At 45.6% G+C, this 479,946-nt stretch overlaps 4 protein-coding genes and 1 long non-coding RNA gene across 8 annotated transcripts; 3 read left to right on the top strand and 2 right to left on the bottom strand.

The window, feature by feature from the left end:
- The first annotated feature begins 21,738 nt into the window (after nt 1-21,738).
- Nucleotides 21,739-266,667, top strand: SYT12 (synaptotagmin 12). 3 transcript variants are annotated; one of them, XM_073573892.1, is made up of 9 exons: nt 21,739-22,228; nt 41,641-41,677; nt 99,589-99,642; nt 109,936-110,126; nt 121,234-121,593; nt 213,512-213,727; nt 233,390-233,510; nt 255,539-255,672; nt 265,750-266,667. In XM_073573892.1, the coding sequence occupies exons 3-9, from the start codon at nt 99,609-99,611 to the stop codon at nt 265,921-265,923; spliced, it is 1,230 nt and encodes a 409-aa protein (XP_073429993.1). In that variant the 5' UTR covers nt 21,739-22,228; nt 41,641-41,677; nt 99,589-99,608; the 3' UTR covers nt 265,924-266,667. The 3 variants fall into 3 exon arrangements, with proteins under 3 accessions (XP_073429993.1, XP_073429994.1, XP_073429995.1); XM_073573893.1 differs by lacking the exon at nt 41,641-41,677; XM_073573894.1 differs by lacking the exon at nt 21,739-22,228 and having other exon boundaries at nt 39,066-41,677.
- LOC141088037 (uncharacterized) lies at nt 258,422-265,753 on the bottom strand. Its single transcript, XR_012231825.1, has 2 exons — nt 262,041-265,753; nt 258,422-259,016 (listed from the first exon to the last, which is right to left on the bottom strand). It is a non-coding gene; the product is annotated as an uncharacterized lncRNA (long non-coding RNA).
- Nucleotides 266,668-286,071: 19,404 nt separating the features above from the next.
- On the bottom strand, nt 286,072-395,341 carry IGHMBP2 (immunoglobulin mu DNA binding protein 2). 2 transcript variants are annotated; one of them, XM_073573895.1, is made up of 15 exons: nt 395,211-395,341; nt 376,595-376,764; nt 371,107-371,299; nt 370,075-370,172; nt 350,637-350,800; nt 347,930-348,130; nt 341,518-341,665; nt 330,192-330,366; nt 327,910-328,092; nt 325,360-325,478; nt 322,695-322,789; nt 322,383-322,506; nt 307,142-307,975; nt 305,236-305,420; nt 286,072-286,299 (listed from the first exon to the last, which is right to left on the bottom strand). In XM_073573895.1, the coding sequence occupies exons 1-15, from the start codon at nt 395,312-395,314 to the stop codon at nt 286,111-286,113; spliced, it is 2,982 nt and encodes a 993-aa protein (XP_073429996.1). In that variant the 5' UTR covers nt 395,315-395,341; the 3' UTR covers nt 286,072-286,110. The 2 variants fall into 2 exon arrangements, with proteins under 2 accessions (XP_073429996.1, XP_073429997.1); XM_073573896.1 differs by lacking the exon at nt 307,142-307,975.
- A 73-nt stretch (nt 395,342-395,414) lies between these two features.
- Nucleotides 395,415-435,145, top strand: MRPL21 (mitochondrial ribosomal protein L21). Its single transcript, XM_073573898.1, has 7 exons — nt 395,415-395,553; nt 415,485-415,545; nt 418,515-418,600; nt 427,345-427,508; nt 431,432-431,484; nt 432,634-432,737; nt 435,012-435,145. Exons 1-7 carry the CDS (start codon nt 395,481-395,483, stop codon nt 435,074-435,076), a joined length of 606 nt encoding a protein of 201 aa, XP_073429999.1. The 5' UTR covers nt 395,415-395,480; the 3' UTR covers nt 435,077-435,145.
- On the top strand, nt 418,611-425,220 carry LOC141088039 (uncharacterized). The gene is made up of 2 exons (XM_073573897.1): nt 418,611-424,643; nt 424,765-425,220. The coding sequence occupies exon 1, from the start codon at nt 422,969-422,971 to the stop codon at nt 424,286-424,288; it is 1,320 nt and encodes a 439-aa protein (XP_073429998.1). The 5' UTR covers nt 418,611-422,968; the 3' UTR covers nt 424,289-424,643; nt 424,765-425,220.
- Nucleotides 435,146-479,946: the final 44,801 nt, after the last annotated feature.

The raw sequence follows: 479,946 nt of genomic DNA on the forward strand, positions 1-479,946 counted from the left end.
TATGTTCCTGACCAGTGGAGAAAGAGAGTGATGTCTTGAAATTCATTGCTCCGCATTGGTTCGTCATGCAGGTATTTTTGGTACCAGAGATTTGGTGAGTCGGTCCTTTTGGTGGCCTGCCTTATCTCATGATGTCAGGAATTTTGTACAGTCCTGTGGGACTTGTTCTCGGGCTAAACCCTGTTCTCGTTCTAGTGGGTTGCTGATGCCCCTGCCGGTGCCCAAGAGGCCATGGACCCATATCTCAATGGATTTTATTTCTGATCTTCCTGTCTCTCAGAGAAGGACTGTTATCTGGGTGATTTGTGATAGATTTTCGAAGATGGTCCATCTTGTACCACTCCCAAAGTTGCCATCTTCCGCTGAGTTGGTGCCCTTGTTTTTACAACAGGTGGTTCGGTTACATGGGATTCCTGAGAACATTGTGTCCGACAGAGGAGTTCAGTTTGTTTCCAGATTCTGGAAAGCCTTTTGTTCCAGTCTGGGAATTCAGTTATCTTTCTCCTCCGCGTTTAATCCCCAGACCAATGGACAGACTGAGAGAACAAACCAGACCTTGAAGTCTTATTTAAGATGTTTTATATGTGCTGATCAGGATGATTGGGTCTCATTTTTGCCCTTGGCCGAATTCGCGCTGAACAATAGAGCTAGTTCTGCCACTTTGATGTCACCCTTTTTCTGTAATTTTGGGTTTCATCCTCGATTCTCTTCAGGGCAAGTGGAATCTTCGTCCTGCCCATGTGTGGACACTGTGGTTGAGAGAATGCAGCAGATATGGGACCAAGTGGTGGATAAGTTGTCACTCTCTCAGGAAAAGGCCCAATGGTTTTCCAACCGGCATAGGACCATTGGTCCCCGGTTTAAAGTGGGTGATATGGTTTGGTTGTCGTCTAAGAATATTCCTATGAAGCTTGCATCTCCAAAATTTAAGCCAAGATTTATTGGACCTTATAAAATTTTGGAGATTCTTAATCCTGTTTCTATTCGATTGGCTCTTCCAGTTACGTTCAAGATCCATAACATATTTCACAAATCTCTGTTGAAGAGGTTTGTTGAGCCAGTGGTTCCTATGGCAGCACCTCCTGACCTTGTGTTGGTTGAAGGCAATGTAAAATACGAGGTAGAGAAAATATTGGATTCTCGTTTGGTTAGACGGAGACTCCAGTATTTGGTCAAATGGAAGGGTTATGTCCAGGAGGATAATTCTTGGGTCTCTGCCTCTGATATTCATGCCAATAGATTGGTTTGTGCTTTTCACCGGGCCCATCCTGATCGGCCTGGTAGCGTGGATGAGGGTTCGGTGACCCCTCCTCAAGGGGCGGTACTGTTGTGAGTTCATTTTCTCGTCTACCAGTCAGGCTCCCTCTGGTGGTAACAGGAGGTAGTGAGGCTGATTTAATCAGCAGAGATCTGCCACCTGATAATGAGGATGACGATTGGACCTCAGGAATCTCAGATTGGATTTAAGACAGCTGACGCCCTACTCTGGTGCTGGTGATTCCTTCTGCTTGTCAGGTCTTGATTCTCAGCTCTGTTCCAGTCAGCTCAAGCTAAGTTTCTCTGCTAATGTTCACACTTGATTTTGTTGTTCTATTCAGTTTTTTGTGTGGTCAGCCAGCCCCGGCTGGGACTGTGCTGAATTTCCACTCTTATTTATCTGTATTTGCCAATTTGCTTTTTGTCCCTTATTAGATTGGCCTCTTTTTGCTCTGTCTCAGAATATTTCAGAGTGCTGATATAGTGGGAGAAGTCTAGTGACTTCAGGGTTAATTTTGTTATCAGAAGTGTTGGACATTATTTTGTAGGGTTTTGAGCAGATTGCAGACAGTGTCTTTCCTTTCCTCTCCTTTCTAGTTAGTTTGGGCCCCATCATTTGCTCAGCCTATTTTCCTACCTGTGTTTGTGTTTTCATCTTGTTTCACCGTCAATACATGTGTGGGGGCTGTCTATTCCTTTGGGGTCTGCTCTGGGGCAGTTAGTTTTCCCTTTTCTTGCTTTAGGCTTATTTAGTCCTCCGGCCGTGACGAGGCGTCTAGGTTCATCGTAGGCACGCGCCACCGCTGCTGCTAGTTGTGTGGTTAGGATCAGGGATCTGTAATCTGCATAGTTACCAACCTCTCTGGTTTCTCTGGGCTTAGCATGTTTAGGTTTTTTCTTCCTCGGTGACGCATTCATAACAGGATCCCCAATGTTTTCCATAGGGCCCTTTTGAAACCTGTGAGGTCCTGTGGGGAGGGATCATCAGCCTCCCCGCCACCGGTTTTGGTAGACGGGCAGTCTGAGTACGAGGTGGAATGAATTGTCGACTCTAGGTTGGTCCGTCGTGCCCTTCAGTATCTGGTACATTGGAAAGGCTACGGTCCTGAAGAACGGTCGTGGGTTCCGGCTCGATCAGTTCATGCGGATCGGTTGGTCCCGGCCTTTCACGTCAAGTATCCTGAGAGACCTGGGGGTCCAGTGGCCCCACATTGAGAGGAGGGTACTGTCATGATCCAGGACGGGGTTTCGCTTTGGCCCGTCCTGGTCAGACAGGGGGTTAATTGTTTCTGCCTCTCTCTGGCAGAGGGCGGCTATTTAATGCTCACTAGACCTAGGTCTGGTGTCAGTTATACTTCTGCCCTCGGCTGAGTTAGTTTACCTCTGGTGTACGTGTGCCTTGTGCCTGATAACTTGTTGCTTGTTTGGTTTTGATCCGGTTCTGTCCCTGTTACGAGTTCTGCCTGTCCCTTTTGTACCGCACCGATCTTTCTCGTGTATGACTCTCTGCTTATGACTTGACTATTCTCTGCTCGTCCCGCTGTACTGCACCGCCCTCTTGTGTATGACCTTTGGCTTTGTCTGACCTCCCATCTGTATATCCCTCCTGTACCTCGTTTGCCCGTACTGTGCATGACCTCCGTTGTATGGTGTCCTACCATCTCTGAAAGCAGGACGCTAAGCCCCGCCCCCTTGCAGTCACATGATCTGGTCCTGTGCATCTTTACTTTCCGGCGCTGACAGGATCCTGACACTGATAGTTTGAAGCACACATTGTCACCGCTGCTGCCCTGCTCCACAGGTATCTTTGAGCACTGTTTTTGTACTCAGGACATGCGCACTGGCTCAGTGAGCGAGTGTAGTGCGATGTTCCTGACATTCTCACTATATCTCGTGCACTACTTCTTTTGTAATCTATTTTGCACAGTGCCCTTGCTCTAAAATATATATCGGTCTGACTTCTAGGGAGCTACGAGTTAGAGTAAGAGAGCATGTGAGAGATATTGTGGCGGCTAGACAAGTAAAAGACCTCTGTTTGTTAAAAACATTGCCCAGACACTTTAGGATCCATCATGACTCAGCAGGGCTGCCACTAGGAATTTCGGGGCCCCATACTGGCAAAATTCTCAGGGCCCCTTGAGTCTCCGCCTAGGCTCCACCTCTCAACCTATGGTGCCTGTACCGCCATATAGTGCACACACAGCTGTAAGGTGCCTGTACCACCATATAGTGCACGTGGGTCGCACCCCAGGGCAGTGGGGTACTCGGTACCGGGCCGGTATCTCAGTGGGAAGTGTCACAGTAGCGGTGACCTGGTCCATGGACCTGGGCGTCCATGTAAAAGGGGTTAAGAGTGGCTGGTTAAAGTTTACAAGTGGATGATACGTGACGCCACCTGTGGTGCTCTGCAATGAAGGGGTTAAGCCGACGCTGCAGGCAGATCCTCTGGGACAGATGGTATAAGGCAGCAAGATGTAATAGCTCCCCACAGGTAGAGCTGTAGTCTCAGGGCAGTAGTAGTAGGTGTTGAGGAAGAGGGTGTAGTGTCTGGCACAGAGATGTAGCAGTGCTGGAGAGTTTGCAGGAAGGAGGCAAGGACACAATAGGGTGCAGTTTCTGTTACCTTTACTGTGCTTTGTAAATGCAGTCCAGGGTCCAGATTACAGACGGAACAGAGGCTGGCCAGCTTGGAAGCAACTTAGGAATCTATTTAGATGGGTTGTGTAGTCTCCTTTCTAGTGCTTTTTGAGGTACTTGCAGTACACTGAAGTTCCACTTGCTTGTTCTCTTTTAGAACTCCCTCGTATGGCAGACAGCTGTAGCCTTCTTCTTGTGGCTCACACGTTGCTGTTGTGCCACTGAGTCTTATGTGGGAACAGAGCATTTACAGCATTCTATTCCTCCGGGTTCTGCTGCAGGAACATCAGTATCTGTGCAACCTTGGAGACCGGACTCCAGATCATGCGCTACAGCTAGAAGTGAGCCCGACTCTGCTCAATCTCCAGCTCTTCTCCTCACGTCCACACACATTTCCCTCCTCACACGGACTAACTAATTTCCCCTTCCTGACCCTCAGAGAGCAGCTCCTCCCCCAGTTTTGGTTCAGAGCTCCCACTGCTGGTCTGGAGTGGGAACTGTGCTGTGTGTTGTATTTAACTGACAGAGAGACCCTTTATTGCTTCCAAGCATGACATCACACTCCCTAGGAGGAAGGTAATGCCACTGTGGTGACCATACCCCTGGGGGCACCACACACAGTCACACTGCTGAGGGGCCTGTACCGTCAAATAGTGCACAGTCACACAGCTATGAGGTGCCTGTACTGCCAAATAGTGCACAGTCACAGAGCTATGAGGGGCCTGTACCACCATATAGTGCACAGTCACAGAGCTATGAGGGGCCTGTACCACCATATAGTGCACAGTCACACTGCTATGGGTGGCCTGTAACGCCATATAGTGCACAGTCACAGAGCTATGAGGGGCCTGTACCACCATATAGTGCACAGTCACACAGCTATGAGGGGCCTGTAACGCCATATAGTGCACAGTCAGACAGCTATGAGGGGCCTGTACTACCATATAGTGCACAGTCACACAGTTCTGAGGGGCCTGTACCACCATATAGTGCACAGCCATACAGCTATGAGGGGCCTGTACTGCCATATAGTGCACAGTCACAGCTATGAGGGGCCTGCACCACCATATATTCCACAGTCACACAGCTATGAGGGGCCTGTACCGCCATATAGTGCACAGTCACAGAGCTATGAGGGGCCTGTACTGCCATATAGTTCAGTCAGACAGGTATGAGGGGCCTGTACTACCATATAGTGCACAGTCACACAGCTCTGAGGGGCCTGTACCGCCATATAGTGCACAGTCACACAGCAGTGAGGGGCCTCTAGTCCTGTGCTGCCAGTCACCACTGTCTAGGAGCGGGCTGATAACTTCAGAGGATTTGGAGCTGTTTGGGAGGAAACTTTCCTGCAACTCATTCCTGGTGCCTCAGTGTTAGTGCTGCAGCCTGCTGCAGTGCAGGACACGTGACTTCTGGGGGTCCTACCTGAAAGCAGTGTGTGACCACTTTCCCTGACACCATGATGAGGCTGCCCGACCGTGTCCTGCTGCCTACTACTCCCTGTGGCTGGAACCAGAGGTAAGCCTGGCAATCCTGGGGTGGGCTCGGCTCTGAGACAGCTGAGCTGCTATGTATAGTTGTGCTGTGCACCTGCCTGCTGTCTTCTGTGACTCACTGCTCCCAGTCCCCACGTGGCGCGCGCACACTGCTCTGCTGAATGAGGAAGTGGAGCAGAGCGGCGTGTGACTCCACGTGAGGGCGGCGCTCAGGCGCTGGACCATGGTGCACAGGGCGGGGCCCAGCAGCGCTGCCTAAAAAGTGGAGAAGCCTGAACAAAATGTAGGGAGGGGGCCCAGGGCCTGAGCGTAGACCGGGCTGTCAGCGTGCTGGGGCGCCCTCAGTCATCGGGCCCCATACACCTGTAAGGGCTGTCAAGCCCTGATGGCGGCCCTGTGACTCAAATCCAAGTGGCTTCAACGTTAGAGGCATGACCGGATTCATGGGGGTATAAAGGGCGGAAATATGAAACAGCTCTTGGCCCAAACAGAAACAAGTTGGATCGTTGAACTGGGCACTATGGCCCCATGGGTTTGAATGAAACACTTAGTTTTGCTCCTTTTCTTTAGTTCTCTAATGATTTTTAATCTTTTTGTCATGTTTTGTTTTTAACTTCTTTTATTATATTTTTTTATTTTAGTGAGTTTGTGACTTTTTGTGTCTGAATTATGGCTCTATATAATTACCCAGGAATGCCCAATACTTACAGCCATTCCTGATGCCCAGTTATATGATGAAAAGGATCTTTTCTTAAACTACATTGAAGTCCACATTTAAAGGAATACCACAGCAGTGTCGAAATTGGATCATTTTGTAGATATATTTTTTGTGATTGTTTCACCTACTTCATGGTTATGCAAAATATTTGATGCTGCTTTCTATTATGCGGGGACTCTCGACATTATCTGGATGAACAAGGATATCTGGACATTGATATAAAGATATAGGTATATGTGTTATTCTGTTATATAATTAAAAATGATTGTTCTAGATAATATCCGGATTCCCCTTCATATAAATATAACTTGTATGGACAATTCTGATGATACTGTATGCTGTATTTATTGTTATATGATATGTGGGAATTTTTAATATCATTATTATATTTATGAATCTGTTTGTCCTAATTGATGATGTTTTAATATTCATATGGTATCTGAAATCCTCTGTTATATGGGTTACAGTTGTGGCCAAAAGTATTGACACCCCTGCAATTCTGTCAGATAATACTCAGTTTCTTCCTGAAAATGATTGCAAACACAAATTCTTTGGTATTATTATCTTCATTTAATTTGTCTTAAATGAAAAAACACAAAAGAGAATGAAGCAAAAAGCAAAACATTGATCAATTCACACAAAACTCAAAAAATGGGCCAGACAAAAGTATTGGCACCCTCAGCCTAATACTTGGTTGCACAACCTTTAGCCAAAATAACTGCGACCAACCGCTTCCGGTAACCATTAATGAGTTTCTTACAATGCTCTGCTGGAATTTTAGACCATTCTTCTTTGGCAAACTGCTCCAGGTCCCTGATATTTGAAGGGTGCCTTCTCCAAACTGCCATTTTTAGATCTCTCCACAGGTGTTCTATAGGATTCAGGTCTGGACTCATTGCTGGCCACCTTAGAAGTCTCCAGTGCTTTCACTCAAACCATTTTCTAGTGCTTTTTGAAGCGTGTTTTGGGTCATTGCCCTGCTGGAAGACCCATGACCTCTGAGGGAGACCCAGCTTTCTCACACTGGGCCCTACATTATGCTGCAAAATTTGTTGGTAGTCTTCAGCAGTGCAGTGCCAGAGGCAGCAAAGCAACCCCAAAACATGTTTGACTCTAGGGACCGTGTTTTTTTCTTTGAATGCCTCTTTTTTTCTCCTGTAAACTCTATGTTGATGCCTTTGCCCAAAAAGCTCTACTTTTGTCTCATCTGACCAGATAACATTCTTCCAAAACGTTTTAGGCTTTTTCAGGTAAGTTTTGGCAAACTCCAGCCCGGATTTTTTATGTCTCGGGGTAAGAAGTGGGGTCTTCCTGGGTCTCCTACCATACAGTCCCTTTTCATTCAGACGCCGATGGATAGTACGGGTTGACACTGTTGTACCCAGGGACTGGATGTTAGTCGAGGTTCTTTATCCAACATCCGCACAATCTTGCGTTGAAATCTCTTGTCAATTTTTCTTTTCCGTCCACATCTAGGGAGGTTAGCCACAGTGCCATGGGCTTTAAACTTCTTGATGACACTGCGCACGGTAGACACAGGAACATTCAGGTCTTTGGAGATGGACTTGTAGCCTTTAGATTGCTCATGCTTCCTCACAATTTGGTTTCTCAAGTCCTCAGAGAGTTCTTTGGTCTTCTTTCTTTTCTCCATGCTCAATGTGGTACACACAAGGACACAGGACAGAGGTTGAGTCAACTTTAATCCATGTCAACTGGCTGCAAGTGTAATCACACTTGCAGCCAACACCTAGTTATTGCCAACACCTGTTAGGTGCCACAGGTAAGTTACAGGTGCTGTTAATTACACAAATTAGAGAAGCATCACATGATTTTTCGAACAGTGCCAATACTTTTGTCCACCTTCTTTTTATGTTTGGTGTGGAATTATATCCAATTTGGCTTTAGGACAATTCTTTTTGTGTTTTTTCTTTTAAGACAAATTAAATGAAGATGAAGATAATAATACCAAAGAATTTGTGTTTGCAATCATTTTCAGGAAGAAACTGAGTATTATCTGACAGAATTGCAGGGGTGTCAATACTTTTGGCCACAACTGTATATGGGTTTCATTATTAATCCGCTATGAATTGTGCCTTTTATCGCTGTATTTTTCTCCTTGTGCGGTATTAACAACATTTCTTATATATGCGGGATTTCCTATATGGCCTTTTTTACACCATAGTGGTATCCCTTTAGATTTCTGCAGTAATATGTTTTGCAGTTGTGGTACTAAAGTGATTTTTTTGCCCCAGATATGGCTTTGATAGTATAGCGATCGGGCAACAAAAACATGGCGACGTGCATGTGTAACACATCTGAAGGGACTCCTGCCTCTGATATGGCTTTGATAGTATGGCGATTGGGCTTCAAAAAGATGGCGACGCGCATGCGCGCCGCGCTTGGGTCTTCTGCTCCTTGCCGACTGCCTCTATCACTTGTGGTGTGCGGATATGACGTCACAAGGGGGTTTTCCTCCATGCACGCCACAATTGAGCACCTGAGACTCGGGCGCAGTGGTGACGTGCGCGACAGGGGACTGGCCCACACCTGGGTGGATTTGCCATAAAAAACAGACTAGTCTCAAGTCATGACACACACAATCTCCTTGAAAAAGCTAAAAACACGAAAAGCGCGTCGGAACTTCAGGTATTCTGCGGACAGGTGACTTCAATGGGTATGTGCTTATATACTGTATCATGTAATTGCATGCACGGGGATTTTTTTCTCCTATGGCACTTTTTGCACTTTACTGACCATTATGGGTCTAGCTGGACATATGCTTACATGCTGATGTATTGATGTGTGCTCATTCCCACAACCTGTATCTATCCACTCAATCCTGTTTTGTGTGTATTTTTACTTGGGTACAAAATCCTTGCTCTAAACTATTTTTACCCAAGGTGTCATACCTAATTGATCAAACCATCTATTTCAAAATTAATCGGGCAACCCCATATGAAACAAACCTACAAAATACAGGAGTTCAAAAACGCCTGGATTCAAAAAATCCCAATGACTTACAAAAAACAATTTTTTTGTGCAAAATCCATTAAATTTATTTGTGTCCTCATAAAAACACATATATATATACAAAACAATGAGTACATAAGGTGGAAGACTAACAGCAAAATCACCTGAAAAATTGGTAATCATAACAACTAACACCATATAGGTGAAACGGACGGGAGGCAATAGCTGATGTCATTATTATAGTATAACATTACAGGGATAACAGTGTATCTTAAAAGAACTGTGTATAGGGACGCATCTGATTCCAAACTGCATAGTGCACAAGAAGGACATAGCTCACCAATAGTATACCTGAGACCTCCCTAATTACCCAGTCTATTAATACCATGCCAAAACATCCTAGTATAAAGCTAAAAACCTCTTACCCATGTGGGAATTACAGGTGACGCTGACTAGGCCCCAAAACTATGTAGTTTTTTTGTGAATTTATGATATATTCGACTTAATAAAATTATGACTTCTTTAAGACATATTTCTCTTTGTGAGTGGTGTGTTCAGGGTACTTTTTATCCATTCCTTGGTCTATGTGTTTTCACACATCCCTTCATTCTCTGCATGTTGGGAAGTCCTTTATGGTGAAGGTTCCTTCAATTGCATTAGTATGTTTTTGGACATTTTTGTAGTTACAGGGAGGCCTGTAAGCTATACTTCAGGTTACGGCCTTCTTCCTCAGGAACCGAGGAGCAACGGGTGGGGATAATAATCTCTCTTCTTCAGAGTGACGCCAAAGCATGGGCATTCCCTCTCCCTTCTGATGGATTGCCGTCTTTGCCAGAGGCATAAAGAGACACCCCAATGTGAGGGAAGTCTGGGACCAAAGAAAACCGGAGTCATTTGATGAACCCATGCAGTTGGGTGGGGTGACTAATTCTGTGAATCAAACTGTAATTTGGCGTAAAGAGGGAGTGTGTTTTTACTGTAGGCGAAAGGGCCATATCGTAGGTGCATGTCCTTCTAACTAACTGTAAACAGTCATCATAAAACTAAGGAAGCCGGTTTGAAGAGAGGTTAGCAACCCATGTGTACATATCTCCTCCGTGAGTAGGACACTATTTTTTCTACCTGCTGAAATCCATCTGGACAAAAATAAGGGGGTTATTTCTGCCTTTCTGGACAGTGGAGCAGAGTATAATTTGATCAATGATCAATCAATTTGTTCATCGAGGTCCAGGGCCTTAAACCACATACACTGTCCAGACCTATACCCATAATAGTTATCGACTCCGCATCCTTGAGACTGGGGTATTTTACTCAAGTTGTCCAAGGGTTACATCTACAGGTAGGGGCCATGCATTCAGAATGTATTGACTGTTATATGCTAGAGGGTCTACCCTCTCCTGTGGTTCTTGGACTTGAACCTGTCAAAGACTGAACTCCTTGTGTTTCCTCCCTCTACTAATGTACCTATACCCGACATTGCCATTTCTGTGTGTGGTTCCACTATTACTCCCCAGCAACATGCCCGCTGTCTTGGGGTCATACTTGACTCCGAGCTTTCCTTTGCCCCCCACATTTGATCACTGGCTCGCTCTTGACATCTGCACCTCAAAAACATTTCTAGATTTGAACCTTTTCTTTCTTTTGACTCTGCAAAAACTCTTACTGTTTCTCTTATTCATTCTCGTCTCGACTATTGTAACTCTCTTCTAATCGGTCTCCCTCTTACCAAACTCTCCCCTCTCCATTCTGTCTTGAATGCTGCAGCCAGGATCATATTCCTCACCAATCGTTACAACGATGCCTCTACCTTGTGCCAGTCATTACACTGCCTACCTGTCATGGTATCTGGAATTTTGGTCTGACAAGCGAAGGGTTAATGGTTAGAGCCTCTCTTTGACCTCAGGGAGGGTATTTATGGCCACAACCTTCCCTGTCATTTATACTTCATACTTGAGTGTGTCCGACCCTGTCTTTGCTAAGTGCCTCTCGCCTGTTCCCGTGTCTATGGTGTGTATGATCTGGTCTGGTTTCTGGTTTTGTCTCTTGGCTTTCTGATTTGTTACCGTCCTGCATGACCCGTGTTCTGACCTTTGGCTTCCCTCGACTACCCTCTCACTTTCTGATTTTGTACCGTGCAGCCCGACCCGTGCCTGACCTCCTGCTTGCCTGACCACTCTTGTTCTGCCTGATTCTGTACCGCATTGCTCCTCCTATGTATGACTTCTGGATTGTCTGACCATCGCTACTGTATAAATCCCTGGCTCTCTGAGCCCCCTGCCTGTCACCTCAGCGTCCCTGTGATAAGCTCCACCCCCTCTGACATCACAGGTCACGTGGTGCTAGGTCCTGCAGCCTCTGAGCGCTTCTACCAGCGCTCCGCCCCTTCCACAGGTCCTGCGACCTCCTAAACTGTGTTCCTACACAGGCCCCTCTGACAGCCCCGCGGTCTGCATTGCTACACTGACGCCGGGACCGCTGACCGGTCACGCTACCCTCCTGCAGATAAGGGTAAGCGTGATATTATATACGACCTTTACTTTCCCCCCCCCACTCATCCTTTTGTTACTACCTATTCTGATATTGGTGTGTGAGTGTGTGGGGGGCTGCTGCGGTCATGGACCCGATGCAGGCATTGTCGGAGCAAGTGAAGCAGCTCTCCCAAATGTGCCAGAAAATGAGTGTTGAACAGTGCAGTATAGCTCATACCCAGCAGCAGCTGGTTAATACTGTGCAAGGGGCTATGTCCTCCGAGAGTAGGGATGTATCCCTTATGTCCCCTGAATCCCCGGTTAAACTGCCTGACTCCTTCTCTGGAGACAAAAAGGAGTTCAGAGCGTTCCGGGAGGGGTGCAAATTGTTTTTCTCCCTGAGACCTCGCTCGTCCAGGGGAGAATTTCAAAGGGTGGGGGTAGTTATCTCCCTGTTGCGAGGTGCCCCACAAGCCTGGGCATTTTCGTTAGCACCCACAGCACCAGAACGTATGACTGTGGATGCATTTTTTGAGGCCTTGGGCCGTATCTATGATCAGCCTGATCGAGTACGCCTGGCGGAGGACATGGTGATGAGCACACATTAGGGTCGGCACTCTGCAGAGTGGTATTGTTCTGAGTTTCGGCGGTGGGCAGCGGAAGTCACTTGGGACGATGCGGCCCTCCGCGGTCTGTTCCGTAGGGGCTTAGCAGAACGCCTTCAGGACGCACTAGCCCTACATCCGCCTCCTGATACCCTGGAAGATGCCATGTTCGGATGGATCGACGGTTAAGGGCCAGAGGGGTGATGCACTCCGAATCACCTCTGTTCGCTGGGAGCAAGGAGGTGGGGGCCAGTGCTATACCCATGGAGATTGGTGCCACATCCATCAAAGAGAAAGAGGAGACGCCGGCGAGATAAACAGCTGTGCTTTTATTGTGGAGAAGCAGGACATTGGAGGAGAGACTGTCCGTCCTGTCCCTCGTCCTCCTAGCCGTCGGCAAACTACTAGGTCTGGGTAGTGATCGAGGAGGCTGCCCAGACCCACAGGTACATTTTTCCTCATGCCCCAAGCTGTTGCTTGATGTTGAACTGCTGGTAGACAAATGTTGTTTTTTTCCACAGCTTTGGTGGACTGCGGTTCCTCACTTAACCTGGTCAGTGCCAGCACCGTCTCCAGGGTCAAGATAGGGACAGTCAGGTTAGAGACCCCTTTGAAAATCGTGGCAATTGACTCCTCCCCTCTCACCCGTTCGGGGATTCGTTATGCCACCAATACCTTTGTGTTACAGGTTGGCTCCTCCCATGTGGAGGAGATAAGATGTTTCATTATGGATAATCTACCGGAAGGGCTGGTGTTGGGTATGCCGTGGCTTCAGTGGCACAACCTGGTAATTGACTGGGAAAGGAGGGTTATTGTTAAATGGGGTCGGAAATGTAATGACTGTTCCTATAAAGCTGTGTGTTGTGTTTCCCCTGCAAACCCTGTCTTGGAGTCTTCTGTGTGTCTGGAGGGCATTCCGGAGTGCCTGAAAGACTTCGAGGATGTGTTCTCTGAAAGCGAGGCAGAGGCATTACCCCCAGATAGGCCTTTTGACTGCAACATTGATTTAGTCCCAGGGGCCAAATTAGCCAAAGCCCGTCTGTTTAATTTATCAGGGCCTGAAAGTTTGGCAATGAAAGAATATATAAAGGAAAGTCTCCGTAAAGGGCATATCAGACCTTCGGTCTCCCCAATAGCAGCGGGGTTCTTCTTTGTTAAAAAGAAAGATGGTGGCCTGCGTCCCTGCCTCGACTTTCGGGAACTTAATAAAATCACTGTTAAAAATGCATATCCCTTACCGCTGATTCCCGATCTGTGCAATCAACTCGCGGGAGCAAAATGGTTCTCCAAACTGGACCTTAGGGTGGCTTATAATCTTATTAGGATTAAAGAGGGGGATGAATGGAAAACGGCGTTTCTTACTACTGAAGGGTTGTTTGAGAATCTTGTGATGCCATTCGGTCTCGCCAACGCACCAGCAGTTTTTCAGAATTTTAGTAATGTGATTTTTGCGGACCTGATTGGCCGCTTTGTTGTCATTTATTTAGATGATATCTTGGTTTTCTCCACAGACAAACAGTCTCACCTATCTCATGTTAAGATTGTTCTCCAGAGACTCAGGGAGAACCAATTGTTTGTTAAATTAGAAAAGTGTACCTTTTTTGTGCAGGAGCTAACTTTTCTAGGGCTAATTATTTCTCCACAGGGGTTTCGTATGGATCCCAAGAAGGTGCAAGCCATTGCAGATTGGGTCCAGCCACAGGACCTGAAGAGTCTACAGCGTTTTCTGGGGTTTGCAAATTATTATCGGAGGTTTATCAAGGGTTTTTCTCAGATAGTGAAACCTCTTACCGATCTCACATGTAAGGGGGCCGATATAAAGAATTGGTCCCTTCCGGCCAAACAAGCTTTTGTGAGTCTGAAGAATTGCTTTCAGTCTGCACCAGTTCTGGTGCAGCCTAATATCACAGCCATTTGTGGTAGAGGTGGATGCGTCCGAGGTGGGGGTGGGGGCTGTTTTGTCTCAAGGATCGTCTACATTAACTAATCTCAGACCCTGTGCTTTTTTTTCCAAGAAATTCTCTCCGGCAGAGAGAAATTATGATGTGGGGAATAGAGAGCTCTTGGCTATAAAACTGGCGTTTGAAGAATGGAGGCATTTTTTGGAAGGGGCAGAACATCCAATTACGGTTATCACTGACCATAAAAATTTGGAGTACATCAAAACAGCAAAAAGGTTGACTCCCAGGCAGGCTCAGTGGTCGCTTTTTTTTCCCGGTTCCAGTTCTCCATAACTTTCCGGCCTGGTTCTAAGAACGTGAAGGCGGACACATTGTCACGGAGTTTTGAACCTCTTTCTGCCCCTGATCCTCCCTCATCCTTTCTTCAACCTGGGGTGATGATAACCGAGCTTTCGTCAAAGTTGGAGCGAGAGATTGTGGGGGCTCAATCTTAAGCTCCAAGGGCCAAACCGCCTAATAAATTGTTTGTACCACAGGTCTTACGGTCCAAGCTCTTACGGGAGTTTCACGATTCTAAGTTGGGGGCCCACCCAGGTATTGCGGCCACTTATGAGGCGGTAAAGAGAATGTTTTGGTGGCCATCAATGTGTTCAGAAATTAAGGGGTATGTCATGGCCTGTGGGGTGTGCGCCCGTTCTAAGAGCTCTCATTGCCGGCTGGCCGGGGAATTGGTACCACTGCCAATTCCAGAAAGACCATGGACTCATTTGTCCATGGATTTCATTACCAACCTCCCCCCCTCCAAGGGTAATACCGTCATTTGGGTAGTGGTGGATAGGTTTTCGAAAATGGCACATTTCGTACCCATGTCTAAACTACCGTCTGCCGAGGTCCTTTCTAAACACTTCCTTTCCCAAATCATTCGTCTCCATGGGGTACCGACCAATATCGTTTCAGGTAGGGGGACACAATTTATTGCAAAGTTTTGGCAGGCTTTTTGTAGGAAGTTGGGGATATCTTTATCTTTTTCCTCAGCCTATCACTCGGAGAGTAATGGGCAAACGGAGCGCACCAACCAGTCTTTGGAATAAATCCTTCGATGTTTGACTGCTACACTGCAAGACGACTGGTGTGATGCATTACCACTAGCGGAGTTCGCCTTTAATAACCGAATTAACCAGTCTACTGGTAGGTCACTTTTTTTTTTTTTATTAACCTTGGATTAAATCCTCATTTTGGTGAGTTTTCGCGGTTGGATTCAAATTGTCCAGGGGTAGAAGATTCGGTTAGGCAGATCAGTGGTTTATGGTCAAGGGTTCGCACAAGTATTGAAAAGGCTCAGGGAAGGTACAAACATTTTGCTGATAGGAAGAGGGTTCCAGGTCAGGACTTGCATTGTGGGGACAAGGTTTGGCTCTCAACACGGAATATAACGTTAAATCTGCCATCAGCAAAGTTAGGTCCCAAATTTATTGGTCCCTATGTAATAACGGAGGTGATTAATCCGGTGACTTATCGGCTACGTCTCCCATCCTCCTTGAAGGTGCACAATGTTTTTCATAGATCCTTGCTTAAGCCGGTAGGTTCTGTAAGAGAGGAACGTACTCCTCTACCACCGCCTATATCAGTGGACGATCACATGGAGTTCGAGGTGCAAAAAATTGTGCAATCTCGATGGGTTCGTGGTTCGTTGCAGTACCTCATCCATTGGAAAGGGTATGGCCCGGAGGATCAATCCTGGGTGCCGGCCAGGTCAGTACACGCAGATCGCCTGGTCAGGGCATATCATGCTCAATACCCAGGAAGACCTGGAGGTCCGGAGGCCCCCCGATGAGGGAGGGGTACTGTCATGGTATCTGGAATTTTGGTCTGACAAGCGAAGGGTTAATGGTTAGAGCCTCTCTTTGACCTCAGGGAGGGTATTTATGGCCACAGGCGAGCAACCTTCCCTGTCGTTTATACTTCATGCTTGAGTGTGTCCGACCCTGTCTTTGCTAAGTGCCTCTCGCCTGTTCCCGTGTCTATGGTGTGTATGATCTGGTCTGGTTTCTGGTTTTGTCTCTTGGCTTTCTGATTTGGTACCGTCCTGCTCAACCCGTGTTCTGACCTTTGGCTTCCCTCGACTACCCTCTCACTTTCTGATTTTGTACCGTGCAGCCCGACCCGTGCCTGACCTCCTGCTTGCCTGACCATTCTTGTTCTGCCTGATTCTGTACCGCATTGCTCCTCCTGTGTATGACTTCTGGATTGTCTGACCATCGCTACTGTATAAATCCCTGGCTCTCTGAGCCCCCTGCCCGTCACCTCAGCGTCCCTGTGATAAGCTCCGCCCCCTCTGACGTCACAGGTCACGTGGTGCTAGGTCCTGCAGCCTCTGAGCACTTCTACCAGCGCTCCGCCCCTTCCACAGGTCCTGTGACCTCCCAAACTGTGTTCCTACACAGGCCCCTCTGACAGCCCCGCGGTCTGAGTTGCTACACTGACGCCGGGACCGCTGACCGGTCACGCTACCCTCCTGCAGATAAGGGTAAGCGTGATACTACCCATCCACTCCAGAATTCAGTATAAACTTATTACCCTCACCCACAAAGCCCTCCATAGCTCAGCACCACCCTACATCTCCTCCCTTGTTTCAGTATACCACCCTACCCGCGCCCTCCGTTCTGCTGATGACCTGAGGTTAGCATCCTCAATAATCAGAACCTCTCACTCCCATCTCCAAGACTTTACACGTGCTGCGCCAATTCTTTGGAATGCACTTCCCAGGTCAATACGATTAGTCCCCAATCCCCACAATTTTAAGCGTGCCCTGAAAACACATTTATTCAGACTGGCCTATCGCCTCAACACATTAACCTAATCTATCCCTGTGTGGCACAGCCAAAAGTCTTACCATAACCAGGTTCCCCGCATCATGTTCCCACATGCTTTATGCATCTATTAGCCCTCTGTGTCTGTACTGTTACACACTTAACATTATGGATGGTACATACAATCAGGGCAACTGTTACCACCCACCTTTCGTGTCTACCTCTTTCCTCATAGACTGTAAGCTTGCGAGCAGGGCCCTCATTCCTATCGGTATCTGTTATAATCTATGTGATTATTGTTATGCTGTAATGTCTATTGTCTGTACAAATCCCCTCTGAAATGTAAAGTGCTGAGGAATATGTCGGCGCTATAGAAATAAAATTTATTATTATTATTATTACCTTGGCTCAATCTGCACAACCCTGTGGTAGATTGGCAAACTTGGAAAGTGGTAAAGTAGAGTACGTATTGTCAAGAACACTGCTTGGGCACCCGGCTTGCAAGGGTAGATGCCCAGTCTGTGCCCAAATACCTGTCTGACTTTGAGGATGTGCTTTTGGAGCAGGGGTGCCAAGAAGTTCCTCCCCATTGTCCTTATGATTGCGCTTTAATCTTGTACCTGATGCCAAGCTGCCAAATAGCAGGCAGTATAATATCTCTGGCCCAGAGAGGCAGGCCATGAAGGACTATAGCGTGGAAAGTTTGGCAAAGGGTCATATTTGACCATCCTCATCCCCCATTGCTGCGGGGGTTTTGTTTGGAAAGAAGAAAGATGTGGGGTTACTCCCCTGCCTTGATTTCAACAAATTCAATCAGATCACGGTCCAGGATCTGTAATGCTCGTGTCCAGATAGGAATCATGCGAGCGCGGATTGTAGCCCCAATGTGTCACAAACCAGACTACCCTGGAGGGGCGTGATTAAGCATCTATTTTGGTGTTCACTGAAGGTGCTAGTGGTGAGGTCAGGCTTGTGTGGCAGGTAGCTGTCAGGTACCACTTCAGGGTGGTGTCTGGATGCAGCAGCTGATATGGGGGACAAAACACTAATGACAGGTGCGGGCAAGTACAGACGGGCCACGACTGGTACTCTTGCGGGCACAGCTGGCACTCTGGCAGGCAAGCGGGCACAGCTGGCACACGGGCGAGCATGGCTGGCACTCTGGTGGGCAGGCATGGGTAGGATAAGAGAACAGGTAGGAACCAGTTCAGACTGGAGGGACCGTAACCGTAGGATGCGGGACGGGAGCAGAGCAGAGTCGCAGTTTGCGGAGCGAAGAGCAGAGCAGAACCGCAAGGTGTGGAGAGAAGAGCAGAGCCACAGGATGCGAAGCAAAGAGCAGAGCCACAGGGTGCAGAGCGAAGAGCAGAGCCGCAGGGTGCAGAGCGAAGAGCAGAGCAGAGCTGCAGGGTGCTGGGCGAAGAGCAGAGCCGCAGGGTACGGAGCGAAGAGCAGAGCCACAGAGTGTGGAGCGAAGAGCAAGAGCAGAGCCGCTCGGTGCGGAGCGAAGAGCAGAGCCACAAAGTCCAGAGCGAAGAGCAAAGCAGAACCACAGGGTGCAGAGCGAAGAGCAGAGCAGAAGGAGTAGACACAAGGCTACACACAGCTGAGTAGGGAAGGAAACAGATAAGGACACTAACAGGTACAAGAAACGGAATTAGCACAGACAAGGACAGACACGGAAACAAGTACAGGATAAAGGATCCAGGCTTGGGCATGCAGCCCCCAGGGAGGTGTAACACAAGACACACAGAGCACAGAAATGGGTCTGGGTATGCAGCCCCTAGAGAGATGAAAAACAGGACAAGACCTGGCAACTCAACAGCAAAGTAAAGACTGACAGAGTTTGTTGCTCAGGCATCTCCCTATGAGTGGAGGTGCCTTAAGTACCCGTTACTTCTTGGCAATAGGCTGGGACCAAATTATGGGTGTGCACTCTGTCTCTATAATATTCAGGAAGTATCGGCGCCTCCACCCTAAGCATACAGCCAGGAAGCTTGCAGCAAGCAAGGACATGAAGCCCATAGCATGGAGCAGGCAGAGGGCAGAACTCACAGCATGGCCCGCAGTGGTGAGTAAGATGGGAGATGGGAAGCTATGCAGTGATGCCGGCAAGGATTTTACAGGATCCGTATCCTCTCCCTCTCATTCCGGACCTCTTTAATCAGACTGTAGGAGCAAAATGGTTTTCTACACTAGATCTCAGAGGGGCGTATAATCTCATTCGTATTAAAGAGAGGGATGACTGGAAAATAGCTTTCAATACGTCTGAAGGACACTATGAGAACCTTTTGATGCTATTTCGGTTGTGCTAACCTGATTTAGTTGTGTATATACATAATTTCCATGATGTATAAATCCAGCTGCTGCAGGTCCAATGGATCATCAGACTAGGAAATTACAGATAAAGGGAATTTACGGATAATCTGCGCTGCTGGTATCACATCTGATAGATCCAAGTCCAGGCAGAAAGTGTTTGTGTTTTTTCTTTACTCAGTCAGCGCATTTTGAAGTACTATAAACTTCTTCATTAGGACAAAAAAGCCATCTTTGGGTAGGACTGCCTACCTTCCCTGCTAATCAGTGGGTACTGCTGCCTGCTGGCTGCTAATCACTGGTTAGTAACGATGCTTTGTCTTCTAATCACCTGTTATGTCAGCCTCCCTGACAGTTAATCACAGGGTAGGACTGCCTCCTTGGCTGCTAATCACTGGTAGGACTGCCTCCTTGGCTGATAATCACTAGGTATTATTTCTTGCTTGGCTGTTAATCACTTGGTGCTACTGCATTATTGGCTGCTAACTGCTGGGTAGGACTGCCTCCTTGGCTGCTAATCACTGGTTAGGACTGCCTCCTTGACTGCTAACCATTGGGTAAGACTGCCTCCTTGGCTGCTAATCACTAGGTAGGACTGGCTCCTTGACTGCTAATCACTGGGTACTACTGCCGCCTTGGCTGCTAATCACTGGGTAGGACTGCCTCCTTGGCTGCTCTTCACTGGGTAGGACTGCCTCCTTGGCTGCTCCTCACTGGGTAGGAATGCCTCCTTGGCTGCTCATCACTGGGTAGGACTGCCTCCTTGGCTGCTAATCACTAGGTAGGACTGTCTCCTTGACTGCTATTCACTGGGTACTACTGCATCCTTGGCTGCTAATCACTGGGTAGGACTGCCTCCTTGGCTGCTCCTCACTGGGTAGGACTGCCTCCTTGGGTGCTCATCACTGGGTAGGACTGCCTCCTTGACTGCTAATGACTAGGTAGGACTGTCTCCTTGACTGCTAATCACTGGGTACTACAGCCTCCTTGGCTGCTAATCACTGGGTAGGACTGCCTCCTTGGCTGCTCAACAATGGGTAGGACTGCCTCCTTGGCTGCTAATCACTGGGTAGGACTGCCTCCTTGGCTCTTAATTTCTGGGTAGGACTGCCTCCTTTGCTGGTAATCACTGGGTAGGACTGCCTCCTTGGCTGGTAATCACTGGGTTGGACTGCCTCCTTGGCTGATAATCACTGGCTATGACTGCCTCCTTGGCTGCTCATCACTGGATAGGACTGCCTCCTTGGCTGCTCATCACTGGGTATGACTGGTTCCTTGGCTGCTAATCTCTGGGTAGGACTGCCTCCTTGGCTGGTAATCACTGGGTAGGACTGCCTCCTTGGCTGGTAATCACTGGGTAGGACTGCCTCCTTGGGTGCTCATCACTGGGTAGGACTGCCTCCTTGACTGCTAATGACTAGGTAGGACTGTCTCCTTGACTGCTAATCACTGGGTACTACAGGCTCCTTGGCTGCTAATCACTGGGTAGGACTGCCTCCTTGGCTGCTCAACAATGGGTAGGACTGCCTCCTTGGCTGCTAATCACTGGGTAGGACTGCCTCCTTGGCTCTTAATTTCTGGGTAGGACTGCCTCCTTTGCTGGTAATCACTGGGTAGGACTGCCTCCTTGGCTGGTAAACACTGGGTAGGACTGCCTCCTTGGCTGGTAATCACTGGGTAGGACTGCCTCCTTGGCTGATAATCACTGGCTATGACTGCCTCCTTGGCTGCTCATCACTGGATAGGACTGCCTCCTTGGCTGCTCATCACTGGGTATGACTGGTTCCTTGGCTGCTAATCTCTGGGTAGGACTGCCTCCTTGGTTGGTAATCACTGGGTAGGACTGCCTCCTTGGCTGGTAATCACTGGGTAGGACTGCCTCCTTGGCTGGTAATCACTGGGTAGGACTGCCTCCTTGGCTGCTAATCACTGGGTAGGACTGCCTCCTTGGCTGCTCATCACTGGATAGGATTGCCTTCTTGGCTGCTCATCACTGGGTATGACTGCTTCCTTGGCTGCTAATCTCTGGGTAGGACTGCCTCCTTGGCTGGTTAGCACTGGGTAGGACTGCCTCCTTGGCTGCTAATCTCTGGGTAGGACTGCCTCCTTGGCTGCTAATCTCTGGGTAGGACTGCCTCCTTGGCTGGTAATCACTGGGCAGGACTGCCTCCTTGACTGCTAACCACTGGGTAGGACTGCCATCACATTTTATGAGTCCTTTCCAACAAGCCTATTGTAACTATCATTCTGCTTTGTTCCTCCTGTTTAATAGCATTCTTTCCAGAGACTGCACAACATTTCCAAGCTGACAAATTGGATGGTGGGGGACAGGGGGTCCTATCCAAGTTATAGATGTAACTATTAATGACATACTTTAATAGCATATTACTTTGAGATAAGAAAATGTATTTTAAAGTGTTCATATGATGGTGGTCCCTTTAAATAGCAAGCTATTTTAAATTAAATGTGTGCTTTAACTAGATGCAAAACTGCAGTGAAAATACAGTAAATCTGCAGTGTAGGTAATGAGTAAAATGAGTGTGCAGGGCATCTGATAGATGTGTGGATGCTGATATATTGTTACCCTGACACAGATAGAGGCTCTACATTACATTTGGTAGCAGCACTCTGCAGTCTACTGCAGCAACTTAGTGATCCCAGTGTGGTTCCCACTGTGCAGCATTGTAATGGGAATGTCCCTGGACCAGAGTGTTTTCCTGAGGATGCTCCTCTCCTAAGCTTCCCTACATTAGTGCTTTCAGGGGTGGGACTTCTGCAGTCAGTAGGAGGGCTTGAATGAATGCAGTGAGAAGCATCATCATCATCATAGTCTCCAAAATACAAGCATCCTGGTGGATGGACTTTCCCACTCAGCCCAGTCTCCAGGATGCACATATGAGAGAGCAGGGATTGCAGGACTGATAGGACATCTCTAGCATCTGCTCCAACATGGGTGATTACAGGAGAGCAGCTTGTCACATGGGCAGGAATTACATGTAAGAAGCCAAGAGCAGCACTGTACTTTCATTATTCCTGAACTAAGCAAGGTAACCCTTTCAGTGTATTCTGTGCTCTTTACCCCTTCACTCTATTCTGTGCTCTTTACCCCTTCAGTCTATTCTGTGCTCTTTACTCCTTCACTCTATTCTGTGCTCTTTACCCCTTCACTCTATTCTGTGCTCTTTACCCCTTCACCCTATTCTGTGCCTCTTTACCCCTTCACTCTATTCTGTGCTCTTTACCCCTTCACTCTATTCTGTGCTCTTTACCCCTTCACTCTATTCTGTGCTCTTTACCCCTTCACTCTATTCTGTGCTCTTTACCCCTTCACTCTATTCTGTGCTCTTTACCCCTTCACTCTATTCTGTGCTCTTTACCCCTTCACCCTATTCTGTGCTCTTTACCCCTTCACCCTATTCTGTGCTCTTTACCCCTTCACCCTAGTCTGTGCGCTTTACTCCTTCACCCTATTCTGTGTTCTTTACCCCTTCACTCTATTCTGAGCTCTTTACCCCTTCACTCTATTCTGTGCTCTTTACCCCTTCACTCTATTCTGTGCTCTTTACCCCTTCACTCTATACTGTGCTCTTTACCCCTTCACTCTATACTGTGCTCTTTACCCCTTCACTCTATTCTGTGCTCTTTACCCCTTCACTCTATTCTGAGCTCTTTACCCCTTCACTCTATTCTGTGCTCTTTACCCCTTCACTCTATACTGTGCTCTTTACCCCTTCACTCTATTCTGTGCTCTTTACCCCCTTCACTCTATTCTGTGCTCTTTACCCCTTCACTCTATTCTGTGCTCTTTACCCCTTCACTCTATTCTGTGCTCTTTACCCCTTCACCCTATTCTGTGCTCTTTACCCCTTCACCCTATTCTGTGCTCGTTACCCCTTCACCCTATTCTGTGCTCTTTACCCCTTCACCCTATTCCGTGCTCTTTACCCCTTCACCCTATTATGTGCTCTTTACCCCTTCACCCTATTCTGTGCTCTTTACCCCTTCACCCTATTCTGTGCTCTTTACCCCTTCACCCTATTCTGTGCTCTTTACCCCTTCACCCTATTCTGTGCTCTTTACCCCTTCACCCTATTCTGTGCTCTTTACTCCTTCACTCTATTCTGTGCTCTTTACCCCTTCACTCTATTCTGTGCTCTTTACCCCTTCACCCTATTCTGTGCTCTTTACCCCTTCACTCTATTCTGTGCTCTTTACCCCTTCACTCTATTCTGTGCTCTTTACCCCTTCACTCTATTCTGTGCTCTTTACCCCTTCACCCTAGTCTGTGCTCTTTACCCCTTCACTCTATTCTGTGCTCTTTACCCCTTCACTCTATTCTGTGCTCTTTACCCCTTCACCCTATTCTGTGCTCTTTACCCCTTCACCCTATTCTGTGCTCGTTACCCCTTCACCCTATTCTGTGCTCTTTACCCCTTCACCCTATTCCGTGCTCTTTACCCCTTCACCCTATTATGTGCTCTTTACCCCTTCACCCTATTCTGTGCTCTTTACCCCTTCACCCTATTCTGTGCTCTTTACCCCTTCACCCTATTCTGTGCTCTTTACCCCTTCACCCTATTCTGTGCTCTTTACCCCTTCACCCTATTCTGTGCTCTTTACTCCTTCACTCTATTCTGTGCTCTTTACCCCTTCACTCTATTCTGTGCTCTTTACCCCTTCACCCTATTCTGTGCTCTTTACCCCTTCACTCTATTCTGTGCTCTTTACCCCTTCACTCTATTCTGTGCTCTTTACCCCTTCACTCTATTCTGTGCTCTTTACCCCTTCACCCTAGTCTGTGCTCTTTACCCCTTCACTCTATTCTGTGCTCTTTACCCCTTCACTCTATTCTGTGCTCTTTACCCCTTCACCCTATTCTGTGCTTTTTACCCCTTCACTCTATTCTGTGCTCTTTACCCCTTCACCCTATTCTGTGCTCTTTACCCCTTCACTCTATTCTGTGCTCTTTACCCCTTCACTCTATTCTGTGCTCTTTACCCCTTCACCCTATTCTGTGCTCTTTACCCCTTCACTCTATTCTGTGCTCTTTACCCCTTCACTCTATTCTGTGCTCTTTACCCCTTCACTCTATTCTGTGCTCTTTACCCCTTCACCCTAGTCTGTGCTCTTTACCCCTTCACCCTAGTCTGTGCTCTTTACCCCTTCACTCTAGTCTGTGCTCTTTACCCCTTCACCCTATTCTGTGCTCTATACTCCTTCACTCTATTCTGTGCTCTTTACCCCTTCATTCTATTCTGTGCTCTTTACCCCTTCACCCTATTCTGTGCTCTTTACCCCTTCACCCTATTCTGTGCTCTTTACCCCTTCACTCTATTCTGTGCTCTTTACCCCTTCACCCTATTCTGTGCTCTTTACCCCTTCACTCTATTCTGTGCTCTTTACCCCTTCACTCTATTCTGTGCTCTTTACCCCTTCACCCTATTCTGTGCTCTTTACCCCTTCACTCTATTCTGTGCTCTTTACCCCTTCACTCTATTCTGTGCTCTTTACCCCTTCACTCTATTCTGTGCTCTTTACCCCTTCACCCTATTCTGTGCTCTTTACCCCTTCACTCTAGTCTGTGCTCTTTACCCCTTCACCCTATTCTGTGCTCTTTACCCCTTCACTCTATTCTGTGCTCTTTACCCCTTCACTCTTTTCTGTGCTCTTTACCCCTTCACCCTATTCTGTGCTCTTTACCCCTTCATTCTATTCTGTGCTCTTTACCCCTTCACTCTAGTCTGTGCTCTTTACCCCTTCACCCTATTCTGTGCTCTTTACCCCTTCACTCTATTCTGTGCTCTTTACCCCTTCACTCTATTCTGTGCTCTTTACCCCTTCACTCTTTTCTGTGCTCTTTACCCCTTCACCCTATTCTGTGCTCTTTACCCCTTCATTCTATTCTGTGCTCTTTACCCCTTCACCCTATTCTGTGCTCTTTACCCCTTCACCCTATTCTGTGCTCTTTACCCCTTCACTCTATTCTGTGCTCTTTACCCCTTCACCCTATTCTGTGCTTTTTACCCCTTCACTCTATTCTGTGCTCTTTACCCCTTCACTCTATTCTGTGCTCTTTACCCCTTCACCCTAGTCTGTGCTCGTTACCCCTTCACTCTATTCTGTGCTCGGTCTTGGTCAGTGGGAACTTGTAGTGTTGTTAGACTCATGGATCAGTGATTGTGTTACATAATGTGCACCACCTGGGGTATGGAGACGACAGCCTCGCTGCATGGAGTTCTGTGGATTTGGTGCAGTGTCATTCAGTTTATATAATGTTTACAAAAAATATGTATGTGATGTTTGTAATCAAGACTGAATGTGTCCGGGATCTGCAGGGTGAGATATAGCACCGTGTAATGTGGGGCATGGTGCTGTCAGAGCATATATATATATATATATATATACATTACTGAAAGATATGCACAACTACCATCTGCACATCACTGTGTGTATACCTGTGTGTGTGTACTCGCATGTGTATCTGTGTGTATGTGAGTACCTGGGTTTGTGCCTGTATGTGTATATGTATACCTGTGTATACTTGTGTGTATATCTGTGTGTATATATATGTACCTGGGTGTGCGTACTCGTGTGTGTATCTACAGTATCTGTGTATACCTGTGTGTTTCTCTGTATGTACCTGTGTGTGTGTGTGTACTCGCGTGTGTATCTGTGTATGTATCTGTGTGTATGTATGTATCTGTGTGTATGTGTGTACCTGTGTGTGTGTTGTGTCATTTTTACACTGCATCTGATCATCTTCTATGATTGCATCTTTAATGAACTAAAATGTGATCATATCACCTACAGAGGCAATAGGGTGATAATCTCGTTGATTTGATTAATTGTAGGGTTATCGGCCCTTTTTTACATAATAGTTCTCCCAAGCCACAGGCTTCTTCTGCAGGGTTGTCCAGTTGCACCCTTGTAGTTGTTGGGTGATTCTCACAGTTATTGTTTTCCCTTTGCAAAACAAAGCATTGCTCTGTGACTGTAGAAATCAGTGAGAGTCTATTGATTTTGATGGATGCCTGGAAGCCTCCAAGAGATGAGAACTGTCCTTGATGTAGGGTCCAGAGTGTGGGACTTTCCTCTAGCAGCCCAAGATGCCCTCTCTGTGCACTACATTATATATAAGTTTATATCAGGCTCAATCATCTATATCTATCTATATACATTATCTATCCCATATCTAGTATCTATCCATCTATTTATCTATCTATTTTGTTACCTACCTTCTATATATCTGTCTCTGTCCATCCTTCCATTATGATCCATCTATGCACTGTATCTATAGTGGCGGTGTTATAGAATCACATACACAGTGCGCTGCTGCAGTTTGAGGTCAGTAAATCCGTGGATCCTGCAAGAAGTTGGAGAAGCTGAGCTTGTTATTGTGAAAGCAATTTGCGGTGTTCATCCGGCTGGATTGTCCCAGGTTCCCTTCTGATAGCTGCACGCTGTAGGATACTTGTGTTCTTGTCTGCCACACTGATTCTATGGGAGCCCAGCCTGCTTTGTAAAATCACAGGCGCTAATCTGTGATGGATTTCCACTGCTGCACATACCAGGCATTTTAGCTGCTCAGGAGTCAGAAAGACCTTAAGAAAGCAGGTAGAGCTCCATTGTGAGAAGCAACAGCTACTAACATTACATACGTCACATTATGTTACATTACAGCATTCGGTATATAGGTCATACTCCTAGACAATGTCAGAATGGGGTGTCACCATTTAGCGACTCCAGGGCCCCACTTTTCAGTTACAGGCAAATGTGCCATTATCCTCAATCACAAATTTATATAATAACTGAGTAGATTGGTAAATGAATAAGATGCTGCCTCTGTACATAGTGATTCATGTATATTGTGCCAAGCACTGCTCATATAAGAGGGTGGTGGCCCACTACTGCACAGGGGTCCATCGGAGGATTCTCCTGTGGGCCAGTCCTAGCCTGCCCCTAGATCACAAGGAACCAATGGGGTGATCTGTAGCCAAACGTGCGCCTCGTAAGGGCACATTGTATGAAGATTGCCTTCAGGTTAGGTCGGCACGGTGGCTCAGTGGTTAACACTGTTGCTTTGCAGCGCTGGAGTTTTGGGTCCTGAGATCCTATCTGCAAGTAGTTTGTATGCATTCCCTATGTTTGCATAGGTTTCCTCCACACACCAAAGACATACTGATGTCCCAATGGGGATAGCGATGATATCTATAAAGCGCTGTGGAAATAATGGCGATATATAAGCAAAGCATAAAAATAATAATGTAGAAAACTCTACCAGGACTATGGATCACTCAAATCCCAAAGATGAGATTGCTTCGTATGCAATGATATCTATCGGCAGCATGTAAGTTGTAGAAGGAGCAGGTGTCACCACTGGACATATTAGCAAGCAACATAGACTTGATTGGATCTGTTCTTGTTGGAATAATGCTTATTATTGTGTATATTGCAACAACTACCATTTACTACTATTTAATGTGTATGAGTTTCTGTCTCCAGCAGTAGTGTTATATTGCCAATTATACATTGTTAAAAAGAAACCAAAAAAGAAAAATCAGGAAATTCTTGTGCACTGTGTATGCTTAGCTGAAGCACACCTTACTTTTAATTTGCAAGCCGACAGGCAAGATGCTAAGATCCTAAGCTGTAAGAAATTCCAGTTGTAAGCTGTGTTATCTTTGTTCCTGAATAAAAAATATATTCACTGCTAAACAGCTGGACAGTACAGAGATTAATCCACATCCAGCAGGTTATGGGCCAGAGACCTAGGGAACCAGAAACTCAAAGACCCAAAAAACAGCCCAGAGAGGAGAGAACAGTAGTGTACTAAGAAGAAGCAAAGATGAATGTCAGCAGCAACTCTCTGAAGTTCACAGTGCTAAATCTGACAAACCAGAACTGCCAATTTTGGAAATTCAAGGTAAAGAAAAGGCTGATAAGGTATGTAGAAATCTACACACGAGTCTATACCTGACTCACTACTAGAAAATTGGGTAGAGAAGGATCAAAAAACACAAAGCATTATCTCCCTCAGTATAGATGATGATCAGATTGTGCATGTATATAAATGTGAACCTGCAAAAGAAATGGGGGAACAGCTGCAGAAAGTGCATGAAATGATACATCTCAGCCATAAGCTCGATTTAATGAGAAAGCTGTATCAGTCTAATTTAAGTAAGGGCCAAGATATGCAGGTGTTGGGCTGTGAACACAACCCCCATCCGTGGACGTCGGGCCCTCAGACCATCATCATGGAGTTTGTTTCTAACCATTCGTGCAGACACATACACATTTTTGGCCTGCTGGAGGTCATTTTGCAGGGCTCTGGCAGTGCTCCTCCTATTCCTCCTTGCACAAAGGCGGAGGTAGCAGTCCTGCTGCTGGGTTGCTGCCCTCCTACGGCCCCCTCTATGTCTCCTGGTGTACTGGTCTGTCTCCTGGAAGCGCCTCCAGCCTCTGGACACTATGCTGACAGACACAGCAAACCTTCTTGCCACAGCTCACATTGATGTGTCATCCTGGATGAGCTGCACTACCTGAGCCACTTGTGTGGGTTGTAGAGTCCGTCTCATGCTACCACGAGTGTGAAAGCACAACCAACATTCAAAATTGACCAAAACATCAGCCAGAAAGCATTGGTACTGAGATGTGGTCTGTGGTCCCCACCTGCAGAACCACTCCTTTATTTAGTGTGCCTTGATAATTGCCAATAATTTCCATCTGTTGTCTATTCCTTTTGCACAACAGCATGTGAAATTGATTGTCAATCAGTGTTGCTTCCCAAGTGGACAGTTTGATTTCACAGAAGTTTGATTTACTTGGAGTTATATTCTGTTGTTTAAGTGTTCCCTTTATTTTTTTGAGCAGTGTATATATTTAAAAGCAAAAAAAGCACACATATTTGGTATCGCCGCGTCTGGAACGAGCCAACCTATAAAACGGTCATGCTTGTTCATTCTTTCGGTGCACATTGTAAAAAAAAAAAAACTGAGCAAAAACCTTTGCTTTTTCATCATGTCGCGATGAAAACGTCATCTTGTTCCGCAAAAAAGAAGCAGCCATACAGCTCCAACAGCAAAAAATAAAAAAGTTATAGCTCTCAGAATAAAGCAATGCAAAAACAATTATTTTTTCTACAAAATAGTTTTTTGTGAAAAAGCAGCAAAGCGTAAAAAAAAATATATAAATGTGGTATCACTGTAATCATGCTGACCCGAACAATAAAGCTACCTTATTAATTTTACTACACATGGAACATTATTTAAAAAAAAATAAATCCTGAATTCCTGGTGTTTGATCATTCTGTCTCCCAAAAATCGGAATAGAAAGCGATCAAAAATGTTTATGTGCCCAAAAATGGTACTAACAAAAACGTCAGCTCAACCCGCAAAAAACAAGCATTCACATGACTGTCAGCTGAAATATGGAAAAATTATAGCTCTCAAAATATAGTTATGCAAAAACTTGTTTTTGCAATAAAAAGCATCTTTTAGTGTGTGACAGCTGCCAAACATAACAACCCGATATAAATCTGGTATTGTTGTAATCATACTGACCTGAAGAATAAAGTCACCTAATCACTTACACTGTACGGGGAACGGCGTAAAAAATAAATAAAACCAATTCTACACCTGGTGCTGATTTTTTTCATCCTGCCTCCCAAAGATCGCAGTAAGGCTCGGTGCACATTTATCCTGCACTGTACGCTGAGCGCTTACACGGGGTTTCCGTGGAAATCTCTGAAATAGGTGATTCAGACGGAACCCCCAGTGGAGGATTCCCTATAATGAGGCAGATGGTGACACTGTTGATGCCATAAGACCTGTGATCTGGCGGTGTCCCTCTTTTTAGTCATACATAAAAGCGCAGTCATCCAGCTTTGTGCACCTCTGAAAAGAAGGACACCGCTGGACAGAGGCCAGACAGAGTCCAGAGTAACACTGCTGCCTCATTACAGTGAATGGATCAGGGGTTTCATCTGTCACATCACTCAGAGATTTACATAGAAACCCCAAAGTAAATGGTCAGTGTAGAGCCCCGGATAAATGTGATCCCAAACGTTATGTAAAATGTTCTCAATAAAAGCTTCAACTCATTCCACATAAAAAGCAAGTCTTCACTCAGGTCCGTCATCAGTTAATGGAAATATAGGGGACATCCACGTTACTAGTAACACAAAGGTTCTGGAAAAGCGAAATGGCTTCTCACCCGTCAAAAGAAATTCTGAGCTCCCAAATTCAAATGCCATCCTCCCTTCTGAGCCCCACAGTGTGCCTAAACCACATATATCATCCACATGTTTGGCATTTCTGTACTGATGAGAGCCCGCCTAATTTATAGGTGCATGTCTCCAGAAGCATGAGCTGGGCATGACATAGTGGTGACTGCAATGTACTGATCACTACAACGGCAGTTTGTATTTTTCACTCGTCAACATCCACTGCTGCTTGTTTCTGGAAAACACTCATCGAGTCAAAATCATCACTACACTTGTAGATAAATTCCTAAAGGGGTATAATTTCCAAACTGGGGTCACTTGAGGGGGGATTCTGCTTTTCTGGCATTTAGGGGCTCTATATAGTCTGAAAACTAATTTGTTCTCCAAGAGTCAAATAGCGCTCAGTCCCTCCAGAGTCTTGTTGTTTGGCTAAGCAGTACTTACAGCCACATATGGAGTATTGACAAGTTCAGAAGAAATTGTCTAACATATTTTGGCACCATTTCTACCCATTTCCCAGTGTGAAAATGTAAAACCTGGGGATAAAACAATTTTTTTGTGGCAAAAATGTAATTTTTTTTTTTCGCTGCCCAATGGTATCAAATTCTGTGACACACTTGTGGTGTCAATATGATCACTGCACCCCTAGATGAACTTACTGAGAGGTGTAGTTTGTAAAATGGGGTCACTTTCTGGGGTTTCTGCGGTTCTGGCACATCAGGGGGCTCTGCAATGTGACATTGTCCCCTCAAACCAATGCAGCAAAACCTGCACTGTAATATGGCGCTCCTTCCATTTTATGCCCCTGCTGTGCTCCCAGACAATAGTTTTCCACCACATACTGGGTATTGGCATACTCAGGAGAAATTGCACAACAAACTTTGGGGTCTATTTTTCTTGCTACCCTTGTGAAAATAAAAAATGGGGCTAAAATAACATAACATTCTTGTGGTAAAAATGTTTTTTATATTTTGACGGTTCAATATTATAAAATTCTGTGAAGCCCCTGGAGGTTCAAGGTGCTCACCAGACATCTAGATAAATTCCTTGAGGGGTCTAGTTTCCAAAATGGGATCACTTGTTGGGGGTTTCCACTGTTTAGGCATGTCAGATGCTCTCCAAACGCAACATAGCGTCTGCTATCAGTTCCAGCCTATTTTGCATTCCAAAAGTCAAATGGGGCTCCTTCCCGTTCGAGCCCTGCCATGCGCCCAAACAGTAGTATTCCCCCATATATGGGGTATCGGCATACTCAGTACTCAGCAGAAATTACACAAGAAATTTTATGGAGCAATTTCACCTTTTACCCTTATGGAAAATGCAAAATTTGGAACTAAAAAGATTTATTTGGGAAAAATGTTATTTTTTTTTATTTCCACGGCTCTACATTATAAACTTCTGTGAAGCACCTGTGGGTTCAAAGTGCTCAATCCACATCTAGATAAGTTCCCTAAGGGGTCTAGCTTCCAAAATGGGGTCACTTGTTGGGGGTTTCCACTGTTTAGGCACATCAGGGCTCTCCAAGCGCAAATTATTCCAGCATATTTTACATTTAAAAAGTCAAATGGCGCTCCTTCCCTTCCGAGCCCTGCCGTGTGCTCAAACAGTAGATTTCCCCCACATATGGAGTATCGGCATGTTCAGGAGTAAGTGCAAAACAAAATGTATAGTCCATTTTCTCCTGTTACCCTTGCGAAAGTAAAAAAAATTAGGTCTAAAGGAAAATTTTTGTGAAAGAAAAGTAAATGCTTATTTTTTCCTTCCACATTCCATTCATTCTTGTGAAACACCTGAAGGATTAATAAACTTATTGAATGTGGTTTTGAGTACCTTGAGGGGTGCAGTATTTAGAATGGTGTCACTTTTGGGTATTTTCTGTTATATTGTCCCCCCCAAACTCACTTCAAATGTGAGGTGGTCCCTAAAAAATGGTTTTGTAAATTTTGTAGGAAAAATGAGAAATCGATGGTCAATTTTTAATCATTATAACTTCCTAACAAAAAAAAAATAATGTTTCAAAAATTGTGCTGATGTAAAGTAGACATGTGGGAAATGTTATGTATTAACTATGTTGTGTGATATGACTCTCTGATTTAAGGGCATAAAAATTAAACGTTTGAATATTGCAAAATTTTTGACAAAAATTTCCTTTTTTTCACAAATAAATGCGTCATATCAAATAAATTTTATCACTATCGTAAATTACAATATATCACAAGAAAACAATCTCAGAATCACTGGGATCTGTTGAAACGTTCTAAAGTTGTGACCTCATAAAGTGACACTGGTCAGAATTGAAAAAATTGTCCTTGTCACGAAGGCAAAAACAGGCTCTGGCGCGAAATTAAGGAGGTACTCCATTAATAGAGCAAGTGAGAAGGGGTTGTCTGAGTAGTGGACAGCCCCTTTAAACACTTGCTGTCTGATCCACACTAGTTTACTATTGATTGCTAGTGGTCTTAGTAAAGGGACCATCCGTGAGCCAGGGGCTGTCCAGGTTGTAGAAATGTTTTGTTTTTTTTTGCAAAGGCAGGGAATGCTTTTATGGAGGAAATACAAATAGCACTCACCCACTTAATGCCCTGCCGCTCCAGCATTGCTGCTTCAGTGGTCCCCACCTATCTCTGTTTGTCTCCTTACAACTAATCAAATGCCGTCTACCCATTTAACTAAAAATCAGTCACGTTTCTATATAATATCTGTTATCCAAGGTTCTGTATTATAAGCCAGTTGCTGAAGGACTAAGAGCTTGTCTTGCATGGGTAGGTTGCCAACAGTGTTTGGGCACTTACCCAAATTCTATATTTCAATTAATATGGCACAGCCAGGGATAACATGCAGTAAAATTAATTGTGCTCCATTTCCTCTGAGGCCTTATTGTAGACATAGGAGTAACTGACATGACCCACACAATTAGCGGTGCTGGGCTCGTTTCATTTCCAGTTGGGTAATAGTTTACATGTGTGTTATTCTGTCAGTGTGATGGTTCACTTCTGCATTATGAATCACTTGAAGGATGGCTAAATTATAAATTGTGCATTGGTTCCAATATTTTAATTTGCTTAATTGGTCATTAGTTAAGAATTCTCTTTCTAATCAACACAACGCTTATTAAATGGTATCGCAGAAGCTAATTGTCCTATAAAGGACGGCAATATTGTGTTGTATCCTGAGTTGCAGAGGGATTTCTCTAGTTCCTGTGCTTGGAAGCTTCACCTCACCTTTTATTACATTACCTCCAGAGCATGAATACAGGAAGACACAACTTTATGCTTCTCATTTATTCTCCTTCTCCGGCAAAATGTATATTTGATTTAATTAGGTCACTGCTAAGATACAGAAGGAATCATTTGAGATGCTGAGCTGCGTCTTACAGTAAATTCTGGTCACTTCATACCCTCAAGGCATTTATCAAAGAACTGTGAAATGTTATAGCTGTAGATGTTCAGCTGCAAGTCGGCGGTGGTGCCTATTAGCGACCCCTCTGGGGACACAACATGGGCATTCTTTGTGCAGCGTTCATATTTTAAAGATCTCTTTTAGGCTATGTGTACACGTTGAGAATTTGCAGCAGATTTTTCTGCAGCAAAAACCAGAGTGCTGGCAGAAAATTTGCTGAGTAAAATGTGTGTTTTTGACGCCTTTGTGTGTCTTTGCATGCCTTTTTCATTTGCATTTTTAATTTATTTGAATTGGTGGAAGACATTTTGGTGGTTCAAATCTGCAAGGAAATAATAAGCAGCATGTGCATGAGATTTCAGAAATCTTATTCACTTTGCAGGTACTGTAAAACACTGCGTTGTTTTACTCTGCAAAAATGCAGCATGTGAACAAGCCTCTAATTCCAAGGCCATTACTAGCTTTGAAAGATCAGGGTGTAAGGGCCCCGTTACATTTAGCGATGTACCAGCTATCCCGACAACGATACGACCCGGTCAGGATCGCTGGTGCATCGCTAAATCGTCACTAGTGAGCTGCCACACAGGCAGATCTCACAGCGATGCAGCAGCGGTCGGCTGTCGTTACTTACCTGTCAGATGCGGCGATGATGAAGTCCTCCGCCCACGTCCACGTGTCACTCGTCGGCGCCAGCAGGAAGCCGTCGACGAGAAACGGCCCAGGACGTTCTCGCGCGATCAGCGATAAACAGCGGGGGAGCCGGTCGGAGGTAAGTGTCACATGTAGCAATATCACTAGCAATATCGCTGCTGCGTCACAAAATCGGTGACGCTTTAGCGACATTGCTAACGATATCGCTATGTGTGAAGCCCCCTTTAGTCTTTACCAGTGTGTGTTCCTTATGATGCAGAAAAGTCACAGGCGAGAAAATCGACTCCCACACCAGTTTACTTAGTTATGTGAATGACTCAACCAGAAAGTAGGAAACATTCAAAACATTATACAAACTTGAGACCCTTGTGCTGTACAGCATTACGCCCAAACAATTTGTACCTACTATATTTTCTATAAATCTTCCTACTGGCGTGCCTGACTAAACCGGCTGCCTGTTACCTGTAACACCATAGTAACTGGAACAATTATATGAGTGTAAAGTACAGGTTCGCCTGCGGTACAGAGGAATAGTCTCAACTCTACCAAGAATACACTATCGATTAACCAATTGCGACGGATATTTAGCCGGAAACTAAGTCTAATGAAGTTGAGTAATTATCTTGTGCTTATAATGGTCCTCAGAAACTCTCTCCTGAAACAAAAAAAAGTCCAAGTTTAGTCTGAACTCCATGGCGCTCCGTGTTGGTGTGGGGAGGTTGAGCTGACAGACAGGTCTGTCTGTAGTGAGAGGCAGAGAGATAGCGCAGTGTGGGCTGAGATAAAGAGAAAAGGGTGTTATGTGGTAGTTTGACCATTGGAGGGCAGTGGGGAGTATAGGAGGGTGACTGTGTAACTGCCATGGGTCAAGGTAACTGCCATTGGTCAGAGGTTACTGTCACGTGATAGTGGGCGGAGCTACTGGGACTGGGAGTATAAGAGGTCAGGGAAGGTTCTGGAAGTTCCAGTCAGCCAGGGGAGCTCACAAGAGAGGAGGGTCTGCTGTGAGGAGAGGCAGCAGAGAACCCTCAGAGAGAGAGACTGACAGTGGAGACGGTCATGGGGGGTGACCCAAAAGGACAGTGGCTGCGGACAGAGACAGACTGTGAGTCTCAGGTGGACGTCGTACTCTAAAGGGCGCAACGCTGTGGTGAAAGTGCCTAGGGCAGCCACAGCAGGAAAGAGCCATAGAGGACACCACGAACGGTAATACAAGGAAGAGAAAGTACCCGGGTCTGTGTAAAAAGTGAAGTGTGGACTAATTCTATGACGAAGTACGGTGGTCATCCAGAAAACGGCCAATAAAATCTGAACTGTTGGACACAACCCTTGTATCTGTCTCGTGTCTGCCGACGCCAAGAGGTGGGTCACCCCCCAGTTCTGTGGGATCAGAATCACAGCACACCTTCCCCGCTTATCCGCACTATCATCAGAATCTCCTCAGCACCACCTTAATCGCCACCCTCAGCCGTCAGCCCCCCACCCCTACATTGGCACCTAGGCGAGAATTAGAATTCTTAATTACGTAACAAATAGGAAATGTAGCAGGAATCCGGATGCTGATCTTGGCAATACATGTGGCCTTAAACAGCCAATTTGCCTATCTAACTATCTACATGCCTTATCTCAGTCTCGAGTCTTTTGGTGTGAAAATGTGGTGAGGTGTGTGCACGGTTACCCACTGCGATGGCGCAGTGGGACTTACTATTCTTACTGACCAGGATCTGCTCTGGACAAACAATCAGTGAATGCAGAGGGGTGTGGGAACCCTCCAGCACGTGAATGGTACCGTTGATAACTATGACTTGACCTCTCAGCGATGTCCAACACCTCACACGAGATCGTGGCCTTTTCTGTCTTTCAACAGAGTTCCTAGCAGAAATCTCCCATACGGACACAATCAGCTCCACTCTACGGCTGCTCTGGTCCTGGAGGAATGCTTCCACGAGCGGATGTTGCTGGATCTCTCTCTGGCACATTATCTGTCTGTCCTTAGTAACTGCAGACTGCATACAAGATGCCTGCACTTCCCATTCCTGTGGTCCACATTTGCCCCAGGTTATAGCTCCACCCCTGTGAAGCTAGTAAAAAATGATCGAAAGGCTGAACGTATGAGCAACAAGTTGTTTTCAATAGAAATGAGTAGGAACAGTCTTTAATCCTTTTTTTAAGGCGATTTTTAAGGCATTATTTTTAGCAGACAAGCTCCACAAACACCTGGAAAAAATCCATGCGAACACACCCCAACCCAGCTTTTTTACTCAACATCATCTACATTTAGATGTGGATGCTAAAATGAGACCCTTCCCACAACATACATGTACATGGTGATGAGGAAGTGTAGATAGCTGTCCTCAGAAAGCCTTAGGACTGAGAACAAACAGTTCAAGAATTTATTTCTATAAAAGAATATCGCAATTCACATGAACTTTGCCACGAGTCCAGCTATTGACTAGTCAAACAAACATTTATCTTGGTAACTTGACATCAAGCTGGCTAGTCTTGTCCAAGAACCAAGAATCACCATAAAGACATTTGGGAGCTTTGCTTTTAGTCATAGATGATTTGATCTGAATTTCTCAGGTTACCATAACTTTCTTTCATCATGTTTCAGGGATTAGCCTAAGGCCCATTTGTTCCAATGAAACAAACTTATGGGGGTTGCCAACTACTAGGACAAAACTTTCGTACTCTGAAACACTTATAGTCCCCTCCGGTTCTGGCGCCGTTCCAGGGTTGTCGTCACTCACCTTCCCGGGGCTCATGTGAGGTTATGTCACATGAGCCTTGTGTCCAATCAGTGCTGGTGTCACCGACCTTCGTATATATAAATGATCAAGAAGATGTGAGCGGCCACAAATAATGGAAGTAAACCAACTTTGCAAACAATTTTAATTAAAAATATTGTTCTATTTTGGGTATAGCTTGACTATGCAGACCTTTGTGTCTCCATGGTAATAGACTTCCAATAAATTCTCTACATAATCTGTTCTGATCATTATTAGTCCATTTTCTTCATTTATTTGTAGTATAAGGATAGGGCGGATGGAGTAGAAAGACGTATGACCACACAGAGTTTGTAGTCTGTCACCATGGAGACATAGAGGTCTCCAATAGTGGGTTATTTCCAATTAGGAAAATTTGCTGAGACGTTTCCTTTCCTATTTCATATTCATTGGTGCCATACAAATGGTTACAAAAGTGCACATAGGGCGCAAGTCATCAAAGCTTTCACAATAGAATTTTGGCGTAAAAGCTTTGAACTCTTAGTTATTCTATAATTTTGCAACTTTTGGTGTTTTCACATCAATTTCTGCCAGTTCCAATAAAATGGGCGGTACTGAGGCACCGTGGAGGCGGGACTCCACAACTGGTTTATTTTAATTCATAACGAGCTATGGCATTCCCTGACTGGAGTGAGATTTCTGGTGTGGCGCACAGAGGCGCACTCGCCACACGCTCCATATTCATGAAGAGACGTGCACCTATTCATGAATCAGGAACATCTGACTCCAGTACACCCCCTCATCAAGACCGGTGTGAGCGAGTCTGGGTCATTGTCTTTTCTTTGTGATTGAAGAAAGGCCAGTCTTGGCATTCATGTAATAAATTACCCAGTGAATACATCTATGTTTGGCAAATTCTAAGGCAAGCCGCCACTGTGCCATAACTTCTTACCACCACATGAGCTTGTGCCACCTTTGCCTCCAGATGCCGCAGCATTGAGACGTCACGGCTCACTCTGGAGACACAGAGACAACCATTAAGAAACAAACTTCATATGAAGCATTTTCAGAAGATAAGGGCTTTACAGCGCGCAACTATTCTCCTGCATTCATTAATCAGTTATTATGTGCATTGACTTCACTGCACAATCTCCTTAATTTACATGGGTTAGTGGTTCAATAAGAACCCCAAATTAATGTCATCTTGACCTATCCAGAGTTGACTTCCGAAGAAGTGGTATTGATGCATGCAGCGGTAGTGTCTTGTCAGCTAATCTCTTCAGACGTGGTATGGATCAGTTCATTTCTCAAAATGTCATTTTGAAATACCCAAGAGGATTCTGGGGGGAGCTGGGAGGGAAAATCTGGGATGTCCCTTATTAGACATGCTGTGCGCGGAGCTTAATGCAATTTATGTGTTTGTTTTAGGTCTCCATGTTGGCTTAGATGTAATTGATAATGATGTAAAAGGCTTCTTCAACCGCTTAGCATAGTAATGCAAATGCACAGCAGTGTAGCAGTATCCTCTGGGAGGAATTTATAAAGTGCTATGAAAATGTGGTCTAAAAAAGCATATACAATAGCTACTTTTTAGGTTTATGTAACTCTTGTAAAGTTGGCAGATACACTCTAATTTAAACAAATTGGCATTATTAATAGGGAAAATTCATAGATTTGCGTAGATTTCAATTTTTGGTTTCTTAAGAGGCATGCACCTCTTAGGCTATGTTCACACGTTGCGTTTTTTTTCAGCAGTAAACAGCAAAGCCACAAAAAGAAGACTAACAATACTACAAAAATTCAAAAGCAGCAGAAAAAAGGTTTACCTGCCCAGGTCTCCATACAAATGCACTATCAGGGTGCAGTGGACCCATGTAGTTAAGATGGCGGCAACACAGGTGTAAAAATACCGATGAGACAACCGCTCACGGTCTACCAATCTATGGAGGGGGCAGGTAATCATTGTTGCTTTTTTTCAGCTGTTTTTTTCAGCAGACAAATCTGCTCTCTTGGCAGTAAAACATTGCGTTCCAAATGTCGTTTTTCAGCATTTTTGCATCTTTTTTAGTTGCATATTACTTGTGGGATTTGTCTACAGTACATGGGTAATACATTTAGTTTCATTCACCAAAAATACTACAAAAACGTTTATTTGCATTTTTGCTAATTTTTGTTATTACTTTATACTGGTGAAAATACATTCCAAAAAAAACACTGCAAAAACTCTGTAATAATTGATATTTCATAGTTAAAAAATGCTTCAGTTTTCCTATTCAGTCAGGGAAAAAACAAACTTGTGCATGAGATTTCTGAAATCTCAAAGCTTTTGCTGGTGCTGTAAAAAGCAGGTTTTAAGTTGCCTTATAAAAAATTGCAACACAAATGAAACAAAAATGTTAAGTGTGAACACAGCCTTAATAAACAAGTTTGGTGCTTCTTCCTGCAGCGATATGTTGTCTAACTCCTTACCTACAGAAGATTTACATACATGTACAACCTACGGGGTACATTTATGGAGCGAGCTCAAGAACTGAGCCTGCTTCATGTATGGCACGTGCCGGCTGTGTTTTCAGGTTGGCTCCTGCCTCTAAAATCAACAACCAAGGCTAGGTTTGATTGCTGTTGTTCAACAATAAAGATGCTGCTGTCAATTTCTGACAATGACATTACCCCCTGCAATGCAATCATGAGGTGCTGGGGGTCTACTGAAGCTATTTCCATTGACGTTCTTGATTTTTAGGATATACTGCGGTAATCAGCTATTACAGTGCATAGTATAACCAGTCCCCTGGGGGGACTTAAAAATGAATGCAACTTAAAACAAATGTATTTAAAAATATTAAAAGAAATAAAACATTAAAGTTTGAATATCCCTCCCCTTTTCCCAATCCAAAAATAAAGGTTTTTTGTAAAACATACTTAGTATTGCTCCATCCATAAAAGTCCAATCCATGAAAATATAAATTTCCAGTAATCGGCATGAATCAGCCAACATATGCAAGCTCGCAACTCGTGTCAAGGGTCCTCATGCTTGCGAGCTTGCATATGTTGGCCAAGATATCGACTAATAACTCACATATTTTATATGTATATTTTTGCACTTTAAATTTCAGGGTGCAGCTAGGCCCATTTTGTCTTGTAAACTGTGGTGCCTGTTCACATGGGATGCATTTGGATAGCGCTGGGCAGCCCACCTGATCTAATAATATGGGCGACATTAATAGGCTGTTAACCTGCATGCTGTGCATTACCATTGTGTGAACAGCGCTGCATACAAGTCTCTATTGTGCAATAACATACTAATCAGCCACCCCCTCCATTGATTTGTAGACCATGAGTGGTTGTTCCATTAGTATTTTTGCATCTGTGTTACTACCATCTTAACTTCATGGGCCTGCTGCATCCTGAGAGTGCATTTGTCTGGAGGCCTGGGGAGGTAAACATCACTGCCTTTTTTCTGCTGTTTTTCAAATTTTTGGAGGATTTATAGTCCTATTTTAGTTGCATTGTTGTTTCATGTATGATTCGGCCATTATTATGATAAGTGGAGGCTATGATATAAAGCTGCATGATCCGGTCATCAGCCAGGATCTGTCTCAGTACAGTTACCAAGTGCTATTGGGGATATGGAGGATGTGGAGACAGATAAAAAGAGGGACCAGATTCTAAGAAAAAATTGGAAGGGAATAGGGGAGAGTTAGATTATTGAAGTGAGGCCTGTCTAAAGAGAAGTGTCTTTAAAGCATGCTTAAAAATGTGGGGGCTAGGTATTAGTTAGATTGGGGTAGCGCATTCCAGAGAACTGGTGCAGCAGGAGAGAAGTCTAAAAAATGGAGGTGTAAAGTTCAGATTATGGAGGGCGTTAGTCTTAGATCAGTTACAGAATGGAGAGCACAGGTTGGGTGATAGAGATGAGGGAGGAGATGTAGGGTGGTGCAAAATTGTGGGGAGCTTTGGGACTGAGAGTGATGAGCTTATATTGTACTCTGTAGTGGATAGGTAACCAATGCAATGAATGGCCCAATGTGGAGGCACTGTTGAAGTGGATGGACAGTTCTTTTTAAAATATTCTGAGCTGTTTAATTAAATACTTGTATTCTCCATAAAAATATCTACTTTTTTTCAGATCTGTTTGCTGTGTTTTTCTCTTATTCCTCATGGAAATGTGTGAATACATTGACAATTGGTTGCTACCATTTGAGGGAGAGGGTGTCTTTACGTTGTCTCACATGGTCAAATCAATGTTGCCATTGTCAGACTACTTTTTTGTCAAGTGGAATGGCATTGTTCAATTATTGATTTAGTAATACATTTTGAAGCGGAATGGGAGAGCAACAAAATATTGCAAAGTTATAAACTAAGATGTTGTAGAATTATTATGTCATCAAGAATGCAAAGATTTAATAAAATTGACATGTTGGGATAGATGACGGGACCTCTCTAATGCCTCTTTTTTTTCCAGACGTTAGTTGTTGGTTTCTGAAGGACCCGACCAATGGGTAAGTAATGACATATCTTAGTGATGCACATAGACGTAAAGATCCTTTAAATGGGCTTCTTATGTATCCACATAGATGGTCTGTCCATAGAGTAGGCTGTTAATATGTTTTCCCATGTGTTAATTAGAAATACTTTAAAACTGTCTGTTCTGCCTTCATACACGTTGACACGGTGTGCAATCTAGCATACAGCATAAACCACTTTCTGTCTTCCAAAATAAGCAGACTGTTCTCTGTAGTCTAAATTGTTTATTGGTGAAGAGTATAGAACATGTGGTAAAACTATAAAGAATACAAACAACATGGGTAAGTATTGAGCAGATGATCATACAGCTAACACAATTACAGGAAGTATACAGTGTGATGCAAACGTTACATGGAATACACAGGTGTCTAATTACATCTACTGAGCACTGGCTGCTATACAGTTAATAACATCTCTGTAACACTGCATTGCAAGAAAAGATATTAATCTTACCAGATATGCTTTACCAGGATAGCGACTCAAGTAGGGGAGTTACAGGAGGACAAATAAACAACGTGTGTCCTAAGAAATACACAGAAAAAAATGGCATCTTCCTCATCCCAGAATACATTGCTTCAATCCCACAATGCAACACTCTGACTGCTATTAAAGGCACAGGCTATAAAAGCTATTTAAGACACAGCTATAAATTCAGCCACCACTAGATGGTGCTATAACTAAACCAGCACATAACATAAACATATTTGCCCTATATTCAGAGGGCAGAACACTGTCTGTATCCCTTATAAATAAGATGCATTTTTTCTGTAGTCCTTGTATCTGGGAACCCTTTACTTACTTTCGAGTGTTTGTCTTACCATGTCATTCTCCGCAAGGAGAAACGATACTTCTTTTATGATGACGGCACAGAACAAGAACCATGCTGAAGGCGTTCAAAGAAGACTCCTGGCTGGGATTTCGATTGCATAAATCTGGACTAGTGTATCGGGCATAAAGCTTCACATCTATTCCTTTAGAGACTACAAAGTTTTGTGAGTTTTTGCTGCTTCAGCTGCTGGATAATAAGATTTTCATGTATGGCTCTAAAAAAAAGTGTCACTTTTACAACTCTGCGATAAATGTCTTTTATTGGAATTGAAATAAGGGGCAAATGTACACTGACTGCATTTATTTCACACTTTTCAAATCAAACACCATTGCCACCAGAGTGAGAAATGCTATATGATAGGTAGCTAAAAGCATTAAGGGAATCCAATTAGCCACCGCAGTAATAGTAGCTCAAGTGTAAAAGTCTGTATACCAACGCCAAGCTTTCTGCCGGACTTAAAATCTGATGAGGTAGATTTGAAGGAACAAGGTAAAACCTGCAAAAAGCCTCCAAAAAATAAGACAAGACAACCCCTTGTAAATACAAAGTGGTCTGTCTTCAGCTCCTCCCGGCGCAGCTCCAGGCCCACTCCGCCATCTAATTGATGAAGACAGTGGCAGTGGCAATATTAGGGGCAGGGAAATTACATTAATGGTTCCACTCCAGCTTAATAATGGAAAAAACCCTGCTGGAGTACCACTTTAATTGGAATATCTCTGTACAGTTGTCGGTGGCATGTCACTGAGTCTCCTTCCTATCGCTAGAATGATGTGGCAGCTGTGCAGTATACTTGCCAAATTTTACAGTGCAATTTTTTGGGGGTTTTGCTAATATCCAGCCTTCTAAGGTTTGGTTTGAGAGGTTGTCTCAGGAAAATACGCACCATAATTGGCAACACTCAATCTCTACATGACTGCATCAATCCTATATTATTCCCTGGGATGTGTGGCTCTGGCCTGTCCAGAAGCTAAGGAGTTAATCCTGTTTATTTGGGCTTCTATCAGCTGTCAGCACTGTGTGAGGCTGTTACTATATAAAACCTTCAGAGTCAGTTCCCACTGCCAGTCAATGTTTGTGCTTCCCGGTTTTACAACTATTCTATGCATCTGTTGTTTCTTCTTGACTTATCCTTATCCCTGACCAGAGCTAGTTTATTGATGTTCCTCCTGCCTGATGATTTTGTACCCCCCATCCCTCCTGGATCTGACCCAGCTATCTGACTCACTTTTATCCCAATTTGCACCATCAAGCAACAATTGACTCTGTGCCCCTTACCCAGGGAACCCTAAGTCCAGATGCCTGTACAGGGGTTAAAATGTGAAGGCCAGGGCAATCTCAGGGTTCTCGTAAACAGAGTAGCTTAATATAGAATCATAAAATGTTAAAGTTGGAAGAGACTTCCAGGGTCATTGTGTCCAACCCCCTGCTCAATACAGGATTTACTAAACCATCTCAGACAGATGTCTGTCCAGCCTCTGTTTGAAGACTCCCATTGAAGTAGAACTCACCACCTCTTGTGAAAGCCTGTTCCACTCATTGATTACCCTCAATGTAAAAAATGTTTTTCTAATATCTAATCTTTATCTCCCTTTCAGTTTTATTCCATTGCTTCTCATGTTTCCATGTGAAAATGAGAATAATGATGATCCCTCTACACAGTAGCATACCTTCAGATATTTGTATATAGCTATTAAGTCTCCTCTTAGCCTTTTAAGCTTAAAATTCCCAGATCTTTTAACCATATCTCGTAGGACATAGATTGCAGTCTGCTCACCATCCTGATAGCTCTTGTCTGAACTTGCTCCAGTTTTCCAATCTCTTTTTTAAAATGTGGTGCCCAGAAAGGGACACAGTATTCCAGATAAGGCCAGACCAAGGAGTAGAGTGGGATGATTACTTCACATGATCTAGACTCTGTGCTACTCTTAGTATATCCTAGAACTGTTTTTGCCTTTTTTTGCTGCTGCATCACACTGCTGACTCATGTGAGGTCTGTGATCTATTAGTATACCCAAATGTTTTCACATGTGCTGTTGCTTACCTCAATTCCTTCCATTCAGTAGATGTCATTTTCGCTTTACTTGCCCAGATGTAGAATCTTGCATCTCTCCCTCTTAAATACTATTCTATTAGTCACTTCCAATTGAATGTGTAACCATTTATTACCACTCTTTGAGTACGATCACTGAGCCAGTTATGAATCCACCTAACCATAGCTTTGTAAATCCCATACTTGGTTAGTTTTCCAATAAAGATAGTATGAGATACTTTATCAAATACTTTGCTGAAGTCGAGATATACTATATGTACAGCTTTTCCCTGTCAGTGATTCCAACAGAGAAGGAAATTAGATTAGTTTGGCATGCCTTGTTTCTGCAAACCCTGACTCTGGTTAATGACTGTATTCTTACCGAAGTACTTACATATAGAGTTGAGCGAAATGGGTCAGTCAAATTCATAAGTCGACGACTTTCGCTGAAGCTGGGTTTCATGAAACGAAACCCGACCATAGCGTGAGGTCGGCCATGAGGTCGGCGACCAGAGCGCCAATGTCGTGTTTCAAATGATGCTTCCAGCGCCCTTTTTCAGCCAATGATGGAGGACGCACACTGTGGGCAACGCGATGACATGGGCATCGGTCACCACCATCTTTGAGAAGGGCATGCAAGTGATTGGCTTGCTTCGTGTGGCGTCACAGGGGCTATAAAAGGGCGTGCACGCCGACCGCCATCTTACTTCTGCCGATCTTAGCATTAGGGAGAGGTTGCAGCTGCTGATTCTGAATAAGGGAGAGCGTTAGGCAGGGAAGAAGAACAAAAAAACTGCTTTTGCTGTTAGCGATTTCCACTGTACAACACAACAGTTTGTGTGCAGTGACAGGGGAGGCTATATTTTTTGTGCATCAGCTCTGTTGGTTATTAGGCTGCCTTATAAGGCTCCCTGATAGCTGCATTGCTGTTTGCACACTGCTGTGCAAACTGCTTTTTTACAAGCAAAAATACTTTTCTTCCTCTTTTCTGCACAGTTACCAAGCGTTCATTTTTCCACTCTTTTGTGTGCAGCAGTCCTGCTTATTAGGCTACCTGCTGCCATACTTGACTGAGAGCATCATTGTCAGCCTCCTAAAATCTCTAGGGAGATTCAAATTCTCCCCAATACTATATACACCTTGTACTTTGTCATACACCAGCCAATTTCAGCCTGTTAAATTGAGGTGTAATCTATAGTGGGCCTGAGATAATAGTTCAGCCTTCTAAAATCTCTAGGGAGATTCAAATTCTCCACAATACTTTATACACCTTGTACTTTGTCATACATCAGCCAATTTCAGCCTGTTAAATTGAGGTGTAATCTATAGTGGGCCTGAGATAATAGTTCAGCCTTCTAAAATCTCTAGGGAGATTCAAATTCTCCACAATACTATATACACCTTGTACTTTGTCATACACCAGCCAATTTCAGCCTGTTAAATTGAGATGTAATCTATATTGGGCCGGAGATAATAGTTCAGCCTCCTAAAATCTCTAGGGAGATTCAAATTCTCCACAATACTATATACACCTTGTACTTTGTCATACACCAGCCAATTTCAGCCTGTTAAATTGAGGTGTAATCTATATTGGGCCGGAGATAATAGTTCAGCCTCCTAAAATCTCTAGGGAGCTTCCAATTCTCCCCAATACTATATACACCTTGTACCTTGTTTTACAGTACCATATAGCTTGTGGTATTTTGGGTACATTTTTCCAAAAATCAGCAAGTATTGTGGAAGAGGCCGTGGAAGTGGGTGGGGGTTGCCAGCTGGTACTGATGGTGGCGGGGGTGGTGGTGCATCTGCTGGTAGTGGCAAAAGCACAATAGCACCTAAGGCAGGAGGTGTTGAGCCTGCGTCATCGTCTGGCTCTACAAGGCCTCGAAGGCTCCCTTTTCTGGGAGTAGGTAAACTGCTTTTAAAGACGGAGATTAAGGAACAAGTTTTGGCTTACATTGCTGACACAGCCACCAGCTCTATCGCCTTCTCTTCTGAAGTTTCAAAAAATAAAAGCACCGAGTCGTCAGTGGAAGCTCCTGGTCAGGAACAACACCTATCCTTGTGTCCTTCACCCCTACCAAAAGTGAAGGATGTGGCAGGCCACACTACAGATTACTCCATGGAGCTCTTTTTACATACCATGCCTGGGTTATCACGCCAAATCGTGAATTCCCCAGTCCAAGATGAATCTGACATGGAGTGTGGGTGGCCAGCCAGGGCAGTGGGGTTAATTGGTACCGGGCCGGTGTCTCAGAGGGATGTGTCACGGTGGTAGTGACCCGGTCCGTGGGCCTGGGCGTCCATGCAAAGGGGTGAATAACGTTTAAAGGTGAATGATACGTGACGCCACCTGTGGTTTCTGATCAGATTGACCAGCGCTGCAGTGTCGCTTCTCTGGGACAGATGGTGAGGTGCAGCTAAGATGTAGAAGCCCTGCATAGGTAGGGCCGTAGTCGCAGGGCAGATGAAAGAGTTGGTAGATGGTGTGCAGTGCAGGATGTAGCAGAGCCATGCGCCAGGTGCAGGAGAAAGATGACAGACACAGTCGTGCAGTTCCTTTACCTGTACTTGGTAAGTGCCGTACAGGACCCAGAGTACAGATGGAGAAGGAGTTGGTCAGCCTGGAAGCAAATTAGGAATTCTCTGCAGACAGGTAGTGTGGCCTCCATTCTAGCGCTTATCTGAGGTACTCGCAGTACTGAGTTCTCTGAAGTTCCCCCTGTTGACTCTCTTTTGAAACTTTCTCGTATGGCAGGCAGCCGTAGCCTTTTCCTTCTGGCTCACACAAGTCGCTGCTGGGGCCTCCGAGCCTTAGTTGGGAAAAGAGCATTTACAGCTGCTACTTCCTCTGGTTTCTGCTGCAGGACCGTCAGTGTCCCTACAAACTCGGAGACCGGAATCCGGACCATGCGCTCCAGCTAGGAGTGAGCCTTAACTCTGCTCATCCTCCAGCTCCCCTTCTCACATCCACACACTTCCCCTTCCCTTCACAGAGTGCCCTAACTTCCCTCCTCCCGACCACAGAGAGCAGCTCCTGAGCAGTCAGGTTCAGAGCTCTCTCTGCTGGCCTGGAGTGGGAACTGTGTTGTGTTGCTTTAACTACTAGAGAGATCCTTCGTTGCTCCCAAGCATGACATCACACTCCCTAGGAAGAAGGTAATGCCGCTGTGGCGACCGTACTCCTGGGGGCGCCACAAGTGCACTGATGCCCACCCACTGCTAGATGATTCTGCTGGTACATTGACCCAGACCACTACATTCCCCTCTCATTCTACACAGCCAGATTCTCACCCTGATAAAACTCAGGTTCCCCTTCCCGCATACTATACCACCTTATACGGTGACAAAGAGGAAGGTGCAGATGAAAGTGCAGGTTCCTTGAGCAGGTGGGGGAGTCATACTCATGGGCGACGGTACTACGAGGGGCCCTGTGCCAGTGCCATCGCCAACGAGTGGGCCCCCCCCTGCTTGCTCAGGATCACAGCACTTGCAAAGTTGAAATACTTACCTCTCCCTGCTCCACCGCCATGACGTCTTCCGCGTTTCCTGACAGTGACATTGTGGTCAGAGAGCACGATGACATCATGTCTGTACGCCCTCTGCCTAAACAGTCCAAGTGCAGAGAGATGGAAGATGGGGACGACGAGGAGTCCAGACTAGTACAGGGATTCCCTAGCGAGGAGACTTATTTAATTGTTTTAAAGGTTGGGGGCAATTTTTGGGGAGCACTATACTCTGGAGAATGATATATGGGGCCCTCCAAACACTGGAGCATTCCAAAGGTGGACATCAGACACTGGAGAAGCATTTACAGGGCCCATTATACACTGGAGCATTAGAAATGGGGCCCATTATATATGGAGCATTATTTGGCCCCATAAGACAGAGGAGTTTCATCCATGGGGACCAACATATACTGTAGCATTATGTGGAGCTCATCATATACTGTATCGAACATTATATGGGACCAATGATTCTGTATGGAGAAATATATGGGCCTCATTACTCTGTATAGCGCACTATGCGGTGGCCATAATACTGTATGGAGTAATATACTGTCCATTTTTTGAGCTATTGGAGAATTTAAAATGGATATCAGTCATGTGATGAAAGAAGTGAAGTATTTTTCATTGTACTATATCACTATTTCTCTGCCGTATCAGAGGATCATGAATTGTGGCATGTGTTAAAGGAGCCCAATGACACTCTTTGGCCCTGGGCCTACGAAAATCTGGAGCCAGCCCTACCCCCCCACAACTTTAGCCAAATAACCTCCAGTTTTCAATGCCTAACTATTATTATAAAGTAAATTAAGGTTGACAAGCTTAAGTAATAAAAATTGATGTTTTTGGCATTAAAATGGGCACTGTAGGTGTGTTTCCTGTCCTCCACTCACTGCCGACTTTTCTTCCCCATTGACTTGCATTGGGTTTCGTGTTTCAGTTGGCCTTCGACTTTTCACGATAATCGGCCGATTTCGTTCGACCCGACTTTTGCGAAAGTCGGGTTTCATGAAACCCGAATCGACCCGATAAAAAATGCAAAGTCGCTCATCTCTACTTACATACAGTTGTGCTCAAAAGTTTGCATACCCCAGCAAAATTTTTGCTTTATAGGCATTTTTTCAGAGAAAATGAATGATAACACCAAAACTTTTTCTCCACCCATTGATCATGGTTGGGTGAAGCCATTTATTGTCAAACTACTGTGTTTTCTCTTTTTAAATCATAATGACAACCCAAAACATCCAAATGACTCTGATCAAAAGTTCACATACCCTGGTGATTTTGGCCTGATAACATGCACAGAAGTTGACACAAATGGGTTTGAATGGCTACTAAAGGTAACATCCTCACCTGTGACCTGTTTGCTAATAATCAGTGGGTGTGAATAAATGCTGAGTGAGTTTCTGGGATCCAGACAGACTCTTGCACCTTTCATCCAGTCACTAACATTTCTAGATTGTGAGTCAAGGGGAAAGCAAAAGAATTGTCCACGGATCTACGGGAAAAGGTATGTGAACTGTATAATATCGGAAAGGGATACAAAAAGATATCCAAGGAATTGATAATGCCAGTCAGCAGGGTTCAAACTGTAAGTAAGAAATGGAAAATCAGTGGCTCTGTAAAAACAAAACCATGGTCAGGTAGACCAACAAAAATTTTCCACAACTGCCAGGAAAATTGTTCGGGATGCAAAGAAAAACCCAGAAATAACATCAGCTGAAATACTGGACTCTCTGAAAACTAGTGGTGTTGCTGCTTCAAGATGTACAATAAGGGGGTGTGTCCTAGCTGGCGATGTGAGAGGACGTGCAGGGGAGACCTCCCGCCGGAGATATTAACATTAATCCTGCATAGCCACAACAAAAATACCGCTTTTGAGTTGCGGTGTACGACTGAAGGGTCTGGGCAGCTGTGGGCACTGAACTGTACCTTTGAAGAGCAGTGATGATGCGGAGGAGACAGCAGGATGCGGGCGCAGGCGAGGGAATCTGCATACAAGATGGTGCGGCCGCCAGGGAGGAGGTGGCCAAAGCAAACTCTGACTGCCAGCTGCACATGGCGGCCGCCGATAAGCTGAAGAAATTTTCCAGGACAAAGGGAGCAGAAGAAGCTGCTGAGAGTGCTGGGGCTGAGTCGGACCCTGAAGAGGAGGAGGAAGAGCTGTCTGAGGGGGAAAACGAGCCACAGGACGGGGCAGGAGCAGAAGCAGGTAACAAGGAGGCTGCTGCAGGGGGCCAGGGACAGTTGGAGCCTGGGGGAGAACTGACTCTTAAAGATGTTTTTATGCTGGTCTCCTCATGCAAGCAGTCTTTAAACATGCTGACCCAGCAAGTGCAAGATGTGAGAGGGGAGGTGGCAAATATTAATGCGGCCATGCAGAAGGTGGATAAATGTGTGGGCAAAGTGGAGGAGAGGATGAACACTGCAGAATATAATGTAGCGAAACTGCAGAAAGCTGCAAAGAAGGTTGCACAACAACTGTCAGAGCTGGCTGCAAAAAATGATGACCTCGAGAATAGATCCAGAAGGATCAATCTCAGGATTGTTGGGATTCCATAAAAAACAAAAGGTAGGAGCCCTACTGAGTTTATTGAAAAGTGGCTGTGGGGGAAGTTTGGGGACGCGCCCCTGACTAAAGTTTTTGCCATTGAAAGGGCTCACAGGGTTCCACCTAGGCCTCCTGCCCCTGGAGCTAACCCCCGTACTATGCTGGCAAAAATTCTAAATTATGGAGATCGGGACATTATCCTGAGGAAAGCCAGAGACTCAGAAGATCTTACAATCGATGGGCAGAGGATTGCTTTATATCCAGACTATTTGGCTGCGGTTCAGAAGCAGAGGATGGAGTTCACCGGTGCTAAGAAACGTCTTCGGGAGTTGGGCGTGATATATTCCATGCTCTTCCCAGCGAGGCTGCGGGTAGTGACCTTTGACATGGTTTAATTTTTCCTGACGCCAGCGGACGCTGTGCAGTCGATTGACCTTAATGCCAACAAATCGCAGGCTAGAGGAGACTGAGATTCTGTGGAGTCTGATGGTGCATTGTTTTTTCATACCTGTAATATGAGGACTGAATTTTTTAGTTTGTTCATATGGGCTCTTTTTCTTTGTTCTATTGGTTTGGGCCCATAGTGTGCTCAGTATGATTACTTCACATAATTCGCTCTGGGATGCGGCAACAGAGGAGTGTGACGGAAGGAAGAGAAATGACGATACTGAAATGCGGCTGTGAATTGTATTATCTATATATTGTTATTTTTTTTGGTAAAGTTTAAGATATTGATCTGTATTGTTGCTTACAAGATGGCGGGAGGGGGAAAGAGTTAACAAGTGCGGAGGTATGTTGTGAACTCATTTTCTGGTCTGCCTCTGGTTTCTGGTGAGGGAACTGGTTGTGCTGACAGAGGAGTTGTGAGTTCTCTTTCCGGGCTCCCTCTGGTGGTGGCAGGAGGTAGTGAAGCTGATCTAATTAACAGACCTGCCACCTGATAATGAGGAAGAGGAGTGGACATCTGGAGTCTCAGACTCGATTTAAGACAGCTGACTCCCTATTTCCATGCTGGTGATTTTTTCCTGCCGCCTGAGGTCTTAGTTTCCAGCTCAGTTCCTGCCTTCACAAGCTAAGTTGTCTTTGCTAATGTTCACATTTGATTTGGTTTGGTCTGTTCAGTTTTTTGTGTGGTCAGTCAGCCCCAGCTGGGGCTGTGCTGAATTTCCACTCTTATGTCACTGTACGTGCCAGTTTGCTTTTTGTCCCTTATTAGATTGGCCTCTTTTTGCTCTGTTCTCAGAATAAGCCAGAGTTCTGATATAGTGGGAGAAGTCTAGTGACTTCAGGGTATTATTTGCTATCAGAAGTGTTGGACATTTTTGCAGGGTTTTTTGGCGTGATTGCAGACAGTATCTTTCCTTTCCTGTCCTTTCTAGCTAGTGTGGGCCCCATTGTTTGGTCAGCCTATTTTCCTACCTGTGTTCATGTTTTCATCTTGTCTCACCGTCAATACATGTGTGGGGGCTGTCTATTCCTTTGGGGTCTGCTCTGAGGCAGTTTTAGATTTCCCCTTTTCTTGCTTTAGGCTTATTTAGTCCTCCGGCTGTGATAAGGCCTCTAGAATCATCGTAGGTACGCTCCACGGCTGCTGTTAGTTGTGTGGTTAGGATCAGGGGTCTGCAATCCGCGTAGTTACCAACCTCTCTGGTTTTCTGTGACTTGGCTTGGTCTTGTTTTCCTCCTCGGTGACCCAGTCATAACAGAGGTATATGGGAGAGTGTCCACATTGGGCTAGAGGAGCCCCACTCTTGATGAGAGGTAGAAGTTTTCGACTCGGGGAGGGATTGAGAGGGATTTGGGAGTTAGACGGGTGGGGGAATGGGTGGGGACGGGACAGACAAAATGTATGGAAGTGCAAGGACTTTTTGCAGTTTTTTGAGTGGTATAATGGGGGATTACAATAAAATTCTCAGTTGGAATGTGAGGGGCCTAGCAGACAGAACCAGACAGGCGGCTATCCTCCAGCATGCTCGAGACCAGAAGGCTTCGATGATATGTCTGCTTGAGACTCACTTGACAAGGGAAAGACTTGATGTGGTGTGTAGAAACTGGATACAGAGATCATATCATTCTACCTTCTCCACGTACTCAAGGAGAGTGTCGGTCTTGGTTACCTCAAATACACAATATGAAGAAGGAGGCGCATGTTGATTTGGATGGTCAATACATGGTGGTGGTATGCATAGTGCTTGGTGTGCTATTGTGTGTGGCAGCTATGTATATTCCGCCTCCTTACTCTAGCAGAAAGATTAGGGAAGTGTTGGAACTGACTGGACGTAGGGGGGGACTTCCTCTCCTGGTTATTGGGGACCTCAACAACATATGTGATGAATTCTGGGATAAAAACAAAAATACTCAGAATAGGACTCAGAGTCATATCACTGCATTTGGTACATATCTGCAGGAAATTGGACTGGTGGATGTGTGGAGAGTGAGGCATGTTGGGGAGAGGGGGTATTCTTGCTACTCGCCAGCGCATAATACCTTGTCCAGAATAGACATGGCTCTTGGGAATGGGATGTTGGACTCGATGGTAGGGGATGTGCAGTACTTGCCTTGGGCTATTTCAGACCATAGCCCGATAGGGGTGGAATTGCGGTCAGTGGGGAAATGGGCCGGGCACAGGGGAGAGTGGAAAATTCACCCTTTTTGGTTACAGAGCTTAGACCTGGAGAGTGTACAACGAGAAGTGGAGGAATATTTTGTTCTCAATGACGGAAGTGCTGATATGTCTGTCATTTGGGATGCGATGAAAGCATATTTGAGGCCTGTTATTTAGAGATATTAGCAGGTGTAAGTCGAGAGCAAAGCGATTAGAAAGGGATACTATGGAGAAGTTAAGGAAAGCAGAAGATTAGATGGCTGTACTGAATACTCAAGAGGCTAGGAAAAGATTGAGGGAAGCTCATGAGGAGGTGAATAAAATACTATTGGAACAGACAGAGAGGAAAAGGGGGTTCCAGCAGTTGGCGTACTATCAAGTGTAACAACCCTGCTGGCATCACTTCATGGCCTCCCATCCCCCGCACACCAACTTACTTTCTGCTTCAAGCCATGCTGTGAAATCTGTCTGTTGCCAGCCCTGAGCTCCATGTGCTATGACTCTTGTTCTCCTGCTTGCTCTCCATGTTTCCTGACTGTGTATAGGGGGGCGGCGCCTGAACTCTCTGGTTCTTATGCAGTCTGGGTGCACCTGGGTAATCTGTCCCTGACCAATCACCTGGAGCACTTGACTATTTAGTTTCGCCACTCCCACTGAAACATTGCCTGTGCAATGTCTAAACTCAGTTAGCTCCTTGCTGCTGAGCCAGCCAGGCCCTGTTCTGTATCTTGCCTTCTCTGAAGGCTCTTACTGCGTACTCTTGTGTCTTGGTACCTTGCCTAGTATTTCTCTGTCCGCCTGCCAGGAGGCAGAATATCCTGGCCCTTGAGTCTTGGTCCTTGTGTCTTTGTCTGTGTCTCTGTCTGAACTCAGTCTTACCTTTGTCTATCAGTCTCCCTTTCTCCTTGTCCGTGGCTCCCTTTCTTGCTGTGTTTTTCCTTGTGTCCTCCCTGTCTGTGCATCTGCACTCTCGCAGCTTTATCTGTGCATCTGCACTCTAGCCACTCTGTCTGCACGGCTCCTGCGGCTGCTGCAAGAACCCCTTGCTGCAGCTTCTCTCGACAGACCTTGTGGTTCTGCTTTGCTCCAGTCCTGCTGCTGCTGCTGCAGAACCCCTTGCTGCAGCTTCTCTCCACAGACCTTGTGGTTCTGCTTTGCTCCAGTCCTGCTGCCACTGCAGAACCTCTTGCTGCAGCTTCTCTCCACAGACCTTGTGGTTCTGCTTTGCTCCATTCCTGCTGCCGCTGCGGAACCTCTTGATGCAGCTTCTCTCCACAGACCTTGTGGTTCAGCTTTGCTCTACTCCTGCTGCCGCTGCAGAACCTCTTTCTGCAGCTTCTCTCTCCACTCCTGCCTTCACCTGCACCTCCTGTGTGAACAGGTCCAAACCTGTTCCTTCTTATTTCACTCTTGCCTGCCTGCATCCATACCTGCACCTCCTGTGTGAACAGGTTCAAACCTGTTCCTTCATATTCCACTCCTGCCTGCCTGCATCCATACCTGCACCTCCTGTGTGAACAGGTCCAAACCCGTTCCTTCATATTCCACTCCTGCCTGCCTGCATCCATACCTGCACCTGCTGTGTGAACAGGTCCCTACCTGTTCCTTCTCAAGCCGTGCCCGCCAGTCCTGTGTCTCAAGCCGTGCCCGCAAGTCCTGTGTCTCAAGCCGTGCCCGCCAGTCCTGTGTCTCAAGCCGTGCCCGCCAGTCCTGTGTCTCAAGCCGTGCCCGCCAGTCCTGTGTCTCAAGCCGTGCCCGCCAGTCCTGTGTCTCAAGCCGTGCCCGCCAGTAATGTGTCTCAAGCCGTGCCTGTTTGCCCAGTGTCTCCAAGCCACGCCTGCTTGCCCTGTATCTGTCGTACCTTCTTGCCCTTTGTCTCAGTCTGCCTGTCAGTCACATCTGTCCAAGTGACTTGTCTCCAAGTGGGATCAGCAGCCACAGCCAGACACCACCCTGGAGTGGCACCCGACAGCTATCTGCCGCACAAGCCTGACCTCACCATCAGAGGCTCCAGTGAAGACCAAGGTAGCTGTCGCAGTCACGCCCCTTCCAGGGTAGTCTGGTCTGTGGCACAGTGGGGCCACAACCTCCGGCTCGCACCATTCAGCCAAGGCGCGAGCGTGACATCAAGATGGGGAAAAGGTGGGCCATATGTTGTCGCTGGTGGCTTCGGCCCAGAGGGGAAACCCATATGTGCACTCTTTGAACTCAAGGGATGGCACCAAAATATCGGATAACTCGGACAGTCTGAATATTTTTATGGACTTTTATAAAGATTTGTATTCCTCTCGGGCGGGGACATTGGTTGAGGACACTGTGGCATTTTTAGAGGGGGTGGAGCTTCCCAGATTGGAGGAGGAGGACAGAGAAAGTTTGGAGGCACCTATTACAGATGAGGAGTTAAGTAGGGCTTTGGGGTCAATGGCAAAGAGCAGATGGGCTACCTGTGGAAATTTTTAAAAGTATGGAAGAGGTGTTAATACCCAAACTTAGGGAGGTTTTGGAAGAGGCGAAGGGTAGAGGGACTTTACCGACATCTATGAGGGAGGCCATAATAGTGGTACTGCCAAAGGAAGATAATGATCCGCAAATGGCGTCATATCGACCAATCTCTCTGCTCACAACGGATGTCAAACTTCTGGCCAAGTTGTTGGCAATGCGGCTGTCAGGTGTTATTTCTTAATTAATACAACCGGATCAATCTGGCTTTATGCCTGACAGGTCTACGGCTGTGAATCTGAGAAGGCTTTTTATGAACATGCAGCTACATGCGGATAACTGTGGCCAGAGGATGATCGCATCATTAGATGCCCATAAGGCATTTGACAGTGTAGAGTGGGATTATTTATGGCAAGTCTTACATCGTTTGGGATTTGGTCCTCAATTCATATTGTGGGTTCAATTATTGTATGCACAACCGCTGGCCGGAATTAGGGAGAATCGGGTGCTGTCTCATACCATGGAGCTACATAGGGGAATGAGGCAGGGGTGTCTGCTCTCCCCTCTTTTGTTTGCTCTGGCTGTGGAACCGCTGGCCGCAAAAATACGTCAATCTACAGAGGTATCGGGTTTCAGATACGGAAGGATAGAGGAGAAAATAGCGCTCTATACGGACGAAATTTTGTTGTTCCTAAGTGATTCACAAACATTTTTGGGGAATGCCATACAACTCATTGAAGATGCAGGATAGGAGAAAAAGTGGTCAGACAATCCGCACTGTGAATCACTATGAACAGTTATTTTTACAGTGGTCTTTATTCTACGCGTTTCGAAGTTTCACAGAACTCCTTCCTCAGGAAAAAACCAGGTGCAGGAATGAAGGTGCGGGTATATACAGTTGTGGCAAAAAGTATTGACACCCCTGCAATTCTGTCAGATAATACTCAGTTTCTTCCTGAAAATGATTGCAAACACAAATTCTTTGGTATTATTATCTTCATTTAATTTGTCTTAAATGAAAAAACACAAAAGAGAATGAAGCAAAAAGCAAAACATTGATCATTTCACACAAAACTCCAAAAATAGGCCAGACAAAAGTATTGGCACCCTCAACCTTAATACTTGGTTGCACAACCTTTAGCTAAAATAACTGCAACCAACCGCTTCCGGTAACCATCAATGAGTTTCTTACAATGCTCTGCTGGAATTTTAGACCATTCTTCTTTGGCAAACTGCTTCTGGTCCCTGATATTTGAAGGGTGCCTTCTCCAAACTTCCATTTTTAGATCTCTCCACAGGTGTTCTATGGGATTCAGGTCTGGACTCATTGCTGTCCACCTTAGAAGTCCTCCAGTGCTTTCTCTCAAACCATTTTCTAGTGCTTTTTGAAGTGTGTTTTGGGTCATTGTCCTGCTGGAAGACCCATGACCTCTGAGGGAGACCCAGCTTTCTCACACTGGGCCCTATATTATGCTGCAAAGTTTGTTGGTAGTCTTCAGACTTCATAATGCCATGCACACGGTCAAGCAGTCCAGTGCCAGAGGCAGCAAAGCAACCCCGAAACATCAGGGAACCTCCGCCATGTTTGACTGTAGGGACCGTGTTCTTTTCTTTGAATGCCTCTTTTTTTTCTCCTGTAAACTCTATGTTGATGCCTATGCCCAAAAAGCTCTACTTTTGTCTCATCTGACCAGAGAACATTCTTCCAAAACGTTTTAAGCTTTTTTAGGTAAGTTTTGGCAAACTCCAGCCTGGCTTTTTTATGTCTCGGGGTAAGAAGTGGGGTCTTCCTGGGTCTCCTACCATACAGTCCCTTTTCATTCAAACGCCGACGGATAGTACGGGTTGACACTGTTGTATCCTCGGACTGCAGGGCAGCTTGAACTTGTTTGGATGTTAGTCAAGGTTCTTTATCCAACATCCTCACAATCTTGCGTTGAAATCTCTTGTCAATTTTTCTTTTTCGTCCACATCTAGGGAGGTTAGCCACAGTGCCATGGGCTTTAATCTTCTTGATGACACTGTGCATGGTAAAAACAGGAACATTCAGGTCTTTGGAGATGGACTTGTAGCCTTGAGATTGCTCATGCTTCCTCACAATTTGGTTTCTCAAGTCCTCAGACAGTTCTTTGGTCTTCTTTCTTTTCTCCATGATCAATGTGGTACACACAAGAACACAGGACAGAGGCTGAGTCAACTTTAATCCATGTCAACTGGCTGCAAGTGTGATTTAGTAATTGCCAACACCTGTTAGGTGCCACAGGTAAGTTACAGGTGCTGTTAATTACACAAATTAGAGAAGCATCACATGATTTTTTGAACAGTGCCAATACTTTTGTCCACCCTCTTGTTATGTTTGGTGTGGAATTATATCCAATTTGGCTTTAGGACAATTCTTTTTGTGTTTTTTCATTTAAGACAAATTAAATGAAGATAATAATACCAAAGAATTTGTGTTTGCAATCATTTTCAGGAAGAAACTGAGTATTATCTGACAGAATTGCAGGGGTGTCAATACTTTTGGCCACAACTGTATCATATGAAGTGGACCTGCCCAAGGCTGGCCGCTTTTTGACTAGTGGTCCTGAGTCAGATAGAAGGAGCATATGGATGTATGATTCCTACGGAGCCTGTGGTTTGTCTGTTGGGATATGTGGAGGAGATAGTGATAAATAATGCATTAAAGGAGGCGATTGCAAGACTACTCTATATGGCCCGGAAGATGCTTGCTAGAAGCTGGATAAGGGAGGAGCCGCCGTCTAGGGGAGAGTATCTCAAATAAGTGAAACATATCATTACATTGGAGAAAGGAGTTTATAGGAAAAGGGGGAAGTCTGCCCTATATGAAAGATTATGGGCGCCATGGTTGGAGTACGGATAAATATATGGTGATGTTGGGGAAAGGCTATGTGTCATTGTCTGCGGGAATATTACATTGCACTGTTGTATAGGATGGAATACTGAAATGAATCCTTATTCTATAATGTTGAGAAATGCGGGACTGATGATATGTGCTGTCTAAAAGGGGGGATGGGGGAGGGGGTGGGTGATGTTATGGGCTAAGGGAGTTGTTTCTGAAAACTGATTGCATTTTGTCAGATTGTATTATGCTTTATTTATCTTTAATAAAAATCTATTTGAGTAAAAAAAAAAAAAAGATGCACAATAAGGAGGCACTTGAAGAAAAATGGGCTGCATGGTCGAGTCGCCAGAAGAAAGCCATTTTTGTGCAAATGCCACAAAGTATCTTGCCTACAATACGCAAAATAGCACAGAGACAAGCCTCAAACTTCTGGAACAAAGTAATTTGGAGTAATGGGACCAAAATTAATATTTTGGCCACAACAATAAACGTTACATTTGGAGAGAGGTCAACAAGGTCTATGATGAAAGGAACACCATTCCTACTGTAAAGCATGGAGGTGGATCGCTGATGTTTTGGGAATGTGTAAACTACAAAGGCACATGAAACTTGGTCAAAGTTGAAGGAAAGATGAATGCAGCATGTTTTCGGCAAATACTGGAGGGACGTACTTGGACGCATGGGATGTACTTGGACGTTCCAACATGACAACGATCCAAAACACAAGGCCAAGTCGACCTGTTATTGGCTACAGCAGAAAAAAGTGAAGGTTCTGGAGTGGCCATTGCAGTCTCCTGACCTCAATATCATTAAGCCACTCTGGGGAGACCTCAAGCACGCAGTTCATGCTAGACAGCCCAGGAATTTACAGGAACTGGAGGCTTTTTGCCAAGAAGACTGGGCCACTTTGCCATCTGAGAAAATAAAGAACCTCATCCACAACTACCACAAAAGACTTCAAGCTGTCATTTATTTAGAGGGGGCAATACACGGTATTAAGAAATGGATTATGTGAACTTTTGATCAGGGTCATTTGGATGTTTTGGGTTGTCATTATGATTTAAAACAGAAAACACAGTAGTTTGACAATAAATGCCTTCACCCAACCACTAACCATGAGTGGAGAAAAAGTTTTGGTGTTATCATTCATATTGTCTGACAAAAAGGGCAAGAAAGCAAAAATTCTGATGTGGTATGTAAATTTTGAGCACAACTGTACATGCTGTTTAATAATTTGTAAAAAGATCTTTCCTGGAATAGAAGTAAGGTTCACTGGCCTGTAATTTCCTAGTTCCATCGTCTTTTCTTTTAGTAAGATTGCTTGCACCAAGCCTATTCTTGGTAGCCATTTTGGAGCTGCTAGGTGACTGCGAACAATGCTCGCATGAAAGTCAACCATCGATCAGACACTCGTGGCATAGCTTAGTAGTGCTCCCAATGTCTATGCTGAGACATAGATGTAATATTATTTTTACCACCCTGTTATCGAGTATAACAAATAAATAGAATTTCTAAAAATTTCCTGTTCTGATGAACCTTCAGATTCTTTACTGACAGGTTTATGATTTATATAATTACATCCATCTACAGTTTTGTTGACCACCCTCTTTATATTTTTATCTCTTAGAAACAATGATATTCACTTTCCAGAGAACTTGTTCTTCTAGTTTTTGTAAAGTTTTCTTTTCAATTTCCTCCTTGTGTGTTGAGCATTAAACAATGGGTTTACACACCCACGCCTTATTGAAACTAATTTCTGAGCTAAAATCTATTTTTTTTAAATTGACCTGAACGTAATTGAATCAGCGCTGACATTTTGTGAGGGCGCTTTTCTAAGCAGAACAAAACCACTGCAGACTCAATTGGCAGTTTTATTAGCATATGTGTTTGTAAACTTGGACATAATAGGATTTTAAAATAAAACGCTAACGGAAAGATTCTTGAAAATGCTTAGAATAATTAAACATATTTATTTTACTGGATGAGAAATCATGAAATAAACCTATAAATATATCTCCTCCAGATATTTATTAGGTAATGTCTTATTTCTTTGGTTGTTAGCATATAATGTTTAGCTGTGCAAAATATATACAATGATGCTTGAAAGTTTGTGAACCATTAAGATTTTTCCATAAGTCTGCATAAATTTGACCTAAACCTTCATCAAATTTTCATGACTTCGGAAAGTAAAGAGAACCAAGTCAAACAAATGAGTCCAAAATTTTAAGGAAATTGATCCAATATCACATGTCTATGAGTGGCAAATGTATGTGAACCTGTGACGACAGTGGGTGTGGATCCAATGCCCCACTGGCAGGGCTTATCCTGGAGGGGCTTTACTAAGACTAGACTACCTGGATGGTGAGGATAGGCTTGGGCCATGGGGTATCCACCAGGTGCCACTCCAGTACAGTTCCCGGACCTGCAGAAGCTGACCATTGGGTAAAGGCAGGGATACCTGGTACTGAGGGCACATGTAGAGACGTAGTCACAAAGTCTGAGGTCAGGGCAAGCAGCACAGGATCAGAATACAAAGCCGGGGTCAGGAGCAGAGAGGTCAGACAGAATGGTTAAACAAGCCAGGTAACGACAGAATCAATACAAACTTGCTAGACAGGAAAATGGGAGAGGAACTACACTAGGAACCTAAGTGTAGAGGGAGGAGCTGCCTAATACATCCCCTGCTGGCAGCAGACAGGACAGGGAAGTTAAATTCTGCAGGACATACCGCGGTTAAATGCATGCAGAGACTGGCCTCACCTTCCTATAACCATGTGGAGTTTCTCAGGTTCTCAGATTCATCTCATTAAAACATAGAAAACTCAGTCAAAATGGCAACATCTTAAACTACCATATTAAGGGAGGAAGGGAAACTCAGTCCGCACTAGCTCTGGTGAAGAGGCAGATTGAGCCCAATAAGGGGGTATTTATTAAGGGGCAGTGCCAACCTCAAATCCAGAAGGAAAGAGGAACAAGAACAGGAAAATAAATTATTTACCAATGGCCATATAGAACCCCTGGTTCGAGGATCCATTGGGAAGCTGACCACCCCTTCTTAAATCCAGCAATGCTCTGGACCAGAATTTAACTCCTCTACAACCAACCATCCGGAGAAGATGGGAGAGCTAGCAATGAGGGAGGAACGTTAAACACTTTCCTTCTTAACACATCTAGGCTTAACAGTCAGGGACCCCTTCCCTATTTGGCTTGTGGTCCTCAAGACTGCGGAGATCATAACACTAAACCCTTTAAATAAGCAGGTTGCCGCCCTCCCTGTAGTGAAACATTCCAATAAAGCACAGGACACATGACTCTTTGATGGACAGAGTCCGCCACAGCTATTATTCATTTTCTTCTTACTCATAACGATTCTCTTAAAACCGTAAAACATGTATAACATCCGGAATCTGCAACGGTATGCACCACCTGCTCTCGGTGACAAGTTCGTCTTCATCTCCATACTCTCCAAACTGATAAATTTTACCGCCATGAAATTGCTCATTTAAGCCTGCACCGAGACCCCCCACTCGACAAAGAGGCCCGATAACAATATGTCCAGGCCTATGTCATTCAAATGAATTCCATCCTGCCGCATCAAGCGGTGGTTTTTACCTCTCAATTGCCTATGGCATACCACTGCACCGGACTTGGATCGTGCAAAACAGAAAATATGGCAAATAACCTTTGAACTGGCTTTATCAATGGCATCCCTGGCTCCCTGCCATGTAACACTCAACACTCAGGATTATCACAAACCATACTAATATTACCTCAGAGAAAAAGCCTATAATTTGGTTAAAATCCACACGCATAAGTGTCATCAGTTCATCACCTGTGACTTTGTAAGACCGCGGATCCATCTCCACAAAAACCTTGATATCTTGGAAACCCAAGTTCTTTCCACCAGGTCTGCATGCAGCTCTCTGCGTGGCCCAAAGTGTACAAATTCCCCACTAACCACACTGTCAGATGCTGAGAACTTGAAAACAAAAACAATTAGTTCAACAGCTCAGTGCGAATATAACCTGCAAAACACTCTGACCTCCAACGGCTGGCGCGCTTTACCTCCCCATTTAGACATGCCCACCTTCACTGCCTCCATAGCCACTCCAATCCTAAAGGAATGGGTACAGAATTCCGCAGGCAAAACACAAACCGTCATAAGACAGCTATTAAAAATGGACTGAAACTGATAACGGGTAAACGGTACCATCACAGTGGGCTAAAATTTTTTCCCCATTCTGACGTATAGCTAAATAGGCAGAAACAATGTGAAAAAGACAAGCTACTTTGTCTACCTGCCTCAAAGAAACCCATGTCATCCGTCCGAAGTGGTCCATTTTAGAGCTGTGAATGCAGACTGAGCCATTTGCAGTTAAAATTTTGTCCTTCAACAGACCCTCTTTCTTCAGTTTCAATGGAGCCACCAACTCGGTCACCTGTAATGCACCGAAAAATGCTGTACTGCTTTACAAAAAGCTGTACTGCTTAAAGCTGCATCGAAAACACCGTAATAAACTACCTCAGTCGCAGAAATCAAACATCCCAACAAGCTATAAGAATGGGACAGCAATAGTGATGAGCAAATATGCTCGTTACTCAAGATTTCCCGAGCGTGCTCGGGTGTTCTCAGAGTATTTTGGACGTGCTTGGAGATTTAGTTTGTGTCGACGCAGCTGCATGATTTGCGGTTGCTAGACAGGCTGAATACATGTGTGGAATGCCTGTTTGTTAGGAAATCCCCACATATATTCAGGCTGTCTAGCAGCCGCAAATCATGCAGTTGCGGTGGCACAAACTAAATCTCAGAGCTCGCCCAAAATACTTGAACACCCGAGCATGCTCGAAAATCTTGAGTAATGAGCATACTTGCTTATCACTAGACGGTGACATTCCCTTCTAACAAATTATTTTCTCCAGCCCTAAAATGCTTGCTGAATGATGAATATTTACGTCATGTCTGTAAGGCTATGTGCACACGTTGCGGATTCCGCTGCGTTTTTTTCCGCACGGAAACGCAGGTAAAACCGCAGGTAAAGTGACCTGCGGTTTTCCTGCGTTTTGGTCTGCGGTTTTGCCCTGCGGTTTCACACCTCTACTATGGTAGAGGTATGAAACCGCTGCGGAAACCGCACAAACAATTGACATGCTGCGGTTTGTAAACTGCAGCAAAACCGCACGGAAAAAACCGCACCGTCAGCACAGCATTTTTGAAACCCCATAGGGTTTCATTGTACTGTACTTGGTCAGTGGAACTGCTGTGTTTCCGCAGCGGCAAAACCGCTGCGGAAACGCAGCAGAAACCGCACCGTGTGCACACAGCCTAATACCTCACAGTCGAAAATGAAAGCTTAAGGCTACTTTCACACATCAGGTTTTCAGCGTCAGGCGCGATCCGGCGTCGTGCCGGAACGCCGGATCCGGCAAATGTTTAGTAAAACCGGATGTGACGGATCCGGTTTTCTGCCGGATCCGTCTTTTTCTTGACAGACAAAACCGGATCCGTCTCATCCGGTTCATCCGTTTTTCTATCCGTTTTTCGACGGATTACGCCGGATCCGGTTTTTAAAATTGACCCTTGTGGCCTTCCGAACGGGATTGGCTACTGGAAAACTATATATAGCATGTTCCTACAGCCCTTCTTTGACAGGTTGTAGAGGAGAAAGTGCAGGTTGGAGAGAAGAGCAAGTTGCTGGCGAAGATGGATGTTGTCATTGGAAATATTTTGATGAATTTGGCGGATTTTACAGCGGAGGCAAATCGTTTGAGGGTGATTGTTCTGGAGAAGGAGAGAGCGAGACAGCAGCGCATCAGGCATCGTAGACGACGTTTGTGGATCCACCCCATCACAGCCAAGAGAATGACGCGTGGGGTCTATTCTACACTATGCATGGACCTTCGACGAAACCCGGATAAATTTTTTGAATATGTTAGGATGAAAATGGAGAATTTTGATTACTTGGTGGAGCGCATTGCACACCTCATAAGAAAAGCGGACACCTATTGCCGCTTCTCTGTTTCACCCGCAGAGCGTCTGATGGTGACTTTAAGGTAAGCCACATTTATTGGATATGATCGCATCAGAGCACACTTTCACTGCAATCTTGTTGGTGGTAATTTGTATCTCCAAGTGTTAGGTCAGTTTTGGTATGTAATGCTGTGATTTAAAACTAATTTATTGTTTTTTAATTCCCCACAGATTTCTTGCAACTGGAGAATCCCTTTCGTCACTGCATTTCCAGTACAGACTCGGGATTTCCACCATATCTGGAATTGTGAAGTACACATGCCGTGCACTGTGGGACTCCTTAGCTGAAGAGTTTTTACCAGAGCCCACAACAGAGAGGTGGATTGAAATTGCTGACAAGTTTCAACAGATATGTCAGTTTCCAAACTGCTTGGTCGCTGTGGACGGGAAACATATCCGCATTGTAAAGCCAGCTGGATCGGGATCGGAATATTTCAATTACAAGAAATATTTTTCAATTGTCCTCATGGCCATCGCTGACGCGGAATACAAATTTATTGCCGTTGATATTGGGGCCTATGGCCGCTCCAATGACTCTCAAGTTTTCAAATTGTCTGCCATGGGGCGTAAACTGTATGGAAACACCTTCCAGTTCCCACCACCTAGACCGCTGCCGCAAACATCTGGTCCACCTATGCCATTTGTCTGTGTAGGGGATGAAGCCTTCCAGCTGTCAGAACACCTTTTGAAACCGTACTCTAGCAGAGGATTGACAAGACCAAAACGCATTTTTAATTACCGCCTCACAAGAGCAAGAAGAATGGTTGAATGTACCTTTGGTATTCTGACAGCCAAATGGCGGGTCCTATTGACTGCGATCAACCTCAAGACAGAAACTGTGGACGAGGTGATCAAAGCGTGCGTGGTACTCCACAATTTTGTTATCTGCAAGGAACCCATTTCCATTGAGGACACCTCTGAAGAAACCACCTTGCAAGATTACCATGACATTACCACTAGAAGTTCTGTGACGGTTTCAGTAATGAGGGACAATTTTGCACTATACTTTATGTCACCTCAAGGCAGAGTACACTGGCAGGATGACAGAGTGTGAAAGATTTGTGCCCTAACCAAACTTGTGTACCTTCTGTACCAACAGTATATACCTTTGCCAACCAAAGTTGGCTATCTTGTCATGGTCTCTATTTTTAGCTTTAGGCCACAGGTGTGTACCTGGTTGTGTTTTATGCAAAGTATTTCACCTTTTAACAAAAGTTGTGTACATTGTTAGAAAATCACCAACAATAAACACAACTTTTTAGGTGAAATACTTTGCTTCAAACACAACCAGGAACACAACTGTGGCAAAAAGCTAAAATTTACCCAGTTATATACCTAGTTTTGAATACCATTTCACCTTTTAAATACCCTGTATTTAACCTTTTTCGCCGCAGAAAGAAATGACAGACAACCAGTGTAAAATAATTTAACTTTTATTGAAAAATGTTTTTTTTAGTAAACTTTTTTAAAATTTTAATAAACTTGTTTAATAAAACTTTGAAACTATAAAACTGAAACCATAAAACTGGTCATTTTTATTTAAATACACACATTATAATTCTGTGTAGTGTGTGGTGGAAATACTGCTGTAGGGGCTGCGGGACACTTCGACACTGGGAGTGTGGAGAGAGGACTGGGATCGTGGTGGGGAAGGAACAGTTAGAGGTGAAGGTGTGGAAAAAACTACAGAATGGGTGGACATGTGGGAAGCAGAAGAGGTGGTGGGTGGTGGAGTGGAGGGTTGGGCAGGGACTGTAGGAGCAGATGATGTTGATGGCAAGTTGTATGGGGAAGGAGTTTGGTACGGGGCAGGTTGCTGGAAGTGGGGAGATGTCTGGTACGGGGCAGGTTGCTGGAAGTGGGGAGATGTCTGGTACGGGGCAGGTTGCTGGAAGTGGGGAGATGTCTGGTACGGGGCAGGTTGCTGGAAGTGGGGAGATGTCTGGTACTGGGGAGGTTGCTGGTACTGGGGAGTTTGCAGGTACTGTGGAGGTTGCTGGTACTGGTGAGGTTGCTGGTGCTGGGGAGGTTGCTGGTGCTGGGGAGGTGGATGGTGCTGGGGAGGTGGATGGTATGTAATAGGAGGGGGAGGATGGAAAGTGGCTGGAGGTGGATGGTATGTAATAGGAGGGGGAGGATGGAAAGTGGCTGGAGGGGGTGTAGATGTAATAGGAGGGGGAGGATGGAAAGTGGCTGGAGGGGGTGTAGATGTAATAGGAGGGGGAGGATGGAAAGTGGCTGGAGGGGGTGCAGGTGGAGGAACTACTGTGGTGAGAGGAGGAGGAGGTTGGGAGGTAACTTGCTGGAGAGCAGCGTGGCATGAATGCATTACATGCATCTGCTGGGCAGGAGAGAGCGTTTCCATGCGCTCCACAACAGACCTGAAAAAGGTGTGGTTTGGCGAAGATCTTGCTTCTGAATGCATGGTTTGCAGAAGTGTCTTCACCTCCAGAATGCTGGAGTTGATCTGCTGATAGCCTGCGGAGATTTGCTCTGACAAGACTTTTAGACAGTTCTGGAAAGATGCATTCAGATGCAAGAACTCTGGCGCATAAGTCTTTTCCTGACCCCTCTGCCGCTGCCGCCCAGTACCCGCAGGTGTACTAGAGGTGGCAGGGGCAGAAGGGTGGGGTAAAGGGAAAGCGATCTCCTCACCAGCAGCTTCATGTAATGTAGGCGGCCACGATGCTCCTGTGCTGGTGGATGGGACAGATGGGTCGAATGTGTTGGAAGGCTGGGAAGGTGAAGATGTACCGGGGCGGTCGAAGTGTCCCTCGGTGCCGGTCTCCTCAGGGATCGCCTCAGAAGGGTCCAATCCTGCCGGCTCCCGAGTGCTGCTCACCGTGCTGTGGAATAAAGAGAAAAAAAAACAATTAAAATACTGACATGGTATGGCCCTGGCTGAAAAAAAAATTTACATCTAACATTTTTTTTCACATGTGGTGTGTAATATTTACCTTCTGGTGACCATTGTTTCCCGGAGGAACGACAGGGCTTCTGCGTACTTGTACTTGCTCCTGCGTCCTCCAGATCCACTCGGGGCCCGCATCTCTTTATTGAACTCCTTCTTGAAACGGTCTCTCACAGACTGCCACCGATTCACAATTCTGTTCCCTGAAACGAGAAAGGAGTGGTTAGTATACAACATCAGTGTTTCCCAAACTCCAGTCCTCATGATCCCCAGGGGTCATGTTTTCAGGATTTCCATAGTAAATAGAAATCCTGAACACATGATCCGTGGGGACCACGAGGACTGGAGTTCGGGAAACACTGGTTTAAATCAAGCAACCGGTACTGTATATACTTACGCTCTGTAATCTGGGCCCGAACATCGAGGTCCTCCCAGCGGCCCACAAGGAGCGAACAGATTTCCTCCCAGAGTCGTCGGGTAACGATCAGGTCAGCGTGGCGGCGGTCAGCCATATTCCAGAGCGGCTCCCTTTCTCTGACGAGATCGATGAGGCGGTCCACATCAATCCCTCCATCCTCAACGTCAGAGTCGGGAGCACGCTGTGAAGGCTGTTAAAGAAAAAGACAAAAATAACATAATTAGCCTCCACAAAAGAAATGAAATAAAAAGTGCAAAAAAACAAAGCAAAAATATTTATACTTACACGCTGGTGACCGCCGCGTTGCTGTCGCTGACGACCCTGGGAGGCACTGCGAGGACCTCTTGGCCAAGCACCAGATTGGGAAGACTAGAGAAGAAAACAAAAAAAGTTATGTCTTTGGATGTAGGCATTTGTTTGCTGTGTGTGGTCTGCAGAACATTGTTTTCTATGTGTTGTGTGTAGCGTGATGTTGTGTTTCTGCATTTGATGCAAAAAACTTACCAATTGTGAGCCCACTCCAGGTGTCTGTCCACCCCTTCCTTCTTCTTCTGGGAGCTCCTCTTCATCTTGTGATTCCTGTTTTGAAATAAAAGGTCATGAATAGACATATATTACAGAGAAGATGGATTTTGGAAATAAAAACTTACCGTCAAACGCTGACGATGCGAGGGAGGGCTCCCAGAAGATGATGTGCTGTCTTCCTGGTGGCCACACTCCATGCCTGTGGGTGGTGTTCCAGCTGCTGCCATTGCTGCTGCTGCTGCTGCTGCATCTATTGGGCGGCTGTTGAATAAAGAGAAACAAAGGGCCAATGAATATCTTGATATTCAATAGCCCTAGTTTGGAGGAATGGGTGATTTGATAATTACCGTCTCTCATCTGCTGCTGGACTCCCCTCCCGTTGTTCAGCATGCTGCTCCAATTGGGGTGGTGCTGATGGTGCTGCTGCAGATGTCTCCTGCCTTCTCCTGCGCCTGGTTGCTGTCTTGGGTGGCATGTTGGGTGTGGCTGTGGGTCCCACTGTCTTGCTTTTATATATGTCTTGTGGGCAGAGCTACTGAGCATGCTCAGACCAAAAAACCGGATCCGGCCGCCGGATCCGGCTTTCGCCGGATCCGGCGCATTGCGGCGCTCATAGGCTTTCATTGTGTGAAAAAGCCGGACGCGCCGGATCCGGCGTGTCCGGCTTTTTCGCCGGAGACAAAAAACGTTACAGTAGACGTTTTTTCCAGACGCCGGATCGCGACACATTGCGACACATTGCCGGATCCGGCGAAAACCGGATGAAACGCATGGCCATCCGGCGCGATCCGGCGCAAATGCAAGTCAATGGGGGGGAAACCGGATCCGGCATTGCATTTTGCCGGATCCGGTTTCTGTCAAAAGCGCCGGATCGCGCCTGACGGCGAAAACCTGATGTGTGAAAGAGGCCTAACCCTGCCATCTATTCTTTTTTCCCAGCCCTTAAGGGCTTGCTGAATGATGAATACCATTTGACCAAAGTTGGAAGTAAATAACGATTGAGACTGTACCATAATTTTGTATCATCCAATTGCAAAAACCTCTCCCCGGCTAACTCACGTCAATCAATCCACACCTTACCATAAATTCCATAATTACTCTATGTGTACAGAGCTACTTACGAATGGACCAACTCCATCATGCATTCATAGGAATATCCCACAGCTGCCGTGAGCATATCCTGCCTTCTTTGGAAGCCTCCGGCATGAGAAGACGAGACTCATGCCAATGAAAACGTAAAAGAGCCTCAGCACAAATATTTTCAAATCCTGGTACATGGTGAGCGCAGAACCAGATATTAAACTGCAAACACCAAAGGACCAAATGTCTACCACTCGGAACCAGGTAGAACTCCAAATCTGGCCAAACATGCGGAGTCAGTAAACAGAGGTTATTCGCATTTGATACCTCTGCTGACTGGATACAATTACTACCATTATAGTCACTCAAAAAACAGCCACTCTTCAAGGTCTCTCTTCATGAGTTTAGTTAAAGGAGTATGGTGTTGTGGCCTAAACAACCTTTATAGACAAAGATAAGCACTCTTAAAAAGAAAAAACCTGGTCCAAAACCTTGAACCAGCCTCCCAAGTATTCCTATTTTCCCAGCCGGAATGCCTTTTGGATGAGATAGGTGATGTATCAAGGGGAATTTATTCTGCTCTTTTGGCAACTATACCTTAAGGGGACACTCTCAAATTAGAAAAAGAGGGAACAATAAAGGGCCTACTAACTGGCCCAGGGAGCCTTCTTTAGCAATTTTTCCTTCATAATAGTGAGATTATCGCTGTCTGATATTAAATTTACTTAAAAGAATGGCTCCTTGGTATAAGATAGGGATGAAAAAAACAAATGTAAAGCCTCCGCACAACTCCGCCACTGCACCCTAATTGGGTACCGGTCCAGCCATGGGATCATCACAACAACACTTACTGGGGTCTTTCCCTTCAAGCGGGCCTGCCGAACGATTGACCGCCTTTCCTAGTTTGCCGCAACTCACTGCCAGGTATTGGCCTCCGCAAGCAGAGTGCCCATGCATATACATGCACAAGCCATAAAAACTGCAATGACCCTTGTTAAAAATCCAGCATGCCCCCAGGTCTTTCAAAATACAATGAAGGAACTGTGGCCACAGATTGAAAAAGTAGGGGCGAGGGGGGGTTCTCTTTTAAATCATATGCCAAAGCCACATGTCCATGGCTCCCTGTTATGATTGAGTCACCGTAGGAGGCAAAAACAGAAATGCTAGCTAAGTCCAGAAAACCAGAGAAGTTGGCAGATATCGGATTGCAGACCCCTGAACCTATCAACACAACTAGCAGTAGCCGTGGGGGGTTCCTACGATGCCCTAGACCCCTCGATCACAGCCGGAGAATTAAATAGGCCTAAAGAAAGAAAGGGGAAATCTAAACTGCCCCAGAGCAGACCCCAAAGCAAAAGGCAGCCCCCAACATATAATGACGATGAAGCAAGATGAAAATACTAACACAGACAGAAAGATAGACTGAGCAAAGAGGGGCCCAAGCTAACTAAATAGAAAAGGACAGGAAGGCTGCTGTCTGCAATCCGTGAAAAACCCTATGAAAATAAGAGCCAACAGACTGACAGTGAAAAAGGCCCTGAAGACGCTAGGCTTCAAAAAAGCTATGTCAGTACTCAGGAATATACTGAAGACAGAGCTACAGGCAAAAGGAGATTCAGCTCACCCCAGCAGGGAATGGCAGAATACTGAAAAGCAAGGAAAACAAAAAACAAAACAAAAAGCTAACAGGCAAAACAGAAACTTAGCTTTAGAGGAGCAGGAATCAGACTGGTGTCCTAGAAGTCCACAGAGAAATCACCCGCAGGGCAGAAGGGCATCGGCAGCCTTATATCCAGTCCGTGACTCCACTCAGCCAGTCATCCTCATTAGACTCAGGTGCCTGATAATCAGGCTCATTACCTTCCTTTACCAGAATAGGGAGTTCACCAGACCCCATTGACGAAGGGGAAAATGAACTCACAACAGTACCTCCCCCTTGAGGAGGGGTCACCGAACCCTCAACCACGCCACCAGGGCGATCGGGGTGAGCCCGATGAAATGCACGCATCAATCTTTTGGCATGAATATCAGAGGCAGAGACCCAGGAATTATCCTCCTGACCATAACCCTTCCACTTAACCAAATACTGGAGTCTCCGTCTAGCCAGACGGGAATCCAGTATTTTCTCTACCTCATATTCCATGTTACCTTCAACCAATACAGGGTCTGGAGGTGCCACCCCAGGAACAACTGGTTCAACAAACCTCTTCAACAAGGACTTATGGAACACATTATGGATTTTAAATGTGACGGGAAGAGCCAACCGAAAAGAGACCGGATTAATAATCTCCAAAATCTTGTAAGGTCCAATAAATCTAGGCTTAAACTTAGGAGAAGCCACCTTCATAGCAATATTTTTTGATGATAACCACACCATATCACAATCTTAAACTGGGGACCAATGGTCCTATGTCGATTGGAAAACCGCTGGGCCTTTTCCTGGGAGAGAGATAACTTATCCACCACTTGGTCCCAGATCTGGTTCATTCTCTCCACCACAGTCAACACCTGGGCAGGCATAAGGCTCCACCTGCCCGGAAGAAAATCGAGGATGAAACCCAAAGTTACAAAAAAAAGGTGACATCAAAGTGGCAGAACTAGCTCTATTATTTAAAGCAAATTCGGCCAAGGGCAAAAACGAAATCCAATCATCCTGATCAGCGGAAATAAAACATCTCAAATACGACTCCAAGGTCTGGTTTGTTCTCTCTGTCTGCCCATTGGTCTGAGGGTGAAAAGCAGAGGAGAAGGACAACTGAATTCCCAGCTTGGAACAGAAAGTCCTCCAAAATCTAGACACAAACTGAACTCCTCTGTCAGACACAATGTTCTCAGGAATCCCGTGTAAGCGAACCACCTGTTGCAAAAACAGGGGCACCAACTCAGAGGAAGATGGCAACTTAGGGAGTGGTACAAGATGAACCATCTTAGAGAACCTATCACAAATCACCCAAATAACAGTCATTCTTTGAGAGACCGGCATATCAGAGATGAAATCCATTGAAATATGGGTCCATGGCCTCCTGGGGACCGGCAAAGGCATCAACAACCCACTAGAGCGAGAACAAGATTTAGACCGGGAGCAAGTCCCACAGGACTGCACAAAATTCCTGACATCATGAGACAAGGTGAGCCACCAAAAAGAGCCACTCACCAGATCTCTAGTACCAAAAATACCTGGATGACCAGCCAATGCAGAGCAATGAACTTCAGACATCACTCTCTTCTTCCACTGGTCAGGAACATACAACTTTCCACTGGGACAACGCTCAGGTTTGTCCTCCTGGAACTCTTGCAGAGCAAGTCTCAAATCGGGCGAGATGGCAGAAAGAACTACCCCTTCGCCTAAGATGGTAGCAGGCTTGGTCACCACAGGAGAATCAGCAAAGAAACTCCTAGAGAGGGCGTCTGCCTTGACATTGTTAGTTCCAGGAAGAAAAGAGACCACAAAATCAAAACGTGTAAAAAACAAGGCCCACCTAGCCTGTCTAGGGTTCAAGCGTTTAGCCGACTCTAGGTAAATCAAATTCTTGTGGTCAGTGAGGACCACAACTTGATGTTTAGCTCCCTCCAACCAATGTCTCCACTCCTCAAATGCCCATTTCATGGCCAACAGTTCCCGATTCCCCACATCATAGTTACGTTCAGATGGAGGGAACTTTCGGGAAAAGAAAGCACAGGGATTCATTTTAGATGTTACAGGATCCTTTTGGGACAAAACAGCTCCTGCACCAATCTCAGAAGCATCCACCTCTACCTGGAACGGGAGTGAGACATCAGGTTGCCGCAAAACCGGGGCGGAGGTAAATCTTCGCTTCAGCTCCTGAAAGGAAGCAACAGCCTCAGGAGACCAATTCAACACATCAGCACCCTTCTTAGTCAGATCAGTCAATGGCTTGGCAATACTAAAAAATTTTGCTATAAATTTACGATAAAAATTAGCAAAACCCAAAAACTTCTGGAGGGCCTTCAAAGAAGTGGGCTGAACCCAATCATAAATGGCCTGTACCTTGGCCGGGTCCATTTCAATAGTTGACGGAGACAAAATAAATCCCAAAAATGAAATCCTCTGTACTCCAAAAAGGCATTTCGATCCTTTGACATACAGGGAATTCTCCCTCAAGATCCGGAACACAGTCCGAATATGTTCCACATGAGAATCCCAATCCTTGGAGAAGATCAAAATATCATCCAGATAGATAATCAAAAATTTATCGACAAAGTCTCGGAAAATATCGTTCATGAAGCACTGGAAGACAGAAGGGGCATTAGTGAGCCCAAAAGGCATCACCAGGTACTCAAAATGTCCCTCCGGAGTATTAAACGCCGTCTTCCATTCATCCCCCTGCTTAATAAGGATAAGATTATACGCCCCCCTGAGGTCAAGCTTGGTAAACCAGCAAGCACCTCTAACTCTAGAGAATAGATCCAAAATCAGGGGTAACGGATACTGATATTTAATAGTAATTTTATTGAGGGCACGATAATCAATACAAGGCCTTAAAGAACCATCCTTTTTGGCCACAAAAAAAAAAAACGGCACCTAAGGGTGAAGAGGATGGTCTAATATGACCCTTCTCCAACGCCTCCTTAATATAGGACCGCATAGCCTCGTGCTCGGGTACAGATAAATTGAAGAGTCGACCCTTGGGAAATTTACGCCCCGAGCTTAGTTCAATTGCACAGTCATAACTCCTATGAGGAGGCAAGGAAGCAGACTCATTCTCACTAAATACATCATAAAAGTCCGCCAAATAGTCAGGAACATCATGCGACTGAGGAGAGGTGGAAAAAACCGGAGCCTCACTAAAGGCACACCGACAACCCCAACTCACCGCAGAAACAGATTTCCAATCCAAAACTGGATTATGAATTTGCAACCAGGGAAACCCCAGAACAACGGCATCATGCAGACCATGCAATACCAAAAATCTGCAATTTTCTTGATGGTCTGGGGCGACCCGCATGACCACCTGGGTCCAAAACTGAGGTTTATTTTTAGCCAAAGGAGTAGCATCAATCCCCCTCAAAGGGATAGGCGTCTGCAGAGGTGTCATCGGAAATCCACAACGTTTAGCAAAATCCAAGTCCATTAGGTTTAGCGCTGCTCCCGAATCCACAAAAGCCTTGGCGGAAAATGTGGACAGGGAGCAGATCAGAGTAATTGCCAGAAGAAACTTAGGTTGAACACCACCAACAGAAAATGTGTGTGCAAAGCGTTTCTCTCGTTTAGGACAAACAGAAATAATATGCGAGGCATCTCCACAGAAAAAACACAGCTTATTACGCCTTCTGAACTCCTGACGTTGCGCCTTAGACAAAACTCTATCACTTTGCATAGGTTCAGACGTCTGTTCAACCGGTGGCAACACCTCTCGTGCAATCCTGCGTTCACGTAAACGCCGATCAACCTGAATGGCTAATAACATAGAATCGTCCAGACCAGAGGGAACAGAAAATCCCACCATAGTATCTTTTACGGCTTCTGACAAACCCTTCCGAAAGAGAGCAGCCAAGGCATTATCATTCCAGGTAGTAAGGACCGCCCACTTTTGGAACTTTTGACAGTACAACTCTGCAGAATCTCGACCCTGGTTCAATGCCAACAGGGTCTTTTCAGCCTGATCAATAGCATTAGGTTCGTCATACAACAACCCCAAAGCTTGAAAGAATGCGTTCATATTAGTCAGAATAGGATCATCTGGTTTCAAAGAAAACGCCCCATCCTGGGGATCGCCACGCAGCAAAGAGATGACAATTTTAACCTGCTGCGCGGAGCTCCCTGACGAGTTAGGCTTCAAGGCAAAAAATAATTTACAATTATTTTTGAAACTCAAAAATTTAGATCGATCCCCAAAAAATACATCAGGTGTAGGGATCTTTGGTTCAACAGCATGCGAACGAGCAAGGTAGGCGGAAATTCCCCGCACTTCCGCAGCGAGCTGCTCCACACGATCAGACAATTGCTTTATCTCCATTGAGAGAGAAAAAAAAATTCCCCCTACGGCCTCAGAGATATAGAGGAAAGAATATACACACACCCTTTTTTTTTTTTTTAAACACAATTCTTTCCTGCTATTGAGTACCCTAGGATCTGCGGTATGGCGGGTGATTCTGTTATGATTGAGTCACCGTAGGAGGCAAAAACAGAAATGCTAGCTAAGTCCAGAAAACCAGAGAAGTTGGCAGCTATCGGATTGCAGACCCCTGAACCTATCAACACAACTAGCAGTAGCCGTGGGGGGTTCCTACGATGCCCTAGACCCCTCGATCACAGCCGGAGAATTAAATAGGCCTAAAGAAAGAAAGGGGAAATCTAAACTGCCCCAGAGCAGACCCCCAAAGCAAAAGGCAGCCCCCAACATATAATGACGGTGAAGCAAGATGAAAATACTAACACAGACAGAAAGATAGACTGAGCAAAGAGGGGCCCAAGCTAACTAAATAGAAAAGGACAGGAAGGCTGCTGTCTGCAATCCGTGAAAAACCCTATGAAAATAAGAGCCAACAGACTGACAGTGAAAAAGGCCCTGAAGACGCTAGGCTTCAAAAAAGCTATGTCAGTACTCAGGAATATACTGAAGACAGAGCTACAGGCAAAAGGAGATTCAGCTCACCCCAGCAGGGAATGGCAGAATACTGAAAAGCAAGGAAAACAAAAAACAAAACAAAAAGCTAACAGGCAAAACAGAAACTTAGCTTTAGAGGAGCAGGAATCAGACTGGTGTCCTAGAAGTCCACAGAGAAATCACCCGCAGGGCAGAAGGGCATCGGCAGCCTTATATCCAGTCCGTGACTCCACTCAGCCAGTCATCCTCATTAGACTCAGGTGCCTGATAATCAGGCTCATTACCTTCCTTTACCAGAATAGGGAGTTCACCAGACCCCAGTGACGAAGGGGAAAATGAACTCACAACAGCTCCCCCCCAACTAATGTCAGGCTGCAAAACCAAACACCTATTGAACTCCTCATCATACTTTGCCCAGGTGCTGTCCCGTGAGATCTATACGCATTATATACTGAGCCCATATAAATAAACTATTCTGAACAGCGCTCTGAGTGACCCATAATGCAACCCATCACCGTAAAGGCTTGAATCCAGTTACCCATGGCCTTGCCACTTTTGGTTTTCTATCAAAGGCTCTATCCGAACTCAGTCTCTGCTGAAAGGTCTGCTGCACTCTGCATACTGTAGGTATGCAAACCCCTTCATGTCGTTAGGCCTTGACCAGCTTCCCATTGTGGTCTCTTGCCCCCGGTTAAACATCTGGGTCTAGAATTTGTTTCTTCCTACAACTCTTTTTCATGACTTGTTGGGGTACATGCAGACGATCAGTAAATGCTGCGTATTGGACGCTACGTAATTGTGCACCGTCCAACCCACAGCGTCCAGATGTTAAAGCATAGTGGATGGTATTTCAAGAAATCCCATTCCCATTATGCATCCACAGATGCCCGCAACTCACCTGCGGAGATGGACATGCGGCACGTCTTTCCAGATTGCAGCATGTCTATTTCTCTTGTGGATGCAATAGTCTCTGCACCCATACAATTTATTGGACGCTGTGAATCCGCACGGTTCAATGAACACATGCGGATTCACCTGCGTTCAATAGACGGCAGCACTTTGGACACAGTGAACATTCGCTGCGTCCAAAACGCTGCCAATTCCTGATTGTCTGCACATACCCTAAGCCTTTTTCTCACTCTTTGCTAATAAAACATTTATTTATAGTCCAGAGTCCTGCATATGTAAGGGGGTACAGAGACTGATTTGTCCCCTACAATTATTGAACTCTCCATGTAAAGCTGCTATATTTGATAATACAATGTATATTTGACACGAGTTATAATACTGCTATATGGTGTAATGCATTGTGAATATATATGTATAGGTATAGGGAAAGTGTAGTACTTAGATTGGCCCACTAGAGGGGGCGCAATAGAGTACGTTAGGAATTAAACAGACTTGTAGAATTTAGTTAATTTAGGAGGGGCCAACTTTGTGTAAGATAGAGAGAGCTTCCTGAATTTAGTCAGTAGGGCCTTGGAGCCTGGTCAGGGCAGATGTGCCACGCAACGTTCAAGTAAAGGAGCCCAGCTCGTCCAGGGCATAGGAACAACGGTCGCTTGAGAGGAGGAAGAATAGAGAGCTGCTTCAACATGGTTGCAGTAAACTACATGGGAAGATGCCTAAATGTCCAGGGCAAAACAGACAGGGAACTCCTGAAGGTAATTAGGCTGGCCAGACAGAATGCTGCGGTACCGGAGGCGGTGGTATGACCCTGTGATATTCCTGGCGAAGTGAGGGACAGGACAGGGAAAGGAAAGGCTATGATGTGTGAAGGATCCTGTGTTGTACCTGTGACTAATCTGGATGAGCTGAGACAATAACTGAGTAAAGTTGTTTGTTTAAAACTGTATCTGGCCTGTCTTTGCATGGTATTTGGGAAAGGAAACCCTCAACAGACTGGAGAGGACTCTGATGTTCAAGTGAACCAACAAATGCACAACAAAAGGGACAATGTATTTATGTGACGGAGGGCCAGGGTGTGCCAGTATTGCCACCCTCAGCCACGACTACCCCCATGGTCCCCCTTACACATGGATGCTCACATCCTAATAGTATGGAAGATAGGACAACCAGAACTGCACTCCATAGCCTTGTCGTTGTTTGTGTCCTTGATTTTTGCATTTACTAAATTTGAAATACCATATGAGATGTAATGTAATGTAGATGTAATGTAATGTAACATTTGAAGGAGTTGTTCAAGGTGCAACAAAATGCTTGGCTTTTAATCTCTGGAACAACCCCAACACTAATCAAATTATTCCTCTCTTTTTAATGCTGCTTAAGTGATTTAAAGAGAACCTGATATGCGATTCATGTTTCTCCAACCACAGGCAGCATGATGTGGATATGAAGAGGGAGTCTATTCCCCTACATGTGGTGCCATTATATGTGGTAAAGCGTTGGGGAGAGTATACCTCATCTGCTGGAGGTGCACCAGAGTGACCCTGCATATGGCAAGACAGGGGACCTCAAGACCATCTTAGACTTTATAAGTGGGAAAGGTAGTCTTCCCATCAGCTGCCTAGAGGAAAAAGTGTACTGAAAAGTGGTGCTAACAATCACAGTAGGAGGGGAATGTCACAGATTGACAGCTGTGGAAGGATCATCTAGATCTATGTGACAGCTTTTAGAAGCAGTTAAAAAAATTAATGGGTAGAGGAAAGACCCCCAACAGGTGGACAAATGACAATCTGCTAAGGAAATTCACAAAAAGACCGTGTAGGAGGAAGAGGGAGACTCTTCACCTGCTGCAGGAAAAGACAATTGGCAGCAGATTGGGAAAGTAGCTGCAGGAAGCAGATAGCTGGAAAATAGAGAGCAAGGAAGGAGAGGGAAGCTACTCTGTGTCAGCGGGTCCGTCCAATCAGACCTTAGTGCAGGATGACTTTGGTTGTGTATGTAGGAATAATCCTTAGCCAGAGAACTTCCTAGGGTGCGGCATCAGCGCTTGTGCCATCCATGCTGATTAGTTTCTGCTGAAAGTGCTGCAGAGAGGAGGGCTGATCTGATTAGGACGCTGATTTTCTCCGGTATTAGAGCGCTGTTGTTGAGCCTGAGCTAATGAGAAGTGGTCATGTTGGCTGGTGGCTACAATTGCACTAGTTTAGCACGAAACTTCATGACCACCACATCCACCTGTGAACGGAGTTGTGAGTTTTTTGTGTGCAATGTATAAAGTAATGTACCCTTATATTGAGAGACTTAACATGCCAAGTGTATACAGTATATGTCAACCAAGTGGAGTCAGGCATGGAGAACCTATTGGAGGTCCGCCCAGCAGAAACTGCTCCACGTGCCCGGCTCTTTTTTATGCTGTTTTCTGTGAAATGCCTCATAGTTTAAGAGATAAACTTGTTGCTGCAATAATGGAGCCTTTGTGTATTTCATTTAGCCCATGCTGTAACAACCCTGCTGGCGTCACTGCATGGCCTCCCATCCCCCGCACATCAACTTACTCACTGTTCCAGGTCATGCTGTGAATTCTGTCTATTGCCAGCCCTGTGCTCTGTGCCTCTGCTCTTCTGTATGTTTCATGGCTATGTGTGTATAGGGGGGCGGCGCCAGAACTCTCTGGTTCTTATGCAATCAGGGTGCACCTGTCTAATCTGTCCCTGACCAATCAACTAGAGCCCTTGACTATTTAGTTCCGCCACACCCGCTGAAACATTGCCTGAGCAATGTCTAAACTCAGTATCTTGCTGCTGAGGAAGCCAGGCCCTGTCCTGTGTATTTCCTCCATCTCTGGAGGAATACTTCTTGTCTTGCTTTGTACCTTGTCTGCCTGCCAGGAGGCTGAATGTCCTGGCCCTTGAGTCTTGGTCCCAGTACCTTGTCTGTACTCTGTCCTACCTTAGTCTCCCTTTCTCCTTGTCTGTGGATTCCTTCCTTGCTGTATCTTTACTTATGTCCTCCCTGTCTGTGCATCTGCTCCCTTGCAGCTCTGCCTGCTCTGCTCCCTTGCAGCTCTGCCTGCTCGGCTCCCTAGCCGCTCTGCCTGCTCGGCTCCCTAGCTGCTCTGCCTGCTCGGCTCCCTAGCCGCTCTGCCTGCCCGGCTCCCTTGCAGCCCAGCCTACTCCGCACTCCTGCGGCTCCACCTACTCCTGCGGCTCTGTCTACGCCGCACTCCTGCGGCTCAGTTCCTAACCTGTTTCAACATATTTCACTCCTTCCTGCCTGTATCCATACCTGCACCTCCTGTGTGAACAGGTCCAAACCTGTTCCTTCATATTTCACTCCTTCCTGCCTGTATCCATACCTGCACCCCCTGTGTGAACAGGTCCCAACCTGTTCCTTCATACACCACACCTGCTTGCCCTGTGTCTCCAAGCCGTGCCTGCTTGCCCTGTGTCTCCAAGCCGTGCCTGCTTGCCCTGTGTCTCCAAGCCGTGCCTGCTTGCCCTGTGTCTCCAAGCCGTGCCTGCTTGCCTTGTGTCTCCAAGCCGTGCCTGCTTGCCCAGTGTCTCAGCCTGCCTGGTAGTCACACCTGTCCAAGTGACTTGTCCCCGAGTGGGATCAGCAGCCACAGCCAGACACCACCCTGGAGTGGCACCCGACAGCTACCTGCCGCACAAGCCTGACCTCACCATCAGAGGCTCCAGTGAAGACCGAGGTAGCTGTCGTAGTCACGCCCCTTCCAGGGTAGTCTGGTTTGTGGCACAGTGGGGCCACAACCCCCCGGCTCGTGCCATTCAGCCAAGGCGCGAGCATGACAGTTTGCACAGGCCATGGCCCCGCTGAGTCCCATGTCCTTCCACTCGCAGAGCATGATGAACTTTCTCCCTGCCAGTGTGAGCCACCGGAAGAGTTTGTTCCGCCTTGCGTGGTTCCAATTGTTGAGACTTCTGAACCACTCATAGTCTCCAAGGCCATCTATGAGCAGCTCCTGGCCTATGAAGAGCACGACCCAGCAGACCCGCCTAGGTTCTATGGGGACCCCAAAGAGTGCCAAGGGTTCCTGAAAAAGTGCCTGCACTACATCCTGCAGAATGCAGCTTGTTTCCCCTCTGACCAGGTCAAGGTGGGATACATCATGTCCTACCTAGTTGGTGATGCCTTGATGTGGATTTGTCCCCTTTGGGAAGCAGGGGACCCTGTCGTCTTGAGTCTGGGGGCCTTCTGGTGGCCTTTCGTAAAGTGTTCGACATGCCTCGTCCAGCTGCTCCTGAAAAGTCTTCCCCTCCAAATCTTCCAGAGACAGACCAGACAAGAGGAACCTGTGGGTGAAACATCTCAACCACCTATGACCGTCCAGCCATCACCTGTTCCACAGTCTGCCGATGCGGCCTCCCGTGCAAGATCCAAGAGGTCAAAAAAGAAGCGGGCCAAGTTGCAGCCGGAATCTGGCCTCTGCCCTGTGAGGCCTGTACTCCAGAACCCTGGGCCAGTAGGAGAGGCTGTCCCTGGCGAGAGTACTCCCTCTCCATTAAACTCTTTGACTGTTTCTCTGCCTTCAGGGAGCTTTGGTGTGTTTAAGTCGCCAGTCATACAGAGTCAGTGTGTGGTCTCTGTCATACAGCTCCCGAAGCCGGCGTGGGCGTTGTCTCGAGGTGGCCGAGCCCTACTTGAGAACAGTCTAGTCCTGCAAGGACAGCTACAGCTCTAGGTCGGAGCCTTATACATGAGGAAGTTCATCTTCCACTTGCTGACTGGTATGCCCATGGGTCATTCTGATCCAGAGATTCTAATACCCGTTTATGTCTGGAGACCCAGCAGGGCACCACACTTGAAACAACCAAGTGACAAGAGGTGTCTGGTTCCCTTGTGTCGCATTCAGTCAGCAAGGTCGTCTTCTTCGCCTGGTTTGCTAGTCGCCGAGTCAAGGTGTGAGGATGCCTCTGAAGAGGGGGAGGCGGTCTCAGTCTCCTCACACTTCCCCAGCGACTATACCAGTGTTCTGCTCCCAAGAGCATCCCCCGCCTCTTGATTGTCTTCCCCAGGATGAAGGGCTGAAGATGGATCCAGAGTGTATGCCTTCAACCTCCCTGTGGCCTAGGGGTGAAGGTCCCAAGACAGAGCTTCACTCATCCTCTAACCAGGAAGATGTGGTCCAGTTTTTTCAGGGTAACAGGCTGAAATGGCTCCCTGTATGTATGCCTCCAGCTTCCACGTGGCAGGTGGATGAAGAGGTTGGGACAGTGACCTACATATCTCCGTCTCTCACCCTCCTGGAGGAGGTCAAATTTTCTTTGGATAATGGGATACAAATGGACTCTGTGCAGGTATCTTCAGTTTCTAGCTGGCCGGCTGATGTAGGGGCGAAGTCTGAAGCTGCCCGGCCCCACTTTTTGCCAATCTGGAGGAAGAAGTCTTTGTACCCTCTGTGTTGGAAACTGACTCCCTTGGGCACCAAGAAACCGGGCAATCTGGGATTCCTGATGGCACACATTCTCCACCCTACCTGAAGGATGTCGTGTCAACCTGGACTGTGTGTGGTCCCATACTCCTTCTTCTGGTCATTCTGGCAGGCTTGAAGAAGAGGGTCTGTAAAGGGGGGGGTACTGTAACAACCCTGCAGGCGTCACTGCATGGCCTCCCATCCCCCGTACATCAACTTACTCACTGCTCCGGGTCATGTTGTGAATTCTGTCTATTGCCAGCCCTGTGCTCTGTGCCTCTGCTCTTCTGTATGTTTCCTGGCTATGTGTGTATAGGGGGGCGGCACCAGAACCTCTGGTTCTTATGCAATCAGGGTACACCTGTCTAATCTGTCCCTGACCAATCACCTAGAGCCCTTGACTATTTAGTTCCGCCACACCCACTGAAACATTGCCTGTGGAATGTCTAATCTCAGTTAGTATCTTGCTGCTGAGGAAGCCAGGCCCTGTCCTGTGTATTTCCTCCTTCTCTGGAGGAATACTTCTTGTCTTGCTTTGTACCTTGTCTGCCTGCCAGGAAGCTGAATATCCTGGCCCTTGAGTCTTGGTCCCAGTACCTTGTCTGTACTCTGTCCTACCTTAGTCTCCCTTTCTCCTTGTCTGTGGCTTCCATCCCTGCTGTATCTTTCCTTGTGTCCTCCCTGTCTGTGCCTCTGCACCCTTGCAGCTCTGCCTGCTCTGCTCTCTTGCAGCTCTGCCTGCTCTGCTCTCTTGCAGCTCTGCCTGCTCGGCTTCCTAGCCGCTCTGCCTGCTCGACTCCCTAGCCGCTCTGCCTGCTCGGCTCCCTTGCAGCCCTGCCTACTCCGCACTCCTGTGGCTCAGTTCCTAACCTGTTCCAACCTATTCCACTCCTTCCTGCCTGTATCCATACCTGCACCTCCTGTGTGAACAGGTCCAAACCTGTTCCTTCATATTTCACTCCTTCCTGCCTGTATCCATACCTGCACCCCCTGTGTGAACAGGTCCCAACAGGTCCCAACACCTGCTTGCCCTGTGTCTCCAAGCCGTGCCTGCTTGCCCTGTGTCTCCAAGCCGTGCCTGCTTGCCCTGTGTCTCCAAGCCGTGCCTGCTTGCCTTGTGCCTCCAAGCCGTGCCTGCTTGCCCTGTTTCCAAGCCGTGCCTGCTTGCCCAGTGTCTCAGCCTGCCTGTTAGTCACACCTGTCCAAGTGACTTGTCCCCGAGTGGGATCAGCAGCCACAGCCAGACACCACCCTAGAGTGGCACCTGCCGCACAAGCCTGACCTCACCATCAGAGGCTCCAGTGAAGACCGAGGTAGCTGTCATAGTCACGCCCCTTCCAGGGTAGTCTGGTTTGTAGCACAGTGGGGCCACAACCCCCCGGCTCACGCCATTCATGCAAGGCGCGAGCGTGACACATGCTTAGGTCAGCATTAATCTCTAGACATACAGTTGTGGCCAAAAGTATTGACACCCCTGCAATTCTGCCAGATAATACTCAGTTTCTTCCTGAAATTGATTGCAATCACAAATTCTTTGGTATTATTATCTTCATTTAATTTGTCTTAAATGAAAAAACACAAAAGAGAATGAAACAAAAAGCAAAACATTGATCATTTCACACAAAACTCCAAAAATGGGCCAGACAAAAGTATTGGCACCCTCAGCGTAATACTTGGTTGCACAACCTTTAGCCAAAATAACTGTGACCAATCGCTTCTGGTAACCATCAATGAGTTTCTTACAATGCTCTACTGGAATTTTAGACCATTCTTCTTTGGCAAACTGCTCCAGGTCCCTGATATTTGAAGGGTGCCTTCTCCAAACTGCCATGTTTAGATCTCTCCACAGGTGTTCTATGGGATTCAGGTCTGGACTCATTGCTGGCCACCTTAGAAGTCTCCAGTGCTTTCTCTCAAACCTTTTTCTAGTGCTTTTTGAAGTGTGTTTTGGGTCATTGTCCTGCTGGAAGACCCATGACCTCTGAGGGAGACCCAGCTTTCTCACACTGGGCCCTACATTATGCTGCAAAATTTGTTGGTAGTCTTCAGACTTCATAATGCCATGCACACGGTCAAGCATTCCAGAGCCAGAGGCAGCAAAGCAACCCCAAAACATTAGGGAACCTCCACCATGTTTGACTGTAGGGAACGTGTTTTTTTCTTTGAATGACTCTTTTTTTTCTCCTGTAAGCTCTATGTTGATGCCTTTGCCCAAAAAGCTCTACTTTTGTCTCATCTGACCAGAGAACATTCTTCCAAAACGTTTTAGGCTTTTTCAGGTAAGTTTTGGCAAACTCCAGCCTGGCTTTTTTATGTCTCGGGGTAAGAAGTGGGGTCTTCCTGGGTCTCCTACCATACAGTCCCTTTTCATTCAGACACCGACGGATAGTACGGGTTGACACTGTTGTACCCTCGGACTGCAGGGCAGCCTGAACTTGTTTGGATGTTAGTCGAGGTTCTTTATCCAACATCCGCACAATCTTGCATTGAAATCTCTTGTCAATATTTCTTTTCCGTCCACATCTAGGGAGGTTAGCCACAGTGCCATGGGCTTTAAACTTCTTGATGACACTGCGCACGGTAGACACAGGAACATTCAGGTCTTTGGAGATGGACTTGTAGCCTTGAGATTGCTCATGCTTCCTCACAATTTGGTTTCTCAAGTCCTCAGACAGTTCTTTGGAGATTTAAAAGTGTGATTTAGTTATTGCCAACACCTGTTAGGTGCCACAGGTAAGTTACAGGTGCTGTTAATTACACAAATTAGAGAAGCATCACATGATTTTTCGAACAGTGCCAATACTTTTGTCCACCCTCTTTTTTATGTTTGGTGTGGAATTATATCCAATTTGGCTTTAGAACAATTCTTTTTGTGTTTTTTTCATTTAAGACAAATTAAATGAAGATAATAATACCAAAGAATTTGTGTTTGCAATCATTTTCAGGAAGAAACTGATTATTATCTGACAGAATTGCAGGGGTGTCAATACTTTTGGCCACAACTGTATTCCCTTCAAGAAATATTCCTAGCCATACAGCCATGCTACCACATACGGAACATGAAGCTATTGACCTGTGTAGTCCTGACAAGTGGTGGTTTATACTGATTATACCCTTCAAGCTTACAAGACAACTGTTACGATTTTCTGAAACAATCCCAGAAAATTTGCAGCAACCTGGGATGAAATGGACAGCATTTACACAAAACATGCCCACAAATAGGTGTTTTGGGGCGTGATTGGAGTAGTCTCAGGCGGAACTGGAGGGTGAAGACAAACTGTCCCTAAATTGCCAACACCAATGCTGATAACTGTTATTTTAGCATTTTAATCCCAATTAATTGGTGGAAAGTAGGATGTTCCTGTTACACCAGCCTGCAGCTGTCAGTTTTTCCTGGCTGGTTATCAAAAATACAGGGGAACCCACGTCAGTTTTTTTTATTACGATCACATCTGCGGGCTCACGCTGTCATTTGACAGCGTGGGAACCACATCTCTCTGACCGGTGGTAATAACCTTACCGCTGCTCAGAGGCAGTGTTTGCCGCGCTCTCATGTGCATGTCATGACAAGTGAATGTGATCCAGGTTCTGGTACTGCTCTGGTACCTGAACCAAACTTTTTTTAACTGTTTGTCCAAGACCGTTGGAACCGAACACCCAGGCGTTCACACATCACTAATCAGGACATCTCCTTCTTGCCTGCGGTTTCCAGTATGTCTTCCTGGCTGTCTATAGCTTCCAGTTACCTACCTGCCTGCAGTTTCCATTATCAACCTGCCTGTGGTTTCCAGGATCTCTTCCTGGCTGTCTATGGCTTCCAGTTCCAGTTAACTACCTGCCTGCGGTTTTCAATATCAACTTGCCTGTGGTTTCCAGGATATCTTCCTGGCTTTCTGTGATTTCCAAGGTATTAGAATTTCTTGTCGCTCCAGACATCTGTCTGCTACCTGTCCCCAATCTTCTGGGACCTCTTCTATGTGTCCGCCTACGGTTATCAGGGCATCTTCCTAGCTGTGTGCGGCTTCCATGGTATTACACTTTCTTGCTATTCTGTAGTTTTGTCTGCTACCTCTGTGCATCTCCATGATGCTGTAAGGGACAGGACTGTAGTCATGGCCGAGCACTCCGGTGTATCTGAGTCCTGGCCTCCTCTCACATGAAAACAGCATTTTTTCACCAGCATTCCTGTGTCTTCTCTCACTGCGCAATCAGGGATACCACTGTGGTGCTGAAGCCTTTCTGCAATTGGTTTTGCAAGAATTGAGACATAGTCCGGTTCAAATGCAACAAGTGAAACTTTACTTTAACAACTTGGCAGGACATTCTTGTCAGTTACATCAACAGCAAGTTCCATGCAGTTCTCATTCTGTTCTTTATCCCTGATTCACCATATAATAGCAATTATATCTGTTTTCCACCATAGAGATGTGCCTCACTAAATATCCACAGGATTCCCACGAATCCCTGACACTCCTGTATAGTTTGGCATGTTTTTTCTTCTTTCCTCCTTTAACTGATATAATGAGATATAAAGTTGAGCATTGTATTTTGGACCTCTATATGTTGGTACTATCATATTTATCTGACCCGGACCAATATTACCCATCTCTGTATATGTGGCGCCACTGAGGGTTCAGTCGCCACAGAGGTACTGCACCTCCTCCTGAGGTGTGGTACCCCACCATCCAGGTAAGGTGGAGACACCTGACCACGCTCCAACACCTGCATCCCACACAACACAGTAGTGTAGCAAAGCACCCTTTGGTGGCTCCCTGCTTGGAACACGAAGCGTGCTGGGAGGCGGGTGGAGTTTAGTTGGCACCAAAAGAGCGGGAAGAGTTTAGGATTTAGTCAGTCTGACAGAGTCAGTGGAAGAGTGGAGATCCCCTGAGTGGCATGGATGAAGGAAGTGCTGCAGCCGACCTCAGTGACCTGGGTACCCTGGCACAGGAAAGGAACATTGACTCTCTCCATAAAAAGGATGGATTAGTACGGAACGTAAGGAGAGGAGGACTAAGGATTAGGGTTAGAGCAGAACCCTTCCCAAGTTCACAGCGCAAGGCTGGGGTCCGGTCCTCGAGGTTGTATGGATACTAATGGTCCTGCGACAGACACCGGAGGAATAGAAGTTGTCACCACTTTATTCCCACACAAGACTTGGGGGCACAACAGCAACGTGAGTGAGCCGGGACTTAGTAGCAAGGAGTCCCCGAATCAGGCCACAGCTGTCTGCCGTACAAGTAGAGTTCATAGGAACATCTGACAGGAGGAACTCCAGTGTAACTCAGTATGTGAGTACTTCACTATAGGCGCAAGGGAGACGTTCAGAAAAGGCACATATGTTGGCGGAGTGTTGGAACGTAGTATTTCATCTTGCCTGGAGGTTGGCTGAGCCCCTGACCTGGAGGACACGGCACGCATGCGGGCACCTGTATGCACAACAGACTGTGAGTAAAGCTTTGGAACTACATGCCCTGGTGTCCTCCGCTTATTCCTGCGCCAACCCACTCAGCACTGCTACATCTTTGTGCCTAACACTGTACCATCCACGTCTCCCCTCACCGTCACTTCACCTACTCTGCCCTGGGACTACAACCCTACCTATGGAGGGCCACACCATCATTGATGCACTACCCCATCTGTCCCAGAGGATCTGCTTGCAGTGTCGGCTTAACATCTCCCTTGCCGGACACCACAGGTGGCGTCACGAATCATTCACTCATAAACTTTATTCCATCACTTAACCCCTTTTGCATGGGTGCCCAGGGCCACGGACCGGGTCACCGCTGCTGTGACATTCCCCTTTGAGAGACCGGCCCGGTACCGAGTAACCCGCAGCCCTGGGAGGGAGACCCATATATACTTTATTTTTGTTGTTCTAATTATGAATTTAATAATGATTATTTATTATTTTTTTTCTGTTCTGTAGTAATTGATAAAGGCCAAATGTGGCCGAAATGTTTTGCCTTGACTACATTAAAAGTAAAAAAAAATCATCTTTAAGTTGAGTGCCTAGTTTACTTTTATTACTTCATGGTGTGGGATCCTACTATGGCACCTTCCTTAGTAGTGCACACAGTTCTCTACTAGTACTATCCCTCTCCTGGTTATCAGACCCCTTTGGCTAGTCCCCATTTACTCTTTGTCTTGTCCCTAGGTACTGCGCATTCATCTAGCTTCTGACTCTCAGCTCTCCTTGACCACATTTGCTGTCTTTGCCCTGTGCTCTGCATGCTCAGTGTCCTTCCCTGCACTCATGCCCCCTGGTCAAGTGATCGCTTAGTGCCAGTTCCTGTGCTCACTACACTAGTCTCAGGTCCTTGTGTACTGCGTGCCTTCTGCCTGCACTCCCTGTACTCATACACGCGCCCCCTGATAGCAACCCCTAGCCAGCGCCAGTGACACCTGTACTCAGTTCCACGTCCTCCAGTACATTACGGAGTAATAGCGACTTAGGCAGTACCGCAGCATTCTCCCTGTTCAGACTTCCTGTGCTTGGGGATTCTCTGGCCCGTTTCGCCCCAGTCCTGAGAGCATCGACCCATGCAACTATATGCCACATGTTGAACAATCTATGCCCTGTACTTTCATGGACCACTTCCTTTCTGCAGCTATGAACTGCTGCAATCCTGCTGCTTGACACCATACTTCTGTCCTAAAGACTCTGAATGGCCAAGCTTCTCTTCTTTAACGTTACGTGACTGCTGTGGTGTCCTTGTAAGGGGGTGGTGTTGTTATGGACAGTAAGAGACACGCTGTTATTTTAAGAGACAGCACCCCCTTGCTTGGTGTGATGGAACATTCTGCTCTCCCCTGCAAAAGACTGTGTGATGTTCTGCCAACACTGGAGAGGGGAGGGGTTGAGCCGGCGTGTGCGTTTTGAGTTGAAGATGCTGCAGAGAGCTGCTGTGCATGAAGCTGTGAGAAGAGGATGTACAGCCTGAGACTTACTGGACTTGTGAGATTGTATAGACTCTTCTGGGATAGCAAAGGTGGCTGACCTGTGCTATTGTGAGAAGCCACAAAGAGACCTAGAAAGGAATCTACAGTTTCCAGGAGCACCTCCATGACCTTCAAGCAAGGAGAAGACCACGTTTCACGGATCTTCCAGACATACATGCGCACCATCGTACAGGAATGCTGGGGGCCCCCGGGACTGGACTGGAGTCCCCAACATTACTGTGAGTTTAATCCCGTTTGTGCACATTTTAGGGCCTAGGGTAGGCTTCAATAGACAGAACACGGCAGCCGTGTGGCCTGTGTAGCTGAGGCCAGGTAGGCTACAGTTAGAGTAGAATCATTCTGTGCTCATTGTTTTGTTTTGCCTGTTTGAAATATATTGATCTGTAATAGTTGGAGCACCGTGCTATTTGACGGCCCAGCTAAAGAATACAGCTCTTGTAAATTATCTTTTGCCATTGCATACCCGTTTGCACCTTCCTCATCCACTTCATTCTTTGCCTTCCAATAAATTTACCCTTTGTTGCTTGCACCTCATCTTGTGTACCGTAGTCTCCCTACACTGTGGTGGCTCCCCTGGCCATCGCTTCATCCTGGGCCTAGAGCCCATGTGGACTATTCGGGCGCCCGGGCCCTTCTGCCTACCCTAGAGAATATTCCTAGCTTACCACTCAGCAGCCCCTCCTATAGTTAACCCTTTCCTATACTATTCACTAGCTAAAAGCTCTGTACACTATAATACCCCCATCTAGTGGCCAATCCAATAACTACACTTACCCTATACAATATACAAAGCAGCATTACAATGGTATAACATTACACGTATATACATTTAGCAAGACACGGTAATACACATAACAGTGTAGCAGTACCATTATATAGACGTGGTAATACACTTAATCGTGTAGCAGTGCCATTATGTATTAACAAATATACATACACTGATAATATACCGCATCGGAACGAAAGAGAAAGGCAAGGGCATTACCGTAATTTATCACTCCTCCTACAATGCCTGCTGTCTACCTATGTTTTTCAGTAACTCTGTTATCTGCCCGTGTTGTTCTGTAACTCTGCTACCTGCCCGAGGTGTTCAGCAACTCTGCTATCTACCCGAGGTGTTCAGTTAAGCACCCGTTACACATAATGATGTCCCAGCGATCCCACCAACGATCCGACATGGATGGGATCTCTGGGAGATGTTAGGCTGATCGCTGGTGAGCTGTCACATAGACAGCCCCTCCAGCGATCTGGACCAGAGAGCACGCTGGTATTCAACGTAAACATCGGGTTTCGAAGCCACGGGGCTCTTAGAAACCCGATCTTTACCCTAGATACCAGCATGCACTGCAGGGCAGGAGGTGGAGGCAGAGCGGCGCACAGACCGGATCAGCAGATAGCAGAGCTTCTCCGGTCTGTCCGTGCGCCACTCTGCCTCCACCTCCCGCCCTGCAGTGCACGCTGGTAACTAGGGTAAACATCAGGTTTCTAAGAGCCCCGCGGCTCTTAGAAACCCGATGTTTACGTTGGCTACCAGCGTGCAGCGTCACTCATCGCTGGCTCCCGTTGCCACATGCAGCGATGCGCGCTGGCCAGCGGGAGACCAGCGATGAAAAAACGGGCCAGGATGATCCAGCACAATCAGCGATACCCGGCAGGGGGGCCGGTCGCTGCTGGATGTCACACACAGCGATATCGCTGGAGAGATCGCTGATGTGTCACAAAATCAGCGATCTCGCCAGCGACATCGCTGTGTGTAACGGGGCCCTAACTCTGCTATCTGCCCAAGGTGTTCAGCAACTCTGCTATCTGCCCGAGATGTTCTGTACTTCTGCTATCTGCCCGAGGTGTTCAGCAACTCTGCAACCTGCCCGAAGTATTCTATACCTCTGCTATCTGCCCGAGGTGTTCAGCAACTCTGCAACCTGCCCGAAGTATTCAATACCTCTGCTATCTGCCCGAGGTGTTCAGCAACTCTGCAACCTGCCTGAGGTGTTCAGCAGCTCTGCTACCTGTCCGAGGTGTTCAATACCTCTGCTATCTACCCGAGATGTTCAGCAACTCTGCACACTGCCCGAGGGGTTTAAAAACTCTGCAACCTGCTCGAGATGTTCAGCAGCTATGCTGTCTGTCTGAGGTGTTCAACAGCTCTGCTATCTGCCCGAGGTGTTCAGTAACTATGCAACCTGCCCGAGGTGCTCAGCAGCTCTGCTATCTGTCCGAGGTGTTCAGCAGCTCTGCTATCTGTCCGAGGTGTTCAGTAACTCTGCTATCTGCCTGAGGCGCTCAGCAGCTCTGCTATCTGTCCGAGGTGTTCAGCAGCTCTGCTATCTGTCCGAGGTGCTCAGCGGCTCTGCTATCTGTCCGAGGTGTTCAACAACTCTGCTATCTACCCGAGGTGTTCAGTAACTCTGCTATCTGCCCGAGGTGATCAGGAGCTCTGCTATACGTCCAAGGTGTTCAGCAACTCTGCTATCTGCCCAAGGTGTTCAGCAGGTCTGCTCTCTGCCCGAGGTGTTCAGCAACTCTGCTATCTGCCCGAGGTGATCAGGAGCTCTGCTATACGTCCAAGGTGTTCAGCAGCTCTGCTATCTGTCCAAGGTGTTCAGCAGCTTTGCTATTTGTCCGAGGTGTACAGCAACTCTGCTATCTGCCCGAGGTGCTCAGCAACTCTGCTATCTGCCCGAGGTGATCAGCAGCTCTGCTATCTGCCCGAGGTGCTCAGCAGCTCTGCTATGTGCCCGAGGTGATCAGCAGCTCTGCTATCTGCCCGAGGTGCTCAGCAGCTCTGCTATCTGCCCAAAGTGATCAGCAGCTCTGCAACCTGCCCGAGGTGCTCAGCAGCTCTGCTATCTGCCCGAGGTGTTCAGCAATTCTGCTATCTGCCCGAGGTGTTCAGCAGCTCTGCTATCTGCCCGAGGTGTTCAGTAACTCTGCAACCTGCCCGAGGTGCTCAGCAGCTCTGCTATCTGTCTGAGGTGCTCAGCAACTCAGCTATCTGCCTGAGGTGCTCAGCAGCTCTGCTATCTGTCCGAGGTGCTCAGCAACTCTGCAACCTGCTCAAGGTGCTCAGCAGCTCTGCTATCTGCCCGAGGTGCTCAGCAATTCTGCTATCTGCCCGAGGTGCTCAGCAACTCTGCTATCTGCCCGAGGTGTTCAGTAACTCTGCAACCTGCCCGAGGTGCTCAGCAGCTCTGCTATCTGTCTGAGGTGCTCAGCAACTCAGCTATCTGCCTGAGGTGCTCAGCAGCTCTGCTATCTGTCCGAGGTGCTCAGCAACTCTGCAACCTGCTCAAGGTGCTCAGCAGCTCTGCTATCTGCCCGAGGTGTTCAGCAATTCTGCTATCTGCCCGAGGTGTTCAGCAGCTCTGCTATCTGCCCGAGGTGTTCAGTAACTCTGCAACCTGCCCGAGGTGCTCAGCAGCTCTGCTATCTGTCTGAGGTGCTCAGCAACTCAGCTATCTGCCTGAGGTGCTCAGCAGCTCTGCTATCTGTCCGAGGTGCTCAGCAACTCTGCAACCTGCTCAAGGTGCTCAGCAGCTCTGCTATCTGCCCGAGGTGCTCAGTAACTCTGCTATCTGCCCGAGGTGCTCAGCAACTCTGCTATCTGCCCGAGGTGCTCAGCTACTCTGCTATCTGTCCGAGGTGCTCAGCAGCTCTGCTATCTGCCCGAGGTGTTCAGCAATTCTGCTATCTGCCCGAGGTGTTCAGCAGCTCTGCTATCTGCCCGAGGTGTTCAGTAACTCTGCAACCTGCCCGAGGTGCTCAGCAGCTCTGCTATCTGTCTGAGGTGCTCAGCAACTCAGCTATCTGCCTGAGGTGCTCAGCAGCTCTGCTATCTGTCCGAGGTGTTCAGCAACTCTGCAACCTGCTCAAGGTGCTCAGCAGCTCTGCTATCTGCCCGAGGTGCTCAGTAACTCTGCTATCTGCCTGAGGTGCTCAGCAGCTCTGCTATCTGCCCGAGGTGCTCAGCAACTCTGCTATCTGCCCGAGGTGCTCAGCTACTCTGCTATCTGTCCGAGGTGCTCAGCAGCTCTGCTATCTGCCCGAGGTGCTCAGCAACTCTGCTATCTGCCTGAGGTGCTCAGCAGCTCTGCTATCTCCCCGAGGTGTTCAGTAACTCTGCAACCTGCTCAAGGTACTCAGCAGCTCTGCTATCTGCCCGAGGTTTTCAGCAACTCTGCTGTCTGCCCGAGGTGCTCAGTAACTCTGCTATCTGCCCGAGGTGCTCAGTAACTCTGCTATCTGCCCGAGGTGCTCAGTAACTCTGCTATCTGCTCAAGGTGCTCAGCAGCTCTGCTATCTGCCCGAGGTGCTCAGTAACTCTGCTATCTTCCCGAGGTGTTTAGTACCTCTGCTATCTGTCTGTGGATAACAGGACTTTATTAGACGTCTAGTTTACATTCTACATGTCCATGTTCCATGTGCACCATCTGGCTGCTATACCGACTCCCGTGGCCCGTGTGCCCACTCGTTCCTTGGGCTTAGAGGATCCGCCTCGCCATATAAGCCCGCGGTATGTACCCGTTACTAAAACATTACAACTGACCTGATGATAGAAAACTGTAAAGGATACTTGATGTTGTGCTGGACATCGGGTGCGTGCTGGGATCGGGCGACGCTCCTTCCAATACGCTCTCGCTTGTGACAGCATGTGCTTAGTCATCTAGTCAGCAGTAGGATTTGGCTAAGCGGAAAGCTTGTAAATTCTGCGCCGTTTTATAGAAAGCAAGGGCAATCTGTCATGTCAATATTTTATCTGTTTTTATGTGATGGAGCGTCTGTTGATGTCACAATGATTCGTTTTGCTGAGTGTGAAGGGGAAGTTGAGGATTGCCTGGATAACGCGCGCAGTGAATGATTCCGCTCCTAGATCTCTTACTGTACTGTGCTTCGAGGCATTGAAGGCAGTAAGGAAAGAATTGAAGCGAGAATATAATCATATCCATGACTCCAAACATGGATCTGTCCCCTCTCCTACACCTCTTTTATGAAGCAAAGATTTGCCCAATTTGTTGCGTATTGTCATTGGCTTCTTTCTCTGACATTTTTTGTAGCGTTAATGCCACCAACTGGAGTAAGTTGGTTTGTGAATGTGGGCGAATGTAAGCATAGTGTATGTGCCGCCATTCTCTGCTGCTGGCTGCCCAGGGAGTGTGCACGTGTCTGTCTGCTGAATGTGCACATCTCCTCGCTGTCTGCTGTACTTGGCTGGTGCCATTTCTGCACAATGAAAACTTTTCCTAAAGAAGCTCAAGGAAATAAAAAGTAATTAAGCAATCCACCATAGAACCCATCCAAGTGCTGCTCTCTTCTTCCTGACCTGGTCCTCGATACACCGGAAATGTCAGTGATTCGCCTTAGCCAGTGATTGGCTGGTTGGGCTTTTCTGTGCATTTCCAGCATGTCGAGAACAGAACCAAGACGAACAGCAGTGACAATCGGATCCATATTACTTGTATTATTTTGAACCAGTCCGAGCCCTTGTAAGAATAATTGAACCTTTTCTTGACACTGCTCATGTTCATTGCGGCTTTCCATCTGAGCTGTTGTTTTCCGGCCTGATGGTAACCTTATTCATATACTATACCACAATTTATGCTTATGTTTATGGCGTCTTAAAAACTTCACATCTACAGCTTTTATAGATTTGATTTCATTGTTTAAAGGGAATCTGTCACCAGGATTTTGCCACCTAATCCGAGAGCGGCATAAGGTAGGGGTAAAGATACCGATTCCAGCAATGTATCACTTACTAGGCTGCTTGCTTCAGTTTTCATAATCTCATGCTGATAAAACTGTGATTTTATCACTAGAGGACTAGTAAACCTGCTGTCATGCAGTCCTCCATATTCATGAGCTCTGTATATTCCCATCCCCACCACTGATAGGCAGTTTTCCACCTATGTACAGTATACAAAGAAATCAGCCAATCAGTGGTGTGGATGGGGTTATACAGAGCTCAGCATTCAGAGAACTGCTAGATCTGATGCAGAGAAAACAGGGATTGTATCAAAACTGCAGCAAGTAGCTCAGTAAGTGATACAGTGCTGAAATCAGGGTCTCTTCTGCTTCATTTTGCTGTTCTCACATGGGCTAGCAAAAACCTTGTGACAGATTCTCTTTAATAAGATATTCATAGCTTAGAGTCTTATGACCTATCCACATGGAAGTGTGGCTTTTTATTCAATTCGGTGGGGACAGTGATGGACGGGGTTCAGCAAGTCGAAGCTACAGATCCCAAATGGTGAGTGGGTCGCCCTCCCAGGGCTGTGGGGTACTCGGTACCGAGCCGGTGTCGGCGGGATGTGTCACAGCAACGGTGACCCGGTCCGTGGCCCTGGGCGCCCAAGTAATGGGGGAATGGAAATGGTGGAATGTAGTTGATTAAATGAATAGTTCGTGACGCCATCTGTGGTGTTTGGCAAGTGAGATGTTAAGCCGACGCTGCGTGCAGATCCTCTGGGACTGGTGGTGTGGTGCAGCCAAGATGGTGAAGCTCCCCACAGGTGGAGCTGTAGTCCCAGGGCAGTGTAGATGTAGGGGTAGAGGAGAGGCACAGGTGGTGTAGAAGCTGGTACCCAGATGTAGTGGTACAGGGTGTGTTAGTGCAGGAATAATTGGAGGACACCAGGGCATGCAGTTCCAAAGCTTTAATCACAGTCTGTAGTACACACAGGTGCCTGCCTCCGTGCTGTGTCCTCCGGGTCAGGGACTCAGTCAACCTCCAGATCAGATGGAATGCTCCCTTCCAACACTCCGCCAACATGTGCCTTTCTGAACGTCTCCTCTTATAGCGCCTTTAAGTGAAGCACTCCTAGTACTGAGTTACACAGGAGTTCCTCCTGACAGATGTTCCCAAGAACAAAACTTGTACGGCAGACAGCTGTAGCCTGCTTCGGGGACTTCTCACTCCTAAGTCCCGGCTCACTATCAATGTTGCTGTTGTGCTCCCAAGTCTTAGATGGGAGTAGTGCATTTACAGCCCACTACTCCACCGGTGTCTGCTGCAGGACCATTAGTATCCATACAACCTCGGGGACCGGGCCCAGGCCTTGCGCTTAGAACTTCTAGGCAGAGTTCTCTCCTAACCCACGTCCTCTGTTCCCTTTTACTCCTACATTCCGTACTAGTCTCTCCTTCTTATGGAAGATCAGGTTTCTGTTCAATGTCTTTCTCCTTCTTTCCTTTCCCGTGCCAGCAGACCCAAGTCACTGAGATCTGCTGCAGCACCTCCTTCCTCCATGCCTCTCCCAGGGATCTTCTCTCCTCACTCTCCGACTCTGAACTGAACTGCACTCCTAAACCTTCCCGCTCTTTTACTTATTCTAACTCCACCCGCCTCCCAGCACGTTTCGTGTTCCAAGCAGGGAGCCACCAAAGATGCTCTGCTACACTCCAAGCAGGGAGCCGCAATGTGGCTTTGCTGAACTACTGTGTTGTGTGGGATGCAAGTGTTGGAGTGTGGTCAGGAGCCTCCAACCTACCTGGATGGTGGGGTACCACACCTCAGGAGGAGGTGCAGTACCTCTATGGCAACTGAACCCTCAGGGGCGCCACATGAGCGGTCCAGAGGTGGGAAAATCTCATTAGAATAAAGGTAAATAGTCCTTCCATGAATATTACTTTAATTAAATCTGTGTATGTGCTTATAATGTAGAGTGAGTGTATTAATATTCTCGCCTCCCGCTGCTTTCTGGTGTCCGGTGCTGTTCTGCTCCTCTTCTCAGTGACGTCACTGTACTTCAGACTGTACGGATTACTCTATGCTCTATGTGTGAGCCGGAAGTTTCTTGTACAGTGAAAGTCTACGGGCCTTGTTTTGACACTCCATAGGCTTACACTGTAAAGGTCACTTCCGATAACGCAGAGCGTAGCATGACCCGGAGAGTCTGCAGATCGGTGATGTCACTGAGAAGAGAAGCAGAACAGTGCTGGACAACGGAGAGAGCAGGGGTAAGTGAGTCTATCAATACACTTACATTAGCCACACATAAGCATATTTAATGAAAAAATAATCATGGGAGGGCTATACATGTGTATCCTTATTCTCATATGGAAGTAGCAGACATACTATTGCCTCCATGTTTCCTATGCAGAGTATAGGGCAAGTACAGAAGAGACATCAATGAGACTTATCCGGTAACTTCCCTTCTTTTACCTGCTGCTATAAATCAAAAACATTTTTAATGAGTGCAAATAAAAAAAACCCGAAACTTATTAGATTTTTTTTTTTCTGTGTGGAAAATATAAACTTCTGGATTCTGCAGGAAATTGGAAAGTGCTTGTTGTAAGTCACTTTTAGCTTTGGTCGGATGTAATATTCCTGGGCACAAGAGAATGTAAATGAAACAACCAATCTTGTCATATCGCATGTTGGGGAATGATCTTGAATAATTAAGGTTGCCGATTAAAATCACCAAGAGAATATAAAAAGTGAAATGGATGGTAATAATTAGCAAAATGTATCAAAGTTCAGATTCTAAAGATGACTTTTTAATTACTAAGCTATATCAGTCACTGATTTTATTAGCAATTAATTTTACTGCTGTGAATTTAATAGACGTGTAATTCCATCTCTGTAGAAGGTTGTAACAAAAACATATAAAAGTATGTAAGAACGGGACACATACACATGGACACACACGGACACATGGATATACAGAACACACTGACACACATATGGACACACACGGACACAGATATGGGTACACACATGGGCACAGACACGGAAATGCAAATAGGCACAGACATTATTATTATTATTTATTATAGCGCCATTTATTCCATGGCGCTTTACATGTGAGGAGGGGTATACATAATAAAAACAAGTACAGTAATCTTAAACAATACAAGTCATGACTGGTACAGGAGGAGAGAGGACCCTGCCCGTGAGGGCTCACAATCTACAGGGGATGGGTGAGGATACACTAGAGGAGGGTAGAGCTGGTTGTGCAGCGGTTCAGTAGACTGAGGACATACACATGGGCACAGACATGGACTTACACATGGACACACATATGGGCACACAAACGGATACACAGGAACAAATACACGGACACATGGACATACAGTACACATGGACACACATACTTGCACACACATGGACACAGACACAGGGACATACAGTACACATGGACACACATATGGGCACACACATGGAAACACACATAGACACACACACGGACACAGGGACATACAGTACACATGGACACACATATGGGCACACACATGGACACATGGACATACAGTACACATGGACACACATACGGGCACACACATGGACACATGGACATACAGTACACATGAACACACATACGGGCACACATATGGACACACACAGACACACGGACACATGGACATACAGTACACATGGACACACACACGGACACATGGATATACAGTACACATGGACACACATACGGGCACACACATGGACACATTTGGACACAGACACACTCATGGACACATGGACATACAGTACACAAGGACAAACATATGAGCACACACATGGAAATACAGTACAGACGGACACACGGACATACACAGTCACATGGACATACAGTGCAGACAGACACACATGGTCACACACATGGACACATGGACATACAGTAGAGACAGAAACGCATGGACACACACACACGGACATACACATGGGCGCAGACAAGGACACACAGACACACATAGACACGTAAATGGACACACACATACACATGGTCACAAACCGAGACATACATGCACACACAGACACATACATGGACACACACACAGACACATGAATGTACAGTACACACGGACATACACACAGACACACTGACATACAGTACAGACTGACACACATAGACCCACACATGAACATACACATGGACACACAGACACACACAGACACATACACGGACACGCACAGAAATACATATGGACACATAGACAAATACATGGACACAAACCCACAGACATTCACATGGACACACACAGTCACATACATGGACACACACAGACATACACATGGACACAGTCACATACATGGACACACACACAGACATACACATGGGCACACACAGACACATACATGGACATATACATGGGCACACACACACAGAAACACACATGAGCACACACATCGACACATGCAAACAGGAGCACACTTATTGAACCCTGGTCACTCCTCACCTAATCCCTTGGGTTGCCTACTAGAGCCACATGTGTTACACATCTTTTCTCTCTTCCATTTAGGTAGAAACTAAATAAATGAGATGGAGAGTAAAATGATTGACTATCGCATTAGTGGTAAGTAATAATTCATGTTTTTATAGGGGATTTGTGACATAAAAGTCTGAACTAATGGGGATGGTTCCAATTGCAATTAACTTGAGAACATAAAGAAAATGAATGCTATAATACTATATAATATTATACACTCCTCAACATTGAAATTGCGACAAGAAGAAAAAGTGGTGGGATTATGGAAATCGCAGATCTATAGAACTTTAATGATATGAAAATATTGAAGAGTTGGAAAACATTTTTTCAAAACATCTTGGTTTACTCAGTTTTGCGTAAAAGCGTCACACTACATACCTTGGCTGCTATCAGTGAGGTTATTATTGGTTGTCTGAGGAATGGTCTGCCGCTGCTGGCAGCTACTTATGCAATTGCCAACCAACATGGTCCCAGATGTGCTCGATGGAAGACAAGTCTGGAGACAATGCGGACTGTGGTAGCACATTTATGCCACACACGCTGCTCACAGTAGCACGTCGTCTGGTGTTGCCTTTTTGAAAAATAGATCCTGAGTCCCTTTGGAAAAATAGTTGTACCACTGGTTCCAGGGCCAAATCAATCTAACACTGAGCTGTTAGGGTACCTGGAATGAAGACTAGATAGGTCTGGCTAGTGTATATTATGCCCCAACTTACACCATCCACACTATAATCCCACGAGTAGGACCATTGAGATATTCTTATGTAAAGACCTCTTTGTCACATGCCAAGCCTAAGGTGACAGACATATATAAACCATAAGAAGACATTTGCATGACATTGGGCTACTAGCCAGATGACCAGCTGCAGATGTTACATTAACCTCATGCCCCGATCTCAAAGACTGTCACGGTGCAGAGCAGTGCAATGGCGGCTGCAATGGAGGTCTATCTTCATTAGCAATGAGTCTTGCTTTTGTCCTGGATCCAAAGATAGCTGTAAATCAGTCTGGAGACAACACGGCAATGCCAGAAAAGAGGCATTGATAAGGAAACAGAAAAGTGTCCCAGCAACCGTTTTCAACTGAACAACACCAGGCCACATGTTTCATGTGCTACTGTGAGGAGCCCCTGTGGCTTAAACATGCTTCCATGGCTTGCAGGGTCTCTGGACATCTCGAGGGACATCATTGTTCAGCAGTTAAAAAGGAAGCTGCCAGCAGCAGATCTTGATGATTTGCGTGTCCAAGTGTGTCAGAACAGTCCTCAGAAAACAATTAATAACCTCATTGATAGCAGAAAAGTCGGTAAGGGTACCGTTACACTTAGCGATGCACCAGCGATCCCGACAACTATATGGATCGCTGGTGCATCGCTAAGTGGTCGCTAGTGAGCTGCCACACAGCCAGATCTCACCAGCGATATAGCAGCGGTTGGGGTCGCTACTTACCTGTGAGACGCGGCGATCCAGACGTCCTCCGCACGCGTCCACGTGTCGCTCGTCGGCGCCACAGGAAGCCCAGCAGGAAGCGCCCGACGAGAAATGATCCAGGACCTTCTCGCACGATCAGCGATAGCCAGCGGAGGAGTTGGTCAGAGGTAAGTAACACATGTAGCGATATCGCTAGCAATATCGTTGCTACGTCACAAAATCGGTGATGTTACAGCGATATTGCCAGCGATATCACTATGTGTAACGGGGGCTTAAGTGTAGAGATTTTTGTACACAATGTTCTAACTTTATACGAATTAACTCAAAATGCTTTGACAAATTCGTTTCCATTTTTCTTAATTTGCATATGATTAACATGTCTATCCATCCTGTGAATCCAATGACTTTAACTTTTTGATGTTACAATTTCAATGTTAAACAAAGAAATTGGGCACCACCAAAAGAATAATTAAGTGGATCCAACCTAGACCTAAATAGTACATATGTTTCACAAAAAGGAGAGAAAGAAATAGGCCATGAGCAGGGGATCACCCTGAATAGGACATAGCATATATAATACAAATTTTATTAAACACAGCAAACAGCAAAAATTCTTAAAGACATTAAAAATGGTCACAAATGTGACACATACACAAATAATACAATGCTCATAATTAGAGCAACCCACCTGCTACCAACTATCACCCTCACTGAGAATGATGCCTATATCCCAAGGTCCATGTAAACAGGATTCTCAATGGGAGAATTAGTAAGCCCAAACATAGGGGCTAGAGAGGGTCTAAGTGGACAGAGAAAATCTCCATAACCACCCCAAATGATAACCACACATATAAGTCAGCACAATACAAAACCCATGAGAAGTGAAGTGGGGCAGGTAGAGCCAGAGACCCAACGCGTGTCGCCACTCTAGGTGGCTTCGTCAGGGGTACAGATTGCCGGTCAGCTGTGTCAATACATATGGTTGCATAATTGTTGGAATAATGCATATTGATCTGTATGTATTGCAACAACTACTACTGTACTGTTTGATATATTGTGCATATTGTGACATTGTTAACAAAGTTCAGAGAAAAAAAAAAAAAGGAACTGACAGGATGCCCCCTCCTTCTCTTCCCTTTCTTGTTGTTGCAATGCTCCCACGTTGCAAGCCACAGCAGATACCAGACTGATCACATTTCATGCTGTAAGCTGTTCAACCTGGATATGAATAAATCTACATTCTGTGTTGTTGACTCTGGATGTTACGCTGATTAATCCGCTGCTAACAGGTTATGGGCCCAGAGTCCTAGAGCCCCAGATCCCCAGAGCACAGAGAAAAGAAAAGAAAGGAAGACAGCAAAGATGGCCACCAGCAGCAGCAACTCCATGAAGTTTACAGTACCAAGTCTCACTAACCAGGATTATCAATCCTGGAAATTCAAAGTGAAAATGCTGCTGATAAGAGAAGGTACGTGGAAATACACACAGGAGCCTAAGCCTGACCCAGTATCACAGGAGTGGATAGAGATGGATCAGAAAGCACAAAGTACCATATCACTCAGTATAGATGATGATCAGATTGTGCATGTGTGTAAAAGTGAAACTGCAAGAGAAATGTGGGAGCAGCTGGAAAAGGTGCATGAGAGGATAAATTTAAGCAATAAACTTTATCTCATGAGAAAATTGTACCAGTCTAAACTACAGAATGGCCAGGATATGCAGGACTACATAACAAGCATTCTAGAGATTGTAGAATGCCTGAGAGGCTTTGGGGAAGATTTGAAGGACTTTCTTGTAGCCGCATTACTGCTTAGTGGTCTTCCAGAAAACTATGACACGCTTGTAACCGCACTAGATGCGCGCCCAGATGATGAGCTTACATTGGAGTATGTCAGAGGGAAGCTCATAGATGAATATAAGCGAAAAGCGGAAGGTGTAAACAGCAGGACATGCGATGCAGAATCTGCTTTACAGACACAAAATCTAAATGATAACAGAAAGCACCTAAAAGAAACACGTGAATGTTTTGTTTGCAAGAAATCAGGACATTTGAAAGCCGACTGCAGAGTCTGGAAAGCTAGAATGAATAAGCTGAAAAAGCAAAGCAGTCTTCAAAGGGTTAAAAGTGCTGTGTCTGCAGAAAATGATTTTGTGAATACTGAAACTGCATTTACTGTCAGTGTAAATACATCAAAGCATGCATGGTGTATAGACTCTGGAGCAACTAGTCACATGACTAATAACAGGGACTTCTTTTCTAAGCTTAACCAAAGTAAGTCAGAGAAAGTGATTATGGCTAATGGTCAGTACATGACTTCACATCTTATAGGAGATGCTTATATTGATTGTCAAATCTCACCAACACAAAGCAAGAAGATCCCAGTAAAAGATGTGCTCTATGTGCCTAGTCTTGAGAGTAATTTACTTTCTGTGAAGAAACTCTCACAAAACAAGGAAATGAAGTTACATTTAAGCATGATAACTTCATCATCTCAAAAGAGGGCCACACACTAGCAAAAGGAAAAATCACAAATGAACTTTACCAGCTTAAATGAAAAGAGTGTGTGTACACTGCTCAGGAAGAAAGGCACAATAACTGCATTCATGTATGGCATAGCCGCCAAGCACATAGAGACCCAGAAGCAATAAGGAAGTTAGTTCAAAAGCAACTAGCTGAGGACATTACAATTGATCTATGTAACCAGATAATGAAATGTACTAGCTGCATCAAAGGGAAAATGTCTAGAAAAGCTTTTCCTAAGAGAAGTACTACAAGAACAGAACACACACTAGATTTAATACATACAGATGTCTGTGGTACAATGAGCACTCAGACTCCTGGGAAGAAGAGATATTTTCTCACATTTATTGATGATCATTCAAGATATACAGTTGTCCATCTGCTTCACAGCAAGAAAGAAGTTCCAGAGAAACTTGAAGTATATCTAGCTGAGGTATATAATAAATTTGGGAGAATGCCAAAGATTCTACGTGCAGATAATGGGACTGAATACACAAGTAATGAGACACAGAGCATTTTAAAGAAAAATGGAATCCTATTTCAGACCACTGTACCGTACAATCCTGAGCAAAATGGTGTCATGGAAAGAAGGAACCGAACACTCTGTGAAAGTGGAAGAAGTATGTTGTTTGATGCAAATCTGCCCCCAGCATATTGGGGCGAAGCAATCATGACAGCTTGCTATCTTCAGAACAGACTACCAGGTAAAGCTACAGAGAAAACTCCGTTTGAGCAATGGAACAGCAGAAAGCCTAAACTACATCAAATAAGAATATTAGGAAGTAAAGCACTTGTACATGTTCCCAAAGAAAAGCGAACTAAGTTGGAATCTCACGCTAAGGAAGGGATCCTGGTAGGCTACAGTGAAACCCAGAAAGGTTATAGGATTCTACACCCAGAAACAAACAAGGTCACAATAAGTAGAGATGTAGTGATTGATGAGAACTTTGTGTTCCCCAAGTTTTGTGACATCACGCCAGTAGTCCAGCTGAAGTCACAATTACAAGACAATAACAAGGAGGATGTAGAGGTCTGGCTGGATTCTTCAACCACTGAAGGAACAACAAAAAAATCAGGTGAATCTGAAATCAGGAGATCGTCAAGATCAAACAGAGGCATACCAGCTAAACGTCTATCCTACATAGTCAAGACACTACCTGAATCAGAGCCGCAGTCATGGGATGAAATGCAAGAACTACCTGTCCATGAAAGAACAAAGTGGATCAATGCTGCTAATGAGGACAACCAAGGATGCATTAAACTTGCATGCAGTGAAAAGATCAGTGCTAGAACCAAGCACATTGACGTCAGACATCATCATTTACGTGATTTGATAGATCGTGGCATAATTCAGTTCGTCTATTGTGAAACTGATAAGATGGCAGCTGACATTATGACAAAGCCATTGCCACGAGCCAGGTTCCAAGAATTGAGAACCACACTGGGACTAAGAGGATAAGTACAGTCATGGCCAAAAGTTTTGAGAATGACACAAATATTATATTTTCACATGATCTCTGCCCTCTGGTTTTTATGTGTGTTTGTCAGATGTTTTTATCACATACAGAAATATAATTGCAATCATATTAAGAGTAACAAAAGGTTATATTGACAGTTAGAATGAGTTAATGCAGCAAGTCAATATTTGCAGTGTTGACCCTTCTTCTTCAGGACCTCTGCAATTCTCCCTGGCATGCTCTCAATCAACTTCTGGATCAAATCCTGACTGATAGCAGTCCATTCTTGCAAAATCAATGCTTTTATTTTGTCTGAATTTGAAGGTTTTTGTTTGTCCACCCGTCTCTTGATGATTGACCACAAGTTCTCAATGGGATTAAGATCTGGGGAGTTTCCAGGCCATGGTTCCAAAATCTCTATGTTTTGTTCCCTGAGCCATTTAGTTATCACCTTTGCTTTATGGCAAGGTGCTCCATCATGTTGAAAAAGGCATTGTTGATCGCCAAACTGCTCTTGGACGGTTGGGAGAAGTTGCTCTCGGAGGACATTCTGGTACCATTCTTTATTCATGGCTGTGTTTTTAGGCTAGACAGAGAGAGCCCATTCCCTTGGCTGAGAAGCAACCCCACACATGAATGGTTTCAGGATGCTTGACAGTTGGCATGAGACAAGACTGGTGGTAGCGCTCACCTGGTCTTCTCCGAATAAGCCGTTTTCCAGATGTCCCAAACAATCGAAAAGGGGATTAATCAGAGAAAATGACTTTACCCCAGTCCTCAGCAGTCCACTCCCTGTACCTCTTGCAGAATATCAGTCTGTCCATGATGTTTTTTCTGGAGAGAAGTGGCTTCTTTGCTGCCCTCCTTGAGACCAGGCCTTGCTCCAAGAGTCTCCGCCTCACAGTGCGTGCAGATGCACTCACACCTGCCTGCTGCCATTCCTGAGCAAGCTCTGCACAGCTGGTAGCCCGATGCCGCAGCTGAAACACTTTTAAGAGACGGTCCTGGCGCTTGCTGGTCTTTCTTGGGCGCCCTGGAGCCTTTTTGGCAACAAGGGAACCTCTCTCCTTGAAGTTCTTGATGATGCGATAGATTGTTGACTGAGGTGCAATCTTTCTAGCTGCGATACTCTTCCCTGTTAGGCCATTTTTGTGCAGTGCAATGATGACTGCACGTGTTTCTTTAGAGATAACCATGGTTAACAGAAGAGAAACAATGATGCCAAGCACCAGCCTCCTTTTAAAGTGTCCAGTGGTGTCATTCTTACTTAGTCATGACAGATTGATCTCCAGCCCTGTCCTCATCAACACCCACACCTGTGTTAATGGAGCAATCACTGAAACGATGTTAGCTGGTCCTTTTAAGGCAGGGCTGCAATTATGTTGAAATGTGTTTTGGGGGATAAAGTTCATTTTCTAGGCAAATATTGACTTTGCAAGTAATTGCTGTTAAGCTGATCACTCTTTATAACATTCTGGAGTATATGCAAATTGCCATTAGAAAAAATGAAGCAGTAGACTTTGTAAAAATTAATATTTGTGTCATTCTCAAAACTTTTGGCCATGACTGTAGTGTTGAGTGGGGGTGTTGGAATAATGCATATTGATCTGTATGTATTGCAACAACTACTACTGTACTGTTTGATATATTGTGCATATTGTGAGATTGTTAACAAAGTTCAGTGACAAAAGAAAAAAAAAAAGGAACAGACAGGATGCCCCCTCCTCTTCCCTTTCTTGTTGTTGTAATGCTCCCATTTTGCAAGCCACAGCAGATACCAGACTGATCACATTTCATGCTGTAAGCTGTTCAACCTGGATATGAATAAATCTACATTCTGTGTTGCTGACTCTGGATGTTACGCTGATTAATCCGCTGATAACAATAATTAGTAGATAGGGAGCAGCTGCGCCGCTGCTTACCATGACAGGGTTAACATCCAATATATCTGAGAGTCATTGGTTAGTCACTGATCCATAGCTATGGCTGACAGCTCACAGCAGCGGCATGTGACGTCACAGAATGCCAACTGCGCAAGCATCGGTGTCCGGGAGACAAGGCACACATCCTGAATACAGGAAGTGAGAGAGAGCTCAATATTGCTACTGCGCAGGCGCCTGCAGTAGCCTACTGAAGAGACACCTATTTGTGAGGCGCGCTTTGTTTATTATACGCCGACGCTTGCGCAGATAATCATCACAGCAAGTGAGCTGTATATCTTTGAGGGTTAATCGGTCACATGACCGCAAGCGTCCCCTTGATTGGTCTTTCTCATTTATTCGTGACGCGCGCTTTGTCTACTATACGCCGACGCCTGCGCAGTAGGCTACTGCAGGCACCTGCGCAGTAGCAATATTGAGCTCTCTCTCACTTCCTGTATTCAGGATGTGTGCCTTGTCTCCCAGACACCGACGCTTGCGCAGTTGGCATTCTGTAACGTCACATGCCGCTGCTGTGCGCTGTCAGCCATAGCTATGGATCAGTGACTAACCGCTGACTCTCAGGTATATTGGATGTTAACCATGTCATGGTAAGCAGCGACGCAGCTGCTCCCTATCTACTAATTATGCAACCATATATATTGACACAGCTGACTGGCAATCTGTACCCCTGACGAAGCCACCTAGAGTGGCGACACGCGTCGGGTCTCTGGCTCTCCCTGCCCCACTTCACTTCTCATGGGTTTTGTATTGTGCTGATTTGTATGTGTGGTTATCATTTGGGGTGGTTATGGAGATTTTCTCTGTCCACTTAGACCCTCTCTAGCCCCTAATTATCTGGCTGATCTGGTCCTTGATGTTCCCTATGCCTGATCTTGGGCTGGGGTACCTCTATGCATATATGAGGTCTATATAGTGTGCATTTCTATCGTTTTTGTACACCTCATAGTGATCAGCATCTTCTTTGGGTTTACATTATCCCTTGTACTGTTTTTTGTAATTATTGGGTTGGAATTGCATCATTTTTTCATTGTATTTGTATATTACTGGTGTTTCTGACTCATATGCTCTATATTACCTATGTGTGGGCTTACTAATTCTCCTATTGAGAATCCTCTTTACATGGACCTAGGGATATAGGCATCATTCTCAGTGAGGGTGATAGTTGGTAGCAGGTGGGTTGCTCTATTATGAGCATTGTATTATTTGTGTATGTGTCACATTTGTGACCATTTTTAATGTTTTTAAGAATTTTTGCTGTTTGGTGTGTTTAATAAAATTTGTATTATATATGCTATGTCCTATTCAGGGTGATCCCCTGCTCGTGGCCTATTTCTTTCTCACAATTTCAATGTTAAAGAGGGAAGTATTATAATACAAAGATGCTAAAAAGTAAAGAAAAACTTGTATACTACGTAATATAATACAACGCCTCCTGCCGAAGCCTAGAGGGCAAAACGCGCATCGAGGTGAAGCTTAGAAGGGTGCTGCAGTATCTCTCTGCTCATTACATAACAACTATGGCTTCAGGGACTACTTTTTTTTTCTATAAATAGAGCTATCTAGTTAATACAACCCGGTCTAACACTGTGTTAACACTTCTCTATGTACTAGCTATTTGTTGAATTTTACACAGTGCTACAACTGCAGCTATGGCCTACAATGTATGATTACTATATGTGACACTTTTGTTTACTTAATGCACTCTGTTCAGAATTATTTGTATAGTCATGTAGAAGCTCTACATCTATAGGAAGATATTTGTCTTCCACATTTATATATTTAGTGAAATGAAAAAAGAAATATGCAGCACTCACCAATGAAGCTGAAAAGCTGTGCGTCTTTATTTCACATGAATTCCATCAACAGATATGTGGACATGCATGATGTTAGAGGAATGCTAGGGGAGGGAGGTGCCTCTAACCTCCTGTATGTCCACATATCTGTTGATGGAATTCATGTGAAATAAAGACGCACAGTTTTTCAGCTATATCGGTGAGTGCTGCATATTTCTTCTTTTTTTAATTTCACATTGAAATATTCATGTTTTTTCATGCAAGCACCTCCATTTCTCCGTTTTTTGACTGAAATATATACCGCAATACTTCAGATAAATAGCTCCCTCTGTTAATGTGGTGATTTGTGTGACCTAGTATGCCGTTCATCTGTTTGCTCCTTTCTGGGATCATTTATATATTTAGTCCTGTGCCATAATATGTGAATATATGCATTTGCGTTTAATTTTACTTCCTGTGTATTAACCCCCAAAAATTAGACCTAAGTGAACATTTTTTTTTTTACCGCTTAACCCTGGCTGTCTCTACTTGTTCGTCTATTTGGTCTCACACGTTTTCACTGTTTATATGATTATTATCTATACATAAAGTATTATACGATGTATTAAAATAATGACTATCTCTTGTATGTGATCTCAATGTTCTGCACTATATGAGAGCATACATATGCTCTTTTGCTTAATAATTGATTGGATGAGCATTATAGGTTTCACATTCTAACACTGCCATAGTGTTTTTGAGGAAGTTATATCTTCCTTTTCTAGAGGTTATATTGGTTTTCTACGTAATATAATAGACTGGACTTATAAAACCAAAGAGGAAGAGGAGGAATTGCCACTCCAGGTGATGCAGTGCAGTATTGGTGCATTTTAGTAGTTGTATAATTCATTGACTACAATTCACTTAATAGTTGGTTTCTGTAGATGCAAACCGTATATTAACATCAGGCTTCATTTCATAATTGTCCAATTTTTGGGTATCAAAGAGAGTTTCATTCTTGGTTTGCTAAATGCTACAACCATACAATAAAAACTTGTGCTGATAGAAACATGTCCGGATCTGAAGTCCGTAAAAACATTAAATGTAATGTAGAATATTGTACAATCTACATGCTGAGCGCAGCTTTAGATCCCATTCAGAGAGCTGTGCACATTGACTGCTGCCAACTGAATTTTATTGGTCCTTTATGCTTCTACATAAAACTCTTCATGGGTATTTTATGGACTTGTTTTGCAGTCATCACAAGCCCGCCCGGATGGGAAATAGGAATATACATTGCTGGTGCGCTGACTTTGCTAGGAGTAGTGGGTCTCTATTTATGGAAGCTGTACAAATCGGGCAACTATCCGTCTCCTTCTCCATTCCCCAACTATGACTATCGATATCTTAAGCAAAAATATGGGACATCATACACAGAGGTTAAGAAGGTAAGCTCATCGCTGGACATGTCTGGAGCTAAACACAGTTTTTCTGTTGCTTAAATGTCATAGCCAATATTTGTAGGATCATCCTTCAAAGTCCAATCAAGTGGGATTTCAACCAATGGGACCTCTGCTGGCTGCAAGGATGAAGCGGCTAGAAAACTGTAGTGACCCTTTGCCTTCATGTCAGTACATATTGGTAGAATAATCTATCAAGCTTTGACTGGTAGGGTCTGACTTCTCTACCCCTATTATCTGCCAGAACATTACTTGGTTCTTTCTAGGTAAGAAGAAGCCAAGTAGAGCCAACAGGAACTTACCGCCAACTCCGATTTGTTTTGGCAGTTAATAGGACCTTCAGCAGTCAGATCCTGCCAATTGGACCTTGATGGCATGTCTTTGTGTTATTGGTCAAAACAATAGGTGTCAACAGGAGACAAAGTGGCACTGTCTGTCTAATGCTCCTGTATCTTAACGGAAGCATTCAGTTGTCAGACCCTGACCAGCTGCATATTGGTGGCATATCCCAAAAATATGAACAACTTAAACTCAAGTACAGCACACATATTCAATATGGCAATCAATCCGGGTGTACCACCCGGATATAAATAGGAAAAATTCCCTATGGAGCTCCCTAACAACTGGAAGACGCGAAGAAATGGAGCAAAGCATCCATATATTTAACAAAAGTCAATCCAAGACTTATTTTATTAGTACAAAAATCATCATTAAAAAAGTCATCACAAAGTATTACAAACAAAGATAAAGTCATTGAACACAGGTCAGAATGCACCAACATTAAGAATAAAAAACGTGCTGCACAATGAGCACCTCAACCAGAATGGTAAGGCCGACATGTTACCCTAAGGCTCCCACAAATATGTCAGAATAATTACTTTATAATGCAGCGTGCAGTGACCATAGCATCAATAGCCCGAATCAATGGGAACAATATAGTGGGGTCCTATCCCTAGTCCACCTTCTAAACCCCCACCAATATAGCCAATACTAGACCAGATAGTATTCTAACAAAGTGTTGTCCATATCTGGCCCGGAGAGGGAAGGAAGAGGGGAATCAATGATTAATAAGGGGTTTCAGCCATTACCCGTGCTGGTGTCCATGTGCAAGCGCGTACCCCACCGAGAAAGCTATCTGACCCTCGGTGAATCACGCGTCGGGGTCCTTTCCTGATCCTATTTGGTGGTCCACATCGGGTCCTTACTGGTAAACTCTGCCCGGCACTCTTACTCCTACATGGGTCATATTTAATGCCTTGGGCGTCTCTCTGCCGGCACTGTCACTTTATTGCTGTAGCACACCTATGCTTTGGGGGATGTATTTGCTAGGGTTCACACTTGGTGCTCCGTGCCGGCTCTTAGACTAAAGTTAGTATTTGCCCCTAATGTGACTTTGTACCAGTCCTATTATTTGTTCAGGACTCGCAGCACCTTATATATGCATATAGGGGCAAATTCATATATGTCTTTGAGTATTGACATTTTCTGCTGACAGTGTGCTTATTGCCATCTACCCCCTTCCCCCTTGTTGCCTCTTTTCCTTATTTGTATCTATTACTATGCCATGTTGTACTGATATTTTATGACCTTTTGATACTATTGATATGATATTAATAAACTTTTGCCATTTTTATGCTCCTCTGTCCTCCTATTTTCTCATGTCATACATGGAGTTAGAGTGCTTGTTATAGTGTGTGTGTGCCATCTGGTACCATTTTTCTTTGCATTTAATATGCTACCTGGTTTTGTTATTCAAACATCCAAGAAAGTCTTGAAAGGGAAAACAGTTGACCCTATCCAGTTCAATGTAGCGTATTATAGGCACCCATACAAAATGACACCACTTAATAATATCCACAACGGGGCCATCCATACAGTTGAGAAAGACCCATTTATGGCTCATTATGTGGTGTCATGGGTATCAATAAAACTCTGTATGAAAGGAATTTTCTAATATTGAGATACTAATGACCTACAGTTGTGCTCAAAAGGTTACATAACTTGGCAGAATTTTTGCGTTCTTGGCCTTTTTTCAGAGAATATGAACGATGTAACGGGGTCTTCCAAGCTGGGGTACCTCTTTCAGTACCACCCCATATTTTCGGAGGTCCGCTCTGCGTTGCCTGGAGTCTGAATGAATGACGCTGGCTGGAATTCCTCTGAGTGCATGGGCGCATATAAAAGATCACTGCTTCTCCATGTATTTCCAGTCTGACAACACTTTACTCACAGGACACAGAATATATCACACAGATACAGAGGGCCGGCCAATAGAAAAGCGGCAGGCCAGACATGCATTGCAAAAGCTGCAGGTGGCCGGAGCCTGCGGATGTTTACTGTGGGAATTACAAAGGTGGGGGGAGGGCAGACACTGCTGATACATTAGGGACATGCATCTCACATGGAACCTATTATATATACATATAACTGCACAACATATTCTGGGTGCTGAGTGGTTCTGTAACACGGCTCCCCTTTTCAGCGACGCGATCAGCATACACAGTCTGATGCTCAACGGATTGGTTTGGGGATGACCGAAGTTTATGGGGTTGGTACAAGTTGCGTTTGTCGACTTAGTCCATCGGCGTTACCATTTTGTTTGCCGGGTCTGTAGTGGATATTGAAGTCCAGAGGTTGTAGAGCCAAACTCCACCGCAGCAATCTGGCGTTGTCTCCGGAGACCCGATTAAGCCAGACTAGGGGATTATGGTCCATTAGGAGGGAAAACTGTCGTCCATACAAATATGGTTGCAACTTCTTGAGTGCCCATACTACCGCCAGGCACTCCTTCTCGATGGCCGCATAGCTTACTTCACGGGGCAGTAGTTTCCGACTCAGGTAAGCTACCGGGTGTTCTTGGCTGTCCGGTCCGACTTGGCTCAGTACTGCCCCCAATCCAAACATAGAAGCGTCTGTATGAACAAGGAAATGGGTAGTTGGATCGGGTGCGGCCAATACAGGGGTATTGGTGAGGGTGTCCTTTAGTTTGCGGAAGGCTTCCTCACACTCTGAGGTCCAGGTTACCTGGCGGAGTTGGTTCTTACGGGTCAAATCAGTGAGGGGCTTGGCTACGCTGCTGTAATTGGGAACGAATTTCCTGTAATACCCCGCTGTCCCTAGAAACGCCATGACCTGGGTTTTAGTGCGTGGCATGGGCCATTTGGCTATGGCCTCAATCTTGGCTGGTTCTGGTCGCTGTTTCCCACTTCCCACCCAATGCCCTAAATACTGAACCTCCGCTTTGCCCACGTGACACTTGTTTGGGTTCAGGGTGATTCCGGCCTGGTGGATCCTGTCCAATACTGTTTCTAGGTGATTTAGATGCTCTTCCCATGTCGCACTGTAGATGGCGATGTCGTCCAGGTAGGCACAAGCATAGTCCTGGAGACCATCCAGAAGCCGGTCAGCCAGCCTTTGGAAGGTCACCAAGGCATTCTTCATCCCGAATGGCATAACTCGAAACTGGAATAAGCCGAACGGGGTGACAAATGCCGACTTGGGAATAGCGTCAGGACTAAGGGGAATCTGCCAGTAGCCTTTGCATAGATCGATGGTGGTCAAATACTTTGCCCCCGCCAGCCGGTCTAACAACTCATCAACACGCGGCATGGGGTATGCATCCGTCACTGTTTTCTCATTGAGCTTACGATAGTCTACACAAAACCGTGTAGTCCCATCCTTCTTGGGCACTAACACTATGCCCAGGGACTATCTGACTCTTCAATGACCCCTAAACGCAACATCTCTTGTATCTCTTGTCGCATCCCCTCTCGTACAGACTCAGGGATGCGGAAGGGGTTTTGTCGCAGGGGGGTCTGATCCTGGGTCTCAACCTTGTGTTGTGCCAGGCGAGTGTACCCCGGTCTCTCTGAAAACATCCTCTGTCGCAGCCTCAACAACGCCTCCGCCTGCTGTCTCTCCCGGGGGCCTAGGTCTTCACCCAAGTGTACCTGGTCCCATGTTTTAGACTGAGTCCTTTCCCCTAAGACATCCGGCAAGGGAAGTCCAGCTAAATCCTCTGCTTCAGGTGCACAGATGGCCACTACCTCTTCAGGGCGCTCCCGGTAGGGCTTCAGCATATTCTCGTGGAACATGCGGATAACCCTGGGGTCGTCACAATCGGCGACATTATAGGTTGTGTCGGCTATTTTCCCCACTACCTGGTAGGGCCCCTGCCATGCAGCTTGAAACTTATTCTGCTTAGTGGGCTCTAACACCAGGACCTTCTGTCCTATTTCCAAGGTGCGCTCTCTGGCCCTCCGATCGTACCATATGCGCTGGCGCCGCTGGGTCACCTGCATGTTCTCACGTACAGCCTGAGTCAGCTCCTGTAGGCGGTCCCGGAATTCCAGCACATAGGGTACAATAGGTATCCCTTCTATGAGGCCCTCCCCTTCCCAGTGTTCCAGCACTAAGTCTAGGGGTCCCCTTACCAGTCTCCCGTATACCAGCTCGAACGGGGAGAACCCCGTGGATTCTTGGGGCACCTCCCGATAGGCAAACAGGAGGTGTGGCAAGAATTTCTCCCAGTCCCTGTAGGTCCTGGTAAAAGTCCCAATGAGCTGTTTTAATGTCCCGTTAAAGCGTTCACACAACCCATTGGTTTGCGGGTGGTACGGGGCGCTTCTAATGGACTTTACGCCGCACAGCTTCCACAGTTGGTTGGTCACCTCTGCTGTAAACTGGGTACCCTGGTCCGAGATAATCTCCCGGGAAAATCCAACCCGTGAGAAAACCTGGAGCAGGGCGGCCGCCACCGTCTCTGCCAGTATGTTAGGTAACGCAACCGCCTCTGGATACCGTGTGGCATAATCTACCACTGTCAATATATAATTTTTCCCAGACGGACTGGGTTTGGCTAGCGGCCCTATCAAATCGACCGCTACTTGGCTAAATGGTTCCTCCACAATGGGAAGGGAGCGTAATTTGGCCTTGCATCGATCCCCCCTCTTGCCAATGCGCTGACAACTGTCACAGGTCTGGCAGTACTGACGAACATCATAGGTTACCCCCGGCCAAAAGAAGTTTTGTGTCAGACGATGCATGATGCGACTGACGCCGAAGTGCCCGGCCAAGGGTATATCATGAGAGATTCGCAGTAGCTCCTGCCTATACTTCTTGGGAACTACCAGCTGTTGTTTTATAATGGGGCTCGTCCCTGTGTGGTGCTGCTCTGTGATCTGGTAGAGGAGTCCCTGCTTCCATACAAACTGTTCCCCTTCTAGTACTCCTCTCCCCTCCTGTGCCTTCCCACGATATCCCTCCAATGAAGGATCCTCAATTAACTCCCTCTTAAATTCATCTGGGGTAGCCCAAGAAATGTGTCTGGCTATGGGAATACGTGCAGGGCTGGGATGTCTTACCTGGGCCTCCTCTGAGGGTGATTCCGCCTCCGCAGCTCGAGCTTGTCTCCGGGTGGTCACAGGATAGGTCTCAGCCAGAAGGGCCACCGAGAATGCAGACAACATGGGACCCAAGTCATTTCCCAGCAAGACGTCTGCAGGCAAATCCTCCATCAAGCCAACCTCAACAAGGCCATCCCCGACTCCCCAGTTCAGGTGAATCCTGGCAGTGGGTAGTCGATGTATGGCTCCCCCTGCTACACGGACTGCCACTTTCCGGTCCATCTTCTCTTGGTCCCAGACGAGATGAGGCTTCACAAGGGTCAAAGTTGCTCCGGAATCTCTTAGTCCCTGCATACGTTTTCCATTAACCCACACGACCTGTCGATGCTGTTGTCGATTATCTTCCCGGGCTGCCTGCACGGGGTCTACTTCATGCAGCACTTCCTCCATCTCTTCGACCCCTTGGTTAGTCGTAGCCCCCAATGCCGGGTCAGCTTCGCCTTGGTAGCAGTGTACAGCAGCCCGGCTGAAGGTAGCTGTTCCTGCCTTTGGCCACTGGGTATGCTGAGTCCGGTTGGGGCATTGTCTTTGCAGGTGGCCCAGCTGACGGCAGGTGTGGCATCGCGCCCCAGGGGGACTGTGGTAGGCCGGGTTTCTAGCTGATCCCCCTACAATCTTCGGTGATTTGGGGCCCTCCAGGTCCATGGGCGGGCCCCTAGTGACCACCTTTGATCCGGAGAACTGCGGCCTCCTGGCATCATGATGTTCATCGGCCAGACGAGCGGCTTCCTCAAGAGTCGTTGGCCGCCTGTCCCGAAGCCATTCCTGTGTCTCGGGGTTTAGTCCATTAAAGAATCGTTCTAACAGGAAGAGCTGGAGGACGTCCTCCTTAGTGGTTGCTTGGCTCCCTTGTACCCACTGCAGCAGTGACCACCGTAATTTACAGGCCCATTCAGCGTGGGTATCGGTTACGCGTTTTATAAGTCCGCGGAACTTTTGGCGATAGGCCTCTGGTGTCAGCGCATACCGGGCCAAGATCACTTCTTTGATCCGCTCATAGTCCATACATTCCTCATCAGGTACTGTGCGATAGGCGTCCGCTGCCCGGCCTGTCAGCTTGCTGGACAGAATCTGAACCCGTTCCTCCGGCTTTACTTGATGAAGGGCACACTGCCGCTCAAAGTCCTGCAGAAAGCCATCAATGTCTTCCTCTGCCTCCCCCAAAAGTCAGAAGGCATTGTACTGGATCTTTTTGTGGCTTACTGTTGAAGGTACCTGGTCGCAGGCCAGAGCTCCCCCTGCTCGCTGGCTCTCCTCTCTCCGCTCTGCCATCTCCATCTTGGCCAGCTCCACTTTGGTCCGCTCTGCCATCTCCATCTTGGCTAGCTCGATCCTGGTCCGATCGGCCATCTTTTCCTTCAGATCAGTACGCACATCAGCCATCACCTCTCGTATGATCCCTACTGCAGGGTTTGGGCCATAGAACGCTAGTCTGTTCTTTACCTCCCTCTGGAATTCGGTCTCCTCCACGTTCACATTGGGGGGCGCTGCACTGTTGTGTTCCATGATGGCTGCTATCAAATCCGCTTTTGTTTTGTTGCTGGCGATCAACCCTCGGGCTTCCACCAGATCTTTTAATGTAGTCCTCTTTAACTTCTGGTAGTTATTTTCCATTCATTCCTTTCCTCCTGTAGAAGGGGTATCAAATCCTGCTGTCTGCCACCAGTGTAACGGGGTCTTCCAAGCTGGGGTACCTCTTTCAGTACCACCCCATATTTTCGGAGGTCCGCTCTGCGTTGGCTGGAGTCTGAATGAATGACGCTGGCTGGAATTCCTCTGAGTGCATGGGCGCATATAAAAGATCACTGCTTCTCCATGTATTTCCAGTCTGACAACACTTTACTCACAGGACACAGAATATATCACACGGATACAGAGGGCCGGCCAATAGAAAAGCGGCAGGCCAGACATGCATTACAAAAGCCGCAGGTGGCCGGAGCCTGCGGATGTTTACTGTGGGAATTACAAAGGTGGGGGGAGGGCGGACACTGCTGATACATTAGGGACATGCATCTCACATGGATCCTATTATATATACATATAACTGCACAACATATTCTGGGTGCTGAGTGGTTCTGTAACAAACGATAACACCAAAACTTTTTCTCCACTCATGGTTAGTGGTTGGGTGAAGCCGTTTATTGTCAAACGACTGTGTTTTCTCTTCTTAAATCATAATGACAACCCAAAACATCCAAATGACCCTAATCAAAAGTTCACATACCCTGGTGAATAGGCCTGATAACATGCACACAAGTTGACACAAAAGGATTTGAATGGCTACTAAAGGTAACATCCTCACCTGTGACCTGTAACAAATGGCAGGAAAGTTGTTCGGAATGTAAAGAAAAATCCACAAATAACATCATCTGAAGTAGGTCACAGGTGAGGATGTTACCTTTAGTAGCCATTCAAACCTATTTGTGTCAACTTTTGTGCATGGCCAAACTTACCAGGGTATGTGAACTTTTGATCAGGGTCATGTAGATGTTTTGGGTTGTTATTATGATTTAAAAAGAAAAAACACAGTAGTTTGCCAATAAATGGCTTCACCCAACCACTAATCATGAGTGGAGAAAAGTTTTGGTGTTATCATTCATATTCTCTGAAAAAAGGCCTAGAAAGCAAAAATTCTGCTAGGGTATGTAAACTTTTGAGCACAACTGTATCTTTTAGGTTAGGTGATCAATATCTGAAGGAATCGGGCCTGACAACTGACATCCCCACCAATTAGCTGCTACCAGCTCTGGCAGCTGCCCAGTTGTAAAGGGCCTCTCACACTAAGCGATATCGCTAGCAATATCGCTATAATGTCACTGGTTTTTGTGACGTTATAGCGATATTGCTAGCGATATCGCTGTGTCTGATACTTACCTCCAACCGCTTCCCCGCTGGTTATCGCTGATCGCGCGAGAACGTCCTGGACTGTTTCTCGTCGTCAGCTTCCTGCTGGGGCTTCCTGCTGTGGAGACGAGCGACGCGTGGACGCGGGCGGCAGGACGTCTTCATCACCTCGTCTGACAGGTAAGTAGCGACCCCCGACCCCTGCGATGTCGCTGGTGAGATCTGCCTGTGTGGCAGCTCACTAGCGACCACTTAGCGATGTACCAGCGATCCTGACCGCGTCATATCGCTGGTCGGGATCGCTGGTGCATCGCTAAGTGTGACAGTACCTTAAGCCTAACCAGAGCAGAACACCACAGCTCTATCACACTGCTTAGTGGCCTTTTTTGGGGTGTCCTACAAAATAAGCCACCAATGTTTTGTTCAAAGAAACCCTAAACATTTTAGTTAACGCCTTCCACGCACCTTGCCAATAGATTTTTTTTTTTAAATTTAGTGCAGATATATAACTAGTAAGGGCCGTAAAGAAAGATCTGTTTTTATACCAAGGCATCTTGCTAGATGAATCAAACATAGCCGTGATGTTTCCGATAATGAAAAATAAAATGAACTGTACAGAAAATAATGCAGCTATTTCTTCTTTAGTAAATGAGCTAGTTCTGGTTATCTGTAAAATTATAGCATACATTAGTGATGTGTAGAGATTAATCCAACACTGTCTTATAAAAGGAAGCACTCCGAGATGATATTAGAGACTGGAAAGCAATTTGTCTAGTGCTGCACACCATAATAAGGAGTCATCTGCTGTCAAAATGAAGACACAAATATTGACTGGCAGCCAGGACATGGAATTACTATAATGACCCAATAAAGTATGCATGATGTTCTATTAATGGAAGCCGGAAGCCTCCAATATAAACCTACATGGCTGCAATGCATCCTGTACATGGGCAAAAAGGCTTCCATCCATGTACAGCAAAGCAGTACGTTATTAAGCAAAAATAAAACGTGGGCTACTCATTATGCATCTTAACGGGAACTAGCTTATCCATTCTGTCTAAACTACAGGCGGCATGGATCAGAGCTTGACTGCACTATTGCAGCTAGGTATATTTTTCTTTGAACCACTCCAACTTAAGATGATTAGTGATGAGCATGCTCGGGTGTTCTCCGAGTATTTGGATGTGCTCGGAGATTTAGTTTCTGCTTCCGCAGCTGCATGATTTGCAGCTACTAGACAGCCTGAATACATGTGGGTATTGCCTGTTTTAGGGAATTCCCACATGTATTCAGGCTGTCAAGTAGCCGCAAATCATGCAGCTGAGGCAACAGAAACTAAATCTCCGAGCACATCCAAATACTTGGAGATCACTCGAGCATGCTCGGGAAAACCCGAGCAATGAACATACTCGCTCACCACTAGAGATGACACTAATCCAGCACCGCCCCTGGGCGACTATTAACAGTGCCGCTGTGGGTGATTGTCAGGTCTCTCCCTATGTACACATATGACAGAGATCTGCCAATCACCTAAGGCAGGATGGGGAGAAGCCAGTCGGGACTTCAAACCATATTTTATCTGAAAAGCATGAGTGTTTCATAGAAAAGTATACAAGTATCAAAAGACTGACTGTCACTTCCAAGCAGAATACAGGTGTGTACAGGTGCTTACTAATAGTAGCCATCTCCATATTAACAACAAATTACCGTAAGTAGCAATCTGTAGTGTTATAGCATGCAAACATGAAATATATGAAATTAAAATTGCATTACTGCTCTAGAAAATTGGAAAAATTGACAATACTTAGCGCATAAATTTGCCAATTCATGTGTACTCAGCAGCCACGATAATGAGAACCTACCTAATTAGTTGCTGAAAACTTACCTCATTAGGCAGGTTCCCAGAAACGAGAATTGCCTTATCGTGGCTGCTGGGTATACATGAATTGGCCAATTTATGCTCTACGTTTTCTCAATTTTTACAATTTTCTAAAGCAGTAATGCAATTCAGTTTTCATATATTTCATGTTTGCATGCTATAGCGCTACAGAGTTCTACTTTATTTGTTCATAGAAAAGTATACCTGTTTGCAATCATGCAGCCAGTCTCTGATTCATATTGCAGTTGGTTTGAGTAGCATGAGTCATCTGACAGGTTCCCTTTGATGACCCATGCAAACTCAGTCTCTGAGTCTACTAATCAACACCTCAAAACATATTTCACACCATTTATCATGGTGATGACTCCCAAAGGCCTCGGCCACAGCCTGTCCTATCCTAGACTTGGAGCAATTGTGTGGGCAAAACACGTTTTACAGATTAACTATTGCCTTGTTGCACAATAGATGTAGACAAGACAGTCAAAAAGCCTCAAAATCCATCTTAGTGGTGCACATGCTGTTTTATAGACCTATCATATACTATTTAGTATATTTGGCACATGTTGACTTATATTTCCTCTTTTTAGGCCACCTCGAGTGTTATTTTGGGCCTCTATTTGCCCTGAAAAATGGTGCACAGCTTTAAAATTTGCAAAGTGTGGACACAAACGTCTGTTCTTTTTTGTCATATTCAGTTAATAAATTTGTCTAAATTTGTCTGAACTTGTACCAAAATTCTGTCAAAACTATGATGGTATATCTGCCCCATTGTATCAGTTCATCAGATACCTGCCTGCTAAGACCACCTCCCCCTTCCCATCCTGATTCTGCCCCATCTGGGAAATGATGCTCTCAAGAGAGAGAAATTCAGTGTTTGACACTATTAAACTTTATATATTTCAGTCTGGATCACAAGTTCCAGTTAAATTCTTCTCTTAAACTTTATGATGTTTCTTTTCTTCTCTAGAGAGCCGTCCAGGGAAATGCAATGGTGGCAAATCTCAATGATACCTATGAAAGTATTAATGAGTTTGGTCCAATGGAATTGATCAACAGGGACATGGAAATGACGCCCTATGGGATGTTAAGGAAATCTGTCTCAATCGATTCCCTCAGCTCCATCTCCTCTATTGGAAATAATTTTGGCTCAGACTTTACGGTGGGACAGATTGAAGTCACTATGGACTATGATGTGAATTCCAATACATTGCATGTCTCCTTAATACAAGGAAAAGATCTGCTGGAGAAAAAGGAAGATGGAAATTTTGAGTCCTGCTTTGTGCACATTAGCCTCCTTCCAGACGAACAAATCGTTGGCATTTCCAGAGTAAGTATACCAGGTGCATGCACGTATATGAGGTCTGTAACTTCATTTATTTCTGGGTCTTCTTATCTCATTGTGGAAATGTTCATAAACAAAATATAGTTTATTATATACAGCATATAGTAACTATTGAGACCTCAGAAAATGTACACCACGTGTACTAAATGGTTATCTAAGGGGTAATGTTTCTCCTTGTGGAGAGTGACATGACTGACATGATGGAGTAAGGAGACTTATAGGCCATGCAATGCTCGTCTGGGAAATTAAAAATGCAAATTGTCTCTTCAAAGAAGTTGAGGACTTGAATTCTAGTGCCACCTATTGGAAGTAGCGTTCCTAAAAGTCTATATTGACCCTTTAACGAGTCTTGCCACATAGCTTGGGATAAAATTCAAACCAGAATATTAATAGTAGACACAGTATTTCTGGGTGTTGTTCTTCCTCAGTGCAAAGCATGAGATCTGAGTTGACTGTGTGAGAGGCTGAGACTGGGGTCTCTATGGGTTAATGTTTCTTCTTATGGAAAGTGACATGCCTGAACTGACAGAGTAAGGAGACTTAGGCCTCTTTCACACATCACGTTTTCGGCGTCAGGCGCGATCCGGCGCTTTTGACTAAAACCGGATCCGTCGAAATGCAATGCCGGATCCGGTTTCCCCCCCATTGACTTGCATTAGAGCCGGATCGAGCCGGATGGCCATGCGTTTCATCCGATTTTTGCCGGATACGGCAATGTGACGCGATCCGGCGTCTGGAAAAAACGGAGACTGTAACGTTTTTTGTCTCCGTCGAAAAAGCCGGACACGCCGGATCCGGCGTGTCCGGCTTTTTCATACAATGAAAGCCTATGAGCGCCGCAATGCGCCGGATCCGGCGACAGCCGGATCCGGCGGCCGGATCCGGTTTCTTTGGTCTGAGCATGCTCAGTAGCTCTGCCCACAGGACATATATAAAAGCAAGACAATGGGACCCTCAGCCACACCCAACATGCCACCCAAGCCAAGAACCAGGAGCAGGAGAAGGCAGCAGACATCTGCAGCAGCAGCACCATCAGCACCACCCCAAATGGAGCAGCATGCTGAACAACGGGAGGGGAGTCTAGCAGCAGATGAGAGACGGTAATTATCAAATCCCCCATTCCTCCAAACTAGGGCTATGGAATATCAAGATATTCATTGGCCCTTTGTTTCTCTTTATTCAACAGCCGCCCAATAGATGCAGCAGCAGCAATGGCAGCAGCAGAAACACCACCCACAGCCATGGAGTCTGGCCATGAGGAAGACAGCACATCTTCTGGGAGCCCTCCCTCGCATCGTCAGCGTTTGACGGTAAGTTTTTATTTCCAAAATCCATCATCTCTGTAATATATGTGTATTCATTGCCTTTTATTTCAAAACAGGAATCACAAGATGAAGAGGAGCTCCCAGAAGAAGAAGGAAGGGGTGGACAGACACTTGGAGTGGGCTCACAATTGGTAAGTTTTTTGCATCAAACGCAGAAACACAACATCACACTACACACAACACATAGAAAACAATGTTCTGCAGACCACACACAGCAAACAAATACCTACATCCAAAGACATAACATTTTTTGTTTTCTTCTCTAGTCTTCCCAATCTGGTGCTCGGCCAAGAGGTCCTCGCAGTGCCTCCCAGGGTCGTCGGCGACAGCAACGCGGCGGTCACCAGCGTGTAAGTATAAATATTTTTGCTTTGTTTTTTTTTAACTTTTTATTTCATTTCTTTTGTGGAGGCTAATTATGTTATTTTTGTCTTTTTCTTTAACAGCCTTCACAGCGTGCTCCCGACTCTGACGGTGAGGATGGAGGGATTGATGTGGACCGCCTCATCAATCTCGTCAGAGAAAGGGAGCCGCTCTGGAATATGGCTGACCGCCGCCACGCTGACCTGATCGTTACCCGACGACTCTGGGAGGAAATCTGTTCGCTCCTTGTGGGCCGCTGGGAGGACCTCGAAGCTCGGGCCCAGATTAAAGAGCGTAAGTATATACAGTACCGGTTGCTTGATTTAAACCAGTGTTTCCCGAACTCCAGTCCTCGTGGTCCCCACGGATCATGTGTTCAGGATTTCTATTTACTTTGGAAATCCTGAAAACATGACCCCTGGGGACCATGAGGACTGGAGTTTGGGAAACACTGATGTTGTATACTAACCACTTTGTCCTTTCTCGTTTCAGGGGAGAGAATTGTGAAGCGGTGGCGGTCTGTGAGGGATTGTTTCAAGAAGGAGTTCAATAAAGAGATGCGGGCCCCGAGTGGATCTGGAGGACGCAGGAGCAAGTACAAGTACGCACGAGCCCTGTCGTTCCTCCGGGAGACAATGCTCACCAGAAGGTAAATATTACACACCACATGTGACAAAAAAATGTTTAGATGTAACTTTTTTTTTCAGCCAGGGCCATACCATGTCACTATTTTAATTGTTTTTTTTTCTCTTTATTCCACAGCACGATGAGCAGCACTCGGGAGCCTGCACGATTGGACCCTTCTGAGGCGATCCCTGAGGAGACCGGCACCGAGGGACACTTCGACCGCCCCGGTACATCTGCACCTTCCCAGCCTTCCCACACATTCGACCCATCTGTCCCATCCACCAGCACAGGAGCATCGTGGCCGCCTACATTACATGAAGCTGCTGGTGAGGAGATCGCTTTCCCTTTACCCCACCCTTCTGCCCCTGCCACCTCTAGTACACCTGCGGGTACTGGGCGGCAGCAGCAGAGGGGTCAGGAAAAGACTTATGCGCCAGAGTTCTTGCATCTGAATGCATCTTTCCAGAACTGTCTAAAAGTCTTGTCAGAGCAAATCTCCGCAGGCTATCAGCAGATCAACTCCAGCATTCTGGAGGTGAAGACACTTCTGCAAACCATGCATTCAGAAGCAAGATCTTCGCCAAACCACACCTTTTTCAGGTCTGTTGTGGAGCGCATGGAAACGCTCTCTCCTGCCCAGCAGATGCATGTAATGCATTCATGCCACGCTGCTCTCCAGCAAGTTACCTCCCAACCTCCTCCTCCCACCACAGTAGTTCCTCCACCTGCACCCCCTCCAGCCACTTTCCATCCTCCCCCTCCTATTACATCTACACCCCCTCCAGCCACTTTCCATCCTCCCCCTCCTATTACATCTACACCCCCTCCAGCCACTTTCCATCCTCCCCCTCCTATTACATACCATCCACCTGCCCAGCACCATCCACCTCCCCAGCACCATCCACCTCCCCAGCACCAGCAACCTCCCCAGCACCAGCAACCTCCCCAGTACCAGCAACCTCCCCAGTACCAGCAACCTCCCCAGTACCAGCAACCTCCCCAGTACCTGCAAACTCCCCAGTACCAGCAACCTCCCCAGTACCAGACATCTCCCCACTTCCAGCAACCTGCCCCGTACCAGACATCTCCCCACTTCCAGCAACCTGCCCCGTACCAGACATCTCCCCACTTCCAGCAACCTGCACCGTACCAGACATCTCCCCACTTCCAGCAACCTGCCCCGTACCAAACTCCTTCACCATACAACTTGCCATCAACATCATCTGCTCCTACAGTCCCTGCCCAACCCTCCACTCCACCACCCACCACCTCTTCTGCTTCCCACATGTCCACCCATTCTGTAGTTTTTTCCACACCTTCACCTCTAACTGTTCCTTCCCCACCACGATCCCAGTCCTCTCTCCACACTCCCAGTGTCGAAGTGTCCCGCAGCCCCTCCAGCAGTATTTCCACCACACACTACACAGATTTATAATGTGTGTATTTAAATAAAAATGAACAGTTTTATGGTTTCAAAGCTTTATTAAACAAGTTTATTAAAATTTTAAAAAAGTTTACTAAAAAAAACATTTTTCAATAAAAGTTAAATTATTTTACACTGGTTGTCTGTCATTTCTTTCTGCGGCGAAAAAGGTTAAATACAGGGTATTTAAAAGGTGAAATGGTATTCAAAACTAGGTATATAACTGTGGGTAAATTTTAGCTTTTTGCCACAGTTGTGTTCCTGGTTGTGTTTGAAGCAAAGTATTTCACCTAAAAAGTTGTGTTTATTGTTGGTGATTTCCTAACAATGTACACAACTTTTGTTAAAAGGTGAAATACTTTGCATAAAACACAACCAGGTACACACCTGTGGCCTAAAGCTAAAAATAGAGACCATGACAAGATAGCCAACTTTGGTTGGCAAAGGTATATACTGTTGGTACAGAAGGTACACAAGTTTGGTTAGGGCACAAATCTTTCACACTCTGTCATCCTGCCAGTGTACTCTGCCTTGAGGTGACATAAAGTATAGTGCAAAATTGTCCCTCATTACTGAAACCGTCACAGAACTTCTAGTGGTAATGTCATGGTAATCTTGCAAGGTGGTTTCTTCAGAGGTGTCCTCAATGGAAATGGGTTCCTTGCAGATAACAAAATTGTGGAGTACCACGCACGCTTTGATCACCTCGTCCACAGTTTCTGTCTTGAGGTTGATCGCAGTCAATAGGACCCGCCATTTGGCTGTCAGAATACCAAAGGTACATTCAACCATTCTTCTTGCTCTTGTGAGGCGGTAATTAAAAATGCGTTTTGGTCTTGTCAATCCTCTGCTAGAGTACGGTTTCAAAAGGTGTTCTGACAGCTGGAAGGCTTCATCCCCTACACAGACAAATGGCATAGGTGGACCAGATGTTTGCGGCAGCGGTCTAGGTGGTGGGAACTGGAAGGTGTTTCCATACAGTTTACGCCCCATGGCAGACAGTTTGAAAACTTGAGAGTCATTGGAGCGGCCATAGGCCCCAATATCAACCGCAATAAATTTGTATTCCGCGTCAGCGATGGCCATGAGGACAATTGAAAAATATTTCTTGTAATTGAAATATTCCGATCCCGATCCAGCTGGCTTTACAATGCGGATATGTTTCCCGTCCACAGCGCCCAAGCAGTTGGGAAACTGACATATCTGTTGAAACTTGTCAGCAATTTCAATCCACCTCTCTGTTGTGGGCTCTGGTAAAAACTCTTCAGCTAAGGAGTCCCACAGTGCACGGCATGTGTACTTCACAATTCCAGATATGGTGGAAATCCCGAGTCTGTACTGGAAATGCAGTGACGAAAGGGATTCTCCAGTTGCAAGAAATCTGTGGGGAATTAAAAAACAATAAATTAGTTTTAAATCACAGCATTACATACCAAAACTGAGCTATAACACTTGGAGATACAAACTACCACCAACAAGATTGCAGTGAAAGTGTGCTCTGATGCGATCACATCCAATAAATGTGGCTTACCTTAAAGTCACCATCAGACGCTCTGCGGGTGAAACAGAGAAGCGGCAATAGGTGTCCGCTTTTCTTATGAGGTGTGCAATGCGCTCCACCAAGTAATCAAAATTCTCCATTTTCATCCTAACATATCCAAAAAATTTATCCGGGTTTCGTCGAAGGTCCATGCAGAGTGTAGAATAGACCCCACGCGTCATTCTCTTGGCTGTGATGGGGTGGATCCACAAACGTTGTCTACGATGCCTGATGCGCTGCTGTCTCGCTCTCTCCTTCTCCAGAATTATCACCCTCAAACGATTCGCCTCCGCTATAAAATCCGCCAAATTCTTCAAAATATTTCCAATGACAACATCCATCTTCGCCAGTAACTTGCTCTTCTCTCCAACCTGCACTTTCTCCTCTACAACCTGTCAAAGAAAGGCTGTAGGAACATGCTATATATAGTTTTCCAGTAGCCAATCCCGTTCGGAAGGCCACAAGGGTCAATTTTAAAAACCGGATCCGGCGTAATCCGTCGAAAAACGGATAGAAAAACGGATGAACCGGATGAGACGGATCCGGTTTTGTCTGTCAAGAAAAAGACGGATCCGGCAGAAAACCGGATCCGTCACATCCGGTTTTACAAAACATTTGCCGGATCCGGCGTTCCGGCACGACGCCGGATCGCGCCTGACGCCGAAAACCTGATGTGTGAAAGTAGCCTTATAGGCCATACAATACTCTGCTGGGATAGAAAATGCGCACGTTGTCTCTTATTCTCTGAAGAGACATTTTGCCTGCTAAATGGCTATTGTTATTATTAGTCATACATGTTGCAAGGCTGCAACTTGGCTTTAGCAACCAAGTACCTGTTGTGTTTTATCACACATGTAGATCTAAGACTTCTCTGCAGGGAATTTACTAGCAAATAGGTAGATAGATACAGTGGAGAACATAAGTATTTGATACACTGCCGATTTTGCAAGTTTTCCCCCCTACAAAGAATGGAGAGGTCTGTAATTTTTAGCGTAGGTACACTTCATCTGTGAGAGACAGAATCTAAAAAGAAAAAACAGAAAATCACATTGTATGATTTTTGCATAATTAACCCTTTAGCGACTGCCGATACGCATTGAAATGGTGGCTGCTAAGGGTACTTATTCGGGAATAAGGCTGTAGTGCCCCCCAGAGTCAGAAAATCTCCGGGGTCTCAGCTACTGGGGGTAGTTGAGACCCTGGAGAATATGATCAGGGCCGGATTTTCCAGTGTCAATGAATAATGGCGATCACTAAAAAAAAAGTGTGCTCGCACTATCCACTAATGCACCTTATTATTTTTGGTGATAGTTTACAGAATATGCTTCCGTCTTCTATGAAGCTGGTTGCATAAGAAATTATTAGATTGTAGGTCCAAGGTCTGCAATAAAGATGAGGACGACGTGTAAGACAAGTCATTTACCCTCCTTCCATTAGGATTATCAGACTATTACGGCCCTCCTTCTGTGTTGTAGAACATTGCGGTAACGTAATATAGGAAGGTACTGGATCGTACAGTGAAGCAGAGCAGGCAGGCTCATCATCCTTGGGGGATACTGCTTGCCAGGCTTCCAGCATCTGAGTGCGCTGCGTGGGTGTATGTGCTACAACTTTAATATGGTAGATGCTCATTAAAATATGACAGCAGAAAATCTTGTCCAGCTCCGTCTCGTTACTGCAGGATTTTTTCTAAGACGGTGCTTTTCATTATAATAAATACAGCAGCGCTGGGGCTACAAAGCAAGTCTTGCAGGCGACAGACTAATCACTTGCGGTTTTTAACTCCTTACAATCGAGAAGGTTTAAGAAGCAGAATATCTAATGTTCCATAGGGACTTTACCTGCCAAAGACTTACCCTGTTATATTAACTACTGACTAATTCATGTCATATAGGACCAGATCGTATGCCAAAAAATGTATTTCAAACCCCTTTAATGCATATAATAATAAACTCTGAAATCTAAGGGGAAGAAGAACGTGTCTTGCTGGGTTCTTCTGTAACATCCCTCATTAGGCATGGATGCTTTGTTCGTTCTATATGCAGCATTGATAGTGTGGTCCCTGATGCATCGTAATTCTCAAAATGTCAGTGCCTGTGTCCTTTCTTGGGGTGCTTCCCAGATTCTCTTGCTGTATACTCTTATTCATCTCGGTATAGAGTTTGGAAAGCAAGTGAATATAGAATGCACCAAGTAGGAGAGGAAGCAGCCACTGGAATATTGAACCACACTGCGGCCAGGATGAAACCTATGGTGTAAAATAGCCTTTTGATACCTTAAAAAAAAGATTGCAGAGGTGGCTAATATATCTGTTATCTGCAAAAAAAGATTCAGTTTCCTGTCTTCACCCTTTATATACATTCCCTGGCAAAGGCAGTGTGGCTTGAAAGCACCCAAGGCAAGTCCTCTACCGACTTTATCCTATGTCTCCAACTTACTCAGCTGGGTGTGTTGTGAACACTTCTGGATTTTAGATTGTAACCAAAATGGTTCCCCTTTATAATTTTATCATCGGAACTGGTCTTTTGGGAACCATCAGCAGAATACAGGTTGCAGTTGCAGATAAATCACACTTCCCAACTCTTCAGAAACATCTGGAAAAATGGGAGACCAACTTAGACTTCAAGAAGAGTCAGTGAACCTTCTGGGTCCAACTTGAAACCTTTCTGAAATAAACTGGTCTAGAAGGTTTATTTGGTCCTACACAATTCAGAAAGTCAAGGACCAAGACCTTCTTGAGGTACAGAATGGGCAAAATGTGTGTAGAGAATGTATACTGAGGCCTGTGAAAAGGGATGTGACGAGTGTGGGAGGAACGGCCCCCGTCGAGTGTCCGGGCCAGAACTAAGGGAGCCGTCATCTAGGTTCCAGGGGAAACTATTCCCGGGGGACAGAGTTCGGGGACGGACTGTTGAGATAGACAGATGGGCAGGGGGAGGGGCCAGTATAAAAGGGGCGGGGAGCGCCAGTCACGATGAGTCAGTAGACTGGGACAGAGGCAGCAGGAGACCGTGGAAGGGACTGAGAGCCAGAGCGACTTACCAGTGCCAGGGAAGACGCTAACTGAGGACATCAGAGGGACGGCGCCGAGACAACCGTCTGAGACTTGCTGCCCCGCTCCAGCCCGCGGCCACTGCCGCCCCAGCTCAGCCCGCGGCCGCTGCCGCCTCACCAAAGCCTGCGGCTGCAGCCTACCCGCGGTTGCCCGCGGCTGCGGCCTGTTCCCCGCCACCCGCAGCCGCCCTGCTCTCACCAGTGGCCGCGGCAAGTCCAGTGCAGTCGGCGGCCACCACTGCCTCGCTCCGGTCCATGGCAAGGGCCGAGCCTCTGCTCATGGCGGAGTCCCCGTCGCAGCGGCTAGCTGCACAGGTGGCCTGTCACCCGCCACCCCGCATCGCTGCCGCTTGCCCCCGTCCAGGGGCTGCGGCCTACTCGTCCAAGGACTCCACCGGGGCCGGAGGTGCCCCAGCGCCACAGGAGCGGCGGAACGCTCGAAGACTACGCCAACTCTTCAGCAGCTGGGCCCAGCGGCAGCTCCGCCGAAGAACCACCGTCCTGAACGCAGAGGGACGTCAGGACGGCTAAGTTGACTATATAGTTAAGGACCCGTAGTCGGCCATACGGCGGCCCTATAGTGACCGGCTTTCACCGGACGTAGTCGTGTTCTCCTCTGTTTGTCTGAACTGTATTGAGCCCCTGCGAGGGCAACCCTTGTTACCCCCTTTGGCTGAACAGGCTGAGACTGAGGAAAGTCCCCTTTAGGCCTATAAACATTATTATAAAAGCACCAAACCCGACTCGCGACTCGTCACTGCATCCTGCGTACCTGCCAGTACCACATTTGGCGTAGTCAGCAGGATGCAGTCTCTGAGCGCAGACGGAGGTGCGCCCGATCAGATTGGGACCGCGGGTGCTGCTGATAATGGGCGCCCCCGCCCCAGCATCTCCCTGGGGGCTATACTAAGTAACTTGCCCTCGTTCTCTGACTCCGATGCGCTGTTGTGGAGCTGGACAGAGCGTATGCGGGGCCTTTTCCGCATGCACCCCATGACCCCCGATTTAGAGGCCCTTATGGCGCTAGATGGGGAAGCCCGGAAGTCCATGATATTGAGACCCCCGGGACGCCGCAACACCTTCGCCAGGGTCTTGCAGATCCTGGGAGAGACCCACGGGGATTCAACAGACGTGGGGGAGTTGAGAACCCGATTGTTCAGTCGGATGCAAGGGGAGGGGGAGACCATCACCCAGTATATGAATGCCCTCCAGGAGCTATACACAACCATAGAGAGGAAGGACGGAATAGGGGTAGGACCCATCGACATTACCCTGTGCGACCTGCTGGTGACTGGACTCCGGGACCCGCTAATCAAGCAGGCATTGCGGGAACAGATCAGAGTGAACCCACGTATAGCCTTCTCCGAAGTAGGGAGTCAGGCCCGGGTGCGAGAGCAAGAGCAGGGGATGGCGGCTCCCGTGGGGAAGGCCCGGAGCATGGAGGCTTCCATAAGCGTTGTCGAAGAGCCTCAATGGATTGAGGAAATGAGACAAGAACTGAAGAGTATCCGGGGCGAGCTGGCTGAAGTGAAGAAGAGAACAGAGCCCGCGCCCGGCCTGGCTACAATCCCGGGCCCTGGGGGCCTCGCAATACCCGGGGTGGCCAAGCCTCACCGCCCCGGTGTTATGAGTGTGGAGAACTGGGCCACTTCGCACGGGAGTGTCCGCGGCGTGGGAGATACCCACCCCGGCGGACATTAAACTAGAGGGCTCCGGGCATGGGGGACGCCGCTCGGAGCCGGAAGCCACAGCAAGGGGTGGTGGAAGTCCCGAAGAACTGGTCGCTAAGTGCCCAATAGTATGGGACGAAGTCGAGGGTCATGCTGTACGGTGCCTAGTGGATATGGGGTCTCAAGTAACAACCATGCCGGCAGCTTACTTCCGGCAGCATTTCCCAGAAGCGGCGAGGCCCCAGTGGGGGCCCATGATACGACTAGTGGCCGCAAACCAACTGCCGGTACCTGTCGCCGGAGTGGTGTGGCTCCAGATGACATTGTGTGGTAAATCCCTCGGCCGCCAGTTGGTGGTCCTAACCCAAGGAGAGACTAACGACCATCATCCAATCATCTTGGGCATGAACATACTGCGGGAGTTCAGCAACATACTCCTCAACGATCCCACGCAGGAGACCCTAAGTCAGTGGGGTTCTCGCACTTTTAGGCGTCGGATATCTGCGTTTACTCCGCAGGGATCCAGACCCTCACATTCTGCAGTCTCCTGCTGTTTATCTACTGCAGAGGAGATTGCAGAGGAGATTGCCTTGCAGCAAATATCTCCTGAGGCTAAGTCCTTCTTTCCTCCTACTGAGCATGCTCATGGGACGATCTCCCATTGGAGATTGTGAGTCACAGTGTATTCGGCAGCTTGAGGGACGGTTGGCCACTCTTGAGAGTGCTCTCTCAGCTGCACAATCCACCGAAGCTGCTGTAAAGGCAATCACAGACGCGGTTTCCCGTTTCTCTACGTCCTCCCTCGCGCCGACAGTTACCCGCCTCCCGTTGCCCGATAAATTTTCTGGCGATGGCGCCTCCTGTAGGGGTTTCATCAGCCAGTGCTCTATTCAGCTGGAGCTACTGGCTGCGCGATTCCCTACGGAGCGGGCCAAGGTGGGGTTTATTGTTTCCCTTCTGTCGGGCGTTGGAGTGGGCTACGCCATTATGGGAGCGTGGTGACCCAGAGGTTCGGACTGCTGCTCAGTTTCTAACAGCTATTAAGCAGGTCTTCCTCGGTCCACGGGTCACGCACAACACCTCTCTTCAGCTTCTTTCTTTGACTCAGGGTTCTCTCTCGGTTAGTCAGTATGCCGTCCGTTTTTGGACACTGGCTTCCGAGCTGGAGTGGTCCGATAAAGCCCTCATCCCTGTGTTTTGGAGAGGTTTGGCGGAGCATGTTAAAGATGCTCTCTCTACCAGAGAGGTTCCTGCAAGTTTGGAAGAGCTGATTGCCATTTCCACCCGCATTGACCTCCGTTTTTCGGAGCGTGGTATGGAGCGTGTTCAATCCAAACGGAAGGTTACCTCGGCTCCTAATTTTTTGAGCCTCTGGAACTACCCGAAACAGAGGTTCCACCCCCAGAGCCCATGGAGGTGTCTCGCGCCGTTCTCCAGGCGCGTCCGGCACAAGACTCTAGTTGCGGTTATATTTGTCAACACGCTGTTTCTCAGAACAACAGTGCCCCGCAATGGCCAAATTCTGTGCCGCCGGGCAAGACCCTTGTTCCTTCCCGCCTTTGGCCGAAGGTTCTCGCATGGGCACACGCGTCCAGGAGGGGTGGTCACTGTGGCTATATGCAGACCACAAATCTCCTGGCAGGGTCTTACTGGTGGCCGCACAGGGCTCGGGATGTTAAAAAATATATTCGGGCCTGCGCCTTTTGTGCTCGGAATAGCCTCCTTAAACGAAGGGTGGAGACGCTGCCGACACACGGTGGCATTCCACTTTAACTTCTGCTCCCGTTGTCTCCCACGTGTCCCTTCTCAAACCTGGTGACCTTGCCGCCCCTGTTGCCTTCCATTTGTCCCGGGTCTCCCTGTCACCTACCGGGACATTAGGGCCCTGTCACACATAACGACTCACCAGCGATCCCGACAACGATATCAACGTGTCAGGATCGCTGGTAAGTCGCTATGTGATCGCTGATGAGCTGTCAGACAGCTTTACCAGCGATCAGCACAACGACGCCGAGCGCGCAGCGTCGCTGTGTTTGTTAGTTACCAGCGCGCTGATGCAGGGAGCTGGTAAGTAACGTACACATCGGGTATCCAAGGGACGTGCGTCCCTTGGATACCCGATGTGTACGTTAGTTACTAGCTCCCTGCATCAGCGTGCTGGTAACTAACGTACACATCGGGTTTCTAAGGGACGCACATCCCTTGGATACCCGATGTGTACGTTAGTTACCAGTTGATCGCTGGTCTCCCACCTGTCACACGCAGCGATGCGTGCTGGCCAGCGAGAGACCAGCGACCAAAGAAAAGTCATGGGCTTTCCTACAGCGATCAGCGATACCGGCAGGGGGGCGGTCGCTGATCGCTGTCACACACAGCGATCTCGCTGGTGAGATCACTGTTGTGTCACAAAACTTGTGACTCAGCAACGATCTCGCTAGCGAGATCGCTATGTGTGACGGGGCCCTTAGACTTGCCTTCGGACGAGTCTGAGGCCTATATCTCTGATGGGCACAAGTTGGTGGATTAGAAGGCTCAGGGAGGAGGGGGACCTAGGAGGGGGGGTAATGTTAGGCGTCGGATTTCTGCATTTACTCCGCAGGGATCCAGACCCTCACATTCTGCAGTCTCCTGCTGTTTATCTACTGCAGAGGAGATTGCAGAGGAGATTGCCTTGCAGCAAATCTCTCCTGAGGCTAAGTCCTTCTGTCCTCCTACTGAGCATGCTCATGGGATGATCTCCCATTGGAGATCGAGAGTCATGTGCTCAGGTCCCGCTCCAGATCTCATTGGTCCATCTCAGAGATCTGGAAGCTTGCGGAAGGTCCCGGCCGCTATAAAAGTCGCGCATGGCTGTTCCGCCATACGCTAGTATAGATTTACTTGCTGCTGTGTGTATGAGGACGGATATATGATTCTGGTGAATGACTCATTATAAAACCCCTTCCCTCTGATATTACGTATGTGGTCAGGGACTGAGTTAGAATCAGCGCCAGCGCTCCTCTGCTGCAACATCCACAGCTGCTAGCGTCCGACATTGCGCTTGCGCCTTAGCCTTGTCGTTTAGCGGCAGTGTCCATGCCGCGCTGCAGTAGCAGCCCCTTTGCGTCCGCAGTTGCAACGCTCCGCACACGGTAGGTCTAGACGGATGTAGTGCCGCTGTCTTGGGCTACTCCTGTGACCTGATACTGTTTGTGCGTTTTTACTGAGTACTGTGACCTCAACAGGCTCAGTCTTTTGTGTTTGTACTTATTTGGCATCTCTGTGAATTAACTGAGATTGCTCTGCGCACCTGGGTGAAGTTTAACCCTGTGCGCATTTCTGCCATATTGCTCCTGCCACCATTTAGCAGTGGCTATATCACCTACTGCACGGTGGACCCCGAGCAGCGAACGCACGTTATTATTATTTTTGTTTAGTGCGTTCCGCCGTTCCTAACACGCACGGCCCATGGGCAGGTCTTCCAGCGGTTGGTGCGGGAGGCGCGAGTGCTCCAGGAGTGCCAGGAGGGTGAGGTACTGGGCAAGGTCATCACGCCGGTGGTCCCCCGCTCATGCTTCCTCCAGGGCAGACGGTGGTGGCTCTGCTGATCCGCGCCCCGATGCCACTGGAAGGCGTGGAGGTGCAGGTGGAACCATGTTACTTGGAGCGCCTGCACCCTGGCATCCTGGTGGCCCGCTCTCTGGCCACGGTGCGGGAAGGGACCGTCCTGGTGCGTTGTATCAACCTGGAAGACCAAGATATCGCCCTGAAGCCCCGGGCCGAAATGGCCAAACTAGTAAGGCCATTGGAGGAGATGCTGCCGGATCCCGCGGTCCAGTTGAAGGTGCAGCCCAAAGATCCCTGGGCAGTAACGGTACGAACCCAACAGACTGCCATATCCTCAGCCCAAGAGAAAGGTCAAGCCATCCTGGAGAGAATGCGGGCCAAACTTTCCGGCCTAGCGCCAGCCCAGCTTCTCCAGGTAGAGACACTTCTTGGACAATATTACAGTGTCTTCGCCAGCCACGAGGACGACTTCAGATGTACCATGGCCATCACGCATGGGATTCCCACAGCAGGAGCGGCCCCCATCCGGGAGCGGTATCGGCAAATACCACCGCATACCAGGAAGTGAAAACCCTATTAGCCCAAATGCTTCGGAAGGGGGTCATACGAGAAAACCAGAGCCCTTGGGCGGCCCCTATTGTCCTGGTTCATAAAAAAGATGGCACTCTGCGTTTTTGCGTGGCTTATCGGAAGTTGAACGCCTGCACCACAGTGGACCCGGACATCCCACCAGAATCAACTAGTCGACCACCCTCCACCACCCCAGAAGACTCCACTACACCCGAGCTTTGACGCTCCGAGCGGTCAACAGCTGGCAAACCCCCTGAACGTTACGAACAGGACCAGGTCGTATGGCGACAAGGACTGTCGTCTCAAAAGACTAACCCGAGTCTACGGAAACCCTCGCCCGAGGACTGGCGAGCATACAGGGCGGGGGAGTGTGGGAGGAACGGCCCCCGTCGAGTGTCCGGACCGGAACTAAGGTAGCCGTCATCTAAGTTCTGGGGGAATCTATTCCTGGGGACAGAGTTCAGGGACGGACCGTTGAGATAGACAGAAGGGCAGGGAGAGGGGCCAGTATAAAAGGGGCGGGGAGCGCCAATCACGATGAGTCAGCAGACTGGGACAGAGGCAGCAGGAGACCGTGGAAGCAACTGAGAGTCAGAGCGACTTACCAGTGCCAGAGAAGACGCTCACTGACGACTTCAGAGGGACGGCACCGAGACGACCGTCTGAGACTTGCTGCCCCGCTCCAGCCTGCGGCCACTGCCGGCCCAGCTCAGCCTGCGGCCGCTGCCGCCTCACCACAGCCCGCGGCTGCGGCCTACCCGCGGCCATTGCCGTCCCGCTCCTGCCCGCAGCTGCGGCCTGTTCCCCGCCACCCACAGCCGCCCTGCTCTCACCAGTGGCCGCGGCAAGTCCAGTGCCGTCGACGGCCACCACTGCCTCGCTCCGGTCCGCGGCAAGGTCCGAGCCTCTGCTCACCGCAGAGTCCCCATTGCAGCAGCTAGCTGCACAGGTGGCCTGTCCCCCGCCACCCCGCATCGCTGCCGCTTGCCCCCGTCCAGGGGCTGCGGCCTACTCGTCCAAGGACTCCTCCGGGGCCGGAGGTGCCCCAGGGCCACCGGAGCAGCGGAACGCTCGAAGACTACGCCAACTCTTCAGCAGCTGCTCCACCCAAGAACCACTGTCCAGAACACCGAGGGACGTCAGGACGACTAAGTTGACTATATAGTTAAGGACCCATAGTTGGCCATACCGCGGCCCTATAGTGACCGACTCTCGCCGGACGTAGTTGTGTTCTCCTCTGTTTTTGTGAACTGTATTGAGCCTCTGCGAGGGCATACCCCCTTTGGCTGAACAGTCTGAGACTGAGGAAAGTCCCCTTTAGGCCTATAAACGTTATTATAAAAGCACCCAACCGACTTGCGACTCGTCACTGCATCCTGCGTACCTGCCAGTACCACACCAGGACCAAAAATTTCCACGGGCCACCAGGCACACTGCAAGACTACAGTAAGTCTCACTCAGATGCCAAATTCCAAAAGTTGGCAAGTTGAACACTATAAATACCATAACCTTGGCCATACATAGTTCCAGATGCTTGGCCAGTAACTGGACTATTTGTGGTCAAAAATATGGAAGAGGAGTGGACCTACTTTGTGCTAATCATGGTGTAATATCAGCAGAAAGCGTTTGTATTATTGACCTACAGTCATCATTGTTAGGGCTCGCTCACACTTGCGAATAAATCGGATGAATGCAATCTGATAAAAAATTGGATTGCATTTGGATCAATGTTATTCTATGATTCAGTGCTTATCTGCATTTTTTTCGGCTTCAATTGGATCGAAATCTTACTGATTGTATGTGAAATTCTGATCGCACACACCCATACAAGTCTGTGGGTGCATGTGAAACATCACACTGCACTCTGATATCTCCCGAGTACAGTGCAATTCCCGCAGATGCCGGCAACAAAGGAGATGGAGAAAGTAATTTCTCTGTCTCCTCCATACCTGTGCTTAGAGGATCGGAGCACAGAGCACTGACACTCGGCTCCTGCTCACAGCAGAGCTGGAGCCGAGTGTCATTAGCATATCACACCCAATGATCTCATTGGATGTAACGCGCCCGAGGGGCCGTGGGATACTCGGTACCGATCCCGTTAACTTCAATGGGAAATGTCACAGTGGCGGTGACCCGGTCCGTGGCCCCAGGCGGTCTTGTAAAAGGGGTAGAATTGGATGGGGATAAAGTTTATGTATTGATTTGTGACGCCAGTTGGAGTGTTCGACTGTAGTATAGCCGGCACTGCAGATGATCCCTGGGGGAGTAGATGGTAATGGCAGTGAAGATGTTAAACCCTCTTCAGCCAGGGAAGACCCCCAGAGATAGTGATGCAAGTAGAAGGCATGGAGTAATAAGGCAAGAGACTAGGAAAGTCACTTTATCATCTACTGTAGTTCAAGTGCAGTTCAGAGGAAATATTACAACTCTCACCAAGCGGAATGGGAGTTATCTTTCCCTGCTGTGACTCAGTGTAACTTCCTGCTATTCTAATCCCTTCTGTGACCAAGGCTTCCCAGAGTTTAGAACTTCAGATATACAGTAGCCTCTACTCACTGTGTATTTCTCCTTTGGCAACTTGCAGCATGGATCCTGTGTGTGAGCAGCTCAAGTTCCCACTTGCACTATCCTTCACTGATCCTAGTTGTTGCAATCTTTCCCAGGGAAAACACGATGCTGTTGGTTGTATAAATCCACACAGTCTCTCAGCTTACCACCCTGCTCTGAAAGCATGGATGGTCTAGGGGCTGGTCTCTGGTGCTTCTTAGCGCTCACTCCTGGATCGAGCACATGTCTAAACATGGCCTCCAAGACATTCTTCCTCCTTCTTCACACTGAGAACAACTCGGCCCTTCCCCCTCCCAGTTAGGGTATGTCTGCAAAGCTCTAAGCTTCAGACAAGTAAGGGAGTGCGGTAAATTGTGTGTTTGTGTTGTGGTCTCTAGCAGTGAAAGCATAACTCCCATTGCTCACAAAACACATACAAAACAGTATATATTTAACCCTTTTGTGGCAATAAAGACGCCACAGATACCATTCTCTAATGTGACTCAGGCCTTAGACCCTTAGAACCTTAGACCTCCAGTTCTCACAGGCTATTGAATGTAAACCTTCTCTGATGTTTTTTGTTCTTCATGGTTTATGGACTCTTCCTGTTTTGTTGTAATGTTTATGTGCGATGGTGAAGCAATAAGGATGAGCAGTGAGTATAGTAATCATGATAATAAGCATAGTAGCAATAACGTCCATGTTAATTAGGTGTGGGAGGCATGTACTCAAGCCAAATTAGATGAGTCTGTAACACTAGGGAAAGTAAGGAAGCTTAGAATATTTTGAAAGATGATTCCCTTAAGGAATAACTTGCTTTCTTCCTGTGTGGTGCAAATTGGTTTACAGATTCTGAGTTGATGAACATATGTAATTATTGAAAGAAGTTTATATCAAGAACACCGGTGGCTGTGAAATTTTGCTTGAAATGGGAAGGTGTCTCCTGGCTATAGATATCTAAGTTATGTCAACACGATGTCAGAAAAGATGAGTGACGATAGGGGTGTACAGAGAAATCAATGGGGTCCCAGAGCAAAAACCCTAATTGGGTGCCCCTACCTCATTCCCCCCCAAAAATATTCAGCCGAGTTGGCAGGGTTACGGCACATGCACACAGTAATAGAAAGGCATACCTTCCAACTTTTAAAGACCGTAAGAGGGACATGTATTGCAACACTGAGTTATTTTGCCTCTTTTGAAGCCCTTCAGCATTATATACCCACAGTGAAAATACCCCCACTGTACCCCCTCACATGTAGAGTATGTCGCCAACGAAGTACAATGTTGTCACAATTCCCCAATAGAGAATGATGACTCCACAATGCCCTTCAGCAAAGTAAGATGTACCCACAGTGCCACCAACACAGTATGATTTCCTTACAAATCCTCTACACACATGTTGAGGCCCCACACAGTGACCCCCACTTCACAGTATTATGCTCTCACAGTTCTCCCACACATATTATGAGGCCCTTAATGAGCCTAAAACAGTAGAATGATCTCCTCAACCACCCATTCCGTTTCATATCTCCCACAACCCCCCAATATTATGGTTCCCATAGATCCCTGCACAGTATGGTTGTCCATACATACATTATAATGCCCCCATAACCACCCAAACAGTATGATGGCCCTCAGAGTCCTCCCACACAGTATACTGTCTTTACAGCCCACCACACAGCATAAGGCCCCCTGCAGACCTTCACACAGTATGATGTCCTTAGAGCCCCCTTAAACAATTTGATGCCCAGACAGCCCCCTTACACAGTATGAGCCCTCATGCAGTATAATGGTACTGGCCTCAACAGCCTGTGCAATGCTACACAGTATGATGGCCCCCACACACAGTACGGTGGCTCCCACAACCCCCACACAATGCAGTGGTTCCTATAGGCCCTTTCAAGTACTGACTAAAAGAAAATTTAAAAACTACTTGTCAGGAAAATATGAGTTATTTCCTAATATCCTAGGTACACATCCAGAGCTGCCAGTTACCTCCCATTTGGTTTATGTAACACTAAGCTCCATGTGAAGACACACAGCTGCCAGCCCCCTCAGTCTGCCTCTGTGAAATTCTATCCATTCCCACCTCCCTTCAGCAGATGATCACTTTCATTGCATCTGGCTGAGTTAAGTATGTTTTTTTTTCTTTTCCCTCCAGAATGTCCTTTGTCCTAATCCTAAGGGGGGTGCCAGAGAGCTGCAAGTTCCTAACTGGAATTGAAAGTGGAAACAAAAGTGGTGGTTTATATCCATGACAAATTGGTGGCAGCAGTGGGATCATAGAGCATTAGTGATCTGGTTTGAGCAATCATTCCTCTCACTAAAAACTTGTACGGTTCTTGCGAGGTACTTAGCCACGTCACACTGTGGGGATATGGCTGAAGGACCCCTAACAGGAGCAAGTGTCAGTGCTAAAGGTAATGGGGAGAGGCACGGGAACCATGAAGAAGGTGATGCCATGCGACTGACCAGTGCCACAAAGGAAGGTGACCTGGCCGATGGTAACTGCCCCATATATAGCACTGCTCCTGAGGTAATGGGGGAGTATAGGGAGGTAGTACCCATGGCAGAGCAGGCTGATGGGACTTTAGTATTCCCCGGGGAGACGGACTATATAGCCGCTGTCACATGCAGTCAGAGTGCCCAGAATACAGGTAATGTCCTGCCTTCTGGACCCTCCTCAGTCAGAGGGATGACTAAACCAGAGACGGACCCAGAGCAGATCCCAGAGAGTCCCCGTGAGGAAGGGACCTTAACGTCACCTCTGGCTGCCTCTAGCCAGGAATTCCAAGTTGCTCTGCACTCAGATGTTAGCCTGGAGGCTTTGAGAAACCTGGCTGAGAAGCCCACCTCCAAGACAGATAAGGAGAGGGTATTCTGGGATCAAGGGAGATTGTACCAGGAGATGGTTACCTGTAAACCCCAACAGGAGTGGTTGAGGGAGAGACAGTTGGTTGTTCCCTACCAATTTAGGGGTGAGTTGTTACGGATTGCCCATGAAATTCTACTTGCTGGACACTTGTGGGTCAGCAAAACTAAGGCCCGGCTTTCTCAGCACTTCAATTGACCCAAAATGGGAACAGATGTAACCAACTACTGCCACTCCTTTATCACATGTCAAAGAGTGGGAAAGTCAACGCGTGCTCCCAAATCTCCCCTGATCTCTTTGCCAGTGATAGAGAAGCCTTTGCAGATGATTGCTGTGGACATTGTGGGACCACTGGCCATACCCAGCAGCTCTAGAAAGCGTTACATCCTCACTTTGGTAGACTATGCTACCCGGTACCCGGAGGCAGTGGCTCTGTTTTCAACTAGGGCGGATAAGGTGGCGGATGCCCTGTTGGCAATCTTTTCCAGAGTAGGATTTCCCAGGGAGATGCTTACCGACCAGTGGACTCAATTCATGTCTAGCCTAATGGAGGTTCTCTGTGAGAAAATGCAGGTGTGGCGTCTGGTATTGAGCAAGTATCATGATCACCCTTAAACCAATGGTTTGTGTGAGCGCTTCAACGGTACCCTCAAACAGATGCTAAAAAAGCTGGCTGAGATCCAGGAATGCGATTGGGAGCAGTACCTCCCACACCTTCTATCTGCTTACTGAGAGGTTCTGCAGGCCTCAACGGGGTTCTCCCCCTCCGAGCTCCTGTACGGCAGGCAAGTATGGGCACCTCTTGGGTTGGTAAGGGAATCCTGGGAGGAAGAGCCGAGCCCTTCAGAACTATCCATTGTGGAGTTTGTCATGTGCTTCCGTGACAAGATGCAGACCTTGACGCAGTTGGTGCATGACAACATGGCACAGGCCCAGGCTGACCAGAACACCTGGGAGCGGACCTAGCAGGTGGGTCAGAAGGTGTGGGTGCTGGTCCCCTTACCAGAAGATAAGCTTCAGGCGGCCTGGGAAGGCCCATATGTCGTACATCAACAGCTCAACCCAGTCACCTACGTGGTCACCCTTGACCACGCTCGGGGTAGGTGGAAGGCTTTCCACGTCATTATGATGAAAGCTCATCAAAAACATGGAGCCTGCGTTCCACCGGTCTGCAACCTGCCCAAGGCCAGGGAGGAAGACTCCCTCCTGGACATGCTGGCCCAAGCGAAGATCGGTGGGTCCATAGAGAATGTGGAAGTAAGCATCTTGCTATCCACACACCAGCAGTCGCAGTTGAGGGCCATGCTGGGATCCTTCCTGTTCTGTGTGGACTACAGGGGGCTCAATGCCATAACAGCCTCCGATGCGCACCCAGTGCCTTGCATTGAGGAGCTGCTTGATCCATTATGGATCTGAGTCGGGGATATTGGCAGATTCCCCTGAGCCCCGAGGCACAGGAGAAGTCCGCTGTTATCACCCCCTTCGGACTGTACAAGTCCAAGGTCATGCCGTTTGGCATGAAGAATGCCCCTGCCACATTCCAGCGGATGGTCAACCACCTCCTCCAGGGACTGGAGAGGTGCACGGTGGCGTACCTGGATGACATTGGCCTCTTCATTTCTACCTGGGAGGAGCACCTCGAGCATCTGCAGCAGATGCTCGGACGCAACCACCAAGCAGGCTTGACCATCAAGCCCAGAAAGTGCCAGATGGGCATGAGTGAGGTCCACTACCTGGGGCATCGGGTAGGTGGGGGTATTATGAGGCCAGAGCCTGGGAAAGTGGATGCCATTGCATCCTGGCCCACCCCCAGGACCAAGAAGCAGGTGATGTCATTCTTAGGTACTGCAGGGTACTATACGCGCTTTGCACAAAACTATAGTAGCCTTGAGAAGCCCTTGACGGACATCACCAAGAAAAACCTACCACATACAGATGTTTGGACAAACGACTGTGAGGGGGCCTTTCAGGCTTTGAAGACATCCCTGAACAGCTCTCCTGTGCTAAGGGCAGTCGATAGCAGTCGGCCATTCTTAGTACAGACCGACGCCAGCGAGTTTGGCCTCGGTGCTGTGCTCAGCCAGGTCGACTCGGGGAACCAAGAGCACCCCGTGTTGTACCTGAGCCAGAAGCTCCTGCCGAGGGAAGTGGCCTGTTCCACCATGAGAAGGAGTGCCTGGTCATGGTTTGGGCCCTGCAACGTTTGCAGCCCTACCTGTACAGACACAAATTCACCATTGTGAGCGACCACAACCCCCTGAGTTGGCTGCACACAGTGTCTGGTACCAACGGAAGGTTGCTACGCTGGAGCCTTGCCCTCCAGCAGTACGACTTCACCATCAATCACAAAAAGGGCAGCGAGCATGGCAAAGCAGACGGGTTATCCCGGCGGGGAGAGCCCGCAGAGGTGCACATGAAGGAGTACCGAGAGGTCCTGCCTCCATAGTGCAGTCCAAAATTGGGAGGTGTCAGGAAAATATGAGTTGCTTCCTAATATCCTAGGTACACATATAGTGCTGCCTGTTCCCCTCCCCCATTTGGTTTGTGTAACACTAAGCTCCATGTGCAGTCACACAGCTGCCAGCCACTCAGTCTGCCTCTGGGAAATTCTATCAACTCCCCCCTCCCTTCAGCAGATTGTAACTTTTATTGCATCTAGCTGATTTAAGTGTGTTTTTTTTTTCTTTTCCCTCCAGAATGTCCTTTGTCCAAAGCCTAAAATGCTCAAATTCAAATTTAATAACTCCTGATAAACCTAGTAACAGGAAAAGTAGATTACCAGGATCAGGATAATTTAGACTATGCATGGCAACAATTTGCTGCCTGTACGACCATCAGAAAACTGGGAATTGAGTTTCTGCCTCCCAGTAACACGCAGACATGTCGTGTTCGGTCTCAAAAGAAAGGAAATTCGCAGGGGAAAATATAATCATGCTATGACCTTCCAAGCCAAAGATATGGCAAGGAGAAGCTTTTAATAACTTTTCAAAATAGGAGGTCCTCCCAGGAACAGCCCATATGTGAGGTCAACAAAGGTGGGAGTTCCTAAGTTTATGGGCAAACCATAAAACAGGAACAACCATTTTGAGAGTGTTCAGACCTGGGAAAGACAGCTAACTTTCATGCTGTGGACTGAATCTTTTCTTTGGGAACGCCCTTCCCCTTATCGACACGTCATAGCTGTGGCTGAGATATAGTTAGTTTCCTATTTTAATCCCTTTTATTTTCACTGTCTGGACATATTGTATTTTGTCTCCTTTTGTAATATCTTTGCATTTTTGTAAATTCTGCCTATATTTTCTGGAGTAAACTTATGAATTTTCTAGTTTTGTTCTTTTCGCTCTGTGATCGAACCGACACGTACTCCATGCCAAATCACACTACCTGTGGGTTGGTTCCTGACCCGATATAAGCTTTAGTATCAAATGAGAGGAACTGGTGGCACCATAGCGTCCTGGTGGGATTCGAGAACCCTGGCAGTGACGGATCGGAGGTTTATGTGTGCATTCCCTATCTGGGACTGGTGATCTACATACCGCCCTCACTGCAGAGTGCCCGATAACCAGTATGTGACAAGGCAGCCCTTCCGGCGACTACTTATTCTATGTGCAGTTCTCTGACTGACCTGAGGGTAAGGCTATGGGTTCCTAACTGTAACTGAAATTGGAAACAAAAGTGGTGAGTTATATCCATGACACTATTCACCTCATGCTGTTTCCCTGAAGTACTGGTGACTAGAGTTGAGCGAAACGGGTCGGTCATATTGAAAAGTCGCCGACTCTCGCTGAAGTCGGGTTTCATGAAACGAAACCCGACCATAGCGTAAGGTCGGCCACGAGGTCGGCGACCAGAGCGCCAAAGTCGCGTTTCAAAAGATGCTTCCAGCGCCCTTTTCCAGCCAATGATGGAGGACGCACACTGTGGGCAACGCGATGACATAGGCATCGGTCACCACCATCTTTGAGAAGGGCATGCAAGTGATTGGCTGTCTTTGTGTGGCGTCACAGGGGCTATAAAAGGGCGTGAACGCCAACTGCCATCTTACTTATACCGATCTTAGCATAGGGAGAGCTGCTGCTGATTCTGTAGGGAAAGCGTTAGGCAGGGAAGAAGAACCAAAAAAACTGCTTCTGCTGTTAGCGATTTCCACACACAACACTTTGTGTGCAGTAACAGGGGAGGATATATTTTTGTGCATCAGCTCTGTTGGTTATTAGGCTGCCTTATAAGGCTCCCTGATAGCTGCATTGCTGTTTGCACACTGCTGTGCAAACTGCTTTTTTAAAAGCAAAAATACTTTTCTTCCTCTTTTCTGCACAGTTACCAAGCGTTCATTTTTCCACCCTTTTGTGTGTGCAGCAGTCCTGCTTATTAGGCTGCCTGCGTCCATACTTGGACTGAGAGCATCATTGTCAGCGTCCTCAAATCTCTAGTGAGATCCAAATTCTCAACAATCCTATAGACACCCTCCACCTTGTCATACACCATCCAATTTCAGCCTGTTACATTGAGGTTTAATCTCTCCTGGGCCAGAGACAATAGTTCTGCATCCTCAAATCTATAGTGAGATTCAAATTTTCACCAATCCTATAGACACCCTACACCTTGTCATACGCTATCCAGTTTCAGTATGTTACATTGAGGTGTAATCTCTCCTGGGCCAGAGACAATAGTTCAGCGTCCTCAAATCTATAGTGAGATTCAAATTCTCACCAATCCTATAGACACCCTGCACCTTGTCATACACCATCCAATTTCAGCCTGTTACATTGAGGTGTAATCTCTACTGGGCCAGAGACAATAGTTCAGCGTCCTCAAAACTATAGTGAGATTCAAATTCTCACCACTCCTATAGACACCCTACACCTTGTCATACACCATCCAATTTCAGCCTGTTACATTGAGGTGTAATCTCACCTGGGCCAGAGACAATAGTTCTGCGTCCTCAAATCTCTAGTGAGATTCAAATTCTCACCAATAGTAGATACACCTTCTACCTTGTTTTACAGTACCATATAGCTGGTGGTATTTTGGGTACATTTTCACAAAAATGAGCAAGTATGGTGGAAGACGCCATGGAAGTGGGAGGGGGTTGCCAGCTGGTCCCGATGGTAGTGGTGGTGGTGTTGCATCTGTTGGTAGTGGCAAAAGCACAATAGCACCTAAGGCAGGAGATGTTGAGCCTGCATTATCGTCTGGCTCCACAAGGCCTCGAAGGCTCTCTTTTCTGGGAGTAGGTAAACAACTTTTAAAGCCGGAACTTCAAGAACAAGTTTTAGCTTGCATTGCTGACGCAGCCTCCAGCTCTCTCGCCTCCTCTTCTGAAGTTTCAAAAAATAAAAGCACTGGGTCGTCATTGGAGGTTCCTGGTCAGGAACAACACCTTTCCTTGTGTCCTTCACCCCTACCAAAAGTGAAGGATGTGGCAGGCCACACTACCGATTACTCCATGGAGCTCTTTTCACATACCATGCCTGGGTTAGCAAGTCAAATCATGAATTCCCCAGTCCAAGATGAATCTGACAAGAAGTGCACTGATGCACAGTCACTGCTAGATTTTTCTGCTGGTACATTCACTCAGAGCACTACATTGTCCTCGCAGTGTACTGAGACAGAATCAGACCCTGATGAAACTCAGTTGCCCCTTCCCGCATACTATACCACCTTACACAGTGACACAGAGAAAGGTGCACATGAAATTGAAGAGGAGGTGATGGATGACCCAGTTGTTGACCCAGATTGACATCCATTGAGGGAAGAGGGTGCCGCTGCCAATAGCTCAGAAGAGGAGGAGGAGGATCCGCAGCAGGCAATGACATCGCAACAGCTGTTATCTGGCAGGACCGTAGCAGTCCAAAAACGCGTTACAAAAAACAAAAGAGTTGCAGGACAGCTTGGCCAGACGGTCAAATTAGCACAGCGTGCAAGGTCTCAAAATATCTTCCATAGTAGGAAGAGTGCAGTGTGGCACTTTTTTGAACAAAATCCTAATGATCAGGCAAAAGTTATCTGTAAGAAGTGCGCAAAGACCATTAGCCGAGGGAAAAATCTGAGAAATTTGAATACCAGGTGCATGCTTAGACATTTAAATACCATGCACTTGCAAGCGTGGACGGACTACCAAACCTCACGTACCACATGTGCACCTGCTCCGAATGAAGGTAGTCAGCAACGCTACATCACTTCCCCCACTGTAAGCCCACCGGTTAGCACACCACCAGCAGCAAATGTTGAGGTGTCGTCGCAAGGGCAAAGCAGTCATGGAATCACAATGTTATTGCTGCGAAAGACAGAATCTAGGCCGTCAGCAACACCACCAACACCATCACCATCACCAACCCTCTCTCAGTCCGCCATGTCCACTGCTAGTTCCACCATATGCAGCTTTTAAGTCCAGCTCACCCTACCAGAGACTCTGAGTAGGACAAGAAAGTACTCATCCTCTCATCCGTACACTCCAGTCGTATGCAGAAGCTGCAGTGATTGCTCCACCCTCCCAAGCACCGCCTAATTATCGACGTTGCAACAAAGTGGAACTCCATTCTGCACATGGTTCAGAGGCTGTGCAAACAGAGGCAGGCTGTAATGCATTTGTGGGAGGATACACGGGCAGGCAGTTTGCAGGCAGACATGGAGTTGTCTGGTGTGCAGTGGTCGAAGCTGAAAGACATCTGTAAAGTCCTTCAATGTTTTGAGGAATGCACACGGCTGGTAAGCGCAGACGACGCCATCATAAGCATGGGCATCCCACTTATGCATCTGCTCATGTAAACTTTGACGCACATTAAGGAGCAGGAGTCTGCAGCCGAGGAGGAAGAGGAGGAGGGAAGCCTTGATGACAGTCAGCCATTGTCTGCTCAGGGAAGTCTCGTGGAGGAAGAGGAGGAGGAGGATGATGGGGATGATTATTTTGGGGAGGAGGATGCTTCACAGGGGGCAAGAAAAAATGTTGGCGTGGCAAGGTTTGTGCGTGACTGGAGGGATGTGGATTTGCCAGAAAGGGCTCCTCCACCCAGCATTCGCAGTGCATCATTGACACCTGGAACATTGGCCCACATGTCTGATTATGCCTTGCAGATCCTAAAAAGGGACCCCCGCATTGCCAGAATGATGAACGATGACGACTACTGGTTGGCCAGCATCCTGGATCCACGCTATAAAGGCAAATTCCAAAACATCATGCCACAGGAGAACCTAGAGCTAATATTGGCTAACAAACAAGCAACTCTGGTAAACCGTTTGTTTGAGGCATTCCCAGCACACAGCGGTGGTGATGTTTTTCCAACGAGCCGTAGGGGGCACCATGGAAGAGGTGTTCGTGGTGCACACAGCCGAAGTGGCGTTGGACACAGGGGTTTCATTACCATGTTGTGGACTGATTTTTCAAGTACCGCTCACACGACTGGTAATACTGCATCGATCGAAAGTGACAGCAGTTGTCAACTATGGTAACAAACTACTTCTCCTCCCATATCGATGTTATCCCTCACCAGTCATTCCCCTTTGACTATTGGGCCAGTAAACTTGACACCTGGCCTGAATTGGCACAATATGCCTTACAGGAGCTCGCTTGCCCTGCTGCTAGTGTGTTATCTGAACGAGTCTTCAGTGCTTCTGGATCAATCTTGACAGAAAAAAGGACCCGTCTGTCGACCCAAAATGTTGATGATCCAACCTTCATTAAAATGAACCATGCATGGGTTTTAAAGCATTTTGTCCCACCCTCCCCTGCTGACACGTAGGTTGCCAGAAAAATGGATTGCTTTTGTCCTCCTCTTCCGCGGACTTCTCCAATTACTCCATTTGCAACTGCTGAATGTCCAACATCAACATATGCCAATTTTTCCACCTCCCTTATTGGGCTGCCTCCCCCCACAGAGCCGGGGTCACCACCTGGCGCACGCACCCGTGCGAGTGCCGTTTCACTGGACAGGTGGGTGGGCACACTCTTTGGCAACGGCACTGGCACAAGGTCCCTCATAGTAGAATCAAGTGTCTCTGATGGCGGGGGTACACACCCGCCGTCAGACACACCGGCGTACTATGAGGGGCCCTGTGCCAGTGCCGTCACCAACGAGTGGGCCCCCCTGCTTGCTAAGGATCACAGCACTTGCAAAGTTGAAATACTTACCTCTCCCTGCTCCACCGCCGTGACGGCTTCCGCGTTTCCTGACAGTGACATTCTGGTCAGAGAGCGCGATGACATCACGTCTGTACGCCCTCTGCCTAAACAGTCCAAGTACAGTGAGATGGAAGATGGGGACGACGAGGAGTCCAGACTAGTACAGGGATTCCCTAGTGAGGAGACTTATTTAATTGTTTTCAATGTTGGGACAGCTATTTTTGGGGAGCATTATACTCTGGAGAATGATATATGAGGCCAACCATACAATGGAGAATTCCAAAGGTGGACATCAGACACTGGAGCAGCATTTACAGGGCCCATTATGCACTGGAGCATTAGAAATGGGGCCCATTATATATGGAGCATTATTTGGGCCCATAACACAGTGGAGCTTCATCCATGGGGACCAACATATACTGTAGCATTATGTGGAGCTCATCATATACTGTATCGAACATTATATGGGACCAATGATTCTGTATGGAGAAATATATGGGCCTCATTACTCTGTATAGCGCACTATGCGGTGGCCATAATACTGTATGGAGTAATATACTGTCCGTTTTTGGAGCTATTGGAGAATTTAAAATGGATATCAGTCATGAGATGTAAGAAGTGAAGTATTTTTCATTGTACTATACCGCTATTTCTCTGCCGTATCAGAGGATCATGAGTTGTGGTATGTGTTAAAGGAGCCCATTGACACTCTTTGGCCCTGGGCCCACAAAAATCTGGAGCCAGCCCTACCCCACCCCCCACAACTTTAGTCAAATAACCCCCAGTTTTCAATGCCTAACTATTATTATAAAGTAAATTAAGGTTGACAAGCTTAAGTAATAAGAATTGATGTTTTTAGCATTAAAAAGGGCACTGTTGGTGTGTTTCCTGTCCTCCACTCCCTGCCGACCTTGGTTCCCCATTGACTTGCATTGGGTTTCGTGTTTTAGTCGGCCTTCAACTTTTCACGATAATCGGCCGATTTCGCTCGACCCGACTTTTGAGAAAGTCGGGTTTCATGATACCCGACTCGACCCGGAAAAAGGCAAAGTCGCTCATCTCTACTGGTGACCAGTAGAGTTGAGCGACTTTTGGTTTTTTAGGGTCGCGTTTCGTTTCGTGAAACCCGACTTTTCCAAAAGTCGGGTCGAGCAAGATCGTCCGATTATAGGGAAAAGTCGGGGTCGTCCCGAAACACGAAACCCAATGTAAGTCAATGGGGAATAAAAGTCGGCAGTGAGAGGAGGACAGGAAACACACCAACAGTGCCCATTTGAATGCCAAAAGCATCAATTCTTCTTACTTAAGCTTGTCAACCTTAATTAACTTCATAATACAAGTTACTCACTGAAAAATGGGGGTTATTTGGCTACAGTTGTGGGGGGGGGAGGGCTGGCTCCAGGTTTTCATGTGCCCTGGGCGAAAGAGCGCCCCTTTAACACATACCACAACTCATCATGCTCCGATACGGCAGAGAAATAGCGGTATAGTACAATGAAAAATACTTCACTTTTTACATCTCATGACGAGGCCCATCTATTTCTCCATACAGAATCATTGGTCCCATATAATGTTTGAAACAGTATATGATGAGCTCCACATAATGCTACAGTATATGTTGGTCCCCATGGATGAAGCTCCACTGTCTTATGGGCCCAAATAATGCTCCAAACATAATGGGCCCCATTTCTAATGCTCTAGTGTATAATGGGCCCTGTAAATGCTGCTCCAGTGTCTGATGTCCACCTTTGGAATGTTCCAGTGTATGGTGGGCCCCATCTATCATTCTCCAGACTATAGTGCTCCCCAAAAATTGCTGTCCCAACATTGAAAACAATCAAATAAGTCTCCTCGCTAGGGAATCCCTGTACTTGTCTGGACTCCTCGTCGTCCCCATCTTCCATCTCACTGCACAGTATTTCAACTTTGCAAGTGCTGTGATCCTGAGCAAGCAGGGGGGGCCCACTCATTGGCGACGGCACTGGCACAGGGCCCCTGATAGTATGGTGGTGTGTCTGATGGCGGGTGGGCCGAACCTGCACTTTCATTTGCAGCTTCCTCTTTGTCACCGTGTAAGATGGAACTGTATATGGGAAGGGTAACCTGAATTTCATCAGGGTCAGATTCAGGCCGTGTAGCGTGCGAGGGGAATGTAGTGGTCTGGGTCAATGTACCAGCAGATTCATCGAGCAGTGGCTGGGCATCAGTGCACTTGTGTCGCCCCCAGGAGTACGGTCGCCACAGTGGCATTACCTTCTTCCTAGGGAGTGTGATGTCATGCTTGGGAGCAACGAAGGATCTCTCTAGCAGGTTAACTGATTGGGCGGCGTTATTCCCACGAGTCATGACCCTCCAAACAGCGTTCATGAAGGCAAAGTGTTTGTTTTACGTGGGCAGTATGGTTGCAAAGCTGAACCTTAAAGGAATGTCCAGAAGGGCACCACCAGGAGTGGAGCCTACGGTTAAATTCGACTCCACCTGGGAAACCTCAACCATGCCAGCTACAGAACAGATGCACACATTGCAAGCTTAATTCCGTTAACGAACGAGACTCCGTCATGCCCCGCGGTCCGAGTCCGGCTTACTAGAGGGACACGTGAGGCTCTGGCACATGAGATTGGCCAATAACTGGTGTGTTATGCCCTTACATGTCCGTGGCTGCATGTGCGCTACACTGAAAATGCCAGCGTTTGTCGCTTACAGGTGCAGATAACCCGCTGAACAACGTTAGTGATGGGGATCACTGATTACAATTATTACCCGCGAACAATGATTTTCCAGTAAGTGCAGGTCAACCGCAGTTCCGGAATTAGGCCTAACCGTCATTCCTGAAAAAATGAAAAACTTACGTGTGCAAACCACAGGTGCTGTAGCTTGCTTAACAGCTCGCCAGCCGTTCTCACGCCCAGTATGGATTACACGTGATTGCACAAAGGTGAGAAAGGGTACCGTATCCCCAGATAACATGTATGGATAGCGTACACATTCAAAATATATGTCTATACATCAGGAGGCAGGCTCAGACGGTGTTAGGCCCAGTATGGATTGCACGTGATTGCACAAAGGTTAGAAAGGGTACCGTATCCCCAGATAACATGTATGGATAGCGTACACATTCAAAATATATGTCTATACATCAGGAGGCAGGCTCAGACGGTGTTAGGCCCAGTATGGATTGCACGTGATTGCACAAAGGTTAGAAAGGGTACCGTATCCCCAGATAACATGTATGGATAGCGTACACATTCAAAATATATGTCTATACATCAGGAGGCAGGCTCAGACGGTGTCAGGCCCAGTATGGATTGCACATGATTGCACAAAGGTTAGAAAGGGTACCGTATCCCCAGATAACATGTATGGATAGCGTACACATTCAAAATATATGTCTATACATCAGGAGGCAGGCTCAAACGGTGTCAGGCACAGTATGGATTTGACGGCCCAGACTACACAGCGGAGGAGCAGGGAGAGGTAAAGATTGCAAATGCTGGGGCCCTGCCCAAGCAAGGGGGGCCCACTCGTGGGCGTCGGTACTGGCACTGGGCCCCTCATAGTACGGCGGTGTGTCTGACGGCGGGTGTGCACCACCACCGTCAGAGACACTTGATTGCACTATGAGGGACCCTGTGCCAGTGCCCGCGCCCAAGAGTCGGCCTACCCACCTGTCCAGGGCAACGGCACTCGCACGGTGTCGTGCGCTAGGTGGTGACCCCGGCCATGGGGGGGGGAGGCAGCACAGTTAGGGAGTTTCAGAAAGTGGCATATGTTGATGTTGGACATTCAGCTGATGCAAAAGGTGAAATAGGTCAAGTCCCAGGAAGAGGTGGACCAAAGCAAGCCATTTTTCTGTCACCCTATGTGTCATCATGTGTCATCAGGGGAAGGTGGGACAAAATCCTTGGAAACCCATGCATGGTTCATTTTAATGAAGGTTAGATCATCCACATTTTGGGTTGACAGACGGGTCCTTTTTTCTGTCAGGATTGATCCAGCTGCACTGAAGACTCTTTCCGATAGCACACTTGCAGCTGGGCAAGCGAGCTCCTGTAAGGCATATTGTGCCAATTCAGGCCAGGTGTCCAGTTTAGCGGCCCAATAGTCAAAGGGGAATGACCTGTGTGGGAGAACATCGATATGGGAGGAAAAGTAGTTTGTAACCATAGTTGACAACTGCTGTCTCCTGTCACTTTCCATCGATGCAGTATTACCAGTTGTGTGAGCGGTACTTGAAAAATCAGTCCACAACATTGTCATGAAACCCCTGTCTCCAACGCCACTTCTGCTGTGTGCACCACGAACACCTCTGCCAAGCTGACCCCGGCCCGTACGGCTCGTGTGAGAACCATCACCGCTGCTGTGTGCTGGGAATGCCTCAAGCAACCGATTTACCAGAGTTGCTTGTTTATTAGCCAATATTAGGTCAAGGTTCTCCTGTGGCATGATGTTTTGTAATTTGCCTTTATAGCGTGGATCCAGGATGCTGGCCAACCAGTAGTCGTCATCGTTCATCATTTTGGCAATGCGGGGGTCCCTTGTTAGGATCTGCAAGGCATAATCTGACATGTGGGCCAATGTTCCCGGTGTCAATGATGCACTGCGAGTGCTGGTTGGAGGAGCACTTTCTGGCAAATCCACATCCCTCCAGTCACGCACAAACCCTATACCAGACCTTGCCATGCCAACATTTTCACTTGCCCCACGAGATGCATCCTCCTCCCCTAAGTAATCATCCCCATCATCCTCCTCCTCCTCCTCCTCTTCTTCCTCCACCTCGTCCAGGAGAGGTCCCTGAGCAGACAATGGCTGAATGTCATCAAGGATTCCCTCCTCCTCTTCCTCCTCATCAACATTGGCTGCAGAAGCCTGCTCCTTAAGGTGCGTCAAAGTTTGCATGAGCAGACGCATAAGTGGGATGCTCATGCTTTGGATGGCGTCGTCTGCGCTTACCAGCCGTGTGCATTCCTCAAAACACTGAAGGACTTTACAGAGGTCTTTCAGCTTCGACCACTGAACACCTGTCAACTCCATGTCTGCTCTCAAAGTGCCTGGCTGTGTATCCTCCCACAAATGCATTATGGCCTGCCTCTGCTCGCACAGCCGCTCCACCATGTGCAGGGTGGAGTTCCACCTTGTTGCAATGTCGATAATGAGGCGGTGGTTGAAAAGGTGGAGCAATCGCTGCAGCTTCTGAATACGAACGGAGTGTACAGGCGACCGGCGGATGTGCGCGCACAGTCTTCGCACCTTCTGGAGCAGGGCTGTTTACTCCGGATAATTTTTGAGTAAGCACTGCACCACCAGGTTCAAGGTGTGAGCCAAGCAAGGTATGTGGCTGAGTTTTGAAAGGGCTATGGCTGCCACAAAATTACGGCCGTTATCACTAACTACCTTGCCTGCCTCAAGATGTACACTGCCCAGCCATGACTCAGTTTGTCGCTTCAAGTACTCGGCCAGCACCTCGGCGGTATGTCTGTCGCCCAAACACATCATCTGCAACACAGCCTGCTGACGCTTTCCACTAGCTGCTCGATAGGGGGACACCTCGTGTGCAACAGTGGCAGCTGCAGATGGAGTGCTCGTACGACTGCGCTCTGTGGACGAGCTTTCGCTTCTGGAGGAGGAGGAGGAGGAGGAGGAGGGTCGAATGCCTACAGCCAACTGTTTCCTATACCGTGGGCTAGGCAGCACTGTCCCACCACCGCTGTCCCCTGTGGACCCTGCATCCACCACATTAACCCAGTGCACAGTGATGGACACGTAACGGCCCTGGCCATGCCGACTGGACCATGCATCAGTTGTGAGGTGCACATTTCCACTCACTGACTGCTTGAGTGCATAGACAATGCGGTCTTTTACATGATGGTGGAGGGCTGGGATGGCTTTGCGAGAGAAGAAGTGGTGACTGGGTAGGTCATAGCGTGGTACTGCATAGGCCATGAGTTCGCGGAAAGCTGCGCTTTCCACCAACCGAAAGGGCATCATCTCAAACGAGATTAGTTTGGCAATGTGGGCGTTCAAACCCAGTGTACGCGGATGAGAGACTGAGTACTTTCTTGACCTACTCATAGTGTCTGGGAGGGTGAGCTGGACTTGAGAGCTGCATATGGTGGAAGTAGCGGTGGACAGGGCGGACTGAGAGAGGGTTGATGATGGTGTTCTTTCTGATGGCCTAGATTCAGTATTTCGTTGATATAACAGTGGGATTCCCTGACTGCTGTGGCCTTGCAATGACACCTCAACATTTGCTGCTGTGCTAACCGGTGGGCTTACAGTTGGGGAAACAATGTAGCGTTGCTGACTACCTTCTTTGTGATCAGTTGCACATGTGGCACTTGAGGTTTGGTATTGTGTCCACGCTTGCAAGTGCATGGTGGTTAAATGTCTAAGCATGCAACTGGTATTCAAATTTTTCAGATTTTTCCCTCGGCTAAAGGTCTTTGCGCACTTCTTACAGATAACCTTGGCCTGATCATGAGGATTTTGTTCAAAAAAGTGCCACACTGCACTCTTCCTACTTTGGCAGACATTTGGCGGCCTAGCACGCTGTGATGTTTTGACCCTCTGGACAAGCTGTCCAGCAACTCTTTTGATTTTTGGAACCTGTCTTTGGAGTGCTCCGGGCCTGCCAGATAACAGCTGTTGCGATGTCGATGTCTGCTGTGGATGCTCCTCATCTGAGCTATTGGAAGCAGCTCCCTCTTCCCCCAATGGATGCCAATCTGGGTCAACAACTGGGTCATCCATCACCTCCTCTTCAATGTCATGTGCACCTTCCTCTGTGTCACCGTGTATGGTGGTATAGAGTGCGGGAAGGGGCACCTGAGTCTCATCAGGGTCAGAATCTGGCTCTGTACACTGCGAGGACAATGTAGTGCTCTGAGTGAATGTACCAGCAGAATCATCCATCAGCGGCTGTGCATCAGTGCACTCCATGTCAGATTCATCTTGGCCTGGGTAATTCACCATTTGACTTGATAATCCAGGCATGGTATGTGAAAACAGCTCCATGGAGTAATCAGTAGTATCGCCTGCGTCATCCTTCAATCTTGGTTGGGGTGAAGGACTCAAGGAAAGGTGTGGTTCATGAACATGAGCCTCCAATGACGACTCAGTGCTTTTACTTTTTACAACTGAAGAAGAGGAGGCGATAGAGCTGGAGGCTGAGTCAGCAATGTAAGACAAAACTTTTTCCTGATGCTCTGGCTTTAAAAGCGGTTTGCCAACTCCTAGAAAACTAAGCCTTCGAAGCCTTATAGAGCCAGACGATGATGCAGGCTCAACACCTCCTGCATTCGGTCCTATTTTGCTCTTGCCACTACCATCAGATCCACCACCAACACCATCATTACCAGCTGCCAACCCCCGCCCAATTCCACGGCCTCTTCCACCAGCCTTCCTCATTTTTGGTAGAAATGTAGACAAAATCCAACAAACTATATAGTAATGTAAAACAAGGTACAAGGTGTCTATAGGACAAGGGAGATTTTGAATTTCTGCTCACACTAGTGGACACTGGACACTTTTGGATTGTGTGAGGCCCACTGAATATCTGAGCGCTATGGCACAGGCTCGATGGCACAGCTGTGACCAAAGTGACTAGAGGATAAGTGAGATTTTGAATGTCTGCAGACACTTGTGGACACTGGACACTTTTGGATTGTGTGAGGTCCACTGAATATCTGAGCACTATGTCACAGGCTCGATGGCACAGCTGTGACCAAAGTGACTAGAGGATAAGTGAGATTTTGAATTTCTGCACACACTAGTGGACACTGGACACTTTTGGATTGTGTGAGGCCCACTGAATATCTGAGCGCTATGTCACAGGCACGATGGCACAGCTGTGACCAAAGTGACTAGAGGATAAGTGAGATTTTGAATTTCTGCAGACACTTGTGGACACTGGACACTTTTGGATTGTGTGAGGCCCACTGAATATCTGAGCGCTATGTCACAGGCTCGATGGCACAGCTGTGACCAAAGTGACTAGAGGATAAGTGAGATTTTGAATTTCTGCTCACACTAGTGGACACTGGACACTTTTGGATTGTGTGAGGCCCACTGAATATCTGAGCACTATGCCACAGGCTCGATGGCACAGCTGTGACCAAAGTGACTAGAGGATAAGTGAGATTTTGAATTTCTGCAGACACTTGTGGACACTGGACACTTTTGGATTGTGTGAGGCTCACTGAATATCTGAGCGCTATGTCACAGGCTCGATGGCACAGCTGTGACCAAAGTGACTAGAGGATAAGTGAGATTTTGAATTTCTGCAGACACTTGTGGACACTGGACACTTTCGGATTGTGTGAGGCCCACTGAATATCTGAGCGCTATGTCACAGGCTCGATGGCACAGCTGTGACCAAAGTGACTAGAGGATAAGTGAGATTTTGAATTTCTGCAGACACTTGTGGACACTGGACACTTTTGGATTGTGTGAGGCCCACTGAATATCTGAGCGCTATGTCACAGGCTCGATGGCACAGCTGTGACCAAAGTGACTAGAGCAGGGGTCCCCAACTGCCGGTCCGCGGCCCAGCACCGGGCCGCTGCAGTGCCCTTGTCGGTCCGCGGACACAAGGGGAGCCAGGGGCGGTCAGTGGCGTAGCGGGGGCTGGGGCGGCGCGCAGCAGTTCTTAGCGGCGGCCAGGGAGCGATCCAAGCAGCTCCGCTGCCTGCAAGAGGGAATAGCAGGAGTGGAGGTGCAAGGACCCGTCCACTGCGTCCAGCTTCCTGCCCGCCGCCCGCGCTTCCTGTCTCTGACTGACACAGAGAGGAGCGCGGCCACTGCTGTGTCAGAGCGAGGAAGCGCGGGCGGCGGGCAGGTGAGAGGAGAGAGGTGGTGTCTGTGTGTATGTATAATGTGTGTATGTATGTCTGTGTGTGTCTGTGTGTGTATGTCTGTGTGTGTGTGTGTGTGTTGGTCTGTGTTTGTGTAGCCTGGCCCTGGAGGAGATGAGGTCATGAGGAGAAGGCCATGAGGGGAGTGATGGAGAGACGGCAGTGATGGGGAGAGGGGAGTGATGGGGTGAAGGCAATGATGGGGAGAAGGGAGTGATGGGGTGAAGGCAATGATGGGGAGATGGCAGTGATGGGGAGAGGGGAGTGATGGGTTTAAGGCCATGATGGAGAGACGTCAGTGATGGGGAGAAGGCAATGATGGGGAGAAGGGAGTGATGGGGAGACGGCAGTGATGGGGAGAAGGGAGTGATGGGGTGAAGGCAATGATGGGGAGAAGGGGGTGATGGAGCACTTATTCAAAACCTATGGTGAGTTGAGTCACATTATAAATGTTATTTAATTATAAGTATGCACTGCTACACTACAACCGTGTCCATAGCCCCGCCCCCTTATGACCAAAGCCCCGCCCCTGCCACACCTCCATCCCCGCCCTGCCGGGCCTTGGAAGAATGGTCTTCCTAGAAACCGGTCCCTGGTGCAAAAAAGGTTGGGGACCACTGGACTAGAGGATAAGTGAGATTTTGAATTTCTGCTCACACTAGTGGACACTGGACACTTTTGGATTGTGTGAGGCCCACTGAATATCTGAGCGCTATGTCACAGGCTCGATGGCACAGCTGTGACCAAAGTGACTAGAGGATAAGTGAGATTTTGAATTTCTGAAGACACTTGTGGACACTGGACACTTTTGGATTGTGTGAGGCCCACTGAATATCTGAGCGCTATGTCACAAGCTCGATGGCACAGCTGTGACCAAAGTGACTAGAGGATAAGTGAGATTTTGAATTTCTGCTCACACTAGTGGACACTGGACACTTTTGGATTGTGTGAGGCCCACTGAATATCTGAGCGCTATGTCACAGGCTCGATGGCACAGCTGTGACCAAAGTGACTAGAGGATAAGTGAGATTTTGAATTTCTGCAGACACTTGTGGACACTGGACACTTTTGGATTGTGTGAGGCCCACTGAATATCTGATCGCTATGTCACAGGCTCGATGGCACAGCTGTGACCAAAGTGACTAGAGGATAAGTGAGATTTTGAATTTCTGCAGACACTTGTGGACACTGGACACATTTGGATTGTGTGAGGCCCACTGAATATCTGAGCGCTATGTCACAGGCTCGATGGCACAGCTGTGGCCAAAGTGACTAGAGGATAAGTGAGATTTTGAATTTCTGCAGACACTTGTGGACACTGGACACTTTTGGATTGTGTGAGGCCCACTGAATATCTGAGCGCTATGTCACAGGCTCGATGGCACAGCTGTGACCAAAGTGACTAGAGGATAAGTGAGATTTTGAATTTCTGCAGACACTTGTGGACACTGGACACTTTTGGATTGTGTGAGGCCCACTGAATATCTGAGCGCTATGTCACAGGCTCGATGGCACAGCTGTGACCAAAGTGACTAGAGGATAAGTGAGATTTTGAATTTCTGCTCACACTAGTGGACACTGGACACTTTTGGATTGTGTGAGGCCCACTGAATATCTGAGCGCTATGTCACAGGCTCGATGGCACAGCTGTGACCAAAGTGACTAGAGGATAAGTGAGATTTTGAATTTCTGCTCACACTAGTGGACACTGGACACTTTTGGATTGTGTGAGGCCCACTGAATATCTGAGCGCTATGTCACAGGCTCGATGGCACAGCTGTGACCAAAGTGACTAGAGGATAAGTGAGATTTTGAATTTCTGCATACACTTGTGGACACTGGACACTTTTGGATTGTGTGAGGCCCACTGAATACCTGAGCGCTATGTCACAGGCTCGATGGCACAGCTGTGACCAAAGTGACTAGAAGATAAGTGAGATTTTGAATTTCTGCAGACACTTGTGGACACTGGACACTTTTGGATTGTGTGAGGCCCACTGAATATCTGAGCGCTATGTCACAGGCTCGATGGCACAGCTGTGACCAAAGTGACTAGAGGATAAGTGAGATTTTGAATTTCTGCTCACACTAGTGGACACTGGACACTTTTGGATTGTGTGAGGCCCACTGAATATCTGAGCGCTATGTCACAGGCTCGATGGCACAGCTGTGACCAAAGTGACTAGAGGATAAGTGAGATTTTGAATTTCTGCAGACACTTGTGGACACTGGACACTTTTGGATTGTGTGAGGCCCACTGAATATCTGAGCGCTATGTCACAGGCTCGATGGCACAGCTGTGACCAAAGTGACTAGAGGATAAGTGAGATTTTGAATTTCTGCAGACACTTGTGGACACTGGACACTTTTGGATTGTGTGAGGCCCACTGAATATCTGAGCGCTATGTCACAGGCTCGATGGCACAGCTGTGACCAAAGTGACTAGAGGATAAGTGAGATTTTGAATTTCTGCAGACACTTGTGGACACTGGACACTTTTGGATTGTGTGAGGCCCACTGAATATCTGAGCGCTATGTCACAGGCTCGATGGCACAGCTGTGACCAAAGTGACTAGAGGATAAGTGAGATTTTGAATTTCTGCTCACACTAGTGGACACTGGACACTTTTGGATTGTGTGAGGCCCACTGAATATCTGAGCGCTATGTCACAGGCTCGATGGCACAGCTGTGACCAAAGTGACTAGAGGATAAGTGAGATTTTGAATTTCTGCAGACACTTGTGGACACTGGACACTTTTGGATTGTGTGAGGCCCACTGAATATCTGAGCGCTATGTCACAGGCTCGATGGCACAGCTGTGACCAAAGTGACTAGAGGATAAGTGAGATTTTGAATTTCTGCTCACACTAGTGGACACTGGACACTTTTGGATTGTGTGAGGCCCACTGAATATCTGAGCGCTATGTCACAGGCTCGATGGCACAGCTGTGGCCAAAGTGACTAGAGGATAAGTGAGATTTTGAATTTCTGCAGACACTTGTGGACACTGGACACTTTTGGATTGTGTGAGGCCCACTGAATATCTGAGCGCTATGTCACAGGCTCGATGGCACAGCTGTGACCAAAGTGACAAGAGGATAAGTGAGATTTTGAATTTCTGCTCACACTAGTGGACACTGGACACTTTTGGATTGTGTGAGGCCCACTGAATATCTGAGCGCTATGTCACAGGCTCGATGGCACAGCTGTGACCAAAGTGACTAGAGGATAAGTGAGATTTTGAATTTCTGCAGACACTTGTGGACACTGGACACTTTTGGATTGTGTGAGGCCCACTGAATATCTGAGAGCTATGTCACAGGCTCGATGGCACAGCTGTGACCAAAGTGACTAGAGGATAAGTGAGATTTTGAATTTCTGCTCACACTAGTGGACACTGGACACTTTTGGATTGTGTGAGGCCCACTGAATATCTGACCGCTATGTCACAGGCTCGATGGCACAGCTGTGACCAAAGTGACTAGAGGATAAGTGAGATTTTGAATTTCTGCAGACACTTGTGGACACTGGACACTTTTGGATTGTGTGAGGCCCACTGAATATCTGAGCGCTATGTCACAGGCTCGATGGCACAGCTGTGACCAAAGTGACTAGAGGATAAGTGAGATTTTGAATTTCTGCAGACACTTGTGGACACTGGACACTTTTGGATTGTGTGAGGCCCACTGAATATCTGAGCGCTATGTCACAGGCTCGATGGCACAGCTGTGACCAAAGTGACTAGAGGATAAGTGAGATTTTGAATTTCTGCTCACACTAGTGGACACTGGACACTTTTGGATTGTGTGAGGCCCACTGAATATCTGAGCGCTATGTCACAGGCTCGATGGCACAGCTGTGGCCAAAGTGACTAGAGGATAAGTGAGATTTTGAATTTCTGCAGACACTTGTGGACACTGGACACTTTTGGATTGTGTGAGGCCCACTGAATATCTGAGCGCTATGTCACAGGATCGATGGCACAGCTGTGACCAAAGTGACTAGAGGATAAGTGAGATTTTGAATTTCTGCAGACACTTGTGGACACTGGACACTTTTGGATTGTGTGAGGCCCACTGAATATCTGAGCGCTATGTCACAGGCTCGATGGCACAGCTGTGACCAAAGTGACTAGAGGATAAGTGAGATTTTGAATTTCTGCAGACACTTGTGGACACTGGACACTTTTGGATTGTGTGAGGCCCACTGAATATCTGAGCGCTATGTCACAGGCTCGATGGCACAGCTGTGACCAAAGTGACTAGAGGATAAGTGAGATTTTGAATTTCTGCTCACACTAGTGGACACTGGATACTTTTGGATTGTGTGAGGCCCACTGAATATCTGAGCGCTATGTCACAGGCTCGATGGCACAGCTGTGACCAAAGTGACTAGAGGATAAGTGAGATTTTGAATTTCTGCAGACACTTGTGGACACTTGACACTTTTCGATTGTGTGAGGCCCACTGAATATCTGAGCGCTATGTCACAGGCTCGATGGCACAGCTGTGACCAAAGTGACTAGAGGATAAGTGAGATTTTGAATTTCTGCTCACACTAGTGGACACTGGACACTTTCGGATTGTGTGAGGCCCACTGAATATCTGAGCGCTATGTCACAGGCTCGATGGCACAGCTGTGACCAAAGTGACTAGAGGATAAGTGAGATTTTGAATTTCTGTAGACACTTGTGGACACTGGACACTTTTGGATTGTGTGAGGCCCACTGAATATCTGAGCGCTATGTCACAGGCTCGATGGCACAGCTGTGACCAAAGTGACTAGAGGATAAGTGAGATTTTGAATTTCTGCAGACACTTGTGGACACTGGACACTTTTGGATTGTGTGAGGCCCACTGAATATCACAGCGCTATGTCACAGGCAGAAATTGGCTAGTGTGTCACAAACTACAAGGTGTATGTAGAATTGGGCAGAGTAGGAATCTCCCTAGAGTGCAGGTCTGTAAGAACGGAACATGTCCTCGACTTATTCTCACAGAGTGACACAGATAGCTTCACTGTGGCTGTGATAGCAGCCGTTACACGGTAGTGTGTGAGGAGCGTACACCGCTGTATGGTGTGAAAAAATGCACGCTCAGTACCTCAGCAGGACAAAAAAAAAAAATTGGGATTGCTTTTAAAAAAGCAGTTTGCAGCTCAGTACCTCAGCAGGACAAAAAAAAAAAATTGGGATTGCTTTTAAAAAAGCAGTTTGCAGAGCAGTGGGTAAACAGCAATGCAGCTGTCAGGAAGCCTTAGAAGGCAGCCCAACAACCAACACCACCAATATAGCCTCCCCTTGCACTGCACACACAGTGACTGGTGTGTTGTACAGGCACAATCGCTAGCAGCAGAAGCAGTTTTTTTTTCTTCTTCCCTGCCTAACACTCTCCCTACAGTATCAGCAGCAACCTCTCCCTATGCTAAGATCGGCAGAATTAAGATGGCGGTCGGCGTGCACGCCCTTTTATACCCCCTGTGACGCCCACCAAAGCAAGCCAATCACTTGCATGCCCTTCTGAAAGATGGTGGTGACCCGTGCCTATGTCATCACGTTGCCCACAGTGTCCGTGGATCCTGATTGGCTGAAAAAGAGCGCAAAACAAACTTTTGAAACGCGACTTTGGCGCGTAAGTCGCCGACCTCGTGGCCGACCTCATCCTAGGGTCGGGTTTCGTTTCATGAAACCCGACTTTGCCAAAAGTCGGCGACTTTTGAAATTTTTCGACCCGTTTCGCTCAACTCTAGTGACCAGTCTTGGCAGTGTATGAACTAACGTTCTGCACAACAGGCGCAATCTAGTGATATCAATGAGCCTCCAGTGCTGATACTCAGATGCACAGGATGCATGGTAGCACTGGGAGCCCATGACTCCCTGTTCTACCACTGTATTCAATGGTATCTGCATCCTGTATATAGATTCCGTTGAAATTGAGATGTTGGGTGGGAGGGCCCAGGTAACGAATTGCACTGCTCCTGGGAGGGCCCAGGTAATGAATTGCACTGCTCCGCCCAAATCATGGGCCCCTTAGTTGCCACTTGGTCTGCCACTATTAGTGGTACATCTGTAGGGAAGTGGACTTACCTATGGACCTGTCTGAAGAGGAACAGTGAATGTAAGATGGGCAGTAAATATACTAATGTAGGGTTAGACATGAATTTGTATATACATATGAGGAAACAGCTGGTGTTAGGAAGTGATGGTGTAGGGCCGGGTTAGGTCACTAGAGGGAGACAAAGAATAGCAGGTGAAGGAGACAGTGCAGTACGGAGGTTTGGCCACTAGAGGGAGACAAAAGAAAGCAGGGAAAGGACTTAACAGCAGCTAATGCTTAAGAAACCGCATAGTCATGGTGGGCAGAATTACAGGTAATCAAGAGGCAGGGGAATAAAAAGGGAGAGAGAGAGCCCCAGGGAAGCCAGTCCAGGAGGAGAAGTTCAGCGCAGGAAGAGACTGGAGAAGGAGGAGCTCCGAAAGGGACAGGAAGGGCATACAGTCAGGGGGGTGGCCGTCAGGATAGCTGCAGGACAGTGGACACCCGGGGTACCAGACGGACAGACTCGACCAGGGGAAGCGCTGTGGTGGTGGGCCTAAGGCAGCCACAGTGAAAGAACCGTGAGTGACGTCACTTTAGATGAAAGCAGGAGGTGAAAGGTACCTGGGCCTGTGCGTAGAAGCTGTCATGGTGTTGTGGTCGTCGGGAGGACGGACAATAAAGAGGACCTGTTTGAACGCACGTTGGTTTCTGTCTCCAGTCTGTTCACGGCTGATAAAGGACCACCCCCAGTCGACGCACGATCCTGCACATCAGTTAGTGGTAGTCAAGCAACTGGAGCCTCCACTTGTTTTAGATTATTTTTCCTGTTTTCTTTGGAGAAGTGGTGACACATGAATGGTCTATCGAAATGAAATGTGATGAAACTAAATCTAATCTTGTAAAGTATTGATGTCATGTATTGAAACCCCTGAGACTTACTGGTCATTATTTAGTGAAATTCTCACCTGGCAGACCACCATAGATTGATGACACCAAGATTTCAAAAAAGTAAAAATTGCTTCTAAATGTGGTTAAATCTGTTATTGTATCATCATCGAAAGTGAGATGCTGAGAATGCTTGGATATTGTGTGGAGGTTTATTGGAATTAAAAGGAACAAACCATCCAGGTTAAACGTGAAGGAGTCTCACCGTTTTCTCATGTTACATAGGTTGAAAAAAGACCTAGGTCCATCAAGTTCAACCTTTCTCCACCAATTATACATTTGTCACTAAATTATCTATAACCCACAATGTTATGTGTACTGAGGGAAACATCGAGCCAGTTCTTAAATTCTCCGGTATTCTGTCATAGTGTCTGCCATTACTACCTGCTGTGGTCGGCATTCCACAGTCTGACTGCTCTAACTAAAGAACCCTTTCCTGTTTAGATGCCTGAATCGCCTTTCTTCCACCGTAATGAGTGCCCACTAATCTTTAGTATGGTCCTTGGAAGGAATAAGTCATGCGCCAGTCCTTTGTACTGACAACACATATATTTATATATGTAAATGAGATCTCCTCTGAGGTGTCTTTTTTCTAAGCTAAACAAGCCCAACTTTTCCAACCTCTCATCATATGAGAGGCCTTCCATCCCTTGTAATAATCTAGTTGCCGCCTTTGAACTGATTCTAAATTCTGAATATCCTTTTTCAAATATGGAGCCCAAAACTGGATCCCATATTCTAGATGTGGCCTCACCAGTGATTTATAAAGGGGTAATAATACATTGGCATCTCGGGATTTTTATCTCTCATTTTATACACTTTAAACTCTTGTTTGCTTTTGCGGCTGCTGATTGACATTGAGCACTGCTGCTCAGCTTACTTGTAACCAGAATACCCAAGTCATCTCCTGCTCTGTAGTTCTGAGTTACTCCCATTTAATGTATATGCAGCAATAGGATTACTCCGTCCTAGGTGCATTACTCTACCTTTATCTGCATTAAATCTCATTTGCCAAGTGTTTGTCATTCAGTCGTCTTATTCAGATCGTTTTGTAAAATTGTAATGTCAAGGTCAGATTTTAATATTCTGCATAGTTTGGTGTCGTCAGCAAAGACTGAGACTGTACTCTCAATCCAATTTGCAAGGTCATTAATAAAGAGATTAAAAAAAAAAAATGGTCCTAGCACAGATCCCTGCGGTACCCACTGATCCCAGTACAGATCCATGCAGTTCCCACTGATCCCAGTACAGATCCCATACCATACAGATGGTATGTGTCCTGCCTTGCAATACCTTCATCACCCATCTCTCCTGAACCCCAATCAATCACCCCTGTATCTGTTTCCTATCAATGGTATGTGTCCTGCCTGCAATACCTTCATCACCCATCTCTCCTGAACCCCAATCAATCACCCCTGTATCTGTTTCCTATCAATGCTTTATCCGTCCTTTTAGATCTGACCATTTGCATTTGTGTTTTTTTTTTCCTGAGTTATAATTAATCATCTCCTGTGTCTGTCCAGTCTCCCTACTGCTCCTCCCTCCTTCTGATCACACCTGGCTTGTTTGATGTGCAATTGACTTCTTATAAATTCAGACTCAGAGGTCTGTCTGTCATTCCAAGAATGTCTTCTAAGGATAATATCTGATATAATGCCTGAAATGAGCATGAAGTGACCAGAAGGTACAACTAAACGCTGCGTTTACATGTACTAAATTTCTTATGCCTTCTAAATTACTCTCACCATGCTGACATACGCTCTAACAGTTCTGGCTCCATTAATCCTCACTCTCCTTCGCTATCCACAAACCCCAGCACCCGCTAACCAAATAATAATTTCTCCTCCCCTCTTGCCTCCCCACCTGACCTCCTCTGCTGACCTGCTCCTCAACCTCAGAGCTCTCCTAATAAATTCCAAAACAAGCCGCCCACTCTCCTTCTCCCACATGCTCTCCCTCTCTCTGCTTCTCCTCACTGCTGGTGACATATCTCCCAACCCTGGACCCCCACAGCTCATACCTCCCAATACTACCCCCTTCTATCGTTCCCAAACCAAGACAAACACCAGAAATCTTTCCCACCTCAAATCCGTGCCCCTGACAACTACCACCCTGCTCCCACTCTCTGGATCACTCTGGAATGCCCGCTCCATCTGCAATAAACTCCATGTGATTCATGACCTCTTTACCTCTCGTAACTTTTCCATCCTTGGCCTCACCGAAACATGGCTGACACCCTCTGACACAACCTCCACTGCTGCGCTATGTTACGGCGGCCTCCACTTCACCCACACTCCTCGCCCTGGCAACAGACATGGCGGAGGAGTGGGCCTTCTCCTTTCTTCCAACTGCACCTTCAACCCAATCCCAACTCTTTCCTCCCTTGTCCTCCCCTCTTTTGAAGTCCACTCCGTCCGCATCTATTCTCCCTTCAACCTCCAAGTGGCCATCATATACCGACCTCCGGGCTCGACCACTGCGTTCATTGACCAATTCTCTACATGGCTCCTTCACTTTCTCTCTGCTGACATTCCCACCATCATCATGGGTGACTTCAACATCCCCGTTGACACCCACCAGTTGGCAGCCTCCAAACTCCTGTCCCTTACTTCATCCTTTGGACTTACTCAGTGGTCCTCCTCAGGCACCCACACAGATGGACATACATTAGACCTGGTCTTCACCCGCCTCTGCTCTCTTTCTAACTTCACCACCTCCGCTCTCCCTCTATCATCCCTGTCCTCCTCACCTGTCACCCATGTCCAGCAGCATGCGCACCCCCGCAGAAACCTCGCACATCTAGACACTCGCACACTCTCTGACTCTATTCTACCACTGTCTTCCATAGCTTCACGACACTGGCACTGCCACTAGTTTCTTCAATGCTACTCAGCCATCGACTCAGTCACCAGACTGTCACTTTGTATACCAGACCAATGCCCAAACCCCATAACCTCCTTATCTAATATCACTGAAGGGGAGCTTGCTCATCTTCTCTCCAAATCACACCTCACCACTTGTGCACTTGACCCTATCCCATCCCACCTCCTCCCCAACATCATCACCACTCTTACACTCTTATCCCATCCCTAACCCACCTCTTCAACCTATCACTAACTTCTGGTACCTTCCTTTCTGCTTTCAAACATGCCACAATCACACCTATCCTTAAAAAGCCAACCCTCGATCCAACAGCCACATCCAGCTATCGCCCAATATCGCTGCTCCCATTTGCTTCTAAACTCCTGGAGCAGCATGTCCACACTGAACTTTCCTCCCACCTCTCATCTAACTTGCTCTTTGACAATCTACAATCTGGCTTCTGCCCCCATCATTCCACTGAGACAGCCCTGACCAAAATAACCAACGACCTACATACAGCCAAAGCTAACGCACAATACTCTATACTCCTGCTTCTAGACCTGTCCTCTGCTTTCGACACAGTTGACCACTGCCTCCTACTACAGATCCTCTCCTTCTTTGGCATCAAAGACCTCGCCCTCTCCTGGATCTCCTCATACCTTTCCAACCACACATTCAGCGTCTCCCACTCCCACACTACCTACTCATCCCACCCTCTCTCTGTTGGAGTCCCCCAAGGCTTCTAGGACCCCTATTCTTCTCAATCTACACACTTGGTCTGGGGCAACTCATAAAGTCCCACGGATTCCAGTACCACCTTTATGCCGATGATACTCAGATCTACCTCTGTGGCCCAGACGTCACCTCACTGCTGTCCAGAACCTCCTTCTTCTCCTCTCGCTTCCTCAAACTCAATGTGGACAAATCTGAACTGATCATCTTTCCCCAATCTCACAGATCTTCCTTACCTGACCTTTCTATAACAATTGACAACATCACACTTTCCCCCGTACCGGAGGTCCGCTGCCTCGGAGTAACCCTTGACTCTGCCCTGTCCATCAAACCGCACATCCAAGCTCTCTCCACCTCCTGTCACCTCCAGCTCAAAAATATTTCCAGAATCTGTCCCTTCCTCAACCCTCAATCTACTAAAATGCTTGTGCATGCCCTCATCATCTCCCGCCTCGACTATTGCAACATCCTTTTTTGTGGCCTCCCTGCTAACACCCTTGCACCTCTCCAGTCCATCCTCAACTCTGCCGCCCGACTAATTCATCTCTCTCCTCGCTACTCCTCCACTTCTCCCCTCTGCAAATCTCTTCACTGGCTCCCATTCCCTCAGCGTATCCAGTTCAAATTACTATTACTGACCTACTAGGCCATTTACAACCTGTCTCCTCCATACATCTCTGAACTAATCTCCCGATACCGGACCTATTTTTTTAACAATGGTGGGTGTGAGCCCTTAATCTAGGAAACTGCATTTGATCATTACATTTTAACCTGTTGATGTATAAATACGGATGTCACAAGGACATAAAATACGAACCCACAGATGGTACATGGATGGCATACAGATGAATATATAGAGGAAAGTTGTCCAAGTTTTCTGGATGAAAATTTCGTCTTTTCTTTTTATATACACTCTAACTCCTGCCTTATAGCTGCTGTCTTGACATCTAGTCTACAGTAGGTCCTAGGAATTTATGGTTAGGTGTGTAATTGTGAGCAGAGAATAACTTTATATATAGGACATGAAGAAGTAGCTGCAGTGACGATGCTCGGCATATGAAGACCCTTGCAGATCTTCAGTACAGCGGGAACAATAACTAACCGCCTTTCTGAATTCAACTGGATAAGTTGCATTTCCAGATTTTTTTCAAGGGTCACTTTAAGGCTAGATTCATGCATCCATTTGTCATTGTCCAAATGTGGACCATTATACAAAGAGCCGCCATATACCAATGAGGTTGCTGAGTTCCAGTCATGAGATGCATGGCTGCTCCATGCAGTCACAGTCCACGACAAGTGGATGTGTGAATCCAGCCTAAAGATGGTTTTCTCATGAAGACAACCCCTTTTTATCAAGAAGCAGCCAGCTTCTCCACCACTCTGCAGTCCATTTTTATCCCAGAGAGAAACCACATTTCGCCCTTACATTTCAAATAGGTCCATGTAAGGAATGGACTAACTAGGTCCAATATGCATCCATTCTGGCACATAGAGGGTCTGAAGCTAGACCCTCGGTGACGTCCACACACAGTCGCTAATAAGGCAAACGGAAAGGAGTTGTCACGAAAAGCCTTAGGCAAGAAGAGCTGCTGAACAGATTGTGATCCTAAAAATAAAATTCTTTACAAATTAATTAATAACGACGAAAAATGGAAACTGCCATGATATGAGTTGTTCATATTTCCAGATCATTCACTTGTTTTTTAATAGTTTCTCATGTCAAAGTTAGTGATGTCTTAGCATGCCGAGGCACGTTCCTCTACGGGAGGTCACAGGTTCTCCTTAGCAGCTGGATTTTAAGTCACTTGAATTATGCATTTAAAGAATAAGCCTGCAAGTGCAGCAGAAATGGCTCAATTTATTTTTAGTGTGTTAGATATCTGAATTTAAAATCAGATATTACCCTACTATCTGTATGGTATAAATCTAAAGAGACTTTGGAAATGACAGCTGTTTCAAGATTTGGGAGGAATACTGAGCATTACGGTCTTTACTGCTGTTCTGTTCTCTCCATTGACATTATACTTTAAGAATGCAGTGCATAAGCCAATGGTGACAATTCACAGACCATCGTTTCCTTTCCATTTACTAATGGATGGAAAGGAACATACGTGACATTTTCACCCATTGCTCCAATCCATTACTGTTTCTTATTGGCATTTCAAAATCATTCTCAAATTTACTGCCTCTTTTCTGACTCTATAAAAATATTAGGAAATGTAATATACCCCATGTAATGAGCGACTAAGCAAATGTGCAGTCATAGAGACTGACATCCGTTCCAATGCACACAATTACTGATGACTTCTGATGCCAAAGCTATGGCATGTACAGGTGCTTCTCACAAAATTAGAATATCATCATATCACTAAAAAATGAATTTATTTCAGTTCTTCAATATAAAATGTGAAACTCATATATTATATAGCGTCAATACAAACAGAGTGTTCTATTTCAAGTGTTTATTTCTGTTAACGTTGATGATTATGGCTTACAGCCAATGAAAACCCAAAAGTCATTATCTCAGTGAATTAGAATACTTTATAACACCAGCTTGAAAAATGATTTTAAAACCCAGAATATTGGCCTACTGAAATGTATGTGTAGGAAGAAGGACCGGACCGTGGGTAGTTTCCCTGCGCCGGGTCCAGAACTGTCAGGGCTGTCTCCTCTGTTGTTCGGGGGAGAGCATAGAGGACCGGACCGACCTTTGCCTTGGGAAGTAGGGGGCGTAGCTAAGCTGCGGTCAGACTTGGCGGGAACAGACTGCGCACAGAGAAGCGGACATTCTGTACCTTGGGTGCCGTAGCAGTGCAGACTGGCGCCCGAGTGTCCCCAGTGGCAGTCGCAGAGACTGGGAGCATATACGTAACGTGTGCCAGTTGGCCCCTGCAGGACAAATTGCCAAACACTCTGGGCCCGTTAGTGCTGTGCGCATGCCGCCTAATAGAGACCGGATGACTGACCGTGAACTGTTCCTGACCCCCCGCTGTATGTTTACCAAGCCACGTTGGGCTCAGATTATGCTGTGGGCCTGTACCCCTTCTGTCACATCATCATATGGACTGAGGACTCTGAGGAAAATATCAGAGACTAACCGCTGCCGCCGGGACCTGGATCATTGTCATCTATAGGACATCACTGGACCAACCCCATGCTGGTCGTTGCTGGGGCCATCATCTGATGCGTGGTCCCTACTGCCTGAGGACCGCCTGATGGGATAAGTTACACTTTACAGAACTATACGTTGCCACGTTCGTTGTTCCCTTTAATTCAGTATATCCTGCTACTCAGAATCACCTATTTTCCCCCATTAACCTTTTAAACTCCCTGCGCAGAGTATACCTTTGTTAATTAAAAGCATTAACCCTTGCTCTGTCTCCTAGCCATCACTGCATCCCTCAACCTGCTCACATATGTTCAGTAAATGCACTCAGTACTTGGTCGGGACTCCTTTTGCATCAATTACTACATAAATGCGGCGTGGCATGGAGGCGATCAGCCTGTCGCACTGCTGAGGTGTTATGGAAGCCCAGGTTGCTTTGATAGCAGCCTTCAGCTCATCTGCATTGTTGGGTCTGGTGTCTCTCATCTTCCTCTTGACAATACCCCATAGATTCTGTATGGGGTTGAGGTCATGCGAGTTTGCTGGCCAGTCAAGCACAGTGATACTGTTGTTTTTAAACCAGGTATTGATACTTTTGGCAGTGTGGACAGGTGCCAAGTCCTGCTGGAGAATGAAATTTCCATATCCAAAAAGCTTGTCGGCAGAGGGAAGCATGAAGTTCTCTAAAATTTCCTGGTAGACGACTGCACTGACTTTGGTCTTGATAAAACACAGTGGACCTACACCAGCAGATGACATGGCTCCCCAAACCATCATTGATTGTGGAAACTTGGGTGCCTCTCCATTCTTTCTCCAGATTCTGGGACCTTGATTTCCAAATGAAATGCAAAATTTACTTAAATTGTGGAGTATGTCAATGACTGCCTTATGGATATCTGTCAAGTCAGCAGTCTTCCTGTTGTGAATTCCCTTGCTCAGAGTTCGGAGCCGAAGCTCCCTCTGCTCCCTCTGGTGGTTACTGAGAGTAGTGGAGCTGGCCAGGTTGATGGAAGTTCCCCACCTGACAACGATAATTGGGAACCTGGGATTACTGGCTGGGAGCATATAAGTGATCTGGCTGCTCTATGTGGTTGCTGGTGATTTCCTCCTTGTGCATTTGGAGTTCTTTTGTCCCATGTCTGATCTGCATGATTCAGCTAAGTGATTCTTTTGCTAATCCTTTGCATCTAATCTGGTTGTGCCTTTTTTTTGCTTTCTGCTTTGTTGCTAGGGTTCAGCGTGCTCCCTGCTGGGGGCAGCGCTGGGCCCTGCTTTATATGTTACAGCTTGTTCAGTCCCTTGTTATGCTAGTATCTTTTGCTTTGCTTCCAGTTTATACCAGAGTGCTGATCTAGCGGGGGTGAGGTTGTGTGGCCTCAGGTTTTTTGTATATCAGAAGTGTTGGATTTTTTTAGGGTTTTGTGCGTGATTGCAGACAGTATCTTTTCTGTCCTGTCTAGACAGCTTGGGCCCCACACAGTTTGCTCAGTCTGTTTTCTGCCTGTGTTTGTGTCTCATCTTGTCACACCGACAATATATGTTTGGGGGCTGTCTATTCCTTTGGGGATCTGCTCCGGGGCAGTTTAGATTTCACCTTTCTGGCTTTAGGCTTAGTTAGTTCTCCGACTGTGACGAAGCATCTAGGGCATTGTAGGAACGCTCCACGGCTACTGCTATTTGTGTTGATAGGATCAGGGGTCTGCAATTCGTTTAGTTACCAACCTCTCTGGTTTTCTGGTGGCTTAGCCTGTTCCTGCCATCCTCCTCGGTGACGCGTTCATACCATCTTCCCCATGATTGTGGAGCCTACTGAAACAGACTAACGGACCTTTCTAAACGCTTAGGAAGCCTTTGCCGGTGTTGTTTGTTAATTTTTTTTAATTTACTGACATAATGACTTTTGGGTTTTCAATGGCTGGAACCCATAATCATCAATATTAACAGAAATGTATTTTATGTATTGAAGAACTGAAATAAATTAACTTTTTGATGATATTCTAATTTTGTGAGAACCACCTGTAGATCAGTACAGACCCTAATAAACTCAGTGGGAGCGGTGTAAATCTGTACATACTGAATTTCCCCCAGTGGCATCTGCAGGTAGATTAAAGTTTGCAATGTCACTGAATGATGAGAAGGGATTAAATGCAAATAGTTCAGTGCTGTATCCCCTCTCACCAAATGCACCATAGTAGTAGCATGGTCCATACCTGTCATGCCCCAAAAGCGAATATTGGTGCTGTGAATAATAACATTAGGGGTCTACTGGAGAAATTGATTCTGATTACCCGCAGTTGTTGTAAAGAATCAAGAAAGTCCGTCAGCTCACCATTGTTAGTGCAAGGTCAGGTCTCTTCATTAGCAATCCATTGTGTATCCACACACGCCAGCACAATGTTCTGGATAACAGAAGGGGTTTATTATACAGTTGTGGCCAAAAGTATTGACACCCCTGCAATTCTGTCAGATAATACTCAGTTTCATCCTGAAAATGATTGCAAACACAAATTCTTTGGTATTATTATCTTCATTTAATTTGTCTTAAATGAAAACACACAAAAAGAATTGTCCTAAAGCCAAATTGGATATAATTCCACATCAAACATAAAAAAGAGGGTGGACAAAAGTATTGGCACTGTTCGAAAAATCATGTGATGCTTCTCTAATTTGTGTAATTAACAGCACCTGTAACTTACCTGTGGCACCTAACAGGTGTTGGCAATAACTAAATCACACTTGCAGCCAGTTGACATGGATTAAAGTTGACTCAACCTCTGTCCTGTGTCCTTGTGTGTACCACATTGAGCATGGAGAAAAGAAAGACGACCAAAGAGCTGTCTGAGGACTTGAGAAACCAAATTGTGAGGAAGCATGAGCAATTTCAAGGCTACAAGTCCATCTCCAAAGACCTGAATGTTCTTGTGTCTACCGTGCGCAGTGTCATCAAGAAGTTTAAAGCCCATGGCACTGTGGCTAACCTCCCTAGATGTGGATGGAAAAGAAAATTTGACAAGAGATTTCAACGCAAGATTGTGCGGATGTTGGATAAAGAACCTCGACTAACATCCAAACAAGTTCAAGCTGCCCTGCAGTCCGAGGGTACAACAGTGTCAACCCGTACTATCCGTCGGCGTCTGAATGAAAAGGGACTGTATGGTAGGAGACCCAGGAAGACCACACTTCATACCCCGAGACATAAAAAACTCAGGTTGGAGTTTGCCAAAACTTACCTGAAAAAGCCTAAAACGTTTTGGAAGAATGTTCTTTGGTCAGATGAGACAAAAGTAGAGCTTTTTGAGCAAAGACATCAACATAGAGTTTACAGGAGAAAAAAAAAAAGAGTAATTCAAAGAAAAGAACACGGTCCCTACAGTCAAACAAGGCGGAGGTTCCCTGATGTTTTGGGGTTGCTTTGCTGCCTCTGGCACTGGACTGCTTGACAATATGAAGTCTGAAGACTACCAACAAATTTTGCAGCATAATGTAGGGCCCAGTGTAAGAAAGCTGGGTCTCCCTCAGAGGTCATGGGTCTTCCAGCAGGACAATGACCCAAAACACACTTCAAAAAGCACTAGAAAATGGTTTGAGAGAAAGCACTGTGGCCAGCAATGAGTCCAGACCTGAATCCCATAGAACACCTGTGGAGAGATCTAAAAATGGCAGTTTGGAGAAGGCACCCTTCAAATATCCGGGACCTGGAGCAGTTTGCCAAAGAAGAATGATCTAAAATTCCAGCAGAGCATTGTAAGAAACTCATTGATGGTTACCGGAAGCGGTTGGTCGCAGTTATTTTGGCTAAAGGTAGTGCAACCAAGTATTAGGCTGAGGGTGCCAATACTTTTGTCTGGCCCATTTTTGGAGTTTTGTGTGAAATGATCAATGTTTTGCTTTTTGCTTCATTCTATTTTGTGTTTTTTCTTTTAAGACAAATTAAATGAAGATAATAATACCAAAGAATTTGTGATTGCAATCATTTTCAGGAAGAAACTGAGTATTATCTGACAGAATTGCAGGGGTGTCAATACTTTTGACCACAACTGTATCTTCACAAACACATTGAAAGCATGCACAATCAATGTGAAGAAAAAAACATTACTAGCATTCCTTACTCATAGGAGAAGTCCAATCACAGGTTGATCCATTTTTTTTACACTGCTCAAAAAAATAAAGGGAACACTTAAACAACACACTGTAAGTCCAAGTCAGTCACACTTCTGTGACATCAACCTTACAGCCCAACACCGTGCAGGGCAATTGGTATTTGCCAGAGAACACCATGGCATATTTGACATTGGTGCCCTGTGCTCTTCATGGATGAGATAAGGTTCACAGTGAGCACATGTGACAGACATGACAGAGTCTTGAGACTCTGTGGAGAACATTCTGCTGCCTGCAACATCCTCCAGCATGACCGGTTTGGCAGTGGGTCAGTGGTGTGGGAAGGCATTTCTTTGGAGGGCCACACAGCCCTCCTTGTGCTGGCCAGTGGTACCTTGACTGTCATTAGGTACCGGGATGATATCCTCAGACCCATTGTGGGACCTTATGCAGGTGCAGTGGACCTGGGTTCCTTCTGGTGCATGACAATACTAGACCTCATGTGGCTGAAGTGTGTCAGCATTTCCTGCATGATGAAGGCATTGATGCTACAGACTGGCCTGACCATTCCACAAACCTGTATCTAATCGAGCACATCGGAGACATCATGTCTCGTTCTATCCACCAACACCACTTTATGCAATAGACTGTCCAGGAGTTGACTGATGCTTTAAAGCAGGTCTAGGAGGAGAACATCTGCTTCCTCATCAGGACCATGCCCAGGCATTGAAGGGAGGTTATACAGGCACGTGGAGGCCACACACACTACTGAGCATCATTTCCTTGTTTTAAGGCATTTCCACTGACGTTCGATCAGCCTGTAATTTGATTTTCAACTTTGATTTTGAGTATCATCCCAAATCCAGACCTTCTTGGGATATTAATTTTTATTTACCTTGATCATTTTTATGTTTTATTGTATCTAGTCACAGGACATGGGCCCAAGACAGGGGACGGTGTCCGTCTAGACCTACCGTGTGTGCGGCATTGCTACTGAGGACGCTGGCAAGTGCTGCTGAATGCAGCGCGGCGGCAGATACAGCCGCTATGGGATAGTGCCGTTGGAGACGTGACACTACCGGATGCTAGTGTAGAGGTGCGGTGTACACAGTGGCGTAAGGTTTGCCACTGACTGGCGCTGACTCTTACTATAGTTCCCTATCCACATGCGTAATATCAGAGGGAGGGGAATCTTAATAAGTCAGTCACCAGAATCATACATCCATCACCATTCACACATCTAGCAAGAAGAGTCTATACTAGCGCATGGCCAAGCGGGACCTTCCAGATCTCTGAGATGGACCAATCAGATCAGGAGAAGGACCTGAGCATGTAACTCCTGATCTCCAATGGGAGATCGTCTCATGAGCATGCCCAGTAGCGGGATGAGAGGACTTAGCCTCTGGAGTGGCTTGCTGCAGGACAGCCTGCGCTGCTATTGCTGACCCAGAGGTGGCAGCAACAACCACCAGTCCTACAGAACTGGTATGAGCAGAGCATCTGGGACACCAAGATTGCTGTGCAGGCTCCTGATCGGTCGGTGGAGAATGGGAGACCACAGGATGCAAGTCTCTGGATTCCCGCTGTGCAGCTGCAGGAACCTGACGCCTAACATTACCCCCCCTCCTAGTGCCCCACCTCTAAGCCTCGCTATGCTCAAAGGCCGTGATCAGGAGCGGAGCGTGGATGTTCTCCACTGGCTCCCAGGTCCGAGCCTCTGGACCATGACCCTTCTAGTCCACCAAATAAAATTTTTTGCCACGCACAATCCTGTATCCCACAATAGCGTTAACCTCAAACTCATCCGAAGACAAGTCTGATGACCCGGCAGATGACTCGGAGAACCGGGCCATGTGAGCAGGTTTGAGAAGGGATACGTGGAAGACGTCAGAGATGGCTAAATGTGGTGGAGGAGCCAGGCGGTAGACCACCGAGCTGATTCGCTCGAGAACCTTTAAAGGTGGACTCGGCCCGCAGCTTGATATTTCGAGCAGAGTCACACCAAGTCGCCGGGGGAAAAGGTTGGAGCGGGGCGCCGATGTGTGTCGGCGGACGCCCTCATTCTTTCTTTAGAGGCTCGAATAGCATCCTGGGTGCGATTCCAAATGTCGCGGGCCTCCACTGCCCTGTCTGCCACCCTGGAATCAGTGGAGGACACTGGCATCGGTACAGGGACGCGTGGATGCTGGCCGTAATTAAGAAGGAACGGCGTCTGACCAGTGGAATCAGCCACTGCATTATTCAGGGCAAATTCAGCCCATGGTAGTAAGGATGCCCAATCATCCTGCCTGGCAGAGACAAAATTTCGCAAGTACGTGACCAGAGTTTGGTTGGCTCTCTCAACCAACCCGTTCGTCTCGGGATGATAAGCGGAGGACAGATTTAGCTCAATACTGAGTAGACTGCAGAGCTCCCTCCCAAACCGAGACGCGAATTGGGGACCTCGGTCACTAACAATTTTGTCCGGCATGCCATGCAAACAGAATACATGTTTTATGAACAGTGTGGCAAGACCACGAGCGGAAGGCAGCCGCGCGAGTGGCACCAGATGCACCATTTTAGAAAAATGGTCGGTGACCACCCAGATGACCGTACTGCCACCAGACTTGGGCAGGCCAACCACAAAATCCATGCCAACCATCTCCCAAGGTCTGTCTGCTACCGGCAGAGGATACAGTAACCCAGCCGGCCTCTGTCTAGAGGACCTGTTCCGAGCACACGAGACGCATGCCTGTATGTATTCCTTCATGTCCCGGGCCATGTGCGGCCACCAATAAGACCTTGCCAGAAGTTCTGTGGTCCGCTTATTGCCGAAGTGACCACCCACCCGTGCCCACGCAAGAACCTCCGGCCGTTGCTGAGGAGGGACAAAGGTCTTGCCCGGCAGCACTGACTCGAGAGCAACTGGGGCCATGGTCCTGAAACTCTCAGTAGGTAGAATTAGCCGAGGCTCAGCCTCCTCTTCCTCTGCTGAAACCACCGAGCGGGAGAGAGCATCCGCACGGATGTTCTTCTCTCCAGACACACAGTGCAAGGTGAAGCGAAAGCGGGAGAAGAGCGACCACCTAGCTTGACGAGAGTTCAAGAGCTGTGCCATTTGTAAATAGACCAGGTTTTTATGGTCCATATACACCAGGAAGGGAAACCGGGCTCCCTCCAGGAGATGTCTCCACTTGGAAAAGGCCAACTTCATTGCCAGCAGCTCCCTGTCCCCGATGGAGTAGTTCTTCTCCGCCGGTGAGAATGTCTTTGAGAAGAAGAAGCAGGGATGCTTCCGACCTTGAGCATCCTTCTGAAAAAGGACTGCTCCTGCACCAATGGAAGAAGCATCCACCTCTAGGATAAAAGATTTATCCACATCGGGACGGTGTAAGATGGGAGCGCCGGCAAAATAGTTCTTCAGAGGTGAGAAGGCCTTGGAGACCTGTTCTGACCAAGCCTTGGGATTAGCTCCTTTCTTAGTAAGGGCAACCAAAGGAGCTACCAGTGTGGAGAAGTGGGGAATGAACTGGCGGTAATAGTTGATGAACCCCAAGAAGCGCTGCATCGCTTTGAGTGAATGGGGCTCTTGCCAGTCCATTACCGCTTGCAATTTGGCAGGATCCATAGCCAACCCCTGGGCCGAGATGATGTAACCCAGGAACGGCAAGGACTCCTGCTCAAACTGGCACTTCTCCAGCTTGGCGAAGAGAGAGTTCGCCCGCAGACGGTCGAAAACCCTGCAGACATCTCTCCGGTGGGAGGTCAAATCTGGCGAAACGATGAGGATGTCGTCCAGATCATCTTGTGAGCATGCCCAGTCGCGGGACGAGAGGGCTTAGCCTCTGGAGTGGCTTGCTGCACGACAGCCTGCGCTGCTATTGCTGACCCAGAGGTGGCAGCAACAACCAGTCCTACAGAGCTGGTCTGAGCAGAGCGTCTGGGACGCCGAGATTGCTGTGCAGGCTCCTGAGTGGTTGGTGGAGAATGGGAGACCACCGGATGCAAGGCTCTGGATTCCCGCTGTGCAGCTGCAGGAGCTCGACGCCTAACAGAAGCTGCTTGCTTGTGCATCCTGAGGACACAGTTACAGGTATAATAGGTACATACCCTCAACCTTGCAGAACAGATTCTCAAATCTGGGAATAATCTGCATGATCAGTTGGGAGGTATGGCAACATTGTGGTGTGTAATTAGCCACCTCTCTTTGATGTGGCTACTATATAAGGGGTGTTAGGCCGGGTTCACATTAGCATTCGGGGTCTTTGCAGAGGGCTGCATACTTCCTCTGTTAAGCTCCGCTTACTTCTGCATGCGTCCTGTGTACCTATCTTTAACATTGAGTATGCAGGACATGCGGATGTGTCATTTTGACGCGCCCGCCGTCCGCACAAAACGCAACTTGTTGCGTTCCAGTGCGGTTGGCGGGCACGTCAAAACAACGCATCTGCATGTCCTGCGTACCCTATGTTAAAGATAGGTACGCAGGAGACATGTGGAAGTAGGCGGAGCTTAACAGAGGAAGTACACAGCCCTCCGCAAATCCCGAACACTAATGTGAACTTAGCCTTAGTCATCTGTCCCAGCTCTATAGCCGGGCTTTGTTTCCCTTATATCCAACTCCTTTTGGACTTGTGCACATCATCATGATACTATAACTGGGTCATTCCAAATGATAGCCGACACTCACATCTTAAAAAAAATTGCTTCATTGATCCAGTAGTATAAACGGCACAAACAATGGTTGAACGAAAACAGAACAAAAATTAAAAAGGCAGAAAAGAAATAACTGCTGCACTCCCAGGCAGCCTGGATAGGTGAGCTGATTGCTCCTTTTTCACATTTTATATAATGATTTGATGCGCACCTCTGATCTCATTATGTAAGACCTTTTGAGGCTGACTCAGGCTGCTAAGGCCCACCTAATTTTTCAGGTCGTAAAGGCATGCTGCTACTATGTGCTATTCAGGAGTCTAGCCACACGTCAACCTTGACTCTGCTACAACAGGATGCCTGAATCCTGATAGTTTACTGATCTCTGCTGTTCCTGAGTGCTGTTCTCATACCCAGCTCTGCTACATCAAGGTACCTGATTTTCTACTATTCTCTGCTGTTCCTAAGTGCTATCTGCCAACCTAGATATGCTACAACAAAAAGTGTCTGACTACTGAGCTCTGCTGTTCCTGAGTGCCATCTGCACAATCATCTCTGTTACAATATAGTGCTTGATTGTCTACATAGTTTGTTCCTGAGTGTTATTCAAACTTTCAGCTGTGAATGAGCAAGGTATCTAATTGTTTACTCAGATCTGCTGTTATAATAATAAATTTTATTTCTATAGCACCGACATATTCCGCAGCACTTTACATTTCAGAGGGGATTTGTACAGACAATAGACATTACAGCATAACAATAATCACATAGATTATAACAAATACCAAGAGGAATGAGGGCCTTGCTCGCAAGCTTACAGTCTATGAGGAAAGAGGTAGACACGAAAGGTGGGTGGTAACAGTTGCCCTGATTGTATGGACCAGCCATAATGTTAAGTGTGTAACAGTACAGACACAGAGGGCTAATGGATGCATAAAGCATGTGGGAACATGATGCGGGGAACCTGGTTATGGTAAAACTTTTGGCTGTGCCACACCGGATAGATTAGGTTAATGTGTTGAGGCGATAGGCCAGTCTGAATAAATGTGTTTTCAGGGCACGCTTAAAATTGTGGGGATTGGGGACTAATCGTATTGACCTGGGAAGTGCATTCCAAAGAAATGGCACAGCACGTGTAAAGTCTTGGAGACGGGAGTGGGAGGTTCTGATTATTGAGGATGCTAACCTCAGGTCATCAGCAGAACGGAAGGCGCGGGTAGGGTGGTATACTGAAACAAGGGAGGAGATGTAGGGTGGTGCTGAGCCATGGAGGGCTTTGTGGGTGAGGGTAATAAGTTTATACTGAATTCTGGAGTGGATGGGTAGCCAGTGTAATGACTGGCACAAGGTAGAGGCATCACTGTAACGATTGGTGAGGAATATGATCCTGGCTGCAGCATTCAAGACAGATTGGAGAGGGGAGAGTTTGGTAAGAGGGAGACTGATTAGAAGAGAGTTACAATAGTCGAGACGAGAATGAATAAGAGAAACAGTAAGAGTTTTTGCAGAGTCAAAAGTAAGAAAAGGTTGAATTCTAGAAATGTTTTTGAGATGCAGATGACAAGAGCGAGCCAGTGATCGAATGTGGGGGACAAAGGAAAGCTCAGAGTCAAGTATGACCCCAAGACAGCAGGCATGTTCCTGGGGAGAGTAATAGTGGAACCACACACAGAAATGGCAATGTCGGGTATAGGTACATTAGTAGCGGGAGGAAACACAAGGAGTTCCGTCTTTGACAGGTTCAGTTTCAGATATAGTGAGGACATGATGTTAGACACAGCGTTTAGACAATCGCTGGTGTTTTCTAGAAAGGCTGGCATGATGTCAGGAGAAGAAGCGTATAATTGGGTGTCATCAGCATAGAGATGGTACTGGAAACCAAATCTACTGATTGTTTGACCAATAGGGGCAGTGTACAAGGAGAACAGGAGGGGGCCTAGAACCGATCCTTGAGGAACCCCAACAGTAAGGGGAAGGTGAGAGGAGGAACCGACAAAAGATACAGTAAAGGAGCGGTCAGAGAGATAGGAGGAGAACCAGGAGAGAACGGTGTCCTTGAGGCCAATGGAACGGAGAATAGTGAGGAGGAGCTGATGAGCCACAGTGTTGAATGCTGCAGAGAGATCCAAGAGAATTAGCATGGAGTAATGACCATTTGATTTAGCTGTTAGTAAATCATTAGAGACTTTAGTGAGGGCAGTTTCAGTAGAGTGTGAAGAGCGGAAACCGGACTGGAGAGGGTCGAGAAGAGAGTTATCAAAGAGATAGCAGATAAGACGGGAGTGGACCAGGCGTTCCAGGAGTTTAGAGATGAAGGGAAGATTAGAGACAGGTCTATAGTTAGCGGCACAGTTTTGGTCGAGGGATGGTTTTTTAAGTAGTGGATGTATGATGGCATGCTTAAATGAGGAGGGAAAGATACCAGAAGAGACAGAGAGGTTAAATATTTTAGTTAGGTGAGGGGTGACAGCAGGGGAAAGGGACTGGAGGAGATGTGACAGAAATGGGTCACTGGTGCAAGTGGTTGGGCGAGAAGATGCAAGGAGCCTGCTTACTTCTTCTTCTGTGACTGGTTCAAAATCAGAGAGTGAGCTAGATGCAGTGGGGGAGGGAGGATGTGGCATGGTATGAGGTGATTGGGAGATTACTTCCTGTCGGATCTGGTCAATTTTTTCTTTGAAGTAATTGGCCAGATCGTCAGCTCGGAGCTCTGTGGTTGGGGCCTGTACTCTTGGGTTGAGTAGAGAATGAAAAGTGTCAAAGAGACGTTTTGGGTTATTGGACAGTGAAGTGATGAGGGTGTTGAAATAGGTTTGTTTGGAGAGGTGAAGGGCAGTGTTGTATGTTCAAAGCATAAACTTAGACGTTCAGCGCACCTGGAGCACCGCTGGAGGAAACGTGTTTGCAGGGTGTGCCAGGGTTGTCGCCGTCTGTGTTGTGGTGTTCTGTTTATAGGGGGTGCAAATTCATCCAGGGCACTTTGAAGTGTTTCATTATAATGCTTCAATGCAGAATCAGGACATGAAGTATCCGAAGTATCATCCACCTTTATTCCAACAAGATTCCTGATTGTCCACTCATCTCTTCTGTTGAGGGTGCCGTACAGACACTCTACTCTGCTGCATCAAGGTACCTGTCTGACTACCTTACTACTCTACTATTTCAAGGCGCTGTCTTAACTCAGCTATTCTTGGTGTCTGTCTTTCTCTTCTGCTCCATTCATCTTTGGGCCGTAAAGTGCTTCCAGGTCCACCAATCCATGTCCCATCCTGCATATCCAGCTCTGCTGTTCTTCCCTTCATTACTTTCTTTCCGAATTCTCTAGCTTCGCTGCAGCAATCAATCCCCTTCGTCTTTGCTGCCCGCCCTGACCTACAGCTTAGCAAATGCTTAATTGGGCCAAATGTTTTGCCAAGATGCCCTCACCAAGCTTAGCCTGTTCTGATGATAAGTCCTGGGATTCCATGTGATCCTGCTAAAGGTCCATATTACATCCAGACCATGATGGCTCACCAATGTCAACATATAACCTACAAAGCATTCCCCCACATTGTGAACGTCGTATTTACAATATGGAAAAATTTATTAGAACATAATCCATTGAATCCATTCTGTTATAATACATCTTGATTATCTCTCTGTTGGCAGCAACCATTCGGGGACTTTATCTTGGATACTTTGGATATCTGAGTCATCCCATTCATTATTGTTGATATTTGTACTTTTATGGCGCATTGGATAATAGAATCCTCATCATTGTAGAATATCTCTCCCCATTGTTTATCCAGAAACAGTGTCATGCAGATATGTAACTTGTGCCTTTATCTGAGTTTACCACAGTAGGAGTCAGTAATCATTGCTTCATTACAAGCTTAGCTCAATCAATACAGTAAATGGACAGGCAGGCTGATGTAGCATTGTTGCATAAAACGCTTCCATCTCAGGGGGGAATTAATTAAACTGACCTTGTGTTCTTCAGAACAAAGCAATTAGAGAGATGAATTTACTACTCAGGCTTAAAGGGAAACGCCGAGAATACTAAATGGCGGAGCCGTCACATACGTGTATGTACGTTAGAACATAACACTTAATAGCTCTGCACTATGTACATGGGAACATTAATTGTATGGGATGAATTAGTGTCTGGATAACTTATTTTACTTAGGCCCTATTAGCTCTAGAAAAATTGTGTCCATTGTGTTAAATTTGGTAAAGAAACAGGTAAAAAAAAACTGAATTAGTTACCGTTAATCATCAGACAACCATACAAATTAGACTAAACTCTGCTAACTCTCTCATGTGCAGGGGCTCTAACTCTTCCCTAATGCCAAAGCTGGCAAAAAAGGGATCAGATATGCTTCCATATGATGAATAATGCTTTGTTTCCATGGGAGATAATTTGCTGCTAAGGAGTCCGGTATTTGCAAAATTGAATCCCCCCCCCCAATAAAAGAAAAACACGCATGCTTGCCAGACAAATATCAGAACAAAAAAAAAAGCTAAATAATTTTGGAACAAAGTCTTTGAAACAGTTGACATTTTTCTTCCACAGGTTGCATGTATTACAATACATTACAAGCTGCTCGATGCCAGGAATCCATCACCCCAAAAAGCATTTTCAATGGACTACACAGTGCTGTAGGCCAGGGTTCCCCAAATTCAGTCCTCAAGGCACACCAACAGATCATATTTTCAGGATTTCCTTTGTATTGCACAGGTGAAGCAATTATCACCTGAGCAATACTAAGGAAATCCTCAAAACATGATCTGTTGGTGGGCCTTGAGGACTGGATTTGGGGAACCCTGCTGTAGGGGACTTATCCCCTATAACAACAATACTAGCACTGTACGTGTTACTGCTGCAGGCCTGAGAAAATAAGTTTTAATTCTTATGCAAATGTGGAAACTCTGCTGCACCCTTGGCTAAAGCCTCCCGTCACACACAGCGATCTCGCTAGCGAGATCGCTGCTGAGTCTCAAGTTTTGTGACGCAACATCGATCTCACCAGCGAGATTGCTGTGTGTGACACTTACCAGCGACCGGCCCCCCTGCCGGGTATCGCTGATCGTCCTGGAATCGCTGCTTGTGACAGGCGGGAGACCAGCGATCAGCGAGCTGGCGCTGGTAACTAAGGTACACATCGGGTCTCTAAGCAGCGCGCAGTGCTTAGAAACCCGATGTGTACCTTAGTTACCAGTTCGCTGGTGCAGGGAGCTGGTAACCAATGTACACATCAGGTTTATAAGTGCCGCGCGCCGCTTAGAAACCCAATGTGTACTTTGGTTACCAGCTCCTTGCAACAGCGCACTGGTAACTAAGGTACACAGTGGGTAACTAAGCGACATGCATCGCTTGTTACCCGCGTGTCGCTGTCCTGATCGCTGCTGAGATCTGCCTGTTTGGCAGCTCACCAGCGATCATGTAGCTACACACCAGCGATCCTGACAAGGTCATATTGTTGTCGGGATCGCTGGTGCGTCGCTATGTGTGACGGGGCCCTAAGAGTTTGGTGCACTGTCATGTCTCCTCATTTGCGTTTTGTGGCCCTTCCCCCACCTCTGATTGACAGATGAGAGAACTTCCTGTTTTTCTGACCAAGGAGTCTCATCATCTAACATGACTGTCCTGGTTACAGAAAATATTTTAGCTGAGAGAAAAGCATAGCTTACTTCCCAACAAAGATAGTATAAAGGGACATGCAAGTGCTCGTCGTGGGAATTTTTATTTTACAGTAACTAGAGATGAGCGACTTTGCCTTCTTTAGGGTCGAGTCGGGTTTCATGAAACCCGACTTTCTCAAAAGTCGAGTCGAACGAAATCCGACGACTATAGGGAAAAGTCGGGAAACACGAAGCCCAATGCAAGTCAATGGGGAGAAAAGTTGGCAGTGAGTGGAGGACTGTAAACACACCTGGCATGAATTTTAACCCTAGAGGCGGTGAAATCTCTCTCTCTTCTCTCTCCCTCTCTCTCTCTCTCCCACTCCCACTCCCGCTACGCTCCGCTTCTCTCATTGGATGAAAAAAGTCACATGCAAGCATTCGGTGAAACCCGACTTTGACACTTGGGTTGCCGACTGCATGGCCAACTTCACACTGTGGTCGGGTTTCGTTTCATGAAACCCGACTTTGGCGAAAGTCGGCAACTTTTGAATTTGACCGACCTGTTTCGCTCAACTCTAACAGTAACCATACCCCTAACCCTGCCCAATTTCTTTTGCACTTCAACACCAGTATTGTGTCAAGCAGCCTTATTGTTCCCTCCCACAATAATATCGCTTTCATGAGCTTCACTACAAAGTTTGATGCCCCTCAATGCCCTTCCTGGACACTATGGTGCACCCTCAAAGTAAGAGTGTGCATTCCCCCACAAATAATGATTCCCTGAAAGTCCCCTACCCCCCACGCACAAACACATTATAATGCCCCTTACAATACCCCCACACAGTGTGATGACATCACTGTGCCGTTCCACACACTATGATTCTATCAAAATGCGCCCACAGTACCCTCCACATAGTATGATGTCCCCACAGTGCCCCCATAATTATAATGACCCTCCCCGCACAATTGACTATGTACAGTATGATGCCCCCATAGTGCCTCCCATACAGTGTGATGGCCCAAAGTCTCATCTCACATATCACACCCACAGTGCCACCCACAATGTTTGATCCCCCCAAAAAAGTTGCCTCATGCAGATTGTAATGGCCTCCAAACATTATAATTCCCCACTATATTAAAATTACAATGTCCCCCATACACAATATGATGCCCCCACAGTGAAGCCACACAGTATGATTCGTCACCAGTGCCCTCAACCCACCCGATGATGCCCCCATAGTGAACCCTCACAATATGGTGCCCCTCTTCCCCACTCAGAAACTGCAGACTAGAAGAAAACTACCCACCTACCGAGTCCCCCCGAAGAGCTGCTCCGTTCTGTGTTGCGTGTGGCTCTACAACGCCGGTGCGGTCTTCCTGCAGATACGATGCATTCAGCTATATACTGTATGCTTCCTGAAGGTGCAGATACAGTTGAACGTAGGACATATCCTGCTGGATCCGGGATGGTTGGGAGGTTTGGGTTATGGAGACTCTACAAGTGAGGTCAGAAACAGTTATAAAAGAGGGCACTGCTCCTGGGCTAAGTCCTAAGGCCTGGGGAGCTTTTTGGGACTGAATTCAACTTTAAATTTAACTGTTTGAAGGGACCTTTAAAATGTATTGTGCACCTAGATTTGTTGCCAAGTGATGGCTGCATAAACTGAGCAGCTTTTGGATTGTCTGTGATGGCCATTTGTGGCATCCGTCTGCGGTCTGGCCTGCGGCCAGCCAACACCCCGAGAAACACTGATACCCTTTACCCCTATACAGGGATCTGGATTTATAGCAGAGCCCAGGAGGCGCTGTCTGAATAGGAGCAGTGGCCAGAGCAGGACGGTCGCCAGAAAGGTGTTCCAAAAACAAGACAAAAACGTAGTGGTATCCGGGTCTAAACCAGTCAGGCAGCAAGGTACAAAAACAGTAGACAGTAGCAGAGTCAGATTCAGGCCAAGGTCAGAGTTATAAACCAGGAGGGCAGCAGAGGTACAGAATCGTTAGGCAGAAGCAGAGTCAGAAGTCCAGGCCAAGGTCAGAGTCATAAACCAGGAGGGCAGCAGAGGTACAGAATCGTTAGGTGGAAGTAGAGTCAGAAGTCCAGGCCAAGGTCAGAGTAAGTCAGCTATAGCAATTCACACAGTAACACGCAGGGGAACCAAGAATATATCCGGCGGCTTGCAAGCCCAGTCCCAAGGTATTTGAGGGATCAGGTCATCCCTCACAGGCTCCCGGGCTGATGATGTCATCAGGACCGCCCCCAGGACCAGACCTGATGACGATGCACCAACCCCTTCATGACTGACAGAGGAGCGGAGTCTGCGTCCACCAGACGCCTGCGCAGAGGCCCTTTCACTGTTGCCGCCATCACTCGGGCGCGAGCCACGGCGCCTCCTAGTGGCTGAGGGCGGGACAGCAGGCCCTGAATTCGACGACGACATGTCAGTCCGGCGCCTCCTGGTAGCCGAGGCCTGGACAGCAGGCCCTGAGCCCGAGGGTGGCGTGACAGTCCGTCGCCTCCTAGTGGCTGAGGGCGGAACAGCAGGCCCCGAGTCTGACGGCGACGTGACACCATTGGTCTCTTTTGCTTTCCTCTGCTGTACTATTTCTTGCATTTCTGATTTTTCTACTATTTCAGAAAATAGAATTAGCTGTAAAAGTGATCTAATCCCCTAATGGGGGCAGGATGGGGACACCACAGTTGCTTCGCAAGATCCTGGACTAATGTGATAAGACTTTGCTGGAGGAGAAAATTCTGACCCTGATGGATATGGCTCAAAAGAATGTACTTGCTCTTCTCCGACAACCCATAAACATGAGAATAGGCCTGTGCAATGTAATGGCAGTCACTCCAATACCCAAAAGGTCTTCAGACCCTAAATAAATGTTACATACTTCCTGCCCCTAATACTCCCTCTGTCTTCAATTTCAGGGGATCAGCATGTATCTTGTCTAGATATAAGTGTTCTTATAACTCTGCTCCAGTGGCTAAAATTTAGAGAGGTGAAAAACAAGACCACTAAACTGTCAATTTAAGGCTAAGGTCACAACAACGTATATTCTGTCATCTGAGGGAATCAGGACAATTATGCAAATCAGAGTGCAATCAGAGTGCGATGAGAGTGTGATCAGACTCTCCCGGATGAGGAAGAGATGGAGAAAAAAAATCTCCATCTTCTCCATTCTGTGTAAATCGGACTGCACTCAGATGTCATCCAATTGCAGTCTAATGATTTCCATGAACACATTGACTTGCATGGAAAAGTGCGATCTGAATATCAGATCAAACTTGCGCATGCAGACTTTTTTGGGGGGTTTCTTTCCTCGTACCGGCATGGTCCCAATAGAATAACATGAGTCTAAGTGTGATCTGATGTTTTGACAGACCGCACTTGGACTAAAATGTGGTGATGTGCACGACCCCTATTGATGTATAATAATTACCCATGAGCAGTGCTGGATTGGGCAGACAGACCATATACATAACATATATGATGATCCAGGGATTTAGTGCTCTCTTTGTTGGAACTGACATACAGTATATTCCTGTGCTCATTCTGCGCCAAAATTTGCATCAGATCCAGTGACCATCTGCACGTTCATGAGGTTTCTGAACATTTGCACAAGCATTTTTTTTTGGCCGCAGGTCAGAAATACATCTGCCACAGAAGTGTCACGCTACTTATTCCCACAGATTCTGTATGAAAAGGCCAAGGGTTAGCCCCATTGAATGGTAATAAGGCTAATCCCTCTGATGATCTCCTGCCAAGCTTGCAACACATCTGCAGCAGAAATCACAGTGTTAAACTCCGTTGCTGGTCATCTAGCAGTTAAATGTTGGATTTACAATATGTAATATGTAAATCCTATACAGTATGTGTGGACAAAGCATTAGACAGTCCATTATAATAATTGGGTAGGTCTTGGATATAGATATACCCCCAGTACTGTTTATCTCTCTTAACATCCTAATTTTTTATAAACTAAGTAAATAAATAACTTAATTCTATGTTGTATTTAGATAATTCCCCGTCATTAGCGATTACACAGTATCAGGCGCTCTCAGAGGTTTTCCACCATTGCACTCATTACATATCGCCTCATTTGTCTTCTGGTTTCCCTTTACAGCAATTTCTTGTCTAAAAAAGTGTGTGGGAGCCTCTGAGACCTAAGCAGCGGGAGCCTCTGAGACCTAAGCAGCGGGAGCCTCTGAGACCTAAGCAGCGGGAGCCTCTGAGAGCTAAGCAGCGGGAGCCTCTGAGAGCTAAGCAGCGGGAGCCTCTGAGAGCTAAGCAGCGAGAGCCTCTGAGAGCTAAGCAGCGGGAGCCTCTGAGACCTAAGCAGCGGGAGCCTCTGAGACCTAAGCAGCGGGAGCCTCTGAGACCTAAGCAGCGGGAGCCTCTGAGACCTAAGCAGCGGGAGCCTCTGAGACCTAAGCAGCGGGAGCCTCTGAGAGCTAAGCAGCGGGAGCCTCTGAGAGCTAAGCAGCGGGAGCCTCTGAGAGCTAAGCAGCGGGAGCCTCTGAGAGCTAAGCAGCGGGAGCCTCTGAGAGCTAAGCAGCGAGAGCCTCTGAGAGCTAAGCAGCGGGAGCCTCTGAGACCTAAGCAGCGGGAGCCTCTGAGACCTAAGCAGCGGGAGCCTCTGAGACCTAAGCAGCGGGAGCCTCTGAGACCTAAGCAGCGGGAGCCTCTGAGACCTAAGCAGCGGGAGCCTCTGAGAGCTAAGCAGCGGGAGCCTCTGAGACCTAAGCAGCAGGAGCCTCTGAGAGCTAAGCAGCGGGAGCCTCTGAGAGCTAAGCAGCGGGAGCCTCTGAGAGCTAAGCAGCGGGAGCCTCTGAGAGCTAAGCAGTGAGAGCCTCTGAGAGCTAAGCAGCGGGAGCCTCTGAGACCTAAGCAGCGGGAGCCTCTGAGACCTAAGCAGCGGGAGCCTCTGAGACCTAAGCAGCGGGAGCCTCTGAGACCTAAGCAGCGGGAGCCTCTGAGAGCTAAGCAACGGGAGCCTCTGAGAGCTAAGCAGCGGGAGCCTCTGAGAGCTAAGCAGCGGGAGCCTCTGAGAGCTAAGCAGCGGGAGCCTCTGAGAGCTAAGCAGCGGGAGCCTCTGAGACCTAAGCAGCGGGAGCCTCTGAGACCTAAGCAGCGGGAGCCTCTGAGACCTAAGCAGCGGGAGCCTCTGAGAGCTAAGCAGCGGGAGCCTCTGAGAGCTAAGCAGCGGGAACCTCTGAGAGCTAAGCAGCGGGAGCCTCTGAGAGCTAAGCAGCGAGAGCCTCTGAGAGCTAAGCAGCGGGAGCCTCTGAGAGCTAAGCAGCGGGAGCCTCTGAGAACTAAGCAGCGGGAGCCTCTGAGAGCTAAGCAGCGGGAGCCTCTGAGACCTAAGCAGCGGGAGCCTCTGAGCGCTAAGCAGCGGGAGCCTCTGAGACCTAAGCAGCGGGAGCCTCTGAGAGCTAAGCAGCGGGAGCCTCTGAGAGCTAAGCAGCGGGAGCCTCTGAGAGCTAAGCAGCGGGAGCCTCTGAGACCTAAGCAGCGGGAGCCTCTGAGCGCTAAGCAGCGGGAGCCTCTGAGACCTAAGCAGCGGGCAGGAGCATAGCAAAAACCCGGCAACATATGACAGATAATCCCCCATCTCTGCAGGAAATCCCACTTGCATCAATTTGTTCCTTTTGGAAATGTTCATTGCTTGACTGAGTTTGCTGCATCAGATGCTGATCTCTTAAAAATGAGAATACAAAGGCTGAGAAATACCGAGCGCTCTGAGCTTTAGCTCTTAAAGGGAACAAGTGCTGCTGATTGAAAAGTCATTTTTAGGCCCCCAAATTTTGTGCTGATTAATTTCTTAATATATTTTTATTATAGTCAGAGCTGTATTCTTTAGGCAAACCTGAATGATGTGTGCAGGTCAGGATCTTACAGGGAAGCCGTCACTAGATTTATGCTATCCGAACCATAGACAGAGTGAATCACAGCCTGGCTTCACAATTTCTGCTAGGTATTTTGAAGTCTGAAATTTAGTGGTGTGTTTCAAAGAAAACATAGTTGGAAGAGCCGTTCGGGGACAGACAGATATGATTAGTATGATACAGTCCCTGGCCAGCTTCGATGATTGACAAATCTCTCTATGTACACACATGGGAGAGACCTGTCAATCATCTGGAGCTGGGCGAGGAGACCGTATTGGACTAATGACATCTCTCCCTATGGTCTCCAGACGGCTTTTCTAACTTGTTTTTTTCTGAAACGTCAAGAGTAAAACATACCTTATTTCAATTATACCGCCAGGATTTGATTTATGTTGCCTACAGTTTGAACAGCATGAATCTAGTGACGGGTCATTTTTACCATCCTGCTCATCGTTATTGGCAATCATGAAGTGTAAGTACATCATGTGGAATATCTCCTGAAAAAAATAAAAAGAATCAAATGAAACAGTTTTTTTTTATATAGAGAAAATTTTATATACAATAGAGCAAATTATAAACAATAATCTCAAACATAAAACAATGGGAGGGAAAAATAGAAAATCCTACAGCTTGCCATAACACTGGTATTGACACCCTTTACATTAAATTAGTACGGAAACACAAAGGAGAATCAACTGTGATTAATTGTCAGTACCCATGTAGCATGAATTAGCCAATGAATGATGACTTCAGTGTTTTTAAAAGCCGCATAGAAGGCCATGTCCCTTTTGTCACAATGGTGAAGACAAAGGAGCTGTCTGAGGAAATCAGAACGGCTATTATTAGCAAGCACAAGACTTCCAAAAGGGTATAAGGCCATCTACAAAGACCTATTGGTATCCCATTTTCAAGAGTGCGCAATGTTAAGAAGTTTGCAAAGCATTGAACCGTCAAGAACCTCCCTGTGTCACAATACATTTTTGGATCCGTGGCAGATCTGGATTCTCATATTAAAACTTTTTCCTTTCTGGCCATCGGGGGTAAATATCTGGTTTTCCGTCGGTGGCTGCTGGTGTAATTGCATTGCTGGTTAGTTTGCTGATGGTGACCACTCCCACCTTCCTTTAAAAGGTCACCTGATGCATCAGATGACTGTTGGTGATACAGGTCATTTTGGATACCAACCGTGCTGAAAACAGGAGGTTGCTGGTGCAATGGTGCTTCAGCTGAATGATGTTATGTGGTGCCTTACTCTGCTGTGTGGTGCATTGCAGCAGAGAAAGCTAAGTGTGGTTTTTGTTTCCATGTTGCTTTTGCTGTCTGTCTATCATTACCTTGTGTTGTATTAGTGCAGCGGTGGGACCAGGGTCTTCACTTGCCAATTCCCTACTTAGGGATAGTTGCAGGGCAAGTGAGGGCTAAAGTATCCTGCTCAGCGACAGGTTGAAAAAACCTGTATAGGGATGCTAGTAAGAGCAGGGCACATCCTCAGGAGAGTGCAGGAGGTGTCCATTTCCCCGTTCCCTATCGCATGGCCATCCGTTGGAATTGTTTCCTCAGTGTTCCCTTGTTTGTTTTACCGTTCAGTGACCGACCGATTGTTGGATCGTGTCAGACAGGGCCAGTCACTTCATGACACCCTGGATGTGGGGGAAAGAGGAAAATTGACAAGAGATGTCTTTGAAGGTTGTTGCGAATGGTGGAAAAAACACCACGTCAAACATCCAAAGACCTGAAGACCAATCTGGAACAGTCTGGGGTCATGATTTCAACAAGTATCATACACCGCACACTAAAGCAAGCATAACTTTATGGGCAAATACCAAGGAAGAAAGCATTGCTGAAGAAAAGTCATAAAAGGGAACGACTGATCTTTGCTAAAGAGTACTTAAACAAACCACAATCCTTCTGGGAAAACGTTTTGTGGACAGATGAAAGAAAAATTAAAGCTTTTTTGAAATTCAATGCGTTTGTTTACAGATGGCACAATGAAGATTATAAGAAATAGAAAACGCTACCAACAGTTAAGCATGGTGGAGTGTTGTGAGTTCATTCTCTGGTTCCCCTTCTGGACTCCCTCTGGTGGTGTCGGGAGGTGGTGCGGCTGGTTTGATCAGTGGAGATCTGCCACCTGAGAATGAGGATGACGATTGGATCTCAGGATTCTCAGATTGGATTTAAGACAGCCGGCGCCCTATTCAGTTGCTGGTGATTCCTTCTGGCTTGTCAGCTCTTGGTTTTTAGCTCTGTTCCAGTCATCTAAAGCTAAGTTTTTCTGCTAATGTTCACACTTGATTTTGTTGGTCTATTCAGTTTTTTGTGTGGTCTGCCAGCCCCGGCTGGGGGCTGAGCTGAATTTCCACTCTTATTTATCAGTATTTTGCCAATTGGCTTTTTGTCCCTTACTGGTTCGGTCTCTTTTTGCTCTGTCTCAGAATATTTCAGAGTGCTGATATAGTGGGAGAAGTCTAGTGACTTCAGGGTTAATTTTGCTATCAGAAGTGTTGGACATTATTTTTGTAGGGTTTTTTGCAGGTTGCAGACAGTGTCTTCCCTTTCCTTTCCTGTCTAGTTAGTTTGGGCCCCATCATTTTCTCAGCCTATTTTCCTGCCTGTGTTTGTGCCTTCATCTTGTTTCACCGTCAATACATGTGTGGGGGCTATCTATTCCTTTGGGGTCTGCTCTGGGGCAGTTAGCATCCCCTTTTCTTGCTTTAGGCTTATGTAGTCTTCCGGCCGTGACGAGGCGTCTAGGTTCATCGTAGGCACGCTCCATGGCTACTGCTAGTTGTGTGGTAAGATCAGGGATCTGCAATCTGCATAGTTACCAACCACTCTGGTTTTCTGTGGCTTAGCTTGTTTTGCCTTTTTCTCCTCGGTGACCCATTCATAACAGAATCACCAGCCAGACCGCAGATTCTAGGGTACTCAAAAGCAGGAAAGAATTGTAAAAAGAAAAAAAAAGTGTCAAAATTTTTTTTCTTTTATATGTATATTTTTTCCTCTTTTTCTCTGGGGCCGTAGGAGGATTTTTTTTTTTTAATGGAGATTAAGCAATTGTCTGATCGTGTGGAGCAGCTCACTGCTGAAGTGTGGGGAATTTCCGCCTATCTCGCTCATTCACATGCTGCTGAACCAAGGATCCCTACTCCTGATGTGTTTTTTGGGGATCGGTCTAAATTTTTGAATTGTAAGAATAATTGTAAATTATTTCTTGCCTTGAAGCCTAATTCATCGGGGAGCTCTGCGCAGCAGGTTAAAATTGTCATCTCTTTGCTGCGCGGCGATCCCCATGATTGGGCGTTTTCTTTGACACCTGAAGATCCTATTCTGACTAATGTGGATGCATTTTTTCAAGCCTTGGGGTTGTTGTATGATGAACCTAATGCTATTGATCAAGCTGAGAAAGCCCTATTGGCATTGAACCAGGGTCAGGATTCTGCAGAGTCAAAAATTCCGAAAGTGGGCGGTCCTTACTACCTGGAATGATGGTGCCTTGGCAGTTCTCTTTCGGAAGGGCTTGTCAGAAACCGTAAAAGATACTATGGTGGGATTTCCTGTTCCCTCTGGTCTTGACGATTCTATGTCATTAGCCATTCAAATTGATCGGCGTTTACGTGAACGCAAAACTACACGAGAGGAGTTGCCACCTTTTGGACAAATGTCTGAACCTATGCAATGTGATAGAGTTTTGTCTAGGGCGCAACGTCGGGAGTTTAGAAGGCGTAATAAGCTGTGTTTTTTCTGTGGAGACGTCTCTCATACTCTTTCTGTCTGCCCAAAACGAGAGAAACGTTTTGCACACACATTTGCTGTGGGCAGTATACAACCTAAGATTCATTTGGCAATTACTCTGATCTGCTCCTTATCCACATTTTCCACGAAGGCTTTTGTGAATTCAGGAGCAGCGTTGAATCTGATGGATTTGGACTTTGCTAAACGTTGTGGTTTTTCCATGACGCCACTGTGGACGCCTATTCCTTTGAGGGGTATTGATGCTACTCCTTTGGCGGAGACTAAACCTCAGTTTTGGACCCAGGTGACGATGCGGGTTGCCCCAGACCACCAAGAAAATTGTAAATTTTTGGTGCTGCATAATTTGCATGATACTATTGTTCTGGGTTTTCCTTGGTTGCAAACTCATAATCCAGTTTTGGATTGGAAATCTGGGTCTGTGGTGAGTTGGGGTTGTCATTGTGTTCTTAGGGACGCTCCTGTTTTCTCCACCTCTCCTCAGTCTCATGATATTCCTGATTATCTAGCCGATTTTTCTGATGTATATAGTGAGAGCAAGTCTGCGTCTTTGCCTCCTCATAGTAGTTATGACTGTGCAATTGAGTTAATGCCTAGGTGTAAATTTCCCAAGGGTCGGCTTTTCAACTTATCAGTACCCAAACATGATGCTATGCAATCCTATATTAAGGAGTCATTGGAGAAGGGTCATGTTAGACCATCCTCTTCACCTTTAGGTGCTGTTTTTTTTTGTGGCCAAGAAAGATGGTTCATTAAGACCGTGTATTGATTATCGTTCCCTTAATAAGATGACGGTTAAATATCAGTACCCTTTACCTCTGATGTCTGATTTATTCTCCAGAGTTAAGAGTGCCTGCTGGTTTACTAAGCTTGACCTCAGGGGGGCGTATAATCTTATTTGCATCAAGCACAGGGATGAATGGAAGACGGCGTTTAATACTCCGGAGGGACATTTTGAGTACCTGGTGATGTCTTTTGGGCTCACTAATGCCCCTTCTTTCTGTCTTCCAGTCCTTTATGAATGATATTTTCCGTGACTTTGTGGATAAGTTTTTGATCATCTATCTGGATGATATTTTGTTCTTTTCTAGTGATTGGGATTCTCATGTGGAACACGTCCGGACTGTGTTCCGGATTTTGAGGGAGAATTCCCTGTTTGTTAAGGGATCGAAATGCCTCTTTGGTGTACAGAGGATTTCATGTTTGGGATTTATCGTATCTCCATCGACTATTGAAATGGACCCGGCCAAGGTACAGGCCATTTATGATTGGGTTCAGCCTACTTCTTTGAAGGCCCTTCAGAAGTTTTTGGGTTTTGCTAATTTCTATCGTAAATTTATAGGTAATTTTTCTGGTATTGTCAAACCACTGACTATCTGACCAAGAAGGGCGCTGATGTGCTGAATTGATCTCCTGAGGCTATCTCAGCATTTCAGGAGCTTAAGGCTTGTTTCACATTAGCGCTTTTTAAGCGCACGCACGGCCGGGGGTAGCTCCGCCCCCGAGCCGGCTCTCTGCCCGGCGTGCCCGCCCCTTGCTTGTAGCGCCGCCTCCTAGCGCACAGCGGCGCCTGCGATCGGCGCACCCTATCTTTAGCATAGGGTGCGCAGATCGTGCGCAGGCCGTGCGCTAGTTGCGCTTTGACCTGCGCTGCGCACTTATGACGGTGCGCCGTGCGCGCCAAAATCAAAATCAAAAGATAGGGTGCGCCGATCGCAGGCGCCGCTGTGCGCTAGGAGGCGGCACTACAAGCAAGGGGCGGGCACGCCGGGCAGAGAGCCGGCTCGGGGGCGGAGCTACCCCCGGCCGTGCGTGCGCTTAAAAAGCGCTAATGTGAAACCAGCCTAAGCAGAGATTTAGTTCAGCTCCAGTTTTACGACAACCTGATGTCTCACTTCCATTTCAGGTGGAGGTAGATGCTTCTGAGATTGGTGCAGGAGCTGTTTTGTCCCAAAAAGACCCTGTGACTTCTAAGATGAATCCCTGTGCCTTCTTTTCAAGAAAGTTCTCCCCATCTGAATGCAACTATGATGTAGGGAATCGGGAATTGTTGGCCATGAAGTGGGCATTTGAGGAGTGGAGACATTGGTTGGAGGGAGCTAGACATCAAGTTGTGGTCCTCACCGATCACAAGAATTTGATTTATCTGGAGTCGGCCAAACGCTTGAATCCTAGACAGGCTAGATGGGCCTTGTTTTTCACACATTTTAATTTTGTGGTCTCTTTTCTTCCGGGCACTAAGAATGTTAAGGCAGACGCCCTTTCTAGGAGTTTCTTTGCCGATTCTCTTAGTGTGACTGAGCCTACTACCATCCTAGGTGAGGGGGTAGTTCTTTCTGCCATTTCGCCTGATTTGAGACGCGCCCTGGAGGAATTTCAGGAGGATAAACCTGAGCATTGTCCTATGGGAAAATTGTATGTTCCTGACCAGTGGAGAAAGAGATTGATGTCTGAAATTCATTGCTCCACATTGGCTAGTCATCCAGGTATTTTTGGTACCAGAGATTTGGTGAGTCGGTCCATTTGGTGGCCTGCCTTATCTCGTGACGTCAGGAATTTTGTACAGTCCTGTGGGACTTGTTCTTGGTCTAAACCCTGTTCTCGTTCTGGTAGGTTGCTGATGCCCTTGCCGGTGCCCAAGTGGCCATGGACCCATATCTCAATGGATTTTATTTCTGATCTTCCTGTCTCTCAGAGGATGACTGTTATATGGGTGATTTGTGATAGATTTTCGAAGATGGTCCATCTTGTACCACTCCCAAAGTTGCCATCTTCTGCTGAGCTGGTGCCCTTGTTTTTACAACAGGTGGTTCGGTTACATGGGATTCCTGAGAACATTGTGTCCAACAGAGGAGTCCAGTTTGTTTCCAGATTCTGGAAAGCCTTTTGTTCCAATCTGGGAATTCAGTTATCCTTCTCCTCCACGTTTCATCCCCAGACCAATGGACAGACTGAGAGAACAAACCAGACCTTGGAGTCTTATTTGAGATGTTTTATATCTGCTGATTAGGATGATTGGGTCTCATTTTTGCCCTTGGCCGAATTCTCACTGAACAATAGAGCTATTTCTGCCACTTTGATGTCACCCTTTTTCTGTAATTTTGGGTTTCATCCTTGATTCTCTTCAGGGCAAGTGGAATCTTCGTCCTGCCCAGGTGTGGACACGGTGGTTAAGAGAATGCAGCAGATATGGAACCAAGTGGTGGATAAGTTGTCACTCTCTCAGGAAAAGGCCCAGCGATTTTCCAACCGGCATAGGACCATTGGTCCCCTGTTTAAAGTGGGTGATATGGTTTGGTTGTCGTCTAAGAATATTCCTATGAAGGTTGCATCTCCTAAATTTAAGCCAAGATTTATTGGTCCTTATAAGATTTTTGGAAATTCTTAATCCTGCTTCGTTTAGATTGGCTCTTCTAGTTACGTTCAAGATCCATAACGTATTTCACAAATCTCTGTTGAAGAGGTTTGTTGAGCCAGTGGTTCCTATGGCAGCACCTCCTGACCCTGTGTTGGTCGAAGGCAATGTGGAATATGAGGTAGAGAAAATATTGGATTCTCGTTTGGTTAGACGGAGACTCCAGTATTTGGTCAAATGGAAGGGTTATGGTCAGGAGGGTAATTCTTGGGTCTCTGCCTCCGATATTCATGCCAATAGATTGGTTCGTGCTTTTCACTGGGCCCATCCTGATCGGCCTGGTGGCGTGGATGAGGGTTCGGTGACCCCTCCTCAAGAGGGGGTACTGTTGTGAGTTGATTCTCTGGTTCCCCTTCTGGACTCCCTCTGGTGGTGTCGGGAGGTAGTGCGGCTGATTTGATCGGTGGAGATCTGCCACCTGAGAATGAGGATGACGATTGGATCTCAGGATTCTCAGATTGGATTTAAGACAGCCGATTCCCTATTCAGTTGCTGGTGATTCCTTCTGGCTTGTCAGCTCTTGGTTTTCAGCTCTGTTCCAGTCATCTAAAGCTAAGTTTTTCTGCTAATGTTCACACTTGATTTTGTTGGTCTGTTCATTTTTTTGTGTGGTCTGCCAGCCCCGGCTGGGGGCTGTGCTGAATTTCCACTCTTATTTATCAGTATTTTGCCAATTGGCTTTTTGTCCCTTTCTGGTTCGGTCTCTCTTTGCTCTGTCTCAGAATATTTCAGAGTGCTGATATAGTGGGAGAAGTCTAGTAACTTCAGGGTTAATTTTGCTATCAGAAGTGTTGGACATTATTTTTGTAGGGTTTTTTGCAGGTTGCAGACAGTGTCTTCCCTTTCCTTTCCTGTCTAGTTAGTTTGGGCCCCATCATTTGCTCAGCCTATTTTCCTGCCTGTGTTTGTGCCTTCATCTTGTTTCACCATCAATACATGTGTGGGGGCTATCTATTCCTTTGGGGTCTGCTCTGGGGCAGTTAGCTTTCCCTTTTCTTGCTTTAGGCTTATGTAGTCCTCCGGCCGTGATGAGGCTTCTAGGTTCATCGTAGGCACGCACCATGGCTACTGCTAGTTGTGTGGTAAGATCAGGGATCTGCAATCTGCATAGTTACCAACCACTCTGGTTTTCTGTGGCTTAGCTTGTTTTGCCTTTTTCTCCTCGGTGACCCATTCATAACAGTGGAGGATCCGTAATGCTGTGGGGTTGCTTTGCTGCATCCGGTACTGGAGGCCTTGACTGTGTAACAGGAATCATGAAATCAGAAAATTATCAAGAGATTTTAGAGCAAAATGTCCTACTCAGTAAAAATGGACTGTTTTAAAATGGCCAGCAATGAGTCCTGAGTCTGAACTCATTCTCATTGAAAACTTTTGGAGTAAGCTGATCTAATACTGGAAAAAAAAACCCTGCAAACATTCAAGAGCTTGAACAAACTGCAAAAGATGAGTGGGAGAAAATACCAGCTGAGAAGTGGAAGAAGCTTATAGATGGCTACAAGATATGTTTGGAGGCTGTCATCAATGCCAAAGGGTGTTCAACTGAGTATTAATTAGATGCGCCTTTATTGCTGTACACGCTGCTTATTCTGTTTCTTCTTTGAAATTGCAACATGAAAGTTGAAAAACAATGTTTTTTCATTGTATTACTTTGGTCCACTAATTAAAAAATCCTGAGGGTATAACTTTGGTACATTTCCATTTATTTCTGAAAATATTGTACAGTCTATGGAAAAAATGAAGGGGTGCCAATAATGGTGAGCAGCACTGTAAGTCCCAGAAATTCAAGAGCAGTGTAAAATGGGAAGTAAAGGAAAGAAAGTTCCAGCATTTATAAGGCTGACAGAATGCTGATGAAGGAGGAACTGCCCACTTAAGGAGAGAAGATATTACGTTTCAAATCATGAGAGCATGGCCAGGTCATCAACTTATCGGACTGCTATGTGCACCAAAATCAATATAACTTATTGGGGATGAAGGCACCTATAAGACGCTATTTTTCTACATATATTGTGTAACAGAATAGGTATGCTTTAATTATTAGGACTTACATAATTAAAAAATGTCTCATAATTAAGCATATGAGAAGCGGATTTACATTGAGGAAATAGGGCTCTAGTACTTGATTGTCAGCATTTAATATTTCCTATTGATTATACAGCGCCAACATGTCATGTTCCACAGCATATTATAAAGTTGTTACCTTTCTTATCCTTATCCCCAGTGGGACTTACAATGTAGTGTCCTTCTCTCGTCACACACACACAATACGATTTCATAGTAAACCAATCAAAGGGAATCTGTCAGTGGGATCAACCCTCCTAAGCCACCTATATGGACATGTAGGTCATATTAAGCTGAATAATATGATAACTTCATATCTGATGTTTTATTCCAGGAGAATCCATATCTGTTTATTATGTAAACTGACTGTTAAGATCTATGGGATGGACATAGATCTCCCTGAGAATCTGCCTCCAGAGATTATTGTAAATGAAAGGTGGAGTTACCAGTGTGAGAAAAGTAATGACTGACAGTCTGCTCTCCTGATCTACATGTCTCACACTGGTAACTCTCCCTTTCATTTACAATAAACTCAGATTCTCAGAGAGATCCATGTCCAGCCCATAGATCTTAACAGCTCATTTACATATTATGAAAAATGTGGATTTTTCTTAAGTAAGACATCAGATTGCAGATTTTAAGGAATTACTTCATTCAACTTTCTATGGCTCGCATGCCTATATAAATGGCTTATTAGGGTTGATCCTATTGACAGATTTCCTTCAACCACTCTAAGTTTTTTGGTGTGCTTTAGTACCTGGATGAAACTCATGTAGATACAGGAATAACACCAGATATACATGAAGATCACGCCCAGGACTTTGCAAAGCATTGACCATGGAGCCACCATACAACATCTACCCTTGTCAGCATTGCTGAAGAGTCCCTGAAAAGTTGGTATTTGTCACGGACGAGGGTAGTGACCTTTGGCCGCACATGGCTATCACAGGCACGGGGGGGGGGCTTATCTTAGTTATCCCACCGCTGGCACCATGTAATAATAATAATAATCTTTATTTATATAGCGCCAACATATTCCGCAGTGCTTTACAGTTTAACAGTTTCAAAACACAAGTCATAAGTAACAACGTTAACAATACAATAATTAAAGCAAAGTAAGACGACCCTGCTCGTGAGAGCTTACAATCTACAATGAGGTGGGGGAGATACAAAGTACAGGTGTGTATTTACAATGATGGTCCAGCCATCTAGAGGGAGTGAGGGATGGATGGAGATAGTGAATGGGCTACACATGTGCACTTACACATAGAATGACTTTGATTAGTGAACGTGATAGGCCGCTCTGAACAAATGTGTTTTGAGGGAGCACCTGAAACTATGCAAATTGTGGATAGTCCTAATTTCTTGGGGTAGAGCATTCTAGAGGGTTTGCGCAGCGCGGGAGAAGTCTTGGAGTCGGGAGTGGGAGGTACGGATTAGTGCAGAGGTTAGTCGAAAGCTATTTGCAGAGCGAAGCGGTCAGTTAGGCCGATAGACAGAAATGAGGTAGGAGATGTAACCATGTGATAAAAAAACAGCAAGCTAGTCTTGCCCTAACGATTTACTGCAGGGGGGTTTATTTTGGTTATCCCACCACTGCCACAATATGTTACAAGCTGTCGGGATTTATGGATATCCCACTTTCCAGTTCCACTTTGGAACTTGCAGCTCTCCAGCACCCCCTAACCCTCAGGTCAGTCAGGGAACTACACCTAGGATAATTAATCGCCGGACGAGCTACTTGCTGTGCAATGGCTATTAGGCCCGCTTGCAGTGAGGGAGTTATAAATGCTTTGGCCGCAGCCACACAATCAGCTTATAAAACCGTCTCAGTCACTACCAGCACTACCCACCTAGCCAGAACACACTTCGCTGCCACCAGCTTCAGATTTCTCCAATTAATATGTAAAATTAATAGAGGGGTTCGAAGCAAACCCAAATCAGTAGCGTAATTCGCTTACAGGCACGTAAATTCATCACAGAGCAAAGTGACTGAACTAATACATTTCAGTTTATTCCCAAAAGGTGGGCAGTGTTTACAGAAGATAAAAAGGTTTTACGATGGGAGGCAATTCAAATATGCACAATGCAATTACAAATAAAATAAAGGATTAAAACAGAAAATACACTTACATAATGCTTAGATCATTTCAGGCAGAACCAGGCTGGGGGTGGAGCCAGACATCATAGTTCATGGATGAGGTCTTGTGGCACAGCTCCTAAGCAGCAACTAACTAGGGGGGCTCAGTTGCAGACTTATAAGTCTGGGCTTGTGACATCACCAAAGGGGCTAGCACAAAGGTTCAGCCGACAGCACACAGATTATTCAGTAGGATGCACGCTCCAAAGTCCCAGGACCCATGAGGAACAATAGTACCATCAAAAATGTAGAGGGAACAGCATCCAGTCCAGGTGAAAAATTAAATTCCTTTATTCTGCCATCAGTACAACGTTTCGACCATAACAAGGTCTTTTTCAAGTACATCCAAATAGCATATGGAGAACCTTATATAGTGTGGACAAACCAATCACTTTTTAGGTAACGCCCCTTGATAATACATACACAAAAATGAGTCATAAAGTACATCAGATAAAAAAAATTCTATTACAGAATAAAACAACATTTGTAGAGATATATATATATCAAAATTATCGTGGACAATAAACAAAAATCATAATAAACACAGCTCCCGATGTCATCACCCAATCCCCATTAGGCATAGCGATTACCATAGTGATAATGCACCAATCACCATTCCAGATAGAAGTCTGCTCATATCAAGCTGTCTCATTGCCAATGAGAGAAGATCATGGCGTTGGCGCCAAGCAAGCAGCCTATAAGCGGTACTCACACATAAGATGGTAGGCAGGAACGTCACCCTATCAATCGTCTGCTCCAGGTTGCTGTGTAGTGCGGGAGCGCAGCCGCAGATAGGACAGGACCAGGACAAAGTCTCGCGATGCAATCATGCCTGAAATACCACGCATGCGTGGCATCTCAAGCAGAGCGCAAACAGCAATCATAGGCCCCGCCCCCATCCACCCGCGACCGCGCACGCGCACCAACAGTATCACCTAAGTCACAAGCTAATTTAAAGGCTCACGCATGACACCAGGATGCGAGCGCCCGTCAGAGTACAGGGGCAGTCACATGACCGGTACATGACCAGTCATTTAAACAAACTCCATAGCTACCGACAAACGCCAACACATCCACATTGCAGCAGAGCCATACATTTAGATATACCAAATCCATGGTCAATTTTAAAGGCAACGTATCACTACCAAATTACAAAATTATTACATAGAGTCATTTGACTGCCATTAGATTAGGCTAAATTCCACATTTTATTCACTGACAATAATATAGCAATCATATACATGGAAAGGAAAGAGGGCACGGGGATTGAACATCACAATGAATCCACAAATTTGGCATAACTTCAGGACTATTCAGTCCCCATGTCCTCAAGTCGTTACCATGCGCCAAATCTATGACAAAGAGATAAAAACAATTAATATGTACAAATTAAAACAGAGGATGATTCTATACATCAAGGAAAAGGGTTCAAGTGGTACAAATATGTAAATTATAATCCACATTCAAACCCCTTGGTTGCAATGTGTCTAATGTAGAAATCCACCTAAGTTCCTTTCTTTATAATAATTAACCCTATCACCACCACGTCTCAATAGAGACTCCATCAATAACCCTAAACCTCAATTGGTTGACAGAATGTTTGCAATTAAAAAATGTTTTGGCATTGGTAATTCTAAGAGCTTAGTCCTAATAGTGCTCTTATGTTTGCTGATCCTCGCTCTAATCTCCATTGTCGTCTCGCCTACATCCATGAGCCCACAAGGGCAAGTAATCAAGTAAATAACAAAACTAGAAGAACATGTGTATCTTTCCTTTATATAAAATTTTTTACCCGTGCCTGGGTGAGAGAAACTATCACCCTTTATCATGTTCCCACAACTTGCACATCCCAAGCAGGGAAAATTACCAAATTTTGGCGGGCACAACGTCTTCTGTATTGAAATTTTGGCCGCGCCTACATCAGCTTTCACAAGCTTGTCCTTTAAATTGTATCCTCGTCTGTAGGAAAGAATTGGTCTGTTAAATTCAGGAATTTGAGGTAAACCCCTCTGCAAAATACTCCAATGTCTATTTAAAATCCCTCCAATTCTACTACTCACTGGACAAAACGTAGATACAAATGGGACACGTTTAGATGTCTCACTATCCCATTTATGACTCAATTCAATTGGTGTCAGATCAAGAACTTTCTTTTTATAGCATTTAACATCCTCAATAGGGTATCCCCTCTTGGTAAATTTTTCACACATCTCATCAAGGCTAGTATTGAGTCTAGTCTCATCCTTCACAATTCTCCTTACCCGCAACATCTGACTCCAAGGCAAAGATTCTACCATCTTTCTCGGGTGATTACTATCATAAGAGAGTAGACTATTTCTGTCCGTTTCTTTTACAAAAAGATCAGTACAAAGAGCTCCATCGTTTTTATACACCATAGTGTCAAGATTTTGGACTTGATCAATTGAATAAGTCAAAGTGAATTTTAATTCAGGAAACACATTGTTGAGTTCAACCTGAAAACTCAACAAATCATTAATGCTGCCCTCCCAAATACAAAATATGTCATCGATGTAGCACCACCAGGCTCGGACATGGCGCCAGTAGTTGGAACTGTACACATGCTGGTCCTCAAAAACCGCCATATAGATGTTAGCATAAGTGGGGGCCACAATGGACCCCATGGCGGTACCCCTCACCTGTAGGTAATAATCATCCTCAAAGAGGAAGTAATTCCTCCTGAGAATGAAACCTAACAGGGTGAGGACCAGTTGTGCACAACCGGAAGCCATGTCAGAGCCTGATAGCACCACATCAACGGCATGTAAACCTCTGTCATGTTCAATAGATGTGTACAAAGACACCACATCAAAAGAGACCAACACCGTGTTGGAGGACACCCTAATATCCTCGATTTTAGTCAGAAAATAATTCGTATCAAGAATATATGATCTTGCTGATGTGGCAAACCTTCATAATACTTTATCAAGAAATATGGCAACCTTGCTGAAAATTGAACCCCTCCCTGACACTATAGGGCGTCCGGGAGGGTTCAACAGATCCTTGTGGATCTTAGGTAAAGTATATAAAATTGGTTTCACAGGAGTATCCACCACAAGAAAATCAAAAAGTTTCTGATCAATGAGTCCACTGGATAAAGACTCACTGATAAGAAGTCGCAACTCCTTCAAGAACCTAGGAGTTGGGTCACATGATAATTTAGTATATACAGCTGTACCAGCCAATTGGTTCAGGATTTCAGCTTTACAGCTGACAGTGTCCATCACCACCACAGTTCCACCCTTATCCGCACTTTTAATGGTGATAGCAGGGTTATTAGATAACTTCATTAGTGCTTTTCTCTCAGTACTGTTGAGATTCCCCCAATAGGCCTGTTAGAATTTTTTCTTTAACTGTACAAAGTCTCTCTCCACTAATTGAATGTATGCCTCAACAAAATTATCCTTAACTGGAGGCTGAAAATTACTTTTATTATATAACCCGACACCTTGCAAGGTAAAACCAGTGGAAGTACAATTATCAGATTTACAAGAAACCCCTTGTTTGTCAGAGAAGTACGTCATCAAAGGAGGCCTCGCCGTGGTGGGAAGAAGCACAGGAGGAAGAGGAACAGGTTATACACAGGGGTGTTATGAAAGAGTCACCGAAGGAGGAAAAAACAAAAATACAAGCTAAATCCAGAAAACCGGAGAGGTTGGTAGCTATCAGATTGCAGACCCCTGATCCTATCCACAACAACTAACAGTAGCCGTGGGGGGTTCCTACGATGCCCTAGACCCCTCGATCACAGCCGGAGAACTAAATAGGCCTAAAGAAAGAAAGGGGAAATCTAAACTGCCCCAGAGCAGACCCCAAAGCAATAGGCAGCCCCCAACATATAATGACGATGAAGCAAGGTGAAAACACTAACACAGATAGAAAGATAGTTTGAGCAAACGATGGGGCCCAAGCTAACTAAAAAGGACAGGATAGAAAAGCTGCTGTCTGCAATCCGCAAAAAAAACCCTACCAAAAAATGTCCCAACCGTCTGATAGGAAAAACAGGCCCTGAAGTCGCTAGGACTTCATAAATGACTATATCAGCACTCAGGTAAATTCTGAAGACAGAGCAAAGAGACAAACTGATCAGAGACAAAAATGGAACTCAGCACACCTCCGACCGGGGATGGCTGAACTCCAAAAAACAAGTTAAACAAAACAAAACTAATAAGTTCAATAGCCGAGCAAAAACTTATCTTTGGGAAGCAGGAATCAGACTGGTCTCCAAGAATCCAGCAGAGAAATCACCAGCGACTCAGAAGGGCGTCTGCTGCCTTATATCCAGTCAGCAGTTCCTGTAACCCAGTCATCATCTACCAGATCAGGTGTTTGGTAATCAGCCTCATTACCTTCCTTCACCAGAAGAGGGAGTTCATCAGACATTGACGGTGAAGGGGAAAATGAACTCACAACACAGGGGACTATGCGCAACAGTCCGATACGAACGAGGAATATGGACATAAGGAAGAAGGGCATGTGAGACATCAGATCTTGGTGGTAAATATATCTTCCTGTGAGTTGTCTGATGTCGATTTGAATTTATTATCTAAGGGGCTGACATTTTGCCGAATGAATTTGCCTACTTGGTTCGAGATTGAATGCGATCTTTTTGCCTTTTTTAGGAGACTACGGTTGACGACGTACTTCTCTGACAAACAAGGGGTTTCTTGTAAATCTAATATTTGTACTTCCACTGGTTTTACCTTGCAAGGTGTCGGGTTATATAATAAAAGTAATTTTCAGCCTCCAGTTAAGGATAATTTTGTTGAGGCATACATTCAATTAGTGGAGAGAGATTTTGTACAGTTAAAGAAAAATTCTCACAGGCCTATTGGGGGGAATCTCAACAGTACTGAGAGACAAGCACTAATGAAGTTATCTAATAACCCTGCTATCACCATTAAAAGTGCAGATAAGGGTGGAGCTGTGGTGGTGAAGGACACTGTTAGATATAAAGCTGAAATCCTGAACCAATTGGCTGATACAGCTGTATATACTAAACTATCATGTGACCCAACTCCTAGGTTCTTGAAGGAGTTGCGATTTCTTATCAGTGAGTCTTTATCCAATGGACTCATTGATCAGAAACTTTTTGATTTTCTTGTGGTGGATACTCCTGTGAAACCAATTTTATATACTTTACCTAAGATCCACAAGGATCTGTTGAACTCTCCCAGACACCCTATAGTGTCAGGGAGGGGTTCAATTTTCAGCAAGGTTGCCATATTTCTTGATAAAGTATTACGACAGTTTGCCACATCAGCAAGATCATATATTCTTGATACGAATGATTTTCTGACTAAATTCGAGGATATTAGGGTGTCCTCCAACACGGTGTTTGTCTCTTTTGATGTGGTCTCTTTGTACACATCTATTGAACATGACAGAGTTTTACATGCCGTTGATGTGGTGCTATCAGGCTCTGACATGGCTTCCGGTTGTGCACAACTGGTCCTCACCCTGTTAGGTTTCATTCTCAGGAGGAATTACTTCCTCTTTGAGGATGATTATTACCTACAGGTGAGGGGTACCGCCATGGGGTCTAATGTGGCCCCCACTTATGCTAACATCTATATGGTGGTATTCGAGGACCAGTATGTGTACAGTTCCAACTACTGGCGCCATGTCCGAGCCTGGTGGCGCTACATCGACAACATATTTTGTATTTGGAAGGGCAGCATTAATGATTTGAGTTTTCAGGTTGAACTCAACAATGTGTTCCCTGAATTAAAATTCACTTTGACTTAATCAATTGATCAAGTCCAATTTCTTGACACTATGGTGTATAAAAACGATGGAGCTCTTTGTACTGATCTTTTTGTAAAAGAAACGGACAGAAATAGTCTACTCTCTTATGATAGTAATCACCCGAGGAAGATGGCAGAATCTTTGGCTTGGAGTCAGATGTTGTGGGTAAGGAGAATTGTGAAGGATGAGACTAGACTCAATACTAGCCTTGATGAGATGTGTGAAAAGTTTACCAAGAGGGGATACCCTATTGGGGATGTTATCCGCTATAAAAAGAAAGTTCTTGATCTGACACCGAATGGATTGAGTCATAAACGGGCTAGTGAGACATCTAAACCTGTCCCATTTGTATCTACATTTTGTCCAATGAGTAGTAGAATTGGAGGGATTTTAAATAGACATTGGAGTATTTTGCAGACGGGTTTACCTCAAATTCCTGAATTTAACAGATCAATTCTTTCCTACAGATGAGGATACAATTTAAAGGACAAGCTTGTGAAAACTGATGTAGGCTCGGCCAAAATTTCAATACAGAAGACGTTGTGCCCACCAAAATTTGGTAATTTTCCCTGCTTGGGATGTGCAAGTTGTGGGAACATGATAAAGGGTGATAGTTTTTCTCATCCACGCACGGGTAAAAAATTTTATGTAAAGGAAAGATACTCATGTTCTTCTAGTTTTGTTATTTACTTGATTACTTGCCCTTGTGGGCTCATGGATGTAGGCGAAACGACAATGGAGATTAGAGCGAGGATCAGCAAACATAAGAGCACTATTAGGACTAAGCTCTTAGAATTAGGGTACCGTTACACCTAGCGATGCACCAGCGATCCCGACTAGCGATATGACGCAGTCAGGATCGTTGGTGCATCGCTAGGTGGTCGCTAGTGAGCTGCCACTCAGGCAGATCTCACCAGCGACATCACTGGGGACGGGGATCGCTACTTACCTGTCAGACGTGGCGATCCTGCATCCTCCCGCCCGGCTCCACACGTCGCTCATCGTCACAGCAGGAAGCGCCACAGGAAGTGACCGACGAGGAATGGTCCAGCAGCTTCTCGCGCGATCAGCGATTACCAGCGGGGGAGCCGGTCAGAGGTAAGTATCACATGCAGCGATATCGCTAGCAATAATGCTGCAACGTCACAAAATCGGTGACTTTACAGCGATATTGCTAGCGATATCGCAGTGTGTAATGGGGGCTTTACCAGTGCCAAAACATTTTTTTGATTGCATTTGCAAACATTCTGTCAACCAATTGAGGTTTAGGGTTATTAATGGAGTCTCTATTGAGACGTGGTGGTGATAGGGTTAAATTATTAAAAAGAAAGGAACTTAGGTGGATTTCTACATTAGACACATTGCAACCAAGGGGTTTGAATGTGGACTATAATTTACATATTTGTACCACTTGAACCCTTTTCCTTGATGTATAGAATCATCCTCTGTTTTAATTTGTACATATTAATTGTTTTTATCTCTTTGTCATAGATTTGGCGCATGGTAACGACTTGAGGACATGGGGACTGAATAGTCCTGAAGTTATGCCAAATTTGTGGATTCATTGTGATGTTCGATCCCCGTGACCTCTTTCCTTTCCATGTATATGATTGCTATATTATTGTCAGTGAATAAATTGTGGAATTTAGCCTAATCTAATGGCGGTCAAATGACTCTATGTAATCATTTTGTAATTTGGTAGTGATACGTTGCCTTTAAAATTGACCATGGATTTGGTATATCTCTGCTGCAATGTGGATGTGTTGGCGTTTGTCGGTAGCTATGGGGTTTGTTTACATGACTGGTCATGTGACTGCCCCTGTACTCTGACGGGCGCTCGCATCCTGGTGTCATGCGTGAGCCTTTAAATTAGCTTGTGACTTAGGTGATACTGTTGGTGCGCATGTGCGGTCGCGGGTGGATGGGGGCGGGGCCTATGAACGCTGTTTGCGCTCTGCTTGAGATGACGCGCATGCGCTGTATTTCGGGCATGATTGCATCGCGAGACTTTGTCCTGGTCCTGTCCTATCTGCGGCTGCGCTCCCGCACTACACAGCAACCGGGAGCAGACGATTGATAGGGTGACGTTCCTGCCTACCATCTTATGTGTGAGTACCGCTGATAGGCTGCTTGCTTGCCAAAAAAGCCATGATCTTCTCTCATTGGCAATGAGACAGCTTGATATGAGCAGACTTCTATCTGGAAAGGTGATTGGTGCATTATCACTATGGTAATCGCTATGCCTAATAATATAACCCTACAACAAACTCCCCCTGTACATAGATATCATGATAATAATGGCAAATCAATGTAATGATGGTGTACTTAGGTCAAGGTACAGATCATAGTGCATATACATAGATATAGTCATTAGTAGCAACAAAACCAATCATAAAATACAGAATGCTAACCCATAAATCTGTACACCGATGGATCAATAGTCCATTTGAAATGATCATATAATAAGAAGATAGAAAACCCGAAGGTACATCAGGGCCCCGATTGCAATGATTCGGAGCCTAATGACATTCCTCCAAAATGAGCGCTAAAAAAATAAATACAAGCGCTGGGTGCAAAGCCATTACCATACCAGGGCGAACCTGTGGATTGCCCGATGCGTGTCGCTACCGCTGGGTAGCTTTGTCAGGGTCAGATATATATATATATATATATCTCTTCAAAGGTTGTTTTATTCTGTAATAGAATGTTTTTTTTATCTGATGTCCTTTATGACTCATTTTTGTGTATGTATTATTAAGGGGCGTTACCTAAAATGTGATTAGTTTGTCCACACTATATAAGGTCACTCCATATGCTATTTGGTTGTACTTGAAAAACACCTTGGTATGGTCGAAACATTGTACTGATGTTCTGTTGGTAGAATAAAGGAATTGAATTTTTCACCTGGACTGGATGCTATCACCAAAGGGGCTGTCTGGTGACAGTCCTCCCCCCTGATCTTACTGTTGCAATCTGACTGAAAAGCTTATCATAACCATAACTCATAGAGGGTACCTCGTGTAGAAATGCACATAGTATCATCTTTTCCAGCCTGTCGCGGGCAATAATTCATGATGAAACTGGAACTAGCTGTTCCACACCGTTCAGGAGAAATCCATTTCTATGATTCTGTTGGCGCTGGAACCGTGAAAAACATGGGCCAGGATGCTTAGTCGGCACACATCACGGATATGAAGTTTTTATTTTTCTATCACAATCTAGCGGCATTCTATGACCAGATGATTTGATCTTCATTATTGTATATGTGGAGCTTGAGCACATGTTGGAACAAAGAAGCCCCCTGCGGTGTGGAAGGAAGCCAGTGACTAGTAATTCCAGCTACACTGGTTGTGTGTGTGCTGAGGGGGAAGGGGGAAGGAGCTCACACTGGGGCTTCACATTATAAGGTACTGTCACACTAAGCGATATCGCTAGCAATATCGCTATAACTTGTGACGTTATAGCGATATTGCTAGCGACATTGCTGTGTCTGATACTTACCAATGACTGGCTCCCCCGCTGGTTATCGCTGATCGCGCGAGAACGTCCTGGACTGTTTCTCGTCGTCAGCTTCCTGCGGCGCTTCCTGTGGAGAGACGAGCGACGAGCGTGGAGCCGGGCGGGAGGACGCAGGAACGCCTAGTGTGACAGGTAAGTAGCGACCCCCGTCCCCAGCAATGTCGCTGGTGAGATCTGTCTGTGTGGCAGCTCACTAGCGACCACTTAGCGATGTACCAGCGATCCTGACCGCGTCATATCGCTGGTTGGGATCGCTGGTACATCGCTAAGTGTGACAGTACCTTTAGTCAGGCAGACAGAGCTGCAATGTGTGAGAAGCTAAGAAAAGGAAGAGGGGGTCAAGCCCTCACACTGACATAGCAAAGTTCAGCATGCGAATAGAAGATTCTGCAATGTGATCATCAGGAGATCTTACGTCATATTTTTATATTATCGCTACAGTATTGCTTTGTGCTAGACATAGCTTAGATTATCCTTCTATTTATCCTGAATACGTTAACTGCTGTAGTTTTAGAAACATTGCTTCTTGTAACCTGGTCTATTCTCATCCTCATATTTTGGGGGGCTCAGGAACCCTCATTGGTTTAGTGTCTCAATTACAAGAGTGCTCTGTTACCTTACACTGTGATAGATGCATTCTTTAATTTCATCTCCATATATTAGTCTGATGAAGAATAAATGAAGCAATATAATTTGTCATTAGCTTGTGTGTTTGATTCAAAACACTGCAGAATATTTTGAATACTCCATAGACATCTCGTATTTTCCTCCAGCAGAATTTCCATTAAGCGTCTCCTATTAACATATGCATACAATTTTTGTTTTGACAGATACAGAGAAATGCATATTCAGTTTTATTTGATGAGAAGTTTTCCATTCCTCTCGATCCTCTTGCACTAGAAGAAAACAGCCTGCGGTTTTCTATTTTAGCAATAGATGGGGATGAAAGAAATGTCAGCACAGGAGTAGCAGAATTAAAATTATCAGACTTAGATTTAACTGTGCGACCTTTCAATACATGGATATACCTCCAAGACGTCAACAAGGTCAGTGTTCTTTACTTTTGTACTTTTTAGTGTTAACAAAGTAAAGTAAGAAATTAGGATCAGTCATTATGTGTTTTAGACATTAGATAGTAAAGTTTAGATTCTATTTTCCATTAAGACCTTGCAGAGATACTTCTCTGAAGGTGTTAAATTTTTTCCTCTGCATGACATTGACCAATCAAAAACGGTAGGCTTCATCCAGGGAAAAAAAGAGCATGTCCCAAGAGAATTTCAAATATGACTTGTTCTGTGTAAGGACATGTAAAGATCCACAGCCCTGCTATCCTCACTTAGCCCACTTCTAGCATCTACTATGATTAAAAGCAGAGGAGTGAAGTAGAGCAGAGCAATGTGTCATTAGAAATACCTTTACATCTGCAGCTTTCAACCCATGGCTCTGTCAGCTATGTTCTACTCCTCCTCACCTCACATTGACCATGCCATGAGATGACAGCTGCAGATATGGAGGTGTTTGTAATGGCACACAACTCTGTTCTACTCCTCCTCACCTCACATTGACCATGCCATGAGATGACAGCTGCAGATATGAGGTGTTTGTAATGGCACACAGCTATGTTCTATTCCTCCTCACCTCACATTGACATGCCATGAGATGACAGCTGCAGATATGAGGTGTTTGTAATGGCACACAGCTATGTTCTATTCCTCCTCACCTCACATTGACCATGCCATGAGATGACAGCTGCCGATATGGAGGTGTTTGTAATGGCACACAGCTCTGTTCTACTCCTCCTCACCTCACACTGACCATGCCATGAGATGACAGCTGCAGCTATGGAGGTGTTTGTAATGGCACACAGCTCTGTTCTACTCCTCCTCACCTCACATTGACCATGCCATGAGATGACAGCTGCCGATATGGAGGTGTTTGTAATGGCACACAACTCTGTTCTACTCCTCCTCACCTCACATTGACCATGCCATGAGATGACAGCTGCCGATATGGAGGTGTTTGTAATGGCACACAGCTCTGTTCTACTCCTCCTCACCTCACATTGACCATGCCATGAGATGACAGCTGCAGCTATGGAGGTGTTTGTAATGGCACACAGCTCTGTTCTACTCCTCCTCACCTCACATTGACCATGCCATGAGATGACAGCTGCAGATATGGAGGTGTTTGTAATGGCACACAACTCTGTTCTACTCCTCCTCACCTCATATTGACCATGCCATGAGATGACAGCTGTAGCTATGGAGGTGTTTGTAATGGCACACAACTCTGTTCTACTCCTCCTCACCTCACATTGACCATGCCATGAGATGACAGCTGCAGATATGGAGGTGTTTGTAATGGCACACAGCTCTGTTCTACTCCTCCTCACCTCACATTGACCATGCCATGAGATGACAGCTGCAGATATAGAGGTGTTTGTAATGGCACACAGCTCTGCTCTACTCCCCTCCCTCACTTGTAACCACAATAGTTACTGGGTAGTGTTCTTTTTTTACTCCTGCAAAATACATCCTGCCTATCATTGGTCAATGTCAGGCAGGAGATAACACCCAAGCCCCCATGGATGAATCGTGCTAACGTCCCATTGGTCTCAGTTGAAACTAAACTACAGTATAAAGCAAATAATCTCTAAGCACCTACAAAATAGACCTGAGCCACAGAGCTCATATGAATAAATAAGTACTACTAGCATAGTAACAAAAACAAAATCAATAAACCTATAAAAATGACTAACACAAACAAAATGCAATGCAAATAATCAATCTTTATTGTAGTATTTACATGAGTAAAACCAATTTAAAATAAGGAAGATCTTCATATTCCTAGGAATCAAAAGGGAGCATACATAATTATCTTTCATACATGATAATAAAGTTAATATGTCATGGGCTCTATAAGTGATAAATATGCTGGAGACGATATACGGTAATTAATAACTTCCTCAATGGTACTCAATACAGTATAGATGCTTACTTGTAGATTATAATAAATATTATAATCCACGAGGAAATATAAATTAGGTGTCAATTCCTTAATACAAAAAAATGATGAAAGCAAAGGAGAGCATGGGGGAGTATGATCCATATGCAGGTCTGGTAATTAAGAAACACTTTATCCACCCTGCCTGTGAGTCTTTTGTGCCCTGGTTTTGATGTTAAACATGACCCATATGAAGTGATTTATTATTAAACTACCGTTGTTGCTCATATATCCTAGCACTCCTCGCATTTTTTTAATGGAGCTTAATTCAAAGAGGACAGTTTATCAAATTTATCATGGTGAACTGGACACACCATGTAATAATGCCTGCAGAGCAGAACAAAATGTGCAATTACAGCTGTCCTTACATCTCACACAACAAGAGTAGCCCAATCTGAGCTATTTTGGGGGCAAGGGTTTTTTCGCCTGTGTTGCTGGCTGGTTATGATTGGTCAGAATCACATAAGGAGAATAAATAAATTATGAAGATTCTTAACTTTCTAAAAGCTCATCTATTAACACATTAACAAAAATTAACATTTTCATTAAAAATTAACAAAAAAAGTTTAGTTGTTTCATGGGAATACAATTAATTGTTCTGTATGTGTAATCATTATATTAGGTCTATGATGATCACTTATGATATGTACTATACTACACTATTTTTTAGATCTTGTGTCAGTAAAGATTTGTAATATATTGATAATAAAACGTGGAATATTTAATTATTTTTTGGGTAGAGATAGTAAGTGACTACTTTTTTTTTGCAGGTGCACTAGTTTGGAGCTTCTAACCATTTCTATTTTTTATCTAGGAGGGGGATGACAACACATGATGTTCCAGCGTATTTACTTAGCTATTGTCTTTTGAGATGTTGGTTGGTTACTTCTTGGTAAATACATAAACCTATATACCAAGCCAACACCCACAAATTGTACCGCTAATCAAAGGATCAGCATACAGGGGTGCAAGCAAGTATAGGGAAGGTTAAGTGTAAGGATAATTAAAATCATATATAGAAAAGCATTAACAAAAACCAAAATACTAAAAGTGACAAACTTTATTGAGATAGCAATAAGACATGATGTAAAAACATGAAAAATAACAGGGAAATGACAGTGGTAAGCCAATTGATGGAATCATGGTTAAAAGACAGATTAAAAGAACCATAAGCCAAATAAGTAATTGTAAACATATAAGACTGCTCAAAAGTGCAAGTTCATTGTGCTAAAGGGTATGCCAGTGTAGGTAGTTTATATGAAAAATATATCCAAAGGTAGACCTACACTGGGAGCACAGGAAAGATCCCTAGAGGCTAACCTCCACAATAGGGGAAAAGGGTGCAGAGCAGAGACTGTGAAGGTAAAATACATATATGCCTGAGGGATTACCTGAAGGACCGTGGTTTCACCCACCCCAAAGCACGTTTCAGCATAGTGCCTTCTTCTAGGGGTATGGCATCATTAAAATCTGTGAGCCTTATATATGTATAGGAAGCCAATCTGGGCAGATGTAAAGGAGGGGCAAGACACTGGTCCATGGTGGCGCATGAGCAGTCGGCGGCCACCGGAAGTCAACATCACCGAGGGCGTCATCAGATAAGCGAGACTGCGTCACTCGAACACGCCCACACTGGTCACGTGAGTGAGCCGAGGACGCGGGCACTCTCAGAGTCGAGGCAAGACACTGTCGGTGATGCCGAGCAACGGGGCACCGACTCGCATGCGCTCAGAGCACGAAAGTACTTGCAGTAAAGTAACCAGATAAAGCATATGTATGGACAATGGATAAATAGTAAGAATACGTTTGCAGGGAGAAAAAGAAGAAAGCATAAGGACACAACACCTAAAAGAGAGAGCCAGGTGAACAAGTGTTAATAAATGGCACATTAAAAGAAGAATATAATAAGAAGTGTAAAACAACAATTGAAAATGAATATACCAATGTGCATACTGTATATAAAGGATGGAAAGAAAGCCTGAGTCAGATACTAAAGTGACATAGTGTTAGTAGATGACATAACTAAAGGGGATTATAAGGGGATTATGTATGAAAGTGAAAAAAGTAAAATAATATAAGTATAAGTGTAGGGGACAAAAAGGGGGGCTTAATGCCTGAAAGTGAAGATGAAGGTGATCTGTCAAAATTAGTCATCAAAAAGATGTAAAATAACGAAAAAGTGATAAGAAGGGATGGTAAATACCATGCCAATGGAAAGCGACAATATAAATACAATAAGTAAAACAACATAAACCATAAACACAGTAACAAAATAGATAATAGTCAGCATGTGAAGACATCAAATGGAGTCCCAAGACAAAGTACCATCCTTTCTTAAGGAGACAGAGCGTTGAACCCTCAAGACAGAGATACACCCGGAGATACATAATATAAAATGAACATGGAATCTGCAAAAATTCATAAAACATGATTAAGAACACAAAGCAATATACAACATAAAGGAAACAAAACAATAATAAAAATAAAGAAAAGATGCCAATTAAAAAACATGGAACAGGTGATCAAAGGAAAGGGGCAAAACTCAAAGTTTCATTAAGGCCATGGGGTTGTAGGGTACGGAGCCTCCAAATCCACCGGGACACCCTCTGTGCCAAAAGACGATCCAGGTTACCTCCACGGAGGTTATAAGCTATCCGATCTATACCCCTAATTTGGAAGTCGGAAGGGTCACAAGTAGTGTTGAGCGATACCACCCGATACTGAAAAATATCGTATCGGAATGGATCGGCCGATCTAAAAAAAGTATCGGGTATCGCCGATTCCGATCCCGGAAGTCCCATTCAAGTCAATGGAACAGAAATATCGGAATTAAAAAAAACCCTTTCTTTCTCTGTCGGTTAATTCTACATGGAGAAAAACAACTAATAATAATGTAGAATGTATTGTGGGAGGTGTAGGAGACATTAAAGCCATAGAGCTTTAGCCCAATCAAATGGAATAGCAGGATTTTTTTTTTTTTTAAAGACGTTCGTAGTTACAAAGATATTGACTATGTTAAAGTCTTTAATTTTTTGTCAGATATGTATGTTTCACTACTTCCATGCTCTTCACCTTCTTTTTTTACTTCTCCCACACTTTCTCCTTCATCATCTTCATCAGCAGCAGTATCTTCTTCTTCTTCTTCTTTTATTCTTCTTTTATTCTTCTTCTTTTATTCTTCTTCTTCATATTCTACTTCTTCATATTCTACTTCATCTTCTTCCTATTCTTCTTCATCATATTCTTATTTGTGTCAGGCATTCCTGTAGTTGTTATCTATAAAAGTTTGAAGATTACACCTTCCGTTCAGCCTGTCACAAAAGATTTACAACAGGATTTGTCCGCGTTCAGGCCTTTTCCAGGGGCACCACGAGGAGGAACGGACTCACCCCATACACTGCTTAGTCTTCTTCTGCTTATAAATTAGATAATATCATTTGCTCTGATTTTTAGTCTTATGTTTCATGTTCTTCTGCTTTTGGTTTTTATGCTTCTTGGTCTTCTGTCTCTTGTTGTTCTGCATCTTGGTGGTTGTCTTCCTGTTCTTTGTCCTCTTGGTCATCTTCTTCAGGGTCATCTTTTAGGTATTCTTCTGTGTGGTCTTCAGGGTCGTTGTCTTCAGGGTCATTGTCAGGGAGATCCAGAGTGAGAATCAAAAACCATTTCCACAAGCTTGAACTTGGAAAAGTAGCAGAAGGTACAAGAAGGCTGAGGAACTGCCAAGAACCAGCTGACGGTACTGGAACCCAGAGGGGCAGCAGAATGAACAAGAGCCAATGGCACAACTGTGGACCAGCTGACGTTGCTCGAACATGGTTACTAAGCAAGAGGTACCTGTGCTCCAAAGCACTACCAAGGACCAGCAGACGTTGCTGGAACTCGGATACCAAGAAGGAGGCACCTAGGGCAAAGGCACTGCCGAGAACCAGCTGATGGTGCTGGAACCCGGATGGGTAGCAGAAGCTGCAAGAGCAAATGACACTAGCGAGGACCAGCTGACGGTGCTGGAACCCGGAGGGGCAGCAGAAGGAACAAGAGCCAATGGGACAACCGTGGACCAGCTGACGGTGCTGTAACACGGTTTCTAAGCAGGAGGTACCTGTGCTACAAAGCACTACCAAGGACCAGCAGACGTTGCTGGAACTCGGATACCAAGAAGGAGGCACCTAGGCCAAAGGCTCTGCCAAGAACCAGCTGACGGTGCTGGAACCCGGATGGGTAGCAGAAGGTACCCAGGAAAAAAACAAAGTTGCAAGGCCGTGAGCCGGCCGCAGTTACCGAAACCCACAGTCCTAGAGGGGGTGCTTGTCCTATTGGCACTACGGAACCAGCCTTTATTACCAGAACCCGCAGCCCACATAGGAAGCACCGAAACTGCAGGCACCATAGACTCGGCTAACCCGACCGCAACTCGACAGGACAACGTATTGGTGGCAAAGTGACGTTGACACTACCCGGAAACAGCAGGCGTGCTGGAACCAGGCTGGGCAGGAGGGAGTGCCCGTGCCAAAGACACTTCCGAGAACCAGCTGACGGTGCTGGAACCCGGATGGGTAGCATTAGCTACACGAGTCAATGGAACTACCGAGAACAAGCTGACGGTGCTGGAACCCAGAGTGGCAGCAGAAGGAACAATAGCCAATGGCACAACCGTGGACCAGCTGACGGTGCTGGAACACGGTTACTAAGCAGGAGGTACCTGTGCTCCAAAGCACTACCAAGGACCAGCAGACGTTGCTGGAACTCGGATACCAAGAAGGAGGCACCTAGGCCAAAGGCTCTGCTGAGAGCCAGCTGACGGTGCTGGAACCCAGATGTGTAGCAGAAGCTGCAAGAGCAAATGACACTAGCGAGGACCAGCTGACGGTGCTGGAACCCGGAGGGGCAGCAGAAGGAACAAGAGCCAATGGGACAACCGTGGACCAGCTGACGGTGCTGTAACACGGTTTCTAAGCAGGAGGTACCTGTGCTACAAAGCACTACCAAGGACCAGCAGACGTTGCTGGAACTCGGATACCAAGAAGGAGGCACCTAGGCCAAAGGCTCTGCCGAGAACCAGCTGACGGTGCTGGAACACGGTTACTAAGCAGGAGGTACCTGTGCTCCAAAGCACTACCAAGGACAAGCAGACGTTGCTGGAACTCAGATACCAAGAAGGAGGCACCTAGGCCAAAAGCTCTGCCGAGAGCCAGCTGACGGTGCTGGAACCAAGATGGGTAGCAGAAGCTGCAAGAGCAAATGACACTAGCGAGGACCAGCTGACGGTGCTGGAACCCGGAGGGACAGCAGAAGGAACAAGAGCCAATGGGACAACCGTGGACCAGCTGACGGTGCTAGAACACGGTTTCTAAGCAGGAGGTATCTGTGCTAAAAAGCACTACCAAGGACCAGCAGACGTTGCTGGAACTCGGATACCGAGAAGGAGGCACCTAAGCCAAAGGCTCTGCCAAGAGCCAGCTGACAGTGCTGGAACCCGGAGGAGCAGCAGAAGGAACAAGAGCCAATGGCACAACCGTGGACCAGCTGACGGTGCTGGAACACGGTTACTAAGCAGGAGGTACCTGTGCTCCAAAGCACTACCAAGGACCAGCAGACGGTGGAACTCGGATACCGACAAGGAGGCACCTAGGCCAAAGGCTCTGCCGGGAACCAGCTGACATTGCTGGAACCCGGATGGGTAGCAGAAGGTACCCATGATTAACAAAGTGTCGCGTCCGCAAGCAGGCCGCAGTTACCGAAACCCACAGTCCTACAGGGGGTGCTTTTCCTATTGGCACTATGGAACCAGCCTTTGTTACCAGAACCCGCAGTCCACATAGGAAGCACTGAAACTGCAGGCACCATAGACTCGGCTAACCCGACCGCAACACGACAGGACAACGTATCAGTGGCAAAGTGACGTTGACACTACCCGGAAACAGCAGGCGTGCTGGAACCAGGCTGGGCAGGAGGGAGTGCCCGTGCCAAAGACACTTCCGAGAACCAGCTGACGGTGCTGGAACCCGGATGGGTAGCATTAGCTACAAGAGTCAATGGAACTACAGAGAACCAGCTGACGGTGCTGGAACCCAGAGTGGCAGCAGAAGGAACAACAGCCAATGGCACAACCGTGGACCAGCTGACGGTGCTGGAACACGGTATCTAAGCAGGAGGTACCTGTGCTAAAAAGCACTACCAAGGACCAGCAGACGTTGCTTGAACTCGAATACCGACAAGGAGGCACCTCAGCCAAAGGCACTGGCGAGAACCAGCTGACGGTGCTGGAACCCGGATGGGTAGCAGAAGGTACCCATGAAAAACAAAGTTGCAAGGCCGCGAGCCGGCCGCAGTTACCGAAACCCACAGTCCTACAGGGGGTGCTTGTCCTATTGGCACTATGGAACCAGCCTTTGTTACCAGAACCCGCAACCCACATAGGAAGCACTGAAACTGCAGGCACCATAGACTCGGCTAACCCGACCGCAACACGACAGGACAACGTATCAGTGGCAAAGTGACGTTGACACTACCCAGAAACAGCAGGCGTGCTGTAACCAGGCTGGGCAGGAGGGAGTACCCGTGCCAAAGACACTGCCGAGAACCAGCTGGCGGTGCTGGAACCCGGAGGGGCAGCAAAAGGAACAAGAGCCAATGGCACAACCGTGGACCAGCTGACGGTGCTGGAACACGGTTTCTAAGCAGGAGGTACCTGTGCTAAAAAGCACTACCAAGGACCAGCAGACGTTGCTTGAACTCGGATACCAACAAGGAGGCACCTCAGTCAAAGGCACTGCCGAGAACCAGCTGACGGTGCTGGAACCCGGAGGGGCAGCAGAAGGAACAAGAGCCAATGGCACAACCGTGGACCAGCTGATGGTGCTGGAACACGGTTTCTAAGCAGGAGGTACCTGTGCTAAAAAGCACTACCGAGGACCAGCAGACAGTGCTTGAACTAGAATACCGACAAGGAGGCACCTCAGCCAAAGGCACTGCCGAGAACCAGCTGAAGGTGCTGGAACCCGGATGGGTAGCAGAAGGTACCCATGAAAAACAAAGTTGCAAGGCCGCGAGCCGGCCGCAGTTACCGAAACCCACAGTCCTACAGGGGGTGCTTGTCCTATTGGCACTATGGAACCAGCCTTTGTTACGAGAACCCGCAGCCCACATAGGAAGCACTGAAAGTGCAGGCACCATAGACTCGGCTAACCCGACCGCAATACGACAGGACAACGTATCAGTGGCAAAGTGACGTTGACACTACCCGGAAACACTAGGCGTGCTGTAACCAGGCTGGGCAGGAGAGAGTACCCGTGCCAAAGACACTGCCGAGAACCAGCTGACGGTGCTGGAACCCGGAGGGGCAGCAAAAGGAACAAGAGCCAATGGCACAACCGTGGACCAGCTGATGGTGCTGGAACACGCTTTCTAAGCAGGAGTTACCTGTGCTAAAAAGCACTACCAAGGACCAGCAGACGTTGCTGGAACTCGGATACCAAGAAGGAGGCACCTAGGCCAAAGGCTCTGCCGAGAAACAGCTGACGGTGCTGGAACCCAGCTGGGCAGGAGGGAGTACCCGTGGCAAACACACTTCTGGGCAGCAACATGCGATGTTGAAGCCCAGGGGTCAATCATGCAGCAGGCTGAGGCCAACTTGGAGCGAGTTTTATATTGGTTGTACACAACTACTGATTGTAACCGTGCTTCACTTTGGCCTCTGGCTCTACTGTCTCTAGTATTTCCCCTGGCCTCCAACCATGCCAGTTGCTGCTCTGCAGAGTTGTCTGCACAATCCACACTTGTTCCTGAGTTATTGGGGCTCAGTCACGTCAGTTGATCCCCTGAAGTGTGTCCGGCAAGGTGTCCTGCTCTGTCCACATTCCCACAACTATTAATGGGAATGGGGACAGAGCAGGAGACATTGCCGGACACACATCAGGGGATCAACTGACGTGACTGAGCCCCAGTAACACAGGAACAAGTGTGGATTGTGCAGACGGCACATCAGAGCAGCGACTGGCGGGGTTGGAGGCCAGGGGAAATGCTAGAGACAGTACAGCCAGAGGCCTAAGTGGACCACGGTTAAAAGTCAGTAGTAGTGTGATGTTGGAGGCAGCTGTAAACTTTGCCATCCGCACAGCAGGGGAACAGCTGGCGTTACTGAACCCCACTAACACAGGAGCGAGTGATTCTATCTGTGCGGACGGCACTTCCAAGCTATAACTGGCTGTGTAGAAGCCCAGGATCAATGCTCCGAGCAGGCTGAGGCATACTTGGAGCAGGTGGAAAATAACATGTAGTGTGATGTTGGAGGCAGCAGGAGATTTTGCCATCCGCACAGCAGGGGAACAGCTGGCATTACAGAACCCCACTAACACAGGAGCTAGTGTATGTTTCTCTGTGAAGACGGCACTTCTGAACACCAACTGGCGTTGTTGGAGTCCAGAATGAGGCATGGAGCATGCTGAGGCCAACTTCCAGCACGTTTTATAGAGGTTCTAGACTACTACTGATTGTAACCGTGCTCCACTTAGGCCTCTGGCTCCACTGTCTCTAGTATTTCCCCTGGCCTCCAACCCCACCAGTGACAGCTCTGAAGTGGCGTCAGCACAATCCACACTTGTTCCTGTGTTACTTGGCCTCAGTCCCGTCAGTTGATCCCCTGATGTGTGTCCGGCAAGGTCTCCTGCTCTGTCCTCATTCACACTACTAGTAATGTGAATGTGGACAGAGCAGGAGACCTTGCCGGACACACATCAGGGGATCAACTGACGGCACAGTAACTCAGGAACAAGTGTGGATTGTGCAGACGCCACTTCAGAGCTGTAACTGGCGTGGTTGTTGGCCAGGGGAAATACTAGAGACAGTGGAGGCAGAGGCCTAAGTTGAGCAAAGTTACAAATCTGTAGTAGTTTGCATGTGGATGGAGCAGGAGACATTGCCGTCTACACAGCAGGGGAACAGCTGGCATTACTGAACCCCACAGACACAGTAGCGAGTGTGTTTTTCTCTGTGAAGACGGCACTTCTGAACACCAACTGGCGTTGTTGGAGCCCAGGATGAGGCATGGAGCAGGCTGAGGCCTGATGGTGTTGGCATATGGAGGCAGCAGGAGACTTTGCCGTCTACACAGCAGGGGAACAGCTGGCATTACTGAACCCCACAGACACAGTAGCGAGTGTGTTTTTCTTTGTGAAGACGGCACTTCTGAATACCAACTGGCGTTGTTGGAGCCCAGGATGAGGCATGGAGCAGGCTGAGGCCTGATGGTGTTGGCATGTGGAGGCAGCAGGAGACTTTGCCGTCTACACAGCAGGGGAACAGCTGGCATTACTGAACCCCACAGACACAGTAGCGAGTGTGTTTTTCTCTGTGAAGACGGCACTTCTGAACACCAACTGGCATTGTTGGAGCCCAGGATGAGGCATGGGGCAGGCTGAGGCCTGATGGTGTTGGCATGTGGAGGCAGCACTAGTCTTTGCCATCTACACAGCAGGGGAACAGCTGGCATTACTGAACCCCACAGACACAGTAGCGAGTGTGTTTTTCTCTGTGAAGACGGCACTTCTGAACACCAACTGGCGTTGTTGGAGCCCAGGATGAGGCATGGAGCAGGCTGAGGCCTGATGGTGTTGGCATATGGAGGCAGCAGGAGACTTTGCCGTCTACACAGCAGGGGAACAGCTGGCATTACTGAACCCCACAGACACAGTAGCGAGTGTGTTTTTCTCTGTGAAGACGGCACTTCTGAACACCAACTGGCGTTGTTGGAGCCCAGGATGAGGCATGGAGCAGGCTGAGGCCTGATGGTGTTGGCATGTGGAGGCAGCACTAGTCTTTGCCATCTACACAGCAGGGGAACAGCTGGCATTACTGAACCCCACAGACACAGTAGCGAGTGTGTTTTTCTCTGTGAAGACGGCACTTCTGAACACCAACTGGCGTTGTTGGAGCCCAGGATGAGGCATGGAGCAGGCTGAGGCCTGATGGTGTTGGCATGTGGAGGCAGCACTAGACTTTGCCGTCTACACAGCAGGGGAACAGCTGGCATTACTGAACCCCACAGACACAGTAGCGAGTGTGTTTTTCTATGTGAAGACGGCACTTCTGAACACCAACTGGTGTTGTTGGAGCCCAGGATGAGGCATGGAGCAGGCTGAGGCCTGATGGTGTTGGCATGTGGAGGCAGCACTAGACTTTGCCGTCTACACAGCAGGGGAACAGCTGGCATTACTGAACCCCACAGACACAGTAGCGAGTGTGTTTTTCTCTGTGAAGACGGCACTTCTGAACACCAACTGGCGTTGTTGGAGCCCAGGATGAGGCATGGAGCAGGCTGAGGCCTGATGGTGTTGAGATGTGGAGGCAGCACTAGACTTTGCCGTCTACACAGCAGGGGAACAGCTGGCATTACTGAACCCCACAGACACAGTAGCGAGTGTGTTTTTCTCTGTGAAGACGGCACTTCTGAACACCAACTGGCATTGTTGGAGCCCAGGATGAGGCATGGAGCAGGCTGAGGCCTGATGGTGTTGGCATGTGGAGGCAGCACTAGACTTTGCCGTCTACACAGCAGGGGAACAGCTGGCATTACTGAACCCCACAGACACAGTAGCGAGTGTGTTTTTCTCTGTGAAGACGGCACTTCTGAACACCAACTGGCATTGTTGGAGCCCAGGATGAGGCATGGAGCAGGCTGAGGCCTGATGGTGTTGGCATGTGGAGGCAGCACTAGACTTTGCCGTCTACACAGCAGGGGAACAGCTGGCAATACTGAACCCCACTAACACAGTATCTAGTGTGTGTTTATCTGCGAAGACGGCACTTCTGAACACCAACTGACGTTGTTGGAGCCCTGGATGAGGCATGGAGCTGGCTGAGGCCAACTTGCAGCACGTTTTATAGAGGTAGTAGACTACAACTGATTGTAACCGTGCTCCACTATGGCCTCCGGCTCCACTGTCTCTAGTATTTCCCCTGGCCTCCAACCCCGCCAGTGACAGCTCTGAAGTGGCGTCAGCACAATCCACACTTGTTCCTGTGTTACTTGGGCTCAGTCCCGTCAGTTGATCCCCTGATGTGTGTCCGGCAATGTCTCCTGCTCTGTCCTCATTCACACTACTAGAAATGGGAATGTGGACAGAGCAGGAGACCTTGCCGGACACACATCAGGGGATCAACTGACGTGACTGAGGCCAAGTAACACTGGAACAAGTGTGGATTATGCAGACGCCACTTAAGAGCTGTCACTGGCGGGGTTGGAGGCCAGGGGAAATACTAGAGACAGTGGAGCCAGAGGCCTAAGTGGAACAGGGTTAAAAATCAGTAGTAGTTTGAATGTGGATGGAGCAGGAGACTTTGCCGTCCACACAGCAGGGGAGCAGCTGGCGTTACTGAACCCCACTAAGACAGGAGCTAGTGTTTTTCTCTGTGCAGACGACACATCTGAGCAACAACTGGCTGTGTTGAAGCCCAGGGATTATAGTTCAGGTGGTAGAAACATGAACACAACAGGAGACCTGGATACAGTTGCCAACCAATTATTTAGTCGGGAAGAGGACTGGCAAATTCTGGGGAGATCCAGGCCTTGATCATTTTCAGAAAAGTTCGCCGGTCGACGTTATCGGAAGAAAGTCGCGTGCGATGGTCTGTTAGTACACCACCTGCGTCACTAAAGACGCGTTCCGATAATACACTGGCAGCAGGGCAAGTCAGCACCTCCAATGCATACTGGCTAAGCTCTGGCCATGTATCCAGCTTAGAGACCCAAAACTTGAAGGGGGAAGAGCCATCTGGGAGTACACTCACAGGGCAAGACATGTAGTCTGTCACCATCTGACGGAAACGTTGCCTCCTGCTGACTGGTGCCGTCAGTGATGGTGTAGACAATTGTGGCGGACACACAAAACTTTGCCACATTTGGGCCATAGTGGTCTTGCCTTGTGCTGAGGCGCTGCCTCTGCTCCCTCCTTGTGCCGAGTTTCCTCCACTGGCTCGACGCACAGAGGTGCTTTGTAAAGCACTAGCACCACTGCTGTCGGGTGGAATGGAAAACATGATGGACTGCACCAGTGTGTCTTGGTACTCCCGCAGTTTACGCTCCCGGTTCAACGTTGGTATGAGGGTTTGCAAGTTGTCCTGGTAGCGAGGATCTAGGAGAGTGTACACCCAATAATCAGCCGTGTAGAGAATGTGGGCGATGCAGCAGTCGTTTCTCAGGCACTGCAGCATGAAGTCAGCCATGTGCTGCAGACTCCCAACTGCCAAAGAACCGCTGTCCCCTGCTTGAGGCGTGATCTCTCCCTGCTCTGCATCACCCCACCCTCGCTGTACATACTGACTAGAGCTTTGTGTACCTCCCTCCTGTGGAGAGATGTCTTCCTCCTCCATCGACTCCTCCTCATCCTCCTCACAAAGTGTCCCCTGCCTAGGCCTTTGTGAGGAAGCACGTAGCGCAGACTGTCCAGAAGCAGATGGCATTTGCGACTCCTCATCCTCCACCTCTTCCAAAACCTCATCCCTTAGTGCTTGCAGTGTTTTTTGAAGCATGCAGATAAGGGGGACAGTCATGCTGACTAGTGCATCATCTGCACTCGCCATCCGCGTGGAATCATCGAAGACACGCAAAACGAAGCAGATGTCCTTCATAGAGGCCCACTCAGTGGTGCTGAAGTGTGACCGGCGCACATTGCGACTTGTTTGCGCTAGATGCAGCTGGTACTCCATGACTGCTGCCTGCTGCTCACACAACCGCTCCAACATATGTAACGTTGAATTCCACCTGGTGGGTAGGTCACATATGATGCGATGTTCCGGAAGGCGTAATCGGCGCTGCAGAGCAGCAAGGCGCGATCTTGCCGTGCTGGAACGACGCAAGTGAGCGCACTCTATGCGGACCTTGTGCAGCAGTGCATCAAGATCCGGATAGTCCCTCAGAAAGCTCTGCACGACCAAGTTGAGCATATGTGCCAGACATGGGATGTGAGTGAGGTTGCCTTGGCCAAGAGCTGGCACCAGATTTCGGCCATTGTCACACACTACCAAGCCCGGCTGGAGATTCGCTGGCACAAACCACACGTCGCTCTCCTGCTTGATGGCATTCCAGAGATCCTGCGCTGTGTGGCTTCGATTCCCCAATGAAATTAATTTCAGTACGGCCTGGTGACGTTTGGCCACGGCTGTGCTCATATCGATCGTAACAGGCTCCTGCTGCGCTGTTTCAGATGAACTTGAGTAGGAGGAGGAGTCAATATGTACAGACTGGATTCCTGCAATCCGTGGAGTTGGCAGAACACGTAGAGCGCCACTCTCCAGATCTGTACCCGGCTCCACAACATTGACCCAATGGGCAGTGAGGGAAAGGTATCGTCCCTGTCCATGGTTAATGGTCCACGCATCAGTGGTCAGGTGGACCTTGCTACTGACGGCGTTTAGTAGCGCATGTTTTATGTTTGCCTCCACATGTTTCTGCAGGGCAGGAATGGCTCGCCTGCTGAAATAAAAGCGGCTGGGCACGGTGTATTGTGGGACTGCCAATGCCATCAAGTCCTGGAAGGTGTCAGTCTCCACCAGCCTGAATGAGAGCATTTCAAGGGCCAGTAGTTTGGCAATGCCAGCATTCAGAGCCTGTGCTCGGGGATGGTTTGCCGAGTATGGCCGCCTTTTCTCCCATGCCTGTGCTACCGATGGCTGCCGAGTGGCCTGAGAGTGTGAGGATGACTTGGAACATGGTGCTGTGGGTGGAATGTCACAGGGTCTCCGGACAACAGTGCCAGAGGTTCTTCCTTGGCGATCCTGTGAGGAAGCGGAACCAGCTGTGTGTGAGCTGGAGGAAGAGGCCCCAACACGAGCTGAAGAGGTGGTAGGTGGTGCACGTTGGCCTATGTCTTCAGTGTGTCTGTGTAACTCCACCTCGTGCTTGGTCCGCACATGTTTCCACATATTAGTGGTATTGAGGTTGCTGACATTTTTCCCTCTTTTTACTCTCTGATGACACAGCTTGCATTTGACAAAGCAAATGTCATCTGCAACTGTGTCAAAAAAGGACCACACACTGCAAGTCTTGGGAGCGCCCGTTTTGCCTTTTGAAAGTGGAATGCTCCTAATAGGGTGCCGAAGTGGAGGCTACAGGCAACCAAGTCTGCCCCCTCCCTCTCCCTCCGGTTTTGGCCGTTCGAGGAATCTCTTCCTCAGAGCTGCTCCCACCACCTTCCTGTTCCTCACGCCATGATGGGTCAAGGACCTCATCATCTACACTCCCCTCTTCAAACACCTGCTTCTCCTGGGTTGTCTCGCCAGCACTGTACGCACCAGAAAGTGGTAACTGAGTCTCGTCATCATCTGATGCATACTGAGGTGTGCTGACCATAGGCACTGGCCCACCCGCCTCTTCAGATTCAGAGGGACAAAGAAGTTGCGCATCACTGCATACTCCCTCTTCTTCACATTCTGGAATGCTGCTTGGCTGGCCCCCTCTTTCCAAGCCAACAGATTCAGAGAACAGAAGTAGAGACTGTGATGGCTCCTGTCCAGGGCTCTCTGACTGCCTGGGCTCTTTGGCAGGTGGTGAAGAGACAGATGGTTGCTCTTCGGTGCTCTGGCCCTGAGAGGATGTGGAAGTAATTGAAGTCGATGCATTACCTGCCATCCATCCGACAACGGCTTCAATTTGTTCCTCCCGCAGCAGTGGGGTACGGTGAGGTCCGACAAAGCTGCGCATAAAGGACTGTTGCCTGCTAAAACTGGGGGATGCTGACTCACTGGTGCCAACAGCAGGCACAGAATCCCCACGTCCTCTCCATGCAGAATCCCCACGTCCTCTCCCTGCAGAATCCCCACGTCCTCTCCCTGCTGAAGCTCCACGCCCACGGCCACGTGCCTTACTCCCTGCCTTCTTCATCTTGCTAGACTGAGAAAGATAGGCAGAAAAGTACAAAGGGGGGCCTTAGTGTGCTTATTCCTGAACAGCTGGTTACAGGTATAAGAAACACTAATTTTATGAAGTGTGTGTGTCGACTACACTTTAATGGGAGCTAATGTGGCCTACACAACTTTCAAATGTAGTGTTTGGTGAACTTTGTTGTTTTTTTGGGGGGAAAAAAAACTAAAAGGATGTGACCAAAGATTTGAAAGTCAGAGTATCACTAACTTTCTGGAGCTATTACAATGCAGCAGGTAACATACAATGCAAAAGATGAGGCTCCAAAAAAATTGGGTAATACTAATCTGGCTGCAGCTGAAGGGCACAAGCCAGAAAAAAGGCTCCTCTATCTACTCCTATATAGTGTTTGCAACCAACCAATGTAGATGGATATGGATGGATGCACACTAATCGGAGAAGAAAAAATGAGCTGCAATTAAAGAAAAATATGTGTGAGGCAGTGACGCACGCTGAGCGGCCTACAACCAGACATAGCTGCAGGACACACTACTCAGCGTGAGCTGCACTCACACACAGTCAGAGACCTCTCAGACAGCTGTGAACAGTGCAGCTAAGTGGGCACTAGCACTGACAGGCTGCAGAAAGGCTCCGCTGTGTACTCCTAGTGTGTTTGCAACCACCGTATATGGATACGGATGGATGCACACTAATAAGAGAAAAAATGAGCTGCAATAAAAGAAAAATGTGTGAGGCAGTGACACGCTGAACGGCCTACAACCAGACGTAGCTGCAGGCCACACTACTCAGCGTGAGCTGCACTCACACACAGTCAGAGACCTCTCAGACAGCCATGAAAAGTGCAGCTAAGTGGGCACTAGCACTGAAAGGCTGCAGAAAGGCTCCGCTGTCTACTACTAGTGTTTGCAACCAACATATATGGATACGGATGGAAGCACACTAGATATAATTTTTGAAAAATAAGCAGCTCAAAAAGAAAAATATGTATGAGGCAGCAGTGAGGCACGCTGGGCGGCCTACAACCAGACGTGGCTGCAGGACCCACTCCACAGCGTGAGCTGCACTCACACAGCCCTTGCAGACAGCTGTGAACACTGCTGCTAGGGAAAAGAAAGCTACAGTGGTGGTTTATGTAGCCTGGGTAAAGCACAATATTGTTTTGAGAATCGCTATTTCTAACTGTCCCTCACAGTCTTCAACAGCAGCCTGTCCCTAACTGAATTCACAGCAGAGTTACCAGAAATGGCGGCGGCAGTGGCTTTTATTGTGCATCATGACATCATTTCAGCAGCCAATCACAGCCATGCCAATAGTTAACATGCCTACATGCCTAACAGGATGTGCCCACACTTCTGAGGATTCCCATTGGCTGAATCAAAGCGAGCGGGCTGATAGCATTATGGGAACTTCCGATTCCGGTATCCGATATGAAAAAAGTATCGGAAGTCAGTATCGGAATTCCGATACAGCTAATATCGGCCGATACCCGATACTTGCGGTATCGGAAAGCTCAACACTAGTCACAAGAGTGATAGAGCTTGAAATGGCGGGGAATTGTTTTTAGAGACTCAACATCAATCTCTTTGGCAGCGGACAGAATATCCTGGACGTGCTCCCATGCACGAACTTTAAGGGCACGTGTTGTAAGACCAACGTAAATTTTTTTGCACTGACACGACCCATGGTATACAACCATGGTGATTGAGCAGGTGATTGTTTGGGTAATGAGGAAATCTTTACCATCCAAGGAGGAGAAGTGGCTGGCATGAATAATGTTAGGGCATGCCACACATTTCCCACAGGGTATGGGAAAGAGAGGAGGCGGAATGGTAGGTGTGAGGTAACCCAAATTTTGTGACCTCCTGGCTGTAATCGAGGGTTGTGATGGCAAGTATTGCTTCAAAGTAGAATCTGCAAAAAAGATGGGCCAATATTTGGCTACTGAATCGTACATCTTCCTCCAACGAGATTGATATTGTGTCACCAGCCTTACCTGGTTGATGGCCTTGGGTTTAATAGAGGAATAAAAGACTTGATGTCTGTCGGCATTCTTGGCCTTATTGTAGGCTTTTTTATAGCTCTCTTGCTGTTGCCTCGTTCCAGAAAACGGTTTTTCATTTCCTCAGCCTGAGCCTCAAAGGCTTCATTGGAGGAGCAAGTCCTCTTGATACGGAGGAACTGGCCCATGGGAACAGAATCGATCACGTGTGGCGGGTGGGAAGATGACGCGTGCAGCACAGAGTTGACTGCCGTATCCTTACGGAAGACATCAGCAAGCAATATGCCGTCCACACCCCTCTCCACCAGGACATCTAAAAAATCAATCTGGTTAGAATCAAATTTGTAAGAGAGATGTATAAAATAATACATCTTGGTAAATACATGTAGATTAGTCAATCTTTTTTCAGACATATTAGAAACCAATGAATTCCTCTTGTAAACTCATGACAATTTATTTGGAATACAAAGAAAAAGATAAGTATAATCCTTGTTATAAGTGCGATGTAATTGAGCTCACTCTTTAGATAATTGCAAAAAAGCTAAACCATCTAACCACCATTTAAAAGAGTAAAAGGAAAAGAAAACATAATCCTAACATTTTTTCCTTTTCTCCATGTGCTTCAGATTTGTTGAGCATGATCTTTGAGATTACATATACTACTCCCCAGGCATAGTTGGGACAGGGGCCAATGCTTTGTTCCTCTATTCAGTCTAATACAGGAACCTAAAATTGGCCCTTGTCCCAAACCTGGTTTTGTATCTGATTTATATTGGCAAACACAACATTATGTAAAAATCTATTATGTAAACCACATTGTTGTGTTTTCAGGCCGCAGATGCTGTAGGAGAAATTCTACTGTCTCTTAGCTACCTTCCTACTGCTGAACGTCTTACCGTGGTCGTGGTTAAAGGAAAAAACCTACTCTGGACAGAAGGAAAGACCACCGCAGGTTAGAGCATTGGCCTAGCTTGTAGACAGGTAAAAAAAGGCTGGACTAAATTAGGGAGGATATCTGAACCTATAATAACTACGGTATGTATTTACAGCGTTTGGCGTTGTTCCCACATATTTAGAAAAATAATGAAAAAATATACAATGGCTTTAGTTCATGTACACTTTTGCAGTTCTTATTGAGTGTCTAAGCTACAAAATGAGTACATTTTACATATAGTGATGCGATACTTCTTTCCATCTATTCCTTGTCCTTTTAGTTGTAGGATCACAAGAGGAGGCCAATTTTGACCTTCATGACCTGGACAAATTTTACAATTCTGACCACTGTCACTTTATGAGGTTATAGCTCTGGAACGCTTTAACGGATCCCTGTGATTCTGACATTGTTTTCTCATGATATATTGTACTTCATGTTAGTGGTAAAATTTCTTCGATATGACTTGTGTTTATGAAAAAAAAATGGAAATTTGGCAAAAATATTGTAATTTACTTATTCCCTTAAATCAGAGATGTGTCACACAAAATAGTTCATAAATAACATTTCCCACATGTCTACTTTACATCAGCACAATTTTGGAATTAGGAAGTTATAAGGGTTAAAAGTTGACCAACGATTTCTCATTTTTCCAATAAAATTCACAAAACCATTTTTTTAAGGGACCACCTCACATCTAAAGTGAGTTTGGGGGTCTATATGATAGAAAATACCCAAAAGTTACACCATTCTAAAAACTGCACCCCTCAAGGTGCTCAAAACCACATTCAAGAAGTTTATTAACCCTTTATTAATGTGCTTCACAGGAACTGAAGCAATGTGGAAGGATAAAATTAACTTTTTTACAAAAAAAATTTACTTTAGACACAAACTTTTTTTTTATTTTCACAAGGGTAGCAGGAGAAAATAGACCACAAAATTTGCTGTGCAATTTCTCCTGAGTACACCGATACCCCATATGTGGGGGAATACTACTATTTGGGCTCACGGCAGAGCTTGGAAGGGAAGGAGCGCCATTTAACTTTTTGAACACAAAATTGGCAGAAACTGAGAGCAGACGCCATGCAGCATTTGGAGAGCCCCTGATATGCCTAAACAATGGAAACCGTATTTTGGAAACCACACCCCTCAAGGATTTTATTCAGGGGTACAGTGAGCATTTTGAGGTACTACACAGAATTTGATGGCATTAGGTCATCATATTGAATATGTCATTAGTGTTGAGCGCAAGTGCTCACTACTCCAGTTTGCATCGCGCGCTCGGGTTTGCACCGAATATCGTGGGTGCTCGAGTGACATGCTAGAGTCCCTGCACTGCATGTTTCGCGACTGTTAAAAACCCCCGAAAAACATATGGGGATCCGCAATATTCAATTCGTAGCCGAGCACTTGATACAAATTAGAGTGGCAAGCAGTTGCACTCAACATTCGTCGTCATATCATTTTCTTTTTTCTTTTACTTTTGAAAAACCCCAATTCTAACTCCAACCTTAACACAAGCCTAACCACAACCCCAACCCTAACTTCAAAGAATAGAAAAACTAAAAAAAAAAATTTTATTATCTTTATCTAACTAAGGGGGTGACAAAGGGGGGTTTGATTTACTATTTTATTTATTTGGATCACTGTGATAAAGTCTATCAAAGTGATCCAAAGAAACCAATAGGAAAAATTCCCTCTTTTTGCTGGCTACTGGCCGGCACATCTTGGTGGGTGCACTACGCATGCGCCCGCCATCTTTTTCCAGGAAGATGACACAGAGGGCTCGGGACAGATTAGGAGGACCAGGGATGGCGGAGGTATCGGAGGCTTGAGGGACACCACTTTTCTCTTTACTGATATGTTAGATCCTATCAGAGGAGAGAGATATGAATTGTAAATCAGACTTTTTTTGTGATCGACGTTATTCAATGAATAATGGCGATCATGCGACAAGGGATGGTAAAAAACGACCTGAATCATGTTCTCTGGGGTTTCAGCTATCCCCAGTAGCTGAGATCCCTAAGGTTTTTCAATGCTGTGGGGCGCTATACCCTTATTTCTCAGCACCGTTAAAAACCATCACTGAGGAATAATCACCCTTAACTGCCACCGTTAAAAGGTGTATCGGCGGTCGTTAACCCCCCACCTCAAAGTCGCGACATGTTATAAACAGCTGACATGTGCCCGCAATAGGCGCAAGTGGAATCGCGATCTGCCCGCGCCTATTAACTAGTTAAATCCCGCTGTCAAACGCTGACATTGGGCATTTAACTAGCGTTCCGGCCGCCGGGCCGGATATGAGCGCATGGCTGACCCCCATCACATGATCGGAGGTCAACAACATGTTGCCTTGACAACCAGAGGTCTCATAGAGACCTCTATGTTTGTTGCCGACACATTGCTATGAGCGCCACCCTGTGGTCGGCGCTCATAGCAATGCAGTGAATCTGCTACATATAGGTGATCTGAGCATTGCCTATATGTAGCAGAGCTAATCAAGTATGGCATGCTTCTAGCCTTCCATGGAGGCTGTTGAAGCATGCTAAAAGTAAAAAAAAGTGTTTAAAAATTTTTAAAAAATAAAAAAACCTAAAAGTTCAAATCACCCCCCTTTCACCCCAATCAAAATAAAACAATAAAAAAAAAAATCAAACCTACACATATTTGGTATCGCCGCATTCAGAATCGCCCGATCTATCAATAAAAAAGAGGATTAACCCGATTGCTAAACTGCGTAGCAAGAAAAAAAAATCAAAACGAATTACTTTTTTTGGTCGCAGCGGCATTGCATTAAAATGCAATAACGGACGATCAAAAGAATGTATTTGCACAAATGTGGTATCATTAAAAACATCAGCCCGGCATGCAAAAAATAAGCCCTCACCCGACCCCAGATCATGAAAAATGGAGACGCTACAGGTCTTGGAAAATTGTGCATTTTTGTTTTTTTTTAGCAAAATTTGGAATTTTTTTTCACCACTTAGATAAAAGAAAACCTAGATATGTTTAGTGTCTATGAACTCATAATGACATGGAGAATCATAGTGGCAGGTCAGTTTTAGCATTTAATGAACATAGCAAAAAAGCCAAACAAAAAACAAGTGTGGAATTGCACTTTTTTGCAATTTCACCGCACTTGGATTTTTTTTTCCCATTTTGAAGTACACGACATGGTAAAACCAATGATGCTGTTCAAAAGTACAACTCGTCCCGCAAAAAATAAGCCCTCACATGGCCCTATTGAAGGAAAAATAAAAAAGTTATGGCCCTGCAAAGAAGGGGAGCGAAAAACGAAAACTTGAAAAAAGCTCCAGTCATTAAGGGGTTAAGGAGTTAAATATTGGATACATATAAGTTTACATACATAAAATCTAATATACATAACATTTACAAAATCATCTGATGTGTTTGTTTTCATTCCTTTTAATATTAAAAAAAATAATACTGCATAAAAGTGTCCTGAGGGAATGCGTAATACATGCATATATTAGTATTGTGATCATGCATATTACAGTAAAAAGGATAAATACATCCAACTCTAAAGACACAAAACAAATTGATGGGTGATCCAACAAGGCTGCCCCATAACTAAAGATACAAAGTACAAGCAACGTGATATGTTATTATTATTTATCATTACAGTGGCATTGTAAATGTTTGGGCACCCCTGGGCAAAATTACTGTTATTGTGAACAGGTAAGCAAGTTGAAGATGAAATGATCTGTAAAAGGCCTAAAGTTAAAGATCACACATTGCCCTTGTATCTTAAGATATATATATATATATATATATATATATATATATATATATATATATACAGTCATATGTAAAAGTTTGGGCACCCCTATTAATGTTAACCTTTTTTCTTTATAACAATTTTGGTTTTTGCAACAGCTATTTCAGTTTCATATATCTAATAACTGATGGACTCAGTTATATTTCTGGATTCAAATGAGGTTTATTGTACTAACAGAAAATGTGCAATCTGCATTTAAACAAAATTTGACCGGTGCAAAAGTATGGGCACCCTTATCATTTTCTTGATTTGAACACTCCCAACTATTTTTTACTGACTTCCTGAAGCACTAAATTGGTTTTGTAACCTCATTGAGCTTTGAACTTCATAGCCAGGTGTATCAAATCATGAGAAAAGGTATTTCAAGTGGCCACTTGCAAGTAGTTCTCCTATTTGATTCTCCTATGAAGAGTGGCATCATGGGCACCTCAAAACAACTCTCAAATGATCTGAAAACAAAGATTATTCAACATAGCTTTTCAGGGGAAGAATACAAAAAGTTGTCTCAGAGACTTAACCTGTCAGTTTCCACTGTGAGGAACATAGTTAGGAAATGGAAGAGCACAGGTACAGTTCTTGTTAAGCCCAGAAGTGGCAGGCCAAGAAAAATATCAGAAAGGCAGAGAAGAAGAATGGTGAGAACAGTCAAGGACAATCCACAGACCACCTCCAAAGACCTGCAGCATCATCTTGGTGCAGATGGTGTCACTGTGCATCGGTCAACAATACAGCGCATGCATAACGCCTTTTTGTATGACCAAACAACTCAATCTTTGTTTCATCAGTCCACAGGACCTTCTTCCAAAATGTAACTGGCTTGTCCCAATGTGCTTTTGCATACCTCAGGCGACTCTGTTTGTGGCGTGCTTGCAGAAACGGCTTCTTTCACATCACTCTCCCATACAGCTTCTCCTTGTGCAAAGTGCGCTGTATTGTTGACCGATGCACAGTGACACCATCTGCAGCAAGATGATGCTGCAGGTCTTTGGAGGTGGTCTGTGGATTGTCCTTGACTGTTCTCACCATTCTTCTTCTCTGTCTTTCTGATATTTTTCTTGGCCTGCCACTTCTGGGCTTAACAAGAACTGTACCTGTGTTCTTCCATTTCCTTACTATGTTCCTCACAGTGGAAACTGACAGGTTAAATCTCTGAGACAACTTTTTGTATCCTTCCCCTGAAAAGCTATGTTGTTTTCAGATCATTTGAGAGTTGTTTTGAGGAGCCCATGATGCCACTCTTCATAGGAGAATCAAATAGGAGAACTACTTGCAAGTGGCCACCTTAAATACCTTTTCTCATGATTTGATACACCTGGCTATGAAGTTCAAAGCTCAATGAGGTTACAAAACCAATTTAGTGCTTCAGGAAGTCAGTAAAAAGTAGTTAGGAGTGTTCAAATCAAGAAAATGATAAGGGTGCCCATACTTTTGCACCGGTCAAATTTTGTTTAAATGCAGATTGCACATTTTCTGTTAGTACAATAAACCTCATTTGAATCCAGAAATATAACTGAGTCCATCAGTTATTAGATATATGAAACTGAAATAGCTGTTGCAAAAACCAAAATTGTTATAAAGAAAAAAGGTTAACATTAATAGGGGTGCCCAATCTTTTACATATGACTGTATATATATAGTGAAGGAAATAAGTATTTGATCCATTGCTGATTTTGTAAGTTTGCCCATTGACAAAGACATGAACAGTCTAAAATTTTAGGGGTAGGTTAATTTTAACATTGAGAGATGAAATATCAAAAATAAAATCCAGAAAATCACATTGTATAAATTATATACATTTATTTGCATTTTGCAGTGACAAATAAGTATTTGATCCCCTACCAACCATTAAGAGTTCTGGCTCCTACAGACCAGTTAGACGCTCCTAATCAACTCGTTACCTGCATTAAAGACAGCTCTCTTACATAGTCATCTTTATAAAAGACTCCTGTCTATAGAATCAATGAATCAGTCAGACTCTAACCTCTACAACATGGGCAAGACCAAAGAGCTTTATAAGGATGTGAGGGACATGATCATAGACCTGCACAAAGCTGGAATGGTCTACAAAACCATAAGTAAGATGCTGGGTGAGAAGGAGACAACTGTTGGTTCAATAGTAAGAAAATGGAAGAAATACAAAATGACTGTCAATCGACATTGATCTGAAGCACCATGCAAAATCTCACCTTGTGAGGTATCCTTGATCATGAGGAAGGTGAGAGATCTGCCTAAAACTACACGAGGGGAACTTGTTAATGATCTCAAGGCAGCTGGGACCACAGTCGCCAAGAAAACCATTGGTAACACATTACGCTGTAAAGGTTTAAAATCCTGCAGAGCCCGCAAGGTCCCCTTGCTCAAGAAGGCACATGTGCAGGCCCGTCTGAAGTTTGCTAGTGAACACCTGGATGAGTCTGAGTGATTGGGAGAAGGTGCTGTGGTCAGATGAGACAAAAATTGAGTTCTTTGGCATTAACTCAATTCACCGTGTTTGGAGGAAGAGAAATGCTGCCTATGACCCAAAGAACACTGTCCCCACTGTCAAGCATGGAGGTGGAAACATGTTTTGGGGGGTGTTTCTCTGCTAAGGGCACAGGACTACTTCACCGCATAAATGAGAGAATGGATGGAGCCATGTACTGTAAAACCCTGAGTGACAACCTCCTTCACTCCACCAGGACATTAAAAATGGGTCATGACTGGGTCTTCCAGCAAGACAATGACCCAAAACATACAGCCAAGGCAACAAAGGAGTGGCTCAAAAAGAAACACATTAAGGTCATGAGTAGCTTAGCCAGTCTCCAGACCTTAATCCTATAGAAAACTTATGGAGAGAGTGAAAGCTCCGAGTTGCTGAGGGACGACATCAAAATCTTAATGATTTAGAGATGATCTGCAAAGAAAAGTGGACCAAAATTCCTCCTGACATGTGCACAAACCTCATAATCAACTACAAAAAACGTCTGACTGCTGGGCTTGCCAACAAAGATTTTGCCACCAAGTATTAAGTCTTGTTTGCCAGAAGTAGCAAATACTTATTTCTCACAGCAAAATGCAAATAAATTTATATAATTTATACACTGTGATTTTCTGGATTTTATTTTTGATATTCTATCTATCAATATTAAAAGTAACCTACCTTTAAAATTATAGACTGTTCATGTCTTTGTCAGTGGGCAAACTTACAAAATCAGCAAGGGATCAAATAATTATTTCCTTCACTGTATACTGAATATATATATACCGTATATACTCGTGTATAATCCGACCCGGGTATAAGCCGACCCCCCTAATTTTGTCACAAAAAACTGGGAAAACTTATTGACTCGCGTATAAGCCTAGGGTGGAAAATGCTGAAGCTACTGGTAAATTTCAAAAATAAAATGGGCCCCATAAGATGCTACATAAAGTTCATTATGGCCCCATATAATGCTCCATAAAGTTCATGATAGGTTCCATAAGATGCTCCATAATAACATATGCCCCTTATAATGCTGCACGGTGAATAATGGTGGCCCTATAACATGCTCCATAATAACATATGCCCCTTATAATGCTGCACAGTGATTAGTGGCCCCTTATAATGCTGCACAGTGATTAGTGGCCCCTTATAATGCTGCACAGTGATTGGTGGCCCCTTATAATGCTGCACAGCACAGTGATTAGAGGCCCCTTATAATGCTGCACAGTGATTGGTGGCCCCTTATAATGCTGCACAGTGATTAGTGGCCCCTTATAATGCTGCTCAGTGATTAGTGGCCCCTTATAATGCTGCACAGTGATTAGTGGCCCCTTATAATGCTGCACAGAGAATAGAGGCCCTTTATAATGCTGCACAGTGATTAGTGGCCCCTTATAATGCTGCACAGTGATTAGTGGCTCCTTATAATGCTACACAGTGATTAGTGGCCCTTATAATGCTGCACAGTGATTAGTGCCCCTTATAATGCTGCACGGTGAGTGGCCACTTATAATGCTGCACAGTGATTAGTGGCCCCTTGTAATGCTGCACAGAGAATAGTGGCCCTTTATAATGCTGCACAGTGATTAGTTGCCCCTTATAATGCTGCACAGTGATTAGTGGCCCCTTATAATGCTACACAGTGATTAGTGGCCTCTTATAATGCTGCACAGTGATTAGGGGCCCCTTACAATGCTGCACGGGGAGTGGCCACTTATAATGCTGCACAGTGATTAGTGGCCCCTTGTAATGCTGCACAGTGATTAGTGGCCTCTTATAATGCTGCACAGTGATTAGTCGCCACTTATAATGCTGCACAGTGATTAGTGGCCACTTGTAATGCTGCACAGTGATTAGTGGCCCCTTACAATGCTGCTGCCTCAATTAAAAAAAAACAAACAAACTATATACTCACCTTGTCGCTGCTGCAGCTGCTGCTCATCAGCGTTGCCGGCTCTGCAGTGACTGTTCAGGCAGAGGGCGCCTGCTAACTACATCATGGCGCCCTCTGACCTGAACGTCGCTGCCAGAGGAAGCAAGACAGCAGAGCGACGCGCAGCGGTGGAATGGGGGACAAGTGAATATGGCTCCCCACGTTATACTCACCTCTCCTGACATGTCTCTGCAGCCCCCCGTGCTTGTTCCATCTTCTCGGCGCTGTTCTTCCTGCTTTCTGCGGTCACGTGGTGCCACTCATTACATATGCGCATATTCATGAGGGTAATGAGCAGTACCACGTGACCGCTGAAAGCAGGAAGAACAGCGCAGAGAAGATGGAATAAGCATGGGGGGCTGCAGAGACGTGCCAGGAGAGGTGAGTATGATCTCCGACATCCCCCACTCCCCCTCCCCGGCCGACCCACGGTATATGACTTGTGTATAAGCCAAGAGGGGGACTTTCAGCCCAAAAAAATGGGCTTAAAATCTCGGCTTAGGCTGTGTGCACACGATGCAGATTTGCTGCGGTTCCGCAGCGGATTTTACCGCGCAGAAACGCTGCATATCCGCATTGTGATGTACAGTAGCCTTAAAATCAATGGAAAAAAAAACCACTGTGCAGACGCTGCGGATTTTTCCGCGCGGTTTTCCCGCGGTACAAAATCCGCAGCATGTTACTTCTTTTGTGCGGTTTTCCATCTCCCCTGTCACCAAATCCGCAGGGGAAAACCGCGATGGAAAACCGCATGAAAACCGCATGAAAAATGGAAGAAATCCGCAGGAAAAATGCATGTCATTTGACCTGCGGATTTCTTCCATTCTGCGCGGAAAAATCCGCAGGGCCGAAAAGTACGTCTGCACTCAGCCTTATACGCAAGTATATACGGTAGTTGTTTTTTACATTTTAAAAATTCCAAAAATGGAAAAAGACTGATGCAAAAGTTTGGGCACCCTTGGAGATTTGTGTACTCAGATAACTTTGACCAAAATTTCAGACCTTAATTAGCCTGTTGGGGCTATGGCTTGTTCATTATAATTATTAGGAAAAGCCAGGTGATGCAAATTTTACAGCTTTATTAAAACCCAGCCTCCTCTAACCTTGGGCCAAATAACATCAGCCATGGGTTCTTCTAAGCAGCTGCATAGCACTCTGAAAATGAAAATGGTGGAGGCCCATAAAGCAGGAGAAAGCTATAAGAAGATAGCAAAGTGTTCTCAAGTTGCCCTTTCCTCAGTTTGAAATGTAAATCAGAAATGGCAGTTAACAGGAACAGTGGAGGTCTGAAGGTTAATATAAGGTTTTGGGAGACCAAGCAAAATTTCAGTGAGAGCTGCTCATAAGATTACTTGAGAGGGGCAAATCAGAGCCCCCGCTTGACTGCAAAAGGCCTTCAGAAAGATTTAGCAGACTCTGGAGTTGTGGTACATTATTCTACTGTTCAGAGACACCTGCACCAATATGGCCTTCATGGAAGAGTCATCAGAAGAAAACCTCTCCTGCGTCCTCACCATAAAACTCATAGTCAGAAATATGTAAAGGATCAGCTAAAACGTCTGATGCATTTTGGAACCAGGTTCTGTGGACTGATGAAGTTAAAATAGAACTGTTTGGCCACAATGATCAAAGGTGTATGTGGAAAAAAAAGGACACAGAATTACAGGAAAAGAACATCTCACTAACCATTAGGCATGGGGTCGATCATTCATGCTTTGGGGTTGTGTTGCAGCCAATGGCACAGGGAGCATTTCATGGGTAGAGGGAAGAATGGATTCAGTGAAATTTCAACAAATTTGTGATGCAAACATAACACCACCTGTAAAAAAGCTGATGTTGAAAAGAGGATGGCTTCTACAAATGGATAATAATTAGTGATGAGCGAGTATACTCATGCTCTTGTGTCCTCTGAGTATTTTGGCGTGCTCGGAGATTTAGTTTTCGTCGTCTCAGCTGCATGATTTGCGGCTGCTAGACAGCCTGAATACATGTGGGAATTGCCTAACAAACAGGCAATCCTCACATGTATTCAGCCTGTCCAGCAGTCGCAAATCATGCAGCTGCATCGACAAAAACTAAATCTCCAAGCACGCCAAAATACTCGGAGGACACCCGAGCATGCTCGGGGAAATCTAAGCAACGAGTATACTTGCTCATCACTAATAATAATCCTAAACATGCGTCAAAATCCACAATAGACTACTTCAAAAGGCGCAAGCTGAAGTTTTAACAATGGCCCTAACAGTCCCCTGATCTGAGCATCATAAAAAATCTGTGGCTAGACCTCAAAATATCAGTGCATGGAAGACGAGCCAAGAATCTCACAGAACAGGAAGAATTTTCCAAGGAAGAATGGATGAAAATCCCTCAAACAAGAATTGAAAGACTCTTGGCTGGCTACAAACAGTATTTACAAGCTGTGATACTTGCAATAGGGCATGCATCACTGCATCTCTGAAGTCAGGTGTACGTTTCCCGACCTGCGCATGGTTGGAAGCCATCTTCTGAACTTCTGTACATGCGCAGTGTTCGCCTCTGTGGCCGGGAAGCGTACACCTGACTTCAGAGATGCAGCGATGCTGCCGGAATGAGCGGCGTGCAGGCGTAGATGTGCATGAGCTACTGATGAAGCCGCTCATGCAAATTATGTTGTCACGTTAATAGGGGCCTGATAACATGCAACTACCACCCCACCAACTAGTCAAAGCCCTCATTAGCATAGGGAAAGCGGAGGTTATAAATGTTTTTTTAGAGCATTTAACGGAATGATGTTATATAGGGCTCATCAGGGAGGGAGTGTAATCACACATCATGGCTGAATGCTGCTGCATCGGGGAGCATGGGGGACCTGACAGGCTCACTTTAACTGTTGACAATAACAGTATTTTGACCATGGGTGCCCAAACTTTTACATGCCACCGTATGTACATAAAATCTTACATACATATATTTATGTAATTGTTAATGTATGCAAGCGTTTATATATGGGATCTTTAAAGTTTACACACATAAAATCTTACATACAGAACAGTTATATAAAAGCTTATATTCATACACGTTTCCTTATAAAAGATTACTTACATAAATACGGTACATAAGAACTTACAGACAATAGTTTACATACATAAAAGCTTATAGGCATAAACACTTACACATATATGAAAGCTTATACATATACAGTTGAAACCAGGTAGCATACACTATATAAAAAGACACATATGCAAGTTTTTCTCAATATCTGACATGAAATCGGAATAAACTTTTCCCGTTTTATGTCAGTTAGGATTGCCATAATTATTATTGGCCAAATGCTACAATGAGAGAGAGATAATGTTTAAGGCATTTTATTACTTACTGCAAAGTAAAAAGTTTATATACACTTCATTAGTATTTGGTATCATTTCCCTTAAACTTACTCCTGACAAAACTGGTGTAACTGATCCATGTTCGTAGGTCGCCTTGCTCGCACCGGCCTTTTCAGCTTCTTCCATAAATTTTCAATTGGATTGAGATCAGGGCTTTGGAATGGCCACTGCAAAACATTGACTTTGTTATCCTTAAGCCACTTGGTTACCATTTTGGCAGTATGCTTTGGGTCATTGTCCATTTGGAAGACCCATTTCCGCCCAAGCTTTAACTTCCTGGCTGATGTGTTGAGATTTTGCTTCTGTATTGGCACATAATCTTCCTTTCTCATGATGCCATCTATTTTGTGACGTGCACCAGTCCTCCTTCAGCAAAACAACCCCATAACATGATGTGCCATCCCCGTGTTTCACAGTTGGGATGGTGATCTTAGGCTTCCAAGCTTCTCCCTTTTTCCTCCAAACGTAACGATGGTCATTATGCCCAAAAAGTTCAATTTTAGTTTCATCAGATCACAGGACATGTCTCCAAAAATTAAGGTTTTTGTTCCTGTGTGCATTTGCAAACATTAATCTTTCTTTTTTATATTTCTTTTGGAGTAATGGCTCCTTCCTGGCAGAATGGCCTTTCAGCCACGGTGGTCGTTTGACTGTGGATATTGACACAATCTTACCAGCTTCTGCCATCATCTTCACAAGGTCTTTGGCTTTTGTCCTTGAGGTGCTCTGCACATGTCGGACCAAAGCGCGTTCATCTCTGGGACACAGAACCCGTCTCCTTCCTGAGCGGTATGATGGTTGGACATTCCCATCTTGTTTGTATTTGTGTATAATTGTTTGTACAGGTGAACGAGGCACTTTCAGGTATCTTGAAATTGTAACCAAGGATGAGCCAGACTCGTGCAAGTCCACAATTCTCTTCCTGATATCTTGTCTGATTTCTTGAAACTTTCCCATAGTGCTACACAAAGAAACAGTGTGTTTCAGGTGTGCATTAAAATACATCCACAGGTGTGTCTCTGATTAACTCAGATGTTGCCAAAAAACCTGTCTATCAGAAGCTTCCAAACACATGACATCATCACATGGGCAGTGCAGAATTGTCTATAGGCATACTAATCTTAGCGTTTCTTCTGATTTCATATCAGATATTGAGAAAATCATGCATATGTGTATTTTTATATAGTGTATGTAAACTTCTGGTTTCAACTGTACAAGTTTACATACATAAAGTTTACATATATATTAACGCTTATACACATACTGTATGGAATACATTCCAGAACATTCTTACTTCTTTTAGTAGAAGGAGCTACAAATCTTTTTACACTTATGGCGAGCTAACCCGCGGGCAGTAAAAGTCGCTGGGGTTACATTTGTATGTGGATGATGTGTTTTGTTCTGAAATATTACGTGATTTTAAAAACAATCAACTCCTAATGTTGAAGCCTTGGAGAATAATGCCGGCCTAAAATCCTCCATGAAAGGTAATCTTGGCTATTCATCACCATGCAGAAGACGTTTGGTCAGCGAATATTTCACAGTTTTGCTCCTGGCATATAAACGTGCCACCTCTGTAATAGCAATGAGCAAGAAGAAGCTTTGTATTCATAAGAATTAGAGCCGTGTCAGGACGGCCATATTTCTTTAGCTTACAATAAGAATGAGAAAAGCAAATATTTTCTAACCTGCTGAGACCCCAGAATGAAGGCCCAGATATAATGGACTGTAAAATCCAAAGTGTGCTGTGATTAGACTTGAAAGACACAATGGATCACACGCAGCGCTTCTGCTGCGTGTTTTTCTTTTTGCCTCGGTTTTTTTTTCCTGCAGAAAAGAAGCTGCCTCTTCTAGTACCAGCAAAAACTATGAGATTTTGGAAATCTCATGGACTGTACATGCTTTTTTTTTGCTAACTGAATCGGAGAACTGCAGTGTTTTTGTAATCTGCCGCATGTTAATTTTTGCAGCGTTTTTTTCATCCATAAAATGCAAAAAAAAGCTGAGTATTTGCTGCAGTTTAGTGAATAAAATTAACTTTATCAAACATGTACTGTAGACAAATCACACATGTAATCCGCACAAAAATGCAGCAAAAAAAGCTGCAGAAACGTTGAATTTTATTATTAATGCCAAAACCTGTTCTCTTGGCAGTAAAAATGCTGCATGTGAGCATAGCTCAATGTGATATAAAGTCATTTTAATTTGTACATGTATGCTAAATAATGGAATTTTTTTATGTTGTCTAATGTTCTTTTTGTTTTCTTGGTCCTTTGAACAATTTGTATTTTCATTACTTTTACGCCCTATACAAATCAAGTGTTTGATGAGTGAACCCTCAGATTACCGCAAGATTGGCTGCTTGTACATTGACAATAGGGGTGTCCTGACGTATATTAGGAGGAACAGAAAAAAATGAAAATTACTAAATGGAGACCGCTGACAGAGTGACTATAGTTCTAATCTGTAGGGTTAAATTACAGAGTCATCTGGTGTAAGGGGAAGTCCTGCATCAGACCTAAGGGCCAGGAATACAACACTGTCTCAATTCAAGGAGCATCCAAACCAGAGATGGCCGCTATAGGCCCAATACCAACACGTGCCTTGATGGGGTGAATAGCAACAGAAATATTTGATATAGAAAATTTTCAGCACTCAGAGAAAAAATAAACCTAAAGTGTCATCAAATCTGGATAAACTCAAGCATGACTTACTGGACTCCACTGTGGGGGTGATAGATACAACTTACACCCCTTTCGTGGATGGCTCATCACCCTAAGGGCTCATGCAGATCACTGTATTAATTAAACGAGTGTGATCGGGGGTTTTGTCGGATAACGCTCATCCCTATGTTAATTCTATGGAGCTATGCACATGTCCAATTCTTTTCCTTGGACCAAGTGCTCTGAGGAAAAAAATCACAGCCTCTGAGAACCGTATGGCACTCACCCATTTTATGTCTATGGGTTCACAAGAAAAAATTGAGCTGTAGTAAGATGACATCCGAGTGCGGTCCGATTTTTATGGACTGACAGTATGGAGAAGGTTGAGAAATGTTTTTTTTTTCTCTCCACCTTCGAGAAAATTGGATCCAACTCTGATCGAAGTCTAAACAGACTGTGATTGGCATAATCGGACTGATTTTCTCGGATGGAGAGAAAATGGTCGTCTGCATGTAACCAAAGGGTCAAATCATTTTGCCATCCGTTATGAAGATGATTATCCTAGTATGTATCCTCAATGCGCCCCCAGTGATCCTCCAAGTTAGAGATGATCGAATTGGGCAAGATTCAAATTTGTCAAACCCACATATTTTGCAGGAATATTTGATTTGCAGTAGAGTTAATTGAATGTTCCTTATTATTCTCTGGGGTCCGTCCGTAAAATATATTAAAAAAAAATAATACCTCTTCACTCACCTGTTCCGCCATCACCCCAGCTCACTGTCCGGCCTTCCGCATCTCTTCTTTCCCCCGTCACACACATCCTCTTGGCCTCTTTACTTCAGGCCATGGCTTTCAGCTCCACTCAGCCGAATTCACAGCACCCTTGGGCAGTGGCCTATTAATTTGTGACAAATTCATCAAAAGATTTTTGCTTTTTTAAAGTCATTGGATGCCATATTATTGCATTTTTCATTTTTATTAAAGTCTATTTTATAAGTGTTCGCCTGTTTTGTTTTTTTGTTTTTATTAATCATTGGCACACTTTGGGGTTTCCTGCTGTTTCATTTGAGTCATCAATTGCAAATTTTTAAAAGGTTGCAAAATTTCTGCTCAAATGTACTCCAGTCATCCCCTGGAGTGATTTTATATATGATTGCAATTTTTGTGCAAATTTTGCAACGTTTTAACAGACCACGCAATTTTTTAAACAGATGCGAAAAAGTTTAAAGACAAAAATAAAAAGCATAGAATCATAGAATCATAGAATCGTAGAGTTGGAAGGGACCTCCTGGGCCATCTGGTCCAACCCCCTGCTCAAAGCAGGATTCGCTAAATCATCCCAGTCAGATGTTTGTCCAGCCTCTGTTTGAAGACTTCCATTGAAGGAGAACTCACCACTTCTCGTGGCAGCCTGTTCCACTCATTGATCACTCTAACTGTCAAAAAGTTTTTTCTAATATCTAATCTGTGTCTCCTCCCATTCAGTTTCATCCCATTGCTTCTAGTCTTTCCTTGTGCAAATGAGAATAAAGTTGATCCTTCTACAATGTGACAGCCCTTTAGATATTTGTAGACAGCTATTAAGTCTCCTCTCAGTCTTCTCTTTTGCAAACTAAACATTCCCAAATCCTGCAACCTTTCCTCATAAGACAGGGTTTGCAGACCGGTCACCATTCTGGTCGCTCTTTTCTGAACTTGCTCCAGTTTGTTGATGTCTTTTTTAAAATGTGGTGCCCAAAACTGGACACAATATTCCAGATGAGGTCTGACCAAAGAGGAGTAGAGGGAAATAATGACTTCACGTGATCTAGACTGTATGCTTCTGTTAATACATCCTAGAATTGCATTTGCCTTTTTTTCTGCTGCATCACACTGTTGACTCATATTCAGTCTGTGATCTATTAGTATACCCAAGTCTTTTTCACATGTGCTGTCACTTAGCCCTATTCCTCCCATTCTATATATGCTTTTTTCATTTTTATTGCCCAGATGTAGTACTTTGCATTTCTCCCTGTTAAAAACCATTCTGTTAGTTGCTGCCCACTTCTCCAGTTTATTTAAATCTTTTTGAATCCTCTCTCTCTCTTCTCTAGTATTAGCTATCCCTCCTAGCTTTGTGTCATCAGCAAATTTAATCAGTTTACCCTCAATTCCTTCATCTAAATCGTTGATAAAGATGTTGAACAATACAGGGCCCAGGACAGAGCCCTGTGGTACCCCACTTGAGACATTCTTCCAACTGGATGTGCAGCCATTTACGACCACTCTTTGTGTCCGATCACTAAGCCAGTTATGAATCCACCTAACAGTTGCCTTGTCCATTCCATACTTAGTCATTTTTTCAATAAGGATTGTATGAGAGACTTTGTCAAATGCTTTGCTGAAGTCAAGATATACTATATCTACAGCATTTCCTTGATCCACCCAATCAGTGATACCGTCATAGAAGGAAATTAAGTTAGTCTGACATGACTTATTAGTTACAAACCCATGCTGACTCTGTTTAATCACTTCATTCTTATCCAGGTATTGACATACATGTTGTTTAATAATTTGTTCAAAGATCTTTCCTGGTATAGAAGTCAGACTCACCGGCCTATAGTTGCCTGGGTCCACCTTCTTCCCCTTTTTGAAGATAGGAACAACATTTGCTCTTCTCCAGTCTTCTGGCACTTCTCCTGTTCTCCAAGAATTTTCAAAGATTATGGAGAGGGGTTCAAAAATTTCTTCTGCTATCTCCTTCAGTACTCTGGGGTGTAATTCATCTGGACCTGGAGACTTGAATTCATTTAGGTTAGCTAAGTGTTTCCTCACTATCTTTCTGTTTATAGATATCCTGGATTCTTCTATTCCCTTAATAGGACAGAGAATAACAGTTGATGTTACATTTCCTTTCTGAGAGAAAACAGATGCAAAATAGGAATTTAAAAGTTCAGCCTTCTCAACATCCTGTCTTACCATTTCATCATTTTCATCCTGTAAAAATCCTATAGCATCTTTGACTTTTCTTTTACTTTTGACATATCCCCAAAATCCTTTATTATTGCTTTTGACATCTCTTGCAAGCCTCAATTCATTTTCAGCTTTAGCTAATCTGATTTGTGCCCTGCAGGTTCTGCAGACAGCATTATATTCTTCTTTAGATATGCCTCCCTCTTTCCATTTTATAAACATTTTTTTCTTCCTTTTTAGCATGTGCTTAAGTTCTGTGTTCATCCATCCTGGTTTCCTTAAATGCTTCCTATTCTTCCCTCTTTTCGGAATTGTTAACAACTGTGCTTTGAGAATTTCATTTTTCAAGATTTCCCATCCTTCCTGGACATTTTTGTCTTTAAGGATATCCATCCATTGGATCCCTCCAATTCTCTTTCTGAATCCCTTAAAATCTGCCTTTCTGAAATCTAACCTTGACGTCTGAGTCTTCACAGGTCTTCCGCCTCTAGTTATCCAAAATTCTAAAATAGCATGGTCGCTACCTCCTAGGGTCCCAGCCACTTTTACCTCCTCAACCATTTCCTCCCTGTTTATAAGGATTAGATCCAAGGTAGCAGTTCCCCTTGTTTTCTTCCCTACCTTTTGGAAGATAAAGTTGTCAGCAAGAGAGGATAAGAATTTCCTTGACCTGTTTGTTTTGCCTGAGAGAGATTCCCAACAAATGTCTGGATAGTTGAAATCTCCCATGACAACTATGTCATATTTTTTGGAGAACTTGGCCATTTGATGCATAAAGAGTTCATCCATATCTTCAGCTTGCACAGGCGGCCTGTAGTAAATGCCTACAATGGTGTCCTTTCCATTGTTCTGTCCTTGTATTCTTACCCAAACAGTTTCCACAGAACTCCCAGTCTCTGAAGCTTCAATCTCTGTGCAGATATACGCGTTTCTAACATACAATGCGACACCCCCTCCTCGTTTATCAAGTCTGTTTCTTGCAAATAAGTTGTATCCTTCTAGTCTTGTATTCCAATCATGTGTATTGTCCCACCAAGTTTCAGTGATTCCAATGACATCATATTTCTTTTCCTGTGTTAGTAGTTCCAGTTCTCCTTGTTTGTTGCCCATGCTTTGTGCATTAGTATAGAAACACTTTAGTTTGTGATTGGTTTCTCTTTCTCCAATATTTTTATTAATTAGATTCTTTTGTCTTTGTTCTTCCTTTCCACTTCTAATAGCAGAGTTCTCAATAGCATTTGTCAGGTGTATGGCTTTTTCTGGTCTTTTGCTTCCCTTCCCATGTTGTTCTAGTTTAAAGCTCTCCTTACAAGTGTAGCAAGGCAACTTCCAAATACATGTTTTCCAGTCTTCGTAAGGTGCACCCCATCTCTAGCAAGTAGTCCATCGTATAAGTAGTTCACTCCGTGATCCAGAAATCCAAATCGTTGCTGACGGCACCATCGACGTAGCCAGTTGTTCACCTGCAGAATCTTATTCCACCTCCTTGTTCCATGGCCATCCACTGGGAGGATGGAAGAGAAGACTACCTGCGCTCCCAGTTCTTTCACTTTCTTGCCTAAGTCTTCAAAGTCTCTGCAGATGGTTTCCAGGTCGTTTCTTGCGGTGTCATTTGTCCCCACATGTAGTAGCAGGAATGGGTAGTCATCTGTAGGTCTGAAGAGTCCTGATATCCTGTCAGACACATCTTTAATTTTTGCACCTGGAAGACAGCACATTTCTCTTGAAGTTATATCCGGTCTGCAGATAGCGGCCTCTGTTCCTCTCAACAGGGAATCCCCCATGACCACCACTCTCCGTTTCTTCTTCACAACATTTTTCTTTCTCCATCCAGGAGGACTCTGAAGACGTACAAGGTTGCTGTTTGTTGGCAAAGTCTTATCCTGATGTATTTCTTCATCGCTTTCCTGCGTGAGAGCCTGGTACTGGTTTCTGAGCAGTATGGGTGCTGACTGCCTCCTGATCCTCCTGCTTCTCTGGGTCACATGTCTCCATTCCTCTGTTTCTTCAGGTGCACTTTGAATTTCTTCTCTTTCTGTAACATGAAGAGATAATTCTGCTCTGTCCAAGAACTCTTCACCTTCCTTAATGATCTTCAACGTAGCTAACCTCTCTTCGAGATTTTGCAACTTTTCCTCCAACAGGGACACAAGCTTGCATTTGTGGCATGTGAAGTTTGGCTTTTCCACTGGTAAATCTGTGAACATGTAGCAAGAAATGCAGCTCACCAAATGGCTCCTGGCCTCTTCCATCTTGAGATTTCTTAAAAACGATGAAAGACGAGCCAAAATTCGGCGCGCGGTTTTTCCGATTTCAAAAACGGCCAAAACCCAGTGATCGTTGAGCTTGCGGAGACTCTTCACTTATCCCAGAAGGCACTGGGAATATGCAAATGATCTCCTCAAGACTCTTCCCCTGGTTTTCCGATTTCCTCTTTTCAGCTGCAACGGCCAAAACCCAGTGATCGTTGAGCTCGCGGAGACTCTTCACTTATCCCAGAAGGCACTGGGAATATGCAAATGATCTCCTCAAGACTCTTCCCCTGGTTTTCCGATTTCCTCTTTTCAGCTGCAACGGCCAAAACCCAGTGATCGTTGAGCTCGCGGAGACTCTTCACTTATCCCAGAAGGCACTGGGAATATGCAAATGATCTCCTCAAGACTCTTCCCCTGGTTTTCCGATTTCCTCTTTTCAGCTGCAACGGCCAAAACCCAGTGATCGTTGAGCTCGCGGAGACTCTTCACTTATCCCAGAAGGCACTGGGAATATGCAAATGATCTCCTCAAGACTCTTCCCCTGGTTTCATCTTTAATGATGTGCAAAATCTATGCTCCATTTTAAGAAACTGATAGAAAAAAAATGTAATACTTTGAGACAAAAAAATGACTTAAAAAACCCCGCAAACTATAAATTGTTCTTTTGTTTCCAGATGTTTTAAACTGATTTAACTTTTTAAAAGGTAGTACGCTTTTTGCCCAAATGTACTCCAGACCGCCGTGGAGTGATTTTTCTATGAACTACAGAAAGTCTCGTGGAAATTTAGCTTATCAACTGTTGTTCTTAAAAGACGCAAAAAAGGTTAAAAAGGACAAGAAAGCAAAAAAAAAACAGTTTGTATTGTGCAAAAAAAAATCACAAATGATGTTAGTCCACTCAATCTTCTACACTCCTCTTCTCAATTCCCAATTCTTATTTATTTATTCTTATTTATTCTAAAAGTATATAAAAAAAAGCAGCATTCACGATAACTGCTTCAAAATAACTTTGGGGCAAGTCTGACTATTATTACTGGGAGAAACCTCATCTGGCTATTTTTCCTGCAGAGATCATTGCAGAAAAAAAGTAAAATTATATGGTAGCTATGAAAATGAAGGGTCGCTGACATAAAACAAATCCCAGGACTTTTTGTTTCAATTTTGTGACACTGCAGCAACTTTTTACTCTAAAAAGGTGCAAAATTCAAGAGTTTTTTTTTAAATTTTGCACAAAATTTTAAAACCACATGCTCCATTTTGAAGAATTTGATGCAAAAATAACCACTAATAACACATTATAAAAAGAGATTATTTATAAAATGATGATGATGATGATGAATTGGGGTGTAAGGCATCTGTGGCGCCCCCAGGAGTATGGTCGCCACAGTGGCATTGCCTTCCTCCAGGGAGGGTGATGTCAGGCTTGGAAGCAATGAAGGGTCTCTCTAGCAGTTAACCATAACATGCAACACAGTTCCCACTCTGGGCCAGCAGAAGGAGCTCTGAACCAGAATTGGGGGAGGAGTGCTCTCTGAGGGCCAGGAAGGGGAAATTAGGAGTTAGTGTGAGGAGGGCAACGTGTGTAGACGTGGAGAGAGAAGCTGGAGGTTGAGCTGAGAATAGAGAGCTCACTCCTAGTGATAGCGCATGATCTGGAGCCTGGTCTCCAAGGTTGTATGGATACTGAAGGTCCTGCAACAGAAACCAGAGAAATAGGAAGCTGTAAATGCTCTATTCCCATCTAAGACTCGGAGGCACAACAGCAACAGGTGAGCCAAGAGAAGAGATAGAAGGCTACAGCTGTCTGCCATACGAGGTAGATCTGAGAGAGAAAAAGAAGGAGGAACTTCAGTGTAACACAGTACTGGATGTACCTCAAGTAAGCACTAGGAAGGAGACTACACAACCTATGTGCATAGAGAGATTCCTGAGTTGCTTCCAGGCTAATCAGCTCCTGTGCCATCTGTAATCTGGACCCTGGACTGCACTTACAAAGGAAAGGTAAAGAACCTACATTCCGCTGTGTCCTTGCCTTCTTTCTGCAACTTCTCCAGCACTGCAACATCTCTGTGCCAGACACTGCACCCTCTTCCCCAACACCGATCTACACTGCCCTGGGACTACAGCCCTGCCTATGGAGGGCTACACCATCATTGCTGCACCACACCATCTGTCCCAGAGGATCTCTCTGCAGCGTCGGCTTAACATCTTCATTGCCGAATACCACAGGTGGCGTCACGAATCACTCATAAACTTTATTTTACCACTATCCCCCTTTTACATGGGCGCCCAGGGCCACGGACCGGGTCACCACTGCTGTGACATTCCCCTCTGAGAGACCGGCCCGGTACCGACTGCCCCACAGCCCTGGGAGGGCGACCCACATCTCCCTCCATTCTTTTGGTATTAAGATGAACCAGAAATGGTGGAATGATGTTAGCTTTCTACAGAATAAATCTCTACATCCGTCTTCAGAAAATGTTTTACCCATTGGCAGATATAGATTCACGTCACGGTTGTATCCGCTTCTCGTCACTTCAGATATTTAACTAAACATTACTACTGCCACAATAGTAAAGCTGATTGATCACCCTGATCCTGTTTCATTGATTTCACAGACCCATTTGTAAAAGTCTACCTACTGCAAGATGGAAGAAAGATCAGCAAGAAAAAGACGGCCGTGAAAAGAGATGATAGGAATCCGGTGTTTAATGAAGCCATGATCTTTTCTGTACCAGCCATAGTCCTGCAGGTGAGTCATGGCAAACGGGCCTAACTGGATTCATGTCTGATCTGTGAATAGTCATCTGGGAGGGATGTGTACAGTAGTGGCAGATGTGGCCTGCAATATCAGACTAAGATTCAGTACCCATATTATAGTTTGGCTTCCAAATATTGACAGCTCTACTTTCTGAATTGGAATTTTGAAAAAATTCTTCCCAAGTTTAATAATGCAAATATTATCAGTAGAGATAGGAGAATTGATTTGTGGAGCATTCCCTGTGCATTGGTCAGGCCCGTAATCTGTGACCACTGGACGGCAGACCTGTAAATGTCTTTACTCGGGAATTCTCAGCTTTTCCTTTGATTAGCTGGGCTGGCGTGACGTTGTGTGTCTCACGCTCCAGTGATGATTTCACGTCAATCCAGCTAATAAAAAGAAGAGTTGAGAATGCCAAGAGGTAAGGAGATTCTCAGGTCTCGTGTCCAGTGGTCACAGATTACTCACCTGGTCGATGGACCAGAGCCTGCTACCAATTGATTCTCCCATCTCTATTAATCAGTATTAGGCCGGAGCACCATGTCAATATTTGGCTACCTGTGAGCCTAGTTAATACCATGCCAGACAATGAACCAAGATGTTGGGAAAACTTGCAACCATCACTTTTGTCTCATTTTTTACAATGACTTTCTAATAAAAGAAATAAATAAAAACTCTCTTCCCCAAAAAATTAAAAACTAATATAAAGCTATAATTGCCAAATCTGAAAAAAACGATTAAGGAATCAGTCCACTGATTTTTCTTTTTGTACCTTTATTTTTCTTACATTCACCCCAAACAACGCATTGTTGGTCTCTAATGTTTGGTAATGTCCTGCCCCCAGATTATTCCTTCAGTTAATTTGGTCATTGATGGTCACCTCTAGACAGTGTGAAGTCTATAACCGAACATGCTGACACCATCTGAAGCCTACGCTCCTACTGATTTCTCTCCTCCTGCCATTCCCCATACTCCACATCTCTATATTGACTCACCGATGCCCTTGTTCTGTGGGTGACATCGCTGGAAGCGCTGCTTCCTCCTTGAATTTGTAGTCTTCTGCGCTGTCAGATGAAGCATTTCAATGTACATAGAATCTAAGGGGTAACGTTTCTCCTTATGGAGAGTGACATGGCTGGCATGCCAATGTGATGAGGCTTATAAGCCATAAAATGCTCCTCTGGGAAATAAAATATGCAAATTCACACTTCAGAAGAGAACACTCTAGTGCCACCAATTGAAAGTAACAATCCTAAAAGCTAATATTCACCCTTTAACGACCCTTCCATATGACTTGGGATAAAAGCCAAACCAGAATCTCAATTTCCAGACACGTGTTTCGGAGTGTTGCCCCTCCTCAGTGCAAAGCACGCGATCTGATTTGACTTTATAAGAGGCCTCTGACTGGAGTCTAAGGGGTAAAGTTTCTCCTTGTGGAGAGTAACATGCCTGGAATGTAGAAAAAACACTTGATGGCATCAGAAATAAAGGAAAAATTACCTGCCCACCAAGAAAAAGTCAAGGTAAAGAGGCAGATTTATCAAAGCTTTTATGCCACTATTTTGGAGATCGCGCAATTGTCTGGTGGTGAGGTGCACAACACTCATGCAACACTCAAAAAAGCAATAGTGAGTATATATAACATGGGGTACTTAGTAAACATTATTTTTGTTAAAAAAAAAAAGCGTAAAAGGCAAAGCCATCCCACCAGCCTTGAGGTGTACCACAATCGGGATGGTCCTAACCTCTACTATTTAAACCTTACCATGTGTCAAAAATGACCCCAATGTGAATACGGGCAGAGTAGGACCTGGTCCCAACTGTGGACACCTTGCAATAGGAAGCTATATAATGTAGTGTCCTGCTAGAAAAAAAAGGGACGCCACATCATTGTGTGCACAGAATCCAAAAACTTAAAGCAAAACTGAAAGAAATTAACTGAAGTATAAGTTGGTATACATGCAATGTGTAGGAGCATGTTCACACTAAGTACCCTGAGTTATTTACATGCACTATTACTTTTTACTTACCTACAGCAGGGTGTATGTTCGTTTTGCTTCTATCTAGGTTTTTTCCTTTGCCATAATTGTAGAACATCCAGCCCCTCACTATGTATTCTGCCTTTACTGACATTTGTGAAAGAATGGGGTATTCTAAAGCGCTTGAGGATATCAGCATGGTCCTATAATAGGAGCTACCGGTGTAAAATGTCAGTGCAGGAAATATCCTTTTCTCCTAAACATTCCACTATCACCTGTGAATGGTATTATTGATAAGGGGAAGATTTGGGGAACCGCAACAACTCATCCATCAAATCGTTGGCTACGTAAAGGTACAGAGAGGGGGTGTTGTGTGCTGAGAAGCATTGTTCATAAAAATCACAAACACTCTGCTGATTAAAGAACTACGGAGTTCCACAAAAATGGTGCTTTAGAAGTTTCATGGCATAGAATTCCATGGCCAAATATCTGCATGCAGCTTTACATTACCAAGCACAGTGCCAAGCATCAAATAGACTGGTATAAAACTACCTGTGACGAGCGTCAGCTTACGCTGAGTCGTTTCTTCTTTGAATGAGTGGACCCTCTGGGCTGTGGCACCCATCCACCTAGGGCGAGCTAACCTAGTGAGAACCACCCCCTATACAGGGAGTGTCAGTGGCAAGACCAAGGGGGTGAGCCACCACGGCAGCTGGACCAGACGGCCGGCTCAGGGAAACAAGACAAGGCGAGACGAGACGTTAGTTCAAAGAAACTTCATTTAAGGAAGGCTTCAGGGATAACATCAGGTACAAACATAACCAGAAGAGGAATATAACAAGGTGCGTGCAAGGGCACGCCAAGGTCCAAGCATGGTACGTGCAGATGGTAGGCGGAGGCACGATGACATCAGACTCCGGACAGCAAGCGAAGATCAACCGGAACATCAGATTCTGAAGCTCTGTAGGCAATCATCAGGATCCGGACATCCGAGAGTCAGCCAGGGTTCCAAGCAAGGAAACAAGACAGGGTTAACGACATGATGCGTGTCAACGGACACGCCAGGTTTGGGTTCACAGGACGAGGCCTGCGCATGCCAAGGGGCATGCCAGGGAGAGACACAAGGACGGTGGCCTGCGCGTGCGAGGGCATGCCAGGGAGAGACACGAGGACGGTGGCCTGCGCGTGTGAGGGCATGCCAGGGACAGGTACAATGGCATCGGAAACCGTGGTACTGGCATCGACCAACAGGGTCCAGGTATCTGGCTATGGACATCAGCTCCGGACATCAGGCCGCAGTCATCTAGGTCCAGACCTCTGGCAGCGGTCGGCAGGTTACGGAATCCGGCAGGCAAACTAGGGTTAAGAGCAGAGCAAAAGAGGCAAAAGGGTTTGTGCAAGAGTAGCACGAAAAGGCACAGTGCGAGAACCAGCGTGCGTGCAAGAGAGCATGGAGACCACGGCGGGGGCACTGGGAGGTGGTACCGACGATGGCAGTTGCAGGCGGGCACGACTAGAGGCGACACCGCTGCGGGGCCACACAGCCGGGAACCACTTTAGCACTGGACGGGGGCATGGCTGAGGCACACAGGCGAGCACAGCTAGAGGCGGCATGGCTGAGGCACACCAGGCAGGCACAGGCGACCAGGCATGTGCACGGAGGCACGGAGCCACAAGGCAGGGCTAGGCAAAGGTACAGGACAGAGACGCGTGCGATACCGCACGGCAAAGTCTAGTATGAAAAGTGCAAGAGCGCACAAAACATCAGGGACAAGACAAAGAACGAGGCAGAGACCTGCGCATGCAGAGAGCATGCCAGGGACAGTCTAGCAGCGGAGCGTAGGCCGAAGCCCAGAGTCGGGCCAAGGCAGGGCCTTGGGACTAGACAGTGTACAGAGCAAGGCCTGCACATGTAGAGACACGCCAGGGAGAGGTTCAGAGCGGAGCCCTGCACGTGTAGAGACACGCCAGGGAGAGGTCCAAAGCGGAGGCTTGCACGTGCAGAGACACGCCAGGGACAGGGACAGAGTCTAGCCACGGAGCGTAGGCAGAAGCCCAGACCCGGGCCAAGGGAGAATCTTGGGACTAGACAGGGTACAGAGCGGAGCCTGCACGTGTAGGAGACACGCCAGAGACAGGGTACAGAGACGGAGGCCTGCACGTGTAGAGAGACACATCAGGGACAGGGTACAGAGACGGGGGCCTGCATGTGTAAGGAGACACGTCAGGGACAGGGAACAGAGACGAGGCCTGCACGTGTAGGGAGACACGTCAGGGACAGGGTACAGAGAGGGATACCTGAAGCCACAAAGCAAAGCAAGGCAGGAAACATGAAAGAAACACGGAACAGAATCAGAGCAAACAAGGACTACAAGGCAAAGCAAGGCAAAGACAAAACATGGCACGAAGGACAAACACTAGACAAGGCACGAGACAAGAGATGGAATACGAGCACGGAGCGTGTGCAGAGACGCACTACAGAGCTAGGTGCAAGGGCACAGAATCAGGGGAGCGCCCCACAGACCAAGCAGCCATGCAGGGGCACAACACAATACTCAGGCCCTGAGCATAGGAAGGGGAGGTCTGATATAGGGCACAGCACCTCCTCTTCCGGGTCAGGACCAGGGGAGAACTTCTTAGTTCAGATGTTCCAGGATCACAGAGCGCAGTCACATGATCAGGATTTCAGACATGACGAGATGATCACCGAACCAGACAGTGCAGGATCCTAGGAAGGACACATGATCAGGGATTCTAGACATGACTGCAGAACCAGACAGTGCAGGATCCTAGGAAAGGTCACATGATCAAAGTTTCAGACATGACGAGATGATTGCAGAACCAGACAGTGCAGGATCCTAGGAAAGGTCACATTATCAGAGTTTCAGACATGACGAGAAGATCACAGAAGGCAAAGCAGAAACGCAGGCATCTTGCAGCTCAGCAGACATGAGGTGAGTGTGCACACTGCTCTAGGGAACAAGCAGGATAGCAGACAAGATATGCGCATGCACATCGCTCCAGGAGTTCTTGAGACAAAACTGACATGTCAGACATGACAGACATGGCGGACATGACACCACCACCACTAAAACTCTGGAGCAGTGGAAATGGTTTGTCGAGTGATGGACATGGCATTTGATTGATGAGTCTGTGTTTGTTAAATGCTAGGAGAACGTTGCCTGCCTGTCTACATGGTGCCAGCTGTAAAGATTGATGGAGGAGGGCTGCTGTTTGTTTTGGAGGGGTTGATTTAAGTCCCTGTCTCACATAGCGAGAACGCTAGCGAGATCGCTGTTGCGTCACCGATTTGTGACGCAACAGCGATCTCGCCTGCGATCTCGCTACGTGTGACACATAGTGTCGATCGGGCCCCTGCTGCGATGTCACTGATCGTGCTCGAATGTCCTGGGCCATTTTTTAATCGCTAGTGTCCCGCTGGCCAGCATGCATCGCTGTGTTTGACGGGGACAACAACGAACGACTTCAATACTACAGGTCTGAGAGACAGGGTCCCAACGACCCTTGTATCGTTCCGTATTGTTGCTGCGTCGCTGTTGAGATCTGACTGTTTGACATATCACCAGCGACCTCAGCGACGCACCAGCGATCCCTACCAGGTCACATCGTTGTCAGGATCGCTGGTGCGTCACCAAGTGTGACGGTACCCATAGGTCTCTTAGTTTCAGTGAAGGGAAATTGTCAGGAACACCGCACTGAGCTTGCTCACTGAGCCAGTGCGCGTTTCCTGAGTAAAGCAAACTGTGTTCAAAGATACCTGTGGAGCGGGCAGCAGCTGAGTAGATGCGTACTTCAGAGCAGCAGGACCTGAAGCACGTGACTGCTGGGGGCATGGCCTAAACTCCAGAGAGCTAGGAGCTGCAAGAGAACTCCTAGCAGGGTAACTGCGAGACAAAGTTACCAAGGGGCAAAGACAGGGAGGATAGTCAGGACGTAGCCAATGAGTCATACACAGAGATAGCTGCAAGGTACAAGAGGGGCGAGCAGAGAGTAGTCAGATCACAGGCAATGAGTCATACACAGAGATAATAACGCAGTACAGAATCAACAGGCAAACTCACAACGGGGAACAGAACCGGGTCAGAACCATATAAACAAGCTATAACAACGAACAGGCACACAGAGGTCACCATACTCAGCCAAAGGCAAAAGTATAACTGACAGGGATTGGAGCTTCCCAGGGGTTTAAGAAGCTCTCCCAGACCAAAGAGAGGCCACAATCATTAACCCCAGGTGTGCAGGTCAAAACCTGCACTGAGCTCCAGACATTAACCCCTGACGTGCAGCTCAAAAACCTGCACTGGGATCATGACAGAAATCTTAATAATTCAGTATAGCAGATATTTTAGACAATTTTACCTTTGAACTTTGTGCACAAGGGCCATAAAGACATGATTGGGGGGAGTTTGGTGGGGAAGAACTTGACTGGCTTCACAGAGCCCGGAGATCCACCTCATCCAACACCTTTGGGATGAACAAGAACAGTGTGAGCCTGGCCCTCTCATCCAATCCAACATCAGTGTCTGACATCACAAATGCTTTTCTAGATAAATTAGCAAAAATCCACACAAACCTCTCCAAAATCTTGTAAAAATCTTTTCAAGAAGATTGGAAGCTAATGTATCTGCTAAGGGACCAACTCCATATTAATGAGTGTAGATTTAGAACGGGAGGTGAGAAAGTCTTCTGTAGATGTAATGCGGAGGGAGAACAATGCTTCTTCTCCTATTGTGGATGATATAAAATGGCACCATTGAAAAGCTGGGCAGTATCACCATTCACCAGACTGAATAGAAGCCCAGCCTGTGGACCTGCGATGGTGGCAGTAGCATTCATCTCTGCTATTGGATATACCAATGGATTGAATTGCTTTGAAGGGAGACATCTTGAGAATTTCTATTTACTAGTGACTTTTTTATTATTTTTGGTGAAAATCCGCTCGATTGACTTGTTTTATTTCAGCTCAGACTAATGATTTTCTTTCCTGATAAAGTGTTAATAGTGGAAGAAAGTCTTTTATAGAGTATTGAAAAATGACCTTGTGTTCTGCTAAATAGGATATGGAGAGGTTGGAGCGGAAAACAGAAATTCCCTAAGACTCTCAGTCTCTTCTGTACAATTACCAAACAGAACTTTGTGCCATGATTTAACCATGTAAAGGCCACTCTGCATTTATGATTATTATTGGACTTATTATTATTTATATAGCACCACTGATTCCATGGTGCTGTATATGAGGAGGGTTACAGATATCACTTACAGTAAGCAAGCTAATGGTAGACTGGTACATTGGGGAGAGGACCCTGCCCTTGCTGGATTTTACATTCTACATTTTGTAGGGGGTGTTAGTGGGACTGAGCTGCATTAAAGAGGTTATACAGGACTATTTACTTTTTACTATGGGCCTAAGAACTAACAGACAGATGGTTGTAAACCAGGGCTGTGGAGTCGGTAAGCCAAACCTGCGACTCCGACTCCTCAATTTCCCTTACACCGACTCCGACTCCAACTCCGACTCCACGACTCCGACTCCCACATATATTGCTTATATTTAAGTGAAAAATTTATTGTACTACAATGTGAACATCAGTCATTTAATCATTTTTATGATACAATAATCAAGATATTTAGATAGAACATATATATTTATTGGAATACAACTTTAGAACACAAAAAACTGTAATAAATTGTAAATATGTAATGCACTATGTAATATCGATTACATATATATATAGAGTATATATATATATATATAACACTATGTAATAAACTATGTAAGTGGAAAAAAAACAGTTTTCAACAAAAACATACTAAATAACATTTGTGCAGTCTATGAATTTGTTCTAAGAAATAGAATTGCCTCCATCAGATCCTCCTTCATAGATGACCTCAAATCTGACCTAATAATTTTAAGGCTAGAGAACAACCTCTCTACACTAACTTGGGTTGGAGGCAAAGCCGTAACCACGTGGGCAACATCTTTAACAATTTCCAAGTATAAAGGAATTGCCTCATGCACAGTCAGTTTTGATGAACGGTTGAATTTTTCTATTTCTTAGAGAGCAAGTGAAACATTTTGCTGAAATATGGTCAATCTACTTGCTATAGGAGACGGAGTGAAGTCTTTTTCCTTGCAGCAACGCTTTGCCTGCTCCATGTCATCCAAATACTTGTCAAAGTCAAACTCCTCATTTGATGAGGATGACGATATGGCAGCAGTGGCACTGTCAGGAACCAGGTCCTCTTGCGCCTGGCAGTCCTCCTGTAGGCCACTCATCCTAACTGCTACCTCAGTCAGAGATTCTTTTCCTTTAGTAAGCTATTGATCATCAAGCATTATACGATGACTTGGGTCCACATAAACAGCTGCCAGAAAAATTTTATTTTCCAATAGCTGTGTCTCTCTCCGTTTCATTGAAGCAGAAATGCCATCTGTGATTAAATCTCCTCTTTGGGACAGGCAAAATAGCAAGTTCTTCCACTCCCTTATGAAAATGCCAGGAGTTAAATCCTCAGCTTAATTTTTTAGTCACGGTAAATAGGTGATTAAGCAATTCCTTCAATTCAGCCACCTGTGTCCATTGACCTTCATTTAGGGTTACCTGAGGGTTCGCCATATCTATAAGAAACGGTTTTAGCCAGGATCAAAACTAGGGGGGGGGCAGAACCTCATACTGTTCCGCAGAATCTCATACTGCACACCTCAGCTGCTGCAGAACCTTATACTGCACACCTCTACACTTGAAAATAAAGCCTGCACCTTAAGATGTGGTGAATGCAGTCTATTTATTCCAACTATCAATTGATGTTGATGTGTTACTGAAGACGAGCAATGCCTGTCCTGGGCGTCCTTTTGGGCAGCTATGAGGTGTACCTGACTAGTGCTAAAAAAAAAGGAGTGTTAGTCTGTGTGCTACCCAGCTTTCATTCTTTTTGGTACAGATAAGATATGGATAGACAGATATGGATAAATGGATAGATAGAACAGATTTCTAATCTGCTTTTGCTATTGAAAACATTATCTATGAGCTCAAAAACCTTTCAGGTGATGCGGTTTTTTAAAAAGCTGATCTGCTTTTGCAGCTGAAAAACGTATCCTCAAAAAAAGCAGCAAAAACGCTGTGTGTGAATGTAGCCTTAGATCAGAACAGAACAGCCATTTATAGGACATTTCATAACTTTCCCAAATTCCTATGAAAATTATTCATCACATTCTGCATTGAACTACTGTACCCAATTTATTATATATTTTAGGAGTCGGAGTCGGACCATTTTATACCGACTCCGACTCCACCAAAATGAGCTCCGACTCCACGACTCCGACTCCACAGCCCTGTTGTAAACACCGCTCCTGCCAGCGATTCAATGACTTCTGTTGACGTCACATCGAGAGAATAGTTGCTCCTCCTCTGCTCTGATGATGGGGAGTGACTGCCGATGTCATGCTGATTGACAGATGGCTCCATGCAGTTAGGCGATGGGGAATCAGCTGTTAATCAGCAAGACGTCGGCAGTCCACTCCCATCAACAGAGCGGAGCGGAGGAGAACCTGCTGTTCTGTTGTCATGGAGCAGGTGAGTTACCGGAAAGAGCTGTTGGTGACTGCTCTGATCCAGAGACGAGTAGAACAGGTGGGATGTTTTTAGGCCAAAAGTAAAACAAATTAAATACTCCTGGAAAACCCCTTTACAGGTACAGAAACTACAAAATGTGCTGTGCTATTCTGGTAAAAATGAAGTTAGGGGTGAATGTCCCCCTTGTTCAGTCAATTGGGTGGGAGACCAACTCCTGACCCACCTATTCCTGCATTGTTCTGCTTTTGCAAAGCATAGGCTGCCATTATCACAGTTTTAGAAACCCCTTTAACACGTCAGCCGGATGAATCTATACAGGGTTTGTTCGCAGTCGAGACACACGTGTCTACATATATGCTGAATACACAAGGATATTTTTAATTATTTTTTAAAATATTATTGATGAATTAGGGCAATTAAAACAAGTGGAAAAGAGTACATATATAGCCCTATTGTTAATCAAGGTAAAACCCGTTACTTTCTTGTCATTTCAGGACCTGTCTTTGAGGATTACAGTGGCGGAGTGCTGTGACGATGGGAAAGCGGAGAATATTGGACATGTAATCATTGGTCCGTCAGTTAGCGGAATGGGAATGACTCACTGGAACCAAATGTTAGCTACACTAAGAAAACCTGTGTCCATGTGGCATCAATTACGGAGAAATTAAGAAGCAGGTGGTCACCAAGTGCAAAAGAACAAAACACTGGGGGTCCCTGGAGGGGGCATTTGGTAACATATGAATATACCGAACCTCTTGTCATAGATATTCTGCATGGTACCTCCAAATTTCTATGACTTTTGTAACATTTCCAGAAGTAAGTTAATTGATAACTGCTGCGGTTATGATTTGTTTTATGATTTTATTACCAGGGCTTGGTAACAGACTGTGAATAGCAAAAAAAATGCTATTATTGCTTTTTAAGCGTTATTTGCCAAATAGAGGTATGCTTTGCCGCACGAGTGATATTACTGACAGTTATATCTTATGGACAGAGGGTATAATATTTACAGTAACTATAACTAAGGGTCAGCTTTCCGCCAATTGGATAGCAACTACCCTTGAACAAAGCCATAAATACATGTAATGCCGGAATAATGTGTTCACTGTTACTATGATGGATACGCAACGCAACTGAACAAATACATCATTCAAATCCATGTCCAGATGAATTCACTTATAGATATTCCCCTCCCAAATCCTGTAAGCAATGATGAATGAAGCCCTGCAGTGATGGGCAAATTTGCCTGGAGGCATTGCACTAACCTTGCACATTTGCCATGGTTAGTTACATTATGTATTTAAAGAAAACGTTCACCATAAAACTTCTTTTGATTTGCCATAAAGATGTTATAGAAACACAACAGAAAATAAGAGGATGCCCACAAGATTTTGTTAGCTTAAAGCGAACCTGTCAGCAGAATTTTGGTAAGTAAACTACAGGCATTGTCATGTTGACGTTGTTACACTGATTAAAATGATACCTGGGGTTATGAAACCCGTCTTGTGGTTCTTGTGTAATCAGTATTAGTAGTTTTCAGTTAATGACATGCCCGTGCTCTGAGGCGGGACTGTAGGCAGAGTCTTACCTTCCTGCTCTAAGCCAGTGAAACCAAGAAGAGACCCACCAACTGCCCCGAAGCACAAACATATTCCTCATCATAGAGACAGAGAGAGAGAGACACACAGTCTTTGTGCTTCGGGACGGAGTGTGTCCAGGTCTCTCTGGCTTAGAGCAGAAAGATAAGACTCTGCCTACAGTCCAACCCCGGAGCACGGGCATCTCAACTAAAAACCTATAGCACTGATTAAACAAGAACCACAAGATGGATTCACGCCAGGTATCATTTTAATCAGTATAACACTGCCAACCTGACAATGGCTCTAGTTTACTTAGCAAAATCCTGCTGGCAGGTTCGCTTTAAGCTAAAAGCATAAAAAAATGTGTTTAGTGTACGGTCGGATTCAGACGAGCATATGCAATCGTCCAATTTTCATCCAGGAAACTTGGACAGTTGTCAACCATGTTGTCATCTGTGTGTTCGTAACTTGCTGTCACGTCGGCGGCGGTAGCCGCCGCCGTTCCAGCAATGGCGGGGCCCGCCGCCGCCTTTACTTACCTGCGTTCGCCGTGCCGCTCTGTGCCCGCCTCCTCTTCCTTCTCCTCCGTCCAGCGTGTGCCGGCTTCCTGCGGGCGCCTTAGGCCGTGGGCGCACGCTCTGCAGATCCTTTAACCCTGCAGCGCCGCCCAGCGGTCTGAGCGCCCAATCAGCTGACTTCTGCAGGGTATATCAGGCGTCTCCAACATGGTGGAGACACCTGATTATCGTGTGGACTTCAGTGTGGTATCCTGGCCTGGGTGTTTAGGGGTTTCTCCCCTTCTCACTCCTTACATTCCTCTGCCCAGTCCTGTACTCCGTGCCTCTGCCCAGTCCTGTACTCCGTGCCTCTGCCCAGTCCTGTACTCCGTGCCTCTGCCCAGTCCTGTACTCCGTGCCTCTGCTCCGTCCTGTACTCCGTGCCTCTGCTCCGTCCTGTACTCCGTGCCTTCGTCCTGTGCTCCAGTGCCCAGTCCTACACTCCGCTGCCCAGTCCTGTGCTTCGTGTCTCCGTCCCGCACTCCGTGTCTCCATCCTGTACTCCAGTGCCCAGTCCTATACTCCAGTTCTCAGTCCGGCACCCTCCACTCAGTCCTTCGAGCCGCCCCTCTTGGTTCTAGCAGTCGCGGTATCTGTCTTCTGAGGGTCTGCCCCTAACGGCCCCTGTATAGGGGTCGGCACCACCTGGCGCGCTCACCCCTGGGAGCTCCAGTGCCGCGATCCAGAGGGTCCACTCTCGGACGTAACCTATCTTATCTCAGCATACGTCACATTTACGTCCGTACATCCGTAATACATATTCATACACCAACATTTTAAAATGGATGTGGCCAAATACAGTTACATAGATTAATAATTGCAATGTATTCATAAAAATCAGATGCAACACAAATGATCCGTGAGGGATGCCATTTTATTTTTTACACACCCATAGACTTGATTAATCAAGTGTCAACTAAGATATGGAAGAGAATAGTGCATGCTGCAATTTTTTTGTCGCACAGATGCTTGGTCTGTGTGGAAACACTGTCATCTGAACAGTCCTTTGAATTACATTGACCAGTGTACTGTCCAATTTGTACTCGGACAGGCCATGTCCTGAATGAGCCTTTAAACGGAGTCTGTCAGCTCCTTCCTGCCCATTAAATGGACTCTGTCAGCATAGAATGACTGCTGAAACCAAGTACAGGTGCTGGGTACGTCATGGAGGGGCCAAACATTTAAGTACACCTTCCCACCTGCTTGTTTTCCATCTATCTCCCCTTTTTTTCTGACCATATGAAGCCAAAGGAAGAGGGGGTGGAGATAGATGGAAAGCAAGCTGATGGGAAGGTGTATTTATAGGGACTCCGTCAGAACAGAATGACTGTTCACACCAGGTACAGGTTCTCGGTGCATCAAGGTGCATTCAAACATTTAAGTGCACCTTCCCGCCAGCTTGTTTTCCCTCAATCTCCACGGTCCCCTTCTGTGATTGACAGCTCTGGCCTCATAGAATCAGAGAAGAGTGAAGACAGTTGGAAAACAAGCAGGTGGGAAGGTGTTTTTAAATGATTGGCACCACCACGATGCACCGAGTAGTGATACTTGGTTCGAACAGTCATCTTGTTCTGATAGAATCCCTTCAAACCATTAGTAGTGCCCAGTAGGGTTCTTAAACAGTCCTATACACTTTTGTGGAAAGAGGCCACAAGTGCCCAGTGGGCAATCCTGAGCCCAGAATGTACAGTCATGGCCAAAAGTTTTGAGAATGACACAAATATTATATTTTCACATGATCTGCTGCCCTCTGGTTTTTATGCGTGTTTGTCGGATGTTTTTATCACATACAGAAATATAATTGCAACAATATTATGAGTAACAAAAGGTTATATTGACAGTTAGAATGAGTTAATGCAGCAAGTCAATATTTGTAGTGTTGACCCTTCTTCTTCAGGACCTCAGTAATTCTCCCTGGCATGCTCTCAGTCAACTTCTGGATCAAATCCTGACTGATAGCAGTCCATTCTTGCAAAATCAATGCTTTTATTTTGTCTGAATTTGAAGGTTTTTGTTTGTCCACCCGTCTCTTGATGATTGACCACAAGTTCTCAATGGGATTAAGATCTGGGGAGTTTCCAGGCCATGGTCCCAAAATCTCTATGTTTTGTTCCCTGAGCCATTTAGTTATCACCTTTGCTTTATGACAAGGTGCTCCATCATGTTGAAAAAGGCATTGTTGATCGCCAAACTGCTCTTGGACGGTTGGGAGAAGTTGCTCTTGGAGGATATTCTGGTACCATTCTTTATTCATGGCTGTGTTTTTAGGCAAGACTGAGAGAGAGCCCATTCCCTTGGCTGAGAAGCAACCCCACACATGAATGGTTTCAGGATGCTTGACAGTTGGCATGAGACAAGACTGGTGGTAGCGCTCACCTCGTCTTCTCCGAATAAGCCGTTTTCCAGTCCCAAACAATCGAAAAGGGGATTCATCAGAGAAAATGACTTTACCCCAGTCCTCAGCAGTCCACTCCCTGTACCTCTTGCAGAATATCAGTCTGTCCATGATGTTTTTTCTGGAGAGAAGTGGCTTCTTTGCTGCCCTCCTTGAGACCAGGCCTTGCTACAAGAGTCTCCGCCTCACAGTGCGTGCAGATGCACTCACACCTGCCTGCTGCCATTCCTGAGCAAGCTCTGCACTGCTGGTAGCCCGATCCCGCAGCTGAAACACTTTTAAGAGACGGTCCTGGCGCTTGCTGGTCTTTCTTGGGCGCCCTGGAGCCTTTTTGGCAACAAGGGAACCTCTCTCCTTGAAGTTCTTGATGATGCGATAGATTGTTGACTGAGGTGCAATCTTTCTAGCTGCGATACTCTTCCCTGTTAGGCCATTTTTGTGCAGTGCAATGATGACTGCACGTGTTTGTTTAGAGATAACCATGGTTAACAGAAGAGAAACAATGATGCCAAGCACCAGCCTCCTTTTAAAGTGTCCAGTGGTGTCATTCCTACTTAATCATGACAGATTGATCTCCAGCCCTGTCCTCATCAACACCCACACCTGTGTTAATGGAGCAATCACTGAAACGATGTTAGCTGGTCCTTTTAAGGCAGGGCTGCAATGATGTTGAAATGTGCTTTGGGGGATAAAGTTAATTTTCTAGGCAAATATTGACTTTGCAAGTAATTGCTGTTAAGCTGATCACTCTTTATAACATTCTGGAGTATATGCAAATTGCCATTAGAAAAAATGAAGCAGTAGACTTTATAAAAATTAATATTTGTGTCATTCTCAAAACTTTTGGCCATGACTGTAGTTGGCCCTCTTTGGATCACCTTGTCTTGCACCGCTCCTTTCATCTTGATTCACTTCTCCAACATTCACAGTTCTCTTTAGTGCTAAAATTTCAGCATGAGCAAAATCTTGGATTGGTGCATGAACACTACTCTCTGTGCTTGTAGTATTGTCATCAATAATGTACTGTGCATGGTGTACATCTGGAAGATAGTGCTGCCCAGAGCAGGAAAAGTAGGGCCTAGTCAACTCCCCAAACTACAGAGAGTCTGAGCACTTGCTGTGTTCAGTAAAGGGCCTGTCACACTAAGCGATATCGCTAGTAATATCGCTATAACTTGTGACGTTATAGCAATATTGCTAGCGACATCGCTGTGTCTGATACTTACCTCCGACCGCTCCCCCTCTGGTTGTCGCTGATCGCGCGAGAATGTCCTGGACTGTTTCTCGTCGTCAGCTTCCTGCGGCGCTTCCTGCTGTGACGACGAGCGACGCGTGGAGGCGGGTGGGAGGACGCAGGATCGCCTGGTGTGACAGGTAAGTAGCGACCCCCGTCCCCAGCGATGTCGCTGGTGAGATCTGCCTGTGTGGCAGCTCACTAGCGACCACTTAGCGATATACCAGCGATCCTGACCGCGTCATATCGCTGGTCGGGATTGCTGGTACATCGCTAAGTGTGACAGTACCTTTACACCCACTAGACATTTGTAACTTCATTAGCATATTGGATGAAAGGCCAATATCTCTTATAAAACCTCTCTCAAAGGCCTCAATGATACGGTTGTACTTCTGTTTAATCTTCTGTAGCTCTGCTAGATCTCTCAATGATAACCTCCCTCTAACCTACCTACATCACTGGTTGACAGTTCATACACTATTCATAGGCAGAAATCTGCCAAATAATGGTTGGGGGCAGAGATGTCATGAATACTGTGGAGATAGCAAGAGCTTATGATTGAGAGGACTAGCAGATCTGCTGCAGATAATACAGTGTTTTATTAAGACTACAGCAAATACAGACTGCAAGCATAGCACAGGTCTTTTCCTCCTTCCACACACACAGAACCCCGACTGGGGCAGCGGAGCTGCCTTAGGCTACTTTCACACTTGCTTTTTTTTGCAGCGCGTTTTCCCCGCAAAAAAACGCATGGAAAAAACACATACAAATGCTGCGTTTTTTTCAAGCATTTTTATGCGCATGCATGAAAAAAACGCAGCGTTTTTATGCGTTTGTACGTGTTTTTAGTGCATTTTTAACGCGTTTGCGTTTTTTCCCAACATTAGTTGGCCTCACCAAAAAAATCAAGATAGGGTTAGGATTAACACTAACACAAACCATGACTTTACTAACCCTAACCCTTAACCAAACCATACTAACCCTAACCCTTAACCAATACAATACTAACCCTAACCCTTAACCAAACCCTACTAACCCTAACCCAAACCCTAACCCTAAACCTTAACCAACCCTAAACCCTAACCCTTAACCAAACCATACTAACCCTAACCCAAACCCTAAACCCCCTTAACTAACCCTAACTCTAACCCAAACCCCTAATTTCCATTGTCTAACCAATGGTCAACAAAAAAAAGCATGCGCAAAAAAATGCATACATGAGCATGCCGATGCGCACGTATGCGCATCCATAGACTTACAATGGGTGTCTTGCTGTAAAAAAACGCATTGCGCGTGCATGCGTTTTTTTGAGGCAAGTCGGACACCCAAAAAATGCTACAGGATGCATTTTGTGCGCCCGAGCGCACACCACAAAAAAACGCATGCGCATGCGCACATAAGCGCATCCCATGCAAAATATAGGAAAAAAACGCATGCGTTTTTTAGCGCTAAAATACAGCGCAAAAAAACGCAAGTGTGAAACGAGCCTTAAATAGACCATTCAAAGCCTGGAGGTGGAGACATGGTAACAGTCAGTCCCATCCAGCTCTTTTGGCCGTTCCTAAAACCCGGACCCAAAATGCAGGCCCATTAAAAAAAAACCCCTTTTAGCAATATCTGTACTGGAGCCTGCTTTCCTGTTTTCACATTAGCGAGACTAATTACTTTGGTGACACATATCTCCTATCCACATAGCTCCTATTACAGGTAACAGCTAGGTTACTCACTGCTTAGATATCCAAATATGTATGCCTGTGGGTAGCTTTCTTATGTCATACTTTCCTATTTTCCACTGTTGTGAGTAAGCATCTTTTGTAAATCAGTAAATTCTTGGCTTCAGAGCTGTCAGATAGCATATGGGCTCGATTTAATTAAATGTAAATATATGTAAATGAGCAAGCTCTAGTTGGTGATAAGCATGCAAAGTGTGTCCTGATATTTTTATATTGTAAGGTAAGTGTGACAGAATGGGCTACTTTATGTAAGGCAATGCAATATTAGCAGAAAAAAATATCTACTTACTCACTTTTCTCATTCAAATCAATATAATAAATTGTATTTTCTTATACTCATTTGTTATGTCTGATAATCTTCAGCATTGGTAAAAACTAAATTAAAGGGGTTCTCCAGGATTTAAAAAAAAATAATCTGCTTTTTAACCCCTTCAGGTCACACCACTCCTAAGGGTTGTGTCTGGTACTGCAACTAATCCCCACTCAAGACATTGGGACTAAACTACAAATACCAGGCAAACACAAGGGCGGCGCTCTTTCCAGTTCTAAGGAAGACCTTTCTTCCAAATTCTAGACATCCCTTAAAAAAGAAAGTAAATCTGTTCTTAACTAATGCATTTTCGTAAACGGACACATTTATATTTTTCATAGATTTCATTTATGCAATTTATATTTTTCTACAAAAAAAATCAGATATATATCCAGTTATTATACCTTAGATAGTACAGAAATATGGAGAGCCGATTGTGATAATAAAGTTACCGTAATAGAAAAGCTTTACCATACAATTATTACTACTAATACTATAATACCGTATATTATACACAGTCTGTATTACTACAATACAGTATATAATCCAGCATATCCCATTAATATTGTGTCTGCTACTGGTTTACAGTCATGACTATATACAAAATGTGATTTTACTGTATATCTGTAAATAAGGTGTAATGCAAAAGTTTTGACCCTTCTATCATATATAATTTTTATATTATTCAGGGAACACTGGAGAAAAAAACCTGTAGACTTTAAGCCATGTTCAGATGTAGTTTATCAGCAGCAATTTCCAGTACAGGTGGATGCGATTTTTAAAACCCCATCTACATATAAAAAAATCTGCATGAGAATAACAACCTGCTGTGGATTTTAACATCTACAGAAAACTCATTCTAGTGTGGAAAAGCTGCTAATCCCAATATTATCCCAGGAATGCAGATATTTTGGAATCTTGATTTATATGATATCACATAAAAATGGCAAATAAATCAGTTTATTTTACTATACTATATATATATATAAATGTACAAATATTATTGCAAAAAAAGTACAAAAAAAAACCAGATTGTGGCTGTTCAATACATTATGTGGTGTAGTAACCACTGTGTCCGCTAGGGGGCGCTGTGTGGATGTCCCAGGAGAAAGGATGAATGGCAGAATACTGAATGGCCGTTATGTATTCAAAGTGGGTGGCTTTGAGATGGAGACTTATGTGTGGATCAGCAGTGATACTGCTGAGGTGTTGCTTTAATGTGACAGGGAGAAGTCTCCAGGTACCTAGAGAGATGGGCGGACCTGGTTACCTACAAACCCACCCAGGGGGTGTGTTTAAAGAACACTGTTGTAAAGGGTGTGTAAAGGCTTGAAGGACCTGTGATGAGGTCAGTCATGTGACCCGGTGGGCGTGGCTATGAACCATATAATGTGGCCAGGGTAGGTCACATGTGGTGAATGTTTGGACCAGGTTGGTCCAGTGTGGAAGGTCCCACTGAGATGGGGCTTCCTGCCTGACAGCACGTGTGGACGCTGTGAGTAATGGCTGCAAGTGCCTGAGAGTTCCCTGGAGGGAATGAATGTCTGCAGTATGGAGAAGCAGCCATGAGAGAACCCTGACGGGGTGAGATATAACTGGGAGGCTGAAAAGCCTGCGTATTGGACATTGCTAACAGAGTGAAGCTCTGTCATGGACTCTATGCCGTTTATATATTGCTGGTCATGGTTTATGATGTTTAATAGACCGCATGGACCTTTCTGAGTTTATGGAAAACCTGTGCCGGATCTGATTTTGTGGCTGCCAAGCGAGTGATCCCCTACTTAAATGACAGCACTACCTCACAATTGGTTCAAGCTTCAAGAGATTTTTCTTTCCCAATGTAGAAAAAGCAAGTACAATATTTTTAAAAGTACCAAAATGAAGTAGATTTTGACATAGCTTTTATTCTAATTCTCCCCAATTAGAATATTAAATGATTCTGCTTATATGGTGAAAACTAAGCCAAGTGTAGGTCGTCGTGCTACAGTTCTGTATTGGTTATCAATATTATATTTACTTAAATGGTCACTGTCATTTTATCAAAATTCTGTTTATTAGATTGCCAATGTAGCCACTTTCCAAAGAGTAATTTATCTTGTATAGCAAAAGTATGGTGTCCTGGATGAAAAACTCTTCTAAAAGTTATGACCATTAGGGGCTTTATTTCCTTGCATTTTGCTGTCCACTGCCTGTTGTCAGGACTGATTCCTTTGTAGTTACAGACAAGTGGAAAAATTACATGGAGTTGTGATGTGTCCTCACAACACTGCGGGGTCTTATACAGACAGGGAGTTACAACCTACTTACTGCAGGGAGATCATAGCACACAGAAGGTGCTGAACTTTATATATTGCATGGATCGACATTCTCTTGTTATCTTCACATCCCTACTAACTAATCATATCGGTACTCTAACTTCCCCTATTCTTCTGCTCCTTAATTTTGCCGTCAACTCTCTCCGTTTCCCATTGCCTTCTTGATTCTTATAGCACATTAGCACATCTACTCTCCCCTTCTGTCTGTCTTTGACTGCTGTCTCTCTCCCCATCTATAAAATAGAAAAGAAGAACAGCATCTCTTCCAGGTGATTAGAAGTTTTCAAAAACATTATTCTGCCAAAATGCAATGGTTCGACTGATGTCATGTTGAAGAGCTAGTAAGTTTAATAGGTTAAGCTTGTAAAGAGCCAGCTGGTGTAGGGAGCCCTACAGGCAATACTCTCTTGGAAAGAAAGGTTGTGGAGTCAGAGTCCATTTTGGTTGGAGTATACAATAAATTGGTACAGTAGTACAATGCAGTATGTGATATACGGTACATTTTTTCATAAGAATTTGGGAAAGTTATGAAATGTACTCTAAGGGTGTGTGCACACGCTGCGGATTGTGCTGCGGAATTTTCCGCGTGAATTTGACTAAATCCGCAGGTCAAAAGACCTGCGGTTTATCTGCAGACTGGTCTGCAGTTTTCCCATGCGGTATGACACCTGTCATGGAGCAGATGCCAAACCGCTGCGGAATCCGCACAAAAAGTGACAAGCTGCGGTTTTGAAACCGCAGCAAATCCGCATGAAAAATTCCGCACCGTGGGCACTGCGGTTATTGTTTTTCATAAGTTATAACGGTACTGTACACCGCAGCAAAAACTGTGGCGGATCCGCGGGGCCAAATCCGCTGCAGATCCGCAGCAGAATCCGCAGCGTGTGCATACACCCTTAATGTCTGTTCTCTTCCTGATCTAAGGATCTCGGTTTTTAGTTGAGATGAATCTGTGCTGCACTTTATGTACATGCTCAGTAGTGACCAGTGCTGTGGAGTCATAGATGAGATGGATCTGTCCTGCACTTTATGTACATGCTCAGTAGTGTCCAGTGCTGTGGGTTCATAGATGAGATGATCCTGTGCTGCACTTTATGTACATGCTCAGTAGTGACCAGTGCTGTGGAGTCATAGATGAGATGAATCTGTGCTGCACTTTATGTGCATGCTCAGTAGTGACCAGTGCTGTGGGGTCATAGATGAGATGAATCTGTGCTGCACGTTATGTACATGCTCAGTAGTGACCAGTGCTGTGGAGTCATAGATGAGATGAATCTGTGCTGCACTTTATGTTCATGCTCAGTAGTGTCCAGTGCTGTGGGTTCATAGATGAGATGATCCTGTGCTGCACTTTATGTACATGCTCAGTAGTGACCAGTGCTGTGGGGTCATAGATGAGATGCATCTGTGCTGCACTTTATGTACATGCTCAGTAGTGACCAGTGCTGTGGAGTCATAGATGAGATGAATCTGTGCTGCACTTTATGTACATGCTCAGTAGTGACCAGTGCTGTGGAGTCATAGATGAGATGAATCTGTGCTGCACTTTATGTACATGCTCAGTAGTGACCAGTGCTGTGGAGTCATAGATGAGATGGATCTGTGCTGCACTTTATGTGCATGCTCAGTAGTGACCAGTGCTGTGGAGTCATAGATGAGATGAATCTGTGCTGCACTTTATGTACATGCTCAGTAGTGACCAGTGCTGTGGGGTCATAGATGAGATGAATCTGTGCTGCACGTTATGTACATGCTCAGTAGTGACCAGTGCTGTGGGATCGTAGATGAGATGAATCTGTGCTGCACTTTATGCACATGCTCAGTAGTGACCAGTGCTGTGGGGTCGGAGATGAGATGAATCTGTGCTGCACTTTATGTACATCCTCAGTTGTGACCAGTGCTGTGGAGTCATAGATGAGATGAATCTGTGCTGCACTGTATGTACATGCTCAGTAGTGACCAATGCTGTGGGGTCATAGATGAGATGATCCTGTGCTCCACTTTATGTACATGCTCAGCAGTGACCAGTGCTGTGGAGTCATAGATGAGATGGATCTGTGCTGCACGTTATGTACATGCTCAGTAGTGAGCAGTGCTGTGGAGTCATAGATGAGATGAATCTTTGCTGCACTTTATGTACATGCTCAGTAGTGATCAGTGCTGTGGAGTCATAGATGAGATGAATCTGTGCTGCACGTTATGTACATGCTCAGTAGTGACCAGTGCTGTGGGTTCATAGCTGAGATGATTCTGTGCTGCACTTTATGTACATGCTCAGTAGTGACCAGTGCTGTGGAGTCATAGATGAGACGAATCTGTCCTGCACTTTATGTACATGTTCAGTAGTGACCAGTGCTGTGGGGTCATAGATGAGATGAATCTGTGCTGCACTTTATGCACATGCTCAGTAGTGACCAGTGCTGTGGGGCCGGAGATGAGATGAATCTGTGCTGCACTTTATGTACATGCTCAGTAGTGATCAGTGCTGTGGAGTCGTAGATGAGATGAATCTGTGCTGCACTTTATGTACATGCTCAGTAGTGACCAGTGCTGTGGGGTCATAGATGAGATGAATCTGTGCTGCACTTTATGTACATGCTCAGTAGTGAGCAGTGCTGCGGAGTCATAGATGAGATGAATCTGTGCTGCACGTTTTGTACATGCTCAGTAGTGACCAGTGCTGTGGAGTCATAGAATCGTAGAGTTGGAAGGGACCTCCTGGGCCATCTGGTCCAACCCCCTGCTCAAAGCAGGATTCGCTAAATCATCCCAGTCAGATGTCTGTCCAGCCTCTGTTTGAAGACTTCCATTGAAGGAGAACTCACCACTTCTCGTGGTAGCTTGTTCCACTCATTGATCACTCTAACTGTCAAAAAGTTTTTTCTAATATCTAATCTGTGTCTCCTCCCATTCAGTTTCATCCCATTGCTTCTAGTCTTTCCTTGTGCAAATGAGAATGAAGTTGATCCTTCTACAATGTGACAGCCCTTTAGATATTTGTAGACAGCTATTAAGTCTCCTCTCAGTCCTCTCTTTTGCAAACTAAACATTCCCAAATCCTGCAACCTTTCCTCATAAGACAGGGTTTGCAGACCGGTCACCATTCTGGTCGCTCTTTTCTGAACTTGCTCCAGTTTGTTGATGTCTTTTTTAAAATGTGGTGCCCAAAACTGGACACAATATTCCAGATGAGGTCTGACCATAGAGGAGTAGAGGAAAAAAATGACTTCACGTGATCTAGACTGTATGCTTCTGTTAATACATCCTAAAATTGCATTTGCCTTTTTTGCTGCTGCATCACACTGTTGACTCATATTCACTCTGTGATCTATTAGTATACCCAAGTCTTTTTCACATGTGCTGTTGCTTAGCCCTATTCCTCCCATTCTGTATATGCTTTTTTCCATTTTTATTGCCCAGATGTAGTACTTTGTATTTTTCCCTGTTAAAAACCATTCTGTTAGTTGCTGCCCACATCTCCAGTTTATTTATATCTTTTTGAATCCTTTCTCTCTCTTCTCTAGTATTTGCTATCCCTCCTAGCTTTGTGTCATCAGCAAATTTAATCAGTTTACCCTCAATTCCTTCATCTAAATCATTGATAAAGATGTTGAACAATACAGGGCCCAGGACAGAGCCCTGTGGTACCCCACTTGAGACATTCTTCCAACTGGATGTGCAGCCATTTACGACCACTCTTTGGGTCCGATCACTAAGCCAGTTATGAATCCACCTAACAGTTGCCTTGTCCATTCCATACTTAGTCATTTTTTCAATAAGGATTGTATGAGATACTTTGTCAAATGCTTTGCTGAAGTGAAGATATAGTATATCTACAGCATTTCCCTGATCCACCCAATCAGTGATTCTGTCATAGAAGGAAATTAAGTTAGTCTGACATGACTTATTAGTTACAAACCCATGCTGACTCTGTTTAATCACTTCGTTCTTATCCAGGTACTGACATACATGTTGTTTAATTATTTGTTCAAAGATCTTTCCTGGTATAGAAGTCAGACTCACCGGCCTATAGTTGCCTGGGTCCACCTTCTTCCCCTTTTTGAAGATAGGAACAACATTTGCTCTTCTCCAGTCTTCTGGGACTTCTCCTGTTCTCCAAGAATTTTCAAAGATTATGGAGAGGGGTTCAAAAATTTCTTCTGCTATCTCCTGCAGTACTCTGGGATGTAATTCATCTGGACCTGGAGACTTGAATTCATTTAGGTTAGCTAAGTGTTTCCTCACTATCTTTCTGTTTATAGATATCCTGGATTCTTCTATTCCCTTAATAGGACAGTGAAGAACAGTTGATGTTACATTTCCTTTCTGAGAGAAAACAGATGCAAAATAGGAATTTAAAAGTTCGGCCTTCTCAACATCCTGTCTTACCATTTCATCATTTTCATCCTGTAAAAATCCTATAGCATCTTTGACTTTTCTTTTACTTTTGACATATCCCCAAAATCCTTTATTATTGCTTTTGACATCTCTTGCAAGCCTCAATTCATTGTCAGCTTTAGATAATCTTATTTGTGTCCTGAAGATTCTGCAGACAGCATTATATTCTTCTTTAGATATGCCTCCCTCTTTCCATTTTATAAACATTTTTTTCTTCCTTTTTAGCATGTGCTTAAGTTCTGTGTTCATCCATCCTGGCTTCCTTAAATGCTTCCTATTCTTCCCTCTTTTCGGAATTGTTAACAATTGTGCTTTGAGAATTTCATTTTTCAAGATTTCCCATCCTTCATGGACATTTTTGTCTTTAAGGATATCCAGCCATTGGATCCCTTCAATTCTCTTTCTGAATCCCTTAAAATCTGCCTTTCTGAAATCTAACCTTTCATAGATGAGATGAATCTGTGCTGCACTTTATGTACATGCTCAGTAGTGAGCAGTGCTGTGGAGTCATAGATGAGATGAATCTGTGCTGCACTTTATGTACATGCTCAGTAGTGAGCAGTGCTGTGGAGTCATAGATGAGATGAATCTGTGCTGCACTTTATGTACATGCTCAGTAGTGACCAGAGCTGTGGGGTCATAGATGAGATGAATCTGTGCTGCACTTTATGTACATGCTCAGTAGTGACCAGTGCTGTGGAGTCATAGATGAGATGAATCTGTGCTGCACTTTATGCACATGCTCAGTAATGACCAATGCTGTGGAGTCATAGATGAGATGAATCTGTTCTGCACTTTACGCACATGCTCAGTAGTGACCAGTGCTGTGGGGTCATAGATGAGATGATTCTGTGCTGCACTTTATGTACATGCTCAGTAGTGACCAGGGCTGTGGAGTCATAGATGAGATGAATCTGTATTGCACTTTAAGTACATGCTCAGTAGTAACCAGTGCTGTGGAGTTATAGATGAGATGAATCTGTGCTGCACTTTATGTACATGCTCAGTAGCGAGCAGTGCTGTTGAGTCATAGATGAGATGAATCTGTGCTGCACTTTATGTACATGCTCAGTAGTGACCAGTGCTGTGGGGTCAGAGTTGGAGGCGGAATTCAGGGAAATTGAGGAGTCAGAGGTTTGACTTAAGGACTCCACAGCCCTTTTGGAAAGTATGCAAATTAGCTCTTCCAGAAAGCCTGTCTCTCTAGTATTGCCTGTAGGTAAAGGATAGGTATAGTGTCAAGTGTAAGTTCATGTCTGACCCATCAAAAACACTTTACACGTGACTACAGACTTCACAGAAGCCCATCCGTAGACAGCTGTTCCTAGAACATCTTCGTCCAGAAGGAGAAAAATAAATTTGCAGATCTAATAGGTGAGGCATGATTATAATTCTAGAGTGACTTTTATATATTTAATTAAGTGATGGGTACTTGGCTTAGAAACGTTGAACAATATTTCACTACATCAATAGCTTCTTGGCACTTATTTGTCATTGAATTGTCTCCACCTGGGAACAATAGGCTGGTAATGAAGCCCACCAATCTGTAGATCCACTGTGTCAGGATCGGTCTATGTATGCTCGTCAGTCTACGAAATGTAACAATTTTTGAAATCTTTGGTGAAAATGTGTGCTTGATCGATCCTACTCTACCTTTCCTCTACGTATATGTGTGAATATAATACAATTTCATAGTATCTGATTACATATCTCCATGCACCTCTTTGCGTATTTTATCTATAACAGCACTAGTGTTCTCGCTATGATCACTAATTTTGTACAATGGCCACCAGAATAACACTTCATGTCACAGTGTTTAATTTTATATCTTCTACTTTGTTAATAGGCATTATACATTCAAACACACAAAACTATATTCATTATTGATGGCAAATACTGTGGTTAGTTCAATTTTGGAAAATAGAGAAGAGCAATAATTATTTTCAAGGTCACTATGGTACATAAATGTTTCTTTATGGCTCTCATATCCATACTTTATTATTATGTAATATATATGAGCACCATTTCTTGGTATTGATTATAAAGGTAAACAATTGTTCACTTCACATTTCTGTAATGTATATGCAATAATGTGGATGGGGAAAGCCACAATTTACCACTTGCTTCTGTCATTTCATTTCAAGGTTTCTTTCTGTAAAAATGTTTCTTCTAAATTTTATGAAACTATTAAACTTTAAAAAAAAATACTTGGTTTGTCCTGATATTTTAATAAAAGTTCTAAAATAAAATACACATGGGTAATGCAAAAATGAGGTATACAATAGGACTAATAAATAGCACTGCTATACACCATTTTTTGATTGAAAGTCCAAGATCGTGCTCTCTTCATCCAGGTGCTCTTAAAAAATGTGAACGCTGCCACATAAAAAAAAAAAAAAAAACAGTGGACAAGGTTGGTCTATCGCAGCCCACTTCAAAAGGCGAAGGGCCCCAGCAAACCAATCCCTTTCAATCCAAGCCAGAAGGCCATAGCGAGAGCCTGAGAGTTGTGGCTCTCCTTTGCCAAAGCTCAGGGAAGTCCTAAACTGTGCTCTTCGGAGAAAGACTGTAGGAGAAAAAAAGCCCAGATAGGGTCTTATCCAGTAGACTAGAACAAGTTTTTATCATATTATACTAACCTCATAAGCAGTGCGGAATCACTCCACATATAACATTCTGACATAAAATGTGCTCCTGGCAGGAAAATAAAAAACACCCCCATCATTGCCAGAAGGCCCAGGTTCAGGGTGTGTGCTCAAAATAAGTGTGAAAGAGAATTGATGTGCAAATGTGCCATAGAACTCAGTGGGTTTCCCACACTCAGTGAGTTCAGGCACCCCAGGGTCACAACTCTTGGGACACCGTACACCTTGGCTTTCAAACTTACCTGACCTAACAGCTTTGATTCTGTGAGGCCATGTCTTAGTTATAAAAAACGAGCGTGATCTCACCGTAATAAATCATTGCATGCCTGTTTCCATCTTGAAGAGTGCCGAATCCAAAGCTGCTGACCCACAGCGAAATCCACCAAAATATGAGAAATGGGAAGGCCCCTCTGATTAAAAAATCTTCAAAACTTTAATTCATATAAAAAAGGAAGTGTTTTATTGCTAACATGTGGAGATTTTACTCTTCTTTTTTGATATGAAATAAAGTTTTGAAGATTTTTTTAATCAGAGGTGCCTTTCCACTTCATATATTTCTGTGGGGCCATGGTTTCCATCCGATGGCTATATAAGCCACCTGGCGTATTAACAAGCGCAGCAAACCTAGTATGCATAACATATAAATCTACTATGGTGGCCCAAGCCAAAGCCACCTTCTCGAAAGATACTACAATTGATCTTAGCTAAAAGGACAAAAAGCGATACCATTAGAGCACTAAAGGTGACACTGCTGGTGGAAATTCAGGTACACAAGCTCACCTGCAATATAAAGACCACTTTAGTCTAGTCACACAAACATTTTGTGTTTTGACTTTTTGGAGAATCCTTGCCATATTACCAGACTCAAAGTGTAGCTGTAGTCTAAAATTGCCATATTTAGTAGGGAGCTGTTATGTCCCTACGAACCCCAAGAATTTCTGCCCTAGCAAGGGCAGTCCACACCTTTTCCTAACAAAACTTGACCTAGGTGTCCCTAATGGCCTCTCAAACCTTGGTCCCAACATCAATGAATGAGCCCTAAATAACATTCATTTTCCCATTCCTTGAGAATCCACTAATTCTGTAGCATAAAGCGGCCTCAAGATCATATTCTTCTACATTTCAAAATCAGTGCATCCTTATGATCAACAGGAAGAGCATTTCCCAAGTGCTCATCAAATTCAGTAGGGTGCAAAATGAAGAACAGACAAAGTAGCATCTTTAGAGGCCTTAAATTTTTGTTACTGTCTGGGATCCAGATATTTCTGTGTATACAAACCTGTCTTCATGCATTTCATGATTTACTTTCAATACAAATCCCTAGTGTCCAACACAGCATGCAAAACAGAACAATTTCTTGACGCTTGTCACCAGAACGCAGCGATGAAACCACTGTGGCTGAAATGTATAGTTTTCAAGAAAGAAAAAGACAACCGAGAAATCTTACAGAGAAACTACAAGATACGTATACAAAAAGGAAACATCCAAGATCCCTAACAGCCCACATGGTAACACTGCTCTTATTTTTCTCCATGCCATCTCTAATTCCCTTTTTTTAGGGAATACGGTAATCCAGGAAATGCATATCCCATGGTACCTTGTCCAGAGATTACACAGGAAAGTGTGGCTAGGGCAAATATAACACAGCTAGCATTTTACACATCATTTCAAGCTGCAAATAGGAGAGCAAACAGGTTCAGAGGAAAAGGCACAGGAGAGGCAACATACGCAGCAGCATGCATGTCACAAGCAGGGTGTAAACTCTATCCCAATGCAGGGATGAGAAGAGCCAATTGCCTGGCAATAGTTATACATTACTTACAGGAATCCAATGACAACACAGCCCTAGGCTTTTTTGCAGTTCTCAGAGTATTCTTAGATTAATGCTATGTCATGTCTCCAGCACATTCCTCCTGATATTTTATTATTCAGAAACTACAAAATTTGTAAAATAAAATTAGCAACACTCATCATGATGACACGCGAGAATTCACGTAGGAACTGGCTTTCACTGTGATCTGTAAAAGAACTTTTTCAATAATATACAGTTCTGTGCAAATTAATTGGGACAAAGCATTTTTTAAGTAAAATCGTAAGTTGGTTACCAGTCAGTGATTCAAACCAGTTTTAACTGCTTTGAACAGGTGTGAGTGGCGCCAATCACGTGGCACTACTCATTAAGGTAATGAATATGCACGTGCCTCCACTCCCATGTCATTGCTTGCGTTGAGAAACATGTGATGGTGTCTCCACGGCTTGTGTTTTGCATATATTTACATACTTCCCATAAGGGTGGGGGCATTGCCCTAGAATCACTGCGTTGAGAAACATGTGATGGTGTCTCTGCAATGTTGGATGTTGATCTCCATGAGTTCATTGATCCTCATTTTTCACAGTCTTCTACTAGGCATTGCTCCTACTGGCCAGTTTCCTACTCCACACTGATGAGGGGCAATACCCCGAAACAGCTGTCTGTGGATGGATACCATGTTTTGGCATAGGTGGTTTCCTTCATTGGAGACTGCCCTTCCCATGGTTGTTCCCTCCCGGGGAAAGACCTGGCTAGTCATTGCTTGCGTTGAGAAACATGTGATGGTGTCTCCGCGGCTTGTGTTTTCCACTCCCATGGGTGTGGAGCGCATATTCATTACCTTAATGAGCGGCGCCATGTGATCGCGCCGGAAGTGCTGCTGGAAGCCAGGACCATGGAGATGCTGTGAAGGCACCGGGACCACCGAGATGCTGCTAGGGCATGCTGGTGGGTGAGTAGGATATGGGAAAAGGAGCCATGTATACCAGGAGGCGATGCGGGAGCCATGCATAGCAGGACAGGGACCGGGGAGCCATGCATAGTAGGACAGGGACTGAGGAGCCATGCATAGCAGGACAGGGACCGGGGAGCCATGCATACAATGACAGGGTCCGGGGAGCCATACATACAATGACAGGGACGGGGGAGACATGCATACAATGACAGGGACCAGGGAGGCATGCATACGATGACAGGGACCGGGGAGCCATGCATACAATGACAGGGACGGGGGAGCCATGCACACAATGACAGGGACAGGGGATCCATGGATACAATCACTGGGATGGGGGAGGCATGCAGACAATGACAGGGAGGGATGCATACAATGACAGGGACGGGGGAGCCATGCATACAATGACAGGGACGGGGGAGCCATGCATACAATGACAGGGACGGGGGAGCCATGCATACAATGACAGGGACGGGGGAGCCATGCATACAATGATAGGGACCGGGGAGCCATGTATACAATGACAGGGCCCGGGGAGCCATGTATACAAGGGCAGGGACAGGGGAGCCATGCATACCAGGATAGGGATGAGGGGACAATGCATACTCGGCTTATACTCGAGTCAATAAGCTTACCCAGTTTTCCGTGGCAAAATTACGTGCTTAATTAAAGGCTACAATACCAGATACAGCCCACATACAAGGATAGTGCTATTTTTATATATATATTTGGCGGGTTGTGGGCGATAACTCCAACATACACTTCTATCTCTTGAGATTGTGGCCCTTTACAAAGTTTAGCATCCGTTGTTGTGCTAAATAATAAACTACAGAATATAAATAATATGGATAGCAGTGATTGATCATATAAAACCATTCACAACAAGAAACAATTTCAAGGCATTAACTTTAATTATAAAAACTAATTCACTTTTCCTTTTTAACTTTTCTTTGATTCGATAAATCATAGATTTTCTTATCTAGTCTCCTCTGTAAATGAGCTTTCTTTGTCGGGTCTAGTGAGTGGTCTTTGTGCCCGCTTCCTGCATAAAGCATACCTTCCCGGCTGATTCTCAACCGTGCATTTGCTTTTGCTTTATCGCCACAGCCATGAACCTAGAAGACATTAACACATATAAATTACGAAAATTTATAATGGAGTCAACTTGTTCAAAAGTAACAGCTAAAAAACTTGATTCATAGGAAGAAACAACGATAAACTAAAATGGACAAATACTTTCCCAAAAAAGAAATACAGTGACTTGATGGTGCAGATCATTTGATTGTAAAGCTCAGGAACTTAGGGTGTAATGCTCTTGGAGCCGGTAGATGCTCTTGCTCTGCTATGCAGGATGTTTTAGCCATGCCATTTATCTGACTTTTTTACCACTATCTTGGACTTTGTATTTATCCACAAATGAAGAAGCTTTGTTTGCTCGTGAAGCTGGAGTTTTCATGTTCTGCACTGATGTTATTGCGTTCAGGCAAACAAATCTCCTGTGCTCCGAACTAGAAGGACATCAGATGGGGGTGAGCTGGATTACTTTCCTCCTGTTTCATGGCGCTAACTTCATCCTGCTTATTGGCTGAGGTCTTACTGATAAATCTATGCTAAGGAATAGTCATCAATATTTCCATTCTGAAAAGCCTCTAAACATTTAATGAAATTACTACGTAAGAATCTTGATTGCAGACTCTCTTGTTTAAGTATATTTGTTATCTACACTTATGGCCGAAAGTGGTGGCACCTTTGAAATTGCTCCAGAAAATGAAGTATTTCTTCCAGAAAATTATTACAATTGCACCCCGTCTTATCCATCATATCCATATAGAGTTATCCCGTCACTCCACAAAACTCCAGAGTCCAGAAGTAGTGGTTTTACACCACTTCTGATGCTTGCGATTGTGCTTGGTAATGTAAGGCTTGCATGGAGCTGTTCATGATGGAAACTCATGTCATGAAGCTCCAGGTGCACAGTTTTTGTGCTGATGTTAATGCCAGAGGAAAGTTGGACTCTTCAGTTCTAGAGTCACTAGAACATTGGTAATTTTTCTACCCTGTGGTCCTCGGCACTCAGTGACCCCACTCTGCAATTTTCCGCGATCTATTATTTTCTCCATGATGCAGACGTGTTGTGAACGGGGATGACACGGTTATACCGATTTCTCTTATTGACAATAATAATCTACTGAATGAGCCGGATATTACTCCATCACTATCAGTATATTAATCTGAAGTGTTATCACATTTCTTATTAAACAGACTTTTTTTTATAATTAATTGCTTTTCTGGGCAAAGAAAAAGATTGGGAAGCATGATTTGCATTAAAGAATAGAGAATTTAGAGAGCTTTTTCAGGCTGTCACTATATATCACAGCTATACAGTAGACAGAGCGCTGATAGCGGATGAATATTTTTTATCTCGACTTCTCTAAAGCATTTGACACTGTCCCACATAAAAGATCGGTAAGTAAGATGAGAAAGCTTGGGCTAGGGGAAAATGTGGGTAGATGGGTAGGTAGCTGGCTAAGAGTGGTTATTAATGGTGCATACTCAGATTGGGCCAGGGTTACTAGTGGGGTACCACAGGGTTCTGTATTGGGGCCCCTACTATTTAATATATCTATTAATGATCTAGTGGATGGCTTACACAGTAAAATATCAGTATTTGCAGATGATACAAAACTATGTAAGGTAGTTAACACAAAGGAGGACAGTTTGCAACTACAGACAGATTTGAGTAAATTGGAGAATTGGCTGAAAAATGGAAAATGAGGTTTAACACAGATAAGTGTAAGGTTATGCACATGGGAAGGAGAAACCGATGCTACAATTACTTACTAAATGGGAAACTGCTGGGGAAATCAGACATGGAAAAAGACTTAGGCATCTTAGTCAATAAGAAGCTAAATTGGAGTGCCCAGTGTCAGGCAGCTGCCACCAAAGCAAATAGGGTCATGGGATGCATTAGAAGAGGTCTGGGGACACGAGATGAAAACATAATTCTCCCTCTGTACAAATCACTCGTCAGACCACACTTGGAGTATTGTGTGCAGTTTTGGACGCCGGTGCTCAAGAAAGACATTACTGAACTTGAAAGGGTTCAAAGGCGGGCTACTAAAATGATAAATGGAGTTGGTTCACTACAATACCCAGAAAGGTTATCACAATTAGGTCTATTTACTCTAGAAAAGAGAAGACCTAGGGGAGACTTAATATATATGTACAAGTATATCAGAGGGAAATACAGAGATCTCTCCAATGAACTGTTTGTACCAAGGACTGTGACAAGAACAAGGGGGCATTCTCTTCGTTTGGAGGAAAGACAATTTCAGCACCAGCATAGAAGAGGGTTCTTCACGGTAAGAGCATTGAGGCTCTGGAATTCTCTTCCTGAGGAAGTGGTGATGGTCAACTCACTGAATGAATTTAAGAAAGGAATGGAAGCTTTTCTTGTGAGTAACAGTATAGAAGGTTACGAATAATATAATATTATAGGTAGATGGTTGACCCAGCTTTGGGGAAGGAACTTTTTTCCCTATGGAGAAAATTGGCTTCTACTCTGTGGGTTTTTTTGCCTTCCCCAGGATCAACAATGCAGAACAGCTGCACTAAAAATAGGCTGAACTAGATGGACATAAGGTCTTCCTTCAGCCGTCAAAACTATGTTACTATGTAACAGTAAAACGGAACTGTCAATTTACAATTTAGAATAATTTTTTCTATCAATATCCAATTTACTGCAGACCTCACAAATGTCCATTGGACTTCATCCTTGACTGAACATGAGCCCTGCTCCATTCACTGTCTGTGGAATTGATGGAGGCATCAGAGGGCTTTCAATGGAAATTTTCAATAAAGCAGGACCATCACAAACTCCTCCTCATGGTGGCTATGCAGCGAGAGGGAACAGGGAGCTAAGGAACCCCATTTTACTGATTTTTGGAGGTTCTAGGGGTCCTGAAAATTCTTAATGTCCATCGGGGTAAACCGCTTTAAGCTTGGTTGGACAATCATTCTGGGCATTTGTCATACAGTGACAGTCTATTCCGATGTGACCGCTGCAGAGATCCCCAGCCGATTTTGGGGATGCCAGGAGTTGGACCCCTGCAGATCAGATACCAATGACTGCAGATCCCCTTTGATTTTGTCAGCATTGCATGATGTTATCACACTAGCTGCCATGAAAACTCATAACAATGCTATCAACAATAATAATAATAATACATTTTATTTCTTTAGCGCTGACATATTCCGCAGCACTTTACATTTCAGAGGGGACTTGTACAGACAATAGACATTACAGCATAATAATAATCACATAGATCATAACAGATACCAAGAGTAATGAGGGCCCTGCTCACAAGCTTACAATCTATGAGGAAAAAAAAGGGAGACACGAAAGGTGGGTGGTAACAGTTGCCCTGATTGTATGGACCAACCGTAATTTTAAGTGTGTAAAAGTACAGACACAGAGGGTTAATGGATGTATAAAGCATGTGGGAACATGATGCGTGGAACCTGGTTATGGTAAAAACTTTTGGCTGTGCCACACAGGGATAGATCAGGTTAATGTGTTGAGGCGGTAGGCCAGTCTGAATAAATGCGTTTTCAGGGCACGCTTAAAATTGTGGGGATTGGGGACTAATCGTATTGACCTGGGAAGTGCATTCCAAAGAAATGGCGCAGCACGTGTATAGTCTTGGAGACGGGAGTGGGAGGTTCTGATTATTGTGGATGCTAACCTTAGGTCATCAGCAGAACGGAGGGCGCGGGTGGGTAGGATGTTATACTGAAACAAGGGAGGAGATGTAGGGTGGTGCTGAGCCATGGAGACCTTTGTGGGTGAGGGTAATAAGTTTGTACTGGATTCTGGAGTGGATGGGTAGCCAGTGTAATGACTGGCACAAGGTAGAGGCGTCGGTGTAACGATTGGCGAGGAATATGATCCTGGTAGCAGCAATCAAGACAGATTGGAGGGGGGAAGAGTTTGGTAAGAGGGAGATCGATTAGAAGAGAGTTACATTAGTCGAGACGAGAATGAATAAGAGAAACAGTAAGAGTTTTTGCGGAGTCAAAAGTAAGAAAAGGTCGAATTCTAGAAATGTTTTTGAGGTGCAGATAACAAGAGCGAGCCAGTGATCGTATGTGGGGGACAAAGGAAAGCTGGGAGTCAAGTATGACCCCAAGACAACGGGCATGTTGCTGGGGAGTAATAGTGGAACCACACACGGAAATGGCAATGTCGGGTATAGGTACATTAGTAGCGGGAGGAAACACAAGGAGTTCAGTCTTTGACAGGTTCAGTTTCAGATATAGTGAGGACATGATATTAGACACAGCGTTTAGACAATCGCTGGTGTTTTCTAGAAAGGCTGGCGTGATGTTAGGAGAAGAAGCGTATAATTGGGTGTCATCAGCATAGAGATGGTACTGGAAACCAAATCTACTGATTGTTTGACCAATAGGGGCAGTGTACAAAGAGAAGAGGAGGGGGCCTAGAACCGATCCTTGAGGAACCTCAACAGTAAGCGGAAGATGAGGAGGAGGAGCCAGCAAAAGATACAGTAAAGGAGCGGTCAGAGAGATAGGAGGAGAACGAGGAGAGAACGGTGTCCTTGAGGCCAATGGAATGGAGCATAGTGAGGAGGAGCTGATGATCAAAAGAACAAACTAATCCAAAGGAGCTGTTTCTGATGGCTAATGGATCATGTACACTGGTTTCTGCGAGTTCTGCTGCCTCTCTGACGAGTTATCTGTGTGTATGGCCAGCTTCCAAAATTACTATTCTGCAGCTGTCGTTTGGTCTCGCACTGATCGTAATGTGTGACAGAATCAGACAAGGCTCATTCAATCTGTCTTTGTCCCTGGGTGTTACGCGAACAATGTCCTGATCTCATAACTCTTTTTCAGATACCATCTGGAACTCACAAGCAGGCAGATGCCTGATCTAATGGGTGGCGTGATGAACGGACCTCGCCGAAGATGAGGCAATGTTCCTCAACTCTGATCCTCTCTACCTACCAACAGATCCTGTTCTCACAATCTCCTTAGTATTGTACAGGTGATGGAATTATCTCCTGGCCAATCCTAAGGAAATCCTGAAAACATGATCTGATGGTGGTTCTTGAGGACTGGAGTTGGTGAATGCAGATGCAAGGGGACATGGGCAAAGATGGCTATAGCACTGCCCAATATAGAGCTCACAGGTTGCTTTGTCCACATAGATTGCAGTGTTTTAATATTACTACATGGTTATGAGTTTGATTAGAACTAATATACAGTATGTCCTATATGACCTGCATTGCCGCTGCTGTAGAAGTGATGGGGCTGACCTGTAGTAGTAGACACCACTGCATAGATAAGAGCACCAGGAATGCAGGACTCCCAAGATATCTTTAGAGTGGCTTTATTATGCCAGTTACGATTTGGATCCCCATCACTTATACATGGAAAATGAGTTTACTCCTACTACTTTTCCTTCCACAGTCTTCAGCAAGTCATGCAGATGCCTGTGCATCAAGAAACTATGGCAAAATCAAGGCTTGGGCTGTGTGATGCCTTTGGGGAATAAAACTATTTGGGGTCCTTTAACCACCCGGGCTTATTATTACAGCCTCAAAAAGGAGGGGTGTCTCTTTTACTTTTCTCACTTGGATAAGAAAGTTGAATAGCCATCTGGGAAGTTTGTTTTCTACAAAGGTGAGCTGTGTATGGACTTCTCATGTAAGTAGTGGCTGTCAGAGTAACAAATTAATGAGTGACTGGCTTTACAGCAAAGTTTCAAAGGTTCTCCAACTTTTAAACTTTCCCCAGGGCATAAACACCCACTGAAATGGGTATTGAATTTAGATAGATAAATGCCCACTTGCACCAGTTAAACTTGTCTATGTAACATGCATGGACCCAGCATACTGGCAGAAGACACAACTACATATTGATGCACGTTTATGGTTGCTGTTTGTGTTGGGGTATTTTCTAACCTAGACGACGTATCTCAGAGCATAGAAATCTCTATGACAAGATGTGACGATGCCATATGACTAGTCAGTAGAAAGGCAGCCTTAATGTGACAATACCCATTGGATGGCCATCAGCCAAACCCTACGATTTTACTGGAACTGGATGATCATCGAATTTATAGCATGGAAACTTGAAGACAGAAGTTGGAGTAGAGAAGGATCAGGCAGTTGGACTTCATCCAGTTTAATCCTTTGTTCTTACAAGAAATAATTGTCTGTTGGTGATATACTTCCCTCTCCCCATTTAGAACACATACACGCTCAACCTTGGCCAATAAAGCAAATATGCTTATGAAGGGGGATAACAGGAGGAATAGCAATTGGCCAAACGAGCTTGATCAGCCGACATCTATTTAAGGAGTATGGACACTTTAAGATTGACTTTACACACTTGCAATTCAGGGTCTCCTCACCCAAACGCAACAGACTCCTAAATGTACATGAATATGAATGTATATGTACGGTATATGTAAATGAATCTGATGAGTTTGGGACAGGAGATCTGCACCTGCTCTGTACAATGTGTTCTACTAACATACCATATATTGCAAATGCATGAGGCTGGCCTTATTTAGAGAATTGTAATATAGTGGTCTACAATTCTTTAGCATGCCCACGCTCTGCTTCTTCACTCGTACTGTAGAATCTATCGACCTGTAGGATTTTTACATCCACCACAATGATAATATCAGGAAATAGGAACCACAGTGCAATAATAAATGAATCACTGGGAAACCCAACTGAGTGCTATTGGTTTGCATGTTAATGTGATATTAGTTGGTTTCCACTAAACATGGTCTAATTAGGGATCCCAAAGGACAGCACTAGGAACAGATGCTCGTTCCAAGCCTGCAGGCATCTATACAAGCCGCATGAGTTGGCATCCATCACTCATCGGGGGAATGGAGGCATACCGGGACAATTAACTCCTTCTCGGACACGCCTTGATGATGATTTGAGAGCTCACCAAGTGACAACACGTGGCGGTGCTTCTTATTGCTGTCCTCAATTACCGCTGATTTGTTGGAATATACAGTGGGTATGGAAAGTATTTAGACCCCTTGAAATTTTTCACTCTTTGTTTCATTGCAGTCATTTAGTAAATTCAAAAAAGTTCATTTTTTTCTTATTAATGTACACTCTGCACCCCATCTTGACTGAAAAAAAAACAAATGTAGAAATTTTTGAAAATTTATTAAAGAAAAACTGAAATATCACATGGTCATAAGTATTCAGACACTTTGCTCAGACACTCATATTTAAGTCACACGCTGTCCATTTCCTTGTGATCCTCCTTGAGATGGTCTACTCCTTTATTGGAGTCTAGCTGTGTTAATTACCGTAAACTGATAGGACTTGATTTGTAAAGGAACACACCTGTCTATATAAGACCTCACAGCTCACAGTGCATGTCAGACCAAATGAGAATCATGAGGTCAAAGCAACTGGCCAAGGAGATCAGAGACAGAATTGTGGGAAGGCACAGATCTGGCCAAGGTTACAAAATAATTTATGCAGTACTCAAGGTTCCTAAGAGCACAGTGGCCTCCATAATCCTTAAATGTAAGAAGTTTGGGACCACCAGAAGTCTTCCTAGACCTGGCTGTCCAGCCAAACTGAGCAATCGAGGGAGAAGAGCCTTGGTGAGAGGGGTAAAGAAGAACCCCAAGATCACTGTGGCAGAGCTCCACAGATGCAGTAGGGAGATGGGAAAAAGTTCCATAGAGTTTGCTAAAAAACACATGAAGGACTCCCAGACAATGAGAAATAAGATTCTCTCTGATCTGATGAGACAAAGATAGAAATTTTTGGTGATAATTCTAAGCGGTATGTGTGGAGAAAACCAGGCACTGCTCAACACCTGCCCAATACAATCCCAACAGTGAAACATGGTGGTGGCAGCATCATGCTATTGGGGGTGTTTTTTAGCTGCAGGGACAGGACGACTGGTTGCAATTGAAGGAAACATGAATGCAACCAAGTAAAGAGATATCCTGGATGAAAACCTTTTCCAGAGTGCTCTGGACCTCAGACTTGGCCGAAGGTTCACCTTCCAACAAGACAATGACCCTAAGCACACAGCTAAAATTACAAAGGCGTGGCTTCAGAACAACTCTGTGACCATTCTTGACAGGCCCAGCCAGAGACCTGACCTAAACCCAATTGAGCATCTCTGGAGAGACCTGAAAATGGCTGTCCACCAACGTTCACCATCCAACCTGACGGAACTGGAGAGGATCTGCAAGGAAGAATGGCAGAGGATCCCCAAATCCAGGTGTGAAAAACTTGTTGCATCATTCCCAAGAAGACTCATGGCTGTACTAGCTCAAAAGGGTGCTTCTACTCAATACTGAGCAAAGGGCCTGAATACTTAGGAATATGTGATATTTTAGTTTTTCTTTAATAAATTTGCAAAAATTTCTACATTTCTGTTTTTTTTCCATCAAGATGGGGTGCAGAGTGTACATTAATGAGAAAAAAAAATTTACCAAATGGCTGCAATGAAACAAAGAGTGAAAAATTTAAAGGGGTGTGAATACTTTCCAAAACCACTGTATATAATTCCTCAGCTGGAACAATCATTCCCATAATCACAATGATGAATTCTTGTCTTTTAGACATATCTCAAAACTTTAATGTTTGGATTCTCATCATACAGTGGGGAAAATAGGTATTTGATATAGTGCCGAATTTGCAAGTTTTCCCACCTACACTCTCACCAGTGTTCAAGAGACATGTACCTCGAAACACGTATGGATTGATCTCTGTTGTACATACCACCCCTCTTTATTGCTTTGTCGTCTGAGATGCCCAACTTTTTTTCCATTACTTTTATTTTTAAAGGATTTCCAATAAAAAATTTTGTGCATTTTTAATTTTTCCGGTGTGTTGAGCTGGTTCCATTTCTATTTTCCTCAATCAATTTCAGCGCTGTGCAGCAGCAAGGACGTCGTGCTCCTCCCAGATTGGAACAGCATCTCGGGGGTGAGCTGAATTTTTATCTTATTATTCAAGACAAAATAACTACATTTTTACCACCAAAATTTTGTTTTAGCCAGAGATTTTACATTTTCACACAAGAAGTGGGTAAAAATGGCATCAAAATTTGTCCCAAAATTTCTACTGAACGTGGCAATACCCCACCATATGTGGGTGTACAGTACTGCTTAGCCATACGGGGTCAAGATGCGACCGTCCTGGCTGAGAACCACAGGTGAATTAGCTGCTGGGGAAAGCACAGTCTGTGACCAGGGGTGACATCATAGAGGTTACATCCGGTCACTAAGGCTCCGTTCCCAGCCAGGCTGAACTGTGGTGATTTTGGTGAGATCCCCGCTAGCACCATGAGCGCTCACGATGCTAGCGGGGATCTCACCGCAGCTCAGCCCGGCTGGGAACGGAGCCCAGTGACCGGAGGTAACCTCTATGACATCACCCCTGGTCACTAAGCGTTCACGATGCTAGCAAGGATCTCAACGCAGCTCAGCTGGCACATCCAGGTTGAAAACTAATTATCCCCTAGACATGGATTACAGCATGGGACAGAACGATGGACAAGTATGGTATATTGTTGTTTTTTTTATTTTACTTTTATTACAGGAGATTGATGGCTTTGGTGGAATTAGTAGGTATGGTTTAATCAAGATTATTAAAAGAGTGTGTCATTTTTTCAATTAAATGACTTTATTCTGGCTGTGTGTTTATTTTAAATACAACTATAGGATAGTAATGGATAGGTGTCTTATAGACGCTTCTCCATTGCTAAGCCGTGGGCTTGTTGTCACCTTTGTATTGTCAGGTGACATCAACCCCACAAATATGAACCCCACTTGCCTCCTCTACAGGACAAGTGGGAAGAGCCGAGCAAAGCGCCAGAATTGGCGCATCTAATAGATATGCCTTTTCTGGGCAGCTGCGGGTTGCTGTTTTTAGGCTGAGAGGGTCAATAACCATGGCCCCTTACCAGCCTGAGAATATCAGCTCCCAGCTGTGAGATTTAGCAAGGCTGATAGTTAAAAAAGGGGGGGACCTAAAGACATTTTTAAAAAAAAATTGTTTAAATAATTAAAAAATACAGCATGGTGACCCCTCTATTCTTGATAAATAGCCTTGCTGAAGTTGACAGCTGATTGCCAATTGCCGGCAGAGCAGGGGAGAATGATGAGAGCCGTGCTCAGCATTCAGCGCCGGGGAACAGCGCTTACTGTAACGCTTCTTCCCTGGCGCCAGTCTGTGTGGTACTGATGCGGCACACACATGCCACACGTGTGACACAAGTATTACACACACGGACACTGACATCTCCAGTACCGGAAATATTAGGACGTGTGAAAGAGGCGTTATAGCGGGTTTTTATGTTTGGCAGCGGTCACACGTTAAAAGACGATTTTTATTACAAAAAAATAGCTTTTGCATCACATTTTGAGAGCTATAATTTTTCCATATTTTCGCCCACAGAGTCATGTGGGGTCTTGTTTTTTGCGGGATGAGTTGACGTTTTTATTGTTACCATTTTCGGGCACATGACATTTTTTGATCGCTTTCTATTCCGAGTTTTAGGAGACAGAATGAACAAAAAACAGCAATTCATGAATTTCTTTTTTGGGGGGGCGTTTATACCGTACTGTGTGTGGTAAAATTGATAAAGCAGTTTTATTCTTCGGGTCAGTACGATGACAGCGATACCTCATTTATATCTTTCTTTTTATGTTTTGGTGCTTTTATACAATAAAAACTATTTTATACAAAAAATAATTATTTTTGCATCCCTTTATTCTGAGAGCTATAATTTTTTTATTTTTCCGGTGATGGAGCTGTATGGGGGCTTGTTTTTTGCGGGACAAGATGACATTTTCAGCGGTACCATGTTTATTTATATCAGTCTTTTTGATCGTGTGTTATTCCACTTTTTGTTTGGCGGTATGATGATAAAGCATTGTTTTTTGTGTTGTTTTTTATTTTTTTATGGTGTTCACTAAAGGGGTTAACTAGAGGGACAGTTTTATAGGTGGGATCGTTGCGGACACGCCGTTACCAACTATGTGTACTTTTATTGTTTAGATTTTTTTCCATTCAAATATTTATTTAGTGATAGAATATGCTGATTTTTTTATAATTAATTTTGATTTTTAAAAAAAATATTTTTACAATTATTTTCTTTTTTTTTATTTATTTATTTTTTTACTTTTTTACTTAGTCCCAATATGGGACAATCATTTTTTGCAGGCTGATTGCTTCTATAGCATGCAGATAAAGCAGCATCTGCATGCCATAGAAGCTGTCAGTGTTGCACTCAAAGGGTATGTGCACATGTTGCGGATTCCAGTGCGGATTTTTCCGCGCGGATTTAGCTAAATCCGCAGGTAAATCTGCAGGTAAAATATCCTGCGTTTTACCTGCGGAATTAGTGAGGATTAGCCTGCGGATTTCCCCTGCATTTTGACACCTCTGGATTTCTATAATGGAGCAGGTGTCAAACTGCTGCGGATTCAACACAAAGAATTGACATGCTGCAGATTTCAATATGAACTGCGCATGATCAGCAAGTTTGCTAGGTCTGGTGATCCGGATGTCGTCATGATGACAACCGCTCACCATGGCAATGATCGGGACCCCGCGTAACGCTGTGGGGTCTCCGATCTAAAGGCAGAGGGGCTGTCAGCCTGTGCCTGCTTCCGGAATGATGCGATTGTGGTTCACTTGTAGCATTTTGGTGGTTAAAGTGCTGGGAGTGGTCTGTGACCGCTCCTGGCACCTAGTGCCGGATGTCAGCTGTCAGAATTAGCTGACCCCCAGTGGAGATCACCTGCGCACCTCCTGTGTGCCCGGCCGATTGCGATGACGTAACATTCCGTCCACGGTCAAATTGGCCCAGGTCACATGGATGGAATATTACGTCAGATGTCAGAAAGGGGTTAAAGAAAAACTTACAGGTCTGTGAGAGCCAGAATTCTTGCTGGTTGGTAGGCGATCAAATACTTATTTCATGCAATTTAATTATTTAAAAGTAATACAATGTGATTTTCCGGATTGTTTTTAGATTCTGTCTCTCACAGTTGAAGTGTACCTACGATAAACATTACAGACCTCTCCATTCTTTGCAGGTGGGAAAAAGTGAAAAATCGGCAGTGTAGCAAATCAAAATTTCAAACTTCAAAATCAAATTATCAAAATTTCCCCCACTGTATGTTAAGGTGTAGGTTTGCCTGAATTGATAAGAGCCTGTAGGATGGATTGAGCCTATCATATCATCTCCAGAGCCTAGTAGAGGGCCTTCAGACATATCAATACAAATCTGGGTAGATACAATCTTAGCAATGTGGAGAAAATTAACTTTGCTTATTATTTGGCTAGGGCTCTGAGGACGGACTCGGTCCTGGTAAGTTTTCTAGCTTCTCCTCAGGCTTGATTGGTGGTGCCATTGTTTTTACAGGCAATGAAATCCTGCGCTTCCTCTGTGCGATCCTGGCCCGGCGCTTGCTGTGCATGTCAAAGGGAGAGTGTCGTGTCTATATATGTAAACGCTTCCATCACCTGTCAGAACGGTGAAGCAATCAGAGCTGAGGGACTGTGTTACATGGGGCTTAGTGACGAGAGCTGGAATACTACATTCTCCCTACACAAATCCTTTTAAGCTCCAAACTCCAGCTCTACATACTCAGCAGAATACCGGTCGTCAGTGAAGCCACTGGCATTTCTTGTATGTGCACAAATTAGTAAAATTGTGCGTTGTCAGCTAAATATTCCATATCTTAACAGGAGGCTCAATGCTGTGGATTCCCTCGGTCTGCAGAGCAAAAACGTAACATCATACAAAGCATAGATAGAAGACATGTTGGCCTGTTCTAAATTAGACCCATAATATTAGAGCTGCAGCACTAAAACTTGTGAAGAAAGGTAACATGAAAGGAATACAACGGCCATCCAGGGCAATGGGCTCATCACATGGTCATGAATAAAGAATGGGATCTAAACATCCTCCAAGAGAAACTTCTCCCAACCATCCAGGAGCAAATTTGGTCATGGACAATGCTTTTATCAACATGATGGAGACCATGTCAGAAGGCAAAACTGATAACTAAGTGACTCCAAGCATTGAAGTTTTGGGTACATAAGCAGTAAACTACACAATCCCAATAACTGTGATAAACACCAAGCCCTGACTAGGTAAGAAGATGTTGTCATCAGCCAGGATTTGGCCCAGAAGCTGGTATCCAGCTGTCAGGACGAAGGGCAGAAGACTGGAAAAACAAGGGTCAATATTGTGAATTTTGAGTCTGCATAAAGTGGATGTATTTGTCAATAAAAGTATAAAAATGTATAAAATGCTGATAATTATACTTCAAGAAACACTCCCACTTTTATTCATTATATGTGTGTATGTGCATGTAATGTAGTGTGAGTGTATTAATATTCTCACCTACCGCTGCTCTCCGGTGTCCGGCGCTGTTCTGCTCCTCTTCTGAGTGATGTCACCTCACTGCGATTAGTCGGCCCACTCTATGCTCCAAGCCTGAACCAAAAGTCTCTGTTAAAATAAAAAGCCTAAGGGGCCTCGTTCTGGCACTCCATTGACTTACACTGTAAAAGTCACTTCTGGGTCCTGCAGAGCGAAGTGTGACCCAGAGCGTAGCATGACCCGGAGAGTCTGCAGAGAGTAGCATGACCCGGAGAGTCTGCAGAGAGTAGTATGACCCGGAGAGTCTGCAGAGAGTAGCATGACCCAGAGAGTCTGCAGAGAGTAGCATGACCCAGAGAGTCTGCAGAGAGTAGCATGACCCAGAGAGTCTGCAGAGAGTAGCATGACCCAGAGAGTCTGCAGAGTAGCATAACCCAAAGACTCTGCATAGAGTAGCATAACACGGAGAGTCTGCAGAGAGTAGTATGACCCAGAGAGTCTGCAGAGAGTAGCATGACCCAGAGAGTCTGCAGAGAGTAGCATGACCCAGGGAGTCTGCAGAGAGTAGCGTGACCCAGAGAGTCTGCAGAGAGTAGCATGACCCAGAGAGTCTGCAGAGAGTAGCATGACCCAAGCCAGAGAGTCTGCAGAGAGTAGCATGACCCAGAGTCTGCAGAGAGTAGCATGAATCAGAGAGTCTGCAGAGAGTAGCATGAATCAGAGAGTCTGCAGAGAGTAGCATGACCCAGAGAGTCTGCAGAGAGTAGCATGACCCAGAGAGTCTGCAGAGAGTAGCATGACCCAGAGAGTCTGCAGAGAGTAGCATAACCCAGAGAGTCTGCAGAGAGTAGCATGACCCAGGGAGTCTGCAGAGAGTAGCATGACCCAGAGAGTCTGCAGAGTGTAGCATGACCCAGAGAGTCTGCAGAGAGTAGCATGACCCAGGTAGTCTGCAGAGAGTAGCATGACCCAGGTAGTCTGCAGAGAGTAGCATGACCCAGAGAGTCTGCAGAGAGTAGCATGACCCAGAGAGTCTGCAGAGTGTAGCATGACCCAGAGAGTCTGCAGAGAGTAGCATGACCCAGAGAGTCTGCAGAGAGTAGCATAACACGGAGAGTCTGCAGAGAGTAGTATGACCCGGAGAGTCTGCAGAGAGAAGCGTGAACCAGAGAGTCTGCAGATAGTAGCATGACCCAGAGAGTCTGCAGAGAGTAGCATGACCCAGAGAGTCTGCAGAGAGTAGCATGACCCAGGGAGTCTGCAGAGAGTAGCGTGACCCAGAGAGTCTGCAGAGAGTAGCATGACCCAGAGAGTCTGCAGAGAGTAGCATGACCCAAGCCAGAGAGTCTGCAGAGAGTAGCATGACCCAGAGTCTGCAGAGAGTAGCATGAATCAGAGAGTCTGCAGAGAGTAGCATGAATCAGAGAGTCTGCAGAGAGTAGCATGACCCAGAGAGTCTGCAGAGAGTAGCATGACCCAGAGAGTCTGCAGAGAGTAGCATGACCCAGAGAGTCTGCAGAGAGTAGCATAACCCAGAGAGTCTGCAGAGAGTAGCATGACCCAGGGAGTCTGCAGAGAGTAGCATGACCCAGAGAGTCTGCAGAGTGTAGCATGACCCAGAGAGTCTGCAGAGAGTAGCATGACCCAGGTAGTCTGCAGAGAGTAGCATGACCCAGGTAGTCTGCAGAGAGTAGCATGACCCAGAGAGTCTGCAGAGAGTAGCATGACCCAGAGAGTCTGCAGAGTGTAGCATGACCCAGAGAGTCTGCAGAGAGTAGCATGACCCAGAGAGTCTGCAGAGAGTAGCATAACACGGAGAGTCTGCAGAGAGTAGTATGACCCGGAGAGTCTGCAGAGAGAAGCGTGAACCAGAGAGTCTGCAGATAGTAGCATGACCCAGAGAGTCTGCAGAGAGTAGCATGACCCAGAGAGTCTGCAGAGTAGCATAACCCAAAGACTCTGCATAGAGTAGCATAACACGGAGAGTCTGCAGAGAGTAGTATGACCCGGAGAGTCTGCAGAGAGTAGCGTGAACCAGAGAGTCTGCAGATAGTAGCATGACCCAGAGAGTCTGCAGAGAGTAGCATGACCCAGAGAGTATGCAGAGAGTAGCATAACCCAGAGTCTGCAGAGAGTAGCGTGAACCAGAGAGTCTGCAAAGCAGTGACATCACTGAGAAGAGGAGCAGAACAGCGCTGGACACCAGAGAGCAGTGGTTGATGAGTATATTAATACACTCATAATACATTACATGCACATAAACACACATTTAGTGCATAATAAAGTTAGTGAGCGTGCTTCTTTAAGTGACCAGAGAAACATCCGATTAATAAATCTAAAACCACTGATACTGCAAATTGTGTGAAAACCATCATTTAGAACAGTGTTTCTCAACTCCAGTCCTCAAGACCCACCAACAGGTCGTTTTCAGGATTTCCTTAGTATTGCACAGGTGATGCTGTTAAAGCCTGAGCAGATGATGAAATTATCACCTGTGCAATACTAAGGAAATCCTGAAAACATGACCTGTTGGTGGGTCTTGAGGCCAGGAGTTTAGAAACAATGATTTAGAATAAAAACAATGAGAAAATACCCTGCAGTAAGTAAATAGTGATACTATTTTTATCAAAAGAGAGTAAAGCCCATCCCACGGCGACACGGTGTACCCAATTGGGAAGGTCCCTAATTCTAGTAACTCATCTCGCTATGTGCCATCAGGTTGCAAAACAGACGGGGGGAAGAGCAGGACCAAGGCCTGACTGCTGTACACCTGCCCATGGAAAGCTATATACACAAGATGCACGGCCCTATATGTACAACGTACAAGTAACTAAAGCAATGTCACAAAATGGTCCGGCACATTCGTAGGCAAAAGTGCAATGCGTAGGTGCACGTTCACACTGTGTTCATCAACAGTGTCAATTTGGCTTTCTTGATCTGTCCTGTCTATTTTGAGGCCTGCTGACACTTAGCCAGGTGAACTACAAGAGTTAGAGACCATCCTGATGGGTGCACCAAGTCGCGGTGGGATGGCTTTTACACTCTTTTAATCAAAATAGTCAAAAAGAGCCCAATGTTACTTACATCTACTACTAGTATTTATTTACTTACTGCTTATTTGCTTTCATTGTAGGTTATGCGGCCCATAGCCATTAATGAGTGCGGCCCATCGCCATTAATGAGCGTGGCCCGTAGCCACTAATGAGTGCGGCCCATAGCCATTGAGTGTGGCCCACAGCCATTAATGAGTGCGGCCCGTAGCCATTAATGAGTGCGGCCCACAGCCATTAATGAGTGCGGCCCACAGCCATTAATGAGTGCGGCCCATAACCATTAATGAGTGCGGCCCATAAGCCATTAATGAGTGCGGCCCATAGCCATTAATGAGTGTGGCCCGTAGCCATTAATGAGCGCGGCCCGTAGCCATTAATGAGTGCGGCCCATAGCCATTGAGTGCGGCCCACAGCCATTAATGAGTGCGGCCCGTAGCCATTAATGAGTGCGGCCCATAGCCATTGAGTGCGGCCCACAGCCATTAATGAGTGCGGCCTGTAGCCATTAATGAGTGCGGCCCACAGCCATTAATGAGTGCGGCCCACAGCCATTAATGAGTGCGGCCTGTAGCCATTAATGAGTGCGGCCCACAGCCATTAATGAGTGCGGCCCACAGCCATTAATGAGTGCGGCCTGTAGCCATTAATGAGTGCGGCCCACAGCCATTAATGAGTGCGGCCCATAACCATTAATGAGTGCGGCCCATAAACCATTAATGAGTGCGGCCCATAGCCATTAATGAGTGCGGCCCGTAGCCATTAATGAGTGTGGCCCATCGCCATTAATGAGTGGGGCTCGTAGCTATTAATGAGTGCGGCCCGTATCCATTAATCAGTGCAGCCCATATCCATTAATGAGTGTAGCCCATAGCCATTAATGAGTGCGGCCCATATCCATTAATCAGTGCAGCCCATATCCATTAATGAGTGTAGCCCATAGCCATTAATCAGTGCAGCCCATAGCCATTAATCAGTGCAGCCCATAGCCATTAATGAGTGTAGCCCATAGCCATTAATGAGTGCGGGCCATTGCCATTAATGAGTGCGGCCCATAGCCATTAATGAGTGCGGGCCATTGCCATTAATGAGTGTGGCCCATAGCCATTAATGAGTGTGGCCCATAGCCATTAATGAGTGTGGCCCATAGCCATTAATGAGTGTGGCCCATAGCCATTAATGAGTGCGGCCCATAGCCATTAATGAGTGTGGCCCATAGCCATTAATGAGTGCGGGCCATTGCCATTAATGAGTGTGGCCCATAGCCATTAATGAGTGTGGCCCATAGCCATTAATGAGTGCGGGCCATCGCCATTAATGAGTGTGGCCCATAGCCATTAATGAGTGCGGCCCATAGCCATTAATGAGTGTGGCCCATAGCCATTAATGAGTGCGGCCCATTGCCATTAATGAGTGTGGCCCATAGCCATTAATGAGTGCGGGCCATCGCCATTAATGAGTGCAGCCCTTTGGTCCATAAGAAGCTCTATTGTACATGGATACAGGACATGGGATATTTTAGATTTCACACCTGCTAACTAAATTATTACTTATAGGGAAAACCCTGTAAAGGCCCCGTTACACATAACGACGCATCAGCGATGACGACGACACGACCTGGCAAAGATCGTTTATGCGTCGCTACATGGTCGCTAGTTAGCTGCCAAACAGGCAGATCTCCTCAAGACGCAGCAGCGATCTGTATAACGACCTCGGCGGTCGTTGGGACCTTGTCACACAGCAGCTATTGTAACGATTCATACCTCAATAGGCGTGATTGAGCGTTACCTTTTCCACGCCCCTCTGCACAGATTGGTGGTCACTGCTAAGCTCTCACTTTTTGATTGGGTGACCTCGTCATAAAAGACGACGTATTAGCACTCCCATCCATTGTTCTCGAGCGCTGTGGTTATATCATACGGCATTCCTGCAGCGTTCCAGTGCGAGTCCAGATTGCGTTCTACGAGCCTTCTGCTTTCCTGCTCCTGCGATCCAGTCTGAGTCGCATTTTTCTTGGATTTTTATACTCTGGCTTGCCAGGTAGGCATTGTTTGTGATGTCGAATGATCTTTGTAGCATTTCACTTTTCATAACTGTAGTCAACATTTCTATATGCTTTTACACACAGCAGCCATTGTACTTTTCCAGCCGCGCCCGCCGCCATCGTACGCTCTGCATTGCATTTCCATTTATAGAACAGTTATAATTTATATGTAATTAGAACTATGTTCTACAATTATTTTATGCTTTCACATAGGCATGTTTAGCCATTTCAGTTTTCCTGCCGCGCCCACCCCCGCCATAACTCTATTGTATATCGAGGTCATGCTAAAACACAGATAACTGCGGAAGCTTTAGTGACCACGGATGATGTAAACTCTGAAAGTTATTGCCTTAAAGACTTAAATTGTTAATGACATGTGAGGACATCAACGAGATCTATTCCACCTGGCCGCCACAGTAGGCCCTGACGGATGTCTCCCAGTGAGTGGCTCTATAGTTAATGGACTGAAGGAGGGCTGCACATATATAACATATATATATATATATATATATATATATATATATAACATTGATTACCTCAGGAATATGGTGACTGAGGCAGTAGCGTTTATTGCAGTGGATGCAGAAATCTCCCACTGTTACAACGCTGGACTTGCATTTCGCAAAACCACAAGTGTTGTCAGCTTTTACTGCAGCTGCAATTAGGGCCTCGAAGTCGTCCGTGCCCGAGCTCTCTGCATCTGGTCTTAGATCATTTTTACCTGTAAGAAAAAAAAAAGTGTATACAAAGAGAAAAAGTTAAATGAAATGATAAAAGATAGCAAACAAGTGGACCAATACCATACAGACAAGGGAGAACCAGGAGGTCGTCCTCACAGCCCCAGACCTGGACGTAGGAAGCTTCTGTTTCCCCATTTAAAGGGGTTGTTCACTACTGGATTAAGTTTCCTTAAAGCCAAGGTCCCCACATATAGAATAAAAAAAACATATTCACCTCCCGGGACTGTGGTTGTCTCCCGGCGCTCATGTGCCATTGTTATGCTATGTGAGCGCTGCAGGCTGTCAGCTGCCACTGATTGGCTGCAGCCTTCACAGTTTTGCTAGATGAAGCTCTGTCTGATGGAACTCTGCAGCATATAACTGGTGCAGTGAGGCTGGGAGATCCAGCGCCAACATTGCTGGATCAGTGTTTGGGAATGAAGTAGATGTTATATATTCTTTTATATGAGGGGCTAGAGCCGTCATGGAGGGCTTGTTCTGTAGCTGAAAACCCCTATAGGATAATTCTTCTGGGGATAGATGGGATGAAAACATTAAACTACCAAAAGCTGTCCCTGTTGGAGATGCATCAGTGCGGACCGGCCCCTTTTATTGGCTGACTGGGAATTTCAGGCTATTTCTAGAAATGAGAGATCAGCAGTGACAGGATTGGTGAAGACGAGTATTACTTTTTTATTTTTTAGTGTGAGCTATTTTAAAAAAAAAAGTGTATTTTTCCTGGAATACCTTTTATGTGAACCCCAGGGGTGACATGGCATAAGGGTGGTGAGACAGGGTCACTGGCACAGTGTATGACAGGAGATATGGGTCACTCTGCATGTTGGCGTCAGTGGTGTGAAACCAGGATATTTTTCTTCCAGCACACTAAGTGTTGGGAGTAGAGTTGAGCGACTGAGTTGACCCCAATGCAATGTCATCCGCTCAATGCCGACTTTTAGTCCCCATTGACTTGCATTGGGGTCGGGTTTCGGACGAAACTCCGACTTTTTTTGCCCTACTCGGACCAGTTTCATCCGACTCAAATTTTGTTTCATGAATCCCGATCCGACCAAAGTCGCTCAACTCTAGTTGGGAGGGTTAGTAAGCTGCATACATGGGCTGGTTTTATGTGAGCAAAGAGTGGGAGGGAGAGTGCTCACCACATCTCCTCCTGCAGAGCCGACACCGGCATGTGTGTTAGCAGCACCTATGATGATGTCATGGTCAAAAGCCTGTCTGCAGAGTCAGTGTGTGTCTTGGGAGAGGAGGTACCCCCATGGAGCTCCAAGGAGGAGCGGAGGACATTGCCCGGTGTCTGCAGGTTAAAACCTGCAGAAAAAAAAAAGGACTCTGTTATACTTTATTTGTTTTGTTTTCCGTTAAGCCAGGAAGGCTCTGCTTTTGTTTTCTGAACCCTGCCTTGGTGTATGCTGATTTCAATAAACAAGCAGGTCTTTCACTACCAAAGTGTTCCTGTGTCTACCTGAGGAGGCAGCCAAGTGTGGCAACCCCTCACAGTGGGCATTACGCAAGGCTAGTCTGCGTTTTATTTTCCTTTTTTTTTTTCCAGATAGACTATTTCACTGACACACAAACCTAATAAAAAAGGAAAAGGCCAACCCCGGTAAATGAGAATTTTACTAAAGCCATAGACTCCCTTTTAGGTCACGAAAGTTACAGTGAAATTGCCCATTTCTATATTAGCGGGATGAAAGTCACTTACTTTTGGAATCCATTTTCTTCTTTTCCGTGACCTCTTTCTTCCTTTTTTCTTCAAGTTTTGCTTTCTCTCGGTGAATCCTTTCTGCATGTAAGATCTTCAGGTCGGCATTGCCGGAGGAGACACTGCGGATGACCTCTTTTTGCTTTACTGCTTGTTCCACTGTCGGCGATTGTAAATGTTCCTGAATGTTGAAGCCATTTGTTGTCTGAGATTCGGGAGCAGCTGAAATTGCTTTGGTTTTGGTGATAGAAATACATCTATTTTGTTCGTCTCCGGAGCTCACATGTTGCAGCCCGTGTTCTTCAGAGATCTTGTGGACCAGTAATCGATCATGAGAAGTTAGTGCTGAAGGGAACGTTAACTGAGTCTTATTAATATCTTCCAAAAACTCTAGAATGGTCTTCCTTAGACTGTCCTCATTAGAAGTTCCTTCAGATTGCACATCTAAACTCATATTCTTCTTCTTCTTCCCAGTGGAGCCAGGGATTTTTGCCTTGGCATTCCCTTTGGGATGACTCTCGGCAGGGCTACTGGATTTTTGGTTCCCCGTTTTTGGAGTGGCAGTCTTCTTTGACTTAGTTGCATCTCCCATTTTAACATTTGCTTCTACCTTAGAGGAACTTTCACTGTCATGGGAATACTTCTCAGGGATGATATCATCAAGGTACTCAAAGGCAGTCCGGACTTCTCCATGGTCAGTGAAGTAAGTCACCAAATCTTTGAGAAATTGGTGGTTCTGGACAGTGTGAGAATCACAAATGACAGCCACGTGACGGCGAGCGCGGGTAACGGCTACATTTATTCTTCTTTCTTCAGCCAAAAATCCTACATCACCTGAATAGCAAAAAAATCACTTGTAAAATGAAAAGTGGAAGAACCAATGTTAATAGGCTTTTCCACCCAAATACAAGAAAAATCCTGAAAGCAGCTTATACGTTTATGAAGTAGTCACCTATCTTTTTCCAGTCCAGATCTGACACTTCACAATCCTCTCTCTGCGTTTACACAGTTGGCCACGAGCTGTCTAGTCATATGACCGCTGCAGACAATCAGTGTGGGATCGACAGGTTGGGTATGACTTCTTTTTCATTTACACTTAAAGCTGTTTTCAGATTATTTTATGGCTGGACAATTCCTAAAAAGAACGTTCTACCTGTTATTCAAAATGCTAATATAATGTGTGAATAACAAGAACCAATCGGCAAGTAAGAGTCAGATCTGATTTACATGTCAGTATTTTATCATACATCATACTGATGTGTGAATAACGCCTTAATTTGAGTTTCCGCTCAATAGGTTTCAGTCCTGTTATTGGGCTCCTACAGACGGTGTTAACAGTCCTTGTGCGGTCTGTGTGCTTCCGAAAGAGAGCAGACAGACCCATTACACCAATGCATATGGTCGATTTTCCACATGTAAACAGGACATGTGCTGCCGAGAACATGATGTTTTATGTGCACAGAACAATCAAACTGATGATCGTTCTGCATCTGCTCGGCCTTTCTAAAAAGGCAATTAAACATCGTTTTGCTTAATGACCGTGATCATGATGTCTAAACCCAGCATGAGTTGTATCACTCTGAGAGAGCTGAGGGAGTTGCTGCTACATCGCTTTGTAATACAAGTGAATGGGTCCCCACTGTGACCCTAGGGGTACTGCGCCCGTGACAAGAAAATCGCAAAAACAGGATTTTTGGTTACTTACTGTAAAATCTGATTCTCTGAGCCTTCATTGGGGGACACAGGAAACCATGGGGTATATGCTGCTGCCAAGAGGAGGCTGACAACTAAGCAAATAAAAAAGTTAGCTCCTCCTCTGCAGTATAGACCCCACCGACCAGCACTAGGTTAATCAGTTACTGAGAAAGCAGTAGGAGAATCAAGATGTTAGAGAGAAACAAAAGAGACAAACTCCAACTGTAACAATGTAACACAGTAAAAAGAACTGCTAAACATGGAAGGGTGCTGTGTCCCCCAATGAAGGCCCCGAGAAACAGATATTACAGTAAGTAACTAAAAATCCTGTTTTCTCTATCACTTCATTGGGGGACACAAAAAAACATGGGCCGTCTCAAAGCAGTCCCTGGGGACGGAACAGCAGAAAACTCCTCTCAGGATGGAGAACTCGCCACAGCCGCCTGCAAGATCCTTCTACCTAGGCTGGCGTCGCCGAAGCGTAGGTATGGACCCTGTAAAACTTGGCAAACGTGTGGATGGAGGACCAGGTTGCCTGTTGTGAGTTCATTTTCTGGTCCACCAGTTGTGAGTTCTCCTGCCAGGCTCCCTCTGGTGGTAACAGGAGGTAGTGAGGCTGATTTAATCAGTAGAGATCTGCCACCTGATAATGATGACGACTGGACCTCAGGAATCTCAGACTGGATAAGACAGCCGACGCCCTATTCTGGTGCTGGTGATTCCTTCTGGCTTGTCAGGTCTTGGTTTTCAGCTCTGTTCCAGTCATCAAAAGCTAAGTTTTTCTGCTAAAGTTCACACTTGATTTTGTTGGTCTATTCAGTTTTTTGTGTGGTCAGCCACCCCCGCCTCTGGCTATGCTGAATTTCCACTCTTATTTACCTGTATTTGTCAATTTGCTTTTTGTCCCTTATAAGATTGGCCTCTTTTTGCTCTGTTTCAGAATATTTCAGGGTGCTGATATAGTGGGAGAAGTCTAGTGACTTCAGGGTTAATTTTGCTATCAGAAGTGTTGGACAATATTTTTGTAGGGTTTTTTGAAGATTGCAGACAGTGTCTTTCTTTTCCTATCCTTTCTAGTTAGTTTGGGCCCCATCGTTTGCTCAGCCTATTTTCCTGCCTGTGTTTGTGCTTTCATCTTGTTTCACCGTCAATACATGTGTGGGGGCTGTCTTTCCTTTGGGGTCTGCTCTGGGGCAGTTAGTTTTCCCCTTTTCTTGCTTCAGGCTTATGTAGTTCTCCGGCTGTGACAAAGCATCTAGGATCATCGTAGGTACGCTCCACGGCTGCTGCTAGTTGTGTGGTTAGGATCAGGGATCTGCAATCTGCATAGTTACCAACCTCTCTGGTTTTCTGTGACTTAGCTTGTTTTGTTTTTTTCTCCTCGGTGACCCATTCATAACAGTTGCCGCTTTGCAGAGTTGCAGGGTGGAAGCACTATGGTGTACCGCTCAGGAGGCACTCACTGCCTGGGTAGAGTGTGCTTTAATACCCGGGGGAGGCGCTCTCTTCTTAACCTGGTACGCCTCCAAAATTGCGTCCAGATCCAGCGAGCAATCGTAGCCTTTGAGGCTGGCAGACCTCTCCGTGCACCCTCTAGAATGACAAAGAAAGAGTCTGTCTTCCTAAAGAGGGCGGTCCTAGCCAAATAGATCCGCAACGCCCTGAACAGGTCTAACCTGTTCACTAAACGCTCCAAAGGATGAGTCGCAGCCGGGCAAAAGGAAGGGAGGACAATATTCTCATTTAGGTGAAAAGCGGACACCAGCTTGGGAAGGAAAGAAGGTAGAGACCGCAAAACCACTTTGCCCGGGTGGAGAACCAGGAAAAGGGGGTGACAGGAAAGAGCAGCCAATTCCAAGATGCACTTAATGGAGGTGATGGCCACAAGAAACACCACCTTAAAAGGCAGAAAGGACAGAGAGACCTCTCGGAGTGGTTCAAAGGGAGAACTCCTAAGGGCCTCCAGAACTAAATTGAGATCCCAGGGTTCCACAGGTGTCCGATCCGGGGGCGCAGCGTGAGCTACCCCTTGGAGAAAAGTTCTGACCTGAGAATGGGAGGATAAATTTTTCTGAAAAAGAATATAAAGCGCTGATACCTGTCCCTTTAGCGAACTAAGAGCAAGACCAGCGTCAAGTTCCGCCTGGAGAAATGCCAGAACGGAAGAGAAAGCAAAGGACATAGGCAGGATGTGATTAGACTCACATCAGGTGAAATAGGCTCTCCGAGTCAGATAATAGACCCTGGACAACGACAGCATCCTAGCCTGGATCATGGCCTGAATCATCTAATCAGAAAACTCGGATGCTCTCAGAACCGGGGTTTCAACAGCCACGGTTAAATCGAGTGACCAAAAATTCTGGTGGCAGATCGGTCCTTGGGAAAGAAGATCTGGTCTGTCAGGGAGCCTCCAGGGGGCGTCCGCGATAAGACTGACGTTCTCTGCGAACCAAGACCTCCTGAGCCAATCCGGTGCTATCAGAACGACCGGCACCCAATTCGCATTGATCTTCTTCAACAGCCTGGGAAGAAGGTGGAGGGGAAGAAATATATAGGGAAGAGTAAACTGTGACCAGGGTATAGCCAGAGCCAGACCATCAGCGCCTACCGAGAGAGGATCGCGGGACCTGGAAACAAACCGTGGAACCTTCCTGTTCAGCCAGGAAGCCATGAGATCCACATCCGTAGTTCCCCATCGAAGGCAAATCTGATGGAAGACTTCTTGATGCAGATACCACTCTCCCGCCGTAAGTCCCTCGCGATTGAGAAAGTCGGTGGCCTAATTGTCCACACCGGGGTTATGCACTGCAGATATCACTGGAACCATCGCCTCTGCCCAGAGGAGAATCTTGGATACCTCGTCCATCGCCAAGGAGCTCCGAGTCCCTCCCCTCTGATTGACACATGCCACCACCGTGGCATTGTCCGACTGAACTCGGAATGGCCGACCCCTGAGAAGCCTTTCCCAGTGACGGAGGGACAGAAGAATGGCTCTTATCTCGAGGATGTTGATCGGCAGCACCGCCCTCCTGAGAAGGCTGGCATCCATTATCACCACCTGCCAGTGAATAGGAAAGAAGGACCTGGAAGATGAGAGGGGATGACAGCCACCAATTGAGAGATCGTTTGACTCGGGAAGAGAGATGGATCGAACGATCCAGAGAGAGAACAGACTTGTTCCACTAACATAGACCTGCTGAAGTGGCCTTGAATGGAATTGCACAAATGGAATTGCTTTCAACGCTGCCACCATCCTTCCCAGGATCACCATGGCCGAGTGGAAAGATGGAAGCTGAGGGCCCTGCAGAGAGCGAACCCCCTGCTGGAGGACTGCTCTCTTCTCCTTGGGAAGAAAAACCCTTTCTTGACAAGTGTTGAACAGCATGCCTGAGTCGGGACAATGCAAGACACTGCTCTGATGACTGGCCATCCGAATCGGGACAGGGTGTCTAGAATGATGAACAGACTTTCCTGGGCATGTAAAAAGGATGGAATCTTGATGAGAATGTTGTTGAGGTACAGGATGAGCACTGGAACTCTGATCCACAGAATGACCATTAACGCTGCCATGATTTTTGTGAAAACCCTGGGAGTGGTTGCGAGTCCAAACGGTAGGGCGACAAACTTTAAATGGTCCTGCTGCACCGCAAAACGTAGGAATCTTTGATGCCCTGAGAAGAAAGAGACATGGCGATAGGTGTCCTGGACGTCTACGGAGCACAGGAACTCCTGCGATTCCATGTAAGCAACGACTGAAAGAAGGGACTCCATCCTGAAATGTTGCAGATGGACCCTACTGTTCAGTAACTTTAGATCCAGGATGGGTCGAACCGCGCCGACTTTCTTCGGCACCACAAATATGTTTGAATAAAAACCTGTGAAATGTTCCTGGCCTGAGACGGGAACAATGACCCCTGAACTGAGAAGGGAGGCAATGGACATAAAGAAACCAGGAACCAGAGAAGCAACTCTTGGAGCAGGGTTCCCCAACTCCAGTCCTCAAGGCCTACCAACAGATCATGTTTTCAGGATTTCCTTAGTATTGCTCAGGTGATAATTGCTTCACCTGTGCAATACAAAGGAAATCCTGAAAACATGATCTGTTGGTGGGCCTTGAGGACTGGAGTTGGGGAACCCTGTCTTGGGAGGACGGGATTCGAAGAATCGATCTTGGTGCCACGAAACAAAATCTATTTTGTATCCGGAGGATACCACCTCTCTGACCCACGCGTCCTCCACTGAGGCGAGTCAGACATCTCTGAAAATATGGAGACGGCTGTCCAGCCTGGGAGATTCTGTGGGATCTGGAGCCGAGTAATACAGAGGAAGTAGATATGGCAGATGGCTAGCACTCGACTAGTGTAATGAATAAACGGTGCTAGTGAAAGGGAGCCTCTGGTCCCGTAAATGTGAAGTCAATATAGAATCACTGCACACGTAAATTATGCTAAAGTGAGCTTTTTATTATTTAATTGACGGTGATGAAGCGACAGCTGACGTTTCGGCCTAACAACGGCCTTTATCACATAGTCGCCCTTTTGAAGTAGAGTTTTGGTAGTCACCGGTTGATAGTTTATCACTGCTAGGCAATATTTCAAAAAAATGCAGATTATCCAATATAGCCAATAGTCCAGGTGCTAGAGGAGCAGAGATCCTGTTGGTATGGCAAAAAAACATTGGTGGCGCAGTGGGGGATGCAGGGAGGGAAAAATGTAGACGAGGCTGCTTCAAAGGCAGACTTTGCGAAAGACTCTATGATCCTGTCATTTAAGTCTTTGAGGGATGCTCCATTCGTAAGCGGGGGGACTGTGTTAGTGGACAGTCTGGAGACTGGAAGGTTCACAGTTGGAGAAGCGGTCCAGTTCACAGTGAGGTCAGGGGCAAAGGGATATAGGATACCGAGGCGCTTCCCTGTTTGGAAGCTTCTGGTCGGGTTCTCCTGCTCCCTGGAAAGTACCTCCTCAAATTGTGGGGTGGGGCAAAGATCTTGGGACCTGGTCTCAACCGTCTAAACGAAACTGCCTGTTCTGCGGGTTCCGTAGCGGTATCCTTAATGTTAAAGGTCTGATTGACTGGCACAATGAGGCTCTGGACAATGTCTCTCATTAGAGGCCTGGTCAGAATCCAGGTCGGAGTCATCCTCTGAGAATACATCCAAAGCCGCCTTGCCAGACTCGAGAGAGGAGGACCGGGAAGAAATTGACTGCTGGGAGAGACCAGGGGGAGAGACAGAGTGGGAAGAGGACCTAGAACAACGCTCCTACCTGGCTCTCTTACGGCCCATGTTGGTAGGCACAGCTGGTGAGCCCTGCAACCCACTAGCAACAGCGGAGGCAGGATGGGGCAACCTGTCAAGAACGGACACCAGAGTCTGCTACACCTTGGTGAGGTCCTCCATCAACTGTGACAGAGAGGTAGCCCACACTGGGATAGAGGTACCACTCTCTCCTGGGGCAATAGGGGGCTCCTGGTTAGCGGGTACAGGAGGGCTGCTGCAAACCTGACAGAAAAGGGGAGGACTGACCTGAGAGGAGCTTGCATTTACATGAAGAGCAAACAAAATGTTTGATAAGAGCAGAGGAAGAAGAAGAAGAGGCAGGAGGGCGAGAGCGCTCTCCTTTCGGATCAGGCATGATGAGCAGACCCACTAACTAATGCTAGAAGGTTAGGGGACAGAAAGAGAATGCAGAGGAGAGCGTCAGCCTGCAGAGCAGAGCTAATCACAGTAAGTACAGGTGTCCTGAAGTCTGCTTTCAGGCTGTAGAGGGCTGCAGTGCAATTATAGGCATAGAAGATGCAGGTCCTGCAGGGAAATGCCACCTTCCAATACCAAAAGCCGTAAAATGGCAATCGCACGGAGGATGAAGAGGACCAGTAGTGTGTAAGCGCGAAGTGGACGAACACTGAAAAGGCCCGCTTTCTGAGGCCGGAGTGAGGGGCGGAGCTAACCTATGGGTCCAGGAAAGGAGAAAGACGGCGACGGCTGCAGAACTTCCCTGTTGAAGTCGGAAGGAGGGGGCAGAAGCTAGCCACCAAGGAAAGGAAAAGGAAGTATGCAAGTGACGGGCGGGAGAGAAGCCCGCCCAAAGATGCTGAGGAGAGGGGGGTGGAGCCAAACTCCGAGACTAGGCCAGAGAGCAGCCGAGACCTAGATTAAGCCGGGACGATGGCTAAGGAACAGAGGGGTAGCAGCGCGGAGGCCCTAAATGAACTGAAAAAGGTAGCCCAGTACCCCAACACAGAGGAGAACAATAGAAAATGGCCACATGTATACCTCAAAAGGTCTACACATACACTAAAGCCCTAAAAATAAAGTGAGGGTTTAGGGGGGAAAAAAACCTTTGATCTTTATTCTGTGTACCTCCTTTGTTCTTCTATCTTCTCCTCATCGCCTCTGGAAAGGAACCTAGAGGAGAGAGAAGAAAGAGATGTACCTCTCCATCTAGAAAAATTATAGACGTCTGAACCTCCTGTATTGCAGGACCTCCATGACTCCTGAAACCGATAGGCTATGGTGGATGAGTGGGTAGGAGACGGGGCCAAGACCAAATACAGATCACCTAAACACGCTTCATGTGTTAGGGGTTGGGGTCCTGCCGACTAGACATATAGGGTGGCAGTAAATGCCGTACTCATAGTCTCTACATGGGAGTACAGTTGTGATCATACTGTATCCCTCCAGAGGTAGAGGAGAAGATCTATCTGAAAAACATGGATTTTTGTGAGTACTCACCGTAAAATCCTTTTCTCCGAGACGCTCATTGGGGGACACAGAGACTGTGGGTGTGTGCTTCTGCCGTCTGGAGGCTGACACTAAGTATACAAAAAAAGAGTTAGCTCCTCCTCCGCCGCATACACCCTCGCCCCCAGACCGGGCGTAACTCAGTTTAGTGCATAAGCAGTAGGAGAACGCGCCTTAAATTCAGGCAAGAAATTATACATCTGGAAAAGGGACCACCCTGATCCTTACATAAGGATTTGTATAACTTAAAATAAGCAAAAGCCAACTGGCTAGTAGGGTGGGTGCTGTGTCCCCCAATGAGCGTCTCGGAGAAAAGGATTTTACGGTGAGTACTCACAAAAATCCATGTTTCTCCTTCGTCTCATTGGGGGACACAGAGACTGTGGGACGTTCTAAAGCAGTCCCTGGGCGGGATCTTAGCTCACCCAATCCATGCTATTTTGCGCCCCTGATTAGAGGTGCGCAACTGCTGCCTGGAGAATCTTTCTTCCCAGGCTTGCATCCGAGGATGCCTGGGTATGTACGTTATAATGTTTGACAAACGTATGCAAACTGGACCAGGTAGCTGCTTTGCACACCTGTTCCGCTGAAGCTTGGTGTCGCAGTGCCCATGAGGCACCCACTGCTCGAGCCGAGTGTGCCTTGATCCCTGCCGGAACCGGCGTGCCACTGATTTCATAAGATTCTTGGATCGTCAGGCGAACCCATCTGGCCAAAGTCGCTTTGGACGCAGCAAGCCCCTTCCGCCGCCCTTCTGGGATCACGAATAGAGAGTCTGTCCGGCGGAAAGGTGCTGTCCTTGTCACATACCTCCTAAGAGCTCTTACCAGATCCAGGGTGTGCAAAGCCTTTTCTACCCTGTGCACCGGTGCCGGGCAAAACGAGGGTAAGACAATGTCTTCGTTGATATGGAATGCAGAGACAACCTTCGGCAAGAAGGGAGGAGCTGGCCTTAAAACTACCTTATCCTTATAAAAAGTCAGGAACGGCGGTTTACAAGATAAAGCCGCCAATTCCGAAACCTGCCTAATAGACGTAATAGCTACCAGAAAAACGACCTTCCTGGACAGGTAAGGTAAGGAGACTTCTTGTAACGGTTCGAAGGGAGGCTCCTGAAGGGCCCTGAGCACCAAGTTCAGGTCCCATGATTCCGTCGGCGCCTTATAGGGGGGTACTAAATGTGCGACCCCCTGCATAAACGTCTTAACCTGCCAGACCGAAGCGACCTTTCGTTGAAAAAGGACCGACAGGGCCGAGATTTGCGTTCTGAGCGAACTCGGAGCCAATCCTGCGTCCAGCCCTGCCTGCAAAAAAGCCAGTACGTTGGGGATTGAAAAAACCAGAGGAGCCACTCCGCGATCCCTACACCAACGGAAAAAAACTTCCCAAGTCCGATGATATACTTTCGCCGAGGAAGGCTTTCGGGCACTCACCATCGTGGCCACCACATCGCGCCTGAATCCTGCCTGTGTTAACAGCCAAGATTCAATGGCCACGCCGTCAAACACAGGGCCCCTAAGTTCGGATGGTAGATCGGCCCCTGGGACAGCAAGTCCGGCCGATCTGGTAGACGCCAGGGTACGTCCACCACTAGCTGAACCAGATCTGCATACCAGGCCCTCCGAGGCCAGTCTGGGGCTAGCAGAATTGCTGGAACCTTCTCTCTCCTTAACTTTCTGATGACTCTTGGAAGCAGAGGTAGCGGGGGGAACAAGTACGGGAGACGAAACTGGCTCCATGGAAGCACCAGAGCGTCTGCTGCGATCGCCTGCGGGTCGAGGGATCGAGCGACGATCCTTTGTACTTTGGCGTTCTCTCTGGATGCCATAAGGTCCACGTCTGGAGTCCCCCACCGTTGGCAGATCTGTTGAAAAACCTCGGGGTGCAGGGACCATTCCCCTGCCGCGACCCCCTGTCGGCTGAGAAAATCTGCCGCCCAGTTTTCGACTCCCGGAATGTGCACCGCTGAAATTACCACGTGGTTCTTTTCGGGCCAACGCAGTACCAGCCCAACCTCGCGCATGGCTGCTTGGCTGCGCGTGCCCCCTTGATGGTTGACATATGCTACTGCTGTAGCATTGTCCGACAGAATGCGCACCGGCCGGTGTCTCAGGAAATACTGAAAATGTTGCAGGGCCAATCGTATTGCCCGTATCTCCAGAATGTTGATCGGGAGAATTATCTCCTGAATGGACCACCGCCCCTGGGCTGTGTGACTCTGGAAAACTGCTCCCCAACCCTGCAGGCTTGCATCGGTCGTCACCACCAACCACTGTTCCGGGGGAAAGGGTTTCCCCTGGACCAGAGACGAGTCGCGAGTCCACCATCGGAGTGATCGTCGGACCAGCGGAGACAAATTGCACCGATGACTGAGGGATAGCAGCCTTCGGTCCCATGCTGACAAGAGCGCATGCTGAAGCGGACGGAGATGGAACTGGGCAAACGGGATTGCCTCCATCGCCGCCACCATTCTGCCCAACACACTCATGCCGTACCGGATGGATCTGGAGCCTGGCTGTAGAAGGTTCCGTACCCCCTGTTTGATCTTTCGCGCCTTGTCCTGAGGGAGGATCACCAGCCCCCGGGAGGTGTTGAAAACCATGCCTAGGAATACGATTCTCTGGGCTGGAACCAAGGACGACTTGTTCCGATTGATCAACCAGCCTAGACGGGCCAGGGTATCCAGCGTGATACTGACATTCTCCTGGCACGCCTGAAACGACGGCCCCTTTACCAAAAGGTCGTCCAGGTAAGGTAGTACCGTTATGCCCCGAGCATGCAGGATGGCCATAACCACCGCCATTATCTTCGTAAAGACTCTGGGAGCAGTGGCCAGACCGAAGGGCAGAGCAACAAATTGAAAATGTCGCCCTCCGACCGCAAAACGCAGGAACCTCTGGTGTGGAGGAAAAATCGGAATGTGCAGATATGCATCCTGCACATCGATCGAGGCCAGGAACTCCCCTGGATCCATGGCTGCAATGACCGAACGGAGGGATTCCATCCGGAACCGCCTGACTCTGATGAATTTGTTCAGGATTTTTAGATCTAATACTGGCCTTACTGTCCCGTCTTTTTTGGGGACCGAAAACAGGTTGGAGTAAAAACCTTGTGTCTCTTCGCTTTTCGGCACTGGGACAATGACCCCGTTGCGCTGTAGCGTCATTATGGCCTGTAACAAACCCTCCGCCTGCGATTCTGTTCCGGAAAGCCGGGAACGGAAGAATCGCCGTGGCGGGAGTCCGAGAAACTCTATCTTGTACCCGGACGATATCAATTCTGCCACCCAAGCGCCGCGTGCCACTGCGACCCAAACGTGGCTGAACCTTAGCAGGCGTCCGCCCACTCTGTCGTCTGTAGGTACGAAGCGCCTTGAGTCATTTTGCTGGAGGCTTTTGGGATCTGGCCCCCCTTGTTCTGGGCAAACGGCCTCGGCCTCTACCCAGCGGATTGGCTCTGTAAGAGGTTTGCCTTTCCCTAATCTGACCATCATTTGCGGAGGTGGATGCTCTGGCCGAAGTCCCCCTCCAGGGGTTACGAAAGGGCCGAAAACGCCTCTGTGTCTGCCTGAATGCTGGCCAAGTCCTCTGCTGCGGGAGGAAACTACTCCTCCCCCCTGTGGCTTCTGAGATAAGCTTATCAAGCTTCTCACCGAACAACCGATTGCCCTGAAAAGGCAATGAGGTCAAGGATTTTTTGGAGATAGAATCCGCTTTCCACAATCTCAGCCATAATGCTCGCCTAACGGCGATCGCATTTGCTGCTGCCACAGCAGAACACTCGGCCGCGTCCAGAGAGGCGCTGACGAGAAAATCACTTGCCCCTAAGATCTGATTTGTCACCTCCAAGACCTCCGCAGGCAGATCTCTGTTTTGGAGGGCATTCTGCAGAGCGTCCGCCCATGAAACCATGGCCTTAGCCACCCAAGTAGCCGCAAAGGAGGGGGCTAGGGCCGACCCCGCTGCCTCATACACCGAGCGGGCAAGCCCCTCTATAAGGCGATCAGTTGGGTCCTTGATAGAAGAACCGCTGGGTATCGACAATAGCGATCTTGACGCTAAACGTGATACCGGTGGGTCCACCACTGGCGACTCCACCCATCCCTTATGGAGTTCAGGAGGAAACGGATACTTAGCTTGCAGCGCTTTTTGCATTGCAAAACGCTTATCCGGGTGTTCCCTATGTTTCTGGACTAGCTCCTCGAACTCCGGATGCGTGGCAAACCTTCTATGCGGTCGCCTGGTCTTTTTGAAGGAGACCTTGTGACCTGAGGCCGTGGACACATCGTCCTCGATCTCTAATGTCTGGTTGACTGCCTCAAAGAGGCTGTCCACCGAGTCTTGGTATCCCAGGCTTTCTGGATTCCAGGCCTCCTCCTCCTCCTCGCCCTCATCCTGCTCGCTTCCTGAGCTCGGCGACGAGAAACGAGATACCCTAATACCCGCCGCCGAAGCCCCAGAGGGTCCGGCCGACGGGGAACGAGCTCTCTTGCTATGAGCTTGTCTGGTGCTGGAGCGGCCTCTAACGGTCGGAGGGTCCTGAGACGTGGACGAGCTGTCTTCCGCTGGCAGACCACCATCCTTGTCCCTGCCTGGGCCTTGGAGAGACTCAATTGCCCTTGTAAGGGACATCATAGAGTGTGATAAAGACACCGCCCATTCTGGAGGGTCCTGACCTCTGGGCTCTGCAACAATGGGGGGCTCCTGGGCTCGCTCCGACTCGCAGGCTTCACAAAATTTACCCGGCTGCGCTTTAGGCAGCCTGACCCCACAGGAAACGCAAACAGCGTATAGGAAAGAGTGAGCTTTCCCTTTGCCAGACATATTGCAAGGTAGGGTAGGAGGAGGAGGATAACCCCTTCCTTGACTACTAGTGCGGCACTCGAAACGGGGTTGCACTCACCCACCGGTAATGTCCCACCTTGCGTCTCTTCCACGGGGCGTGCGGCGTTACTCGCCGGGGCACTCGCACTCCGGGAGATAGGCGGCGGCTTCCGGCCCCACTTCGGCGAGGAAATGCAAGGAGGGGGGCGGGAGGTCCCCGGTAACTGTGCGCGCCCGCCGCTCTCCGCCCCCGGAAGTTAGTGGGCGGGGCTTCCGCTACCCCCGGAAGTCGGCGGGCGGGCGCGCGGAACTCCGGACCTCCCCATACAGCGGGGACCGCGGCCGCCCGCGGGGCTCTGGCCGCACTCCACGTGCGGCGTTCGAGGGAGGGAGGGGGGCGGGAGCTCCCCGGTAACTGTGCGCGCCCGCCGCTCTCCGCCCCCGGAAGTTAGTGGGCGGGGCTTCCGGCTACCCCCCGGAAGTCGGCGGGCGGGGCCTCGCGCGGCACTCACGGATCTCCCCATACAGCGGGGGCTGCGGCCGCCCGCGGGGCTCTGGCCGCACTCCGCGTGCGGCGTTACCCGCCTTGGGCAGCGCCGGGTGAGAGGCGGACTACCTGGTCCCGGTCTTCCTATTAACAAAGGTGAGCCGGGCCGCCGAGGGGGCTCTCTTGAGGTGCTTCTCAACCCCATCCCTGGGCAGGGAGGGGGAGGCTACTGCACCGCTCTCCGCCCCCGCTTCAATCCCTTGGCTCACCTGCGCCTCCAACTCCACCCCTGGTCTCACTACCTAGGGGTGGTAGGGGCATTAAGCATTCCCACGTTGCAGGAGAGAACAACGTGGAGGATCACTCACACGTGCTCGCCCGTTGGGGTCGATGGGGAAACCGAATCCTCTTATCAGGATGCGTTGCCGCCTCTTTACAAAATAAAAAAGAAAAATGGTTGTCTGGGGAAAAGTCCCAGATGTGTCCCTCGGTGCGGGAGAGAAACACGTGGAGGGTTACTCACACGTGGTCGCCCGTTGATGATTTGGGGAGATCGGACCCTCTCTATAGGATCCGTCGCCCCTGTCTTATCTTCATAGAAAAGAAGAAAAAAAAAAAAAAAAATCTAGTCTTGAGCTCCAGACTGCGTGTGCCTCCATCAGACACTAAGCAAAAAACTGAGTTACACCCGGTCTGGGGGCGAGGGTGTATGCGGCGGAGGAGGAGCTAACTCTTTTTTTGTATACTTAGTGTCAGCCTCCAGACGGCAGAAGCACACACCCACAGTCTCTGTGTCCCCCAATGAGACGAAGGAGAAAGAAGAGTTACTGGAAAATGCTGAAAACAGAGGTAGATATGGGTCTAGTAAAAGACACGTGTCCATCTCCTACTGACACTAAGCTAAACTGCCTGTTGGTGGGGTCTACACTGCAGAGGAGAAGTTAACTTCTTTTTTTCTGCATAGTGTCGGCCTCCTAGTGGCAGCAGCATACACCCAAAGTTTCCTGTGTCCCCCAATGAAGCGATAGAGAAAAGGCAGACTGCGTCGGCAACATCCATGCAAGCCCATCTATGTGCATTACACTGCAACGTAGCAGCGACTGCTAGCAAACTTTTGCCACGCGACAGGAGTAGTGGCCAAAATCACCGTGTAGCCCCAGCCTTTATAAGACAATTTGCAAAGTGCCTTCATTTTTATTTTAACTATCTAGGAGCAACTAAAAAATACTGGTTTCCACTCATGGAAATCTGATATATGGGAAGGAACGTTGGTCGGATGAGAATAGAAGAAGTTTATACACTACCAAAGTCCATTGACTGGCTGAGAAAAAGACCACACAATGGAACAATACTTCCTACCATACAAACATTTTTCCGTGGGAGCATCTTTCTGTGTTTTGCTCCATTCTAGATAATGATGAGGATATTTGCCGGATTGGAGTAAAACTGTCCCATATAAGACCGGCTTGGGTCAGGTACGTGCCAATTACTGACCTTTGGCGTTGGATCTGACAAAGGATAATATAACGGCTTCTTTCTCCCGTCCTTGAAAGCCATCCACAGATTTAATTTCTAGATCTGGATATCTCTGCCGAAGGCACTGTCTGAGCAAATCCACCTGGAAACAAGGCGTGGAAATAGAATATGTCAATCCATACACGAAACAGAAAAAAGCAACCATCCTGGCTCTACTGATAGTCACCACATTCATTTCCCATGTTTTGTAAGGTCTTATCTCACACATGAGAATACACAGGACATAAAGGTGCTTGGACTACAAGGGCACCGGCGGATGGTCCTGCTCACCTGAAGATTGTACGGTGCTATAACCGCAATATCGTTCGCTTTCACACCAGCGCTGGTCAGAGCCTGAACATGTAAATCCACCAGACGCACCTCACCTGGCAGGAACAAAAGCAACAATGAGAAGATCTGCAAGCAAAGGAGACATCAGATGGCATGAATTCGGCTATAAGTAGCGGCAAAGAAGGGCTAAAACAATTCATTGATATCACGTAAGTGCACAATGTTTTCAAGGAGAAATTCTCATTTCCTGAAAAATGTAATTTAATTAAAACACAAAATACCGGAAGATCGCCGGCGCGAATCTCAATGATTCAGCAGGACATTGTACGTTACAGCTCATTATACTTTATTTATAAGGGGCGCAGTTACCGGACACCATACAGTTTATAGAAATAGGAATTCTCTACTACAATGTTCTGCCTGTGCCGTCTATAACCGCGGGAGCGTTCTGACAAGGCAGAAACGCGTCTAGAGACACTTCTAATGCCTGTCCATCAGATTTCAGGCTGTGGTCTGTCGACTGACTCCATGGTGCAGACTGCCATAAAACAGCCGGCATAGAGCTTAAAATCTGAATTACTCTCACAGCTTAGTGGAGCATTTCACAGATTTGTGTGGTATCAGAAAATTGCTGTCTCTGATATTCCTTAAAAAATAGGAGCTAATGTGCAGCACCCGGCAGTGGCCACTAATCAGGGTACGGAGCTGCGCTGCTCTGCTCCACACACCGGCTACCGGAAGAGGTGAGAACAGGCAATCAGTAGGGTGCCAATCCTCTATTAATCACCTATCTAAGGATAACAAAGCTAGAGCATGTAAATATGAAATATGAATAGCATTACTGCTCTAAATAATGAGAAAAAAATGGAGATACTTAGCACATAATTTGGCCAAGTCGCGCATGCTCAGCAGCCAATGACAAGGCGATCTCAGGTTTGCTGGGAACCTACGTGTCTACTGTGAATACCTCTAACAACTTTATTTGTTGTCTGCTATGTATAGAGATGTCTACTTCTAGTTCGCTCCTGTACACACCAGTTTTCTGATTTGGAAGTGCCAGTCAGTTTTTGTCATCTATCTAAGGATAAAGCCCCAATATAAAAGCGCTGGAAATCCCCTGTAACTAGTGATAAGGGAACGTGCTTGGATAAGGTGTTATCTCAGCATGCTCGGGTGCTAACCTAGTGTCTTCAGCGTGCTCAAGGTTGTATGTTTCTTGGCAGTTAGACAGCAGCAACACATGGAGGGATTGCCTAACAAACAGGAAATCCCTGCATGTGTAGCAACTGTCGAACAGCAGGGAGACACAGAGGCGCAGGGACTCGAACATATTTTTCAAACACGTCAAAGAGTCTCTGTGAGCAACAGGGCATGCTCAGATAACACCTTATCAGAGTAGGCTTGCTCATCACTACCTACAACAGATTCTCTATGACTGAGCCCAATTAATTTTCACACATTCATTTTATTCGATGTAGTTGTAGTTTTGAATTACCGTACATTTATTTTACCATCTAACCTACTGAGAAATAAGAAAAAAAAAAACTACCTGTAACGTCTTTATTTTTGCATTGTTGAAGCTGTGTGAGGGTTTTATGCATGCCGAGCTGTAGACTTCATTGGTATCATATTGGCGTACATGTGTTTTAATTGCATTTTTTAATTAAAAAATGGCAATTCTGGTGTTTCAGTTCTTTATTGCTTTACAGCATTTACAGTAGAGGTTAAATAATTTTGTATTTTCATAGATCAGACTTTGCCACAATGGCGATAACAAATATGCTGAATAGGTGGTTTTAATGTTTTTACAAACTTTTTTTTTTTTTAATAAAAACCTTTCCCCATTTTCAGTCCCCAAAAAGCAGACTTCAGATCGTTTTATTGATAGTAAAGTTAAAGATCTCCTACAAAGCCCAGCCAAATAATCGTGATGCCAGGAGGATTGCCTAACTTAAAGAGGAGCTGTCACCAGGTGAAAAGTGTCCAGTATTTGCTCTTGTTTTATCCCTCTTGCACCACTCCTTTTTTATTTTAAATCTGCCATATGGATCCAGAGATATGGGTCTTTTTATTTGGTTCTAATGTCCATGGTCTTCACAAGGGGGCGTGGCTCACAGGATCCTCTGGGGCGTGTCTTTAAACTGCTCCGCATTATTACTCCATTATTACCACGCCCCTGGTAAAGGCTATAAACATTAGCACTATATAAAATGGTCCATATCTCTGGAACCGTAATGACTGATTTTAAAAAGATGAGAACCCAACATACTCATGGGGTAAATGGGAATAAAATAAGAGCAAAAACTTGCCAGTTTTGACTTGGTGCGAGGTCCTCTTTAGATGCGACTGTCAGTGATTGCCCGCAGTGTTTAAGGAATTAAGCAGCAGTCATTGGAGCCATCTCTGGTCCCTGCTGTTAATGGCACATTTGGGCCGTATAACATACCCAGAACCCGCTGATTGGATGCTAAGCCTGCGTATACCTGCACCCGACACAGCATGTACTCTTATGCAGAATGTGGGGAAGGAATTAAGGGATTATTTTTCTTCATATTGTAATAATACTAATATTAGTATATGGTATAGTGCATGGTGTAGAGCCATAGATTCAGCAAACAGCGGTCTTAGGACATGAATCCTGTAATATCGCGCTAGGTTACATTACCTGGATTGCCCTTAGACTGCTCATCTTCAATGTCTATCTCAAACAATCCGCAGTGTGCAGTATCGATGAGCAGTAACGGAATGCTAGTCTCATCTGTTTCTGTCACTCCTTGTAGATCCCTAAAATAAGGGGCAGAAAACACATCCAGGAATCTACTCAGTGCATAATAAAGGGAACCTATCAGGTGATCCATGCAGTCAGACCAGAGGCTGGCACTTATGATTTACTGTACAATTCTGCAGCATTTCAGAAAGATCATCATCTGAGAAGAAGTCAGGAACGAGAAGAACATCGAGGAGGCTCCTCACCGGCTTCCCCAGCCCTGCTCACTTTGATGGACAGATCTACCTAATACACATATAAGAAAAGGCCCATCAATGTGGTGGAGCCGCACAAGTGACGGGTCTCTCCATTTTAGGCTGGGGTCACACCTGCGAGAAACTCGCACGAGTCTCGCATCTCAATACCCGGCACTGCCACCAGCACTCGGACCAGTGCGCTCAGCTGCATAGAAATACATGGAGCCGCACACGCCGGTCCCGAATGCTGGGTATTGAGATGCGAGATAAGTGCGAGTTTCTCGCAGGTGTGATCCCGGCCCTAGGGGATTTCTTCCTAATACACTTGGTGCGTATTTGGGCCGCAAGTGCAAGAGAATATGAAATCTATGCCAGCTCCACGCAGATTCCAGCTCTGATGTGCATCAGTTTTCTTAAGATTTGAGTAAATTTGTTGCACTCTTTTCCATGAAAGGGAATCTCTCACCCATTTTTAGTGGTATCATGTAAAGATATCACCCAATTGTGCGTCCCATAAGGATTCTATTAGGATTTTTTATTCCCCTTGACCCTGCACCTTTGATGCATAAATACCTTTTTTATCTTGGTGGAGATGTACGGAAATCGCCGTGGTCCGGTCCGATGGGCGGGGCTTATTCGCCTTCTCCACCCCCCTCCTCGGTTTGCTGAACGTAATCTTCATCTGTGAATATAACAGATGCCGTTGTTTTCCGCTCTTGCACATTGAAAAGGCCTCCAGTGCTTGCGCAGTATGCTTTGCCCAACTGTGGACAAAGCATATAATCGGTACTGCGCATGCGCCGGTATTTTTCAGTGCGGTCTATGCCCCGGAAGTGTGTCCTGCATAGACGCGCTGAAAAATACTGGCGCATGCGCAGTACCAATTATATGCTTTGCCCACAGTTGGGCAAAGCATACTGCGCAAGCGCCGGAGGCCGTTTCAATGTGCAAGCGCGGAAAACAGTGGCATCTGTGATATTCACAGATGAAGATTACGTTCAGCAAGCTGAGGAGGGGTCGGGAAAGAAGGCGAATAGACCCCGCCCATCAGACCGGACCATGGCGATTTCCATACTTCTCCACCAAGATAAAAAAGGTATTTATGCATCAAAGGTGCGTGGTCGGTGAGAATCAAAAGTCCTAATAGAATCCTTATGGGACGTACAATTGGGTGATATCTTTACATGATATCACTAAAAATGGGTGACAGATTCCCTTTAAGCCCTTTAGTTCAAAAAGTCACATTTAGGGGGGTGGGGGGAGGGACAAATAGCCCCTCCACCAAACGTTCCAAGTTTTTGAGTAGAGAAAATTGGAATAGTTGGAACGATACATTCCCTCTTGTTTTCGCTGCAGAATTTTAGAGTAAAACATGTTAATTATGCAAATTGTCTCTTCAGAGAGGAAGAGGACTAGAACTCAAGTGCCACCTATTGGAAGTAGCCGCAAGGAGAAATGAAGGAGAAATGATACTTCTTGGATATAGAGTAAAATACAAAATTCTGTAATGGAGGAAACTGTTCCTGTTTAGTGCTGCTGGTGGGTTGGATCTTGCGCGTTCCCTTTGAGTATTATTCACACCTGAGAGCACTTATACACAGCGTATTTCATATACTAATGCATTTGGTCCGTTTGAGTGACTAGTAGACTGTGGATACAAGTGGCCCTTCACCACAGTCTGTCTCTGGCCTTCTATATATTAGGTATAGAGAATACACAAATCACACTTCCAGAAAAAAATATCTAAAAAGGAAAGAAGGAACGACCCAGTGAGTATATGATGGACATAAGGTAAAATGTGTAATTTAAAGGGAATTTGTCTCCAGGTTTTTGCTGATTATAGGGGCAGAGACCTGGATTCCAGCGATGTGTCAATAACTGAGCTGTTTGTTGCAGTTTGGATAAAATCCCTATTTTATCAGCTGCAGATCTACCAGGTACACCGTGTATAGGCAGAAAGCTGCCAATCAGTGTTGATGGGCGTGGAGTTACACAGAGCTAATGAATAAGGAGGACTTCATGGTGTAAGATACTAGTCCTCTTCATAATCTCCTGCTGATAAAACACTGATTTTATTAAAAATAAAGCAAGGAGCCTAATAAGTGACAAATCACTGGAACATATGTTGCAACGCAATGCACCAGAAAGAGAAACTTACAGCACAACACACTTCCCTACATTACACACAAGTTACAGTGTGTGCTTCCCATGCTTTATATATGGTTATAACTAAGCTTGACGCTTCACTTACTTGAGTAAATGCTGAGAAACAGAAGAATGTGATTCCAGCTTCCCGCCGTACAGCGCATGTGATGCCCACTGCATTATACGGTCATGCATCCGATACTGCACCGTCAGCATTTTCACCACTCTGTCTCCATACATCTCTATCACACGCTCCATTAAACTCAGGGACAGACCCTTAGCTGCAGCCCTGTGCATTACAGAAGACAAGTTTAAGTCTTTACCATACATAATCAAAGAACAAAATGTGACATACAGTATATATATAAATCCCAAAAATAGCAGCACAGCCTTGTTGGGTGCAAACCTCCTCCAAGGGTGCCGGCTCATTTACCTATCACACAAAAAATCCAAACAATGAGGCAGCACACAGAAGATAGCGAAAGAAGAGTAAAGAGCCTTTATTCACCCACTCGACCAATGTTTCCACTCTCTATGGAGCCTTTCTCAAGGTTTGAAAAAGGCTCCATAGAGAGAACTGAAAAGAATTCACATCTGCTAAAATCCAGGTCTACTAAACTGAACCAAAAGTATTAAGGCCTCACCTGAAGATAAATGTACAGGGTGAAGAAAAAAAAAAAGCAGAAAACAACACACACAGGAAATAATACAAGAAATTATAACAAATATACATTAATAAAATAGTGCAGAAAGGAACACAAAAACGGCAAGGATCCCCTGATGTTATTCTGTGTAAATAGCAAGCTTCGCCCCTCCCTCTCACATTCCTATAAAATAACTAGCTGCAGAAGGAGCCTCTCCCCACTGCTCACCCTGCAGTAGTAAGTTAAGACCCAGCCCTTCAGTTAACCTTGACCATGAATCATCTGCTAATAAAAATGGACGAGTGATTTAAAGAGGATCTTTCACTTACTGAAAATAACTGAATTATATACAGTACCTTGTAAAAATCCTTGACCTCCCAGTTTCTGGCGCTGTTTTCAGTTTTTTGGTGTGTCACTCCATTGTAGAGATATTCACTTTTGCTTCTTTTGGAGCGCAGTATGTGAAATCTTTGCTTTGCAGTCCAACTGGGCATCTATTTAGAGTCTGGGGGTAAGCTTTCACCTCTCCCTCCCAGACGCTGCCAATCACAGCTCAGCAACATCTGAGTCTTAAACACTGCTAGATCGGCAGTTTTGAGTGAGAGGGATAAAAGCACACGCCCCAAGAGAAGACTGTGAAGATAGTTGAACTGCAAGCAGAAATTTCACATACTTCGCTGCAGAAGAAACAAATGGGAATATCTCTACAAAGGAGTGACCCACGGAAAAGAGTGGCCGAATCAGGAAAAAACAGGGATTTTTACATGGTATTAACTCATTTTTTGAGCAAGAGACAGGTCCTCTTTAAGTAATAATGCAATTTAGCTTTATTGCGGAAGCCAGTTTTTTTTACAATAAAATGTATTCAAGAAAAAGAATTGATTATTGAAGAGATAGATATTATTCCGAAACTCTGTATTCCATCTAAAGATCAAATCATATATGGCTGATAACAGGGAACAATACATTGATGTCTAAATGAGATAGACTTTAGTTTTAGTGTACTCTTATGAAATTCTATAAAGGCCCCGTTACACATAACGATGTCCCAGCGATCCCACCAACGATCCGACATGGATGGGATCGCTGGGACATCGATAGGCTGATCGCTGGTGAGCTGTCAACATAGACAGCCCCTCCAGCGATCAGGACCAGCATGCACGAAGGTATCCAATGTAAACAACGGGTATTTAAGAGCCGCGCGGCTCCTGGATACCCGCTGTTTACCCTAGATACCAGCGTGCATGCTGGTATCCAACGTAAACATCAAGGTAACTAAGAGCCATGCAGCTCTTGGATACCCGCTGTTTACCCTAGAAACCAGCGTGCGCTGGTATCTAGGGTAAACAGCGGGTATCCAAGAGCCGCGCGGCTCTTAGTTACCCAATGTTTACATTAGAAACCAGCGTCCAGTGTCACTGATCGCTGGTCTCTCGCTGCCACACGCAGCGATGCGTGTTGGCCAGCGGGAGACCAACGAACAAAAAATGGCCCAGGACAATCGTGCACGATCAGCGATACCCGGCAGGGGGGCTGGTCGCTGATCCCAGTCACACACAGCGATCTCGCTGGAGAGATCGCTGATGCGTCACAAAATCAGCGATCTCTCTAGCAATCTTGCTGTGTGTGACAGGACCCCAAGATAACCACAAAGTGTAACCATCTCCTCACATCTCGGAATATTGCGATTACTGTTGGATTTACATAAATGCAAGAAGTGACAAAGCCGATACAGTCTTCTTACTGGTGTGAGATAATGGTGGGTGGTAGCTGCTTGTGGTCACCGGCCAGGATACACTTTTTCGCCCTCAATAGCGCGATCCAGCAGCTTGCTTCTAACGCCTGAGCACACTCATCAATCACCACCAGGTCAAAATAATTATCAGGAAGCAGCTTCAGAGGGCCATCCAGGGAAGCACCTGGCACGGGGAAGAAGGAAGAAGTTGGATGCAGATCGATGAGCCTACAACGCTGTAATTTCGCAATGAACAATTATTGGTAATTAGCATGGAAAATACATTTTCTTCCCAAATGAAATGGTGTGTGGCCCTGGAGCCGAGCCACGATTCGGAGACCATTAGACAATCTGTTTTACGGAGATTAGGTTCAGATTTACAGCACGGGAGCCAAACCAGGTCCAAAACCTTGTGAAGGCGACATCAGTCATGTGTAATGACTTACCTGGAAAGAAGAGAAAGGACTGCCTTATATTCAATCCTTCTCATTAGCACCATGAGTGATGCCAAACGTTCACAGGTACAGACTACAGTACTGATTGTCAGATATCTTACTTTATCATGTTTTCATCCCAAATCTAGATGAAGGTCTTTGTCACTGGTTTATAGCATACAGTGAGTAAAAAAAAGATGCAGTTATATTCCTTCCTCCCATGGCGCTCCAGCTCCTTCTGACCTGCCATGATTTATGGTTACTCAGACATTACATAAAGCACAGTGATACAAAAAACATAAGAAACTAGAAAAAAATAGGATACCGTAATTTCTCTTCTTTGACATATTCTACACTTTCTTTTAATCCTATTCAAGTCTACTGAATTTGACAATCTAGCTGTCCAAGCGGTAGTAGATACATCTAAGGTACAGGATGGTGATGGAACATCAGTGACCGTGCTGGCTGTGGAGTTGATTAGAGAAGTTGGACTTTTGATTGCCAAGAAGGTTCATCCATAGACTATTATTTCTGGTTGGAGACCAAGTGCTCAGGTTCCCAGAGGAACACTTGTAACTGCAGCACTGGATTATAAAAGTGATAGAGAGAAGTTTGAGGCTGATATGTTGGATATTGGAATACTGTATCGAGCTCTAAGCACCACATTTTAAAAAAGACATTGAAAAACTGGAGCAAGTTCAAAGAAGAGCGACCAGGATGGTGAGCGGACTGCAAAGTGTGTCCTACGAGAAACGGTTAAAGAATCTGAGAAAGTTTAGCTTGCAAAAAAGAAGGCTAAGAGGAGACTTAATAGCTGTCTACAAATATCTGAAGGGATGTCACAGTGTAGAGGGATCATCATTATTCTCATTTCCACAAGGAAACATGAGAAGCAATGGAATGACACTGAAAGGGAGAAGACACAGATTAGATATTAGAAAAAACGTTTTGACAGTGAGGGTGATCAATGAGTGAAACAGACTGCCCCGAGAGGTGGCGAGTTCTCCTTCAATGGAAGTCTTCCAACAAAGGCTGGACAGATATCTGTCTGAGATGGTTTAGTGAGTCCTGCATTGAGCAGGGGTTGAACACGATGACCCCGAAGGTTCCTTCCAACTCTAACATTCTAGGATTCTATGATATTGCCAGAACACCGTCTCTTCTAGGCTCTTGACTCGCCATAAAGATCACTTTGCAAAACTTGATGTAGAAGTTGTACTGAGACTGAAAGTTCTGGAAATCTGGAAGCTATCCATGTCATTAAGAGGTTCAGAGGAAGTGTAACAGAGTCTTACTGGGAAGAAGGTTTCTTAATAGACAAGAAAATTGGAGTAAACCAACCAAAACATATTGAAAATGCCAAAATACTTATTGCAGATAAGGAAAGGAATGGACATAGTTTAAAACAATCTGTTACTTTTTTTCTCGTTTGGCTATTCAAATAATGTCTGCAGATCTTTATTGTGATACATGGGGCCTAATGTTTGTAATTTCCCCACGATCTTTTTTATTATTGTGCCAATATCGATTGGATAACTACAGAATAATATGTTTCTGATTTTTGCATTTTTTTAATGACCACGAAGGATCACTGAAGTACAAATATATATCAAAATGTGTTCCCTTACAGGACAATTATTTTTATATATTGGACACATTTTAATTTTCAACATGGGTGGGGCAGATAACAGCAATTTGAATTGGCAGAGCTTTTTTAAAAAAATCTTTTAACTTAATTTTGATTTATTTCACATAGTGAGCCCCCAATAAAGTAAGAAAGGACATTTGAGGGTGGTCTTTTCAGCATTTAAATATTCTTCTTTTCATCTGATTTTCCCCGTAACTGGGGCTGGTATATTAGCCCCAGTTACAGTGGAAATTAAATCCCCTTGTGCCATAACAGAGCTGGCTAGGTCTCCTACTATGTACATAGCGTTTGCTTCGTATACAGCAATTGTGAGCGTAGAGATGGTAACAAAGTAACAAGCCATATCTGCCTTCTCTATGGGGAGTCTGGCTGTGTCTGTCAGCTCCCTGCTCTTGCAGATGCTCTACTATGCAGTGACCTTTTAGAATGTCACCAAACAATAGAATTCGGACCGAATAGACGTTTAAAATCTATGTGCGTTCAGAAATAGTTAAATATCCTGCTCAACCCCATTGATATAGATATTATTTCAATATAATCCCCCAGAGTGTTGGATATAAAGTACAGAAATTTAAAAAAAGGGGCTTATCACAATTCAAAGTTATCTCATCTATATACACTGCTCAAAAAATAAAGGGAACACTTAAACAACAGAATATAACTCCAAGTAAATCAAACTTCTGTGAAATCAAACTGTCCACTTAGGACGCAACACTGATTGACAATCAATTTCACATGCTGTTGTGCAAATGGAATAGACAACAGATGGAAATTATTGGCAATTATCAAGACACACTCAATAAAGGAGTGTTTCTGCAGGTGGGGACCACAGACCACATCTCAGTACCAATGCTTTCTGGCTGATGTTTTGGTCACTTTTGAATGTTTGTTGTGCTTTCACACTCGTGGTGCATGAGATGGACTCTACAACCCACACAAGTGGCTCAGGTAGTGCAGCTCATCCAGGATGGCACATCAATGCGAGCTGTGGCAAGAAGGTTTGCTGTGTCTGTCAGCGTAGTGTCCAGAGGCTGGATATGCTACCAGGAGACAGGCCAGTACACCAGGAGACGTGGAGGGGGCCGTAAAAGGGCAACAACCCAGCAGCAGGACCGCTACCTCCGCCTTTGTGCAAGAGGAACAGGAGGAGCACTGCCAGAGCCCTGCAAAATGACCTCCAGCAGGCCACAAATGTGCATGTGTCTGCACAAATGGTTAGAAACCAACTCCATGAGGATTGTCTGAGTGCCCGACGTCCACAGATGGGGGTTGTGCTCACAGTCCAACACCGTGCAGGACGCTTGGCATTTGCCACAGAACACCAGGATTGGCAAATTCGCCACTGACGCCGTGTGCTCTTCACAGATGAAAGCAGGTTCACACTGAGTACATGTGACAGGCGTGAAAGAGACTGGAGACGCCGTGGAGAGCGATCTGCTGCCTGCAACATCCTTCAGCATGACCGGTTAGGCAGTGGGTCAGTAATGCTGTGGGGTGGCATTTCTTTGGAGGGCCGCACAGCCCTCCATGTGCTTGCCAGAGGTAGCCTGACTGCCATTAGGTACTGAGATGAGATCCTCAGACCCCTTGTAAGACCATATGCTGGTGAGGTTGGTCCTGGTTTCCTCCTCATGTGGCTGTAGTGTGTCAGCAGTTCCTGCAAGATGAAGGCATTGAAGCTATGGACTGGCCCACCCTTTCCCCAGACCTGAATCTGATTGAGCACATCTGGGACATCATGTCTTGCTCCATCCACCAACGTCACGTTGCACCACAGACTGTCCAGGAATTGGCGGCTGCTTTAGTCCAGGTCTGGGAGGAGAACCCTCAGGAGACCATCTGCCGCCTCATCAGGAGCATGCCCAGGCGTTGCAGGGAGGTCATACAGGCACGTGGAGGCCACACACACACACTACTGAGCATCTTTTCCTTGTCATGAGGCATTTCCACTGAAGTTGGATCAGCCTGTAATTTGATTTTGAGTATCATTCCAAATCCAGACCTCCATGAGATATTCATTTTGATTTACATTGATAATTGTTATGTTTTATTGTTCTGAACACATTCCACTATGCAATGAATACAAATCTGCAACTGGAATATTTCATTCAGAGATATATAGGATGTGGTATTTTAGTGTTCCCTTTATTTTTTTGAACAGTGTATAATAGCGGATCACCGAGTGCCTGACCACTAGCACCTCCGGAGATCCAGACAATGGGGCTTTGCAAAGCTAAAATCTAGATGGAGCAGAAGTGGCGCATGTGCACTGCCTCTCTGTTCACTTTTCAATGGACTACTGGAAATAGCACTTCGCTATCTTCAGCAGTCCTATAGACCATGAAGGAAGTGCAGTTGCACATGATATGGTCGTATCAGTCACTGACAGGAGTCTTTGCAAAAGTGCACGTAGAGATAGCTGTCAATCACTGATAGGACCGCCCACTGGAATGAAAAGCCCAGAAAGAGCAGAGGTTAATATGGCTGAAGCCCAGATAATACTGAATCTATTCTCACAAAACTATATATCAATGTACTCCGCTTTCCCGGCTCTATAACATGGTGCTTGAAGATTGCACTGCATTTTCATGATGACGGTCCCTTTAAAGAGGGATTATAGGAGCACAGGAATGGTGGCGGGGAGGCAACAGAAAATGATGTCCCACTGGTTTATAATAGGGGTAAGTGCAAACAGTTAAAGGGGATATCCTGGACTTTAAAAAATAGCATGCAGTTCCTGACAGTGGCAACTACATGTCTGTTATACCCAGCACTGGTTACTGACCGCTCCTGCCAGAGATTCAGCTGCTCCCTATTAACAGAGCAGCAGTTTCTCTTTCTGTTGACAGGGTCGGACTACTGGTGTCATGCTGATTGACAGCCGGATTCCCCTAATTATGCAGCAGGGAGATGACTGTCAATCAGCATGACACCAGTAGTCCTACAACTGTATATTATAATTGACTTGGCCTTAATCCCTGGTCATGTTGAAAGACTTGTTAAAGGGGAAGGCATTGGCTTACAGGGTAACCATGTGTTTAGGTTTACCTGGTGAGGTGGATCCTCCAAGTCCCATGTCTGGGTGGACACAAAGAATCCAGGCATTGGTGCATCAAGCAGGAAGGCAAGTGGGAACTTGGCACACTCAGGAATCTTGGGAGCAGCGGGACAAATGCAGAGGTACCATGCAGGGATTGACACAAGCTAAAGCACGGTGTGCACCAAAGGTTAAGTACACCAAGCAAAAGTCTTGAGTCTCAATCCTAAGACACAGGTGTGTGTCCTAATGGGCCATAAATAGGATTAGGGAGATGCCATCACTGAGCCACACCGGGCAACCTGCAAAACTCGCCATGGAGCACAACAGAGGGCAACAGGCTGAGATGAAGGAGGCAGAGCCCGGGATATTCGAGATAGGTGTGCAACACCACCTCTCCTAGGAGGTACTTTGTGAGATGATGTTACAGATACAGTAGCACTAAAATAGAATATAATTGAAGGAAGCTATACAAAACAGAAAGGGGTACATCATTGATTTAAACTATGGTGGTTCATCAAAAGGCACCGCTAGGCCATTAATATTTGATGGGAGGGAATTAGACTTTTAGGCCCCTACTGAACAGTACACTGAAGGCTCCCTTGCTCTCCTGCAAGTGGCAGTACCAGGGACAGCAATCCGTACAGCTGTCAGTGTTAAAGAGAAACTGCAGCAGCTTCATTGTACTGGTAAACGGATGACCCAGAGGTCATAGATGACACCGCTGAGGAACGGACTATGTGATCAAGTTCAGCAAGAGCACTTTAAAATATAAAAAGGAACACAGGCCTTGGACAGTAGAAGACTGGAAAAGAGCATGACGATTGGATGTTTAAATTTAGGTTGTTTGGATCAAAGCAGAACAAAAGTGAGATAAAGAAGGAATGGAAGGAGACTGCCGAACGCCGATCCCTTATATCAAGCATAGCTTTGTTCTCAGCGCGCAGCGTGCGAGGAATAATGAATCCGAAAGGTTATCAGCTTATTTTATGATGTGATCTTACCCTGTACGCTCAGCGCTTCATCATACGGCAGGACAATATCCATCTGATTAGGTTTCTAAGCTATGCACAAGCTACTGTGAAGAGCCGGAGCCGGAGGACAGTGTTTGATAGCACGGCTAATCTAATGATCAGATCCTGCCGAGCTCCACGGTAAGGTCAGGTATATACGGTCACAGGCACAGCACTGACAAGCGCAGAGGAAATTCTGTTTCAAAAACTGTCGGCTAGAATATTAAATGTCTGCAAGTAGTACATGGTACATATGAGAATGTCATGTCAAGCTTAAAGGGGCTGTCCACCTCCAGGCACATTTTCTTTCGTACTTAAATGCATGTATTTTATGCTAAGAATAATGTTTGTTAATGGATCTGATTACACATTTTGCACCGTTTGCCTTCTGTAGCCTCTGTGTTTCACTGGCTGCAGACTGAGCCAACTGAGAATCTGTCAGTCAGCCCGCTGTGAAGGTCTGATAGGGAGTTTAATATGCAAACTGCCTCTTCAGAGAGAAAGAGCACTAGAACTCTATAGCGCCACCTGTTGGAAGCAGCAATCCTACAAGTCACTATCGCCCCTTTCATGTGCCTTGCAATATGACTAAGGTTTGTAACGCTTTTGTCCTATTTTCATCGCTCCTTTAAGCTGATTTATAACCACGGAACACATCGATGTAGAATGTGCCTGGAAACGACCACTCTGATGAACAGATAAAGTATATTATAGGAAGGAAATAAAGTGACGATCAAAGATCAGTAATTACATTAAAACCGCCTGATCTTTTGCAGGACCACATTGTGCCCCCAAAACTATGACCCACTGAGTCCCATGGACTTGACAAGTCCGCTGAAGGTGGTCAGTGCTATCTGGCATTAAGCTGGTACCGGCAGGTCGTTTAAAGGTTTATAACGAGTTGGGATGGGAATACCCTGTGTGGTGCTCAGGTCTGAGAATTGTCTGGACCAAGGATTCACGCAGCAGGCACGATCGGGTGATGTCACTGTACCTGCTGCGACGAGGCTGATGGCTCCCTGTTCCACCATTGTAGTCAATGCTGTTTGCATCCAGGGACTGCTGATTCCACTGAAATATGGGGGTTAGTGCCGCTCGGCCCCGGGACACCCCCCAGCTCAACAGCCCCATAGTGGCTCTATGGTCTGCCAATATGTGGTACGCCCTTGGCCAGAGTCCTAATGAAGGCCGACATGGCTGCCATCTTGGCACTTCTACTGAAGCCAAGCCAAACGAGACCTTGTTTCTCACTATGTATAAAAAAGTGGCATGTACAGTAGGATAGGCAAGGGTTATGATAGGACCCATCAGAGAAGCGTCACCTTGCCGTGGTTGATGGGCACACATGAATTGGCCAACTTATGCACTAAGAACCTTCGCTTTTTTTGTAATTACATCTTGCTGAGGGACAATGCGGTCAGAAGTTGTTATTTCCATTGACACTATATGTCTTGGCATTCACAAAGTGCAGCTGTGCTTTTTTATACACATTTTGCAGTCACTGCAGCTTGTACCTCTTCACACTTGGGAGGTGCTGGTCAGGTTTTTTTTGTATAAAACAAGGGATCAAACAATGGCAAGCTCCAGTTCAGTTCAGTACTGTATCTCACTTGTGTGCACTAAAATGTCGTGTTAAGATCTGGTAATGTGCAATCATCATCCACTGTACGCCAGAAAATTGGGGTCACACATGATATTTGCAACAAATATTGTGACTTTTTGATCCGTAGCGCTGACCCCTGCACCTTTTCAAAAGAGTGTAGGGCTTAGGAAAGGGATACATTGTAGCTGAAATCTGCACCAGCCATGAGCCATGGTGCACACACAGCCCAGAGGATGCACCAAGATGTGTAAGGGCCATGCACATCGGCCTTTCCAGGCTGGTGTATGAAGTGTCAGCCCTGATACATTTCCCCCATAGTCAGCTTGTACTTTCTGATGTGATCTACCCAGAGTGTGGTCACAAAATCAGATCTTCTGGATTGTACAGTCAGAAATCTCACTTGTAAGGCCAGAAAACTTCAGAAGTCCAAATTAAAATGAAAAAAGGGTCGTCTAACGCCTTGAAAAGACAAATAGACAATAAATGTAAAATAATGAAAACACACCCAGTACTCAGCTCTTCAGACCCCGCCGATCCAGCGCAGACACTCTGACAGCCCCTGGCAGTTTTAGATTACAAGCTGCCAGTGATAAAGCGCAGAACCTGCGAAACAGCAGAGCACCTGCCCTGGATTGATGGGGGATAAAAGAGGTGAGTGCTGGTTTTCATTATTAAAGAGAACCTGTCAGCAGGATTTTTCAAAATAAAATACACAAAAGGCCACGTTGGCACTGGGACACTGATTACAATGATACCTGTGGTGAAGAGATATATCTGGAGGCTTAAGTGTAATCTTTGTGGGAAGTTTTCATTTAATTTCATTAAAAAAAAATCTTCTCCAACAAAATGGTGCCAGCTGTGCCTGCGCAGTGACATCTTCAAGCTATCCTCTTGTTCATAATCTGCGCATGCACCACCCACTGCCTTCACTGGCAAGATGTTTCTTGCAGCGGCTATACACATCTTCTCTTCGGCATACGCACACTGTGCGTGCACCGCCGGAACCATTTTGTTGGAGACAATGGATTTTTTTTTGTGACTTCAGCAATTACTGTGCCGGCACATTAAATATACGAGGCAGGTGACTGACAGATCAATGACCTGTCATTCAAACAGAAGGATGAATATGGGACCAGAGCACCAAAAAAGACCCTGCCCACAGGCCGCCCCGAAGCATGAAGATATTATTACTTGTTTTTATACATGAACGCCCTGATGTATAGATTCAATAGAAATCATCAGTGACAATGGCATTTAAATACCAGGGTTGCCTGTCTGTGCACCAATGAGTTGCGATGGCAATCGAGGGATTGCTGAACCAATTATTCTTCCTACAATGTTCTGAATTGCACAGCAAAAATCTAAAAAGAAAACTATAACTTTAACAGCACTGTAATCGTGCAATAAAGGCTGTCAAAACAGAACTTAAAAAATAAATGATTTTTTACTTTGTACCATTTCACCGCACGAAACTAAATTTTTTCCCCCTTAAAGTAAACGACGTCATTCGGAACTACAACATAAATCATGGCTTTTGAAAGGGGAAAAAAAAAAGAGTAAAAGTAAAAACAAGATATTGCCCAATCATGAAGGGGTTAATTAAAGTGCAATAGCAGTCCCCGTTTCTGTCCCCATTGCAGTTCTGAAGGGCCATCACATCTTTCAATAGCAAACCCCTTAAAAGGAAGTTTTGATCAGACAACGACTCATTGTTTATGTCAGATTTTTGTGTTAAATGTCTGTTTTAATCACTTTTGGCAATGCTTTTATTTACATATCATGATCTGCAGTTACAGTAAAAAATAGTAATCTTGCAATTCTCACACTGGCCACTGGGGCAATTTTTAGACTCTAACTTCCTGTTGCTTCAGGAAACAACACATGTACATTAGCTGCAATGGTCAGACCACGTCCATTAAAGCAGTGTTCCCCAACTCCAGTCCTCAAGGCCCACCAACAGGTCATGTTTTCAGGATTTCCTTTGTATTGCACAGGTGATGGAATTATCACCTTGGCAATACTAAGGAAATCCTGAAAACATGACCTGTTGGTGGGCCTTGGGGACTGGAGTTGGGGAACCTTGCATTAAAGCATCCAAAGAGCATATACAAAAGTGACTGTGAAGGGAGGAGAGCAGGGTCAGCTGTGATGTCACCTAGTGATGTCACCTATTGTGATTGGGGGATCCTGTGTCATCAGCTGCATACAGAGGTGTTACTCGTCATTGTAATCCTGCCTCTGATGTTAAGAAGTCTGCTGAAAACTCTTCCTGAAATGACAGGAATTACGAGTCTAAACAGCCCCAGTGGCCGGTGTGAAAATAGCAATATTACTAATTTTGCTTTTGTAATAATGATTATGATATATAATTTTTTAAATACATGTACCACAAAAACATAAATTACTTTCTGATGAAAGCATCACACTAACGGGAATCTGTCACCCCCCCATTCCATATAGTATATGAGCTATTAATATGGGCATACAGGTGATAGAAATGTTACACCAGTCCTACCTGTATGCCTCATATTAACAGTCTTGTTGTTGAAAAATCGTCTTTTATTTCTCTATGTTAATGACTTCTTCAAGGCTCTGGGGAAGGCGGTGTCTGGAAGAAATCTCTGCCTCCTGTCTTCATTTGCGTACTCCCCCCCTACCATCAGTGCCACAGTTCCCCGTGATGCCTAATGCCTGCCTGGGAATCCCGCGCCCTGCAATAGAGTACCTATTCCGTCCTTCTTTGGTCATTGGCTTAAGCGTTCTTCTGCGCAGCCGCCGGCATACACGCTAAGGTGCTCTCCCCACTTCCTACCTCCCTGTATAGTTAGGAACCGTACAGTTTCTGATGCCCCTATCACCCATGTATGTATGGTGGGGAGAGCACCTTATCGCCGCGCGCGCTCGAGGTAACTGCAACGGAAGTAGCAGTGACTCACCAGTGCAGAGGAATGCTGAAGCCAATGGCCATAAAAGGGCGGAAAAGGTACTGTACAATTGCAGGGCGCGGGCTGACAGGAGATTGGTGGTACACAAATGAGGGGAGGAGGCCGAGATTTCTTCCAGGCACCTCACGCCCCGGAGCCTGAAAGAAATCATTAACAAACAGAAGACCGCTAACATGAGGCATACAGATAGGACCAGTGTAACATTTCGATCACCTGTATGCCCATATTAATAGGTCATATACGTCCCGGGGGAGACAGATTCCCTTTAACTTTATTGAAACTACAACAAGCAGCCCAGTAAGTGACACATCACTGGAATTAGAATCTCAGCCCCTACATCATACTGCTCTCAGATTACAAACACAAACTGCTGACAGATTTCCTTTAAATTTGAGAACATCCGTGAAGATTTATTGTAGCTTGTGCAATATAGCAAAGAATTGCGATTTATGCTATTGCCTTATGGAGTATGCATTTTCCAGAATAGTTTCCTGAATGACAGAAGCATGCTCTACTTATAGCTATGGGGAGGCTGTAACATGAGCGGCATACTGCGTGAATCATAGGCCTTCATACCAGTGAGACGTCCACTAGAAACAGCAGAAAATCTGATTAAAGCAGAACAGATCGTCCTCGGCCGCCGAGTCTCACTGACCTGTGGTGGTGGCCAGGATGACGTTGGCATTTTTCAATGTCTCCACCATGGCGGCCTCCTCCCGCTTCTTCAGCTCTTTTCTCAGGGCTCGGATCTCGCTTCTGAAGTTGCTCTTTTCATCTCGGTTCTGCAGTTTCTTCATTTTTGCCTTTTAAATAAAAGAATTAAAAAAAAATCATAAAGTCAAATGATGGAAATGACTTGTACTGTTATAGAATGTGACGGTCAATCAGTGCAGAAGCCACATACTCTTAACCCCTTAAGGACCACTGTTCTGCAGGTATTTGCTCGCGCTGTTGCATTTCTTTGCTATTTAGCAGTTTGATAGTACGCCCATTAAGGGGGCTTAAGACCCCTCATAAACATTAAATAACTGTTGACCAAGTATTCGTTCTCCGAGACACATCCGTGCACAGGAACACAGGGCCAAGTGCCCCTGTGATCTCCACAAGACAGTAACTGCCAGACTCCTTAGGTGGAAGCTCCTTCCTCTTCTCTTGCCTCCGCTTAGGGACTGTGCACATGTTGCAGATTTGTTGCATTTCTGTTGCAGTTTTTTTGGTGTGGATTTGTCATAAAACCTGAATGGTTTCCAGATGCCAGCAAAGCAATCCTGATGGTCTCATGCACACGTTGCTTATTTTCCCTTGCAGATTTGGAGCAGATATATATCTGCCACATGTCAATTCTTTCAGTGTTTTTGCTGCAGATTTCACCCATACTTCTCACGCAATGTGTAGGAAAGGCTAAGTGCAACATGAAGGGATGAGGGAAAGGGAACCAAACACTAGGGATAGGGGGAGTGGAGACCCCTAGACAGATCTATCGTCACCTTGTCTGCCCTATCGTCCCTATATAGGTTCCACACCTATCGCTGAGCAGGATAGCTAATCCCTGCCTGACCCTGGTGATAAGCCCTGCAGCGGGAAGGACAGGATAGGTGCTAGTCAATCCCCACTACCAATAAAGACAGCTAGGATACACAAACAAGGGGAAACACTTAGCATGAGTAGACTCAGAGAGAATCACCAACGTCCTCCTAACTCCAAGAGGACAATAGCCGGCTGGTACAGCTCCTAGTCACTATAGGGAAGTGCAAATAGAAAATATCACCCACAACTCCCAATAGCAAGTTGGGAGTTATAAACACCCAGATCCAGGTGTGACTATTAGAGCTGGGGGAGGTGGCCACTGGGTCATAGTGAGACCTTCTGCAGACAGATGCATTGCAACGGTCTGCAGCCTCTGACACATCTGTGACAATACTAATGAGTGGAGAATAATATGCACCAAAAAAGCATGTAAATAAACGCGACACAAATCTGCCTAATTTATGTGCTGGATGTAATTTAACTAATAGGGTAATCAATGAAGTTTAGACCTTTAAGGGGGCCCTGACAACTCCAATGTATCATGCCCAGATATACTAAATGACAGCCCCGCCAATGGGACCCGCTAGGTGCTGAATTATCAAATATTCTGGGTTGGACATTCATAGAAAAATATAACATAGGATACAATAACTTTATTTATTTTTTTATTAAAGGGGTTGCCTATTTTATATATATTTTACATTTACCAATATAAATTTGTTTCCAAATAAATCAAAATAAAATTCTAAAATAGGACCATTCTGACTTTGTGCACCTCGGTGCGGTGGGATGGGGTCCTCGCTTTCAAAACAGTGACAACTAAGCGCCCTATGTCATTTCCATGTACTATTACATTTTACTTACTTATTACAGGGTATGTGCAGTTTATGATTTTATCCTAGGCTATGTTTGCTAATGGCCACAGTGTGAATGCGCTCTAACCACATTGAACTTACACCAAAATGTGCTCCAGTTCATTTCTTAAATTTTATTTGCAAAGGTCCACTGACATCCCAATGATGGCCTCCGTTTTCAGATGTGTCAGCTCTACTTTCAAAATCTGTCCCAGGAGATTGGCATCTGTGCTCTGTGTAATGCCTCAGCGAGCTAAGCCAGTGCTGAGAAGGGGGCTGTGTGACTGATCAGCTAGCTAAGCCAGAGCCCCTCTCCATCACAGCTGATGTGCAGACTGAGAAGGGGGCTGTGTGACGCCTCAGTGAGCTAAGCCAGTGCCCCTCTCCATCACAGCTGATGTGCAGAGTGAGAAGGGGGCTGAGTGACTGATCAGTGAGCTAAGCCAGTGCCCCTGTCCATCACAGTTGATGTGCAGACTGAGAAGGGGGCTGTGTCACTGATCAGCTAGCTAAGCCAGTGCCCCTCTCCATCACAGCTGATGTGCAGACTGAGAAGGGGGCTGTGTGATGCCTCAGCGAGCTAAGCCAGTGCCCCTCTCCATCACAGCTGATCTGCAGACTGAGAAGGAGGCTGTGTGACACCTCAGCTAGCTAAGCCAGTGCCCCTCTCCATCACAGCTGATGTGCAGAATGAGAAGGGGGCTGTGTGACTGATCAGTGAGCTAAGCCAGAGCCCCTCTCCATCACAGCTCATGTGCAGACTGAGAAGGGGGCTGTGTGACACCTCAGCGAGCAAAGCCAGTGCCCCTCTCCATCACAGCTGATGTGCAGACTGAGAAGGGGGCTGTGTGACACCTTAGCTAGCTAAGCCAGTGCCCCTCTCCATAACAGCTCATGTGCAGACTGAGAAGGGGGCTGTGTGACACCTCAGCTAACTAAGCCAGTGCCTCTCTCCATCACAGCCGATATACAGACTGAGAAGGGGGCTGCGTGACACCTCAGCTAGCTAAGCTAGTGCCCCTCTCCATCACAGCTGATGTGCAGACTGAGAAGGGGGCTGTGTGACGGCTTAGCTAGCTAAGCCAGTGCCCCTCTCCATCATAGCTGATATACAGACTGAGAAGGGGGCTGTGTGACACCTCAGTGAGCAAAGTCAGGGCCCCTTTCCATCACAGCTGATATACAGACTGAGAAGGGGGCTGTGTGACACCTCAGCTAGCTAAGTCAGTGCCCCTCTCCATCACAGCTGATGTACAGACTGAGAAGGGGGCTGTGTGACACCTCAGCTAGCTAAGCCAGTGTGTTATGAATGAGTCACCGGAGGAGGAAAAAACAAAAATGCAAGCTAAGTCCAGAAAACCGGAGAGGTTGGTAGCTAGCGTATTGCAGACCCCTGATCCTATTCACAACAACTAACAGTAGCCGTGGAGCGTTCCTACGGTGGTCCTAGACGCCTCTTCACAGCTGGAGAACTAAATAAGCCTTAAGAAAGAAAGGGGAAATCTAAACTGCCCCAGAGCAGACCACAAAGCAATAGACAGCCCCCAACATGTATTGTCGGTGAAAACAGATGAAAACACAAACACAGACAGAAAGACAGGCAGAGCAAACGATGGGGCCCAACTAACTAGATAGGAAAGGACAGAAAAGATGCTGGCTGCAATCCGCAAAAACCCTACCAAAAATGTCCCAACACGTCTGATAGGAAAAACAGCCCTGAAGTCACTAGACTTCAAAATCCCTAGACTTCAAAATCCCTATATCAGCACTCCGATATATTCTGAAGACAGAGCAAAGAGATTTAACCGATCAGGGACAAAAATGGAAATTCAGCAGAGCCACAGCCGGGGCTGGCAGAACACAAAACTACGCAGATCAGACAAAATCTCATGGAACAATAACAGAGCAAAACTTAGCTTTAGAAGACAGGAACTGAACTGGAGGCCAGAGCTCAAAGCAGGGAAATCACCAGCAACCTTACAGGGCGTCGGCTGCCTTATATCCACTCAGAGATTGCGGATGTCCAATCGCAATCCACCTGTTCAGGTGACAGGTTTCTCCCATCCAAATCAGTTTCACCACCTCCTTTCACCAGCAGAGGGAGTTCATCGGACATCAAAGGTGAACGAGAAAATGACCTCACAACACCAGTGCCCCTCTCCATCACAGCTGATGTGCAGACTGAGAAGGGGCTGTGTGACGGCTCAGCTAGCTAAGCCAGTGCCCCTCTCCATTATAGCTGATATACAGACTGAGAAGGGGGCTGTGTGACACCTCAGCTAGCTAAGCCAGTGCCCCTCTCCATCACAGCTCATGTGCAGACTGAGAAGGGGGCTGTGTGATACCTCAGCTAGCTAAGCCAGTGCCCCTCTCCATCACAGCTGATGTACAGACTGAGAAGGGGGCTGTGTGACTGATCAGTTAGCTAAGCCAGTGCCCCTCTCCATCATAGCTGATATACAGACTGAGAAGGGGGCTGTGTGACGCCTCAGCGAGCTAACCAATGCCCCTCTCCATCAAAGCTGATGTGCAGACTGAGAAGGGGGCTGTGTGACACTTCAGCTAGCTAAGCCAGTGCCCCTCTCCATCATAGCTGATATATAGACTGAGAAGGGGGCTGTGTGATGCCTCAGCGAGCTAAGCCAGTGCCCCTCTCCATCACAGCTGATGTGCAGACTGAGAAGGGGGCTGTGTGACGCCTCAGCGAGCTAAGCCAGTGCCCCTCTCCATCACAGCTGATGTGCAGACTGAGAAGGGGGATGTGTGACACCTCAGCTAGCTATGCCAGTGCCCCTCTCCATCACAGCTGATGTACAGACTGAGAAGGGGGCTGTGTGACGCCTCAGCGAGTGAAGTCAGTGCCCCTCTCCATCATAGCTGATGTGCAGACTGAGAAGGGGGCTGTGTGACGCCTCAGCAAGCTAAGCCAGTGTCCCTCTCCATCACAACTGATATGCAGACTGAGAAGGGGGCTGTGTTATACCTCAGCTAGCTAAGCCAGTGCCCCTCTCCATCACAGCTGATGTACAGACTGAGAAGGGGGCTGTGTGACACTTCAGCTAGCTAAGCCAGTGCCCCTCTCCATCACAGCTGATGTACAGACTGAGAAGGGGGCTGTGTGACGCCTCAGCAAGCTAAGCCAGTGCCCCTCTCCATCATAGCTGATATACAGACTGAGAAGGGGGCTGTGTGACGCCTCAGCGAGCTAAGCCAGTGCCCCTCTCCATCACAGCTGATGTGCAGACTGAGAAGGGGGCTGTGTGACTGATCAGTGAGCTAAGCCAGTTCCCCTCTCCATCATAGCTGATGTGCAGACTGAGAAGGGGGCTATATGACACCTCAGCTAGCTAAGCCAGTGCCCCTCTCCATCACAGCTGATGTGCATTCTGAGATGGGAGCTGGCTGAGCTACCGGAACGAGCACCCACCCAGCTCTGAGGATGGGCCAATCAAAAATAGCAGAGATACGTACAATTGTGAACCAAGTATCGGATAAAAATAGGCAATGCAAGTCAATGGGGCTGTGAACAAGTTGGGCTGCACTCACTTTCTATTCACGTGACGTCCTCTGATTTTCCTCGAGTTAGACAGACGGTGGAGAAACTTTTTTTTTTTTCACTTATGAGACAAATTGATGAAACTTGGACCAAACTTTGAAAAAACTTTGAAAAAACTTTGATAAAACTTTGACCAAAATCACTGCTGAAACTCGGTTAGTTTACACGTGTAAATAAGAAACTTTATAATACATCTTATTACAGAAATCTCTCTTCTTTCTCCTCGTCTCCTGGACTTATCATTTCTTCTGAAACTTCTCCATTCAAGGGTAAAATCTGTATTCAGTGAAGACAAACTTTCCCATTACTGAGACAGGAACAGATGGTTGGTGCTCATAAAGTTCTATGAAGAACTGTAAATTTTGCACCAGAATGCCTGGGTCGGCCTACAGCTCCTCCCCCTCCATAGAATTTAAGAAGCACCAACTGCCGTCTCCTATCTTAGTAATGGGAAAACCTGTCTTCACTGAATTCTTACTCCTGAATTGAGAGTGAAAAATCAGTCCAGGAGGAGAAAGAAGCAGATTTCTCTGATGAGACATATTACAAAGTTGATTATTATCATGTGTACTATAGATTGATTAAATGAAAATGAATGCCGCTTACTCTTTAAGGATATATTCACATATTGCAGATTTCGTCTGAACGCTAGTTGCAGAAATCCATGTTCTTGCTCCAGAAATAAATTCAGTTCCATTTATGCGGGTTAAGTTGCAAAAACGACTGCGACAAATCTGCTGCATGTGAATAAAGCCTAATGGGAAGTCATTAGAGCAGACGGAAGAGAAGAAAGTGAAATGATGGAACAAATGGCACACCAGCTATAACAATACTGGGAGTAATAAGAGCAAATAAACCATCTATACACATGAATGGATGAAAGCTGTAAATGGCCCCGTAATAACAGATAGTAGACATTATATATTTTCAGAAATGTAACGTGTTTAGCTTTTGATTGAGCAGATGTGACCATTATCTACTGCATATAATGGGGTATATATCATCTGTACAAATGAGCTCAGTGGTCAAACCACATGAATAAAAGAACATTACTGCAAATGCATAGAGAAAAGTGTGATCGAACAGGAGGCCGGGCGGCGACTTAATCAAGAACCTCGTCATACACTTACAAAGGTCTGGTCAATATCTTTTCGGATGTCAGCCACGAGCTGTGCATTATCACTCCGAGCCAAAACCGAGTCCAAGGAATGATGCTGTAAGGATTCCAGGAGTCTCGCCGGGTGACCGAGGCGCAAGATCTTCTCTTTATACACAGACAACCGCTCCACCAGGTTGTCCACAGCTACGTTAGACGGAGCGCAGCAAAGGACCTTGGAAAAGAAGAAGAAATGACAGGGTGTGGCGTCAGTTGTGCTGCAGCTTTCTGTAACAAACATACTGTAGCAAAACGGAACTGAAAAGAAACAGCTCTGCGTAGACTAAATCATCCAATAACACAGGCTGATAACACTCATGATGCTTTATCCCTTGCACGCAACCTTTTTTAAAAATATTTTTCAATATTTTGGGACCCCAACCCCTGTAAAAAAAAACAAAACCCAATGTATATGTAAAGTAACTCATTGTTTTCTACACGGAGAACATATGCCAGAGTCCACCATTTTGGCATAAGCTGAACATCCCTTTTTTTTAGTCAGAGATCTTGACGAAGACTGCAAAGTCGAAACGCGTTGATCTGACAACAATGTGTTTTTTTGCCGGACAACTTTGTTCCGTCCATGTTTTAAATAATGGATTAAAGGTTATTTTTTAGACTGCTATTTTCTCGCTGGATCCTTCCCTCCTGTTACATATGTTTGCTTCAATGGAACCATGCTGAGTGCCAGCTGTCTAATGAGGAGTCTACACAGTGGTGAGCTGACTTCACAGTTCTTCTTTTTTTAATTTTTTTAGTCAGTACTGAATGGTTACTGTATATGCTGCAATTTCCAGTAATGTATCTTATTTCTATAATAATGGAAGGCAATTGCAGATGTACTATTTTGCATAGAATATATAAAGTGCTCTCAGTGAGAGAAACAAAATAGGAATCTTGTGGGTATGATACCTTTTAATAGCTAAAAAATAATAGTGAATGATGTTACAAAGCAAGCTTTCGGGACTGCTTACGTCCCTTCATCAGGCTGATATAACAAAATATTTGAAGAAACCTTATTTATAAACAGTTTAAAGCACATGCTGGTGTGATACATGGACATTTCAATAAACAAGCAATGAGCTTGAAGAGAGAATCCCTAATTAGGTCCGATTAAATAAGTGGTGTGAAAGTTCTGTGAGATCAAAGGGCTACTTGGAGGAAATAGCTCAGATATGGCAATGGGCCATAAATAAAACCTTCTGACAAATTGAGTCCTGTGTGAATAGAATCAAAGATTGTAATGAATTTGTGTTCCCACAAGTTCTCGGGTATTAAGTCCAGAAGGTGTATGGAGTCTGTACATAGACATTTGATGACTCTTTTCAACTCCCTCAGATATTTTGGAGTTGGGTCATCATCCAGTTTGGTGTAGTACTGTATATCCATCAGTTGTCTGTGTGCCTTGTTTGTTTATTGAAATGTCCATGTATCACACCAGCATGTGCTTTAAACTGTTTATAAATAAGGTTTCTTCAAATATTTTGTTATATCAGCCTGATGAAGGGACGTAAGCAGTCCCGAAAGCTTGCTTTGTAACATCATTCACTATTATTTGTTAGCCATTAAAACGTATCATTCCCACAAGATTCCTATTTTGTTTCTCTCACTGAGAGCACTTTATATATTTATTTCTACTGGCTAACACGGTACCAAACCACTTTTTTCGTTTTGCATAGAATAGCACAGTATACATCTGGCTCTTTCCCCCCCCCCCCTCTATTCGCAGGATAAGTTACTGGTCACTGAGGATCCAACTGCTGAGACCCCCCCACCAATCTAAGAACGAGGCTCCAGAGTTGGTTGTATGTGGGCACTAATACTCTATTAATTGTCTATCTCCATTAGTCCCATAGATAATAAATGGAGTGTGATTACGTGACAATCGCTCCGTTTAAATAGGGGAACTTGACGGCCTCATTTTAGGGATTGTCGGGGTCTCAGCAGTCTAAACCCCAAGAATCAGAAACTTATCTCCTATAGAAGGTAAGTTATGGTTGGCCAATCTCATAACAAAAAAAAAAATATATTTACAGTATATACTGTACATAGAAAACTGATGTGGAATGGGTGATGAGTTAAAGAGGCCAGTCCTGGACTGCTTCTTCCCACCCTACCCCATAGACTGATAGGTCCCTCTTCAGGAAGAGCAGAGCGGGGAACAGGGCTCTTGGACTAGTCACCCAAGACGCATGGTCTCTGGCTGGCAACACCACAGTCATTGAGAGCAAAAATGAAAAATGACTTGGCAGAAGAGATTGGGCCAGTGTCTGATTTCTACTGTCCATGGTCCGGTCAGCAAGTATCGGCTCTCAGGTTGACCTCTGAGTCACACTAACATTTCCTGGGGGCTGCAGCTTACGTAGGACTACAGGTCATGATACATCCTTGGTTAGCTGGATTGTGCCACTCTCTGACAGATCAAGGGCTGCATTTGAGGCCCATCAATATCTTAGGTCATGACGGCAACTAAAAGAGCACTTGCTCTTTAGTGAGAACATACAATTACAAGGCTAAGTCATCGCCTACGACTGAGGTTCCAACAAACAAAATTTTTGTCATTTCTTCACTGCAGGTGTCCTAATGAAAAGTGCCGGAAATCAGAACGAAATTACAGAGCAGAGCGGTGGACAACCCAGAACGCCATGTCCTGATAAGTACAGCGACAGCGTTCTTCTCACCTTCACTCCTTGCTTCACAGCTTGCAAGATAATTTCCACCACAGTAGTTGTCTTGCCAGTACCAGGGGGTCCGTGAATAATAGCAACTTGTCTCTGATTGAGGGAGAAAACAACAGCCTCCTTCTGTGAATTGTCCAAGCTTGGATTGAGAAATTCCACGGGTCCTGAAGGCAGGAGACAAAGAAGGAACACAATATTGAAAATGAAGCGTGTAGGCTTAATATGTGAAGGTTTATGGCAGCAGCTGGAATATTGTGTCCAAGATTACAAAGAAGAAATGTACAAGTCCACAAAGAACCCACGTAGAAGTGAAGGGAGGTGGTTTGTGTAAGACAGGTTCACACAGCGATATCCAATGTGGTTAGAAAACAACTTTTTTTAAGAAAAAAATAGCAGTAAAACTATGCAATCTACTGCAAATGTACAGCACTGTGCAAGAGACTAGTCTGAGGATCCGCGAGTACCTCTCTATATATTGTCCAAACGTTTAGGCAGAAGTGGAAAAAATGCCGCAAAGCAAGAATGCTTTCTAAACTAGAAGCGTTCATAGTTTATTTTTATCAATTAAAATGCAAAGTGAACAAACAAAAGAGAAATCTTATTCACATCAATATTTGGGGTGACCGCCATTTGTCTTCAAAACAGCATCAGTTCTTCTGGGCACTTGTCACTTGCATACAGTTTCTGAATGAACATGGAGATTGTTCCAACTTCCAAACATCCTGGAGGACTAACCACAGATCTTCTGTGGAGGTCACTTGCACAAATCCTTCCTGTCTCTTCATGTAATGCTGGAGACTGGATGATGTTGAGATCAGGGTTGTGAGGGACATATCATCACTTCCAGGACTCCTTGTTCTTTATGGTGAAGATAGTTCTTAAAGACATTGACTGTATGTTTGGGGTTGTTGTCCTGCTGCAGAATATATTTGGAGCCAATCAGTCGCCTTCCTGATAGTATTACATGATAGATAAGTATCTCCCTGTTGAGGACACCTTTAATCTTGACAAAAACCCCAACTCATTTTGCTGAAATGCACACTTACAAGGATCCTCCCCTGGGCGACACTGTTACCTGAAGACACTCATTATTATACCACTCTCCAAACTTTTACACATCAGTACAGAGCCCCAGCTGCCATTTCTCTGCATCCTAGTTCCTTTTGTGAATTGATGAGTCACTTTTCTTCTATATCAAACGTATTGATTTTTTGCCACAATTCTTCCATCAATACCACTTCTGGCAAGACTGAACAGTAGATGGTGGTAGCTGAGTCTGACTAGTTGCTACCAGTTCAGATCTGATGGCCCTGTTGGGCATCTTCCAATCTGGAAGTGAAGTAAACAAGATGCATCTTTCATCTGCTGCACTAAGCTTCCTTGGCCGACCACTGCGTTTACAGTCCTCAACATTCCCCATTTCTTGGGGCTTCCACAAAAGAGCTTGAACGTAACTTCTCGAAAACCCAATCTTCTTTGAAATATTTGTGCAAAACAATATAACCACCTTGTTTCTTGTTGCTGTGCTCAGTCTTGCTATGGTATATGACCTGTGACATGAGACTGTCTTCCACAACCTCACCTTTGTAGCAGAGCGTTACAATAAGGAAGAGTTTGTTTATGAATGTGTGTGAATCTACACATGAAAGTGATGATCATTATCACCTGTTTGGATAAATTGGTTACTCATGCACCTGACTACCATCCTACAAAATCCCTGACCTTGTGTGAGGGTCCCATTACTTTTAGCGATGCACCAGCGATCCCAACAACAATACGACCTGGTCAGGATCGCTGGTGCATCGCTAAATGGTCGCTAGTAAGCTGCCAAACAGGCAGATCTCACCAGTGACGCAGCAGCGATAAGCGATCCGTCGGCGGTCGCTCTTACCTGTCACACCGCAGCGATGATGACGACTTCCGCCTGCACCATGCGCCAGCGGGACGCCAACGAGGAAAAAATGGCCCAGGACATTTGAGCGCGATCAGCGATATCCAGCGGGCGGGGGGCTGTTGCAGGTACGTGTCACACAAAGCGAGATCGCTAGCGATTTCGCTGCTGCGACACAAAATCGGTGACGCGTTAGCGACATCGCTAGCGATCTCGCTATGTGTAAAAGGCCCTTTTGGGGACTTCACACTAAGCGAGGTCGCTAGTGAGATCGCTGATGTGTCACCGATTTTGTGACGCATCAGCGATCTCGCCAGCGATCTTGCTGTGTGTGGCACGCATCAGCGACCACCCCCCTCCGCCAGGTATCGCTGATCGTGCACGAATGTCCTGGGCCATTTTTTGATCGTTGGTCTCCCGCTGGCCAGCACGCATCGGCATCGGGAGACTAACGATCAGCGAGCTCCCAGCGCTGTAAGCAGACGCTGGGAGCTGGTATCCAAGGTAAATAGCGGGTAACTAAGCGCGCGCGGCTTAGTTACCCGCTGTGTACCCTGGATACCAGCGTGCTCGCGCTTGTAGCTGGTATCCAAGGTAAACAGCGGGTAACTAAGCACCGCACGCACTTAGTTACCCGCTGTTTACCCTGGATACCAGCTCCCAGCGAGAGCACGCTGGTATCCAGGGTACACAGTGGGTAACTAAGCCACGCGTGCGCTTAGTTACCCGCTGTTTACCTTGGATACCAGCGTCCTCACTGGTCCTGATCCACTGGGGAGTCTGCCTGTTTGAGAGCTCACCAGCCATCATGTAGCGACGCACCAGCGATCCTGACCAGGTCATATCATTGTCAGGATCGCTGGTGCGTCGTTTAGTGTAACGGGACCCTTAAGTGTACCTTGAAGAACTGATGAAGCCACTGATAATCAATTAACAGTTAATGATCAATCTAACCACCTGGGTGCAGGAATGTGCACATTTTTTGTGGCCACACAGGGTCCATGTACTTGTGACTTAAAATACATTTAATTTTCAGAGAATGTGTAGCAATAAGTAACAACCAGCAGAGTCACAAATGTCTAAAGTGTCCGGCTAGAAATACAAGAACACAAAGTTGTATGTGAGTAAAATCAAGGTTGATCCCTATGAGAAAAGGCCGATCCTTAAACGAAACCCCTCAGCGGGTTTTTCTACCCAAAACGAATTGCATCTAAGCAAAGTAGCAGAAAAATAGGTTAAATTTACACCTTTTGTTATAGAAAAACAATTTCCAATTTTTTAGAAATCCCTTGCACAATTGTTATGCTAATAAGACACCAGTGCACGGGGGGCTGGAACTGCATGGACAGCTCTCAGGACACTGATCTGCCTATGCCACCATAGATCTAATGCACGGTCATTCCCTGGAGCGGCACACATGCAATAAGGTACTGTTCACCTTGTGAGAGTAATCGATCTGCGCATGCGCCACCCCAGGGAATGACAGCATCTGTGCAAGATCTCACGTGGGGGAGGCAGACCACTGAGGCAAAAGTGAGTTAGTCAATGACCAGAGTTCATTGGCAGGCAGAGAAAGAGGGAGCAAATCAAGAGAGATGTAAGTGCAGCGCCGGCCCCATTACACATGCGGCTCATTAACATAAAAATTGTACAATGGAATTCTAAAACAATGGGAAATCGCCTGTTTACAACAAAGCTTGCTGAATGGCTGACAGTGGGGTGGTCATAGTTCATAAGGGCAGAATGTGTGGAGGTCATTTACCATGGGAGGGTTATTTAGCACATGGTATGGAAAGATATCTATGTACAGATGTCAGGAGGAATTTTTAAAAAATTTTACTTGCTGCTCTTTTGCCTAAAAAAACAGTCAGGGCTGCACATTATCAGCGGTGGTTGGACATGCGCAGTGCTTACAAGGGCTTGTTTTTTATTGAGCTTGCAACCTATGATTTCCTACAAAGCTGCTTAATCAGGCATCTATTCCTGTGCATCACCAGGGGAGCACACCAAAGGTGCAACAACGCTCAAGTCTTAAAATGTCAATCAAGTAGGAGCACATGACCCGCCAACAAGTATGGAGGTAGGGAAGCTTTCCACTCCTGCAGAAGATTGGACAACCACTTTTACCATGAATCCAAAGCCTAAAAGGTCTCTTTGACAAAGTTCTTTATTTGCTTTTCCAAATCCAGGTTTGGGTTCTAATTAAGAAGGGTATGTTCCCACACAACCTTTCTGTTGGGGACTTTCCACGGCAGAAAATTCACAGTGAAACCAAAAAAAATCCCGCAATGATTCTGCACTATTCACACTAAAATTGATCAACTGCTGACTTCAAATCCTCAACACTGGTCAAGTTAGACAGAAATGGACAAAGTAATAGATTCCGAAGTCTGCAAAACATTAAGGCTCCATAATTCCTACACCTCTTCAAAAGAGAAAACACGTCTCGTCGGTATAGTCTGTTTTACATAATGAAAGCGATCCCATCTCTGACGCTACAAGATACTGTGACCACCTTTACATCAATGTCTGCTACCAAATAGCAACTCAATAAATTTTATCATCAATAAACATCATTAAATATGAAGAACCGCCTGCACTCTGCCCTTGATTTTGGGTCTACGGCTGCTGACGCATTTACCTCCATGTCAGAGGACTATACACAAACTCAGCCATACTGCATTCCCTCAGGGCCCTACACTTTGACAGACTGTCACTGAACTCAACCTACAACACAATAGGGTTGTTGGCAATCTAAGTTTGATAGGGTTTATCAAACCTGGGAACTCTTTTTAGATATACTCCAGGCGTTCACCAGATTCATTATCCCATTGATTTCTCACCTGACATTCAATTGGTGCTTTAATTTACCTCTTCAACTTATCACTAACCTCTGGTGTCTTCCCTTCATCTTACAAACATGCAGTCATCACACCCAACCTGAGGAAACCATCCTTTGGCACAACCACTACATCAGTAAGTCACTATGTCCTCTCATCCTCTACCTCACTAACTGCACATTTAGCATCTCCCATTCCCAAACTACTTCCTCATCCCACCCTCTCTCTGTTGGTGTTTCTCAGTGCTCTGTCCCGGGGACCCTGCTCTTCTCCATCTATACCTTTGCCCTGAGATGAATGAAAGTGCTATGGCTTTCTGGACCACCTGTATGCTGTTGACACTCAGATCTACCTCTCTGGCTCAGACATCACCTCTTTGTTGTCCACAATCCCAGAGTGTCTATCAGCCATATCCTCCTTCTTCTCATCACGCTTTCTAAAACTCAATGTGAACAAAACCAAACTCCTCATTTTTCCCCCGTCTCACCCAACACTCCCTATCATACCTCTCTATCACAATAAATTACATTACTCTTTCCCCTGTAACGGAAGTCTTCTGGATCGATGTAACAGTTGACTTTGTTAAGTTCCAAAACCATACTTTCAAGCTCTTACCACCTACTGCCAATCAAACTCAAAAAACTCAAACACAAACTCCTTTCCCCGACCCTGCATCTACTAAAATGATAGTGCATGCCCTCATCATCTCCCACCTTAACTATGAAAAAATCCCCCTCTGTGGCCTCCCTGCTAACAATCTTGTACCTCTCCAGTCCATCCTTAACTCCATTGCCTCGTAAATTAATCTCTCCCTTTGCTATGCCTCTGCCAATCCCTTCAGTGGCTTCCAATTCCCAATTCAGTTTAAACTACCAACACTGACCCACAAGGCTGCCCATAATCTGTCTCATTCATGTATCTCCTAACTAATCTCCGGATACCTCCTGACAAGTAATCTCCGGTCCTCACAAGAACTCCTTCTGTCCTCTACACTTGTACGTTCCTCATCAAATGGCCTCTTAAGATTTTTCCTGAGCATTCCCCTTTCTTTGGAATTCCATGCCCCAACATGTCAGAATACCCAGAGGTGAAACCTTCAGACATAATCTGAAAACTCATCCCTTCAAGAAAACAAACAGCCTGCAATAACCCCGCTGCCACCTCACTACCACTTAAGCTGCGGAAACTTCCCCAAACTAATGTCTCCTTCCCCATTACCCTGTAGACTGTAAGCCCACGAGGGCAAGGTCCTCTTTCCCTATGAACTAGTCTGTAACTGTTCATTGTCATTTATATCTGTATTTTCCATGTAAACCCTCATAACATGTACAGCAACATGGAACCCATAGTGATCCACAATGGCGTGTAAACTTTTAGTGTTATTGCATTGTGAACAGCTAAGCAATTTGAAGATGAAATGATCTATATTGTGAGGTAGCGCTGTTATTCAAGTAGGGGACACTCGCTTAGCAGCCACTAAACCAGATCTGGCACGGGTTTTCCACAAAATAATAACAGTCCATGCGGTTTATTATGCAGCATAAGCCAAGGCAAGCAACATAAAGTTCATATACACAGCATAGCGTCCATGACAGAGCTTCACTCTGTTTATCCTGTCGTCATACAGGTTATGCAATGTTCAATGCGCAGGCTTTCTAGCCACCAAGTTATCTCACCCAGTCAGGGTTTACCTCACGACTGCTTCATACTCCAGACATTCATTCCCTCCCCTGGGAACTCTCAGATACTGGCAGGCATTACATCCAGCATTCACGTGCTATCAGGAAAGGAATCCCCATCTCCCAGTGGGACCTTCCACAACGGACCAACCAGGTCCAGGCATTCACCTCATGTGACCTACCCTGGCCACCTTATATGGTCCGTAGCCACGCCCACCGGGTCACATGGCTATGACCTCATCACAGGTCCTTGAACCATGCACACACTTTGGAATAGCATTCTTAAACACACCCCCTGGGTGGGTTTGCAGGTCACTAGTCCCTGACACATTGAAACAGCACCTCAGCAGTATCACTGCTGATCCACACATGTCTCCATCTCAAGGCCACCCACCTTGAGATAAATAACAGTCATTCAGCTTGAGACACATTACAATCATTCAGGACACTGGAAATGCTTATACTCTCGTCCTGGGACATCCCCACAGCGCCCCCCAGCGGACACAGTGGTCACTACACCACTATATATATATCTAATATATAAAGCTCAAGTGTGTGTATGTATGCATGTATGTGTGTGTGTATGTCCGGGATTGGCATCAGCACGCCCCGCCCCTCATTATGATGTCATAATGGTTGCCATGGCGACGCTGATGTCATCATAGGCTGCAAGTCCCGCCGCTCATTAAGATGTAATAATAGTTGACTATGGGATGGAGGATGTGTGATGGGTATATGGGCACTGGACTATGGGATGGAGGATATGTATGATGGGTATATGGGCACGGGACTATGGGATGGCGGATATGTATGATGGGTATATGGGCACAGGACTATAGAATGGAGGATGTGTGATGGGTATATGGGCACTGGACTATGGGATGGAGGATGTGTGATGGGTATATGGGCACTGGACTATGGGATGGAGGATATGTATGATGGGTATATGGGCACAGGACTATAGAATGGAGGATGTGTGATGGGTATATGGGCACAGGACTATGGGATGGAGGATGTGTGATGGGTATATGGGCACTGGACTATGGGATGGAGGATATGTATGATGGGTATATGGGCACGGGACTATAGAATGGAGGATGTGTGATGGGTATATGGGCACTGGACTATGGAATGGAGGATGTGTGATGGGTATATGGGCACGGGCCTATGGGATGGAGGATATGTATGATGGATGTCAGGAACACCGCACTATACTCGCTCACTGAGCCAATGCGCATGTTCTGAGTACAAAAAACCGTGCTCACAGATACCTGTGGAGCAGGGCAGCAGCGGTGACAATGCATGCTTCAAACTATCAGGACCTGAAGCATGTGACTGCTGGGGGCGTGGCCTAAGCTCCACTGAGCTAGGAGCTGCAGGGAAACTCCTAGACAGGTAACTACGGGACAAGTTACCAAGGGGCATAGACAGGGGCGAAAACCAGATCAAGCCGGGGTCAATGCACGAGATAGCAGGACAGTACCAAAGGGTTAGACAGAGCGGATAGTCAGGACGTAGCAATAGTTCAGAAAACCAGAACGGGCAATAGACGGTAGCGGAGCTTACAATAGCCAAGCCAGGAGGTCAGAACCAGAGAAGACAATAGTACCTAAAACGTGAGACGGAGTTCAGAGTGAGGGGATAGGCCGGGTCATACACGGGAATCAAACAAGCAACGCAGTAGATGCACACCAGGGGGGTCGGTCAGACACACAGCCAGAATAACAGTATAGCTGACAGAGAATGCTAGTCTGAAGTGAGTATAAATACCCCTCCCAGATCCAAAGAGAGGCCGGCAAAAGTTAACCCTGTGAGAACAGGACATTAACCATGTCCTAACCATGACAATGGGTATATGGGCACGGGACTATGAGATGAAGGATGTGTGATAGGTATATGGGCACTCGACTATGGGATGGCGAATAAGTATTGTGGGTATATGGGCATGGGACTATGGGATGAAGGATGTATGATGGGTATATGGGCATGGGACTATGGGATGGAGGATGTGTTATGGGTATTGGCACTCGACTATGGGATAGAGGATATGTATGATGGGTATATGGGCACGGGCCTATGGGATTGTGGATATGTATGATGGGTATATGGGCACGGGACTATGGGATGGAGGATAATTATAATTTGCTATAACTAACCACAGTTAGTTACTTTGCCCGGGCAGTGCCGGGCTCTTCAGCTAGTCTAATATATAAAGCTCAAGTGTGTGTATGTATGTACAGTGGGGCAAAAACGTATTTAGTCAGTCAGCAATAGTGCAAGTTCCACCACTTAAAAAGATGAGAGGCGTCTGTAATTTACATCATAGGTAGACCTCAACTATGGGAGACAAACTGAGAAAAAAAAATCCAGAAAATCACATTGTCTGTTTTTTTTTCATTTTATTTGCATATTATGGTGGAAAATAAGTATTTGGTCAGAAACAAAATTTCATCTCAATACTTTGTGATATATCCTTTGTTGGCAATGACAGAGGTCAAACGTTTTCTGTAAGTCTTCACAAGGTTGCCACACACTGTTGTTGGTATGTTGGCCCATTCCTCCATGCAGATCTCCTCTAGAGCAGTGATGTTTTTGGCTTTTCGCTTGGCAGCACGGACTTTCAACTCCCTCCAAAGGTTTTCTATAGGGTTGAGATCTGGAGACTGGCTAGGCCACTCCAGGACCTTGAAATGCTTCTTAAGAAGCCACTCCTTCGTTGCCCTGGTGGTGTGCTTTGGATCATTGTCATGTTGAAAGACCCAGCCACGTTTCATATTCAATGCCCTTGCTGAAGGAAGGAGGTTTGCACTCAAAATCTCACGATACATGGCCCCATTCATTCTTTCATGTACCCGGATCAGTCGTCCTGGCCCCTTTGCAGAGAAACAGCCCCAAAGCATGATGTTTCCACCACCATGCTTTACAGTAGGTATGGTGTTTGATGGATGCAACTCAGTATTCTTTTTCCTCCAAACACGACAAGTTGTGTTTCTACCAAACAGTTCCAGTTTGGTTTCATCAGACCATAGGACATTCTCCCAAAACTCCTCTGGATCATCCAAATGCTCTCTAGCAAACTTCAGACGGGCCCGGACATGTACAGGCTTAAGCAGTGGGACACGTCTGGCACTGCAGGATCTGAGTCCATGGTGGCGTAGTGTGTTACTTATGGTAGGCCTTGTTACATTGGTCCCAGCTCTCTGCAGTTCATTCACTAGGTCCCCCCGCGTGGTTCTGGGATTTTTGCTCACCGTTCTTGTGATCATTCTGACCCCACGGGGTGGGATTTTGCGTGGAGCACCAGATCGAGGGAGATTATCAGTGGTCTTGTATGTCTTCCATTTTCCAATTATTGCTCCCACAGTTGATTTCTTCACTCCAAGCTGGTTGGCTATTGCAGATTCAGTCTTCCCAGCCTGGTGCAGGGCTACAATTTTGTTTCTGGTGTCCTTTGACAGCTCTTTGGTCTTCACCATAGTGGAGTTTGGAGTCAGACTGTTTGAGGGTGTGCACAGGTGTCTTTTTATACTGATAACAAGTTTAAACAGGTGCCATTACTACAGGTAATGAGTGGAGGAAAGAGGAGACTCTTAAAGAAGAAGTTACAGGTCTGTGAGAGCCAGAAATCTTGATTGCTTGTTTCTGACCAAATACTTATTTTCCACCATAATATGCAAATAAAATGAAAAAAAAACAGACAATGTGATTTTCTGGATTTTTTTTTTTCAGTTTGTCTCCCATAGTTGAGGTCTACCTATGATGTAAATTACAGACGCCTCTCATCTTTTTAAGTGGTGGAACTTGCACTATTGCTGACTGACTAAATACTTTTTTGCCCCACTGTATGTATGTATGTGTGTATGTCCGGGATTGGCATCCGCACCGTCGCAGCTACAGCCACAAAATTTGGCACAGTCACACGTCTGGACCCTGAGAGTGTCCTAGGCTATGTTGTAAGGCGAAATTTTAACCCCGCACGTTCCAATTCACCAAACAATTTTGCCCCTATCTACATAATGGGGAAAAAGTGTGTATCAAGCCCCGCCCCTCATTATGATGTCATAATGGTTGCCATGGCGACGCTGATGTCATCATAGGTTGCAAGCCCTGCCGCTCATTACGATGTCATAATGGTTGACTATGGGATGGAGGATGTGTGATGGGTATATGGGCACTGGACTATGGGATAGAGGATATGTATGATGGGTATATGGGCACGGGACTATGGGATGGAGCATGTGTGATGGGTATATGGGCACTGGACTATGGGATGGAGGATATGTGTGATGGGTATATGGGCATGGGACTATGGGATGGAGGATATGTATGACGGGTATATGGGCACTGGACTATGGGATGGAGGATATGTATGACGGGTATATGGGCACGGGACTATGGGATGGCGGATATGTATGATGGGTATATGGGCACGGGACTATGGGATGGAGGATATGTATGATGGGTATATGGGCATGGGACTATGAGATGAAGGATGTGTGATGGGTATATGGGCACTCGACTATGGGATGGAGGATATGTATGATGGGTATATGGGCACGGGCCTATGGGATGGTGGATATGTATGATGGGTATATGGGCACGGGACTATGGGACGGAGGATAATTATAATTTGTTATAACTAACCACAGTTAGTTACTATGCCCGGGCAGCGCCGGGCTCTTCAGCTAGTATATATACACATATACAGTGTGTCATGTCCCACGACTTGGGAAATCATTTAATATTTGCATTGCTTGTGTTGCATCATATGTTGCTAGGCAGAAGTTTGCCTTTCCCTGTATTTTGTTCCAACTCTCTCCCTGTAGTCCTGTGATGTATGTTTGTTCCCTCCCTTATTCTCCTTTTTGTGATCGTCCCTCCATCTGTATGCATCTTCTTACATGTCCTCTGAAGAATATTCCTTTTTACCTGCTGCTTTCATCATAATACAAGAATTTCAGTTAAAGCATCCCTCTTTTCCTGGAGTCTTCTTACATGAGATCGTGGCTGAGTTAAGCTGTCTGATTAATCGGTATGAACGTGAGTACAGGTCGATACGGAAGGGGCCCAGAAAGAGAGGTCTATCCAGGCACCATACGTTCTACATATCCATGAGTCAGAATAGTAAAAAGGAATAACCTGCCTTCAGAGACAGTAACTCAAGGTCTGTGCTGAATCTCAGTGGAAAAGGACATTTTCCAGATAGACTGTAACCCAGTTCCAGCCAGACCCCAGCATGCATAGAAGCCACTGCAGCTGAACAGAGAGGAATATAACTCCCATCATTACACAGGACCCTGCAGCTGCTCCAGCATTAGATACAAAGTATCAACTCTGTGCAGAGTCTCTGTGTATTTCCTGTTGCTGAACAGTGGGAAGTATAACCCTCATCATCAACTCTTCCTGCCTGCAATCTAATCATGTCTGAAGCAAGGAATACAATGTCCCTACCAGACTTACAAGCACAGGAAAGAGACCCAGACCCCCATCCACCATCTAGCGAAAGGGGAAAACGTACAGTCAAACACACATGGAAAGTCATGGAGAATTTAGAGACTGCAAAATGTGAATTATATAGTGATGTGTCTTCAGTATGGAAGAAAGTGCTGAGTCATATAGACACTGCATCAAGGCATGCTTCTCATGAGTTACCACCAGAGGGAGTCCTAGAACAATTATGCACAGCATACCAAATGTATATGGAGAAGAGTGACCAATATATTATTCTCCTGAAGAAACTGAATCTCCCAGAGACTTTAAACGAATTGCAAGGTTTCCAGCAGCTTAATTCTGAAAGAGACTGCACTGTACGTGACATTAAAGCCAAGATAGAGGCTAGAATCGCATGAACACCAGATGCATCAACTCGCACATCCAAATCGTGTAAGCACTCAAAACGTTCATCTAGGTCAAGTTCATCAAAATATTCTACTCTTACTGAGCAGCTTATAAGAACACGTGCTAAGGCTGAAACTACTAAGGTACAAGCTGCCTTTGCACAAAAGAGAGCAGAAATGGATGCAGCTGCTGCAGAAATGGATGCAGAAGTGGCACGCATGAAAGCGGAAAAGGAAGCTCTAGAGAAGGAATGTGAGCATGCAACAGCCATGGCAGAATTAAAGGTACTCGAGCAGGCTATCAGTGGGAGTCAAAGAGACAGCGTCAGTTTGTGTGAAATGGAAGCAGAAGACCCTATTGAACGCACAAGAGACTACGTGCTAAGCCAAGATGGCGAACCGCAGATCTTGATGGTGTTGACGCTTCTCCAGAGCTCCAGGATGCCGATCCACTTACAGAATCCTGCATTCAAGGTCAGTACAATGCTCCCAAACTTGAACTTCCTTCATATTCCAGTATGCGCCAAAACCCTGCATCTCACCAAACTCCACAGGCTAATACCTACATGCAACCCAATATGCCGGCAGGTCATTATACCCTCGACAACCACACAGTGCCACCTCCACATGTAGCAGAAACTATACCCACCAAACCAGTTGCTGGACTAAATGCATATGCCACTCCATACTTCCCCATGTTTCAAGGCCAAGACATCTCCACCTATGTACAACACCGCTCAGCCTACAATTGTGAATCCTAAGTCAGAAAGAACAGACATGTCCGACTTCGCAAGGTACATGATTCGCCGTGAACTTACTAAAACCGGTCTCACAAGGTTCGACGACCAACCTGAAAATTACAGAGGTTGGAAAAGTGCCTTTAGAATCGCAACTGGTGACCTCGGCATCACTGCTGCGGAAGAGCTGAACCTGCTGATCAAATGGTTAGGACCACAATCCACAGAGCGTGTCAAGAGACTCAGGTCTGTACATATCAGTAATCCAACGGCTGGTCTCATGGCTGCATGGGAAAGACTAGAGAGAAACTTTGGCAGTCCAGAAGCCATAGAGGATGCACTGTTCAAGCGACTACAGAGTTTTCCAAAGATATCAAGCAAGGACAGTTCAAAGTTCCTAGAGCTCAGTGACCTGCTGTTAGAGCTCCAGCTGGCCAAGGCAGACACCCACCTACCTGGCCTCAGCTACCTGGACACTGCTCGTGGAGTAAACCCCATTATCTCCAAGCTACCATACAATGTACAAGAGAAGTGGACTACAATAGGGTCAAAATACAAGAAAGACCATCAAGTGTCATTTCCTCCGTTCTCCTATTTCTGTGAGTTTATAAAAGACATTGCAGAGCGTAAGAATGACCCAAGCTTTTCCTACGGAGAATCCAGTGGCCCAGCTTCACCTAATTCTAAATACGTGAGCACACGCTCGAATGACAGAAACCGCAGGGGTCCAGTGTCAGTGAAGAAGACGGATATTCTTCCCTTACCAACATCAGCCCCAGGCAAGAACAAGGGTGAAAAGATAGAGAACCCAAATCGTGAGTGTCCCATCCACAAGAAGCCACATCCCTTAAAAAAGTGCATCGGCTTCAGGAAGAAACCGCTCCAAGAACGCAAGGAACTTCTAAAGAAGTTTGGGGTATGCTACAGATGTTGTGCTTCTACTGAACACCTTGCTAAAGACTGTAAAACTACAATTAAGTGTATGGAGTGTGACAGTGAGGATCACGTACAAGCACTCCACCCATACCGTCCAGACTCTACACGTACTCCTTCCCCCACCACGAGCCATGGCGGGGAGGACGCAGCTCAAACTGCAAGTCATACCACAATATCTTCTTCATGCACAGAAGTCTGCGGAGAAGGTCTCTGGGACAAGTCCTGTGCGAAGATTTGTCTGGTGAACGTATATCCCAACGGTCACCCAGAGAAAGCCGTGAAGGTGTACGTCCTCTTGGATGATCAGAGCAACCGATCACTTGCAAGGTCAGAACTCTTTGATATGTTTAACTTAAAGGGAAATGCTTACCCTTACACCTTAAGTACCTGCAGCGGTGTTACAGAGGTCTCTGGGAGAAGGGCCAGTGGTCTTATAGCGACATCCCTCGAAAACACCGTAGAGATACCCTTACCTACACTTGTCGAGTGCAACCAGATTCCATCCAATCGAGAAGAGATCCCAACGCCAGAGGCTGCTCTTCATCACCCACATCTCAAGGGGATAGCAAACAAGATACCAGCCCTCAACAACAGCGCAGATATCCTGATTCTGCTTGGCAGAGACATTCTCCGGCTGCACAAGGTACGTCAGCAAATTAACGGACCACACGACGCACCATTTGCCCAACGCTTTGATCTAGGCTGGGTAATTATAGGCGATGTTTGCATACACAAGATGAAGAGACCTAATAACATCTCCTCTTACAAAACACACATCTTGCCAAATGGTCGCAGCACTCATTTTCAGCCATGCCCACATCATTACTGGGTGAAAGAGAAAGTGAGCAACACCAAGAGGCAACAGGAATCCTTCAACAACATGAACATGCTCCAGCCCTGGGACGAAAACCTCGGGTCAACAGTGTTCGATTCCACAAGTGAAGACAACAAGTTAGCACCCACAAGGGAAGATAAAGAATTCATAAAGGTTATGGACAAAGAATTTGTTCAAGATGACTCCAACAGTTGGGTAGCTCCTTTACCCTTTCGTTTCCCAAGAGCGAGGTTGCCGAACAACCTGCAGCAAGCAACTGCAAGGTTCTCATCCTTAAAGCGTACCCTAAAGAGGAAACCAGAGATGGAGAAGCATTTCATTGACTTTATGCAGAACATCTTTGACAAAGATCATGCTGAACCTGCGCCACCACTGAAGGAAGGAGAAGAATGTTGGTACCTTCCATCCTTTGACGTCTATCACCCTCGCAAGCCTAACCAGATCAGAGTGGTGTTTGACTCCAGTGCTCAGTATGAAGGCCTCTCTCTCAACAACCTGCTACTAACTGGACCCAACCTGAACAACAGTCTCTTTGGAGTATTGATCCGCTTCAGACAAGAACCTGTTGCTATAATGGCCGACATCCAGCAGATGTTTCATTGCTTCATCATGAAGGAAGACAGCAGAAACTATCTTAGGTTCCTATGGCACAAAGACAACAATGTCAACAATCAAGTCATAGACTACCGGATGAAGGTCCATGTCTTCGGCAACAGTCCTTCACCTGCTGTGGCGATCTACGGACTGAGACGGACAACCCAGGAAGGTGAGAGAGAGTACGGATCCGATGCTCGTCAATTCGTAGAGAAGAACTTCTACGTAGACGACGGGCTCAAGTCCTTGCCCACAAGTGAAGAGACAATTGACCTACTCTCCAGGACACAGGAAATGCTATCCACATCAAACCTCAGACTCCACAAGATCATCTCTAACAGTCAAGAGGTAATGAGCGCGTTTCCATCTGAGGACCATGCCACGAACCTAAAGGACCTCAACCTAGGTTCTGATGTTCCTCCCACACAGCGCAGCCTTGGTCTACTGTGGGATATCAAACAGGACACCTTCACCTTCCAAGTGTCGCCCTGTGACAAACTCTTTACCAAACGAGGAGTACTATCTGTCATAACCAGCATCTACGATCCTCTCGGGTTTGTAGCATCCATCACTATTCAAGGCAAGATACTGTTTAGACAGCTCACTGCCGAGAACACCGATTGGGACACCCCACTGACGACTCAGAAACAGCAAAGGTGGGAGACATGGAAGAAGTCATTGAAGTTCTTAGAGCAACTCCAAGTCCCACGTTGTTATTCTCCAAGATCATCTTTGGCTGCAATCAGAAGAGAAGTTCATATTTTCTGTGATGCATCTACAGAAGCCATAGCCGCAGTAGCTTATCTGAAGACCTTAGAAGCTAATAAGGTGCATTGTGGTTTCATCCTGGGTAAGGCCAAATTAACCCCGAAGCCTGCACACTCTGTACCCAGACTCGAACTTTGCGCTGCAGTACTGGCAGTAGAAATTGCTGAAGTTGTAAGAGACGAAATGGACATTGCAATTGATTCCTTTACCTTCTACGGAGACCTTGTTCTCTTAAAAGACAAAGAGGCTCATCGTAACGACTGGCCAATGGATCTTATCACCAAGGTCATGCCCAGCGAGGACGGAAAGACGCATAAGACAGAAGTTAAGGTGACAAAAGGGGGCTCTACCCGAACTTTCCTCGTCCGGTCACCAATCTCGTGCTGCTACTGCCAAAGAAGGACGTCACATGAACTGAACATTGCTCCTGGACGTTGCTCACGGCGGGGAGCATTCCTCCTCATTCCCCAGTTTTATTGAACATTGACATTTTCCATTGGATTGAACTTTGAACATTGCCATTGGATTGCTGGGTTGGTGGAAGAGTTGGCATGTTTGCGGCTTCCCCAATCCGAAGATGGGTTTAATAGACTTGGACTTATCTTCCGGTGTGATCTACGGGTCAACAACAACGAGTTGGACTTTAAGAATGTTTGATGTTTATTATTGCATGCATGTTTTTCTTTTCTCTTGTTTTTCAGGTTCGAACGACTTCGAAGAATTAAGGACATCGTGAAATCCAAGGATTTCAGACGGGGAGTGTCATGTCCCACGACTTGGGAAATCATTTAATATTTGCATTGCTTGTGTTGCATCATCTGTTGCTAGGCAGAAGTTTGCCTTTCCCTGTATTTTGTTCCAACTCTCTCCCTGTAGTCCTGTGATGTATGTTTGTTCCCTCCCTTATTCTCCTTTTTGTGATCGTCCCTCCATCTGTATGCATCTTCTTACATGTCCTCTGAAGAATATTCCTTTTTACCTGCTGCTTTCATCATAATACAAGAATTTCAGTTAAAGCATCCCTCTTTTCCTGGAGTCTTCTTACATGAGATCGTGGCTGAGTTAAGCTGTCTGATTAATCGGTATGAACGTGAGTACAGGTCGATACGGAAGGGGCCCAGAAAGAGAGGTCTATCCAGGCACCATACGTTCTACATATCCATGAGTCAGAATACAGTGCCTTGCGAAAGTATTCGGCCCCCTGGAACTTTTCAACCTTTTCCCACACATCATGCTTCAAACATAAAGATACCAAATGTAAATTTTTGATGAAGAATCAACAACAAGTGGGACTCAATTGTGAAGTTGAACGAAATTTATTGGTTATTTTAAAATTTTTGTGGAAATTCAAAAACTGAAAAGTGGGGCGTGCAATATTATTCGGCCCCTTTATCTTAATACTTTGTAGTGCCACCTTTTGCTGCTACAGCTGCAAGTCGCTTGGGGTATGTCTCTATCAGTTTTATACATCGATAGGCTGAAATTCTTGCCCATTCTTCCTTGGCAAACAGCTCGAGCTCAGTGAGGTTTGATGGAGATCGTTTGTGAACAGCAGTTTTCAGCTCTTTCCACAGATTCTCGACTGGATTCAGGTCTGGACTTTGACTTGGCCATTCTAACACCTGGATACGTTTATTTGTGAACCATTCCATTGTAGATTTTGCTTTATGTTTGGGATCATTGTCTTGTTGGAAGACAAATCTCCGTCCCAGTCTTAGGTCTTTTGCAGACTCCAACAGGTTTTCTTCAAGAATGGTCCTGTATTAGGCTCCATCCATCTTCCCATCAATTTTAATCATCTTCCCTGTCCCTGCTGAAGAAAAGCAGGCCCAAACCATGATGCTGCCACCACCATGTTTGACAGTGGGGATGGTGGGTTCAGGGTGATGAGCTGTGTTGCCTTTATGCCAAACATATCGTTTGGCATTGTTGCCAAAAAGTTCGATTTTGGTTTCATCTGACCAGACTACCTTCTTTCACATGTTTGGTGTGTCTCCCAGGTGTCTTGTTGCAAACTTTAAACAACACTTTTTATGGATATCTTTGAGAAATGGTTTTCTTCTTGCTACTCTTCCATAAAGGCCAGATTTGTGCAGTTTACGACTGATTGTTGTCCTATGGAGAGGCTGTCCCACCTCAGCTGTAGATCTCTGCAGTTCATCCAGAGTGATCATGGGCCTCTTGGCTGCATCTCTGATCAGTCTTCTCCTTGTTTATGATGAAAGTTTAGTGGGACGGCCGGGTCTTGGTAGATTTGCAGTTAAAACCAAGCACACCATTGTTTTCCTTGTGAAATTCTCAATGAGTTTGATGTGTCACATGACCCGGAAAAAGATTGAGCAGCCGGTCAGGGACAAACCGGAAACAAGTGCAATCCAATGGGAAATGAGGTTCCTTTTCATTTAAAATTCAATATTTATTAGTCCATCAATAAAAAGTGGAATCATGGTTAAGACGTTTGTCGAAACGAGTTGGTAGAAACGCTGCTCTATGTGCATTATGCTGCAATGTGCGAGAAAATTCTTGCACATCCACTTTTTATTGATGAACTAATAAACATTAAATTTTAATGAAAAGGAACCTCATTTCCTGCTGGATTGCATGTGTTTCCTATAAATATATATCTATCCTAAAATACAAAGGCAATGTGTGATCTTTAACTTTAGGCCTTTTACAGATCATTTCATCTTCAACTTGCTTACCTGTTCACAATAACAGTAATTTTGCCCAGGGGTGCCCAAACATTTACAATGCCACTGTAATGATAAATAATAATAACATATCACGTTGCTTGTACTTTGTATCCTTAGTTATGGGGCAGCCTTGTTGGATCACCCATCAATTTGTTTTGTGTGTTTAGAGTTGGATGTATTTATCCTCTTTACTGTAATATGCATGATCACAATACTAATATATGCATGTATTACGCATTCCCTCAGGACACTTTTATGCAGTATTAATTTGTAAAAATGTTAAAAGGAATGAAAAAAAAATCAGATGATTTTTTTTTTAGATGATACAAGTTCTTTTAATGGGAGGTTTTTTTTTTATTTAATTTATAAGAAAGCTACCATCTCAGATAATGCTGGAAAAACACAAACAATCCAAAAATAGTCAATTTTGAGCATGAATGATGAGACCTCGAGGAGAAAGAGGCAAATTTATCTGCGAAGACGTTTTCCAAATTTTCATATTTTTCACGCGCATAATTGATTTTTAAAGTAATAATTAAAACGACGGTCACGCTTTCATGTAACGTCTGACTATAGATAAAGCATGTGCCATTTTTTTTTCTGAAACCTGGTAACAAGGTAATCTTACCTGGTAGTCTGATGCTATTAGGCTGAGATGAACAGAAGAGGACATCTATCAGGTCACTGGCAGGTCCACCGTGATACTGACTCAACGCAGTCAAAGCCCTGGAGCAAAACAAACGCAGGTAATAAAAAATGATCTGATTTGCAAAAAAAGTAAATGACTGTATGGAGCTATAATAAATACTATATTGGAGAATTGTATTATGAGCAATGGAATATGAATCATTGATGATGTTTGTGGAATTATTCCATTAAAGGAACCTGTGTCCCATGCCCTCCAACCCCGCAGCATTCACCCATGTATGAGCAAATTCCCTGCCTAACCAGCCCTGTATAACGTTATTGAGTGAAAACAAGGCATAAAAAAGCAATAATATTCTCCCCATTTCAGATGCTAATGAGGCTTTGACTAGTCGATAGGACGTTCGTTGCCTGAGACTAGTCAGCCCTGTTTCCATGTTCTCATAACCAAATTTGGACCATAATTTGCGTCATCGCTGCTCATGCAAATCTAGTGCATGCGCGTCGCTCATTCAGGCGGCAGCAAAGCGTCTCTGAGAAAAAGTGTACGCTTTCTGGCTTCAGAGACGCACTGCGCATGACCGGAAGCCATCTTCTAAACTTCCAAACATGCGCAGTGCACCTCTGAAGCCGGGAAGTGTAAACCTGGAGCCAGTGACGCATGCACTAGATTTGCATGAGCCGCGCCGCCGCTCTTGTAATTTATGTTATTAAACCCATAGAGGCATGATAACATGGAAAAAGGGATGAATACTCTAGGGAACTAACGCCCCATCGACTAGTCAAAGCTTCATTAGCGTAGGAAACGGGGGAAATATAAGTTTTTTTTTTACACCTTGTTTTCGCTCAGTAACGTTATACAGGGCTGGATAGGCAGGGAATTTGCTCATACATGGGAGAATGCTGCTGCGTGAGAGGGCATGGGGGATATGATAAGGTTCCCTTTAAGGCTCCATTATTTAGAGCCTAAAAAAAAAACTTCCAGAAAAACTATTAAGAATCCCACCATTCTTACTTTTTGATCCTTTTATAGGTGACATCGTTGGCTAACTTCAGGAGCCTATAGTTGGCCTCGCTGCCCAGATTTAACGTATCACTATTAGCTTCATCAAAGGCCACACTGATAATCCTCTGTGTAATGCCGGACACGATCCCTGTAGCGATAGCTTCTTTCGGGGCACTAGAGTCGTAGAGTCCAACAATATCACCTGCAACCAAGACAAGGCACAAATTATACTTTTTATAGGATGATATGAAAGAAATTTATAATAAGCTAACAGCATGATAGATTTTTTTTCCGAGGACTTTAGCACAAATGACCAATCCTTAAAGGGTTATTCTTAAGTTGACTGTTGTTCAGCTCAAAACCCTCCATTCTCCTTGCTTCCCGATTCCTGGCAGGGCGGACTCTCCTCTTTGCGTGAAAGCAGAGCTTCAGTATTAGGGCTCATACTCACGAGAAAAACGGATGAGTGCAATTCGATAAAAAAATAATTGGACTGCACTCTGACCAATGTTAATCTATCACCGAATAACGGCGATCACAAAAAAAAAGTCAGATTTTCCATTAATTTCTCTCTCCTCTGATATGATCTTGCATACCAGAGGAGAGAGAAATGGGGTCCCCTGAGCCCCACAGGTACTTCCGCCATCCCCCGACCCTCCCGCTCTGTCCCATGATCCTACACGTCATCTTCCTAGAAAAACATGGCGGGCGCATGATTAGTGCGCCTGCCGAGTTCTGCTGGCCAGTACCCGGGAACAATAGGAGATTTTTCCTATTGGCTCATTTTGTTCACTAGGATAGACCCTATCACAGTGATCAAAATAAAAAAATAGTAAATCAAACCCCCCTTTGTCACCCTCTTAGTTAGATAAAAATAATAAACTTAAAAAAATTGTATATTTTTCCATTCTTTGCAGTTAGGATTAGGGTTGGGGCTAGGGTTACGGTTGTGGTGTTGTGGTTAGGGTTGGGATTAATTATAGGGGTGTGTTGGGATTAGGGTTGTGTTAGGGTTGGAGTTAGAATTGGGGGAGGTTTCCATTGTTTAGGTACATCAGGGGGTCTCCAAATGCGACATTGTGCCCGCCATCGATTCCGGCCAATTTTGCATTCAAAAAGTCAAACGGTGCTCCCTCCCTTCTGAGCCCTGCCATGCGCCCAAACAGTGGTTTTCCCTCACATACGGGGTATCGGCGTGCTGAGGTGAAATTACACAACACATTTTGTGTTACATTTTCTCCTGATACCTTTGTAAAAATAAAAAGGTTTGGGTCTAAAGTAAATTTTTTGTGAAAAAAGTAAAATGTTCATTTTTTTCTTCAACATTGCTTTAGTTCATGTGAAGCACCTGAAAGGTTAATAAACTTCTTGAATGCGGTTTTGCGCGGCTTGAGGGGTGCAGTTTTTAGAATGGTTTCACTTTTGGGTATTTTCTGTCATATTGACCCCCAAACTCACTTCAGATGTGAGGTGGTCCCTAAAAAGATGGTTTTGTAAATTTTGTTGGAAAAATGAGAAATTGTTGGTCAAATTTTAACCCTTATAACTTCCTAACAAGAAAAAAATTATGTTTCCAAAATTGTGCGGATGTAAAGTAGACATGTGGGAAATGTTATTTATTAACTATTTTGTGTGTCACGACTCTGATTTAAGGGCACAAAAATTAAAAGTTTGAAAATTGCAAATTTTTCAACATTTTTGCCAAATTTCCATTTTTTTCATAAATAAACCCAAGTCATATCGAAGAAATTTGACCACTAACATGAAGTACAATATGTCACGAAAAAACAGTCTCAGAATCAGTGGGATCCTTTGACGCGTTCCAGAGTTATTACCTCATAAAGTGCCAGTGGTCAGAATTGTAAAAATTGGCCCGGTCATTAAGGTCAAAATTGTCTCGGTCACTAAAGGGTTAATGACTCTAAATTAACCAAAAACATTTATACTCACCTTATGCCCAATCCACTAAAGCCAATGTCCATTTTAAAAAATTAAAATAATAAGCAACCATATTCCTCACCTGTTGGCCGAAAAGATAATAATCTACCGTATATACTCAAGTACAAACCAAGATTTTCAGCCACTTTTTTAGGCTGAAAGTGCCCCCCTCTCGGCTTATACTAGAGTCATTGTCCCAGGAGGTAGGCGGGGGAGCGCGGTCTGTGCACTTCCCTGCTTCTCAGATGGTCTCCGGCGCAGCAGCTCTTCCTGTATTCAGCAGTCACGTGGTACCACTCATTAAGGTAATGAATATGCACGCCACTCCACTCCCATAGGTGTGGAGCGCATATTCATTACTTTAATGAGTGATACCATGTGACCGCTGAACACTGGAAGGAGCTGCCGGCGCCGGAGGCCATCGGAGATGCAAGTGCAGAGACCGTGCCGGAGGGTGTGAGTATGACGGGGGGAGACATACGATATTCATCTTTGCCCGTTCCACCGTCGGGCTCTGTCTTCCGCATCCCCTGGCTGTGACGTTCAGGTCAGAGGGCGCGATTACGTGGTAAGTGCGCCATCTGCCTGAACAGTTACTGCAGAGACCCAGAAGACAGAGCGTTGCATGGCGGTGGAACGAGTACAGGTGGATATCGCAGGTGCTGGGGCCCTGAGCCAGTGGAGACACCGGGACCTGGCCCCCATAGCGCGCCGATGTCCCCGTCTGCTCAGGACACCGGCACCAGTCCCCCAGCGACGAGAGGTGAGTATGTCATTTTTTTTTTTTAATTGCAGCAGAAGCATATGGGGCCATCAACTTTTATGCAGCATTATATGGGGCATCTTATCTGGCCATCAACCTTTATGGAGCAGCATATGGGGCATATTATTCTATGGAGCATCTTATTGGGCCATTATTAACCTTTTGTGCACCATTATATGGAGCATATTTTTCAGATGGCCTCTATATAGCATAATTACTCACTTGCTATAAGCGCCGACCACTGGGTGACGCTCACAGCAAGCTGGCACAGACAACCACAGACCTCTAGTTGTCAAGACAACAAACCAGTGACCCGCAATCACGTGACGGGGGTCACCGGTGAGCGGATTTCTGAATGGGTGCTGTGTATACACTCCCTGACAGCAGTTATGTCGCTTATCCATGTTATGTAAATAAAAGCTTATAACCTGACGTTAAATTCATCCATTGGTTGAATAAATTATTCTTTCGAAAGCTGAAACCCTCCGAAATGTGGTTTAGGTTAAGAAAATAAATTGACATCAATGCAGAAATATTGATCATTTAATGGACACAGAATGGTCAGGTTTTAGCAAGACAAAAGTTTTGTCGCCTGGTCATATAATGCACCCAATCCTAGTTTACATCCTCACCTGTGCTCTGTAAATGATAGGTTAATTAGTGGGTGTGTATAAAAAGAAACCCAGCACCGGCCCAGACCTTCACTTGAGCTAAAACTTGAGCTCTGACAACATGCCAAAAATCCACCCTGCGACCAAAGCCTGGATTATCAAGAGGCTGAAGACCAGATCCACTGCAGAGGTGGCTGGCACCTTTAATGTGTCTCAGCATCAAGTACAAAGAATTAAAAAAAAAGATTCAAAGAGACAAGCCCAGGTCCGGCAGACCCCGCAAGACAACTGCTCAGGAGGAACGTTTGTTGGTTAGAAAATCCAACGCAAGCCCCTCTGCCACTGCAGCAGAGCTCCAACAGGCCTTGTCACCTCAAGTCCCTGTGTCAACTAGAACAGTTTGTAGGATTCTGTCTCGAAATGGCCTCCATGGTCGAATCAGTGACCAGAAGCCAGCACTAAACAAAAGGCAAATAAAAACCATGTGGCATTTGCAAAGTCCCACAGCCTGCTAAACAGATGGACGCTGGAAAAGATGCAGAAGGTGGATTTCTCTGATGAATCTTCAGTAGAATTACACCACCGCTGCCGCAAATACTGCAGGAGACCTACTGGAGCCCATATGGATCCAAAATACACCCAGAAAACAGTTAAATTTGGTGGTGGAAAGATCATGGTCTGGGGTTACATTCAGTATGGAGGTGTGAAAAATATTTGCAAGGTGAAAGGCAATATCAATAGCCTAAAATATCAAGTAGTATTAGCTACCTCTTATATTCCAAATCATAAAAGGGGTCAAATTCTGCAGCAGGATGATGCTCCATCTCATACATCCATCTCTACAGCAAAGTTCCTCCAGGCAAAAAAGATCAAGGTGCTCACGGACTGGCCAGCCCAGTCACCAGACATGAATATCATAGAGCATGTTTGGGGTAGGATGAAAGAGGAAGCTTGGAAGACAAAACCAAAGAATCTAGATGAACTCTGGGAGGCGTGTAAGACTGCATTCTTGGCTATTCCTGATGACCTCATTAATAAATTGTATGAATCATTGTTGAACCACATAGATGCAGTCCTTCAAGCTCATGGAAGTCACACAAAATATTAAATATGACTCTAATAGCACCACAACTTCATTCCCCAATGTTATGCAACATATATTTGTATTTTAAGTTAATTGTTTGAATATCACATTACTTTCTGTGGCCGACAAAACTTTTGTCTTGCCAAAATCTGACCATTCTGTGTCCATTAAATGATCAATATTTCTTCATTGATGGCAATTTATTTTCTTAACCTAAACCACATTTCGTAGAGTTTCAGCTTTCAAAAGAATAATTTATACAACCAATGGATGAATGTAACGTCAGGTTATAAGCTTTTATTTACATAACATGGATAAGCGACATAACTTCTGTCAGGGAGTGTATAGTATATAAATTGTATTCTACTATTCATCAAAAATGGCGAGTGGGGTTCAGGAATTTTTCGCAAAATCAAACACACTCTTTATTTTTGTCTTCAACAGGTTTTGCGCCTTTGTAGAATAAAAAGTCACAGGTTTTGCTGAAATGTTGCAAAAAAAGTGCTCAAAAAATTTAGTCCTGCATAAAATCACTCCAGATGGGGTGGACTGGAAGAAATATGTGACAACATTTTGAAAAGTTGCAAATGAATCAAGTGAAAACTTTTGGAAACCCTAAACTCTGCCCAAAGTGGTGAACTAAAAAAAAAACAAAACAAAACAGACAAACACATAAAAATGGAAAGATGAATATGGAACAATCAAAAGAGAGGTACAAAACCATAGAAACAAAATACCGTACATCAGTAAAAGAAGCAGCCGCTGAACTGCACTTGATTTTGTGTTTACAGCTGCTATGCTGACTTATGTATCTCCATGGCAACAAACTGTAAACAAAGTCAGCCACTCTCCCATCCATCAGGGCCCAATATTTTGACATGCCTGCACTGAACTCCACTTGCATCAACACAAGGTTGTTAGACTCCTTTGAAATGTGAGGATCAAAATAAAGGAATAGCAATAAAAAAAACCTGAACTACAAACACAAATGTGAACAGAGCCGACCTGATTCAGTATACATTCCAAAATGTCTATTATTTTTTTTTTTTTCCAATATGCACATCTGAACGAGGGTACTTAAAAGTGTAATACAAATGATACCTGAGCCAAAGCGGTTAGTAGGTAGCACGGCCTCGGTACCATGCTTCCGTGGTGTAAAGGTGACGAGAAGGCGTCCGTACAGCCCCGTGCTTTGATTTGCTACCTGCAGCTTCAGTAAGCAGACTCCTTTCCTCTGTAATTCTTTTAGGGAGACGGACTCCTGCCAGACTCTGCACCAGAGAGATAACACATGGTTAATGGCGACGAGTGGAAGAACCGCCGTAGAGCAGATCTCACCACCTGCTTATGTCCTATTCTATATAGGAAAAGATGAGTAATTGTGAGTCTAATGTACATATCTGACAGCACAGAATGCCTCCTACGCGGCTCCTTATATCAAGCGGAATAGTCTGCAATATCCCAAGCAACAGCCTGTAATAGCCATAGCAAAAAGCTGAAATAGCCCTAGCAAAAAGCTGAAATAGCCCTAGCAACAGACTGTAATAGCCCTAGCAACAGTCTGTAATATCCATAGCAAAAAGCTGAAATAGTCCTAGCAACAGCCTGTAATATCCCTAACAACAGCCTGTAATATCCCTAGCAAAAGCAGAAATAGCCCTACAGACTGTAATATCCATAGCAAAATGCTGAAATAGCCCTAGCAACAGCCTGTAATAGCCCTAGCAAAAAGCTGAAATAGTCCTAGCAACAGCCTGTAATAGCCCTAGCCACAGCCTGTAATAGCCCTAGTAAAAAGCTGAAATATCCCTAGCAACAGCCTGTAATATCCCTAGCAAAAATCTGAAATAGCCCTAGCAACATCCTGTAATAGCCCTAGCAACAGCCTGTAATATCCCTAGCAAAAAGATTAAATAGTCCTAGCAGCAGCCTGTAATAGCTCTAGCAACAGCCTGTAATAGCCCTAGTAAAAGCTGAAATAGCCCTAGCAACAGCCTGTAATAGCCCTAGCAACAGCCTGTAATATCCCTAGTAAAAAGCTGAAATAGCCCTAGCAATAGCCTGTAATAGCCCTAGCAACAGCCTGTAATATCCCTAGTAAAAAGCTGAAATAGCCGTAGCAACAGCCTGTAATATCCCTAATAAAAAGCTGAAATAGCCCTAGCAACAGCCGGTAATAGCCCTAGCAACAGCATGCAATATCCTAGCAAAAAGCTGAAATAGCCCTAGCAACAGCCCGTAATAGCCCTAGTAAAAAGCTGAAATAGCCCTAGCAACAGCCTGTAATAGCCTTAGCAACAGCATGTAATATCCTAGCAAAAAGCTGAAATAGCCCTAGCAACAGCCTGTAATAGCCCTAGCAACAGCCTGTAATAGCCCTAGCAACAGCATGTAATATCCTAGCAAAAAGCTGAAATAGCCCTAGCAACAGCCTGTAATAGCCCTAGCAACAGCCTGTAATAGCCCTAGTAAAAAGCTGAAATAGCCCTAGCAACAGCCTGTAATAGCCCTAGCAACAGCATGTAATATCCTAGCAAAAAGCTGAAATAGCCCTAGCAACAGCTTGTAATAGCCCTAGCAACAGCCTGTAATAGCCCTAGCAACAGCATGTAATATCCTAGCAAAAAGCTGAAATAGCCCTAGCAACAGCCTGTAATAGCCCTAGCAACAGCCTGTAATAGCCCTAGCAACAGCCTGTAATAGCCCTAGTAAAAAGCTGAAATAGCCCTAGCAACAGCCTGTAATAGCCCTAGCAACAGCCTGTAATATCCTAGCAAAAAGCTGAAATAGCCCTAGCAACAGCCTGTAATAGCCCTAGCAACAGCCTGTAATAGCCCTAGCAACAGCCTGTAATAGCCCTAGCAACAGCATGTAATATCCTAGCAAAAAGCTGAAATAGCCCTAACAACAGCCTGTAATAGCCCTAGCAACAGCCTGTAATAGCCCTAGTAAAAAGCTGAAATAGCCCTAGCAACAGCCTGTAATAGCCCTAGCAACAGCATGTAATATCCTAGCAAAAAGCTGAAATAGCCCTAGCAACAGCCTGTAATAGCCCTAGCAACAGCCTGTAATAGCCCTAGCAACAGCCTGTAATAGCCCTAGTAAAAAGCAGAAATAGCCCTAACAATAGCCTGTAATAGCCCTAGCAACAGCCTGTAATTTCCCTAGTAAAAAGCTGAAATAGCCCTAGCAACAGCCTGTAATATCCCTAGTAAAAAGCTGAAATAGCCCTAGCAACAGCATGCAATATCCTAGCAAAAAGCTGAAATTGCCCTAGCAACAGCCTGTAATAGCCCTAGTAAAAAGCTGAAATAGCCCTAGCAACAGCCTGTAATAGCCCTAGCAACAGCATGTAATATCCTAGCAAAAAGCTGAAATAGCCCTACCAACAGCCTGTAATAGCCCTAGCAACAGCCTGTAATATCCCTAGTAAAAAGCTGAAATAGCCCTAGCAACAGCCTGTAATAGCCCTAGCAACAGCCTGCAATAGCCCTAGCAACAGCCTGTAATAGTCCTAGCAACAGCCATAATATCCCTAGCAAAAAGCTGAAATAGCCCTAGCAACAGCCAGCAATAGCCCTAGCAACAACCTGTAATAGCCCTAGCAACAGCCTTTAATAGCCCTGGCAAAAGCCTGTAATAGCCCTAGCAACAGCCTGCAATAGACCTAGCAACAGCCTGCAATAGCCCTAGCAACAGCCTGTAATAGTCCTAGCAACAGCCTATAATATCCCTGGCAACAGCTTGTAATAGCCCTAGCAATAGCCTGTAATAGCCCTAGCAACAGCCTGTAATAGCCCTAGCAACATGCTGAAATATCTGCAGCAACAAACGAGAATATCTGCAGCAACAGACTGCAATATCGCTGACAGAAAGAAAACGAAGCACAAATATACTGTAAATTGGGCTGAGAACACGACCAACTGTTATAATGTTTCCCCACTAAATGTCATAGCGCTAATAATGGTGATGTACTCCGATGCAGATAATTTAACAAAAAGAGAAAGAATGGTGTAAGCTGCCCTCATCAAAAAAATAGAATAAAGATACAGTTTTGTAAATTATAGAATACATTATTATTACATATCAAAAATTACAAAAATAATGTACAAGAGGGCATACAATCACCAATACAAGGGAAACACTAGAGCAGGACGATCCCCACAAATACAGGGAGATATTACGGTAAATGCTGTGCCCAAATACAGAGACAAAACCAGTATACAAAAATATCTGATGGAAGAATATACAGAGAATGTCTGTAAATCCAAGATATAAAGACACATTATAACTAGGAAAAAAATGAAAAAGTATTCAAGGTTATCCAGGATTACACATGACCTTCGAAATTCAAAGTCGTGAGTGCACAGGACGTGTGTGTGTGCGCCGTGCGAGTATAGCGCAGGTACAGGACGCCGCATACTCCTAGAGTGTACAGGACGCCGCATACTCCTAGAGTGTACAGGACGCCGTATACTCCTAGAGCGTACAGGACGCCATATACTCATAGAGTGTACAGGACGCCGTATACTCCTAGAGTGTACAGGACGCAGCATACTCCTAGAGTGTACAGGACGCAGCATACTCCTAGAGTGTAAACGATGCAGCATACTCCTAGAGTGTAAACGATGCAGCATACTCCTAGAGTGTAAACGATGCAGCATACTCCTAGAGTGTAAACGATGCAGCATACTCCTAGAGTGTAAACGATGCAGCATACTCCTAGAGTGTACAGGACGCCGTGTACTCCTAGAGTGTACAGGACGCCGCGTACGCCTAGAGTGTACAGGACGCCGCGTACGCCTAGAGTGTACAGGACGCAGCGTACGCCTAGAGTGTACAGGACGCAGCGTACGCCTAGAGTGTACAGGACGCAGCATACGCCTAGAGTGTACAGGACGCAGCATACGCCTAGAGTGTACAGGACGCCGTATACTCCTAGAGTGTACAGGACGCCGTATACTCCTAGAGTGTACAGGACGCCGTATACTCCTAGAGTGTACAGGACGCCGTATACTCCTAGAGTGTACAGGACGCCGTATACTCCTAGAGTGCACAGGACGCCGTATACTCCTAGAGTGCACAGGACGCCGTATACTCCTAAAGTGTACAGGACGCAGCATACTCCTAGAGTGTACAGGATGCCGCATACTCCTAGAGTATACAGGACGCCGCGTGCTCCTAGAGTGTACAGGACACCGCGTGCTCCTAGAGTGTACAGGACACCGCGTGCTCCTAGAGTGTACAGGACACCGCGTGCTCCTAGAGTGTACAGGACACCGCGTGCTCCTAGAGTGTACAGGACGCCGCATACTTCTAGAGTGTACAGGATGCCGCACACTCCTAGAGTGTACAGAACGCCACAAGCTGCAATATCCCTAGAAACAGACAGCAACATCCATAGCAGCAAGCTGCAATGTCCCTAGCAACAGACAGCAACATCCCTAGCAACAAGCTGCAATGTCCCTAGAAACAGACAGCAATATCCATAGCAACAAGATGCAATGTTCCTAGCAACAGACAGGAATATCATAGTAACATAACATAATAACATAGTTTTGAAGGCTGAAGGAAGACCTTATGTCCATCTAGTTCAGCCTATTTTTAGTGCAGCTGTTCTGCATTGTTGATCCTGGTGAAGGCAAAAAACCCACAGAGTAGAAGCCAATTTTCTCCATAGGGAAAAAAATTCCTTCCCCTAAGCTGGGGCAACCATCTACCTATAATGCTCTGTTATTCGTAACCTTCTATACTGTTACTCACAAGAAAAGCATCCATTCCTTTCTTAAATTCATTCAGTGAGTTGGCCATCACCACTTCCTCAGGAAGAGCATTCCAGAGCCTCACTGCTCTTACCGTGAAGAACCCTCTTCTATGCTGGTGCAGAAATTGTCTTTCCTCCAAAGAGAATGCCCCCTTGTTCTTGTCACAGTCCTTGGTACAAACAGTTCATTGGAGAGATCTCTGTATTGCCCTCTGATATACTTGTACATATATATTAAGTCTCCCCTAAGTCTTCTCTTGTAAATAGACCTAATTTTGATAACCTTTCTGGGTATTGTAGTGAACCAACTCCATTTATCATTTTAGTAGCCCGCCTTTGAACCCTTTCAAGTTCAGTAATGTCTTTCTTGAGCACCGGCGTCCAAAATGGCACACAATACTCCAAGTGTGGTCTGATGAGTGATTTGTACAGAGGGAGAATTATGTTTTCATCTTGTGTCCCCAGACCTCTTCTAATGCATCCCATCACCCTATTCGCTTTGGAGGCAGCTGCCTGACACTGGGCACTCAAATTTAGCTTCTTATTGACTAAGATGCCTTAGGCTAAGTGCACACGTTGCAGAAAATTTCTGCTCAAAAACCTAAAACCGCACCTATTTTTCCACGGCGGTTTTCGCGCGTTTTTGAGCAGTTTTCATGCATTTTTTTCCGCAGCGGTTTCAAACCACATGGGAGAAGCCAAAACCGCGGAAAAATCCGCAAAATTAATGAGCATGCTGTGTTTTTTTACCGCGATGCGGTTTTTTCGTGGTAAAAAATGCATCAATGTGCACAATAAGTGCAAAATGCATAGAAATGACTGGGAAGCTTATTTTTAGCGGTTTTATAGTGAAAACCGCGGTAAAAACCGCTAAAAAACGCTGTGTGTGAACACAGCCTAAGTCTTTTTCCATGTCTGATTTCCCCAGCAGTTTCCCATTTAGTAAGTATTTGTAGCATTTGTTTCTCCTTCCCATGTGCATAACTTTACACTTATCTGTGTTAAACCTCATTTGCCATTTTTCAGCCCAATTCTCCAATTTACTCAAATCTGTCTGTAGTTGCAAACTGTCCTCCTTTGTGTTAACTACCTTACTTAGTTTTGTATCTAAATACTGATATTTTACTGTGTAAGCCATCCACTAGATCATTAATAAATATATGAAATAGTAGGGGGCCCAATACAGAACCCTGTGGTACCCCACTAGTAACCCTGGCCCAATCTGAGTATACACCATTAATAACCACTCTGTTTTCTATCACTAAGCCAGCTACCTACCCATCTACACACATTTTCCCCTAGCCCAAGCTTTCTCATCTTACTTACCAATCTTTTATGTGGGACAGTGTCAAATGCTTTAGAGAAGTCGAGATAAATGACATCCAATAATTCTCCTTGGTCCATTTGAGAGCTTACATCCTCATAGAAGCTGATCAGGTTAGTTTGACAGGAGCGATCCTTCATAAAGCCATGTTGATATGGAGTTAAACATTTATTAACATTGAGATATTCCATATCGGTATCCCTTAGAAACCCTTCAAAAATTTTACCCACAACAGATGTTAAGCTTACTGGCCTATAGTTTCCAGGTTCCCTTTTACACCCCTATTTGAATATTGGTACCACATTTGCTTGCCGCCAATCAAAAGGAACAGACCCTGTTTCTATAGAGTCTTTAAATATAAGGAATAGAGGCCTGTCTATCACATTACTTAACTCCCTTAATACCCGAGGGTGAATGCCATCAGGGCCTGGTTATTTGTCAATTTTAATCTTACTAAGGCGGTTCTGCACTTCTTCCTGGGTTAGGCAGGTAATACTTAATGGGGAGTTTACATTATCACTCTGCATTTCCCCTGGAAAATCCTTTTCCTGTGTGAACACTGTTGAGAAAAAAGTATTTAAAACATTTGCTTTTCCCACATCGCTCTCTATGATTTCACCCTCATTGTTCTTTAAAGGGCCGACACCATCAATTTTAATCTTTTTACTGTTTATATAATTAAAGAATAGTTTGGGGTTTGTTTTACTTTCCTTAGCAATGAGTCTCTCAGTTTCCACTTTTGCTAATTGTATTTGTTTTTTACACATTTTATTTTTTTCTCTATAACTTTTTAATTTTTCTTCATTGCCTATTTGTTTTAGCTTCTTAAATGCCTTGTTCTTGTTATTTATTGCCCTTTTTACATCCTTATTTAGCCACATTGGTGTTCTGTTCCTAGCCCTTTTATTTCTGTACGGTATGGCTAGCTCGCAGTGGGTGTGTAAAACTGATTTAAATATTTCCCATTTATTTTCTGTGCTCCTATTTTTGAGGACATTGTCCCAATCAATTCGGCGAAGGTCCTCTCTAAGCTGATCAAACTTTGCTTTCCTGAAATTCAGCGTTTTTGTAACCCCCTTCCAGGGCACCTTACTGAAGGACAAGTGGAATTGTATTATATTGTGGTCACTGTTCCCTAGGTGCCCATCGACTCGTACTTCTGTTATTCTATCTGGCCTGTTGCTTAAAATTAAGTCCAGAAGGGCTGTCCCTCTAGTTGGGCCCTGCACAAGTTGTGACAGGTAATTATCCTTGGTCACTGACAGAAATTGGTTTCCTTTCTGAGATACGCAGGTTTCAGTTTCCCAGTCTATGTCAGGGTAGTTGAAGTCCCCCATAATAATCACCTCATTGTGATTTGCTGCTTTGTCTATTTGTTTCAATAATGCATTTTCAGTGGTTTCTGTTATATTTGGTGGCTTATAACAAACCCCTATGAGGATTTCCCTCTTGTATATCTTCTCTTAGTGTGGGCTTTAAAGTGGACTTTATAGATAGACAGACTCCACCCCCTTTCCTTTTTTTACGATCCCTCCTAATAGTCATAGCTGTCATCTAACCATGTCTCAGTTATTCCTACTATGTCGTATTTTTCCCCATACATTACCAACGCCAGATCTTCAATCTTATTGATCAGGCTTCTTGCATTGGTCAGCATGCAGGAAAGAAGTTTTGCTTCCTTTTTCTTAGCTTCCTTCTGAGTACCCTGTCTTGGGTCCTCTGTACCACATCTAGTATCCTTGATTAGTTTGTCCTTCTGCTGCATGTTCTTGCCTGCTGTTTTTCCTCCCATCCCCTCTTCTTCTAGTTTAAAGCCCTCCTGATGAGTGTGGCAAGTCTTCTGGCGAATGTGTGTTTCCCAGGTTTTGTGAGGTGTATCCCATCTCTTGCGAGAAGTCCATCGTAGAGGTAATTCACGCCATGGTCCAAGAATCCAAATCCTTGCTGCCTGCACCACCGTCGTAGCCAGTTGTTCACCTCTAGTATCCTATTCCATCTTCTGATGCCATGACCATCGACTGGGAGGATTGATGAGAAAACAACCTGTACGTTCCATTCCTTTATTTTCTTCCCCAGAATTTCAAAGTCTTCGCAGATAGTTGGTAGGTTATTTCTTGCCGTGTCGTTTGTGCCTACATGTCAGGGCTGTGGAGTCGGTAAGCCACAGTTGCGACTCCGACTCCTGGATTTTATCAGGCTCCGACTCCTTCATAAATGGCCAATTCATAACAACAAATTTACTGTTGTAAAATATTAAACATCGTGCTTATTCAGTTTCTCACCATCATATAAGTAATCAGACCACTTAGAGCAAAAACTACATTTATTAGAATACAATTAGAATATAGCAAATAACTTTTATAAACTTTTCTAAACTGTAAGTAAATATGCAATAAACACTTTTATGCAGTTAATAAGAAATCTATAAATTTGTCCTCAGAAAAAGTATTGCCTCTGTCAGATCCTCCTTCATGGATGCCCTCAAATCTGATCTAATTATTTTGAGAGCAGAGAACAACCTCTCTACACTAACTTGTGTTGGTGGCAAAGCAGTAACCACTCGGGCAACATCTCTGACAATGTCAGGATACAGAGGAATCGCTTGTTGCACTGTTATTTTTGATGAACGGTCAAATTTCTCAATTTCTTTTAGTGCACTTGAAAAATTCTGCTGAAATGTACTGGCTGTGTTCCTTGATGGGGATGACTCTTCTTCTATGCGGGAACGCTTTGCACGGTCCTTGTGATCCAAATATTTTTCGAAATTAAATTCTTCATCAGTTGATGGTGAGGGTGAAGATGTGGCAGGACGACCAAATTCTTCTTGTTCCTCCTGCCTGTTCTGCAACCCTTTCATCCTTACTGCTATTTCAAACAGAGCTTCTTTTCCTTTACTTAGCTGTTGATCATCTAGAAGAATCCGATGCATTGGGTCTACATAAACAGCTGCCAAAAGAATGTTATTTTGTAATAGTAGCTCCTCTCTCCGCTTCATTGATGTAGCAATGCCACTTGCAATTAACCCTCCTCTTTGGGACAGGCGAAACATCAGGTTCTTTCACTCCTTTAAGAAAATACCTGGAGTTAAGTCCTCTGCTTGTAATTTTTTAGTCACTACTGTAAATGGGTGCACTAGCAATTTTTCCAGCTCAGTCACCTGATTCCACTGACTTTCATTTAGCGTCAGTTGAGGGTTAGCCATGTCTACAAGAAAGGTTTTCAGTTCAACCAAGCGCTGAATCATTAAGTAAGTACTGCCCCATCGTGTGGCTTGATCAATAATTGCCCCTTTTCCAGCACGTCTCTTCAAAATTGAGTCAACTTTAGGGGTTCTGGCAACAGTAGCCAATTTTCTCACCTTGCCAATCAGTGCAGCAGCATGTCCTTCTTGCAGACTGTCTCTTATAGCCAGCTGTAGCGTATGCACAACACAGCGCATGTGATGAATGAAAGAACATATTGACACAGTTTCAACAAGATCATCTAAACTATCATGTTGCTGTTCATCTGAAGCAACTTCAGTTTGCTCCTCAGTTACAATACTGTGTTCCTCTATTTCAAACATTTCTGTGTCTGTGGACCCAGAATGTTCTTCTAGCTGCTGGTCACCATCATTACTCTCATTCATTAGCTTAATAGTACTTATCATATTTGAAGCATTGTCAGTTACGACAGAAAGAACTTGCTCTTTTTTAAGTTCATAGTCTTGCAGAACCTTTTCCACCAAGACCTGGAGAAACTCACTGGTGTGATGAGCTTTGGTGTCTTTTACTGCCAATGTCTTGGTAACTATTTCATTTTTGTCACAAACAAATCGGACATTGATGGCAAAATAGTTCACTCTGTGACGTGTGCAGGCATCCATTTTAAGAAACAGAAAGCGTCCCTTGAGAGTTTTTTTAAGTTCTTCCTTTTGTTTAAAAGCTTCTTCGATTACTAATTTTCTAATACTCTCTCTCTCCAGAGAAACACCAAGCTTGCGGGCCATTTCCCCATTCAGACACATAAAAGCTGGTCGTGAAAATAATGAAATAGGCACACTATCCTTTACAACAAGCTCTATGATCTGTTTTTTAAATGTATCTACTGTCATTGTCACAGTAACTTTGTCACTGACAAAATATCTTGCAACTGATGGCTGCAAAGTTCTCTGCTCCTTTGTTTGGCTGGAAGAGCTGGGCACTGGTTCATTGGTTTGGATGCAGTCTTTCTCATCCACTGCTTTCAGTACTTCTGGATGAAAGCGCTGTAAATGTCTCTTTAGATTAGAAGCTCTGGTAGGAGCATTTTTATCTCTGCCTGAATATGCACTCATCTTGGCTTCACAGCATTTGTTTTCGTCTGAATCATTTGTCATACACTGACAGACATAATGTTTTCTATCTTGAGTGATGGTGAAATGTTCAAATACAGCTGATTTAATGTGATGCTTCTTTGACATTCTCAGGTTTTTAATTCTGCATTCACAATCCAAATGACAATTGTTTTTCCTAAAAACAATTGTACAAAATTATTGCCAGGTTGTACAACTGATATAGTGGTCAGTAATACTGTTATTATTCCTCATGTACTCACAGTTAACTGATGCAAAGTTTGTTGAAAGGATAATACTTCTTACAGTCTTCCTCTTCTGAGTAGCAGGCAGCTGTGAGATGCTTGGAAGACGCACAACTAGTATGATCTAGTCTAGAGGAGGAGCTTTACTACTAAGAATTTGCAACACATTTTCACTTTCAGTTTCATACATTGTAAGTAGGGGGGTTGGGGCAGCATGAGGTTAACCAAGTATAGGATTAGATAAGGGCAGTGGAGAACAGTGACACACAAGAAGTAAGAAATGTCTCTATCTCCAGCAGAACTGCTTATCACTGTTGTTCATAGTTTGATAGAACATATATATTTGAGTAACATTTATAAAATTCATATGAAAGTTCAATTATGAAATATTAATACATTTTTTTTAAAGCTGGAGTCGGAACATTTCTACCGACTCCGACTCCAACCAAAACTAACTCCGACTCCGACTCCACGACTCCGCCTCCGCCTCCACAGCCCTGCTACATGTATCAGTAGGAAAGGGTAGTCGTCCTTGGATTTGAGGATAGTTGGTATCCTGTTGGCCACATCCTTGATTTTTGCTCCTGGGAGGCAGCATACTTCTCGTGCGGTTATGTCCGGCCTGCAGATAGTTGCCTCCGTGCCTCTTAGTAGTGAGTCGCCAATAACTACCACTCTTCTTTTCTTTACGGACGCACTGCTTGTTGCTCGTGAGTGTTTTTGAGTGTCATTTGTTTCCGCTTTTGTTGGCAGAGTAACTTTTTTTGATAGTGTGTTTTCTCTTGTAGATACGGTATCATCCTGAGCTGTGCCATTTTCGTTCTCCAGCATGAGGGCTTCATATTGGTTGCTAAGCCGTGTGGGTGGTGATGACCACTTGATCCGTTTGCTTCTTTTCGTCACATGGCTCCACTTTTCAGCCTCTGTATGTGCTCTGAAGCTTTTCTCACTATGCATATCCTGAATGGTTGCTTCTGCTTCATCCAAGAAGTCCTCTGTTCTTTAATTACCTTCAATGTTGCTATTCTTTCTTCCAGTCCCTGCACCTTTTCCTCTAAGAGGGCAAGAAGTTTGCACTTCTGACAGGTAAAGTTGAGTTTTTGGGCCGGAAGATCCGTAAACGTGTAGCATGTGTTGCAGGTGACCATGTGGATTTTCTTCTCCTCCATATTGCTGATGCAGGCTATGATGGAAAAACGGTTTTGCGATGTCCTCAAACAGCGAGACCCAGCAAGTCCCAGCGATCGATCAGCTTAAGGCGACTCTTCTCCTCTTCCCAGAATGCACCGGAAATATGCAGATGAGCTTCCTGCTTCTCCAATCCCCTTGAACCATCCATAGCAACAAGCAGCAGGATCCCTAGAAAATAACAGCAGCAAGCTGCAACATTCATTGCAACAGACAGCAACATCCATAGCAACAAGCTGCAATGTCCCTAGAAACAGACAGCAATATCCATAGCAACAAGCTGCAATGTTCCTAGCAACATACAGCAACATTCATAGCAACAAGCTGCAATATCCCTAGCAACAGACAGCAACATTCATAGTAACAAGCTGCAATGTCCCTACCAACATACAGCAACAAGCTGCAATGTCCCTAACAGACAGCAACATCCATAGCAACAAGCTGCAATATCCCTAGAAACAGCCAGAAACATCCATAGCAACAAGCTGCAACGTCCCTATCAACATCATAGCAACAAGCTGCAATATCCTTAGAAACAGACAACATCCAAAGCAACAAGCTGCAATGTCCCTAGCAACAAACAGCAACATCCATAGCAACAAGCTGCAATGTCCCTAACAACAGACAGCAACATCCATAGCAACAAGCTGCAATATCCCTAGAAACAGACAGCAACATCCATAGCAACAAGCTGAAATATCCCTAGCAACACACAGCAACATCCATAGCAACAAACTGCAATGTCCCTAGAAACAGACAGCAACATCCATAGCAACAAGCTGAAATATCCCTATCAACAGACAGCAACATTCATAGCAACAAGCTGCAATGTCCCTATCAACAGACAGCAACATCCATAGCAACAAGCTGAAATATCCCTAGAAACAGACAGCAACATCCATAGCAACAAGCTGAAATATCCCTAGCAACACACAGCAACATCCATAGCAACAAACTGCAATATCCCTAGCAACACACAGCAACATCCATAGCAACAAACTGCAATGTCCCTAGAAACAGACAGCAACATCCATAGCAACAAGCTGAAATATCCCTATCAACAGACAGCAACATTCATAGCAACAAGCTGAAATATCCCTATCAACAGACAGCAACATTCATAGCAACAAGCTGCAATGTCCCTATCAACAGACAGCAACATTCATAGCAACAAACTGCAATGTCCCTATCAACAGACAGCAACATTCATAGCAACAAACTGCAATGTCCCTATCAACAGACAGCAACATTCATAGCAACAAACTGCAATATCCCTAGCAACACACAGCAACATCCATAGCAACAAACTGCAATATCCCTAGCAACACACAGCAACATCCATAGCAACAAACTGCAATGTCCCTAGAAACAGACAGCAACATCCATAGCAACAAGCTGAAATATCCCTATCAACAGACAGCAACATTCATAGCAACAAGCTGAAATATCCCTATCAACAGACAGCAACATTCATAGCAACAAGCTGAAATATCCCTATCAACAGACAGCAACATTCATAGCAACAAGCTGCAATGTCCCTATCAACAGACAGCAACATTCATAGCAACAAACTGCAATGTCCCTATCAACAGACAGCAACATTCATAGCAACAAACTGCAATATCCCTATCAACAGACAGCAACATTCATAGCAACAAACTGCAATATCCCTAGCAACACACAGCAACATCCATAGCAACAAACTGCAATATCCCTAGCAACACACAGCAACATCCATAGCAACAAACTGCAATGTCCCTAGAAACAGACAGCAACATCCATAGCAACAAGCTGAAATATCCCTATCAACAGACAGCAACATTCATAGCAACAAGCTGAAATATCCCTATCAACAGACAGCAACATTCATAGCAACAAGCTGCAATGTCCCTATCAACAGACAGCAACATTCATAGCAACAAACTGCAAAGTCCCTATCAACAGACAGCAACATTCATAGCAACAAACTGCAATATCCCTAGCAACAGACAGCAACATTCATAGCAACAAACTGCAATGTCCCTATCAACAGACAGCAACATTCATAGCAACAAACTGCAATGTCCCTATCAACAGACAGCAACATCCATAGCAACAAACTGCAATATCCCTAGCAACAGACAGCAACATTCATAGCAACAAACTGCAATGTCCCTATCAACAGACAGCAACATTCATAGCAACAAACTGCAATATCCCTAGCAACAGACAGCAACATTCATAGCAACAAACTGCAATGTCCCTATCAACAGACAGCAACATTCATAGCAACAAACTGCAATGTCCCTATCAACAGACAGCAACATTCATAGCAACAAACTGCAATGTCCCTATCAACAGACAGCAACATTCATAGCAACAAACTGCAATGTCCCTATCAACAGACAGCAACATTCATAGCAACAAACTGCAATGTCCCTATCAACAGACAGCAACATTCATAGCAACAAACTGCAATGTCCCTATCAACAGACAGCAACATTCATAGCAACAAACTGCAATATCCCTAGCAACAGACAGCAACATCCATAGCAACAAACTGCAATGTCCTTATCAACAGACAGCAACATTCATAGCAACAAACTGCAATGTCCCTATCAACAGACAGCAACATTCATAGCAACAAACTGCAATGTCCCTATCAACAGACAGCAACATTCATAGCAACAAACTGCAATGTCCCTATCAACAGACAGCAACATTCATAGCAACAAACTGCAATGTCCCTATCAACAGACAGCAACATTCATAGCAACAAACTGCAATGTCCCTATCAACAGACAGCAACATCCATAGCAACAAACTGCAATGTCCTTATCAACAGACAGCAACATTCATAGCAACAAACTGCAATGTCCCTATCAACAGACAGCAACATCCATAGCAACAAACTGCAATGTCCTTATCAACAGACAGCAACATTCATAGCAACAAACTGCAATGTCCCTATCAACAGACAGCAACATCCATAGCAACAAACTGCAATGTCCTTATCAACAGACAGCAACATTCATAGCAACAAACTGCAATGTCCCTATCAACAGACAGCAACATTCATAGCAACAAACTGCAATATCCCTAGCAACAGACAGCAACATTCATAGCAACAAACTGCAATGTCCCTATCAACAGACAGCAACATTCATAGCAACAAACTGCAATGTCCCTATCAACAGACAGCAACATCCATAGCAACAAACTGCAATATCCCTAGCAACAGACAGCAACATTCATAGCAACAAACTGCAATGTCCCTATCAACAGACAGCAACATTCATAGCAACAAACTGCAATATCCCTAGCAACAGACAGCAACATTCATAGCAACAAACTGCAATGTCCCTATCAACAGACAGCAACATTCATAGCAACAAACTGCAATGTCCCTATCAACAGACAGCAACATTCATAGCAACAAACTGCAATGTCCCTATCAACAGACAGCAACATTCATAGCAACAAACTGCAATGTCCCTATCAACAGACAGCAACATTCATAGCAACAAACTGCAATGTCCCTATCAACAGACAGCAACATTCATAGCAACAAACTGCAATGTCCCTATCAACAGACAGCAACATTCATAGCAACAAACTGCAATATCCCTAGCAACAGACAGCAACATCCATAGCAACAAACTGCAATGTCCTTATCAACAGACAGCAACATTCATAGCAACAAACTGCAATGTCCCTATCAACAGACAGCAACATTCATAGCAACAAACTGCAATGTCCCTATCAACAGACAGCAACATTCATAGCAACAAACTGCAATGTCCCTATCAACAGACAGCAACATTCATAGCAACAAACTGCAATGTCCCTATCAACAGACAGCAACATTCATAGCAACAAACTGCAATGTCCCTATCAACAGACAGCAACATCCATAGCAACAAACTGCAATGTCCCTATCAACAGACAGCAACATCCATAGCAACAAGCTGAAATATCCCTAGCAACACACAGCAACATCCATAGCAACAAGCTGCAACGTCCCTATCAACAGACAGCAACATTCATAGCAACAAACTGCAATGTCCTTATCAACAGACAGCAACATTCATAGCAACAAACTGCAATGTCCCTATCAACAGACAGCAACATCCATAGCAACAAACTGCAATGTCCCTATCAACAGACAGCAACATCCATAGCAACAAACTGCAATGTCCCTATCAACAGACAGCAACATCCATAGCAACAAACTGCAATGTCCTTATCAACAGACAGCAACATTCATAGCAACAAACTGCAATGTCCCTATCAACAGACAGCAACATCCATAGCAACAAACTGCAATGTCCCTATCAACAGACAGCAACATTCATAGCAACAAACTGCAATGTCCCTATCAACAGACAGCAACATTCATAGCAACAAACTGCAATGTCCCTATCAACAGACAGCAACATTCATAGCAACAAACTGCAATGTCCCTATCAACAGACAGCAACATTCATAGCAACAAACTGCAATGTCCCTATCAACAGACAGCAACATTCATAGCAACAAACTGCAATATCCCTAGCAACAGACAGCAACATCCATAGCAACAAACTGCAATGTCCTTATCAACAGACAGCAACATTCATAGCAACAAACTGCAATGTCCCTATCAACAGACAGCAACATTCATAGCAACAAACTGCAATGTCCCTATCAACAGACAGCAACATTCATAGCAACAAACTGCAATGTCCCTATCAACAGACAGCAACATTCATAGCAACAAACTGCAATGTCCCTATCAACAGACAGCAACATTCATAGCAACAAACTGCAATGTCCCTATCAACAGACAGCAACATCCATAGCAACAAACTGCAATGTCCTTATCAACAGACAGCAACATTCATAGCAACAAACTGCAATGTCCCTATCAACAGACAGCAACATCCATAGCAACAAACTGCAATGTCCTTATCAACAGACAGCAACATTCATAGCAACAAACTGCAATGTCCCTATCAACAGACAGCAACATCCATAGCAACAAACTGCAATGTCCTTATCAACAGACAGCAACATTCATAGCAACAAACTGCAATGTCCCTATCAACAGACAGCAACATTCATAGCAACAAACTGCAATATCCCTAGCAACAGACAGCAACATTCATAGCAACAAACTGCAATGTCCCTATCAACAGACAGCAACATTCATAGCAACAAACTGCAATGTCCCTATCAACAGACAGCAACATCCATAGCAACAAACTGCAATATCCCTAGCAACAGACAGCAACATTCATAGCAACAAACTGCAATGTCCCTATCAACAGACAGCAACATTCATAGCAACAAACTGCAATATCCCTAGCAACAGACAGCAACATTCATAGCAACAAACTGCAATGTCCCTATCAACAGACAGCAACATTCATAGCAACAAACTGCAATGTCCCTATCAACAGACAGCAACATTCATAGCAACAAACTGCAATGTCCCTATCAACAGACAGCAACATTCATAGCAACAAACTGCAATGTCCCTATCAACAGACAGCAACATTCATAGCAACAAACTGCAATGTCCCTATCAACAGACAGCAACATTCATAGCAACAAACTGCAATGTCCCTATCAACAGACAGCAACATTCATAGCAACAAACTGCAATATCCCTAGCAACAGACAGCAACATCCATAGCAACAAACTGCAATGTCCTTATCAACAGACAGCAACATTCATAGCAACAAACTGCAATGTCCCTATCAACAGACAGCAACATTCATAGCAACAAACTGCAATGTCCCTATCAACAGACAGCAACATTCATAGCAACAAACTGCAATGTCCCTATCAACAGACAGCAACATTCATAGCAACAAACTGCAATGTCCCTATCAACAGACAGCAACATTCATAGCAACAAACTGCAATGTCCCTATCAACAGACAGCAACATCCATAGCAACAAACTGCAATGTCCCTATCAACAGACAGCAACATCCATAGCAACAAGCTGAAATATCCCTAGCAACACACAGCAACATCCATAGCAACAAGCTGCAACGTCCCTATCAACAGACAGCAACATTCATAGCAACAAACTGCAATGTCCTTATCAACAGACAGCAACATTCATAGCAACAAACTGCAATGTCCCTATCAACAGACAGCAACATCCATAGCAACAAACTGCAATGTCCCTATCAACAGACAGCAACATCCATAGCAACAAACTGCAATGTCCCTATCAACAGACAGCAACATCCATAGCAACAAACTGCAATGTCCTTATCAACAGACAGCAACATTCATAGCAACAAACTGCAATGTCCCTATCAACAGACAGCAACATTCATAGCAACAAACTGCAATGTCCCTATCAACAGACAGCAACATCCATAGCAACAAACTGCAATGTCCCTATCAACAGACAGCAACATCCATAGCAACAAACTGCAATGTCCCTATCAACAGACAGCAACATCCATAGCAACAAACTGCAATGTCCTTATCAACAGACAGCAACATTCATAGCAACAAACTGCAATGTCCCTATCAACAGACAGCAACATTCATAGCAACAAACTGCAATGTCCCTATCAACAGACAGCAACATCCATAGCAACAAGCTGAAATATCCCTAGCAACACACAGCAACATCCATAGCAACAAGCTGCAACGTCCCTATCATCAGACTGGACCACCCCAGAAACAAAAATGACTGGAAGGTTTCTATAGAAGGAAATAAGGCTCCATTACAGTCAGTTCTCAATAGAAATCTGCAGATCCTGTCTCTACATAAAACTACTGGAAATAGATTGAATAAAATTACAGGGGCTGATTGTTACTGGTTGTTTGAGGAAAGTATGTGCGGACCTAGCGCAAAACAAGGCAGATGACAGCGAGGAAAACATAATGCTCCGTACCTGGTCTCTTCTATTTCCGCTTCTCTTTCCTCTTGCAAAAGTTCCAGCTGATTTTTGACAAACTCCTCCATGACATGAATGACATTCCCAGGAAACGCAGACATGTGAATCAGCTGCCACTCTCTGCCCGGCGTTACTATTCCCACTGCCCGCACTTCCTGTCTGAGCGGAACTAAGCACGCAGTTCTTTTTTCCGCGTGGGAACATTTCTAGAGCGCACAGGCTGCCAGTGTACGGAATTGTGACAGGGTGTACGGAAAGAGACAAGTGATGGCTGCCGCCTGCTGCGGGCAGCTAGTGCGGAGTGTGGTGGCCGGGGGCTGTGGCCGGGCCTCTGCTGCAGGTAAGGGGCAGCCATGGAAGGTGACATTCACAGACGCCTGGGGTCATCAGACACATGCAGCTTCCCCTGATATGAGGCTGGGGCTGCTTTCTGCCGGTTATATCAGTGATGTCACCAGCTCCAGTCCTCCTGTGGGATGCACTGGCCTTATACTACAACTCCCAGCATGCAGTGGGGGTCCTCTTGGTGGGGATGGGACTGTGGTGTGTGGGCTCGGGGGGCTGCGCTGGTCCCATTGGGTTGTCAGCGACACCTCATGAAAGCTGTGCGGGTCACGTGGCGGCACTGGTCCCCCAGATGGTCGGGATGGAGGGTGGGCACCGTCTATATGTCTATATAAGGGGACCTGAACTCCAGGCCCAGTGCTGAAGAGGGGACGAGGACGTATATAGCACTGACTTTAAGCAGCACTCCAAGCTAGTCCTTATTACTGCTCTGGAGTGGGGCTACTGAACCCACCAGCCGCCATCTTCACCAGTTCCCAACGCCGGGCCCCAGCCGCCATCTTGGGACCGCAGCCCCTGGCCAGAAGTCAGAGGGAACGGTCATAAACTCTGTGTAAGGCCGGAGTCCCACTAAACGTGGGATAAATCGGGCCGAGAGTCGTAGGAGTGTGATGTGAGCACAGGCCGACTCCTCACACCTATTATCCGATTTACATCCGACTGCAGTGCGACTTTAACATGAGCCTTTACATAGAGGCATTCTCTAATTCATTTACACATCGTTTTCAAAGGAAATTTTCATCAAAACACACATATATATATATATATATATATATATATATATTAATAGTCGGCAATTCATCTGCCACGTACAGTATAATCACAGCGTGACAGGATATCACAGTAAACAAACTAACAATCACAGACTGATACAGAGGGGAGAGAGGACCCTGCCCTTTCGGGCTTACATGCTACAGGATGGTGGGGAAGGAGACAGTAGGTTGGGGGGTTGCAGCAGTTCCGGTGTTGGTTGATGTGATATCTCCAGTAGTGGTGAGGAGGCAGCGGGGGTCATTGCAGGCTGTAGGTTTTCCTGAAGAGGTGGGTTTTCAGGTTCCGTCTGAAGGATCCGAGTGTGGTTGATAGCCGTACGTGTTGGGGCAGGGAAATCCAGAGGATGGGGGCTATTCGGGAGAAGTCTTGGAGGCGGTTGGGTGAGGAGCGAATAAGTGTGGAGGAGAAAAGGAGATCTTGGGAGGACCAGAGATTACGTGAGGGAAGATATCAGGAGATTAGTTCAGAGACATATGGAGGAGACAGGTTATAGATGGCCTTGTAGGTCAGTATTAGTAATCTGAACTGGATACTCTGACGGAATGGGAGCCAGTGAAGAGATTTGCGGAGGAGGAGAGAGATGAGTTAGTCGGGCAGCAGAGTTAAGGATGGACTGGAGGGTGCGAAAAACATTGTGTGAACATATCCAAACGTGTATGTTTACACCAAAGTGGATTTTGGAATGGATTCTGTAGGACTACAAAAAAAAAGCAGAGTACAGGACAAATCTACCTCGATAGACAACAAATAGAGTGGGAAGAAAAGGTGCAAACGGAAAGATGAATTTAGTGTAAAATGCCAAAAAAGTCACCAAAAAACCCATTGGAGCCTACACTGCACATAAGGCCCAATTCACACGTTCAGTATTTGGTCTGTTTTCCATCAGTATGTGTAAGCCGTGTGCTAGACATGAGCTGCCATAGGGTTTCCCCAGTGTTCTGCCATACGTTCTGGTACGTTTGCCGCTCTGCGGGATGGGTGTGATATTATTTACAACTTTTTTTTTTTGTACTGCAAAACTATTATAATCGGTATGATACATTCCCCCTACAGTGCATGAAACTAACCTGCAACTGCTGATTAAAGCGGTTCTTTATGGATTGCACTTTTCCGTTTTATCCATAGAGAAGGACACAAATGTTTGATCGGTTTAGGCCCAACGTCCTGCAGCCATGTCCATCGGAACAGGAGTGATCAGCAGCAGTCTTCTCCTCTCCATGATTACATGGGCAGAGGGTCTCGTCCATGTCAGTGACTGCCTGGTACCACAGCTTGTCTCCTGCATCTGAATAGGACCTTGTTTCACTGTCTGGGGGTTCCTAGTGGTCAGTCTCCTAATAATGAAGCCATCATGGCTTATCCTGAGGTGAGGCATCAGTGTTGAAGGCCTGAAAATCCCCTTTAAAAGGATTTCTAGGCGCTGGCTGTGATGGTTTGTAGTTAGGACAGGTCCTCTCAATTTCTGATTGTTGGGGTTACAGTAGGAGAAGAGGTGCCTCCGTGCTGCCTTGGGGGTACCACGATAAAAACGTGAAGGGTCCAAAGCACGAAATGTAGCAACACGCCTTTATTTTCTGTAACTGAAAACCACTTTACCGGAAATCGGTCACCAGGTTTACGTTCCCCACCAGCCCCATGTGAGAGCAGCATGACGCAGACGCAAAGACCCTGATTGTAGCGATGTGTCACTTACTGGGATTCTTGTCCTAGCTTTGATTAAATTAGATTTCTCTGCTGCAGATCTAGCAGTGCTCTGAATACCAAATGACTCCTAGGACAATATTACATGTCTGTGATATAACATAATAGCCCAATACTGGAAATAACCTACACAATATCAGACCAGACTTATTAGACGTCTCGGGACATATCGCTGCAATGGCATACGAAGGACAAACAAAAAAAGAAGCCATCAAGTGCCCTGTGTAAGGCTAACTTTACACTTGGCGTTTTGCTGCGTTTTTTATGCTAATTTTCAGCGGCGTTTTACACAGGGCTGTGGAGTCGGTAAGCCAAACCTGCGACTCCGACTCCTCAATTTCACTTACACCGACTCCCACACATATTGCTTATATTCAAGTGAAAAATTTATTGTACTACAATGTGAACATCAGACATTTAATCATTTCTATGATCCAGTAATCAAGATATTTAGAACATAATATCTATTTATTGGAATACAACTTTAGAACACAAAAAACTGTAATAAATAGTAAATATCTAATACACTATGTAATATTGATTACATATATACTGTGTAATAAACTATGTAAGTGGCAAAAAACAGTTTTCAACAAAAACATACTAAATAACATTTGTGCAGTCCATGAATTTGTCCTAAGAAATAGAATTGCCTCCATCAGATCCTCCTTCATAGATGACCTCAAATCTGACCTAATAATTTTAAGGCCAGAGAACAACCTCTCTACAGTAACTTGGGTTGGAGGCAAAGCCGTAACCACATGGGCAACATCTCTAACAATTTCTGGGTATAAAGGAATTGCCTCATGCACAGTCAGTTTTGATGAACGGTTGAATTTTTCTATTTCTTTGAGAGCAAGTGAAACATTTTGCTGAAATATGGTCAATCTGCTTGCTATAGGAGACAGTGTGAAATTTTTTTCCTTGCGGCAACGCTTTGCCTGCTCCATGTCATCCAAATACTTGTCAAAGTCAAACTCCTCATCTGATGAGGATGAAGATATGGCAGCAGTAGCACTGTCAGGACCAAAGTCCTATTGCGCCTGGCAGTCCTCCTGTAGGCCACTCATCCTAACTACTACCTCAGTCAGAGCTTATTTTCCTTTAGTAAGCTGTTGATCATCCTGCAGTATAAGATGACTTGGGTCCACATAAACAGCTGCAAGAAAATTTTTATTTTCCAATAGCTGTGTCTCTCTCCGTTTCATTGAAGCAGAAATGCCATCTACTATTAAACCTCCTCTTTGGGACAGGCAAAATAGCAAGTTCTTCCACTCCCTTATGAAAATGCCAGGAGTTAAATCCTCAGCTTGTAATTTTTTAGTCACAGTAAATGGGTGGTCAAGCAATTCCTTCAATTCAGCCACCTGTGTCCATTAACCTTCATTTAGGGTTACCTGAGGGTTCGCCATATCTATATGAAACGGTTTTAGTTGATCAACAATTGCCCTTTCCCAGCACGTCTCTTCAAGACGGAAATCAATTTTAGGGGTTCTGGCAGCAATAACCAATTTCCTCACTTTTCCAGTCAGATTTCCAGAATGTCCCTCTTGCAGACTATCTCTTATTGCCAGCTGCAGCGTGTGCACAACACAGCGCATGTGATGAATATGAAAGTGTTTTGAAGCAGCTTCAACAAGATCATCTATTTCTACAGTATTATTTTGCTGTTCTTCTGTAGTAATATCTGCTTGTTCCTCAGTTACATGAACAGCACTGTGGCCTTCCATCTCAAACATACTGAATCCTAAATTTTCTTCTAGCTGTTGTTCATTACTCTCATTCATCAGTGTAATTGTACTTATGTTTGAAGCATTGTCCGCTACAATAGCAAGAACCTGTTCTTTTTTGAGTTCGTAATCTTGCAGAACTTTTTCCACTAAGCTCTGGAGAAACTGGCTGCTGTGATGAGCTTTAGTATCTTTTACTGCCAGCGTGTTGGTAACAATTTCTTTGCTGTCACAAACATATCGAACATTGATGGCAAAATAGTTCACTCTGTGACGTGTGCAGGCATCCATTTTAAGAAACATGAAGCATCTTTTGAGAGTCTTTTTAAGATCTTCCTTTTGTTTAAGGGCTTCTTCAATCACTAATTTTCTAATACTTTCTCTTTCCAGAGAAACACCAAGTTTGGGGGCCATTTCTCCATTAAGAGCTGTAAAAGCTGGTCGTGCAAATAATGATAATGGTACACCATCCTTCACAACAAGCTGTATGAGCTGTCTTTTAGACATATCTGCTGTCATTGTTACAGTAACTTTGTCACTTACAAAATATCTTGTTATTGATGTTTGAGATGCTCTTTCCTCCTCATTTGCCTGGCAGGAAGTGCTGGGCGCGGGTTTCTTGGTACTGCTGTTATCTTTCTCAGTCACAGCTTTGAAACCTTCTGGGTGGAGCGTTGTAAATGTCTTTTTAGATTGGAAGCTCTTGTAGGAGCATTTTTATCACTGCCTGAGTATGCGCTGATTTTGGCATCACAGCATTTGTTTTCCTCTGGGTCACTTGTCATACATTGACACACAAAATATTTTTCATCTTGAGTCACTGTGAAGTGCTCAAATACAGCTGACTCCATGGGGAGCTTCTTAGACATTTTGTAATCATATAAATTCACTCTCAAAATAATTTTGTCCTATAAAATAATGTATATTATAATTCCAGCAAGAACAGGGAACCATGTACAGTGGGGAAAATAAGAATTTGATATACTGACAATTTTGCAAGTTTTCCCACCTACAAAGAATGGAGAGGTCTACTATTGCACACTTCACCTGTGAGAGACAGACTAAAAAAAATCCAGAAAATCACATTGTATGATTTAAATAATATGCATTTTATTGAATGAAATACATATTTGATACAATAGAAAAACAGAACTTAATATATTTGGTACAGAAACCTTTGTTTGCAATTACAGAGGTCAGACATTTCCTGTAGATTCTGTTTCTCTCAGTTGAAGTGTACCTATGATTAAAAATTTCAGACCTCTCCATTCTTTGTAGGTGGGAATTGACAGATTATCAAATACATACTTTCCCCACTGTATAATTTTAGATAGAAATAAAGCAAACTTTGCATAAATCAATAGTACAGATGACAAATATAAAGTTTGTAAAATATGTTATTAGATCGCTTTACTTTGAATTTCCAAGGCTTTTCTTATTAGGGTACAGCTCACTAAATGCTTCACGGTCTATGAAGGGGGGAGGAGGGAGGGAGCAAAGAAACTGATAACAGAGCTAATAACTTGATGTTTGGGCTTCTATACCTTTACAAGTCCTCATATAAGTCCTCATCAATCCTGTTGCTGTATTTTCCCTGTATATTGTATGTATATTGTGTAAAAGCTAGCTTCCCAAAAGTATATGAGCTCAAAGAAAAAAACAAACAAGCATCAAGCATACAGAGAGAACATACAGTATATTGGACTATTGATTTATGCACAGTTTATTGAAAGTTTAAATATGCTTTAATATTTAATATGCTTTAAGAAGTAATTACCTTAATCTTGTTATCCTGTTCACTCTAGCAATTCTTCTGAAAAGAGTTCCTGCCTTCTTCTTTCTGAATATGTTTACTTGTCTGTGTTGTACCCTTGTCTGTAGAGGAGGAGCTTCACTGGTGCTAGAGTTCAGCACTGACACCTGCTGCGAACCTCATACTGCACACCTCAGCTGCTGCAGAACCTCATACTGCACACCCCTACACTTGAAAATAAAGCCTGCACCTTAAGAAAATGTGGTGAATGCAGTCTATTTATTCCAACTATCAGTTGATGTTGATGTTACTGAAGACGAGCAATGCCTGTCCTGGGCGTCCTTTTGGGCAGCTATGAGGTGTACCTGACTGGTGCTAAAAAAAAGGAGTGTTAGTCTGTGTGCTATCCGGCTTTCACTCTTTTTGGTACAGATAAGATATGGAGAACAGATATGGATAAATGGATATATAGATAGAGCAGGTTTCTAATCTGCTTTTGCTATTGAAAACATTATGCGCTCAAAAACCTTTCAGGTGATGCGGTTTTTTAAAAAGCTGATCGGCTTTTGCAACTGAAAAACGTATCCTTAAAAAATACAGGAAAAACGCTGTGTGTGAATGTAGCCTTAGATCAGGAATAGAACAGCCATTTATAGGACATTTCATAACTTTCCCAAATTCCTATGAAAAAAAATTCCGCACATTCTGCATTGAACTACTGTACCCAATTTATTATATATTTTAGGAGTCGGTCCATTTTATACCGACTCCGACTCCACCAAAATGAGCACCGACTCCACATCCCTGGTTTTACAGCTATGTCTCTGACATTTCTTGTCATCAGTGTTTTGTACTTTGCATGGTTTTTTGGACATAAAGTGTTACTTTTTTCAGCGTTTTTTCCGCATTTTTCACCCATTGACTTAAATGGGTGGTAAAGGAACACTTCAAAAATGCAGCTATTATTTTTTGCAGCTTTTTTTTTTTGTGAAAAAACCTCATTTTTTTGGAATAGGTCTTTTTTTTTTTTTTTTTTTTCCATTGCTAAACTTTATCAGCATGTGCAAGAGACAAATCTAGCATGCCAAAACCACCGCAAAAAAAAGCGCGACAACATACCTTATATTACATTGAGCCATTTGGCTGGCACCAGTACTTGATGTGTGCCCATTTTGCATGTGTGCATTTATCGTTCCCTCCCCCTTTTATATGATCTTTTGAATCAAGCAGTCTAGTAAGTGACACATCACTGGGATCATGGTCTCTACCCCTACCTTGTGCCACTCTCGGATTCTCTTTATTGTGGCAAGAACATTTAGCTACTTGGAATTTGGTCTGTTTCATAAATGGTCATCAATCATTATGTGGGCAAAAATGATGTTTTCGTGTTTCCGTTTCTAACATCGCTGCTTGCTGTCAATGAATGGAAACACGCTCGCTTGCATTGAGTATGAAAGCAGAAATAGCCCCTGATTTTGCTAAATCTGTGCACAAGGCAGAAATTGCTCAAATACTCTGCAGCTTTAGTGTTTTCATGCCAGAACCTGCTGGAGCATCATTTGCAACACCGGGCATAACTGAGCCTGACTGTCTAATTCATGACAATGTTTGCAACTTTTTTTTTTTTTTTTTAATTGTTGGAGGGAAATTTATCAAAGCAGTTTGAAAAGTCGCAAGTTTTTGCGAGTTGTGCAACAATTATGCGAGTTTTGACGTTTTCACGCCATCTCTGAGAAAATTGGCGATATGGGGCAGAACTGTGCATGATGTCGCAGCTCATCCAATTCATAACTCGAGAGATCTTACTCCAGTCTCTGACTAGAGTAAGATTTGTTGCGGTGCACACTGCTTGCGTGCGCCTCTTAATTAATCTGGAGCGTCAGCCACCAGCAGGCCCCTTTATCTAGATTACATTGTTCATGAGGTTGATAGTTTTCATTTTTGTAAGCGCTTTTGTTTTTTTGTTTTATGTAGCCTGGTAGTCTCTTGATAGGGTGGATAAACTAACAGCCACTTATTACATGATCTTCCTATGGGTCGGCGCACACGACCATTTTCTCTCCACCTGAGAAAACAGTCCAGTTATTCTGATCAGTTTTATCAGAGGGGCATCGGGTTTTATGGAATATGGAGACAAAAAAAAAGCTTCTCCGTTTTGTCAGTCTGTGAGAATAGGACCGCACCTGAATGTTATCCGAGTACAGGCTGATGTTTTTCACAGACCCATAGACTTGCATTGCAGACTTTTATTTGACACTCGGATCAAAATCAGACGTGTGAATAGCCCCATAGGATATTATCATGGGTGTGAGTGCTATCCCTGACAACCCCAGAGATAATCGGTGAACCCCTACTGGCAATAATGGGTCTTTAAAGTTGTATTTCCTGCCTTATGCATGGGATTTCTTTTACTCTCCTGCACTTTACTGGCCCTGAGAAAATGCAGCAGATTTCCCAGAATCGAAAAAGTCACACTAGGAGCTTGGCTTAAAGGGAATCTCACCTATTTTTTTTTCCACTATCAGCTGACGGCACCGCCATCAGGGGCTTATCTACAGCATTCTGCACTGAAGTGCGCAGGCGCCAGGAAAGGTCAGAGAGGTCCGGTGCCTGCGCACTGCAGTACTCTGCCCTCAACAGGCACAGAAAGTACGCCTGCGCCGCGACGGGAAGCAAGGAAGAGGTCGTCACTGCTAGAAGATGGGAGGCACCGGACCACGACACCCATCGGACCAAAACCGGACCGCCCCCCCCCCCGGTGACTATAATAGAACTCATTTTTCTTATCTTTCAGGTTACATTGGGGGCTTATCTACAGCATTACAGAATGCTGTAGATATGCCCCTGATGGCGGTGGCCGTAGCTGATAGGGCTAAAATGGGGTGAGAGTCTCCCTTTAAGAATTCCTAGTGGCGCACCTTCCTATATCAACTCTTCTAAGAACGTCTTGAAAGGAGATCCCAGTGATCGCTTTATGGTAGGTTTTATTATTTAACACCTTCATGACTTCCCGATCATGAAGTCCTCCATCCAAGATGGTAATAGAGCCCCTTTGTGAGGCACTCTGATTAGGAGCCTACCCCTGTAGTTACTGCAGCCCTTTTCTTCCATTACTAGTTACCTTAAGTTTGGCTTACGTTTTGGCTCAGACTTCATTTAATTTTCATCTTTTTTTCACTATATGCCTGAATTCTGCCCTATGTGGGGGATGGGATGAGGCTTGGGTATTGCGTCATGAAAAGCATCTCCAATTTTCTGTGTATTTTTCAGCTTTTTGTTATTTACCAGGAGTAACCCCTTCATATGTATATTTGGTCCTCCCGTGCACGGTTCTCGGTATCTCCTGGCTCAGAACATGAGTAGTGTCCCCCTGTTGGATGAGAAGCTCCCACCCTCCGCTGTGCTCTGACTACTTATCTAGTGCTATTCTTGGACGGAGAGGACCCCTGAGTGACCTGTCCATGGACGTCCCCGAAGCCCAGTAACTGTCTCCTTATGAAGTAATCCATTATACTACCATGCTGATATACAAGATAAAACCGTAATGTCAGCTCCTAATAGAAATCCAGCAATGGCTTCCCTCTTACTTAAGGACAAGGGGCTGGCTTTTGGTGCTGGTTGCAGCTATGTCATTCATCCATCCACGTGTTTCCAAAGTCAGTGGCGCTCACCTCTCAGGATTAGAAAAGCACAGCTTCCAGAAACCGTGCCACTCTTGTGAATTAAATGTATAACTGTGGCACAGCTGAAGTGGTGCACAAAAAAGGTTTCCACACCAGAGTAATGTATAAATAAATTTTTGGCCCTCAACTTTGAATGATAGAGTTTTTATTCGCAGTCACACTAGACGTTTCGGTCAAAACACATAGACCTTCCTCAATACACTGCAACAATGTAAAAATACAGAAAATAAACCATGAATATTTTATCCAAGATTCTAATCAAGAAACAACGATCTCCAAAAATTGTGCACGGGTGACGAAGGAGATAATGGAAAAAAATAGGAGGGAAAAAAAGGAAAGAAAAGAAATATAGAACATACCCGACTGCTCTTGTGACGTAGGAGTAAGTGACCTCAACCTAGATTAAAATTTAAATACATGTGTCACATCAATGAATCGTTTCCATGTTATGCAATGTGCTTTAAAGAGAGGATCGGGGTACACTACCTCATCCTCAAAGGTGGCCATGTAAGTGTTAGTGTGTAGAGGCGCCACATTGGACCCCATCATGGTCACTTTAGCCTGTAAGTAAAATGTCTCCTCAAAGAGAAAATAATTCTTGGTGAGAACCACGGTCAGTAGTTTCACGCACATGTCAACCAAATTAGGATGTTGTCCTGATCATGTCAATAATTCTCACACACTGTATTCCATGATTATGTGGAATCGATGTATAGAGATATTTCACGTCGAAGGAGACCAAAAAGGACTCCTTTGGAATTATCCCAATGGTTTGAATTGTGTTGAGAAAATCACCTGTATCAAGTAGAAAGGAGTGTGCTTTCTGTGTCAGTGGGGTCAATATCTTCTCTAGGAAGATAGATATGGGCGATAGAATAGATTCACTGGACGCGACAGTGGACGGCCAGGGGGGTTCTCCAAACTTTTGTGTACTTTCGGGAGCATATAAAAGACCGGTATTATCGGATCTGATTTTGTCAGGTATTCTTTGGTTTTGGAGTCAGTGACTCCCTGTTCATGGTAAGTGGTAAGGATATTGGATATAGTGTCTCTGATATCTCTCGTTGGGTCATGTTTCAATGGAATGTAGACGGAACCATCGCTCAATTGGCGGTGGGCCTCCCTGATGTAGTCTGCTCTATCCATTACTACTATAGCCCCTCCCTTATCAGCAGGTTTAATAATAATGTTGTTGTCCCCGCGTAGAGACTGTAGAGCCTAGAAATCTACATTGGTTAGGTTGGGAGGAAAGTAATTTGCCACTTTCAGTATCCCGACGAATTTTAGAGACCGCTTTCCCCACGAATTCGATAAAGGATTCTACAGCATGAGAGCCCTGTGGTGGTTTATATGAGCTTTTTGGGCCTTCGTAATAAAAGTTCATATAGACCACCACAGGGCTCTCATGCCATAGAATCCTTTATCGAATTCGTGGGGAAAGCTTTCTCTAAAATTCGTCGGGATACTGAAAGTGGCAAATTACACTTTCCTCCCAACCTAAACAATGTAGATTTCCAGAATCTACAGTCTCTACGCGGGGACAACAACATTATTATTAACCCCTTCCTGACATCCGACGTACTATCCCGTCCACGGTACCCGGGCCCGTATGACCGTGGACGGGATAGTACGTCTACCGCGATCAGCGGCGCCCACGTGGTGAGCGCCGCTGATCGCGGCCGGGTGTCAGCTGATTATCACAGCTGACACCCGGCACAATGTGTCAGGGGCGGTCACGGACCGCCCCCGACACGTTAACCCCTTGCACACCGTGATCAAACACGATCGCGGTGTACCGGGGGTTAAAGGGAAGCATCGGCAGGGAGGGGGCTCCCTCCGTGCTTCCCTGAGCCCCCCACGGCAGCGCAATGTGCAGCGCTGCTGCGGGAGGCTCCTTCCCTGCAGGCCCCCGAATCCAAGATGGCGACGGGGGCCTGAGGAAGCTGGCTTCCTCAGTGCCTGCAAAGCGCAGGCATGAGGAAGCCTTCTGCAGTGCCTGTGTCAGATCGCTGATCTGTCACAGTGATCTGTGATGTGACAGATCAGCGATCTGTCACAGGACAGTGATGACCCACCTGGGACTATTTAATAAAGTAAAAAAAAAAATAAAAAAAAGTGTAAAAATAATTTTAAAAAAAATCGCCAAATATATTAGAAAAAAAAAAAATATTCCCCCAATAAATCCATTTTTTGGAAATAATAAAAAAAAAAACAATAAAAGTACACATATTAGGTATCGCCGCGTCCGTAACGACCCGCCCTATAAAACTGTCCCATTAGTTAACCCCTTTAGCGAACCCCTTAAAAAATAAAAATAAAAAACGAAGCAAAAAATAATGATTTATTATCATACCACCAAATAAAAAGTGTAATAACGCGCGATCAAAAAGACGCATATAAATATCTATGGTACCGCTGAAAACGTCATCTTGTCCCGCAAAAAACGAGCCGCCACACAGCATCATCAGCGAAAAAATAAAAAAGTTATAGCTCGCTGAATAAAGCGATGCAAAAATAATTATTTTTTATATAAAATAGTTTTCATTGCATAAAACCGACAAAAACATAAAAAAAGACCTATATGAAGTATCGCTGTAACCGTACTGACGTGAAGAATAAAACCTCTTTATCAATTTTACCGCACGCGGAATGGTGTAAACGCACCCCCCCCAAAAGAAATTCATGAAACGCTGGTTTTTGTTCATTCTGCGTCCCAAAAATCGGAATAAAAAGCGATAAAAAAATTCCACGTGCCCGAAAATGGTACCAATAAAAACGTCAGCTCGTCCCGCAAAAAATAAGACCTCACATGACTCGGTGGGTCAAAATACGGAAAAATTATAGCTCTCAATATGTGGTGATGCAAAAACTATTTTTACAATAAAAAGCGTCTTTTAGCGTGCGACAGCCGCCAAACATAAAAACCGCCATAAATAGTAAATCAAACCCCCCCCCGTTATCACCCCCTTAGTTAGGGAAAAATAATAAAATAAAAAAAATGTATTTATTTCCATTTTTCCGTTAGGGTTAGGGCTAGGGGTGTGTTGGGTTAGGGCTAGGGTTAGGGGCGTGTTGGGGTTCGGGTTGGAGTTAGAATTGGGGGTTTCCACTGTTTGGGCACATCAGGGGCTCTCCAAATGCAACATGGCGTCTGATCTCAATTCCAGCCAATTCTGAGTTGAAAAAGTCAAATGGTGCTCCTTCCCTTCCAAGCTCTGCTATGCGCCCAAACAGTGTTTTACCCCCACATGTAGGGTATCAGCCTACTCAGGACAAATTGCAAAACAATTTTTGGGGTCCAATTTCTCCTGTTACCCTTAGGAAAATAAAAAATTGGGGGCAAAAATATAATTTTTGCGGAAAAAAATGATTTTTTTATTTTCACGTCAGAGTGTTATAAACTTCTGTGAAGCACTTGGGGGTTCAAAGCGCTCACCACACATCTAGATAAGTTCCTTAGGGGGTCTCGTTTCCAAAATGGGGTCACTTGTGGGGGTTTCCACTGTTTAGGTACATTAGGGGCTCTCCAAAGGCAACATGACACCCGCAGACCATTCCATCAAAGTCTGCATTCCAAAACGTCACTATTTCCCTTCCGAGCCCCGACGTGTGCCCATACAGTAGTTTTCTCCCACATATGGGGTATCAGCATACTCAGGACAAATTGGACAACAACTTTTGGGGTCCAATTTCTCCTGGTACCCTTGGGAAAATAAAAAAATGGTGACTAAAAGATCATGTTTGTGGAAAAAATACGAATTTTTTATTTTCACGCCCGGGCGTTGTAAACTTCTGTGAAGCACTGGGGGGTTCAAAGTGCTCACCACACATCTAGATAAGTTCCTTAGCTGGTCTAGTTTCCAAAATTGTGTCATTTGTGGGGGGGGTTCCACTGTTTTGGTACATCAGGAGTTTTCCAAACGCGACATGGTGTCCGATCTCAATTCCAGCCAAAAACGTCAAATGGCGCTGCTTCCCTTCCGAGCTCTGCCATGCGCCCAAATAGTGGTTTACCCCCACATGTGGGGTATCAGCGTACTCAGGACAAATTTCACAATAACTTTTAGGGTCCTGTTACCCTTGGAAAAATAAGAATTGAGGGTGAAAAGATCATTTTTGTGGAAAAAATTTGATTTTTTAATTGTATGGCTTTATGTTATAAACTTCTGTGAAGCCCATGGGGGTTCAAAGTTCTCACCACACATCTAGATAAGTTCCTTAGGGGGTCTAGTTTCCAAAATGGTGTCATTTGTGGGGGGTTTCCACTGTTTTGGTACATCAAGGGTTTTCCAAACGCGACATGGTGTCCGATCTCAATTCCAGACAAAAACGTCAAATGGCGCTGCTTCCCTTCCGAGCTCTGCCATGCGCCCAAATAGTGGTTTACCCCCACATGTGGGGTATCAGCGTACTCAGGACAAATTGCACAATAACTTTTAGGGTCCTGTTACCCTTGGGAAAATAAAAATTGGGGTGAAAAGATCATTTTTGTGGAAAAAATATGATTTTTTAATTGTACCGCTGTACGTTATAAACTTCTGTAAAGCCCTTGTGGGTTCAAAGTTCTCACCACATATCTAGATAAGTTCCTTTGGGGGGTCTAGTTTCCAAAATGGGGTCACTTGTAGGGGGTTTCCACTGTTTAGGTACATCAGGGACTCTCCAAACGTGACATAGCGTCCAATCTGAATTCCAGCCAATTTTGCATTGAAAAAGTCAAACGGCGCTCCTTCCATTCTGAGCTCTGCCATGCGCCGAAACAGTCGTTCCCCCCCACATATCAGGTATCTGCGTACTCAGGACAAATTGCACAATAACTTTTGCAGTTCAATTTCTCCTGTTACCCTTGGTAAAATAAAAAAAATTGAACCTGAAGTATTTTTTTTATGAAAAAAAGTTAGATGTTCATTTTTTTTAAATATTCAAAAATATTCCTGTGACGCACCTAAAGGGTTAATAAACTTCTTGAATGTGGTTTTGAGCACATTAAGGGGTGCAGTTTTTCGAATGGTGTCACTTTTGGGTATTTTCTATCATATACACCCCTCAAAGTGGCTTCAAATGTGATGTGGTCCTAAAAATAAAATGGTGTTGTAAAAATGAGAAATCGCTGGTCAAATTTTAACCCTTATAACTTCCTAAGAAAAAAAAATTTTGGTTCCAAAATTGTGCTGATGTAAAGTAAACATGTGGGAAATGTTAGTTATCAAGTTTTTTGTGTGCCGTATCTCTGTGATTTAAGGGCAAAAAAATTCAAAGTTGGAAAATTGCGAAATTTTCGCCAAATTTGCGTTTTTCTCACAAATAAACGCAAGTTATTTGAATGAAATTTTACCACTAACATGAAGTACAATATGTCACGAGAAAACAATGTCAGAATCACCGGGATCCATGGAAGCGTTCCAGAGTTATGACCTCATAAAGGTACAGTGGTCAGAATTGTAAAAATTGGCCCGGTCATGAACGTGCAAACCACCCTTGGGGGTGAAGGGGTTAAACCTGCTGATAAGGGAGGGGCTATAGTAGTAATGGATAGAGCAGACTACATCAGGGAGGCCCACCGCCAATTGAGCGATGGCTCCGTCTACATTCCATTGAGACATGACCCAACGAGAGATATCAGAGACACTATATCCAATATCCTTACCACTTACCATGAACAGGGGAGTCACTGACTCCAAATTGACAATGAGAATTATTGACACGATCAGGACAACATTCTAATTTGATTGACATGTGCGTGAAACTACTGACAGTAGTTCTCGCCAAGAATTATTTTCTCTTTGAGGAGACATTTTACTTACAGGCTAAAGTGAACGCGATGGGGTCCAATGTGGCGCCTCCATACGCTAACACTTACATGGCCACCTTTGAGAATGAGGTAGTGTACCCCGATCCTCTCTTTAAAGCACATTGCATAACATGGAAACGATTCATTGATGATGTCTTTTGCATATGGACAGGTCCGTCTGATACATTGATGGACTTCTTTACCACACTAAATCGGGCTTGGCCGGGTCTCAATTTCTCCATTACGATGGACACTAGGGTGACCGGATCTCATATGGGGGGGGAAAAATGTCAGAATGTTGTTTGTCTGGACCCCACAAAACGATTCCCCTTTCCAGATATTGAGAGAGCCAAAATTTGAGCTCGATCAAACGACGTTAACCCGTGCCGCTCGTCGCTCAAAGTTTGAAAAAATCCAAATTGAGGTATTTTAAGATTTAGGTATTTTGCATAGTCTTTTAGACTATAAAGAATGTGACAACAACATTGCAGAAATAGCCCTGACCAAATTTTCGAACCATTTGTGGTATTTGAATGCAGAGTTGGTGGGATTATCGTTTTTTGATCCCACCATTACAGACAATGAAAAGTTGTTAATGGCTAATAAATTGCTCAGTAGCACAGATGAACCATCAGAGCACGCTAACCTACATGAGTTGATAATTTTACATAGTTATCTAATCTATTCTAGAGCTTTTGTTAAAGTAGTTTTTGAAACGTCAGAATATAATGCTCGCCATTTGCAGGACATATTGCTTTTGTTCATCTTTTGTCAGAAGGTCGTTAAAGTCGGTTACTTCCTACCTCTTTTAATTTTTCTTTCCTAACTTTTGGATTTACAACCCTAGCGTGCTCTGATGGTTCATCTGTGCTACTGAGCAATTAGCCATTAACAACTTTTCATTGTCTGTAATGGTGGGATCAAAAAACGATAATCCCACCAACTCTGCATTCAAATACCACAAATGGTTCAAAAATTTGGTCAGGGCTATTTCTGCAATGTTGTTGTCACATTCTTTATAGTCTAACAGACTATGCAAAATACCTAAATCTTAAAATACCTCAATTTGGATTTTTTCAAACTTTGAGCGACGAGCGGCACGGGTTAACGTCGTTTGATCGAGCTCAAATTTTGGCTATCTCAATATCTGGAAAGGGGAATCGTTTTGTGGGGTCCAGACGGACAAAATTCCGACATCGGTTTTTTGCGGTCACCCTAATGGACACACACAAAGTCAGTTTTCTAGACACTATGGTGATGAAAAATGCTGACGGGGCACTTGGCACAGACTTATACAGTTGTGGCCAAAAGTATTGACACCCCTGCAATTCTGTCAGATAATACTCAGTTTCTTCCTGAAAATTATTGCAAACACAAATTCTTTGGTATTATTATCTTCATTTAATTTGTCTTAAATGAAAAAACACAAAGAATTGTCCTAAAGCCAAACTGGATATAATTCCACACCAAACATAAAAAAGAGGGTGGACAAAAGTATTGGCTCTGTTCGAAAAATCATGTGATGCTTCTCTAATTTGTGTAATTAACAGCACCTGTAACTTACCTGTGGCACCTAACAGGTGTTGGCAATAACTAAATCATACTTGCAGCCAGTTGACATGGATTAAAGTTGACTCAACCTCTGTCCTGTGTCCTTGTGTGTACCACATTGAGCATGGAGAAAAGAAAGAAGACCAAAGAACTGTCTGAGGACTTGAGAAACCAAATTGTGAGGAAGCATGAGCAATCTCAAGGCTACAAGTCCATCTCCAAAGACCTGAATGTTCCTGTGTCTACCGTGCGCAGTGTCATCAAGAAGTTTAAAGCCCATGGCACTGTGGCTAACCTCCCTAGATGTGGACGGAAAAGAAAAATTGACAAGAGATTTCAACGCAAGATTGTGCGGATGTTGGATAAAGAACCTCGACTAACATCCAAACAAGTTCAAGCTGCCCTGCAGTCCGAGGGTACACCAGTGTCAATGCGTACTATCCGTCGGCGTCTGAATGAAAAAGGACTGTATGGTAGGAGACCCAGGAAGACCCCACTTCTTACCCCGAGACATAAAAAAGCCAGGCTGGAGCTTGCCAAAACTTACCTGAAAAAGCCTAAAACGTTTTGGAAGAATGTTCTCTGGTCAGATGAGACAAAAGTAGAGTTTTTGGGCAAAGACATCAACATAGCGTTTACAGGAGAAAAAAAGAGGCATTCAAAGAAAAAAACACGGTCCCTACTGTCAAACATGGAGGTTCCCTGATGTTTTGGGGTTGCTTTGCTGCCTCTGGCACTGGACTGCTTGACCGTGTGCATGGCATAATGAAGTCTGAAGACTACCAACAAATTTTGCAGCATAATGTAGGGCCCAGTGTGAGAAAGCTGGGTCTCCCTCAGAGGTCATGGGTCTTCCAGCAGGACAATAACCCAAAACACACTTTAAAAAGCACTAGAAAATGGTTTGCGAGAAAGCACTGGAGACTTCTAAGGTGGCCAGCAATGAGTCCAGACCTGAATCCCATAGAACACCTGTGGAGAGATCTAAAAATGGCAGTTTGGAGAAGGCACCCTTCAAATATCAGGGACCTGGAGCAGTTTGCCAAAGAAGAATGGTCTAAAATTCCAGCAGAGCATTGTAAGAAACTCATTGATGGTTACCGGAAGCGGTTGGTCGCAGTTATTTTGGCTAAAGGTTGTGCAACCAAGTATTAGGCTGAGGGTGCCAATACTTTTGTCTGGCCCATTTTTGGAGTTTTGTGTAAAATGATCAATGTTTTGCTTTTTGCTTCATTCTCTTGTTTTTTTTTCATTTAAGACAAATTAAATGAAGATAATAATACCAAAGAATTTGTGTTTGCAATCATTTTCAGGAAGAAACAGAGTATTATCTGACAGAATTGCAGGAGTGTCAATACTTTTGGCCACAACTGTAAGTCATCTCATTAGATGACAGTTTCTTGTCACATTAGTTAACCATACCTTGTGACACATGTATTTAAATTTTAATCTAGGTTGAGGTCACTTACTCCTACGTCACAAGAGCAGTCGGGTACGTTCTATATTTCTTTTCTTTCCTTTTTTTTCCCTCCTATTTTTTTCCATTATCTCCTTCGTCACCCGTGCACAATTTTTGGAGATCGTTGTTTCTTGATTAGAATCTTGGATAAAATATTCATGGTTTATTTTCTGTATTTTTACATTGTTGCAGTGTATTGAGGAAGGTCTATGTGTTTTGACCGAAACGTCTAGTGTGACTGCGAATAAAAACTCTATCATTCAAAGTTGAGGGCCAAAAATGTATTTATACATTACTCTGGTGCATTGGCTGAGTCTGGTATTACAGCCTGGAAGGAAGCAGGGCTGATAAAAACCCACATCCCCTCTTCTCCTCCTCCACAGTACATTATATGTTAACCCCTTGTGTTGTCCATTTATCACAATGCACCTGCCAGGCCATATGGACTAAGTGTCTCTAGTGTCTTTTTAGCCTGGCTTATGATGGTGGTGGAGGGGTAATCATTTTGTTGCATTTTTATGTGGGCAATTTTTTTTATTTTTAATTATGTAATTCTAAAGAGCTGCCTGACTTTTCAGTTATACCTTGCTATGTGTGAACATGAGGAATATCACTACTTCTGGTTGTGATATAACCTGTATCCCATATTTGGAGCAGTTTTGCCCTTATACTAAAAGCCTCAGCAGGTTCTTCCTGTGCCTTTCTGCGTATGATTCTCTCCAGCATCATCTTTCTCCACCCTCCCCCCTTCCATTCTCTAGTGTTTTTTTTTTATAGACAGTGCAGACAGATTTGTAGAGAGCTTTGAGCCCTTTTTGAAAGTTACTGATCCATGCAGGAGACAAAAGGTGACTGATGTGTGTAAATTATTCCGCATGCCTTGTGCTTTTTTTTATTAATAGGCCTGACGCACGCATGACGTTTCACTGGGCCTACTAATCAGAATCAGCACTGGGAATGCTGGCAGGAAGGAAAGCAGTTCTTGGGGATTGTCTCCCATGACCACACAATACTGACAAGACCACTGGGCCGAGGTTCTGCAAATCTACCGGTATTCACTTATTTCTAATAGATGCAATGGACTTAAATGGTAACTTTCAGACGCTTTCCACAGGATCAGTCAACAATTTAATGTGTATGGAGTGGCCGTGACTCTCCTCCAATCCCAGAGATGGAAGCAGTCTGACAAAAGAAAGATCAGGCATGTTGGTTTTCAACATGCCTGATCCTTTTGTTGTGCAAAGATTCAAGCTGCCCTCATAGAACACGAGCACAGTCAGCCCATCATGCTTGTGCGCATCTGCCAACCAAATGGTCTTTGGGCCAAAAATGTCAAGCACGTGATCAGCTCTGATCATTCAATCTTATTGTTGCCATATTCTGGATTCTAAGGGGATTATACTGAAGATTGGTTGTAAGATTGCACTTTTTTATTGTCCCATGATGCTTCTTGATTTAATGAAAACCCATGTTCTCTCTTTCAGTGTCACTGCTCCGACCATCCCTCCGGTGTATGAGCACACAGACTTCGTCTCTGCGTCCTAGGTAAATGTCATCTCTTCATTTTTCAATAATTTTCTTGGAATTGCCAATATCTGCAGCTGAAAGAACAATTTCAGTCTTAATATGGTAATGTGCACAGCAAGAACACATGGAGGATGATTTCTGTTGCTCTTCTTAAAAGGGATTGTCTCATGAAACCTCTGCTATTTGAAATGATGCTGCCATCATTCAGATCTGGTTCATATGAGATTCCGCCAACTTCACTGGGGCAATGTTTTACCATTTGTTATTTCAGGGGTTGTCTACTACTCGGACACCCCCCCCCCCCACCACCACCTTCTGAATCCATGTTTCCTCCAGTTAAATAACACTTTGTACTCAATTTTTGGGTTGGCGCTGTTCCAGCGATGTCGCATTTGCTCTCCTGTGGCTTGCATGACATTGTGTCACGCGATCCCTGCGGCCAGTCTACGCTGGCTTCCTTCTCCCCTCCTTCGGACAAATGAAGACATCCAGAGGAAGTGAGACATCAGCAGCTCTCACTTCCTTCAAATGTCAATTTGTGTCCATAGGAGAGGAGAGAAGCCAGTGCTGAATGGTCACAGGGATCACGTGAGATGGCAAAGTCAGCACAGTCCCCAGGAGAGCCTCTGCCGGCACCAGAGGTGAGTATAAGTGTTATTTTACTTGGGAAAACATTGGGTTTCAGGATGGGTTCTCAAGGTAGTGGACAACCCTTAATGCCACCATAGTGCTGTATTAGTAGTTTGCCCCTACTGCACGCCCATAAACCTGGTTTCTGAATTTCTCCAATGTAATCTATAGTAATACTGGAAATGGCTGGGATAATATGGGGGCTTAACAAACAAGGCCCCCAGTTGTTAAAGGCATATTTCCATCTCCTATATTTATAGATATCCCCAAATGAGAAACACAAAGAATGGACTGACACAAATCTTAACTAATCCACAACCTTAATTGCTACATACCCCAAGTTACTGTAGGAAGAAAGGTGGGCGGTAAAAACCACAGGAGGATGTGCTACATATACAAATAATTCTTTATTAAAAATGGCATGAAGCTGAAAGACAAGGCCTGAACACTATTAACTGTGCACTACATGGTACCAACAATGTCCAACGGAGAGGGCCATTCTGAATAATATTTTACACCTCTAACAGTGTAGTACCCCAACTATAACCCTGCTATAGGCCAAACACATTTAGATATTATATACATTTGTAATGGACATAGGACTCAAATAAAACTAAAAGTTTGGGCACTCCTGGTCAAAATTACTGTTGTTGTGAACAGTTAAACAAGTTGAAGATGAAATGATCTCTAAAAGGCCTAAACTTAAACATCACACATTTCCTTTGTATTTTAGGCCAAAAATATATTTTCATTTTTTTCATTTTATAAATTGCAAACATGGAAATGGGCTGATCCAAAAGTTTGAGCACCCATGGAGAAGTTGTGTTCTCGGATAGCTTTGCCCAAGGTTTCAAACGTTAATTAGCCTGTTAAGATTATAGTTTGTTCACTATTTTGGTTAGGAAAGGCCAGATGATGGAAATTTCCAAGCTTCCTCTAACCTTGTGCCAAAAACACAGCAGCCATGGGTTCTCCTAAGCAGCTGCCTAGCACTCTGAAAATGGTGGAGGCCCACAAAGCAGAAGAAGGTTATAAGAAGATATTGTGAAGTTACCCTTTCCTCAGTTCGAAATGTAATTAAGAATTGGTAGTTAACAGAAACTATGGAACTATGGAGGTCAAGATAAGGTCTGGAAGATCAAGCAACATTTCAGTGAGCGCTGTTCATTGGATTCCTAGAGAGGCAAATCAGAACCCCCGGTTAACTGTAAAAGACCTTCAGAAAGATTTTTCAGATTCTGTAGTTGTGGCACATTATTCTACTGTTCAAAGACACCTGCACAAATATGGCCTTAATGGAACAGCTTTCAGAAGAAAACCTCTCCTGGGTTCTCTCCTTAAAATACAGTGTCACAAGTATGCAAAAGAACCTCTAAAGAAGCCTGATGTAGTAGGTGTTTCATCACAGTGCAGTGCAAAAGGTGAATGGGATCACATTGCGATCCTCATGATACTGCGACAAGCAAGTCACTAAAAATCTGGCACAATTTGAGTTCATGCAACTCGATTGTTAGATGCACAGTTCACCCCACTTGTCAGTATCACTTGCATTGCGCTGTAATATAACAGTGATACTTGGCAAACTTTGGTGACCTGTTGAGTGTTGCCACCAAAGTCACCTTGTATCCCCAGCCTAAACTATACATTTGGAGTGCAGATTCTGGACCCTGGAGTATGTGTCATGTACTGGTGAACAGATGAGCTGAGATGTGGTACTATCGGCAAAGAGACTCCAGACGTATTGCCGCAAATTGCAACTTCCTCGGGGATAATTGAGTATTTATTACCCTTGTCTTAAGTAGTAATAGATCCATGGGCCAAATTACAGATGGCCCCTTTATCGCCCACAGCAAAAAATATAGGATTATTTTAAAATCTGCCAGCTCTGCATAATAATGTGCAGCTCTGCATAATAATGTGCAGATGCTGATAGATCAGTGAGTCCCTCAACAGATATGAGATGGCGATCTCTTGGCTTAGACATTGGCGACCCCGTACATTGCGTCCACATGCCCTACAAGTATTGCCTCAGGTCTGAGCACTGACATTTTTTTTTCAAAGGCGTAGATCTTCCAACACAAGGTCACTTACTAAGTGTCGTAAGCCATCACCACATCCCTCAGTGATGATACTTGATCCTTACCAGAAGGAGGTACTCTGAAGCGGGTAACTAAAAGGAGTATTCCTGTCGCTGCTATTATGGCATCTATTGACCAGTGCCCTGACGCACGCTGCTCCAGTGAAGGGGTGGATGAGAATTATGACTTCTTCTCTTTTTGTTAGTTTTGTATCGGACACTGTAATGTTTTTATGCTTTTACTTGTGCAACTTTTGTGCTAATGTAACTTAATTTTCAGCTGTGTCCCTAAGACCTCCTTATCTGAACCACCTTGGCCCAAGATCGAGCTTCCAGATCCCATTAAAGAAGCAGAGGAGCACAGAGGTGAGCTCCAGGAGCATCCGTAGCGGATTATTGATTTCTTTTGCAGCAGAGCTGACTATCCGTGGCCTGTTTTGTGCTCGTACTAAAGCTAGATCTAACCTCTGCCCATTGCAGACTTCACGGTTTCACTGCACACATTGTGACTTGCAGATTGTTTATTTGTAAGAATTGGAGATTAGTTTTCTCCTTCGTCTCATTGGGGGACACAGAGACTGTGGGTGTGTGCTACTGCCGTCTGGAGGCCGACACTAAGTATACAAAAAAAACCAGTTAGCCCCTCCTCCGCCGCATACACCCTCGCCCCGATAGCGGGCGGAAACCAGTTTTTGCTTAGTGTCTGATGGAGGCACACGCAGTCTGGGTCTCCCCAGACTATTTATTTTAAATATTTTCTCACTATGAAGAGGAGACAAGGGCGACGGACCCTATTGAAAGTGTCCGATCTCCCCCAAACATCAACGGGCGAGCACGCGCGAGTATCGCCTCCGCGTATCTTTTCCCGCACCGAGGGACATCTCTGGGACTTTTCCCCAGACATCTATTTTTTCTTTTTTATTTTGAGAAGATATGACAGGGGCAACGCATCCTATTGAAAGTATCCGATTTCCCCAAACCATCAACGGGCGACCCCGTGCGAGTGTCCCACCACGTTTCCTCTCCCACGACGTGGGACATTATGCCAGACTTAGCCCTGTCCACCCCTAGGTAGCAAAACCATGGGCTTGCACAGAGGCACAAGACTAGTCTGTGCGGCCCCACTGCTCCACCAACGCTAGACGGCGGTGCTGCGTGGCGGCGGATGGTCCCTCTCCTCGCCCAGACAAGGCGGATGGAGCTAGGGTGCCTGCACCGTCCGAAGACGGATTACCTCATGGGCAGCAAGGAGGTATGGTTGGGCTGGGAGAGCCCCTGGGCAGCGTGAGGATCCAGGGTAGGGAAAAATCAGCTGCACGACGAACGCTCCAGGTGCTGGAGCCGGCTTCCCCTCTCCTGCCTGCGGTATCAGCAGCAGCTCCCTCAGTTTCCTCCTTCCTCCCTCCCACCTTCCTCCAGGGCAGCGCGCCCATACCTGTGGCCAGTGGGTTCCCAGGCTGGGGAAGGAGCGCGCCTCAGGGGGGTAGCGACGAGCGGAGAAGCGCCAGGGCAGCGCGCCCGGCTCCAGCGGGCGGGCAGTGCCTAAATTTAGCCCGCTGCTTCGGCCTAGGCCGCGGGGAGAAGGCCCGCCCCTCGGCGTGACGTCAGATCCGGCGCCGCCCCCATGTCCAGGGCGGGCGCTGGATAAAATTGAGGCCCCGGCTTCAGAACGGGGTAGGCCGCGGTCAGGATAGCATCGCAGCCTACCCAGAGAGAGCAACAGCAGGAGCACGGGGAGACAGCAGGAGCCGGGTAAGTGCGACCCCCGTCTCGGCCACACTAGGGCAGGTTGTCCTCCTTCTCCTCATACCCCTGTATGCTTTAAAAAAAAAAAAAGAGAGAGAGAAAATTGGCTGTTTCTGCAGTATGTCTGGAAAAGGGTAAAAAAAACACTTTCCTTTATACCGCATGCATTTCCTGTGGGGCTGTGTTCACGCGAGCGCAGACTATTAAGTTATGTGAAGCCTGCAGTTCTGAACGCGCCCAGGAGCCCTCTCCTCCAACGGAGCCCAGGGGGTCGGATCCCCCGGAATGGGCGTTATCACTTTTTCGGTCTATGGCTTCACTTACGAAGGCGATCGAGACCCTTCAGGCCCCGGATAAGGGTAGAGACAATGGCTCACCGGTTTGGAAAGGTTCATCCACCTCACAGGAGCCGCCGGCCAGCAGGGGCCGCACTCTATAAGCAGACGTACAGGGAAAGATCCCATATGGCGTCTCCGGGCCCCTCCGGTGCTTCGGCATCCGTGAGTGCGGCGTCTCGCTCACCGTCACCATTGTCTGGGAGTTAGCAGAGTTCGGATGAGGACATGCAGGAATCCTTGGACCTGGATACTGTCGGGAGACGGTAAACAGTCTCATTGAGGCTGTCAATCAGACTCTAGGTATTGAAGATGATGTCTCCCTCACCGCAGGGCATAAAATATCTTAAAAAGGCCAGGCGACCACATAGGGTGTTTAGCACTCATCCAGAATTCGAGGACATGGTGCAACGGCACAGGGAGCGTCCAGAAAAGCGTTTTTCGGGACAAAAAACGCTAGAGACGAGATACCCGTTTGCACCAGAGCTCTGTAAGAGATGGGCGGAATCTCCGATTGTGGATCCCCCAGTGTCACGTCTGGCCTCAAGATCATTGTTGTCAGTGCCTAGTGGTTCTTCCATTAAGGACCCCACGGATCGGCTCATAGAAGGTTTAGCCCGCTCGGTGTATGAGGCATCGGGATCAGCGCTTTTGCCGTTATTTGTGGCAACATGGGTGGCCAACGCCATGATGTCATGGTCAGAGTCTTGAATGGAGTCCTGCAAGATAGAGACTTGCCGATAGAGGTGTCTGAGATAGTCACCCGCCATCGCAATCTGCTTTGCTATCTAATGCATCCTTGGATGCTGCTAATTGCGCGGCGCTAGCGGCGGCAAATGCTATCGCCATTAGGAGAGCCTAGTGGCTAAGGCTATGGCGGGCTGATTCGATTTCTAAAAAATCGTTAACATCCCTGCCATATCAGGGTAACCGGCTTTTTGGAGAGAAGTTAGACAAACTTATTTCGGATGCCACAGGGGGAAAGAGCAGCTTTCTCCCACAGCAGAAAAGTAGACCGCCTCTTCGCAACCGCAGGCGCGCTTTCGAGCATTTCGCGCCCCAGGATGGGCAACAGCGGCCAGTTCTACCGCCCCAGCTCGCTACAACCAAGACAGCGCCAGGTCACATATAGAGCCAACCCGCTGGGGAGGATGCGGGGCCGTCCACCCAGGTCAAGGGGAGCCAGGTCCCAGAGGCCCTCAGCAAAATGACTCGAGGCATCAGGTACCCGAGGACAGCAGAGTAGGCGGTCGTCTGCTAGGGTTCCGCCACTTCTGGGTCACGGTGGCATACGACGCATGGGTGGCGGAATTAGTGTCATTTGGGTACAAGATAGAGTTTATCGGACACCTTCCAAAGCGATTTTTTTCGTTCCCGGCTTCCCAAATCGGAATCCCGGGCAGAGGCGTTGCTAGGAGCCATCAGGATTCTTCAGTGCAACGGGGTCATTGTCCCGGTACCAGAGGGCGAAGAGGCTCAAGGATTTTATTCCAACCTGTTCGCGGTCCCCAAGAAGGACGGAACAGGAAGACCGGCACTTTCGGATGGAATCCCTCCGGTCAGTGATATCAGCCATGGAGCAGGGAGAATATTTGGCCTCAATCGATGTTCAGGATGCCTACCTGCACATCCCTATTTTTCCCCCGCGTCAAAAGTTTCTTCGTTTTGCGATCAATGGCTGGCATTTCCAGTTTGTGGCTCTGCCATTCGGGTTGGCCATGGCGCCCAGGGTATTCACAAAGGTAATGGCGGTCGTTATGGCCATTCTTCATTCTCGGGGCATAGTAGTGTTGCCGTACTTAGACGACCTTTTGGTAAAAGGGCCGTCCTTTCAAGCATGCGAGGAGAATGTCAGCATCACGCTGGATACCCTATCTCGCGTGGGATGTTTGGTCAATGGGAAGAAGTCATCTCTTACCCCAGCTCAGAGGATTCCATTCCTAGGGATGATTTTCGACACTTCCCGAGGGTTGGTAATTCTCCCTCAAGACAAGGCTCGGGCGCTCCGGCAGGGAGTTCGGAGTCTTCAACAGCCAGGCCCTCACGCGATTCGATTTGGGATGAGGGTTCTAGGGAGGATGGTAGCAGCAATAGAAGCAATTCCGTTTGCGCAACTTCATCTTCGTCCCCTGCAGCACTCTCTTTTAGCAGCGTGGGACAGGAGTCCGTTCTCCCTAGATCATCAGTGCAGGTTGTCCAGTTAGGTCCGGCGGGCACTTCAATGGTGGACGCGCGACTCCTCTCTCCTTCAGGGGAAATCCTTTCCTCCAGATCAATGGTTGGTGGTCACAACCGACGCGAGTCTTCTCGGTTGGAGAGCAGTATTTCGTCATTACACGGCACAGGGGCAGTGGTCCCCCCAGGAGGCTCATCTTCCGATCTACTTGTTGGAGATTCGAGCGGTGCGGTTGGCGTTGCAGCATTTTCAGCACTGGCTAGCGGGTCGCCCAGTCTGGGTCCAGTCAGACAACGCCACGGCAGTGGCGTACGTGAATCACCAGGGAGGCACGCGCAGCAAGGCAGCCATGCGCGAGATAGAACATGTACTCCGTTGGGCCGATAAGCACCACTCAGTAATCTCAGCGGTTCATATACCAGGTGTGGAAAATTGGGCAGCAGATTTCCTGAGTCGGCAGGGGGTCATGACCGGAGAATGGTCCCTACACCCCGAGGTCTTCCAGCAGATTTGCCAACGGTGGGGAACTCCGGACGTGGATCTGATGGCCTCCAGGGAGAACGCCAAGGTGGGCAGGTTTGTTGCCCGGTCCCAGGACCTGCGAGCAATCGCAGTGGATGCTTTGGTTCTTCCATGGAGCCAGTTTCGGCTCCCATACCTGTTCCCCCCTCTGCCTCTTCTCCCGAGGGTAATCAGAAAGATCAAGATAGAGAGGGTCCCGGCAATTCTGCTGGCTCCAGACTGGCCCCGTCGAGCTTGGTACGCGGATCTAGTACAGCTCCTCGCAGACGTGCCATGGCGTCTACCAGAACGGCCAGACTTACTGTCCCAGGGGCCGATCTACCACCCGAACTTAGGGGCCCTGTGTTTGACGGCATGGCCGTTGAATCCTGGGTTCTGACCCAGGCGGGGTTTGGGCGTGAAGTGGTGGCTACAATGGTTAGCGCCCGGAAGCCGGCCTCGGCGGGGGTCTATCATAACACTTGGAAGGTTTTCTTTCTCTGGTGTCGAGAGCACAGGGTTGCGCCTTTGTCCTTCTCGGTTCCCAACATCCTGGCTTTTCTGCAGTCAGGCCTAGATGCAGGTTTGGACCCGAGTTCCCTGACGAGACAGATCTCTGCCTTGTCTGTCCTTTTCCAGCGAAAGATCGCTACCAATATGCAGGTCAAGACATTCATTCAGGGGGTCTCACATTTGGTGCCCCCCTTTAGAGCTCCCTTAGATGCCTGGGACCTTAATCTGGTTCTGGGTGTCCTGCAGGAAGCTCCTTTTGAGCCGTTGCAGGAAGTCGAATTGCCATACCTTACCAGGAAGGTCGTGTTTTTGGTAGCCATAACCTCTATTAGGCGAGTTTCAGAATTGGCAGCCCTATCCTGTAGAGCGCTGTTTCTGACCTTTTTTAAGGATAAGGTAGTCCTGAGACCACCGCCGCCGTTTCTGCCGAAGGACATTGAGGACATTGTTTTGCCTTTGTTTTGTCCAGCCAAGGTACACAGAGTGGAGAAGGCGCTCCACACGCTGGACCTAGTAAGGGCCCTCAGGAGGTATGTGTCGAGGACAGCACCTTTTCGCCAGACAGACTCGTTGTTTGTGATCCCCGAAGGGCGCAGGAAGGGGCTCGCAGCCTCACGGTCGACCATAGCCAGATGGATTCGCCTTACTATTCAAGAGGCTTACCGTATTAGAGGCGCGCCGGTTCCAACTGGAATAAGGGCGCACTCGACTCGGACAGTGGGCGCCTCTTGGGCGCTTCGGCATCAGGCTTCGGCAGAGCAGGTATGCAAGGCGGCAACTTGATCAAGCCTGCACACGTTCTCTAAGCATTACAATGTGCTTCGTCGGATGCGAGCCTGGGTAGGAAAATTCTCCAGGCAGCAGTGGCACACCTTTTAAACAGGTGGGCATGCGGTGTGGATTGGTGAGTTGCTCCCACCCAGGGACTGCTTTAGGACGTCCCACAGTCTCTGTGTCCCCCAATGAGACGAAGGAGAAACATGGATTTTTGTGAGTACTCACCGTAAAATCCTTTTCTCCGAGACGCTCATTGGGGGACACAGCACCCACCCTAATAGCCAGTTGGCTTTTGTTTATTTTAATTGGTGTAATTCTTTATCGTAGGGTGGTCCTTTTTTCAGACATATGATTTTCTGCGGTAAGGCTAATTCGCTTTCAGCTTCTCCTACTGCTTTTTGCACTAAACTGGTTTCCGCCCGCTATCGGGTCGAGGGTGTATGCGGCGGAGGAGGAGCTAACTTGTTTTTTTGTATACTTAGTGTCGGCCTCCAGACGGCAGTAGCACACACCCACAGTCTGTGTCCCCCAATGAGCGTCTCGGAGAAAAGGATTTTACGGTGAGTACTCACAAAAATCCATGTTTTCTGATAGAGCAGGATCTCTAAGGGCAGGTTTGCCTGTGAGTTTATTGGCAGTATGTGATCAGTTCTCTCTCTCCTGTGTGAAAGGTGGCCGGGGATTTGGCGCTGCTTCGCAAAACTATGCCATGATCTTTAGAAGCTTATATCATAAGTTAAGTCGTTACAGAATTGTGGCTCTAAAGGCTTTACCAATGTGAGACATGTAATGACTGACAGCCTGTTCTCATATTGATAGAGAGGGGAGGATTGTGAACTCACCACACCATGTCATCCAATGTTGAGGGTTGGAATCTGTATGTCGGGTGCTGGTCCTGCTGGTGAACTTCAGCCAAGGATTCAAGGCTAAGAGGATATGAGTGGCACATCCGTCAAAAATAGCTTAAAATTATTTCATGCTTTATTCAAAACTCATTAAAAACATGGAATCCAAAAAATATGTATACAGCCTGACACGTTTCTGGTGTCCAAGCGCCCTTAGTCCTATGACTAGTAACGTGTCATGTTTTATACATATTTTTTGGATTCCATGGTATTAATGAGCTTTGAATAAAGCATGAAATATTTTTTACCTATTGTTGGACGGATGTGCCGCTCATTTCCTCTTATCCTTGAAGCCTGTTCTCATAGTCACACACATCTCTGCAGTGAGATCAGAGCTAACTCATTTTAAACACATTTGTAGCTGCAGTTGTTTTCATCGTTCTGTCAGCTCTGCTGCAGAGCTGTACCTAAATTATAAGGCTATGTGCACACACTGCAGATTCACCTGCGTTTTTTTCCCCGTGGAACCGCAGGTAAAACTGCAGGTAAAGTGACCTGCGGTTTTGCTGCGGTTTAGCCTGCGGTTTTGCCCTGCGGTTTCACACCTCTACTATGTTAAAGGTGTGAAACCGCAGCAGAATCCGCAGAAATAATTGACATGCTGCGGAAAAAAAACCGCAGCAAAACCGCGCGGAAAAAACCTCAGCGTGGGCACTGCGGTTTTGAAAACCCATAGGCTAACATGGTAAAGTACCATGTCTGTGGAACTGCTGCGGTTCCGCTGGGCCGGAACCGCAGCAAAAACCGCAGGGTGTGCACATAGCCTTACCAGCACAGCAGAGTTGAATCTTGTCTCATTACAGACATTTGCAGTGGTCTTCTGAAAGTGATGTGATCATTTCTGTTCTGGCCTCTCCCCACAGTGGCTGTCTGTGAGATGGAAATTGACTCACTGAGAGAACACATGCAGATATTTTAGTAGTGAGGCAAGCTTCGCTGCTGTACTCTGGCATATGCATATAAGCAAACATAGAATAAAAAATGGGATACAGATAAAAGAAAACACACATCCAAACTGTCTGGTTCCCTTTAAGTGAAAGTGGACTGTTCTACTTAATGGACCTTTCACCAGTTTGAGCATGTTAAACTGGACACATCATGGAATAGTGGCTGCAGAACTGAGCAAAACTTTTTTTTTTTTTTTTTTTTTTCCTCCATTGTGGAAATATCCGCTTGAAAAGTTTAGATTCTGATTTATGATAAACTCAATGGGGGTTTATCAGAGAGTCTTCTCTGGGGGGGTGTACTTTTTCTTCTGCATGATGTTGACAAATAATGCGCAAGAGTCACCAAGCAGAGAAAAAAAGCAACACACCCTCAGAAAAGCAGAAGAAAAAAAATGCCTTCCAGCCTGAGACATAATGATAAAACAGCCCTGATCTCTGCACCTAAAGTTTAATATATAGCAGAGCTGAGTATGAATATGAACACCCCCAACTTTCATCTCATGGCAGTCAGTGTTTGGGGGGGGAGATACTGTTGAGCTGACTGTCATTACAAACACCTGTGCAGCTACAGTTCTCCTTTCACACCACCATCAGCTTTGCACTACTCCACACTGACTGCTGGGAGATGAAAAATGTAGGTGTTTGTAATGACACATTGCTCTGCTGTACTCAACACAATCTGTGCAAAGGTCAGCGAGGAGAACAAATTGTAACCTAAACTTGGCAAGCTAATCTTTCCACAGCTCAGAGAAAACATTAAAACTTTTTATTTTGCTTTTTCACTGAATTCCACAGCCACTATTCTTGAATAAGATGCTCAAACCAGTGACCGGTCCTTTTTTAATAGCAATGTCTTGGGTATGACACTTGCAAATAGATTTATACACAGATGCAAAGAGTGAACAAGGTAGTAACACTGGAAATGACAATAGGACATTACTTGGCCAGTGTGACTCCCATATCTCCTACATAATGTTGATCCCCACATGTTAATATTTTTAAAGTCCGGTAAGATGCTTATATAATCAATAAGATTACAAATGGACATGTACGTCACCCGCCTCCTCTCCAGACCTCACCGGTGTTTATACAGCTCTAATGGGTCAAGGAAAGCTGAACGCTCCTTGTTTTTAGCATATGTAACCCTGCCAATGTTTCCCGGCTAATTAACATGTTATTTCTGGCATTTTTATCATTCTTATTCTTTTAGAGCTTGTTAAAAAAGTAAACGGCCTTATTGCCACGGGTCAGTTTGGACGGCTCTTTGTCATCTTCCACTTTGCCAGTAAACAATGGAAAGTCACCAACGAAGACCTCATTTTAGTTAACGGCCCTGTGAATGCGCAGTGCGGAGACAGAATCCGGCTGGAAAAGGTACCACTTATTGTACAAAATATATAGGATAAGAACCACATATCTTTTGCATCAAAAAATTACCAAATGACCTTGTCTCTCTAAATCAAATTTTGTTTGTTTCTTATTTTTTTGCATTTTTTGCACATGGTCTTTATTACAAAAAATGTCCCTTTCTGTAGTTGTGTTTTCCGATTCGGGTTATTGGTGCATTTTAGGATTGACCATTGATTTGTTTTTGTTTGGCTGACTTTTTGTATTGTTTTCTATTGCTATATATTTATTACATAATCAGCTTAAAAAAAAAAGTGTTTCCTGAAGTCTGTAGTCATTTGTCTTCTCCAGCTGCCTGGTTATATATTACTAGCTATTGAACCCGTTCTTCACTCGGGTGGCAAGCATCTTTATTGGTACATTTTATACAGTGTCTTCAATAAAATAGTGCCAGAGATCGTGGTACACGTACGTGCTGACTCAGGTGCCATTTTATTGAAGAATTGTACTACAACGTCAACATAGCAGTGCCCACACGCTGGCCATAGGGATAATGGTGATGGCCACTGCTATGTTACGGCTACGGCGACTGCTATGTTGACGTTGTAGTAGAGTTCTTCAATAAAATGCCGCTGGAGTCAGCGCGTGCGCATATCGCGCTATCCGGCGCCATTTTTATGAAGACTCCGACTGAGAATTTGTATATACAGTGTCTTCAATGAAATGGCTCCAAAGATCGCGGTATGTGCATGCACTGACTCCAGCGGCATTTTATTGAAGAACTCTACTACAACGTCAACATAACAGTGAGCACACGCTGGCCATCAGCATAATCCCTATGTGTGGCACGTGCGCACTGCTATGTTGAAGTTGTACAATTTTTCAATAAAACGGTGCCGGAGTCAATGCGTACGCATCTTGTGATATCCGGAGCCATTTTGTTGAAGACATTGTGAATTTGCATACATAATGTCTCCAATAAAATGGTTCCGTAGTGCATCAACCAATATATTTAAGAAACGGTGCCATAGGAGCACTCTACATCCAGACGCCTGCCATGTACAGACATGCAGTTTGCACATATTGGATGCACATTGCGAATCAGTCATCTGCAGATGCTTCTCATGAAATTAGAATATCATGAAAAAGTTAATTTATTTCAGCTCTTCAATACAAAAAGTGAAACTCCTATATTATATAAAGTCATAACAGACAGAGTGATGTATTTTAAGTGTTTATTTCTGCTAATGTTGATGATTATGGCTTACCGCCAATGAAAACCCAAAAGTCATTATCTCTGTAAATTACAATAATTAACAAAAAACACCCTCAAAGGCTTCCTAAGCATTTAAAAGGTCCCTTAGTCTGTTTCAGCAGGCTGCACAATCATGGGGAAGACTGCTGACTTGACAGATGTCCAGAAGGCAGTCATTGACACACTCCACAAGGAGAGTAAGCCATAAAAGGTCATTGCTAAAAATGCTGGCTGTTCAGAGTGCTGTATCCAAGCATGTTAGTGGAAAGTTGAGTGGAAGGAAAACGTGGGGTAGAAAAAGGTGCACAAGCAACCGGGATAACTGCAGCCTTGAATGGATTAAGAAAAGGCCATTCAGATATTTTACTGAGATAGCCAGGGAGTTGACTGCTGCTGGAGTCAGTGCTTCAAGAGCCACTACACACAGACGTATCCAGGACATGGGCTACAAGTGTCGCATTCCTTGTGTCAAGTCACTCATGACCAATAGACAACGCCAGAAGCGTCTTACCTAGGCCAAGGAGAAAAAGAACTGGACTATTGCTCGGTGGTCCAAGGTGTTGTTTTCAGATGAAAGTAAATTTTCCATTTCATTTGGAAATCAAGAGCCCAGAGTCTAGAGGAAGAGTGGAGAGGCCACAATCCAAGCTGCTTGAGGTCTAGTGTGAAGTTTCCACAGTCATTGATGGTTTGGGGAGCCATGTCATCTGCTGGTGTAGGTCCACAGTGTTTTATCAAGACCAAAGTCAGCGCATCCGTCTATCAGGAGATTTTAGATCACTTCATGCTTCCCTCTGCCGATAAGCTTTTTGGAGATGAATATTTCATTCTCCAGTAGGACTTGGTACTTTTGGCAGTGTGGACAGGTGCCAACACCTGGTTTGAAAACAACAGTATCACTGTGCTTGATTGGCCCGCAAACTCACATGACCTTAACCCCATAGAGAGTCTATGGTGGGGTATTGTCAAGAGGAAGATGAGGGACACCAGACCCAACAATGCAGATGAGTTGACGGCTGCTATCAAAGCAACCTGGGCTTCCATAACGCCTCGGCAGTGCCACAGGCTGATCGCCTCCATGCCACGCCGCATTGATGCAGTAATTGATGCAAAAGGAGCCCCGACCAAGTATTGAGTGCATTTACTGAACATACATTTCAGTAGGCCAACATTTCTGATTTTAAAATCATTTTTCAAGCTGGTGTTATAAAGTTTCTAATTTACTTAGATAATGATTTTTGGGTTTTCATTGGCTGTAAGCCATAATCATCAACATTAACAGAAATAAACACTTGAAATAGGTCACTCTGTGTGTAATGACTCTATTTAATATATGCGTTTCCCTTTTTGTATTGAAGAACTTAAATAAATTAACTTTTTGATTTAATTTTGTGAGACTCTGGAGTCGTAGATGAGATGAATCTGTGCTGCACTTTATGTACATGCTCAGTAGTGATCAGTGCTGTGGGGTCATAGATGAGATGAATCTGTGCTGCACTTTCTGTACATGCTCAGTAGTGACCAGTGCAGTGGAGTCATAGACGAGATGAATCTGTGCTGCATTTTATCTACATGCTCAGTAGTGACCAGGGCTGTGGAGTCGTAGATGAGATGAATCTGTGCTGCACTTTATGTACATGCTCAGTAGTGACCAGTGCTGTGGGGTCATAGATGAGATGAATCTGTGCTGCACTTTATGTACATGCTCAGTAGTGACCAGTGCTGTGGAGTCATAGATGAGATGAATCTGTGCTGCACTTTATGTACATGCTCAGTAGTGACCAGTGCTGTGGGGTCATAGATGAGATGAATCTGTGCTGCACTTTATGTACATGCTCAGTAGTGACCAGTGCTGTGGAGTCGTAGATGAGATGAATCTGTGCTGCACGTTATGTCCATGCTCAGTAGTGACCAGTGCTGTGGAGTCGTAGATGAGATGAATATGTGCTGCACTTTATGTACATGCTCTGCAGTGACCAGTGCTGTGGGGTCATAGATGAGATGAATCTGTGCTGCACTTTATGTACATGCTCTGTAGTGACCAGTGCTGTGGGGTCATAGATGAGATGAATCTGTGCTGCATTTTATGTACATGCTCAGTAGTGACCAGTGCTGTGGGGTCATAGATGAGATGAATCTGTGCTGCATTTTATGTACATGCTCAGTAGTGACCAGTGCTGTGGGGTCGTAGATGAGATGAATCTGTGCTGCACTTTATGTACATGCTCAGTAGTGACCAGTGCTGTGGAGTCGTAGATGAGATGAATCTGTGCTGCACTTTACGCACATGCTCAGTAGTGACCAGTGCTGTGAGGTCATAGATGAGATGAATCTGTGCTGCACGTTATGTACATGCTCAGTAGTGAGCAGTGCTGTGGAGTCATAGATGAGATGAATCTGTGCTGCACGTTATGTACATGCTCAGTAGTGACCAGTGCTGTGGGGTCATAGATGAGATGAATCTGTGCTGCATTTTATGTACATGCTCAGTAGTGACCAGTTCTCTGTGATTATTACCATAACCTGGATGAGGGATGCCATCAGTAGTCTCCAGTAATGATAAACTAAAAGCCTTATTAATATTTAAGATGTTCCTTCTGTATCTCTGGTTGATCATCTCATTAGTTTATTTAAATCTATGTTAGTGTATCACTTTGTGACTTGTAATCTCTGTCTGTGTTTGCCTCTTATTTAGGTTTTGCTTGTTGGCAGTGATAATTTCACTTTGGTAGGAAAGCCTCTCCTTGGGTAAGTAGATGTTTGTATCCCATTATGCAGATTTTTATTGTAGTCTCATTTTGTGTATAGAAAATATACATTGGCGGAAATTTTCTTCTTTGCTTGCTGAAACGTATCACCGTTCCATTAGTCCTTATTTCCCAGCAGACTGTTAGTTTAGCGCTGTTCCTGTATTACATACAGAGAGGGTCTGTCGTCTCTCCGGACATGTCTGTTTATTAGATCCTTGTATTCTGCACTACATAACACTGGAGCTCGGCAGCGTGATCTTCCTTCTGAAGAGCGGATTCTGGTGGGTCCGGAGGGTCCCCACCTCTGCTAATAAAGTAGAAGGAACTCCGCACTAAGTTGTCTCATGTCAATTAATTTTTGTACCATCCAGAGATAGTGTTTGATGTCTGTCATCTCGTGTGACCTTCATCAAACATCGAATTGGTGGTATATTAGTCTTAGTGCATGAGGGGTGTCAATTTTATCACTAACAACTAATGGTTCTATGTCTGGATAGTACAACAGCCTAAAGTGCTCTGCGATTCTTCTGGAAATATATAATTGACATTTGAACATTATCATTGCTCTTTGACTGTTAATGGGCTGTATGCCCCCTGCCACCAATGCCACTTCTGCTGATCTGTGGGTATCCCCAGACTGCCAGTCTCATCTCATAGCCTGTCCTAAGAAAACCTCTATGTGTACTGGAAAACCCTTCCAATCCTCCTTGTATATGGGGGGACAAAATGTCTCCATGGGGCCTTTGCTGCCATTGATTGGAAGTCTTTTAAGTCAGATCTATAAAGTTCCCACTCTTTCGCTGATCGAAAAGGTCTCTGCACTTGGACGAGCGCTACATTGCCCTCATTGTTCACAATGTACCGCTCCATGTATTTTTCAGGGGCCGTGCTTGAATCGCAGCTCTGTCCCATTTACTGAAATGAAGGGAATATCAATCAGCTGAGTTGTGGGGGTGTTGGGAGTCTGACTCCTATCCTTCTGAATTGTAGTCCTTGAACACTTCCTACATGTACTGCCGTGCAGGAATACTGTAATGAGCAATATCCTCTTTCGCCGTAAGCTGCCTCATACCTCTGATATAATATTAGATATTCTTGGTTGTGTTCTAGATCTGCTGAGCTATGATTGTCTATGAATCTCCCACAGGAAAGACTTGGTACGAGTTGAAGCAACAGTGATTGAAAAGACGGAGTCCTATCCAAAGATTAGCATGAAGTTTTGGAGACGGCATCGATTCCAGAAGAAGAAAAGTAAGTTGTTTCATACGTGGAGAAATAGGGGCATACAGCACTCCTGGTTGAGCGACTCTGGTGCCTAAGTCGGGTGCCAACCCGTAATCCGATAGTAGCCATAAACCTGGCATTCAGGGTAGTTGGAACGTACAGTTAAGGTCCATATATATTTGGACAGAGACAACATTTTTCTAATTTTGGTTCTAGACATTACCACAATGAATTTTAAACAAAACAATTCAGATGCAGTTGAAGTTCAGACTTTCAGCTTTCATTTGAGGGTATCCACATTAAAATTGGATGAAGGGTTTAGGAGTTTCAGCTCCTTAACATGTGCCACCCTGTTTTTAAAGGGACCAAAAGTAATTGGACAATTGACTCCAAGGCTATTTCATGGACATGTGTGGGCAATCCCTTCGTTATGTCATTCTCAATTAAGCAGATATAAGGCCTGGAGTTGATTTGAGGTGTAGTGCTTGCATTTGGAAGGTTTTGCTGTGAAGGAAACATTCGGTCAAAGGAGCTCTCCATGCAGGTGAAACAAGCCATCCTTAAGCTGCAAAAACATAAAAAACCCAGTTCTGTTTAAAGAGTAACAACACTTTATTCTGTTATTATTGCTAATCAGCATTTGTAACCTTTGTGATATACATCCTTGCCTTATTTTGATTCCTTCTATCGTTGGCCCGATGTAGACAGTGCTGGCTTCTCAGCCTAGCTCACGCTGTCTTAGTAGCTGATATGAACTGCAGGTCTAGGGAATATCCATGCTTGGTCAGCTTGTCTGCTCCTCTTCCCCATGGTGGCGGGGAGCAGGGACGCACATCCTTGGAGTATAGATATTACCTAGAAGGAACTGTACAGACAAGCCAGGACTTTCAGTATTGTGTCAAAGCTAGAAGAAAGCAAAATATAGTAATAAGGTATATTACAAAGATTCATATCTTAACAAATACTGATCAATAATTAAAGGGAACCTGTCAGCAGTTTTGGCCGCTATAAAATGCGGCCACCGCCTTTCAGGGCTTATCTACAGCATTCTATAATGGAGATGCTCATATTCTAGGGTAATTTAGGGTTATTTTAGGTTTGGATTTTTGTGGATCTTCTGTAGCTTGCATTTTAAGGCTCTGTGCACACGGTGCGGATTCTGCTGCGGATCCGCAGCCGATTTGCCGCTGCGGATCTGCAGCAGAACTGCAGGTGATGTACAGTACCATTATAGCCTATGTAAAAAAAAAAAAAAAAATCCGCTGTGCTCATGCTGCGGCTTTTTCTGCGCGTTTTTTGGGCAGGAAAAAAAAAAGCAGCAAGTCACTTCTTTTGTGCGGTTTTGCTGCAGTTTTCCACCTGCTCCATTCTACAAATCCGCAGGTGTAAAACCGCCAAAAAAATGAAGAAATCCGCAGGAAAAATGCAGGTCATTTGACCTGCGGATTTAGTAAAATCCGCGGGAGGATCCGCACTGTGTGCACATAGCCTAAAGGTTTCATGACTGGGCAAGAGTTTGACTGCTGTGGGTAGTGAGCTCCAGAGTATGGGAGAAGCACAGGAGAAATCTTGGAGACCGTCGAGTACTGAGCAGATGAGGAGAGGATATATGGAGGTCTTGTGAGGAAGCCTCTCTGTACACTATGCTTTCTCAGGGGCTGTAGTTCAGCTCCTATGGAAGTAACCTGAGAACAGCTACTACAGTGTATTGAGCGGTGCTGCGCCAACTCTTATGCTTAACATCCGCCAGCTATTGCAGCTGCTAACACCTAACAGCCACCAATCAGATATTGATGACCTAAGTATTGGAAAACTTCTGTAAAGGAAAGGTGTCACAGAGACCCCCATTCCATCAATGTGTCACTTACTGGGTTGCTAAGTGAAGTTTTGGTAAAATCAAAGTTTTATCAGCAGGACATTATCACTAAAGGACTAGTAAACCTGCTGCCAACTAGTCCTCCATATTCATGAGCTCTGTATAACCCCACCACTGGCAGCTTTCTGTGTACACTGTGCATAGGCAGAAAGCTGCGAATCAGTGGTGTGGGCTGGGTTATAGAGAGCTTGGCATTCAGAGAACTGCTAGATTTGGTAAAATCAAGTTTTATCTGCAGCAAGAAGCCCAGTAAGTGACACATCCTGGAATCAGAGTCTCTGCCCCTACATTATGTAATCTGAGAGCAGCATAGCAAAGAGCTGGCGACAGAATCCCTTTAATGTAACCTTTTTAGATTAAAGAAGGATATATGTTAATGAACACGGTCTCTTTGTAACTGTAACCTCTAATTCTTTGTATTTCAGTAACCACCTTCAGACAGACAATTCTAAGGATCAATTCCATTGAAATTGCTCCTGCTTTATCTTGACTTTATATATATATATATTTTTTATTTTTTTTTTAAATTGTCATTAAAAATGGCTTTAAAAATTACAAATGGTTTATTCCTTATTGGCTTATTTATTTCTATTGCTGTACCATCTCTTAAAGAGAACCTTTCATCAAATGTGTCCATAGGTAGCAAAAAAATAAAAAATAAATGCCCTGGCGTGCCAAAAACATTGGCTTGGAAGTCTGCAAATGTAGAACCTATATGGGCTAAGTGTTGGCCACATACGGCCCTTTATCTGTTCCAATCTGGCCTGCAGACACTGGTCCACAGGGCCACCCCATGAGCCACCCGCCCCCACGTTCTGGTGTCCCTGCTTATATGCATCCTCAGGATGAAAATAACTGTGAATATAATGGTGGCTATATATAGCGGGGCTGTGGTGAGCTCATAATGTGGGGGTGCTCAAACTGTATGGGGGGGCTGTGGGGGACTTAAACTGTATACAGGGGGAAGTGGGGGGGCTCAATCTTTATATAGCGGTGCTGTGCATGGGCGCATACTGTATATAAGGGGCTGTGTATGGGCTCATACTGTATGTAGGGAGGTTGTGGGGGTCTTATACTGTATATTGGCAATGATGGGGGCTCATACTACTAAAATGGATCTGCTAAAAAGTAAGAAACTGAAGTAAACAAACTTTGACTTCCGGTAACACCTTACGTTATTGGGGAAAAACCATAGTGTGTTGAAATTTCAAATGGTTTATTCTCTACCCCAGATTTCCCCTCCTTATTGGAAAAAAAAGAAAAAAATTGGGTGTTTGGAAATCAGCAGTAATGTGTACAAGCCCGAATAAGATTGGGTGCAGGCATGTAGCTATGGCGAAAGCAGAGATGGCATTTGCCTGTGATGTCCGAGCTGAGGGGCCTGCGTTTAAGGAGCAGGCTCAGAAGCTGAACCTGTACCATGCCTAGCAGAGGCTTCCACCAAGTCCTCCTCCAATGCTATCTCAGGGTGCTGACGGATTGTCATAAAAGTGTGAATCGCCCCCCTTTTCTCCCTGCTATAAATAGCGATACTTTTATTTGATATCCTTGGATAAGAAATATTACAAAGTCTCAAATTAACCAATTTGCACATAGACCTGCTGTAAAATACTTTGAAAGTCACAGAATGTTTGCATTTCTCCTTCGCCTCATTGGGGGACACAGATACTGTGGGTGTATGCTTCTGCCGCTTGGAGGCTGACACTAAGTGAAAAAAAGAGGTTAGCTCCTCCGCCGTATACACCCTCGCCCCTATTGCTGGCGGAAATCAGTTTTTTGCTTAGTGTCTTTGGAGGCATACGTGTCTGGGTATCTCTAGACTTCTTTTTTCCATGAAGATAAGACAGGGGCGTCGGATCCTATTGAAAGGGTCCGATCTCCCCAAACCATCAACGGGCGAGCACGTGTTGAGTATCGTCTCCACGTATCCTTTCCCGCACCGAGGGACATATCTGGGCTTTTTTCCCCAGACTTCTATTTTTGTTTTTTATTTTATGAAGATAAGACAGGGGCAACGGATCCTATTGAAAGGGTCCGATTTCCCCAAACCAACAACGGGCGAGCACGTGCGAGTGTCCCTCCACATATCCTCTCCCACGACGTGGGACATGATGCCGGACTTAGCCCTGTTCACCCCTAGGTATAGAAACCATGGACTTGTAGAGAGGCACAAGACTAGTCTGTATGGCACCCACTGCTCCACCAACGCTAGACGGCGGTGCTGCAAGGCGGCAGACGGTCCCTCTCCTCACCCTCTGAAGGGGTTAGACGGAGCTAGGGTGCCTGCACCGTCCAGAAATTAACCCCATCCCCTCTCCCTGGTGTGCTAGATCCGGAGTCAGGTATGGAGGGCTGGGGAGGGCCCTGCGGCAGCGTTCCAGGGAATCCACTGAAGCTCCAGGCATCTTAGGGAGTGTAAGGCAATCCTCCTTCCCTCTCCTGCCTCCTTCCGCCAGGCAGGGGATCGCAGGGGGAAAAGGCAAGGCTGCCAGCGGCCCCCCCCCCCACGGCAGGCATGCAAAATTTAGCCCGCAGCTTCGGCCGTGACTAGGCCGCTGGCAGAATTCCCGCCCCCGGCGTAACATCACTTTCAGCGCCGCCCCCCCGGGCTAGGTTGGACGCCAAACAAATTGAGCCCCCCGGCTTCATCGCAGGGTAGGCCGTGACCGGAACGTCCCGGCCTACCCAGAGGAAAGGAGCGCTGGGCAGCGCAGAGGCAGGAACACGTGGGGACACAGGACGGGGTAAGTGTGACCCCCCCCCCCGCCGCTAGAGGCGCGCTGCGGGCGATTAAAGGTGTTTTTTTTTCCTCCTCCTCCCTTCCCCTCAGCCCTCATATAAATTAGGCCTGGCAGCAATATGACCGGGAAAGGGTAAATCGCACACGTTCCTTTATGCATTTCTTGTGGGGTTAGGTTTCCACAAGCACAAAGCCAGCCACCGGCCATTTTAGAATGAGCGTGAGTGCATTCCTCATGTGTTAGCCGCTAAGCAGCTTGAGCCTGGGCTGTGACCCAAATGGGAGACCAGGTCCAGGGTCATGCATTAAAAAAAAAAAAATTATGCGAAGCCTGTGACTCCGAACGTGCCCGGGAGCCCTCCCCTGCGACTGTAGCCAATGTGTCCCCGGAGTGGCCCCTATCTCTGTCACAGTCCATGGTGTTGCTTCCAGCCCCAGATAGGGGCAGGGACAATGGATCGCCGGCCTTAGAGGGAACCTCCACCTCAAAAGTCTCTGGCCTGCAGGGGCCGCTCTCACTCCAGGCAGACCCAGAGGAAACGAATCCACACGGTGTCGCCCAGTCCATCCGGTGCCTTGGCATCCGTAAGCTCTGCTTCTTGCTCCCCGTCACCAGTGGTTGAGAGCAAGCAGACCTCAGATTGCGACTCAGACGAGCCCCTTGACCTGGACACTCCAGGGTCACGTGAAACAGTGGACAGCCTCCTAGAAGCCGTCAATCAAAGCCTGGGGATTGAGGATGATCCCGCAGCGGCTACGGGGCATAAGGTGGCATTTAAGCGAGTGAGGCGCATGCACAGAATTTTTTCCACTCACCCGGAGTTTGAGGACATAGTGCAACGGCACAGAGAATGTCCAGATAGGCGTTTTCTCAGGTCAAAAGGTACTCGAAACAAGGAATCCGTTTGCTCCGGACCTCCGTAAAAAATGGATGAAATCCCCATTGGGGATCCTCCGGTTTTGCGCCTAGCCATTAAGACCCTGCTATCCGTCCCTAGTGTTTCCTCAATTAAGGATCCCACGGATCGCATTATAGAGAGCTTAGCTCGCTCAGTATATGAGGCATCAGGGTCAGCGCTTGCTCCCTCATTCGCAGCAACTTGGGTAGCCAAGGCTATGATATCATGGTCAGAAACATTAAACAAGGTCGCGCAGGAGCAGGATCTGCCTGCAGAGATTTCGGAGGTCGCAGGTCAGATGGCGATGGCCGGAGACTATGTAATCAATGCATTTTGGGATGCGGACAATTGCTCGGTACTTGCTGCCGCTAATGCAGTTTCTATCAGAAGAGCCCTATGGTTAAGGACATGGCAATCCAATTCTACTTCTAAGAAGTCCTTGATTTCCCTGCCTTATCAGTGTGGCCACCTATTTGGGGAAAGGTTGGATCAACTTCTCTCCGACTCCACAGGAGGAAAGAACGGGTTTCTCCCTCAACAAAAGGTCAAAACGCTTTTTCGTCACCCGTTTTCAGGCACGTTTTCGGGCTTTTCACAGCCCCAGGAGGTCTACAGCGGCCAATTCCACCGCCTCAGGCCACCCCAACCAGGATAGGGAGCGGCAGGTCTCATATAGAGCCAACCCATTGGGGAGAATGCATACTCAGCAGCCCAGATCGGGGGGGGGATCCAGATCGTCGGCCAAATGACTTGAGGCCTTTACCAGACGACATCAGCAAGGTGGGTGGCCGCTTACTCTGGTTTTTCTACGTCTGGGTCAGTGTCACAACACATGGGGAAAGGAATTGATGGCCTCGGGTTACAGAGTAGAATTTGTCAGATATCCTCCAAGAAGGTTTTTTCTTCCTGGCTTTCCAGGGTGGATACCCAGGCAAGTGCTCCATTGGGAGCCATCAAATCGCTCCAGCACAACGGAGTTCCAGTGCTGGAACGTGAAAGAGCTCAGGGGTTCTATTCCAACCTTTTTTGCGGTTCCCGAAAAGGACGGGTCTGTCAGGCCTGTTTTGGACCTGAAGCTTCTGAACAAATTCATCAGGATCAGACATTTCCGGATGGAGTCTCTCCATTCAGTCATATCGGCCATGGAGCAGTGAGAATACATGGCCTCAATAGACATCCAGGACGCATATCTGCATATTCCCTTTTTTCCTCCTCATCAGAGGGTTCTACGCTTCACCATCGGCGATCAACATTTTCAGTTCGTAGCGCTACCCTTCGGGCTAGCCACGGCCCCCAGAGTGTTCACAAAGGTTACGGCAGTTGTCATGGCCACACTGCATTCTCGAGGCATAGTAGTCTTGCCTTATCTGGACGACCTCTTGGTCAAGGGCCCGTCAATAAGGGCATGCGAGGAAAATGTCAACATCGCGCTAGATACTCTTGCCCGCTTAGGATGGTTGGCAATGCAAAGAAGTCATCCCTTGTGCCAGCTCAGAGGATCTCCTTCCTAGGAATGATCTTCAACACTTGCCGAGGGTTGATAATTCTCCCTCAGGAAAAGGCGCTAGCTCTCCGGCAGGGAGTCCGGACACTTCGCCAACCAGTCCCTCATACCATCCGATCTGGGATGAGGATTCTAGGGAAAATGTTGGCAGCAATGGAAGCAATACCTGTTGCCCAGTTCCACCTTCGCCCCCTGCAGTACGCCCTCTTGTCAGCCTGGGACAAGAATCCTTTCACGCTCGATCGGCGGTGCCACCTGTGCTCTCAAGTCAGGCAGTCGCTCTGATGGTGGATGACCAGTTACTCTGGCCCAGGGGAAACCTTTCCCCCCAGATCATTGGCTGGTAACGACAACCGACGGCAGTCTCCTCGGTGGGGGAGCGGTGTTTTGCCACCACACAGTCCAGGAACGGTCGCCACAGGAGGCACGCCTCCCGATCAACTTATTGGAGATATGAGCAATTCAGCTGGCTCTGCAGAAGTTTCTTCACTTTCTAGCAGGCCGCCCCGTCTGGATTCAATCGGACAACGCCACGGCGGTGGCTTACATGAATCATCAAGGGGGCACCCGCAGCAGAGCAACCAGAGGTGGAGCTCGTTCTTCAGTGGGCCGAAGCAAACCACTCGGTTATTTCGGCTGTCTACATTCCGGGGCATGGAAAATTGGGCGGCAGACTTTCTCAGCCGGCAGGGTCTTGCATCAGGAGAGTGGTCTCTACATCCCGAAGTTTTTCAGCAGATTTGTCAAGTGTGGGAAGCTTCGGATGTGGACCTGATGGCTTCCAGAGTAAATGCCAAGGTGCCAACATAGGTCGCTCAGGCCAGGGACCTGCAGGCATTCGCGGTAGGTCGCGTGGGTTCTGCCATGGAACCAGTTTTGCCTCCCATATCTATTTACCCCACTGCCACTACTTCCGAGAGTCATCAAAAAGATCAAGACTGAAGGGGTGCCGGCGATCCTGCTAGCCCCATCAAGCGCGGGACGGAGATCTAATGCAGCTGCTCGCCAACGTTCCTTGGCGCCTGCCAGAGCGCCCAGATCTACTGTCTCAAGGGCCGATTTGCCACCCAAACTCGGGGACCCTGTGTTTGACAGCATGGCCATTGAATCTTGGATTCTAACCCAGGCAGAGTTCGGGAGCGAGGTGGTCGCTACAATGATTGGCGCCCAGAAGCCTGCTTCAGCACGAATTTACCACCACACCTGGAAGGTGTTCTTTGCTTGGGGTTGACACCGTGGTGTTTCTCCGCTGGGATTCTCGATCCCCAACATCTTGGCTTTTCTCCAATCGGGCTTAGAGAACCTGGATAACTCAGTCTGTAGAGCATTAGACTAGACTCGGGCTTTGCCCCAGGTTCCCTCAGGAGACAAATATCGGCCTTATCCGTCCTGTTCCAGCGCAGAATTGCTATCAATTTGCAGGTGAAGACTTTTCATTCAGGGAGTCTCCCACTTGGTACCTCCCTATAAGGTGCCTATGGATGCCTGGGACCTTAACATGGTCCTAAGTGTTCTGCAGGAAGCTTCATTTGAACAGCTTCAGAATATCTCTTTGAGGTACCGTACCTGGAAAGTGGTATTCCTGGTGGCCATCACTTCCATCAGGCGGGTTTTCAGAGCTGGCCCTATCGGCCCTATCCTGCCGAGCTCTGTTCCTCACTTTCCATAGGGATTAAGGTGGTCCTCAGACCGGCCCCTCCTTTTCAGCCGGAAGTCGTGTCCTCTTTTCACGTTAATGAAGATGTTGTTTTGCCTTCATTTTGTCCAGCACTGGTGTGCCATGTGGAAAAGGCTCTTCACACGTTAGACCTGGTAAAAGCCCTCCGGAGGTACGTGTCATGGACGGCAACCCTTCGTCAGACAGACACGCTGGTCGTGCTCCCCGAAGGGCGCAGGAAGGGACTCGCTGCCTCAAAATCGACCATAGCCAGATGGATTCGTTGGACGATTCAGGAGTCCTACCGAATTAGAAGCACGTCGATTCCAGCAGGGATCGGAGCACACTCTACCTGGGCAGGGGGCGCTTTTTGGGCGCTTCGGCACCAGGCTTCGACAGAACAGGTTTGCAAGGCAGCAACCTGGTCCAGCCTGCACACATTTGCTAAACATTATAATATCCATGCTCATGCCTCGGCGGATGCGAGCCTGGGTAGAAGGATTCTCCAAGCAGCGGTGGCGTACCTGTTAAACAAGAGGTGCATGTAGCTTGGATCGGTGAGTCAATCTCCCACCCAGGGACTGTTTAGGACGTCTCACAGTATGTGTCCCCCAATGAGGCGAAGGAGAAACATGGATTTTTGTGATAACTCACCGTAAAATCCTTTTCTCCGAGACGCTCATTGGGGGACACAGCACCCACCCTATTAGCCAGTTGGCTCTTGTTTTGTTTAAATTTATATGCATTTACTAATTTGATAAGAGTGGTGTTTTGGAAATGTACCTGTATTAAAGCTGATTTTATTGTCCTCCTACTGCTTTGGCATCAAACTGATTTCCGCCCGCAATAGGGGCGAGGGTGTATACTGCGGAGGAGACCTCTTTTTTTCACTTAGTGTCAGCCTCCAAGCGGCAGAAGCACATACCCACAGTATCTGTGTCCCCCAATGAGCGTCTCGGAGAAAAGGATTTTACGGTGACATCACAAAAATCCATGTTTTCCCACCAAAATGGAGGGATCCTGGGAGAAGCCCAAGCAGGACGAGGCGTGAGAGTGCACGCATGTCAAATTCATTAATAATGGAGGCGGTTTTTGCCAGAATTATAACTCCAGTCCCTGACTTGAGTATCCTTTCTGGCGAGGCATACACTACAGAGAAGAAGCACTCAGTTCATTAAGTAGCGTAAGCCTCTTAGTGAATTCAGCTCATCTTACTCCTAAACCCCCCTTGAGTAAGACTGTGGGCTTGTAGAACGCCAGTTTTTTGATTGGCTCCAGAGGCTTGTAAATTGTTTGTGGTTTCTACAAATTTTATAGAAGTTTTCGATTACAGGATCCTGTGAATTGTATGCATTTTTCATAGCAGTTTTTACGAAGTTTTTTGGGTTTTTAGTTTATATTTTGAAACACTTTGAACATGAGCACAATGTCTACAACCAGTATTCACACAAGTCAAATGGCTCTTCAAATGTTCCACACTTACTTTTATTTCAAAGTGCTTCTCAAAAAAAAAAAAAACCCAGCACCTTTCCAATATACAGTACCTCGTATTAAAATGTATCTTTGTTTTCAAGTTCGGAGGGCTTTTTAATTTTGTGTACTGCCCTTTTGCAATGGTTATTGTTCACTCTGCAGTATGGGAGTGGTCCGTTACCAAGGCAAGGCGCTCGCACCGCTTGTAGGCGGTATACTTTCCTGTAAGCGCTGCTGAAAGCTGGAGGATTGCTTTGATCCTAAGCTCCCGTGCTGCGGAGCCAAAGCTGCCCCTGCTCGCAGCGTGAGGGTCTGGTGGGTGAGAGCATTCAGTTCGGACTAGCAGCACAGCCATTGTGCTGGTCTGAACCCTCCATTTCTCTAGTCACCTTCCTCGACAGCCATATCGGAGGATGTCTCCCCGCCCTAATGGGGGACAGGAAATGCACAAGAGGTTACTACCTCCAGTGTTTTTCCTGTCCCCTATGGGGCATGAAGAGGTCCGGATAGTGCTGCCGTGGCCGGCGACCGGACGCACTACACCGAATACCTGGAAGCCGGGCGGCCGACGGTCGGGGGCTCCGCTCTCAGTGCCACAGGCCGCTCCCGTCTTTCTTCGCTGCGGCACGACTCGGGATCTCTACCTGCCTCTTCTGCGCCCCCCCCCTGCGGGGTAAAGTGAGGTGGTGACGTGCAGCCGGGGTCCTCTGTGAGCTCCCCGGCGTCGTCCTCCCCACAGCGGCGGGCGCACTGGAAGTGACGCGGCGCCGAACTTCCTGTTGATCATTCCAGCGTTCTGGGTGGAACGCTTATGCGGCCAGTATGGAGGCCGCTGATAGAGGTTGGCGGCGTCTCGGGCCCGAGCTGAAGCACTGGCCCCCCACACACACCGGTCGACCAAGGTGAACCGAGGCCAAGGGGGCGGAGCCAGCGACCCCAGAAGGGGCAGGGGAACAGGACGGCCGCTTACAGCTGCGGAATCAGCCGCAAGGAACAGTGATCGAGATTACCCCCACCTGTGGACCAGGGGAGGAGGAGAACAAAACTCGCTGATGGACCTTGCCTATTAAAACCCTGGTCTGGAGGTATCCAGGTAAGGCCATTTCTGCACTGGTGACTGTGACAGACTGACCATGGATGGCGATAAGCCCTCATGATCTGCTTCAGCGGATCCCTCCTACTGTAAGTAGCGGGGTGGGTCCCCCCTTTATTCTGTCCAAATGGTCTCTGAGGTGACTTAGTATACCTTCTCTCTCTGTTTTAGGGAGACAAGGCCCCTGACCCTATAAAGAAACCAAGCCGCAAGTGCTTGTGTGGTACCAAACTTTCCTCGACATATAGGAGAAACTGTCAGCCCTGCACGGATGACGTAATCCGTGCAGAGCAGCCCTCCCTACTGGACAGTATAAAAACCCTCATCAAGCATGAAGTCCAAACATCTATGATGACTGTTGCCCAGACCCCGACACCACAGCCCCCTCCTGCTAAGAAAAGGAAAGCGGCCCCTGTGGAATCTGACTCGGGCGAGATTGATACCTTTAACTCAGAGGATGTATGGGAAGATGAGAGTTCCACTTCCGCCCCCAAACCCGATAACAAGAAATATTCTCGTCTGAGGACATGGGGGATTTAGTTAGTATGGTATGGGGCACTATGGGATTGGAGGAGGCGGAAGTGGAATGCTCTGTTCAGGATGAAATGTTTGGCGGACTAAAGACCAAAAGGGTTTTCCCATTCACGAAAACATCCGAAACCTGGTTATGCAGGAATGGGCCCTCCCCGAGAAAGGGCTTAGTGTTCCCTCAGACCTGAGAAATCGGTTTCCCCTAGAGGGAGATTTCTCCCTATGGGAGGTCCCTAAAGTGGATGTGCAGGTGTCCAGGGTGACTAAGAGAACGGCTGTTCCATTCGAAGATTCGGAAATCCTGGGATGCCTCCACAACCCTGCTCAAGGCCAATATAGCCTCTACGTGTGTAGCAAGGTCCCTATTTCGCTGACTGCGTACACTGGAAGACCACCTCACTCAGGGAACCTCCAGGGAAGAAATCCTTGACTCTTCCACTGTTACAAAAAGCAACAGGGTTCCTAGCCGATGCTTCCACTGAATCCATACGGATAGCAGCAAAGTCTGCAGTCCTCCCCAACTCGGCCAGAAGAACACTGTGGCTGAAATCCTGGGGAGGAGACTTTACGTCAAAAACAAAACTCTTGTGTGGTTCCCTTTCAGGGAAATTGTGTTTGGCCCAGCTCTGGATGACATCCTAGAGAAAGCCACGGATAAAAAGAAGTCGCTTCCAGAACATAGGAAACGATTTTTTTCGTCCCCCCCCGTGACCAGCCCTCCCAGAGAGATTTCAAAGGGAAGGGCAAAACGCGCCGGTGGAGTTATTCAAAAGGAGGTAAGGGCAGAAATATTCTGGCCCCCCAACAACAACAAAACCCTACTGACAAACAATGACAGTATTCCGGTCGGGGGCCGACTCTCGAATTTCATAGATCAATGGCAGTCCATAACCTCAAACCAATGGGTTCTTCGCACCATTCGCGACGGACTGAGATTGGAATTCGAGAGTCCTCCCCCTCAATGCCTGAGAATAACCTCTCTACAGGCGCACCTCCAAAGATCCTTGCAGTCAGACATAAAGATACTTCTGCAAGCAAGAGCGATCTCCCCAGTGCCACAACAGAGGTAGGCAGAGGCCACTACTCTCGCCTCTCCATAGTCGTAAAACCCTCTGGGAAGCACAGGGTTATTATAAACTTAAAGCCCTTAAACCAGGTGGTGAAGTACAGGCGATTCAAGATGGAGTCGGTCAAGACAGCAATCCCCCTCATAGGACAAGATTGGGTGATGGCTACAATAGACCTGAGGGCCGATTCATCCAGACCACAGGAGATTCCTCAGGTTTGCGATATCCCAGGGGTCCCAGGTCAACTACTACCAATTCAATGTCCTGCCGTTTGGGGTGTCATCAGCCCCTTATGTATTTACCAAGGTGATGGCAGAGGCAATGATCTTCATTCGCCAACAGGGGATCTGCATTGTCCCATACCTAGACCTTCTAATAAGAGCTCCATCCATATTTCGCCTGAACCAGGACGTAGAGAAATCTCTGGAGATCTTGCAATCCTTGGGTTGGATCCCCAACCTGGAGAAATCAGACCTTCATCCCTCAACAAGGAAAAAGTTCTTGGGGATACTCCTGGACTTGGGAAAGCGAAGATCCTTTCTACCCAGGGAACGAGAACTCGACCTGGTTCAGAGAGTCTCTAAGTTCAGGGCCTGGAGAGCACCAACCCTGAGAGACTCAATGTCCATGCTAGGTTCGCTTACAGAATGCATCCAAGCCGTCTCCTGGGCCTAAGCCCATACTCGGATCCTTCAGTCCTATGTACTCCGGTGTTAAAGGAAACACCAGAATATACTGACCAGGAGAACCCCTCTTCATGGTCACGTGAAGGCGTCTCTTCTATGGTGGCTGAGTCACCAGAATCTCCAGCTGGGATCAGCTTCCCCTGAAAATTATCACCACAGATGCCAGTCAGAGAGGCTGGGGCGCTATAGTGGAGAAATCGCACTTCCAAGGGATATGGGCCCCAGACGTCAGAACCAGCTCCTCAATTGTGAGAGAATTAAGAGTGGTAGAGGAAGCGCTAAAGGCAGCATCAACCCTTGTCCGAAATCATCATGTACGTGTCTACTCAGACAATATGACTACAGTGTCCTACATACGTCGCCAAGGAGGCACGAAATTTTCCAACCTAAAATTAGTGGCTACAAGAATCTTTTTCTTGGGCAGAGTAACATCTACTGTCCATATCAGCAGTGCATCTAAGGGCGTTGGACAACATGGAGGCAGACTTCCTCAGCAGGAAGGATGTCCATCCCGCGGAATGGAGCCTAGACCAGACAGTCTTTTTGTCTCTGGTCTCAAGATGGGGATATCCTGAGGTAGACCTTTATGCCAGTGGTCAAAATGCGAAGGTAGAAACATTTTTCTCCCTCAGCCCCACTGACGGAGCATGGAAAGTGGATGCCTTCTCCCATCCGTGGCACTTCGATCTAGCCAACACTTTCCCTCCGATTCCCATGATAGCGAGAACGCTACAGAAGATACGAGCAGAGCAAGTCACTACAATCCTAGTGGCTCCCTTGTGGCCAGGGAGAGGCTGGAACGGAGCCCTACGAAACATTGCACAGGAAGGTCCAATACTTCTGCCCCAGAGAACCAATCTTCTTCACCAGGGTCCTCTGCTGCACCCAGACCTGCGCAAAATGGGCCTGGCTACTGAAGCCAGAATTCTAAAGGCTAAAAGCCTATCTGAAAAAGTAATCCAAACCCTACAAAAGAGTAGGAAACCAATGACTAACGCCATTTATGGGAACATCCTGGAAGAAGTTATCATCTTGGTGCTCCCCAAATTCTCCAGAACCCTTCCATCCTAATATTGCACAGATCTTAGAATTTCTTCAGGACGGTCAAGATCTGGGACTCACTCCTAGTACCTTAAAGGTGCAAGTGTCAGCCCTTAGCTCATTCTACGACCAGGACCTGGCAAGACATCGATGGATCAAACGATTCATAACCTCAGCGTCTAGGATTCGTCCCAGACTCCGTAGCCAGATCCCCCCCCCCCCCCCCCCCCCCGGGACTTCAACCTAGTTCTCAGGGGCTTGACCAGTGAACCATTTGAACCACTGTATTCCACAACTCTGATAAACTTAACACTAAAAACCGTGTTCCTGGTAGCAATTACTACCGCAAGATGCATAGGAGAATTTCAGGCCCTTTCAATTCAGGAGCCATATTTAACCATCATGGAGGATGGCATCATCCTGAGATTAGATCCCTCCTTTATGCCTAAGGTAGTCTCGAGCTTCCAGGATATTATATTGCCTTCTTTCTGCCCAAACCCCTCCAACTCGAAAGAAGAAGCGTTCCACACCCTCGATGTCCGCAGAGTAGTTCTCTCCAGCAGACGGAGAGTTGGAGGATTGACCAGAATTTATTCATTCAGATTTCAGGTCGAAATAAAGGCAAAAAGGCGGCAAAAAATACAATCGCGAATTGGATTAAGCAAGCGATCAACCTTGCCTACTCCTCACAGAACGTTCCCCCTCCTACATCATTAAGAGCCCACTCTACTCGTTCAGTAGCAACATCGTGGGCAGAAAGAGGGAACGCATCTTCAGAGCAGATATGCAGAGCCGCCACCTGGTCGTCTGTCCACACACGTCTGTCCACTAAATTTCAACAGGGATTTAACGTTTGGCAGACGTGTTCTGCAGGCTGTTGTCCCTCCCTAAGAAATTAGTTGTTGGTATTTCGCCGATATGGCTGTCGTGGATGGTGACTAGAGAAAATACAATTAGTCTTACCGGTAATTCGGTTTCTAGGAACCTTCCACGACAGCACTAATTTCCCTCCCTATCTGATATTCTACTGGATGATTCCTGCACTTTGGTGGTAACTATACATGCTAGTGTGTACAGAAAAAAACACTGGCGGAAGTAGGAAGGGGAGGGTTATTTTAACCTCTTGTGCATTTCCTGTCCCCCATTTGGGCGGGGAGACATCCTCCGATATGGCTGTCGTGGAAGGTCCCTAGAAACCGAATTACCGGTAAGACTAATTCTATTTTTTAGTCGTGAACTGCACCCCTGGCAACAAGAAAGCAAGTAGGCAGATGAGTTGTGTGCTCCTGCAGAAAGAGTATTTGAACACTGGGATTTCTACTTCTCTCTTTATTCAGACACTGCCACTCTGGACCATGGGACATGATTGGATTTGCAATTTTGCCACTTTTTGTTTCAATAAAACTGAGCTGCAATACCAACTATAACACATGGCCAAGAGTCATGCCGCTTTCTAATATCCTAAAATCTCTTTATAAAGGATCTGGGGTTACTTCTGTTTAAAATTGTTCCCTACTTGACAACCTGTTATTAATGGGTCCAGGAGATGAAAAAAATGGATACCCCCTCCCAGAATGTTGCTGCATCCCTCGTCAGTCTACTGATACCAGCATCTGGCGGGGGCGTCATGTGAGCACTGCAGCCAATCTGCAACAGATGATCATTAGCATGCGCATTATGGCAGAGACAAAAACACTTGCAGAATTTCTAGGGTATTCAACCTTAACTAAACTTCTCACCCGGAGACCCAGGAATATCGTGTTCAATGTCCTATTGTGTCTGTCCCTAAATAAGGTCATTTGGTAAAAGACTTGTACAAAAGGTGAGGAAAAAGCTTAATGTCAATGATTTCACTAGAAGATCCAAAATATTTCTCCATGACTTCTGGGCAATTAAAATGCCTGTTGATGCTGATGACGTGGCTTCTGAACTAATGGAGGAACATTGCAGAAAACTCTTAATTTAATCTAATGGAGCTTCTAATTAAATATAGGAAGAACAAACTGCAGGGGTTTGAGAACAAAAGCTAAAAATGACAGAAGGATTTTGAAACACAGGGAAATGCACGTATGCACCATAAATGTAGATCACATTGTAAAGCAATTAAAAAAAAAATTAAATTAAAAAAAGTATTGTACCATTGCAAAAAACCTCTCAGCAATAATACATGAATTCAATTGCCTTACTCAGATCAGTCTGCTCATACATTGCAGTTTATTATTCACTAGCTGAAGAGCCCAGCGCTGCCCGGGCATAGTAACTAATTATGGTTAGTTATAACAAATTATAATGATTATATATATATATATAAAGCTGTGTAGAGCCCCACCCACTCCGCATAGCCACATTCACTATAATATCCCACATTATCTCAGCCAGAGCTACCGGACTACTACCCATAATATCCCACATCATCCAGTCAACCAGAGCCACCTGACTACTACCCCTAATATCCCACATCATCCCATCAAAGCCACCGGACTACTACCCCTAATATCCCACATCATCCCGTCAGCCAGAGCCACTGGCAATTACCCATAATTACCCAAATACCCATAATATCCCACATCATCGCGTCCGCCAGAGCCACCGGACTACTACCCCTAATATCCCACATCATCCCGTTAGCCAGAGCCACCAGACTACTACCCCTAATATCCCATATCATCCCATTAGCCAGAGCCACCGGACTACTCCCCCTAATATCCCACATCAGCCAGAGCCACCGGACTACTACCCCTAATATCCCACATCATCCCGTCAGTCTAGGGTCAGAACCAGAGCGCTGAGTGGAACGGTCCTAACTTCCATACTGGGGATCCCTTTGAGAGGCCTGGGGTCAGTACCAAAGCACAGAGTGGATTTGCCCTCGCTTCCATACTGGGGATCCCTTTAAGAGGGGCCTTGGGTCAAAACCAGAGCGCTGAGTGGATTTGCCCTTACTTGCATACCAGTGATCCCTTTAATAGAACTCTGGGGTCAGAATCAGAGCTCTGAGGGATTTGCCCTATCTTTCATACAGGATATCCTTTGAAGAGAGCCTGGGGTCAGTACCAGAGCATTTGAAGGCAATTGCCCTGACTTCCATACCGGGGATCCCTTTAAGAGAGGCCTGGGGTCAGAACCAAAGCGCTGGATGGATTTGCCCTAACTTCCATACCGGGGATCCCTTTAAGAGAGGCCTGGGGTCAGAACCAAAGCGCTGGATGGATTTGCCCTAACTTCCATACCGGAGATCCCTTTAAGAAAGGTCTGGGGTCACTACCAAAGCGCAGTGTGGATTTGCCCTAACTTCCATACCAATGATCCTCTTAAGAGACCCTGAGTTCTGTTCCTTTAAATTTCATACACTGGCTGCTGCGACGGATCCTTACAAAAACCGGATCCGGTGCATCAGTTTTTTGCAAATCTGCAACGGATCCGTTTTTTCACACTTTGACGGTTTTGTATGGAGGATGTGTGATGTGTATATAGTCACTGGAGGGGGGATTCATTTCTGTCATGTGCTCACTGCTCCTTTCTGGGGGGCAGAAAATGGCTGGGAGCTTATGTTCCCAGGGGTGCTAGATTTCTCCCACCATGTCAGTGTCTGCTGAGGTGTTGTCAAGTGGGAAAACTTGCTCATAGCAACCAAACACCGCTTAGCTTCTTTTAACCAGCTCTGGTGAAATGAGAGATGCTTAGTGATTGGTTGCAAGGAAAACTGTTGCTCATAGCAACCAATCACAGCTCAGCTTCTTTTGAAAAGCTCTGATGAAATGAAAGATGCTGCGTGATTGGTTGGTGATGCACACATACATTCAGTTTTATATATGTAGATTGACAATGTTAGATGGATAGGACATTGACATTCTGCCCCTTCAGGGTATATCCGTCTTTATTTAATTGGTCACTGAACTTTCAGACAACTTGATCTTATTTTATAGATATTGTGCTAAATGGGTAATCTGCTTATGATTTTATTTAGAAATTGGAGTGATCCTTCAAGGTAGAAACAACAAAGTGTTAGCCATCAGGTATCTCATTTCTATTTTGCCTGTTAAATGTCAAATAGTAGAGACTGATAACAAAACTTGGGATCTTTGTTTTTATGCCACGCCTTTCCTGTCTTTAAAACTGCTTATACAGGCATAACAGGGAGGTGAGATTTCAGTATTGGGCAGAAGAACCATTGGACATTGAAAAGTGCAATACATGTTGGGAAAGAAAGTTCCAGCAATTACAGTGCTGGCCGAATACTGATGAAGAGGGAATGCCCACTGAGGTGTGGATTGAAGTCACTTTGCTTAAGAATTAGGACTATCCTTAAATTCAGAGCTGTGTTTAGAACTACTCTGGATGCATGGTGAGAATTGTGATAAAGCAGGATTGATAAGAGTAGATCTGTCAGGAGTTGAGGGGAGGGGTGAGAAGCTAACCTGTGTATGGAAGTCGGTGGGCAAGCGAGTGGTGGCTAGTATCTTAGGAGTTATGGGAACATGACAGGTCCCCCATGCTTGTTCAATCCACCAGCATTAGACTGTGTTGCCAAGTACTCTGCCTAATCAGCCGTCTATAGTGTTTAACAACCAGACCCATGTTTTAAAAAAATAAAAAATTATAAACTTCTTCATATGCTAATTAGGCCTTTGATTAGTTAATTGGGCATTGTTTTCCCCAGACTAGTCAGCCTTCACAGCATGTTTCAATTAAAATAATCTGTTTAGGCAGATTTTCAGGAAGATCTATGTCCAGCCCATAGATCTTAACAGCTCATTTACATATTAAGAAAAATGCTGATATCTCTGGAATAAGAAATCCGATTACAGGAATCAAGAGACCATTTTATTCAACTTCTTATTAAATGTAAAAACACAAAAATTGAGCTTGGTTTGAGTTGGTACACATGCAGCATATAAATGCATGTTCACATGGCCAAAAAGCATACAAAACCTACAAAAAACAAAATGAAAAAAAACCTTGCTATAATTAAATAAGTAAAAAGCAAAAGTGCATTTACATCATACAGAGTTCTTAGTAATACTGTATTTGATCAAACATAGCATAAAAGCCGTCCCACCATCGATAAGGTGACTCTGTGGTCGGGGCGGTCCTACACTGTCTAGTATTAATAACCTTATCATGTGTCAAAGCTGGCATCTGTGTGACTAAGGGCAGACAAGGACCGGGTCCCAACCAGTGGACACCAGTCAGGGGAAGCCTTTAAATACACTTTCCAGCTCAGGAGAGGGAGGCCACACCCCAGCTTGCACAGAATGCAAAAATACAAAGAAAAAACACAAAAATTGAACTTGGTTTGAGTTGGTACATATGCAGCATATAAATGCATGTTCACATGGCCAAAAAGCATACAAGACCTACAAAAGACAAAATGAAAAAAACCCTGCTATAATTAAATAAGTAAGTAAGTCTTTTGTAGGTTTTGTATTCTTATTAAATGTGTAGAACTGGGACAGGACACCATAGATTCACGCTCATGATGAATTGTGGCGCTCATCACACCAAAAAATGTAATCCAGTCCCCGAATGGAGTAAAGGCCTCGTCTCACTAAGCGATCTCGGTAGCGAGATCGCTGCTGAGTCACAACTTTTGTGACGTAACCGCGATCTCACCAGCGAGATCGCTGTGTGTGACAGCGATCAGCGAGCGGCCCCCCTGCCGGTATCGCTGATCGCTGCAAGAAACCTCTGGACATTTCTTTGGTAGCTGGTCTCCCGCTGGCCAGCACGCATCGCTGTGTGTGACAGCGGGAGACCAGCGATCAGGTGTAAAAAAATAATTAAAAAAATATAGTTATTCTCACCTTCCGATGTCCCGTTCAGCCATCCTGCCTCTCTCCACGCTCCGGTCCCAGTGATCCTTTGCATGAATGACAGCGAGACTTTGTTATCCCTCGAGACCGTGACATCTCGCGGTCATTCGTGCAAAGGCTCACTGGGACCGGAGCGTGGAGAGAGGCAGGATGGCTGAACGGGACGTCGGAAGGTGAGAATAACTATATTTTTTATTTTGAATCTATTTTCTACAGCGATAGCCAGCGATGCCGGGCGCTCGGCATCGCTGTGCTGATTGCTGGTGAAGCTGTCTGTGTGACAGCTCACCAGCGATCACATAGCGACTTACTAGCGATCCTGACACCTTCATATCGGTGTCGGGATCGCTGGTAAGTCGCTTAGTGTGACGGGGCCTTTAGATTTGTGGCGAGGTGCCCGGGGGCACTTAATGGATTGGGCACGTCTGACTCCATCATGCCCCCTCTTCAATACTGGCATGAACAATGTCGGTCTTGATGAATCGAGGCCAGAGACTATAGAAGGCAAACAGTGTAACATTTTTAATGTAATCAAATTTCAACAATTGCTTTTTTTTATTTTTTAAATGTCTATCTAGGTGTCCTGCTCCACCTCTCAGGTCATGTGCACACGGTGCAGATTCTACTGCGGATCCGCAGCATTTCAGGCTCTGCGGGTCCGCAGCAGATTTAGCTGCATTGTATAGTACCATTGTTTTCAGTGGTAAACTGAAAAACGCTGTGCACATGCTGCGGATTTTTCCGCGGGTTCAAATCCGCAGCATGTCAATTCTTTGTGCGAATTCCGCTGCGGTTTCACACCTCCGTTGTAGAGGTGTGAAACCGCAGGGCTAGACTGCAGAGACCTGCGTGTTGTAAGCAGTGCCTTCCCGCCTTCCACCAATCCCCTAATAACAAAACACCGACAAGCAGGGATGGGTTGAACAGGTCGGTCACAGTTTATTAATAAGCAGAGAGAGGCAAGTACAATTTGCAACGGTCTCATAGCTGGAAGACCCATCACTGACCGCTGGGCAAGGCAGCAGATGAGAGGTTACGAAACTTGCCCCCCTCTACACTACTGCCATGGAGGATCATGATGACCTACACAGGACTCCAACCCCCACACAACAACCCCGTCCTGCAAATTACATAAAATACATCTAGCCGGATATCTGTAAGATGCACTCCGTCCGGTCTCAGGAAGAGTGAGATGTCTTTTTCCAGATTGTGGTGGTGAACCACGATGCCGTAATTCTCTTTGACAAACTTTGCCATCTTCGCGTTTATCTTTCTTCTTGACTTGTCAATGGCTTTAGGGTCTTTAGCTCCATGCCAAACCGCGCGTGGTATTATAACGGACCACACCACCACCATATCTGGTATCAAACAAACAGCCCGCTTTATGTCCGTTTTCATAGTCACGTAGAGCTCCGCACCTGTTTTCTTGCACAAATCATTACCACCAGCATGTAAAACCAATATCAGCGGCCATTTTAGAAATTTTTACCACCTCTGGGAAGATTTGATCCCACTGGAGCCCTCTGATGCCTCTCCAGTTGAGCTCTAGTCGTGGGAAGTAAAAAATTTTTACGCCCGGGCATACTTCGGCTCTTTTACACGCCCAATAAATGAAAGAATGTCCCAAAACCCAAACTGTGGGCTTATGTATCTTGCGAAGCATGCGGATTTCCAACGACCCAATCTCTGTACTTCAGCTTCAGCTACACCGGCCCTAGCTGCTTCAGTGGCCGCTCCGATTCTAAAAGAATGCGTCCCGTATTCTTTGGGGTCTACACCGACAGCTTGTAGGCATTGCTTAAAAATTGTGTGAAATTGATATTTAGTAGGCGGGGACCCGTCGGTGTGAGAGAAAAAAATCTACTTTCGTGTCCTATAGCCGCGTAGTGTCTATTTTAACAGGGCATATGGAACCGTCTAAAGCCTTGACCAGGACCCACGATCCTCTACCTGTTGGGTTACATTTGGATCTTTGCACTCTAATGCGCAAAGCGTCGCTACATATTACAAGATCCTCATTAATTAACCCGCCTATTTATGCTGTTTTTGACTGTGACACTAGTTCGCTGATTCGCAGCACCCCAAAGAATGCGATTGCAAACGCTGTAGATATTAGGGTTGACTCGTATTGTGACCTGCATAACGTTTTAGATATTGTTATAATATCGTGTAACAGACTTAAAGAAACGGGGCAATGACATTCCTGACTAGGTTGGAGTGTTTTCCAGCCTTTAACGGCTTGCTTTATGAAAAAATATTTAGTTACATCGGCCCATCCCACTAGCTGAAAGAAAAAGGCTATTCCAGATAGGTGCCGTTGTGCTGATGTACCCGATGCGCCTCTACTCGTGAGCTGATTCAGGAGTTCTACCACCACGTCGCATCTCGCCCGATCACATGTATCAACTGGCCTTCCTTTAACTAGTGAGCACCACTCTTCCCATGCCTTACCATAAACCTGCCAGATAGCCGGTGTCACTGAGGCGCAGATCAAGGGCATCAGTGATTGGCCACTGTGTCCCAGAGGGAGGGAAGACACAGTAGGCCCGTTGGTTCTGCGCTGGGAAGGAATACTTTGAAGGCCTGCCAATCAGAAGACAACAAAGAGTTAACCATTTTATCATCCGCAGTAGACGTCACTCTGGCGCGGCACCAGATGTTGTGTCTAAGGCATAATAGTGCAAGGTGGCGCAACAGTGCGAGAACCGGTGGCGATGAGGAAGACACACTGTTCAAGCATTTGGCGGTTCCCTGTCTCTTGATTAAGAATCTGATGTTTGTATTTTTTAATACAAAAAATGTTACTATAGCAAATATCTCCAGCAAAACAGGGTTGCGGCCCCATGTGGCTGAGGTCCATAGGTCCGGCCAGCTGCTTTTGCACCATTGCTTCTTGTAGATTGTGACAAAACCATTTGTGAGATCCGCACCTACCAGTAGACCTAGGGCATTGTTTAGCATTTCCTGGGACATGATGCATGTATGCCCATTGTAGGTTTTCAAGATTGTTTTCCAGACGGCCAAATCCGCTTTCAGCGAGCGATTAAGTCTGATTCTGTGGCCTGGCTGGGCGATGCCCTTTGTTGCTAATGATAATCTGCGGGAAAAAGTCCTGCCAACCGGCATAACTCAACAAGCAAAGTTGAGTAGACCTAGTAAGGACTGCATTTGTTGGAGGGTGACTTTTCAACGAGGAAACTTTTAACATTTGAAGTTTTTTCTAATTTATCCGCCGGTAAACGAAAAATCATTTTATTTGTGTCTATTTCAATACCGAGGAAAGGGAGCACGTTACACGGACCGATAGTTTTTTCCGGCGATAGTGGAACACCGAAAAATCGAGACATAAATTTAAACTTTTGAAGAAGGAAGGAACAAAGTCTAGAGCCCCTAGGTCCGGCGAACAAAAAATCATCGAGGTAGTGGATTGTTGAATTGCTGCCTGTTTCATGACGCACTACCCAGTCTAAGAAGGTACTGAAAAGTTCGAAATAGTGACAGGAAATGGAGCAGCCCATTGGTAGGCACATGTCGAAATAAAAAAGCTGGCCCACCTTACAACCTAACAAATGGAAGCACTCAGGGTGCACCGGTAAAAGAAGGAAAGCTGCCTCGATGTCGGTTTTTGCCAGCAGGGCGCCGGGCCCCGCCGCGCGCACGAGTTCAACTGCTCTGTCAAACGAAGCATAGGTTACAGATGAGTCTTCTGGGGGTATTGCATCATTGACCAAATCGCCTTTTGGGTAGGAAAGGTGAAGAATTAGCCGATATTTACCGGGATATTTTTTGGAGACAATACCTAAAGGCGAGATTCTGAAATTTTTAAATGGTAATGATTTAAATGGGCCCACCATCCTGCCTAGTTCGACTTTTTATGATTTTTTTGTTGTACAATCTCTGGAAACTCTCGAGCTGATTGTAGAATTTTTGCTGATGTTGGTGTTCAGTTAAATTTGAAGGGGAAAAAAAAAACGTATTTAAAACCGTCGTATAATTGCTGGGCAGCAACTTTATTGGGATAAAGGCTCAGCCATGGGCCCATGGCGGCTACGCTCACTGTGGTTTTGCCTCACAGCAACTCCGCTTGCTTGGCGGGTACACCTGGATGCTGGGTGCCCACCTCCACAAGCTGAGCAGTCGTGTCTGTATCTACATGCCGCCTGGAAGCGGCAGTTTCCGTCATTATATAACAGGCAGACCCCTGGTCTCCGTACGACCACTGAGTTCTGGCCTTCGGCTGCTGAGAAACTAGTGGCCGATGATGAAAAGGGAGGATGTTTTTGTGTAAGCATTAGTCGTAACCATACATCTGTGGCTTTTACTCCCCATCCTACATCTGGTTGCAGGGCTAGCCTCCTGCGGAACTCCTCGTCATAGCGCCTCCATGCGAAACCGCCATGAGACTTATAGGAGTTATATATTAAATCCTGGTATATGAATAACTCAGAGCAGCGTTCTGGGTGTTTTTGACCCATAATACAGCCACGGACTGCGAAGGCCTGCAGCCAGTTATTCATAGTATGCGCTATCTTACCTGTATTTCTATCATATGACCATTCGCCAGTCCTTTCCTTATCCACTGACTGTTGGTCTGCTGATAACAGCGACCATATGTCTACAAAATCATTATTCCAAATTTTATCTTTTGTCTCTAGGTCTATGTGTGTACCTAGCGGACTAATCCCGCAGAAAAAAAGCGTCTTTGTGTAGACTAGCTGATTGAGGTATATTCCTGGTGACAGTTTGACCTCCAGGCTGATTTAAGTGGTCGACTAGCGCCCTGATGGCAGATGCCAGTTCGCTTTCCTCTGTGTTGTGTGCATTTTTAAGTTTGCTGATTACACCAAACTCACCGCTGTCCGTTGCTGATAGTGTCTCCTGGTGACAGAGGTACCCCAGCTCCCGCGGTGGCGTTGACCCGCACATAGCTGGCGGCCTGTGATGACTGTGCAGTTCCATGACCCGTGGAATGTTGCGGAACTCCTATTTCTGTGAAAGAACTGGGATAATGTGGTGATTCTCCTCGGTTTGTGGACATTGATGGGGCATGTGGCAGCCGATGGCTGTCGTGTGCCCGTGGTGAAGATGCTGTTGCACCGGATCCAACTATGATCTGGCTGGAGGTCCCCAGTGGTGTTGAGATGACCCTCCGGCTGGCTGTCTGGGATGGAGATCTCGTGCGCAGTCTTCTGGATGCCCAAGAACGCCTGCTGCGATGATCCTCGGATGCATAGAAGGTGGCCGCCACCTGTGGCGGCTTCTATTGGAACTGCGCCTTTGACTGTAATGGGAACAGCGACAGACAGAGGGACAGCAAGAATGGTGGTGGGATCCCCCAAGGACGGGGTTAAAGATCTGCGGCATATGGAATTACAACCGCTATGGTTGGCGCTTATATGCTTGATTGGTGTCTGTCGTTGGGTAGCTTTTGGTAGCAGTGGAATTTGGTTATTAAGAGGTCTATGGGCGTTTACTGTCTGTGTAGTGTTTTGCAGGGGGGTCGCGTTATATCCGCCGCTGAAATGTGATGTGACGAACGTGATTGGGTCATTGGGGGGGTTGGCGGTGTATAGTGTGTTGTGTTTGTTATACGTGTTACACTTGTTCTTGCAGCAGAGCGGGCTGAATGGTCGGGTTGGTCCGGACAGCGCGCTCGGCCACAGCATTGTTTCTTTTGCATCCTGATCTAACATCATCCTGCACGGGCGGCAATGCTGTGCCCGCAGGGGAGACGTTGACCAGGTTTTGCTGGTGGGATGGGGGACTGTCTAGAGGTTCTGTACTGAGAATCCTGGTTCCGGGATCTGGAGGCCGGTTGGATGTCTGGGACTCCCAAGGCTAACACGGCTGATGGGCGATGATTGGCATGTATATTCTGTACATGTCCTGCAGCAATGCCTTCTGAAGGAGCTGGGGCCTGATTGCGATTCCCCTGAGCCAGAAATGACGAGGTAGGCCTTGGAGTGGGAATGGGCGGATCAATGGGCGGATTTCCCAGAGCCTGCATTGATGAGGCAGGTATAGTAATGGTAGTGGGCGGGACAATTGGCAGATTCCCCTGTGCATGTGAGGCCGGCCTAGTAATGGTAGTGTGTGGGACAATGGGCGGGGTTCCGGATGTAGGCGTGGCTTCAGGCCTGGATAGATGTCCGGGCCTGCGGCCTATGTGGGGCGACGCCAGTGGACAGAACGGGGACCGGAGCAGCTGCAGCATCAGTCCGGGGGCGTCTGTGAATAAAGGCGGTGCCACTGCCCACATGGAGACGCTCTGGTGGGCACGATGAGCATTTAGAGCACCTGCCAGGTCTCACCGGGTCTGCAGATGAGGAGGCCGGAGAAGCTCTAGTGGAGGCAGGAGCAGCCCCAGATAAGCCGGGTGGCTGCTGTGAAGAGGACGTCGCAAAAGGTGAGACAGGTGAGGTCGGGGCCTGGAGGGATGAGGAGGTGGCATGCAGTGAGGGCAGAGCTGGAGCAGGGGGTGAAAGAAGCCTGGGGCCCAGGGGACGATCGTGCCCCGGGAGATAAAGGGGAGGCCAGTGGCAATAGGGGATCAGGAGAGGGCACAGGTGGGTGAGCGTCCAGTTTAGATAAAAGGGCTATAATACATGGATCACCCACCTGTGCTGCTCTCTGCCGCAGGGCCACCATCAATGCCTCGGACATGGCTGCAGGGGATTCCTGGAGGTCAAAAGCTTCTAATGATCCCGCTGGGGAGGAAGCGGAAGAGGAAGACCCCGGCCCTAGCACCTGAATTTAACCCTTGAGGGTGTGGCCGGACGCCCCTTCCTCTCTCTTCCCGTTGGTCAGAGGGGCGTCCTAATTATGGCAAAACTTGGGGGGGAAGTGGGAGGGAAGGCACTGCACAGAGTTCCCTTCTAAATTAAGTCTATGGGGGCTCTACAGTCAGATGCACGTTCCGCAGGTCTTTTGACCTGAGAATTTACCTGCGGATCTTTCCAAATCAGCGCGGAAAAATCCGCAGCACCTAAAACTACGTGTGCGGATAGCATCAGGTGTTTTTAGGAAGCTTCTTAAGGGCTCGCGCAGTCGGTGCCATATTTTTCAAGGGTAAAAATGTTGCTATTTCCTGTACCAGCAACATGAATGACATTTCTGAAATCTCACTCACGTGCAGTTTATTTTTCCTTGCAGATTTCGAGCCGTTTTAAATCTGCAGCATGTCAATTGTTTTAGCGATTTTGCAGCATTTTTCACCCATTCAAATGCTTTGAGGAAAAAAATCATCAAAAACATGCATATTTTAGTGTTTTTCCTTCAAAGTGATCTTTTGTGGTGCAGAAATTTCAGTTTCAAATGCTTAGTGTGCACATACAGTGGCTTGCAAAAGTATTCACACACACCCTCCTTGTTTTGTTTTTTTTTTACCTATTTTGTTAATTACAACCTTTTGTTTAACCCCTTTCTGCCACATGACATACTATCCTATCCATGTGCCCTGGGACTTAATTCCCATGGACGGAATAGTACGTCATAGGCGATCAGAGCGCGGCTGATCGCTGCCAGGTGTCAGCTAAGTGCCAGGAGCGGTCACGGACCACTCCCGGCACTTTAACCTCGGAAACACTGCGATCAATCATGATCGCAGCGTTCCGGGAGCAGGCAGAGGGGCTGTCAGCTCTGACAGCCACTCTGCCTTTGGATCGGAGACCCCACGGCGTGACGCAGGGTCCTGATCACTGCCATGGAGACCCGATGTTGTCATGATGGCATCCGGGTCTCCAGGCCTGAGAGACTTCCTGTTATGCACAGTGCATGTCAGGAAGTCTCACAGGTCAGTGTCAAATGCATGCAGCGCTGACAGCTTCTATAGCATGCAGATCTGCATGCTATAGAAGCAGTCAGCCTGCTCAAACACAAAATGAGTGTCCCATAGTGGGACAAGGTGTAAAACTAAGAATTAAATTAAAAGAATTAAAAATTGTAAAAATATTTAAAATAAAAAAATCAATATTTATTCCAGCAATAAATTTTTGAATTAAAAAAAATCTAATCAATAAAAGTACACATATTTGGTATCCCCGCATCCGTAACAACCCGACCTATAAAACTGTCCCACTAGTTAACCCCTTTAGTGAACACCATTAAAAAAAAAGCCAAAAAACAATGCTTTATCATGCTGCCGAACAAAAAATGGAATAACATGCGATCAAAACAACGGATATAAATAACCATGGTACCGCTGAAAATGTCATCTTGTTCCGCAAGAAACAAGCTGCCATACAGCGTCATCAGAGAAAAAATAAAAACGTTAAAGCTCTCAAAGCGATGCAAAAATAATTATTTTCTATATAAAATAGTTTCTATTGTATAAAAGCACCAAAACATAAAAAACGATATAAATGAGGTATCGCTGTAATTGTACTGACCCGAAGAATAAAACTGTTTAGGCACATCAGGGGCTCTCCAAAACGCTCTCCAAACGCGACATGGCGTCCGATCTCAATTCCAGCCAATTTTGCATTGAAAAGTCAAACTACGCTCTTTCCTTCTGAGCTCTGCCATGCGCCCAAACAGTGCTTTACCTGCATATATGGGGTATCAGCGTACTCGGTACAAATTGTACAATCACCTTTGGTGTCCAATTTCTCCTGTTACCCTTGGTAAAGTAAAACAAATTGAATCTGAAGTAAATTTTGTGTGAAAAAAGTTAAATGTTCATTTTTATTAAACATTCCAAAAATTCCTGTGAAGCACCTGAAGGTTTAATAAACTTCTTGAATGTGGTTTTGAACACCTTCAGGGGTGCAGTTTGTAGACCGCTAAAAGTGACTTCAAATGTGATGTGGTCCCTAAAAAAAAAAAATCACGAGTCAATTTTTAACTCTTATACCTTCCTAACAAAAAAATGTTGGTTCCAAAATTGTGCTGATGTAAAGTAGACATGTGGGAAATGTTGTTTAACTATTTTGTGTGACATAGTTCTCTATTTTAAGGGCATGAAAATTTAAAGTTGGAAAATTGCGACATTTTCAACATTTTTGCCAAATTTCCGTTTTTCTCACAAATAAACGCAAGTTATATCAAAGAAATTTTACCACTAACATGAAGTACAATATGTAATGAGAAAACAGTGTAGGAATCACCGGGATCCAGGGAAGCATTCCAGAGTTATCTCATAAAGGGACAGTGCTCAGAATTGTAAAAATTGGCCTGGTCATTAACATGCAAACCACCCTTGGGGTGAAATATTTTTGTAATTTGATTAGTGTGTGATGCATCAGCAAGTTGGTGAAGTGATATATATAGGCATACATTAAATTTATGGGATCAAATAAAAAAAACAATTGGCATGTGCATTAGTGATGGGCGAGTAGCATCGTTGCTCGGGTTTCCCTGAGCATGTTCGGGTGTCCTCCAAGTACTTCGGCATGCTCTGAAATTTAGTTGATCGTCTCACCTGCATGATTTGTGACTTGTAGACAGGCTGAATACATGTGGGAATTCCCTAACAAACAGGCATTCCACACATGTATTCAAGCTGTCTAGCAGTCGCAAATCATGCAGCTGAGGCGACAAAAATTAAATCTCCGAGCACGCCAAAATACTCGGAGACCACCCGAGTGACGAATATACTAACTCGTCACTAATGTGCATATGTAAAACCCTAAAAATTTCTTGTGAAAGCAATTCCCTTCATAAGTCACATGCTTAGTCAGAGGACGTCACCTGTGTGAAATCTAAGGCTAGTTTCACACTAGCGTTTTTTTGCGCTGCGTTAGGATCGCACATGAAACGCATGTGAAAAGCGCATGCAAACGATTGTAAACGCTGCATTTTTTTGTAGCATTATTGTGCGCATAACGACCAAAAATCAGCATTTTTATGCGTTTGTAAGCGTTTTTCATGTGTTTGCATTTTTTATGCGCAATAAACTAGAGAAAAAATCCTTGGAAGATTCTTGCAACACACTCAAGCAATGGGATAGCAGTGGGCGTGTCTTATGGAAATTCTTTATATAGCCCCTTTTTACAGCTGAATTCTTCACATTTGCTTGCATTTGACTTGAGAAACATGGATCTGCGCTGGAAGAGCTTTTACTTTGACTTGCATCTGGACATGACGATGGCTCAGGCTTATACAGTTGCTTGCCATGAACAGAGGGAGAGAGAGAGGCAGAGAAGACGGCAGCGGCGGCGTTTGTGGATACATCCCATTATTGAACTCCGGGAGAGCCGTGGAGCGTACCATACCCTCTACAGCGAGCTCCAGGCAAACCCGGATAAATTTACGGATTATACCCAGATGACCCAAGAAACCTTTCACTATTTGCTTGGTCGGGTAAAAGAAGTCATCCGGAGACAGGACACGCAGCCTGAGGAACGGCTCCTGGTCACATTAAGGTACGTAGTTTTCATAAACCAAAGGCTGCAGAATTTTTTGTTTTGTTTTGTTTTTTTAATTAAACGTGTGGGAAAAAAAATTACGTATACAAAAATTATTGTTTTCTTTGTGTTACAGATTCCTGGCTACTGGAGAGACCCTCTCGTCACTGCACTTTCAGTACCGGATTGGAATCTCCACGTTGTCTGGTATTGTAGCGGACACCTGCCGGGCTCTCTGGAACGTTCTTTGTCCCAAATTCATACCCATGCCCACTGCAGCAAAGTGGTTGGAAATCGCCGACAGATTCTGGACTGTATGCAATATCCCAAACTGTTTAGGAGCGGTGGATGGGAAACACATCCGGATTATCAAGCCCAAAAGAACTGGCTCTGAGTTCTATAACTACAAAAATTACTTTTCTACTGTACTGATGGCCATTGTGGATGCAGACTGTAAGTTTATTGCAGTGGACATTGGTGCATTTGGGCGTGGAAATGACTCCCAGGCTTTTAAGACATCGGACATGGGCAGGAGGTTGTATGGAAACAACTTCGATTTCCCCATGCCACATCCTCTTCCCAACACCGAAGGTCCTTCAATGCCATTTATAATTGTTGGTGATGAAGCGTTCCAGATGTGCCAAAACCTCCTCAAACCCTACTCCAGCCGGGACTTGGACCTCCACAAAAGAATTTTTAATTACAGGCTGACCAGGGCCAGGAGAACAGTAGAGAGTGCTTTTGGTATACTTGCATCGAGATGGCGCATTCTTGGCACAGCTATTAATCTGAAACTGGAAACAGTGGATGAGGTGGTCAAGGCCTGTGTTCTACATAATTTTGTAATTTCTCGAGAGCACCTGAACTTTGATCTTGATGATGTTGCTCCTAATCCTTTGCCAGAATTTACACATCACCCTCTCAGGTCATCCGTTGAAGTTGGACAAATGAGGGATCAATTTGCGGCCTACTTCAACTCAGATGTAGGACGGGTGGAGTGGCAAGAGCAAATGGTGTGAAAAAAAAAAAAATTATTTCATGTTGTTGGTATGTTAATAAAAAAAACTGTTTTGATACCTGTAACGAGTGCATTCTCAGTTTTTACACTCCCAATACCATTAGCAAGTAGCCAGGTGTATCAGTGAATTTATGATGCTGTGTTTTGTGCATCATGAATTCACTAATACTCCTGAGTAGGTAACTCTCTACATTCATGTAATATTGCACAGACTGGATCCACCAGGGTTCCCCAACGCCACTCCTCAAGGTCCACCAACAGATCATGTTGTAATGAAATAAAAAGAGGATTCCATACAACATGATCTGTTGGTGGCCCATAAGGACTGGAGTTGGGGAACCGTGCAATATTACAAGAATCTAGAGATTGCTGTGGAAAAGACAAGTCATGTAGATTGGTTGCATTGACAACACATATCTCCAAGACTGACACAAGAAACATGTCAGTAATGGAGATATCTGGTGGCAAAAACGCTTAGTGTATGGCGCAGTGTGTGTACGGCACAGTGTGTGTAGTTGGCGATAGACACAGTAACCAATCCAGATTTTGTGAAAGCACAAGTGCACATGTATTTTGTAACAAAAAAAAGCTTAGCTGGGAATGCAGTTGGCCGTGCAGTGGTATGCAGCCAAAGTCGGTAGTGTGGTAAAGTGAGTCAGCGGTGGAACTGTTGGAAATGACACCACTGACTGCTGAACATACCGATTCGACTGCATAGCCTGCAAGTAAGCAGTGTTGCAGGCCTGTAACACACTCAGCTGTTGCTCAGGACTAAGGTGTTCCACCATGCCCTGTTCAATTTTAGGCTGGTTTCACATTAGCGCTTTTTAAGCGCACGGCCGGGGGTAGCTCCGCCCCCGAGCCGGCTCTCTGCCCGGCGTGCCCGCCCCTTGCTTGTAGCGCCGCCTCCTAGCGCACAGCGGCGCCTGCGATCGGCGCGCCCTATCTTTAGCATAGGGTGCGCAGGCCGTGCGCTAGTTGCGCTTTGACCTGCGCTGCGCACTTTTGACGGTGCGCCGTGCGCGCCAAAATCCAAAAAGTTTGATTTTGGCGCGCACGGCGCACCGTCAAAAGTGCGCAGCGCAGGTCAAAGCGCAACTAGCGCACGGCCTGCGCACGATCTGCGCACCCTATGCTAAAGATAGGGTGCGCCGATCGCAGGCGCCGCTGTGCGCTAGGAGGCGGCACTACAAGCAAGGTGCGGGCACGCCGGGCAGAGAGCCGGCTCGGGGGCGGAGCTACCCCTGGCCGTGCGTGCGCTTAAAAAGCGCTAATGTGAAACCAGCCTTACTGAAAAAATTGTGCGCTAGTCTGTTGAGGTCGGCCTCCAGACGGTCAAGGCACTGGTCAACAGAGTGGAAGCAGTGTTCCATGTTGTTAAAACCACGTTCCATCAGGGAAAAACCGCTTTCCATTCTGGCGGACAGCGCCTTGAGGCTGGCCTGAAAGGCCTCGCTCAAGTGCATGAACTCGGTTGGGCATGACAGGCCTGTCCAAGGCCCTCTGCCGCTGGCGGGTAGTGCCCGCATAACCAGTGACAGAGACCTGGGACAGGGGAACACCTGATGGACCAGCTTCCTGGTCACCAGCTGTCTGTGTTGCTGACTTGCAAAATGCTTCCTGGCTGTCAGATGGCTAGGACGGGTCCGAGGTCAATCGATGAAGAACCGCTCCTGGGACAGGTTGCAGGGTGCTGCTCCAAGTGCTGTGGAAAGAAAGGGAAAACATTAGTATCATGTATTTACAAGAAGCATCACCTGTGGAATTGAAAAGCACATAGTAATAACAAAACAAAAAAAAACAAAAAACTTACGCTCTGCTGGCAAAGACCGGTCTCAGGAAAGCCAGCTCTCGATAGTAGCGGTACTTTCTTCTGCGCCTTGCCGCTAAACAACTCCGAACCTGTCCCTCAGCACGAACATCAGTGTTGAAGCAGTCCTTCATTGAGCGCCAACGTGTGCGGATTTTGTTCACTGTTGGGAAAAAAAAAAATTATAAAATGCACTTAAGGCAACTTGATTATCAGCACACACAACAGATTGAACTTTTCAATACAATATATCTTGCCAAAAAAACACCAGCACCATCGGGACCATAAATCAATGCAGCAGTTTAAGACCAAAATCAATCACAGTGTGCCACATGGCATTGGTGTTTTTAATGCAAGAATATATCTTGCCAAAAAAACACCAGCACCATCAGGACCATAAATCAATGCAGCAGTTGAAGACCAAAATCAATCACAGTGTGCCACATGGCATTGGTGTTTTTAATGCAAGAATATATCTTGCCAAAAAAACACCAGCACCATCAGGACAAAAAAAATCAATGCAGTATCACAGAGCATCTTTATACTTACTGAACGCCCTTTTGGAAGCTGCAGAGGCACTGTCCCAGCCATCCATCATCGCTGCGGCCACCTCATTCCAGAGCTGCCAGGTCACCACTGTGTCTTTGTACTGCTGGTCACGGCTGTCCCACAACGGGATACGCTCCTCAACGAGGTGGATCAGGTGCTCGTTGTCGATGTAGACTTCTTCATCATCCCGTTGTGGAACCTAGAAAAAAAGAAATATAGTAGAATGTTTGTAATTTTGGAGAATGAAAAAGATAGAAAAAGAAACAGAAAAGAAGCAAGATAAAACATGAAAATAAAGACAAAAAAAAAAAGGCCCATTATATACTCACATTGCGTCTCCTCGCACGACTTGACTACGCTGCTCCCGCTCAGAATCCTCCTGCTCAGACTGCTCCCGCACTCCATCTTCACTGCCCGTGTCCGATGTCTGTAAAGAAATCAAAAATTAAAACACATGTCTAGAGGCAGCTATACTTACCCAAAGGCAGCAACATCCTCACCTAACAATCAGCTTGGGCCAGTTCTTGCCGAGATGGCGAATAGACCGATCCAGAAGAAGGCATGCTGAAATGAAAGCAAAATAAACATTAGTACATTATAAAATTGTACAGGACACACAGACATTATGTTGAAGAATACTCACATTTTGGCTCCTGAAGCTTGAATCCACACTTGTAAGGCTCTTCTGGGCTTTTGTCTGCTCTCTGCAAGGCTGTCTGTAGAGTAATTGTCTGACCATGACCCTTTTATCTACACTCCTCCCAAACAATGTTGCTTGTTTAGGGGGAGTTTTAGACAAGTGTCTTGACATTGTTTTCTCAAAGCGCGTTCGCGCACAAGGCGCTGACATGCACGGTGCCAAGCGCTTGTCAGCGATCACATAGACTGTAATGCTACTTTTGGGCGCACACGTGCACGCGATTTTTTTAAGTATGTGGGCGGAGCAAAAATGCAACATATAGCGTTAGGCGCGTCGGCGCACACCTGTAAAATGCGCAGCACACGCTAAACGCTGATGAGCGCGTACATTCGCAAGACCCTGCGATCACCATGTTAAAGATAGGGAAACATTGCGCGTGCGCCCGATAACGCACAATGCGCTGCGCGATCAAACGCTAGTGTGAAACCAGTCTAAGTGTCACATGTCTGTCTATACACTTTACCTTTTCTGAAAGGCCACAGAGGCTGCAGCACCATTAAGCAAGATACACCACTAACCAATCACCATGAAGACCAAGGAGATCTCCAAACTACACCATGAAGACCAAAAAGATATCCAAACATGTCAGGGACAAAGTTAAGTACAAGTCAGGATTGAGTTAATAAAGACAAAATCCCAATCTTTGATGAGCCCTCAGAGCATTATCAAGGGGAAAGAACATGTTACCACATTAAACCTTCCAAAAGAGGGCCGCCCACCAAAACTCTCAGCCCGGGCAAGGAGGTCATTAATCAGAGAGGCAGCACAAAGACTTAAGATGACCCTGAAGGAGCAGCAGAGTTCCCAAGCAGAGACTGAAGCATCTGTCCATTCGACCACAATAAGCCATACACTCCATATAGGCGGCCTTTTATGGAAGAGTGGGTTGAAAAAAGCCTTTACTTATAAAATTATAAGGCACATCTTGAGATTGCCAAAAGACATGTTGGAGACTCTCCAAATGTATGGAGGAAGGTGCTGTGGTCAGATGAGACCAAAATTGAACTTTTTGGCAACCAAGGTAAATGCTATGTCTGGAGCCAAATCAACATAGCCCATCATCTCAAGAACACCATACCCACAGTGAAAAGTGGTGGCAGCATCATGCAACAGGGATGTTTTCGGCAGCAAGGACAGGGATATTCTTGAGTAAAATCTGTTTACATTTTTTCAGTGATTTGAGACTGTGACTGAGGTTCACCTTTCAACAAGGCAAATGACCAAAAGCATACTACTAAAGCAACACTCGAGTGGATTAAGGGGAAATGTTTTGAAGTGGCCTAGTCAAAGCCCAGACATGAATCCAACTGAGAATCTCTAGTCAGACTTGAAGACTGCTGTTCACCAGAGGAAACCTAACATGAAGGAGCTGAAGCAGTTTTGCCTTAAGGAATGGGCAAAAATCCCAGTGGCAAGATGTGATAGCAAGGAAAATCCCACTGTGTAGAGATTCTCATAGATGTTTTATATAAATGTCTGCTTTATTGAGGTAATAAAAAATTACAGGACGTGTTTCGACTCCTACACCCTGGAGCCCTTCTTCAGGTTGTTAAAAAATAAATAATATGAAAAGATCAGCCACACTCTTTTTATACATTCAACTTCCAAAGGACCAAATATGGTGGAGTACTGGAGGAGCACTAAAGCCCCACCCAGATAAATAAAAAGACCAACCTATACCAAATGGAAAAATCATCCCAGGGACATGTTCTCATTAATGCATTAATATTGCTTGTATCTGTATATACACAACTTTTTTGATGTTTAATTAACAAGTGTCTTGATAAACTGTGTTGGACTAAGTCAGCGTTTGGATCGTGCTAGCATGAATGGACATCGCCACAACAAAAAAGTTTAATATTACGGTAATTCCTGTAGAACATGTTCCTGAAAATATACCAAATCGTAACCAAGTACTAAACAGGAAAACGGAGATTAGACCTACCGGTAATGGTATTTCCAGGAGTCCATCCTGACAGCACAATGGGGTTGTCCTTTCATCCTTACAGGGACAGGAAATGCTTGAGAGGTTAAAGGTCCCCTCCCACACCCACATGACAGTGATTTTTCCAAATACCACACTAGTTATGGATGCAATTATTATTTATTGAGATTTAGTACAAGAATATTACCACAAATACAAATCATTGGGAGGAAACTACCAGTGCTGTCAGGATGGACTCCTGGAAATTCCATTACCGGTAGGTCTAATCTCTGTTTTCCAGGATGTCCTATCCTGACAGCACAAATACCAATGTAGGAATTCGCTAGGGAAGGACCATTGCTTGTAGCACTTTATGACCGAAGGTCGTCTGGCTAGCTGTTAGCGTGTCCAATTTGTAGCGTCTACAGAAAGTGTTTGGTGTAGACCAGGTGGGAGCCCTGCATATTTGCTCTACTGAGGCTCCCGCCCTCTCTGCCCTTGATGTCGCTATTGCCCTGGTGGAGTGGGCCCTAAGCCCCTCTGGTATAGGTAATCCCTTGGCTTCATATACTGAGGCGATAGTTGATATCCATCTTGCTAGGGTGTGTGTAGATGCGCCTCTACCCCTATTTTTCCCGCCGTACTGGATAAACAATTTTGTGTCCTGACTCCACTCCCTCGTGACCTCTAGGTAGTGTGTGACCGCTCGTCTGATGTCCAGTGAGTGAAAGAGATTTTTATTGTTTTTTTGGGAACGGTCAGAATGAGGGTAGGATTATCTCCTGATTTAAACTTTGGGGAGATACTACCCTAGGGAGGAAGCCTGGGTTTAGCTTTAGTACTATGCGGTCTCGAAGATCTGGATGTAGGGGTTCTGGACTGACAGGGCCCGGGATCTCGCCCAGCGGCTTGGCTGAGGTGATGGCTACCAAAAAGATCGTCTTGTGAGCTTTGTGACGTCTATTTCAGATATTGGCTCGTAAGGGGGCCTGCATAGGGCGTTAAGTACCAGATTTAGGTCCCACGGGGGGACTGTTTTCCTTAGGTGGGTCTCAGTCTCTGGATGGCCTTTGTAAAGTGCGCTATCCATGGATGAGAGTCCAAGGAGAAATCAAAGAAAGTCCAGATAGCAGCTTTAAGTACTATCAGTGTGCTCGGGGTTAGGCCCTTATTGAATCCTGCCTGCAGGAAGTCCAGGATTTGAGGGATATTTGGGCAAGACGGGTCTATGGGGGTACTACCACCTTCCGAGCAAACTTCTTCCAAATTTTCCGATATATAGCCCTCGTAACGGGCTTACGGCTAGCCTGTATCATGGGGATCACCTGGTCGGAGAGTCCTCTGGTTTTAAGGATGTCCCTCTCAGGAGCCATGCTGCCAGCTTAAGGTTCTCCGGATTTAGGTGCAGAACTGGGCCTGGGAAAGCAGATCCTCTACCGATGGTAGGTGGTATGGCCCATTCTGAGCCATCTTCTTCAGGAGGGAAAACCAACTTCTCCTGGGCCAAAAGGGTACGATTAGCATCACCCGTGTTCCTTCCTCCTGGATTTTCCCGAGGACTCTTGGTATTATGGCGATAGGGGGAAACGCGTATAGCAGTCCCCCTCTCCAACTCTGGTTCAGGGCATCGACCCCTTCTGGATGGTCCGCTGGGTTGAGGGAGTAGAATCTCTTGAGCTTGGGGTTCTTTCTTGTCACGAGGAGGTCCAGCTAGGGGGTTCCCCACCGATGGCACAGGACTCAAGATTTCTTCTTTCAGTTCCCACTCGGTAGCTCGGACTTCCTGTCTGCTCAGATAATCGGCTATGTTGTTCCTGGAGCCTTCTAGGTGTACCGCTGACAAGGAGTGAACGTTGTTCTCTGCCCAGTTGAGGATGCGGGTTGCTAGGTCCTGAAGCTTTCTGTGCCTTGGGCCCCCTGAAGCCGTAGGAAGGTTACTGTAGTCATGTTGTCTGACATGATCTTTATGTGCTGGTCCCATAGACTCGACCTGCTTCATTTTAACGTTTCCCACACTGCTCGTAGCTCTCTGTAATATGAGGACTGCGCACTGATGCTTCCTGGCCATGTTCCCTGAAGGTACCTTCCAGATGGGCACCCCATCCTTCCCTGCTGGCATCCGTGACGATAGTCAAGCATCGTGATAGGGTCCAAGGCACCCCCTGGCTGATGTTCTTGTGACTGATCCACCACTTCAGAGACAATTTTAAGGCTGGGGACTGCCGAATCTTCTTGTCCAGAGAGGATTGCCGTCTGTCCCATTTTGTCAGGATCTCCCTTTGTAGGGCTCTTGTGTGAGCCTGGCTCCATATTATGCAACATATGCATGCCGTCAGAGTGCCCAGGATCTTCATTGCAGTCCTTATAGATATCTGATCTCGCCATAGTTGATGAACCTTGTCCCTGATGGGTTTCTTTTTCGCTTCTGGCAAAAATGAGATTCTCCTCCTGGAATCTAACATAACACCCAGGAACAACTTCTGGGTACTGGGCTGCAGGTCTGATTTCTCCTTGTTCAAGATCCAAACGAGGCTTTCGAACGTGGTCATTACCGAGATTAGCGGTTTCTTTAACTCCGCTGCTGAATGAGATATCGTCCAAGTATGGCACGATGATTATGTCGTCCTTAGTGTTGAGCGATACCTTCCGATATCGGGAAATATTGGATCGGATTGGATCGGACTGATACCCCAAAAATATCGGGTATCGCCGATTCCGATACCGGAAACCCATGCAAGTCAATGGGGCACAAATATCGGAATGAAAATAAACCCTTTCTTTCCATGCACATCCAGTTCGGGAGGGGGGGAAGAGTGTGGGCGGTGCGTGGGCGGAGACTGTGCATGTGCGGGCCTGCCAGGGGTCTGTGTGGGCCTGCCAGGGGTTGTGTGTGTGTGCAGGCATCGTCCGATGGGACTACAAGTCCCATCGGGCTATGGCTGCTACAATGACGGTGATTAACATATTAGCCAATGAAGGGACAGTAGTAGTCCCATCATCCGGCTAATGTGTTGAATGTAAAAGAAAAAAAAAAACTTACTACATGCATGCAACATTCATACAACATACATACATACATACATACATACATACATACTTCATATATACTACATTCATACAACATACATACTACATTCATACAACATACATACTACATAATACATACATACTACATATATACTACATTCATACAACATGCATACTACATACATACTACATACATGCTACATTCATACAACATACTGTACATGCTACATTCATACAACATACATACTACATTCATACAACATACATACTATATATACTACATACATACTACATTCATACAACATATATACATAGTACATACATACTACATACATAAAACATGCTACAGACATACAACATGCAATACATTCATACGATACATACATATAGACATACAGTACATATAACATAGAGTACATACCCACTATCACTTGTCACTTTGATCCTCGAAGCCAGTGTCATCTGTAAAAAATATTAAAATAACAAACAACCAATATACTTCCTGATCCGCAGAAATCCACGAGTGTCCCACGACGATCTCCCGTGGAGAACAGCAGAATCAGCTGATGTGACCGCTCTCTAGGGGCTTCAGGAATACAATGACGGGAGGTAGGTATCCTTCCGCACTGTATTCCTCCACCACTGAAAAAAAATAGTCCCTAGTCTCACTTTTGGCATTGCTGCGTGAGAAAGTTCCTACGCAGCTTTTGCCATAAAGTGAGACCAGTGAACTATAGTAACCTCTCAGTGATGCACTGCAGGAGATCGTTGTGGGACACTCGTGGATTTCTGTGGATCAGGGAGTATATCGGTTGTTTGTTATTTTATTATTTTTTACAGTGAGATGACACTGGCTTTGGGGATCAAAGTGACAAGTGATGGTGAGTATGTACTCTGTTATATGTACTGTATGTCTATATGTATGTATTGTATGAATGTATTGTATGTAGTATGTATGTAGTATGCATGTTGTATGTATGTTTGTATGTAGCATGTTGTATGTATGTTGTATGTAGTAAGTATGTAGTATGTATGTATGTTTGAATGTAGTATGTACGTATGTTGTATGAATGCAGAATGTATGTATTATGTAGTATGTATGTATGTTGCATGAATGTAGTATATATGTAATAAGTATGTATGTTGTATGAATGTAGTATGAATGTAGTATATATGTAGTATGTATGTAGTGTGTATGTAGCATGTATGTTGTATAAATGTAGTATATATGTAGTATGTATGTTGTATGAATGTAGTATATATGAAGTATGTATTGTGAGGTAGCGCTGTCATTTACTTAGGGGATTCTCGCTTGCAGCGAACTAAAACACATCCGGCACCAGGATTTCCATATATCATCACAGTCCATGTGGTTTATTGTTCAGCATAAACCAGCATACAGTTCATATCAGCATTACCAGCATAGCGTTCATTACAGAGTTCCCCTCTGTCAGCAATGTCCAGCATACACAAGTTGCTCAATGTCCAGCAAACAGGCTCTCTTAGCCTCACAATTATCTCACCCAAGTCAGGGTTCCTCATGCGGCTTCAGCATTCCTCACACGTTCATTCCCCCCAGGGAACTCTCGGGCTCTGGCAGCCATTACACCCAGCCACACACAGGCTGTTAGCCAGGAGACATTCCTCCTCATGGGACCTTCCACTCTGGATCAACCAGGTCCCAGAATTCACCACATGTGACCTACCCTGGCCACATTATATGGTCTACAGCCACACCCACCGGGTCACGTGACTATGACCTCATCACAGGTCCTTCACATAGTCTTTTACTACAGGCGTTTTCAGACACACCCCTGGGTGGGTTTGTAGGTAACTGGCCCGCCCAACTCCCAAGTTACCTAGAGACTTCTCCCTTATACCTAGAAATAACATACGCATAACTAAGTCTCCATCTCAAAGCCACCCCCTTTGAGATACACAACCATCCTGCAGGATTCTGCCACTCATCCTCTCCCTTGGAACCTCCACACAGCGCCCCCTAGCGGACATAGTGGTTACTACACCACAGTATGTAGTATGTATGTATGTTGTATGAATGTTGTATATATGTAGTATGTATGTAGTATGTATGTTTTTTTTTCTACTTTCAACACATTAGCCGGATGATGGGACTACTACTGTCCCTTCATTGGCTAATGTGTCAATCACTGTCATTGTAGCAGGCATAGCCAGATGGGACTTGTAGTCCCATTGGATGATGCCAGCACACACAGACCCCCGGCAGGCCCTGTACAGACCCCCGGCAGGCCCACACAGACCGCGCATCATGATGACATCATTTCAGCAGCCAATCACAGCCATGCCATTAGTTAACATGGCTAACACAACTGGCTTATTGCATTAAGGGAACTTCCGATTCCGGTATTCGATATTGTAAAAATATCGGAACTTGGTATCGGAACTCCGATACAGCGAATATCGGCCGATACCCGATATTTGCACTATTGGAATGCTCAACACTAGTCGTCCTGTCTCAAGTGTGCCACCATCCCTGTGATCAGCTTCATAAATACTCGTGGTGCTGAAGCCAAGCCGAAGGGAAGAGCCTGAAACTGAAAGTGGTAGTACCTGCTTCCTTTTTTTAGTGCAAAGTGCAGGAGAGTGAGGGTGGATGGGAACGTGGTAATATGCGCTATTTAGATCTATTGTACACATAGCGGCGTTCCGGTCTATCAGCGAGGTAGTGGTCTTTAGAGACTCCTCTCGGAATCTCTTGTATCGGATCCACTGATTTAGTGGCTTTGTGTTTATGATGGTGCGACTTTCTCCCGATGGTTTTTTTACGGTGATGAGGGTTGAATAGTGGCCCTGACCTCTCTCCATTTTTGGGACCGGAACCACCACTACTGATTTTAGCAGGTCTTTTATGTCTGCCCAAATAGGATCTATCAGGGTCCTGGACCGAGGATTTGTTACGACGAACCGAGCTGGGGGGGGGGGTTTGTGAATTCGAGGGTATAGCCCTGGGAGACTGTATTGAGAATCCAACGGTTTTGGGTGATGAGTTCCCATGCCCCCGCGAAGAGTCTGAGGTGGTCCCCTACAGGTATGGTGTCATTGTCTCCTGCTTCTGGAGCTTTGTCCAGAGCGAGACGAGGGAGCACTACTCTTTTCCCCTTTCATGTACTCCCAGCGAGATGATTTCCCCTTCCATCTATATTCCTGCCTCTGGTACGGTCGGGGCCTTTGAAAGGGAAAATACCTTTTTGGTTTTTCCTCAGGAAGACCTTTTTTGTCATCCGAGGCATTCTCTAGAATTTTATCTAAGGCCAGCCCAAAAGCTTTCCCACCTGAGAAGGGTATGGCACATAATTTATTTTTTGAATAGTAAGCTCCTGACCAGGTCTTCATCCATATAGCTCAATGAGCCGCATTGGATAAAGAATTATTCCTGGCCGTAAATCACACGGATTCGGCTGAAGCGTCCGCCAGGAATCCAGTCACGATTTTTAACAGGGGAAGGCCTTCTAAGATATCCCCTCTAGGGGTTTTCTCCTTTAATTGCTGCTCTAAGTGGTCAATCCATAGATGCATGGATCTGGCAACTGACGTGGCGGCTATGTTTGTCTTCATAACGGCCACAGAGGCCTCCCAAGCTCTTTTTAGGAGCACGTCGGCTTTTTTGTCCATGGGTTCCTTGAGACTAGAGGAATCTTCAAAGGGAATTGAAGTCTTCTTTGACACCCTGGCCACCGAGGTGTTGATCTTAGGAACTTCGTCCCAAGTGTTAATGGCCTCCTGGTTGAATGGTAGTCTAAGCTTAAAGTCTAACGGTATGACCACTCGTTTCTCGGCGTCCTCCCATTGCTCCAGAATCATAGACCGTATATGGTCGTTAACTGGGAAGACCTGCTGGATCCCAGCTCTTAAGCCTCCGAACATCTCATCCTGGGTGGATCTAGTCTTTGGGGCCTCTGACTGGGATGATTTAGCGAATCCTGCTTTGAGCAGGGGGTTGGACCAGATGGCCCAGGAGGTCCCTTCCAACTCAACGATTCTATGATTCTATGATTCCATCTGCATGGTGCTCCTCACGGCGCCAAGAAGCTCATCTGTGTTTTCTGAGGAGAAAAGGTATCTCTTCCCTGTCTCCGGTGGTTCTGAGGTGATCTCGCCCTCCTCCTCTGAGTCTGTATCCAGGATTTCCTCGCCAGATGACCGATCGGACCCCTCTCTCGGTCTCTTAGCCTGGGGCTGGCTGGAAGACTGTGCGGGTAGCAGCCCGGAGACGGAGGCCTTGACCTCCTTTCTGACCATAGTGCGCATTTCTGCCCCGAAAGAGGCCTGTTCGCCTCTGATGATCATAAGGGTGCAGTCTTCGTATAGGGGTTTCTTCCATGACCCCGGTAACTTGCTGGCACAGATGGGGCATTTTGGTTTGCCCGATGTCCTGGGAGTCGATGCTGTAGGAGCCGATGCTGCCTTTTCCTATTACAAAGCACAGGAGTTTCCCGTTAGGCTCCTGTCTTTGTCGTGGAATACACAGCCCCCCCACTATACTTACAGAAGCTGGCCAATTTTTACAATTCTGACCACTGTCCCTTTATGAGGTCATAACTCTAGAATGCTTCCATGGATCTCGGTAATTCTGACATTGTTTTCTCGTGACATATTGTACTTCATGTTAGTGGTAAAATTTCATTGCTATAACTTGCGTTTATTTGTGAAAAAAACAAATTCGGCGAAAATTTTGCAATTTTCCAACTTTGAATTTTTATGCCCTTAAATGGCAGAGATATGGCACACAAAAAAACTTAATAAATAACATTTCCCACATGTTTACTTTACATCAGCACAGTTTGGGAACCAAAATTTTTTTTTTGTTAGGAAGTTATAAGGGTTAAAACTTGACCAGCGATTTCTCATTATTGCCATACCATTTTATTTTTAGGGACCACATCACATTTGAAGCCACTTTGAGGGGTCTATATGATAGAAAATAACCAAAAGTGACACCATTCTAAAAACTGCACCCCTGGAGGTGCTCAAAACCACATTCAAGAAGTTTATTAACCCTTCAGGTGCTTCACAGGAATTTTTTGAATGTTTAAAAAAAAATGAACATTTAACTTTTTTTCACAAAAAAATTATTTCAGGTCCAATTTTTTTTATTTTACCAAGGGTAACAGGAGAAAATGGATTGCAAAGTTATTGTGCAATTTGTTCTGAGTACGCTGATGCCTGATATGTCGAGAGGAACCACTGTTTCGGAGCATGGCAGAGCTCAGAAGGGAAGGAGCGCCGTTTGACTTTTTCACTTCAAAATTGGATGGAATGCAGATCGGACGCCATGCCATGTTTGGAGAGCCCCTGATGTGCCTAAACAATGGAAACCCCCCACAAGTGACCCCATTTTGGAAATTAGACCCCCCCAAGGAACTTATCTAGATATCTGGTGAGAACTTTGAACCCCCAAGGGCTTAAGAGAAGTTTATAACGTACAGCCGTACAATTAAAAAATCATATTTTTTCCACAAAAATGATCTTTTCACCCTCAATCTTTATTTTCCCAAGGGTAACAGGACCCCAAAAGTTATTGTGCAATTTGTCCTGAGTATGCTGATACCCCATGTGTGGGTGTAAACGACTATTTGGGTGCATGGCAGAGCTCTGAAGGGAAGCAGCGCCATTTGACTTTTTTGGCTGGAATTGAGTTCGGATGCCATGTCTCGTTTGGAAAGCCCCTAATGTGCTAAAACAGTGGAAACCCCCACAGATTACACCATTTTGGAAACTAGACCCCCCAGGGAACTTATCTAGATGTGTGGTGAGCACTTTGAACACCCAAGTGCTTCACAGAAGTTTATAACGCCCAGGCGTGAAAATAAAAAAAAAATCATATTTTTTCCACAAACATGATCTTTTAGTCCCCAATTTTTTTATTTTCCCAAGGGTAATAGGAGAAATTGGACCCCAAAAGTTGTTTTGCAATTTGTCCTGAGTAGGCTGATACCCCATATGTAGAGGTAAACCACTGATTGGGTGCATAGCAGAGCTTGGAAGGGAAGGAGCACCGTTTGACTTTTTCAACGCAGAATTGGCTGGATTTGAGATCAGATGTCATGTTGTGTTTGTAGAGCACCTGATGTGCGAAAATAGTGGAAACCCCCAATTCTAACTCCAACCCTAACTCCAACACACCCCTAACCCTAATCTCAGCCCTAACCCTAGCCCTAACTCTAACCCTAGCCCTAACCCTAATGGGAAATTTTATTATTTTTCCCTAACTAAGGGGGTGATAAAGGGGAGTTTGATTTACTATATATGGCGGGTTTTTATTTTTGGCAGCTGTCACACGCTATAAGACGCTTTTTATTGTAAAAATAGCTTTTGCATCACCACATTTTGAGAGCTATAATTTTTCCATATTTTGACCCACTGAGTCATGTGAGGTCTTATTTTTTGCGGGACAAGTTGACATTTTTATTGGTACCATTTTCGGGCATGTAACATCTTTTGATTGCTTTTTATTCCGATTTTTGTGACGCAGAATGAACAAAAACCAGCAATTCATGAATTTCTTTTGGGGGGGTGTTTACACCATTCCGCATGTGGTAAAATTGATAAAGTGGTTTTATTCAGTATGATTACAGCGATACCTCATTTATGTCTTTTTTTATGTTTTGGAGCTTTTATGCAATGAAAACAATTTTATATAAAAAATAATTTTTGCATCGCTTTATTCTGCGAGCTATAACTTTTTTATTTTTTCGCTGATGACTGTGTGGTAGCTCGTTTTATGCGGGAAAAGATGACGTTTTCAGCGGTACCATGGTTATTTATAATTTATATCCGTCTTTTTGATCGCGCGTTATTGCACTTTGTTCGGCGGTATGATGATAAAGCATTGCTTTTTGCTTTGTTTTTTATTTTTATTTTTTAAGGGGTTCACTAAAGGGGTTAATTAGTGGGACATTTTTATAGGGCGGGTCGTTACGGACGCGGCGATACTAAATGAGTACTTATTGTTTTTTTTTATTTCCAAAAAAATAATTTATTACAGAATATTTTTAATTTATTTAGCGATTTTTTTTTTTTTATAAATTATTGTTACACTTTTTTTTTCTTTATTACTTTGTCCCAGGGGGGGACATCACTGTCATCGATGATCTGAAACTTCACACAGGGCTGTGTCAGATCAGCGATCTGACAGGCACTGCAGCAGGCTTCCTCGTGCCTGATCCCTGCAGGACCCCGAAAGCCCCGTGGCCATCTTGGATCTGGGGGCCTGCAGGGAAGTAGGCCCCCAGAGCAGCGCAGCATATCGCGCTGCGCTGGGGGTCTCAGAGAAGCACGGAGGGAGCCCCCTCCCTGCCGATGCTTCCCTAATCCCCTGGTACACTGCGATCATGTTTGCCGGAGGTGGTCCGTGACCACCCCTGACACATAGTGCCGAGAGTGAGCTGTGATAATCAACTGACACCCAGCCGCGATTAGCGGCGCCCCCCGCCGGGAGCGCCGCTG

This window comes from Dendrobates tinctorius, unplaced genomic scaffold (genome assembly GCF_039654945.1).
Source record: "Dendrobates tinctorius isolate UK_male_01 unplaced genomic scaffold, ASM3965494v1 ptg000037l, whole genome shotgun sequence".
Taxonomy (NCBI): Eukaryota; Metazoa; Chordata; class Amphibia; order Anura; family Dendrobatidae; genus Dendrobates; species Dendrobates tinctorius.

What these genes read in the sequence shown, in the direction of transcription:
- LOC141088039 (XM_073573897.1), top strand. Translation starts at nt 422,969, where the DNA reads ATGGTCCCTACACCCCGAGGTCTTCCAGCAGATTTGCCAACGGTGGGG.
- MRPL21 (XM_073573898.1), top strand. Translation starts at nt 395,481, where the DNA reads ATGGCTGCCGCCTGCTGCGGGCAGCTAGTGCGGAGTGTGGTGGCCGGG. An exon ending in AGAAGCAGAGGAGCACAGAG is followed by an intron (nt 418,601 to 427,344) that starts GTGAGCTCCAGG and finishes TTATTCTTTTAG; the next exon opens with AGCTTGTTAAAAAAGTAAAC. An exon ending in GTAGGAAAGCCTCTCCTTGG is followed by an intron (nt 431,485 to 432,633) that starts GTAAGTAGATGT and finishes AATCTCCCACAG; the next exon opens with GAAAGACTTGGTACGAGTTG.
- SYT12 (XM_073573892.1), top strand. Translation starts at nt 99,609, where the DNA reads ATGGAGAGTAAAATGATTGACTATCGCATTAGTG. An exon ending in CATACACAGAGGTTAAGAAG is followed by an intron (nt 110,127 to 121,233) that starts GTAAGCTCATCG and finishes TTTCTTCTCTAG; the next exon opens with AGAGCCGTCCAGGGAAATGC. An exon ending in AAATCGTTGGCATTTCCAGA is followed by an intron (nt 121,594 to 213,511) that starts GTAAGTATACCA and finishes TTGTTTTGACAG; the next exon opens with ATACAGAGAAATGCATATTC.
- IGHMBP2 (XM_073573895.1), bottom strand. Translation starts at nt 395,314, where the DNA reads ATGTCTGCGTTTCCTGGGAATGTCATTCATGTCATGGAGGAGTTTGTC. An exon ending in CCCACCATTATCTCACACCA is followed by an intron (nt 328,093 to 330,191) that starts GTAAGAAGACTG and finishes TGTAATGCACAG; the next exon opens with GGCTGCAGCTAAGGGTCTGT. An exon ending in GAAGAAAATGGATTCCAAAA is followed by an intron (nt 305,421 to 307,141) that starts GTAAGTGACTTT and finishes TTTTTCTTACAG; the next exon opens with GTAAAAATGATCTAAGACCA.